The sequence below is a fragment of the Zalophus californianus genome, chromosome 2 (genome assembly GCF_009762305.2).
Source record: "Zalophus californianus isolate mZalCal1 chromosome 2, mZalCal1.pri.v2, whole genome shotgun sequence".
In the NCBI taxonomy this organism is placed as follows: Eukaryota; Metazoa; Chordata; class Mammalia; order Carnivora; family Otariidae; genus Zalophus; species Zalophus californianus.
The window spans coordinates 94630550-95207265 of record NC_045596.1 but is presented as its reverse complement, the minus strand read 5'-3'; the positions used below and the strand labels follow the sequence as shown (position 1 = coordinate 95207265).

General features: G+C 35.1%; 2 protein-coding genes across 2 annotated transcripts; one reads left to right on the top strand and one right to left on the bottom strand.

Moving 5' to 3' along the window:
* Positions 1–117993: 117993 nt before the first annotated feature.
* LOC113924712 (bifunctional heparan sulfate N-deacetylase/N-sulfotransferase 4) lies at positions 117994–515615 on the top strand. Its single transcript, XM_027598851.1, has 15 exons — positions 117994–118048; positions 123833–123960; positions 259322–260547; positions 375196–375283; positions 383907–384061; positions 413303–413488; positions 415350–415478; positions 477506–477688; positions 494339–494435; positions 500231–500354; positions 502229–502403; positions 507773–507943; positions 508869–508978; positions 512332–512434; positions 515378–515615. Exons 3-15 carry the CDS (start codon positions 259570–259572, stop codon positions 515495–515497), a joined length of 2619 nt encoding a protein of 872 aa, XP_027454652.1. The 5' UTR covers positions 117994–118048; positions 123833–123960; positions 259322–259569; the 3' UTR covers positions 515498–515615.
* On the bottom strand, positions 200793–202624 carry LOC113924713 (spliceosome-associated protein CWC27 homolog). Its single transcript, XM_035726152.1, has one exon. The coding sequence runs from the start codon at positions 202474–202476 to the stop codon at positions 201058–201060; it is 1419 nt and encodes a 472-aa protein (XP_035582045.1). The 5' UTR covers positions 202477–202624; the 3' UTR covers positions 200793–201057.
* Positions 515616–576716: the final 61101 nt, after the last annotated feature.

Below are 576716 nucleotides of genomic sequence, written 5' to 3'. Positions count from 1 at the left end.
CTTTTTTTTTAATTAACACATAATGTATTATTTGTTTCAGGGGTACAGCTCTGCGATTCATCAGTCTTACACAACACCCAGTGCTTACCATAGCACATACCCTCCCCAATGTCCATCACCCAGCCACCCCATCCCTTCTCCCCCCTCCCCTCCAGCAACCCTCAGTTTGTTTCCTAAGGTTAATAAGAGTCTCTTATGCTTTGTCTCCCTCTCTGGTTTGGTCTTGTTTCATTTTCTCTTCTCTTCCCCTGTGATGTTCTGCCTTGTTTCTTAAATTCTGCATATTAGTGAGATCATATGATAGTTGTCTTTCTCTGATTGACTTATTTCACTTAGCATAACACCCTCTAGTTCCATCCACGTCATTGCAAATGGCAAGATTTCATTTTTGATGGCTGTGTAATATTCCATTATATATACACACACACACACACACACACACACACACACACACACACACCACATTTATCCATTCATCTGTCAATAGACATCTGGGCTCTTTCCATAGTTTGACTATTGTGGACATTGCTGCTATAAACATTGAGGTGCAGGTGCCCCTTCAGGTCACTGCATTTGTATCTTTGGAGTAAATCCAGTACTGCAATTGCTGAGTTGTAGGGTAGCTCTATTTTCAACTTTTTGAGGAACCTCCATACTGTTTTCCAGAGTGGCTGCACCAGCTTGCATTCCCTCCAACAGTGTAGGAGGGTTCCCCTTTCTCCCCATCCTCACCAACATCTGTCATTTCCTGACTTGTTAATTTTAGCCATTCTGATTGGTGTGAGGTGGTATCTCATTGTGGTTTTGATTTGTATTTCCCTGATGCCAAGTCATGTTGAGCACTTTTTCATGTGTCTGCTGGCCACTTGGATGTCTTCTTTGCAGAAATATCTGTTCATGTCTTCTGCCCATTTCTTGATTTCCCCAATCTTGACACTGGTTCTTAACTATTGCTTCTTCAAAGCCCATAATCATCTAGCAAAAGAAAAAAAAAAGATAGCTTATAAGTAGATGCAGACATATTTCTTAGTCCTGCTCTTCTAGGCAAAGGGAAAGTAAGAGATATTCCCTAAGTTCTGCCTAGTGGAAAAATTCCTAATTGTTCTGAACCTTTTTCAGAAGATTTCAACGTATTGGGGGGCACGTGGCTGGCTCAGTAGGTTAAAGCAGAAGGCTCATCTGCCTTCTGCTCAGGTCATGATCCCAGGGTACTGGAATCAAGCTCCATGTAGGGCTCCCTGCTCAGTGCGGAGTCTGCTTCTGCCTCTCCATGTGCCTTTCCCCTAGCTCATGCTCTCTCTCACTCTCCCAAATAAATACATAAAATCTTAAAAATATATAAAAAGAAGATTTCAACATATTGGAGAGAGGCATCTGTGGGGCATAATAGGAATCAATGCTCTATCATCCTTTAGTAGACTTTACAAGTTTTTTTTTTTTCAAATCTATGAAAACTTTTGGCCCAACCTATAATAATAATAATAGATGAGAAAACATTTAGAATGAGAAAACAAATGGAATAATTCTACCTAAAAATGTCTTTTCCAACTATACTACCCAATTTAGGAACTTTGGAAATAAGCCTGGTATTATTATGGGGTCTTATTGGCATTACTTTGAATCACACTTCTATCAAAATTCTTTTTAGTAACTTCTGCATATGCACTCACAGTGGTGAGAAAAGGGTCCTTCTGGATCTGCAGGAATTAGTGTTAGCTCCCATAATTATGGATACATTTTAATATTTTGGTTTCCTTAGTTCACAGATACTCTAGTAATTATTCTTAGAAGCCTGGGAAGGCAACATTTACAACATACTGTAACAATGTTAATGCAGTATTATCATATCCCAGTTGTATACTATTTTTTTTTTTAATGTGGCTATCCAGGTATTCCAGCACCGTTTGTGGAAGAGGTAATCTCTGCCCCATTGTATTACCTTTGTTCCTTTGTCAAAGATTAGTTGACTACATTTATTTGAATATATGTAAGTATATTATTGGGCTCTCTAGTCTTTCCATTGAATTGTTTATTCTTTCACCAAACAATACTGTCTTGATTACTACAGCCTTATAGTGAATCTTGAAACTGGGTAGTTTCACTGTTCGTTGTTCTCTACCTTCGATATTGTGTTGGCTATTCTGGGTCTTTTGCCTCACCATGTAACTTTAGAATTGGTTTGTCAATATCTTCAAAAAAAAAAAAAACTTGCTGGGAATTTCTGTGACTGAATCTGTAGATCAAGTTGGTAAGAACTTACACCTTGAGAGTCATCCTATCCATGAACCATGGAATATCTCTGCATTTATTGAGTTCTTCAATTTTGTTCATCAGGGTTTTGTAGTTTCCCTCATACAGATCTTTTACATTGTTAAATTTATACCTAGCTATTTGGCGGGGAGGTGGGGAGTGCTAATATAAATGGTATTGTGTTTTTAATTTCAGATTCCACTTGTTCACTGCTGGTATATTAGGACTTACATATATTAACCTTGTATTCTACAACATTGCTATAATTGCTTTTCAGTTCCAAGAGTTCTTTTGTTGATTCTTTTGGAATTCCTACGTATAGGATCCTGTTATTTCTGAATAAAGATGGTTGTATTTCTTCCTTCCCAATGTGTTTATCTTTTATTCTTTTCTTGTCATACTGCATTATCTAAGACTTCCAGAACGATGTTGAAAAGGAGTGGTTAGAGGGAACAACCTTGCATTGTTACTGATCTTAGCAGAAAAAATTCTAATTTCTCCCCAATTAAGTATGATATTAGCTACAATTTTTATATATTATTTTCCAAATTGTGGAAGTTCCCCTCTAATCTTGGTTTTTTGAGTTTTTATCATGAATAGTCATGAAATTTTGTCACATGCTTTTTCTGCAACTATTGATATAATCATGTGATTTTTCCTTTTTAGCCTGTTGATGTGATGGATTAGTTTATTTGATTTTCTAGTGCTTAAACTGTCTTGCGTACCTGAACTAAATTCCACTTGTTGTGGTATATAATTCTCTTTATATTTCTTTGAATTTGATTTGCTAACATTTTGTTGAAGATTTTTACATCTATATTCATGAGAGATACTGGTTTGTAGTCTTCTTTCCTTTCATTGTCTTTGGTTTTTGTGTTAGGATAATGCTGGTTTCATAAAAGGAGTTATGAAGTATTCCTTCTGCTTCTATCTTCTGAAAGATATTGTGAAAAATCAATATGATTTGTTCCTTAAATGTCTGGTAGAATTTGCCAGTGACTCAATCTGGGATGGGCTTTCTTTTTACAAAGAGTCTCAAAACCTGATAAAGAGAATTTTGTAGATCCATTCAAGGAAACTTAAGGTGCTTAAAAAAGATTGTACATATTAAATATATTCCCACACCCATATTTTCTTATACCTTGGGATTTTTTTTTCCTCTATATAATATCAAGCAATATCTGAAACTTCAGGTCTATCATTATCCTGTCACTGTTGAATCAGGGTTTTATTTTTTATTTTTATTTTTTTTTCCTTTTTTAAAAATTTTATATTATGTTATGTTAATCACCATACATTACATCATTAGTTTTTGATGTAGTGTTCCATGATTCATTGTTTGTGTATAACACCCAGTGCTCCACTCAATACGTGCCTTCTTTAATACCCATCACCAGGCTAACACATCCCCCCCTCCTCTCTAGAACCCTCAGTTTGTTTCTCAGAGTCCATAGTCTCTCATGGTTCATCTCCCCATCCGATTCCCCCCCACCTTCATTTTTCCCTTCCTACTATCCTCTTTTTTTTTTTAAACATATAATGTATTATTTGTTTCAGAGGTACAGGTCTGTGATTCAACAGTCTTACACACAAATCAGGGTTTTAGACAACCATTAAGGCAAATGAGGTAGGGCCCTTTCCACTAGGACTTGGTGCTATGAAAGAAATGTTTTAAATTTGGGGAGCCTGCAAAATAAAAGCAAAACAAAAGACAATATCCTCTAGAAAATTGAAGAGTATGAGAGACATCACAATATTCAGTTTGGCCAAGACACAAATAAAAATTACTCAACCTTAAAAAACAAACAGGCAAACAAACAAAACTACCACACACACAGGAAAACTGAAGAGTCACTGGCTCTGAGCCAAAGCCTATGTGTGATCTGTCAAGCCCAACCCTAGCCTATTACAAAGACTTTATCAGGAAGGTTTCATTGAGGAAAATTGTCCTCCTCACACTAAGCAAGTACACTACAGTCTCTGAAAGCACTTGTAATCAAGGACTCAGGAGCTGACAGCCCATGGTCTTACACAGTACTGCATTGTGAACCCAGGTGCCTCCATTCAGAAACCTCCTTAAATGTGTGAGTATATTGGGGGGAAAGCAAAGCCTGACCCAGGTGCCTCTACCAAGATCTCATGTGGAGGGGAAAGGTGGAAGCTTTGAAAACATCTTTACTCAGACTCAGTATTTTTTCACTCCGAGCTCTTCTCTTCCTCCTCCCAGGTATACAAAGAGCATGAGCCTTTCATTTGGACTCCCTCAGCAGTGAACAAATCCTCATGTCTGAGCTGATCCACCTGACCCTTACCTGATGCTGTTCTGTGGGGAAGAATGGAGCATGAGGGAGCCAGTGCATTCTCCCATTTGGTCTCTTGCTTACACTATTGCAGTAAGTGATTAAAGACTTGACAGTTACCTTCATGTGGGCTTGTTTTACTGGCCACCTAGACACCTGGCAGCCCAGCTCTTTCCAGCTCGGCTCCTGATAATTCTCTAAGGAAAAGAGAACCGACAAATGCCAATCCTGTGATGACAAAAACTTCAATGTGGCTATTATCGAGTAACTGGAGACAGATGTAAATATTGAGATGAAAGGAAGGATAGGAGTTCTCAGCAGAGAAAAAGAAACTATAGAAAAAACAAAATGAAAATTTTTGAACTGAAAACTATAATATTCAAATAGCATATTTGCTAGATAAGCTTAATAGCCTATCCAAAGAGGGAAGCAATGGTGAACTTGAAGACTGAGGAATATAAATTACCCAGTCTTAAAAATAAAGAGAAGAAAAATTGGGAGGACAAACAAGAAAAATGGAGGATCAGACCAGACTAAAAAAACTAAAAAGGTCTAATATTTGCATCACTGGAGTCCTAGCTGGAGAGCAGAAAAATGGTTCAGAACAATAGAAGAGATAATGGCTCAAAACTTTGCAAATTAAAAAAAAAAAATACACATTCAAGAAGTTCAGAAAACCCTAAACAGAATAAACTGACCCAGATACATCATTTAAAAACTGCTAAAAATCAAAGATAAGAGAAAAAAAATGAAAGCAGACAAAAAATGATATAGTACATATAGAGGAGCTAATAGAATGACTACAGTTTCCTGCAGAAACTATGAAATGTAGCAATATCTTTAATTGGTTGTGGGTGGGGGGAGAAGTAGCAAAAGTAGCAATCAAGAATTCTATATCCTTCAGGTATGAAAAGGTAAATAAATGATATTTTCAGGGGTGCCTGGGTGGCTCAGTTGTTTAAGCAACTGCCTTCTGCTCAGGTCATGATCCCTGAGTCCTAGGATCCAGCCCACGCTCCCTGCTAAGCCTCCTTCTCCCTTTCCCTCTCCCCCTCACCCCTTCTTGTGTGTGCATGTGTGCTCTCTCTCTCAAATAAAATCTTTTTTAAAAAGTTATTTTCAGAAGCATAAAAACTAAAAGAATTTGTCAACGGCATACCTTCTCTCAAAGAAATACTAATCTAAATTCTTTGGGCTAAATAAAAATGATCAGAGGGAAAGTTGGAAATTCAGGATGAAAGCAACAGAAATGACAACTACATATGTAAACACAATATATTTCTACTATTAATTTTTTTAAATATATATATTACTGGTGAAACAAAAGTTACAAAATTGTCTACTGCATTTTCAGTGTATATAGATGTACTACATATGTCAACTATAACAATGTGGGGAGGATAAAGGGGCTTATATGGTTGTAGGTTTATATATTTGTTTGCAGTGGTAAATATAAATTCCAGGTAGACAGTGAAGGATTAGATGTAACAATCTATAATAATCACACACACACACACACACACACACACACACACACCCACACAAAATACAAAGAGATATAGTCTAAAATCCAATTGACAAATTAAAATTGAATACTAGAAAATATTTAAATAATCCAAATATGACAAGAAAGGGGAACAGAGGGACTGAAAAAAGTGGGGAGAGGGAAACAGTAAAAACTAATAAAATAATAGACCTAAATCCAACCATATCAGCAATTACATTAAATGGAAACAGTTTTACAGTTTCCTTTTTTTAAGATTTTATTTATGTATTTACTTGAGAGAGAGAGAGAGAGAGAGAATGCATGATCCAGGGGAGGGGCAGAGAAGTAGATTCCCCACTGAGCAGGGACCCTGACTTGGGACTCGACCCCAGGACCCCGGAATCACGACCTGAGCCGAAGGCAGATGCTTAACCAACTGAGCCTCCCAGGTGCCCAGTTTTATAATTTCTTATTAAGCATATATTTACAGTATGCTGTAGAAATCCCACTCCTAAGTATTTAACTGAGAGAAGTAAAAACTGTGTTCACAAAAACTTGTACGTAACTGTTAGTAGTTTTACTCATAATTGTCAAAAGCTGGAAACAAACCATGTGTCCTTCAACTGGTGAAGACATTTTAAAAAAATTGGTAATCCATATAATGAATAATACTCAGAATAGGAAGGAACTACATATTGATAGATGCTAAGTTTATTTAACATGACAAATATAAGCATAGCAAAATTTATTATGCTAAGTTAAGCCAGACTCAAAACCCTATGCATTGTATGATAACATTTATCTGACATTTTGGAAAAAGCAAGCCTATGGAAACAATGGACAGTCACCTTGAGTTGGGAGTGAGGGGGTGGACTGATTATAAAGGAGAATTGTGAGGGATTTTTGGATGATATTAAAATTGATCTGTATCTTAAGTGAGGTGGTAGTTACATGACTGCATTTGTCAAAGCTTAATAAACTCTATACCATAATAAGTAAGTTTTATGTAAAGTAAAAACAATTATTAAAAAAAAACACAGTGCCCTGCAGGAATATTCAATAAATGTTAGCTATAATTGTTATCATTATCCCCATTATAATAATGTTCTAATGTATTTAAATATGGAATGACATGTAGTCTAACCACATCTATAAATTGACCTCCATCTAAAATTATGTTCTTGGGGTGCCTGGGTGGCTCAGTCATTAAGCGTCTGCCTTCGGCTCAGGTCATGATCCCAGGGTCCTGGGATCGAGCCCCACATCGGGCTCCCTGCTCAGTGGGAAGCCTGCTTCTCCCTCTCCCTCTCCCCTTGCTTGTGTTCCCTTTCTTGGGGTGTCTCCCTCTGTCAAATAAATAAATCTTTAAAAATATAAAATAAATAAAATAAAATTATGTTCTTCTCTGCTCTCCATTCCCACATGTATTTGTTCAAATTTTGCTTATTTAAATGTCTTGAAATACTTTTGTGAGGCAAGCCATCTAGCTTTGTTCTTGACTTTATAATTTGACCACAGAGACTTGAGGTCCTGACTCTAGTTTTGTGTACAGAAGTAATGAGCAATATTAGAAAAGGAAGGTTAGGAAGGGAGATTTTAGGAAAGAGGGAAAATGGTTTTTCTTCACATGCAATTTGCTTACATTAAGTTATTGCACAAACTTCAACAAATGCAAGAAACCATTCCCGAATAACAAGGTACCAGTTGTTGAGGTGAGGATCCCCTAAGGGGACTGGGAGGGGAATTACCAGAAGCCCGGATTCCAATTTTTAGTATCTCCCTTTATCTTTTATTAAGCACCTCAATTTAATTTTTAAAACCTTGTGAGACTGTAAAGCCTACTAAGATTGCAAATTGGCAACAAACCAATTCAGTCTTTTCATATGAAGTTTGGCTGCCTTGGCACTATGACTGAATGAGTTAAGAGAGTTATAGAAGTTCCTAGAATGTAATTTGTGCCTTGAGATTAAATTGTAGGTGTTCGATTTGTCTTTCTCTTTCTTCTGGTAATCTATAAATATTAGAGGCATCTAATCTACCTCCAATCCTTACACTCCCATCCTCTACAAATAGTTGTGTTATGACATTGTTATTGTTTTATTACTAGTTTTAATCAATGGCCACTTGATCTGTCAAAGTCTTTCCTTAATTGTGTCCTTTAATTCCAGATGACTATACATTATGATTTGTTTTATTATTGCATGCTATATGTTGCCAAATTCTAATTATGTAATACTTGCTGGATTTTTAATTGCTCTCAGTCCCAACTAGTGCCAAACAATCAATTTCATACTACCAATTAAAAAAAAAATCTGTGTGCAACCAGCAACCATTCCTGGTACCTAAATCTCTATGTCAGCTTCAGAAATTTCAAGAAATGCGAGCTGATTCTGACTTGAAGCAGAAAAGTTGATTCTGATTTGAAGCAGGAAAAAAACAAATTCAATGAGTCTCTGAAAAATCTGGAGAAGCAGTCTGCCCTAATTTCCAGAGTTCAGAAAAAAAATTGGAAAATATGTACTAAATACCTAAAATTACAAAACACGGACAAATGAACAAATGTAGAAATGAGCAAATATTAGAAGACACCTACATGTGAGTTTGGTCAAAATTGCAGTTTTGATCAAAGTCAAGGAAATATTTCAGTCTATTTCATAACTTCTATTACTAAACTCTCATGATAAAAGAACATTACTTTTGAGACTTTTTATCTAATAATGCTTTTTTTTAATTTTTTCAAAATATTCTATTCATTTATTTGACACAGAGAGAGAGCGAGAGAGGAACACAAGCAGGGGAAGTGGGAGAGGGAGAAACAGGCCTCCCACGGAGCAGGGAGCCTAACACGGGGCTGGATACCAGGACCCCAGGATAGTGACCCGAGCCGAAGGCAGACGCACAATGACTGAGCCACCCAGGAGCTCCCTAATAATGCTTTTTTAAGCACAATTTCATCTGCTTTTATTTTATATTCCATTTTATTTAAGCAGCCTTATAAAGCTGTTTTATTTTTTAAAAAAATTAACATAGCTGAAAGAGTATTTGTGGGTAAGAGATAGGGTCCCAGAAATGACATTCAAATTCTATTTATTTATTTATTTATTTATTTATTTATTTATTTATTTGTTTATTGCCCATATGAGTGGAGGAGGGGCAGAAGGAGCAGGAAAGAATCTTAAGCAGGCTTCGTGCCCAGCGCAGCCACAGAGGCGGAGCTCCATCTCATGATCCTGAGATCGTGACCTGAGCTGAAATCAGGAGTGGGATGATGCTCAACTGACTGAGCCACCCAGGTGCCCCAATGATTTTCAAATTTTAAATACTGGTAATATTTGATTACAAAAGAGTTGAAATATTCGACTAGTTTATTTCACATACACATATTATTATAATAAAATCTTAGCTGTTATAAAAGCAAAAATAGAAATCCAAAGGGTATAAATACTGCAGTGAAAAGAGAAGTACTTTTTGTCCATAAGGTGTTAGGATGCTTACTAAAAAGATTACTCTTAAGCTGGAACAAGTAGTTAGCAATATGGTAGTAGTTAAGAACATAGATTCTGGAAATTTACTTTGGGTGCAAATATTAATTCTGCCACTGTTATGGACTGAATATTTGTATCCCTCCAAAATTCATCCTGCCTCTGCAATATGAAACTATTAGGAGTTGTAGCCTTTAGGAGGTGATTAGGTCATGAAGGTAGAGCTCTCATAAATAGGATCAGCATCCTCATAAAGGAGACCCCAGAGAGCTTTCTTGCCCCTTCTGCCATCCGCGGACATAATAAGAAGGCCATCTATGAACCAGGAACAGTCAGCTTGCACCTTAACCTTGGACTTCCCAGCCGCCAGAACTATGAGAAATAAATGTTTAGAACTGCCCCCCCCCATCTATAGTATTTTTATTGTAGCAGCCCAAACAGACTAAGACAGCCACTAACCGACTGGGTGACTGACAACTAGTTCTTAACCTCACTGTGCCTCAGTTTCCTCATCCATAAAATGAGAAGGGTAGTAATTATTTCATCAGTTTCTTTGAGGATTAAATGATTTAACAAACATAAAGCCCATAGAGTAATGTAGAATCGAGTTAGGGGCAAACAGTTCTCATGAAATAGAAGAGGAACTTGTGTTTTGGCATGTGGACAATGGAGAAGGGATACTGTGAGCCATATCACAAACAGGGAAATGCAGACCATTTGAACAATAGGAATCATTGCTGTTTTGCTGGAATGAAGTAAGAAATTTTAGTAATAAACCTGGGAGTACAGGGAATATAGGGAGGATGTTGACAATCAGAAGGGATTAATTTTATGTGCAAGGAGAGCTAGTGAAGGTATTTAAGCTTGCAAATTACATGGTGTTAGTAGTAGTGATTGTCATGGGACTGTTAGCCTTATTTTAAAAAAACATATGGTAATTACAAAATAAATGTTTTTTTCAGTCATATGTATCTAACATACAGGGTACCCTGGAAATCAAACTGCAAAATCACAAATAGGAGTAAATTGTAAACTTTTTCTTAATATCAAAATCTCTAGCTCAGGAAGAAGTAATTCAACTTTCTGACAAAACAAAATGCAAAGATGCCAAATATAAAAATATATACAATACCCAAATGCTTACAATCTGTAAAATTCTAAAAATGTTGGTATCATTTCAAGGAACATAGAATACCTAGCCTTTAGGAAATTGCAGACTTACAGACAAGGAGATAATGAGTTATTTGAGACAAGTATAAAAAATTAGAAAATAATATAATCTTTTAACAATAGATCTTTTAAAATTAACTGATTAAACTTAAAAGACTATTTATTGAATGTCATTTTAAAATTAATAATTGAATGTTTTTCCATATCCTGAAGGAGGACTAGGTCCACATTAACTATAGTCAATAGGAACATCTATTATTTATTAGTCATATTAGATGTTCCAATCACTTGGCAGCCTTCAGGCATATTTCTAATGGAAAGAAGGATACTATAGGATTGCAAAACAGTCTTAATTTGCAGATTTAAGTATAGAAATTCAAAGCTAAGTTGCCTACAAAGACAATGGTTTTATTTGCATATTCATCTAAGTACCACTTAAAGTAGACCTTTAAAAAATAAGTTTATTTCTGTGTTATTCTGTTCATATAGCCACATTTAACAATAAATAATATTAGGACCAATTACATCCTGAATGTCAGTCACCTGGGAAAGCTGTAAGTTATAGGCCTGCAGGGTAAGTGTCAAGTGAATGTGTTTGGAATGTAGCCATATCTGATTAGCAAATCTGGTTTCAGCATATTCAACTGCCAGGCATATGTAATTTTCCCTGGATTCCTAAAACACAATGGTAGAAAGAAAATAGGGTATTCTACAAATCCTAGACAGCTAAGGCAGTGGGGGTAAGGATCAATTCCAATTAATAAACACTAGATACCTAAAATTGTTGAAATCAATGGACTAAATTTTGTCAAATCCTTTTATAAAATCTCCTTTACAGCTGCGTCAGCTCTATATTTAATTTTTTAATTTTTTTCAAATATATTGACCATATTTATGATCAGATACTTGCTGTACTTAGATTGCAGACTATTTATATGTCTTCTCTCCTTAACTGGATTTTTAAAATGCTTGTCAGTTAGGTCATCTATTACTATTATATGTCTTCAATGTTTCCTTTTGCCTTGTGCAATGCAACATATAAAGTAGATATTAAAAGAATTCTTAAATGAATTAATGGATAAAGTAATAGATTTCTAATTCTTGAAAGTATGAAACATACTTGCACAATAGACAACTTCATGAAAAACACCCAGAAACTTTTGTGGACTCAGAAAATGAGAATAGGATTTTTGATGCATTGAAGGGATGTATATTAATAGGCTTTTCACAGGAACCAAGGTAAGACCTATGAATAAGATCGGTGTTGTCCAAAAGTGACACTATTAATTTGGCCGAGAAAGCTTGATAGGCTTGAAGCAAGCAGTAAATGATTGGCTCTTTCCTACTGCCGGAAATTACTGACAGTAATAATAAGAAATATTAAATATTAACTCTAGGAGTCAAGATTTAACTATTCATATGCTGTATTGCAAAATGATCTTTGGTGCAGTATCTTTATGAACATGTTAGAAGTGTAAAAAGATTGCTGTCACCCCATGAAAATACTGTGTGAAGGGTAATTTAGTTATTTATGGATTATTCTAAACTCTGAATCCCTAAATGGTAATCTAATTCCCGACATTAAATTCTCTAATGAATTCTACACAGTTTTATAACTTTTCAAAAAGCTAGTGAATTTGTATTCTTATATTTATGGCTTAAAAAAACAGAATAATTCACAAAATGTATCTAGTATGTCCATAATGTTTTTATACAGAAACACTTTCATTATTTTTGCATAATGCAACATTCATAAATAGCACTTGTTAGGGTGCTTCACAAATATCTTTTTTCAGTTTTTCCTTAGAAGGAGGAGAAGGATGTAAAAGAGGAGGAAGTGTAATAGCGGTGGCATTTCTAGGACTTCACTCCTCCATGTCCACTGAAAAAGTGGTTGCTGACCCGAAGTCATGGTTGGGCCCATGAAATACGCACATCTTGAAACATAATGTGCACCCTAAAATATAAATTCACATTTTAGCAGTACAATACTTTCCTCAAATTCCCCCTCATTTTAAATGAGAAAGTAAATTAAATTTTTGTAGTCTTCTATTTACCCCAACTGAAAGATCTTTTCTTTTTCTTCCTTTTTTTATTATTATGTTATGTTAATCACCATTAGTTTCTGATGTAGCGTTCCATGATTCATTGTTTGCGTATAACACCCAGTGCTCCATGCAGAACGTGCCCTCTTTAATACCCATCACCAGACTAACCTATCCTCCCACCTCCCCTCCCCTCTAGGGATGGGGTGGCTGGGTGATAGACACTGGGGAGGGTATGTGCTATGGTGAGCGCTGTGAATTGTGCAAGACTGTTGAATCACAGATCTGTACCTTTCAAACAAATAATACATTATATGTTTAAAAAAAAAAAAGAAGAAGAGGGCGCCTGGGTGGCTCAGATGGTTAAGCATCTGCCTTCAGCTCAGGTCATGATCCCAGGGTCCTGGGATTGAGTCCTGCATCGGGCTCCCTGCTCCTTGGGAGCCTGCTTCTCCCTCTGCTTCTCTCTCTCTCTCTCTCCCTCTCTCTCTCCCTCTGTCTCTCATAAATAAATAAAAATAAAATCTTAAAAAAAAAGAAGAAAATAGCAGGAGGGGCAGAACGAAGGGGGGGGAAATTGGAGGGGAAGATAAAGCATGAGAGACAATGGACTCTGAAAGATCTTTCCAAATTAAATTATATCCAAATTTTTCTATTTTTCTCCAATCTATCCTTTAAATATTGTAAGGTAACAAAGCCCATACCTATGACTATGTCAGGAGTACCTTTGTGATTACAAAAGCTACTTCTCAGTGGTAAAAGAGGTTAGCTACCCCTAATGTACAATATAACACATTTGTTTTAAGTATTTATATAATCAAAACACCTTCATTATATATATATATATGTTATATATATATATATGTTATATATATATATGTTATATATATATATATATATATGAAAACTAGCAAATAAGAACATTCATAGAAGAAAACTAAGCTAAATATGAGAATGATCAGTTGATGAGTTAGGAAAAATTTAAATTCAACCTTAACAAGCCTATCCATGACTCTTCTCAGGTCCCAAAGGTAATATCTGTAAATTAATTCTGCCAAGATTCTAGCACTTGATAAGAAGTATACAGCTTTACCTCAGGAGGAAATAGACATAGGAACATGGATTTTAAAAAAGTATCATTCAGGGACACCTGGGTGGCTCAGCTGGTTAAGCTTCGGCTTTAAGCTCAGGTCATGATCCCAGAGTCCTGGGATGGAGTCCCAGTGGGGACTTGCTCAGTGAGGATGCTGCTTCTCCCTTGCTCAGTGGGGAGCCTGCTTTCTCAGTAGGGAGCCTGCTTCTCCCCCTGCTTGTGCTCTCTCTCTGACAAATAAATAAAATCTTTAAAAAAAATCATTCAAAGGACTGAGCACAGCTTAAATCTGAATAACAGCATTTTATTCATATTTTTATAATAGAAAAAAAGGTTTTAAGAAGAAACCTCAAAAATTATCCTGCTTTTTCTTCTATCAGTAGACCTGGCATGTCACAAATAAGTATTTTTAGAAGATGAAACTGGCCTAATTTCTCAATTAAAAAAAAAAGGGAAGGAAATTTACCAGAGAAATCTTATCATATACTTAACCTTTTCATAGTTAATATAATATGCCTTCATATATTATGAAATCATATTTATGATTTTATTTAAACAAAGAAATATGCATCTATCTCTTTTTTCTCATAGAGGTAAATGACTTATACATCACCTTTATTAATTAAACTCAGTTTAATTCCTGCTCAACCAACATATTTTTAGAGTTCCCTTCAATTTTTTGTGCCTTGCCTGGGTGGTACATGAAAGGTTCCCAGAGCAGTGATCTCCTCACTTTACTGTTTAAAAATTAAGTTACTTTTGAATATATCTTTAGTTATTTATAAATTATATGACTATATTATATTAATATATGACATACATAATAGAGCTAGATAATACTGAAAAGAATAATGGGATGAGACAAAAATAAATGTGATAAAGTTCTATTATTTTCTTCTCATACCAACATTGAAAAGCCCCATTGGGTGCACATAGTTGAGAGTAAATAGGTCATGAATATTCATGTATTTAAGGATGCCTTAAATCATCTTTCCTTCGTTCTTTTTCCATAATTGATGATGCCACCCTATTCAGAAATTAAATTTCAAAATATAGACATCATTACTCTCTTTCAAATCTGACCAATTTTCTACATATCTTCTTATGTTGCCCAGGCCCAAAACTAGTAATAATCTTTTAAATAGTATCCTGTCAGTGGTCAGAGTAACCTAAAAAAATTAAAATAGACCTTAATTTTATTTGACAAATCAATGTTTAATAGATATAGATAACTGAGTTATTTGTACCACATAATATTTTTAACAGCTCACTTTTTCTTTTTTTTAATTTTCACATTTTCATTCATTATAATCATATCCTATTAAGGAAATAATTTTAATATTCTTTTTATATTCACATTGAACTGTGTGAATTTCATTTTTTGAAAATTGGGATAAACATCTTTTTAGTGGTTAAATGTGAATTGCATCTCTAATTCTTAAAAAGGAATATAAAGGTAAATTAAAAGCAGAGTGAAAAATAGTCTCAAATATATTTTCCCCATGCATTCACTGTATCTTAAATAATTTGCATTATATGTATAAATTTTTATTTTTTATGTTAAGCTATATTAAGTACATATGTTATGTTTTGAAATCAAAGTACCTTATTGGCCAAAATTCTAGGCCATTTGGATTGACAACACTTTCCTGATAAATGTGTCTGTTTTTTGCTGTTGCTGCTCTTTTAGGAATCAAAATTCATTCACATATTAAGTTTTTAAAAGATATCTACGTAACACCTTTAATCTATGACTCAAAGCGTATTATAAGCATTAACAGAGGCTGAGGACAAGTGAAATTTAAGGCAAATATTACTCAACACACTGTATAGATAGATTAGTATGAGTAAGCCCTAAGTATAATTATTAATGACCAGTATCAATCCTCATTCATAAGTTACATGTTTCTTATTTCCACACCTGTAAATTCATGAATTCCAAGCAAATTTGACAAGTAAACATTCTAATATTGACCCAATTATTAATCTTCTCAATGTATGTTCAGGATTTAAATTAAAAAAAATCAATTATTTAATGATTAACTCCTCCCCCCAATGGCTTTGTCCTTTGCCACTTCCTGTTACTGTCTTGCAATAATGAAAATACAAAATATGTATTTAGCTCTTACATACAATATGTTAGTTTGTGAGGGCCACAGAATTATTGAATGTTCATATTTGAAGGATATTTGGAATGGAATAACTGCACAAAGTGTCTGCTTGGTAGAGAGAAAATGATGCAGTGGCAACAACTGTTCTTTTTAATTATAATCCTGAATTTACAACTTCATAATATTTATATATATATGTATATATAAAGAAAAGGTCTCTTAAAATATTTGAGAGAGAGAGAATCAAATGTAAAGCAAACAGGAAAGTGAATGACAGTAAGGCAAGTAAGAAAAAGGTACAGTTAAGTCTTTTTACTTTATTTCATTTTTTTTTAAAGATTTTATTTATTTATTTGAGAGAGAGAGAATGAGAGATAGAGAGCACGAGAGGGAAGAGGGTCAGAGGGAGAAGCAGATTCCCCGCCGAGCAGGGAGCCTGATGTGGGACTCGATCCTGGGACTCCAGGATCATGACCTGAGCCGAAGGCAGTCGCTTAACCAACTGAGCCACCCAGGCGCCCTTTTTACTTTATTTCAATTTAGAAAGTGTAAATTTATGAAATTAATTATAAGCTAGAATTTTACCTACTTGGAAAGTATTTTTAAAGTGCACTTTTTCAATGTCCTTTTTATTGTTGCACCTGATAAAGCACATGGAAGAATAATTATATTTTATACCAATATATCTATTAAGAACTTCTTCCTTGAGGTGCCTGGGTGGCATAGTTGGTTGGGCAAAAGACTCTTGGTTTCTACTCAGGTCATGATCTCAGTGTCATGAGATCAAGCCCTGCCTTGGGCTCTGCGCTCTGCACAGTCTGCTTGAGATTCTCTCTCCCTCTCCCTCTGCCTCTCCTACTCATGCTCTCTCTCTAAAATAAATAAATCTTAAAAAAAAAGAACTCCCTCTTTACAGAGTCTTTATGAACTCTTGCTCTTACCATTACCTTTCTTTGAACTATCTTTCTTTACCTCCCATGTTACTATTAAAAAATACTATTATACAGGTATACCCAGGAGATATTACGGGTTAAGTTCCAGACCACCACAATAAAGTGAGTATCACAATAATGTGAGTCTAAAAAATAATAGTTTCCCAGTGCATATAAGATATGTTTACACTAGACTATAGTCTATTAAGTGTATAATAGTACATGTCCAAAAATGTATATACCTTAATTAAAAATACTTTATTGCTAAAGATTGCTAACCATCATCTGAGCTTTCAGGGAGTTACAATCCTTTTGCTGGTAGAGGGTCTTGCCTCAGTGTTGATGGCTGCTGACTGATTAGGGTGGTGGTTGCTGAAGGCTGGGGTGGCTATGTCAGTTTCTTATAATATGACAAAAATAAAGTTTGCCATATCAATTGACTTTTCCTTTCACAAATGACTACTCTGTAACATCATTATTTAATAGTTTTACCCACAGCAGAACTTCTTTCAAAATTAGAGTCCATCCTCTCAAACCCTATTGTTGCTTTACAAACTTAAGTTTATACAATATTTCAATCCTTTGTTATTTTAACAATCTTCACGGCTTCTTCACCAAGAGTAGATTTTACTTCAAGAAACCAATATCTTGGCTCATCCATAAGAAGCGACTCCTCATCTGTTCAAATTTTATCATGAGATTAAGCAATTCAGTCATATCTTCAGGCTCTATTTCCTCTGCCCAAGTCTTGCAACCCTCAAAGTCATCCATAAGGATTGGAATCAGCTTCTTCCAAATTCCTGTTAATGTTGATATTTTGACCTCTTCTCATGAATCACAAATATTCTTAATGACATCTAGGATGGGGAATCCTTTTCAGAAGGTTCTCAATTTACTTTGCCTAGATCAGTCAGAGGAATCACTATCTATGACAGCTATAGCCTTGCAAAATATATTTCTTTAATCTTCATTTTTTAAAGATTTTATTTATTTATTTGCAAGAAAGAGAGACAGAGCAAGTAAGAGCACAAGTGGGGAGAGAGGGAGAGGGAGAGGGAGAAGCAGACTCCCCACTGAGCAGGGAGTCCGACCCAGGGCTTGATCCCAAGACCCCAGGATCATGACCTGACCAGAAGGCAAACACCCAACCTACTGAGCCATCCAGGCGCCCCACAAAATGTATTTCTTAAATAAAGACTTAAAAGTCAAATCACTCCTTGATCCAAAGGCTGCAGAATGGATCTTGCATTAGCAGCCATGAAAACAACATTAATCTCATTGTATATCATCAGAGCTCTTGGGTAACCAGATGCATTATCAATTGGCAAGTAGTATTTTGAAAAATATCTTTTTTTTTTTTTCCTGAACAGTAAGTCTTAACAGTGGGCTTAAAATATTCAGTAAGCCACATTTTAAACAGATGTGCTGTCATCCAGGCTTTGTTGTTCCACATATAAAGCACAGGCAGAGTAGATTTAAGGGCCCTAGTTTTTGGTTATGTTTGTTTGTTTATGTTTTTTGATAGTAAATGAGCATTGACTTCAACTTAAATTACCACCTGCATTAGCACCTAACAAGAGAGTCAGCCTGTCCTTGGGGCTTTGAAGCCAAGCACTGACTTCTCCTCTCTAACTATGAGTCTTAGATGACATGTTCTTCCAATAGAAGGCTGTTTTATCTACATTGAAAGTCAGTTGTTTAATGTAGCTGTCTTTATTAATTATCTTAAGCTGAACAACTTGCTGCAGTTTCCACATTGGCACTTCCTGCTTCACCTTGCACTTTTATGTTATGGAGATGGTTTCTTTCCTTAAACTTCATGAACTGACCTCTCTTAGCTTCCAACTTTTGTTCTGCAGCTTCCTTACCTCTCTCAGCCCTCAGAGAATTGAAAAGAGTTAGGGCCTTGCTCTGAATTAGGCTTTGGCTGACAAGAATGTTGTGGTTGGTTTGATCTTCTGTCCAGACCACTACACTCTCTCCATATCAGCAATAAGGCTGTTTTGCTTTCTTATCATTCATGCGTTCACTGCAGTAGCACTTTTTAATTTCCTTAAAGAACTTTTTTTTTTTTTTTGTATTCACTAATTCGGCTAACTGGTGCAAGAGGCCTAGCTTTTAGCCTATTTTGGCTGTTCATATGCTTTCCTTACTAAGCTTAAACATTTCTAGCTTTTATCTTAAGGTGAGAAACATGTAACTCTTCCATTCACATGAACAATTAGAGACCATTTTGTTTTAATTGGTCTAATTTCAATATTGTTGTATTTCATGGAATAGGGAGGTCTGAGGAGGATGAGAGAGATGGTGGAATGGCTGGTCAGTGGAGCAGTCAGAACACACAATATTTATCTGTTAAGGTCACCATCTCATATGAACACGGTCTATGGTGCCCCCAAACAATTACAATGGTAACATCAAAAATCACTGATCACAGATCACCATAACAGAATAGTAATGAAAAAGCTCGAAGTATTGTATAAATTCATACATTTTGCCTGTAATTTAAACAAATATTGGAACTGTATTTCTGCTTATTCAATATGTAAGCAATTTTTATGGCGCAACATGGGTAATATATAGAAGGTATGATGTTATTTTGTTAAGAAGAATGACTATATGTTTATGGGTTGTATTTTTCATTTACCTTACTTTGTTTCAAAAGTATCATGACAACCACCTAAAACAAAAACAAAAAAAAAGGAGAAGGGATTTCAGCATTTGCCATTATTACTACAAGAACGCAGAAGAAAAGCTAATGAGAAGCTGGGATAAAAAACTGCCTTCCTGGTCCTGAATATGGGATTGGTTTCTTGTGTGTGGTAACAGTACATAAAGCATTTTTATTTCTTGCACTGTGCTGAAAGGAACACTGCATAAAAACATGTTTGCTTCTAATATGCAGTGTTCTTCAGCATTAATATCTAAATATTCAGTCATAGTTCAACATGGAAATGGGTTACCCAAGAAAGTATAGAGACTAATATGTTTTTATAATAGTGTAAAGATTATTTTTTATATATTGAATTATTAATGTGAATAATTATAGGAGTTGATGAGAAGAGGATTATAAAAAGATTTGAGATTAAATTATCCTTTTTTCTTATTTAATTTAAAGATGGTATTATGTTTTCAAAATATAATAAGACATCATAGTTATTAAATTATACATGGTTTAAAAACCAAAAACTTATTTAATGAGTTAGAACTAGTCAAGCCCATAATAATTATGCTGTTAATCACAACTAAGTTATCAAGAATATAGTTTGATTTCCATGAACGTATATGTGCACATTTCAATCCTGCACTTTAGAAAAAGTCAAAACATTCTTCCAATGATGGATCTTTAAATACTGAAGAGCTAACTATATCCTCCTTATACCTGCCTGTTTCATTCTAAGCATTCACATATTCTTCTGTAATTACTTAAGTGTCATATACTTTAGATACTGAATTTTTATATTTCTTCACCTAAGTCCCCTAGTTAATCAGGGCAACACTTAAAATGGGTTATCTAGGATTGACTGTGGTAACTCAAATGTGCTAGCCCCATCCAGAATACACTGAAATTATTACTGTTCTTGCCTCTTATACTGTATCAGACACTGTTCACTGACTGTTTAAACTTCACTCACTACTTTAAATTGCTAAGAACCCTGACTTTACTAATAGTATCCCTCACATAAAATGCACTGCAAGGGGTAAATCCTAAACCAATTATAGTGGTCCCATCCAGTGGTGTGCTGAGAAATGCTTAATAATCATCTCTGTAGACTAAAGGAGAGAAAAGAGAGAGAGAGGGGAAGAGAACTCTGATTTTAGTGACTGGTTATTTTAATGTAAATATCCCCACCATGGAGTATTCTAAGCTACTAACATGATGTCACTGAATATGGAGTTAGAAACTGATACCTACAATCAGTCTCATGAACTGGCTCAAGCCATGCCACTTGATCTCATCTCAGACTGGAGCTGGTTCTTATATGAGAACCTGGTTTTGATTTACATGTGTATTTCAGCATTAACTAATAAAATGTGAAATAAGGTTCTCTTTAACTACCGTGTAATCCCACTCAACTTCCCAGAAATAGCTAAAGTAAACTGTTCCATGTTTACCTATCCAGGTCATTATGAAGATGGGTAAGATAGAAATAGATTTACATTTAAAACATGTATACTCGTGTGGCCTTCCATAATGGAGATCTATTCATATTCAATTGATAGCTATTCATATTGTCCCATAAACATGATTTCTTACATTAACAATACATCTTGAATACTGAAAATTCTTCCATAATTGTCAATCTGATGTTTACATTTTACCTTTAAAAATTTGCTTGACTTCAAAGATCTTATTTTTATTGTCCATAAATCTTATTTATCTTTATCTTTTTATAAAAAAAATAACTGTGCATATTTGCCTCCTATTTGCCATTGAGGGTCTTGCTTTTTCAGTTAAGTTGTAAACAGGTTTGGCATATAAAGGATATAAGCCCGCCAATATATAGAGCAAATATTTTTGCCCAGTTTATCTTTTTTTAAAAAGTTACAATAGTTAAAAAAAAAAGCTACAATAGTTAAATGTTGCAATTTTTTTCTTCTTAGGTGTCTAACCTTTATGGACCTGCTTCTAGCATGAAAGAAGTTCTACACACTAAAATAATAAAAAAAGTCACATGTATCCCCTAGCAATTTTATAAATATTTATACTTGTACAGTTTGAATAGTTATGTGAAATGAACATTCTCACTGCATGGTCTCTACACAGGGAGGGGATAGGGAAGTGCTGAGAGGCGGAATGAGGCACAAACTTGAGGTAGGAATAGGGATATCTCCTGAGTTTGCACTTGCTTTATTCCATCTTGAGTTGTCCTTTGCATCTAATGGTAACTCATGTTAGCTGTATCAAGCTGGCTGCGACAAAAATGCTCTCTTTCATTCAAGTGTGTTTAGGACCTGACATTCAGAAATGTACAGGGGAGGCTGGGAAACAATGGAAATAAATTTCCCCTTCTTCATAGTTTTTGCACAAGCTTAATTTTGAGTTGCATTTTTAGATGGAGATTCCCCAGTAGTAATTGTTTTCTCCACGGGAAGGTGATCTCAAGAACATTTTTTTCTGTCTATTTAAAGATGTTATCATTGCTGTTTCTCTCACTTAGTCAGCACACACCATTTATTCTTAGTATTAGAGCTTGGGAAAGAGCCTAAAACCCACTCTGCTAACCTCAGGCTGACTTTGTGCTTTTACACCAAATTAAACCACCACATCTACTTACTGCACAAAGGCATAATCAGTGATGGCTGCTGCTTCTCCAATAACAATGTCATGGTTATACTCTTCCAAAATAAAATTTCTACCTTCCTTTGCCTTCAGCTGTTGCCATTGTTTGAGTTTATTGATTCTTCTTCAGTTGTTCATATAAAGTGCTGTTTTGGCATAATGCCTAGTGATCTAATTGCCGTATTAACTCCTCAAATTCCCTCTCTTAGTTTTTCTTCTTAACACATTCACCTAAAAACAAGGAAGAGGAAAAGGAAACTTCTATGAATATCTAAATACTTTTCTACACCTATCTTTGGCTTGAAGTAAAAATGTCCATTGTGAAGAACTGCCATAAAAAAACAATCAAATGTATACTTAAAAAAAAAAGGCTGTAGCTCCTTTACCTTCTTATAGCACAGCGTATCTTTTTAATGCCCTTCTAGTTTCATGAAAGCCTGCTTCTTCTTACAGAATAAATAAATGTGATATAAAAAAAACTACAGAGGCACCTGGGTGGCTCAGTTGGTTAAGCATCCAACTCTTGATCTCAGCTCAGGTCTTGATCTCAGGGTTGTGAGTTCAAGCCCTGCATTGGGCTCTACACTGGGTGTGGAGCCTACTAAAAAAATTACACAAGGGTGCTTATAATTTATATAAATGTATGTAAATTTATTGTCTTCAAATAAATATATTCATAAAATAGTTAACAAAGACAGGTTCTCTTGAATCAACTCCCATCTGTGCTTAAAATAACCTTTAAACTCTGAGAGAAATGCCCTTTTGCCCATCATGTATGTGCTTCTATTTTCATTTTGAATAAAATCTCTTCCAATAGGCCTTTTCTGACTGATCCACTGAACGGTGTTTTCTATTTATACTTAGTACTGATGACATACAGAATCAGTATCGTTGGCATAGTCAACACAACATAATACTTTTTGAGCACCTACTCTTTGCCAGACACACCTCTAGGCACTGGATCATATATGTAGAATGGACATAGGTCACAAGATCTCCCTCACACTACTTTGTGCTATAAGCTCTTGTTAAAGCTTAAAATTTAACTTTTTTTTTTTTTTCCTGTAGGAATATCTATCTTCCCTAAAGAGATACTATGACTTCCCATTCTTTTAGATGTTACAAAAGGTACCAGAGAGACTGGGGTCCCCAGGGTTGAAACAGTATCTATTCTTCTTAATTTCCTAACACCTACCATAGTGCTTAATATATAGATAAACATTCAATAAATGTTACTAACACAGGTTTGCTTGTATGCTATAAATGCTCCCTACGTCAATCACATAAAAGAACAATTTGTGCATGTCTTTGTAAGCATGTCCTTGGAGATCTTTTAAATAAAGCTTCAATGGTTTGCAGCAGGAAAATGTGATCAAGCCAGTAAATAGGTTCATGAAGATGTGATATAAGGGTGTTGCAAAATGAAGGATCAAAACAGGAGTGAAGTCAGTAGGCAAAGAGATCAAACCAAAGAACTGAGAACACAGCAAGCCAAAATAAATGGGCTAATCAGTGTTTTGAGGCTACAAGAACTGGTAGAAAAATACTGGTTCAGACTTAGCAGCAGGATTAGGTCCTAACAGAATTAAACTCATGGCAATCATAAATGTCAGCCTGTGCTTGATGTTACCTATATTAATCCTAACCCATCTGCCTCTCATTCTTCCTCCCAAGTTCCTATTTATTCATCAGAAATCAAATGGAATAGAGAAAAGTAATTTGAGGATATTTAATTACAATGTGATATTTACATTAAGAATTTCTTCCAGGGCGCCTGGGTGGCTCAGTTGGTTAATCGACTGCCTTAGGCTCAGGTCATGATCCTGGAGTCCCAGGATCGAGTCCCGCATTGGGCTCCCTGCTCAGCAGTGAGTCTGCTTCTCCCTCTGACCCTCCCCCCTCTCATGTGCTCTCTCTCTCTCTCACTGTCTCTCAAATAAATAAATAAATAAAATCTTTAAAAAAAAAAAAAAAGAATTTCTTCCAGAGTTCAAGGAACTCCATGGGAAGTCAGTGTTTGATTCTCCAGTTCACTGCTGCATCCTGCTATACAGAGCTAGCCCTAGAAACAAACTTGAGATGACATTGTAGGTAGAGTGAGCAGTAACTAAGGGAAAGCTGAAAGAAGTAGAGAAGTAAAGATTTGCTGTTCCTCACCTCTGCCAACAAAAAGGAGTTGGGCTCTATTTATTGCATCTTTCATGTAATCTTTTTCTGTCCTTGTGCAGAACACACAGTGTTAGTTTACTTATAAACGTATCATTCCCTTAATATGAGAACCAGGTATACCAAAAAGACTTAGAACAATGGTTGAAATGAGGGCCTTGCTGAAATTTTCTTTCTGCCTCCAGCTCTAAAATGCAATTAATGTTCTTAAAGCTTCTAGTAGGCTCTGCTGACAGCCATGGTATCGACTTCAAAATGAGGAAAATTAAACCTGCCAATAAGTTTGCATATACTAAGCTATCCAGTAGAGATTATCTATGGAAAATCTTTGTATTAATATTATTTTCAAACATAATACCAGGGGAAAATGCATAACAAATATGTTACACAGCATACAAATAAGTATAGTTAAGAATATGGAGCACAGGGGTGCCTGTGTGGTTCAGTTGGTTAAGCATCTGCCCTCAGCTCAGGTCATGATCCCAGGTTCCTGGGATCAAGTCCCTCATCAGGCTCCTTGCTCAGCGGGTAGCCTGCTTCTCCCGCAGCCTGCCGCTACCCCTGCTTGTGCTCTCTCTCACTCTCTCTCTCTGACAAATAAATAAAATCTAAAAAAAAAATGTGGAGCACACAGAATTTCTCTATCATTTCCTTGGATTTTTGTGGTTTTCTTTTTTTCTTTTTCTTTTTCTTTATTTATTCATTTACTTATTATCATTATTATTATTATGTATTATGTATTATTTGTTTCAGGGGTACAGGTCTGTGATTCATCATTTCCTATGTTTAATAAGCTAATAATTATCTTAGATATTATATATCTTGTTTGTTATTTTTCCTTAAAGGAGCCCAAAATGAAGCTATCTGAGCATATATTGATAAAAAATAACAATTTCTTAACATTAAAAGTATGTGAATATAAAGAATAAAACTAGAGATTGTCATACTAAACAAACAAGTAATTTAAATATATCCAGATGTTTTAATTACAGATTGAAAAATATCAACCAAATATGTCTTATATCCACATGCAATAATCCTAATTTATATTGTTGAAATTCTTACCTAGGATGTGTTAAGCAAGATACTTAATCACAATTGGTCCTCTTTACCTCAGTCCACACATGGAAAAAGTGAAGCATTTGTGCCAGAATATCTCAAAGACTTTTTAGCTCCATAGTTCTTATGTTCACCTTTCACTGCCTCTAAGGTTTCCAAAATGTTAAGAGTGCAATGGTGCAGAAGAGTTTATCTTATAGAGGTTTAAAAGGGCAATAAAACTTAGCTCTGTCATTTATAGATCGGTGGAATTGGTTCATTCCTTAAACTTTATATGTCTAATTTGAAAAACATGGAAAAACATGGAATCCTTATGTTAATAAATTAAAGAATATATACAAATTACTTAACAAAATGGCTGTCATTCATTCTGTATAGGATATGTTTTAATTATAGAGCTACTATAAAACTTAGGGGCTTCATACGGAAGCCAAATCAGGAGAAAACTGCAGAAGATATTAATGTTTTTGGGTTTCAAATTCACAGTAACTTAAGGTTCATGCCAAATTAAAATTTTTAAATAATCATCCATTTTATATCAACTATAGAAACAAAAAAGTTCATAAACTTACATAGATATGACTGAACACGTACGCAAAGATACACACATATAAACACACACACACACACACACTGACACACTGACACACTGACACCATACACAACTCCTAGGAGGAAGAAATGAAAGGGAAAAAAATCAAGGCAAATAAAGTAACAAATTATGAAAATAAAAACAGGCCAAGTTCACTGAAGAGAAAGGTTTAATAAATTAGTAACAAATGGGAGCAAGCATCTAGTAGAAACATTCTTAAAGAAAAAGAAAGAGATAAAGCAATTCAACAAAAGCAGGTCAAAGAAAAAGATAAAAAGGTATTCACCTCAAAAATATATTAAATATGAAAATTAAGGCAACACTGAATAGCCAAAGTAATCTTGAAAATGAAAGCAAAGCTAGAGGCATCAAAATTCTGGATTTCAAGTTATATTATAAAGCTGTAGTCATCAAGACAGCACAAAAACACTGGCACAAAAACAGACACGTAGATCAATAGAACAGACTACAAAACCCAGAAATGGACCCACAACTATATGGTCAACTAATCTTTGTTAAGCAGGAAAGAGTATCTAATGGAAAAAAGTCTCCTCAACAAGTGGTGTTGGGAAACTGGACAGCAACATACAAAAGAATGAAAATCAACCACTTTCTAACACCATACACAAACATAAATTCAAAATGGATGAAAGACCTAATGTGAGAGAGGAAACCATCAAAATCTTAAGAGGAGAACATAGGCAGTAACCTCTTTGACATTGGCTGTAGCAACTTCTTAATAGATATGTCTCCTCAGGCAAGGGAAACAAAAGCAAAAATGAACTATTGGGACTTCATCAAGATAAAAAGCTTCCAAACAGCCAAGGAAACAATCAACAAAACTAAAAGGCAACCTACAGATTGGGAGAAGATACTTGCAAATAACATATCTGATAAAGGATTAGCATCCAAAGTATATAAAGAACTAATTAAACTCAAAACCAAAAAAAAAAAAACAAATAATCCCTCAAGAAATGGACAGAAGACATAAACACACATTTCTCCAAAGAAGACATACAGATGGCTAACAGATATATGAAAAGATATTCAATATCACTCATCATCAGGGAAATACAAATCAAACCACATGAGATACCACCTCACACCAGTCAGAATGGCTAAAATTAACAACAAAAGAAACAACAGGTGTTGGCAAGGATGCAGAGAAAGGGGAACCCTTATTCACTGTTGGTGGGAGTGCAAACAGCCACTCTGGAAAACAGTATGGAGGTTCCTTGAAACGTTAAAAGCAGAACTACCCTATGACCCAGCAGTTGCACTACTAGGTATTTACAAAAAGGATACAAAAATACTCAAGGGGCACATGCACCCCAAAGTCTATAGCAGCAGCAGCAGCAGCAGCAGCAGCATTATAACAGCAGTCTAAAGCAGCCAAAATTTGGAAAGAGCCCATACGTCCATTGATTGATGAATAGATAAAGAGAAGGTGGTAATTACACACACACACACACACACACACACACACACAATGGAATATTAGCCATAAAAAGAATGAAATCTTGCCATTTGCAATGACATGGATAGAGCTAGAGTGTATTATGCTAAGTGAAATAGGTCAGTCAGAGAAAGACAAATACCATATGATTTCACTCATGTGGAATTTAAGAAATGAAACATGAACATAGGGAAAGAAAAAAAAAAGAGAGAAAGGCAAACCATAAAACGGACTCTTAACTATAGAGAACAAACTGAGGGTTCATGGAGAGGAGGTAGGTAAGGGATGCGCTAAATGGGCGATAGGTATTAAGGAGGACACTTGTGATGAGCACTGGGTGTTGTATGTAATGAATCACTAAGTTCTACTCCTGAAACCAATAGTACACTATATGTTAACTAAATAGAATTTAAATAAAAACTTAAAAAAAAGACAACACTGATATTCTATTTGTATGTTTCAAACTGAAATAGATCATAAAGTTATAATAACATGCTACTTAGTATGGATATAGAGGAGAAAACAACAAATAACTATCCAAAGATTATAATACCATGTATTGCTTACCATAATAGAAATATAAACAAGTAATACATAAAAAAAACAAGTAAGGTATGTAGTTGGATTTTGTACCAATAATATTAGTTTTATAACTCCTAAAATAAATTTTGATAATTTTCATGTTAATTTGATCCTAAACTCTGAATCTGGGAATAGAACTAGATTGATAATCTGTATATTCCCATTGGGCAAATCTGGGCAATTTCTTGATAAGCATCAAAGTTCTAAAAATCATGCTTCATCTTTTACTCAGAAATTCTACTTCTAGGAATGTATTACATAATTATTATTGTCTTCATAATACCTAATAATTATTGAGCCGTGCCATATTCCAGTTACTATGCTTTTTTGTTTTTAACATTTTATTTATTTATTTGACAGGGAGAGAGAGCACAAGTAAGCAGAGCAGCAGGCAGAGGGAGAGGGAGAAGCAGGCTCTCCGCTGAGCCGGGAGCCCCATGTGGGGCTCGATTCCAGGACCCTGGGATCATGACCTGAGCCGAAGGCAGACGCTTAACCGACTGAGCCACCCAGGCACCCCTCCAGTTACTATGCTTAAGAGATATTAACTCACCCAATCCTCACAACTCAATGAGACAACAAACATTTTTATCTACGTTTTCAGTTAAGGAAATGGGTACAGAGATTAAATAACACAGCCCAAGCCATTTAGCTTGAAAGAGGCTGACCCTCTATTTCTACAACCTGAATTTTGTCCCCTATATCATGTAATTATGTCCAACAATAAGCTATTTCATTATTATTTTTTAAATCCTCATCCTCATTGGGTAATAGAATAATGCCATTAAAAACAGAGTTACATAAGACTATTTCATGGCATGGCAAAATGAAGACAGATTGTAAAAATGAAGGATCAAATTTAAACTATCTAGAATTATGACTCCATTACTGAGGGGTGGGCAGAATAAATAGACAACGAATAATAATGTTCATGTCTGTGTTATAGGTAATTTTAATTTTTGTTCTTTTTGCTTATATTTCTTTCTTTAAAAAAAAAAGATGTTATTTATTTGAGAGAGAGACAGCAAAAGAGAGAGCATGAGCAGGAGGAAGGGCAGAGGGAGAGGGAGAAGCAGACTCCGCTGAGCAGGGAGCCCCATGTGGGGCTTGATCCCAGGACCCCAAGATCATGACCCAAGCCAAAGGCGGACACTTAACCAACTGAGCCACCCCTGCTTATATTTTCTTAACATATTCTACAATGAACCTCTTTGTTATTGTAATATAAAAATATGTTTACTTATTTGTTTTTATGCTGGTCCCTTTGGAAGGCCTTGAGGAACTGAACAAATCAGTTGTTTTTGAAATGTTTATTTATTTTGGCTGAAGCTTTTTCAGTGTGTGGGAAGTAGATACTTGATTGCTACCATAGGTGGGTAGATAAGGAATAACCTATTATTTTAAGTAAGATTCACACGACCAAAATTATCATCTTAACTTTTACCTCATTTTGTTTGGTTTTGTGTCTGTTTTGTTTCTAAAGTGTGATTTTCACATTTAGAAAAGTGACTTATTAAATTAAAGCTTCCATAAATTATCCAATAGTACCTTAGAATATGAATATTTGCATAGGATTTCAATAAGCCAAAATTCAAGAATTTGACTAAAGCTATTTAAAAACCTGAAACACACTGAATATTTCTTTCATCCATATTTCAAACATTCAACATCTAAATTCCTGCTTTGATATTCTCAGATTTTAATTTTTTTTTCCTGCCCAATAGGTCAGTTTTGAGTTTGTTTTTAATACCAAATGGTGAACAAAATTTGTCTCACTTAAATATCAAAGACCTTAAACAAACATATTTGTTTCACCTATTATAACTGTTTAAAACCCCAGGAAAGGAGGGCTGATACTAAAGAATTCTAATTATGTCTGTAAACTCCCTGTGATGTATTCATTAAAAAGCAAGAGTGGTACCTACAAAGCTTCTTAAAACAAACTAAGCAAATGTTCAATATTACTGGGACTGGAGTAGATTTTTACACCCCATGCTATGGTTCCTGCTAACATTTCCTCTCAACTAATTGTTGCCAAAGAGACAAGTTAAATATCAGCCTCCAAATACACAGTTTGTTATAAAGAACTCATCTGAGTCAGAAGTGAAATCTAACAAAAGTACTGTCAAAAGGCTTCACCATTTTAAGTATCATTGAAATAGGCAGTTTTCTACTAAAATAGGCAGTTTGTCCCCACTCTACTGTTGGGCTGTCTACAATCCTATTTATTAGTACATTGTTTCAAGTGAATTAGACTCATCATTAATTATTTATGGTATTTCTTGTCTTTTGTAGGCTGCCATATATAAGAAATGTGAATTCTAGTGCAAATGTTAAAATGCAGACTATTATGTTCCACAACCAGAAATTCTGATTCAGTAGGTCAGAACTATTTGATAATCACCTAAAGAGTGATAATCTTCCACATAACAGCATAATTACTCAAAAATGTATTACCTTTTTCCTTATTATTATTGTTATCCCATGAGTAAAGCACTTCTATACAGTAAAATCTTTTTCGCTCACTTTTTAAATCTATTTTGATTTGCATTATTCTAAACTCAAGGTTAAATTCTGATTCGGTAATAATGAATAAAGATCAGATTTTATGTTATTTTACTATGTGTAATTCTCATTTAACTTGGAAATACTAGTTTCTAACACTGTAATAAATTTTAGTTTTGTCTTGATGTGCAATAAAAAGTTTTATACAAAGACAGCTCTGCTATGAATTTTCTTCTATCTAGAAAATGTGCATTTTAATTTAGTAAAATAAATAAATAAAACTAGGAAAATCTGATTATCTGAAAGACAATCCTGAGGAAACAAAGTATTAGGCAAAGACTAATATGAGACTTATAAGAAAGATAATAAAAACACACATTTAAAAATAGCAAGCATATAAAAGTAGCACTGCATTGAATATAGTGGATATTATAAACTTTATTATAAATCAAAGGGTAGCTTTATAACTTTGTCTAGAGTAAAGATATGTCTTAAACGCTAGAGGTATGAAGTCTATAAAATGAAGGCAGAATTGCAGCAGATCAGAATGGCAAAGAGAAAAATCATCATCCTGAACCATAACTAGTTATGATTTCTCATTGTACAAATGTGCCTTGAATTTCCCCATTACTGGAAGGTTATTACACTCAATAACTATTGACCTCTAGGTCACATATTAAAATCAACCAGATCTACAACTCCATTTAAATTATAATGTACCTCTCATTTCCTGGAAGAATCTCATCATGGAGATCATAATTGCAAATTGGCCACCATACACATTAGAAGTACTTAGATTTATTTTAAATTAAAAAGTAGCATCTAGTATATCCCATCAACATAATAGAAGGCTGTTTATAACACATTTAAAAGAATTAAGTTTGAGCATCTACTTACCTACTCTTAGAAGGATATAAGATACATATTTAAATTAATAACACAAATGTCTCTTCAGATGAATGTGCATAGAAAACAAGTATTGTAACAAATACAATTCACCTTTATTCTCTTGACATAGATTCTTAATTAAAATATTGTAATTATAATCTACTTCCTATAAAATCTGTCTTTGGCCAAAAGGAAATAAAAAAACCAAGACAAATTTTATTTTATCATAAAAATGAGGCCTTATAATGTCTCTACTTACTAATAAAATTCTATGTGAATTACTTGCTTCAGCAATGACATATCATTTTAAATCCAAAATAGTTACTTCTCATAACTAAGCAAATAAGGCAATGAGACTCATAGTAATATTTTAGAAGCACAATTTCCAGGTGGGAAATTAAAGAACCCCAAAAGTAGAAAGAGCCACCTGTTTTACAAGAGTTCAGTTCCACAAAAAACATCCAATGAGGGTAATTATCTGTTGCTGTCTGAAATACCTTCAAAATAGAGACCTTTTATCTATTATACTTTTAGTCTAGGCCCCATAGCCCATATGCCAGGTAATATTTTCTAGTATAAATCCATCTTGTGGGAATGTAAATTTATTGGGTTTTACCATAATCTTAGGGGGAATATAAATTAATGATTTTGCCAACCTCAGTCTAACCCAGACTATTTTTTAAAATCATTATTTATTTGAAAGAGAGAGACAGCTTACTCTCCCCTCCTTACTGTGAACACTGTGACATCACCACAGCTCCTAATGTGTCCAAATTTCTAGTGAGTTTAACATCTATTACTGGTATCAGGTTCGCATGCACAGTTTCTTAAGGAAGGTGGTAGTGGTTGTTTACTTGTTCATTTGTTTGTTTTTTATCTAAAACTCAAAGATAAATCTCAAAAAACTTAAGAGAATTTGAAAAAATTTGTTATTTTAGATGTAATATGTAATATAATACTAATGGCGATAAAACCAACTTTAATTTCAATATATATCACTTTGCTTACATGAAATAAAGAACTTAATTTAAAGATTAAGGAATAAAACACTGAATGCTAAGATTACTATGTAATATTATATATTACATGTTCTTACAAGCTTTAAATTCCTTATTTTAAACAATTTTTTGGAAAATATATTCTGTTATGATTACTTTGGTAAAACAGCCCTGTTCATTAAAGATAAACTACTATTATTAGAGCTCAGTCTTAGTCACTCCTTATTTGTGAGGCACACAATTAATGAGTGTTAATATTTTCAGTTTGATTCACCGTAATTCTCTCTTTACTACTAGATCTCTTTCATAGGCATTTAAATATACTGTATTTTTTCTGCTAAGTTAAATACATATATAAAAAATGCATATGGGGAAAAATACCCTCTTTTTTAAGTCCTAATCAACCCTCTGCCCCCTGCAAATACAACTCTATGCATTTAGTCCTTTACATTTTAACTTCTTGAAAATGTTGTATATTGGGGTAGAATTAAGCCAACAAAGAAAATACACTGTCTTTTAAAAAATTGAGTTTGAGAAAAAGTGGAGCCAAAATCTTAAGTGCCATCAGGACTATCTTACTGCCTCTTTTCTGCTATTCTCTGTTTGTCTGATGACTTCTCTTCTACAGCTGTCTTCCTTTTTTCCATACAACATCTAGTTCTAAGGTCATCTACTCACACATCTTACAAGAACAGAAAAGAATATCTTTCTCCCAGCTCTAGTTTTTTTTTTTTCTTTTTTCTTTAATTTTTATTGTTATGTTAATCACCATATATTACATCATTTGTTTTGGTGTAGTGTTCCATGATTCATTGTTTGTTCATAACACCCAGTGCTCCATGCAGAATGTGCCCTCTTTAATACCCATCACCAGGCTAACCCATCCCCCTACCCTCCTCCCCTCTAGAAACCTCAGTTTGTTTTTCAGAGTCCATCATCTCTCCTGGTTCGTCTCCCCCTCTGACTTACTCCCCTTCATTCTTCCTCTCCTGCTATCTTCTTCTTTTTCTTTTTTCTTAAAATATGTCGCGTTATTTGTTTCAGAAGTACAGATCTGTGATTCAACAGTCTTACACAATTCACAGCGCTCACTGTAGCACATACCCTCCCCAATGTCTATCACCCAGCCACCCCATCCCTCCCACCCCCGACCACTCCAGCAACCCTCAGTTTGTTCCTGAGATTAAGAATTCCTCATATCAGTGAGGTCATATGATACATGTCTTTCTCTGATTGACTTATTTCACTAAGCATAACACCCTCCAGTTTCATCCACGTCGTTGCAAATGGCAAGATCTCATTCCTTTTGATGGCTGCATAATATTCCATTGTGTATATATACCACCTCTTCTTTATCCGTTCATCTGTCGATGGACATCTTGGCTCTTTCCACAGTTTGGCTATTGTGGACATTGCTGCTATAAACATTGGGGTGCACGTACCCCTTCAGGTCCCTACATTGGTATCTTTAGGGTAAATACCCAGTAGTGCAATTGCTGGATCGAATGGTAGCTCTAATTTCAACTGTTTGAGGAACCTCCATACTGTTTTCCAGAGGGGTTGCACAAGCTTGCATTCCCACCAACAGTGTAGGAGGGTTCCCCTTTCTCCACATCCCCGCCAACATCTGTCGTTCCCTGACTTGTTAATTTTAGCCATTCTGACTGCTGTGAGGTGGTATCTCATTGAGGTTTTGATTTGGATTTCCCTGATGCCGAGCGATGTTGAGGACTTTTTCATGTGTCTGTTGGCCATTTGGATGTCTTCTTTGGAAAAATGTCTGTTCATGTCTTCTGCCCATTTCTTGATTGGATTATTTGTTCTTTGGGTGTTGAGTTTGATAAGTTCTTTATAGATTTTGGATACTAGCCCTTTATCTGATATGTCATTTGCAAATGTATTCTCCCATTCTGTCGGTTGTCTTTTGGTTTTGTGGACTGTTTCTTTTGCTGTGCAAAAGCTTTTTATCTTGATGAAATCCCAATAGTTCATTTTTGCCCTGGCTTCCTGTGCCTTTGGTGATGTTTCTAGGAAGAAGTTGCTGCGGCTGAGGTCGAAGAGGTTGCTGCCTGTGTTCTCCTTTAGGATTTTAATGGACTCCTGTCTCACGTTTAGGTCTTTCAACCATTTGGAGTCTATTTTTGTGTGTGGTATAAGGAAATGGTCCAGTTTTATTCTTCTGCATGTGGCTGTCCAATTTTCCCAACACCATTTGTTGAAGAGACTGTCTTTTTTCCATTGGAGATTCTTTCCTGCTTTGTCAAAGATGAGTTGGCCATAGAGTTGAGGGTCCATTTCTGGGCTCTCGATTCTGTTCCATTGATCTATGTGTCTGTTTTTGTGCCAGTACCATACTGTCTTGATGATGACAGCTTTGTAATAGTCTCCCAGCTCTAGTTTTAACTCTGATTACCATCATTTGAGTCACATGTCTACTCCTTTTACCAATAATTATGACCAAGGGAAAGGAGTATTTATGATTGGTCTAATTTAGGCCAAGTGCACACTCTTGTGCTAGAAGAATAAGGGAATGGAGACTGGGAAGACTAAAATGATAGTATTGCACTATCCCTCAAACCTTCTCTTTCCTACACATTTTCTATGACAATTTGTCTACTTTAAATATCATCACTAAATTAGCAATCCCAAATCTGTATTACTAGCTCAGATTTCACTATTAAACTTCAAATCAATATTTAAATGACTCAGTGCATCTTGACCAGAAAGTTCCCATGCATTTCATATCAGCATGTCCAAAATCCCACCCAAACTTGCTTCTACATCAGCCTTTTCTAGCTCAGTAGACTCCACAAGTCACTTAGTTTATTAAACTTGAAATACAGTAAACCTCTTCGAAAATTGAAAATTGTATTTGCTTTATCTCTGTATTGTTAAGTCCTACTCAATCAAAATTCTTTAATATTTCTCATCACTCACTTATTACATCCCCATTATATATTCTTAGTTCAGGCCAGCACTCCGTCTAGACTAGACTACTAATGTGGACCACTTACTTATCTCACCACCTTTAGGCATAATCACTTCTAATGTTTTCTACAAATTAGTATTTTGTCAAAGCAGTAACTATAAAATATCCATAGCAAGTGTGTGAGCTTCACACAACAAAATACTTATAATAAAAATCATATTTACTTCAAGCTACTTAATAAAATTTAATCTATTCTACATACTATCCCACCAAAGGAGTACAAAATTCAATGAAGTCATTGGAAGATAGATATCTTAAAGTACAGCAAAAACATAACACTGGACATAGGTTCATATTTATACCTATCAATAGGGGTACATTCCAAACCAACATGATTTTTGAAATTCACATCTTTCTGAAACATATCTCTCTCAACCCTACCATCTACCATGCATGTATTATTCGAACATTTCAAGGACCAAGTATGCTTCTTAGTTTAGAGGGATGCATTCAGCATCTCTCCTTGGATAGCTGCATCTGCCTCCTCACTTCCCAAATCTTAGCTCCATTTCTCCCACACTTGTATATGAGCCTAAACTAGAAATCCCAAAGATCTCTTTAAGTTCTTAAGTCCATTTTGTTTGGAATAAAGAATGTTTAAATATTGATTAACTAAGTGCCAATATTCTAAACACAGATGGTTTCATATAAAAATATGGACTTACAGTTTCTTTTGAAAAATTGAACATCTGCCCAACACTGAATCTATATTTCCTCATGTGCAGAAAGCTGAATAATGGCTTTCTAATTTATAACACTTCTATTCAGGTTAGACAGTGCCTAACAATTTTTACTTATGTTTTTATACTTATTCACCTTTGTTGGCAAATGTACACATCATGATATTCAATTCTAAATGTTTCAGTATTCATCTTGAAGAAAAAAAAGCCTAAAAGAACTTTTTCTACATAACCAGAATACCATTATTACATCTAAAAATTAGCAAAATTAATTAATCACATAATATGTAGACTATATCCAAAATCTCCAATTATTCCTCTAAATATCTTTTACAGTTAATTATTTAAATTGCTTATTCATTTCTTATTCATGACCAAATCTACTCTTTTAGTTTACTTACACTATTCAAGTTCCCATTTGAGTTTGTGTACTTGATTTAAGATAAAAGGCAACCGGGCGCCTGGGTGGCTCAGTTGGTTAAGGCTCAGGTCATGATCCTGGAGTCCCGGGATCGAGTCCCACATCGGGTTCCCTGCTCAGTGGGGAGTCTGCTTCTCCCTCTCCCGCAACCCCCTCTTGTGCTCTCTCTCTCTCTCTCTCTCTCATTCTCTCTCTCAAATGAATAAATAAAATCTTTAAAAAAAAATAAGATAAAAGGCAACCTTTGGAATGGGAGATGATATTTGCAAATGACATATCTAATAAAGAATATCCAAAATATCTATAAGGAAGTAATCAAATTCAACACCCAAAAAACAAAAAATCCAGTCAAGAAATAGGCAGAAGACACGAATAGACATTTTTCTAAAAACATAAACATGGCTAATAGACATGTGGAAAGATGCTCAACATCACTTATCTTCAGGAAAATACAAATCAAAACTACAATGAGATATCACCTCACAACAGTCAGAATGGCTAAAATTAACAACACAGGAAACAATAGGTATTGGTGAGGATGCAGAGAAAAGGGAAATCCCTTACACTGTTGGTAGGAATGCAAACTGGTATAGCCATTCTGGAAAACAGGATGGAGTTTCCTCAAAAAGTTAAAAATAGAACTACCCTACAACCAGCAATTACACTACTAGGTATTTACCCAAAGAATACAAAAATACTGACTCAAAGGGGCACATGAACCCCAATGTTTATAGCAGCATTATCAACATAGCCAAATTATGGAAAGAGCCCAAACGTCCATTGACTGATGAATGGATATATATATATACCACCTCTTATATATATACCACCTCTCTCTCTCTTTCTACACACACACACACACACACACACACACACACACACACACACAAGGGAATGTTACTCAGCCATCAAAAAGAATGAAATCCTGCCATTTGCAAAGATGTGGATGGAGCTAGAGTGTATTATGCTAAGTGAAATAGGTCAGTCAAAGAAATACACATACCATATGACTTCACGCATATGTGGAATTTAAGAAATGAAATAGATGAACATGAGGGAAAAAAGAGAGAGGCAAACCATAAAACAGACTGGTAACTATAGAAAACAAACTGAGGGTTAATGAAGGGGAGGTAGGTGGGGGGATGGGTTAAGCAGGTGATAGGTACTAAGGAGGGCACTTGTGATGAGCACTGGGTGTTGTATATAAATGATGAATCACAAAATTCTACTACCAAAACCAATATTACACTGTATGTTAACTAACTGGAATTTAAATAAAAACTTGAAATAAAAAAAAGGATATTAGGAAACAAAACTAATTTTAAAAATGTCTTAACTCTTCTCCTTGAACAAAGGAAACTCTTAAGACTTCAAAATCTGAAAATCTGACTAATTTAGCTTCCTATTTACATTTATTGTGGGAATGGTAGAAGGAAAGTATAGCTGGAAAGAGAAATTAAAACCAAATTTAAAAGTTCCCATTTTTCATGATTCTTTTACAGCAACAAGCATAAATTTGTAATTATAGAACTTTTTCTGACACATATAAATCTTTGTTAACTCTTAGTTTATGCTCATATTGGCCTAGAAAAGGGGAGATGGACTCTAGGCTTGGGGAAAGGAAAATGAGTCATAAAAAAAAGAGATGCAGAGAAACTTACCCCAAGTCCTGGAAGAGGAAGAATGCTTCAGTGGTTCCCCAGTGGCTTCCCATGGTTCTGGGAATAGAATAAAAATCTCTGAATGTGACTTCAAAGCCACATCATAATTTGTCTTCTTCTTATATACCAATTATTTTTCTGCCATTCCACCTAAGCTGAATGTATTATGTTCTCACCAACTCTGACCATTGCCAGGAACACTTTCTCAAGCCTGAAGTCTTAGCTGAAATGTCACTAACATAATGGAAACCTCCCAACTACCCTTGTCTGGATCAGCAACCCTCAAAGCTTCCTCAGAGCCCTCCACCTCCATTGACAGGTCACTGTACATGGTCCACCATGATGATCAATTATCAGTCTTATCAATAAGACTGCTTGCTCTGTGAAAGCTAGAGCCACCTCTAGCATGTCATCATTTTGTGTTCAGCATATTGTATGGTCCTGAGCATGTAGCACATATCCAATGAATGAATGAAAAAATACAAACTTGTAGTTTTATTCTAAGACAATCTTTGTTGAAAATTTAGGATGGGTTCATCAGATATACTGTAAAATATGTTGCATACACTTCAAATCTCTATCTTATTTCTTCTTGAATGCTGCTTCACTGCCATAAATAAAGGCTAGATTATATTGTAGGGGAGAGAGAGAATTTAAAAGAATGATGTCTTAGCAGATCATTCATGTGTTCTAGTGCTGTTTCTGCACATTGTCAGCTGATAATATACTTCCTGACTACATTTTTCCCTTGCTCCACCAATAAATCACAAGAATCAGATTTCATTCCTTCTATACATCTCAACAAGGGGGAGAAATTTTAAACAATATTATTACTAAAATATTGATTTTGGACTATAAGAACTCAGAAACAGATAAATGGCAGAAATGTGGCTTCAAATAGTTAAATTCAGTGAAAGATTATGTAAAACAATTACCAGTACAGGAGCAAAATTTATGTCAAGCCAGTACATTAAAAAAAATAAGCAAAGATATAAACATGTCAAGCTCTGGTCAAGAACTTCTGAATTTGGTTATGTCCCTGCCCAACAATATGTGACCTTGTGCAAATATCTTACCTGTCTTGGTCTCATTTCCTTCAGCTGTAAAATAAGTGTTTGGTAGATACACTCTTTAATGTCTACTCTATATTGAAATGTCTCTATTTAATTTCCTCTATCTGCTTTCAAACTCAATATAGTGGAGACAGCACATTTATTTGACTTAATGGTTAAGCAATTTTCCTCCTTTCTGAAATCCTCATATATGGTAAAAAATACACACACACACACACACACACACACACACACACACACTATATATATAACATACCACTTTTTTCTCATTATCTCATTTCAAACCCAAACAAATATGTATATGTATATATACATGTGTATGTATATATATATATATATACACACACACGCATATGTGTATGTGTATATATTCCCTTTTTATACATGAAAACACTGAAGCATTAAAAACTTTAGTAAATTGCCCAAATATATGTTGACTATTAAGGAATAAAGAAGCCAGAAACCCATGTCTCTGATTCCTAAGCAAGTATTCTTTTCATTCCAACTCATTACATAATCATGTCTATTTCCAAGGCTTCTAGTTTTTAATGTATAATTTAACACTTTTTACCCCAGAATGATCTGCAGAGTGTGCCAAATATGAATGATCAGCCTGGTTCCTATATTTGGCTGGCTGTGAACAATGAATGATGCCCTAACAACTGGCAAGGAGTTAGGAAATGAGTCTACTATCTGGTACTAAAAAAATAATTGAGAAGATTAGAATACATGTATATTGAAGTGGTTTTAAAACATGATTGCAAATTATTTGATACCCATCCCAGTTAGATGTGGAGTTAATTCTCTCCCCTTGAATACTAGCTGGTCTTGATGACACATATTGTAACAGAATACTGAAGAAGTGACACCATGACTTCTAAAGATAACTTGTAAAAGCTTCTACTTGGCTTTCTTTCCTGGAATCTTGTTCTTAAAATCCACCTGTCATGTTGTAAGAAAGTCTAGGACACATGCAGAGGACATGTGGAGGTGTTCTGACTGACAATTCCACATGAGGTCCTAGCTAATGGTCAGCATAAACTGCCAGATATGAAAGTGAAGACACTTCCCAGACAACTCTAGTTCTAGCTACCAGTTGACTGAAACTTCATGAGAACCCAACTGAGAATAGCCTAGTTAAACCCAATCATCCCCAAATCATGAGATACTTTGGAGTATGTTATGTAACAAAAGATAATTGAAACATACACATTTTATCTAAAATTAGATTTATTTTTCTCTCAATCACAAGAACAAGAGACAGATATTAAGACTAATACCTTCCCCTGTAACTTTAGGTTGCACATAGCTTATATAGTGATGCAATAAGAACCCCTATAATTAAGAATTTGGACACTAGAATCAGATATTCTTGGTGTATAGTTCTGATTCAGGTATACCTCATTGTGTGATCCTAGAAAATTACATAATCAAAGACTCAATTTCTTAATCTTCAAAATTTATAAAATGCCAAAACTTAACTTGTTAGTTTTTCTAAAATTATAATTAATATTAGTCATACAAAGTGACACAAATACTAAATCTGTTAACTTGTTAACTTGCTGATTAGAGAACTCAGAGTATATTAACTTTGATTCCATCCCTACCACTTTAGCCCCATATACAGGCTGCCCTCATTCTCATATTGTCCAAAGCCCAGCTATAGATTGCTCTGCCAAAAAACCACTGAACTCACTTTCAGGAGATTTTTAAATCTAAAGAGAAGGTGTGCAAATGGAAGAGTTAACTATATGCATCAAACTTAACTTGATTTTCACCATAGCCAATTTATTGGAAGGACAAACTTACAGAAGCATTTGCATTTATTCCAAGACTAAAAAGCAACACATTTAATAATACAAAGATGATGATTATAATGATGACAAAGTACACTAAAATGTTATTTTAGCACAATACAAATTTTTTTCACACTTTCCAAATGCTAGAATTAAGAAGAATTAATTTTATGGAAACAAGTCAAGTCTGGAACTAGTTTTACTCTCTAATACTCACTTGATTTGAAAAAAAAATGGTAAGGAAGTTCTGAACAAATTTAAATATTTCCATTTATTTCTCAAACAGCTTGATATAATAGGCAAAACCTCTTAATGAAGAACTTTATGACTTATGAAGCTCATGTCATGAACATACAAAATTCTCACCAGATTTTCTTTACTAAAGAAACATACTAGCCAATGAGAATTGAATTTGACAACTTAATTAAAAATGATGATTTAGGGATGAATTTTCCAGAACTCATTCAAATCTATTACCTTGCTCTCACAGGTTTAATTGCTTTTAAGAATGAAATAATGGAGATATTTATAAAAATGCATATTTGCTATTCTTCAATTTTTGAAAACGTATTTTTTAAATAGCTACTTATACCTATTCAAGAGTTAGGAGGAAATAATTTTCTACCTCAGATATGGTATAGGTAAAGGTATGATTTCAATCTTTCCTAGGACAGATCTGCAAAAACAAATGCTTCATGAAAGCAAGAGGTTAACTTTGCTGTCCATGGTATGAATAAAAAGTGTTCAAGGAGTTTTATCCTCAGCTAATTGAATTGCACACACAAATACTCCTCTTATCCCATGGATTTTCTAACAGGCAAGGCAGGCCCAACAACTCCATGCTGTTCTCAAAAATAAACTCAATCTACATTACTGACTAAAAATTATTTGTAGCTTGGATATGCATGACATCTTTCAAAGGCAGAGGAACTAAGTTGATTCTAATAGATCCTAAATTACTCTTTTTCTCTTGAGGAATTTGGAAGAGGTAAAGGAAAAGTCTTTTATCAAATATGATAGTTATAAATGCCTGGTTTATATACAGTGGTTATTTAATAGTACTAAATTTTGGAAAACACACTTTTCTGGATACTTTCAGTGTTTTCATTGATTCCTTTGAACTGCTAGTTCCTTTTTTTTTAAAAAGATTTTATTTATTTATTTGACAGAGAGAGACACAGCGAGAGAGGGAACACAAGCAGGGGGAGTGGGAGAGGGAGAAGCAGTCTTCCTGCCAAGCAGGGAGCCCAATGCGGGGCTCGATCCCAGGACCCTGGGATCATGACCTGAGCCGAAGGCAGATGCTTAACAACTGAGCCACCCAGGTGCCCCGAACTGCTACTTCTTATCCTACACTTAGGATCATTGCTTTTTTTTCCTCAAGGCTCAACTCACTCAAAGTTTCCTTTTATTTCATGTCTCTGATTACCATGCTCCATTAATATTTAAAAAAACTTATGTATAAATTATGATTATACATTACACTCCTGTAGTATTTTTAATAATTTCCCATCTGGATTATAAATTCCATGAGAGTGATATTTCAACTTTTTCTTTTTTTTTAAGTTTCTATAAGGATTTAAACTTTTTTTTCAATGGGAGGATGAAGATCATTTGTGAAGTGTGGAGGAAGATCTGCAGCAAAGAGAGGACACTGGAGTATTTGACTCTAATCCACAGCTATAAAACAATTAAGTGGATTTGGGAAGTTATCACAGGTCAAAACTGAAATCTGGACAGGTCATAGAGCATGCAAATAGATTTAGGCCACTTTCCCAGGAAAAAATTAATGAGAAGGATGCTAGATTGAATGAAGAGAGTAGTGAACTACAATCTGGTACATTAGGTAAACACAGCCCACATTCCACAATAAAAGATAAACTTAGAACACATTCTAGAATATATGGTCTCAGGATAGATTTCAACTCACAATGAGTTGAATGCTTTTTATATTACCAAAAGAAGCATTATAACACCTGGTATGGCTGATTTTGGATTCCTTCCTTGTTTTCCAGTAGAATTACATTTTCTTCATCAAATTACATGTTTTTCGTTTGCAATAACCTCCCAGCAGAACACCTCACACACATTAAACACTGAATAAACTTGTCTATCTGCTGGCTTTCACTGCATTAGAAAAGAAGTACTTTCCAAAATCATTTCTTTACATGTAATGCAAATTTATTGGGTAGAGCCCAGTGATATTTTAAGTAAATCTTTCACAAATTAACTTATTCAGGAAATTATTGAATACTTAAATCATTCTGTTATTAGTGCTCTGAATCTGCTGAAATGAACAAAAGGTCAAAGGGTCCTTTCTTTGAGGTTAACCAGATAAGAGAGAAGTTAAAAAAAAGTGATAGGAGGAAAGATGGCAGAAGAATAGGGGACCCTCGTTTCATCTGGTCCCTTGAATTCAGCTAGATATCTATTAAATCATTCTGAACACCTGTGAATTCAACCTGAGATCTAAGAAAAGAATTGCTGCAATTCTACAAATAGAAAAGCAACCACTTTTTGCAAGGTAGGAGGTGCAGAGAAGTGAATTTGAGGGGATATATCAGAAGATAAACCATGGGGGATGAGGGGGTGGGAAGGGAGCCTCTGTAAGCCAGCTACTGGAAAGTGATATAGCAACAGAGTGCAAAATTGGAACTTTTAGAAGTCTGCTCCGGTGAGGGACTTCCCTGTCTGAAAGGTACTCAGGTGGTGACGTGGGGCAGAATCCTAGGTGGAATAGTAATAACCCATGATCCTTGAGGTCAAAGAAAGAATGGGGGTGCCTGAGTGAGGCAGAGTTCCTAAACAATGGAGTGGGGAATTAGGCTGTTGGCATAAACTGGAACTACAGCACAATCAGGTGACTCCTCTCCAAGCAGGGGCCCAGCAAGCAGAAAAACCTTGGGGAAACCTCCTCTTTCCCCTGGGAGGATTGGTGTGTGTGCATATCGCAAGAGTCTTCAGAGTTTAGTGAAAACAAAAGTGACTGACTGCTTTTCCCTGAGAGTGCACTGAAGAGTGGGGGATGGAATCATCCAGCACTGGTGGTGGAGATCAGGGTGCTGCCATTTTTGTTTCCATCCCCCAAAGCAGCCCAGAAAGCCTTCAGGGAACAAAAGCCACATAGAGCAAGCAATCCCAAGGAGCTTACAATGAACCCACCCCCTGGCAAGAGGCAGTACAACTCTGCCCAGGCAAAGACACCTGAGAATCAGCAAAACAGGCACCTCCCCCAGAAGACCAGCAGGAACATCAGGCTAATACCAAGTTTATGTATCACACAAAACGGAAAAACTCCAGTGCTGGGGGGAATAGTATATAGAATTCGAGTTTTTTTTTTTCTCATGAATCTTTAGTCATTCAGTTTAAAATTTTTGTTTTTCTTTTTTTTTTCCTTTTCAACTAGTTTCTTATTTTATCAACACCTTTTTTAAGTCTTTTTTTAACTTTCATTTTTACATTTACATTTTATAAATATATTCTTTATTCAATTTTATTTTTGTATGTATTTAAGTTTTTCCTTCTCTACAATTTTGGCATTTAGTGTCTTTTAACAGACCAAAATACACCCAGGACCAAGTATACCACCCTATTTTGTCCACTGGTGAGATTATATTCTCTCTGTTTCCTTTTTTTTTTTTTTTTGGTTTCTGATCTTTTTGGATTTGTCTAGTATGTATTTCACTGGGGTCGTGGTTGATATTATGGATTTTGTACTCTCATTAATTTATGCTTCTTTGGACAAAATGACTAGAAAGAGAAAATCATAACAAAAGAAAGAACCAGAGGGAATACTCTCTGCCAAAGATTTAATCAATATGGATGTAAGTAAAATGTGGGAGCTAGAGTTCAGAATAACAATTATAAAGATACTAGCTGGGCTTGATAAAAGCATAAAAGACACTAGAGAATCCCTTAGTGCAGAAATAAAAGAACTAAAATCTAATCAGGCCGAAATTAAAAATGCCTTAACGGAGATGCAGTCTAAAATGGATGCTCTAATGGCTAGGGTAAATAAGACAGAAGAGAGAGTCAGTGACATAGAAGACAAAATGAGGGAAAGTAAGGAAGCTGAGGAAGAGAAAAACAACTAATGGATCTTGAGGGTAGGCTTCCAGAAATCAGCTATACCATAAACTAAAACAATATTAGAATAATTGGGGTCCCAGAGGAAGAAGAGAGAGGGAGAGGAAGAGAGAGAGAGAGAAGATATATGTGAGCAAATCATAGCTGAGAACTTTCTAATCTGGGGAAGGAAATAGGCATTCAACTCCAAGAGGCACAGAGAACACCCCTCAAAATCAAAAAAAATACATCAATGGCCTGATACATAATAGTGAAGCTTGCAAATTTCAGAGATAAAGGGAAAATCCTGAAAGCAGCTCAAGACAAGAGGTCCTTAACCTATAAGCGTAGAAACAGAAGACTGGCAGCAGACTTATCCACAGAGACCTGGCAGGCCAGAGAGGGCTGCCATGATATATTCATGGTAATAAATGATAAAAACATGCAACCAAGAATACTTTATCCAGCAAGGATGTCATTCAGAATGGAAGGAGAGATAAAGAGCTTCCAGGACAAACAGAAACTAAAAGACTTTGTAATCAATAAACCAGCCCTGCAATAAATAATAAAGGGATCCTGTAAGCTAAAAGACAGCCCAAAAGTAAAATAGAACAGAAAGAAACAGGGGCAATATACAGAAACAGGGACTTTACAGGTAATACAATGGCACTAAATTCATCTTTCCATTGTTACTCTGAATGTAAATGGGCTAAATGCTCTAATCAAAAGATACAGGGTATTAGGTTGGCTAAAAAAGCAAGACACATCTATATGCTGTCTATAAGAGACTCATTTTAGACCCAAAGACATGACCAGATTGAAAGTGAGGGAGTGGAGAACCATTTATCATGATAAAGGACAGCTGGGATAGCAATCTTTATATCAGACTAATTAGATTTTAAACCAAAGACTGTAGTAAGGGATGAAGAGGGACACTATATCATACTTAAAGGGTCTATCCAGCAAGAAGATCTAACAATTAAAATATTTATGCTTGGGAGCAAGCAATTATATAAACCAATTAATAACAAAATTAAAGAATCACATTGATAATAATACAATAACAATAGGGAACTTTAACAACCCACTCACAGCAATGGACAGGTCATCTGAGCAGAAGATCAACAAAGAAACAAGGGCCTTGAATGACACACTGGACCAGATGGACTATATAGATATATACAGAGAATTCCATCCTAAAGCAACAGAATACACATTCTCCTTGAATGCACATGCAACAGTCTTCAAAACAGATCACATACTGGGTCACAAATCAAGTCTCAACTGGTACCAAGATTGGGATTATTCTCCACATATTTTCAGACCACAATGCTTTGAAACTTGAATTCAATCACAAGAGGAAATTTGGAAGGAACTCAAATACTTGGAGGCTAAAAAGCATCCTACTAAAGAATGAATGGATCAACCAGGAAACTAAAGAAGAATTAAAAAAAAAAGTCATGAAGGACGCCTGGGTGGCTCAGTTGGTTAAACAACTGGCCTTTGGCTCAGGTCATGATTCTGGAGTCCCAGGATCCAGTCCTGCATCGGGCTCCATGCTGAGCAGGGAGTCTGCTTCTCCCTCTGAACCTCCCCCTCTCATGCTCTCTCTCTCTCTCACTCATTCTCTCTCTCTCAAATAAATAAATAAAATCTTCAAAAAAAATAAATAAATAAAATATTTTTTTAAAAATTCATGGAAATAAATGAAAATGAAAACACAACTGTTCAAAACCTTTGGGATGCAGCAAAGGCAGTCCTAAGAGGGAAGTACATAGCAATACAAGCCCTTCTCAAGAAACTAGAAAAGTCTCAAATACACAAGCTAACTTTACACCTAAAGGAGCTGGAGAAAGAACAGCAAATAAAGCCTAAACCAAACAAGATGAGATATAATAAAGATTAGAGAAGAAATCAATGAAATAGAAACTAAAAGAACAGTAGAACAGATCAATGAAACCAGAAGTTGGTTCTTTGAAAGAATTAATAAATTTGATAAACCTCTAGCCAGACTTATCAAAAAAAGAGAGAGAGAGAGAGAGAGAGAAAGGACCCAAATTAATAAAATCATTAATGAAAGAGGAGAGATCACAACCACACCAAGGAAATACAAACAATTTAAAGAATATATTATGAGCAACTATATGCCAACAAATTAGGCAATCTGGAAGAAATGGATGCATTCGTAGAGACATATAAACTACCAAAACTGAAACAGGAAAAAATAGAAAACCTCAGTAGACCCATAACCAGCAATGAAATTGAAGCAGTAATCAGAAATCTCCCAATAAACAAGAGTCCAGGGCCGGATGTCTTCCCAGGGGAATTCTACCAAACATTCAAAGAACTAATATATTCTTCTGAAGGTGTTTCAAAAAATAGAAATGGAAGGAAAACTTCCAAACTCATTCTATGAGACCAGCATTACCTTAATCCCAAAACCAAACAAAGAGCATACCAAAAAGGAGAATTACAGACCAATTCCCTGATGAACATGGATGCCAAAATTCTCACCGAAATACTAGCCAATAGGATCCAACAGTACGTTAAAAGGGTTATTCACCACGACCAAGTGGGATATATTCCTGGGCTGCATGGATGGTTCAACATTTGCAAATCAATCAATGTGATACATCACATTTATAACAAAAGAAAGGACAAGAATCATATGATCCTCTCAATAGATGTAGAGAAAGCATTTGAAAAAATACAGGATCCTTTCTTGATTAAAACTCTCCACAAAGTAGGGATAGAGGGAACACACCTCAATATCATAAAAGCCATCTATGAAAAGCCCACAGGGACTATCATCCTCAATGGGAAAAAACAGAACTTTCCCCCAAGGTCAGGAACATGACAGGGATGCCCACTCTCACCACTATTGTTCGACATAGTACTAGAAGTTCTCAGAAATCAGACAACAAAAAGAAATAAAAGGCATTGAAACTGGCAAAGAAGAATTCAAATTCTCATTCTTCTCAGATGACATGATACTTTACGTGGAAAACCCAAAAGACTCCACCTCAAAATTGCTAGAACTGATACAGGAATTCAGCAACGTGGCAAGATATAAATTCAATGCACAGAAATCAGTTGCATTTCTGTACTCTAACGAGACAGAAGAAAGAGAAATTAAGGAATCCATCTCATTTACAATTGCACCAAAAACCATAAGATACCTAGGAATAAACCTAACCAAAGATGTAAAGGATCTGTACTCTAAAAACTATAGAACACTTACGAAAGGAACTGAGGAAGACACAAAGAAATGGAAAGATATTTCATGCTCATGGATTGGAAGAACAAATATTGTTAAAATCTCTATGTTACCCAAAAAAACCTACACATTCAATGCAATTCCTATCAAAATACCATTGATATTTTTCACAGAGCCCGAACAAATAATCCTAAAATTTGTATGGAAGCAGGAAAGACCCCAAATAGCCAGAGGAATGTTGAAAAAGGAAACAAAAGCTGGAGGTATCATGATGCCTGACTTCAAGCTCTATTACAAAGCTGTGATCATCAAGACAGCATGGTATTGGCACAAAAACAGACACATAGATCAATGGAACAGAATACAGAACCCAAAAATGGACCCTCAACTCTATGGTCAACTAATCTTCAAAAAAGCAGGAAAGAATGTCCAATGGAAAAAAAGACAGTCTCTTCAACAAATGGTGTGGGGAAAACTGGACAGCAACATGCCAAAGAATGAAAATGGACCATTTCTTACACCATACACAAAGATAAACTCAAAATAGATGAAAAACCTCAATGTGAGACAGGAATCCATCAAAATCATAGAGGAGAACACAGGCAGCAATCTCTGTGACCTCAACTACAGCAACTTCTTGCTAGATACATCTCCAGAGGCAAGGGAAGCAAAAGCAAAATGAACTACTGGGACTTCATCAGGATAAAAAGCTTTTGCACAGGAAGGAAACAAGTCAACAAAACTAAAAGACAACCTACAGAATGGGAGAAGATATTTGCCAATGTCTTATCAGCTAAAACTATCCAAAATCTATAAAGAATTTATCAAACTCAACACCCCCAAAACAAATAATCCAGTCAAGAAATGGGGGAAAATTATAATTAAAAAAATAAAAGGAGAAATCGGCAGAAGACATGGACAGAAATTTCTCAAGGAATACATACAAACGGCCAACAGACACATGAAGAAATGTTCAACATCACTTGGCATCAGGGAAATACAAATCAAAACCTCAATGAGGTATCACCTCACATGGGTAAGAATGGCTAAAATTAACAAGTCAAGAAACAAATGTTGGTGAGGATGTGGAGAAAGGGGGACCCTCCTACATTGTTGGTGGGAATGCAAGCTGGTGCAGCCAGTCTGGAAAACAGTATGGAGGTTCCTCAAGAAGACCCGAAGACCCAGCAATTGCACTATTAGATATTTACCCAATGATACAAATGTAATGATCTGAAGGGGCATATGCACCCCAATGTTTATAGCAGCAATGTCCACAATAGCAAAACTATGGAAAGAGCTGAGATGTCCTTCAACAGATGAATGGATAAAGAAGACATATATATATATGTGTGTGTGTGTGTGTGTGTGTGTGTGTGTGTATGTATAGTGTACACACACACCATTGCAAATGGCAAGATTTCATTCTTTTTGATGGCTGAGTGATATTCCCCGTATATATATATCTGTGTGTGTATGTGTGTATATGTGTGTGTGTGTATATGTGTGTGTACACCCACATCTTTATCCATTCATTTAAAACACAAAAGAAAGTCTAAACCAAGTCTTTGCAACTCTAATGTTATACTGTCTGGATTGAAATCTTGGCACTCTAATGCATTAGTTATACATATTTGGAAAAGTTTCTTATTTTTCTGGGAATGTTATATATTTCTCAGAGCATACTCTGCTGTAAAAGAGAATACAAGTAATATATTGAAGCAAATTATTGTGGTTTGATTTATTTATTTATAAATGTTTTATTTATTTATTCATGAGAGTCAGAGAGAGAGAGAGAGGCAGAGGCAGAGGGAGAAGCAGGCTCCCCGCCTAGCAGGGAGCCTGATACAGGACTCGATCCCATGACCCTGGATCATGACCTGAGCTGAAGGCAGATGCTTAACCATCTGAGCCACCCAGGCGCCCCTGTGGTTTGATTTAAAGGAGATATTACATTAAGTTACTTATCAAAGCCTGGCTATTGACAAAAAATGCTAATACTCAGTAATACCCATGTTCTTCCTCTTTAATCTAGAAATAATTCTAAACTATATTTTCTAACTACCTAGCATATGGTAGGATCATGTGACCCTATTCTGGGTAAAGCAGTGTGGAAATTTTATATATATATAATATTTATATATATATAATATATATAATTTTATATATATAATATTTATAACTATATTTATATCTCCAAAACTTTGCATAAAATATCCCATGAGCAATACGCTTGTTTGATTTATGAGGCTAAATACATTTGAAAAGCAAGTAAATGGACAAGAAATGTAGAGTATGGTTGGCTGCGGTAGTTACAGCTACTTGAGGCTTGCAATCACAAATAAAGTGAGATCATTCAGTATAGTTGCAATTTTGTTTTATCTTGTTTGTTATGTTTTTGTTTTTTATTAAAGATTTTGTTTATTTATTTGAGAGAGAGAGCATCAGCAGGCACAAGTAGGGGGAGGGGCAGAGGGAGAAGGAGAAGGAGATTCCCTGCTGAACAGGGAGCCAGCCGCGGGGCTGAATCCCCAGACCCCGAGATCATGACCTGAGCTGAAGGAAGACACTCAAATGGCTGAGCCACCCAGGTACCCTGTTTTGTTTTTAAAGTAACCATATTCAGTTGCACTGGTGCAGAGAGATGAATTTAAACAAGGCTATGGTTTTGCCAAGAGTTTACACAAATAAAGAAGCTATGGAATTGAGGGAGTATACAAAGAAGTGATTATACTGATTGAACATAAATTAAGAAGGCATCAGGAAAACCAATTACATGAGGGAAATCCAAAAGTTGGTAGGACAATGTATTTGAAGACTCAGTGTGGTTGAAAGATTTTTGAGATCAGGATAAAAGAGAAAATAAGCTAGGAAAAAAATAAAATGTAATGGTCAGAGGTTAGAAGCATGAAATCGACTCTGGAAGTTTTGCAGTTATTTGCATCAACAACATTGTAAATATGATTATGAGTATGAGGTGCTGAGATAGAGTATAGACAATATCTTTAAAGAGGATTTCAAGGAGAGGATTGTCTATAACATTAGAAAATTACCTGCATGACTGGAGAAATTACAACAAAGTGAGATTTATATTATTGGGAATAATAGTGAGCTACAGAGCAAAAGCAATCAAGACTCGGAGTTGTTATGGTAAAACATTAAAAATAAATATGCTTTTTCCTTGTCAATTAGAGACATCTATAGGACCTTGAGGAAAAGGTGGAGTATCACACAGAAATGTGTAATTTTAGAGTTAATATCACTTTGCTTTAGTTTTCTTTTGTTTTGCTTCCTAAATAGACTTTTGAAAATCAAAATGAAAGGTACTGAGAAAAGAGAATCATCCAGTTTATACTATAAATAGATTAATGGACAGTAGTACTAAAAAGAGCAAAGCTTGCTCTTTCCCATTATAGAGACTACATGGGGGCAGCTGGACCAAGGTATGGAGAGAGTGCATTGGGGCAAGAAACAAGGTAGTAGTCTTGTTAGATGGTCACCAGAGAGAGATGATTGAGTCAAGTGGAAGCGAAGCCAACACCTACATAGTATCATCCCATATCATGTGACAGAGAGTTTCCCAAAATGCCCATGCTGAGGAGCCTTGCTCACATCTCATTCAATATGTTGAAGTGTTACCAGGCCATTGTCTGTGGGTCTTCCTGCAGAAGGACTGTCTCTGAGACACTGGAATTTGAGTATCTATCTGAGATTTAACTGTGGTTGCCTTCTTTGTTAAAGGCCAAGGGACATCCCCACCCCAAAATAGAAATAGAGTCCTTAATCCCCAAAGATATAGAGACATTAATGGGAAAATTCCAGTATAGGTACTTGGGTGGGGCTAGGTAACGCTCCACCCCCATAACACCTGGTGACTCTTGATGCAACAAGACTCATTTTGATAAAATTAGGCCATGTGACTTAACGATAATTTATTCAAGAATCAGAGAAAATGCCAATCTGTATTTCATAAATCATAATTGTCAAGAAAAGAAATATTGAACTGAATTTTTTAAGTTCTAAAGGAAAAAAGACATTGTCCTATACCCAAACTCGAGAAAGACTGTGATTAACATTTTCAAAGATAAAATGTTGACATTGATAACTTGACCAGAAATTAAGGAAACACACCTATAGATAGTAATGCAGCTATACATGGAGTTCTTCATTAATGGGTTTTATCTTTATAGAACATTTTTAAAAGATGGAAAAAGAGAGTTAGGTAATATACCAAAAATTACATTAAACTAGAATAACATTTTCTGATAGGTTAAACAATAGAATTAATTGATCTTTGAGAAACAGAAACAATAAAATAATTACTTGGGCAAGAACGTAAAAGAAAACAAAAAGAGATAAGACTGAGATGAGGCAAATAAAGAACACCATATCTTTTTTTGTTTTTTCCTACCGAAAAGTTGTCTGTAAATGGCAGGTTCCCTCTGTCTATAATATTGTGGAAAGTTAGATTACTTTTATTTATTTTTTTTGAGTAGATTATTTTTAAATTAGAAGGCATAACTTCCAAGAACACAATCGGTTCTGAAACATTTTTCATATATACCCATTCCAGTTCATTTTCATGGTCATTATTTTGGCTCAGATAATGATCACCTAGTTCCTAGCAACAGAAATCAAGTAGAATTTCTCTCTTTTCTCTGTATTCTACATTCCACAAACAGCATTTCTTTATTGACACAAGAAATCTTTATAAATAAACTCATATATTTAATATTCCACACATGGGACATGGGCTAATTTCCTCGTGCAGCAAAATGAAAACCCAGCATTCCTTTCTACCTGCACAGTATAAATTGTTAATTGTCTTTGGTCAGCTGGCAAGTACTTCTTTCAAAGGTCCCCCCGGGTTTAGCTTTTTAAATTGCATCTTCTATTCACTCTTTTTCAATCTATATTACTCAACTAGGGAACTACCTTTTGGCTTCCCTCCATTTTCCCACCAAAATCTATCATTTTAAGGCCTGTAGAAAGTGTTGTTTCTGTTAGTAAGGTAATACTTTCAAGATAGTATCTTTTCAAGGCAGGTAATTTACATAGCTGCCCTTTACTATGAGTTGTTTTGTCAACTCCAGGAATGCTTCAGAATTGTCAGTATGGACCCTGAAAATTGTGTAGAAAAATTTTGAAATGAGCAAAATACACAGGTCTCAGAAAACAAACACTGCCATTTAGATTATTAGCTCAAAGAAAAATCTTGGAAAAGTAAAGTAGATTTACTACCATGCTCTCATTATTAGTTGGCAGTGGAGATAACTGTAATTCATTAGATTGAAAATGTAACTTCTGTCAACTAATTATGCAAATAACTAGTAAGATTAGTTTGCATGTATATTCTTTGAAATATACAAATTTGATGACAAAAGAAGTAAGCATTAATAACCACTCAATATCATTACCAAATACATCTATTTTCCTGATTTGTGACTAACTAAACTTAAACTATGAGGGATATATAAAAAGATTAGACAAATACATCATTTTATCTTTTGAAAATACTTTATGAAAGCAATATAATTATCATTATCTGCTAACAGTATTCTCATTTTTTATCACTTGCCTTGTTCTTAAAAATTAAAAAAGTATGTGATGTGTGCTTGGGTGGCTCAGTTGGTTAAGCGACTGCCTTCGGCTCAGGTCATGATCCTGGAGTCCCAGGATCGAGTCCCACATCGGGCTCCCTGCTCAGCAGGGAGTCTACTTCTCCCTCTGTCCCTCCCCCCTCTCATGTGCTCTCTCTCTCTTTCTCTCACTCTCTCAAATAAATAAATAAAATCTTTAAAAAAAAAGAAGTATGTGATGTTTCTTTCAATAAACTGCAACTCAATGAAAGTGACATTATAGCTGACTCTTTTGTCATTTCAAAATCTAATATAATTCATGTGCATACTTTTCTTATTATTAGCTTTATCCTGGAAGAGTACAACCAATACATTGAAAAAGTAGATGAGTGACAAAGTATGCATTCTTCCTGAACTATTACTATCAAAAACCAAGGTCCCAAAGTTGAGAAAAGATTAAAACAAATGGGCATTAAGAAAAAAAATCAGTTATTATACTTGCCCCATCTTGTTCTTCTTGTAACCATGTATAAAGTAGTCATCATCTAAAGTTTGAAAGAGAATATAATTAAATATTTTAAGTTGTCAGTTCGCACCTTATTTATTTGAGATTTAGATTCAAAATATGTTTCAGTATTTTATAGACATTCAATATATTTATCTACCTATAAAACTGATAGTTTTCTGTTCCAAAAGTATATATTTTACTATAAATTATTGGAAACAATATTGTTGATTATTATAATGATGATAATGATGATGGTGTATTATTCAGCTGTTTCAACTTTTTCTCTATACAAATTCTCTCCTTGCTAACAGAAGTTGCAAAACTATACTGCTGTTCAAACAAAAAAGTTTTCATTGTGTTGCCTTAATATTGGAAAGAGCATACAAGTCTATAAATGACAGATTATTATTTTTAATTTTATTTTTTAAGGAATCTCTATACCCAATGTGGGGCTCGAACTCACAAACCTGAGATCCAGAGTCACATGCTCTACCTACTGAGCAAGCCAAGTGCCTGTTTATTTATTTATTTATTTTTTTACTTTTGAAATTTGTCTTTTTGCTGTTGTATCAAACCTGAAATCTGATAGAAAAATAATAGTTTTAGGGGTATAGCAAGAAAATGAAGAAGAGACTCCCAGGAAAATGGAGGTTAACAAAATAGCTTCATAAATACAGTATGTATTTGTCATTTTTATAATTTTACTTAGCACTTTCAACATATCATTTCTGTAGTATTAAATTAAAATAAAAACTATGAAGTTCTGATTAAATACATTAAACACTGACAGAGAATACTAAGCAGTTATATTATTTATTCTTGTTATGTTTCTTTTCCTAAGACTTAAATTTGAAATTTATCAGGCATCAAATCCTTTTCTGTCAACTTCAGGATTCTGTAACCAGTATTCCAGCATTTCAATTAAAGTACATTTGCTGTTTGTTATCTGGATGCAATTTCCCTCTATGCAGATTGGAAGAAAAAAATGTAGCTTTATGTAAAAAAATATATAATGGATTACTTTTTCAAACATAGCCATGGAAGGCTGAAGATTTGAAAAGGAAATATATTACACAGAAGGATGTTGAGTTGTGTTCTCCAGTGAGGTCTAAAAGTTCATATAATTTTATGACTGCTATTCTGCTAGTGCTCTTTGACCTTCACATATAATTTCATGATCTTTTCATTAACCACTTATTCTCTTTCATTTTCTTTTGATATGGAAAGTTTTTTTATATTAATGTGAATGAAATACCAGAGGAAGTATGCTTTGGTAATAATAATAGTGAATGAATATAATCTTAATTTTTAAAAGTACATTGTTGGTCAACAGTAATAATTATTATTCATTGAATACTATGTGCTGATCACTTTAATAAACACTTTATACATCATCTCATTGTCCTTCCCAGCAGAAATATTTCCCATTTACAGATGGAACTAAGACTGAAATTAAGAGGTGTTATAGGGTAGACAACGAAGCTAAGATCTGAATATCAGTTTGCCTGATACAAAAATCTATATTTTGCCATGCAATCTTCACTATTTTTCTTTCTTTTTTAGTAGTCTTATATTTTGCTATTAACAAACAGGTGCAATTGAAATATAAGCATTGATACTGGAAGTGATTGGCTTGGTATCATTTTATAAGAAAATAAAATTAAAATTGAGAAAATTTAATCCTCAAACTTTTAGGTAAGTACAGTAACGCCAAATTTATTTTCACTAGCTTTATAAAATAAAATCAGCCTAATACTCCAACCTAATTCCCCTCTTAAAAGTATATTGCTAAAACATTATCAGCATGTGCAAAGAAGGAAGATGAAGCAGTATAAATTACCGGTACGCAGTGATTATCCCAAAATCCTAGTGCTGAAAAATGAAGCTTAATACCAGTTAAGCTGTCACTAAGTCAGAGTTATAAGTATAGTCAGGTAAAATTCTTATAATTGCTTATAATTTTCAGAGTTTGGAAAACAGTTTCCTGGGCAGATGTTTTTACATTGTCCTAAATGTCCCTGTCCTGTGAAGTGATGAACACTATCTCTGGTTTATGCACCAGCATATTAATCATTTCCTGTCTTTCAAGATGACTACCTGGTAACATTAACATATAAATATACAGCGATCGCTATATTATTATGAATTCCTTTCACTTGACACACTTGAAAAAATCAAATTAGTCTCTGTTACTTGGTAGGGTGCATTGTTCAAAAAAATGAATTTATCACTAAATTGCTGGACTTGAAAATTAAGTGTTAATTGAAATTTGACTATTAGAAAATTATCTCAGAGAAACATCTTTAACATGTAATTCTCTTAAATTTGTGACATTATGAATGAGGTTACTGGGCCAAAGCTTGTTTATGCCAATGGCATAAGTTACTGTCATTTCTAAGAGCAGTGAATGCTTATCAACCCTCCCTTGTCAAATTTTATTTTAAATTATCTTTCAACCAAGTATAAGCTATTTAAGAGTTAATTATCCAGTTTATGGCTTCTCTGTACCTTTATTTTTATCTATTTCTATAGTTTTTTTTTCCTCTATAGTGGTCAAAATGCCAAAGTCTATAGATTATGGGAAACTAAATATACATTGATTATTCAGTTTTATAAATTATATCTAGTCCTAATGAAAAGTTTGTGACAGAGATTATTGATAATTCTGAAACATAAGACTAGAACCTTGTAAATTTAATTTATTCCAGTTATTTATAGGCCAGAATAATAAAAGATTGTGTAGGATATCCTGAATTAAAAAGGTAGTGAACCCAGAGGAATAAATACTAGTTAATTAAGAAGGAACGATAAATAATCTTAAAATCTTAAAACCATTCTCTATAACATGATATGCTCATCACCATAAACTTCAAAACAAAATCAAATAAAATGACCTAAACAGTAGATATCTAGAAGGTATCCTATGTAAACATTTTTATAAAATATACTTTTTCCAAGTTAGTTCAAAAATAACATGACCTAAATATTTCAAAAGAATCTCAGTTCCTCCTAAGAAACAAAAATTAGTTCTGTTGAATCTTCTATTGTCTTATTTGCTGCAAAAAAACAAATTTCAATGTTCTAAAAATAAAATAAATTCTACCTGTAAATGAAATATCAACACTGGTAATTACTTGAACAGTTTATACGTTTTCTGATTTTCAGTTTTAAAACACACACACACACACACACACACACACACACACACACACACACACACACCAATAAACTCCACCCCTCCAGTCTCAAGTCAGTCTTTAGTTCCTACTTTTCTTTCATGCACCATATCTCTTCCATCATCAAATCCTATTGACTCCAATTTCAAAACATATTCAGCTTTTCTTATGACTACCATCTCATGATTTTGGTCTAAACCATTATCATTTCTTGCCTTGATGATGGCAATATTTTAAAAGATAGTTTTCCTATTTCCAGTTTTAAATCTAAGGAGCTTGGAACTCACCACTCCATCCTAACAAGTAAAAAGCTAACCACACTGAAAAATCAACAACTCTTCTTGGATCCATAAGAGAGGGGTGGACCCAGGGAAAACCATGGCATCAACTGGGCTTCTTGGTATTTACTCAAAGGGGCTGAAAACTTACATCCACACAAAACCTGTACAGGTTTGTTTCCAACAGCTTCATCCATATTTGTCAATACTAAGAACCAAGGTGTCCTTCAGTAGGTGAATGTAAAAACTGCAATACATCTAGGAAACAGAGTATTATTCAGTGCTAAAAAGAAATGATCAAACCATAAAAAGATATGGAGGAACCTTAAATTCATATTGGTAAGGGAAATAATCATTTTGAAAAGGCTATATACTGTATGATTCCAACAATATGACATTTTTTAAAGATTTATTTGAGAAAGAGAGAGAGAGCATGAGTAGGGGGAAAGGGCAGAGGGAAAGGGAGAAGCAGACTCCCTGCTCTGCGGGAACCCCAATGCGGTGCTCAATCTCAGGACCCTGAGATCATGACCTGAGCTGAAGACAGACGCTTAACCGACTGAGCCACCCAGGTGCCCCAATGACATTTTGAAAAAGACAAAACAGTGGAGACTATAAAAAGATCGGTGGGTATCAGAGTTTAGTGGGAAAAAGAGACAGATTTGTGGAACACAGAGAATTTTTAAGGTGATGAAACTACTCTGCATGATACTGTAAATGATAAGTATATATCACTCTATATTTATCCAAACTCATAGAATGTAAAACACCAAGAGTGAACCATAATGTCAACTATGGGCTTTGGGTGACTGTATCAATGAAGGTTCACCAGTTATAGCAAATGCACTACTCTGGCGGTTGCCCCACTACTCATGTGGGGCAGGGGATATATGGGAAATATCTGTACCTTCCACTTGATTTTGCTGTGGAGTTAAAATTTTTGTAGAAAAATAAAGTCTTTAGAAACACACAAACAACGATGGTTTTGTTTCTAACCTTATAGGAATCAGTGCATTCTCTAAGCACCAACTATAAGGTTCTTTTTAAATGAAAATAAGATTAAGATACATTTTGTAGCTCAAAACCCAATAATGTAGTCATATACTATTAAATTAAAAGCCAAAACCTATATTAAGATATAGCATATCTTAATAGGTGCTCTGTGCCTCCCCATTCCCCAACTCTCTGATATCTTCTCCTCCCTGACTCAAATCCTTCAACTCACTCTGCTCCAGCCATGTTGGCCTGATGGCTAATCCAGGAATGTACTAAGCATGCTCCTGCCATAAGGCCTTGGCATTTGTCTTTGCCTCTACTGGGAAGTGTTTGTGTCAAATACATAAAAGGTGTATTCTTCACCTCTTCCAAATCTTTGCTCAGGTATCACTTTCTCAATGACCCCTTTTGAAAACTGCTTCACCACATAGCCTATATCCCTTTTGCCCCTTTATTTTTATCTTCTACTGTACTTATTAAGACACTATATAAATCAGTGGTCATTATTGCATCTTCTTCCTAACATAATGTAACCCTTGCTTTTTTATACTCCTGTATAGACACACCCCTGGAAAATTACCTGTCTCCTAGGAGGCATTCAAAGGATATTTGTTGAATAAAATATCACTAACAGATAAAAATGTTATTAAAAGAAAACAATCAAGATAGCAAAAGTAAACAATGACTTAGGGAAGGATTTAGATGTATGTATTCATGTTAAATCTGTAAAGATTTTTTGAGGATCAGTAGGGATAAAATAGCACAGTAAATACAAAACATGGGAAATAAAAGACTTCGGTCCTCTCAAAAAACATGCTGCCTTTGAAATAAATACCAATATTACTCTATTCCTTTTCTGTAATACAGCAAAGCAGGAAGTAATGCAACTAGTAAGTGAAATGGTGTACCAATTAAAAAAGATATAGAGACATGTTTCAGAAATTCCAATTTACCCGTAAGATCCTCAGAAAAGTATCTACCTAGAAAGTGTATTTATAGACATATATAGCCTGCACCCAGGTGGTAAACTATGTAACACTGCATCAGAATCAACTTGTCCTCCCAAATGCAGAAAATCGAAAGGAATTAAACTTGGAAAAAAATAATTTCCTATGCTTACATAGAAGGAAAAATATGACTTCTTTACTTACAATGAACCTGACTAGATTTTGAGTCTCCATTCATGCTGACAATGAAAACAAATCTGCCAATCCAAAGTAGCTTTGTTATTTATGGAGGATTTAAGCTTTTTGAAGAATTGCTTAATTTAGGTTTCTTCTCAAGATTTTCTCCCTTCTCCCAAGTGTGATCAAATTTATGTGTTGGACAAGGAATGCTGCAGTGGGTGTTATATCTAACCCCATAATAAGAACCTGATGAGTCAGCTGGTCTTTGGTGGTCTACAGTCTGTGTTGGTATGATCAAATGTACAAATTGCACTGGACTTTTGGCATTTATCTGTCCTATCATGGCTATTGGCCACCAGATTGTTATCCTCTGGATTCCCACACAAAGTTAATGTCGTTTTGTGAGTTTTCCCCTCAAAGGGAACACAGAACTTTAGCTTATGAGCGTCAAGTTCTGCAACAGGACATAGCAGAGATTTCCTTAACACCTGACAACTGAGTTTTTAGAATGCATCTTCATTTTTTTTATTTTTTTATATTTTCTAATACATTTCATATTTTTTATTATGTTAATCACCATACATTACATCATTAGTTTTTGATGTAGTGTTCCATGATTCATTGTTTGTGTATAACACCCAGTGCTCCATTCAATACGTGCCCTCTTTAATACCCATCACCAGGCTAACCCATCCCCCCACCCCCCTCCCCTCTAGAACCCTCAGTTTGCATCTTCATTTATTTTATCTTGAATGTGTACACAAGGTGTTCTGGATCAGAGGCAGATTTCTTATTATTTATCTTATAGTAAATAATAAACAAATTAGCTCTCCTTGGCTCAGGCCTTATCCTCCTACAACATGATGAAAACCAAGCCAAATGTCCCACAGAAGTATCTTGGAAGTTAAAGGTAACAGGTGGAGAACAATGAATTTTTTCTCTGTACCTAAAGGAGAAAGAGAGAATTGTCCCCTCATCTTCCAAAAGAATAGGGGGAGGGGAATATGTTTCTTTGGGGTGGATGGAAAGGATCCTGGGTTCTCTGTCTAACATTTTGGAATATAAATACATCTTTCCAAGGTCCAATAAACCCCTGATATCTGTGGCTTTTATAAGCAAGGGATATCATTTATCTTTCCAACACTTTGGTCCAGGCTTACCCATTCAGCCTTCTTGTGTCAGAGCAATTAACTAGACAAATGGCTATATCTGTTTCTCATGGTATTTAAAGAGTAAGATGTTCTTGGGGCGCCTGGGTGGCTCAGTTGGTTAAGTGACTGCCTTCAGCTCAGGTCATGATCCTGGAGTCCCAGGATCGAGCCCCGCCATCAGGCTCCCTGCTCAGCAGGGAGTCTGCTTCTCCCTCTGACCCTCTTCCCTCTTGTGCTCTCTATCTCTCATTCTCTCTCTCAAATAAATAAATAAAATCTTTTAAAAAAAAAGAGTAAGATGTTCTTGAGGAAGTGAAAGCAAATATTCCTTATTTTTATATTGTACACATCTCCATGGCTTAGAAAGCCAGGACTTTTTTATAGAAGCACTGAGATATGTGGGAAGTTTTATTCCACTACACTACACTGAGTCAGCCATTTCTGCCAGAGTGATACCTGCTCCAGGTGAGGCTGCTCTAGGAGGAGATATGACAGGAAGTGAAGGGTAAGGCCCACTGCTCTCAGATTCCACACTTATCTGTGGCTCATTGTGGGTTGGGCAAGGCCTTTCCAGCACCAAGCAAACATCCCAGCTAGTTTATTTTCTTGTTCTCTAGTCTTTCAGCTGATGAAAACTGGGTTCCTTTGGGGCAGAAATTAGCTTGTACACATATGCATTCTTCAACTCCTTTATTATATAAACTACTTATTTTTACTATTTTGGCTATGATTTATGGAATGTCCAAACACCATTTTCTCTAAAAAGCCTGGTTTCTGCATTTGAAAGCCCTGGTGTTCAAAACTTTTAGTTGTTAGTATGGGCTTAAAAATATGTCTATTAAGGAAAAAGGTGAAGATTAATTATCATCTAAACATTGTATTCAACCTAACTTTATTTTTTTTAAGATTTTATTTATTTATTTGAGAGAGAGAATGAGAGAGAGAGTGAGCACATGAGAGGGGGGAGGGTCAGAGGGAGAAACAGACTCCCCGCTGAGCAGGGAGCCCGACGTGGGACTCGATCCTGGGACTCCAGGATCATGACCCGAGCCGAAGGCAGTCGCCCAACCAACTGAGCCACCCAGGTGCCCTCAACCTAACTTTAAAACTCTGTTTAATAGAGACTATGAGAACCCCATACACAATGTGGAATTTTAACTTCATGATAAAAATTAAATGAATTTGCTAAACACTATTTGTTCATTTTAGAAATAATTAATAAGCAGCCTCTATGCACAACAGTGTTAGTGAACAAAGCACTGCCTTCCTCAGAATTGCATTCTAGCCAGGAAAGATAGAATTAGCAGCATAAATAAATAATAACATATAGTGTGATAGCTAATAAGTGGAATGAAGAGTAAGAGGCAGCAGGGAGGATGGGGACAGTTTTTATTCTTTTTTTTAAAGATTTTTATTTATTTATTTGTCAGAGAGAGAGAGAGAGAGCACAAGCAGGGGGAGCAGCAGAGGGAGAGGCTCCTCACTGAGCAGGGAGCCCGATGCGGGACTTGAACCCAGAACCCTGGGATCATGACCTGAGCCAAAAGCAGATGCTTAACAACTGAGCCACCCAGGAGTCCTGGGACAGTTTTTATTCTTGGTGGGGGGTATTTAGGTGAAGACATATCTATTCACATATTTAGACAGAGTATTTGAATTATTCTGGGATATTGAATTTTATTTTTTTTTTTAAGATTTTTATTTATTTGACAGAGACAGAGATAGTGAGAACAGGAACACAGGCAGAGGGAGTGGGAGAGGGAGAAGCAGGCTTCCCACCAACCAGGGAGCCCGATGTGGGGCTCCATCCCAGGACCCTGGGATCATGCCCTGAAGTGAAGGTAGACGCCTAACAACTCCACCCAGGCACCCCCGGATATTGAATTTTAAAATAACAGAGTATAAAAGATCTGTGAAAAAATTCCATAGGATCACAGAATTTAAATATGATAAATTTTGAATTAATGATATCTGCCTCCAATCTTTTACACAGTCTCAGGGAGAGGAAGGCTAGAGTTCTTACCTTCTTTGGTATGAGAAAAGGTAGACAGGAGAGGGTGAGGATGGTGAAGAATCAACCACATGACCAAGTAATTTAACCAGACTGAAAAAGGGCATCTAGTTGCCCCAAAGCACAGGTCAGTGCGGGAGAGATTCAGCTGGGAAAGTCAGAGCAACTGGCTATAATAGGCTACTTAGTCCATTGCATCGGCTTCACAGTGATGTATCCCTGAAGGTTATGCTCTTTATCTTTTTGGACCCATCATACTGTGCTGTGTTGAAGCTTTACTGGACTTATGTTAAAGCAATAGATATATTTTCATATACAGCTACATGCAGAATTTACTAGAAAAAAAGAATTTTCCCCTCCATCTTGAGAAAAGTGATAATTAAGACTTGCTGAATTTATTCAGGTTAAATTATCGTGTGTGTGTGTGTGTGTATATATATATGTATATGTATAGAGAGTATATATCTATACTCTGTGTATGTATATATACATGGATATATATGTATTTGTGTGTGCATGATCTTCAATGAAACAGCAAGATCTAATCATAAGAAAAAAACTTACTAGTCCTGCTGATGAGTCAGCAGCTGAAGTATCAGGAAGTAATTCTTTAAATATCCATGATTATACACCACAAATCCACATATGCTTCTTTGACGCTGTACTCTAAGTTTCGGTTCTTCTCCTCTTGACTTTCAATTCAAGGAGAAAAATATAAAATGACTTGGGGTGGAGATGGCAAAAAAGAACCAAAAGTGAATTGTTCTCCTCCCTCAAATTTGTATAAAATTTAAAATTAGAATGTTTAAAATTACCTGGCCTAAATCTACTTAAAAATAGATCCTGTTTTTCCTGGAAACGGGACAAGAATTCATACATGTCCTAAGGTTATACAGTAGATTAGTGGCATTCAAACAAGGATCCACATTTCCTGATTTCAGGACATGTGTTCTCTTATACTAACTACTCAAAAAAAAAATACTTTTATTATTAGAATTTAGAATGTTGCCCTTCTTGATAAGCAAGATAGAGTAATTGAGCTAATAATTATACTTTCCCTTAGCTTTAAGAAGAAATAATTCAATGAGAGATGACCCCTCTTTCCATATAATAGCAGGACTGGCAACGTGATTTTCAGGACCCAGAGCAAAATGAAAACGTGATGCCCTTGTTAAAAAATATTAAGACTTCCAAGATGGTGACAGCAGAGCATGAAACTAAGCATAAATCCATTCTAAGCTCAGGGTTCTGTGTAATGACACAATTTATATGCCTTTGAGGCTGGTCCTGTATATCAATATTGGGGAAGGTATCAGAAAGAGGTAAGCATATATTTGATGAAAGATGGTCACAAGTCTGAAGGGGAGTTTGAGAGAGAGCACCCATCAGACCTGGTGATTGGATAACTACATTTTATGTGTGTTGACCTTTTTCTCAAAACCAATGAATCAATGTTTTCCAGCCTCACCAGTCCCTCTGAAGATTTGGTGAGGAGGCCAGTTAATCTGACTCTTTCTCAGGAGGAACCAATGAGTCTATATTTCTCTTCATCCACATCCTTCCAGTAGGAAAAAGTGCACAGAACTTGAAAGTATCCTGGTGTCCTGGAAACCATGTTAAGAGACAGGTGTAGGTAGTTCCTGTCAATTCCTACTTTGTCCACTGCATTTATTACACAGTTTTACAAAAATATAATTTCTGGACAGGCAGGCACATAATTCAGGCCATATAGATAACCTATGGGGTAATAAATAAAAAAGGTTTTTATTCATTTTTCTTATTTAGGAATTATAGTAAGTTGGAAAAAACAAGCATCAAAAATGTAAACAACAATGCTGAAATGGTATGCTCTTCAAGAAAAAATTTCCTTATACTACTTACATTTTCTATCATTTTAATTTTATATATAGTCCTCTAAGCTACAACCATTGGATAAACAAAGGGAAATGCTATTATAATAAAAATAAGAATGGCTTGGCACGTTGTTACCACTCTTGATGCCATAGCTCTGCTAAGATTCCCCTTATATATTTTTTTCATTATTTCTGGACTCCTTTCTTTGGTCATTTTACTTAGGGAAAACTCTGATATCTGTCCCAAGAAGCCATCCATTATGTAATGGAAATGTTAATGTGCTTTATGAGAGTACAAATAAACAATAAGAGATTTAGAAACCATTATCTTGGCTTTTACACACAGGTATACAATTAAGAAGCTTGACAGAAATTTAAAAGGAACTGAAAATATTATTGTGCCTAGAAAAAGCTGAGTAACAACTTTTCTTTGCATCTCTCTAAAGAACTTAGCCTCTGTAAATATAACAATAAGGTAGATCTAGAAATTTAATTATCATTAAAATAATCCAGAGTGTAAATTCTTTAAAGACTGAACCTTACACTTTTGATATGCAGAGCACTTTTATCATCTGACAAAAGTATGCTCTCCATATACAAATTAGCATATTCTCATAAATACAAAGACTCTTCAAAATAAGTCAAAGTCCAGTCCATGGCCCAGAACATAAACTGTTAACTCTCTTTTCAAAAGACCACCAAAATAACCTATTGCTCTAGTTTAGCTAGGTTGATTAGACCTTTATTAAAGGAGAATACATCTTCGATAGAATCTTTGCAGTTTCAGAAAAGGGAGAGGTTAGCAAAGTATATAAGATTTTGGAATCTAGGCTCTGGTGGTTTAATAGTATAGACAGGAGACTGGAAGAGTACGTTTTCAGGATTTTGTAATCTGGGCTCAAGAGAACTAATTTAGATGTAATAGTTTGTGACATAATAATTTAGAATTGGTAGGTATGGTAAAGTGAGCAAAGATCAGTTGTCTGGGGCACCTGGGTGGCTCAGTCATTAAGCGGCTGGCTTCAGCTCAGGTCATGATCCCAGAGTTCTGGGATCAAGTCCCACATCAGGCTCCCTGCTCAGCGGGAAGCCTGCTTCTCCCTCTCCCACTCCCCCTGCTTGTGTTCCTGCTCTCTCTGTCTCTGTCAAATAAATAAATAAAATCTTTAAAAAAAAAAAGTATCAGTTGTTTGAGTAGATGAGCAATCTATTGTCCTAATGAAAGAGGTATTTACCCAGATGAATAAACTGGAAGTATGGTTTGACTCTTCTAATAGTGCTAAGATAACTGAATTACATGAATAATTTAATCTTCAAAATAGTTTTAAGTGTTAAAGTATGATTTTCACATGTTAAAAACATGACTTCCATTAATAGAATGTGTGCATTTTTTTTTGCAATTTCCAACAGTGTACATTTGACACTTTTTTTAATTACTTCATTTAACTCCTTAATGAATTAATAAGATGGTGACTCCACAGGCATTTAAAGAAACAAAATATATAGTCCATTATTGAAGCCATCTAAAAAAATGTATTATAAAAAGGCTGCTAGGTTAAATACAAACATAGTTAATGTTTATAGCCCCTGAAGTTATCTTTCGTACCAAAAAGAAATTTATAAGTGGACATGCAACTTTATAGTGACAGGGCAAATAGCAAATAATCAGTAAATTCTCCTAAAAAAATGAATACATTTTAGGTGTTGTTAGAACTGCTGTAATATTCTTTCTTTTCTTTTTTAATTTCATAGGTATTTATAGTTTTTCTTTACAGTTTATCCATTTTGATCAGAAATAATCTTTAGTGGTACTCAATTTAACAAGAAGGCTTGTCATATTTTGGTTTGTTCTGAATGTCTACAACTAAAGGAAATTAACTACATAAACCTCCGTAAACACAAACTGTTAAGCAACTGCTAAGACCATAGAATTAATTTCTATCCTGAACTTCTATTAAGAAATACAGTATTGGACTTTGTAAAAGCCTCTATCATTTCATCCGCAGTATTTGTTGATTTTGAAGTATATTCAAGGTGCTCAAAATATACTGAGCTTTTGGCTTGCCAGGAAATGAGGCCAACAACCTTTCGGTATAAAACAGGTAACAGGTCAGTTTTGTCTGTGTTTTAATCACACCATCTTTGCAAATAAAATACAACTCTTGTTATTTAATAGAAAGGTTTTCAGTTCTGATTCAGTAAGATTTATTCTGAATATGACACAGAGTATATCTTCATGGTACAATTGATACTGGTTAAATAAGGGGCAGGGACAGATTCTTACTGACTGTATGCACATAGAAACTAAGGAAATAGTAAAATACTTGTTTCTGAAATCTGAAATCAAACACAGTGGGTCATCAGCAAAGGAATGATAAGACTCTCAGTGGTTGCAAAACAAGTATTACTATACCTTCTAACTGTTGTATCAATACTGGTGTTTTGTTGTTGTTGTTGTTGTTGTTTTTCTCTCCTTCTAGAGGCAAATAGTTTTTTGGCAGATAAAAAGCCAAAATGTTAAAGGGCAAATTCAATGTGATCGACTCAATTGTATAAGAAAATCAGGAAGTCAACTTAATGATTAACTTCCCATTGCAGCTGAATTTGAACTTAAATATTTCTTTGAACTACCTGCAGGTATATAGCTTTGCAAAAGATTGGATTTGTAACCAGCTGTGAGCTTTCAAGACAATGTTTTGGGCTAAATGAATTAGCAAATACCTTCAGCCAGACAGGTTAACCTATGTGTCTAGGAAGACTGCGGCATGTTTAATACATAGTTTTTTTCCTTTACTACCTTTTGCTTGTTTCATTGTGGCTGACTTCTTTTTGGAAGAAAAAACTGCATTTCTGAATTAGATGCAATGGCTCAATAGAATTTTTGATAATATATGACTTAAATATACCTTATAACACTCAAATCTAAATATGAGATAATCCCCATAATTTCTGTTAAATGTTAGTTCTCAGGCTATTCCAATGCTTAATGTCAAATTAACCACATATGTTTACGTAATTTTTATATGACCCAATACAAGGTAGATTCAGTAGCTATGTTTAGTAAAGCATAGCCATTAATTTTCCAAAGTCATGATTACCTATTTCTCAAGTTAATGATATTTTATATCTCCCCTCCTGACATTTATTTGGTCTGCACAGATTGACAGAATTTTAGAACTAAAACAACTTTATAAATCATAAAACCCTCATTTACATATGAGGGAGCAAGACCCAAGGGTTTACATGACTCGCTCCAGGTCCTATAGCTAGTGTGTAGAAACTTGAGCCTGTGAGTCCAGGCTCTTAATCCAATATTCTTACCACTGTATCATTCTGCAATAATGGGAAGACTAAATTCAAAACTTTTGTTCAGGTACATTCATAGAGGGTAACTTGGCATCATGAATTTTTTTTTAAAGATTTTATTTATTTATTTGACAGAGACACAGGGAGGGAACACAAGCAGGGGGAGAGGGAGAGGGAGAAGCAGGCCTCCTGCTGAGCAGGGAGCCCGATGCAGGGCTTGATCCCAGGACCCTGGGATCATGACCTGAGCAGAAGGCACACGCTTAACCGCTGAGCCACCCAGGCGCCCCTGCATCATGAAATTTTAATTTAATAGCTGTTTTATGAGTTTGATGAAGCAATTAAATGAAAGTTGACTTTATTTTTCACATTATCCAATATTATAGGTGCTAGCCACCTACAGCTACTGAGCACTTGAAATGTGTCTTGCCTAAGCAAAGATATGCCATTAAGTGTAAAATACATACTGGAATTTGAAGGCTTAAGATAAAGAAAATAATATAAACAAACTCATTAATAATTCTATATTGATTATAAGTAGTATTGTGGATATACGGGCTTAAAAACAATGTATTAAAATTAATTTCATCTTTTTCTATTCTAATTTGCCTACTAGAACTTTCAAAATTGCATATGAGCCTCATATTATTTATCTCTTGGACAGTACCACTCTAAAGTGATTTTTGAGACCAAATTGATGAATTTAATTTGTTCACATCTGAAAACTATACCTTTAGGGGCGCCTGGGTGGCTCAGTTGGTTAAGCGACTGCCTTCGGCTCAGGTCATGATCCTGGAGTCCCGGGATCGAGTCCCGCATCGGGCTCCCTGCTCAGCGGGGAGTCTGCTTCTCCCTCTGACCCTCTTCCCTCTCGTGCTCTCTATCTCTCATTCTCTCTCTCTCAAATAAATAAATAAAATCTTTAAAAAAAAAAAAAAAATGAAAACTATACCTTTATGTTCAACTAATTAAAACTTCTACTTAAATAACTTCTTTAGGCTGGATAGTCCATTAATATCCATTTTTATAAACAGCCTTCATCTGAAATTAATGACTTTATATAGCACTAATATTTACATTGGCATTTAACTATGTTCACATTCAGTCCCTTATATTTTCTTATTTTATAAAATGCATGCATCATGTCTTATTATAGCCATTGCAATTTACATCCCTCAAGGGAAAGGTCCAACAATCATTTGTCTGTGGCTCACATTGCTCATATAAGAGGCCACAGGCTGTGGATAATTAAATATTAGCACCATGAGCTTCTCTAAACAGAATGCAGAGAAGAAGCTGGTTAAAGATGACACTAAATAAGTATCAAAACATTCTGACTCAGCCCAGTAGGAGAAACAGATTTTGGCTCAAATTGTAATCTAGATGTTACTCTTTTTAGTTAAATAGAGTAGAATGAAATTGTTCTCCTATTATGGTAGTAAGGACAGAAAAAAAGAGATTAATATAACCTACAGATGTTGAATAGAAACATACAACATCCATAGATACAGAGGCTGCCTTGGTAGGACTCGGAGGCAATTCCCCATTGATCTCTTATGTTTCTGCATTATCTTACAAGCAGAGACACTGACTATTTGTTTTGAACTCTTTCAAGACTGTTTTTATAGTGAACCATTTAGAAGATACTGAATGTTTCCCTCTAGAGTAAAGAGCAGGCAACCCTCCTGCTTATTACATTCAAGTTCCCTAAGATTGTGGTTCTCTCTTCCAAGTGCAGGTACCATTTGGTCCTCTTAGTGTTGCCTTTCCAGAACTGGCAGTTGGGGCATCATGCAAGGAAAAGCTGATACACTGGATAATGATATCGCTGTAATAAACTCCTTTGCTTCTAACCTAATAGTTTGTTTTTGTTTTCGTTTTTCAGGAACTATGAAAACTGGTAGATTAAGTTGTTAACTTGCAAAGTGAGTAAATTCTCAAGACTTTCACAGTTATTGTCAGGGAGGTAGTACATACACTCTATTTTGCTTTTTTAAAATACCAAAGAACTTAAGACCAAACGTGCTTAAAATAAATTGTATAATTTAACAAAGACTCAATAATTTTCCAAAGATTATGAAGATCTTTTATAGGAAGACAACATCCAAGTATATGAATAATAACAAAAAGAACATACTCAGAACTGAATAATATAACAAGAAAAATTCAGGTAAGAACTGAATAGAGATATTTCTTTTAGCAAAACTGGCAAAGGGATTAACTCCAAATCTCTCACAAATAAAATACTTAACATTAATATCAAATCTTTACTGTGATATTTTTATTCTGCAGTTAACTGAATAAGTATATAACATTTATCCCTATATTTAAATATAATTATAAAACATTTAAGTATATATTAAACAAAACATGTACACTTATATATTGTTATATATAAATATAAAAATATATAAAACATGCATACTTATATATTAAACTATATAATAAATATAAATATAATGTAACTTCATGTGATAATATGATTTCTGTAATTCAAATAGGTATTTCTGTAATATCTGTTACAATTTTTAAGTCCTGAGATAAAAAACTTCTTGCAATATGCTTAAACAGAGATATACGAATCATGCGGACTTCAAAAGAACATTATAGTTAAGATTCTGGCACACAGAATAGGCAAAACATTTAAGTAACACTTTTTTTTATGGGATGGGAAAATGTCTACAGTTGTGTCTACCATATCTCAGTAGTACGAAATGACAACTAATAGTCTGTGTTGGTCATGGTATTATTAATTACTATTTTTTTAAAAAAGCTCTAACATCTCAGTAATTTAATGCAGTCAGAGATTATTTTTCACTCACCATGGAGTTCAATGGCCATTGGCCTTTGGGGGACGCTGGTTCATAGAGTTATTCAAATAAACAAGGCTCCTCCCTTATGTGGCTTTCAAAGATCTTGGAATAATCACTAGATACCTGCATTTTGCCAGCAAATGAGGAAGGTGGGAGAATTTGGGGCATTTTGTGAGAAATTTTACATATCTAAGAATAAGCCTGAACCTAACCTGAAAGTGCAAGGAAAAAATATGTTTAGAGGTTTCTTTTTCTCAACTTGGTGATGCTGTGGTAGTGTTGAAACTTGTATTTAGTTGTGATTTCTTGTCTCACTCTAAATAAATCTTCATTTCAGTGCCAAAACAACAAACAAAACAACAATCAGCTCTGGAACTGGTACCCACCACTTCTACTAACAGTGCACTGGCCACAACTCTGTCACATGTCTCCAAGTAACAGCAGAAGGACTGAGAAATGTTGTCTAGCAGAGTGTAAGGAGGGAGAGAGTGCAGCTCTTATCCAACAACAGAATAGACATCTCAGCAGAAACCTAGAAAGCAGGAACAGAAAAGTAGAAAATGCCATGGTAATAAATGTGAAAAAAGAATTTAGTCTCATTCTCTCTACTACCACTCACCCTCACATTCTCTGTACCCATGTGTTTCAAAGTCATTTCCCCTTTGATAATATTTCAATATCTTAACTTGTTTCCCCTTTCTTCCTTCTATAGCTTCCATAAAACATACAGAAAGACTTGTAGAACTGAAATTGTTCATCTGTCTGAGTCCATGCACTTAAAAAGCAACTCAAGGCTTCTTTCAATGTGATGCCACTCTGGCTCATATGGTTGCTTTAGATTAGTAAATAGATTAGAATCTAAGAACAAAACAATAAAAGGCAAAGGACAGATAATTTTTTTAATCCTATGACTCAGTATGTCTATAAAATCATGTTTATAAAAGATGTATTGAAACCAGAAAGTTATGTATGGTTCCAAAAACAAAACTCTTAAAATAATACCAAACAAAGGAGGCTTATTCTTTAGTTTTGTTTTTAAGAGCTATGACTAGCTCTTTTACTAGTCTTGAGAGAGTCAAAGAAGTTTCATCTATACTTATTCATTTGTTCTCAAAATAAACTCATATTTGATCAAATTTTAGAAAGCAAATGTTTTAAGCATTGTAGAATGAGAGGAACTGCAGCAATTCTCAGATATACAAAATGATGTAAAAAATCAGTAGTTTGTGGTTTTGTTTTATCAATGAAGAAAACAAATTATTTTACATTAGGAGTAGTACAGCTCTGGAGAAATCATTTAAAAACTGTTTTTCCATTTATTTATGATAGAAAGTATAAAACCACTTTAAACAAAATAAATTTTAATAGAATTTGTATTTTACATCATTCACTTATTGTATGTAGCAATGTGAAATTTATTTATTTTTTTTTTCTCTTACGCTTGAAGTCCACGATTTTATTTTAATAATTAACTGCCAGGAAGCATTTGGTCAATCCCAAGGAACTGAAATATTTCCTATTTTCTGATAATGGAGACCTTGAAGTAATTTTCGCCCATTTTATCCTCTATCTTCTGAAACACTCGGAACCAAATTTATTGCTCATTCCACAAGTATTGCCCATTCTCCTGCATGCGTTTTCTTCTTCCACTTTCTAATTTATTTTGCTGTGTTGTTAACTTTGGGTGATACAAACCCTCCATCACAGACCATCTGTTTTGAAAATAGATACCGTGTTTTTTCCCCTTAATTTTTTATTGTTATGTTAATCACCATACATAACTTCATTAGTTTTTCATGTAGAGTTCCATGATTCATTATTTGTGCATAAAGCCCAGTGCTCCACGCAGAATGTGCCCTCTTTAATACCCATCACCAGACTAACCCATCCTCCCACCCCCCTCCCCTCTAGAACCCTCAGTTTGTTTTTCAGAGTCCATTGTCTCTCATGGTTCGTCTCCCCGTCCGATTTGCCCCCCTTCATTCTTCCCCTCCTGCTATCTTCTTCTTTTTTTTTTTCTTAACATATATTGCATTATTTGTTTCAGAGGTACAGATCTGTGATTCAACACTCTTGCACAATTCACAGCACTCACCATAACACATACCTTCCCCAATGTCTATCACCCAACCACCCCATCCCTCCCACCCCACCCCCACTCCAGCAAACCTCACTTTGTTTCCTAAGATTAAGAATTCCTCATATCAGTGAGGTCATATGATACATGTCTTTCTCAGCATAACACCCTCCAGTTCCATCCACGTCGTTGCAAATGGCAAGATCTCATTCCTTTTGATGGCTGCATAATATTACATAGTATATATATATATATATATATATATATATATATATATATATACACCACCTCTTTTTTATCCATTCATCTGTCGATGGACATTTTGGCTCTTTCCACAGTTTGGCTATTGTGGACATTGCTGCTATATATATTGGGGTGCATGTACCCCTCTGGATGCCTACATTTGTATCTTTTTGGTAAATACCCAGTAGTGCAATTGCTGGGTCGTAGGGTAGCTCTATTTTCAACTTCTTGAGGAACCTCCATACTGTTTTCCAGAGTGGCTGCACCAGCTTGCATTCCCACCAACAGTGTAGGAGGGTTCCCCTTTCTCCACATCCCCGCCAACATCTGTTGTTTCCAGACTTGTTAATTTTAGCCATTCTGACTGGTGTGAGGTGCTACCTCATTGAGGTTTTGATTTGGATTTCCCTGATGCCAAGAAATGTTGAGCACTTTTTCATGTGTCTATTGGCCATTTTGATGTCTTCTTTAGAAAAATGTCTGTTCATGTCTTCTGCCCATTTCTTGATTGGATTATTGGTTTTTTGGGTGTTGAGTTTGATAAGATCTTTATAGATTTTGGATACTAGCCCATTATCTGATATGTCATTTACAAATATCTTCTCCCATTCTGTCGGTTGTCTTTTGGTTTTGTTGACTATTTCTTTCGCTGTGCAAAAGCTTTTTATCTTGATGAAGTCCAAATAGTTCATTTTTGCCCTTGCTTCCCTTGCCTTTGGTGATGTTTCTAGGAAGAAGCTGTGGCTGAGGTCAAAGAGGTTGCTCCTTGTGTTCTCCTTTAGGATTTTGATGGAATCCTGTCTCACATTTAGGTCTTTCAACCATTTGGAGTCTATTTTTGTGTGTGGTATAAGGAAATGGTCCAGTTTCATTCTTCTGCATGTGGCTGTCCAATTTTCCCAACACCATTTGTTGAAGAGACTGTCTTTTTTCCATTGGACATTCTTTCCTGCTTTGTGGAAGATTAGTTGACCATAGAGGTGAGGGTCCATTTCTGGGTTCTCTATTCTGTTCCATTGGTCTATGTGTCTGTTTTTGTGCCAGTACCATACTGTCTTGATGATGACAGCTTTGTAATAGAGCTGAAAGTCTAGAATTGTGATGTTGCCAGCCTTTTCTTTTTCAACATTCCTCTGGCTATTCGGGGTCTTTTCTGGTTCCATACAAATTTTAGGATTATTTGTTCCATTTCTTTGAAAAAAGTGGATGGTATTTTGATGGGGATTGCATTGAATGTGTAGATTGCTCTAGGTAGCATTGACGTCTTCACAATATTTGTTCTTCCAATCCATGAGCATGGAACGTTTTTCCATTTCTTTGTGTCTTCCTCAATTTGTTTCATGAGTATTTTATAGTTTTCTGAGTACAGATCTTTTGCCTCTTTGGTTAGATTTATTCCTAGGTATCTTATGGTTTTGGGTGCTATTGTAAATGGGATCAACTCCCTAATTTGTATCTCTTCTGTCTTGTTGGTGTATAGGAATGCCACTGATTTCTGTGCATTGATTTTATATCCTGCTACTTTACTGAATTCCTGTATGAGTTCTAGCAGTTTTGGGGTGGAGTCTTTTGGATTTACCACATAAAGTATCATATCATCTGCAAACAATGAGAGTTTGCCTTCTTTGCCGATTTGAATGCCTTTGATTTTTTGTTGTTGTTGTCTGATTGCTGTGGCTAGGACTTCTAATACTTTGTTGAATAGCAGTGGTGATAGTGGACAGCCCTGCTGCGTTCCTGACCTTAGGGGGAAAGCTCTCGGTTTTTCCCCATTGAGAATGATATTTGCTGTAGGTTTTTCATAGATGGCTTTTATGATATTGAGGTATGTACCCTCTATCCCTATACTCTGAAGAGTTTTGATCAAGAAAGGATGCTGTACTTTGTCAAATGCTTTTTCTGCATCTATGAGAGGATCATATGACTCTTGTTCTTTCTTTTGTTAATGTATTGTATCACGTTGATTGATTTGCGGATGTTGAACCAATCTTGCAGCCCTGGGATAAATCTCACTTGGTCGTGGTGAATAATCCTTTTAATGTACTGTTGGATCCTATTGGCTAGTATTTTGGTGAGAAATTTTGCATCCATGTTCATCAAGTATATTGGTCTGTAATTCTTTTTGATGGGGTCTTTGTCTGGTTTGGGGATCAAGGTAATGGTGGCCTCATAAAACGAGTTTGGAAGTTTTCCTTCCATTTCTATTTTTTGGAACAGTTTCAGAAGAATAGGTATTAATTCTTCTTAAAGGCTTGGTAGAATTCCCCTGGGAAGCCATCTGGCCCTGGGCTTTTGTTTGTTGGGAGATTTTTGATGACTGCTTCAATTTCCTTAGCGGTTATACCTCTGTTCAGGTTTTCTATTTCTTCCTGGTTCAGTTTTGATGGCTGATACATCTCTAGGAATGCACCCATTTCTTCCAGGTTATCTAATTTGCTGGCATAGAGTTGTTCATAATATGTTCTTATAATTGTTTGTATTTCTTTGGTGTTGGTTGTGATCTCTCCTCTTTCATTCATGATTTTGTTGATTTGGGTCATTTCTCTTTTCTTTTTATAAGTCTGGCCAGGGGTTATCAATCTTGTTAATTCTTTCAAAGAACCAGCTCCTAGTTTCGTTGATCTGTTCTACTGTTCTTTTGGTTTCTATTTCATTGATTTCTCCTCTGATCTTTGTTATTTCTCTTCTCCTGCTGGGTTTAGGCTTTATTTGCTGTTTATTCTCTAGCTCCTTTAGGTATAGGGTTAGGTTGTGTATTTGAGACCTTTCTCGTTTCTTGAGAAAGGCTTGTATTGCTATATACTTTCCTCTCAGGACTGCCTTTGCTGCATCCCAAAGATTTTAAACAGTTGTGTTTTCATTTTCATTGGTTTCCATGAATTTTTTTTATTCTTCTTTAATTTCCTGGTTGACCCATTCATTCTTTAGTAGGATGCTCTTTAGCCTCCATGTTTTTGAGTTCTTTCCAACCTTCCTCTTGTGATTGAGTTCTAGTTTCAAAGCATTGTGGTCTGAAAATATGCAGGGAATAATCCCAATCTTTTGGTACTGCTGGAGACCTGATTTGTGACCTAGGATGTGATCTATTCTGGAGAATGTTCCATGGGCACTAGAGAAGAATGTGTATTCTGTTGCTTTGGGAAGGAATGTTCTGAATATGTCTATGAAGTCCATATGGTCCAGTGTGTCATTTAGTCTTTATTTCCTTGTTGATCTTTTGCTTAGATGATCTGTCCATTTCAGTCAGGGGGGTGTTAAAGTCCCCACTATTATTGTACTGTTGTCAATGTGTTTCTTTGCTTTTATTATTAATTGTCTTATATAATTGGCTGCTCCCATGTTAGGGGCATAGATATTTACAATTGTTAGATCTTCTTATTGGATAGATCCTTTAAGCAGGATATAGTGTCCTTCCTCATCTCTTATTACAGTCTTTGGTTTAAAATCTAATTTGTCTGATCGAGGATTGCCACCTCAGCTTTCTTTTGGTGTCCATTAGCATGATAAATGGTTTTCCAACCCCTCACTTTCAATGTGGGGGTGTCTTTTGGTCTAAAATGAGTCTCTTGCAGACAGCATATCGATGGGTCTTGTTTTTTAATCCACTCTGATAGCCTGTGTCTTTTGATTGGGGCATTTGACCCATTTACATTCAGGGTAACTATTGAAAGATATGAATTTAGTGCCATTGTATTGCCTGTAAGGTGACTGTTACTGTATATTGTCTGTGTTCCTTTCTGATCTATGCTGTTTTTAGGCTCTCTCTTTGCTTAGAGGACCCCTTTCAATATTTCTTGTAGGGCTGGTTTCGTGTTTGCAAATTCCTTTAGTTATTGTTTGTCCTGTAAGCTTTTTATCTCTCCTTCTATTTTCAATGACAGCCTAGTTGGATATAGTATTCTTGGCTGCAAATTTTTCTCGTTTATTGCTCTGAATATATCATGCCAGTCCTTTCTGGCCTGCCAGGTCTCTGTGGATAGGTCTATTGTCAATCTAATGTTTCTACAATTATAGGTTACATATCTCTTCTCCCAAGCTGCCTTCAGGATTTTCTCTTTGTCTCTGAGACTCGTAAGTTTTACTATTAGATGTCGGGATGTTGACTTATTTTTCTGATTTTGAGAGGGGTTCTCTGTGCCTCCTGGATTTTGATGCCTGTTTCCTTCCCCAAATTATGGAAGTTCTCTGTTATAATTTGCTCCAATAGATCTTCTGCCCCTCTCTTCCTTCCTCTTCTGGGATCCCAATTATTCTAATGTTGTTTCATCTTATTGTATCGCTTATCTCTCGAATTCTGCCCTCGTGATCCAGTAGTTGTTTATCTCTTTTTCTCAGCTTCTTTATTTTCCATCATTTGGTCTTCTATATCGCTGATTCTCTTTTTTGCCTCATTTATCCTAGCAGTTAGTGCCCCCATTTTTGATTGCACCTCATTAATAGCCTTTTTGATTTAGACTTGGTTAGATTTTAGTTTTTTTTATTTCTCCAGAAAGGGTTTCTCTAATAACTTCCATACTTTTTTCAAGCCCAGCTAGTATCTTTAAAGTCATGATTCTGAACTCTAGGTCCGACATCGTACTAATGTCCATATTGAGTAGGTCCCTGGCAGACAGTACTACCTCTTGTTCTTTTTGTTGAGGTGATTTTTTCCGTCTTCTCATTTTGTCCAGAGGAGAATAGATGAATGAGAGAACAAAATGCTAACAGGGTAACAACATCCCCAGAAAATATACTCTAAACAAATCAGAAAAGGGGCACCTGGGTGGCTCCGTCGGTTAAGCAGCTGCCTTCGACTCAGGTCATAATCCCAGGGTCCTGGGATCGAGTCCCGCATCGGGCTCCCTGCCTGGCAGGGAGCCTGCTTCTCCCTCTCCCTCTGCCTGCCTGTCTGTCTACTTGTTCTCTCTCTGTATCTCTCTGCCAAATAAATAAATAAAATCTTTAAAAAAAATCAGAAAAGACCTGAAACCAGGGGAAAAGAAAGGGAAAGAAAGAAAAAAGAAAGAGAAAAAAAAAAGAAAAAGATAAAAACAAAAACAGAACAAAACAAAACAAAAAGAATATGATCAATATGATCAGACTGGTGCATAAATCAGTGCCACACACTAGATTTTGGATGTATTTTGGTCTGTTAGAAGAAAGTGCCTCCCAAAATTTTAAAGAAAGAAAGACTTATACATGTACAAAATAAGGGTTGATACGATGAAGGGATGGAATATGACCGTAAAGATTAAAATTATAAAAAATTTTATAAAAGGAATTGATAAGAATTTGTTTGAAAAAAGAAGAGGATTAAAAAAAAGAAAGAAAAAAAAGAGGGAGAGAATGTGATCAGAGAGGAGACTAGAACAAAGCCATACACTAGAGATTTAGGGTATATTTTGATCTGTTAGAAGAAACTGTATCATAAAATTTTAAAGAGAGAACAACTTATATATATATATATATATATATATATATATATATATATATATATATATATATATATGCCAAAAATAAGGGTAACTACTATGAAGGGATAAAATATGAATCTAAAAATGAAAAGTAACAATGTTTTTTTTAAAAAAGGGATTGATAAGATGTTGGTTGAAAGGGGAAAAGAAAAATTCAAAAAACATAATTAAAAAAATTAACTTTGAAAGACTAAAGAATCATGGTAAAAAAGCCATGGATTCTATGTGCAGTATTCCCCTAGCGCTGGAGTTCTGCAGTTCTCATTGATCGGTAAACTTGGTCTTGGCTGGCTGTTCATGCTGATCTTCTGGGGGAGGGGCCTGTTGCTGTGGTTTCCACATGTCTTTGCCAGAGGCGGAATTGCCCCACCCTTGTTGGTCCGGGCTAAGTAATTTGCTCGGGTTTGCTCTCGGGATCTTTTGTTCCCTGCAATCTTTCCATACAGCTTTGGAGGATGAGAGTGAAAATGGCAGCCTCCCAATCTCCGCCTGGGAAGAGCCGAGAACTCAGGCCCCTGCTCCTCAGTGCACCCCCAGAGAAAAACAGTCAATCACTCCTGTCCCCCGATCTCCGGCCACACTCTGTGCTCACCCAGCCTGTGACCGAGCATTTCTATCTCTGGCACCTGACTCGGTGTGGAGTCTCCATATCCAGCAGATCCCTGTGGTGCACTCTCACGCCACTCTGCCAGGGGAGGAAGGGGGGTCTCCCTGGATCTGCTGCTTGTTGGGTCCCTGCTGGAGGAGCAGTGGCCTGACTGTGTCACTGATCACAGTTTATGGCAACCCCGAGCTGAGAGCCCGCACCTCAGCTCCGTCTCTGCAGCCGGCTTCCCCGCTCTGATCCCTGGGAACTCTGCCACACTCAGGCACTCCTGGTTTTTCTGTGACCCCGAGGGTCCTGAGACCACACTGTCCCGCAAGGTTACCAACCCCCGCTTAGCCACTGGAGCGACGTCCCTCAGCAGAGCTGACTTCTAAAAGTTCCAATTTTGTGCTCTGCTGCTCTATCACTTGCCAGAAGCAGCCGACGGAGACCCCCCTCCCCCGCCGTCTATCCTCCTGAATATCACCTCAGATTCACTTTTCCACACATCCTACCTTCCAGAAAGTGGTTGCTTTTCTGTTCAGAGAGCTGTTGCTATTCTTTTCTTTGATCTCCTGTTGAGTTCATAGGTGTTCAGAATGGTTTGATCCCTATCCAGCTGAATTCCTGAGACCAGACGAAATCCAGGTCTCCTATCCTCCACCATCTTGCTCCTCCCCCAGCAATGTGAAATTTAGAAGTAGCAGTTTGACAGGCAGATGGAGAAAGTGTTTATGGTAGGATAGGAAATTCATGACTAAGAGCAAACCAGGAAGTGGTTTATATTATATAATATATAGTTTATATATATTATATATATTATAATATATATTATATATACAAAATTATATTTATATATATAATTTTAATTTATATATAAATATATAATAAATATATATTTAACATATGTATTTAAATATAATATATATTTTTAATTTAATTTTATATATAATTTAATATATATATTTAAATATATATAAATATTTAATTTATATATAAATATATATATTTATATATAATTTTGTATATATTTTAATTTTATATATAATATATATAATATATATTATATATATTTATTAAATATATATATTTATATATAAATATATATAATATTAATATAATATATAATATATAAAATTAAAATATATATAAAATATAAAATATATAAAAAATTATATAAATATATAATTTATATAATCCTGTACAAATCACTAAGTGTCAACAGACCTCTGAACAGTGAGCAATTAACATGTGCAAGGTAATTTTAAGATTTTTTTTCCATGTTTTCTTCTCTGATGATAAAATTGCATTGTTTTAATACTGATTAAATATATTCAATGCATATAAGGCAAGGAAGCTGAAATATTTTATTATTTTTATTTGATGGTAATACTAATTACAGCAACTTGGAAACTGTCTAAGGTCCAAAGGGAGTCATTGCTTTTGGGCTTTATTTTTGTCAAAAGAAATTAAATTTACCAGGTCTAGCTTATAAAAACTAACAGATAAATTGTACTCATTTCAAGAATTAGCTATGGAAAGCAGTTAGTATTAAGACTAAATTTTGAATTCTTAAAAAAAGTTATGCCTAGGCATTAATGCATATGTATACTGAAATTATAGGAATATGTCTTTGGGTGTTAACTATGCCCAATATAATAAATATTTCCTTTTTTGTTTTTATAACTGCCTAAGGAGGAATAAGAGTAAAGGTCATTGCTCATTTTCAAGCCAAAACTAAGTACAAGGTTAGTTAGTTTGTTTTGGAGAAATAAATTACTGGATTAAAAATACAAAGGTACTTCCATATAGGACTCCTTGTATGAAAACAAATATTTTGTATTATCCAAGAAGGTACCAACATCCTCCTCAACTTGAATAAACTTTAGATAGGTTTCTTCCTGACTATAGTCTTCTAATCTCCCTTTTCTTACAGCATTTACTTTAGAAAACTTGTCATTGAAAATTATTCCTGTGCCTCATGAGATGTATATCTTCTACAACCTAAGGATGTCTTTCTCAAGAACCTGGAAGTCATCTCTTAGAAATGTAATCATAAAAAAGATAGGGTCCTACTCCCAGTCTTTGTGGGAGGGTAGGACCCCAACTTTGATGAGCCAATTGGCAAACACAGATGGCCTAATCAGACAAACCAACCTCCATCCCTAGTGCATTCCAGTACTTTTCCATTAGCTGAACTCATCCTTTAAAAATCCTCTTGCCTTTTGTTTCAGTGGAGTTGAGTTCACTCTCTCTCCCCTATTACAATAGTCTTGAATAAAGCATCCCTTGCTTGTTTAACTTTGGTGCAATTTTTATGTTCCTTGACAGTTCATATAATATCCTCAAAAACAGTTCAATATTAATGCATTATTCCCAAATGCCCTGACTGCTGTTTTTGTCCCCAGAATTAAAATTGTCAATCCACCACATCAATAGTTGTTCTCTGGGATCCCTGGGTAGTTCAGTCCGTTAAGTGTCTGCCTTCAGCTCAGGTCATGATCCCAGAGTCCAGGAATCAAGCCCAGTGTCAGGCTCCCTGCTCAGTGGGGAGTCAGCTTCTCTGCCCCTCCACTCCCGCTCATGTTCTCTATCATTCTCTCTCAAAAAAATAGTTATTCTCTAAAACATTTGGGATAACAACAAAAGGAAACTACTATAGTTTATGTTTTCAACCTATTCTAAAAAGTATTTGAGGATAATTTTGCATAGTTTGTCTTAGTATGTGTATGGGGTTTGAGAATCTCATACTGCAAATAGTATACATTAAAGCCTTACTTTTAATAGAACTATTGACAAAAGTCTCTAGAGAATGTTGAAATTATGTATTAATAATAAAAACCTAAAATTCCAAATACATATAGTCCTTGGGAAGTAGAATTTCACTCAAGCAATAGAATTGTATTTAAGTGAAGAAGGAAAGATATAGCTTTACATATTATTACTAACTAAACATCAAGATAAGAAAAAGTATAAATGACACAACTGATTGTTTAAAACAGAGATAAAGCTAACAATGTCTGAAGAACCATCAAGCATGCAATGTGCTGGTGAGAAGTCTAGAGCCACCAGATAGGATAGATGTAACTGAGTAATTCTTTCCTTAGTTTTATATAAACTTTTATTTTGAACAAGTTTAAGCAAGTTTTTTTCCCCATAACTTTCTAAGTTTCTAGGAAAACTGTGAGATAAAAGAGTAATAAAAGGAAAGGTTTTAGTAAATTAGGCATTGACTTGGCTTAATTATAAAGGTTTCCAAAAAGAAAAGGAAATAAAATAACCACAAAGTCAGTAGCTACTTAATTAAAAAAAATGTTAGAAGAGTTTTGAACTCTTTGTAGATAGTATTTTCTCAGGTTTTCACATGATGAAAACAGTAATAGTTCCTTGTTCTGGGCCACTAAACATTGATTGCCAAGTGTTGGACAAAGGGAGCTGTTTCAGGATGGCAGTAAAGAGGTAAAGAATAAGTAGGCTATTAACAATCATTCTCTGGAGCAAACATCATTCTAGGCAAATTCATCCTAAATCAGAAAAATGTGCAACCAAAGTGAAAGGCAAGAAAACACACACATCAAACCACAGTACTCTGACATTACAGAGTAAGCAGAATGAAAGCAGAATGAATGAACTACTACTATAAACAGTGATGTGATAGATTTCATAAGCATAATGCTGAGACAAAACAAACTCAAGAGTACATTTGTTCTAAACCGATATGCTGCCATATTTTCAGCAAAAAAAAAAAAAAAACATATAAGAATGTTCACAACAGCACAATTTATAAGAACCAAAATCTGTAATCAACCAAATGCCCATCAATATTAGAATGGATACACAAATTGTGCTATCCATGCAACGAAATACCACACAATAATGGGAATGAATAAAGCTCAGCTAGATACAAACTAGAAAGTGGATGAAGCCAGACACAAAAGATTATATACTGCATGATCCTATTTATATATAGTTCAAAAAGGGAAGAATTATTCTAACATGAAAGAAATCAGCACAGTATTTACTTTGTAGGGGAATGACTTAAAGTATATAAGAGGCAACTTCTGTACTGTTAATATTGTCTTCTTTCTTGGTCCCTGTGCTGATTACATGAGTGGTTTATTATATGAAAATTTGCTGAGTTGAACTCTGATGATGTGTACACTTTTATATTTATTTTCTCAACTTTAAGTTCACTTTAAAAAAAAAGTACACCTTAAATATATACTACCTTTTCTTACTTAGCGTAATTTTAGTATAATCTTAGCTTGTAAAAAGATGTTTTTTCACAAAGCCAACTATGTGTTATACAAATAGGTTTAAAAATACAAATTAATTCAACTTTTATGATTAAAAAATTATTGCTCTAATTGTTTTTAAAGATGATGACAAAATAGATACAAAGCAAGAGTTAGAATTTTACAATTTACAATTCCTCAGAAAAATACCTAAGAAATTTTGAGGTTGTTCCTTTAGTAACATAATATCTTTATTTGAATGCTATTAGTGAATATTATACTTAAAGATGCTAATTATTGATTATCTTGTGCTGTACAGTTTAATAAGAATCACAAGTATTATCTAATTTCCTTCACAACATCTCTAGTCTATATTTTAAGTACTGAGGTGAAGACTGTGTTAGGTCTTTCTGATACTGAATCCAGTCTATATGTGTACTAGACTGCAAATTCCCTGAGGGTGGATATGCACCTTACTCAATATTTTGTCTACCTCTAACACTTCTGTTGTTCATAACAAGTAATACTATCTACTAAAAGCCTACTAAAAGAATAAATGTGCTAAATGATTAAAAACTTGACAAAGTTTTGGAAATCCCTTTACATGAGGATATAAAATTATAGGATCTCCAGTATTTCCAAATGAAAGAGTCAATAGTCTTGGGTAAGGATGATTGTTTATTCTATTGGAATTGTGTCATCAGTGACTGATAAGTTTAGAAAGCGCTGAGGTTTGCAAAGACCCTCTATTTCAGCATACGAAGGACTCCAAACAGTAACCATTAGTGCTGATTAATTTTCAGAGCATTTATAGTCTTTATAGTCATACTTAACCTTTTTATTGAGCCCACTGAAAGATGAAATGCCACTCACTATTTTTTAAGCAATGCTACTCATTAGTTTTATTTTTTTGTAAATCTGTATATATAAAATATGATCATCTCTCCATATCTATATCTATCTACTGAGAAAGAGAGAAAGGTATTTAAATGGAAATCAATACATTCATTTCCCTATTTTAAAACAAAAGGAGCAGTTAAGAAACAAAACAGATCAACATAGGGGAAGGGAAAAAAAAGAAAGGGAAGCAAACCATAAGGGACTCTTAACTACAGAGAATAAACTGAGGGTTGCTGGAGGGGAGGTGAGCAGGGGATGGGCTAAATGGGTGATGGGTATTAAGGAGGGCAATTGTATTGAGCACTGGGTGTTGTATGTAAGTGATGAATCACTAAATTCTATTCCTGAAACCAATATTACACTATATGTTAACTAGAATTTAAATAAAAATTTGAAAAAATCATGTAATTCATGTTGACAAAATAAAGAATAGTCATGATCTCTGAGAAACAAACTGAGGTTTCTGGAGGGGAGGAGGGAGAGGGGATGGGTTAGCCTGGTGATGGGCATTGAGGAGGGCACGTTCTGCATGGAGCACTGGGTGTTATGAACAAACAATGAATCATGGAACACTACACCAAAACAAATTATGTAATATATGGTGATTAACATAACAATAAAAAATTAAAAAAAAGAATAGTCATGATTATATAAAAAAAATAAAAAATATGTTGAAAGGCTTGTTGTCAAGAAACTTGCTAAATAATCTCCTAAACATGCAGACATGAATAACTCCTGATTTATGTTGAATAAAAAGAATTGATAGAAAACACACACACACACACACACACACACACACACACACACACACACAAATAAAAGGAACATTTCTAGTTTTACAGTTCAAAGACATGGACACAAATCACAACACATTGAACACACCTTAAATATTTAATTGTACTTAGAAAATAAAGGCAGGAAATTAACTGGCATTTCCTAAAGTTTGCTTGTTCTAAAGACATAAATACTTTCATTTCCAGGAGCATAAGCCACAATTATTTTACCTTTAAAAAAAGTCAGCTTCAACAACTTCCGCAAAACACTTGTGAGAAAATGGTGTGAAACATTATTAGTTATTTGCAGTAGAAAATTTGCTAAACTGCTAAGCCAATTTATGAGTAATGGTAGAAATGCCACAGTACCTTCAGACATCATTCTCTTGTCATTCAAAGTACAGTTCAGGTGTTTGACCTTACCAGAATCATGGATACCAGTATATCATGACCACGAGCTGCCAGATGTTTTCATTTGCACTGAGAGCACCTGAGCTTCATGGTAATAGATTTTGAACATGTTCTTGAGGAGAACTTTGTCTTACAGAATCTGTTTTTTGAATTCTTGAATCTGCAAGTGAAGCATTGATGCAATCCTCCATGGTTGAACATTTATTTCTTTGAATATATAAAATGAATACAAATTTTTCTGAGTTCCTTTGTTTTTCCCACAATATTTTGGAAACAACATGCAGCTGGAATCTACACCTTTAAATAAAAAGATATCTAGTGATACAATGTTACATGCTAGTATATATTCTTGGGTCAAGTTACTTCTGTTTTAGTTAAGAGATGCTAAAACATATTCCAATTTGAAAAAAGCATACAGTTAGTGGCACTTGATACAATCTTTTTCATCTTCCCATGAAAACACACAAAGACAACCAAAAACAGAATACTTCAAAAATTATGACTTGTCTTCTGTCAATTAACTTGTCAGAAATAATAATTGGCTTTAGTATTTGTGACAATATGTTGATTTGAATCACCAAAGGCAAGTATTTTGCAGAGCAGAGCCATGAATGTCCTAGTTAAAATTCTTAATCTCAGGAACAGAGTGTTACTGGAGTGGTTGGGGGTGGGAGGGATGGGGTGGCTGGGTGATAGACATTGGGGAGTGTACGTGCTACGGTGAGCGCTGTGAATTGTGCAAGACTGTTGAATCACAGATCTGTACTTCTGAAACAAATAACACAACATATTTTAAGAAAAAAGAAAAAGAAGAAGATAGCAGGAGAGGAAGAATGAAGGGGAGTAAGTCAGAGGGGGAGATGAACCATGAGAGATGATGGACTCTGAAAAACAAACTGAGGGTTCTAGAGGGGAGGAGGGTAGGGGGATGGGTTAGCCTGGTGATGGGTATTAAAGAGGGCACATTCTGCATGGAGCACTGGATGTTATGAACAAACAATGAATCATGGAACACTACACCAAAACAAATGATGAAATATATGGTGATTAACATAACAATAAAAAAATAAAAAAAAATTGTATATGGCCATGTTGCAGTTGGAGACAGAAGAGAAAGCACCCTTAATATATTTTCTAAAGAATTACCTTATCCGTATGTTTTGACCACAGGTCTTTGCATTTCTTTGTTATTGCTATAGCATAGTGATATCCAGTGGGGCTCTGAAAATATCAATAATAAATACCACTGTTTGAAATTTTATATAACCAATGGAAGTACTTTCTCTTCCTCCCAAGACTGCATGTTTAAACTCCCACAAGCAGCTTGAGAAATCACACTTTCCTCCCATTGAAAATCCAAGAGACTATATCAGTTGTCAACTGAAAGCAGTGGCATTTCTTTATTCTCAGGTCAGTCAAGGTTCATAAATAATACCTGAAAAATGCACATCAGTCAAAATGGAGTTAGGAAAAATGTATAAAAAGGGATATTTGTCTTTACAATGTGTGTATGCTTCTACTGGCCTCAGACCTTTTGGAGGGAGTATTCTGAAGTGGCTTAGAATGTAAGTTTTGGAGGTAGTGCAGCTGTGATCAAATCTTGAGTCTCTCTCCAACTGATAAGTGATTTGATTTGCTAATCCTAAATTTTATCATCTATGTAATGAAAATATTTTCAATATCTACCATATAAGAAATGGAATAACTAGTGTAAAACATTTAGTTCAATGCACATAGTAAGAACACAGTAAATGTTAGTTATTATTATTACTACTAGTAATAATATAATTGTAACAAAACTCCGATTTATAATATTAAAATTTATTTAGGGTTTGACAAGAATTTTCATTGTAATATTATAATCTGTATCAAGTGGCTTTCTTTTCCCTTCTGTTTCTCAATCATTGGACCCTATTCCTCATCTTAAGGGGATACTTGGGTGGCTCAGTCGGTTAAGCGTCTGCCTTCGGCTCAGGTCATGATCCCAGGGTCCTGGGATCGAGTCCCTCACTGGGCTCCTTGCTCAGTGGGGAGCCTGGTTCTCTCTCTGCCTGCCGCTCCCCCTGCTTGTGCACTCGCTCGCTCTCTCTGACAAATAAATAAATAAAATCTTAAAAAAACTTCAAGTTCTCTCACCTAAAGATTATTTATGCATTTGTAGCAAAATAATAATTTTCCATTAAATCAAAATTTTAAAATACGAAATTTAAATTGAACATTTTTCTTTCTCTGGAATTTGGAAGTGGTGGGTTGTCATAAATTCTCAGTATGATTAAAGGAAGCACAGTAATAGGACCTAGGACCTAGACAAATGGAAAAACATTCTCCCTATAGGTCAGTATGGGAAAGAAGACAGAAGAGCATGAGCAGTAGACATGAAGGTGGTTTTTCATATATCTAAGCCTAGGGGGAGAAGTATATGAAATTTCTGTTTTGTTCAAAAGATAGAATCATGTCCTTTATATCCTTTGACAAATATCTGAAATAATCATCTGATTTTTTTTTAAAGTTCTGATATACTTAGTTAACGCTAATACAGAGGATGTTGTTCACACACCTCCTATATTTCAGATTCTGGCATCCTCCGTTCCATAAAGTACTCTGCTATCCTTCATACAAATTTCCACTGAGGCATTAAAAAATCCTATTGGCACATCATCATATATCTGCCTTCAAGAAAGCAGCAGGACTTCAGAAAAAATTGCTTCTCCACTCTTCCATTATTGTGAAATCCTTTACAAGAAGAATATGATTTATTCTTCATTTAAAAAAATAAATGGTCCATATCATTATCATTATTTAGTAATATTAAAAAAAATATGGGGGGAGGAAGGAAGGAGAAAGACCTGGCAAATCTGAAGAATTATAATTTGCCTATTTAGTTAACTATTATTCACTAAATTAAATAATCTTAAAATAGTTAATTATACTCTGAGGTGGCAAATAATAATACTGAAAGGTAGGTTTACATTGTACACTGAGTTGGATCTTGTATTTAATAACTACAATAGTGAGAAAGTTACTTAAAGTCCCTGAGCTTCATTTGTCTCATTAATAAAACATTTAATACATATTTCCAAAGTTTTCTTGTAAAAATTAAATTATACAGCAAATGAAAATTATATTGCAAATGGCCAATGAACTGTAGCTATACTCTATAGCTCCACAATCACAGGTGTGGATCATAAATAGTTTTAATGCCTTTTTAAACAAATGAAATGTTTTCTTATTGAATTTCCATGCTCTCCTAAAAGATCGATAACCAAATTATTATAAAATACAAACAAAACAAAACAAAACCCAAAATATTGTACTATTACAGCTGTTTTTGTTACTGAAAAGTGAAACAGTTTCTTGACATAATTCTCTTCCTCCATTAGATATAATAACTTTATAAATGTTTCATTATTATTTACATAACCCAATGATTTAGCATGCATCCAGTTTTTGTCATATTGCTGATTGAGAAACTAAAAAACAGAGATAGTGATATTTTGATATGACAGTTTTATTTTCTTTGGCCTAAATTATTCCCAGATCTCAAGTTAAATGAGTAAGAACTATTTACTTGTTCATCTCACTAGAAAATCATTCAATGAAGATAGTAATGTACCACTGATTTGGAAATATATAATAATAAACATTTTAGGTGACAGTCTGAGAGGGAAGAAAAAAATAAAAGTAATTCTCAAATAGCCCCAAATCAATTCTATATCAATCAAAGGCTGAAGAAAATTACTGTTCTCTGTATTGCAGAAGAGACACTTTGAAGATTAGAAATACAAAAACTCTAAAAACTTTAACAGGACCATACCATAGAAAAAAGGACACCGAAATAAAAGAAAGTAATGATTAGACACTGAGATAAAGCCTAAAGAGATAAAGGTAGATCAAACAAACTTTCAAAGGGAGAATGTAAAATATAGATATGTTTATAAAATAAAAATATATTTTTTCTGCTACAACAATTAGATTGTTCTACCCTCCTTCTTTTATTGATTTACTTGTAACTTGTTTTCATTCTTTAATGAATTTAAATTTCTCTCTCTAAGGGAGAGCAAGAAAAGAAAACAGGGATACCAGTTTAAAGGGTACTGCAAGGCTTTTGATTCTGGGACAAGATGAACTAGATGCATTTCTCTCTATTCCTCCTGCTAAGTACAGATACTAACCCTAAATATTATACATAAAGCAAATATAAGAAGGCTTTAAAAGGTGGCAAGAAGAAAGCAGACAGGCTAGCAATCTCAGCATCAAGGAGCAACACGGTGTTAAGTCTTCTCAGTTTTCTTTTTACCTGATAAGCCCAGACTTGGTGCTAGAGAAGCCAGTATCCTGGAAATCTCAGAAAATAATAATAATAACAATAATTCAAGAAAAGCCTCTCTTTTTAATTTTTAAAGGAACTTCCATATTGTTTCTATTGCTGATCTAGCAATCCTACTTCTGGGTATTTATCAAAAAAAAAAAAATGAAATCAGCATCTTGAAGAGATACCTACATTCCCAAGTCTACTGCAACACTATTCACAAAAGCCAAAATATGTAAACAACCTAAATGTCCACTGACATATGAATGGATAAAGAAAATGTTATTTGCATTTATATAAATTTCACTCTGCCTTCAAAAGAGAAGGAAATTCTGCAATATGCAACAACATGCATGTACCTGGAGGGCATTATTCCAAGTGAAATAAGCTAGTCATAGAAAGATGACCACTGCATCATTTCACTTATATGAGTTATCTAAAATCGTCAGACACATAGAAACAGAGAGCAGAAAGTGGTTGCCAGGGTGGGGCAGGAGAGAGGGAAATGGGGAGTTGGTAATCAATGGGCATAAACTTTGAATTAAGCAAGATGAGTAAGTTCTGGAGATTTACTTTGGCATTGTACCTATAGTTAACAATACCGTACTGTACACTTAAAATTCTGTTAAGATAGCAGATCTCAAAAAAAAGATAAAAGAGGGCAGATCTCATGTAAAGTGATTTTGCCACAATAAAAAAAAATGTACTTAAAATTTTTAAAAACTAAAGAAAAGGCTTCTCTCTAGAGAAAAGGACCAAGAAAGTGTAGAGTAGCAAGACAAAAATCTTTTAAATAATCATCCTACTTCAACTACATGTCTTGGACAAAATGGTGACTTCACCTTCACACATTTCAGCAAAGGTCCTTACCCCTTACTAGGGTGATGATAAAATTTAGGCAAACTGATAATATATGGATATTCTGGATATTTATACAGACATGTGATAAAGTTGCATAGAACTATACACACATTTGTACCATTGCCAATTTCCTCGTTTTATGTACTATACTTACGCAAAATATAACCAGTGAGGGAAATTGTGAGGGTACATATACATAGGACCTCTATGTACTATGGCATGTAATTTCCTACAAATCTGTAGCTTTTTCTGAATAAAAAACTAAGATAAATTTTCTTTTCACAAACTATTGAGCTTTTTTCAATTATTTAAATAAAAGTTTTGAAATTTCTGAAATTTTCTAAGACTTAAAAATACATTTTCTTCACTGACGGGTAAATCTCAAACATATGAACATTTTTCTACGCCATAACATATTGTAACTTACTACTTTTCAATCAGAATTTAAGACTGTGAGTTAAGAACCAAGGTTCTATATGCATTTTGAATTAAGAAAACAATGACATTATTATTCTAAGTTAATCTTACACATTAGTGAATACTTTAGGGATTTATGCCTTAAATAGAAATCTCAGAAAAGAAGGCCCCTATGGGGAGAAAATAGTGTTTTCAATTTAAGTTTATTATGATATGAGATGATATTCCAATTATTTTAAATTTATTGAGACTTATTTTAAAGACAAGAACTTGTAGAGAATGTCCATTTTGCATTTGTAGGTTCTATAATTATCAGTTAGGTCAAGGTGATTAACAGTGTTGTCCAAATTATGTCTTTATTACTGTTTCATTTATTTATATTCTTTTGTCTAATTGTTCTCTCAATTGTTGAGAAAGGGCTCTTAATTTTTTTTTTTAAGATTTTATTTATTTATTTGACAGAGAGGGAGAGTGAGAGAGAGTATGAGCAGGGGGTGAGGACAGGAGAAACAGGCTCCCTGCTCAGCAGGGAGCCCAATGCAGAGCCCATCCCAGGACCCTGGGATCATGACCTGATCTGAAGGAAGATGCTTAACTCACTGAGCCACCTGCCCCAAATTTTTCTAATATGTTTTTGAATTGTCTATCACTTCCTTTAATTATGCTAATTTTTGTTTCATTTACTTTTAAGGCCTATTATTAGAAAAACTAATGTTATAATTGTTATGTCTTCCTAAAGAATTAACCATCTTATTGTAATGAAGTATTCTTCTTTATCCTGGGGATAACCTTTCTCTTGAGATCTATATTATGTCATTAATATAGCCACTCCTGCCTTTTCATGTTTTCTATGTTTATGGCAAATCTTTTCCCACCTATTTACATTCAAACTATCTGTATGTTTCTATTTAAAATGTACATTTTGAAGATAGCTTATAACTCTTACTTTTTTATATTTCAACAATATCTAATTTTTAATTGGAATGTTTAGTCCATTAACATTTAATATATTTATTGATATATTTAGATTTACATTTACTCCTTTTGAAAATGTGTTTTCTTTGCATTTTGTTCCTTTGTTCCTGCTTCCCTGTTTTCTTTTGGATTATTTTTAAGCAATGATTTGAATAAGACTGTCACTGTTTTAATCAGTATGATAATTCATAATAAAGTTGAATAACAACCATATATCAGGGACCACTGGTTTCAAATAGGGTTAAGTTTACTCATTCATTCTTTTTGGAAAACATTTCATATGTTTTCATATTCTTGGAGTTATATGGGAATACTTTATATGATTTTGCATTTCATTATAAACTTTATTCAAATTCCATTGAATTTCCCAAAGTGCCCCTTTCTGATATCATGTCACATATTTAACAGGCATGTTAAATACTTGATTTATTGGCAAAAGCTGTATATATGAACATTTTGGGCACTGGCCCCATACTGACTGGATTCAAATTTTGGCTCTATAATTAACTAGCTTTATGTATGTTGTTACTTTGCCTTTTTTGGCCTCAGTTTCCTTCTCTGATTTACAGACCACAGTATATTTGCAGAAAACACAATCGTTTAAGACTTAAGAAGGAAAAAATTAAGAAGAAAGTAATTTACTACAGGGTTTTAAGGGACATAAAGTGTTCAAGAACTGAAGAGCTTAGTTTGACCTATCAGGAAAGCCCTTCAAGATACTCTGTAAAGCTGGCTTGGTGAGGGAGCCAGCCATTGGTGCTAGCTTGGCAACATTCAATCTAGGGACTGTTTGGACACTAGAGCCACTTAATAAAGTTTTGCAGAAGGAAATTTAAATACTTTGCTCAAAAGCTTCAAAAGAGCTATGCTGCTGCCACTTTGAAGTGGTCACTTTTTTTTTTAAAGATTTTATTTATTTATTCGAGAGAGAGAGAATGAGAGATAGAGAGCACAAGAGGGAAGAGGGTCAGAGGGAGAAGCAGACTCCCCGCCGAGCAGGGAGCCCGATGTGGGACTCGATCCCGGAACTCCAGGATCATGACCTGAGCCGAAGGCAGTCGCTTAACCGACTGAGCCACCCAGGCGCACTGACGTGGTCACTTTTAACTTCCATGTCTCACAAGGCTATGTGTACTTGAGGAAATCTTTATAATTTATACTTCACATTTTCAACCTTGAATTTATAGAAATTCAAGCTATTATAAGGGATAAAGAGGTATTGAGAGAGGCAATTTGCCGTATCTCTTTCCTATGCAAACTGGCCATAATACTACCACTTACCTCCTACAGTTGTTTAATGTAGTTAAATGCCCTAATGTAGGTAACATATATGGTACATTGCCTGGCACATTGTTTTTGCCAGGGGTCTTTTCCTTTTACATTCAAGAGATGGTGCCTTTCTTATTTCTCCGAGGGTTGCACAGAATTTTCAAAGAAGAAAAATGGATTTCTTAAAACTATAAAGATACATTAAAGCCTAAAATATTGTTTTTAAAAAAATCAGGTAGATTCATTGTAGGCTTAATTTCTGGGCTAGAAACATAATTTACCTATATAGTTTTTACTCTGGGAACACTTTGGTAGAGCTTCTCATCTTATTACAGAGATTAAGAATGAAATATTATTATGAGTCCTAATGAATATTTTCACAAATAGCTCAAAGATACAGAAAGCAATAAATATTTAGTTGTCACTTTTACGATATCATTGTAGGATCAGGATTCATTGAAATGTATAGTTATAGGATGCAGAGTATTCTAAAAAGGAATGCTAAAAATTAATTGACTATGTATTAATGTATTAATAATTGTAGCTTTTGTTTGGCCTTGAATGACAGGAACAGCTCTCAGTTTTATGTGACAAAATGTGCATTTTCTATTTGATTTTAAATAAACTCTAAAACATTCTAAAATAGCAAATTAATTTTAACCTTTTGGGTGTAAAAATTAATGCATACAATATTATACCTTAAGGCATCATTGCAAATCACATTTATATTCCATAACATATATTTTTGGTAAAAATATAAATAGAAATGAAACAATAAACTTTATATACACACTAAAGATTTGGATTAAATGTTAAAAGTAAGTCTAGGGGTGCCTGGAGCTCAGTCTTTAAGCATCTGCCTTCGGCTTGGGTCTTGATCCCAGGGTCCTGGGATCGAGCCCCGCACTGGGCTCCCTGCTCATCAGGAAGCCTGCTTCTCCCTCTCCCTCTCCCACTCCCCCTACTTGTGTTCCCTCTCTTGCTGTCTCTCTCTCTGTCAAATAAATAAAATATTTAAAAATAAATAAAAATAAAAGTCTAATATGTTTATTAATGCCATTAAAATCTTAAAATGTGTGCAGCTATACTTTGATTTGATTTGAATTGATTTTTGTGCTGACTCTGATGACTTTCAATAAAAAACTGTTGTATTCACTAAAGTGATTTATGATGGCAGTCTTCTCTATTACATAGATACTCTCCAAAGCATTAGCTATTAATTCAGTACCTTATTTCATGAAAACAAATATAATCAATTTAAATCAGGTTTATATACTAAATAAAAGAAGAGAAAGTTCCTAACTTCGTGGGCTCATAATTTCAATTGTATAATACGGTACAATTGTAAAGAAAAAACTAGTATTCTTAAGTTTTTATCCCTACCCATACCACCATGATATCTTATTTAATAAATTTGCCACATAACTTTGATGAAAATATATACATAAATATCTGCTAATTGAAATACCAATTAATTTTTGGGTGCCTGGGTGGCTCAGTGGGTTAAGATCTGACTTTAGTTCAGGTCATCATTTCAGGGTCCTGGGATCTAGCCCCATATCAGGCTCCCCACTGAGCGGGAGAGCCTGCTGGCCCCTCTCTCTCTGCTTCTCCCCCACTCATGCTCACTGTTTCTCTCTTAAATACATAAATACAATCTTAAAAAAAAAGAAATATCAGTTAATTTTAACAGTAGGTAGGTGAATTTAAACAGCTTTCAAAATTTCAATGCATCAACTCCTGACCAAAGGGGAATTTTGAAGGTAGAAAATATATCATTTGGGGCTAGATACTCAAAGCAACCCTTGTGCCACAAATTATGCATAAAACTGTCCTTGTATTTTTAGGCTCACAGGAAAGATGAGAAATCTCCATGGGTCCAATAAAAAATGGTCTCACAGAATATTAAGCAATGACATATAAAAGGGAGGGTTGCTCTAAAGACATTGTTAGTGGGGGCGCCTGGGTGGCTCAGTGGTTAAGCGTCTGCCTTTGGCTCAGGTCATGATCCCAGGGTCCTGGGATCGAGCCCCGCATCGGGCTCCCTGCTCTGTAGGGAGCCTGCTTCTCCCTCTCCCAGTCCCCCTGCTTGTGTTCCCTCTCTCGCTGTCTCTCTCTGTCAAATAAATAAAATCTTAAATAAATAAATAAAGGCATTGCTAGTAATAAGCAGAGAAGCTACATATCAAATATATTGGACTCTATCACAGAGAAGCAAAAGCAAATCTCCTGTGGAAGACAGTCTCATCAACTTAGGCCTCCAGATTTTCGGAGTTTGTGATTTGTTGAGTTAAATACTTAGAAGTATTTAAGAGATAAAGAAAAAATTATTCAGAACTGATGAAAGACCTAAATTCACAGGTACAAGAAACACAATATGTATCCAACGATAAAAAAAAATACAGATGATTCAAAAATAAAACTGGGCAAACCAACAGCTAAAAGAATTTCTTAAAGACAGAAAAAGAGAACTCCTTTAAAAGAACAGTAATTAATCTTTAAGCAGACTTCTTAATTTTAAAAAAGAAAGTTAAAAAATGAAGTAGGATATTTAAAATGCTGGGAGTTTAAAATATTTAAAATTTAGAATTCTGAACCCACCAACCCGCCCCCCCAAAAAACAAAAAAACCTGTCAAGGATGTGAATGAAATAAAACACCTTCAGGTAAAGAAAAATGAGTATACCAAAAAGAGACCAAAACTAAAGGGTGTAATAAAAAAATATACTGTGGGAAGAAGGAAAATGATATCTGTAGTGAGAAAAAATTAATAAACAGAGGTGAATCTAACTAAACTTTCTCTATGTAAATAATAATTATCCTAATTCTTTTTTTGGTTGTTAAAGATAAAAAAACTCCAAACCAAAAGGGCATGGAATTTCATAAGGAATGAAAATAAGAGAACTCCAAGGTCCTTATATTTTTTTGGAATTGTATTAAAATATATATTCTACACTTTAGTAAGTAAATGTAACTTCCAAATAATAACCTATATAAAGTTCAGTTTTTGAAGAAATAGAAGTAGATACAATTCCACAGAAAGGATAGAGTGAAAGGTACAAATGTACAAATCATACCTAAAATTTTTGGTCAAGGCCAGAAAGTCAATGGAAACACAATGAAATGGAACAATAGGAAAAAGCAGAAGCAGATTTCAATGAACAATCAATCCTCAATAAATTTTCATTTAAAAGCAAAATATTTTCAAATTGGGATTTTAAAAATCAGGGGTATGATGTTTATGAGATGTTCCTAAAATAAGTAAAAGAAAACACTGAAAGAAAAAAATGGAAGAATACATACAGGAAAATGCTAACAAAAATAAAGTTGGTATTGACACTGTTAAAGTTATATAAAATGACATTAAGAAAAAGCAGCATTAAGGACATGATTAAAGATTCAACTCAGTAAGAAAATAAAACTTTTAAACTTTTATTTCTCAATAGAATTGCCTTATCTTATATATAATAATGTGCAAAACAGGGAGAAATGGACAAATTCCCCATTTTAATAGAAAATTTTAACAGGATCTTTTCAATTAATGAAAAATCAGGTAAAAAAATAGGAAAGTAAGAAGCATCTGTATAATGAAACAAGTAAATATGATTTGTTGGACATTTGCAGAACCTTGCACCTAACAACGAGAAAATACAAATTATGTTGTAGCACACATGGGCCATTTATAAAAACTCACTATAAACTTGGCACTAAAAACAGTCTAGGAATGTTAAAAAATCATTATCACACAGAACATTTACTCTGCTTGCAATACAATTAAATTCAAAGTCAATAATGACAATATAAGCAAAGAAAACAACCATCTGCTCTGAATTTTAAAAACATATTTCTAACTACCTCTAGTTTCAAAAAGACATTAAAACAAAACAAAACAAAATTATACATTAAAACCTGTAGGCTTAAAGCAAAATAGTAATAAGAGGGGAATTTATAGCTATCTATTAGAGAATAGAAATGTTAAAACTAAATAAGCTAGTGATCCATTTTAGAGGTCTGAAAGAAGTATAGAATAAACCCAAAGAAAGTAGAAGAAAGCGATGATAAAATAAAGGTACCTTCTATTAACAATGATAATGTCTGTCAAAAAAAAGAGAAAACAAAGAAAAAATGGAGATCTGAAAAAGCAAAATCAGTTTTTTAAAGAAAATAATGAAACAGTTGAATTTCTCATTTGATATTTAATATGACCAAGCTAGAAGGAACAAATTAAAAAGTAAACTATGGACAAAGCAGATATTAATAAACTGAAAATGAGTTATGCTGTAGTAACAAATAATACCAAATCTCAGTAGTTTAAAATAGCAAAGAACCATTGTTGTTTGGGTAAATTCCTCATGGCTAAGTGTGTTTATCAATAAATCCCTTTTGTTCTGAAACTTGCTAATATCATAGCTATGGAATTAAAAAGTGTTGTGATCTCATACTAGCTCTTAAAACTGTTTGTCACACATTGTATCTTTTCATATTCAACTGACCAAAGTAAGTCACATGGTCAAGCCGGTTGTCAAATGGGCCAGGAAATTAATATAATAAATAAAATATAACACAATACAATAAATACAACATAATATAATTAGCATTTCTATATACATTGAAACATATAAAGAAAGTCATTCCTCTAGGGAATGGTTGTATAAAGAGGAAACTGGTAGGAAATAGGAGCAATTATTTTGAACAATTATTACCAGCTAGCAAAAGAATAAGAAAACACTACGAAAATTTATGTAAAAAGCAATTTGAAAATGTAAGTGAAATGGATATATTCTGATAGTATATAATTTAAAAAAAAATTGATTAGGTGAGAAATAAGTCAGGCTTTTTACATTTGGTATCATAGTCTAGCTCTAAAAATGGGGTTTTGGGGGCACCTGGGTGGCTCAGTCGTTAAGCGTCTGCCTTTGGCTCAGGTCAGGATCCCAGGGTCCTGGGATTGAGCCCCGCATCGTGCTCTCTGCTCCGCGGGGGGCCTGCTTCTCCCTCACCCTCTCCCCCTGCTGGTGTTCCCTCTCTCGCTGTGTGTCTCTCTGTCAAATAAATAAATAAAATCTTTAAAAAATAAAAATAAAAAAATTAAAATGGGGTTTTGTTTTGTTCTCCACTAGAATCAAGCCTCTGTTCCACACAATAGTGCCTTTTGTTCTTCTGTTTAATCCATGATTTGGCTCCCTGCTCAGACACCTGCACTGGAGTTCTATTTAAAAAAATGCCCATTTCTACTATTGCTGTTTCCTAAATGCTTAGTCCTTGAAGACTATGAATTCAACAGCAGCATACAGGTAAAAACATTAAAAAAAAAAAAAAAGTAAACTGATAGAAGCTAAGGACAGTCCCAAAGAGATAGTCTTGAGTTGAAGGCAGGTACACAAAAAGAATTTATTTAGGAAGCAAGTGGAAGAGTATCACTGACTGAGGGATAAGAATGCATAAGAGAGTTAGAAGGATAGGAGAGGCACTTCTTAGAAATGTTACATTAAGAAAAGCAATAAAGTATGTGCTTAAAACGAAATATTTTTTTGATCATTGATAATCTATTTTGCTTGGATTAACAAAGAAACTGCTATAGGACACATTAAATAATTAGATTCAACAACTAAAATTAAAAAACAAACAATATTTTCTAATACATGGTTTTATAATAAGCATATTATTTAAGCTCCATATACTCTGTCTCTACCCATTAGTATATGGGACAAAAAATCATAGTAATAAACTCATAATTAATTAAAATTATAGGCTACACCACTGTCATTCTGATCCACTTTCACATGTTTGAGAGAAAGAGTTAAGCTATATTTCAGATAAAATGCACTCCAGACACAGTGTGGAAACATAAAGAACCACACATTATAAATTTACAGAAAAATCACCATTTGTTTAGAAATGAGTATAAAAATCTTAGTCACCTGGTGGTCACAGTATTGCCTTCAATAGCTTGTGGATAAGCTCTATTTTCTCCCCTTTTAGGGGTCTCACATTACTAAAAAATGGAAAATGAGCATGAAAATCGTCTTTTTTTTTTCTTTTCTCCTATACCCAGAAGAGCCTTTTGTTTAAGACAATGATCAAATACAGTTGAATTTTTGTCAAGACTTCACATGTCAAAGGACCTGTTAGAGACCACTAGGTTTTAAAATAATAGGTGTATGTGCACACACACACTCATTTCATTCTACCTACCAGGAATGGCAGATACTCCTTAAATAAGCTGATAGTTGTTAAAAGAAAACATATATTTAGACTCTCAAAGACACGGAGTTGTTAAAAAAGAAATTGTCTTATAGAAGGAGATACTGAGTGAGTAAGATTTGGTTTGATTTAAGAGAATTAATTTGGGAAATAAGAATATCACAAGATCCTGGATCCTCATATCAGTAAATGTCTCAGTTCTCCAGAGTTAAAAGTCATGAATATTATGTTATCTTTCTTGCATGTGTTTTGAGAAGTAAGTGAATATCTCACCTTCATTTAGAGATTGTAGCAGCTTTAATATTTAGCAAGAGCTTTTGCCTGGCTTTCTGACAGCCAAAAAAAAAAAAAAAATCCCTCATTTGCTTTTTCCTCTTCTTTCCTCTCTCATAAAGAACCAACACAGACCTATAACTAATCCATAGTAGTAAAATTTAGGTGCAAATATTTCCTTTTGTCAACACATATTATTCTGCAGTGTATTCTACTAAGAAATGAAAGTCATCTGGTGGTAGGGACTGTACCTTTCTATTTATTATGTTCAGAACTCAAAATAAATACCAAATAGGAACACTGAAGATTATGGTAATAATGCCTAGAAAGTTCTTCAAATACTCTAATGAAATTCATTATTGGATTACAAAATAGTTAATTGAAGTCATCATCATTACAATGGTTGATTCCTTTGATGTACTGCCTCTGGGCATGATTAAAGATTTAACAATATTGGTCTTCCATCCAAAGATGTGAAAAATGCCTAATCATTTGTTCAATAGTATAAGGATTATTTAGAATCAGAAGGATAGGAAAATGCTGTCTGCATATAAATTAGCCTGACAAATTTATTTTCCAATCATAATAGCCTTCTTCATTTTTAAGAAATATGTATATAGAAAAGAATTTGTTCATTTTTTTAAGAGCATGCAATTTAACTGCTGAGAAGAAGAGCAGAGTAGCATAACAAGGAAAACACAGATTTAAGTCTCAGAAGATGGGCATTCCACTCTCAGATCCTCTACCCTTGTTGAGTGATTTTCAGAAGGTCTATCTGGATCCAGATCCCCCTCTTCTTGTAAATAACAACCTCTAAGCTTTCTTCCAGCTCTAGCCTTCTATGTTATTCAAGTAATACATAAAAAAATGCCACCCCAATACGGAGCTAAAGTAATATAACTAAAGGCATTTATTTCAAGGACTATTATAACATTCCCAAGAAAAGTTAACCTCAACATGATAATTCTTAAACATAATTTTATGAAGGTTTTAGAATACAAACATCAAACTAACAAAAATAGAGACTGAGAGAAAAAGATTAGAAATCACTAGTGTTTGAACATTAGATACATACATTTCATTTCTCATATGAGTAACTAACATTTACTGAGCATCTACTATCCTAGGCATTGTTCATATGAAGTATGTATTATCATTACAACCAATTTACAAAACTAAGGTGCACACAGATTAAGTAATTTTTCCAAGTTACCAGTAAGTGAAAGTCAAGATCAAAACCCAGACAGGAGGGGCACCTGGGTGGCTTAGATGGCTAAGCGTCTGCCTTGGGCTCAGGTCATTATCTTGGGGTCCTGGGAGAGAGCCCTTGGGTTCCTGGCTCAACAGGGAGTCTGCTTCTCCCTCTCCCTCTGTCTCTACCCCCTGCTCATGCTCTCTCTCTGTCTCAAATGAATAAATAAAATCTTTAAAAAAAAAAAAAAAGACAGTCAAGCTACAGAACCCACATTTTTTCTTTGAATTATGATACTATTCTTTTTTTTTAAGATTTTATTTGAGAGAGAGAGAGAGAATGAGAGATAGAGAGCACGAGAGGGAAGAGGGTCAGAGGGAGAAGCAGACTCCCTGCTGAGGAGGGAGCCCGATGTGGGACTCGATCCTGGGACTCCAGGATCATGACCTGAGCTGAAGACAGTCGCTTAACCAACTGAGCCACCCAAGCGCCCTGATACTATTCTTAATGTGAGTCTCCCTGTGTTCTCCCCACACAATGAAAAGCCAGGTAGTTCAAGTACTCACTGATCTTTCCTTTATAACAGTTAACAAGAAAAGGTATTTATTTGTTTGAATTGTGCTCCAGACAGATTATCAAGGTTTATGTTACCTTCCCAATGTAGCAGTACTTACACAAACTAAATACTAATGCCCAAAATTCCATTCAGTGTTTAAGTTAATAATGAACATATAGTAGAGATTACATAAAATATTGAATCATTTTTTAAACAAGAATTAACATTTCATAGGTCTTTGATATTTGATCTGAGTTTTCACTTTAAAGATATAAAGTTATAAAACACCAATAAGATCTGAGACTACAGCTTCGTTTAGAATCAAGTTATGCTATTCCCTTACGTCTGGGGCTACCATAAGGATGGTAGTATTCTATGAGCCTCTATCAATGGTTATGGAAATTTTAACCTGCTCACTAGAGGATGTTACCCATTTGGAAAGAGTTATTTCATTTAAACTTGTTCTCAGATTAGCATGGCACTTCTGATTTCTAGGAGGTATTTGCATGCATATAATCACGCCTGAAAGGAGTTATACTTGGGAATTATACAGTATTATTTCTATGTTTATCCCTAAAGTCTAGTAATTTCTAGATTCAAGAATGCCAGTATAAAGACTTAAATGTACCTACCTAGATTAATATATAAATGGGATTTAAAAACCTTGATCATAGAATATTTTTAATACTTTATTACAATTACACTGTCCAATAAATTTTCTCACTTTTTAAATGAAAATAGGGGTTTCTAAAAGGTGTAATACACTTTCTAGGACTGGTCAAAGTTGGAGAAGTAAGAAGTTATTATCATGTTCTAAAGGCAGTTAGGTTGGAATTATTAACAAAAATAAAAATATACTTTAAAGGAGAAGTAAAAACTAGTTAATGACTCCATCGACATTTTTTGGTAGGATGTACATCTACATTTATTTTCCTCTTTTTTACAAATATGTGTGAATGAAAAGTGGAAGAAAAATAAGTTAAATCTATTTTCACAGTATCTCTACCATTATTATAATTTAGCAACATCAGATATTAATATCCTTATTCAAAATAATTGAAAAAAGGGGATTTAGAGTCCCTCCTACAAAAAGGTTTCAACAATAAACTATACCAAGGTTAGTCTACAAATCACCACTGGTTTGTTAAGAATCTTTAGGGACTGGTGAGATCTCCCTGTCAATAGAAGGAACAGCAATTGTTAAACACTATTACAAACAGAAAACAACACATTTATGTATATATGATTTATCATACATCTCAAAAACTGTGCTGCTAACCTATATTTCCATGCCTTTGCTATTTGCAGGATAAGGTTGATATAAATCTTAATCTTATCAAAAATACTATAACAGAGGGGTGCCTGGGTGGCTTAGTCCGTTAAGCATCTGCCTTCAGCTCAGGTCATGATCCCAGGGTCCTGGGATAGAGCCCCGAGGAGGGAGCCTGTTTCTCCCCCTCCCTCTGCCCACTGTTTCTCTCTTTCTCAAATAAATAATAAATAAAATATTTTTAAAAAATACCATCACAGAAACATCTACAGTAATGGTTGACCAAATATCTGAGTACTGTGGCTTAGCCAAGCTGACACATAAGCCATCATTGGAAATATCAACTGGAGTTAGAAACTCATTGTATGTGAAGTGATGTGATTTGTCAAAAGTATTAGTAACTAAGAAGAGCAGGTTTGAGAGAAAAAATAATGTTGAATTTGAAGGGTTTACAGGACTTGGTAGGGGGCAGGTAAAACCACGTTAAAATCCTAGTAATACTGAATGACATTACCAAACCACAAAAAGCTTCCAGAACAGTGAAAAAGTAGAAAAGCCTATGAGAGACACTACAAAGGACTCATTAGAGAAATAGGCATGGCCTAGGGTTGAATGGTGCTGCAGGAGTGCATGTGGTCAATACTCTTACCAGAACAGCAGTCAAATAATGTAAGTGGGAAGTATGTCCTTAGATTTAGTCACATGGAAGTAATGATGTGAGGAACTGAAGGAGTCATAAATGTAGCTACATTTGAATGTAGCAAGAACAGCAATGAGTGCTGTTCTTATGATACCACAGCTATAGCTGCTGTTTACTGAGAGCTCTCGAGAAGCTGTAAATTGAGGGGCTACTTCAAAGATTCCTCACTGGGTGCTGAGAACAGGTTAGAGGTGCGTTGTTAGGTCATCAAGAATGCATCAAGCTCTAAGTAAGATACAGACATTGATTAGTGAATTAGAGTATGGTTCCAGCCCTTAATACACACACACACACACATACATATATATATATATATATATTACATATAGTCACTTCAAAAAATAGAAAATTACAAACAGGTAAATTAATAAATTTATATAGGTGGTATGGAGGAATTAATCAGATTTCTTCAGGAGAAATCAAAAAATATTTAGGTTGTGGCACTGGCAGTTCTATTAAATAATTTGTTTCATTACTAAACATAAGAAAATATTGGCATTAATTATCTAATAGTACAACAATCTCCCCCAAAATATTTCAAAATAATATATAGGATTCATGATTTTCATTTTTACATTAGCTATTTAAGAGATTCCTTATCTTATAGAATCCATCTCTTTAAAAAGAAAAAAAATCTGGGCTTCATAATAGGGTGGAGAAATTTACTAAAATAGCTCAGTTTTTTGTAACCAAATCAAAATTATAAAGTGAAAAAATTTAGTAAATATAAAAATATATATTTAATAAGATCAATAATTGTTAAATATTAGGTATTTAGAAGATAAAAGTGTTTTCATATGAGATGGAATTAGTTCAAGCCCAAGTAATAATGAGAATTAAAGTAATATTTAATTATCATTGAATATAATTGTATGTAATTAATAGACAAAGGGATTTGATTCAGTGTAAGAACAATTCAAACAGCAAATAAAGTGACAGAAACTATAATAGAAATGTATTGTTGGTCCCCATCATAATAGGAACAGGGTATGGAATGATAAAAAAATGAAATGCTATATTCTGTTAATAAGTTATAATACCTCTCGTATTATAGGTATTATAATACCTATCAAGGGCCAGAGTGAACAGTCTTAGACAATAACAGAAAAAAATCAGTATTAGACTTTTGGAGAAAATTCCTGATAATACAGAAATATCTAACAAATAGTTGGAATTAATTAGCAAGGGGCGAAGTAGACTTTGCATTTCCCAAGTCTCTCTCTGATAGTTGCACATGTAATTTCAATGTAGAAGCATCAAAGGCAAAAGATAACATTTACATGTCTGCAGGCCTTACAGGTATTTCTGCATTTGGAATAAAATTAGTCTGTAGAGTTTCATATGAAGTCATATTTTTGGACCAAAACAATTACCATATAAAGTGATATTTAACCAAGCCTCATTTAAAAAGTCTTTACTTTGGTATAGAGTCAGATCACATAGGTTCAATATTTTATTTTCTTCAAATCATTAGTTCAAAATCCTCTCTCATATGTAATTTATTCCTTTTAACTTGCATCTCTTGAAATTCTTGGCCATTTCAGTATCCAAAGTCAAATTATTTTTTGAATATTTTACCTATTTTAAGTAACTCAAATATGTAATTAGTTATATCTGTAATATAAATATATTTTGCTAATATGCATAATAATTAAGGAAACAAATTCATAGAGTACAATATAGAAGACAGAAATACAATCATACACATTTACTACTAATCACTGAAAAGTATGTCTTCTATGTACACCATTATAATCCAATTTATGTAATTCTTTCCTTCAAAAGAACACACAGTCTAGAAAGAGTTACGGATGAGCCAGACTTTTGTTCACATAATGATAAATGTCTTCATGAAAATGTAAAAAGGGAATGAAATATATTAGGTAACAGAAAATTATGTAAGATATCAATTCATAAACAAATAATTGTATACCTAAATTTAAATCAGTAATTGCTGAAGCAAAAGATAAATACATTCCAACTTAAAAAAGGGAATAAGTGGTCATGAAAATATTAAGATTTAAAACAAAGCCAGAAGGATTTGAATCTGATTGTACCACTTACGAGCTGTGAGACCTAGGGCAAATTGTCTAACCTCTCCAAGCCCCAAAATATTATATATCTTCACCTGTTAAAAAAAATCAAAACATAAAATAAAACCTACCACACAGAAAGCCCTTGAGGATTAATACCTGGTATATAATAAACACAATAAGTAAATGATTTGCTATATAGAATCATATGAGAAAGTTGCCTTCTTGCCCTTTTCTGATTCTGTCCTATGCCAATTGCAAAGGAGTGGCAAAGAAAATCAAGAGGTGTGTGTGTCTCTGTGTGCCTGTGTTTGTGTATATCCAGAAATAATATTTCTACACCCTGTGAAGCTTGTAGGAGTTGGTAGCCTTATATATTTTTTTAGTGAATTACCTGAAAGTGTTAGACATTTTAACAAGTGAGTTGTACAGGTATATATCCCAATTACCAGTACATCATACAGGAACTCAGTAGAACTTTTTCATATTCAATCAAATTCCCTAAGAAGTATGGAAAGCAAATTGATATAAATTGCATTTCTAGCTTTTGAAAATGTAATAAAAGACTCTAATGAATACATGCCACAGAGATTCACAATATAATAAGAGTGCTTCCAGTAACAATGCACTATAAAAGGTAACTAAAGTCAGTTTGTGCATGAATTTAGCAATTCTCTTATGTGTCTAATCCTACTAAATTTAATATCATTACAGATATATTATTCAAACAGTGAAGCATTTGGATTCCCTAATCTAATTCCCCTAGGATTCCTAAACTACATTTGTAAGTACTGGGCCTTTCTGTTTTTCCCTAATTCATTTATGATGTAATATAGTTCTTTAAATTTCAGAGATAGGGGAGTACTGAAAGCCAAGGTAGTACTGGTTTGGGTGGAACTACCTCAAAGGAAGAGAGAAACTTTGTTTAAAATGTACAGTGGTGATCAATAAAGAGGGAATAGACATTACATATATATAATACTATATGTATAAAATATATGATTACATATTAATATATAATCTATATATATAATCAATTGTAGAAAATAGTTGTGTGAAAAAAATAATGAGATATTGTTGGCCTCATAACTGAAAGAACTGTTTTTATTCATCGGGTAAACTTGTGATATAATTACTTTACAAAAATATTTATCTCTTATAACCATGCAGTTAGATTTATTCTTAGAGGATATCTTAGTCTGGGAAACCCTTGAAACAGAGCCTGAAACAAGAACTTAGGAGCAGGCAGTTTCTAGGAGTTAATCTCAGGGAGCAGGAGATAAAGACATGAAGAGTTGAGGAAAGGAGAAAAAGCCAGGAAATGTGAAAGAATACACACTGCTATGGACAACCGAGGTTCAGTTCCAACTAAGATATTCAAAGAAGGTTTCAGAATGTCTCCTGTAATTATCCACCTGAGTTTAACGCCTCTGCTTCTATCACCATAGTGGTTAAGGGTTGTTTTCAAGAGCACTAATTGCTTTTTGTTTTCAGATTACTATTCAGTGTTGGAGTAAATCCCATCTAGGTCTGCAGCTCTGGAAAAGCCTTAAAACAGACAAGTTACCATTGGCACCAGGTGTATCAAAACCCATGCAGAACTATCCACAAAGTTCCATTTAGAATTGTGTGTAAGACAGAGAAGACGCAGAGGAAGGCAACCCAGGCACCTGATACTGTCTACCACTTGCACCATTTTAGTCTTTTTTGTCATTGAGTTTTCAAATTAGTGGCTGACCATTTTTTATATGCAGTACAAAAGACTGTATCATAGCTACTGAAACAAACTGTATCTGTCACTGTTATATTCATCATTTTCCTCTTCCACCATACATTCTAGATTTTTCTCAGCCTGAATCAGCAATTCAGCTGTTCTATATTGCTTTCATGGTGGGTTGATTCCTCCTTAAAGAGTCCCACAAAGCTCTGAATTCTTTATCCCTTTCCTTTTTAGACCTATGGTCACTACAAAAGCATGGAAGTACCAAGAGACAATCCAGGACATCCCCTGAACACTGGACACATCCCACCCTGCCACCATTATGTACAACCACTCTGCCCAAATAATCTAAAAATTTTCACTAATGTGTCATGTCTCTGATTTTTTGTAGAGTTTATTTCCCATAGGCAGAGATCCACATCTTAGCATAATGTATTAAATATATCATTTCCTGCTCATTGGGTCCAATTTTCATGATATAATTAAAATAGTGAGCCAGTGTGATGTTCTGCAGAATGTCAAGATAATCAAGGTACTGCAGATTATTTTTGAGCAGAGAAAAGAAAGTAATGTTAACCCAGCCTTAGGTCAAGATAGTACATTCCCGTGTTCTTTTCACAAAAGGCAAACAGCTTTGGATCCTCTCAACTGAGGAGAGTGAAAAGAAAGTGTTTATCATATTAATAGCAGCATACTCAGTGTCCAAGTCTGTCTTGATACATTTAGGTGAAGATACCTTTCAAGGCTACAAATGTAACTGGAGCTAACAAAATTATGATAATCCACTACCATTTGTTACAATCTATTTGTTTCTGCAAAACCAACATAACTGAAATAAACATAGAAATGAAAGAGATCACAATTTCAACTTCCTTAAAGTCTATGAAGGTAGATTCATTTCTTCCTGAGGTATATCATTGCTTTATTTTTACTGTTTTGTCTGGTAGGAGTGGAACAGTTTCAGTACCATCCAGTTGTCTTTTCCTAGGACAATAACAGCTCTTACTCCACTGGTCAGAGAGATGATGATTTTTGCCAGCTGCTAACCCATTCCAAGTGGTCAGCTACTTGTACCCTTACTAGAAAGTAAGGGTAATCTTTCTGTACAGCCCTGTGACCAAGTTCTTACCTTAAATTCTAGTTTCTGTAATTTGGAGCCCATCTTATCCACCCATGTCTGAAAAGCAAGTCTAGGTAAACTCACAGATGGGAGTTTAAAGGTAAAAGACACTTCTGAAAGTGAGGACATCCAAGTTCTAGTCTTGGATCTCCACCAAGCACAGATGTTTACATTCAGGCAAATCACTTAAACTGTCATTTTAGTATTTTAGCTACCGAACCAGGAAGTTGGACCAGGTGATCATTTGATCATTCATTTGAATATATACATTACAGCAATGAGATATAAGAGGTTTTGTCAAATATCTGTAACATTCAAAGCGTTGCTGTAGAAAAGTGTTGCTGTATATTTAAATCCAACCATTGCCATGTAAGGGGTTAATGTTAACAAATAATTCATATTGAATGCTTATGATGTTAAATGCTTCATATCGATTACCCATTTTATTCTCTGACCAAAACTTTGACGTTGATGAAATTGATGATCAGAGAGGACGATGTGTCTGTCCAAGATTAATCAAATAGCTAGTAATTAACAGAAATGGATTTGAGCCAAGGCAGTCCATTGCCAAAGACCATGCTCTGAACTCTGGATTATAAAACCACTTATAGTTGTTTATTAAATAGCCTATTAAGAAAAAATGGAAATGTCCAAATCAGTTTAAGCTGGTTTTTTTTTTTTTATTTATTCAACTCTGCCAAAGTGATGACTCTGGTAGCTCTAGCAAGGGGGGATTTTTCTTAATTTGTCATTTATCCAGCTAGTGTCCTTTATTGTGACCATTACTAAATACAAATACTGAAAAACATTTCGACAAAACTTTCTGGAGCTTTGTGGTAGAGATCTTAACTTTTCTGTTTTGCAAAAGAGTAGGAGAGTCAAAGACGGGGGCAGAGGGGAATAAAAAAGGAAGCTGTTAAAAAGAAGATCTTTGCAACCTCTCCAGAATTTGATTACTTCTCATCTGGTCTAATTTTTCCCTGATGAGAAGCTGTGCTTGAGAGTAATAAGTACTGCATGAACTAAATACATCACACTTGACTGTCTGCATAATGGCAATGGTAGAAAGGAATCAAATGGATTTAGGTTTCATCAACCTGAAGCTATTGATTTTTCAGCTTTCCATGAGCAGCAAAATGGAGTTAGCAAAAACCACTTTTTGCACTCAAAAGAGTGAACAGCAAGGGAATACCAAGCCATACTTGAATATAATGTGCATTTCTTAAACAGATTGCAACTCGCCCCTGACTCCTTCAACAGTAATAGCATACCTCTACTTCATAAATAGCACAGAGGTGTTCTGTTAATGTTACACTACTGATAAATCTGAAATTCTACCATTCATCATATATTTAAAGTTCATTAAACATCAGCAGATCTTATCTTTCTTTATAAAGATACAGGAAGGAAAAGACTTTTGAAAGAATTATTTCCTGACAGAGGTATAGTAAAAGCTGGGCTTCAGTTTAACTCTGGATGCTTAAATGAATATTTTTTAAATGCCTCACTGCTATCAAAAAAATAAAATAAATTAGATATCTGACACATAGAACATATTTGCTCCATTATATTTTGAAAAAATAATTTGCCCGTTTTCTGTGATTTTTTTTAAAGACATGGTATATAAACCAACAGCAAAATGAATGTGTTTTCATTTAAATCTATTTTTTATCGGTTTCGAAAGGGCAAAAGAGGCTTTTGGTTTTTTTTCTTTGTAGGCAGGAAAATTGTACGTAAATGTCATTTAAAATATGCGTGACTTTGTGAAATTCACTTTTGTCATTTCTTATATCTTTTTTCTTTTCCATTTAATCCAAATTGTTTCATTTTCAGAAACAAGCAGGGCTATTCATCTATTAGTTTCAAGTTTATCACATGAAATTAACCAGGATGTGAAGTAATTAGAAATCACCTCACCCTGGAAAATGGGATAATGACAGAGTCCTTGAATCAGTGGAGGTTAAAGCTGCATGTTTAGAGCACCTTTGTATAAACCTGAGATAGGCTTCTGATTAGATATTGTATGAATGGCACCACAATTAAAGTTATATTTAATCTAGCAGTAAGAGTTTGTTTTAAGCACTGTGGCCTTAGAAATACATCATGTAAGTAGAATAATTTGACAAAAAATAATACATAATGCCCTTTCCTCAACTTTTGTCTTGAGTTCAAACATTTTTCAAGGAATCACTTAGTATCAGTAACAATATTAACATACAATGCATATAAATTATGAGGTACAATGAACTCATATAAAGATATAAAAAACTGTGGCAATTATTAGTTGTTTAAGTAGAAAAAGAGGTTAAGGCTGACCACCTTAACACATAGCCAAGTAAATATAGATAAAGGATGCAAAACCTGAAACTATGTAAGTAAAAGCATTTATCTGTCAATATTCTTAAATTTGGGGTTGGGTGTGCCCCTTTAAGCATAATAAAAAAACAGAAATCATCAAGAAACTGACCCAGCTAACATGACATTCTCAATATAAAAATTTATGTGGGGGGGGGTGTGCCTGGGTGGCTCATCGGTTAAGCATCTGTCTTTGGCTCAGGTCATGATTCCAGAGTCCTCGGATCCCGCCCCATATTGGACTCCCTGCTTAGCAGGGGGTCTGCTTGCTTCTCTGTCTCCCCCCACGCCACTCGTGCTCACTTTCTCACTCTCTCAAATAAATAAAATCTTTTAAAAAAATTATGTGGAATAATACATAATACATAAAATGTAACCTGGCAAATGACATAATACATAACCTGACAACCAGGTATCCATTAAATTTATGAACTATATATTCTATTCTAATGAATGGAATAAAGGTATCCATTCATTAGAATAGAATAAAGGTACTGGCTTTATGACAGAATCTCTAGGGACATTATAAATACAATTTACTAATCTTTAGTTTCCTAATATTAATAAAATTCATATATCTCTCCTAATATCTCCTTCTTCCCCAGTAAAAACATGAAAGCATTTCTTACACACACTTTTCAATTCCTGAATGGTGGTGGAGGCCAGAGGGAATTCTGATTAGCTTTGCTACTATCTACACTTGGTAGCAGCCTCTACACCAAACTACACTGTGGACTACTGGTCTAGTTACATAGATTTGCACATGAAAAGATTCTACAACATGAAATAAAGGGGGGGCTTCAGTTCAGTACAACACAAGAAGCATATTAAAGTCACTAAACTTTTAGAATTCTGAGAATGTGTCAGATAATAATGAAAAATAAGATAAAGTAACAAACTGAAATGAAAAAGTGATTAGAATACATGTAAAGATTATGTGAGAGCAAAAAAATATTGGAAGGTAATTAACACTTCCAAAGCCATATTAATATCAAATTCAGATTCATAAAGAACTGAATATTCCAAAAAATAAAATAAAAAAACTGAAAGAAAAGTTGAGAACCACTCATAGTATATGAAATAAAGAAACAAGAAGATAAAAACAATAGGTTAGAAGTTCCCAGAAATCTGGAAATGGTGTTGTAATATCTAGAAGTAACCAAAACTAAGAGAACAGAAACAATAATCAAATTAAAACAGATTTTTAAAAAATAGTGATCTTAAAATTAACTAAAAACTTATAAATGGTGATAGCTCATTGGTATTTCTCAAAACAAGTAAAAATAGGTCAGCACCCTTGAATAGGTGGATTGTTGTTTTTATTTTTTAAAATCAAATAATCTAGAAGCATTGAAACTGAAAACCTAACTAAACAACTACCCACCCCTCCAAAAAAAGTAACTTAGGAAAGAAACAAAAATCACAGTGGCCAAAGATTTCTCAACAACAAAATTTAGTGGTAGATGATCATTCTTGTGTTGTCAAGGAAATAAGGTAGAGACCCCAAATTTGAAAAGATAGCTGGAGATATTAATACCATGGAATACACAAAATACAATTCAGAAGTGATATTTCAAAAAACACAACTAAAAATCATCATGTGAGCACTTAATAATTTTTGTCTAAATAATTTTATATAATTTTATAAAACTTAATGTAAACATTACATATGATAACTTCTGAAATTGAAGATAGAAAACAAACCAAAAAATTGCTAAGAAAAATAAATCTAATAATCTGTAATATATGTGTATATATGTAATAATCTGTAATATATGTATATACACATATATACACATATACATATGCATATATATATCTCAAGTTAGGAAGAGATGGAAGAGAATAACAAGGGGAAAAATTACTTATCTCACTTAAGTTAATGCTAGCTACACTTCCAGGCAAGGTCTCGTTCCTGTAAAGCCTCTAATGATTCCTTCTTCTTACCTTGATCACAAATCTTTCATGACTAGACCTTGAGAGGCCACCTGAAAGGACAATTAGGGACAGGCCAAGATAATACTGGGGACACTGGCCCCCTTGTACTTCTCTGAACTAACAGCAGCCATGACATACTTCCAGATTTGTTTTTCATGAGAAAAATAAACTCCTATTTCTAAATGTAAACGTAATTTAAGTTACTTATAGTCAAATACAATTTCAACTCTTAAGACATCACTAGATCTTTCCTCACCCTTAAAACTCATAATAAAAAATTGAACTAGCACATCACATTTAGCAATGAGTGTAAGCATAAAATGACCACTAACAAAATTTAAAACATCATGTACACTACCTATTTTCCTATATTAAAAAATATATGTAAAGAAAAATGGTCCATAAAATAATAACAAAACATTGAAAGCATCAAGAACAGAAATCACAAAACAAAACAAATGGTTTATTAAAAAAAAGAAAGTGTAAACTCATTAAAAAAGGTTTAAAAAACTTTATCAATGTTAAAGATTTATATATCCATTACTTATAAAATGTATAATATTCACAAGTAATAAGTAACAGATTGAGCAGTTTCATCAAAGAAATCCAACAAAATAATGCAAGATTAGTTATAATAATAATAAACAATGAAGTATATGTCAAGGCAAAAGCATTAAAGAGAGCAAATGTCTATAGAAAAAAGATTTTGCTCTACTACATAACTTTAAATATATATAAATCAGAAATTCTTAGAAATACAAATATAAATTAAAGGAAATACAAGAGGCACTAACAAAACACCCACAGTCTTTCAAAATAAATGTAAAATACATATATACATACTGCCCTTGTAAAAATGTAGTTTACATACAAAATGAAGAGAACACATAATATTTGCTTTTGCCTAATCCCATTGCCATAAACAAAATGAGGATATAGGGGAGTTGTATAGTACATTTAATAAATCTAAATATGTAATATAGCTCTTATTTCTAAAAATTATTTCCTCAACAGATTCAAAGAATAGATCATGAAAAAAATCTCAATAAACTCCAATGAGTAGAAACACTTTTATTTTTTTACAAATGGGTAAAATTATTTAAACATTAAATTAGGAAGTTGAAAAAATATGAGAAACACAAAGAAAGAAAAGTGGAGGAGATAGACAAGTTAAAGAAAGATTTTATATATTATAAAAAAGTAAAGCAGAAAAATAAACCAATTCCAGGCATCCTTCTCTGGGGGATAAAATAAGAAATAAAATATATTAAAGTATTGCAAGTTTAATTAAATCACCACCCAATTAGGAAGGATTATGACTGATGATACCACAAATAAAATTTTCAAATGCAAATTTCAAATACTATATGTAACATTTGACAGTATATATATGAAAAAGTAAGTAAGTGGGAAATATCTGGGAAAGTGTAACTTACTGAAATCTCCGAAAAACAAAATAAAATTTCAACAACGAATATCTACAGGGAAACTGAAATGGTAAAAAAACTAACTTTAAAATTCTGGATGAAGATAGTTTCACAGCAAGTATTACAACTGTTTGTGATATTACAATGCAGGGCAAAATCTGACAAAAAAATGAAATTTTAATTTTATTTCACTTATGCATATAGGTACAAAAGTCTAATAAAAAAGGAAAATGCTGGGTGCCCTGGTGGCTCAGTGGGTTAAGTGGCTGCCTTTGGCTCAGGTCATGATCCTGGAATCTGGGGATGGAATCCCACAATGGGCTTCCTGCTCAGCGGGCAGTCTGCTTCTCCCTCTGCCCCTCACCCTGCTCTCATGCTCTCTCTCACTCAATCTCTCTCCCAAATAAATAAAATCTATTTTAAAAAAAGGAAAATGCTAACAAATCTGATATTTGTTATTCAAATGTTCTATGATTACTTAAATAGCATTACTATCATAAATAAATTCAGTAAAGTTGCAGGATTCAAAATCAATATACAAAAATCTGTAATACGTCTATACACTTATTAATGAACTATCAGAAAGAGAAATTAAGAAAAATCCCATTTACAATTGCATCAAAAATAACAAAACACTTAGGAATCAATTTAACCAATAAAGTGAAAGACCTGCAAACTGAAAACTGTAAGACACTGATGAAAGAAACTGAAGACACAAATAAATGGAGAGATATTCCATGCTCATGGATTGGAAGAATTAATATTGTTAAAATGTTCATGCAACCAAAGCTTTCTTCAGAACTCAGTGCTGTCCCTATCAAAATTCCAGTGGCATTTTTCACAGAAATAGAATAAACAATGCTACAATTTGTATGGAATCCCAAAGATCCTGGGTTAGCCAAAGCCATCTTAAGAAAAAAGACCAAAGACCAAAGCTGGAGGCATCACACTCTCTGATTTCAAACTATATTACAAAACTATAATAATTAAAATATGGTATTGACATAAAAGCAGACACACAGAGCAGAACAGATCAGAAAATCCACACATATATGGTCAATTAATTTATAATAAAGGAGCCAAAAATATACACCGAGGAAAGGACAATCTCTTCAATAAATAGTGCTGATTAAACTGGACAGCCACATGTAAAAGAATGAAACCACATTACTATCTTACACCATAAACAGAGTTAACTCAAAATGGATTAAGACTTGCATGTAAACCTGAAACCATAAAACTCCTAGAAGAAAATACAAGCAGTAGGCTCCTTGATATTAGTCTTGGCTATGATTTTTTGGATCTGATTCCAAAAGAAAAGGCAATAAAAACAGAAATTAACAAGAGACTAAGCCAAAAAGCAAAGGAAACCATCAACAAAATGAAAATGCAACCTACTGAATGGGAGAAGATATTTGCAAACCATATATCTGACAAAGGGTTAATATTTTAAATATATTTTAAAAATCTCATACAACTTAATAGCAAAAAAAATTGATTTAAAAATGTGAAGATCTGAATAGACATTTTTCCAAAGAAAATATACAAATGACCAAGAGACACATCAAAAGATGTTCAAAGTCACTGATCATGAGGGAAACGCAAATAAAACCACAATGTGATTATTACCTCACACCTGTTAGAATGGCTACTATCAGAAGTAATGTGTTAGGATGTAGAGAAAGAAAATCCTGTGCACTGTTGGTGGGAATATAAAAAGGTACAGCTACAGTGGAAAAAAGAGTGTGAAGGTTTCTCAAAAAGTTAAAAATAGAACTACCAACAATTCCACTACCGCGTATTTATCCAAAAAAGCCCCAAACACTAAGTTGAAAAACATATGCACTCCCAAGTTCACTGAAGTGTTATTTACAATAGACAAGACATGGAAGCAATCAAAGGGTTTACCTATGGATGAATGGCTCAAGAAGATGCCCCCCCCCACCCCGCCAGACACTTAGGAATGCTACTGAGCCATAAAGAGCAAAATCTTGCTGTTTACAACAACATGTATGGACTTTTGAGGACACTATGCTACGTGAAATAAGTCAGAGAAACACAAATGTCATGTCCTCACTTATATGGAGAATTAAAAAACAACAAAACCAAGTTTATAGATACACAGAACAGATTGGTGGCTACCAGACGTTGAGGGTGGGGGCTCAAAATGGGTAAAGGACGCCAAAAGGTACAAAGTTCTAGTTATAAAATTAAAAAGTCATGGGGAGGGGCGCCTGGGTGGCTCAGTTGGTTAAGCGACTGCCTTCAGCTTGGATCATGGTACTGGAGTCCTGGCATTGAGTCCCGCATCGGGCTCCCTGCTCAGCGGGGAGTCTGCTTCTCCCTCTGACCCGCCCCCCCTCATATGCTCTCTCTCTCTCGCTCTCTCAAATAAATAATAAATTCTTAAAAAAAAAAAGTCATGGGGATGGGGTGCCTGGGTGGCTCAATTGGTTAAGTGTCTGCCTTTGGCTCAGGTCATGATCCCAGGGTCTTGGGATGGAGCCCCACGTCAGATTAAGGAACCTCCACAATGAGGAGCCTGCTTCTCCCTCTCTTCCCTGCTTGTGCTCTCTCTTGCTATCTCTGTCCCTATCTCTCTCTCTCAAATTAATAAGAATCTTTTTTAAAAATTAAATTAAAAAATAAAAAGTCACGGGGATATACTGTACAGCACAGTGACTACAGTAAATAATACTGTATTGCATATTTGAAAGTTGCTGAGATATTAAAAGTCCTCATAAGAAAAAGCAATTTTTGTAACTATATAATTATGATAAATGTAAATCAGATTTATTGTGGTGATCATTTCACAAATATACAAATATGTTGCAAGCTTAAAACTAATGTTATATGTCAATTATACTTCAATAATTAATAAATATCACTACTATCAGTTAAATTTTGATATACATTGCAAAATACTAGCTACCAGGTCTCCTAAGAGAGAAAGGACTAAATAACTCTGTCTTGCTTCTCTGTTCTTTGAGTGTCTTACTCTGCAGGACTCGCGTTCTGGCCTAAAGCCATGATGTAAAACATTTTTTTAACTAATCTCTATTCCCAACATGGGGCTCAAACTCAAGACCGCACGATCAAGTCACAAGACTGAATGACTCCTGTTAGCCCTTTACTGTCTTGTCCTATTTCATTTAACATTGAAACACTTGAAGTTTCACCAAGAAAATCTGGATTCTCTCACACCCCAATTTTACACCCAGAAGGACAAACTTCCAACGTTCGTAATGCAAAATAAACGGAGCTAGAGCAGAGAAAAGCTTACTGGAGATCCCTGAAAAGCAACCGAAGTCCCTTCACCTGTGTCTAGCAGCAGTACTGAGACTTCAGCAGCCTTCTTCCCACCTCATCCCTAAAACTTTCAAGTGAAAACTAATTTAGTAATGAGTTTGACCTCCTTCATCCGAAGGAAAACAACCCACGGGCTGGGGAACGCGGTGCCTCACACACCAACGTGTTCGCTTCCAACTCCGCCCAAGGGATTTTGGGTAAGAGCGCATTTATAGAGCGTCAGAAGCGGCGGCGCAGAACACATCGGCGCAATTGGCTGGAGGTCCTATTTTCTAAGGCCGCGTAAACTAAAGCCCAGCTGGAGGATTGGGATTGGTGTGTGTTAGGTAGTCACCTCCTTGACGGTGAGGCTTTTCCCTAAAGGCAGGCTGATTTAGGTTTGAATTTGTGACATGGGCCACTGGCACCGCCTGCATTTTTTTCTGTCCGACATACAGAGTACCTTTATCAGTTGTAGAGAAGTGACCTGGGAATGAGGAGTTCAAATACAGACTTTCACACCATCTCCTGTTTTCAGCTCCCCATCCTATCCCTGCTTCTTGACTAACTAGTTTTCAGGAGCTGTGGAAACGGTTATTTTTCATGTCAGCCATGCCCCCTGCAGGCATTATGTTGTAAATCGGCTAAGCGAGGAGCCTTGCTTCTCCCCTGCAGCGATTTGCTTTCTTGTTCTCTTTGACATTATGGGTTTTTATACATTTAGAATTCCTACTTTAATGAGTTTTCATAAGGAGATAAATGTATGTGATCTGTCAGTCCTCTATGTCTAACCAAAAGCTTCAGAGTCAAGTTAGTGAGTCAGAAAGTTATAATTCTTAAAAATATTGGTTTTGCAATATTTTTGCAGTATTTTTGCAATACAATTGATATAAATGTATCAAAATTATTTTTATACATTTTTATCTCATATAATCATGGATTTATTTAACATGAACTTATGAACGACCCTAGGTAAGACAAGAAAATTTTATCTTGCCTGAGCCTCTAGAATTTAATCCATCTTTTATTAAAATTTAGCACCGAAATTTGGAAAATAACTATATCATAAGATTTGAAATGACTCATAATATTTTTTATTTTACCTTATTGCTCTTATAAGCTATTCTTATTATTTAATGCTTCCTTCTTTAAGTGAAATGAAGAAAAAAATTGCAATTGATTAATGCTATTTAGCTGATTTCATTTAATTGAAAATTTAAACTTATGCATTATAACTAGCAATTTAATTTAAAAATGAATTTTGGCTACATATTTATGATAGGGAAATATTTTCTGAGTATGTATTTTTCAAAATTACTCTTGTCTTTTTTTTTTTTTTCGAAGTGACTGAAGCCATATTTTTTTCTGAGAGCAAATAAGCTTAGACCTCAAAGGATTTTCTTCAGAAGTTAAAAGATCCACTTAGGAAGTGAAAACCCACAAAGCCCTAATGGAATTTAAACATAGCGAAACCTATTATTCCCCCATACTATCATTAACTGGTATGAGGCTTTTCTGATGAAGTTTAAAAGACTTCTTCAATAAATTCCCACAAGCAAGCCAAAGTAAGGACAAAGTGGTCATCTGAATTTTGGAACTTTAGTTTCTTGTTTGATTTTATGTAATAGTTCTTTCTTACTGTTAGCCAGTTTATTGTTTTCTGTAATTTGACCCTCGAGATAAAAACAATACTGTTTGTTTTAATATTAAAAGTCAATAAGGAGGGACACAGGAAAGGCAGAGTATGAAACTTTTTAATGGACATTCCTGGAATTCACTGACAAATAATCTTTTCCCATTATTATGTGCAGGGGTGCCTTCCTAACCATAAAAAATAGGTTTCTGAAATTCTTTGGTGGGAATATTTTCAGTTGTGAGTCTTAAGACTTTTTAGGAATATTTTGCTAAAGTAGACCCAGATGCCTAAAATAAAATGACAAGGACAACATATATGTACAAAAAGATCAATGATGTGTTACATTTTCTTGGCATATTAAGAACCAGAATAATTTAATTTTTAATTACCCTTTTCTTTAAAAGATTTTATTTATTTATCTGTCAGCGAGAGAGAGGGAGAGAGAGAGCACAGGCAGGGGGAGCGGCAGGCAAAGGGAGAAACAGGCTCCCCACTGAGCAAGTAGCTTGATGAGGGACTCCATCCCAGGACCCTGGGATCATGACCCAAGCCGAAGGCAGATACTTAACTGACTGAGCCACCCAGGCATCCCTAATTACCTTTCTTTACTCCCTATAAACTTTACAAGATAATTTCACCATAAAGAATTAATAAAATGCTAGTTTTCTTTTTTTCCCAAAGAATGTGAATATTGAAACCTTCTTTTAGTCATATTCTATTTTCTGAAATTATAGCTCAAAATCCTAGACTACAGCTATTCTGGTCACAGAACTGTAAAGCCTTTTTAAAATAGAAAAAAAAAACATGAAATAAAATTTCATTGAGGTATTAATAAAGAAAACTAAGTAGATAACATTCAAACACAGTTCCACTAGGAGAGAATAAATAGTTCAAGCTATACTATGCCATAACATTTTCTACTGTTTCTTACACGTAGAACCCCCTTTTTCCTGACTCTTCCCAAGACTCCGTTCCTAAGACTAGTTTGAATATTTAACTTTTCTTCTACCCGGCTTCTTTTAGTTCTTCTGGGGTTTAATTCTCCTACTCTACCTTCTTAGCTTCTTAAGTCTTTCAAGGTCTAGAGTATGCTGTGGTAATAACAATCCTAAATTTTCATTGGCTTAACCCATTTTTTTTCTCACACATCACTGAGGATGTGGAACATGTCCCAGAGCACCTGTCCTTATACTTACTGAGAATTCGAGGCTGCTGTTGAGTTTATGGCACCTCCACATCAACGTATTTTTCACAATCACTGAAGCAAGGAAGAATCAAACTGAAGAATCTATCACTGACTTCCAACAGAAGATGCCTCACTCCTTTTTCACATTATATTCGCCAAAACAAGTCACATGGTCACTATTTAATTCAAGGGAATAGGGAAGTGCAATCTTCTCCCATGCCCAGAAATACAGAAGGATATATTTGTGAGCAGTGATAACATCTACCAAGATTCTTTTTTTAACTGCTCATAAATAAGTTTTAAATTAATATAAATTAGAATCATAATCTTGAGGTTGGCTTAAGAGTACAACAAAATGTAGAGAGAGAGTTTTACATCAAGGAAGAATTATAGTAAGTATAACTTTATTCATACTCCTGCCCTCCTGCATTTATAAGTTCTTCAGTAGTTCAGTAGACCCATAGCACTTTCTATTGAAAGAATAACTCTTTAACCTCCATCAAGAAAAAATACTTTCCCCATGGAAACTAAAGAAAGTAAAATTGTATCAAATTATCTCCTTTGGTCTCATGATATCCATGTATTTTTCGCTAACGAATACATTACATCTTTCCTTGTCAAAAGGATTATTCCAGAAGTATTCCAGCATTTTTTTTCTTTCAGCTAATTTCTATTTTTTCTGAAATGTAATAGAGACTTGAAAAAGAACCCAGTGCTATTCCAGTTTAGGTCACAATGTCTTCACTTTGTTTGCTTTCTTCTTTTAAGATTTTATTTATTTATTTGAGAGAGAGAATGAGCAGGGAGGAGGGGTAGAGGGAGAAAAAGAGATAGAGAGAAGCAGACTCCTGCCTGAGCAGAGAGCCTGACTCGGGACTCGATTGCAGGACCCCGGGATCATGACCTGAGCCGAAGGCAAACGCTTAAGGACTGAGCCACCCGGGCTCCCCCACAATGTCTTCATTTTAATTATGCTTCATTTTTATCAAATTTAGAGGATTAAGAGTTCCCCGAACAAACTTTTAAGTAATTGATTGACTTACCCTCTTGCATCATCAAGGTTTCACTCTTTACTGGATCATTCATATCAGCCTATAAATATGCTCTGTATTCCAACATTATAAATAATGTCCTCTGGTCCTCGCTTCCCTAAAACTAGTATCTAAATTCTCTGCTTTTCTTCATAGCTAAACTTCAAAAGTTATTTATAATCACCACTTCCACACCTTTCATTCACTACTCTTTTAATGGTATTTGCTATTTTGTTTCTTTTCATTTTTATAAATGAAGAAAATACAAGGAAGAAAGTAATATTTTTTTATATTCCCCTTAACCCAAACCAACTGTTATTATTATTTTGTTGTTATTGGTATTACTGTCACATTGTGATTTAAGAATCTGTTCTTTCCATACCACTGTGTTATTCTTGCTCTATATCAAATCAGGTTTCAATATTTGCATGAATCTATTTCAATTTCTGGGTCTATAGCTAAGCTCTCTCCTCAGTCCCCTTTGTATAAGTGTTTATTTATACTTGTATTTGTTACTGTATCTTTATAGCTGCTTTTTAATATCTGGAAGGACCCGTCTTCACACATTGTTCTTTTTCTAGAATGCCCGCTACCGCTCTTGGTCTGTGGCTCTTCCATATAAATATTAAAACCATATATTAAATGTAAAATTGAGTGAAACAAACCACATTGAGAATTTTACTAGAATTACAGTATATCAGTTAAGTTTACATCGTAAGTATTGAGTCTCCCAATCCTTGAAATAGTTATGTTTCTACCATTTTTTTTCAGATTTTCTTTAATGACTTACAGTAAGTTTTTATAATTTGGTACCTATAAATTTTACACATTAAAAAAGATTTTTTCCTATGTTTTAGGCTCTTGTAAATGGTCACTTTTTATTTTATCTTATTAAGAAGTGTGTTAATTATTTGCTTTTATATTTCAGAAATGCATTGATTTTTTTTTAAGATTTTTATTTTTTATTTGAGAGAGAGAGAGTGAGTGCACAAGTGTGGGGACGGGGAATAGCAGAGGGAGAAGGAGAAGCAGTCTCCCCCCTTAGCAGGGAGCTGGATGTGGGCCTCTATCCAAAGACACTGAGATCATGCCCTGAGCCAAAGGCAGATGCTTAACTGACTGAGCCACCCATGCACCCCTAGAAATGAATTGATTTTTGTATTTTAAACCTTGTTAAACTCTCATTAATTCTATCAATTTATCAGTAGATTTTAGGGAAGTTTTCTGTGGAGAATTATATCTTACATAAGTAATAAAAACTCCTTTCCATTCCTTATATCTACTTTGTTTTTCCCTTGTCCGCACAGACAAGGACCTCATTATTATGTTTTATTAGGAGTAGTGATGGCAGGCATCCTTGTATTGTTCCTGATTTTAGAGAGAATGCTTCTTTCATTTTTTTCCTCAATCAAGTGTGATATGTGCTAATTATTTTTGTACGTGTGCTTTACTAAGTTAAAAAAAGAATTTCTATTTCTCTTTTGCTAGAAATTTAATAAAGAATAAATGTTGAATTTAATTGCACATTTTCCATTATTAAGATAATAATAAGATCCTTCCCTTTCATTTGTAATATGTTAAAATATATTAATCACTTGAAGAATTTTGAATTGTATTATTTTCATTGGACTTCATGCCAAGTAAAGACCAGCTTTTGATTATGAATACACAGGGGGCATTTTTCTCTCTACCCATTATCAAGGTCAAAATTTTTAAGTTTTTCAGTCGGTCTTTTTATGTGTGGTGGGATTTAATTTTCATTAAGCTGTGAAGATTCTGTTTTATGTGGAGTCTCCAATCCAATTCTGTACCATAGACAGGCTAAAAGCATGTCCTCCATGCCTTATGCATTACTTAAAGCAGAACCTCAAGGTTCCAGAGTTTGGCAGGACCTCTGGCTGAAAACTAGCTTTGGTGCTCTTGAAGTAAACTTCTAGGCCCAAGATGGAGCCACTCTTGCCCAGGGTGTCATGTCAGCAAAGCAAAACTTAGGTAATTTTAATGCCCTTGTAAACACTCAGCGTAACCACAAACACAGTATATTCAGTCAGCCAGTCCCCAAACTCCAAGCCAACTCCAAGAATTCGTACCCCAAACAAGGCTGCCTGTGTGAACCCAGCCAATCAGATATTTTCTCTTTGTCTCTTCCTTTTTCTTTATTCTTTATCCTATAAAAGCTTCCTGCACTCTGATCCATTTTGCAGTTCTCCAAACGGAGCCTGTCTGCTTCATTAAAGTGTTAAATAGAATTTGTTTATATCACCCAAGTTGTTTTCTTCAATAATTTTTTCAACAGTTTTTGGTGACATGGAATAGGATCCAAAGCTGACTGCCAACACCCTTGGGCCAAGGATGTGCACAGGAGAGGTGCCCACTGATCCCTTTGAATTCACTGTTCCTCCTGTTCTTATCTAAGAGTCTTGGGTAAGTCATCCACGGATTTGAGCTATATATAACTTGAATCATGTAGCATATTCCATTTTATGTTTGGTTCTTTCACTCAATATCATGAATTTGATATTTAACATTGGTGTTCTGTATAGCAGCAATTACTAAGATATATTTGTTTTTACAAATAGGACAAAACATATTTATTTATTCTTCTGTCAATAGTCTTTGGGCTGTTTCTGGTTACTAAGCTTCTATGCATAATGCTTCTATGAATACTCATATACGAGTTTTGTTGAATATGTGTATACTTACCTGCTGCGTATACATCAAGGAGTGAAATTGTGTGTCACAAAATAGGCATATATTCTGCCTCAGTACATACCACCAAACAATTTTCCTAGTTGTTTTTACTATTTTATACTGCCACCAGTAGTATATACAAAGTTCAATAACTTCAAGTTCTCACTGAAGCTGATATTGTCTCTTTTTGATTTAATATTCTGGAGGCTGGGTAATGATTGCAGTGGATTTTTTTTTTTTTTTAAGATTTTATTTATTTATTTGCTAGAGAGAGTGAGCAAGAGCGCAAGCAGGGAGAGCTGCAGGCAGAGGGAGAAACAGGCTCCTTGCTGAGCAGGGAGCTCGATGCGGGACTCGATCCCAGGACCCTGGGATCATGACCTGAGCCGAAGGCAGCCGCGTAACCGACTGAGCCACCCAGGCGTCCCTGCAATGGATTTTAATTTGCATTTTTCTGTGGTTAATAAGGTAGAGAACCTTTCATATGCTGACTGGCCATTTGGATATCCTCTTTTGTAATGCCATTCAAATTGTTTACTAAGTATTCTGTAGAGTTATCTATTTTGTCCATTTGTACAATTTATATATATGTATAGTCTATAAGCCTCTATCAAATGTACACATTGCAAATATATTCTTCTACTCTGTGTATTATCTATTCATTTTCTCAGTGATAAACAGAAGATCTTAATGTTAATGTATCTCTGTTTATCTTCTTTTCTCTACAGTTAAGAGTTTGCTACCTAGTTAAAATGTCACCTAATCCAAGGTCACAAAGAAAATCTCCTATGATTTCTTCTGTAAGATTTATTTCTTTTCCTTTGACATTTACATTTATTTTCCATCTGGAATTGTTTAATATAATGTAAAGTAGAAGGTAAGACTGATTTTTTTTCTTACATGTTTATCCAGTTGACCCATGGCCATTACTGAAAAGATCATTCTTTCCTAAATTTACTGTAGGATAAAAATTGTTGTATCAGGTCACTATATATTTTTGAGTTTGTTTCTAGTGGTTTTATTCTTTTCCATTGGTCCATTTTTCTATACCTATACCAAAAGACACTGTTTTCATTACTGTAGTTTTGCCTGTCTTGATTTTGATAGCATCAGTCCACAGGCTTTGTTATTTTCTTCTAGATCATCTTTCCTAGTTACTTTTTGATATGTTTTCTTATTTAGATACAATTTGCATGTGCCAAAATGTAAAAATCTTCTTTTCAGTTTGATTGTGAATATCCATTTCAGAATCACCAAAAACAAAGATGTAGAACATTGCTATTATACTCCTTGCATTATTTTGATGCAAATTCCAGGTGTCATAGTCAAAAGTATTTTAGTATATAAAAGAAAAGTGTTCTTAAAAACTAAACCATGATATCATTTTCATTCCTAAAAGTATTAATTATAATTCTTTAATAATATCTAATATCAAAGACTTGATTTTGTATTAAAAACATACTTTCTTCATTAGAGGTCATGTTCTAGAGAGTTACAGCCAGAAGGATCCTATAAAATAATACAATCAACTTTTCTCAAGATCAGTTCTACTATGGTTGAAATGAAGATTTTTTAAATATCTGCCCTGCCTTAATTATAGCATGAGATAAGAGAGACAAAATATATAAAAACATTGACAACCACAGATTGCTACATATGTATATCAAAAATTATACCCACCAACCCTTTCATTTTATATAATCCAAACAAAAACCAAGGAGGTTCGATTTGCTACCTTGAGTTCCTCCTTCCCTTCTTTCTTGATGAAGCCACTTCTCTCTCCTTGTGCAGGAGGCCTGTCCTTTTGTGATGGAGGACTCCTCTTCTGCATCTTGTGGCAGACCTCTCATGAGAGCATCTCTCTCCTCTTTCTTTGCCTGCTTCCTGATCATTGATACAGTCAAGTTCACCATATTTTCCACATATCATTTTCCCATTCTAGCATCACTATTTTTTTTACTGATATCAGTATTTGCTTCCTTTACCCAGATATAGAACTCTGATGGTATTAGTGAAGGACAAAGCCATGGTTCTCCTTTCTCTATAGTTTATCCTATTTGGGTTTTTTAGCATTTCTTGTCTGTGGGTTGAAGACTTTTACCAATCTTGGAGTATTCTTGGCCATCATTAAATATTGTTCTGCTTTGTTCCCTTCTTCCTGTCCTGCTATAACTCAAATTGAAAGTATGTTAGGGTTTTTTTTTCTTTCTCCTATGCCTCTCATCCCTATTTTCTATTTTCTATCCTTTCATTCTCCACAGAGTTTAGTTGGGATATTTTCTGTTGAACTTCACTTAAAGTCACTAAACCTCTCTTTTGCTGCATCCAATTTGTTATTAGACTCATCTGTTTATTTCTTAATTTGTTATTGAAGCTGGACATAGTAAAAATTATGTTGATTCTTTCTTGTTTATAGATTTCACTTCTCTGGTGAAATTCTTCATTATATCCTCTATTTTCTTAAACTTGAATTATATTTACTTTAAAGTACGTCTTTAATAAATATAATGTCTAGGTCTTTCTCAGGTCACATTTTGTTGTCATTCATTTTTCTCGGTACGCTGAGTATTTTTTTAATGATTTTGGGACATTTTGCATTAATAATTTTAAAGACTGAATAATTTGCATTTTACTCTGAAGAGTATTCATGTTTCCTTCTGTTGAATAGCTAGAGTGGAGCTGAATACCCTAATCTAATCAAGAGCTGATATACTCATGGTGTGTTTTTATTAAAAGTCCCTCTCCTTGCTATGTCTTCCCATTTTACTTTTAGTTTCTTCAACATTTTAATGTTGTCAACAATTACGTGATGTTTTTGAGTAACTATCCCTTTAGCTTCTTTGCTTCTTTCTCTCTGCAGTTTAAGAATTCAATAAATCCCCCAAAGAAAAATCACAAGATTTTGCCTCATTTCCCTATGCCTCAATTTTTCTGAGATCTTGGCCTCTTATGTTTTGGCTGCCACTGTAGTTTTAACCTCTACTTTTTCTCCCCAGACTTATGAAATTGGTGAAATCTCTGCTAGTTTTCCATTCTCTTAGTAATAGCTCTGTGCCTGAACTCATTGCCTTTTTACCTTCTCCAAGAATTGGCAAATGCACTGCGCTTACTGCAGCTTATAGAACATCAATCTACCTCTCCTTGCTTCCCTCAAATCCTCTCTAGCAATTCTAGACACAGATTTATCTTTTGCATTTTAACTGGCCTTGTTTTGCTGCAAGCTACCCACTCATACCCAGAAGCAAAAATTTCCTCTAAGACCTTTTAAGATCATTGCTTTTGGTTTTTTGTGGACTAATCAGTGAGGTAGAGGTAGAAAATTTAAATTGTTAAATAGAAGTGAGGATGTTAGATACTCTATTGTCAACAAAATGAATTGAATTCCAGAAAAAAAATTATGGCTATTTATAGTTATTTTTACCTTACTTATTTCTTGACCATGTTATATAAAAAAGACACTTATTAAGTCAACTTGTAAAATTAGTAAATAGGGATTAGATAAAAAAAAAATCTAACCCCACCTAAATATTTTCCAATTTTCTTTCTTTGTTTTCATTTGATTATATTAATATATTTTGAACTTCATGTCAACACTACTTAAAATAACTGCATATACTTTAATAACATCAAAATTCAGTACTGCTTCCCAACTGTTTTTCTTTAAATTTCTAAATTTTTTCTGCATTCTCCAGATCCCGTCTTGATCATAACTTCACCTTGTAACATTCTCAAAGTCCCAGAATAGTGAGTAGATATTTAGGTCATTCTGACTAATTTTCTCTTCTTTTCATTGGCCATCTGTTGAAGCACAGTATATTGTTCTAGCTATAGAGCTATAGAACAAGTTCAAATTTTACTTCTTTTCAAGACCTTTATCCTTATATAAGAAAGATAAAGTGTATCATGCTCACATACACTCATTGAATTTGGGAGGGGGCTATATTGTTGGACACGATCTTTTTAACTAGATCAGTTCCTTATGGGACCCTCATAGCATGATCCCCATATAAAAAATTTTTCAGCATAGTACGGGTGTTTAGATAACAGCAAACTTACAATTGCTCTCATCATATTTTCTTTCAACTACCTTATATTCAATTCTTTAGCCATACTGGCAAGTTGCTCTAAATTTCCTGATATCTTTCATATAATGAAATTCCATCCACCAGCCCTAATTTGTATGATAATCTTTACCATTTATTTTCTCAATCACTTTCTGATGGGTCTTTCAACATCTATATGACTTCCATTTTAATATCCTGTGTGATACATCTTTTATTTCTTTTCATCAGGTTAAACACATCATTCTTTTTCCTTTTGTCAGACATATGAGTCAAAACTGTAAATCAAAATAAAGAAGAAATGGCAGATAAAGAGGTTGTAGTGGTGTAAACCATACTTTATAATAAACATAATTGAGGATAGCAACTTAGAACAAATAATTGACTGAGAAATAAAATAGAATAACAGTCAAATAAGATTATATATTATACTCTAATAAATTGTTCTATTTTAGTATATGTGAAATTATCATTAGCATTTCAGAAACAAGTCTCACTATTATAAACCAGCAGGGTGCTATAAATGACACATCTATGGACAATGCTTGGCTTATGCATCGATAAATGCTCAACAAATTTCAGGGCGTTATTTCATTCTCCCTTAGGTAGAAGTAAATGCTTCTCAGTTTACGTTCTTAGCACTTAAATATCTTCTATTATGACACCAGCCTAGAAGATCTGTGAATTCAGAAGTCACAACTGGCTTGTTCTCCCCTGTATCCAAAGTGCTATTCAGAATCTGTCATAGCATATGTGTTCCTTAAGTATTTGCTGAGTAAATGAATCAACATTCAGCATTTCCTCACTAAATTAGGAATTCCCCAAGCCTAGAAAAGGCTTGATAATAATGAATATCCAGCTGGTATTTATTGAATTCATTATTTCAAACAATAGACATCTATTGAGTCTTTATTGTTTGCTATGAATTGGTGCTAAATTGAATTAGAATTACCATGAGCAGATTGAAAATATATTCCCTACTACCCTTCTGTCTGCCTATTCTCTTCCTTCCTAATTTCATCATTTAATATTTTTCTATTTCAAGAAAAATAATTATTGCAGACCGAAGTTTAAGATAGCTATGAAACAATATAAATGTCTCTTGAAAATCATTTATGTTTAAGCTTTTATTCATCTCTAATGCTAGACAAAATCCTTGATTTTTTTTCAGATTAATCTTCCATTAACAAAATACAAGTTCAGAGGACATAAGTATTTAGAGGGTGACTGGGAAGAAGACTGAGGGGGCAAGGTCCCAATTTGCATTATATAGTTTCTTCCTCCTAGGGAATTCCCTTTATATACAAACAGTTACAGACTTTGCCTGAAAGAAGACATTTTCAGTAATTCAAGGATGACTTTGTCATTGATCTTGGGTGGGGATATCTGGAAGGAGTAAGAAATGAAGGAAGTAACCATAGTTAAAAAGGCAAGAAAATTATATTGAAGATTCAATTAGGATTTTAGGAGATACAGAATTTAAATACAATAATTTCCTGATAATTTAAAGTTAAACCTCTCATCTCTCACTCAAATTCTTTATCTAAAATTTTTTATTTGAGTATAGTTGACACAGTGTTACATTAGTTTTAGGTGTACAACATAACAATTCCACAAGTCTGTGTGTTATTATTCTACACTCACCACAATTGTAGCTACCATCTCTCACCATACAATGCTATTACAATACCATTGACCATATTCCCTATGCTGTACCTTTTATCCCTGTGACTTATTCCACAATTAGAAGCCTGTATCTCCCACTCCCCTTCACCCATTCTCCATCCCCCCACTCTTCTTCCCTCTGGCAACCATCAGTTTGTTCTCTGTATTCAGGGGCCTGTTTCTTCTTTTTGTTTTGTTTGTTTACTTGTTTTATTGATTCCACATATGAGTGAAGTTATATGGTATTTTTCTTTCTCTGACTTATTTCAGGTAGCATAATACCCTCTAGATCCATCCATGTTGTTGCAAATGGCAAGATCTCACCCTTTCTATGGCTGAGGAATATTTCTGTGCGTGTGTGTGTATCACTTCTTCTTTATCTGTTCATCTATCTGTGGACACTTGGGTTGCTTCCATGTCTTGACTATTGTAAATAGTGCTGCAATAAACATAGTGGTGCATACATCTTTTTGAATTAGTGTTTTTGTTTATTTTGGGTAAGTATCCAGTAGTGGAATTACTGGATCATTTTTTCTATTTTTAATTTTTTGAGGAACCTCCACACATCTTTTTACCGTGGTTGTACCAATTTATATTCCCACCAGCAGTGTATGAGGGTTCCTTTTCCTCCACATCCTCTCTAACACTTGTTCTCTCTTGTTTTTGTTTCTAGCCATTGTGATAAGCATAAAGTATATCTCATTGTGGTTTTGATTTGCATTTCTCTGATGATAAGTGAGGTTGAGCATCTTTTCATGTGTCTGATTGCTATCTATATGTCTTCTTCATCAAGATACTTTTATGTCTTTAATTGAGCATAAGATCAGTGCCCCATTATCAAAAACATACATTATCAAAAACATGCATGATTATTACCTGTACACAAACAATGAACAATGCAAAGAATATCCTTTAAGCTTACATTCACAAAGTATATAATGTATATTATTTTTATTTAAAATAAAACATAGACAATGTAGACTCTTTTGAATTACATGCTTTTAGTTTTATATAGTAAGTTCATGTCAAAACATAAACTTTTACCAAATTTTTAATTAACAAAATATGATTTTCTTTTGTTGCTATTCTAGACTTTTCCTTTAAGCAGAGGAGTGTTAGAAAAAGGTTTACATTAGAAAATAACTCTTGCAGTCTTGCAAAGGAGAAATTAGATAAGTAGAAACTGAGAACCAGAAATGAGATGGAATTAGAAAGATATTTCACAAGCAAATCTGATAAAGTTAGTGACAGACTAGATGCTAGGGATGGGGGAGACTGGAGAGTAAATAACAGATTTGTAACAATGTGGGAGTCAAGTGGAGCATAGGAGTGAGTTTAACTAGAATAGGAACCACAAGTATGGACAAATCAGAGGACATAACATGCCTCCAATCATCAGAGTTGAACTAACATGAAAAAGTAACCCAAAACACCAAAGGAAATGAAAATACATTTTGGTAATTATATATAAAATTCAAGATTGTCTACTGCTGTTTTTATTGTTTTTTAAATTATAGTAAAATCCATAATATTGTAGAATGCCATTAATTAATTTATATTTATTGAATCTCTACTTTTCCATTTAATATCCCTTCCCAGTGCCACTCTGATTAGAACAAACATAGTCAACAGTGCCAGAGGAATTAGACGCCCTGTTCAGGGGCATGTGGAGTCCCTTATTTTGTCAAATTCAACAGATTCTCTTGACTGTTCCTTGACATGTGTGATTAATTGCCAGCAGTCACTTTATTCTCAGCATCACCCTCACCCGTATTGCTCAGGCTCTGCTCTCCAGCTGCCACAATGCATCTCTCAGAAGAATTGAAATATGCCATTATATTTAAATTTAGTCCTTGTGATCAGGCTGAACCTGTCACACACCTGCCATCCTCACCTAATAATAGGCAAGCCTGAGTGAGTACTAAGACTCCTAGTGTATATTCAATGCACTATCCATTGTGTAAAAATACTGATGTGTCTCCTGGAGCCTGCATTGATGCATACATTTGTTTTCTCTTATGCCCACGTCCCTTGGCATCTGACAGTTCATTAAACCCCGTGTTTGGTTAGGTAATGTTTGCTATGCTTTCTTGTGTATTTACTTCAAATGGAAAATCATCAAATTTAAAAACAAACTCCAACCTTCTAGATTCTTGTACCTAAAACTTACATAAACCAAAGTATACTCAGACAACAGAAAGGTAGCAAGGGTAAAATTAATAGTTACTAATTTTAAGTGGTACTTCAGAACATTATATTTCCTGTATTTTGAAAAAATATATATTTTAAATTAGCCAAACTGTCATGGGACAATTTCAAGATGCATGAAAAATGGAGTGTTACTAGGATGCAATCAATGCTTTAAAAAATATTTCTATTAACGACAGCTGAAATGGATGTTAATACAGTATGAAAAGGACAGTGCTTTGTATTTGGCACAGATAACCTCTTTTAATTCCAAATGGAAATAATATTCTTATTTTCCAAGGTGCTCATTAAGTTTCCAAATTAGAAAATGGTATTCTTCCATTTTTAAACCTGGAAATGACCCTTGACATCCTCAAGTCTAATCATTTCACTTATTTTTTAATACTGAGTTCAAGAGAAGGCTAAATATAGAAGAGGCATCTTCACCTCCATGTTTTACATTTATTTACTTTTAGTAACCTTTAGAAAGTAAGTTCTGCACATTCATTCCCTTGTGTACATTTCCTGCCATATATCCAGGAGAAAGCCATGGTATCAGTGATGAATATAAATAGTGACCTATCCTTCTCTATAAGAACACCTGATATTCTCTCTTGAGAGAACCTACTCTGAATTCTGTGCTACAGTTCCTTCTGGTAGCTGCTTTTTCTGTGCTCAGCCACGATAGAGGTTGAGTAAAAGAAGGTTTTCCCCTCCCCCGCTTTCACAGAGGCACAAATTCAGACTCTCAGGAAAGAAGACCAAAATATCCGTGTTGAATTAGCTGCATTAAATACTCTGATTAGATTCAACTATAGATAGATTCAGTCTATTCGAATCTATAAAATATGTTTTTAAATCCATGGTGCTTCTTTCAGTACAGATAGAAAGTTCAAATCACTTTCTTTTTTACACTAACGAGAATAAAGTAGCCTCTGCCAAGCAAGGTTATTCAGACACCTTTCCCAAATTTCAGGTACATTTTCTTTCATGTGTTCATTCATTTATCTATTCATTTGTTTATTAGTTTATTCATTCATTAATGATTTTTTTCTACAAACATTGATTTTAAGTGTGAATACAAAAATAAAGTAGTCTTTGGAAATGGTATAGATTGACATAAAAACCAATTATTGGTAATTCAATTTATATTTTAATAAGCCAATCTTATAAGCTAGTTGAAATTTTAATGAATTATGAATATTTCTAAAATCCTTCCTTGAAAGATGCCTCAACTTAAGAAATTTGATTCTGTAAACTAAACATGTTTTTTTCTGATAAAATAGTAAATTTCATGTTAGGTGTTTGATCTTTTAGATGTTCCATTCATAGCACTTGAAAGATATGTTTGGTAACACTTTGAAATTCAAAGTTATTTATGGAAAAATTCATTGAACAAGTGGGGCTCTTATGGTATAATCAGAAAACAAATTTATTTTTCTTCTCTTTCTATTCATTTAAGCCTGTTCTGTGAGAATAGAACTTCCCTGCCTTAGATGAAATATTTGACAGGTTCTTTAACTCTTTGATTGTACTCAGTTTTCATTCAAATGAGAAGGATCTCACTTGAATAGTTAAGACCAGTTCAGCATAATAATTAAAAACTAAGAACTGAATTCAAAATTAAATCTTATTCCTTTCAAGAGAATGAGACTTCCAGAGGGGAAGCTTGAAGATGGAAAGGGCTGAATGCATGGTTTCTTTTCTATTTCCTGCCTAGGTTATTACTCTCTCCCAACCTCACTAGCCTGTGGTAGGCTGCTTTATAATTAAAGGGAGTAGGGGATTAGTGAGAAAAGAGGTAAAGGGCAGAATTTTGTTACTTGACAGTTATTGATGTTATTTGGCATTGAATTTCTCTGTGCTTAGAAGGTCTTTAAAGCTAACTCTTTTTTGAAGCACGTTCACAATGCATTTTCACCTGGCTAGTCATTTATAATTCCCTCATAAGTTCCTGATTTTGTGATGTTCAGTTCACTCAGCCTTTCTCTGTTGGAATCCCCTTTTTAACCTTCCTCTTGTCACTTTTGGGCAAAATTTCTTGAAATCAGCTTTGGTGACTCTCATCTACTGTAAGCTAAATGCTTGTGTATCTTCTGTTCTGGCAAACTCTTTTTTTTTTCAATCTTAGAGCAGTCTGAGGTTCTACGAATAACCAAGACATTGTTTTCACATATTATGTTTGGTCAAATTTAAGATTGCACTGACTTAAGATGTGTAGTTGGTTTATATTCTGCCATAAAAAGACAACATCAGTTGAAATACATGTCCCGATCCTAAAGATGTTAGAATGTGAACAATGATTCATGTTAGAATAGCTGAAAAATTGTCTTTGGCTTTCAGAAGTGGGGAAATTACTGCTGACAATAGATTAAACTAATCCCATTGCTATTGTGGGAAAGCAACTTTTGCTATTGCCACTGTGGTCTGTGGATGGAATCCTACAGATTTTGACAAGTTTGACACAGAGATGCTAAGAGCAGTGGCAAGTAGTGGAAAGGAGTTAGAGGTGGGTGATGTAGGAAAGACGTTAGGGTTCGAAGCTGATGGGCAAGAAAGAATTCTTGGAACGTCTTTGGTGCAAAAAGGTGATTTTATTAAAGCACAGGGACAGGACCCGTGGGCAGAAAGAGCTGCAGTGGGTTGTGAGGGATGGTGATTATATATCTTCAAGTTGGGAGGGGGCTAGGGATAGCATAAGCCTCCCAGGTATTTTGGAAACAAGGTTTCCAGGATCCTGAGGGGGCTAGCTATTATTAGGAAAGGTCATTTATTACTGTTTAGTTAAAACTCAGTCATGAGACCATTCAGATGTATTTCAGTGGGTCATATACTTCGGCAATGTTTGCCAACATATATCTTGGGGGGGTGGTGAGAGATAAAGGAAGTCTCCAAAGGAATTCTTGTATGTTAAAGTAGACTTACAGGATCTTGGAGGTTGGGCTAAGATTGCCTTTTGCCTTTAGCAAAGTATAAATATTCAGGTAGTTGAGTCCCTAAAGAAAGGTCACTCTACCTGTTTCAAGGACTTGTCAATGGGCGGTAGGTAGTTAGGAAATTTAATAATTTCTCTTCTGCCTTTGTTTCCCACATTACTGGGCACAGCTGTGTCCCCTAGACTGAGAAGTGATAGGTCTCTAGACAGGTGCTGATGGTTCACAGTTCTCAAGTGAGCCCTTTGCCAAAAGTCATCGAATCTGTTCTCCTTTCCCCTCAAACGTAATGGCTTGGCTCATTCCCTATACTTCTCATTGTCTTTTCTGCAACTTTTAAAAGTCGCTGTTCTGTCAGAAGCCAGGCAGGGGGTATGGGAACTTCAAACAACTGCCTCTTGGTTACCGCCCCTGTAAGAAACCTGGGTGGTTTCCATTCTGCCCATATCCTGAGAAGGGGCAGTTAACAGGACTTCTTAGGGCAATGTATCTGATACATTTCTACCAAAGTACTCTTATTTGGAGGGTGAATCCATGCCCATCACTCAATTTCTAAATTTTGAAGTATATTTATGGAAATTTTAAATCCTTTGCTTTGATATTTACTAATTTTTTGGGAATTGATAATTTTGGAAGAGGTGCCATGTTATTCTGGGTCGATGTCTTCCCTAAATCTCCCTCGTTTTGCTTTAGAGGGAATTATCATGTCAATCTCAAACATATTTTAGTTGCTCCAGCTTCTTTTTTAAGCTAGAGGACGTATCACCTCTTTAATTTTCTTTTTTTTTTTTTAAGAAACATTTAGTCTTTATTTGGTCAGTCGATCAACATACAATTTCATCCTAAATAAATTGTATCTATGTTACAGTTGCTGCAAAATATAAAAATCAAAAACTATTATTTATCTAAGCTTCATCATCCAATCTCTATAGCATTACAAAGGCTCTTTGATTTCTCTCTGTCATAAAAATGATGTGGTTTTGTTGCTAACATGGGGAAACCATATAACTATTTTTTTAGATTTTTTGAAATGTTATTGTTATGTTAATCACCATACATTACATCATTAGTTTTTGATGTAGTGTTCCATGATTCATTGTTTGCGTATAACAGCCAGTGCTCCATGCAGTACGTGCCCTCCTTAATACCCATCACCTGGCTAACCCATCCCCCCACTCCCCTCCCCTCTAGAACCCTCAGTTATTTCTCAGAGTCCATAGTCTCTCATGGTTCGTCTCCCCCTCTGATTTCCCCCCTTTCTTTTTACCCTTCCTACTATCTTCTTTTTTTTTAACATATAATTATTATTTGTTTCAGAGGTACAGGTCTGTGATTCAACAGTCTTACACAATTCACAGCGCCCACCATAGCACATATCTTCCCCAATGTCTATCACCCAGCCACCCCATCCCTCCCACCCCCCACCACTCCAGCAACCCTCAGTTTGTTTCCTGAGATTAAGAATTCCTCATATCAGTGAGGTCATATGATACATGTCTTTGTCGGATTGACTTATTTCACTCAGCATAATACCCTCCAGATCTATTCACATTGTTGTAAATGGCAAGACTTCATTCCTTTTGATGGCTGCATAATATTCCATTGTGTGTGTGTGTGTGTGTGTGTGTGTGTACCACATCTTCTTTATCTATTCATCTGTCGATGGACATCTTGGCTCTTTCCATAGTTTGGCTATTGTGAACATTGCTGCTATAAACATTGGGGTGCATGCACCCCTTTGTATCACCTCTTTGATAAGTCCTGCTAAGATATTACACAACCTTATTTTGGAATATAATAGTAGTGGACACATACTAGGGAAAAAGGAAGATACGTTCTCATGTGAATGTGAAATAGAGTCTAATTTCAAAACTTTGTTACCTTTATAACATTCCTTATGTAGTGGTGCATAAGGGGGCATTCATAATTTTTTTACATGTTAAAAATACCAGCATGTCCATTAAAAAACATCAAGTTAGTGATTTTTATTCAAGTTCAGTTTCTGAAAAAGGGAGTTCTTACAAATAGTATCTCCATATTGATTGGCCTTTGACAGAGTTCTATATTATAATTTTCATATTTTTGTACTGATGATGACAAAATCCTAAAACCCAGAGAAACACCTTCACAAATAACTATTTAATAGGGTATTAATAGATTTACATTACAGAAATATAAACTAATTTAATAATACTAAAGTAGAAAAAATGTTTTTTAAATTGTTCAGATTTTGGCTCAACAGGACCCTGTAGGAATTAGCTGCCCAGTGTTGAGCTAATTGAAAATTAGAACAAGTAGCAAATGTAAATAATAAGACATATCCAGAATCTCATAATTTATGTATAAACTAAAATATATGAAGTACAAATGTATTCCAGAAGTATATTAGAAGAAATCTGCAAGCTTTTTAAAGAAAATGTTTCATTTACCTTATTGCTTTCTTGATTCCTCTATCCAGGCAGCTCCCCCAGCTCCAAGACACAGGTCTGTACTTTGACATCCCCACCTATCTGAATGGAATCTTAATAATGAAGTAAAACAATGTGATTAAGATTTTGTAACAAGCTGGGGCACCTGGGTGGCTCAGTCATTAAGCGTCTGCCTTCGGCTCAGGTCATGATCCCAGGGTCCTGGGATCGAGCCCCGTATCGGGCTCCTGCTTGGTGGGAAGCCAGCTTCTCCCTCGCCCAGTCCTCCTGCTTGTGTTCCTTCTCTCGCTGTGTCTCTCTCTGTCAAATAAATAAATAAAATCTTTTAAAAAAATTTTGTAACAAGCATCTTCCATAACCCATGCACTTGTAGTAATCTCTCTGGCCACCTTAACTCACTGTCCTTTGTATTTGATACTTTATTCAAAACAGTACTGTGGGACCCAGTGACCCAAACTTACCCAACTTCATTTCTCCCCACTTTAGTATCTAACTCAATGCTCTCTCATAGATATTCAATAAGTGCTTGCTTTTTTTGGTTCCCCTTTAATCAAAATGAGGAAGAAGGCTCAATGAACCTTGGTGGTTCTGAGATTAAGGGTGAGATTGGGGAGAAAATGGCTAAAATGATAACAAAATGTTTTAGTCTTTTGTAAGCAGTGGGTTAGGGGGATTTTTCCACCACCAAGCTCAAGATACTTTCAAATTGTGCTTAATATTGTGTACTCAGGGCACCTGTGTGGCTCAGTCAGTTAAGTGTCTGCCTTTGGCTCAGGTCATGATCCCAGGGTCCTGGATCAAGCCCCGCGTTGGGCTCCCTGCTCAGCGGGGAGCCTGGTTCTCCCTCTCCTCCCTGCTCATGCTCTCTCTCACTATCTCTGTCTGTCTCTCTCTCAAATAAATAATAAATAAAATATTTAAAAAATATTGTATGTACTCATTCACTAAACAATTACCAGCTCTTCAATATGTTCTGGACCTGGGGTGTGTGCGTGTGCGTGTGTGTGTATGTGTGTATACACACATGTTTTGAGGGATAGAAGTTAGAGAGGAATGATGATAAGGGGATGGAAATAAAATCCCCAAGGCAAACTTAGTCAAATTATGGATAAATCAGCCATATAAATAATTAAAATATATATGAAAACAATGAAACAGATATAGGTAACGTGCTTTGGGAGCATAATACAGGGTCAAATGAACAAAATCATCATGGGCCCACTGGAATGCATCAGCATCCATGGAATATATTGTAGGACTTTAAGAATAGCATTGAGTAACTGTTGCCCAAACTTGTTTTATTTATTTATTTTTAGAATAGCTAATGTGGCAGAAGTCTGCAAGATTAAGAACTGTGATCCCTATATGTGAGAAGGGATCTACATGAAAACAAGAAAATTATAGAACACTGAGCCTTAATCAAATCAGGGTACAAAACCTGTAATCAAGAACTGCTGAGCAAACCAACCTATTATAGAAAAACAGCATTTTTAATGTCAAAAAATTTGAGTTACTTCAGGAGGAAAATAAAGAGGAAATATTTAATACTATCTGCTCATCCTTTCAAAAACTACCATGGGTGTTCATAAGATAACTGAATAATTGTTCAGTGGGTTGTTGATTTCAGATAAGAAATACTAAAAATCAGTACTATTAAGTGTTTAACATGTGTCATGTATTACACCATTTGCTCCTGACAATTCTGTGAGATACATAAATTAACATCATCCTCTTGTTACAGATAAGGCAGGTGAAGTGTTTAAGTGAGTAACATTTCTGCATTCCTAAAGTCTGACTCCAGAGTCTTAACTTTTATTTTATATATTTTTTTTTTTTTTTTTTAAAGATTTATTTATTTATTTGAGAGAGAGAGAATGAGAGCGATAGAGAGCACGAGAGGGAAGAGGGTCAGAGGGAGAGGCAGACTCCCTGCCGAGCAGGGAGCCCGATGTGGGACTCGATCCCAGGACTCCAGGATCATGACCTGAGCCGAAGGCAGTCGCTTAACCAACTGAGCCACCCAGGCGCCCTTATTTTATATTTTATACCGTCTGTTTGGAAACAGAATACACCTCATAAAGATAAGCTGGCAGTTTTGTTAAAGATGATTCCTTAGTGATCGGTGCTACTAATCATCTCCTTTGACATCTTAATACATTTTCTAAAGGAGGACATATACTATGATATCCCCAAGTTTGAAAGTAACCTAAAGTCTTCTGAAATCTAGTGATAAAATAAGAACAAGGGTAAATAATTTTTTTATCATTATAACCAAGGAGCTGATTCTCAAACAGTATCACACAGAAACACAGACTAGATTCTACTAGGTTATGACAGGTGCATGAAGATGCAGAACAAAGGAGGGGCAAATAGAGAGGAAAACAAGCTGTGTAGTGAGAAATTGGGATAGAAAAGGACTAGTGGAGGCTTTCTCTGTGTGTGTGGTGTTTTTTTGTTATTGTTGTTTGTTTGTATTGTTTTGTTTTCCCTACTCCTGAGTTTTGCTGGAAAACTTTGGTGAGAAAAAGTAATGCTTAAAGATAAATTTTCTGTGGAATATGTTGTATGCTACTTCAAAGATACCTACAATAAAGATCTACAAAATTCCTCAGGGTTTTTAGAGTAGTCCTTGTAATTCAATAATTTTTTAAATGTGACACCTTGGAGATCAGCCATTATGGTGACTAGTTATATCTAGACTAAATCTAGATATCTATCTATTTATCTGTCTACCTACCTACCTGTCTCTCTCAAGAAAGAGATATTGTTTAGGGCATATGCAAAAATATTTTATCTGGGAGCAACTCTAATATAAAGTATTTATGAAATGAATGAACACACTTATAAAATAAATTGAGTACTGAGCTCTAGATAGCAAACAAGAAAATATCTGGAAAAAAAAAACAAAACCTTTTTAATTGTATGATAAGAAAATGGGCCCAAAACTCAGCATCAGACTTAAAGGCCAATGAAATGGTTTCTCAGAAAGGCATTAGAAACTCAACAGAAAATTATCCTCTAGTTTTATATAAAAAGCTATGTGGTTATGATCACTATGCATCAGGAAGGATATGATGGAACCACAAATGGGCAATGAAAATAAACTGATATATAAGGGAAGGAAGATTATATCAGGAAATAGTAAAATGAAGAACTAATTCAAAATGAGGAATTAAAATGAGGGAGAAGGAGAACAGAATTTCAAAATTATAGTTGTGAAGCCATGAGTAAGGTAAGCTCAGAATTATTCACCAATTTCCCAAATTCAGAAAGAGGTTCTATAGCAAATGACTGTTGTTTTACTGGCCAGCCAACCATCTCTCCTTCTTCTAGTAACAGAGCAAGCACCTGCTCTTTTTCCTTTGAGAGTAATGGCCCTGCCACCCAATTATCAGTTCATGCTATTAGTTTGGCAAAGACCAGGGATCGGCTCAGGCTTGAGTCTTCCCAGAAAAACTCATCCAACTCAATCTGAACCAATGAAAGTCAATGATGAGAAATTGCTAGAACTATCGTGATAGATAAATTCACTTTCACTGAGATGATTAAATTAAAATATATTTTAGTAATTTTTTAGAAGATAGCCTGCATTAGATTGAAGCCATCAAAATAGATTATCAAATTGGGTGATGGGGAGAGAAAGAGTGAGCTGGTGAATTCAGCTGATAAGAGCCAGGTTTATCTCGGGGATTTTTAGGTATATGAGCCAATAAATTATGTTATTTTATGCTTAAAATAGTTATAGGTAATTTTCTTCTACTTCCAGCAAAAAGAATAAGTGCATACTTTGAGGTCCAAATGAGAACACTGGAAAATAGTGTTGGTTCAAAACCTCCTCGGGAGCTTTCTGGGTATAATCTGAAACCAGCCTCTGTACATGAGGGGCAAAGGGAGATCAATGAAAGAAGCGGACTACCCCAGAATGACAGGTAGCAATTTCAATAAACAAGGGAACTTACTGACGACACTTGCCTTAGGTACAAGATGAGTAAATCTCTGGACCTACACACCAGAATCTTAAAAGTTAATATAGAGGCCTTAACTGGATTCAGTCACATACCCAAGTCCGAATGAGCCGGTTATGAAGGCTGGAGTGTTGGAGGAGGTCTTGAAGAAGATGTAACTGCCAGATGACCCATAAACTGGACCCCGGCAATTGAAGTCTCCTCACCCCCACCCTTGTCCTAGGAATGTATGCTCCACTTGCCTTCCCTGCTTCCAGGAGCCACTCAAAGGATACAGCCTTGAGATAGAAATGCGGTGTTGAAGCCATTCGGACTTGGGTATAATTGGGTTGGTTCTGTTTAGAGTGAACTCTCTATTCCCAACAAAAAGGATAAAATACAGGTTGTCCATAACCCAAGAAAAGCCACATAAATCTATCCTAAATCTGAGCAATGCCATCCATGGCTCTAATAGTGATTATTTTTAGGACCCTTCCAGTCAACAGTTTAATGGGCTGCTTTGCAGTTTTTTTAGCAGGAAAAAAAATACCCATGCCCAGTGTCAATGATAGTGTGTGCCACAGGTCGGGTCTCTGGAACAATATTGGTAATATCAAATGAATTAAAAGTACTAGTCCTGGGGGTGCCTGGGTGGCTCAGTTGGTTAAGCGTCTGCCTTCAACTCAGGGTATGATCCCAGAATCCTGGGATCGACTCCCACGTCAGTCTCCCTGCTCAGTGAGGAGTCTGTTTCTCTGCCCCTACCCTGGCTCATGCTCTCTCTCCCTCTCTCTCTCTCTCTCAAATAAGTAAATAAAATCTTAAAAAAAAAAAAAGAGTACTAGTTCTAGCTTGTTCTTTCTTAATGTACTGCTTTTAGGGCTTTCCAGTCCCCTCCCTGGAGTGGTGATACCCACCATGGCAATCCTGACAAGCTAGAGAGAAGCAGCTGCCCACATACCTAACAGTGGATTGATTCCTTTGTTCGGCAAGCAAGTGGGTCCGCTGTAGAAAGGCATTTCCCTCAGGTGCCCATACTGTGCCTGGACACCACAGGAGCAGCAGAAGTATAAGGTCAAAGAGGGGAAAGATATTTAGTAGGAACTTGTATGAAGTATTCCCTTTCTATAAGAATTAACCTTTGTGGCTTGATCCTTAAATGTTAACGTGGCTGCAGCTTTAGGAATTTGACCAGACTGTGCATAACATACATGTTGACCAGGGGAAGCAGCACGGTCAGGCATAAGGAGGGCGCTGCGAGTGGGATATGCCAGTCCAGGACTCTCACTTTCCTCCCCTCTTTCAATGATGTGTATTCCATTCCAGGCATCATGTGCTTCAACAGGTCCAGTTTGCAGCAGAACGAAGAGATTGAGTAGTTTCCCCTCTCCGAGGGGTGTGAAGTAACACCCAGTTTGGTGGGACATCTCATTGCAAATTGTGACTGCTGCTTTTTCACAAGAGTCTGGATCTTAACCCTTGACATCATGTGCCCTTCTACTTTTGTAAAACGGCACACTAAGTTCTCTAATTTATTATCCTCTTCTCCCACCTTGTCTGCCAGCCCTGAAGTTAGTAATATGTGGACAACCACATGTCCTTCTCTAATTTCAGCTCTTCTTCCAACTTTCTAACTTGAATTTCAGCCTCTAGTTGGGCATTGTTGTCCAGTCAAACTGCCCACAATAAAGGCCAGACCCCTCTGGCAACAATTTGTTTTACTTCCTTCCCTAGGTGTGCTATGTGCAGTGCTCAAACAAGTGCATTAAAACATCTGGCATTTTCAGGGTATCCCTGTACTCAATGAGATGGCCCATAAGCACCTAACATACAGGCCACATCTCCCCATATAGAGGTGGGTGGTCAATGCGAGATTTCCCCCACAAAGAGCCCCTTCCCCAAAACCCATTTCTTCAATCTCCTGGCTGGCTTGCCAGTTTCACATTCACAACATCCTTGGGAATTTCTGGGTGAAATCTGAAACCAGACCCCATACACAGAGAACATGGAGAGATGAATGAAAGAAGCCCACTGTTCCAGATTGGTAGGTGGCAGTTTTCATAAGCAAGGGTACTTAAGGCACTTACCTTGCCTGGTGACAAGACAAGTAGACCTCTGCACCCACATGACAGAAGCTTAAAAGTTCATATGGCAGCCTTAAATGGGTTCAGTTACTTACCCAGTCAAGATAGGTTCAAAACCACATTTCTCCGTCAAGGCTGTATCCTTGGATCAGCTTTTGGGAGCAGGGAATGCAAGGACAACACACATTTCAAGGACAGGGGAGGGTTAGGGTGTTCCAATTACCTGTGTCCAGCTTGAGGGTTAACTGGTTGTTATGTCTTCTTGGTGACCTCTTCCAACAAATAAAGAAAATATCTTGTAATTTTTTTACATCTAATAGAGCCGGTGTCACATCTGTAAGTACTATTCATGGGGAAAGATAAATGGATCTAAAACTAGAATGATTTATGAATAACACAATTATATATATAGTTCTGCATTTTCAAAGTCAAAACCTTAGGATAGTATCATGGAGAACAGTCATAACTACCACAGAATTCTTGTTAATAATGCATTTTTTTTCCTGAATTAACTGTTGGTGTGATTGTATTGCTTATTCCTATGTTACATGAAAATTGATAATTTTTAAAAATGTTTTCTTAATATGTAAAGAAGTGAGGTATTAATAATCTTCTTCTAAAAAAAGCCTATGTGGGCTTAGTAGAAAGCATAGGAGTGGATATATTATGCTACTGGATGAAATTTTAATATCTTCTTGAAAAAAATGTGTAACAAATTATGGATTATATCACAATAAAATCTAAGAATTTGGAGGATTTTTAAAGACTATCTAGGCCATTCTCAAACTTTTACAGTTTAATTAACAAATTAGCGTATGGTACTAGAAATTTTCACCTACTTGTTTGTGCATTAGTTAGCTCTTTCCATTGAAGATATTTTAGTTGTATGGAAGCTATTTCTTGCATTGACATATATGTCCCCTTTCAGATTCAAACTATAATTTCTCAGTCTGTATTCTGAAACAATGCAGACTATTTCAATCAAGCTATTATATTTTCCTTTAAACTTCTCTAGTTCAAATATCCTTATTAAAACATTTCAGTAGGATATTCTACTGTATTTGAGTTTATTAAAAGTTAGTAGAATTTGTTTATTAATAATTAATGGAAAAATTAGTAGAATACAGTAGAATATCCTGTTAAAAAATTTATCATTCATATATATTTGTGGCTTACTGTGTGCCAATTGCAGTGCTTGGCAGGAGATATAGGAATATGCTAGGCAGAGAAAATTTCACCCCCCATAAATCATATTCTCTGGATGGAAAATATACAGATATATAAAATATTATACATTGTTGTGACCATAAATAAACAAGATGATGAAAAGGTGTTGCCCTGGGAGGGAGAAATATTAGATACAGTGAATGATCAAAGCATTCGTCTTTAGGAGGTGATATTTGACTTGAGACCTGAATAATAAGAAAGAGTCATCATGAGAAGATCTGGGGAAAAAGCATTCCTGACAAAGCCAAGAAAAGATCTCTAAACACATAATCACTAGGAGAAAACTGCTTTGCTTATAAAGTGATTTCTAATCCCTTCTTTTCTGATACAGTCTAGAACTTTTTCACCCAAAGTGTAAGTCTTAGAGATACATATATTTTAAACTAATTTTTAATAACATGAAGTACAGTAGAACTATTATTTCCTGTGATTTGATGTCCTCATTCAGTTAATGCAGCCTGAGATAACATTAGCCTTTTTATCAGTCAAATTATATTATTGATTCATATTAATGAAGCACCATTTTCAGTATAATTTTTAAAAATAATTTTTACCAGGTAATTAGTTTCATCAACATAGCTCTTTTTCCTTGCACTCTTGGGAATGACTAAAATAAGGAATTGGGACTTTTACAACAGAGTTGCATTAATAGTTATAATGAACACCAAAAAACTTTAATTCAGTTGCTATTATATGAGTCTGGCAAATCTTTCCATTCTCACTCTGCAAACAAATTCTTGATTTTAATACGTGTTTGCCTGCAGGCTGACAATAAATGGAGATGGGTAATCTTTCTATTTAGAATTCATAGACATTGTGCCTTTCTGAAATGACTCATTCATTGCAGTTTCTGTAATTGTCCTTTCTACACTGCTAGGATTCACCATGCTTCTTCCCTTAGCTGTACGCAGATTTGCATGCTAGAACTCACCAGCCAGTTACTATAAAGCTTTCAGTAATTCTACAAAAGTGAAAAATATATATGTATTTTTTAATTTGTTAATCATACTTTTATCTCTTTCTGGTTTATGGCTATACCAGATATCTCAAGCTTCATCATTTTATCATCCCAGAGAGGGTTATTTCTAATCTTCAAAGGTCAAATTTCCTCTCTAACCAATCTACAAACTTATTCCTCTTTAGCCCTTGCCACGCCTCTGTGTTTTTCTATGAATAACTTCCTATGAATAATCTACAGTAGAATTAAACATTAAGACTGACATTAACACTCCTCTCGAGATGTTTTACAGAAAATAATTTTTCTTCCAATATTTTCATTCTTATTGCTTCTCAGGACTCAGTTCTAACCCTCAGAAACTTGCATTCTACTTTTGCCTTTGTAATTACACATTCATACAACTATGTGCTGATGACTGAAAATGAATGATTTCAGTTCAGAATTTTCTCCAGAATTATTTGGACTAAGTCCAATTGCCTAAATCAATATTTTAATATTTCTACTTGGATGTGTCCCAAACATTTTGAAGCTAAGCCTGAAATTATAAGTAATATTTGATGACATAGCAACTAACATATATTTTTATTTCTTTGTTTGTTTGTTGCATTTAACAAATACTTACATAGAATTTATTACAGACTGGGCTCTGGATGGCTACAGTTTTCACTATTCAGATTTCTTCCTATTCATCCTCATTCCCCACTACCTCGTGTCCTAGGAAATGAATTTTTTAGAAAAGAGAATGAAAGGAAAGAAGACTAGAAAAAGCACAAAGAATAGCTCAGGACAGTCCCCAAATCCTCTTTTTATATAAAAAGCATCTTTATCTGTTTTTATTTTCCTTTTTTCTTGCATATTACTACAATTTTTACCATTCTAATAATGTCCTTCATTATGCATTCTAGGTTGTATATATCTCTTACTAAAAAGTTGAAGCCAAAGTAATAGTTCTAAAAAGGACTTTAAAAAAGTGATCTGTTATTTATTTTTATTTGATTACAAACAAAATAAAATCCTGGGGTTGGGGATGACGGTGACATCTGACTACTGAGAAAAATTCTAACCTTTCCCTTCTGTAGGCTCTATATTTTAATATAAATTATTATAGCAATTGTGGGTTTATATACATAATCCTGTACTTCAGTAATTTGTTTTGGGTTAAATGTACAACTTTATTTTTAATTTTTTTACAACTTTATATTTATAACATATAAAATTATAATTTTAGAATAGGGTCATCATTTAGGCCGATGAGTTTTAGAACACTAGTATTCATTGTATTTGACATCAATTCCAGCTTTATGGAAAGTATGAATTCAATTAATGATTCAGTTTTTTGCTTTCTTTATTATACTGACATCTACCACATATTAATATGCTGGGCACAGTGCTAGAAACCTTACTCCATCAGTGTCAGTGTTTCCTACTTAATGATAACCATCTGGAAGAAAACAATATATAGTTTTCTAGCATGCTGTAGGTTAGATTCAGCGCATAGTGCTTAACCTATTTCAAATTTAAATGTTACTTGATGACAAAAGACAGGTACAAACATTGGGTTACAATTAAAAATTCTTTTAAATACCTCAAGTAAATAACAATAGCAGAAATACCTTTTGTTCTTAAACTATTTGGTGACTTGGTATAGTCAAACTCTTTTTGTAATTGAGATATAATTGACATAACATTGTATTAGTTTTAACATGCAACAATTTTTGTCCATAACAGAGGCAACATCTATGTCAGATTAATATTTCCAACCTTTTTAGTGTGTTTAGATAAAAACTGGGATTTTATTTTTTAAAAGACTGATTTATGAGATTGAAACCAAATAGCATTTATAATAAGGAAGTTGTATTCTTTGTCTTCACATTAATTTTATATTTTCTAGTATTACTTTGTAAAATATATAATTTATTTAGAAGACAACATGACACTCTGCTCAACTCACGTAAATCACTTGTCTTAAAAGTGATTCAAAAAGAAAAAAGTGATTCAATGGTGTAGAATGGATGTTGCATTTTCCTTTCTTATGATAAATTTTGGCTTTCATGTCACTCTGTGCTTGAATGTAGGGTAAAATAAGGATATAAATTGTGACAGAATTATATTAACATAATGGAGGAAGAGGGTGTGGCCAAATATCAGAGAACTAGAATGAATTTTCAAATAGAAAAAAAACAAGGCGTATTATATTAGTAAAAGAGATGAACCATTCTTTTTTTTTTAAAGATTTCTTTATTTATTTATTCATGAGAGACAGGGAGAGAGAGAGAGAGAGAAGCAGAGGGAGAAGCAGGCTCCCAAGGAGCAGGGAGCCTGATGTGGGACTCGATCCCATGACCCTGGGATCATGACCTGAGCTGAAGGCAGACGCTTAACCATCTGAGCCACCCAGGTGCCCAGAGATGAACCATTCTTAACTAATAAGAAAAAATCAAATATTTAGTGAATGAAAAATGAGTGAAATAATAAATAGAATCATAATAAATCAAGAATTAAAAAATTAGGACATTTAAATGTTGCATAGTTCAACTACCTACATAATGACTAAAGTCTTTATACAACATCCTTATAACATCATTATGTGAGCCTATACCAAGGAATATATTCAAATTTTGACTGGTTTGTTGAAAATTTTGGCATTCATGAGTCCTTTCATGTTTACTGATTTTTTTCCTGTTGGCCTAAATCATATCATTGGAGGTCCTGCAAAATTACTCTCATTCTTCATTCACAGAACAGTTCAACAACCATTTAAAATAAATCATTGTGTTCTTTTATTCAGTACAATACATGCCTGTTCATTCAGATGTTTCATATGTTGGTTGTAAGGTTAAGTCCCTTCACAAAAAGTCTTCCCAGCTCACTCTCTTTCTCATTTTATAATTGAAAATGATAATACCTATATAATCTGAAGAGTGTATAAGGGGAACCTGATTGTCACCTATTTAGTTCTAAATACCATGTTTCTTTTAATGAATGTGAAGAATTGACTATTTTGGTTGTAATATCATGGATTGTCTCAAATGTTCATAATGTTAGTAATCATAAAAGGGTCATCATTTTTTAAATTATTTTAACTTCTCACAATTTTAGCCTCAAGCAGTTTTATCAACTATACAGTTCTAGTTAGATGGTGTGTCTTGCAATCCAATATGCTCTATGTAATTTAATTATTCAATAACGAAATCCCATACCCCCATTTCATAGGGCAGAAAGATATGATAAAGGCTTATTGGGTGACCTGATCTTTGAAGATAAAACATTAGAATTGTGCTGATTAATGGTCATATTTTTTTAGGTTTTTATTTAAGTTACCTTAGTTAACATACAGTGTAATGTTAGTTTCAGGTGTACAATATAGTGATTCAACACTTCCATACAACACCCAGTGCTCATCACAAATGCACTCCTTAATCCCCATCACCTTTTCACCCACCCCCTTACCCATCCCCTCTGGTAACCATCTCTTCATTCTCTATAGTTAAGAGTCTGTTTCTTGATTTGTCTCTCTCTTTTTTTCTCTTTCCTTGTTTTGTTTCTGAAATTCCACATATGAGTGGAATGAGATTGGAAACAGGCTTGATACAATGAACAGCAGGCTGGAAGAAGCAGAGGAATGAATTAGTGACCTAGAAGAGAAAATAATCAAAATAATGAGGCTGAAACAAAGACGGAAAGAAGAATCATGCAACACAAGAATAGACTAAGGGAACTCAGCGACTCCACCAAATATAATAACTTTCATATTATAGGAGTCCCAGAAGAGAGAGAAAGGGGGGCAGAAAATTTATTTCAAAAAATAATAGCAGAAAACTTTTCTAATCTGGGAAAGGAAGCAGGCATCGAGATCCGGGAGACACAGAAAACTCCCATCAAAATCAACCAAAGCAGGCCAATGGACATATTATAATTAAATTTGCAAAATATAGTGATAAAGACAAAATCTTAAAAGCAGCAAGACAAAAGAAGTCCTTAACTTACAAGGGAAAAAAACCCATAAGGTTAGCCGGAGATTTCTCAACAGACACAAGCAAGCCAGAAGGGGATGTCATGATACAGTCAAAGTGCTGAACGGGAAAAATCTGCAGTCAAGAATACTCTAACCAGCAAGGCTATCCTTCAAAATAGAAGGACAGCTGAAGAGTTTCCCAAACAAAAATGAAGGGAGTTTGTGACCACTAAACCAGTGCTGCAAGAAATGTTAAAGGGAATTCTTTGAGTGGAAAGGAGAGACTAAAAGTGACAAAGACAGGAAATGATCAGAGAAAATCTCCAAAAACAATGACAAAGCAAGTAATAAAATGGCAATAAATACATATCTATCAATAATTACTTTGAAGGTAAATGGACTAAATGCTCCAATCAAAAGACATAGTGTCAGAATGGATTAAAAAAAAAAAAAAAAGAGCCAGCTATATGTTGTGCAGAGGACACTCATTTTAAAACTAAAGACACCTACAGATTGAAAGTGAGGGGATGGAGAAATATTTATCATGCAAATGAATGTTAAAATAAAGCTGGAGTATCAGAAAAACTAGATTTTAAAACAAAGACTATAAGAAGAGACAAGGGCATTATATAATAAATCATAAAGGGGACAATCCAACAAGAACATATAACAATTGTACATATTTAGGCACCCAACATAAAATAACTAATTGATAACACAATGCTAGTAAGGGACTTTAACACCCCACTTACATCAATGGACTGATCATCTAAACAGAAAATCAACAAGGAAACAATGGCTTTGAATGACACAGGGGACCAGATGGATTTAACAGATACATTCAGCACATTCCTTACTAACACAGCACAATACACATTCTTTTCAAGTGCACATGGAACATTCTCTGGAATAAGATAAACATATTAGGTCACAAAACAGGCCTCAACAAATACAAAAGATTGAAATCATACCATGCACCTTTTCTGACCACAACACTATGAAACTAGACGTCAACCACAAGAAAAAATTTGGAAAGACCACAAATACATGGAGATTAAACTACATGTTCTAAACAATGAATTGTCATATTAATGCATTTTTTATAGGTATGACTCAAAGTAACGAAGAGGGAGAATAGATAAATTTCATGTCATTTGTACAGGGTGTGACCTTTAACTTGCTGTTACCTATGCTGAAGTCAAGCCTGACATATGGGCTTGTCACTGAGAATACCCATGATCATCCTCTAGAGTCCTCAAACGGTAACTTCTAGCAAACTATATTTCTTTTGGCTAATATATAATTGGCTAAAATGTAATCAGAAACATAGACATAAACACAATAACAATAGGCATAATAATGATACCAATAACAATCTTCAATTAGTTGTGTAGAGGGCTTGACTCAGTTTTCTACTATATTGCATTCTTTTATCTTAAATTTCTTTCTTTGAAATAAGAAAAATATCTTACATACTTACTTTCTAGTTAACATTGTATAGACATACTCCTGTCAAAACTGATGACCTTTAAACTTCATAGTTTTCCTAAACATTATAAGCCTTCCCTGAATTATTAATTTCAAAATATCCTAGCTACTTGTTCTATGTATTACAGCCCTTGTTAGTATTTAATACTAATTTATGTAGTAGTAAAGGAATTAGGATAAAGAGCATCAGCTGTTCCAGGCAAGGCATGGACTGTCTTGAAGTTACCATAACCAGAATCTTTTCTCAGCTATTAAATAATAAAATATGTTCTTAGTCAATCCAGAGGTAATCTGACTTTAGAATGCTAACTTCCACTAACCAAACTCACAAGGTGCTGATAAATAAAATATACCACTAATTTATTCTTATGCTGAAAAATATTAATACCAAGATATTATGAAATTAAAAAATAGCTTGAAATAAATACTTAGCTAGGCGTTACTAGAATATAACTAATATAACACCTGTAAATTTTTCAATTTTATCATTACACATCTGAGGCAAGATTTAGGTCAGTCATACTAATACAATCTTATGCATGCACGTAAAAATTCATAGAATGTGAGAAAGTTGAATCCCTATTTATTAACCATAGGAATATTCAAGAATTTATTTTCAATTAGAAAAAGGTTGTTCTGTATTTCTATCTAATCTTCAACTAATTTTTGGAAAACTTATTACAGTTTGCTCTGGAATATTTTGAAGTTATTTGTGTATGGTGGTATTCAGTTGTGTTCATCACATATGCAGAGCCTCTTTGTAATATCCTAAGATTATGGTTTCCAGTTGGAGATGTGGAGTATGTAGGGAGTAACAACATAATCACCTAGGAATATTTAAAAATAGGCATGTTCCTTATTCCCGGATTGCAATATGTGAGAATGTCATAATCCCCCCTGGGGTTGCAGAAAATATACATTTATTTTGGAAAATCATTCACAGATTATTCCAGTTCTCTCTTTTCTCTCCAGTTGAAAACTAGTTACTTTGACTGAATTACAGAGCCTGAATGCCTACAAACTACATCACTTGTTCATTGCAAAGAAAGAAAGGAGTAGAAAAGAAAGAGGGAAGGAAAGGAGGGAATGAGAGAAGGGTGGAAGGAGAAAGGGGGGAGATGGCAAAGAGGAGGGGAGGAAAGGGTCGATAGGAGAAAAACAGAAGGAAGGTGTAAATTAAAGCAAGCAACTTGTTCTTACAGGTTTAAAGCATTCAGCCATCAATAAAAACAAATTTTGTAACAGAGATATTGAAAAAGAGAAGAATTTAAAATAATTCCATACAATATATCTTATCTTTATTAAGTATATCTGAATTTTTCAGATAATCACTGGAAGATTTATTTACCTAATGTAAATCTCTTCCTTTATGTCACAAAGCATATTAACACGGCAGCTCTAGGTAAAAAGAAAAAAGGGGTATTTTAGCTTCCTGGAAATCAGCCTATACTTGGTATGATAAAAAGAGCTAAAAATGCACAAACGGTATTGTTTCTTAAACAATCTGAGATATAGATATTTTCAGAAAGCTAAAAATAATAGAAACAACCATGAATACTTATTTTACCTATTTAGACTCTCTGTATCTCTGTGTATCTAATGTCCCTAAGTAAAATAAAAATTATTTTTGAGTAATATGTTGGCAAACTGGAAGCCCCTGTGATATTAATGGTTCTATCAGAACTTCTACTAAAAGTGTTTCTGATTTTAGCAGCATCAATGTATAGTTAATAGAACTCTGCACATGTAAATATATATCCGAAACAGCTGCCAGCTTGAAATTCATGTATCACCTGTATTAGTTTAGGATTTACATTGTTAATATTTAATTTGGCATTTGCAGTAGAGATATGCTGAGCTTTCTGGTATATATTTAAAGAAGTCAGCAAACCACAGACAGGCACCTATCTTCTGGCTGTATTTCTGTCTTTATTTCAGATAAGCTTTTCTCATATCAAATTAATACCAAAAAATAGATAATGCATTTTAAAAGTTAGGATATGGATTTTTTTAGTTGTTATAATGTTGTGTGTTAACATATAACATGGTTTTTTGTTGTTAATGTTATTTTTGTTTTATTAAAATGTTAATAATATTCCAGCAGTAAATATTCAAAAGATAATTTTACTTAGGCATATACAAAGCTATAAATTGTTTATTTTTCCCAAGCAGTTTGTTATAATAGTGATAATGACTACAACCAATGTAAAAAGAGAAAAGGAAGCACTACTTTCATAAATTCACAATTAGTTCAAGCATAAGTATGAACTTTTGATTTTATATTAAGATTTCATTTTTTGAAATCTAAAATATTTGTTTGAGATCTGTCTTGCATACTCAGTGTAGAATGTGTGTTGCTTAAGTAATCTCTCCGATGAATTTTAAGCTCAAATAAACTTAGCAGAGACTATATATGTTCTCCATTGAAAAGAATAAAAAGTAATGGCCATTAAAACTTAGAAGAGAATGGCAGTAATACGCATCTCAAACGTAAAGGAACAAGAAACAGAGTAATTTGATAAAATTTAACATAAAATTTACTTGAAATTTAGCCCAATTTATTAGGTTATGCATTACAAATGTTTATGCTGTTTTAGTAAATTTTCTATTATTTCCACCAGGGCATGTTATTATATAGCCCCATATCTCATATAACAAAAACATATTCCAGTGAAATGAATGATTTATTTGCAAACAATTGGACGGTACCAAAAAAGGATGTACATGAAGTAGAAGAACATATTGAAATATGCATGTAAGAAATGAAAGAATGTATTTCTAATCCATCATTGAACTGGCTATGAGTTGCTTCCTTTATGATGAAATTATAAAAGCTTTTTTTTTCTTTTGTTTTTGTTTTTTTGGTCTCTGATTTTTGGGTCCAGGAAGTTTACTACTGAGAGGGAGAGCATGCAAGAATTTAAGGAATAATTGATCTTTTAATTTTTATACTGAATAGCAACTTTTATCAATCCTTTTATTGCATGATGCAGTAATTTCATTGATTTAAATAGATGGCTTATGTTCACTAGCTTCAAATGTAAGAGATACACTGATTTTTGACAGAACTTGCAGGAAGAAAAGTTTATATATACATATACATATATATGTATATATACACATAAATACATATGTTTACATAAATACATGCCTATATTTAAAAAGATTTATTTATTTCAGAGACAAAGTGTGTGTGTGCGTGTGTGGGGAGGGGCAGAGAGAGAGAAAATCTTCAAGCAGACTCCCCGCTGAGTGCCAAGCCCAATGCGAGGCTTGGTCCCAGGACCTGTGAGATCATGACCTGAGCCAAAACCAAGAGTCAATTGCTCAGCCTAGTGAGCCACCCAGGACCCCAGGAAGAAAAGTGTATTTTAATCAAAGTTGGTGGATGGAACTTTCAAAATATTTTGTCAGTAGCATGGATAGGAGCCTGGACTCGGAAGCCAGACTCTCTGGGTTCAAATGCCTGCAACATCCCTTGCCAGGGGATGATTCGGGAAGTTCACCTAATTTTCTGATTGTTTCTCTATCAGTAAATATGGTGTTGAAAATGAAAGCAGTTCATAACTGAAAAGTGTCTGGCACATAGCATGTTCTCAGTAAGTGCTCATTCCTGAGAATAGCAAAAGTCTGCCTATGCTTGAATGTATGTTTGCCTGTTTGTATCTGCGTATCTCTGCATATATGTCTAGTAAGAATAGAGTGGATGAAGGATAAATATCCTAGAATACTTTTCCCATTTTCAAATTGGGAGGGGTGGTTCTTTTCAAATGCAAAAATGCAGGAACTGTGATTTAACCTCTCAACACTAAGTTATATACACATTACATAAGTACGAATGCCCTGCCATTTTTTTCCATAAGAGTATTATTTCAAATAATGGAAAAACATGTTTCAAGAGTTTGAAGATCCTATAATGACATAGTCTGTGTATTTTTAAATAGTATCAAACAAAAGAAAACCAATTTTGCAAGCATTTTGCTTTCATTGAAATGAATAGGGCAAAGAAAACTTTTTTGCTTGCTTTATAACAATTTTTGGTTAAAATGATATGGAGAATACTATTAAAACTTCAAAGTTAGAGAAATTATGTACATGACAAAAAGGGTTTTTCATATTACAGTGTAAAAACACTAAAGTATTACCTTTTCGTTCAAAAGATTACCTGTTGCCTTTTTTTAGAACTATTTGTCAGAATCTAATAAGATTTCAGTAACAAGTTTAATAGAATTTGATTATCTCTATGTACATATGAATAACAAAATAATGAGTTACATATTGATTTTTTTAATTAATCACATATTTCTTTCAAAATAACATTATATTATGCAACTTTTTTGCCCTCTAACATTGATAATTGGCACCTGTTTAAAAAATATCAGTTGTTTGGAAGGAAAGTCATTACAGCACATCACATGTAGTGATTTATGCCACAGTAAATGTTTGTGCATTTTATGAAATCTTTTTTACAAGGATATTTAAATTACAGTTTGAATGTATTGTGAAATATACGGATACTGATTGTCTTACTTTACAATTGCATGTATCTGCAATAATCCTTCAGCTGATAAAATTTATAAAACAACATCTCAGTAGCTCTAATGTAGCAAGTTATTTATACTCTAAAAAGCCAAACGACAGTGACTGCAACCACATAATTGATGAGTTAAATGAGTTTTATGTTCCCAAAACAATTTTAAAGCTGAGTAACCCAAATTTATTAGCCATATCCAGATGGAATATAAAGTCAATATATTGCTGTTTATGTATCAAGTCAGAGAAAATTGTTAAGGATGATTTCAGCCATGGATATTGAGGGTGTGGGGGACCTTGGTTAAATTCTGAGGCTATAATTCAAGGAAATTTTGGTAGCTGCTAAGCTAGTGTAACAAATAAGATAACTGTGCTGTAATACACTTTAGCTGAATTATTTTCTTGAGTTAAAAAATGTACAACTGGAGTTGAAGTAGCAATTCCATAAAACATTTCAAAATATAATGTTGGAAAGAAGTATTTTATTCAGGCTTATTAGCAAATAAGATTTCATATATGTGGAATTTGTAAAAAATATATAAATAGATACTTTAATACAACTAAAATAGAAATGAGCTATTGGCAATTACTTAAAAATGATTCTGTTTTAGCACCATTTTGTGGCAGGAAATTGGTAAGATTTTTTTTTCCAGAATGATAAAGTACTAAGTGGCTTTAACTGAGAGTATAGCATGCATCTTGGTCATTAACAATTATCATATAAATATGAATGTAATCATGAAATATCAAAAGACATTAAAAGGATACATACAAAGGGAAGATTAAAATACATATTTGTATAGTCATTGGGGGGTTTCATTCTAATATTAAATTATATTAGGTAGAATAAATATGACCCAACCCCCAAAATCTCAAGTTATTCACAGTGTAATTTTGGACAAGAGGCTTAAATCCTCAACATAGTATATCCAAGCATACTTTACCTCAAATCATAACTGTATAGTTAATTCATATATAATTGTCAAGAAATATGAAGATTCGAGATCTTACCCTATAGCAAGCCAACAAGTTAGCTTATAAGGTTTCATGAATGCTTAGAGAACAGATGAACCTCCTGGGTCAGAGAAAAAGAACTATAGTACATATGTACTAAAGGCAGGATTTGCATCAGTATGTGTGGTAGTTTCTTTTGCTCCACAATTCCACAAGGACAAAGCAGATGGGCCCATATGGGCCCACTTACTGGGTTGTATTTCAGGAAAGGAATAATGAGCATAAGCTTGCTTACCCTATATTTTAAAGAGAAAAATTATTATATTTTATCCATATTTATTTATTTTATTTATCTTTATTATATTAAACAATAAGCATGTCTCCCCTTTGCTGTAGAGGGTGACACTATACCTATCTTCAAAGGCTGTTCACTATATAAACAACCTTGAAAAGATAATCCAGAAGAAAATGGCAGCCAGTGTCTCACTGCAGGATATGCAGAAATGTGAGGAAACTATGGGAAATTGTCTCCCAATAATAAGTACCACTGCTCAAAATAAAAAGGAATGAAAAAAAACAAGAAAGAAATAAAAGAACATTCCCAACACATAGTATAAGCCAAGTGTAAATTTCATATCTAAATCAGAGGAGGAATGAATAGAAAGGATATTAATGTCCAATCCTATTCAGGGACAGAGAATCAAAAACTGTAAATAAAATATTAGTGAAAGAAAGGAGAGACTTTCAAGATGAAAGAAGTGGTCAACTTGTTTTGTATACTGTTGAAAACTCATGAGTCATGATTAAAATTCTTTAACAATTCACACCTGTGACCTTAACAAAGAGCACTTTCAACGAAAGGGTTAAGAAGAAAACCCAATTAACATGGTTTCAGGAGGAAATATGGGTGAAATATTGCATAGGGAACCACTTTTTTCATTTTAAAGTGTTAAGATGCAACTCAAATATCATCTCCTTTCTGAAACCTTTCTTAATTCTTTTGCCTGAATAAAATGTTCATACTCTGATTTTAGCACATATCCTTGTTGTTAATAAGATGACAACAGGATGACTTACTCTACTATTGAAAACTATTTTTATGTAATTAATGTATGCTTTCTTGTTTATAAATACCTGATTTAAAAAGAAAAAAGAAAAAGCTTGGCATATTTATCTACTTCGCTGTGTACCCGTTAGTCCTTTGGCGCCCCTCCCCCAAACAGATGACATTGTAAAATAAAGGACTTTGAGAGTAAAAAAAAAAAAAAAAATAAGATGTCACTCAGTAGGTGTTGGGAATATTGAGGGTAGTTACCTCTTCCTTCTTGTCATTCCAACAAAACTGCATCTTTATATGTTAAACTGATTAACAGAATTTTTGCTAAGTCAAACTGAGTTAAATTGAAATATAAAGTAATAATCAAATTCATCAAATTTAATAATTGCATATATCTTATATAATGGATTCACATTATTCTTAATAAGACCTAGATTCATTCATAATCCATGATATTGTTAACAGTATGTCAACTACTCCAAATAGTTTGGGGAAAATAATAACATCACATTTAGACATGTGTTCAAATGCAAGTACATTAGTTAAGCTCACCATTATGATGTTTTCCTAAAGATCATGTATTACTTGGAGTTTATTTAAGCTGTCAAAGTGAAACAGCAGGAGACTATTTTTGCACTGCTTAAGAGTGTTAAAAATATAGTGCATGGGGGGTGAGTGTGTAAACAACTTTAAATAACAATATTTTATCTGAAGTTCATTGAAGCCTGTATTGAAACTTGAAGCAAAACTAAATATAGACGTGAATGTGACTTTCTCTGTCATCAAAAACATGCTTTTTCTGAACCTTTCATTTTTTCTGTTTGTCTTCTCTGGAATAGCTCTTGCTGAGACTACTTGTTCCCACTTCCTCTTTTGGATGATAAAATGTAAATCCATGAATATGTGTGGTTTTGTTTATATTTTATTTTGATTCACCGTAACCCATAACCCGTTAGAGGCAAAACCAAGGGATGCTTATGAAGTGAAAATGAATGTAGTTTTGGTTTGACTGTAGTCTGTTCTTTACATGCCTGAACAAAGCTCTATGAAAGTGTAACCTTTGATACATATGAAACTTCATTAGCCAAAAACAGCCCCTTGATTTAAAGAAACCCGTCTTACGATCTCTACTTTTTATGTAGTTTTCACTTTACTATATTTATATTAAGTATAAAACTTTGAGGATGGCTTTTATAAGGGAGATTGCAAAGGAATGCACATTTTTTAAGCAATCTAGGAAAGTATTGTTATGGATATGTATATGTCTTGATATAGTTTCTTCTGTAAAGTACCTGAGAGAAATTGAATTGGTGCTACCTGATCTGTGCTTCCATTTCATAGTGAGTTTGGCTTGAATTACTCAGTTAGCTTGAAATTATACATTCAAGGAAAAATGTTGAAAAAATAGACTTATAGACTTAAAAATGTCTCAGTTATTATAAGTTGAGGCCCTTGTTAATAAAAAATGCAAATCAATCAAATAGTGGTTTGCAAAGGCTAATTAAATTCAGATATAACAGTACTCTAAGGTTTAAGAATGGATTCACATAAGAAACAAAACAGAAGATCATCGGGGAAGGGAGGGAAGAATAAAATAAGATGAAATCAAAGAGGGAGACAAACCATAAGAGACTCTTTTAACTATAGGAAACAAACTGAGGGTTGCTGGAGGGGAGATGGGGATGGGGATGGGGATGGGGCAATTGGGGGATGGGCATTAAGGAGGGCATGTGATGTAATGAGCACTGGGATGCAACGGATAAATCACTGAACTCTACCTCTGAAACTAATGATACACTGTATGTTTGTTAATTGAATTTAAATATATATTTTTTTAAAAAAAGAATGGATTCACTTGGATAAAATGCTGAAATTTACAGTATTTTGAATCATTGTTACTTCAATCTCTCTCCTCCCTGTATTTTCTGTCCCATAACTCTTTTTCCCTTTTTACCCAATCTTCTCAGCCTCCTCTGCTATTTCCAATATATCTTCTTGAACTCATTTGGATATGATTTTTGCTCCACCACTCCTTGAAAGAGTAATTAATTACTTCCACTCTGCAAAATCCAACTGCCATTTCTCATCCCCTCATCTTTGATTTATTGGCAACATTTGACACTCCTTTATCTTTGAAACATTATCTCTACTTATCTTCCAAATTAATATTTTCCTGTGTTTTTTTGTTTTTTTTTTTTCTTTCCTTACCTGGCTGCTCCTTCTCATTTTCTTTTAATGGTTCTGTTTCATCTCCAGTATTGTGTGCCCCAGCAACTAGACCTTAATTTCGTGTCTTTTCTATCTTCACTAAATCCCAATTTTATTATTTTAAATAACATTTTATAATAATGATGCCCGTGTTTATATCTCCGCTCTAAAATTTTCTCCTCAATTCTAGATTCATGTTCATCCACTTAGTGTTTCTGCTTTGATTCTTACAACCATTTTAAACTTAAAATTCTTAAAACTGAACTTTCATTAGTTAACCACCCCTTCCCATCATCACCACCCAAACTCTCTCTTCCCATAATCTTGGCATCTCATTAATGACAAACTCATCCTTTCAGTTGTTCAAGCCAAAACTTTGGGTGGCCCCTTGATGTTTCTTTTTCATCCCACCTCATTTCCAATTTCCAGAAAGCCTGTTAGTATTTTCTTTAAAATTTTTCCAGAATCCTACCATTTTCCACTGCTTCCACTACTACTTCTCTGGCCCAAACCACCAATATGTTTCCAATGTATTATTGTCATTTCCTTGAAACTATTCTCCCTGTCTCTTTTCTGGTCACATTTCAATCTGTTTCTTCCACAGAGCAGTAAAATAAACCTATTAAAATGTAAGTCACACAACATGGGACCCTTCAGTGGGCCTCTGTTTCACTCAGAGTTAAATGTCAAAAATTTTCAAGAAGTGTATAAGAGAACACGAGATTCTCACTCCCACTAGCACCACTACCAACACCTTCCTGATTTAATCACCTACAGATAGACGTTTCAGCCAAACTCACTTCCCTGTTTTTCTAGTCTCATACCAGGTATGCTTGGGATCGACTCTTCCTCTACGGGGAATTCTCCTTCCCGCATATCTACATGGCTTGACACTTAGTTCTCCATGGCATTTGTATTCAAATGCCACTTGACTTAGTGAAGCCTTTCTTTGCCACCCTATTTAAACTGATAACATGCGCCTTTGCTTGCTTATTTTTCTTCATAGATATATCACCTTCTAATTATTATTTATTTTACTTACATATTTTGTTACTTTCTGTTTCACCCCACTAAAATCTAAGCTTATAAAATGATGTTTATTTCTGTAAAATTGTGATTTGGAACAATTCAAAGACACCTTTTTTTTTGGTATTCTGCTTTCAGTAAGTAACAAAGCAGACTTCTTCATGTCATTACTTGATAACTAATTAATTTTTGTTTCTATATACTTTCATAATTCTTGAAATTAAAAAAATGATGTCTTTGTGGAAAATCAATATATTCTATTTTAAAATTTAAAACTTGTTTCATGATTTCTTTTTAAAAAATACAGAAAAGATATTTTAGAAATAAAAATTCTTTTCCCTTGGGACACCTGGGTGACTCAGTCGGTTAAGCGTCTGACTTCCCCTCAGGTCATGGTCCCAGGGTCCTGGGATTGAGCTCCAAGCCCCACATGAGACTCCCTGCTCTACAGGGAGCCTGTTTCTCCCCCTCCCTCTGCCTGCTACTCCCCCTGCTTGTGCTCGTGCTCTCTCTTTCTCTTTCAAATAAATAAATAAAATCTTTTTAAAAAATTATTTTCTCTGGCAAGTACTTTGATTACCTATTGTACATTTTTTATAAAATTAAATAATCATCCTTGTTATTAGAATGCTCTTAACACTATCTTTTCTACTATTTGCTCAGTCTTCAGACAGTATAAATGAAAGAGAGTAACTTCTAAGTTCTCATTTATATATTTTAGAAGAAACCCTTAACAAATTTAATTTACTTATTCTAAATCAGCCAGTTCCATGCTCATAAACTGTTTTAATTAATTATTTGGGATGTAAGACAATTATGACATAGTAGAATCAGAAAGCACATAATAGTATACTTATTTTTTAAAGCACTGCGGGGATAATGTAGGTTAATGCCCTGTTGGTCTCACTGTTCCTTCTATTCAGTGTGTCACTGACATTTCATATTTCTACTTACTTGTGAAAGACTAGGTCGCTTTATTTTGGATTGTATGTCACAAACTCTAATTTTGGATGTTGTATCCACCTTTGCAAACATAATGTGATGAACGGTGCTAAACATAATATAGTTGCTTAGAAATAGTAAGGAAGACATAGGAAATCACAGGAGCAAAGTAATCCGGTACAAAGACTTACATAATTTTTAGTGCTTTGTTTATTGAATGGCAAATAATGTATTATTCAAGTGAAAAGCAAAAGCAGAAAAAGAATATTATTGAGATTAGGGTAGCAGCTATTGAATATAAAGGTAGAAGATATAAGTGAAAATAACCCAAAATCTTCCTTTACCTTTGAAAACCTGAACATTTCAGCAAACTGCATATAAATGACAGAATGAGACCTATCCATTATTGTATTATTTTATAGATTTACATGCTCATACAGGTAAAGTAGATACTTTTTTATATTATAAGAATAAAATCAATATAAGGAAGAGGTATCGTTAGTGTTTAGGGAGCTAAATAATGAATGTTACTTTCTTAGGAATTTCTGTTCTCCTTTAGGAACTTAGATCTGGCATTGATATTTATTTCTCTCTGTTCTTGGGTCTAGTTTAACACCATCGACTGTGCTTGATTGATTGTCTTTGATTAACAATGTTTCAATTTCCTTAATTATAAATACTTATAATAACCTTCTGCCTTAGAGGAATATTGTGCATTTACTAAGAACCACAGAAATCCCAAGAAAATTGATTTATCAGGGTAGAAATCAAAACCCTAGGTAGAAATATATGTTGAATAATTTTGCATGAATGTTGCTGTTTCCCTGCAGTCATCATTATGTTTTAATTTTATTCTAGATTGAGGAAACATCATAGAATCGTATTAAAACTTTTAGTAAACATTTTATTTTCTTTTAGGTAGGCTACAATTTTATGTACTGTAAATGCTAAGTTGTTTCCAAAATGAGAAATTGGAAATAAGACATGTATTTGAAGTTTAAAGCAACTTATCAGCAGAGGGGGAAAAAAAATAGGTTCAGAACTACATCATTTGTCTTATACACTCATTGCAATTCTGCTCACATGTCCCTACTGTGATTCTTCCATGTCCGGTTAGAAATACTATTCCTAACTTCAACATATACATACCCAGAGCTCCAAACTGCCCATTCTTAATACTGGAGGCAGTGTCAAGAAAAAGAATGAAGCCTGGGAACAAAATGAAAACAGGTGAGGAGATTGGAAGAAGATAGTGGATGGGGAAAGACCTAAGAGTTACAGAGAAGTCTAATCCACCAAGAGAAGCCAAGGAAATGCTTTTTTCACATAATATTTTATGGCTGAAATAGGAAAAAATGAATACGTAGATCAATAAAATTAACTACAAAGTCAAATAAAGCCTACAGACTAAAGAAAGTAACAATTAAGGAAAGATATATTTATGATACCAAAAGATGTCTCTGGAAAATAATTTTCATGTGAAATTTCATACAAAGTTTTCAAAATATAGAAGATAGTAACCAAAGAAAACTATAGAAAAGACTTTGATAAGGATTTTATCATATGTATAACAATGACAAAGGAAGTGTCTCAGTATTCATCCAGTAGGAAAAATGGTTAAGTGATCTTAGAAAGTTAGAAAACAGTTCTGGTTCTCTGTCTTTCTGGTAGGAGTTTGATTCAGGTTAAAGAGTAGCAAATAATGTATCAGTAACATAATTTGATATGTCACTTAATGCTGTTTTTCATCTGTGAATTAATGCTATTTTAATTGGGATTTTTATGATTGTTAATAAACTGAGCATACTTTTTTATTTACTGATTCTTCAATTGCATTTCTCCATTTTTGAGTCATCTATTGAAGTCTTTTGTCCAATTTTTTATTATTTATTTTTCTTACTTTTTCCTCACTGATTTGTAGGATTTTGTTATTCTAGATACTAGTCTCATGTGAATTTTAAATGTTGCAAATAATCTCTGCACAATGTGTCTTTTCTTTGTTAATTTGTCAGTGTTTAGAATTTTATATTAACTTTGGTGCTAGTTGAATACTAATCAATCCATCGTCTCTCTGAGACGATTTTTCTCGTACTTTTCATTTTATTACCTTTATAGTAAATTCTGTCATTATTTGGTCTTTAATCCAGCATAAAGCCACTTGTATATAGTTTTTTTTTCTCCTTATGTGAATAAGGTTTCAAAACCTATTTACTACACAATCCATCCTTTATTAACTAATGCTACTATCTTTATGATATATAAATTTCCCTGGTATATAAAATATACCAGTGTCCATCTTTGAACTATTTATCTTGTTCTACTGGTCTGGTCTTGTTTTTTCTTGTAATATTAGCATCAAGGTTTTAATTTATTTTACTACCTGACAGGGCAAGTTCTTCCCCACACCCTCCACTTGGCACATTTGTCTCTCAAAATTGACTTAACTCTTTGAGGACTTCATTCTTCCATATTTGTTTTTAAAAACATTTTTGATTTGTCTCTCTTCTGTCTTGTTGGTGTATAGGAGTGCCACTGATTTCTGTGCATTGATTTTATATCCTGCCACTTTACTGAAGTCCTGTATGAGTTCTAGCAATTTTGGGGTGGAGTCTTTTGTTTTTTTTTTTTTTTTTTTAAGATTTTATTTATTTACTTGACAGAGAGAAACACAGCGAGAGAGGGAACACAAGCAGGGGGAGTGGGAGAGGTAGAAGCAGGCTTCCCGCTGAGCAGGGAGCCCAATGTGGGGCTCGATCCCAGGATCCTGGGATCATGACCCAAGCCAAAGGCAGATGCTTAACGACTGAGCCACCCAGGCGCCCCGGGGTGGAGTCTTTTCGATTTTCCACATACAGTATCATATCATCTGCAAAGAGTGAGAGTTTGACTTCCTCCTTGCCGATTTGGATGCCTTTGATTTCTTTTTGTTGTCTGATTGCTGTGGCTAGGACTTCTAATACTATGTTGAATGGCAGTGGTGATAGTGGACATCCCTGCCGTGTTCCTGACCTTAGGGGAAAAGCTCTCTGGGCAGCCACATGCAGAAGAATGAAACTGGACCATTTCCTTATACCACACACAAAAATAGACTCCAAATGGTTGAAAGACCTAAATGTGAGACAGGAGTCCATCAGAATCCTAAAGGAGAACACAGGTAGCAACCTCTTTGACCTCAGCCACAGCAACTTCTTCCTAGAAACATCGCCAAAGGCAAGAGAAGCAAGGGCAAAAATGAACTATTGGGATTTCATCAAGATAAAAAGCTTTTGCACAGCAAAAGAAACAGTCCACAAAACCAAAAGACAACCGACAGAATGGGAGAAAATATTTGCAAATGACATATCAGATAAAGGGCTAGTATCCAAAATCTATAAAGAACTTATCAAACTCAACACCCAAAGAACAAATAATCCAATCAAGAAACGGGCAGAAGACATGAACAGACATTTTTCCAAAGAAGACATCCAAATGGCCAACAGACACATGAGAAAGTGCTCAACATCGCTCGGCATCAGGGAAATCCAAATCAAAACCTCAATGAGATACCACCTCACACCAGTCAGAATGGCAAAAATTAACAAGTCAGGAAACAACAGATGTTGGCAGGGATGCGGAGAAAGGGGAACGCTCCTACACTGTTGGTGGGAATGCAAGCTGGTGCAACCACTCTGGAAAACAGTATGGAGGTTCCTCAAACAGTTGAAAATAGTGCTTCCATACGATCCAGCAATTGCACTACTGGGTATTTACCACAAAGATACAAATGTAGGGATCCGAAGGTGTACGTGCACCCCAATATTTATAGCAGCAATGTCCATAATAGCCAAACTGTGGAAAGAGCCAAGATGTCCATCGACAGATGAATAGGTAAAGAAGATGTGGTATATATACACAATGGAATATTATGCAGCCATCGAAAGGAATGAGAGCTTGCCATTTGCAACGACGTGGTTGGAACTGGAGGGTGTTATGCTGAGTGAAATAAGTCAATCAGAGAAAGACATGTATCATATGACCTCACTGATATGAGGAATTCTTAATCTCAGGAAACAAACTGAGGGTTGCTGGAGTGGCGGGGGGTGGGAGGGATTGGGTGGCTGGGTGATAGACACTGGGGAGGGTATGTGCTATGGTGAGCACTGTGAATTGTACAAGACTGATGAATCACGGATCTGTACTTCTGAAACAAATAATGCAATATATGTTAAGAAAAAAAAGAAGAGGAAGATAGCAGGAGGGGAAGAATGAAGGGGAGTAAGTCGGAGGGGGAGACGAACCATGAGAGACGATGGACTCTGAGAAACAAACTGAGGGTTATAGAGGGGAGGGGGGTGGGGGGATGGCTTAGCCTGGTGTTGGGTATTAAAGAGGGCACATTCTGTGTAGAGCACTGGGTGTTATGCACAAACAATGAATCATGGAACACTACATCAAAAACTAATGATGTAATGTATGGTGATTAACATAACAATAAAAATTTAAAAAATTTTAACTTTAAAAATCTAAAAAAAAATAAAACATTTTTGAATAATTTTAGAATTAACTTTAAATAGTCCATACACCGAATTTGATTGGAATTCCAATGAATTTAAGTGCTACTTCTGAAAAACTGACATTTTGAAAATGTGAGATCATTTTATCCAGGAGTAGGATGTATCTTCATCTGTGCCCTTTAATAGAATTTAGTAACCATTAGAGGTTTTATATATTTTTCTCAAGGTAATATTTACCCGACAAAATACACTGTAGTACCTGGGATTCTATGAATGATATACCACTTTTCCATTGCAACTTCCATTTTTAGTCTGATATAAATAGATACTTCTAGTTTTTATAATTTACCTGTAAGATATAACACCTAGTAAGCTGTTAAAAGATACTGGGTCCCTAATATTTAGAGGTAATGAGGAATCTGAAACTCTAGAAAGGGTAACCAGGCTTGGCAAATAAAATACAGTTCATTTGTATTTCAAATAAATAACAGATAATGGTTTAGAATAAGTATGTCCTGTGCAAAAATCAGGACATACTAAAACCTATTCATTGCTTATCTAAAATTCAAATTTAGCTAGATATCTTATATTTTATCTGACAACCCTTTCCCAAAATGAGAACGACTCATGTAGCTGATTATATTTCCTGCAACTAATAATTTTACTACTTGCCTTCAAATCATTACATGTTAGTCAGTATAAACTAATTAATAAAGTTCCTTATGATTCAGTAAGCCAGTAGAAATGTGTAAGATACTTATTGAAAATGTTTTATTGGTCTGTTCCATTAATTCTGGTTCATGCTTTATGAGTGATTGAGTTTGGTATTCATTTTTAGAGTGATTGTACTCCTTTGTGTCTAGCTCTTTTCTCCTGTAAATTCTTTGAGACATTACTAACCTGTTGATAATGCTCAGACGTCAGCTGAAGTATCTCCTGTGGAAATTTGGGAACATAATCTGGGATGTGCTAATTGATATTCTGCCTTCAAATTTTTAGAACACTTTTCATACTAAATGTAAATTGTGAATGAGCAGTAATTAGTCCATATTTAATTGCCTGCTTTATTCATATTTATTTCAATTTCAGAAAAGAATTACAGGTTTGTGTAAAACCTAGCAGAGAACCCAACAGAGAGAGAGGAAAAAAAATAAATTACATCATAAAAGAAAACTTAATTTTTGCACTAAATTAAGATGTGCTGAAAATACCAGTCTACCAGTTGATGGAAACAGGCAACTTTAGTTAAGGATTGCATCACATTCCCAAAAATTGAGATTAAGATTGCAGTGTGTTATTCAGTAAAATGTAATATGTATCTCATTTTCCAGAGGTTTCAACCTGGGGATGAAACTAGAGACCTGATGACAATGGTAGAAGTGCTTTCTAACAAAATTTGGTCCTATAGCATATTTACAAATTACCACTGACTGTAGGTATTATAAAAACTGTGGGTATTACTAAAACTCTTGATAATAGATAACTAAATATCTCCTTTTATTAACTGATTGAAGAGAGAGAGAGAGAGAGAAATGCACATCATACTCTTGTATGCCTAAAACACAAGTTGATTTTCAAAGTCAAATTGCTTGAAGGGAAAAAACTCTATTTTGAAAATCAAATATAAACAGCAGTGAGACAAAAAATGGAATAAGAGAAACTGGAATAGTTAACAAACAAATACTATTGAAAGTATTTATTTTAAACTTAAATTATACCCCTGGAGATCACTACCAAAGCTATTATATATTTGAATGTGTTGATACATTCATAAAGTGAACATTTCAAAATATAATTTATTTTTCCAAAAATTTTAGATGTAGAAAGAAGACAAAAAATTAAGCTAAAATGTATGCAAGGTTGAATTTTACCAATGTTAGAAAATTACATATGTACCAGCTGCTTTTATTCTGACTCAGGCCTTTTTTTTTTCTTTGGCCATCTTTTTCATACCAGTATGAGGTTTACTATGATATGAAATTTATCTGAACAATAGTACTTCCTGTGTGAAATCAGATCTAACTCAGTGTAACTTTTACAAAAGCTAAATGCCCTTGCACGTGTCTTGACATTATAGACAGATGACTTCTGAATGTGAATAGTGGCTCTATTTTTAATTAGCTAAGTAACCTAGGTTTAAGCAACTATATTCACTTGGAATATTTAGTCTTTGTATATGTAAAATAAGAATAATAATTCTTACCTCAGGGATAATCCAAAGTTCCTACTATTGTTGAAATGCTCTATCCATCCTGTCCCTGTCCCTCATTTCCTTGATCTCCAAGTCTTCCATCCCACCTCTGCCATTTAATTTGCTCTGACATTTCATGTGTCCTTGCATGGACATAAACCTTCGGAGCATTTCATTATTCCATTCTTGCTGCTATTATCTCTTGACAATTTTCTACAAGTTTTTGCTCTTTGTCTTCCCAAAGAGCAGAAGAATGTATGGAGGTGCAGAGGCAAATGTCTTATGGGAGCTGGGGTGGAGAAGACTAGGAGACTTGACTGCATAAGATTCTATCTTACTACATCTTCACCCTCTATTTTTTCCCTTCATTTCATCATCAACATCATCAATTCATGCCTAGCCACATTATTTTTTTCCACACTTAAATAAGTGGTAAAAAATTGCACAACCAGTTGAGTCCAATAATGCATCTCAGATTCTGCCTGTTCCTTCTCCAGACTGGGTTGAGTTCTACAGAGAAGCCAATCAATTTTGAGTAATACACTATTGCAAACATTGAACAAAAGCTATTATATAGTGATTGTGCCAGAAACACAGAACATTATCAAGCTGAGTTTGTCAGTACAGTGGTGTAGTTAAAAACTCTAATTCTGGAGCAAACCGACCTGGGTCTGAATCTCATTTCTGTCACAGTCTGGCTCTGACTTTGGATAAGCTACACAATTCTATGAGACTCAGTGACACACCTGCAAAACTGAGATGAAAATGACACCTATTTCATTGGTTTGAGATAAAGTTGGAACTAGGGTGTGCAAGTAAAGTGCTTAGCTCTCTTAGGCACTTAAGAATTCAACAAATTTTAGTTGTTTTTTTTGGGGGGGAGGGTACAGAGGGAGTGCTTTATTTTGTTTTGCCATAGAAATGTTATATGCCAGAGTTTCAAAGTCAGAAATGTGAGGCCAGTTAATCCTATGATATCTAACCTCTTTAATAATTGGCTTCTGCCCCAAACTACAGTTATGGTCCCCTCCAACATTACTAGCCACACCACTCTGTGCTTCTGCCATCTCTTTGATCACTACTGCCTTTCCTCCTAACTCCTTTCAATTGCATACCCTCAGTTGTCAACTCCGTTGTTTAAAAAACCCACTAGAACCCACAGGACTATCTTTCTTTGCGTGCTTCAGTAGAAACTTCACTTTTCCTGTATGATAGTTCCTTGTCTGCATCCATGTAGAGAGGGCATCTCATTCTTAGTCTCATTACTTCTGGTCAGGAAGGATGCATAGAAATCTTCCTTCTCACTTGTGTTGCTTCAAACCACTAATTTTCTATTCTCATATAAAGCAGTCGCTTTTAGGCACCTGCCAAAGAGCACTACAGTTTCCTTGCCCTCCCTTCATCATCACTTTTTGTATTCACCAAGGACTTTGGCACACAAAGATGATATAGTTCTCTCTACAACTAAACATAGCAATATCTTGGCATATCTTTATCTCTGGAATTTGAAAAATTTATACGTGTTGTCTGTGATCTACTTAACATCCTGATTTCACAGTTTCTTGACCTCCCACTTTCCAATAATTTTTTCTCTATATCTTATCTGTAAACCATTCCTACACTAAGCTCTGAATTTTGTCATTACCTATTTACCTTTAAGAATTTTTTGAATCTCAGTATTTTTCTCCGAATACAATACCCAATCATTTTAGCTCTTAAAATTCTTGCTTCTAGTTCTTTGATTTCATCAAACCCATCAATTCCTATCTTAATTCCAGTCCTTTATAAAATATCCAATTTCTTAATAACAAATTCACTCTAATATGAATGTCACAAAGATCTAGTTCCTAAGCTTTTACCCTGGCGCCCAAAAGAACACAAAGAAAATGAGCCACCCTTGTAAATATGTGGGCAATACAAATGCCATCCCCACAATGCCACAGAGGTGCATACAGTCCTACTCCAAGACCATATTCTGTCCTTGTGTCAACCCTCTCTCTAGTCTCCAAAATCTATGTTTCCTCATCTCTGGCCTCTCTCCAGATATATCCCTCTATCATTTATCCCTGCACTCTTGGCAGGAGACCTTGCTTCCAACTTCCTTGGAATCAATGAGTTGGTTCTGCCACTTGGAAATTCTTCCCAATAATCTTACTTTCCTACCAGCTACATTGTGCCTTCTGCTCTTAGTAGAGAAATGTGTCCTTATTCTTGTTTAGGGTGACCTTTTACTTGTGCTTTGGGGTCTGTTCCTTCAAGGATCTTGAGCTATCCATCATCCCCTTTTCTTCTTATCTTCCAATCCTTCCCAACTCTTTACTCGCAGAATATAAAGCATGTGCAAATCACTCATTTTTATTAAGAAAACCACAAAAAGAATTCAGAGACTCCACATCCACCTATTAGTATACTCTCGGCCTCCTTTTCTTTGTACCACTCTATGTGAGAAAATACTAGATACGTGTTCTTTTTATGGCCTGAATTTCCATTGACTCCTCCAGAAACCAATACAGTGTGTCACTTACTACTGAACTGAAACTGCTCTTGCTGGGTTCAAAACAGTGCACAGTGCCAAACATAACGGGACCTTTTTTTTTTTTTCTTAATTTTCTTGACCACTATGAACATTTGCTGATAGTGACCATAAATTCCCAATTTAGAATTTCTTTCTTCTCTGGTTTCTGACACTCCTGTTGATTGATTGTTGTTGTTTTGTTTGTTTTCTCCTATCTCTAGGGACTCATTTTCTGCCATGATTTTGGATTATTTTTCTCTTCTGAAATACAATATGACTTTACTACATTCTTCACCCTTAGCTTTTTTTCCTTTAGACATTTTTATTTGATGACTTTATCCAATCTATGGGTCCTATAAGAAAAAAAAATAATTCACTTATTTAACAATTATTTATTAAGGAGCTATTGTATAACAAGAACTTGTTTAGGAAGTGGGAACATAACAGTAAGCAAAATTGAATAAAATCTCCTACGGCTTAGATTGTAGTGGAGGACATAGATAACAAATTGTTTTTTTTTTTTTTCTCTGCTACGGAAGAAAAGTGAAGCAAGATGGAAATGACAGTGGATGTCAGGGACAGGGATAGAAGTTTGTGAGGGAAAAACTTCTTAAATCATATTTATACGCCTGTAGTCCAGTCATGGTCCCTGGCTTCTATATTACCTCCTGTGCCCTGGGTTGTCTTTGTTGCTAACTCAGCCTGACATCTGGTGTGGTAATTGTTAATATAGAGAAAACCTTGGTAATCAATGAAACCACACACTATTAAAAAGTAGGGTAAGCAAGATGTTATGTTAAATTTGTAAGATCAATGTGAACTCATAATCAGAAAGGAAATTTTTTTAAAGATCCGTGACTCATAAAATTGCCTCAGTAGCAGCATAAGGGACAGATACTAACCACCAACTCAGAGCCTCTAGTCCTCTGCTAATATTCTCCAGTGAAGGAAACCAAGATTACTTTGAAGGTGCCTAATTTCATACCTCGGGACTGTAATAAAATGAGGAAATGCTAGGGATATCCTGTTGCCAAAAATATTAGAGAATGAAAGGACAAGAAGTCAATTTCAACAGGCTTCTACCACCCAAATTTGTACAATTAGGCATTTATAAATAATATTATTTGTTATTTTACTATTATTAATTTATTTAAAAAACTTGAGTCTGACAAGGCCATGAGTTGATAAAAACATCCAAAAGAGTTACATTTGTAGTTTCATACAAAATGCAGTTGTATGAAAATGAAGGCCAAATTATGGATAATGTGTCCTATTATTTTTTTAAATATGTTTTTTAATATAGGTGCATATTTTTATTCTACTTTATTAAATGTTTGTTTATAAAGTATGGCTATATACTTGTTTTAAACTGTGTAAACAAAAAAATTATAACCCCTAACTATACCTGGCCTATTTCCATGTCCTACCCATTTTTTAGGAAACGAGATACTGGTACCTTACAATTTTTTTTCACATAAATGTGTATATTCAACAAATATTTATCAAGTGAGCATTATTTGATAGATACTCTAAGGTACTGGGGGTTTAATAATATATGAAACCACACAAAATCCATGACCTTATACAATTTCCATTCTAGTGGAAGAGAAATAAACTGACAGATTAAAAAGTAAAATATATGTTATGTTAGGTGATGGTAACTACTGAGGTAAAAAAAAAATAAAGAAGAACATGGAGTCATGAAATGCCTCGAATGGGCAAAATTTAACACACTGTAACTAAGAAACTGCTCACTGAAAAGGTGATGTGAGTAAAGACTTAAAGGAAATGAGAGAGGTAGGCTATTAGATATCAAGTAAAGAACACTCTAGGCAAAAGGAATAGCAATTAAAACAGCTCTGAGGCAAGACCATGCTTGGACACCAGGTGTGAAGAATATTAAGGAGCCAGGATGACTATAGCAGATATAACAAGAAGAAGAAAAGCAGGAGATAAAATACAAATAGTGGATAAGGAGTCATATAAAGTTAGTAGGCCATTGTAATGGAAGCCATTGTAAGATTTTATGACATGATATATATATTTTAACAATGTCATATTGGCTACTCTGTTGGGAATAGACCACAGGAGTCAACATCAGAAACAAAAGACAAATTAAAGAGCTATAGCAATAATCTAGGATAGAGATGATAATGGTTTGAACTATGGTATAGGTGTTTGAAGTAATGGGAAGTCAAATGCTTATATAGTTTTATTATGAAGATAAACAGTTTTGTTGATGTATAAGGTGTGGAATGTGAAGTAGGGAGGAATCGAGGGAAACACCAAGACTTTTGAGCAGTTTAAAGAACAGAGTTAACATTAATGGAGATGATGTCATGGGTTGAATTGTGTCCTATAAAATTCATATATTGAGACCCTAACCCCCCAGAACTTCAGAATGCGACCTTATTTGGAGGTAGGATTCTTTCAGAGGTAATCAAGTTAAGATGAGGTAATTAGAATGGACCGTAACCCAATATAACTAGCGTCTTTATAGAATGGGAAAATTTGGACACAGAGACACAGAGGAAAGACAATGTAGAAGATGCATGGAGGAAATGACCATTTACAAATCAAGGAGAGAGTCTTGGAATAGATCTTTACCTCACAGCCCTCAGAAGAAGCCAACCCTGCCTGTACAAAGGAACTTTCCCTTGCCTAGGAAATTCATTTTGGAATGACATGAGTTATAAACACACTAACAGGAAAACAAACTCATGTATATCTATTCTGAATAAAACAGAAATTTTTAATATACTAGCCTTTACGTTTTCTTTTAGGTTGATAATGATAATCCTAAACTTCATTTTTTCTAATTAATATCTTAAGAAGTTCATCATTTTGCCACACAATCTAATTTAGAGACAAAATTAAATAAAATGATCTGCCTTTAGCTAAAAAAGTAGTTCCCCGAGTTAAAATTTAGTTTTTTTAAATTACATTTACAAAAGTGTCCATTCCAGCATGATAGCACAGACTCATTTATCCCTGCTCTTCTCTGTTAAGGACAACTGTGAACTTGGGAAATAATGCAAGAGGCAACCAAAGAAGAACTGGAAAAGGTGGAAAGAAGAAGGTGAACTGGCTAGAGACTTCAGGATTGGAGGAACAACATAGTGACAGGGCATTTTATGAGCCCCTCACATAATGGAAGAAGACAATTCAGGGCCCGCATTTCTCAACCTTTGAACAAGGGAAAGAAGTCAATTCAGACAGGCTCATTCTTTCCCCAGATTGAATGGAAGCCCTGCTGATAACACAAACAAGCCCAGTAGCATGAACAAGATTAGTCAGAAGGTGAAAATGGGCTCTTATACACCACAAGCAAGGGACTGTTGTCCTGATAAGCTCCTGACTTGGGAAGTATCCTCCTTTCCCCTAGCAAAGATTCCCCTCCCCATCAAGAGGCCATGGGTTGGGAAGCACCAGGAAGGGGGATTCCCAATAATAAGTGGCCTAGTTCAGTCTCTTTCTCTTCATCCCCACATACCAGGGACTCCTCCCCACCCCACCCCCACTTTCAGACACCTGGTAGCCTAGCCTAGAGAAACTCCTTCTACCCTCCAGACAGTGGAAGCAGGAACCACTGAAATCCAACAGCACTAAATCAGTAAAACTGACCAAAATAGCCATACAAACGCTCTGAAAATTAAATTATCATTATAACTACAGACTACAAAAGTAGTTCAGAACTTATTTACTAAAACTAAACAGATGACTGCCTGATAAATAAAAGATTCAAATAGAACCCGGAGTCTCTTAACATAATAGAATGTCCAGGAAACAATTGAAAATACCATCAAAGCAAGAAAGAGGAAAATCACAAATATAATGAGAAAAGATAACTAATGCCAACACTGAGATGAATAAGATATAAGATTGTTGAATCACAGACCTGTACCTCTGAAACAAATAATACATTATATGTTTAAAAAAAAGAGAGAGAGTAGGAAAGGAAAAATGAAGGGGGGGAAATCGGAGGGGGAGACGAGCCATGAGAGACTATGGACTCTGAGAAACAAACTGAGGGTTCTAGAGGGGAGGGAGGTGGGGGGATGGGTTAGCCCGGTGATGGGTATTAAAGAGGGCACATATTAAATGGAGCACTGGATGTTATACGCAAACAATGAATCATGGAACACTACATCAAAAACTAATGATGTATGTATGGTGATTAACATAACATAATAATAATAATAAAAGGTGTTTGGACTATTTGGCAAATATTTCATCAGACCTCATAAAAATACCTCAACAAGCAATTACAAATTCTCTTGAAACAAATAAAGTGAGGGAAAATCCTAACAAAAATAGAAATTATTAAAATTAAAAAAACATGGAAATTACAGAAATCATAAAATACAATACCCAAAACAAATTAAAATCTTCATAGATGGGCTCAATAGTAAATAATGGAGAGATGATTGATAACAGAATCAGGAGATGATAGAGGTAGTAGATCAATAGAATTTAGCAAATTTGAACCAATAGACAATTGGGAAAGTAAATAGATCTTTAAGGTTCTGTGAGACAATAACAAAAGATCCAACATTCTTATATTTGGAGTCCCAGAAGGTGATGAGAGGGAGTATGGGCCTGAGAGAGCATTCAAGACATATGGCTGAAAACTTCCCAAATTTGACAAAAAGACATAAACTTACGGATTCAAAGAAGTGAACAAACTCCAAAGGAGACAAGCAAACAAACAAATAAAAACTTCTGGCCAAGACACATTAAAATGAAACTTCTGAAAACTAAAGATGAAGAAAAAAAATCTTAAAACCTGCCAAAGAGTAATATCACATTGACTGTAGGAGAAAAACAATTCATATGACAGTGGATTTCTTAACCCCGACTGAGCCACCCAGGTGCCCTGTAAATTTATTATTGTTTAATATCATTCACTTTCCCTTCCAGTAAAAAGATTATACACTTCCACCCACTGGCCATGACTTTCAGTGCCTCTTAGAGCAGGGGCATACTACTTGCCCTATTGACACTGAGCTTGACCATGAGCTTATTTTGACCGCAGAAATATGAACATATGTGTCACAGCTTTGTATGAAGAGAATTCTTAAAGAATGATTGCATGAGGGGTGCCTGAGTGGCTCAGTCGTTAAAGCGTCTGCCTTCAGCTCAGGCCATGATCCCAGGGTCCTGGGATTGAGCCCTGCATCAGGACCCCTGCACACTGGGGAACCTCCTTCTTCCTCTCCCTCCTGCTCCTGTGCTCTCTCTCACTATCTGTCTCTCTCTCAAATAAATAAATAAAAATCTTAAAAAAAATAAATTTACCATATTGAAGCAACAATTTTATAGCAACTTTATTCTCCAGTGGTTATGAAATATTTTATAAGATTTACATTATTGGAACTCAGTATGTACTCACAGTGCTTTAATGGACATTCCATCTAGCATTTCTTAGAGGGTAGTCAATTGAGTAGTGGTCACATATACTCTTCAAAGAAAACAAACACAATGAAATAAATTTGGGAGCTTCTACTTCTTAAAGATTTGCTGTTAAATTGGAAAACCCTTGATCTATATATTTTAGCAGTAACATTTCAAGTATCCTACTTTGATTTCTACAGTGATCACTTAATGTCTTGGAACATAATAAACATCAAGCTTTTATACATATAGTTAACATTTTACAAAATTATAATGACAGCAGTTTTATTAGCCAGCAAATCAAATGACGTTTGTGTCAATTCTATCCATAATGTGAATCAATTAATCTAGAAAGAAATGAAAGTGCAAAAGATTAAAAAAAGGAGAAAAATCATCTGGAGTCATAGTTTATTAATAAATACTACTAATTCATGTGTCGCCGGTACGTAACATTTGAAACTAACCAGGATTGTTCACCATCTCCAGGAATTTTTTTGATCCATGGGAATTCTCTTCAGTCATTCCTGAGCTGGTACATGGGCTCCTTTCACTGGACTACTCTGTAAATGGAAGAAAATACCCCAAAAATCTACCCCACTGAAGTTAAATGACTCCCTCAGTCACTAAATACAAGCTAGGTGGAGAACTGAAAATAACCCCCAGATCTCCATGATCACAATTGCATCACTAAACCGCGCACTCCTTTGGTCGAAATCCTTAGAATGATTAATAAGCTTATGGGCTAAAGTGCGCATAAGAAACTTCCTTTCTAGACCAACAATAAGGAGATGTGTTCTCATTTTATTTTGACATCTTAGCAAACCACAGATAAATATATGACAAAGAGGTTTTAAAAAATAAGAGATTTGTTACTGACTTTTACTTCAATAGATTTTAAGAGAACAATCCTTTAGCGTTCTTGGCTTACATGCTGATGTTGCTGATAATATTTTATTTGATTTATATAACTTATTTATCCACTAAAATTATGTAGACTATTTGCCTAGGAAATTTGAAAAAATAGAAAATAATTAAATGGCACAAGCACTTTCATCTACAGAAATCAAATGATTACTGTGATATATTAATTTTAATTTGTTCCACTAAAATATACTTTTTTGCCCAAGACCCACAACAAGAAATTAATGTTACATTGTGACCCTTCCCCTCAACACATAATTTGGATATATATTACTGAAAGCTGAAGCAATAGTACTTTTACTATTTGAATATATTTTGTTATTTTCTGTTTTATTCAATTCTCTCTCTCTGTCTCTCCCTCTCTGTGTCTCTCTCTTTAAATGCTGGATAAAACACTTTGTATTGACCCAGTACAGTTTGGTCAATTTTAAATAAATCTAGGTAAAAAGACTTAAAACTAGGTGGAAGATGTATACTATGTATTCTTTCCACCAGTATTACACTGTGGATAGTAAGATATTATTAAAAAAACAAAAACAAAAACAAAAACAAAACCTAGCCAACTGATTTCCAAATTCCTAGGTAGCCAAACACACAAAACTGTATATCAACTCTTCCTCTGCTAGTAATATAAAGGAAGTTTGTTTCCTCCGTATCCTTTCTTCTCACTAACTACAAAACCTACCATGATTTCACTTTTGCCTTAAAAATTTCAGTGAAAGAGTTCTCACCAAGGACACAAATGACTTCCATTCCAAACATTAAATTTAGTTTTCAGTCCTGATCTTATTTGCCCTCTCAATAGTATCTGACAGTGTTGACCCTTCCTTCTAACATCCTCTTTTTTTTTGTAATCTGTCATTACATCATCCTCCCTAAAACTTCATGTTTGGTATCTATTGTAATAATACCATGAGTTCCTCAAGGCTGAATCCTAGACTTTTTTCCTTCTTGTTGCATTTTTTTTTTAATTTTTAGTTTCAACCTGGACCAGAGCTTAGGGTATCATGTTATTGAAAATAGGAAAATTATTTATAAATTTATATCTCTAGCCCAGACATTCCTTTGGAGTTTCAAACCAATATAATTAACCACATTATGCTATCTCTTTCACTTATCAGCACCTTATTTGATATGAAAAACCACTTATTTGATATATCAACCCTTTTCAAATTCAACCTATCCAAAATCAAATGTTATCAAACTCTCCAGTCGTGTTCCCCATCAAAATTGTTATTTTCCAATATTACCTATTTCAATGAATGTCACCAATATACATTCAGTTGTATACATTAGAAAGTCACTATTTTCCTTAATCTTAATCCATCCCAATAAATTTTATCATTTAAATATTTTTTAGGTCTTTAGACTTCTATCCAACGTGCCACTGCAGAGAGAAACCATTATCTCTTACCTCGTCTGTTATAACAGCTTTCTAAAATTTCTTCCTAGATCTACTCTTGCCCTCATCCTATTCATTCTCCACCCTGCAGCCAGAGTATTATTTTTAAGAACATGTATCTGATAATGTGAATTTTCTGGGAAAAAAAATCCTTAATGGTGTCTTATTGCTCCTAAAATAAAGTCCTAAGTTTCTAGAGAAGCATAGAAAATCTAACATGGCCCAACCCCTCTGTAGGTCTCCAGTTATACTTGGTCTTGTTCCAAGCCCTTGTCCTTTGTTTCTCCTTGCTCATTATGCAGAAGCCACATAGGATCATTTGCAGTTCACCAAAGATAATTTGTTTCTTCTCACCTCTTTATATCTGTCACTATTAATATTGATAATGAGGGGTTTTTTGATAATGAGTTTTAATATTAACTTGTGTTACCTAATTTTTACTCAAACATATTTCACTTCAATATTCACTGTGTCCAATCCCTTAACATATTTCCATAGGCCTATATTTCTTTCTTTAACATCTCTCACAGATATAAATTCTAATTAATATCTGCCTATTCCTACCCAGCTGTCAGCTCTATAAAGGCATGGCCTGTTTCCATTTTTCCTTAGCATTGTGTCTTAGGGGTCTATAAGAGGCGTTCACTATATATAATTGTTGAATATATGAAAAAACTCTATCAAAGACAGTTACCTAAGGGAATAGATTTCATTGTTGTAAGAAGTATATTACATGTTTCAAGAGTATTTTAACCATAATTACTGGACAATTCTCTTACACCATACACAAAGATAGAATCAAAATGGATGAAAGACAGGAATCCATCAAAATCCTAGAATCCATCCCATGGAATGGGAGAAGGTATTTGCCAATGACATTACAGATAAAGGGCTGGTATCCAAGATCTATAAAGAACTTTTCAAACTCAACACCCAAAAAACAAATAATCCAGTCAAAAAAAAAAAAAAAAAAAAGAAATGGGCATGAGACATGAACAGACTTTTCCAAAGAAGACATACAAAAGGCTAACAGACACATGAAAAAATGTTCAACATTAGCCATCAGGGAAATACAAATCAAAACCACAATGAGATACCACCTACATCAGTTAGAATGGCTTAAATTAACAAGACAGGAAATAACAAATGTTGGCGAGGATGTGGAGAAAGGGAACCCTCTTACACTGTTGGTGAAAATGCAAGCTGGTACAGCCACTCTGGAAAACAGTATGGAGGTTCCTCAAGAAGTTAAAAATAGGGCTACCCTATGACCCAGCAATTGCACTACTAGGTATTTACCCCACAGACACAGATGTAGTGAAAAGAACGGGTACGTGCACCCTAATGTTTATAGCAGCAATGTCCACAATAGCCAAACTGTGGAAGGAATTGAGATGTCCTTTAACCAGCTGAATGGATAAAGAAGATGTGGGTCATATATACAGTGGAATACTACTCAGCCATCAGAAAGGATGAACACCTACCATTTGCATTGACATGGATGGAACTGGAGGGGATTATGCTAAGTGAAATAAGTCAAACAGAGAAACACAATTATCATATGGTCTCACTCATATGTGGATCATAAGGAATAGCGCAGAGGACCACAGGGGAAGGGAGGGAAAACTGATTGGGAAGAAATCAGAGATGGAGACAAACCATGAGAAATTCTTGACTCTGGGAAACAAACTAAGGGTTGTGGAAAGGGAGGTGGATGAGGGATGGGGTAACTAGGTGATGGGCATTAAGGAGGGCCTATGATGTGATGAGCACTGGGTGTCATCTGCAACTAATGAATCATTGAACATTACATCAAAAACTAATGATGTACTATATGTTGGCTAATTGATTTTAAATTAAAAAAAGAAAAAAGGTATTTTAACCATAATTGATAAACATTAAATGATATAAATAAAGATGTTTATGAAATTTGTTTTTTGGGGAAGAAACAATTAGGAACACACATGTGTGGTGTATTTTGGATAAATCTCTTTCAGGAATTTTTCTAGTTACAAATTATTCATCATTAATTTTTTTCTTAAGTTTTTAAAATTTTAATTACATTATAGTTAACATACAGTGTTATATTAGTTTCAGGTGTACAATATAGTGATTCAACAATTCTATACATTACTCAGGGCTCATCATGAAAAGTGTACTCTTAAATCCCCATAACCTATGTTACCTATCCCCCTCCCCACCTCTCCTCTGGTAACCATCAGTTTGTCCTCTATAGTTAAGAGACTGTTTCTTGGCTTGGTACTCTCTCTCTGGCTCTCTCACCCCCCCCTTTTTTTTCCTTCCTGTACTGATATGTTTTGTTTCTTAAATTCCACATATGAATGAAATCATGTGGTTTTTGTCTTTCTCTTACTGACTTATTTCACTTAGCTTTATACTCTCTAGCTTCATTCATGTTATTGCAAATGGCAAGATTTACTTCTTTTTATGGCTCACTAATATTCCATTGTATATATGTACCACCTCTTCTTTACCCAATTATCTATTGATGGACACTTGGGCTTCTTCCAGAATTTGGCTATTGTAAATAATGCTGCAATAAATATAGGGTGCATGCATCCCTTTGAATTAGTGTACATGTAATTTTTTGGGTAAATACCCATTAGTGTGATTACTGAATCATAAGGTAGTTCTATTTTTAACTTTTGGTGGAACCTCCATACTCTTTTCCACAGTGACTGCACTAGTTTGCATTCCCACCAAGAGTGTATAAGAGTTCCTTCTTATGCACATCCTCACCGACACTTGATTCTTGTGTTTTTGATTTTAGGCTCTCAGACAGGTGTGAGATGATATCTCATTGTAGTTTTGATTTGTATTTCCCTAATGATGAGAGCCGTTGAACATCATTTCATGTGTCTGTTGGCCATCCATATTCTTCTTTGGAGGAATGTCTGTTCATGTCTTCTGCCTATTTTTCAGTTGAATTATTTGTTTTTGGGTGTTGAGTTCTATTAGCTACAAGTACTTTAAAGACTACAATTACATAATTCAACTTAAATTATGTGATTACATTTTACAAGTATAGCTAGAGTCCAAAATTAAAATAATTTAAGCTCATAAAATTTTATAAATGAATCACTAGAACCTATTCAAGAATTTCAGTAACTACCAAATAGTACTAATAAACTAATTGGCATATAATCACATTTTGTGCCAGAGATTTACTTGGTATTATATCCAATAATATGTAATAAGATATATATAGCATGCAAAATTAGGTACATAACTAATCTCTGTGGCTCTTAATACATTCACGAAATGCACACACAAATAACAGAGTGGCTGTTGCTATATCTGTTTTTCCTGAAGATGATTTGTGAAAATATGTGTGTGTTTTCATTTTTATAATACTCTATACACCTATAAAACATCTCCAGGTACTAACATAATATCTCACCATGCCCAAGATACTTGGCAAGAAAGATTAGAAGAGATTAGAATATTACACCTGTTGCCTATTTAGATATGATGCCAAGATATAAGAAGATTTTTAATAATAAACATCAATCATAAAAAATTGGTTATTTTAAGATATGTATTTATCAATTTAAACTGATAACAATTGCCCAACTTTCTTGGGTGACATGCTCCAAAATTTATATATGACTCTTGGGGTATCTACCAAATAATTCAAAATAAGTGAAACTTTGGTTTCCCCCAGGCTTCACCATCAAGCAAAATAAAATGAAGTTGCATAAGTGTCAATTACCTAACATATACTTTACTATTATTATTCCTCATTTCTACATGTAGACCACTCAATTCCTCTTCTCTTCTAATGATGTCCCTTCATGCTTATTCCTGAAAATCCTCAAAGGGTGCTTTATATGAGATCACAAAACAATCAATTGGTTATAAGAGACATCTGCCATGTTCTTCCTCTTAATCTCCAATCCTTGCACAAGGTGTTCCCTTCCTGTGAAAACCTTGAACTTACCTCGTGGATGTCATTGGCTTGATAAAGGCATTGTCTTCTGAAAGTGACTAAGCAATGTTGACTTCATTGCAGAAATAAAGTATCTTCCCACTCCCTGCCATTCTTTGTCATTTGACACTGAAAGCGGCACTTTTTTTCCCCAGATGATAAACTACCTTAAAGTCAACCTTTTTACTGTAGCCTCTGTCTTTTGTGTAGAGGCTCCAGCCTAGTCAAAGTATTTGGCTGAGTACAGGTGGCACCCCCCCACTCTATATACTTTGTTTCCTTCACTTTCCTCCTTGTGGCTCACAAACATACATTCACATACACAAGGTCATCAAAAAGCTTTCATTAAAACAAAAGGTTTTGTGGGTAACAAATAACCTCAAATAGATGTTTGGGTATAGGATATCACTTAATGAACTAACAAACTACGAGCAAGACATGGAAATACCCTGAATATTTTTAGTACATTTTCTTAGAATACCGTCAAACAACTAAGTGACATTATGAGTTAAATGTGTTGTTTATTTTTTTCAGATTTTGTTTATTTTGTCTTAATCCACAAACCATTGACAGTAAGACATTAGGATATACTGAATACAGTTTTTCTTGTACATTTTTTTAGGCCAGTGGCATATAATAGGTGATTTAAAGTGGAGTGAGATGAATTTTTGTTTCATTTAGCTGAAGGAGTGATAAAAACAGAAAAGAATTGGCTTCCTCTGTGACTTTTTATGGACAAGAAAAATAAAAACCTAAATTAAAAAAACATTTTATCATGAAATATGTCAGTTCTTTAAACAGCTATCTGATTATCAACTTCTTATGAACTTAACTACTTTATGATTTTCAGAATCGCCTTCATTAATTTCATAAATATTTCTATATTCCTCAAGTTAGTACAAATTAATATACTATTTTGGTATGTTTAGACCATCAAGTATACATTACACTGTAGAAATAACCTGACATACATGCTAAAATTTCAGAAGTCATCAGAGTCTAAGATATATATATATATATACATATATATATATATATGCATATTGTGACCCTATAAGAAGCATTTGTAAAAGTAAATCTTAATATAACATTGAATTTGTGTTTCATTAATTCCTATTATTCCCAAGTCAAGAAATCCTCAATATGAAATCTATATAATAACTTTTCCCCCAAATCATTGAAGTATAGGCTTTTAGATGGGGAGGCAATCTCAGAAATCAACTATATTGTACAGTGTTCAGCAACGGCTCTAGAGTCAGACAGCCTGGCTCCAAATCTTACCTCTTGCACTTCCTAGCTCTGTTACCTTAAGTAAAATGTTTTGCCACTGACTGTGCCATCAGAGTAATAATATCTATTTCTATAGATGTGTTGTGTAAAGTGAAAGAGACCATTAATATGAAATGCATAGAATTGTGCCTGGCAAACTGTTACTTTTTATTCTATTATCTGAGACCTTCAATATGTACATAAGGAAAGTTCCATTATGATAATTTGTCTTGGATTATAGATTAAAAACTTGGAGCTCAGCAAGGTTAACTATTATGTCAATATCATACCATAAGTATCAAATTCACTATGAATTCAAGGACCAAACTACCTCCGCAATGTCTGGGAAACATTTGAAAAAAGAAGACCTTATTGTGTAAGTTCATAAACTCCCAAGTAATTACTTTGGGGAACAACATTACAACATCATAGGAGACTATGAATAAATCCTGTTATAGTTCTTACTTCTGATTTCAAAGTGAACAGATAAAGGAATATGGAAATTCATATGTATTTTTTCTCCAGCTCTCTCTGTCATCACTTCCAGTTGTAATGAAATTTTTCTTTTTATTCTTCATTACATTTATTTTCCTTAAAGATTATTTTGGTTAGCAGATTCTGAATTCATTATAAAAGAGTTAAACAAATTTAATATCATTCATCTCATGTAGAAATAAGCTAATCAAATTGAGGGTCCAAATTAAAGAGAACCAAGTATCAAAATGTCTGTCAATATCAAGTTTTGACTGTAAGTTACAGCTAGAAAAGCAGAAGTAGCTCATTCCTAGTAAATATGTGAGTGCACATGTATTCACATATGTAAGTGTGAATTGGGGATGGTGATGGATGATTTGTTTTGTCCTGATGGTATAAATAAAAGTCAAAAGGTGAGATGAGAGAATCCCATAGCAAAAGTAAAATGGTATGTTCAAATCCATGTTCTGAGACTATTTTGGCTTAAAAATATATAATTTCTTCTTTGGTCCTCATTTTTCCTTTTTGTTGTAAAGTGTAGACATTGAAATAGATAATTCCACAGGTACAGATATTTGTAATGAATACCAATTGGAAATATATATTTTTTAATGAAGGATTCTGAATATCTGCTTCAGCCATTTTTGTGACATTGTTTCTGAACATCATTGTTCAGCAATATCAACAAAACAATACATTAAATGTCAGAGAAATAATAGATAATTATTTATTATCTCCTGAATATAAATTTTCCAAAAGAAAATAACAAAAAAGGAAAGAAGCATGAAATCTGGAAGAAACTATAAATAAATGCTGAAAGGAAATAACGCAAAGCATTCCAAGAAACACAGAAAAAAAAAAAAGAAGGAAAATTCCCCAAGAAAAAAAAATATAGATCAGCCATTCTGTGTAACAAGGATGAAAAGAGCATTCCAAAATTAAAAACTACTAGATGAAATTCCTTTTAAGGTGATTGTGTGGTAATGACGCAAAGATCAAGTTTCTACTCTTTAGGATAGCAGCATTTAATCTGATTAAAAGTTTGCCAAATCACTGATTTGTACAGCAACTGTGGGCTAAATATTCCTCTAAGCTTCATTAAGGCATGAGCTGGTTTGAGTAAAGAAGTAAAGGGAATTAAAGTAAAGCTCTTCTTCAGAAAAGAACAAATTTAGAACGTTAAAAGTGGAGTGCAGTGTATTATATATTAAAGGGAGGCATAACAAGAAAGTCAGTGAACTTCAAAGTCAGACAAACTCTTCTACTCCATGATTTAAACCACATGACTAAAGCACAGTGAATCTTTGCCTGGAAAAGAATATAACTTGAAATAACATAAAACAGGTACAGATTTTTTCTTAAATATATATCACCTTTATTTTGCTAAGTGACAAAATTTGTTTTTAGTATTGAACATTACAATTTTTTTGTAAGCAGCAGATTATGAAGAATCCTAGTCTTCCAGCATGCCACTTTAAATAACAGTCTATTCAGTTAGTACAACATTGATAACAAAATTTCCTGTCCAAAATATACAACTTGAAAAATCTACTTTTGTAGGATTGGCAAACTGTTCTATAATGCTGGCTAGAGCACAAATTTCTTCCTTTGCCCTCACTTGGCCCTAATCAATCATCCATATACAACCACCACACGTATGTCCCAGGCACTCGCCTCAGTAGAAGACTGGATCTTGTCAGGGATCCTGTGAATCACAGATAGCTCTAAAATCCGCAATTTGATTTTTTTTTTTAATTTTTCCAGGACACTCCTGAAATGTTATCTCATTTTTTCTCCCCATTTGTTAATTAATTAGCTAGTTAATCAATGCTAACTTGATTATTACTAGTAATACACTACCACAGGATCTAGGCAAAAGAGATGTATCAGATATAGACCCTGCAAATCCCAGAGTAGAGCTTTCCAGGATAAAGGAGAAGGCCATGCAAAAGCACTTTAAATATAGTACATCTAAGAGGAAATGTTTGATTCTCTTTCCCTGAACCCATCCATTCCCTGATCCACACACAGACCAAATGTATTCTTTCTTATTTACCCATTTTTATAAACGGCAGTGGTCTATAACATTGAGAATGTTGGGAGTTCCTATTTCACTGGGTTATTTTGAAGATTAAATAAATTTATATGTAAGATTACTTAGCATGCTTATTATTATAATTATTCAATAATTATTTAGAGACTTTTCATTTTGGTGTTTTATTTGTATTGCTAAAATTTCCAAATGGTCAGTCTGTTGTTTTGCCTTCTCTGTTTTGATATACTGTTTCCTGGTATCATTGTTATTTTTTATCTTTGCTATTACTTTTTAGGTTTACTTGCTGTAGTTAAAGATTATGACATTTATGATGATAATATGCACACATATGCCCACAAACACATATTTTAGGTTTCTTTGTTTTTCAGTTTTTAGCCAATTTTATTACCTGTTATTCAGAGCATTGAAAAAATCTTATAAACCCTATTTTAGAAAGAAAAGAGCCCTAATAATAGCAATTTTTAAAAAATTTTTTAACTTTTACTGTTGTTCTTTGGTTTCTAGCATCAAGTTGTAATATTGCTCTATCACATATAGAGTGCCATGTGCTAATTTTCCCTCTGTCTCTCATATTGTCAATGTCTTCTTATATTTTTAATATTTTTTGCTTTATACAATATTCCTTTGTACATAGGGGCTGTGGATTTAACTTTGTTCATTATAAAATTAGCCTATTGATCCCAGTGATTAATATTTCTTTGAATTATGTTTTTTCTGATATTAATTTCATCATAATAATAATTATTTCTCTTTGAATATTTCCACTTTATATTTTTAAACTTTCTTGAGTCTTATTTCTCTCTTAAAGGTAAATTTTAAATTTAACTTTAATAGAAAAAAATTTAAATTGTAATACTAAAATTTCAGATATGTATTTCTCTCCCTATGTTGTAGATTTTCTTCTTAGATTTCTACTTTGCTTGGTTGCACTATTGTAAGGAATCTCCCTGTTTACTTTTATACCTGCAAGACAAGGAGTAATTTTGCCTCCTGGGGAACAATTGGCAATGTTTGGAGACAATTTTGGTTAGACATCTCAGAGAGGATAAATTTTGCCACTCTCTTCTAGTGGGCAGAGATTAGGGATGCTGTCAAACATATTGCAATGCACAGGACAGGCTATCACACAGTTGTCCAGCCTCAAATGTCAATAGTGCTAAGGTTGAAAATCTTGCTTTATAGTGAGGAAGGTGTATCTATTTACACACATAATTTCAGATTCCTCATGACCTACTGAAAACACCAATATTCAAGGATTGTTTTATTTTTAATTACATTAGAAGTCATCTTTTAATTAATCAGCTATGTACTGGTACTTATATTCCTCGATTAGAGTAATTTCAAAGATAAATAATTTTCCAACGTGCCTGATCACAATTGTACTTTATAGATTTTCTTAATTTGTTCTGAAATTTTAATACATATTTTTGGTTTTAAATTTTATTGAATTATAAGTTATCATGAGAATCGCTTATTATTCAACTATCAATTAATGGCTATTTCTATTTTTATAGTATTAAAAAGGGGGCTAACAGCTTGAAAGTCAATGATTTGGAGTGACACTGTACATTTTCCCTGCTCAGGAATCTCATTCTAGGCAAAACAAACAAACTACAACAAGAAAAACAAAAAAGTGCCTTAAACTACCTAGAGCACTTTTTTTAATTTTTTTATTTTTTTGTTAATCACCATACATTACATCATTAGTTTTTGATGTAGTGTTCCATGATTCATTGTTTGTGCATAACACCCAGTGCTCCACGCAGAATGTGCCCTCTTTAATACCCATCACCAGGCTGACCCATCCCCCCACCCCCCTCCCCTCTAGAGCCCTCAGTTTGTTTCTGAGTCCATCGTCTCTTATGGTTTGTCTCCCCCTCTGACTTACTCCCCTTCATTCTTCCCCTCCTGCTATCTTCTTCTTTTTCTTTTTTCTTAACATATGTTGCATTATTTGTTTCAGAAGTACAGATCTGTGATTCAACAGTCTTGCACAATTCACAGCACTCACCAAAGCACATACCTTACCCAATGTCTATCATCCAGCCACCCCATCCCTTCCACCCCCCACCACTCCAGCAACACTCAGTTTGTTTCCTGAGATTAAGAATTCCTCATATCAGTGAGGTCATATGATACATGTCTTTCTCTGATTGACTTATTTCACTCAGCATAACACCCTCCAGTTCCATCCACGTCGTTGCAAATGGCAAGATCCCATTCCTTTTGATGGCTGCATAATATTCCATTGTGTATATATACCACCTCTTCTTTATCCATTCATCTGTCGATGGACATCTTGGCTCTTTCCACACTTTGGCTATGGTGGACATTGCTGCTATAAACATTGGGGTACACGTACCCCTTTGGATCCCTACATTTGTATCTTTGGGGTAAATACCCAGTAGTGCAATTGCTGGATCGTATGGTAGCTCTATTTTCAACTGTTTGAGGAACCTCCATACTGTTTTCCAGAGTGGTTGCACCAGCTTGCATTCCCATCAGCAGTGTAGGAGGGTTCCCCTTTCTCCGCATCCCCGCCACCTAGAGCACTTTTTAATCTCCTTAATCATACCTGGCATATTTAAAAATCCCATTCTTTCCTTCTGTAATATTTACAGGTTCTATGAATCTTTCTACTATTTTTACCTGCAACCTTCCCTTCCCCAACCATCCAAGCCAAACACACACACACACACACACACACACACACAGAGTGAACATTTTCTGAAGTCCTACATATCCCAGGATCAAGAGCATTAAGGCTCATTCCCCTTTACATTTGTTCTACTTGGCCACTAGGTTTACAGGCTTGAGTGGATACAGAAAAAAAATCAGAAGGGAATTCAGGAGAAAGAAGAAACAATATATCTCAGAAAGTCATTTCTGCACAGTGAAAGGGAGAGTGAGCTTCCCAGGATTTGTTGTTACTGTCCACTCTGCTGCACACATTACCATATTTATATTAGCCTTGAATGTGCTTCTTACTATAGCCCCATCACTTCTGTGATTAGTATAAGTTTCTCTAACATTGACAAATATTTCACCCTTGCCCTTACTTTGACAGGTTGTTGCAACTCTTTATCTTTTTAAAAATTCCATGTTTATTTTAATAGAACTCTAGGAGGTTGTATGCAAGCCCCACACTATCTCTTTACTGAAATATCGTATACAATTTTTTTTTTTTTCCCGAATCAGTCCATCTATCTTCTATGAAGAATCTTCTAATGCCGTTTTATTGGGTCAGTTTCTACAAAAGGACAAATAATGTCTCCATTTTTTTCTTCATTTTTATCATATAATATAAAAGCCAGTTTGTGCTCAAACTTTTCATCCACATGCTTTCCTCCTCGCAGCTTCACCTCAACACCTATTTCAAAACTATTTCACCTGGATATGACATACTCACCATGTTCTTTCACTGTTTTCTAGAATGCAATATGGTGAGGCTCACCATTGAAGAACTGGAGATTCCTAATATTCACAGGTTATATTTGCTAATGTGGCCCTTTTTTTGTATTAATGCCTCAACATAGTGATGTTTTCTTGATTTGTTTCCTCTTTGATTTATTCTATGTAGACAGCATACTTTTCTGTTCTCTACATGTTCTTTTCCTCCTAAATTTCTCTGTGTCTTTTGCATTCTCATTTAGATCTCTGAATCACATGGGTCTTTTATCAGTGAGTACATCCTCTTGTATGTGTTATTTCTACATCTTGTCTTTGACTAACATGGATTAAAATGACCTTATTAGAGGGGTGCCTGGGTGGCTCAGTTGGTTAAGTGTCCAACTTTTTATTTCAGCTCAGATCATGATCTCAGGTTTGTGGAACCCAGTCCCATATCAGGTTCCATGCTGGGCATAGAGCCTGCTTAAGATTCTCTCTCTCCCTCTCCTCCCCTCTTAAAAAAAAAAAAGAGAGAGAGACCTTATTAGAGGAAAGCTAAGTAATGAGAGTTAGCATTGATTGCCTGGTGATTAGGAGTCTTGTATGGTAACTAACAATATGGTTCTGAACATAGACTGTACCACTATGTTATAAACATAGAGATGTGGGAAAATCCTTGAGATTAAAATTAATAAGTATTATTTTTATATTATAGACATTTTAAGAACTAAATGTATAAGAAAGACAATGATAAACAATTTCCAGTGTTCTAACTAGACACATTATTGCACTGCAACTTGATGAAACTATAATTATATACACCTCCAATATCAGATTCAGGAATATCAAATTCTAACACATATATCATTATTATCCTTACTACAACTATTTAACAGTCATTTATAATGGATTATGATACTCTTTCTCTTTAACATAGCCTGAGTACCTTCTACCACACTCATAGCAACTACCACCAATTGATCTGTGTGGAGACATGAAATAAAATGTATTCACCATAAAATAAAATTAAAATAATTTAAAAATAAAACTTAAAATAATATATAATAAAATTGTACATATTATCTCTATCTATAAGCCTCTCACATTCTATAGAACGAATACAAATCTTTGATTTCACATACTTATTTTCTTTTATCTACAGTGATTCTGTTTTTGTGACTTAATCTCTATTAATTTAAATTTCAGTCCTAAATCCTGGAATATAATAAAAGCCATGGTACTTTTTATGTTAAGATAATATATAATGTTAATGATTTGAGAAGTGAATTTTACAAAACTAAGAATAATTTTTTCCACAGAGTGGCTGTATCATTTTACATTTCTTTTTTTAAATATCTTTTTATTTTAATGTTCAATTAGCCAGCATATAATTCTCTAGTCAAAGTGTTTTTTGATTAATGATTAATTTTTTTCTGGCACCTATTTGGGGTACATTTCCAGAGCAGTGTTGCATAGGTTGGCTGGTCAATATAACAATGTAGTAATCCAGAAGTTCAAATGTCTTCTAGGAACAAATAACATAAAAATAACTCTAGTAGCTATAGTAACATTGTCTATGTGCCCTTTAAAGTAAGTTTCAATGTACAACAGCCCATTTAATACTTATTAAATAAAAGGAGAAGTATCCAAAAGTTTTACGATGGAAGTAATTATATTAGATAACAGAGACAATTCTTTAGCAGGAAATTGATATGTGATTGAAATTCAAGTTATTACTCTTATTCAATAAAAACCTAGTATTTTGGGCACCTGGGTGGCTCAGTCTGTTAAGCATCTGCCTTCGGCTCAGGTCATGATCCTGGGGTCCTGGGATCCAGTCCTGCATCAGGCTCCCTGTTCTACAGGGAGCCTGCTTCTCCCTCTGTCTCTGCCTCTCTCTCCCCTCCTCTCTCTCTGTCTCTCATGAATAAATAAAATCCTTAAAAAAAAAGAGACCTAGTATTTTCCCAAGCACTACTCTTACACAGTTTCTGAAACTGTAAACATAGCTTCTTCAAATTTGTCATCAGTTTTTGTAGAATACTAAGACTTTGTAGAACTTTATACATAGATCTTTTTAATGAACAATGTAGTTCCTTGAAATATACTACTACATTTAGTATTTCATTCATTTTAAAGACTAGATGTCAAAATCCGTCTCTTAAAGAATCCTGTGTAATACATTTGAGTATATACATGAGCAGAAAAGTCTATGGTCATAAGTATAGGTTTTTGTGTTATGAGTATTTTAAAGTTACGTATGAGATTCTGTTGAAATTTGAATTTTTAAGAAAACACTACTGATAGTCTCATTTTTATAGTTCAATGCCTGTGGTTTAACATTTAGTGTCAGTGGGTATCTGTCATTTTTTCTCTGTCATTCATCTAACCTCCCTTCTAAGTTTGCCATGTTAATAAAAAATAATAAAGAAGGAAGGGGAAAAAAAGAAGGAGTACATACCACATAGATTTACTAAATTAGAAACCCTAAACTAGGGCAATTTCTGTGGGTTGGACCAAGAACTTTGACTACCATACCATCTATCCAATTCCTGGTCATCCTGAAAGACCTCTCAAAGAATACTTGACTGTAAGATACTTTGGTCATTGTCCCAATTAACATTTACAGCTTTCATCTTAGTGTTCTTAAGCAACTGTTTTTAATAACTTCTCAATGCCCCCTGTAATAGTCTAACTGTATTATGATTCCTTTTATAGTGATTTGTCTCTGTTAGTGAATTTTGGGTAACTTGAGAATCATTAATCTTTGTCTCCTAGGTAACTAGCATAAGACCCAGTCCTCAATGTAGATTTTCTGAATTGAACTGAAACGGGAGATTTGATGGTGTTTTTATATTTACCAGTAGTTATGTTATTTTATGCATATCTAGTCATATTTTTATCCAGGTTCATTTTCAATATCTGAACACACACTAAAGAAAAAGCTTAGTGATAGTACTTGTGAATAAATACAATGATGGTGGAAAGGAAGGGAAGTAGGAAGGAAGGAGATAGAGACCATTTTCTTGTGAGATTGAACACATAAATTCAATTACATTAACCTCAGAATCTAACCAGCTAAGTTAATTAGTCATAAAATATTCCAGAGGTTTAAATCCAATAATGAAATAAATCCTACCCTGTTGGCCTGTACAGATAGGTATGCCTAAATATAAGCCCCTAAAACTATGACTCTGGGTGAAAAGAAAAAAAAAAGATTTAATAAAGATCTCAAGCCCTGTCTGTATAGCTTTAGATACTAGTGTGTAAAGAAACTAAAATAAATGAATACTTCCAGTTCTCATGTGGACCAGAGAGCAGGAGTTCAGATTCCACATTTCCATGTGTAATGACCTCAGACTCCAGAGCAGTGTACCTCTTTAAAATGTGTATACAGTGTTCAAGACTTCAGTTGTCATTATGAAATATGTGGTTTGATTTGTCACTGCGTGTACTCTGAGACACCCATAAACACAGAGTTTCATGCTTCAGACATCGTCATACATAATGAACACAGCTTGGGACCCAAGTGTATATTATTTGTACAGCTTCAGATGCCAGAATTTATAGGGTATTCAAAATATCTACTCACATATCCTTGTTCCAATAATATATATCTCCATTCACTGGGAGATAAAACTTCGTATGCCTGAGTAATTCCAGACCAAAATTTTCTACTTAAAGAAATGGAGGCAAGAAAGGAATTTCATAAATAATATGCATGCACTACTCTTATCAGTCTTTTTAAAAAGTCCTATTTAATAATGCCAATTTAAAATGTTATACTACATGCAGACTAAATATATAATGAATTTTAAGCATGATTTCATACATTTTTAGAATGTTCTTCCATAATTAACTTCCATAATGAACTTCTAAAAATAAAATAATAATTATAATCTAGTAAGCCATGAGAACATTGAGTACTCTGATATGACTGCATTAACTTTAAGGGGTTTTTTTATTTAATTTGATAGCTTCTGGCCCTTTTATAAAGGAAATCCTGCTAATGATCAATGAAGCCAACTTCTCTTAACACATGATGTGCAAGAGCAAAATGGGTATAGAGTCATAGAGGAACAGATAGCCCCGCTATCATGTAGCTATTATTATGGGGTATGGTTAGACCCAGAAGTGTCAATGTGTCTTAGAAGATAATAGGTAAGATCAGAGGTCATGTAGCCTTTACCTGAAATGACAAAATTGATCTTATTATAAATTGAAGATCTGTTATACAGACAATAAAAATATATATCTATATATAATATGTATTCATATATAATATATAAATAAATGTTCAGTACTTGTGTACAAAAATGAATAGAATCCTTTAACATTTATGTGATACTTATTGCATACCTAGTAGATCTCAGATTTTACAAGGAGTATGTTGCATATTGTATGAGTTTCCTAGGCTGCCTTAACAAAGTACCACAAACTGGGTGGCTTAAAACAACAGAAACTTATTTTTCCACATTTCTGAAGACCAGAAGTCCAAAATCAAGGTACTGGCAGGGCTATGTTCCCTCTGAAATATATAGAGGAATTCTGCCTTGACTTCTGACTTCTGGTGGCTTACCAGCGGCCTTTCCTGTTCCTTGTCTTGCCGCTATGTAACTTCAATTTCTGCCCGCTTTGTCACATTATGTTCTCCCTGTTTCTCTTTCTTCCACATGATCCTCTTCTTATAAGAACATCAGTCGTATTGAATTGGCCCACCATACTCCAGCATGACTTCATCTTAACTAAGAACATCTGCAATTCTATTTCCAAATAACGTCACATTCTGAGGTTCTAGGGGCTAGGACTTCAACATATCTTTCTCAAGGGAGACACAACATTAAACGTGTGTTCTCTAATTTCATTCTATTTAGTCCTATTATTTGGCTTTGTTTATCAATATTTTACAGATATAAAGGAGCTCTAAGTTAAAGAAAATCAATGGACTTCCAAATAGTAATTTGAGGAGTTGACATCTGAACCTCATTTTTCTAATCACAAAGCCAGTGAAGAAATTCTCATGAAAAACAGCTAACTAAAATACAAGACATAGTTAAATCAATGCCTCTAAGTGTAGTGGAAGCCAAAGGGGTAATTAATTGCTTCTGACTGGAGAGATCATGAAAGGATTAATATAGGTTATTACAGTTGAGTTCAACCTTAGTGGATGGGTTAGAATTTATTAGGGAAAGGAGAAATGTGTAAAGGTTGGGAGGGCTTTGAAAAAAGTTTGGAAAGATAATGGTATTTAAATCAACTGTCTCTTTCAGCTGCAAGTAACAACTCTCAGAAAACACCACTCAAACTCACTAAAACAAAAAGGAATTTATTGGTCCATGTAGTTCAAGGTCCAGAAATAGCTCAGAATTCAGGGCTAGCCTAATTTAGTGGATCCAAGTCTACGGATTTCACTTGAACTTCATTTAGGTGTGCCCTCCTCTGCAGGCTTTCTTCTCAGGCTCTTTCTCTTATAGTGGCATAATAGAAATAGCCATTTCCCTATATACCAAGACTTCCAAAAAAAAAAAAAAAAGAGGCAACTTTTCTCCTGGCATTACAAGAAAGAGTCCCGTGTTTCTACCTCATTGCACATATGTCCACTCCTGATGCAATCACTGTATTCTATAAATGAGAATATGAATGTAAAGAATTTAGAACAGGGCATGGAACAACATTAGTGTTATATAGATGTTAGTTGCTATTACTAGGTGCCCATTCTTGGTGGCCCAGAGAATCCTTCATATACCTTTGTCATTATACCCCAATATATTATACACAGATTTCATCATCCCAGTGAGTATTTCTTTCCATATTATGAATTTCTTAATAGTGGACTACCATATCTTATTCATCTTATATCCCCAGTGACTAGCATGTTGTTGTATGGCATGTGTTTGTTTGTTAAATGAAATGATGCTAGATAGATGTAAAAAGCTATTGAAATAAGAAAATAAGACCAGATAATTTGTATAAGAGGAAACAAAATAAATCCACCATTATACTCACCCTTTTATTGAATAAATATATACCTTTTATTATTAATTTGAAAGAACAAGAAATATTGTACTGACATATTGCCTTCAATAACTCATTAACTCTATGTAACTTCAGGAATTTGGGGAGGTGATACGAGGTTAAGTTTCACTCTTTTTAAAGTAACAAAATTAGAAAGTACTAGAGACTTGCCACTCAATTCAACAAATGCTTATCACTCATAAATTATGTATGGTACCAATTATGTTACATGATACAGATGAAAAAGCATTCAGTCAGTCATGATCCTAAACGTATTTATTGGTGTGACATATCACAATTAAGTAAATATGTCATGTCTATAATTTCAAAAGTTTGCATTAAATTTCCAGAGAAGTATAAAGTTTCTGGAAACTATATACTTTAACTGTATCATTAGAAATATACATATTCTAGGCAACATGTACATTATGGTGGTTCTAATGTCAAAGTTCATCAAATTGATCATGTTTAATCTATTTTACATGAATACTGCTCTCTACAATCGGATTCCTCTTCTCTTTCTAGGAAAGGTTTATTGTAATTTCAAATATAATTTTTCTGGTAATATCCATTCTTCCTCTTTCACAAGAAACTCCTATCTGGTTTTTATAGTAAATAAACATACAAAAGGACCATATTTTGAATAGATAAGATAGATCTTTAATAATCACCATTCCTTCACACCATCCAATTTAACACAAGACACTATTTTGTCATTACCTCAAGATTTCTTTGTACTTCATTATGGAAATAACTAACATGAAGTTTTCACTGATTGATTCCCTTCTCTGTTAATCCAAATAACAGATCTTCTTTGTAATATTAATTTTAACATTGATTTTCTGAATATTTATGAGCATACAAATTATTTATTAGAAATCTCCTTCTCTCCGGTATTGTATCCCTCAGACAGCAATATTTAGTAAAACGCTTCTTATTAAAACCTTCAGTTTAGGTCTGACAGTTCTTTTATGAAATAGTAGCATAACAGACTTTTGGGCATTCATTATTGTCACCTCAACATTGGATAGAAACTGGGAAATTTATTGGGTGTTTTGTTTTGTTTTTGCTTTTCTATGAAATACAAATCCAGAAAGATTTTAGTAGGGAAGATTTATCAGGGACTAGTGAGCCAGTAGGATTGGCAACCTTCCTTTTTAGTGTTCATTCATATTGAACATCTCTTTATCCAGTCCCCAAAGTTATACATCTCCCCTTTAACAGATCAAGCTCAAATGGAAAAGACAAAAATTCTCTTTCCTTAGTTTCATTTAAAACAATTCTCATAATGATCTTTTGAAAAATCTTATAAAATAAAAAAAAAGAATAAAAAAGAAAAAGGTTGGAGAGGAGGCAAGATGGCGGAGGAGTAGGGGACCCTGTTTCAACTGGTCCCCTGAATTTAGCTGGTTATCTATCAGACCATTTTGAACACCCACAAAATCAGCCTGATATGTAAGAATATATATCTAGATCTCTACAAGCAGAAAAGTCACTCCTTTTTGCAAGGTAGGACATGAAGTGTCCTGAATCTGCAAGGAGATATCGAAAGATAAACAGAGCAGGGGAGGGAACCTCCATAAGCTGGGTCCTGGAAAGTGATATATCACCGGATTGCAAAATCAGAATTCTTAGAAATCTGCTCTAGCGAGAGACATCCCTTTCTGAGAGGAGCTCTGGAAATGAAAAGGCAGAATTCTAGGTAGGGCATTGTGCTCTTGGGACACAAGGAACCACAGAGCAAAAGAGGATGACTAAACCAGTAGAGTGCCCAGCAGTGTAGCCAGGAAGCAGGTTATGGTCAGCAAGCCCAGGAGGGAACTCTCAGCTCTGATCTCAATAAACCCCAAGCTGGGCCAGTCAATAACCACTCTTTTCTCCAGCAGCCTGAAAATATCTGAAACCTGCACCCGTGACCAGGCAAAAACTCACACAGTGGTATTGGCCCGGAAAGGGCTTTAGAGTAGCTCCCAGACATGATCTAGGAGATTTGGGTGCGGGGGAGCCCCCAGCTGCTCACGGTGTTAGAATCACAAAGGGCATTGGCACTGTAGGGCCCCTGGGACTACCTCTGAGAGAGTTGCCATGAGCGCACACTGAGGGAGGCTACGGTTTTCAGTGGTGTATGCAGACGTGGAGATTGTCCTGGAGGGCTTATTAAAGAGGGCAGACTGAATTTTCTGCTCTGGGCCAGATGTTTGGCTGTGGACATTTTTTTTTGCTCTGATCCTCTGAAGAGGCCTGGAAAGCCCCCAGGGAACAAAAGCCGCACTCAGTGGACTGGTTTCCACTGAGCCCATGCCACGGACAGGGGGCGGGGTAACTCGGCACAGGCAGGGTTACTTGAGAAACAGCTTGGTGCCCCCCCCCCCCAGAAAGACAGGCTGGAAGAACAGGTGGAGGACAAGCCTATAGATCCCACAAGACTGTAAAATTCCAGCACCAGGGGAAAATAGTATACTGAGCTCCAGGTGTGGCTTCATGACTTGTTTATTTTTCAGATAAAATTCTCCTTTTCTTATGCTTTTTCTTTTTCTTTTTCTTATGCTTTTTCTTTTTTTTTCTTTTTACTTTCTTCTGATTTCTACTAGATATTTATTATATCAACTTATATTCCATAGTCACTTTTTAACTTGTATTTTTTACACACCTATATTTTTTTATAAATATATGCTTTATTTTAGTCCTTTTTTCACTCTATTCAATTTTACCACAATGCACTACCCAGAATTCTGCCTTTTCATTTCCAGAACTCTTTTCAGAGAGGGATGTCTCTCGCTAGAGCAGATTTCTAAGAATTCTGATTTTGCACTCCGGTGTTATATCACTTTCCAGGACCCAGCTTATGGAGGTTCCTTCCCCTGCTCTCTCTCTCTCTATATATATAGATATAGACATAGATATAGATATAGATATATATACAAGTTTTACTTTCCTTGTAATTTTGGGACACAGTATCCTCTAACACACAGACCAAAATATACGCAGGAACAACTGAAACACCCTGCTTTGTCCACACTGAGCAATTATAGCCCCTCCCCTCTCCCTCTTTTTTAAAATTTTTAATTTTTTAATTTTATTCTTGTGTTTCATTTTAGCTTTATTGTTTTGGTGGTGGCTTCTAACTACTCCGGATTTTCCTAAGGTGCATCTTGCTTGGGTCGTGGTTGATATTTTGGACTCTGCTCATTCACTCAACCATCCCTGGACAGAATGACTAGGAGGAACTCTCAACAAAGAAAAGAAACAGAGACAATGTCCTCTGCCTCAGAACTAATGGATATAGATATAAGCAAGATGTCAGAGAAAGAATTCAGGATAATAATCATAAAGTCAATAGCTAAGCTTGAAAGAAGCATTAGTGACAATATAGAATCTCTAAGAGCAAAAATGAGATCTAATCAGACCAAACTAAAAAATGCTATGAATGAGATGCAGTCTAAACTGGATACTCTAACAGCCAGGGTAAATGAGGCAGGAGAGATAATTAGTGATCTAGAAGATAAGCTGATGGAAAGGAAGGAAGTTGAGGAAAACAGAGATAGGCTGCTAGTAGCATATGAAAAAAGGATTGCAGAGACTAATGATGCCATGAAATGTTCCAATGTCAGAATTATTGGGATCCCAGAGGGGGTGGGGGGGGTGGCTAGAGGGTATATTTGAGCAACTCATAGCTGAGAACTTCCCTAATCGGGAGAAAGAAACAAGCATTTGAGTCCAAGAGGCAGAGAGGACCTCTCCCAAAATCAATAAAAATAGATCAACACCCTGATATATAATAGTGAAGCTTGCAAATTTTACAGCCAGGGAAACTATCCTGAGAATAACCAGGGAGAGGACGTTCCTTACATATGGAGGGAGGAACATCAGAATAACATCAGACCTGTCCACAGAAACCTGGCAAGCCTGAAAGAGCTGGCAAGACATATTCAGGGTACTAAACGAAAAGAACATGCAGCCAAGAATACTTTATCCAGTAAGGCTGTCATTCAAAATAGATGGAGTGATAAAGAGCTTTCAGGACAGGCAGAAATTGAAAGAATATATAACCACCAAGTCAGCCCTGCAAGAAATATTAAGGGGGGTTCTGAAAGCTAAGAGAGACCCCAAGAGTCACATAGACCAGAAAGAAACAAAGACAATCTACAGGAATGGGACTTTACAGGAAATACAATGGCACTAAATTCATATCTTTCAGTAGTTGCTCTGAATGTAAATGGGCTGAATGCTCCCATGAAAAGACACAGGGTTTCAGATTGGATAAAAAAGCAGGATCCATCCATATGCTGTCTACAAGAGACTCTTTTTAGACCTAAAGACACCTCCAGATTGAAAGTGAGGGGATGGAGAACAATTTACCATGCTAATGGACCTCAAAAGAAAGCTGGGGTAGCAATCCTCATATCAGACAAATTAAATTTTAAACCAAGGACCATAGTAAGTGATGTAGAGGAACACTGTATCATACTTAAAGGGTCTATCCAACAAGAAGATCTAACAGTTATAAATATCTATGCCCCCAACATGGAAGCAGTGAATTATATAAACCAATTAATAATTGATATATATTGGTATATATATTGGTGTGTGTGTGTGTGTACGGTTTGTGTGTGTGTGTATATATATATATATGTTTGTATGTATATAAACAAACATATTGATATTATGTATTTTTTTATTATATTCTAAATTTAGTAATGTGGTAACAGATGCCAGGGAGCTTTCCCTTAAATATTCTTTTTTGCAAGAACTTCTTTTAAAAAAAATCTTAAAAACAAAGCCTTCACATATTTTAGGATAAAAAGACACACCGGCTGGCAGTCTGCAAATAGTTAACATGTAAACTGGCAGGAAAGTTATTTTATTTCAGATTTTGCACTATAAAAGGTCAAATGGAGGGGAAAAAAAGCATGTACCAGTAACCAAAAACATTTGCTTAAATCATTCCACAATTTACATAACAAGATAATTGTTCTTCAAAACCAGACAACAGGTTTGAAAATACTTCTTTTCACACCCTTATAAGTGATGCTGTTGGGAACAAGGGCTGTTATAAGGCCACTTATTGCAGGCACATTTCTAGCTAGTTCTAGTTAACATTACTGTTATTTTATCTTCTTTCCTTTTTCTCTCTCATCAGCTTTTTGCTTTCTTCTCGTCTTCTCTTATTCACTGGATTTCGAGGATCATAGATTTCAAATGTGTCTGAATCTTGCATGCTTGCATCTTTCACTTTTCTGGTTTTATCCTCAAACTGAAGTACATGCGACATCCATCCTTCGTCATCTTCTACTTCTGCTTCAGAAATGTCATTCTCAGGAGTTTCAGCAATTGCTTGAGTGAGTTTAGATTTAAACTGGTTCAGCAGCGCCAGGGTCTGGTCTTCCCGAGAAGTTCCCTTCTTTGCCTGTTGCTTCCTCAGAGCTTCATATTTTTGCTTTTCTCTTCTGTATTCTGCAACAGCACCATCAGGAGCAGTTTCTTCCTCTTCACTTTTCTTTTCTGCTTGTTTTGCTGCATTTTCTACTTTCTTTTGTTTTGCTGCTAAGGGTTCCTGCTTTAACTGTCTTGCTTCTTTTCTGAGCTCCTCACTGCGGCTAACTGATTTCTTCACTTCTCCCTCTCCAGCTGACTTAACATTTCCACTTGTGTCCTTTTTTAACTTTTTTGCAATTCTTTCTCTCATTAGATTCTTCTCATCACCATCAATATATTCATCATGCTCTACACCTTCATATTCTCCATCATTAGCTGAATCTCCTACTGCATCACCTTTTTCACTTCCAACGGCTGGAACAGAACTGAGATGGGGATCATCCTTAAGCAAGTCATGACTACTTTTGCTTTTTCCCTTCATGCTCTGACTGACTCGATTTACTTCCTCCTCTTCTTCTTCAGCTTCCTCTCCAAATGAAAGTAAACTAAAATTTTTTGTGCCTTTAGGCTTCAATTTCTTTACTTCTTCTTCTGGTTTCTCTTTTTTTGACTTTTTTATTTCTCTTGGAATGATGTCATCAAAAGGATTAAACAAAACCTCACAGCTTCTTATTCTGTGTGGATTACGTGGTCTTTCTTCCTCATCTACGTCAACTTCTGTCAACCGCAGCATGTTATATACTGTATCCCCTGTGACCTTTCCAAAAATGGTATGCTTATTGTTGAGTTCATCTGCTCGACCCAGTGTAAAGAAAAACTGGCTGCCATTATCATGAGGACCAGCATTTGCCATGGCAACCAGTCCTCTCCGATTAAAATGTAACCATGAGTGGAATTCATCCTTGAATGGGGCTCCATAGATAGACTCTCCACCAGTCCCTGTGCCAGTAGGATCTCCCCCTTGGACTATAAAACCAGGTACAACTCTATGAAAAATGGTGCTGTCATAATATGCTTCCAAACAAAGCTGAATGAAATTTCTGCAAGCTTTAGGAGCTTCTTTTGACCACAACTCTATGTCAATATCTCCAGCTGTAGTTTTCAATAAAACCTTCCCGTTGGTGGGAGGCTCCTGGATGTAGATGTTGCTCATGCTGGTCAGTGCTCAGGACTCTGCTTCTAATTGGGAATGAGAACGGAGGGCCAATCACTAAAGCTGTCCACCGATCAGTGCACCCTTCCTTCAATCGGGTGGTCGCAGAAAGCTCCAGTTTGTCAGTGTCGCCAAGACTGCAACAACAAGCACTCTAAACAAACATATTGATAATAATACATTAATGGTAGGAGACCTCAACACTCACAGCAATGGACAGATCATCTAAGCAGAAGATCAACAAAGAAATAAGAGCTTTGAATGACACACTGGACCAGACTACCTCATAGATATATACAGTACATTCCACCCTAAAAGAACAGAATACTCACTCTTCTTGAGCACACATGGAACTTTCTCCAGAATAGACCACATATTGGTTCACAAATCAAGTCTCAACTGATACCAAAAGATTGAGATTATTCTCTGCATATTTTCAGACCACAATGCTTTGAAACTGGAATTCAACCACAAGAAGAAATTTGGAAGGAATTCAAACACTTGGAAGTAAAAGAGCATCCTGCCAAAGAATGATTGGGTCAACCAGGAAATTAAAGAAGAATTTAAACAATTCACTGAAACTAATGAGAATGAAAATACATCATTCCAAAACCTATGGGATACTGCGAACGTGGTCCTAAGAGGGAAATACATAGCCATCCAAGACTCTCTCAAAAAATTAGAAAAATCCCAAATACACAAGCTAACCTTACACCTAAAGGACCTGTAGAAAGAACAGCAAAAAAAAGCCTAAACCAAGCAGGAGAAGAGAAATAATAAAGATTAGAGCAGAAATCAATGAAATAGAAACCAGAAAAACAGTAGATCAGATCAACAAAACTAGAAGCTGGTTTTTTGAAAGAATTAATAAAATCAATAAACCTCCAGCCAGACTTATCCAAAAGGAAAGGGAAAGGACCCAAATCAATAAAATCATGAATGAAAGGAGAGAGATCAAACTAACACCAAGGAAATATAAACAATTATTAGAAATTATTACCAGCAAATATATGCCAACAAAGTAAGCAATCTGGAAGAAATGGATGCATTCCTGGAATCTTATAAACTACTAAGACTGAAACAGGAAGAAATAGACAATCTGAACAGAACAATAGCCAGTAAGGAAATTGAAGCAGTAATCAAAAACCTCCCTAAAAACAAGAGCCCAGTGCCAGATGGTTTCTCTGGGGAATTCTACCAAACATTTATTTTTTTTTAAGATTTTATTTATTCATTTGAGAAAAAGAGCATGAACCGGGGGAGGGGCAAAGGGAGAAGCAGGCTCCCCACTGAGCAGGGATCCTGACGTGGGGCGCGATCTCAGGACGCCAAGACCATGACCCGAGCCAAAGGCAGACACCCAACCTACTGAGCCATTCAGAATATCATTCTCAATGGTGAAAAATTGAGAATTTTTTCCTTAAGGTCAGGAACACAACAGGGATGCCACTCTCACCGTTATTATTCAACATAGTACTAGAAATCCTAGCCTCAGCAATCAAACAACAAAAGAAATAAAAGGCATTCAAATTGGCAAAGAAAAAGTCAAACTCTCTCTCTTCACAGATGATATGATAACTTATGTGGAAAACCCAAAACACTCCACCCCCAAATTACTAGAACTCACACAGCAATTAAGCAACATGGCAGGATACAAAATCACTGCACAGAAATCAGTTGCATTTCTATACACTAACAATGTAAGTAAGGAAAGAGAAATTAAGGAATCAATTCCTTAATATATAGCACCAAAAACCAGAAGATGCCTAGGAATAAAACTACCCAAAGAGGTAAAGGATCTATACTCTATAAACTATAGTACAGTTATGAAAGAAATTGAGGAATACACAAAGAGACAGAAAAGCATTCCATGCTCATGGATTAGAAGAATGAACATTGTTAAAATGTCTATTCCACCCAGAGCAATCTACACTTCAATGCAATTTCTATCAAAATACTACTTACATTTTTCACAGAGCTGGAAAAAACAATCCTAAAATTTGTATGGAACCAGAAAGGACCCCAAATCGCCAGGGGAATGCTGAAAAAGAAAACTTCAGCTGGGGACATCATGATGCTTAACTTCAAGCTCTATTACAAAGCTATGATCATTAAGACAGCGTGGTATTGGCACAAAAGCAGACACATAGATCAATGAAAAGAATAGAAAGCCCAGATACAGACCCTCAACTCTATGGTCAACTAATCTTTGACAAAGCAGGAAAGAATATCCAATGGAAAAAAGACTGTCTCTTCAATAAATGGTGCTGGGAAAATTGTACAGTCACACGCAAAAGAATTAAACTGGACGCTTCTTTTAACACCATACACAAAGACAAACTCAAAATGGATGAATGACCTCAGTGTGAGACAGGAATCCATCAAAATCCTAGAGGAGAACATAGGTAGTCTCTTTGGCACTGGCCACAGAAACTTCTTTCAAGACATGTCTCTAAAGGCAAGGGAAACAAAAGCTTTGGATCTTCATCAAGACAAAAAGCTTCTACACAGCAAAGGAAACAGTCAACAAAACTAAGTCAACAAAACTAAGAGGCAACTCACAGAATGGGAGAAGATACAGTTAATGACAATAGAGAGAAAGGGCTGGTATCCAAGATCTATAAAGAACTTTTCAAACTCAACACTCAAAAAACAATCCAGTCAAGAAATGGGCAGGAAAAAAAAAAAAAAAGAAATGGGCAGGAAACACGAACAGACATTTCTCCAAAGCAGACATACAAATGGCTAACAGACATATGAAAAAATATTCAATATCACTAGCCACCAGGAAATACAAATCAAAACCACAGAGATACCACCTTACATCAGTTAGAATGGCTAAAATTAACAAGACAGGAAACAACAAATGTTGGAGAGGGTGTGGAGAAAGGGAACCCTCTTATACTGTTGTTGAAAATGCAAGCTGGTACAGCCACTCTGGAAAACAGTATGGAGGTTCCTCAAGAAGTTAAAAGTAGACTTACCCTATGACCCAGCAATTGAACTACTAGGTATTTACCCCACAGATACAGATGTAGTGAAAAGAAGGAGCACCTGCACCCCCATGTTCATAGCAGCAATGTCCACAATAGCCAAACTGTGGAAGGAATCGAGATGTCCTTTAACCAGCTGAATGGATAAAGAAGATGTGGGTCATATATACAGTGGAATACTACTCAGCCATCAGAAAAGATGAATACCTACCATTTGCATTGACATGGATGGAACTGGAGGGGATTATGCTAAGTGAATTAAGTCAAGCAGAGAAAGGCAATTATCATATGGTCTCACTAATATGTGGATCATAAGGAATAGTGCAGAGGACCACAGGGGAAGGGAGGGAAAACTGGGAAGAAATCAGAGATGGAGACAAACCATGAGAAACTCTTGACTCTGGGAAACAAACTAAGGGTTGAAGAAAGGGAGGTGGGTGAGGGGATGGGATAATCCGGTGATGGGCATTAAGGAGGACATATGATGTGATGAGCACTGGGTGTTATCTGCAACTAATGAATCATTGAACATTACATCAAAAACTAATGATGTGCTATATGCTGGCTAACTGAACATAATATTTTTTTAAAGATTTTATTTATTTATTTGAGAGAGAGAGAATGGAGAGAGAGAGAGAGAGAGCATGAGAGGGGGGAGGGTCAGAGGGAGAAGCAGACTCCCCACTGAGCAGGGAGCCCGATGCTGGACTCGATCCCGGGACTCCAGGATCATGACCTGAGCCAAACGCAGTCGCTTAACCAACTGAGCCACCCAGGCGCCCCTGAACATAATATTAAAAAAAGAAAAAAGAAAAAAAGAAAAGTTTTCAAAGGCAAAAATTTTTTATCATAGTTACCTCATTTCATATAGTTTCTCTGAAATATCAATTGTTTTTTCACATCATTGAGTAGATGTCATTTCAGTGATAATGCACCTAGATTTCTCCTGTCAAAATGCTGAATTCCATCTTATTTTTCACAAAGAATATTTTCTTAAGCAATTTGAATCTTTTAAAATCAAATTCAGAGTGTCCAGTTCCATCCACCAGTGTTACTCTGGTCCTTCGGAAGTCCTTCAAAACACTGTTTTGTGATTTAAAAAAAAAAAAAAAAACTTTTCTAAGAAATTAATTGATTAATTGTATAATGCTAGATATCCTCTTCAGGGTGTATATAAGCAATATTAAAGCTACATATAATATGAAATTCCCAACAATGGCAGGAAGACTTCTGTACCTCATTAGAAGTATTAACCAATGATAATCAAGGAGAGCACAACTTGGACAGTTGTGGTGTTGTCTCAGAGGAAAGGATGATGTTTGGACATTGATAAGATTTTGCAGTGGAGGAGTGTGGAGACTGAAGAGGTCTTGATTGGCATTGGGTAAGGATCATAACATTATAGTTTAAGATTATTATAAACATCATAGTTCTGATTTTGAGACCAAGAATTAAAGGAATTTTGGAGAGTAAACAATCATTTGTTGTTACTTATTAAAAAGTTAAACACTTTGATGTTCATCTAAATGGGTCTGTTGGGAAGTCCCTTAAACAAATAGTAAAGTCATTTGCAACTTTTACCTTACTGGGCAGAACTATTTCCTGGAGTAGTAGCGTGATAATGCTGTATTGTAGACTGGAAAGTGTTTGGATGTAGAAGTTTTCATGACTTCAGGAAACATGTCCAAACATGCTAAAATCCAAGGTCCAGTTTGTTTACAGAATCAGACCTAAGAATCCATGTCTTCTGAATCACTGGACTAGGTTTTTACTCTGCTGCAATACATTCCTAATTTCATTTTTCATGCCAACAAGAGATTGGATGATGTCTTATCTCAAATTTAATTGACTAAGAATAACATGTGAGTATGGAGTTAGATTAATTATAATAGAAACTTTTCTTTTGTGAGAGAGCCTGCAGAGGTGACCAGAGCCTTTAAGCATTGACTAAGGATATTTGTATTCAGGAAAACATAGTAAATATGCTCCTGCAGCACAATGTGAGAGATCCTTGAATTTCACTAAGAATGTTCACTGGGACTCAACTTACGCATTTCCTATGCATCAAAGATGTTATTTAACACCTATACCACAATACTTTAAGGAATGCAAGGATGCACTAAAAATAACAAAAACTATACAGCATGAAATATATATTTATCAGCCAACAAATTAGTTTTATAAATTAGTAGACCTATAAAAGCATCCTATTCAGAAAGGATTTTCAAAAATAAATTTATTCCAAAAATGTTAAAGTTAACATATATATATTATGTTCATTAAAGCAAACTTTTTTAAAAACCTCTTCATAATGAGCGGCATCTGGGTGGCTCAGTTGGTCGGGCATCCTACTCAATTTCAGCTCAGGTCATGATCTTAGGGTCCCAAGATCGAGCCATGCATCACACTCCATGCTCAGCACGGAGTCTGCTTGCCCTTCTTCCTCTGTTCCTCCCTCTGCTCACACGCTCTCTCTCTCTCTCTCTCTCAAATAAATAAATAAATCTAAAAAAAAACCCTCTTCATAATGATAAAAGTAACAATCAGATTATAATTATCAATACATATTCATGTACTTCAGTTTCTTAGCCCTAACTTTAATGTGTCATAAATATTTTTCTCCAAATACACTTCTATAATGACATTTAAAATTTTTTAAAACATCTCTTGCAATCATTTTAGGGTTGCATTTTATAATTAATAAATTCTAATCGTTCACACTTTTAATTAACTCTTCTCTGCAAACCAAGTTATTTTTAATTGAGAAAGTATTCTGTCTGGGATGTTGAAATACCTCCTAAATGAAGGCTCTTCTCTATTCTGTTTTTAAATAGAGTAGATAATATTTTGAAAAGTACAGTCTTTTGATATTTTTCAGGGCAACAGCTTTTTATTTCAAGAAAAGCTGTTGCTAGTTGTGATTATTTTGTCTGTTTCAACAAATTTAGATGCTTTAGTATAATCGATTACCATTTTATCCCATTCCAATATAGAATATAAATGTATTCAATGAAATAGAAAAGCTAAAAGTTCTTCCTACAAGTCAAGACACTGCAACGTACAATTATATAATTCAAAAACTCAATTTTGTAAACACTCTGAGCTCATATAACTTGATTTATTTAATAACACTCTTGCCTTTGTAGAGCTTAATCTTAAAAGTTTTTCTGTTTGTAATTTTGTAGTTAATAATTATGTCAGTAAATCTTGAAAGTTGAAGAATTTTTGGTATTCCATTCTTGAAACACTTTATTCAAGTTTTCTGAATGCATTAGAAAAAGATTCAAACAAAATATGGAGGACTAATTCATTAAAAAATATTGAATACCATTGTACAGCATTTAAGTTGTTTTATAAAATAGTTCTTCAAAGGCCTAAACTTCTCTAAAATTTGATTGATGGCATGCAACAAAGAGAAAAAGCACATATCATTATATAAATTTACATATATGTGCAATATATATGTAATGTTCATCAGATATCAGCTCCCTTACAAATACACAAATATTTGGAAATTATAATAAGTACACATTCTCTTTACATTTGGAAAATATTGGATGTTGTTTAGAATTGTGAATTATGTATGCACCACAACTGACTTCAAGTACATTTCAATTATTTTTTTACTTATTTTAGTAAAACATTGTTCTGCCATGATGCTTTGCTGTACCAAAATTTGCACTTTTAACTGTAAAATACATTACTGTTATCTTCAGTATTGAGTTTAATTGAGTTTATAAGAACATTTACAGTAATATCAAGTGTCACATTAACTTTCTTTTTTTAAGTATTTATTTAATTTCGGCTAGTTAACAAACAATGTAATATTAGTTTCGGGTGTACGGTATGCTGATTTAACACTTCCATGTATCATGCAGTGCTCATCACAAGTGTACTCCTTAACCTCTATTATCAATAAACCCATCCCCCACCCACCTCCCTTCTCAAAGTGTCACATTAACTTTCAGTAGCTTTATTTTGACTCCAAGAACTGGAAAGAAAAAATTTGAACCATTAATAGATTTAAATTTTCTGATTTATATTTTAAATCCCTGAATGTGTGGGGTGCCTGGGTGGGTATCTCAGTTGGTTGAGTGTCCAACTTTTGGTTTCAGCTCAGGTCATGATCTTGGTGTCATGGGATGGAGCCCCAAGTCAGGCTTCCCACTTAGTATGGGGAGTCTGCCTAAGATTCTTTCCCCTCCTTCTCTTTTCCTCTCTGCTCCTCCCCCCCACTAGCACTCTCTCTCTCTAAAATAAATGAATAAATCTTAAAAAAAATCCCTGAATGCACTGTCTTCAAATGACATCATTTAACTTTTTGTGTTATTATTTTTCTTCTAGAGGGCCAATACTGACATAAGAGATCTCATTTCATACAGAAGAGAACTTTCATTGAAAATGATAAAAGTCAATTTAGGAGAAGATATATGATCTAAATGAAAACTCCCACCTCACAAAATGATATGTAAATGCCTTTCTGAAGCTCTATGTGATAAATTCTCATCATGGGGTACATTCTAATTAAATTAACTATAATGTTTTAAATAGATCCTAGAGCTAACATAGCAGATTTGGAGTGGTTGTCTTAAAAGGAAATGATACCACAATAGACTGAGCAGATGATAAATGTTGACACTTTATCAACATTTTTTGAAAAAAATAAGTAAAATACTTTTTTTACTGTATATGAACTTTATCTCATTGTTGCAGAAAAGCAGTCTTGCAAAATAAAAAAGCATTTTCAAGTAGAAGTATAAATAGTTCACATTATGGCATAAAATATATTGCAAAACCACCTTAGCAAGAATATTTTAACTACTCTTTATAATCTCTTTAAACCCTACGGTAGGGCTCTTTATTACCCAAAATATATTTCACATTTACAAAGATATAAATTCTGCTTCCCACTAATCCAACTGACTGGCATTCTGGTGACTTCATGCATCTGGTGGGCTTCAGCATTCTCCAAAGCATCCCAGCAGCATAAATTAGGTTCTTGACTACTAGTACCTAAACACCTTCATTATATCAGCAAATATTCTGAATGCTGAGCTCAAAAGAGAGGTGGGAGTTAAGTTGAGACTGGACTAGTCCAAGAAAAGACAGAAAAGAAGTGCCTTATTACTAATAGTTTCTCATATTTAACCACATTTTAAAGTAGCCTCTGTTTTGTATGTATGTCTGACATGATACAAGAGAATATGGCAGAAGCTGGCATAGCAAGTGGGAGTCCACCAATATCATCCTGGCTTATGAAGCTATTAATATTTACATTTTGTTTAAAGAAAATGCAAAATCCAGGAAAATGCTAAGCCAGGGAGACAGGAAGCCCCAAAACAGGAATTAACTAGAACTCTCCATGTTAAACCAGATTTTATAGGTTTACTTATAAGCTTCTCATATGACTAGATACATTCTTAAAATTTTATTCTGGAATTCTCTTTAATTTGCTATTGATTTATTCAATTTATTGATTGTTGTCTGGGAGGGCTTTTCCTTCCTTTAGTGAATTGCCTCTAAATTTATCTGAGCAATGATTTAATGTTTTGGTTTGTTTTCCACTATGATACTGTTCTGTGTCTCATAATTCAGACATTTTGAAATATAAGTCATTGGAAGATTTAATAGTGTTTTGAAAAGTATGGGGTGAAAGAGTCAACAGTTATGCCATTTTAGCAAAACTGGTTGCTGCTGTTCTTTCTATCTGAGTAGCATGAGGTTAAAACCGTGGGCTCAGGAGCTGGACAAAGCAAGTTCAGAGGCCAAACCTACAAGTTTGATACTTGATACAACCTAGATACTTAACCATTTTGTGTTCCAATATTTTCCTTTGTATTCTTATCAGGCAGGTTTTTCCGTGGGGATTAAGTGAGTTAATAAGAGTAAATTGCTTAGAAGATACAGGCTCATTCAATGTGCTAGAATCATTATCCCGAGGTACAACATCATTTCTATTCTGTTCTTATTTACTCCTCTTCTCCCTTTTCTCTTACTGTTATTCTTAATCCTCAATTCATTGTGTCTATAAATGCTGACATTTACATTATCCATGTCCTATCCCAGGTCTTATTCCAGCTTGACCTTGATATTTTTTAAAAATTTGAATGAAGGAAGGTCAAGCCCTCAGAGGCAAACTGGATTAATGCAATGGACATGAAAATAAATGGAGCTCTGAGTTACAACATATTAGTATTGCCCTCATTACATACATAATAGAATAGATAATACAGTAATTAATTCACCTTAGTACTACAATTTTTGGTTATGAGGTTTCAGATAAACACTTAGAAATCCAAATTTGCACAATTTTAAGGGATAAAATAAATGTACACTTAAGCTTCTGAATTTCAGGTAGTTTGTTTTACAGAATTATTTAACTGACACCTAAAGTTGCCTCTGTCTCTGTTCTGTATTGCTCATGAATCAGCTGATGTGGCTAGGTTCTGCTAGTGTGTACTAGGCTTGCTTATTCACCTACAGGTCAGCTAGGGACTCCGTTTTAAGCGGGACTTGGCTAGGACATCTTAGCTGGGCAATGTTAATCCACATGCCAGGCAGATATTGCTTTCTTATAGTAGTAATGGAGTTCCAAGAGAGTAAGTAGAAACACAGAACGTCTCTCAGGCCTCAACTTGGAATTAGCATAATATCACTTTCTCATCATTCTATTGGCCCAGACCCCTCATGTAGCAGAACTGAAAGTGAAAGGATGGGAAAATAAGGTAACCCTTTTATTGGGAGGAACTACAAAGTCACATGACAAAGGGCTTTAATACTGACAGGAATAAAGAAGTAGGGTCAATAATGCATTCCACTACATTTTTTTTTTTGAATTTTGAAGCACTGATTTTTTTTTTCCCTCAAATTATAGCTGCACATTTCACAAAAGAAAAGTATTGTTTGTTTGTTAACTTTAGAGTTGGGTTGGAAATACTGTCACTATAGACAGTACACAACTAAAATGAGCTTATTAGTGGCACTCTCAAATCATCCTAGCGTTATAAGGTAGCAGTAAGATTTCTATGATGCAATGAAATATAGACTTCTGTTTTCCCACAAATAATAATGAAAAAAAATAGAGAGTGCTTCCTTCCATGGCTTTTTGGCAACTCGTTTCTCCCTGTAATTGAAAGTTTGGGATTTCTAAGTGTTTGTCTATAAATTTATAATTGCAAACAACTAAAGTCCTACAGAGTATTAATATGTTAGTTATTCTGTTGTTCTCTACATTAAGAGGCCAATGTTATAAGTGTATAATTGAAAGTTCCATTTGTTTCTGTCTTTATATTTAACCTGGTCTGTCTCTTTGGCTCTATATTCTCCAAAGAATAACATGATCCATTGATAGTCACTTTGTGAAATACTAAAGGTGTTCTCTTAAGGTTATAAAAATAGCTAAATGGAAAAATTAGGGGGGAAATCTCCAATCATAAAAACATGGAAATTACTTGATCTTTTTTATATTCAGTATTGTACAGATATATAATGAATCCAGATTTATACCTTTCAAAAGCAGGCCATGGCTCATTACACACAATTTACATTAATAGATGAAGTTCAGCATTTTAAAATGTTTATGGAATGGAATGGAATGGAATGGAATGAAAAGGAAAGGACTAGAACAAAAAGAAAGCATCAAATTCACTTCACATAGTTATAATAAGAATTGTTTTATGAAACTTGCTTCAGTCTGTGTGTGTATGTATAATTTGACAACCAGTAAGCATGGGTAGATATGAAAAATCCTCTGGTTGACCTCTCTTTTTCAAACCAGAAAAATAAATTGTGTAGTTTAAATGAAAGTATACAGAAAATTGGAAGGAAAACTTCCAAACTCATTTTATGAGGTTACCATTACCTTGATCCCAAAACCAGTCAAAGACCCGTCAAAAAGAATTACAGACCAATATCCTTGATGAACATGGATGCAAAAATTCTCACCAAAATACTAGCCAATAGGATCCAACAGTACATTTAAAGGATTATTCACCATGACCAAGTGGGATTTATCCCTGGGCTGCATGGTTGGTTCAATCAATGTGATACAATACATTAATAAAAGAAAGGACAAGAACCATATGATCCTCTCACTAGATGCAGAAAAAACATTTGACAAAGTACAGCATCCTTTCTTGATCAAAACTCTTCAGAGTATAGGGATAGAGGGTACATACCTCAATATCATAAAAGCCATCTATGAAAAACCCACAGTGAATATCATTCTCAATGGGGAAAAACAGAAAGCTTTCCCCCTAAGGTCAGGAACACGGCAGGGATGTCCATTATTACCACTGCTATTCAACATAGTACTAGAAGTCCTAGCCACAGCAATCAGACAACAAAAAGAAATCAATGGCATCTGAATCAGCAAAGAAGGCAAACTCTCACTCTTTGCAGATGATATGATACTTTATGTGGAAAACCCCAAAGACTCCACCCCAAAACTGCTAGAACTCATACAGGAATTCAGTAAAGTGGAAAGATATAAAATCAATGCACAGAAATCAGTGGCATTCCTATACACCAACAACAAGACAGAAGAAAGAGAAATTAAGAAGTCAATTCCATTTACAATTGTGCCCAAAACCATAAGATACCTAGGAATAAATCTAACCAAAGAGGCAAAGAATCTGTACTCAGAAAACTATAAAATATTCATGAAAGAAATTGAGGAAGACACAAAGAAATGGAAAAACATTCCATGCTCACGGATTGGAAGAAGAAATATTGTGAAGATGTCAATGCTACCCAGAGCAATCTACACATTCAATGCAATCCCTATCAAAATACCATCTTTTTTCAAAGAAATGGAACAAATAATCCTAAAATTTGTATGGAACAAGAAAAGACCCCGAATAGCCAGAGTAATGTTGAAAAATAAAAGCAAAGCTGGTGGCATCACAATTCCGGACTTCAAGCTCTATTACAAAGCTGTCATCATCAAGACAGTATGGTACTGGCACAAAAACAGACACACAGATCAATGGAACAGAAGAGAGAGCCCAGAAATGGACCCTCAACTCTATGGTCAACTAATCTTCCACAAAGCAGGAAAGAATGTCCAGTGGAATAAAGACAGTCTCTTCAATAAATGGTGTTGGGAAAATTGGACAGCCACATGCAGAAGAATGAAACTGGACCATTTCCTTATACCACACACAAAAATAGACTCAAAATGGATGAAAGACCTAAATGTGAGACAGGAGTCCATCCACATCCTAACGGAGAACACAGGCAGCAACCTCTTCGACCTCAGCCGCAGCAACTTCTTCCTAGAAACATTGTCAAAGGCAAGGGAAGCAAGGGCGAAAATGAACTATTGGGACTTCATCAAGATAAAAAGCTTTTGCACAGCGAAAGAAACAGTCAAAAAAACCAAAAGATAACCCACAGAATGGGAGAGGATATTTGCAAATGACATATCAGATAAAGGGCTAGTATCCAAAATCTATAAAGAACTTATGAAACTCAACACCCAAAGAACAAATGATCCAATCAAGAAATGGGCAGAAGAAATGAACAGACATTTTCCAAAGAAGACATCCAAATGGCCGGGAAAAATGAAGGGGGGGAATTGGAGGGGGAGATGAACTATGGACTCTGAGAAGCAAACTGAGGGTTCTGGAGGTGAGGGGGTGGCAGAATGGATTAGCCTGGTGATGGGTATTAAAGAGGGCATGTACCGAATGGAGCACTGGGTGTTATATGCAAACAGTGAGTCATGGAACACTACATCAAAAACTAATGATGTAATGTATGGTGATTAACATAATAAAAAAAAGATAGTATACAGAAAATTAAATCTTACAAATTTCCCCCATTTTATTTTCTCCATTAGTATATTTCAGTGACTGTGATTTCCCCATACTTCTTAGGTTTTTTTAAAGCCTAGCTTTAAATCCTTCTTGCCACATAGGCCTTTAGACCAGTTCTGATACTAGGTAGGTTTTTGCATACAAGATATTTGTGGAGTGGATATTGAAATTTGAATCCTGCCAAATTATGGCTAATTTGCCATATTGAAATATTGAGAGATTGATTCCTCTCTCATCTATACTTCACCTAGTGTATTACAGAGTATAAGGTTTTAAAGGGCCACCTGAAAGGCCACCCAACTTACAGAGTTATATAAAAGATCATTCTCTAGACTAGATCCATTCAGAGAAAGTTTTTGGTATAGTGAAAAGATAACAAGGCTAGGAACCAATGACTGTCCTTGCAGATTCCAGATTTGCTGCTTGTGTCTCAATGTTCTAACCTGTACAATGTAGACAATACTATACTAATCACAGGATCATTGTGAGACTCACAACAATCTGAGAAAATCTTTTGTTCTGAAGTACTTTTTAAAAATTATTTGAAGATAACATAATTTTGGTATTGAATGTATTATATAAGCAGGCATATTGAAACAAGCTTCTGCTGACAGCAGCGACTGAGAATATCAAGTTTAACAAATAGCCTCCTTCCATACATCACCATAACAGTAAAGAGAGAAGGGCCAGGCCAGATAGTGATTAATGCTGGAGGAAAAACTTCTTCCAAGGTAATCTGGAAATATGAGATAGGGATATAAGCCAGACTGTTAGAAATCTGGCACAAGTTTTTGCTTAATTGCAAACACACACACACATACCCCCTAGTTTGGCTGACTGGGGAATATTAAATTATTTAGACCTGAAAAGTTGTGCTTAATAAGTAATAAAATTTATTTTAAAGATTAGCATGACAACTTGAACTAAACAATTCATTCTACTCTGATTTGACCTTTATGTACAAAGAGATATCCTAAATAAAAAGTCTAGTTTTCTGTTTCTTATGACTAAGGAGCTAGAAATATGACTTATCATCTTATTCATTTTAATTCATTTATTTTATCCTTAAAGTACTTCTGATATGATATCATCAAAATAATCTTGGAAAGGACATCCCATAACAAGGGGAACATAGAAAGCCATCTCTCTTTCAGAATTGTATATGAGTCATAGCTGATAGACCACCAGAGCATGCCCCATAATTCCATGTACTCCATATCACCACGTGTATTAAAATCTATAAATAATTGGATACTTAAAATAAGATCATGTCTCCTTCACTGCTTTCAGTATAAGCTCAATACAAATTAGCAGTTACTATAAAAGTCATTTGAAGGTAAATGCTTCAAGTTGTAATTTTATTTAGTATCTCTGACGGGAAGGGACTTATGGCAAAGCAACCATAGCTAAGCATAACTTTGCATTCTCCACACCACATCCCTACACTATGGTTGTATCCCTGATTAGTTTCCACTGTCCTCTCCCACCTCAGCTGGGGTCTCACTTATGTGCTACCCTTTCGCTACACAACAGAGATTTTTGTGATTCAGTGATGCTTGATTTGAAATATAGACATGGCTTTCACCTTATTTGTAGTTTACCTTTCTTTCCCAGGCATTGAGGAAGGCACTATTTCATTAATATTTCTACTAGACTAAATGACTATATGATAGATTGCAATCTACTACCTAGATTCAGGGATGGAGTCCACTTATAGGTGAAACTGGAGATTATTCACTCAAGTAATCTACCAGTAAGTAGGATACCAAATGAATTTTCTTTGCTTTTGATGAGTCTCTGCTCTGTTTTTGCGTGCATCATTTTTATATTAGTCAGAGTTTGAGGGGAATTACAGTATCAAATTTATAGTAACAGCAGTTTTCTTTAAAGCACATCAACAGAGATGAATTGGCAGATTCCTGGTTCACCATCTTTTATACAATATTGCCCTCTATGGGAACCTAAAATATTGAAGATTTTAGCAGGGTGATAAGTATATTCTTTGATACACTTCTGTCGTCATCACATGCTTCTTTTCCCATCTTGATTTAATTGCTGAGCTCTTCCCTATCCTCTGAAAGATATAAACAGCTGAGCTGGCAAATAAATTTATCATTTTTTTATTATGAAGTGTGCTTACAGTATTATTTTACTTAATTTGTTATGTAACTCATTTTACTTCATTCTGTTTATATTATATTCAAGTATTTGTTTTGTTCTTTTAGTAAAATATTTCTGTGTTCAGAGTATTGCATCTATTCCCAGTTAATTTATAATCATTTTATGTATGATAACTCCTATTCAGAAAGGGAAAACTTCAATTAAAGCCCTAAAATAATATGATATGTATTATAATATAGAAGATAGATGAATCATATTATATGATGGAGCATTTAGAAATGACAATGTCATTCTTTTGATTCTATAAGTACAAATTAAATTAAATGTATATAACATAAACATTTAAAGAAGACTTTATTCTTACTAAAATAATTTTATTCATGAGTAAAATTAGGGAGATTTCAATGACATGGGTTCTAAAACAGAAAGCTAATCTGGGTTTTTTTAATCCATGAGAAATTGCTTTATAATGCATCTTTGCATCTTTGTTTTGAAATTAGTTGTTGCTTCTATAATTTGTGGAATATAGAACTGGTGCGATGGTTGCGTTGGAAATATATTTGTATGCAAAGTCTTAGTGCTCCCCTTTCCCCAGTTCCTAGCTCTGAGTTGCCACCATTCATTCATTTGTTCATTCATTTATTCATAAGTTTGTTTTTTTTTTTTAAGTGCAAATATATACTCTGTGCCATGGCACTGATCCAAGTATTGAGGATATGTCTCAAAAGAAAAAAAATACGGTCTCTGTTTCCCAAAACCAAAGATTTTATTGCTAAGATTATAATTAGGATGCAAAATTAGTGTGTGTCTTGTGGTGAGCATAGCATAACAAACATATACAGTTGTCAAATCACTATACTGTACACCTAAAACTAATGTAACATTGTGTGTCGACTATACTTCAATAAAAAAAAAATAGTGTGTGTCTCTAAGACAGATACTGGTGGCAATACAAAGTTGTATACCTAACCACTAGATGGTTATAGAAGACACTGCTGGGCTTACAGGTTATGGAGTACAGCCTGACTCGGGATATTATAACTCATAGGTTTACTTGTATTGCTTCTCAAGGATAAAGGATACTTTCAAACATTGCTGGCTAGCTTTCAAACATCATGTTCTTATACCATTGCACACAACTAACTCTCTCAACACCACCGCCCTCAAAAACATCACTATACTGAAACCAAAGAGGAGAAAGAGGAGGAGCATACAGTGAATTATCCTAGAGTGATGATAATTTAAAGTGAGTTAACAGGACAGAAACTGATTTACAAAGGCTTGGTGAAACATTAAGATTTCCCATGCTGATCAGAGCATTAGTAGAAGTAACTCATACATGAGATGACTTTCCCCAAAGGACTAGAGCAGACAGAAAACAAATGACAGTGGGATACCCGAGATAAAAGGAATTTGCTAACAGAGGGAACAAAATACCCTATATGACTGAAGGGGTTTTTACAAATTTATCATCACGATGCTAGGATTGTGGTCCGCAAGTATGTTTCTCACTTTGAACATTTGGGATTTCAAATTAGAAGACATAAAATGACTTGATTTGTAAGGTCTAACTCAAAAGGAACTTATCATTAAACCATAATGAAATTTTGGCAAACACGTTACAAAGCAAAGAAAAAGAGATGAAGAAATAAAGTGAAACTGCCTATTGTAGATATCTCGTTTATACTGAAGCACCTTGTGGTATTTAAGGATTCTCCTCTGATAAGAGACTCCCACTGGAGTTATGGTCTAATTAATGTACTTTATAAACTCTAACCATCGTTGTGTAGCCTCAAAAAGAGAAATTCACTGAAAATTTCATAGCAGGGATCAGATCATGGAATAATTGGAAATTTAATTTCTACTGTCTTCTCTCACCTCACCCAGAGTTTCACTTGTGTGTTATCCTTTCATTACACAACAAAGATTTTTGTGATTCAGTGATGTTTTGGCCAACATCTGCTATTTATTAAAAATCATGTTCCTTTAGGCAGTTGTCAGCCAAACTGGACTTGGACTATTTAGACTGTTTTTTTTCCCTCACTTGGCCTATCAAGCTTTGCATCTTCAAAGGATCTATTTGAAGCATTAACATGTTGATTTCTCTTTTGCTAAAACAATGCACTACAGTGATAACTGGCAGGAAGATTCTTTCTTCCAACCTTTTTTCCACTCAATAGCTTGCTAACAAGAGATCCGGGTGTGTAATAAGATAAAATTTAAGTCTGTGTCTGGAGTTTCTTGTTACATAAATAATGCTATATGACATTACTTTTTTTCACCATGTATATGATTTCTATGGAGCAAAGCTGACTTTCTGCTCCTTCTCTCTCACAGGAGTTCGTATCTGAGTAGTTACTTGCAGGTTTTTTTTTTTTTCTTAAAAAAAAAAACAAAGCAAAACAAAACAAAAAAAGTTTTTGTATTAGTCACTCATAGCTCAATTAGAGGCTTTTTCCCCTGAAGGCATAAACTTTGAACACAGCAGTTTCTTCTCTTCATGTTTTTTCCTTTAAAAAGGAGTTAGTAAGGGCCTTTTTGTGTTAGCTAGGACAACTAGAAAGTAGCTTGTGATAAAAAAAGAAAAGAAAGAAAGAAAAGGGGACAGAAAGTGGTACAGTAGTAATAGAATCCTGCATGCGTAAACTTCAGTAATTTAAATTGTAAATTAAATTACTTGTAATTATTCAAAATTCTAATTTTTGCAAAATTAAGGAGGGGAAAAATAAAAGGAAAAATAAAAATGAATATTTAAAACTATATCTTCTGTTTATAATATATACATGCATGTGAAGGGTTGTTTTTTTTTAAATAGGAGTTACAAGGTACTTGGAAATATTTCTTTAGCATCTTCTTTGCAAATTTCTGTTTATTTTGGATGGATTTAAAACTTGCTTTTAGTAACAACAAAAAGAGTTAATAAGAAAGTAAATAATAAATAGGAATTTTAGAAATTGTTAAATTTGCTGAATATTTCTGACCTTATAATAGTTTTATTAGTGGAAAAAATTACCCTCTGGCTTTGACTGTGAAAATCAATTGACATATAAAACCAAAACATGAGTTTCCTTTTTTAATAAACATGCTTGATTCTGTTTTGTTTCTTCTATTGAATAAATAGGCACTGATATATACCTTACATGCTTTATGTACATTTTAAGTGTGTATTAGAGAATAGTTTTGAAATTTTTCATTTTTAAAATTTCAAAACCATAAATATGACACACTTTTTTGAACTTTCAAAGAAAGTCAGTTGAAAAAAAGAGGCTTTGATAACAATTGAATAAAAAATATGGGGCACACCAAAAATGTATTAGTTCAATAAACTTAACTCAGTTTAATAAGGATCACATATGATTAGTATATATCTGGGCCTATGTCTTAATACAGAGGACAAATTATATTGCACTTCATGGAGTGTCAAAAGAAAAATAATAGAATTCAACTATGAGCATTTGCACAAATGCTTTGCATAATGTATATCATTTCAAGCCAACTGTAAAGATGCTACATCTGACTTATGTGCAAGGTCTATAAATTTACCTGAACACAGGTAAAGTGATTAAAAATCACTTTGAGAAAATAATTCTTCCCTCTTGTCTCTTGCTTATTACATTCCCTCCTGGAAATACTCAAGATCATTTGCTTCATTTCCCCACATACTAGATTAGGAAATCAGAAAAGTTAATAATTTCATAAATAAGTGTTTTTCAATCATTAGAAAAGAAAGTACACAAAGGAAATTATGAACAAACTATTCAGGGTACTTTGGGGATTGTTTTATTTTTATTGTTTAATATGGGCAGTGTGAATTTTTCCAACTTTCTCTAGGAGTAGGAAAGAAAGCAATTTGTGGTTGGTTTCCATCATTTATACATGTGTACATCTGATGGGTCCCTCTGCCCCTAAGAATTATTTTATTTCTGAATAAATTATGAGAAAAAGTATATTTTTTTCTTTTCCTACTGTGTATTGGAAATCAGACTCTCAGATGTTTTTGTTTTTACCAGATATTTAAAGTATTTTATGTTAAAATTTTATGTTAAGAATATCTACCATTAATATTATATATAATGCTTTTACATTGTCAAAGTGCTTTCACTTCATTATTCTACTCACTCCAAATAATAACGTATGTTTCTTTAGCTACAAACATTGTTTAAGGAATAATATCGGAGAAAAACTGATCAATAAGTTGCACTTGCAATCAAACACCAACTATGGTTATCACCAGTGCTGAGGATATAAATCCCATTTCACGTTGTAATGCCATGGTTTTATGATCAGAATCACGGTGTTGTCATTTAGTTGCAATAACTGAAATTACTCTGATGAGGTAGCATTCTTTATTGAGTTATGAAGTAGATATATATTACTAGGATAAAGAACTTAAGTATTTAAAGAAGTTTTTCTTTTCATTGTATAGCTAAAATAAGAATGATGACTAAAATAAATAGGCATTTTTAGTATGAGAAGCTACATAAAATGGAAAATCTTCAATTAGCTTTTTAATTTATTTTATTTTGTTTCTCAGCAGTTAGCGTTTGGCATGATGCTGTTCTAATAATAATTGTTTTATTAAGACATCATTGAAATATTTAACTGCAATTTGTCCATTTTGAATTTTGATGGGTATCACTATGGAAATTCTGATTTGATCTTCCAATGCATCTGTGCATTCTGAAGACTCTTAAAAGGTAGTAAGTAGTTCCTGGACTCCTCCTTGAGGAATTTTAAAATATAAATGTTTCCTTTATTATACTTTTAGTCTGTGCACCTGAAAAAATTACTGACACATGATCTATGATCTACCTAGTGATGGTCTTTGTAAGTTACAAAATAACTGGTAGATATTCTTTAAATTTGGTGGAATTTTTTTTCTATCTTCTATCTAGCATATGTCTTCTATCTACCTGACTCTCAAAACCTTATGCAGGATAATAACATGAAGAGCACTGGGCGCATTAATATCATTTATCCAAAAGACCACATCATCAATAAATGCTGTATTTTGAGGGACAGCCCCCCTCCCAGCCACCAACCTGCAACATACAGAAAGGGTCAATCATACTGTCCCAGTAATTCAAGTAGAACTCTTTATAATTAAAGACACACTTATACCAGAAGGGCTCTTTGGGTTTGAGAAAAGTTTGTAGCTCTGTTCTCTAACCTGTAAGGGGTTTGTGTTGAATTGTCATCAGCACATCTTATTCCACTAACTAAAATGGTGGAAACTAAAGAATATGCCAAAGCAAGAAGAACCCTGGGAATCATGCAGCCCGAAATGAAGAAATACATTCTAAAGCACTTCACTTTTATCATGTGTATATTTGAATGAAGTTCAAAAAACTTTACATAAAGCAAATAAATGTAATTTATGTTTGTGAGTAAATAATGATTTAGAACAAAGAGCAAGTAATCTTCACCTTATATTGCCAAGTAGAAAAATGAGACATGGAGACAATGATTTTTTGTTCATGCTGGGAATAGAAAAGAACCTTTCCATAACAATCCAGTAATTTACCTAGACTAATGAAATAATCTCTACAACACGCACGCACGCGCACACACACACACACAGGACCACTCCTTTTCTTCTACCATTTATTATGGTCTAAAATATTATGATTAATTTTAGGAGTCTGTAGCTTACTGATATTTCTCCAAATTTCCTATTGCTCATCGTTGGCTTTTACTGAATTCATAATTTATGTGCTTGACTGGCACACATTTACCACAGAAAACCTTGTCTTGAACTTTTCATTTTTACCCACTAGAAGCTTTTGGTACAGAGTCCTAGCTGCAAAGTGGAATTTTACCCCCGAGTTTCATAGGAAAGAGTCCAACTGTACAATGAAAGATTATGCAAATCCTCAAAGAGCATCTAATCAATCACCTTGGTGTGAGAGGAATGCAGCTGATCGCTGAATTAGCTTCTGTTGGAACGTATTCATGTGTAACATCCCACTGACTGCATGACATCACAACAGCTCCAGGTCCTTGAAAGTCTCGAGGATGATTAGCTGAAGGAATTGGCTGTTTCTGCCAATCATAATCCGGCAAGGCTGCCTTTATATTTCTGGAGATGGGAGAGGAGGGAGGGAGGGAGGGAGGGAAAGACCGACTACAGCTGAACAAGAAGCTCAGCAGCAGTAGCAGCGGCCGAGCCTGAGCAGCTGGTATTGCGGAGATTAAATAGTTCCCATAGCCTTTCTGCCCTACTCGGTCCGCTCCCTGGTGTAAGTCTCGTGAGGAGGAAGCTGCGTTTTAACGGTGTGTTGAACAGAGGTTTGCATCATTCCAGCTGGCTGCTTGTTTTGAAAAGGACAATGTGTGTATAAATAAAAAGAGACTCTGCTGGAAGAGTTCAGATACTAGGATCGGAGCTAAAAAGCGCTCTCGGAATATTGTTGAGGCAGATTGTCTGCACTGAAAGCTCCTTCTAGTTAACCTGGAGCCGAGTGAATCTGAATACTGGATATCTCACTTTCTAACTCGGGATAAATTCAAGTTAAGATAAGAAAAACAAATTGAACTGCTTCTCTAGGTAAGTTATTGCTTACTTTGCTGAAACTGAAGTGTGTGCAATAAAAGAATATATGTTGCTTAGCTATGTAAACAAGTTGAACACAATAAAGTATTATTTGTGAGATTTATGTAGAAGCAGATACTAGTTTTAGACCACATTCAATCTCTCTTTTCAGCATGTGTGTGCTTACCTGTCATTACTCTTTATAGAAGTTATATTTGCATTACAAATGGAAAATACAGTCCTGCCTAAAATAAGAACCTGAAATATTTTAAACTGTGGTCAGAACATTTGCATAATAAAAAACTCACTTGATAACAATTTTAGCCTTTCATATTGAAAATGCCCATCTTACAAACTCAACATTCAAACAGTGTGGTTATAAATGTTTCCCTGAAAAGTGTTACTGATAACATGGCATTCAAATTGCTCAAGATGGGAACTCCTCTCTTTGGGACCTGAGATTTCTAGGCACGCTCTGTTCTAATGGTCCCCTTTAGAAAAACAGCTGTCACAGACGTTTGAAATTGTATGATACAGACATAAATTGCCTTTAAAGAAATAGATGCTTTTCTACTAGGTCCTATTAGGAAAGAAAAATAAATTCTTGGAATAATATGTCATATGCCATAAACACAGATTCCCAGGAGCACAAAAACAGCTTTGTGCTATACCTGTAAATACCTCCAAATTCCTCATATACAGATTAAGTTGGAAAATAAGAAATACTAAGTATGCTTTTATTCATCCCTTCCAATATCTCTGTTAGAGAAAGCCAAATAAAAAGGAAACCTTAAACCTGTATTTTATTTATAATTTGTCCTGACTAATAAGCTACTATATTTTTCAGAGTTATCATCATGGTATTTTCAAGTGATGATAAGGTTATTATGATAAGTTATATATACTGTGAGTTCTAATAGAACTCTGAAAAAGTTTCAGTAGTTTATACTTTATTTTGTCTTTCAAATTCACCTTTGCTTTTATGATGTCTTCTATCAGAATATTTTTCATCAACTAAAGATCCTAAATGTTTAAAGTACATTGCATACAAAGTTATTGATGTGTTTTCTTAGTGATTTTAGTAATTCACTTTCTCCCCAACTGCATGGTTCAAATCCTGTGAGTTTCTTGCCATAAAAGGAAATTAATGGAAACAAAAGTTACTGTAATTAGTTGAATTTCTCCAAAACTAGGAGGCAATTATTTCTTTCTCCACAGATTTAAAATGTTTTGTTTATCCCAAAATAGTAATTTTATATTCTTCTATTAAAAATATGTCAGTTAGCCATTTCCAGATGCCAGGTTGGTGCTATGTTGGTCGTTTTTTTTTTTCATGAAGCAAATGTATGTAGAGAATATAAAATCTAAGCAGTTTAAACCTTTAACTGGAATTGATTTAAAAAAAGAAGTGATCAATAAAAATATATTTGCTACTTACCATTTATCTCAATAGAAAAATGGGTATTTAATACCACTTAACATCTGCTGCGACATTTTTATAGTAACAAATCCTGTGAATATTTACCTTATAATGATTAATATCACACAGAACTTATGATACAAAGCTCATGATAAGCCAAGAGATTTTTAGAAACTGAACATGAAGCAGAATAGTCTTTTTTTTACTGTATCTTAATGACAATTGATCATAACTAAGATTGATGCTTAGACTCCTTTGAAAAAATTGTAATGTGTGACTTAATAACTATAACATGAAAATCACCTCTTTTAGAGAGAAAATATAGATGCAATTTACAAACTCAGGCATCATTCTTAATTTTTTAAAAAAGGCAACTAACTGGAATTTAAATAAAACCTTTTTAAAAAGCCAAAAACTTCATGAGGATTTTGACATTTGTTTTCTTTTCGATACACGTGCAAGCGTATATAAATTACACTTTGTTTTCTGCCAACTGAAGTTATTCTTGAAGAAATGTGTCCATTTAAATGATTTTCCTTAAATATTAAAATGAAGTAAATGGAAACTATTTTATACATAAATATTTAAAATCATAATTTGGAATTTATGTGATAATCAAAATAAAATATACATGTTTATATATGTATTCACCTCAAAAAAAGGACAATTTTTTTATTTTGTCTGAGTATCGCAACTGTTACACCTATTGCCTTCTCCTACCCAAAAACCATTCTGTAATTGGATTTAAGATAAAGTTAGTTTCTTAGTTCAAGTCTCAGTGCTAACCTTACTTCCTAAAAATGCTAAACAAATGCTTCTGAACCAGTGAAATATTTGTACTCAATAGGTCTAATGTTTATATGATCCCCTTGCACATTCTGCTTGAGTGGGAAATGTGCCACTGAGAATAAAATCCAAAGATCAAACTTTCTGTGTTCCCTGCGTAACAACTACTCAGGGAGAACATGGAAGCATTTAGCATGCTTTGTTCAAACCAGAAGATTATAGAGGATGCTGCCTCCCCAGATTAGGAAAGCAGCTGGGGAAACTTATAAAATAAAGCTAAAATATCAACCCTGGCTAGAAGCCAAGACAGAGACGCTGTGCACCCAGAAGGCTAATTCTTTCTGGGCTAAATTCATTGATAATGCATTATGTTTAAAGTCTAACCTGAAGTGTAACTTTTTTTTTCTCTAGTACAAACCGTGGGACATTCAAGAACAAATATACTTTTTGACTAGAGTAAAATTTTAAGGTAATGAAGTTTTCTTCTTTATAAAGCTTGCTCTGATGAAAAATGTAAATAAACCTAGCAGAAAGTCCTATAAAATAGAGTTTATACCTAAGAGCAGAAAAAGAAACAAAAATGAGATGCATCATCTAACCATTATCTTGGTGATGGCAGAGTGATCAGAGATGTCCCCTAGGGATACGTGTCCAAAGGAAGAAGTGGGAAGGTTTTATGAAAGTAACTTGCTTAGTAAAATTTACAGTAGAAGTAGACATACTAAAACCATTGTAGCATATATCTTATGAAGCTAGAGAACAAAAGAAAGTTAACTCTCACCAATTATGTACTCCAAAGAAGTAGGAAAAAGGGAACCATGCTGTCTGTTGATTTATTTTAAGTTTATGAAGTGAGAGAAATGGGTCAGGTGTCAGACATAATGCTACTGCCTTCAGCCATCAGTGAATAACATTTAGCCAACGTTTTCTTTAACACTTCAGGAAACTTTCACCTATGCTGTTACAGAGAGTGTTAAATGTACTCTTTTTAAACTTATTTCAGCAAGCCTCAAAAGTTAGAGGTGTCAATTGCAATGCAGAACTTTTATATATACAATCCTATTTCCAAGCTTCCTTTATCTCTATTTTCTAAGGGATGCTATCACATCCTAGAGTTGACAAATCTAATTTTTTTAGAACAATATTGAATTGATAACAGATTTTCCCAAAGCCCAAAACGGTCTGATAATGAAACCCAAACACATCAGTGGCTTTGTACATTTCAAAACAAATAGATTTTTTTAAATGTGAATAGTGGGGCACCTGACCCCCCAGTTGGTAGAGCGTACAACTCTTGATCTTGGCGTTGTGAGTCTGAGCCCCAGGTTGAGTGTAGAGATTACTTAAAAATAAAATCTTTAAAAAATGTGAACAGTAGCTTACTCTCCATTCCTACTGATGTAAGTGTTTTCCTTGATGTATTTATTTCCTTTACCTTCTTATAATTTATTTATATTCATGATTATCCATGTAATTCAGGCCATGAAAAAAACTATAACAAAACAACCTGAATATAACAAACTAAATATTGCCTTTCAAGTTACTCATTAAGGAAATTTGCATATATAGACCACTTCAGAAGTATTTTTTCAAGAGATATACTTCACTAATACTAAATGATAATCATAATTAATTAATTAGAACTAAGGAAATATGTGAGAAGAAAATAAAGGTTAAAAAGACTATGTTTGGATGCTTGAGAACTTAATTTGATGATGTACTCAGGGTATCTTGGAAAACAAAAGTGATAACTCCATTAAATTGCAGAATTGAGACTTCTGTACCAGTCTCAATTTTCACACTTCTTCGAAATTATTGTTTTAAATATTTGAAGCACTCAATAAAGAGGCAATTTTTAGTAAGCTAACACACACACACACACACACAGAGGTATGCATGAACATTTCTTTTTTTTCCTCCAAATTAAAAGATAGTCCCCTTTTCATAAATTCTACCATCAGATGAACTTGTGTTGTGCTTTATTTAAAATATTTAACCTCCCTATTAAAAGCCTTTAATGGAACTTATCTTCAGTCAGAACTTGGTGGAAGTTGAAAGTCAGCTGGCCAGTTTCAGGATGTTCAAGAAAAAAGTAAACGTAGATATACTTCTTTAATCACTGTTCACTTGCTCCTTTCTTCTTTCTTTTTCTCCTTTTTCTTCTTTCCCTTTCCTTCCTCTGTTTCCTCCTTTCCTCTTTCTCTTCATTTTCTCCTCCCTCCCTTTTTCCTTATTTATTTCCCCCCTTCCTACTTTCCTGTCTTCTTTCCTCCCTTTCTGCCTTCCTTCTCTCATCCCTTCCTTTTTTCTTTTATTTTCTGTTCATTTTGGCCACATCAGCTTCAATGCTCTCTTGCAAAGTCCAGGAGCAAACCACTCATGTTTAGCGTAGTAGTAATTATTTTTCTAATGGCCCAGTTTGAACATGGGAGTAGGTGGGAAAAATGCACATAAAAAGTATGTAAAGTACACTTAACAATAAAAGAAAGGTAAGATGGAATGGGAAATTCATGTCAAAGAAGTAGAGATGTCAACCTTAAAATATTGGCTGTTCTCCCACCTATGAATTCCTATTTAATTTACTAAATTCTTTAAGCAGAGTCCTTTTCTCTTCCTTCCTATATACTTCCCTTTCATTGGCAATGGAATCTTTTTCATGCAGCAAATGCAGCTTAGCGGCAAAAATAAAATAATAATAAATGTAAATAATCCTTGTACTGATACTTTAAATCCCCATAAATCATTTTTATATTTAGTAGTTTAAACATAGTAGCATTCATATGCAGCCCAAAGGCTGACTGCTATACTAATGGAAGAAGGAGAGAGACAGGAAAGCTATTTTGCACATTAACATGCTTTGGCTTGACTCCATTTCTGAATCAGAAATTCAATTGTAGACTGCGGATCCACAGAATTTGTCATATTTCATCAGACATCTCAAAAGAGTTCTTCTTGAGGTACTGAATAGTCTTTCACACCTATGTAGAAATCAAACCTCAGAAATAAATATAGCTGCACTAGGATTAATACAAGGAAAGGAAACAGATGCAGAGATGCATATGCTCTTGTGAACACATAAAAAAGTCCTAATTCTCTTCATTACTCTAAACTGCAAAGGAATAATGAGAATTAAAATTAAAATTTTATTTGTTTCCCAGTCTTTCTCTAATAGTTATGTCAATCCAACTGATTTTGCATACTGTAACAAGTAAAATAAAACACAGGCAATCTTTTAAAAATTCTAAAATATTATGGTTCCTAATATCTCAGTTTGCAAAGCTGCTTTCCCTGGAATAGGATATTCTCTTAATAACCATAAAAATGATGCTCAAATTGGTCAATCGAGGTTGAACTCAATTTAGTACTTCGGTTACTTGATTTTTCCACCTGGACATATTTTTTACTTTAAATAGAGAAAATAGCTTTTCATTTTTGTTCAATAATGTTTATAATGATAATGATAATATTATTATCCATTATTTTAAATATGTGCCAGACACCATTCAAGATATTAGTGTGAAGAAAACAGCTCTCAGGAGGCTTCTATTCTGGGGGCAGGGGGGGTAGACAAGCAGTAAACAAATAAAGATGCTTTGATAGGGCTATAAGTACTGTGAAGATGAATAGATCAAGGTGGTGGGTTAAAGGGTGTTAGTGAAAGCCATAGAGCTGGTCAGTAAATACCTTTCTGATAAATTGACACTCGGAAAACCTATTTAAAAGTTATATGCCAAACAGAATATTGCTTCAGTCTTGTAGAAAAATGTGACAAGGAACAACAACTTACTATAATATGCTAGCTGACAAGCTGAATTTTTATTCTACCAATTGATTATTATCTTCAATTCTGTGAAATTGTTTGGTAGAGTTTTAGGATATGGCACACTATTTAATGTTGCTTTCTCTGTGAAGCAGAAACACCATCAGTTTTAGAAAATGTAATTCTCAACTTTGCTTCTACTCTTTACATTTCTAAGGTATTTAAAAAGCAGTGAGTAAATATCTCAAATTACTGTATTTTTCTCTATAGCTTGAAAGTCAATGCTATTGTTGGAACTTACGCAACAGAAGAACTAGTCCCCTGTCTCACTCTCACAAATCAGTGGGTATAAGAACCAGTATTCCAAAGATCACTCAGTTGGCTGGAATAATAGACTAAAATTGCTATTATAGAGGGATAAATGTAATTATTGAATTTTTTTAAATTCACCAATTACAAAAGTACTTCAAACTCAACAAGAATCAAAAATATGATTAGGCTAATACAATGTTAATGCAAACTTAAAATGAATTAATGAAATCAAAGTACCAAAGTCAAGAAAACAAAGATCAGTATCTTCCTTGACAGAGGTCTGACATAATGTGGCCTATCTGTCAATGTCAGGTTCCTTCCATTTCATATTAGGAGCAGTCTTCTGTGACCTTCTCCCACAGATCATTGTCCCTGCTCCCCTCTCACAGTTGTATTATGGTACCTATTACCTTAAGGTGTGAATACTGTAAATGTATCAGTGCCCCAGTTAACCAAAATATTTTGATAGCAGGACTTCTTAGGGAGTTCTTGACCTACAGGCAAATAGCAAGCATTTGATATAGGTAAAATGTGAGGCATGTTGTATGAGCAACAGTTGAGGAAATAATACTTAAAAGAAAATAAGGGACTGTTGAAGAATGGTATAGTTACTTTTATATGTGGCAGAATTTTTTTTTATGAAAGAGGAATTTGTTTTATATTATATGACACCAATGGGCTAACATATGAAAGATACTGGGAGGCTGTTTCTACGCAAAATCAGGAAGAACAGTACATCCTAAAATCAGTGAGATTCCAGTCAATCAAAGCAACCACCACAGGTTGGAGTGCTACTTATCCAGAAGACTTCTCTGGAAGGTATTTCTGCCCTGAGTAGGAGATGGTTACGGAGGTTCCTTATGTTTTTCATTATGTAATTATAAGGGAGTGTGGATGAAGATTTTACAGTGATCATGATACCCACCTAAAAACAGGCTCTAGCAGTTGGTTCAAAGACTGGTCAACAAATTTCAAGTTAAATAACAATTGGGCAAAATTACATAGCAGGAATATATTACTCAGGACGTACTCCAGAATGTAAAAGCAACTTTTCACAAAAGTGTAATTTTACTAGGTGTATAATTTGTTGAAGATAATAAAATAATAATTAAGTGAAGGATTGATTTTTAAAAATTTAAACGTGTCAGTTTTGCTACTCTTTTGAGCCAGTCCAAGAAAGAAAATTTCTACAGATTAGTTGCATGAATAAGAAAGATACTTCTAGCTTCCATGAACTTTTAAATGATAAAGAATACAGAGATTGTTTGGCTGATTTGTGAAGTTTAAGCCCTATTAGAGAAGAATTGCAGTCATGTAAACAAATGGGAATTGATTTAAAGATGAGTTAGCATCATGACATAATAGAAGGCAAGACGTAATGCTGAATTCCACCAAAGTTGGATTCTAACTCTAGCTTTGCCCTTGTGTGTAATATAACCTTGAAAAATCTTATTAACTCTTCTGTGCCTCAGATTCATGATCTGTGAATGGAGATAATATACCTACTTCATAGAACTGCTGGAAAAGCTAAATGTGATAATAAATATGAAGTTCCTAGGACAAAGTGGGAAACATGAGAGGTGTTAAATTAATGGAATTAAGTATTAATTACATGCATCAGTACTCTGACTTTGGCCCGCAAGGTAACATTTTGTACTGATTTAAAGCAACCCCTAGTGATGAGTATTGACTATTTCCAATCCCCGTCACTTGTAAGTAATGATCTAAATCACCTTTTTGCACTGTCTTTCCTGTATTTTATTATATATGAATATTAATAATATTATATGTAAATTAAAGTATCAGAGATCATTGACTAACATTTTAATCTGACTCATCACAGTTCCAAAAATTAACTCATATTCAAATATCTTAAGGAAAACAGACCATAAACCAGAAGAAAATACTGTCAGAAAAAAAAGTGCTGAATAGTTTATCTTGATTTTCTTGCCTGCTGGTGTAAGGAAAAACATGGGATTAGAAGACAAGAAGGCAAAGATTCAGAAACTGAAACTGGATAGAACTAAATCAAATCAAATGTTACTTAGTTTGCAGTTTTATCTAGTAAAACACTAAAAAATATTTCATGTAGTGTCTATATTGATATATTTTCTAGAATTATTACAGAAGTTATTTATGAATGTTTTAAAAGAATGCCAGGCACTGAACCAAAATAATTCACTTAGGAGGCCTCTTTGGTAGAAAATACTGGGGGTTATAAAATGTAAAACATTTGTTGACCTTCAAGGTATCTCTGGGGGAAAAAAAGGAATAAGGAAAATGAAAAAAAAAAAGTTTTGTTTTTTTTTACATGTGTAAACCATGCAAACATGCAGAAACTATGCTGCTACAAAATTGTACCCAACTGTTTACTTCAAATTTATCGAACAGTTTTCTAACAAGTGCTTGTGCAAGTTTTAGGTGGGCAGAATGTTCATTCTAGAGGCTTCTCCACACCTCTTGTAATCACACAGGGAGAAACACAGGAGAGCTTGTTAACTACTACCTCACTCCCACTCATGGCAAGAACTGCTTCCATGGAAGCCTCTGGACAATAGATTTGACTTCTCCAAATTACTAATGTTGATTCAGACTGAGAATAAAAAGATACAAGTTATATTTTAAGTTTTGTCACAAACGTGTTGGTGTGTCTTAAATTGACCTTAAAGTTTCCTTATATAAAACCAGACCACTCCTCCTATTTTTTCCCAAAGATATTTTGAAGATCAACAAAATATTTTACATTTCAAATTATCACAGTATTTTCTATCAAATAGGCTTGCTAAGTGAATTATTTCGGTAGAGTGCCTCGCATCGTTTTAAAGCATTCATAAGTAACGTTTGTAATAATTCTAGATTCCAGTCATCAAGTATTAAAATAGGAGCATCTCAAGAAACATTGCCTCTGACAAGTAGCAGAATGCTTGAAATCACTCCAAGTTTCTCCCCATAAGTTTTTATTATGCCTTTTTCCAAAATTTCAGAACTGTGTATCCTGGATTAGTTTTGAGTGGGAGGAGGAAATGCTATATGGGATATATTTACATGTGACCACCCATTTTATTTCTGGTTGATGGCCAAGATGGTGTTTTATTCTGCACTATCTAAAAGTTAAAATAAGGGCGCCTGCGTGGCTCAGTCATTAAGCATCTGCCTTTGGCTCAGGTCATGATCCCAGGGTCCTGGGATCGAGTCCCACATCGGGCTCCCTGCTCAGCAGGAAGCCTGCTTCTCCCTCTCCCACTGCCCCTGCTTGTGTTCCTGCTCTCGCTGTGTCTCTCTGTCAAATAAATAAATAAAATCTTTTAAAAATAAATAAATAAATAAATAAAAGTTAAAATAACATAAAATATGAAGCAATTAGATAAAAAACAAGCACAGATTATCAGTGAAATTGAATGGAGCATGTTTCCCTTTGGTAAAGAATTATCTGACTGTTTAGTGCTGTGTAAAATCATGAATGTTCTGAAGTAAGAGAAATAAGTAAAAAATGGAAATAGTAACTAAAAGATTTATAAAATCTACAGTTATGAGATAAATCACCAAAAGAAAATTATAAGTATTTCCATTTCAGTAGAGTTCTTTATAAGTTCATGGCAATGAAATTCTACTTCTTGATATTTAGGGTACCAATGCAGAACAGTCGCAATGAAGGGGATCTAGAATCAATCAGAAAATGTGGGTTCACATTAGCCATGTGACGCTGGACAAGTTTTGCCTTCGGTGCATTAAATTTTCCATTTATTCATTCCTTGAGTTTTTTGAATAATAATTTGATAATTGGTAATTATATCTGTTTATACCTAAGATATATATATTATATCTGTACATAAGATAAAGAGGGCCCATTTGAAAAGGGTTTATTATTATAACAAGAAGCTCAAAGTCAGTAATATATGTTTTACATGGTAATATCCTGATAGTGAGATAATATAATGGAAAAAACTATCCTCCCTAGAACTTCCTATGAACTAGATAATACACATCAGTTATACTGCCCCAAACCAATCTAAATTTTCTCCAGGCATTTATGATTAACATGACTGCATTAGGAGTTTCTAGGTAAGAAAGTTGGTGGTAGAAAAATGATAGTTGAAATAAATGAATTTTAAGGGATAGTAATCTTTTGTTCTTTCTGAAGCAGACAAATTCTATGATAGTGACCAAGTGATAATTGGCCTAAATTCAGTAAGAGAATAATTAAAACGTCAGAAATACATCTTCTAAGAGATGCTAGACACTAATGTAACTTGTGAATATAAGTGTAGTACTGTTAGTAACATATTCTATTCACAGAGATTATTTAATATAATTTTTATAATTTATAGTTTAATAAATTCCTTTCTGATTTCTTGAAGTTAAACTTCAATGTTAATTATTAGGCAAAATTAATTTTCTTCCTCTCTTACTCAGTAATAGGTCAAGATGTACTCTTCCACATTCTAGTTTCAGTCATTCATCTCTATATCTTGGAGTTTCCTTGCCTGTAAGAATATGAGGGCTAAGAGCACCTAGGTGGCTCAGTTGGTTAAGCGACTGCCTTTGGCTCAGGTCACGATCGTGGAGTCCCGGGATCGAGTCCCACGTCGGGCTCCTTGCTCAGCAGGGAGTCTGCTTCTCTCTCTGACCCTCTTCCCTCTCGTGCTCTCTATTTCTCATTCTCTCTCTCTCTCAAATAAATAAATAAAATCTTTAAAAAAGAAAAAAAAGAATATGAGGGCTAAGTGAGCATTTTATGTTTCATGGATAACTGCTTCCATGATTGTCTGCTGAGACAATTAACAAGGATGCAGATCCATACTAAATATAATAACGGTTTTTAAAAAGGGATTATTGAACTAAACCAAAGCAATTACCAGTTGATAGCAATCATTTTATTGCTGCTAGCTATAAGTTGATTTAACTAAAATGTATAGAGAAAAACACAGAAAATGAACACTGCATTGGGATTCTGAGGGCAAAATTGGTCATCACTCCCCTGCCTGATCCTGGATCTTTGTTTTCTCTTCTCTTTCAAATCTCTCTTTCCTCCTCAAAATCCAAATCTCTCATCCATCAGTAATTAGAACAATTGACTTCCCTCTCTACATCCTCTCCTAATGACTTCAGTCCACAGGACTCTTTCTTTTCTCTGAAATCTCACAGCATATCCTTAGAGTTCTTTCTTGGCTAATAAGCAGGTAGTCCTCATGACCGCCAAGTTTGTGTTCCTATGAACTCTTTCACTTTTTTTTTTTCTTTTTACTTGCAGGTATTCTGAACTTGTTCATCCCCTACTACCTTCTCAACTCACTTTGATCTTTTACTTGACTTCATTACACCAATGAGCATTTGCTAAGGTCACCAAAACCAAGGTTAATTTTCAGTTGTATTTCTTGACTTAAAATAGCATTCAGTTCTTGCTCAGAAGTATTTGTATACCTTTGCTTGTAGCTTCCATGGCTCTCTTCCACTAACCATACTTTATTCAGTTCAAAGGTTTTAATGGTATACTCTATCATTTTACTGTACACACTGTTCCTTAGTTTTCTCACTTGATATTATAGCTTTTCTTACTCCTTAATTTATAATTTCATCACAGATCTTAAATTCCATTCTGATATATTTGGCAGAGTAGGAGACATTCGTTTTGAATATCTCACAGACATTTCAAAAATAATATATTACATTCTACTCATTTTCTCTTCCCACACCTTTGCTACCATATAACTTTGTACTTTCCCTAGTATTGTATTTACCATGCTCTATTGTAATTGGTTTTGTATTTAAATATGTCACAGAATAGATACTCCCTGCTTTTGAAGAGCAGAGGTAGTGTTTGTCAGGTGGGTAATACATCTGGCACTTGGTAAGCACTCAAGAGTATTGAATGAATGACTGAAAGCCTGCAGTTTTGGGGCAATTTTTACCCCTCTAGGTCCATTCAATCAACAAATCATGACATTTTTATTTCTTATGTGACAGGATAAAAATAATTCGTATGAGAGTATTCACAACCTTGTCCCTCTAACAAATAGCATAAAACTATTTCCATTTCCCCCTGCTAAAGAAAAGGATATCTTGCTTTTTGAGTATGAGGTTAATTGATAACATAGTAGGGTCTTAGAGAGAAGGGATAGAGGAGAGGGAGGGAAAAAAAGTGAAGCAGGTAGCAGAAATAAAATTTTGTCATGTGAGAATTTCCAGAGTAGCTTTGGGGTACAGAAGAAATGGAGAGTAGAGAAACTAACGTTTTAGAAGTGCCATTTTTGTTTTATGAATTGGAACTCTTTAATGTTGTTTAGAAAATGTGGGTAAATAAAAGAATTCCTTTTAAATAAATTATTGCGGCTCTTGTTTTCTGCTTCTTAAATGATTCCAACCATGCTACCCACAGGGGCTACAAAATTATAAGAGCTAGAAAGTTATATATAAACATTGTGAAACTGCTTTTGCTTTAAAAAATTTAACTTTACTTTTTAGAGCAGTTTTAGGTACCCCCACACACATGTACACACGCTAGCCTCCCCCACCACCAATACCCTTACAACTGATGAAACTACATTGATACTTCGTTATCACCCAAAGTCCATAGTTTACACCAGAGTTTACTCTTGGTGTTGTACATTTTCTGGAGTTTGACAAATGCATAATGAATGTTTCCACAGTTACAGTATCAGAAATAATAGTTTTACTGCCTTCAAGATCCTCTGTGCTCCACCTATTCATGCCTCCTTCCCGCCTCCCAAACCCCTGACAGGTACTGGTCTTTTTACTGACTCTGTAGTTTTGCCTTTCCAGATGTTATGTAATTGGAATTATACAGCGTGCAATCTTTTCAGATTGGCTTCTTTCATTTGGTTTGATTCCTTCATATATTTTTGTAGCTTGATAGCTCTTATCTTTTTAGCCCTAAATAATATTCTTTTTTACAGATGTACCAGTTTGTTTATCCATTTACCTACTGAAGGACATTTTGGTTGCTTCCAAGTTTTGGCAATTATGAAGAAAGCTGCTATAAACAGCCATGTGTAGGTATTTGTGTGGACATAAGGTTTCAACTCTCTTGAGCAAATAACAAGAAGCTCAATTGCTGGATTGTATAACACTATGTTTAGCATTGTAAGGAACTGTCAAATGTCTTACAAAGTAGCTCTGCCATTTTGCATTACCGTCAGCAATGAATGAGTTTTTTTGCTCCACATCCTCCCCAACATTTGGTATTTTCACTCTTTTGGATTTTAGCTATTCTAATAACTAGTAATAGCCATATTATTATTTTAATTTGTAATTCCTTAATGACATATGCTGAAGAGCATCTTTTTACTGCTTATGTGTCATCTGTATATCTTCTTTCATGAGGTGTCTGTTCAGGTCTTGGGCTCACATTTTAATCATGTTATTCATTTTCTTATTGTTGAGTTTCAAGAGTTCTTTATATATTTTGGGTAATGGTCCTTGATCAGATATTCCTGTTGCAAATATTTTCTTCTGGTCTGTAGCCTTTTTTATTCTCTTAACAGTGTCTTTCACAGAGAAGTTGGTAAATTTTTATTTTACAGAAGTCCAGTTTATCAATTCTTTCTTTCACGGATTGTGCCTTTGTTGTACCTAAAAAGTCATCACCAAATCCAAGATCAACTAGATTTTCTTATGTTATCTTCTAGGAGTTTTATAGTTTTTCTGTTTGTTTGTTTTACATTAATGATTCATTTTAGTTAATTTTTGAAAAGGGGTGAGGTCTGTGTATAGATTCTTTTTTTTTTCCTGTATGTGGATGTACAGATGTTTTAGTACCATTTGTTGAGAAACTATCTTTTCTCTATTAAATTGACTTTGCTCTCTTGTCAAAGATCGGTTGACTATATTTGTGGAGTTTATTTCTGGGCTCTCTATTCTGTTCCATTGATCTATTTGTATATTCTTTTGCCAGTACCACACTGTCTTGATTTCTGTAACTTAATAGTAAAATTTGAAGTTTGTTATTGTCAGTCCTCTTTTGTTCTCCTTCAGTATTGTGTTGGCTATTCTGAGTATTGCTCTCCATATAAACTTTGTTTCCGATTTTTAATCTCTGTTTCTATTTTATTAAGTCTTTTTCTGAACTGTTGTAATAAATTCTTTTTTTATAGAAGCTTTATTTATTTGAGAGCGAGAGAGCCAGTGTGAGCGGGGGGAAGGGGTAGAGAGAAAAAGAATCTCAAGCAGACTCCTCGCTGAGCATAGAGCCCAGCTAGGGGCTTGACCTCATGACCCTGAGCCACCCAGGTGCCCCTATTGTAATAAATTCTTAACTGATCTTCTGTCTCATGGCTCCAATCTATCCTCTTACTCCCTCAACACAAACAAACAAAAATTTTCCAAAAGACAACATTTACCATGTCAGTCTTCAAATTAAAGTATTTCAATAGTTGTCCAATATTTAAAGCAATTTAAAATCCTTATCATTTTGAATAAGACCGTTTTATTTTCTGGTACCCATCTTCTCAATTCAGTTTCCTGCCAGTCTCTTTTAAAAATAGGATACAGACCCTGAGAATAGAAAGGAACAAAACAGAATAAAATCTCTGATTCAAATGCTAAATTCTAGTGGAAGTGATAGATAAGAAAAAAAGTAATATTATATACTAATATTAATGGTATAATAGATTGTTAAAATCACATACACACAAAATAAAAACAAGGAGGTGTTAAGAAGTGCTAGGAGAGAGCTTGCAATCTTGCATTGGGAAGTCAGAAGCAGATACACTGAAAATATTACAATTTAAGTAGGACTTAAAGAAATGATGCTATGTTTATATCTGGGGGACATGTATTTAAAGCAGAGAAGATAGCAAATGCAGAAGTCCCAAGATTACTATCCGAGGAGCACAGCATGTTCAGAGAACATTGAGAAGGCCAGAGGGGTTGGAGAGAATTAAGCGAAAGACAAGTGGTAGATTAGGTAGAGTTGTGTAAAACATTCTTAAATTTGGCTCTTACTCTTAGTGAAATGAGGGAGCCACTCTGGAAGTGGGGAGTTGATCATAGGAGAGACCTAGACTGATATGCATTGCAAAATGATTCCTCTGGCCAATGTATTGAAAATAATGATATGGGGAAATGGCAGAGGCAGAAATCAATTAGGAAGATAGTTAAGGAATCCACTGGAGGTATAATGCTCTTTGGGGCTATGATAATAGCTGAGAAGATGTTAACATGTGTTCAGATTCTATATGTATTTTACAGGTAAAGCCAACAGATTGAATGTCTAGTGGGTCTTGTGGGAAAGAAAGAGAGGGGTCGATGACTAATGCCAAGGGGTGTGTATGTATGTGTCTAAGCAGATAAAATAATGGAGCTATCATTTATTGATCTGGGGAAACTACGAGAGTAATCAGTTCGGGGTTAAAGAAAATATCAGGCAATCGGATTAAATCTGAAAGGTCCATTAGATTTCCAAGTGCAAATACAAAGTAGGTGGTTGAATATACAAATAGAAATAAGTAAAAGATTTAACTGGAGATGTAAATTTTAGAGTCAGCTTATAGATAGTGTTTAAAACCACGAGACAGTGTGAGGTCAACAAGAAGGGAATGTAAATCAAAATGAAAAGAGTTCCAAGGACTAAGCCCTGGGGAACTCCACATTTGGAGAAGGAGATGGGAAGGAACCTGCAATTGTGACTAAGAAGTCATAGAAAAACAAAAATCTGTGATTTCCTGGAAGTTGGGTAAAGACAGTTTCTGTGTGAACGAGGGGATAATTAATGATGGAAAACCCTGCTGATAAGTCAAGTAAGATGAGGAGGGAGAATTGAAAGTCGGATCTCTCAACACGGAACTTATTGTGCGGTTTTGGTGAAATGGTGAGGGTAAGCCTGATTGGAGCAGATTCCAGGTGGGAAAACAAGAACAGGTCATTTTATGGAGTTTGGCTTTCAAGAGGAAAGAGAGTAATAGCTTGTAGAGTAAGTAAATCATGAGAGAAATAACTGAATGTTTATATACTGGCATAAATATTTCATAGACAAGAAAAACATCGTGACCACATGAAACAGAGAAAAATATTACTGAAGCGATGTCTTTAAGGAGGAGGTGATAAAGCCTGGAAATAGTGCACAAGTCAATAGTTGTCATTAGCCAGAATGGATAATTCATCCAGTAGAGAATATCTACTCAAATGAGTAAGTGTGGTAGAAGAACTTACAGAAATTATTTTATGCTTGCTATTGTGTTCCCTGTGAAATAGAAAACAAGATCATTAGCTGAGAGTGAGGAAAAGAAAAGAAATGTTGGAAGTTAGGAGAGAGAGGAAAGGGGTACATAACAGTCATCTAGGAGAAGAGATCATTAAGGAACTAAGAAAATACCGCATGACTGCCAACAACATTAAAGACCCACGTGAAGCCTTTGATCATGAGTTTAAGAGGTGAATAGTCGGTTTGGTGATATTCTATTCATCTTCAGAGTTGCATACTCAGATTTGGTGGATTATAGGATTTAGCCAGTGTTGTTTAGACAAATGTTCATCATAAAATAAGAAAAGATGAGAAGGTTTGAGAGTATATGAAATGAAATGAATATCATTTTTGGTTAGAGAATTTAAACTGGGTGAGAAAGAGTGTAAGGCCGAGAGAGATAGAGTAAAAAGTGAAAGGATCATGGCTTAAAGATGTTAGGCATTTGAAATATTGTTGAATTTGGAGTGACAGGTGAAGTGAGCTAAAAACATAGGGGATTGAGATTGGATAGCAGAATATATAAAATCAATGCTATGAATGTGTTACAATTATACAGTTACAATTATACAGTTACTTGTTTTAATGAAAAGATCTAGCATATGACTCAGATTGGGTGGCAATGGTAAGGAGAAAGGCAAGAGAATTAGAGAAGGGACTTAAACACTGAGAGTATAGTGTTGGAAGAATTATCTATATTAATATCTAGTAGTTTAAAAAATGAGAGTTATCCAAAAACTAAGATTTTTCCAGGATTAAAGGAATTTAACCCAGGCATTAGTTAATAACTGCTATAAGAAGAGGTAGGATGATAGAATCCAATAAGATGAAAAGTTAGAGGTTTTTAAGAGAGTAGGAAAAGAGCATAATCTAAAAGTGACGATAAGGAACATAACGAACAAAGAAGGCATCCAAAAAACCTCCTGACCTCATAGTAGGAGAACTGAATGTGAAAATGTAACTATCACCAGAGGGCTCTGAGGTCCTCAAGGGAGAGCCAGGTTTCAGTTAGAACTAGATGAAGATGACTTTCATGAAGAAGATGAAGAAGACTTTCAGAGAAGAGTTTCACTATATAGGGAAAGAGTTTTGCTAATGATTAACCACGTATTCTGATTAGCACAATGAAAGCCTTTAAGAGGTCACGAAGATGGTGAATGTGATCACAAAAGTATTTTCAAGATAGATAAGGAAGTCCTCTGAGTCCTGTCTTACGGTGAATGACATGGTCAGGAATAAGTGGCATAATGCGAGAAGTTGTGGGGGGTTCCCGAATAATGAGTTCAGTCCTGAAAGGCCCAACATTGATAGCAATGATCAGGTTTTAAGAGTTGAATGGTGGGGATGGGGGGCTCAGTTGGTTAAGTGTCTGTCTGCCTTTGGCTCAGGTCATGATCTTAGGGTCCTGGGATCCAGCCTAGTGTCAGACTCTCCACTCAGAGGGAAGTCTGCCTTTCCCTCTCTCTCCCCTCCCCGACCCCCTGCTCGTGCTCATTCTCTCTCTCTCAAATAAATAAATAAAATCTTAAAAAAAAAAATAAGAAGAGTTGTATGGGGTGGGCGCATGCAAAGCAAGGCAGTTTCCTGGTGGACAGTTAACTGTCACTGCCATAGTTTTAGAAGCATTGACTGATTTTCTAATTAACATTGCACTTCACAGCTATATTGTATTACTTTGCCATAACAAAGTACCACAACTGTTCTTAAGCAAGAGAAGTTTATTGTCTCACAGTTCTGGAGACTAGAAGTCTGAGATCAAGATGTCAGCTGGACCATGTTCTCTCTGGAGGCAGTAGGGAAGAATGTGTTCCAGGCCTCTCTCCTGACTTCTGGCAGTCCCTCAGCTTAATGACAGCATTGCAGCAATCTTCACATGCTATTCTCCCTGTGCCCATGTCTGTACTGAATTTCCCCTTTTTATAAGGACCCTGGTCATATTGATTTAGGGATCTACTCTACTCCAGTATAACCTTATCTTAACTAATTATATCCGTAATAACTTTATTTCCAAATAAGTTTACATTCTGAGCTACTAGGGGCTAACACTTTAACATACTAGTTTAAGAGGGACACAAGTCAACCTACAGGAGCTACTTTCAAATTTACCAAGCTACTTCATTCTTATTTTCTTTTTTATAGCTAATGGTTTGGTTAATAAATACTTCATTTAGAAATTTTATATCTGGGCGCCTGGGTGGCTCAGTTGGTTAAGAGACTGCCTTCGGCTCAGGTCATGATCCTGGAGTCCCGGGATCGAGTCCCACATCGGGCTCCCTGCTCAGCAGGGAGTCTGCTTCTCCCTCTGACCCTCTTCCCTCTTGTACTCTCTGTCTCTCATTCTCTCTCTCAAATAAATAAATAAATAAAAAGAAATTTTATATCTTATATTTGTGAATTACATTGCCCATAAATGTCCATTTTTGTATTATCCCTTTGTTAGCTATTACTAACAAGGTTATGGTAGCTTCATAAAATGAAGTTGACAGGTATTACCCTTTTTTCATTTATCTTAAAAAGGATTGTGTTAAGGTTGGAATTATTTATTCCTTAAAGCTTTTATAGGACCTTCTGGTAAAGGAATCAGTGACTGGAGTTTTCTTTGTGGGAATTTTTTGACTACTTATTCAAATTCTTGCATTTTGTTTTATTCGTTTTGAAGCTTCTTTTGTTTTTTTCAAGTTTTTATTTAAATTTCAGTTACTTAACATACAGTGTAATATTAATTTCAATATTACAGATATAGAATAGAATTTAGTGAGTGAACACTTACATACAATAACCGGGGCTCATCATAAGTGCCCTCCTTAATCCCCGTCACCTATTTAAACCATTGCCCACCCACCTCCCCTCTGGTGACCATCAGTTTGTTCTCTGTAGTTAAGAGTCTGTTTCTTGGTTTGCCTCTCTTTCCCCCCACTGCTAGTTCATTTGTTTTGTTTCTTAAATTCCACATATGAGTGAAATCATACGGTATTTGTCTTTCTCTGACTTATTTCACTTAGCATAATACTCTCTAGCTCTATCCACATCATTGAAAATAGCAAGATTTCATTTTTTTAATGGCTGAGTAATATTCCATTGTAGAGGCTTCTTTTTAATTGATTTTATAAAGCTATATTTTTTTTGAAATTTTACCTAAATTGATTTAAAATTATTTTTTTATAAATTCATCAATAATTTTCCTTTATCTTTTTAATGACTAGGCAAATGTAGTATCTCCTTTTTCTCATTCCCATCAATTATGTGATTTACCTCTTTTTATCTTAATACCAGCAGAGATTTGTCAAATTTTTTAGCCCTTTAAAAAGAACCAAGTTTTGGCTTCATTTTTCTCTTCACTGTCATTCTTATCTGATTACTTTCCTTTTTGTTATGTTTTTCCTTCTACCATCTTTGTTATTATTTTAATTGTTCTTTTATAGCTTCTTGAGAGCAATGCTTACCTTATTAGCTTATTAATTTTCATATTTTTCTCTTTTCAAGTATATACTTCTTAGGTTCTAAATTTGTCTAAATATCATAATAGCTAAATCCACAAATTTTGATATGTGTTACTTGGGATATGATTTGTAACATATATATATCCATTTGAATTTTTTCTTTGCCATAAGTTATTTAAGATGATTTTTTTTTAAATTTCAAATATATGAGAATTTTCTAGTTATTTTGTTATTAGTTTCCAGGTTACATTGTGATTATAGTACATCTCTATATGATTTTTAGTTCTTCTAAACTTGTTGAGACTTGCTTTGGAACTCAGTATGATTAATTTTTGTGAATATTTCCAAGTTCAATGTATTCTACAGCTATTGAATATCATACTTTAAATATGTCTTTTAGACTAAGTTTGCGAAACATGTTGTTTAGACCTCTTTATCCTCACTAATCATCCATCCAGCTTTTCAATCAATTCTTAAGAAATGTTATACATTTTCCACAGATTGGAAATTTGTAAATATCACCTTGTAGCCCTGCCTGTTTCTGCTTTATACATCTAAGACTATATTAGATGCATGCAAATTTACATTTTAATGATTTCTTAGCAAATTGAAATTTTTATCAATATAAAGTGATTTCTGTATCTCCAGTAATTCTTTTTGCCTTACATTTAATTTCCTGATACTTCATAGTTTTATCAGCCTTCTTTTAATTAAAATATATCCGATACATTTTTCCAGATGTTTATTTTCACACATTCTTTTATATGTCACTTGCAAACTGCATATACTTAGGTTTATTTTTTTTCTTTCAATGTCAATCTCTATTTTCAAAAAGTAATTTCGTTTATGTTTATTGTAATTATTAAAATAAAAATACCTATTTATTTTGTGTTTTCTGTTAGTCCTTTCTACTCTAGGCTTCCTTTTCTCTCCTTTATTCTTTTTTCTTGATTGAGTATTTTTCATGCTTTTCCTTTTTTCTTCTCTACTAGCTTTGAAGACATATATTTTTTTATTGATTGCACTAGGAATCAGAATATGCATATTAACTTACCAATGTCTAAGACAGTTAATATCATGACCTTAATACAGGGTTTTTAGAACATTTTTATCCCACTTTCTACTTTCTGACTTTTTGGTGGGGTCTATTTTAATTAGTCTTTGATTTCATTCTTAGTTCTATAAGGCTTTATCATTACTAGTTTATATTCTTAAGCTCATTTAGATTAACTCATATTGGTATAAATTCTTCTATCTTCACTCTGTTCAGCAATTTGAACACTTTGTGTTTGAAAAATTCATGACCTTATGAGTTTCTACCTTTTAACTTTACATAACAGCTAATTATTTCCCAGCCTCTTTGATAGCCAACCAATGGACATGTCCTAGCAGACTCTGAATCAGAAGCTAGTGAGGTGAAGAAACAGATCCAGAGATGATTCCTTTTAGGTTAGGCAGTTTTCATCCACAGCTGTGTTCCAGATGCATCAGTAGTAGTGTCTGTTGAACTGCCCACATTTCAGTATTGGAAATGAAGATTGTGCAATATTTGGTTATGGCCACTTTTTTGAAATGGACCATAATATTGTGTGTGTGTGTGTGTGTGTGTGTACGTTTGTGGCCTTAATCACAGCATAAGCACAACAATGTGACTAAATCTAATTAAGAAATATTTTTGAGTGCATTTTCAATCACCTTGATGTCTGCATTCCAGTTATAGTTTATAACATATTACCATCTTACTCAGTGCCCATCTATGATATATTCTGTAATATTGAACATGATTTCTTAGTTCCTAAAAGAGCTCTTCTTCAACAAAATTTTAATGACTAATTTAGAGAAATCAACTTTGGAGAAAAAACTCAAAACATGAATAGCAATAAATTTTATTATACATTTGTACATAGTACTAAGGATGATTAATTTGAGGATATTTCACTGCATGTACAACCTCCTAATGATCCATTATCTTTTGAATCATCTGCAAAGCAGCTACATATAAGAAGGTATTTTTACAGGTTCTCAGGTAAATGATAAATTATAATGGAAGTGCATAATGTTACAATTCTAAGATGTAACTGTGAGCAGTAGAAGTTAGTGTCTAGAAATCCATATATGCAAATATGTCATAATTATATTCTAAACAGAAATTGTAACCACAATTTTAAATTATTTGAATATATATACATATATATATCTTATGTTTAATATTTAGGGTAACTTAGAGTAACTAGAGTACTTAGAGTAAACTGAGAGACAAATCATGGTGTACACTTTTCTTTTCTTTTGTATATAAGTTTCTTTATTATTCATTTTAGGTTATTTCTTTGCTCTTAAGATATTAAAATAAGTTAATCATTTAAGCAGATTCAAATTTTTAGAAATCATGTGTTTTGGGGGCAAATGAAATTAATGTGCAAATATGTTTGCATAATAGAGAACTGTGAAACTCTATTTCACCCTCCCTACAAAAAACATTTTATTTGTTAAGAAATAAAATATATTTTAGAGAAAATGGTAATTTGGAAACAATATATTGCAAAGCTGGTTTTATACACCTTTGAATTATAGATATTATTCTTCTATTTCCTTAAAAAAAAAGATTTAGATCTTAAAAGTTCACCAAAATTAACAAGATATTAAGCAGAAGTGATATTTCATTTATCTTTTTCTTGGGTACAGGAGAAAAAAGAAACAGAATAATAATAATAATAAGATGATGATAATGATGATTTCAATAAAAAAATAAGAATTTAGAAGAAGGATCTTACAAGTAATATTATATTGGTTGCTTATTACAAATCTGAGGAAGAGAATTGACTAAATGTATTTGATGTAAAATTGTGGCATAATTGATGTTTTAAGATTAGGAATCACTGATATTTCTCTGATGTCAACAGTAGGGAGTTTGTTCTGAGAACAAAGTTGCCCGTGAGCTCTGTACTAATCTAGTTATCACTTTCTATTTTTTTGGTAAACTGTCAAAGGAGAGCTGGAGCTGTCTAGTTTTGTAATAAAAGCAAGAGCATATCGCCCTCTGGTGTTGAAAAAGCTAGGAGAGACAAAGATTGTTTAGAAATACAGAAATAATGCATTTAAAAAATAAGTATCTTATGTTCTTTTTTCAAATAAATGTGATATACTGATATATAGGTTAACATTTTGAATCCTAGAAAACAAATGTCAAATATGACTTATTAATCCATTTTTGTGACCTGTGTTATAAAAAAAATGTTGATTGGATTGAAAATAAATTATTTCTTTTTAATGTATTACTTTTTTTCGTAATTTTAATCACATTATTTTTATTTTAGTTTTGGGTGAGCATTTTAAAACTTTAGGAAAGATAAGTTAGTTATAATACTTTACCCCTTAGTATTTGTGATTACTTTGGCTTATTTTATAAAAAGTTAGCTACAAATATTCTTTTAATTGTTAAAAAAAGGAAAAAACACAACTCTGTGGCCTGGATCACTCAATTGGCAGAGGTGACTTTCTGGGTCCTTTGTAGCCAGATTCTGTGCCTAGTGAAAAACCTTTTTTCCATTCTCTGAAATGCAAGATCAAGGATTGAGTGAAAAGTTCATAAAGAAAAGTCTTCTAAAAAATAACGTAAGTAGAAATTTAACAATTGAAGTCAAAAGAGCAGCATATTTATCATTGTATTCACAAAATGATAGATTGAGACAAAGTAAATTCTGGGGCACAATTTACCAATATTAATATAATCCAGATATCTCCAGACCACCACTGTGTGTGGTACAATGGGGTCAATGGTAACAATAGCCCACATACTATTGGCTCTTCTCTTTTGTCACACAGTCATTTCAGTGCTCTTCAAGGTCTCATCTGTGATTGCCCATTGGTAGGTTCATGTTGACTTTCTGGCCCGTCACCAGTCTCCCTATCCAGAAATCAATGACTGTATCTTAGCAAGGCCACTGCTATAGGCACCCAGCACGGAAACACTATTGTACATGCCGAGCTGCAGCCTCCTATACCCCAGTGCTCTGTGTGCCCTAGGGTCTTGAACAAATTCTGTAAATCAACCAAAGGAAGTGTTTGGAAGTGTGTTTCCACTCCCTGAAGATTCAAGTTGATCAGAGATGCCAAGACCTATTTCAGGGATAGATGAAGCTTTGACTTTTAAGGATCCTGCCACTCTTTTTACTCCGAGTATTTTATTTTCCTTTTAGTAACAAATACGAATTTTGTATTTTAAAGAAATATTCAAATTTGGACTAATCAGAAACAGTTGATGCATCATAATATTCTAGTTATAAATAAGTTTGGATTTGCTTGTAAGTGATTTTCCAGTTTTCAAAACCTTAGACTTGAATTCTGAGATCACAGTCCCAATAGAACTATTACAAATATGGAATATCAATTTATGATTGAGTTATGATTATTGATTGAGTTATGATTTTCAAAATTCTACTATATATCAAATTTAGTATCATGTTATGCTTGAGGGTAGGGGAAGGAGTTTAGTGTGAAAAGAAACTTAATATACAAACTAGACTATTGAAAATTTGTCTACAATCATCTTGGGAAGAAACATAAATCAGTTAAATAAAAATGTAAATTTATAATAAAAAAGATATGGAGAACATACTCCATACTTATATTACCAGGGACCAGCATAAACAGGGAAGGCTTATTATTCACCAGATTAATGAATTTTAGAGTTTAAAGCAAACTTATTGTTAGCAAACTCACCTCCTTTTAAAATTTCCTACTTACATTTTTTGTAAATATTTTTATAAAGATAGTACATTTTTTAATAAAGATAGTACATTGTTCTTGTAGAAAATTCAAATGATATAGAAAAGTATAAGAAAGAGATGATCAATCCTTTGATGAACATCCTTTAAATCTCCCTTGATTAATGGATAATAAAAATAGAAAGATAAACAATTCTAAATTAGGTTTCTTTATTTTTCTAATGAAGAAACTGAAGCTGAGACTTGTTCTTCTACCTTGCAATTTCCTGGAGAAAATAGCATCTAAGCTATACCTTGGAGTATAGAATGAAGGTGAATATATGTCAGATGTGAATAAGTTGTTGATTTGGCTTGATTATTTTGTGCATATAATAAATATTCTTTGCTTGACCAACTTTAGTCAGGCTTCTGAACTTTTTTTTTAGGCCTATCTACGCACTTTCTTATAAAATCTAGTTTTAGGGGCGCCTGGGTGGCTCAGTCGTTAAGTGTCTGCCTTCGGCTCAGGTCATGGTCCCAGGGTCCTGGGATCGAGCCCCGCGTTGGGCTCCCTGCTCCGTGGGAAGCCTGCTTCTCCCTCTCTCACTCCCCTTTCTCGTGTTCCTGCTCTATCTCTGCCTCTGTCAAATAAATAAATAAAAAATCTTTAAAAATAAAAATAAATTAAGAAATAAATAAATAAATAAAATCTAGTTTTACCCAGAACCCTGCTAAGTCAATTTCACCAGAAACTCCCATCTTCAATATCTAATCACCTTTAATATTCGATCAGATTCCTCATCCTCCACCATCCCCCAAATGATGTCTGTACACCTAGCCTATCTTAAGCAAGAATCCTTTTAGGTAGCTTTAACCAGAATCCCCCTAACCCCTGATGTTTTCTCTTAATTTTCTATCCACTGACCTCCACCTTGCTCCCTCTTATCCTTGCTATACTGAGTTGAGCCCAACCTCTTTACTCCACTATGAAACCCATTGCAGTCATCCCCATACCTATCATAATAGTCCTGAATAAAATTGGCCTCACCTCTTAACAAGTGTCATTGAATATTTTTGTCTTTAGTATATGGCATATGGGATGGTCTACAAAGTGGTGTAGATTCCATTCTGAATAAATCACAGTCCCTGACTTTAGGGAAATTCATTGATAATTAGATTGAAATACCCTGCTATAGAGGCTGTACGTGGAGAGCACAGTGGAAATATACCCATCTAAACTAGTTTTTGCAAAGTCAGGAGTGATTTTTCTTGAAATGGTTTTATCTAACTTAAATTTCTTAAGATGACTAACAGCTGATCAGACTTAGCAATAGCAGAGACAACTTTGGTCCATCTAGAACTGCAAATTATTCAACATGTAAAATGTGAGTATGACAAGATAAAAGAATTTTGCAAGAGAAACTCAAAAAGCTTGACTGTAAAGGTAAAGAAAAATATTAAGGCAGTTGCTTGGGTTGGGGTGACTGTAGCTGTGGTAAGAAATTTTATGAAGATGGATGTGAGTTAAACTGTCTAAGAACATTACACATGAAAAAAAAAAAAAGAAAAGAAAATTATACCTGGACTCTCAAACTAAAATAAATACAGGGCCAAGCATAATAGACTAAGAGTAGCAAGCAAACTAAAGCCATTCAAATTTTAAGTACCTAACAAAACATATGTAGATGTTGTCTATGGTCATTACTAATGATTATCCCCAGGTTTTAACTAAGTCCTCAGAAAAGAGAGTTTGAAGTTCTAGAAGAGAGGTAGGGGGAAAAAAGTTGTCTTTACAAGAAATACAGATTTTCCATGCATCAGGAGGCAAATAAGTAAGGTGAGAATTCCTTAGGTTTGGGAAATATTGATGGGAGTCAGCTTGACTCCCAGGGTGATGTTCAGCTAGTTCAACCCTCACTTAATATTCTCTTTGTAAAGTAGAAAGTTGGGGAATTAGGAGCACCTGGGTGACTCAGTGGGTTAATTGTCTGTCTTCGGCTCAGGTCATGATCTCATGGGTCCTGGGATTGAGCCCATATCGGGCTCCCTGCTTAGCGGGGAGCCTGCTTCTCCCTCTCCCTCTCCCCCTCCCCCATGCTTGTGCTCTCTCTCTCTCAAAATAAATAAAATGTTTTAAAAAAAAGAAAGTTGGGGGCTATCAGGCTTAGAAGTTACTGAAATCCTCAAAATATGACTAGGAATAGAAATGAAAAAGCAATGAGGTATGATATAAGAAGCATTGCATCATTTTCCCCTTGATTATAACTAGTTATGAATTTAAGTTCTATAGGACAAAATTATTTTTGTGTAATCACAACCTCATAAAAACATAAAAGTGAACACAAACAACTACATAAAAAAACGTAAAAAACAAATTACATATAGAGAAAGAACTAGAAAGAAATACATGAGAGGTTTTTGTTAGGCAATGTTTATTTTTTATTTGTACTTTTCCAGGTTTTCAAATTTTTCATGCTTGTGTTGTACAAATATACATGAATTTTGTAAAGAAAAAAAACTTAGCAGTGTCAGTTTTTAAAAACATTTTTAACATCACCTTTGTAGATGAAACAATTTATAGAAAAAGAGCTTCCTTTTGAGATAAAATTGTTAATAAGACTATATCTAAACAAAGAAGCATACCATATATTGTATGTCTTTGGTTACTTTTTGTGGTTCCCATATAAATTGCTTATATGGAAAGAAAAAATGGAAACATTATTACATAGATCACCTGATGAATGCTCACACTCTTCACATTAAATTTAATTAAAAAAACATTAAATTGGTAACTTTAAAAGGAAAGGAAAGGAAAAAAAGAAAGATTTTCAAGAAAGGATAAAAGAGAAAGGAAAGAAAAGAAGGAAAGGAGAAAGAGAAAGAAAGGAAGAAAAAAGAAAGAAAGGAAAAAGAAAGATTTTCTGGAGATGAAAGGAAAATAGTAAATAAAGAGAAGAAATTAAGAACAGATGAAAACAAAAGAACTTAGGTAATTTTTATGATGTTATGAGTTACAGTTGAATTTGTAGGTGTACCTGGGAAATAGTATACTCTTAATAAAGGTTAATACTTTTATGTGTTGAATGGCTGCTGGATGAATATTTTTGCTTCTTCCCTAAGGGAGAAAATAAGAGCATATCCAAAATTGAAATGAATTTTAGACAGCCCAGCTGGTCCTAGTTTGACTTTTTTTTTTTTTTTTTTAGGAAGGTTTAAACCCAGGGCTTGAACTCAACCCTGAGATCAAGACCTGAGCCAAGATCAAGATTCAGAGGCTTAACTGACTGAGCCACTGAGGCACCTATGGTCCTAGTTTGATTCTGAATATCCCGTAAACATTATCCCCAAATTTACACGAAAATGAGATAGATGTCACAGATCTATCTCAAAGTATCCCAAGTCTTGAGGGAATTGTCTGAATTTTACGAACCCTTAGAACACATACAGGCATTCCAAAGCTGTTTGATGCTATTTAATCCTGAACTACAGATTCTGGAGATACTATTTTAATGGTGTTAAGGGTAAAATTTGCTGATGAAATCTTGATTGTAAAAATAAATGCAGAGTTCTATGCAACAATTCCTTTACTAGACCTCTCCACTTGGTCACAAATAGCATTTCTGCTACTGTATCTACAAGTTTTATATGGCAAAGCAGAACAAATGTCCAGTTAGTATTTTCCTTCTTCTCAAAGTTCTCAGGTTTTTCTAATAAACAAGATAAACACATAGATATTTGCATTTTATTTTAATAAAAATGAACTCTTTTGAAAAATCATCTTGTTTTTCTGATTTAGAGAACAAGACCTATGAAATGGTAAACAGACACCATATATATCTCTATCTCTATCTCTACCATCTCCAGGAAATGGTGATCAAAGAAATTGCCTGACATTTACTCTTCTATTTACTGAGTTCCCCTCATAATCTTTTGAAGTGTGAATATAGCTGATAGCTCAGAGCTATGTGCCTGGTCTAATATTATGTTACAATATAATATGGTGGTAGTAATATTATCATTATGTTTGAAATGACACTTTTAGGAGTTTGTACTGATAAAAATGCACATTGTGGGGCCTAAAATAAATTTATATTATGTCACTAAAATCAAGAAAATATGAAATGTATAAAAGTTCAGTGATAGCTGGTTTTATATAAGAGTAATAAGATCATTATTTCAGAAAATCATAAACTAAACATACTACTTAGATTTTTATTAAATATACAATTACCCATCACTTTTTACCTTCATTATGAGAAAAGTTATATATATATATATAAGTTATATATATATGTTTTATATATATATATATATATATATATATGTATGTATGGTTGTTGCTGAAAATATCACAATATTTTGAGGCCTGGAAGCTGAAAGGAGCTCCAAGGGATCAAACCATATGATATCAACCAATTAGTCTCAAATTCTGTTGAATTAATAATGGATATTTTCAGAAAGCACTCAGAATCTTAAGAATAAATTCTTCTTTAGCTAAAGTCTCTGTGATATTTATAATTCTCTTAAAACCAGGTTAAATTATTTGAATTAGCTGTGTGCCTTCTGGAGTAGTGTTTTTCAAGCATTTTTTATTCTGACCCAGAAAAGAAATAACCTTCTTTGGGATCCAAAAACACAAAAAACATACACATACAAAGCTATGAAACACACGTTTCCTAAAGTACTACTTCCCCTCACTTCATGAAGTACATCAGTGTTTCTGTTCTGGCCTATTTCATTCCCATTTATGTGTTAGTGAACTATAATTTCAGAAAAAAATGCATCTTTCTTGAAAGATGATTATAAATTTTGGAATTCTCCCCAGGAGAGCGCAAGTGTCATTAATATATGGGGATAAATGGTTAAATGTTTACATAACAAAATTTTTAATTAAAAATCACTGCTTTATTAATATGAAATATGAGCTAATTCTTTATAGTATTCCTAAAATCAAAGAGAAAACTCAAGAAGCATGTGGAAATGAGATACTTGATAAAATATGTTCTCCCCTGCCCCATGTATCATGAAAAGTCAAAGTTGAACGACTGCAAATTCTTAGGTCATTTCAACTTACAACGCAGTTTCTTTTGCACTAATCCAGTTCACATCTAGATTTTTTCTGCATTTTTGGTAGATATTTCTGGCTTTGAATATCTGAACTTTTTAAAATTGAAGTAAAACTTGCTGATATTTGGGTTTAATTATTTAATTATGCTAACTTCTAAGTTTTTGGTTTCATCTAACTTGGTTTTTCTCACCAGTGCAATGGTGGAGCATAGAACCCTGGCATCAAATATCACTCACAGCATGATCTCAGACCCTTTCTTAAATCTTCTAAATTTCCATTTTGTCATTTTAAAAATAGACTAATAATGACTAAACAGGATGATGAATGCAAAATATGTAGCATAGTGACTGTCAAGTAGTGGCCACTCCTTAAGTGCTAGTAATTGTGTTTTTACCAGTGTTAAATGCTGATAAATATTGTGGGTTTTTTTTTTCAATTTCAGCTGAATTTTAATGAGCTTCTGTGATAATCTGTACAGCTCATGACATCACCTTCAAAAAAGAAACAATCACTCATACATTCATTGTGATTCCTAGCCCCCAGCTTACTCCTGAATTTCCTTCTTTCCAAAAAATAGCAATAATATAATAGTTTCTGCAGTTGCTTTGTTTACTAATTTCTCTGCTACTACCAAAGATTACTAGAAATGATTACTACAATGATTGAGAACCCTTGGTAAATGGATTTAATAGGCTATTTTTTTAAAATCTATAAATTTAAATCTATAAATCTATAAATGTATAAATTTAAATTTTTTAAATCTAGAAATAAATCTATAAAATGCATTTTGGAAATAAGTCAACGAACATTTTTAAAATAGATATACTAAACAATATTTTTTCACATTATTTAATCTTCAAAGAGAGTGAAAGATTCTGAGAGATATTTATTCCACTACCACTGAGGTGATGAGTCACACTTGGAAGGCTAGAAGAAAAAAGAAAAGAAAGAAAAGAAAAGAAAAGGAGAACAAGGAAGGCAGCACCTAAAAGTTTCCTTTTTTTTCTCACCAAAGCCTGCACAGGGGACATTTACCCCCACTTTTTGGGGATAGGTTATCACAAAAAATAATGATTAGACCTCCCTTTCCAAATTTTTATTTTTATTTTTTTTATTTTTTAAAGATTTTATTTATTTTTTGACAGAGAGAGACAGTGAGAGAGGGAACACAAGCAGGGGGAGTGGGAGAGAGAGAAGCAGGCTTCCCGCGGAGCAGGGAGCCTGATGCAGGGCTCGATCCCAGGACCGTGGGATCACGACCTGAGCCGAAGGCAGACCCTTAACGACTGAGCCACCCAGGTGCCCCCCTTTCCAAATTTTTAAATGATAGACATATTAGGACATGTGGAAGGCAGATTTAGCAGACTTGGGATCAAAGTTTATTTAACTCACTTGGTATGATGGTTAAGGAAATAGATATTTTTCACAGATGCTGTTTACTTGGTCACCCATGCATCTGCCCGTTCATTCTGTAAGGAAAGACATCATGGTGTAAAGGGAAATCAGGGCAAATAGCTCCTGCTTGTGCCTTTTGTTGCTAACCGGTCTCAGGTTCATCTTGCACACTGCACTGGATTAAGGTAAAGTCAAAACTTTAGCATATCACCTAGACTCCTTAAGAACACATGGCACACCTTTTTAGACTTTTAGAACAGCATTTTAATGTCTTCACCAGTACCCTTAAATGAATATCCCTAATTTTATGTCTCATTTAACATATGTGTCTTTTTAAAAATGATCTCAATTTTATTTGACCTTTCCAAGGTTCTTAGGTTGGTGTTCCTACCCTACATGCTGCCTTGCTTTTTTTTTCTTTGTGAAGGGCACAGCACTAGGTAAGTGTATAGTAAACTTACTTTTCCTCATTGTGTTTCTTCTTTACATTCACTCTACTGCCACTCTCATAACACTTCTGACTCTAGATGTATGGGTTTTCCCACACAAGCAATGCTTTGTGACACCAACTGGGTGTCCTACAATTCAGTTCAATTTGGATACTACCCAGAGTTAGTGCAGACCGCACAAGTTAAGGACTCGGTCCCAGGAGACTGACCCCACCCACTTCAGATGCCAATTGCAAGTAGTAGATCCCAGGTTCTTCTCTCTGACTTTGAGACAAATCAAAGATTCTTGTGACCTCACCTTGGATTCAGATTCGATTGTTTGCTAGAAAGCTCACACAACTTGGAATCACTTACTTTCATTTACCAATTTATTGTATGATAAAAAATACAAACGAACAGCCAGATGAAGAGATACATAAGATAAGGTATGGTAGGGTCCTAAATGTAGGAGTTTCTGTCCCTGTGTATCACCCTCCTGGTTTGTGGATGTCTTCACGAACCTGGAAGCTCTACAGACCCCCAAATTTTAGGAATTTTATAGAGGCTTCATCATTTGATCATGATCCGTCATTGACCCAGTTTCCCTTTCCCCTTCCTATAGGATGGGGGCAAAGCTGAAAGTTCTAAGCTTCGAAACAGGGCTTGGTCTTCCTAGCGACCACCATGATCCCACCAAGCATTGCCTCATTAGGAAAAAAGCTACTGCTATCACCCAGGAAATTCCAAGGGCCTTAGGAGCTCTGTGTCAAGGAACCAGGGTCAAAGACCAAATATTAGAACAAAAGATGTTCCTAGTGCTCTTATCACTTAGGAAATTACAAGTGTTTTAGGAGCTTTGTGCCAGGAACTGGAGGGCAGATATATATGTTGTGTGTGTGTGTGTGTGTGTGTGTGTGTGTGTGTGTAATTTTTTCTATTATTTCACAATAAGAGATTCAGACAAATCACAGACTACATTGCTTTGGCATCCGTAACAATGCCAAACTGTCTCCTATCTCAAGCATAGAACATAAGTAAACATCTTTGGTATACCATCTTTTATTGTCCAGACTTCCTCACTTCCACTGGCTAATTTTTGTTAGGGAAGGGTAAGTGGGAGGATTGAATGGAAGGATAACTCCTTAGGTTAAAACACACACATGCACACATGCACACACACACACACACACTCATACTCATACTCAAACTCACACTCACACATTCAAATTCACATATCTACAATGGCGATAATATGTATCTATCATTCTTCTAACTCTGAACATATCAATGTTAAATAAATGTCACATTTAAATTTTATTTATTCTTTTGGTTGGCAGATTCTAGTTCCATATGCTTTTTAGTTTTTTTCACTATTGCTTATTAAGATGAGCTGTTCTAATATGCAAAGCTGACATCTCATCCTCTCTGTATTCAAAAATAAAAATCACATCTTTGGGCGTCTGGGTGGCTCAATCTTTAAGCTTCTGCCTTTGGCTCAGGTCATGATCCCAGTGTCCTGGGATCGAGACCACATCGGGCTCCCTGCTCAGCGCAAAGCCTGCTTCTCCCACTCTCCCTCCTTGTGTTTTCTCTCTCTCTGTCAAATAAATAAGTAAAATCTTTAAAAAAATTAAAATAAAAATCACATCTTTAATGTCAGAATAGATAAGGATTTAACAAAGTATTAAATTCGTCATGCATTTAGTTTCTTTTTAAATTCCCAACTAAATTTATTTTTAAAATACTAAGCAAACCCCCAAAGTATGTGGATTAAATAGATTTCTGCTCTTGTGGGTGATATGGGGGGATGGGGCTAATAACACGTATGCTTAAATGGATTTCTAAATCAAATACATAAGCTTGGAGAAGTCTAGTAATAGACATCATAGAAGACTGCATAATTTCCTTTGGCAAATTTCAAATTTCTTTCAATATTTATTATATATATTGTTTAATTTAATTTTTAGTTTTAAAGTGTACTTTATGAAAATTGTCAGATACGTATAAAAGTAGAGAGTAGGGTATAATTGATTTATATATTTTAACCAAACCAAAGCCTTTTATTGCTGTATTTCATTTGTTTTTAGTAAAATGCAATTCAGTTTATTTATAGGGAATAGAATTTTGAAACACAAAAAGTTTTTGGAGAGCAAATAATCATCTTAAAGAATTATGTTTGATATCAGTATTAGTAAGTCCCTGACATGGAAATTAATTTTCCCTTAAATTAAATATGAACTCACTGGGAAGGTTTTTCAAATGGGTTTATTGTCTTTCACAAGCAAAATTTCAATTGTCTCTCTCTCTCTCTCTCTCCAAATATATACATATATATGTATATATTTAGAATCTGAAGAATTAAAATGTCTGGTAGAAATCATAAAATTTCAGATTATAGATTTTTGAGATTGTTTTAATTTTTTTCCAAAATCTAAGGTATAAACAAAATTTATTTCAAGTTATTATTGAACTTTATTTAAATTACCAAGTAAGAAAAATGTATTTCGGAACATAAAACTATAAAATGGAAGTAGTGATATAATATTATAAAGTGTAATCATTTAATCTTTTAATCAAGTTTTTAATCATTAATAACCATGAATTACACAGATTCCTTAAATTTAAAAAACAAAATATAAAAACCCATAAAGTATTTACAATATGTTACAATATATACAATATACAACTCTTACATCTTAACACAGGCTACTTTGATTTTTTTATGATGTTGTATGTCAATAATATACAGCATTATTATATATTAAAGTATATGTATCACAGATTGAAACCATGAACTTTTTGATTGTTTCCACTGGTTTGACACTAGTTTGGCAAACTGGGAAATAGAAAATTCCATAAATAGTCTAAACCAGTTTTGAGAAGAATGAAGAAAAATTTTCTAGAAAATAATTCACTAAAAATCAGAGTCATCCGTCAAAAAAAAAAATCTCATAATGGGAAATTATGTCTATTTGTGTTGAAGCCATTTGAGGAAGATTATATTTTAGTTCTATCTACATTCTTTTTCTTTTGAACTAAAGAAAATGATAGGGAAATAGAACATTTGATAGTTGGATAAAAATTAATAATGAATAAAAATATAAATTAATAAAAATTCCATTTTAATTCTGATTATAGGAGTAAGCCAAATTTAGGAATGCGCTTTGAGACAAACATGTCAAAGCTTTCCTTCTCATCTAGGTTCCTGGCCCCTTATTAGAGAGATGTGAGGATGGTTGTTCCCATCTTGTTCTTTCTCCCATAGCTTCTCTCGCACTTGGCTTCTAAGAATAGAGGAGAGATCTTATCTCTGTTACAGTGAGGAAGCCCAAGTGTCTCCCTGTAACTTCAGAAAAGGATATGTTATTGAAAGGAAAAACCTGTAACAACTATATACTTAAGACAAAATCATTCCCTCAGGTTGGCTCTCCAGATACTTAACAGATACTTAAGAACATGTTTCACTGTTCCAACTCCCACACAAATATTTGATTTCCTAATTTTTTATGTAAATAATGTTTACCAGTCTTGTAGAAGCCATCTTTATGGTAATCAACATTTACACTAAAGCTTTCTTTCTTACCTCTCTTTTTTTTTTGAGAAGGCTAGTTTGAAAAATTATCTCAATATGTGTGTGTATAGACCTTTGGCAAAATCAAATAAGATTCTGTATTCTTGAGGACACGAAAAAAATCTACTCTAAAAGTAAAAACCTAGACTATAAACTTCAGACTATTAATAGTTTAGCATATTAAAACACTAAAATTATCTTTGATATGTACGTTTCTTATATATAAGCACCTATATCTCATAAATATTTCTATTTCTATTTCTATTTATGGTTAGTCATTACATTTCTCCTTTTTTTCAGATAATGTTTAAAGGATTCTGCTTCAATATTTGGTATTGGACAAATTCAAAATCTCTTCTTCAACTTTTGATCTCCTGCTCTATTGCCTTCCAGCTTTAACTTACTTGTGATCCCTTCAAATATTTTACATGGTTTGCAATGGTTACATGAGCTTGTGGGAAGTGATATTTGCACCATCTCATACTTTATTCACTATGGCACTTTAGGAAAAGAAATTAGAATAAACTTCCAAAGCAGTATTTTGAAAAATGAATCTTATTGTGAAGCTTCGGAGAAGTTTTCGAACATTGATTGTTCTCTTAGCTACCTTTTGCTTGGTGAGCATTGTCATTTCTGCCTATTTTCTCTACTCTGGCTATAAACAGGAATTGACGCTTATTGAAACCACTGCAGAAGCAGAATGTGCTGACATCAAAAGTCTACCATATCGGTCATTGGAGCTAAAAACAGTTAAACCTATTGATACATCCAAAACTGATCCTACTGTCCTCCTGTTTGTGGAGAGCCAGTACTCTCAACTTGGTCAAGATATCATAGCTATCTTGGAGTCTAGTCGATTTCAGTACCAAATGGTCATTGCCCCCGGCAAGGGGGATATACCTCCTCTTACAAATAATGGCAAAGGAAAATATATTTTAGTCATTTATGAAAATATTCTGAAGTATGTCAGCATGGACTCATGGAATCGAGAGCTTTTAGAAAAATACTGTGTGGAATACAGTGTTAGTATAATCGGTTTTCATAAAGCCAATGAAAACAGCTTACCAACTACACAATTAAAAGGCTTTCCTTTAAACCTTTTCAATAATCTAGCTCTAAAGGACGGTTTTGTCAACCCTCAGTCTCCTTTGCTGCATATTACCAAAGCCCCCAAGGTTGAGAAAGGCCCTCTTCCTGGGGAAGACTGGACTATTTTCCAATATAATCATTCAACCTACCAGCCCGTGCTTTTAACTGAATTACAGACAGAAAAATCCCCTTCATCTTCATCCAGCAAACCACTCTATGCGACAGTGATTCAAGATCTGGGACTTCATGATGGAATTCAGCGAGTTCTTTTTGGCAACAACTTAAACTTTTGGCTACACAAGCTCATCTTCATAGATGCCATCTCCTTCTTGTCAGGGAAGAGACTGACACTGTCCTTGGACAGATATATTCTTGTGGACATTGATGATATCTTTGTTGGGAAAGAGGGAACAAGGATGAATGTCAACGATGTGAAGGTAAGAACATTTATAAATAACATCGTAATTTTTATTTCACTAACTGTGGTATTAATAAAATATAATTTTGAATATTTTAGATTCCTATTACACAAAATTTTCAGATGTCATATGTTTGAAATTAATTAGGCATTTAGAAAAATTTTGAACTAAGCCTTGACTACTCCTGACATACATACCTCAGATGCTTCGGAAGGGATAGAACTAAAATATCCCAAATAGTATTTGAACTTAATCTCCTGGTCTCTTCTTAGGCCTTGCCCATCTCAGGTGGAGCCCTGTAGAACTGTCTCCCCTTTCTAGCACATGTTGCAGTTTGTAGCACTGAGACTAATATAGTCATAAAACTCGATCTCTGCTGATCCCCTTGCCCTACTTGGGTTTGACAATGGTGGTTGAAATACAAGATGGAGAAGGAACCCAAGGTCTTTTGTAACTTCCAGGAAGCATAGTGTTTGTTTATACGAAATGCCCATATACTTGTAAATATAGATATGAGCAAAAATATAGTTTTATAGGGAAAGTGTATTGGACTTGAACTTAGAAGTCTTCCATTATTATCTCTTTTATTAATTTATCATATTGTTTTGTACTAACACAACAGTGTTAGTACTTCCAGTTATGATCAAATTGACTATATAACAAATTCACCTTGCAATTGCTAGTAGATAAAGAAAAAGCCAAATCTGGTATACTAGGTTAGGTAGGTAATTCTGAGAATAATTCCTTCTTTTTCATCTTGATTTAATATTCTCATTTGTGCCTGTCTTGTCCTGTATATAACTAAATTCATTCTAGGACAAATAAGTTTAGCAAACATATAAACAGAAATAATAGGGCACAACTTAAAATTATAAGAGAACTGAAGATTGTTAAGATTATATCATGTTTCTTGAACTCCGGTTTTTTTATCCCCCAAAGATGAAATCTCAATCAATACTACTTCAAAATGACAGCATTTTTCCCCATCCTAAGACCTTATGACCACGAAAGTAAAATACGATTAAGACCAGTGATATAAGATCACTTTTTAAAAATCTTCAAAGTACATGTGAACCTGTGAACTTTGTTTTTAATGAACCACTGAATAAAGCAACACTTGATTGGTACCCAAATATTTCATTTTTGACATTGTTGTAAAGGGATTAAGTGATGCCTCTTTGAGTTCTGTCTAGATTTTTCTTTTTTCTTTTTCTTACTTGTTTTGTATTTACTATTCCTTTAATTAGTATAAATTCTAGTTTTATTTTTATTTCAAAATCATAAACTTAAGAAGAGGTTATATGCTTCAAAAGAGTCTCTGAGTGATTCCTATCCTGAAATCCTAAAAGGAGAGGGTTTCTTAATTCAGTTTAACAAAATATATGACTTGAACAAGTTTTTATAACTCTAACAAATTTTTTTCGGTTCATATTCAGCTATTTCACTTACTCTGAATAAAAACAAACAAATAGCTATTCATCACTATACAATATTCACTGATGACTTCTTAAGTGACATAACCCCAAAAGAAGTATTAGAATACTGAAATTTAACAAACGCTAGAACAATGTCACAGGCAGAGAAAAGATCAGAAATGTTGTATGTGTATATGGAATATATGTAGTTTGTGTATGTATGTGCACATGTATCTTAATTATATACTCTACACACATACACACACACACACACACACACACACACACACACACACACACACACACACACACACACTGACTGTCACTTGGAAGAAAATCCTTTTCCTGCCCCTTTTGGTGATTCTTCCTCAGAACTGTTAATCAAAGACTATCAGAAACTTGATTGGAAATGAGGGCTATTACCCTCTTGGTTACTTAAAGGTCAAGAGGAAATACAGTTTTCCAAGTATAAAAATTATAGTCCCGGTTCTTGGCATTTGATTTTTATTTTGACCTTATTTTTGGATAACTATGATTTTGTGGGAAAGAATTTTAAATTATGTGTAGAAAAGTTCTCAATACTCCCATGTTCTTCACCCTCATGTTCCTTTTCTGGTATTGTAATATTTAATCATACACTGGTAAAAATGAGGAGAAATCCATCTTCCCTCAAATTCTCTCTGAATTTTGTAGAACAAGAGTATTGCATGGTCACTGAAATGTTTCTATATAATACTGAAAGAGAGAGTAGAGGTATTCTGTTCCTCAGTAGAACATATATGGGAAAGCATATGGGTCATGGTTGAAAATTCTTGGTTATTTACATGATTGGACTCTCCCTGGGCCACTCCCACAATTAAACCTGGAACATATATCTAGGAGCATTTAACAACAAATTCAAACACAGTTTTGCCTGCAACACCACCTCACTCTGTTGACAAAAAAATATATTAGCATAATTTAGCTTGAGCACATTTTCCCATTTTGAGACAGAGATTCTGGATCATACTGCTAAAGAATTAACATTTTTAAGGCACAGCATTTGATACAGTGGAAAGAGAACAAGATTTGTTGTTGTTGTTTTTTTAACTGAACTTGAAAACCCGTGTTCTTTTCACTTCATTGTTCTACCTGACCTAAGCTGCAATATATCTGGCTTCTTTTAGAAACTTGCATACTTTATCTGATTTCATCATGCCTTCCTCCAACCAAAGCCATTGAGACAGAAATCAGTAGGTTCATTTCCAAGGCAAGCAAAATTAAGCTCAGGCATTTGCAAAAACTATCATCTAATTGTTGACAAAATTTTATCATATATATATATATAAACTCAAGATATAAGAGAAAAATTATTCATGCATATGATCTTATAGAAACTAGTTATATTTCAAATGATTGTAAAATATTAGCTATCAATAAAGTCAGAGAATATGGTCATGTTTTAACCTGGTCATATTTCTGTGTGGTCTTAGAGGCAATCACAAAATATTCCTGTACATCTAAACTTCTATTAGCAGGATGACCTCAGGCTATTTAGGGTAATGTCTTATACACTTGAATTTATTCTTTACTAGTTTTGAAAACAACTCTCAATTCATGTTGGCCTTAATTACATGTATGTAATGTTCATTCCAAATGTGATAACAGTTGAGCAATAATGTATTTTTAGGGAAAGCAAAAATAGTAAATGGCTGTACTGATTATTAAAATTTTAATTTTATAAAAACTTCTTGCAGCCCACTAATTTGATTTCTATGGAAAATGCTTGACCCTTGGTTGGAACATTTTGTATAGTCATAGATGTTTAGTAGAATGAATATATTCTTTTTTTCATAGTTTCCTAAGATAGAATAAATGTTCTTTCCCAATAAGGGATTTGAAAACATGAACATGGTGAATGTAAGCTTCCACATGGGTAATGAAATCAGATTTATTATTGATGCCATCAATAATTTTGATGCTTTAATCAATTCTGTGACCTGTTGCTACTTTCTCTGTTGGCAACAAAATATCATTATTAGCATTTTTATGTGTCTTTACATTTCTTAAAGAAATACATTTATTTATTTATTGAACATCTACTGTATATAAGACTATAAGATATTATTTGCCTAATATTCTAAACTTCTTATTTTAAGGTTCTGTATGGTCCAGTTCAATTTACCTTCTCAACATTTATTCTTACTATTTCTCAATACATACTGCTTGTATTAGGCTAGTCCACTGTCTATTCCTCAGCTACATCTTGCTCATGTCTATCTTGACCTCTTTTCTCAGTTTCTGTGCCTTGACTAAAATATATTTTCTGAATCTACCTATATTTCAAAAGATATCTTAAGTCCTACTTCTTATGAGAAGGTGATACATTTCCTAATGACCCCAGTAGATGGGGATTTCTCTTTAAGTCCCTGAATAATCATTTGCCTTAACTTTCACTTAGCATCCTCATTTACATGAGTCAACTTCAAAATTAGACAATGAGACAGTTTTTCTCATACATATACATATGAGAAAGTACATAACAAGGAAACTTAGACATGATTTTAAAACATTTAATTAAAGATTATTATACTGTCTTTAACTATTTGGTGAGTGCAGGACTAATTAGTCATAGAATTGATTTACTACATTAAGACAAATAATTTAAGGGTAGTTTTGAGGTTTGTCTCAAAATAAGTGGCTTGTATATTCTAAGTAGGGGGCAGAACTAGAAAAAAAATCTATGTTATAAACCTGGAATCAAAAAAAAAAAAAAGAAAGAAAGAAAGAAAGAAAGTCAGCAAGCTAATCGGTTTCTTTTTCTTTTCTTTTTCTTTTTTCCCTCCACATGGTGTTTTTAATGGATGTACCCTAAACTAGTGCTAAGGCTTGATCTAGATAAAACAATTTAGCAATATCTTAACCTGGATATTTTCATGCATTTATTTGACTGTATATTTCCTGAGTTGAAAATCATATGTTCAAAGATTTAAAGTGCAAAAGAAATTGTGCAAATTGAGTGACCAAAACATGAAAGATATTAATTTATTAGATATAAAGGAGACAAATAATAAAGGATCTTACAATACAGGTAAATGAGTTTTGGTTACTTCCAATAGCTATTTGAAAGCTTTTACATAAGAAAATGATATAATGAAAATACTTGTGCAGTTTTTTCTATTATTAATGTAAATATTTAAATAAAATCTCAGTTCAAACATTTGTAGGAATTGTCACATTTAACAGGGATCAGGTTGCTATGAATAGGAAAGAAGAAATCTATCATAGAAGAAAATTTTAAAATCTTGATTAATCATTTGAATAAGGGTTGGAAGAGAAAAAGAAAAAAATCTCATGATTTCTAAAGTCATGATCTAAGAAAACAGGAACTTATTGGTGCTATGAATATTGACAGAAGATGAGAGAGGCTACATTGGTAATTGAAAAAATTAGTTTTCTAACATTTTTATAATTAGAAATGAAACAGGTTGTTATATCTGACAAATTAATAGGGAAACAATTTTTTTTGGAGTCCTTGATATCCTAGCCTGAATAGATCACTATCAAAAAGGGAGCTGAGGGCGCCTGGGTGGCTCAGATGGTTAAGTGTCTGCCTTCGGCTCAGGTCATGATCCCAGTGTCCTGGGATCGAGTCCCGCATCGGGCTCCCTGCTCCTTGGGAGCCTGCTTCTCCCTCTGCTTCTCTCTCTCTCTCTCTCTGTCATGAATAAATAAATAAAATCTTAAAAAGAGTTTAAAAAAAAGGGAGCTGAAAAGTAAAAATTATATGTGATAAATGGAATCCAGATTTGACACATATCAACCAGTGTAGATTCAGCAATGTAGAACAGTCCAGGCAATAGGAGTTGGATGGATGGCCCAGTCAGACAATCAAGCAAGCAGCATCTGAAAGTTCTTTGGCCGTTTCTAAGTGTGCAAAACATGCATCAGTACGGGTAGCATAAGAGCTGAGTAGTGGCCCAGGCAGATGGGATTAGCTTTTATCAAAGATATTTCACAACAGACTGAAGGTACCCAGTCCTGGGATTAGTCTGTAGGCAAAGAAAGTCTTCCATGTGAGAAAAATAGCACAGAAAGCAGTGTCCTAATCATAGAAGTAGGGTGGGATGTGACAACATACGACAACATGGAGTTCAGCATACCGGACATGGCAGGGAACTTGGAAGGCAGGAGTCCAGGCATAACAATAATGCTGTACAAAAGAGAGGAGCCATCAGCAAGATTTGCTGAAATTGCAGTCCTTACACTGACCTAGAACTCCTTAATCCTTAGGACTCTAAGGAAAGGACTGCACTTGGTATCGCATGGAATCTTTAGATGCCCAGCTGCAAGAATTAGGTATACTATTTGAAGGTGCTCAGTTGGTTCAAAAGATAAGCAGACACTATCAGAGGCTTATTATAAGATTATTTAAGGTTATAATCTTATTATAATGAATCTTATTATAAGACTCATTTTCTATATAAACATAGAATCACTGTAAAATATTTTTGTAAGCCTAGTTTGGCTTGATTGAAAAGGGGTGCTCTATGTAATGTATTTTGTCAAAGTTTGTAGTGATCTCAGAAAAACTCAAACAAAACCTGAATTTTGGTTCCAGGCTTGGAAGAGGACAGCCACCATATAGATGTATTTAATAAAAATTTTCCTTCTTTTATTTATAAGCTCAGTGTAAATGTCTCAGATTTTCTTCTGAATTTTTTCATGTGGCACCATACATTTGATTTGTCAATGGAAGAAAAAACTATCTCTTCCAAAAAAAAAGATTTCTTTATGGAAGCAAAAAGAGTCTGTACTTAAAAAATTACCAAAGTGATATAAAAGTACACTTTTAAATGATAAGAATGAAAAAAAGAGAAAATATATACTAGTAATATCCCTTCCAAATTGGGCATTTAACTAAAAACATTTACATTTTGTATATTAACTTCATATAATTTAATTCAATCATATCTTTATATAAGTGAGAAATCATTATTTCTTACCTATGGGCTCCTAATGTCATTTTTCATTATAGAATTTACACAAACATAAAATATTCAGCTCTTGATTTCATTAGTATAGGCAAGGCATGTTCACAATTATCTGCATTACACGATAGAATGCAATATACACCATGGCAAAATGTGGACAATGGGAACAAAGAAGGGGCTATATAGTAGGAATTAGGGAAATATCATGGAGGAGGTAAGATTTGAGTCCTCTGTCATGGTATGACAGAACACCAGCAAATCCAGACGGGGAGGTATATTCATGGTCAATGGATCAGCCCAAGCTAAGATTTGGCTAAAACTATCAGATTTTTGGGAATGGTAAGTTGTCTGTGTTGGTTGGATGATTAAGTAAGAAAGAAAAGTAAGTGTTATTAAATACTGAAGATACTGGCTGTGGCCATAATATAGAACTTTGTTGACAAAAAGATACTGTTTAAGTCACTGAAAATTTTAAACCAGAAAGTAACATGATCAGAGCTAGGATTGAAGAAAAATATATTGTTTGAACCAGGGATATGTTTTTTTGTGGAGACCTCTCAAAGAACCTATTACAACAATGTAGAAATAATAATTCTTACATATTTTTAAAAATAAGATTTATTTAACCTATTTATATATCCTAAGCACTGTGCTAATCATTAACATGAAGTATATCATTTAATACTCATTACAGCACTAAGAGGAAATATTTTGTACATTTGCGGAATGAATAAAATGAAGCTTGGCAGTATTAAGATACTCATCTTGCTAATAAGTGGCAGAGCAAACAAACCCAGACTGTCATGAATGTCTAAGCTTTCTTTTAGAAAACAATAGTGTGGGTTTGGTTTTGAGTCTCAGTGCCAGCAGTAACCAGTTAACTTTGGGCATGTTTACTAACCTCTCCAATTCTCAGATTATAGATCTGTAACACTGGTGTAGAAAGACCCACTTCTTAGCATTATAGTGAGCCCTTAATGAGATAAGACATGGAAAGTTGTTAGGACAGTGCCTGAACTGTAAGATTTACTCAATTTAGCTTGGTGGCAGTTAGGATGGAAAGGGGAGATTGGGAGAGCCCATGCACAAGTAGAATTGACAGGACTTGGGCACATACTCATTGGAGGAGTAGAGAAAAAGGAGGAGATGTGATGGCATCATGGTTTTTTCCAGGGTGTATGCATTAACATATGCAGAAACAAGTAGAAGAAAAGGTGTTGGGAAATTAGGAGGTGGTTTAAAGTCTAATGATTTGATGTGGGATATTCAGATGTAGGCATTTAAAAAAGCAAGTCTAAATTTTTGGACACTGTCAGAGGTGGCAGTCTAAATTTAGAAATCAAGTTTAATCTTAGTGATGATCACTAAAGGGAAATGAATCAAAGAAGGAAACAGGTTGAACACATTTTTTGTATATCCTGTAAAAAACCCAAGATTATGACAAGTTAGTTTCATACAGAGGAAAATTGTTTCATGTATTAAGATAGTAGCCATCCAACATCCTCTTCATTAATTACATGAAGAAAACCTGAAACCTCAATAAATGCTGGTTGTCCGGAGGAATAAAATTAAAGGAATGTCTAACTGAGAGCAGCATGGTGTTCATGCAACACAGAAGGCACAATCATTTGTCTGGAATTTGGCAATTTGAACAATTTTTCCTTCTTATTTATGACCTCTTGATCAACAAGAATTGCAATATGACCCCCTCCTAACTTGACGGTGAGGTGTACCAAATGACTCTCTACCATAAATATCCCTGAAATGTGGAGTGATGTATAGGGGTTAAGTATAAAGAGAACAAGAAAGCTAAATCCTTATTTTTAGTTACTGTGTCCAGAAATTATATTTTAATGAAAGATTTTTATTTAGTTTTTATGTGTTTATTCTCTTGATGACAGTGTTCATTCTGAACATGACTGCCTTTTTGTTGAAAACAAGGGTTTAGAGGCATACTTTCATTTAAACCTGTTTTCTGGGTATCAACTAATTATTCTTTAAAAAGCACATTTTAAAACAAGACCTGTTACCAAGTGAGGATTTTCTGCTCAGAATAATTTTTAAAGCTTTTTGTATACAAATTCAATTTTAGTTTAAGATTGGGCATTCCCTGAATTCATTTGCAACTCAAAACAGGTTAAGTAGTAATGGATCTAACACTAACATGAGTGCTCACTTTTGTTAGTTTACAGTATAAGATAATTACTGAGCAGAGAACAATCTCTTGATACACCAGGGAAAGAATACAATTAAAGTCCGCGAGCTCCATTTTGCTACTGGAGATGTAGGAATTGTCTCCATGGGAAAGAGAAAATGTTAGAAAATATTTTGGTAAAAGCAACCAGGCTAGCCAGGTCTCAGCAAGGTAGAAAAACAACCCTGATTAGAGTTCTTAAATCTCACTGTTAATGCCTAAAAGCCCTGGAGATAGTTATGGGGATATTTTCTGATTAGTTTTGTATATTTTGTCATTCTCTGTGATGATATAAATAGTGATTAATGCCCAGATTATAATGAGCCTCTTTAGCTAAGGCCATCATGTTTCTGTTATGATAATCATCAAAAGATACCAAAAAATGGTTTCATTTCTAAAGAATAACTAAAGAGAAAAAAACAAAACAAAAACTTACTCCTTTTATACTCCTTATAGAAATACACAGCATGTTCTGAAATAAATAATCATATAATCCTGAGGCAGCTAGAATATTATTATTATTATTATTATTAGGATAATAGATTAAAGTATTTATAGACATTGAATTTTATTTCCATTCAACTCATAATTTTTCATGTCTACTCTGAGCTGCACTCTCTAGTTCCTTGGTGGGGTTGATAATTTCCACCTGCTATTTTCTTTTTTCAAAGAATCAAATATTCCTCTGATGTGTTCTTTTATTAAACTTTTGAAACATTTCATACATTCTAAAGAGTGTATATGATGAATATTATTTAAAGGATGATAAGAAAAAAAAATGGCTTTGTCCGTACCACTTAGCTTAGGGTATAGAATATGACCACCACCTTTCCAGTCACATACCACTTTTTCTCCTGGAGAGGTAGTGTCCTGAATTTTGAGAATTACCATACATTGTGAATGTTACCATACATACAGTACAAATTTTCTGCAATTTTTCCCCTTTTGTTCCTTAGATTTATCTACACTGATGCTTATAATTCTAGTTCATGAAACTTAATTTCTTTGTAGTATTTATTTTTTCCAATGTTGGTATTGGCAGACTTTTAATTTTTTTTGGCTATTTGGTGGATATAAAATTGTATATGAGTTGTTATTTGCATTTTTTGATTATTTATGAGGTTGAAGAGCTTTTATGTACTTGATGACCATTATTGTTTTCAAATTTTTGTATTTTTTAACTGCTTTGAAAGTAAGTTGCAAAACATCAGATTTCATCTCTCACTACCTCAGCATTGATTTCCTAAGAAAAGGATATTTTCCTTCAGTAAGCATAATAACAGTATCATACTTAAGAAAATTTAAAAGTACAATATTTTATTATAATCTATATTAAAAATTTATCCAATTGGCCAAAAGTTTCTTTATATCTTATTTTGGTTTTTCAGGATCAAACAAGATTTGTAATGTAATAATGTTTATCAACGCAATCTCTTTCTTTATTTTAATCTGAAACAATTCTCTCACATTTTTTGCTTTCATCACATTGACTTTTTTTGTTATGACTTTATTTTTTGAGGAGTTTTAGGTTTACAGCAAGATGGAGAGGAAGGTCCAGAGATTTCCTATATATCCTCTGCCCCCACACATGCATAGCCTCCCCCATTATTAACATCCCCCACCAGAGTGGTACGTGTTGCAGCTGATGAGCCTACACATAATCATCCAAAGTCCATAGCCTATACTAAGTATCACTCTTGGTGTTGTAGTGTCTATGAGTTTGGACAATTGTATAATGACAAGTATTAATCATCAAGGTATCCTACAGAACATTTTCACTGCCCTAAAAAATCCTCTGTGCTCCACCTATTCATCCCTCCTCTCCTACTTTTTCATAAATTTTGCAAAGCCTGTGTGTTGTTTTCTAATTTTAACTTTGAATTATTTGTTTTTATACTGATTTCTAGTTATTTATATAGTCTGGATTCATCCTTTGTTGATGATATGTTTGCAAATATCTCCTCCTGGTATACTACATGTCTTTTCATTTCTTTTAAAGGTGTCATTTCAATGATGAAAAATATTTAATTTTTATTGCAGTAAAATATATCAGTGTTTTAAATACATTATTTGTGGGCATTTTTTTGTATGTATGTTTTGTCGTCTCTATCTCAAGAAGTTTGTGAAACAATAGCCTTATCTGTTATTTAAATGTTCTCTAAAATATTCTCAACCTAAAAATTTCATTTGGGGATACATTAAAATTAATCACTTTTATTTGTTTTAAAGATTTTATTTATTTATTTGACAGAGAGAGACACAGTGAGAGAGGGAACACAAGCAGGGGGAGTGGGAGAGGGAGAGGCAGGCTTCCTGCAAAGCAGGGAGCCTGATGTGGGGCTCGATCCCAGGACCCTCGGATCATGACCTGAGCCGAAGGCAGACGCTTAACGACTGAGCCACCCAGGCACCCAAAATTAATTACTTTTAAAATGATTTATTATATATTCTTTCTTTTTAAACTATCTTTATGAGTTACTTTATAATTTATATTTTCAAGAAATTTTTCCATTGCATTACTTCAAAATATCTAGTTTAAATTTGCTCACAGTAGAAATTTATTATATTTTAAATCTCTCTAGCAGTTGGTTATGTCATAGTTTCATTTCTAATGTTCATTTCTTTTCTCTTCCTTTTTCTTGATTGATCCATTTGGCAGAAATTAGCTAATTTTATTTTCTTTTTTTTTCAATACTCTTCATTTTTCCTTTTAATTTCCCTTTCAATGTTTGCTTTTATCTTTGTACGTTCTTGTGAAATTTTTGTTTTATCCTCATGTTCTTTTTCTGTCTTCTTTAAATACATAACTAACTCATTAAATGTTACCCTTTTGTCTCCTCTAATATGGCATTCAGGGTCATATATTTTCAGATTATAATTTAAATAACTGTGTGCTTTCTAAAAGTGGTATAGTTATTAGCATTCAGTTGAGTTTTGTCTTAATTTTTATCACAATTTCTTTTTTTGACCTTTGAATCAATTGTGTGTTTTCAAATTTTCTTAATATATAAAGTGTTTTAAGTATCCTTTTAAAACTGATTTCTAATTCAATATGTTCTGTATAATCAGTGTTTGCTAATTTATTGGGAGTTGCATTATGGGGGAGTACAATGTCCATTTTCTTTCAGGTTCCTCCTACATGTGTGCTTGAAAAGGGTGTATCTTCTTCAAGTTCAGAGATCTAGTTAACATCTTTGCACAATATTGTTAATTATGTTGCTCAAATCCTTTGTATCCTTTCTAAGTTTTTGTCTGTTGATCTGTGTATATTTTATCTGACCTGTGAGAGGTATGTCTACTACATTGACTATGGTAAAATCAGTATTATTGCTAAAGCTTTCAGTTTGTGATTTATGTATTATATAGCTCTGCTTTTTTTTTACTTCTTAGACATTTACCATTACTATATCTTTCTGATGAATTAAAACCTTTATCATTATCATTATGAAATGACTTCCATCATATCTGAAATATTCTTTTGCTAAGATTTTTTTTTGTTATTTAATGTTATTATAGTTCCACTTCAGCAGTTTTGTTGGCTAAATCGTTATGCGTGTTTTTATTCCCAACCTTTCTATGTCCTATGGACTTAGTTGTGTCTCTGGTAACAGAAAGAATTTCATATTATTGATTTTTTTAAATATAGTCTGACAATCTTTTTTTAAACTAGTGGATCTAATCAAATCTCCAGAAGATAACAGAGATGTAATATTCAAACCCAATAATAGCTCCAACTTTTTCAAAATCAATGAATGACAACAATTTTCCAATACAGAAAGCTTCCTCACAAAATTTCTGCAGCAGAATAAACCAAAAATAACTCCCCACCTAGATACATTATAATGACAAAATAACACAAGACCAATTACTCCTCCCAGAAAGAAAGAAAGAAGAAGAAGGAGAAGGAGAAGAGGAGGAGGAGGAGGAGGAGGGGGGGGGAAGGGGAAGGGCAAGGGGAAGGGGAAGAGGAAGGGGAAGGGGAAGGGGAAGGAGAAGAAGAAGGGGAAGGAGGGGAAGAAGGGGAAGAAGAAGAAGTTGCTAGACTGGCAGGTGACTTTTGAAAACAGCAATGGAAGGCAGATTTAAAATCATCTTTTTTAGGGATGCTAGTCTTTTTTTGCAAAACAGAGAAACAGAGAGGCAGTTTTTGTTTTTTTGGTTTTGGGTTTTTTTGGCATAGAAACTGAATAATGGGAAGATGTTTCATCCCAATCTTAAAATTCTGCTTCAAACAAATCTGATCTAAATACAAGTTGCTTATTTTCCAGACATGAACATGTTTCACTGAAGGAAACTTGATTTGGGTGGGAATAAAACTATTATCTTTGTAGGCAAAAATAATACTTAAAACATTAATTTGAGGTAAGGATTAAATCCTGACCCTATTGGTCTTTAACTATAATTTTGTGCAAGTTAATCTTATGTGCCACACTTTTTCCTCATTTGTAGAGTGAGATCTAATAATAGCACATATTCAACAGGTGGCTGTGAATATTAAATAATTTAACTGAATAACACTAAGGAAAGTACCTGACATTTTGTAAAAGTCAGCTAATTTTCTTGATAATGGAGTTCAAGAAAATGATTCCTTTGATTTTTTTCAACAATTTGGTTACTTTATTTTACTGATTCTAAGACTCACGTTTAGTTTAATATTTTATCATCTCAAACATTATGATATGCCATTTATTTTATAGCCTCTTATATTTTATGAAGTGTAAACTAATTTTGCTTAGTTTTTAGAAAATATTTATTATTGAAACATAGTTAACATACAGTGTCATATTAGTTTCAGGTGCACAACATAGTGATTTGACAATTCTATATGATTCAATGCTCACCATGATAAGCCACCATCTACCACCAAACAACGTTATTAAAATACTATTGACCATATTCCCTATGCTATACTTTTCATCTCCATTACTCATTTATTTTGTAATGAAATTTGTACTTCTTAATCCCTTTCCCCTAGTTTGTCTCCTTCCACCTCACTCCCCTCTGGCAACCACCAGTTCATTCTCTGGATTTAAGAATGTTTGTTTGTTCATTTGTTTGTTTTTTTTTTTTAGATTCCACATATAAGTGAATTATATGTTATTTGTCTTTGACTGATTTCACTTAGCATAGTACCCACTAAGTCCAACCATGTCACAAATTGCAAGATTTCATTCTTTTTATGGCTGAGTAATATTCCATTGCACATATATATATCATCTTTATCATCCATTCTTTATTTTCTTTATTCTTTCTTTCTTTATTATTTGTTTTTTCTTCTTTCTTTATTATCTTCTTTATTATCCATTCACCCGTGGATGGATACATGGGTTGCTTCCATGTCTTGTCAATTGTAAATAATGCTGCAATAAACACAGTGGTGTCATATATCTTTTCTAAATTAAACTAATTTTGTTTAAACTGAGATCATAGTTTTTTATTTACCCACCTAATTACTTAATATAAATTCATATAATGAAATCTGAAGGTTGTCAATATTAGGTGTTTCACCTCCTTGTATTGAAAAATAAATCTACAAAAAACATCTTTGCTCATCAGAAAGATAATATATGAAAAAGTACTTCTAGTTGTTTATAATAAAGTTGTGGGAAGTATATTTCATGTAACTTTTATGATGTATTCAATGTGATTGCAAATGCGTATAATGAATGAGGAATGCATCAAGTCATAGCACAAAGTTTTAAATGAAAAATAGTGCTCTACTCATTTAAATGTTAGAACACAAAAATAAAAATAGTTTCTGAAGTCTGTATTCCATAATTAAAATTTGCATAGTCATTTATTTATCATTAGCTAATGTCAAGGCATTGATGGTATTTTAAAAATTTTAACCACTTTATTGATGTATGATTGATATGTAAAAAGCTGTACATATTTTATATACACAACTTGATGAATTTGAAGTTAAGTATACCCCTATAAAACTGTCACCCCAAAAAAGGACATATATTTATCCATTACCTACCTTCCAAAATTTCCTCCCACTTCCTTTATGATTGGTTTTAGTGTTAGTCTTAGTCTTGGTTTTACGGTGGTAAGAATACTTAACATAAAATTTATCCTCTTAGCAAATTTTAAATATACAATACAGTATTATTATCTATAAATATTATGCTGCACGGTAGATCTACAGAACTTATTTATCTTGTATAACTGAAATTTTCTATCCTCTGGCCAATACCTTCTCATTTCTCCCTCCCCTACCTCTTGGCAACCACCATTTTACTCTCAGCTTCTATGAGTTTGATTACTTTAGATTCCACATATAAGAGAAATCATACAGTATTTGTGTTTCTGTGCCTGGCTTTATTTTAGCATAATTTCTTCCATGTACATTCATGTTTCTGCAAATGTCAGAATTTCCTCCTTTTTTAAGGCTGAATAATATTCCATTGTATGTGTTACCAAATTTTCTTTATGCATTCATCTCTTGATGGGTATTTAGTTTCCATATATTGGCTATTGCAAATAATGCTTTGGTAAATGTGGGAGTGCAGATATCTCTTCAATATCGTGATTTCAGTTCCTTTGGATAAATACCCAGAAGTAGGGCTGCTGGATGATATGATAGTTCTGTTTTTAATTTTCTTAGGAACCTCCATACTGTTTTCCATAATAGCTATAATTTAAATTACTTTTAATAATCCTTTGTTAATCTTATAATATATATTGAGTTAAATATTATAAAAATTATAAAGCAATTCTAATCTAAGACAATGAAACAAATAGAATTTATAGAACATATGTGCAAAAATATTGCATTTACATAAAAATAAATGTTTCAGAGCTGTAAAGCCAAACTTTTTTAGAATTTATAAAAATATATAATTGAAAAAACCAGCACAACTTGTCAAACATCCATTCTTTTGATTTGAAAACTGAATGGATTACAAATGAAGTATAATAAAAGTGTTTTTTTTATTTGCTTACAAATAACTGTTACAGATAATATTTGGTAAAAGATATTTGATATCCAAATGCTTTATGAGATTCACACCACATATCTGCTATATCTGTTTTTCTTTTTAAAATGCAGTTAAACCTAAAAGAAGGTTGCAATGAACAAAGCACCAAATAAATGTAAGTTAAAAGGAAACAGGGGTGCCTGTGTGGTTCCGTCAAGCTAAGCATTAGACTCTTGGTTTCAGCTCAGGTCATGATTTTGAATCATGGGATGAGCCCCACCTCTGGCTCATGCTCAGCGGGGAGTCTGCTTAAAGATTCTCTCCCTCTGCCAGTCCCCCTCCACTCACACACACACGTGTACACACACACACTCTCTCTCTCTCTCTCAAATAAATAAATAAAAAATAAATAAATAAATATTTTTAAAAATGAAACAAAGCTTTGCTTCCTTAAGAATGTCTGCATAAGTAAAGCTTATGTATGGCAAATATCTTCTTCTATCCTTGAATAATCTAACTTCTCTTTTTAAAAAATCTAATTATCTATCTATATATAGTGCTAATGTGCAATGTTCAATTATTCCTCAATTAATTTTATAAATGAAATTGAATTCAATAAATAAATGGTTTTCTAATGTTAAGTTTATCATTTTCTATTCAATTTAATATTCCATAATAGCCACCATACACAATAAACACTTCATGTCTAAGATGAAACATGTAAAAGTTGCGTAAGTTTTTTTACACTATTATTTTCCCAGCATTAGCGTCATTTCACATATAAATAGAATACTCATAACTTTTAGACTATTTCACATATTTTAATAATAGAGCAATAATCCAAAATCTTATTTTGATTTACTCAGAAATTGCTCTAAAATACTAACTTAAAGGATGGAATTTGCTGACTTTATGTGCTATAGTTTCCCTAATTTTCTTAATTATTTTAAAAACTTCTCACTTTTAAAAATGCTGCATTAGAACTATAATGAAAGAAGAAGAACATTTTGGGTATATGGAAAATGTTGATATAAGATATTGCTGCTAGAGAAAAAAAAATGTATGATTCCTTATTATATAAACGCCCAAACATATGCCATCCTCCAAATGTTTAATACATACCTAAGATGGACCCTCACAATTTGCTCTGTTACTCCTTAAATTTAAGACATAAATTTTAAACTGTATGTTGTGTTTCAAATATTAAACTCCTATCTTATTTGAATATATTTTTTAATTTTATTTTATTATGTTATGTTAATCACCATACATTACATGATTAGTTTTTGATGTAGTGTTCTGTGATTCATTGTTTGTGTATAACACCCAGGGCTCCATTCAGTATATGCCCTCTTTAATACCAATCACCAGGCTAATCCATCCCCCACCCCCTCCCCTCTAGAGCCCTCAGTTTGTTTCTCAGAGTCCATAGTCTCTCATGGTTCGTCTTCCCCTCTGATGCCCCCCCCCTTCATTTTTCCCTTCCTACTATCTTCTTCTTCTTCTTTTTTTTAAATATATAATGTATTATTTCTTTCAGAGGTACAGGTCTGTGATACATCAGTCTTACACAATTCACAGCACTCACCATAGCACATACCCTCCCCAATGTCTATCACCCAGCCACCCCATCCCTCCCACCCCCCACCGCTCCAGCAACCCTCAGTTTCTTTCCTGAGATTAAGAATTCCTCATATCAGTGAGATCATATGATACATGTCTTTCTCTGTTTGACTTATTTCGCTTAGCATAATACCCTCTTGTTCCATCCATGTCGTTGCAAATGGCAGGATATCGTTTTTTGATGGCTGCGTATATATATACCACATCTTCTTTATCCATTCATCTGTTGATAGACATCTTGGCTCTTTCCATAGTTTGGCTATTGTGGACATTGCTGCTATAAACATTGGGGTACATGTACCCCTTCGGATCACTGCATTTGTGTCTTTGGGGTAAATACCCAGTAGTGCAATTGCTGGGTCGTAGGGTAGCTCTATTTTCAATTTTTTGAGGAACCTCCATACTGTTTTCCAGAGTGGCTGCACCAGCTTGCATTCCCACCAACAGTGTAGGAGGGTCCCCTTTTCTCCACATCCCCACCAACATCTGTCATTTCCTGACTCATTAATTTTAGTCATTCTGACTGGTGTGAGGTGGTACCTCATTGAGGTTTTGATTTGGATTTCCCTGATGCCAAGCGATGTTGAGCACTTTTTCATGTGTCTGTTGGCCATTTGGATGTCTCCTTTGGAAAAATGTCTGTTCATGTCCTCTGCCCATTTCTTGATTGGATTATTTATTCTTTGGGTGTTGAGTTTGATAAGTTCCGTATAGATTTTGGATACTAGCCCTTTATCTGATATGTCATTTGCAAATATCTTCTCCCATTCTGTCGGTTGTCTTTTGGGTTTGTTGACTGTTTCTTTGCTGTGCAAAAGTTTTTTATCTTGATGAGGTCCCAATAGTTCATTTTTGCCCTTGCTTCCCTTGCCTTTGGTGATGTTTCTAGGAAGAAGTTGCTGTGGCTGAGGTCGAAGAGGTTACTGCCTGTGTTCTCCTTTAGGATTTTGATGGACTCCTGTCTCACATTTAGGTCTTTCATCCATTTTGAGTCTATTTTTGTGTGTGGTGTAAGAAAATGGTCCAGTTTCATTCTTCTGCATGGGGCTGTCCAATTTTCCCAACACCATTTGTTGAAGAGACTGTCTTTTTTCCATTGGACATTCTCTCCTGCTTTGTGGAAGATTAGTTGACCCTGGAGTCGAGGGTCCATTTCTGGGCTCTCTATTCTGTTCCATTGATCTATGTGTCTGTTTTTGTGCCAGTACCATACTGTCTTGATGATGACAGCTTTGTAATAGAGCTGGAAATCCGGAATTGTGATGCCGCCAGCTTTGCTTTTCTTTTTAACATTCCTCTGGCTATTCGGGGTCTTTTCTGGTTCCGTACAAATTTCAATATTTTTAAATGAAATTTTAATCTCTACATGCATAACTATTTTAAGTTTAGATTTTGTTTTTAGATTTCTCAGAATGTCATTAATAATTCACTTGATTGCAATTAAAGCTTTTAGGATGCTTAAAGAATGCCATCTTGACCTCTCAAAATAAAAATACTTTTTGTATTTTTACAGTGGAAAAGAAGTAGTAGAAATTCACAGTAAATATAGTAAATTGCTCCTTCAGAGTTTTTCCAAATTGAGATGTAAGAATGTTAATTATGAGAATTGTTCATCCTAAGGTTAAATAACCCTTTTGGATTTTTTTTCCCAAATGGCACAAACGAAGACCTAGCAAGCTTTGCAGAATGAAGTAGGAAAGCATGGATTGGTAGTCATGTATCATTACTCTGGAGTATAAGTGAATTGTACTTGAAGGATTTGTGCACCAGATAGCCACCATTTGTTACCATATTGTGTTTGCCACTTACTACATAGGATATAAACAATATAGAATTTTTTAAATGGGAATTATGGGGAGGTAGAAGGGGAAATATTTGAGGAAACACCAGAGACAATACTTGAAATGACAGGATTTTAGAGGTGTAGTGGGAATAATTCTAAAAGTAAGGCATTCCAAGTAGTTCTTATAGTAAAGCTTTAGGGAGAGCCAACCTAGAAGATTGGGTGAGTTCCAAGAAACTATTATAAAGGTTTTAAGATTTCTTGTGGCTTCTTGTGTATCTTTGTAGAATTCGTTTTCCTTGGTTACTACTAGTTAAAAAACTTGGGACCCCTGGGTGTCTCAGTTGTTAAGCATCTCCTTTGGCTCAGATCATGATCCCAGGGTCCTGGGATCGAGCCCTGCGTTGTTGGGTTCCCTGTTCAGCGGGAAGCCTGCTTCCCCCTCTCCCACTCCCCCTGCTTGTGTTCCCTCTCTCGCTGTCTCTCTCTGTCAAATAAATAAATAAACTCTTAAGAAAAAAAAAAAAACTTAGAAAACTGAGACGCATTGGTGGCTGCATTGGTTAAGCATCTGCCTTTGGCTCGGGTCATGATCCCAGGGTCTTGGGATCAAGTTCCACATTGGGCTCCTTGCTTAGCAGGAGCCTGCTTCTCCCTCTGCCTGCCGCTCCCCCTGCTTGTTCTCTTTCTCTCTTGACAAATAAATAAAATCTTTTTTAAAAATTTAAAAAAATAAAAAGCTTAGAAAACTTTTAAATAGCTGTGACCAATTTTGGGGAGTTAGTGGATAGTAGAATAACTGTATTAATGTACCGCTATTTAAAGAAAGAAAGTGGGACAAAACACAAGACAGATTAGAAAAAATGGGTGAAAAGGGAGATTGTTTATGTAAAAAAAAAATTCTTCAGAAGAGTTTATAAGGAAAAATCATTGAATTATATAGGTTACATAATGTTGTCTATAGCTTTGACATTTCTCTGTAGCTATCCTTGGTCTTTGCACACCTGTGTTTATTCTCAGCTTATTAGAAAGTCAATTGTATCTCTTTGTGATTTTCATTATAAAATATTATATCTAAGTATGGTCACATGTGTACCATATGTAACCCCTTCCTTAATGAAGGTAATTGCATGGTAGAAATAAGATACTTTGTTGCTTGTAGGTACATGGTCGGTGTACTGTGAGCAATGGGGCAAAATGCAATTTTTAATTCCTAAAATTATATTGCTCATTCTATACCCAACTTAATATTCCTTCCAATCAATTTCTGGTCTCTTCAGTTTGGTTATGACCAATTTTCATTTTACTTATTGTTATAACCTCATTTTACTTATGTTTACTTATTGTTATAATATATAATCAATATATATCTTTATATATAGTCATTATAATGATTGCTTTGTCTGTTTTATCTTGTTTGTTGAGGGATGAAGTTATTATACTTTGGATAATTACTCTTCATCGCACTGAGTAGTTTTAATAGTTTGCTGTTCAGTGTTATGTGCCATTAAGAAAAAAAGAAGTTCTTGGTTTGCGGCCTCTAAATCTAATTTTGAGTGTGTGTGTGTGTGTGTGTGTGTGTGTGTGTTTACAACTTAAGAGCACTTTCTGTACTGTCAGCTACTCATCTGTTCTGATTCTCTGAAACCATTTTTAAAAATAAAAAAGCACAATTAATTTTTGCTCTCTGCAAAGTTTATATAATTTATTTAAGCCTTTCACTTTGTAACATTACTATTGGAAAAAAGGGAATTGAAAGAGATCTTGAATTAAAACAGGTTCTGAAAATGCTACACTCAAACTTTTTTGCATGCACCTCAAGGCAGGAGAAACCAGTTCAAAGTTTTGTGTTCTGCTATAGAAAAGCCCATCTCAATTGCAGTGTCTTAAAGTGTTAAAGAAAAGAAGAAGAAAAGAAAAAAATGTAGGAGGGGGTAAAATTCAACTATGTTTTAAAATCTCAGGGCAAAATAATAAAATTTCACAGGAAACAAAAAGAATTGTTTTTTATGCTGGAAAAAAGGACATAGAAAGTTCAAATATCTTACTAGAATATCTAGCTCATCAAACTTAAAAAACAGTCATATAATGATTACCTTGAAAACTCCTGTTGAAATAAACCCATCACAAAAAAATGTCAAATATATGGCATTTCCATTTACAGTGGTATTATTAAAGTTGTTTTGCTATTCAAATGAAAATAAAAGAATAAGCACTTAGGAAAGTAGTACAGTTAATATCATTAACATTATTCAAGCAGTTTTTAAAAAGTAGTATTAGTGGCAGTAATGGCACCGGTGGGTGGATAGCTATAGAAAGATAAAAGTATTATTTCCTATACTTAGTAAGGAGAGCAGAAAGATGGGAAGGATCCCCCGTGTGTGTGTGTGTGTGTGTGTGTGTGTGTGCATATATATATAGTGTATACATGTATAAATTAGCAGGCAAGTGCATATGTGTGTATTTACACACATATTTATATATGTATACATACATCTGCATATATGTATGTGTGTGTGTATTTACACACATATGTAAATATACAATATGCATTTGCCTACTGACTTTATTAATTACTAATATTCTACACTTTTTTATGGGCTTTGCAACAGTGATATAATCATATCATTGGCCTCTCTCTAAAAGACATGAAGCAGCTATATAAATAGGAATCACATATCTGAGCACTGTCCATTCTGATGTGTGTGTGCCCTGTAAGCATGTGTGCATGTGTGTATGTATATGGTTAGCTATGTAGAAAATTTCTAGCCACATCTCAGATAACAAAACTATATCTGTGTATCCAAATCACTCATTCAAGTATTGTGGCTGAATTGATATGCTTATTAAGTCAGCTAAAATAACATCCCTGGAGAACTAAATTGAAATATTTAAACAGTTAATATTAAATGTAAACTGTGTACCTATAAGCAACTGGAACAAAATAATTGGATTTTCAATTTTTGTATTTTTTGCCAGATGTTTCATAACTTTAACATAGTTTCAATGTATTTACCAGGGTTGGCTAATTTAACTGAAAAAGAAATGAAATAAGGATGTCATAGTAATGAGTGAAATGAAGTATTGAAATGAAAAATTTTAACTACAAAGCAATAGATATAAAAGTAACCATAGTAAAAAATCTTTTTTTTTTTTTTTTTTTTACTATTACTCTGTGCAAAGCATTCTTCTTAGTGTTCTACAGATTTCAAAGTCAAATCTTCAAAGCAATCTAATTCATGGTTACATCTAGTACTCCATTTTACAGAAAAACAGCAGAGATGCACTGTGGTTAAATAACTTGTTCAAGGTCATATTTTCAGAAGGTAGCAAAATTGTTCTTTGAATTCTGGAAGTCTGGCTTCAGAGTTTTGACACCTACTAACTACACTACAATACCTCTCAATACTGACTTTTGATCTTGAGTTTTTTCACTGATCATTATATTTGTAGATTTTTTTTCTCTACCTCTTTTTACTCGAACAAATGTTTTGTAATTTGACTGTCCTCATTGGAAAATGTAACTAGCAAATGGAACTTTGAGATAAGAACCAATTCAGAATTTTTTCCATTGCAAATTCATCTAATACCTTTTTATTTTTTAACATTTTATAGTGAAGGTTAAATTAAAAATTAGGCATTATTTAGCTATTAAATTCATTCATGATGAGCATTTTGATAAACCATACAAATGCACATGTGCATATGTGTTTGTATATTTAATAACATTCATAAAAATGATTTTTTCAAAGGTCTGAATTTTGTCTCTATGTAGTCTATCCTCTAATACTAGAAAGGAGGAAAGATTTTCAGAAATGTATCTTTTCCCCTTAAAGCTAGTTTTATTTTCTTATTTGTGTAAAAAACACAAGGCGAAAAGCTTGAAATGGAAATGAGCATATTTTTTGGCTTTTTTCCTTCATGTGGATTTATAATTTTTATGTGGAAATTTGATTTTCCATTTTAGAAAAGAAATTTAAAACTATTTTAACTAATCAAGAATGTATAAGTATGTGTGTGCCTTCTCAGTCTTATAGTAGCTGGAAACTATTTAACTGCTTTTAGACTATAAACAGGACATATAAACAAAGTTGAGCTCCATAAAGCATGTTTCTGATATTTTTTAAAAAAATTATTAATCAATAAGTCATACTTCCTTATGCTTACTTTAAAATTTTATCTAATTCCAATAAATATACAAAGTACTCTATGCTAATGTTCAGTTATAAATGTTAGTAATAATACAAAAACATTTCAAATTTATCTGATATCTTCCAATTACTGGTGGTCATAGAGTGCAACAATATTTAGGAGATGGTTCTCTATATAGAACTAGATTAGCCATGGTTGAGAGTCAAAGGAATTGGGTTTCTGTCAACAAAATGTATTAATGAAATTCCTAGCAATCAAAGTACAATTTTATATGTTTAGGGCTAGAACACAGTATGAATAGCTGGAAATTTTGAATAAGATCTATAGTCAGCTATTGTATGCAAATAATGTACTATTGTATGCAAAAAATTTCCGTGTGTTATAAAAATATGACAACAGCACCTTATTAATAAAGGTTGAATTGTAGCTACTAGAATGCTGAATAGAAAATTAATTGTGATAAGAATAACCAGATAAAATTTTATGGAGAATGTGGTCTTTGAACCAGGTCTTCAATGAGTAAGGGAATGCCACCAGAGAACAGTCCAGGCAAAAAGAATCCCTCAGGAAAATTCTGAAATGGGAAGGTGCAATATTTATCGGGTATGGTTTGTTCTTATATTTGTGTATAAAATATGAAAGGGAGACTAAAATGCTACTTTTGTATTATTTAAATACCAAATGTAGAGTCTCAAAGGACACATAAAGGAGTTTAGGCTTTATTCTGCAATAAATGAAGAATCAATGGATGTTTGGGTGTTTTGTTTTGTTTTGTTTTAAGCAGGAAATTGGCCAAAGTTATGTCTTTGAAAAACAGCAGAGGAAGATGTATGGGGGGAGTTGAGGCAGGAGACAAGCCCTTAGAGACATGGCTCAGGGAATTGTGGCAATAAATCAACAGACTTTAATAAGACCTGAATTAGCCCTCTGTCATTGGGACTAGACAGGAGAGGATGGATATAGAAGACATCCAACAAATAAAAATTTATCACTTTAGAAGAAAGGTAAAAAAGAACAAAAAAAAGGATAATGGTGGTGAGCATCTCAAAGGAAAAGAAGAAAAGAAACATTTTTAAACTATTCTAAAGATTGAGCTAGGGTCATTTTAGAATCCTGGCGATGCCATTAAGAGAGAGAAAAAATACCAGCATGTGTTTTAGGGTCATGGTTGGAGAGTAGTAAGTGAGATAGCAAACTACAAAATAGTGAATGTATTACTGTTTAAAGAATGAAAAGGGAGTAAAATAAGGTTGAAAAAAACTAGGCCAATTTCATGATGATGCTGAATATTGATCTGGTTGTTCAAGAAAGGTTAAAGGAAATGAGAAAGGGCTCCCCATGGAAACTGCAATAGGGAAGGAGGGTAACGATGAATGATTTTTGACGTCCTTGTGGGGAAGCATTAAAAGTCACAAATGAAATTAGCTAACACAAGCAGTGTCTTTACATTTGGTTTTGCTCTTACAGACAGACCTATGGAAGGGGGTGGTGTAGGTTTGCCAGGAGAGACTTTCAAGGAAAGTTGTGGTATACTGAAGCAGGAATTATATCCTACATGAAATTATATCCTAAAATGGACTGTATCAGGGAAGCTGGGAAGCATAGAGTGCTACTTCAGAGAAGTGGTGGATCTTACATCAGCGTGGCCACAGTAAGTACTGGAAGGAAGAGATAAACCTGAGATACTTGATGAACATATCTCTGAGCTCAGTGAATTGAATCTCTGAAACAAAGATCACAAGTATAACTTCAAGTTTACATTATAAAACTAGGAAGAGAGGCAGAGGGTAATCCATTGACATAAACAGGACTGTTAAAGAAGAATCCAATTTGATAAAGATTTGAAGCATGTAGACTGTGCAATACAAAGCATTAGAAAGAAAACATTTGTCTAATTTTGGAAACACATATTTATAAATTAACAAAAGAGGAAAAATGAATGAGAAAGGTTTAGAAAGCATCTGGTGACTTTCTTCCTATTATCTATTAACAATGTGAAAAATTATAATTTTAATATATATTTTGAATGTATACATTGTGATAGGTATTTTACATTCCCTCCAACCTCGGTAATTTTAAAGTGGTTATATAATTTTACTTATGTTAAAGATAAGAAAAATGAGATACTATAAATATTGAGTGATTTATTTAAAGCCATACAACCAGAGGGAGACATAGAAACAGAACGGAGCATTCTGTCTCTACATCCGGATTGTTCCCTTGCATATTGCCACAGTCTCTTGATTTTCCCAAAATACCACATAGAGCACTTATTTATAACAAATTTTGAAGGAGGTTTGTAGTTTCAAAGGAGACTATACTACAATACTACATAACAATAAAAACAAGTAAAACCCAATACTGTATACTGAACTTCACAAAATCCTTTAGCCACCTCCATATCTGAAATGAATTTCTGGCTGACATTTTTCTGTAAGTCCCTCATGGATACAGTATTGCTGAGACTCTTTGTTCCTCCACTTCCCCGCTCCTTTCCCTCTTCACCTCCCTTCTCAGTTCCCTTTGCCTTCTCATCCCCCTCTGCCTCCTCCATCTTTTTCTCCTCCTCTCCCTCTGCTTCTTTCTCCTTCCTCCTTTCAGTTGCTCAAGGTTCACTGGACACGGCCAATTTGAGGTAATCTGTTGTAAAGAACAACTTACGCAACTTTTTGTTTAGCTAGTTCCTCTTCCCTCCCAATCTACTCCCACTTACAGGCTGAGGTTCCTGCACAAGTGTACCTCCATTACTCCAGAGAAGAAAGATCTCTCTTTTTTATAAGCAGAAGCATCAGCCTCTGGGATTTTGTACTTCTGATTTACCTATATATATGTCACCTTGGGATAAATAACTACAGTGCAATATACTAATACTCTTCCCATTTGGCAATATATTAATACAAAATATCAATTCTTATGTTGGCAACATCCTCATTTAGCAATACATATTCATAAACACTGAATATATTGATGCCCTTCCTATTAGGCAATATATCATCTGCTATAAGGCAGTCTGTTGGGCTGATCTATTTGACTGCATTTTTCTCAAGTTTAGATGACCAACAGGCTATGATACATTGTTCACTAAACCACTGACATAATAATGTAATTTGGCCAGATCATTAGTAATAATAGCAACTCCAAGAAGGACAGCCTACCATATTTGAATTTAGGTGTTAAGTCTAAAGTAAATACTTGCTGTGATCATATTTATGATATATCTTGCTCTCAGGTTTCTTTTTAAATAAACTTCTTTATAAATGTGTGGGTGTGTATGTATAGAGTGGAGGTGGAGACAAAAAATAAATATAAATAGTAAACCAGGAGTATTAAGTTAAAACTGTTTAAAGCATTTATAACTACACATACACTAATATGAAAATTTAAGACAAGTCTATTTTTATTTATATTAAAGTTCTTAGGGAAATAAGTGCTGCCTGAAATATGTAATCTATGAGCAATACCAATTCCACTTAAAATAAAATTTTAATTCCTAAAGGTAATTTTACCATGTATGTGTGTGTGTGTATGCATAAATGAGACACACGAAAGCATAAAAATACAAAAAAGATCTTCCAAAATGATGTACCTTTTTCTTTCAAATTTGTTGCTATTTATTGTTATCATTAGAATTTACTACAGCATAGATTTCAAAGTTGAAATATCTGACCATAAGTATTCAGAGACGTAAAGGATTTCTTTTTTTCTATAACTTAAATTTCTTAAAGGAAGAGCAATTAGTTTTTGGAAGTAAAGAAATCATATTAATATTGAAATCCATGGTCTTGGAAGTCTATAAACTATGCTTAAATCATAGTATAAATATTTATTCACTGAGCATGACCAGAAATATAGTGAAGAGCTTGGTTTTATGATGATACAACAATTTCTAATAAAAGTTGTATGGCACATTGTGAAAGTGGCATTCTATCATAAACTGGGCAGAGGGAATCTGATTCTAAGTTTATTTCCTATGGCCAATGAAATGGCCTTTCAGAATGCTTTATGAAACTACAAATCATTTGAGCTGCTCCCTGGCTGAGAAACTTAAATTGCAAAGAACCTCCAAGACAAATCAAGAGTCTTTTGAAACTGAGTTAACTCTGTCAACATAACCATCACTCTTACATGATTACAACTAATTTAGAGGCAGGCCTACAAGGGTTGCTTTACTCTTTTAAAAAAGTATAAGCTAATACCATAATTTTAGTGCAACTTACTATTCATTGTATTTTTAGTCATATCCCTATCAGTGTTTTTCAAATTCAAATGTTTTCTGAGTCCCTTTTAAAGAAAAACAATTATGAATCACAGTGATAATTTAAATCATTTTATATTACAACAAAAATTGTTAATATAAAACTATCTGTAAACTTGTAGTTTGTATTCAATTATGGCCCCCCAAAATCTATAAATTTAAACAAAGTAACCCAATGGTTAGTACCAAAATAAACATTAATTTAAAGTGATAGATGATGTTGTTGCTTAAATTAAATGTTACCCACAATGTAAGTAATGTGAATGGTGTGAATACGGTGCTAGCTGCTGTGCAAAGATTCATTTGAGTCCGGCTTCCTCACACTTTCTCTTGGCGTCCATGACTCTCTCATTTGTATATCCTGTTGGCCTTTACTTGGTGTCATCCCACCACTTATTAATTATCCCTATGTTCTTTCTCACTAACTACAGAATCAAATAAGTATCACTTTGTACAAATTACATTAAAATAGAGGACCAAATTAGGCATTAATACCACCTGTACAAGGCCATAGATGGAAGGATAAACAGAACCACAAAATTTGTTTGGGTTTAAGAACTGATATGAATGACAACTTGAATTAAGGCGAAGTTTATTTTTATTTTGTTTTACCTCCAAATTAAAACAACAACAACAACAAGAAAGCAGTTAAAGGATTTATACAAGTCAGTAACATAGGTAGAGAGATACAGCTTCAGATGTTTCCAATGGGCCATGTAACTGCAATGGAATAAGGAAAACTCCAAGTCAAAGGTGATTTGAGTTTTGGGGTTTTCAGAATTTTATAAAGCAATCAAACCAGTGGGTAGGAATTATGTCAAGAATCAAGAACTTAAGATTTCCAGATAATAGTAGCATATGAAGAAATTCTTGATTTGTAATTGTCAGGTCTTTACCATAAACTTCACTGCAGGCCAGCCACTGATGGCCTTTGGTGTTTCTCTAGATCAGTAGTCTACTGAAGAAGTTGTATGCACCCCATTGGAATGCCAAGAGAAAACATCAGAGTTTCAACTCTTTAGGTTTTTATCTTACCTTTCTAATAATTATATTTTGTAGCATATCTGTTTAAGTCTACATAAAGTCAAAAGGTTTGGTGATTATATTTCTATTTGATCTGAAACATGCATTATCCTTTTTAAGGATAATCATTAAAAAATACAAAATCGTGTATTATATGAGTGTAACAGAGAATTTATATGATCACTACTATAAATCCAAGGACTCCAGTTTGAAAAATACTGCCCTAGATAAATCCAGCAAATCACAAAGAAAATGATTCAATTCAACTACATTCTGTCTGATATTCCTTTTTTATTTGGTACAAATCATGTAAGTGTGTGACTTCAATGATTTCTTGCCTCACAGTAGATATAAGAGGTTCTATTTGTCTAGTTCTATGATTCTTATGTTGGGAGTGAACCTGTCATGTCTTATCTTTTTATACCATTTCATATCTTTGTAAATAGATTATGCTTTCAATATTGTAAATATTCATTTATTTTTAAATGTTATGAAATTTTTAAACTTACTAATTTTTGTTATTTTTTTTCCTTCTAAGAAACTCATAGTGACTGATTAGCATTTAAAGAAATTCAGTGGGTAACACATATAGAGATTCAGCAGATAAAAGATTCTTTACTAAAAGGCAATATGATTAAGATCCATTGTTTCTATGCCTGAAATAATGAAACAACAAAACTTTATATATTAAATAGATATCCCCTCAGTGTAAGAAGGGGCAGTATCACTGTCAAAACTGAGTAGTGGCAAGAGGCTAAAAAACCAGTATGGTGTTAATTAAGGAAATCAGAAGTTCAGAGACAGTTTTGGGGGGAACCACATTATCTAGATTCATATTTCCTCACTTTCTTCACCAGACTACTTTCCCTCACAGTGTAAGTAACTGCTAGGACAGTAGTTATTATAATAATAATTTTTATAAATAGTACACAAGATTTTTGCATTTCCAGGAAAATTTTTATATCCTTGAGCACCATTTTGCATGTGATGGTGTTCCTCATTTAAGTGTCAGAGATATCCAAGCATATAGTAAAGTAGTCTGGGAGTACAGAGGATAGAATTTAATAGTCGATGAAAATTTCCCAGAGATGAGCATGGACGAGAAAAGGAGACAGAATTAGGTCTCAGACAATAATGAAGGGTAAAGTACTGAGACAATTATCTGATAATTTTTTCATCCTTATTGAGATATAATTGACATATAATACTGTATGTTTAATGTGTACAGCATGTTGATTCAATACATTTATATATTGCAAAATGATGACATGACTCTCATCGTTTTTTTTAAAGATTTTGTTTATTGGGGCACCTAAGTGGCTCGGTTGATTAAGTGTCTGCCTTCGGCTCAGGTCATGCTCTCAGGGTTGTGGGATTCAGCCCCACGTGGGACTCCCTGCTCAGAGGAAATCTGCTTCTCCCTCTCCCTCTGACCTTCCCCCCCCCACTCATGCTCTCTCTCTCTCTCTCTCAATAAATAAAATCTTTAAAAATCATGACCTGAGCCAAGATCAAGAGTCCAATGCTCAACCAACTAAGCCACTCTCATCATTTTTAAAGGATAAGTCCATTCTATTTCAGTACATTGAGTATGTTTCCTGAAATTCTACTAATAATTCTTTACAGAAATATATGCTTTATATGAACTTAGGTAAACAGTATGTAGAGGCTCTAAAATTTGAACTACTGTTGGGAATACCTTTAAAACTAAATAAAATCATAAAGCAAGAAAGACTTTAATAAAACTGGAAAACAAATAATAACCTACTGTTGTCACGAACAGAATAAATAAAGGAAGCCAGTGAATAACGTCTTGTTCAGTAAAATCTTATAATTTAAGAAAGAATTTTACCTATAAAAATTGTTTGAAATTATAAAAGTGTATTCTTGTTTAAGTAAGTTTGGAAGTACTTAGAACAATTTTATTGCAATGCTTACAATCTAAATAAAATGCAATATATCACTCTAAGAAACCATTTTCCACTGCTTAATCAGAGGATTTATTTCTGGAATTGGATTCTCTGCATTACAAACCCATAATATTTTTCTGTTCAAGGGAGATTTTATATTATCAATCCATGTACAACCTACTTATTTGTACAATCACAAGAATTTAATGTAGTGTAGCATCTCACATCTCACATTTTAGAATTGTGACTAGTCACAGTCCTTTTGGGAGGAAACATGCAAACACAGACTATGAATCCTTTATGATTCTCACAAACTGTGCATGTCTCCTCCCAGTAGTACCTGCAAAGATTCATGGATACAGTAACCAAGCATGATTAAGATATTATAAACTAATTCTACTCCATTTGTTATTGAAAATGAAAACAAAGTTTTCCATAAAATGACATTATTATTTCTATAAAAACTGGAAATATGCTTCTAAGCATAGCCATGACCATAACCATAAGTATCATAATATCTAGGCACCCTCTGAACTATTTCATTCCATTAAAAACCAACTGAATAGTGGGGTGTTTGTGTGTGTGTGTGTGTGTGTGTGTGTGCGTGCACGCACGCGCACGCATGTGTTGCTTCACTTTCAAAGCAACATATGCCAAGTAAGCCAGTATAACTTATGATAGATTAAGTAAACTCTTACTGTTTACATACTTCTGGAAGGTCACTTCGTAATATTTGCAATTGATGCTTTCAGAGAAGTTTCAATGGCGGTACGATATATTTACAAGTTTGAGGTTTGTGATTGCCCAGGACACTGACATAGAACAGACCCAAAATATTATCATGAGGGTCTTTCTTTCCTGTGCATGGAAGAGTAAAACTTTAAGAAATCACTTCATTTGTATTCTCTCTGGAAGAAAAATCTGAACTTCATAGGAGTTGGTAAGAATACATAACATGAAGGCAAGATACTGAAAATAAGTCACTTCTGGAGGGATGGAAAAAAAGCAATGACCCGGATAATCAGAAAAGTCAGATTTTGGTCCTAGCTTTGATAGAATTTTAGGCAAAACCCTAAAATCACTGGGTCTCAGTATCTTCACCTGTAAAATAAGGATAATGGACTAGAGGTACTATGATGCGGTATAAAACCTCCAAGTGTACAATCTGTTTAGTCTCAGACACTCAAGGAGGGTTGGGAAAATCAAAACATTGTTAATTTTATTACAACTTTAAGACTGCACTATTTTTCATAAGATGCTTTATTGGAAATTAGAGAGAAAGATGATAGTTAATAAGAAGATAAAAATGTAGATACATAGATATATAGCCATCATAACTATGGAGTTGTGGATTTAGCTCAATTAACTTCAACATAGCTGACATTAAACCTAAGAAAAAGCAAGCGTGGTCTTTAGTATCAAGCCTACCAGCCAAATCTGACTTATTTGCTCTCAGAAAAAGCCGATCCTCATTAAATTTAAAAAAATACATTTTTAGTAATAATATCTAAACTAATAACTAATATATCTAAACTACTCTGAAATAAATTAAGAATGCATCTTATAAAATAGGTTATAAGCAAAGCAATCAAAATTAAAATCAAATGGAACTTTGATTTTAATTTAATTATCCCTTTCTAAAATATTGTAAGAAGATCATAACTATATGTGTTACTTTCATTTCTTATGTTTATAATAATGCTAATAATGTATAACTAGAATATTATTTATGGAGCAAGGCAAGGAAAGCCATAGATTTTTGTTTTTGGCAAATATGTGGCTATCTATCTGGTGTTTGGCTCTGGGGAATAATTAGTAACAGTAAAACCCCAAAAATAATGCTATTAATTTCCACTAGTTATGTAAAAAATAAATATATATACTGTTAAAATAAAATGAGCCTGACACCTAGTGTATTTTATCTTAATAGGTTTTTAAAATATTAAATGTTTTATAAAATGAAAACAATTGACTCTAATTGGATGAGTTTGTGATATATCTGATAAAATAGTTTTTAATTATCTTACTACTGTATCTGAAACAAAATCTTATGAATTTTTCCCCAGTGGGTTTTATCTATTTTATTTTGTAAAATTTAGAAGTCTTGAAAAATATTCCAATTACATTTAAAAGAATGAACACCATTAAGTACTTAAGCTGTTAGAATGTGCTTTTTACTCCAGCTACAGGTACACACTTGGGATGAATTTTGAGACTATGTGAGATATATTTATTCGAAAATATGAAAAGGAAGTACCTTTTAGGAGTTAGTATTTCATGCCAGTTTTCTGTTTGATTTGCTCTTGGTGGACCTTTCCTTAAGTGCAATGAATTATTTGACAACAATTCAGAAATAAAAGATATATTAATCGGGCGCCAGGGTGGCTCAGTTGGTTAAGCGACTGCCTTCAGCTCAGGTCATGATCCTGGAGTCCTAGGATCGAGTCCCGCATCGGGCTCCCTGCTCAGCAGGGAGTCTGTTTCTCCCTCTGACCCTCCCCCCTCTCATGTGCTCTCTCTCTCTCATTCTCTCTCTCAAGTAAATAAATAAAATCTTTAAAAAAAAGATATATTAATCAATAGCTGTCATTACTCCTATCACCCTCTGTTTCAAATTTCTTTTTTCTTAAAAACTTATTTATATATTTGAGAGACAGAGAGAGAGAATGTGAGTGAGCATGCAGGGAGGGGTAAAGGGAGAGGGAGAGAAGCGGACTCCACTAAGCATGGAGCCCAACATGGGGCTTGATCTCACGACCTTGAGGTGATGACTTGGTCACTTAACTGACTGAGACACCCAGGCGCCCCTCAGATCTGAATAAAGAACTAAAGGCTAAAATGCAAGCTTAATAGATGACTTTTAATACCAAATGTATCTCTATATCTATCTAATCTGATACAGGCACACATAACAAACAGGGAAATATAAGAAACCTAATGAGTTTATGACGAATCATTAAAAATTTAAGGAGGCTATCATGAAATCAATATCATGAATTACCCCTTTCTCCACCCCCACATACACCCAACAGGTTTTTCACCTTTAGAAAATGCACCACAGTAAGACACAATTGAGGTAAGGGTTATGGCTTTCTTTATTGAGTGGCAGAAGGACTACTATGAATGTAGGAAAATACTAAGCAGATTTATAATAAAAAGAACATATGGAAGATAAAGATCTGGACAGTGATTTCCTTTAAGTTATCTTAGTTTGGGCTCTTTTTTTTTTAAATTTACCACCATTTTATTTTTTTCAAATTTTTATTTGGAAATTTTATTTTATTAACTAGTTAGTTAACATAGTGTAATATTGGTTTTAAGAGTAGAATTTAGTGATTCATCACATACATATAACACCCAGTGCTCAACACAACAAGTGTCCTCAATACCCATCAACCATTTAGCACATCCCCAGCCAACCTCCCCTCCATCAACCTTTGGTTGGTTCTCTGTAGTTAAGAGTCTATTAAGGTTTGCCTCCCTCTCTCTTTTTTTTTCCCTTCCCCTATATTCATCTGTTTTGTTTCTTAAAATCCACATAATAAGTGAAATCATAAGGTGTTTGTCTTTCTCTGACTGACTTATTTGGCTTAGCATAATGTACTCTAGCTCCATCCATGTCATTACAAATGGCAAGATTTCAATCTTTTTGATGGTTGAGTAATATTCCAATATATTCCAATGTATATATCCCAATATATCTTCCACTATGTATTCCAATATATATATATATATATATATATATATATATATATATATATTATATACCATCTCTTCTTTATCCATTCATCTGTGAGTTGATACCTGGGCTCTTTCCATAGTTTGGCTGTTGTGGACATTGCTGCTATAAACATCGGGGTTCATGTATCCCTTTGAATCAGTATTTTTGTATCCTTTGGATAAATACCTGGTAGTGCAATTGCTGGGTTGTAGGGTAGTTCTATTTTAGACTTTTTGAGAAACCACCATATTGTTTTACAGAGTGGCTGCACCAGTTTGCATTTCCACCAACAGTGCATGAAGTTTCCCCTTTCTCCACATCCTCATCAACATCTGTTGTTTCCTGTGGTGTTAATTTTAGTCATTCTGACAGGCGTGAGGTAGGATCTCATCATGGTTTTGATTTGTATTTCCCTGATGATGAGCGATGTTGAGCATCTTTTCACGTGTCTGTTGGCCATTTGAATGTCTTCTTTGGAAAAATGTCTATTCATGTCTTCTGCCCATTTATTAACTGGATTATTTGGGGTTTTGGTATTGAGTTTGATAAGTTCTTTATAGATTTTGGATACTAACCATTTATCTGATATTTCATTTGCAAATACCTTCTCCCATTCCATAGATTGCCTTTTAGTTTTGTTGATTGCTTCCTTTGCTGTGCAGAAGCTTTTTATCTTGATAAAGTCCCAATAGTTCATTTTTGCTTTTGTTTCCCTTGCCTCTGGAGAGTTGTCTAGCAAGCAGTTGCTGCAGTCAAAGTCAGAGAGGTTGCTGCCTGTGTTCTTCTCTAGGATTTTGATGGATTCCTATCTCACATTTAGGTCTTTCATCCATTTTGAATTTGTTTTTGTGTATGTTGTAAGAAAGTGGTCCAGGGGCGCCTGGGTGGCTCAGTCAGTTAAGCATCTGCCTTGGGCTCAGGTCATGATCTCAGGGTCCTGGGATCAAGCCCCAAATTGGGCTCTCCGCTGGGTGGGAAGTCTGCTTCTCACTCTCCCTCTGTGCTCTCTCTCAATGAATAGAATCTTTAAGGAAAAAAAGAGAGAGAGAGAAAGTGGTCCAGTCTCATTCTTCTGCATGTTTCTGTCCAGTTTTCCCAATAACATTTGTTGAGGAGACTTTTTTCCATTGGACATTCTTCCCTGCCCTGTCAAAGATTAGTTGACAATATAGTTGTGAGTGGGCTCTCTAGAAGCAGACCCTGAACTGGGAATTCTTATTCAAGAGATTTATTGAGAAAGTACTTAGGAACAGTGCAGTAGGGAGGCAGGATGGGGCAGGGGCAGGTAGGGAAGAAAGGGATCTCAGCTAGAAACTAGCTTCTGTCTTTCTTCATGGAGGATCTCTGGCATAAGCTACTTCAGAGTCATTTGTCTGGGATAAGAGTGGGGCCTGGGGCTAGTTCTGCATAACTGCCTGGCATTAAGGCTCCTGTGCTGCTAGGTTATAAGTGAGTCTCCAAAGAAGGGAACAGCTGTAGGCCATTAGCAGTGTTTGGGAGATGCATGTACCTTTTGGTAAAGGTGATTTGGGCAAGGCACCAGGAGATCTACTTCAACTATTCATAACCCCAATCCTTTGCCATTTCAAGAATTAGTAGCTTTATATGTAATTATTGCTCATGGACTTTGCAATAACAATTCTCCCTCCTCTCTCTCACCTTAATTTTTCCTTCTACTAAGTAAGACTCATCACACCCCCACTCTTGCTATTGTATCTCCACCTTAATCCAAACAAAATAAAACACAAAAGTTCTGTAAACAGGGAAGGCAAATCCATGTCAGGAGCAGATGTCTCTTCTGCAAAGATACTCACTGCCTGCTCCAGAGGAAAGCCATCTTAAGGGATGGTAGGAGATCAATTGTTCAATGTAGTCTCTATGGCTGAGAGGTCAGGCATTCAGCAATAGCAAGACCTAGAACACCCTTGTGAGAGAAGGTCCCAATTGAATAACTTCCACAGCTAAAAGCATGCCCATTTCTTTCATATATTATCCCTATGGAGATTACTACAGTACTCCGTTGAAGTTGAATTCCTCTAAGAGATCTACATTCACTTATATCAATCTCCTAGGGGACACTACCAACAAAAGATAATTTTTAATTTAATTTCCTGGTGAGGTTTTTTGCTTGTTTTTTGTTTGTTTTGCACATCATAGGTAGCACGATTTCAGACTTCAAACATATTTAAGAGTTGGCTTATAGCTTTAAATTCTTCTACAACCTCGGCAAATTTTCCCTACTACCTAGGCAAATTTCCTTGTTCCCCTTATGTATGTAGGTTTATTTTCCCCTTACCCTTTGACTTTGCATGTAAAATTGTAGGTCTCATTTATATGTGTTTTTCTTATTAGACCTTATTAGAATTTTTCTATTAGTAGAATTGCTAAGTTGTAGAGAATGTACACGTTCATCTTTATGATTAATGCCAAATTGTTCTATAAAATGATTCTAAAAATGCAAATAAAATTTGCATTCTCACTAGGAGAGTATAAAAAGTTCCCATTGCTTTGCATTCTTGCCAACATTTAACATTTCCAGACTTAATTCTTCTTCACCCAGTGAGTGTTAAATAACATCCATTGTAATCTAATTTGAATTTTCATGATTACTAATGAGCTTGAGAATCTTTTCATATGTTTATTGGCCAGTTTTGTGAAATTTGCCTGGTTATTTTTGTTTTGTTTTGCTGGCTTATTTTATCTGTTTTTCTTTACACATTCATACATAATTATATTGTATTATTTCTCTAATAACACCAGTATCTGGTATTCTTGGTAGTCTAAATCTGCTCCCTCCCCTCCTTTCTTCCTGCTGACTTTTACTTATGGTGACATGTTTCCTTACATGTTTGGAACATTTGATTTTGGGTTTAACCTGTGAAAATGTGTAGGGACTAAATTTAGGGATGCTTCTCACCAGAGTGAATTTGAATTTTTTTCTACTACTGAATTAGTAGTTACAATTGATGTAGAATATTTTAATTCTTATCAAGGCCCTTGATTTAATTGGAGAATCTCTAGTTTGCCTTCCCATTCTTGCCATTGCTCCAAGACTTAACTTGTTTCCCTATAGAGCACAAACATGGGTATGTGCCTTAATGGAAAAGGCACCCTTTACCGTATATACCCTCCCCTACTTACTTGCTTCTTCCTTATTGCTCCCTACTCATGTTTCAGTTTACAGTTGTGTGTGTGTGTGTGTGTTTATTACTCCTGAATCTTTAAACTTTCTTCTCTTAATTTTAGTAAGCACACCAATATAAAACATATATGCCATTGTAATTTATTCCAAGTACTGTAATATTATTGGGATATATCTAAGTCCACCATACTATTAGAAGGATCAGACCAATTTCTGTATTATTTGATTCTGAAATAAAATTTCCAACTTCAGTTCTGCTCATTCTTTAAATCAGTTTCTGTCAAACTATGAAGCATAAAAATAATTTAGAAGGTCGTTTAGAAGCAAGATGCATCAAATATAAAAAGCAAATTATTATTTTGAATATATTAAAATTACATGAACAAAGTTTTAATGAGTCAAATAAAAAAGCATTTATTTGTATGTAGTCATGGTAAAACCTTTGAAAGTCACTTCTTTAATCTGCTTTCAAAAGCCACTCCTCTAACATCTTTTTTGATCCCTCAAGCTGTAATTTCTTCCCATTCCGAAATACCACACAGCCTTTTGATTATATTATTCATATACTACTCTATGAAGTCAACTTTTTAATATCCCTTCTTTATTTTATTTGTTCCATATTGATTCCATTAACAATGTATATAAGTATTCTTGGTATCATTCAAATCAGAGCAAGATGCAAATTGAATATTATTTGCCCATTTTATAGATGAAGAAACTGATGTGCAAAGAGATATTTGGTAGGTTGTCCATGGTCTCACAGTTATTCGTTGGTTGATCCAGGATTTTATTCCAGGTCTCTCATACCTGAAAACCTAGATTCTTTATCATGCTGCCTTCATGTAGCTTTAAAAGGTGGTTTCTGACTTCATATTTCTGCAAAAGTTATGCCCCATGATGAACACATGTATGTTAACTATACTCACCAATGTATCTTATATAAAGATAGTAATAAAAATTTTTGATGAGCTAGATATGCATGTAATAGTTTATTTCCTCCATTCAATAAAATATATAGAAATGAAAGTATATTTTAATAACTGAATCGTCTTTGTTTTTAAAATGTACATCATTCGGGGCTCCTGGGTGGCTCAGTCGTTAAGCGTCTGCCTTCAGCTCAGGTCATGATCCCGGGGTCCTGGGATCGAGCCCCGCATTGGGCTTCCCGCTCAGCGGGAAGCCTGATTCTCCCTTTCCCATTCCCTGTGCTTGTATTCCCTTTCTCACCGTGTCTCTCTCTGTCAAATAAATAAATAAAATCTTTAAAAAAAATAAAAAAATAAAATATACATCATTCTCAAACTTTGGGTACTTTAGCTAATATTAAAGTATTCTTGTAATACCTCTGCCAATTGTTAGATACATTCAAGTGTATCAGTAGACCATGACTGAGAACTAATACTTTAAAATACATATTTATTGGAATTTTATTTTGCTTTTCTAGTTATAATTTTGTTTGTATATTGCCTTGATTTTTTAAAAATAATTTTTAAAATTGTTAGGATATTTCTGGTTTCTTTGTGTTCAAAGACACAAAGACTAGGGACTGCTTTTTATGTGTAAGCAGCATCTGTAGTGGTTACACAACTAAATCTGCATTTCCCAAACTTTGTACCTAGGCACCCTAGAGCATGCAATAAATTCCCAGGAGTGCCACAAGATCTTTTAAATATTTGAGAGAAACACAGGGACATCTGTCAGGCACCACATATACCACAAATACTACTATTTACTTTGGTAAGTATAGGAGACTAAATACATAATAATGACACTCTGATATTTCTTGTGGTCTAGAAACACCATGAAGTAAATTACTGGGACACTAGAGTGTTGTGAATGGAAAAAATTTAAGAACCTCTGACACAGAATCTGGAACAAAACTCTGAGTTTAAATCACAGATCTGCCAGTTGTAAAGATGCCCAGCATATTATAACTACTATAAACTGTTAAATAAATTTAGTAAGTAAATCATCATATCTCTAGCACCCCCTTAGAAGTTGGCATATAATGGACACTTGATAAATATTTGATGACAATGAATGCATTACTGAGTAACTAAGGCTTCTCACAAGGAAGCCATTACTTCATAAGGAAAAAATTACCACTTGTTGTTTATTTCTCAAGTTACACTCATAAATATCTGAGGGATAAAGGCTTTACTGAGTCTGTGTTGAAAAAATTTAAACCTATAGGCAGGGGCTCAGACTATCTCACAAGTACATAATGTGATGTGTCAGGAAAAAATAAATGGAAAACACCAAATTCTGGTTATAATGATCAGTAACATTCTTGAAATGTAAAGGAGACAGATATAAAAGTTGGTGATTAAGTTAACTTCAAAACAAGACATTTAATCTTTTTTTCTTTACATTCATATTTCAGCGATACACTTTCATTCAGAGGTAATCCTTCTCAGAGAATGTCATTAGCTAGGCTGTCAGCACATGGCTAACCAGAAATAACCTTGAATTGATTTGCATCATAGCGTTATTTAATATTGAGGATTTTTTAAACCTGTTTGAATTTTCCTTCAAGGAACTGGCAAAATTCTTTTGGAAGGCTGAAGCACTTGATAATCACATGTTTTCATAGAGTTATATTTAATAAATAATAATAATGAGATCCAAGAAAAAACACTCATTTGTTAAATAATTTGTCTAATACTATGTACATTCTATAAATTGAGAGTTGGATCTAGAGACAAGATGAGACTCAGATTCAATATTTAAGTAACACTCCTTCAAAAAGGAGGTTGTCTTCTTTTATCAGAAGCTAGATAATGTCTGGCTGCCTGTGTAGTTTTAGCAGCCATTAATGATCAATGCCTAGCTCCATTAATTCATTAGGTGTTATAAAATGTTGGTATTGTAATTTCTTATTTATTCATTAGCTGGAGTACCTCTATAAAAAAAATGTCTCTACTATTTGGTTGCTACTGGTACAGTTCATAAAGGATGAAATAAATGCTTGTTTGTTTATTTGTTTTGCCTACTAGCTTTCTTTTTTTTAATATGTAATGTTAATCACCATACATTACATCATTAGTTTTTGATGTAGTGTTTCATGATTCATTGTTTGCATATAACACCCAGTGCTCCATTCAGAACGTGCCCCTTTAATACCCATCACCAGGCTAACCCATCCCCCCATCCCCCTCCCCTCTAGAACCCTCAGTTTGTTTTTCAGAGTCCATAGTCTCTCATGGTTCATCTCCCCCTCCAACTTCCCCCCTTCACTCTTCCCCTCCTGCTATCTTCTTCTTCTTCTTCTTTTTTTTTTAACATATAATGTATTATTTGCTTCAGAGGTACAGATCTGTGATTCAGCAGTCTTGCACACTTCACAGTGCTCACCATAGCACATACCCTCCCCAATGTGTATCACCCCACTCTCCCACCCCCCACCATTCCAGCAACCCTCAGTTTGTTTCCTGAGATTAAAAATTCCTCATATCAGTGAGGTCATATGACACAGGTCTTTCTCTTATTGACTTATTTTGTTCAGCATAATACCCTCCAGTTCCATCCACGCCATTGCAAATGGCAAGATTTCATTCTTTTTGATGGCTGAATAATATTCCATTGTATATTTATACCACTTCTTCTTTATCCGTTCATCTGTCAATGGACATCTTGGCTCTCTCCACAGTTTGTCTATTGTGGACATTGCTGCTATAAACATCGGGGTGCACGTACCCCTTCGGATCCCTACATTTGTACCTTTGGAGTAAATACCCAGTAGTGCAATTGCTGGATCATATGGTAGCTCTATTTTCAACTTTTTAAAGAACCTCCATGCTGTTTTCCAGAGTGGCTGCACCAGCTTGCATTCCCACCAACAGTGTAGGAGGGTTCCCCTTTCTCCACATCCCCGCCAACATCTGCCGTTTCCTGACTTGCTAATTTTAGCCATTCTGACTGGTGTGAGGTGATATCTCATTGAGGTTTTGATTTGGATTTCCCTGATGCCGAGCGATGTTCAGCAATTTTTCATGTGTTTGTTGGCCATTTGGGTGTCTTCTTTGGAAAAATGTCTGTTCATGTCTTCTGCCCATTTCTTGATTGGATCATTTGTTCTTTGGGTGTTGAATTTAAGAAGTTCTTTATAAATTTTGTATACTAGCCCTCTATCTGATATGTCATTTGCAAATATCTTCTCCCATTCTGTCGGTTGTCTTTTGGTTTTTTGACTGTTTCTTTTGCTGTGCAGAAGTTTTTTTATCTTGATGAGGTCCCAATAGTTCATTTTTGCCCTTGCTTCCCTTGCCTTTGGTGATGTTTCTAGGAAGAAGTTGCTGTGGCTGAGGTCGAAAGGTGGCTGCCTGTGTTCTCCTTTAGGATTTTGATGGACTCCTGTCTCACATTTAGGTCTTTCAACCATTTGGAGTCTATTTTTGTGTGTGGTGTAACAAAATGGTCCAGTTTCATTCTTCTGCATGTGGCTGTCCAATTTTCCCAATACCATTTGTTGAAGAGACTGTCTTTTTTCCATTGGACATTCTCTCCTGCTTTGTCAAAGATTAGTTGACCCTGGAGTCGAGGGTCCATTTCTGGGCTCTCTATTCTGTTCCATTGATCAATGTGTCTGTTTTTGTGCCAGTACCATACTGTCTTGATGATGACAGCTTTGTAATAGAGCTGGAAGTCCGGAATTGTGATGCCGCCAGCTTTGCTTTTCTTTTTCCACATTCCTCTGGCTATTCTAGGTCTTTTCTCGTTCCATACAAATTTTAGGATTATTTCCGTTTCTTCGAAAAAAGTGGATGGTATTTTGATGGGGATTGCATTGAATGTGTAGATTGCTCTAGGTAGCATTGACATCCTCACAATATTTGTTCTTCCAATCCATGAGCATAGAACGTTTTTCCTTTTTTTGTGTGTGTCTTCCTCAATTTCTCTCATGAGTATTTTATAGTTTTATGAGTACAGATTCTTTGCCTCTTTGGTTAGATTATTCCTAGGTATCTTATGGTTTTGGGTGCAATTGTAAACAGGATCAACTCCTTGATTTCTCTTTCTTCTGTCTTGGTGGTGGTGTATAGGAATACCACTGATTTCTGTGCATTGATTTTATATCCTACCACTTTACTGAATTCCCGTATGAGTTCTAGCAGTTTTGGGGTGGAGTCTTTTGGGTTTTCCACATAAGGTATCATATCATCTGCAAAAAGTGAGAGTTTGACTTTTTCTTTGCCAATTTGGATGCCTTTTATTTCTTTGGGTTGTCTGATTGCTGTGGCTAGGACTTCTAGTATTATGTTGAATAACAGTGGTGATAGTGGACATCTCTGCCATATTCCTGACCTTAGGGGGAAAGCTCTCAGTTTTTCTCCATTGAGAATGACATTCGCTGTGGGTTTTTCATAGATGGCTTTTATGATATTGAGGTATGTACCCTCCATCCCTTTCAATCTAAGGGTGTCTTTGGGTCTAAAATCAGTCCCTTGCAGACAGCCTATAGATGGGTCTTGTTTTTTTAGCCAATCTGATAGCTTGTATCTTTTGATTGGGGCATTTTGCCCATTTAGATTCAGGGTGACTTTTGAAAGATATGAATTTAGTGCCATTGTATTGCCTCTAAGGTGACTGTTACTGTATATTGTCTGTATTCCTTTCTGGTCTATGTGGCTTTTAGGCTCTCTCTTTGCTTAGAGGACCCCTTTCAATATTTCTTGTAGGGCTCGTTTCATGTTTGCAAATTCCCTAGTTTTTGTTTGTCCTGGAAGTTTTTTATCTCTCCTTCAATGACAGCCTAGCTGGATATAGTATTCTTGCCTGCATATTTTTCTCATTTAGTGCTCTGTATATATCATGCCAGTCCTTTCCAGCCTGCCAGGTCCCTGTGGATAGGTCTGTTGCCAATCTAGTGTTTCTACCATTGTAGGTTACATATCTCTTCTCCTGAGCTGATTTCAGGATTTTCTCTTTTCTCTGAGACTCTTAAGTTTTACTATTAGATGTCGGGGTATTGACCTATTTTTATTGATTTTGAGAGGGGTTCTCTGTGCCTCCTGGATTTTTATGCCTGTTTCCTTCCCCACATTAGGGAAGTTCTCTGCTATAATTTGCTCCAATATACCTTCTGCCCCTCTCTCTATTTCCTCTTCTTCTGGGATCCCAATTATTTTACGTTGTTTTGTCTTATGGTATCGCTTATCTCTCAAATTCTGCCCTCGTGATCTAGTAGTTGTTTATCTCTCTTTTTCTCAGCTTCTTTATTTTCCATCATTTGTTCTTCTATATCACTAATTCTCTCTTCTGCCTCATTTATCCTAGTAGTTAGAGCCCCCAATTTGGATTGCACCTTATCAATAGCCTTTTTGATTTTGACTTGGTTAGATTTTATTTCTTTTATTTCTCCAGAAAGGGTTTCTCTAATAACGTCCATGCTTTTTTCAAGCCCAGCTAGTATCTTTAAAATCATCATCTGAACTCTAGTTCCAACATCGTACTAATGTCCGTATTGAGTAGGTCCCTACCAGTTGGTACTACCTCTTGTTCTTTTTGTTGAGGTGATTTTTTCCATCTTGTCATTTTGTCCAGAGGAGAATAAATGAATGAGAGAACAAAATGCTAACAGGGTAACTACGTCCCCAGAAAATATACTCTAAACAAATCAGAAAAGACCTGAAACCGGGGGAAAAGAAAGGGAAAGAAAGAAAAAAGAAAAAGAAAAGGATAAAGATAAAAACAAACAAAAACAGAACAAAACAAAACAAAACAGAATATGATCAAATATGATCAGGCTGGTGCATAGATCAGTGCCACACACTAGATTTTGGGTGTATACTGGTCTGTTAGAAGAAAGTGCTGCCAAAATTTTAAAGAAAGAAAAACTGATATATGGACAAAAATAAGGGTTGATACAATGAAGGGATGGAATATGACTGTAAAGGTGAAAATTATAAAATATTTTATAAAAGGAATTGATAAGAAGTTGAAATAAAAAAGAAGAGGATTTAAAAAAAAAAAGGGAGAGAATGTGATCAGGCAGGAGACTAGAACAAAGTCATACACTAGTGATTTAGGGTATATTTTGATATATATATGCCAAAAATAAGGGTAACTCCTATGAAGGGATAGAATATGACTCTAAAAATGAAAAATAAAAATGTTTTTTAAAAAAAGAGATTGATAAGATGTTGGTTGAAAAAGGGAAAAAGAAACATTAAAAAAAAAGAAAGTTAAAAAAATTAACTTTGAAAGACTAAAGAATCATGGTAAAAAAAAAAAAAAAAAAAAACATGAATTCTATGTGCAGTGTTCCCCTAGCGCTGGAGTTCTCCCGCTCTCATTGATCGGTAAACTTGGTCTTGGCTGGCTGTTCTTGCTGATCTTCTGGGGTAGGGGCCTGTTGCCGTGGTTCCCAAATGTCTTTGCTGGAGGAGGAATTGCCCCACCCTTTCCGAGGGATCGGGCTAAGTAATCTGCTTGGGTTTGCTCTCTGGAGTTTTTTTTCCTTGCAAGCTTTCTGTGCAGCTTTGGAGGACAAGAGTGAGAATGGCAGCCTCCCAATCTCCACCCTGGAGGAGCCAAGAACTTGGAGGCCCCACTCCTCAGTGCGCCCCCAGAGAAAAGCAGTCAGTCACTCCCATCTCCCCGGTCTCCGGCCGCACTCCGTGCTTACCCGGCCTGTGACCGAGCCTTTCTATCTCCGGCCCCCGACCCCGTGTGGAGTCTCCAAACCTAGCAGATCCCTGCGGTGCGCTCCTGCGCCACTCCTCCTGGGGGAGGAAAGGGAGTCTCCCCGGATCTGCCACTGTTTGGGTCCCTGCTGGAAGAGCAAGGGCCCGATTGTGCTGTGGATCATGGTTTATGGCAATCCCGAGCTGACAACCCGCACCTCGGCTCCGTCTCTGCAGCCGGCTTCCCCGCTCCAATACCTGGGAGCTCTGCCACACTCAGGCACCGCCGGTCTTTCTGTGACCTCAAGGGTCCTGAGACCACACGGTCCCATGAGGGTTCCACCCCCGTTTAGCCACTGGAGGGACGTCCTCAGTGGAGCCAACTTCTAAAATTTCCAATTTTGTGCTCCGCTGCTCTATCACTTGCCAGAAGCGGCGGACAGAGGCCCCCTCCCCCGCCATCTATCTTCCCGGATATCACCTCGGATTCACTTCTCCGCACATCCTACCTTCCAGAAAGTGGTCGCTTTTCTGTTTAGAGAGTTGTTGCTATTCTTTTCTTCAATCTCCTGTTGAGTTCGTAGGTGTTCAGAATGGTTTGATCCCTATCCAGCTGAATTACTGGGACTAGACGAAATCCAGGTCTCCTATTCCTCTGCCATCTTGCCTACCTACTAGTTTTCAAAAGAGATAGTTGATTAATTGGTCTTCTCCAACTATGGATAGTTATTTGCTTTTCATTTTCAGTATCCTTATGAGCAAATGAATTTAAATATATACATATATGTGTATGTATAAGTTCATTTAAATATATACATATACCTGCTCTGAGAACGTCCATTGTTTTAATATAAAGTGCATTATCTAAATGTCATATTTTCAACTCAAATTGAACCACAAGGTTTTATTTCTTTTCACATGTGTATCTCCTTTCTCCAATGCTGAGAGGCATTCAATGACACTGACAGAAACTGAAGAGCACAAATAATTCATTTGTCGTATCTCACAATATGTCTTATCTCCCAACATTATTAGGATAATAATACCAATGTAATTATTAATAACAAATTCTTCTGTAGTTCTTCTTGTTCTTGAGGTTTAGTCCAGTAGAAATGTACAGAACAATTACTTTGCTTAAAAGGCCCATTGGATAGTACCCTACTGTATGGTTATACCTCTAAATAAATACACATTTATCTTCATTTCTTTCATTTTATTTTTACTATTTATAGATGGCTTTTTGAAAATTAATTTTTGAAATTTATGTAAAATTGTTAGGTACTTCCAAAGAAAACTTCAGTAAACAAGGCATATTCAAAGAAGTCTGACTTTTATCTCTATCCTCCCTTCTGTCAATCCCATGTAGGTTACCTTTCAAAAGCTAGTTTTGATTTACCATTCTATTTTTAATGTAGGTAGATACATATATATTACTCATATACCATCTTTTCTTAGATAAAAGTTTTATACACTGTGCACTTCTCTATACACTGATATTTTAACAAAAGAACCTAGAAATCAATCCATAATAGTGCAGAGAGACACCACATACTGTTGGATTTAGCTTTGTTAGGCAATGTGAATACATTTTCTTCTAATGGATGAGTTAAACCATTTCTATTTATTGGTATAATCAGTATGGATAGCTTTGGTTCTGTTATATCATGCACCTATGTGTGTCTACACACACACGCAGACACCTTTTATATCAATGCATATGCCCTATTTTCATTTCTCCCTCAATTTGGATTCTACTACTAACAGTTTTTTTTTTCCTCAGTATAGAATTTGTCCACACTGGAAGCTTCTGTAGGTGAGTTCTGAGGTCTGTATGCCTAGCTCTCTCTAGCTACTCTAAATACAGAGTTTTCCTTTGACTCCTCTATGAAAAGAACGTCTAAAAACCTTTCCAGCTCAGCAGCTACTGTCCAATCAGCACATAGTACTTTCTTGAGGTCCGTGATGTCAGGGTTCTTTTCTCAGGTGCTTCACACATCCAAATACTTTCCTTTGCTTCTTCCTCTACAGATACAAAATTACATGGATCTTTTACCTCTAGGGAGTTTGACCCTACACATATATTTTGCGGGTTTCATTGGCAGAAAAGTTCACCTACTTTTGTTTCAGATGTAGTCTGTAATTTTTAGTTTCTCTATACTCTTATGTTTATGGGAAATTCAGAGAAATGTGCTACCATATTCCCAGAATATTGCTTATAATTTAATCTTGAAGGAGAAAAAAGCACACGTTAAAAAGTTTGTTAAACAGGTTCTTTTTGAAAATAAATTATCGTAAAGCTTTTTTTAATTAAATTTTTTTAACTTGTATATAGTTGACACACAGTGTTATATAGTGATTCACCATCCCTATATGTTAGGCTAGTCTTACCACAAGTGTAGCTACCATCTCTCATCATACAACATTATTACAATATCACTGACTCTAAAAAACAACAGCATTATTGACTATATTCCCTCTGCTGTGTTTTTGAGTCTCGTGACTTACTAATTCCATAACTGGAAGCCAGCATCCCCTGCTCTCCTGCACTCATTTTGTCCAGGTCTCTCCCCCTCTTCCCCCTGGAAACCATGAGGTTGCTGTCTGTATTTACAGGTCTGATTCTGCCTTTTGTTTGTGTGTTTATTAATTTGTTTTGTATTTTAGATTCCACATATGAGTGAAATCATACGGTATTTGTCTTTCTCTGTCTTACTTAACTTATTTCACTCCCCTGTAGGTCCATCCATGTTGTCACATCCCTGAGCTATTTTAAACCATAATAATATATTTAATTTTGCTATATGAATATACAATTAGAGATTGTGTACCTATTTTTTTAAAGATTTTACTTTTTTATTTATTTGAGAGAGAGAGAGATCGTGAGCAGGGTGACAAGCAGAGGGAGAGGGAGAGAGAAGTAGACTCCATGCTGAGCACAGAGCTTGATGCAGGGCTCGGTCTCATGACTGTACGATCGTGACCTGAGCCAAAACCAAGAGTCAGATGCTTAATGGACTGAGCCACGAAGGCACCTTGCTATTTTTTTTTTTTTTTAATTTGTAGAATGTTAAATTTAATGAGTGGATGTTAAGCCACTGCCTCCTTTGTCACGCCTAGTTTGGCTTCCCTAGCTGTCTTCTGTTGCATAAAATCAGAGAAATTTAGGCTTCTCTGGCGGTTTTCATCGTCCCTTCTTTTGCCTAGGGTACCCGTTTCTGTTGTCATCATTTTCCTCAGGTTTCCTCTTCCCGTTGCCTCTGAAGTTAAGAACAAATCTAATTGTAATGATTGTTTTAGCCAATAACTACATAAAAAAGACTGAAGACAGCAAAAGAAACAAACATGGGAAAATTTGAAAGGTTATTGGACTTTCTAAAATTTATTGCAGTAGTCCCTGTTCATAGTTTCTTACTCTCACAAAATGGTAAAGAAAACCCCACTTAAGTCCATTTATTCACTAAGCAAATATTAATTGAACTGATATGGTGTGTAACACAATGGTGCTTGATTCTAGATTCACAAATATATAGTCTATGTTAGATACATGACGTTTTGACTTCTGATTTTCCCCTCAACTTTCTGATTTTGCCTTCAGATGCAGTCAAAACATGTATTTAACATAGAAGTCACCTATGAACTTACCTCAGATTTCCATCTTTGATGACCTATTTATTTCACTGGGCCATTCTCTTGTCCTCTAGCTGCTCTCTTCAGATATTTTCTCATAAATTTATTTCTTTTAATTTAAATTTAGGGTATTGAAGCTAGCATAATATTGATGGCTTATGCTGTTGAATACCTGCATCAATAATGATGATTCAGAAGTAACAGTTGCTAGAATTACTAGGATTCTAACTTTGGCCTTCAGCATTGGCTATTTATTGGGAGTTATTCAAAGCAATTACTTGTTCATTAATTACAAAAATATTTGTTGAACACAATATTCCAGATACTAATTTATGCCCTGAAGACATATTTAAATAAATACTCCCTGATCACAAAGAACATTCTGGAGACAAAGACATATATATCATACCTACATATATATACATATACATATACATAACAATATGGTAAGAACAAACAAAAAATGCTCCTGCTGGGGATTTTCATGACCTGTAGATAGATACTTCAAAAGACAAAGTTATATATTTCTCAGTTTGCTATGGATTTATAGACTCAACTTTTGATCCACAAATTAGCAATCATAAGTCCAATTCAAAATTCAAAAGCGGCACCCATAATCTCCTTCTCTTCCCTCGGTGGCACATTTTATTCCTTTACCTTGACTTCTCTGGCTTTGACTCCATTTCCTTGGGTCACTAGTCTCTAGCAGTGTTCACTGTGATGCAGATTACTGTCTCTTTTCCATCTTTTTTTCTTTCTGAAAGGATCATTAATGGCCACCATTCTTACAAAGGGGAAACAGCTTTCAGATCATAACCTTATTGATCTTAATTAAATCATCTGATTTAACTTTTCAGGAAAGCCTTGTAGTATACACATCCTTTCTCTGTCCCTTCTCTCCTGTCCATCTTTCTCTCTCCTAAAATACAACATAATTTACCAAGTGAAATATTATATACAAAGTTGTTTCCTGTCTTATGTATTTTAAAGGTTTTATTCTTATATTTTAACTAACTTCTGCTTCATATTTCACTTCTATTGCTGATAAAAATATTAGCTTGAGAATAAACAAATATTTTTTGTTTCTATTTCTATTTCTATTATATATCAAGATATATAATTGTATTCCCTATTTGATACCAATATGATGTTTGAGAGTTTTGTTACTATTCAATAATGGTTTTGTTATAATATTTTTATAGTTAAGAACATCTTTAAACATCACACTTAGGAAGTAGTCATGTATCATTAAAGTATATCTTTATGTTGATGTTTTATATTTAGAAAAGATACAAAAACTTGTAGCAGGGGCGCCTGGGTGGCTCAGTCGTTAAGCGTCTGCCTTCGGCTCAGGTCATGATCCCAGGGTCTTAGGATCGAGCCCCACATCGGGCTCCCCGCTCCGCGGGAAGCCTGCTTCGCTTCTCTCCCTCTCCCACTCCCCCTGCTTGTGTTCCTTCTCTCACTGTGTCTCTCTCTGTCAAATAAATAAATAAAATCTTAAAAAAAAAAAAAAAAAAACTTGTAGCAAAAGTCCTGGGAAGAATTTTGGTTTTGAATTCTATTATATAACCACAATTTTATTAATTTTATTGATAATTTTATTAATCTGTTGTTTCAGAATCTACATACATAGAAAGAGAATACATAAAGATTTTTATTTTCATCCATCCACTGAAATCACTGGATGAAATAATTTATTTTAGATAACTTTATAAAGTATATATATTTACTATTACTAGCTTTCCTTTTTAGAAAATTTAGACTGATTATGATCTATACATACACAAACATTAGTATATTTAAAATTATAGATATGTATTGTTTAGATTAAGTCTATATTAAAAAACAGTTTACAGCTGTAAACTATTGCAACCAGAGATGTTTATATTAAAATAATAAGAAAATAAACAGACAAATTATAGTTTCCTTTGAACTTGTGTTCAAATATCTGGTAAAAGGGTGCCTGGGTGGCTCAAATGGTTAAGCATCTGCCTTTGGCTCAGGTCATGATCTCCGGGTCCTGGGATCAAGCCCTGCTTCTGGCTCCCTGCTCAGCAGGGACCCTGCTACTCCCTCTCCCTCTGCCTCTCCCCCGCACCACCCCAGCTCATGCATGCGCTCTCTCTCTCTCTCTCTCTCTCTAATGAATAAATAAAATCTTAAAAAAAAATATCCGGTAAAGAGAAAGCTCTATTAAGAAATGGTATATAGTAGTTAACTTAGAGAAAATTTTCTAACCTGATGAAAATATTCTCCTTTGAGAAGTAAGATTATCGAAATAAAAAGCACAATTAGTATTTACTTTTTTGTTAATTCTGTGTTCCCCCATTACCTGTTAAAACCGGTATGTCTTAAACAATCAAAGAAAGAAGTCTAATCTTTTATTTGAATCTTTGTTCCCGAAGATGACTACAAAAGCTTAGAGTCTCAATTATTTTGGCCTGCATACAGGGGCATAAGATAAATCCAGGTTATGCTCTCATTATCTTTCTGTATCCTTACTGGTAATGATATTCTCCATTGTAAGCAGAACTCTATAACTGACTTTCATAGAATGGATTAGATTTTTTTGCTACATCATTGGTATGCAGCTGACAAAGGAGCCACCGAGCAGGGACTCAGAAATCAACCTGGTACTTCTATATCCATATGTGACTGATATATTCATTGTGTCAAAACGTTCACATTGCACATACCTGTACGTGGGGTGTTCTTACTCCTTAACCAGCTGTTCAAATAGGTACGCATACAGAATAAAAGTCAACTGATTAAAGACTTTACTAGGTTATCTTAAAACTAAAAATGTCATATTTTAAATAACATGGCATATGTTTTAATGACCAAATTTAATGTTGACTACAAACAATATTTCCACAGTTTATTCATTACTTTTCAAAACTGCCCCACATTCCTTTCACTTAGCTATTCTATAGTTTCTGTGTCTTGTTATCCATACAATTTCTGCCATTCTGTTTTCTTCCATTACTTTACCTTGAAGAACCAGCTCCAATCCTATGATCGTGTAGACTTCACTCACTATTTCAACCATGACCTTTATCTTTTCACAACTCATAGCTCTTGTTTTCTATTCTTCTGCATCACATAATTAAATACTACCTACAGAAATTTTTTATTCTATTTTGCATACTCTTATTTTTAAGTTAGACACAATCTATTTCTACCACAACTTTTCAAGTCCTTGAATGTCCCTTATCACTTAATGGGGTGATATTAAATGTATGTTAAACAAATTAAAGTTGCAAGCAAATAAAATAACAAAATAGTGGTTCATAATTTTATGTTTTCTGCAGCTGAATGCAAGAGCTTTGGGGAAAAATAAGAGAAAATTTTAAACCACCAATAATTCAATCAACTAAAAATTATTTTATTAGTTCAAGTCCTTTGGGGTGCAGATGTCAAGTTAGGATTGTACATGGAAGAGATTTATTAGAGGGAAGGAAGATAGAAAAAGGGAAAAGAGCTTCACATGGGACGCTGAGCTAACTACTATGAAAGAGATAAAGACGGATGATACATAGGAAGAGTTTCAGACTGCAAAGCAGCTCTAAGAAAGTTTAGACTAGACTGATGAGAAATCCTTGATTCAGAGATACCTACTGGCGGAGTCATGTGTCTCTCAGGAATAGTCCTAAATAAGTACCCCTGCCATATTCAGTAATCAGGTGGGAGCAAGCTGGTATGAAGGTATGAAAAGTACGAAAGGCAGTGGTGGATCCAGAGGGGCCACGACTGGGATCATCAATCAGTGATGTTCCCATAGGAGATTAAAACAGCACATTTTTATAAGTGTCACAATTATCAGATGATATTTTAGTGTATTTCTCCTAATCGTATTAAGGTATTTATATTTAGAATACAGTAACAAACTTTTTGTATCCTGCATATTTCCGTTTTCTATTATATCACAATATTTCAAATGTGATTTAAATGATTGCAAATATTTGTTAATTGCATATTATTTCATTATTATTTAATTACCTCCTCTTCCCCCTATTGATGAGAGAGGGATTCCCACCCTGGGGTTGTGGCGATGGCTGAACACATAAAACTTGACATTGGGCAGATGAGATCGGTAACAGCTTATCAGTCATATATACACACAGTCTGAAGGGAAGAGGGCACCACAGACTATGCAGGGCCATATGGGGGTTGCACTTGGGGACAGAGTGAATAACCAAGGATGTGGAAAGCAGCCTTTGTCATATCAAAAGGATGGGGTGCCTCTGGTTCCCACAGAAGGATATAACTGGCTTGTCTGAACAGCTGAAGGCTGGAAGGGAACTGAAACCTGCTCCTCAAGAATAAGGAAGAACTGTGCCTGGTCCCTTTGAGAATGAGGAATTTTGGCTAGGGGACCTTATCTACGGGAGCAAAGTGCAGAGGGGAACCTGCAGTTAAGGCCATTTGAGACCCTCCCTATGTCACCGGATGTCAAGGTAACACATGCTATTGAACATTAATGTGTCTCACACCATAATTATTTGGTCAGTATAATTAAAATGTTAGTACCAAAATACAATTAACTTATTTTAATATTGAGTTTTCATTTGTTTATATTTAGTCTAAAATGTTAAATAATTCTTCAACTAGCATATTGAGAAAAATTCCTTTATGTAACTTAGATTAATCCTAAAATGGCTTTTTAGAGTTTGTTTCCTCTTAAACAAGAAATAAAATTTTAAATGCTTGATAAACATTGTTCAAGTTCTATCCAAAAGACTGAACAACCTGCCACTAGGTTTATGAAGTGCAGCTTTTCTATACCATCATCACTAATGAGTACTATCACTTTTTTAGTGATAAAAGTGGTAATCTTAATTGATGGGTAAATTCTGTATTATTAAATACATAAAATTGACTTGTGGGAAAAAACAAATGAGAACTCCCATTGCACACAATGTATCAATCTAACTTGGAGTCAGATTTAAAAAGTTGGATATTTGGGAGGCACCCGGGTGGCTCAGTCGTTAAGCATCTGCCTTCGGCTCAGGTCATGATCCCAGGGTCCTGGGATCGAGCCTCGCATTGGGCTCCCTGCTCCGCAGGAAGCCTGCTTCTCCCTCTCGCACTCCCCCTGCTTGTGTTCCCTCTCTCGCTGTCTCTCTCTCTCTGTCAAATAAATAAATAAAAATCTTTTTAAAAAATGCAAAAAAAATTGGATATTTTTAAAAAGAATATAGAAAAAAACAATAATATGATGAAGACATGCATTTTTAAAAAATTGAACATAGATTTAACTACTTAAAAATTGATAACATCTTTATGTTAAAAATAACAGGTCAGCAAGATGAAGCCCCTTAAAATCTCACCCAGCAGATAAATTGACAAAGATAACACTGAGACGGAAATAAAAGATAAAACATAATGGTAAATAGACATTTGAAAAAGATAGATAATAGTTTACTAATAATAGAAGAAATATAAATTTAACATGTTTGCTTACAAAATTAGCATAATTTATAGCAGCATTATATCAAAGTCATGAACGTTGTTGAAGAAAACATACCTTTTGGGAAGCTCAAAGGACTTAATTCATCTTTCAGCCAATGAATTTCATTGTTTTTGGCCAAAGATCAAACTTCTAGAACAACGACAAAAATTCTTATCTATCATATGGTCTTGCAATGAAGCAAACATTAATCAGAAGACTTAAGAATATATGTGACTACAAAAATATGTAATGTGTCTGAGAAAATTTCATAAACATCCCAATCAAAACCCATACATCACTCTATCATTTAATTATAGAATCTAATGTAATTTAACTCTAATTTTTGAGAAAGTACAGAAAATACACCAAATTCTGTTAAATCTGGGACCAACATAATTTATATGGTTTGAGTGAACACTGATATAGCTTTTACCCTGAAACTTCTCAAATAACTCCAGTGATAGAAAATAATTTTTAATATAATTTTATTTAATTAGCCTATCAAAGAAAGCATTTTGATAAACATTATGAACAGAGACTGTTCCTATATGAAAAATTAATACTGATGCCCCTGAAACACAGTAAAATTAAAGCAAAATAAGAAAACTGTAATTGCAGTCAGGACTACCGCTGACTAAGTTTCTTTTTCAGATTGTTCCATGACTATCATTTTAATTTTTTAATTAGAGAATTCAAATTCTTCCTAAAGACTAAGAGGCAGATTGCATACCTTAGCATTGGAAGAACTTTGTGATCTTCCAGAAGAGGATCATGCTTAGATATGATTTGACTCTGCAAAGTCACTAAATAGTTCCAAAATCTACCTGAAAATTTCCAGAGATGAGCAGCTCATCACTTTATAATAGATGGGACTCCTTTCCTCATTTGTATCACTAAATTTTCTATCACCAGTGATCTTGATTCTGCTTCTGGAGTTAGAGAGTAAGTCTCTCATATTCCTGGTCTCTAGATACCCTTAAGTACAATAAACATTAAGTATTTTTCAGGATAACAAGAGTAACAAAATATTCTATGGGGCTTTTCTTTTTCTTTTTTTTTGAAGTCCATGGACATTAAGTGCCAACACATTCTAAAGAGAGGTGTTGGATAATGGGTGGACTTTTTGTCCCTTTCTTACATCTCAGTTATAAAAAGGAAAAGAAAAATCAAAGGAAGCCATTCAGAGTGATGATTTATTTATAGAGATGTATATTCAGAATCTTTTCTCCACTCTCTATAGAGAGAAAAGTTGATTTCTACTCCCCAATCTGCATGCTTAAACTGTATGAGGGTGTTCAGAAAGCCCCAAAATTATTATGGAACCTGAATGGTGGGTAGGGAAAGAGTTCTTTAAAGAGCTTCAGTAGAGCCTACTGGAGGTCAGAGGAGAGAAAGCTGTTGCCTTACTCTTACTTGGAATAATGTCAAGGCATCTGATTGGCCAGAGATACCTGTCAGAGCAGAGTGAAGAGAGGGTGTTAGTGAGAGGAGCCACACTTTCAGAGTGGATGGCACGGGCTAGACCCATCTTGCAAAAGTTCCACCTAAGCAGTGAATTGATCTCAGCAATTAGTCTCTGCTAGTCAAATAAGATCTTGGCCCTTTCCCACTCACCTATTCCCTGGGCCATGAAAAAGCCAGGAGCAGCATATTCCAGAGAAGAGGTATTAAAGGACCAGATAGTGCAAAAACAAATGAGTAGACTGCTTCTCCCTTCCCCCCAATGCTTTCTCCCCATTAAAACTGATCTGGGAGAAGAAGAGATATATTAAATCAGATAGGGGATCCAAGCTTTTTTACTTAATGGGACTGGATGGGGGTTTTGTTGTTGTTTTGTTTTTGTTTTTGTTTTTTTGATCCCTGAAAATTAAACTAACACTGTAAAGTAAATAGGTTATGAGATATGCCTGAGATCATAGCAGGGATAGAGAAGCAGGACCCAATAAAAAGGGGATAATGACACTGTGAGTAAAAGAATTAATTCAACTAGTTGCATTGGCTACAGTTGTTTAACCATCCCTTACAAAATATGGTATCAAGATTTCTAAATATCCTTGTAACACTTTTCTGAATTATCTATCATTTCTCCATTAAAGTGTGAAACCTCAGTACTTGCCTCATTGTAGCACTATTCTCAAAAGAATATGACACTGTTTTTTATTAATTCCTAGTCACATGTTCTGCATTTTATCTTACACACTTCTTTTGAATTCTGAGATCTTTGGAAAACTCTCCACCCAACCCTTTATTTTTCTTACCTTGTTTTAAAATTTTCATTGTATGATCAGAATTACATTTTTAACATCTTCTATTCATCCCTTTGGAGCTGGCTTTTCAGTTAGCATTTCTGACCATTAGATAGCGATAAAATTTTCCTATTTTATTATATTTTAATCAAAAGCCTGACTTATCTGTCAGAATTCCATTCTTTCTCTAATGAACGATGAATGACAGAGCTACTATGACTTAAGGTTTCTGTCAAGATGACATTGCAAGTAAGCATTTTTGTGGAGGTCAGAATTAAGTTCAAAATAGCCATTTCTCTTGTAACTTCTAAGTTAAGACAATTGTCTGCAAATTAGATTTTTTTAATTGTATTTTTATGTTAATCACCATACATTACATCATTAGTTTTTGATGTAGTGTTCCATGATTCATTGTTTGTGCATAACACCCAGTGCTCCATGCAGAACGTGCCCTCTTTAATACCCATCACCGGGCTAACCCATCCCCCCAACCCCCTCCCCTCCAGAACCATCAGTTTGTTTTTCAGAGTCCATCATCTCTCATGATTCGTCTCCCCCTCCAACTTACTCCCCTTCTTTCTTCCTCTCCTGCTATCTTCTTCTTTTTTTTTCTTAACATATATTATGTTATTTGTTTCAGAAGTACAGATCTGTGATTCAACAGTCTTGCACAATTCACAGCGCTCACCATAGCACATACCCTCCCCAATGTCTATCACGCAGCAACCCCATCCCTCCCACCCCCCACCACTCCAGCAAACCTCAGTTTGTTTCCTGAGGTTAAAAATTCCTCATATCAGCGAGGTCACATGATACATGTCTTTCTCTGATTGACTTATTTCACTCAGCATAACACCCTCCAGTTCCATCCATGTCGTTGCAAATGGCAAGATCTCATTCCTTTTGATGGCTGCATAATATTCCATTGTGTATATATACCACCTCTTCTTTATCCATTCATCTGTCGATGGACATCTTGGCTCTTTCCACAGTTTGGCTACTGTGGACATTGCTGCTATAAACATTGGGGTGCATGTACCCCTTCGGATCCCTACATTTGTATCTTTGGGGTAAATACCCAGTAGTGCAATTGCTGGATTGTATGGTAGCTCTATTTTCAGCTTTTTGAGGAAGCTCCATACTGTTTTCCAGAGTGGTTCCACCAGCTTGCATTCCCACCATCAGTGTAGGAGGGTTCCCCTTTCTCCACATCCCCACCAACATCTGTCGTTTCCTGACTTGTTCATTCTAGCCATTCTGACTGGTATGAGGTGGTATCTCATTGAGGTTTTGATTTGGATTTCCCTGATGCCGAGCGATGTTGAGCACTTTTTCATGTGTCTGTCGGCCATCTGGATGTCTTCTTTGGAAAAATGTCTGTTCATGTCTTCTGCCCATTTCTTGATTGGATTATTTGTTCTTTGGGTCTTGAGTTTGATAAGTTCTTTATAGATTTTGGATACTAGCCCTTTATCTGATATGTAGTTTGCAAATATTTTCTCCCATTCTGTCGGTTGTGTTTTGGTTTTGTGGACTGTTTCTTTTGCTGTGCAAAAGCTTTTTATCTTGATGAGATCCCAATAGTTCATTTTTGCCCACGCTTCCCTTGCCTTTGGCAACGTTTCTAGGAAGAAGTTGCTGCGGCTGAGGTCGAAGAGGTTGCTACCTGTGTTCTCCTTTAGGATTTGGATGGACTACTGTCTCACATTTAGGTCTTTCAACCATTTGGAGTCTATTTTTGTGTGTGGTATAAGGAAATGGTCCAGTTTCATTCTTCTGCATGTGACTGTCCAATTTTCCCAACACCATTTGTTGAAGAGACTGTCTTTTTTCCATTGGACATTCTCTCCTGCTTTGTCAAAGATTAGTTGACCCTGGAGTCGAGGGTCCATTTCTGGGCTCTCTATTCTGTTCCATTGGTCTATGTGTCTGTTTTTGTGCCAGTACCATACTGTCTTGATGATGACAGCTTTGTAATAGAGCTGGAAGTCCGGAATTGTGATGCTGCCAGCTTTGCTTTTCTTTTTCAATATTCCTCTGGCTATTTGGGGTCTCTTCTGGTTCCATACAAATTTTAGGATTATTTGTTCCGTTTCTTTGAAAAAAGTGGATGGTATTTTGATGGGGATTGCATTGAATGTGTAGATTGCTCTAGGTAGCATTGACACCTTCACAATGTTTGTTCTTCCAATCCATGAGCATGGAACGGTTTTCCATTTCTTTGTGCCTTCTTCAATTGCTTTCATGAGTATTTTATAGTTTTCTGAGTACAGATCCTTTGCGTCTTTGGTTACATTTATTCCTAGGTATCTTATGGCTTTGGGTGCAATTGTAAATGGGATCGGCTCCTTGATTTGTCTCTCTTCTGTCTTGTTGGTGTATAGGAATGCCACTGATTTCTGTGCATTGATTTTATATCCTGCTACTTTACTGAATTCCTGTATGAGTTCTAGCAGTTTTGGGGTGGAGTCTTTTGGGTTTTCCACATAAAGTATCATATCATCTGCAAAGAGTGAGAGTTTGACTTCCTCTTTGCCGAATTGGATGCCTTTGATTTCTTTTTGTTGTCTGATTGCTGTTGCTAGGACTTCTAATATTATGTTGAATAGCAGTGGTGATAGTGGACGTCCCTGCCGTGTTCCTGACCTTAGAGAAAAAGCTCTCAGCTTTTCCCCATTGGGAATGATATTTGCTGTAGGTTCTTCATAGATGGCTTTTATGATATTGAGGTATGTACCCTCTATCCCTATACTCTGAAGAGTTTTGATCAAGAAAGGATGCTGTACTTTGTCAAATGCTTTTTCTGCATCTGTTGAGAGGATCGTATGATTCTTGTTCTTTCTTTTGTTAATGTATTGTATCACCTTGATTGATAGGCAAATGTTGAACCAACCTTGCAGCCCAGGGATAAATCCCACTTGGTCATGGTGAATAATCCTTTTAATGTGCTGTTGGATCCTATTGGCTAGTACTTTGGTGAGAATTTTTGCATCCATGTTCATCAAGGGGATATTGGTCTGTAATTCTCCTTTTTGATGGGGTCATTGTCTGCTTTTGGAATCAAGGTAACGGTGGCCTCATAAAATGAGTTTGGAAGTTTTCCCTCCATTTCTATTTTTTGGAACAGTTTCAGGAGAATAGGTATTAATTCTTCTTTAAATGTCTGATAGAATTCCCCTGGGAAGCTATCTGGCCCTGGGCTTTTGTTTGTTGGGAGATTTTTGATGACTGCTTCAATTTCCTTAGTGGTTATAGGTCTGTTCAGGTTTTCTATTTCTTCCCGGTTCAGTTCTGGTAGTTGATACATCTCTAGGAATGCACCCATTTCTTCCAGGTTATCTAATTTGCTGGCATAGAGTTGCTCATAATATGTTCTTATAATTGTTTGTATTTCTTTGGTGTTGGTTGTGATCTCTCCTCTTTCATTCATGATTTTGTTGATTTGGGTCATTTCTTTTTTCTTTTTGATAAGTCTGGCCAGGGGTTTATCAATCTTGTTAATTCATTCAAAGAACCAGCTCCTAGTTTTGTTGATCTGTTCTACTATTCTTTTGGTTTCTAGTTCATTGATTTCTGCTCTGATCTTTATTATTTCTCTTCTCCTGCTGGGTTTAGGCTTTATTTGCTGTTCTTTCTCCAGCTCCTTAAGGTGTAGGGTTAGGTTGTGTATTTGAGACCTTCTTGTTTCTTGAGAAAGGGTTGTATTGCTATATACTTTCCTCTCAGGACTGCCTTTGCTGTATCCCAAAGATTTGGAACAGTTGCGTTTTCATTTTCATTGGTTTCCATGAATTTTTTAATTCTTCTTTAATTTCCTGGTTGACCCATTCATTCTTTAGTAGGATGCTCTTTAGCCTCCATGTATTTGAGTTCTTTCCAACTTTCCTCTTGTGATTGAGTTCTAGTTTCAAAGCATTGTGGTCTGAAAATATGCAGGGAATAATCCCAATCTTTTGGTATCGGTTGAGACCTGATTTGTGACCTAGGATGTGATCAATTCTGGAGAATGTTCCATGGGCACTAGAGAAGATGTGTATTCCGTTGCTTTGGGATGGAATGTTCTGAATATGTCTGTGAAGTCCATTTGGTCCAGTGTTTCATTTAAAGTCTTTATTTCCTTGTTGATCTTTTGCTTAGATGATCTGTCCATTTCAGTCAGGGGTGTGTTAAAGTCCCCCACTATTATTGTATTGTTGTCAATGTGTTTCTTTGCTTTTGTTATTAATTGCCTTATATAATTGGCTGCTCCCATGTTAGGGGCACAGATATTTACAATTGTTAGATCTTCTTGTTGGATAGACCCTTTAAGTAAGATATAGTGTCCTTCTTCATCTCTTATTACAGTCTTTGTTTTAAAATCTAATTTGTCTGATATAAGAATTTCTACCCCAGCTTTCTTTTGGTGTCCATTAGCATGGTAAATGGTTTTCCACCCCGTCACTTTCAATCTGGGGGTGTCTTTGGATCTAAAATGAGTCTCTTGCAGACAGCATATTGAGGTCTTGTTTTTTAATCCAATCTGATAGCCTGTGTCTTTTGATTGGGGCATTTAGCCCATTTACATTCAAGGTAACTATTGAAAGATATGAATTTAGTGCCATTGCTTTGCCTGTAAGGTGACTGTGACTGTATATTGTCTGTGTTCCTTTCTGATCTATTCTGCTTTTAGGCTCTCTCTTTGCTTAGAGGACCCCTTTCAATATTTCTTGGAGGGCTGGTTTTGTGTTTGCAAATTCCTTTAGTTTTTGTTTGTCCTGGAAGCTTTTTATCTCTCCTTCTATTTTCAATGACAGCCTAGCTGGATATAGTATTCTTGCCTGCATATTTTTCTCATTTAGTGCTCTGAAGATATCATGCCAGTCCTTTCTGGCCTGCCAGGTCTCTGTGGATAGGTCTGTTGCCAATCTAATGATTCCACCTTTGTAGGTTAATATCTCTTCTACCAAGCTGCTTTCAGGATTTTCTCTTTGTCTCTGAGACTCGTAAGTTTTACTATTAGATGTCGGGGTTTTGACCTATTTTTATTGATTTTGACGGGGTTCTCTGTGCCTCCTGGATTTTGATGCCTGTTTCCTTCCCCACATTAGGGAAGTTCTCTGCTATAATTTGCTCCAATATACCTTCTGCCCCACTCTCTCTTTCTTCTTCCTCTGGGATCCCAATTATTCTAATGTTGTTTCATCTTATCGAATCGCTTATCTCGCGAATTCTGCCCTTGTGATCCTGTAGTTGTTTCTCTCTCTTTTTCTCAGCTTCTTTATTTTCCATCATTTGGTCTTCTATATCACTGATTCTCTCTTCTGCCTCATTTATCCTAGCAGTGCCCCCATTTTTGATTGCACCTCATTAATAGCCTTTTTGATTTCGACTTGATTAGATTTTAGTTCTTTTATTTCTCCAGAAAGGGCTTCTCTAATAACTTCCACGCTTTTTTCAAGCCCAGCTAGTATCTTTAAGGTCATGATTCTGAACTCTAGGTCTGACATCGTACTAATGTCCGTATTGAGTAGGTCCCTGGCAGACGGTACTACCTCTTGTTCTTTTTGCTGAGGTGATTTTTTTTTGTCTTGTCATTTTGTCCAGAGGAGAATAGATGAATGAGAGAACAAAATGCTAACAGGTTAACAACGTTCCCAGCAAATATACTCTATACAAATCAGAAAAGACCTGAAACCAGGGGAAAAGAAAGGGAGAGAAAGAAAAAAGAAAGAGAAAAAAAAAAAAAGTAAAAGATAAAAACAAACAAAAACAGAACAAAACAAAATAAAAACAGAATATGATCAAATATGATCTAGTGCATAGATCAGTGCCACACACTAGATTTTGGGTGTATTTTGGTCTGTTAGAAGAAAGTGCCTCCTAAAATTTTAAAGGAAGAAAGACTTATATACGTACAAAATAAGGGTTGATACAATGAAGGGATGGAAGATGACTGTAAAGATGAAAATTATAAAAGGTTTTATAAACAGAATTGATAAGATAAGAAGTTGTTTGAAAGAAGAAAGAAGAAGATTTAAAAAAAAAGGGAGAGACTGTGATCAGGCAGGAGACTAGAACAAAGCCATACACTAGTGATTTAGGGTATATTTTGATCTGTTAGAAGAAACTGTATCTCAAAATTTTAAAGAGAAAAGAACTTATATATATATGCCAAAAATAAGGGTAACTACTATGAAGGGATAAAATATGACTCTAAAAATGAAAAATAAAAAATGTTTTTTTTAAAAAAAGGGATTGATAAGATGTTGGTTGAAAAGGGGGAAAAAATCAAAAACGAAACACAAAAAAACAGTTAAAAAATTAACTTTGAAAAACTAATGAATCATGGTAAAAAAGCCATGAAGTCTATGTGCAGTATTCCCCTAGCGCTGGAGTTCTCCCGTTCTCCTTGATCAGTAAACTTGGTCTTGGCTTGCTGGCTGTTCGTGCTGATCTTCTGTGGGAGGGGCCTGTTGCCGTGGTTCCCAAATGTCTTTGCCGGAGGCGGAATTGCCCCGCCCTTGTCGGTCCAGGCTAAGTAAGCTGCTGGGTTTGCTCTCAGAAGCTTTTGTTCCCTGCAAGCTCTCGGTACAGCCATGGAGGACCAGGGTAAAAATGGTGGCCTCCCACTCTCTGCCTGGAGGAGCTGAGAACTCAGGGCCCCGCTCCTCAGTGCACCCCCAGAGAAAAGCAGTCAATCACTCCCGTCTCCCCGGTCTCTGGCCGCACTCCATGCTCACCGGGCCTGTGACCAAGCGTTTCTATCTCTGGCACCCGACCCCGTGTGGAGTCTCCAAACCCAGCAGATCCCTGCGATGTGCTCCCCCGCTGCTCCTCCTGGGGGAGGAAGGGGAGTCTCCCCGGCTCTGCTGCTTGTTGGGTCCCTGCTGGAGGCGCAGTGGCCCAAGTGGGCCACGGATCACAGTTTATGGCCACCCCGAGCTGAGAGCCCGCGCCTTGGCTCCGTCTCTGCAGCCGGCTTCCCCGCTCCAATACCTGGGAGCTCTGCTGCATTCAGGCACCCTCGGTCTTTCTGTGACCCCGAGGGTCCTGAGTCCACACTGTCCCGCGAGGGTTCCACCCCCTGCTTAGCTACTGGAGCGACGGAGCCGACTTCTAAAAGTTCCAATTTTGTGCTCCGCAGCTCTAGCACTTGCCAGAAGTGGCCGACGGAGGCCCCCTCCCGAATATCGCCTCGGATTCCCTTCTCCGCATGTCCTACCTTCCAGTAAGTGGTCACTTCTCTGTTCAGAGAGTTGTTGCTACTCTCTTCTTCGATCTCCTGTTGAGTTCATAGGTGTTCAGAATGGTTTGATCCCTATTCAGCTGAATTCCTGAGACCAGACAAAATCCAGGTCTCCTACTCCTCTGCCATCTTGCTCCGCCCCCTGCAAATTAGATTTTTATTGGAATTTATTGGATGCTCAGCATTAATGGAATAAAAATTATAAAAAGCATCCAAATAGATGCTGCTTCTGATCAGACCATATTTTGTTTATTTTTATATTATAATTCGTGTTAGGAAATGTCTCTTGCATCTTCTGGCTTGTTGGTAGCTTCTAACATATTTCAGCAAATGTATTACTTCTGTTTCTCTCTCTATTTATAAGCATTCAAAACTCTTCAACTCTCTAACTTACAGATTTATGCATAGGAATGTTCCTTCTTCACTCTTCCTCTTCACTGTATAGCAGAAAACAGTAGTAGCAATAAAATAACAAAACGAGATAAAATATATTGACTTCCTTGTTTTAAAAGAAAAAAATAAAGTAGGTATACATTATACTCACTTATTCCTAGTTTATAAAAAAAAAGTATTTTCTGGGGCGCCTGGGTGGCTCAGTTAGTTGAGAAGCTGACTCTTGATTTTGGCCTTGAGATTGTGATCTCAAGGTTGTGGGATCAAGCCCCACATCAGGCTCCCATCTCAATGCAGAGTCTGCTTGAGATTCTCTCTCTCCTTCTCCCTCTGCCCCTGCCTCTGCTTGCACTTGCGCTCTCTCTCTCTCTCTCTCTAATAAATAAATATATCTTTAAAAAAATTTAAAATTTATTTTCCACTCCCAACTACAGGCACTAGCCCAACCTTCATTCTCTGCAGTGTTTGTTTGCTTATGAACCAATTCCCTACTTTCTCAATCTTTCCACAGAAGTCTTTTACCTTATTTTGCCTTAACTGAAAGCTGTAACTTGGAGAGACACATCTTTCTGTATATCCCTCTCTGTACCTAAAAAGATACTTTATATTGTCCTTTACTCAACAGCCTTCAGTCTTAGTAGTTTTATCCTACACTTTATAAAGAAAATGAAGGCCACCCAGATGATGTCTCTAAGATATTATTTCCCACACATAAAACATATCTACATATGCATAGATCCTTTTTTGTTTCTAAAATATAAGAGGAAGAAATGTCTCTCTTCCTATTTAACAGCAACCCCTCAACCTGTGCCTCGACCCTAACTCTGTCTCCTCTAGAATCTTGTTTTAATAATGAACAGTTCTGCTTCCTCTATTTTCAGCCTGTCCTCCTCTAAGACATCCTTCTTCATGGCCTGTTAACATGCTCAATGCTTGCTCACTCTAACAACCCATCTCTGACTTCTCATGCCTTCCTTTCTGGTTCCAGCTGATTTTTCTTCTCTTCTTCTTATTGAGAGTTCTTTAAACAGTAATCTATTCTTGATCTTAAAACTCTTTTTAATCACATTTGTGCTAGATATCTTATGTATGCCGCTCCAGATCCAGGCTGACCTGTATGGATTATATCAATGAACTACCTTGTTCTACAATGTCCTCTGAAACAAATAATGCAATCTATGTTAAGAAAAAAAAAGAAGAAGAAGAAGAAGATAGCAGGAGGGGAAGAATGAAGGGGGGGAAATCGGAGGGGGAGACCAACCATGAGAGAGGATGGACTCTGTCCAATTGAGTTTTGCCAGTATGAGGCACATGTAAAATCTTGGCAGAAGGAAAGTGAGATAAAAAATATCCATTTACTGTGGGGACTCTGGGTGAGTATCTTGACTGGAACTCTCACCTCTCTCAGGCGGTCTCTCTACAGAGTTCTTTTTCTCTCAGTTCTGGCAACCTCTCCCACTTCATTATCCATAGGTTTGGAAGTGATAATGGATCCCTGCTTTTAGGTCCTAAGCTATTGTATTATCTTTTGTGGTTTTTCTATTTCCATTTATTATTTATTTATTTTTGTTATTTTTTTTTTTGGAGAGGGGGTGGGCAGAGGGAGAAGGAGAATCTTTTTTTTAAATTTTATTATGTTATGTTAATCACCATACAGTACATCATTAGTTTTTGATGTAGTGTTCCATGATTCATTGTTTGCGTATAACACCCAGTGCTCCATGTAGTACGTACCCTCCTTAATACCCATCACCAGGCTAACCCATCCCCCCACCCCCTCATCTCCAGAACCCTCAGTTTGTTTCTCAGAGTCCATAGTCTCTCCTGGTTCGTCTCCCCCTCCAAAATCTTAAACAGGATCCAGGCCCAGTGCAGAGTGTGATGCAAGGCTTCACCTCACAACCTTGAGATCATGACCTGAGCCAAAAATCAAGAGTCAGGTGCTTAACAGAGTGAGCCACTCAGGCACCCCTACTCTCTATTATTTTTATAACTCACCCCTTCATAAAATGCCCCTCTAATTACCTTAATTTTAAGGATCCTTCCTGCAAGGATCTTAACTAATAAATACTATGTTCAGTTATCACCCAATGTCATCTGGCTCCTACCACATCTGTGTGGTAAAGCTGTTCTTTCTAAATGTTCTAAGTACCACCTGATTTCCATTCCCAGTTAGTCCTTTTCAATTATTTTATTGCCATTGCCACTTCATACAGTGATAATCTCCTAATATGCTGTTTTCACAAATTCAGACATACAATAGTTTTCTTGTTTTCCTTTAGCTATCTCTTCTTCTTTGACTCTTTTTTTGTGTGTGTGTCTAATATCTCCTCTTAGAATATTGTTGCTCCAGGTGATTCCAGCTCAGCCCATTGTTATTTGTATTCTGCACCTTCAGATTTGTGGAGTTGATCAATAGACAGAGTTTCAGCAACCACATATAGACTGCTATATTCTGAATCTTTATTTGTACCTACATCTCTTCCCTGAGATTCAGATTTTAATACTAAGCCATCTGTTAGGCATCACCCTGGCAGTCCTTGTCCAAAGTGTACCCATCAACACTACCCTTTTGGAAGGGTCTTTACCCTGCATTTTTAAAATTATTATTCTTTGGTAGCAAGTTCATCCAACCAGACACCCATGCTAAGAATCCTGAGAGTCATATCTAATCCTCCATAACCTCTTAACATCTAATCAAGACTTATTACTGATTATATCTCCTAAATATCTTTTGGAATTTATGCCCTTCTATCTGTCTCTACTGTAAGTGTTTTTATATTAATCATTGAGATAATTTCTTCCACTCACGGTTATAGTGAGGAGTCAGTGGGTTGATACATGTGAAGCTTTTATAACAGTGTCTGCCAAAAAAATTTAAGTGCACAAAAATGGTGCTTTAACGTGATGTTAAAATTTAAGTTTCCAGCAAGAAGCCAAGGTATAATAGATATCAAATTGTAAAATCAGATCAGGATATGAAGGATTTACAAAGGAAATAGTCAAAAACCATATCCATGATATTTGAAACTTCGCTCTCACTATGAGACTATAAAAAAGATCAAGAGAGCAATTTGAGAAAATTTTTTCATAAAGATCTTGTGAAATCCATCCTCCTTCCCAAGAGAAGATAGAATGTAGGTTGCTCTCTTTTTCATCTCAAACACAAAGACATTGCACTTCAGGGAGACAACTCAGAGAGTCTGATGTTTTACCTACACTTTTGAGACATATTGTTCTCACCCATAAGTCTAGAAATCACTATATGGGGTGACAGACTGGTTTGGGGGAGAAGTTAGGTGAGAGCAGGGTTTCACTTCCCATTCAGATGCAAAGGATGCATCTCTGTTTCAGAGGGAGCAAATGTAAGATTTAGGGACAGAAAAAAGGAGTCAGTAGGTCCTGTTCAAGAGGAGCTTCTGGAACTTATGTATGGAGTTCTCACCTGTTAAACTCACTGGAAAGGAGTGGCCAACGGGGAAATAAAACACCTCACCTACATAGCATGCAGAAATGCAGCCTGAGCATATTATGGCGTTCACAGCATTGGGAACATTCAAAGAACCTGCGAAAACACCCCCAACAGAGAAGGGGTCAGCCAGGTTACCTCTTTTCCCTATCATCCTTCCTTTAAATCTGGATGGGAGTTACACAGCAACTAGACTTTGAGGAAGTGTGGGGCTTAGTGGAGAAAGGAAAAGCTGAGCATACCACCTTTTCAACACAAGTTGTAGACTGAGGTAGGGAGAGAAGAGAGAAGTTTTACCTTAAAAGATTGACTTGTGGGGCGACTGGGTGGCTCAGTGAGTTGAGCTCCGACTCTTGACTCTCTATTTTCACTGGAGTCCTGATCTCAGGTTGTGAGGTCGGGCCCCCTGTCAGCCCCACATGGGACTGGGTGCTCAGTGGGGAGTCTGCTTCTCTCTCTCTCTTCCTCTCCCACCCCTTCTGCCCCTCCCCCATGTGTGTGTGGGCTCTCTCTCTCTCTCAAATAAATAATCTTAAAAAAAAGATTGACTTGTGATTAATGTGATTAATACTTTTGTCTGAATACTTTTAATTACCAGGTGAATAAGCCTGTGAAAAACTAGGACTACATACTATGTAGGATTGAGCAGCAAAGTCAGAAGACTGCTCAAGTTTTCTTGCAGTGCAAGAAACACTACACTTATTGAATTCATTTTAAAAGAAGAGTGGAACACAAAATAAAGTCAGGTTTTCGTTATGTCATAAACTGAGTATTCCAACCATAAAGCTACATTAGCTCCTATTATTATTTCTATTATTATTACTAATGATGATAATAGTGATGGTTACTTAAGGTTCCTATCTTCTCTTTTGTAAAACTGTAACACCCTCCTAACTTTTTACTGATTCTACTTTGATTCCTTTTAAGTTAATTTTCCATGAAATTACTAGAAGAATCTTTTTAAAACACAAATCAATTAAGTCCTATATAGTCCTACATAAAACCCTTCAGTGGATCCTTTTTCTATAAACTTCTGTGCCATACAGTACCCACCATAATGCTGTGCCTGCTCATCTCTCTTGTGGTACAGAAGATATTTGAGATAAAATCTGAATCAAGGCAACAAACAAACAAAAACATGGTGAATGAGGAATGGCAAGTTTCTCATATCTGACTTTAATTTGGCTGGCCTAGAGAAGCAGGACAGTAAACCAAAGAGGTGGTGAGGGTCAATATCATGGTTTCTTTCTTTAAACTGGGATTCATGTGAAAACCAAATTCAGTGTGTGTGTGTGTGTGTGTGTGTGTGTGTGTGTGTGTGTGTGCGCACGCGTGAATGCACGCACGTGTATGTGTGAAATATAGTCTTTTCCTTCAAGAAATGAGACTGAGAAAACGTGTATCTTAGTGTGGTTGTAGGCTTATGAGTGTGTATGTTTGTGTGAGTTTGTGTGTTGGGGGGCTGTTTTGGGAAACATGTAGAAACAAGAGCTCAAATACATCTTACTGAAAAGTTAACCTCCATCGTATTCTTTAATATAGACAGCAACAATCATGATTTCCTCTTATAGTACATCTCTCTTTGAAAGCTCTGTCCTGACCCAAACCAACATGTTTCACTAAAAATCAGCTTCAATAAAGTCAATGACACACGGTTTGTTACACTATGGAAAATTAACTTCAGTTTTATATATATATCCAATCAAATGGAAAATTGGCTACCCAAAAATGTTGAAAGGGAAATAGAGTTTTATTATTCTAGAATTAGAGCAAAGAATGTTAGAAGTAAAGCACTCTATACTACATTTAATAATATGAATGGAAAATCATAAATAGTAATTTTTAAGACTAAAAAAAATCACTTCAATGGTAATGTCAGTATTGCCTAAGTGACACTTTTATAAAAAGGAATAAGCCTAATAGATATTATTTAAGAAAATGGTTAATGTATAAGAGATTTTTGTAGAATTTACACAATTTTCATCAATAAAGTATACTGAGTAAGCATATACGTTGGCTAAACATGTTTTTAGAAATATATCCAGGACTAGTAAGCTTAAAAGTAAATAAACTTAAAATCAAGCATCACTTTAAATTATGTCCCTGTATACTACATTCTAGTTCAACTATGGTGACAAATAGACACCACAGGATACGTGAACTCTAAAAATGTAATGTCTATTATTCATGTGATAGCAGGCCAATAGTATTTTTAGTGGAATAATTCTCCTTTGATTGTTGCCATTATGTAGAACAAATAACAGAGATGGTAACTTACTAATGAGTTTAAATTCTCTGTGAAAATTAAACTGTCAGAAACTTTCAATAATAGTCTTCAATTTTAAGTCTGTATTTGAGTGTACATTTTGTTTCTTCATGTTTCTGAGATAAATATTGTCAGTAAACAACCTATCTTTGCCTCATCAGAGTCATTCATTTTCCAGATAAGAGTATTGAGCTAAGGGATGCCTGGGTGGCTCAGTCAGTAAAGCATCTGCCTTCAGCTCATGTCATGATCCCAGGGTCCTGGGATGGAGCCCCTCATCAGGCTCCCTGCTCAGTGGGGAACCTCCTTCTCCTTTGCTTCGTGTGGCATTCTCCTGGAGAATCAATGATGCTGAGTTCTGTTAGTAAAGATAATAATTTTTAGCCAGGGCATCATTCTCAGGGCATTTCAGAAGCCAGGTCTCTTCCTTCTATCTAATCAGTCTACTTACCCAAAGATTCAGATGACAAGATTAGACTGGGTCTCCTGCTTCTTTTCTTTTTTGGGGGGATGTCCTCAATAAAGGGAGAAAACACATGATAGGTGAGCCATTCTAAATCCTCTTTTTCTAGGTACTATATTCTATAAAAGTCTTCACATAAATGTATAATTCTTGTTTAAAGGAATTTATATTTTTAGAGGATTTTTTTTAAAGTGGTATACTTAGTGGTATATTTTCTTTTGAAGGAAAACTTAAGAAGACCATTGGACAAGGTTAGTAATTTACTCACAATTATATATTTGGCACAAAATGACTGAAAACATGCTTTTAAACATAGCTAAATGAAAGCTAGGTAGGTGATGAAACTTCCCTTAGCACAAGTTATTTGACAACCATATTGTTGATAAGGAAGGATCCAAGAGAAATGGTAGGCGAGAACAAGAATTGGGCTGGTTACATGAATATTTAGACCAAGAAAACAAAAAGAGAAAAGAAAAAAAAGGAAAGAGAGAACAGTTTTGAAGAGAGAGCTACACAGAAAAAAATAAGTATTCTCTCAAAAATAATTATCACCTTACAAAACTAGCTTTTCTCACAGAGAAATTTTTATAGGAATTTACACATCTTTCTAAAATAAAATATGAGTTTTAGAAGATCTAAGTTTTCATATTCTCATATTTTTTATTTTCTATTATATTGAGTGATACATTTTTAGTAAGCATGGGCAATAAATCTAATAATTTTATAAGCACTTTATTAGCTCCACAATTTATTTTTAAAATATTCTGAATTTTGCAGTCTTAGAAAAATAAAATAATACACATCTGCCCCATATACCACTTAATTTTAGTTACTGGTATTTATGCAAGACTCTGCATAGTGTACTAATTGATAATGGAAGATCAATAGTGCATCTTGAAATAACTGACAAATCACTTATTTAGACAGAATAATTATAGAAACACACTCTAATAATTTTGATTGCATTTCTTAAATTTTACCCATTTGTGAAAAAATAATTTAAAGTCAAAATAATGCTGCTGAGATTGCTTACAAAGAAAAGCCTATCAATTTAAAAGTATATAGTTAAAAACTCTTAAGTATATCAGCCCCCATATTGCCTATGTACAAAAGGAATTTCATAAACAAAATCTTAAATTAATGTATTTCCATATTGTCCTGAGGATTTTAACTCTGTCTTCTACTAAGAAATCTGCTACACATCATACTCGTTAATGTGGCAAAATTTCTGCTGCACATATGCAAATATTGCAAGTTAGGCTAGACACTTAGAAATCAGTACATCAGGAGTAGAGTTGGTCATTGCTCTCAATGACTATTGTTTTTTTAAAGATTTATTTATTTATTTTAGAGAGAGTGAGAGAGAGCGCCTGTGTGGGTGCTCACACACACAAAAGGGAGGGGAGGGGCAAGGAGCAGAGGGAGAGGGAGAGAATCTCAAACAGACTCCCTGCTGAGCTCAGAGGCTGAGGACTTGGGGTTCAATCTCACAGCCCTGAGATCATGACCTGAGTTTAAATCAAGAGTCCCAGACTTACCAAATGACCTACCCAGGCACCCCCATGACTATCATTTTTTTTAATTTTTAAAAGTAAATTATTAGTTTAATTTCATTTATAATTACTAATTAAAATATTTTGAGTACAGATATGTTTAGTGGCCTATGCCTACTTCAACAGCATTTTAACTAAAAAAACAAAAACAAAAAAATCTAGATCTTGAGAAAAATGTGTATTGTGGTTCAAACCACAACCATACCCTATTACTAACCCATAATGTCACACATTTATTAATACAGTAGATATGTATTAAATTTTTCTTTTCCAATTTTTTTGTGGAAAAAGACCTCTAATTGCTATAACCAAACAACGTCCTACTCTACACTCCTCTCTGTGCCCCGTAAATTAAGAATGGGCTATGAAGTTGGGCACGAGGAGCCTTTGCTTTGCTTACAGATCAAAGTTCAAAGAGTTCAAAGAATTTGAGAAGCACTGCTCTAGATAATACTTTTTTAAATGATTGTTTTATTATTCCTAACTATCAAGACCTTCCATGGTAAAGCTAGATAATTTTTACACCGGATTCACCACTTGTCATCTGAGTGTTTCACTATGCATTCCTTTAGAAAATAAAATGGCTTCCTTTCAAGGGAATGAATTATAAGTGGCAAGGGAAAATCAAACCAACACCTGATGTTGCCCAGACTAACCTGCTGGGTGTTTAAGTATCCACCACCTAAATGCAGGAAAATGATACTGAAAATTGAAGTGTGTTTAGGGAAAGAAAGAATGGCTAAAGAAAGAGTACCCTGGAGAAAAGAGTATTGTGCATAGAAATGTTTCATGAAAAAAGAATATTATATGGCCCTTTGTCTGGGTGATGTGTTTGGTGAGTAAAACAAAGAAGAAAAATATATGTGTTGAATAAAAATGGCTATGAAGTATAATTGAATTCTACAGAACTTGAAAATGTCATAAAAAAAGAAAATAGTAATCCATCCTTTCTTTTTCTGTAATAGTATGCTGAAGTTTTAAAAAGCCAATTTCGTTTATTCAATAGTAGGTTCTCCCTTAATAACAATGAGCAAATTTTGACGGCCTTTATGTGTTTGTTATATTTGAGTGACTTAATTATAATTAAAACAAATTTATAATTAAAAATCAAGTAACTGGGCGCCTGGATGCCTCAGTTGGTTAAGCGACTGCCTTCGGCTCAGGTCATGATCCTGGAGTCCCGGGATTGAGTCCCACATCGGGCTCCCTGCTCAGCGGGGAGTCTGCTTCTCCCTCTGACCCAACCCCCTCTCATGCTCTCTCTCTCTCTCTCAGATAAATAAATAAAATCTTTTAAAAAAATATAAATAAATAAATAAATAAATAAATAAATAAATAAATAAATAAAAATCAAGTAACTAATTGAACAACAAAATTTCCTTTTACAGCACAATAAATCCCTAGGTTCTGTTAAAGAAAAACTATTTCCTAATTTTAAGATCTCTCAATTGTTTTTTAATTGTTCTGAAGTCTGATGCTGATAGTTAACAATACTTTATTGTATATTTGCACATTGCTAAGAAAGTAGATCTTAAAAATTATCACAAGTGGGGGCACCTGGGTGGCTCAGTCAATTAAACGCCTGCCTTCAGCTCAGGTCATGATCCTGGGGTCCTGGGATCAAGCCCCGCATCAGGCTCCCTGCTCAGTGGGGAGTCTGCTTCTCCCTCTCCCTCTCCATCTGCCTGCTGCTTCTCCTGCTTGTGCTTTCTGTCTAATAAATAAATCAAATCTTTAAAAAAAATTATCACAAGAAAAAAATGTGTAATTGCGTGAGGTGATGGATGTTAAGTAAACTTACTACGGTAATCATTTCACAGTAAAAACATACATCAAATCATTATATCAACCCAATATAGTTATATGTCAATTATGTTATTCAGGGTTCTCCAGAGAAACAGAACCAGTAAGACAGATAGATATAGATTGATTTATAAATAGATATAGATGTAGATATTGTAAGAACAAAAGAAATAAGTATGAAACTTGGGGATTCTTCTATGTTGAGGGAATATATATTCATAGAGAGAGAGAGAGAGAGATAATAAGGAATTGGGTCACATGATTATGGAGGCTGTGAAGTCCCATTATCTGGATACCCAGGAAGGCTGATGGTGTATACATCTCATTCTGAAAGCTGGCAGGCTCAAGACCCAGAAAGTGTTGATTTTTCATTTTGAGTCTGTAAGCAGGAAAAGACTGATGTCCCAGCTTAAATAGTCATGCAGGAGGAGTTCCCTCTTAGTTATTTTTTCAAGTCTTCAATGGATTGGATGAGGCCCACTCATATTAGGGAATGCAGTCTACTAAGACTACCAACTCAAATATTAATCTCATCCAGAAACAACCTCACAGACACACCAGAATAATGTTTGAACAAATGTGTGGGTACCCATGACCCAATCAACTGGACAAATAAAAGTAACACAATGAATGTCAGTTAATTGAGCTACTCATTCAATAAATATTTGAGGCCCCACACTAAGTATGATGGCAGATACAAATATTATGGGCTAGTCTTAAATCTAACCGGAAATATAATGCATCAAAAGTATATCATGGCAAATGTTATCAAGAGGCATAAAAACTGTACTCGAGGAAGATTGTGTTTAAACACAGTTCACATGACAATGCCATTATTTCAAGCTTGTCAGTTAGGGAGGCAAGAGTGGCATCACTTCGACTCACAGGAGAAGGCAGTATTGCTCTAGGTCTTGAATTATAGATTCAACTTGAATATGTGAATATGAAACATAAACAGAATGTCATTCTTCAAGGAGGATGTGACATAGATGATGTCCATAGAAAAATTTTCTCATTTGAACTTCATTTAAAATGACTTGGACTTGGGTTGCATAAAGAAAAACCCTGAGAAGTAGGCCAGGAAAATAATGTGTGAGACATCTATTGGAGGATTGTGTATGCCAGATAATAGCATTTGAATAACTTTTGATAGATAATATGTAGCCATTGAATATTTTTGAACGGTTATCATTGACAAAGAGCTAGTATTGGGTCGGTAAGAGTCCAAAGTAGTTAGAGACGATGAAAATATAAAGAAATGGATCGTGGATAAAACTCTTGAAGACATAGTAAGTAGATATTGGGAGAGTGGAGCACGGTCTTCAGCTTTTTAGACTGAGTAAAGTACTAGAAATGATTGTAGCATTAGAAGAAAAGAGATAACTGGAAGGAGTGCTGATTTTGAGATGGAGATGAATTAAAGTTTAGATATATGAAACTTGAGGTGAAGAAAGTCATTTGACTTGAGAGGTTCATTAGGCAACTGAAAAGTGGACTATGACACAGGGAAGAGTTCCAGGTTGAATGTGTATTTAATGGACAAATACAATATGGTGGTAGTTAAAATACATTTTTTTAAAGTAAGTGAATTTTATAGGAGTGAAAGAAATGAGTATGGAGCTTGGGAATTCTACATTGAAAGATAAGGAGAGCCCCTGCAATAGAAAAAAATAAAGTAATAGAAGGAAACCTACTCTATTCAATACCATGCAAAAATGAAGAGAAAAGTTTTAAAATGTGATCCAAAAAAATGAAAAATGGGAAAAAGATATATTCCACAACTAGGTTTTATTAATAGAATGGTGTTGAATTTCTGATAGTGCTAATTCTAGCTAAATATTGGAGGGAAAACCATAAAGATAGCCTATTTAAAAAAAAAATTGATAGTTAAAAGACAGAATAGTACTCCGAGAGTGCAGCAAGTTCTATTGTCAGTTTTTTTTTTTCAGGAGAAAAAATTATTTATATTCTTTATACATTTAAGTATAGTTTTTAAAAAGACAAAAAAAAAAAAAGCCCCACCATTTAGAGGTAGGAAATTCAGTTATTTGAGAGAGATACAATAATTCATGAAGTGCTTGATAATTTAACAAAACTAATATAGTCAGCCAAATTATAATATTAAAATATATTTGGATCAACGTTTATATTAAGAATCATAGGGCAAGTATATACCAATATAAAATGTTTCGTTTACTTAATATGGGTGAAAAAAATGCAGAAAGAAAAAAGAACAAATGAGGTCACTTAAACTCTGACGTTGGGATGATAGTTGTGTTTTGTAGCCATCAAGTAATAACACCTTTGATTTAGAGTGACATTGAGCCATAACATCAGGTAGTGAAAATTTAAGATGCTGGTTCAATTTCCCATCAGATAACCCAGCCATTTATAAGTGAAAGCTCCCATATATCAGTGATAACTGTAAAAACAAAAAGTTTTGGTGGTTGTAAAAAACGGTCTCAGGAATACTGGGCTTTGATCGGCATAATATCTAGATTGTAAACTGATAAATTGTCATTTGTTTTATGATGATGTCATTGGTGGTTGAAATCAATTATGGCTTATTAGTATGTATTTTGTGTTTTATTTTGTTTTCTGAAATAATGGATTAGCTCTAAGCCTCTAGCACTCATTCTAGGTGGTCATTAAATTCCCTTTCACTTTATCCACTTCATTCTTGTCCCTCCCCCCCACACGCAAGGACTTTTTCTCTCTTTTTCATTTTGCTATGTATGTATCCGATTGTAAATTGTTGTATGAATTATTACAATTCTTCTACTAAAATTAACAAACTATATGTGTTTATTTTAAACAGGAGAAGTTAACACTGGTCTATGTATCTGCAACACTATTCATGTAGAACCATGTAACTATCATAAGCTAAATAATGTTATTTCTTATTACTGTTCTTAGTTGTTGGAGTCCATGTGAAATAAAGTTCTTTTACCTTAGGAAGATATATTGGAATATAAAATAAAATAAGTTATATAAGTTTTTCATAGAGATAAAATATTTTTAGTATTTTTAATGGAGACTATATTTTTTATGATTCTGAAATGAGTGGAACTTGAAAAAAATAGTTTTTTTATTGTTTATTATTAACTGGAATTGCTATTTTTCTAACACATGAAATTCTTCACTTACAAAAGATAGTGTCTAAGTTGACAGCAGTAGTCCTTACAAGAAATGTCAGGTTATAAAACTATCAATCATTTTAGAAAAGCAAGTATACATGGGGATTGTAGCATGGAAAAAAAATGATGCCTTAATGTTTTTCTGAAACTGTTGTAAAAGTAGGAGGTTTGATGGTGCATGGAGTATAATGAAAGGTTAAGAAATAGACTTGAATGGAGTATCTGAAGAGATAAGCGATAAGACTTTTTTCAGACTGTAGAAATATAGGTAAGTACCAGAATGGCATGACAGCCGTGAAGTGTGAAGTGAGGTTAAGGTAACTGTTTAGGGTGCCAGTAGACATGTAATATAGGGATGAATAGAAATTATTCAACAGACAAGGAAGTCATAGAATGGGATATGATAAACACATTATATCTGACTACTAAACTTCTGAAGGCAAACTGAATGAAAATAGTATGGATGATTCTGTCATTTTCCTTTTATTTTTTTGTTTTCATTTTTCAGTTGCCAGTTGCCCAGTACTGTGGTGATTGTGGAAAAAAAAAAGCTATGTAATTAGATTACATAAAAAAATCAATTATGATCAATGTGAAAAAAGAACCCTGAAACATAGGCTTCATTGATTATCATTTTTTTAATTGTTTAGTTCTGAATTAGTGATAAACTTCAACTTTATATTTAATCAAATAGTTGCAGAATAGTTGCAAATTTTCCTAGCAAGGATTCATTTCTTGTCTGTAAGCAAAGCACCTAAGAGCTTCACTTTTAGAAACAGTTTAGAAGAAGTTTGGATTGTGTTTGAAAAAATGAAGTTTAAAAAAATACTACCAATATTACACAAACTTTTAGAAAACAGAGGGGGAATAAATTTCCAACTTGTTTTATGAAGAACGCTAAAACTTGATGTGAACTTGACAAGGACACAACAAAAAAAATAGAATATCATATGATATCTTGCATGAACATAGATGCAATTCTTCTTAACTAAATATTAGCAAATTGAGGTCAGTCATATAAAAATGACAATAAATCATGACCAAATAAGGTTTATCTTAAGCTTGCAATGTTTATTTTATAAAAGAAAATTGGTGTGAAACACCCCATGAAGAGAATTAAAGAAAAAAACATAGGATCATCTCAACAGATGCAGAAGTATTTGATGAAATTCAACAATTCATGATTAAAAAAACAGAAGAAACCTCAGCCCTCTAGAAGTAAAGGAACATTTCATTAATCTGGTAAAAAACACTTTAAAAATGCCTATAGTTACCATCATATCTAATGTAAAATATTAAACCCTTTTCTCTGTGATCAGGAAAAAAGTAATGATGTTTGCTCTACTTCAATTCAACATTTACTAGATATCTTAATCATGGAAATAAGGCAACAAAATAGAAATTAAAGGCATAAAGTTCAGAAGAGAAGAAGAGAAGTGTATTGATTTGTAGACAATATGACGATGCTACCTAGAAAACCTATTGGGGGGTACGCAATTTAGTGAATTAAGTAAGATCAAAGCATACAAGGTCACAGGATACATTGTCAGTATACCAAAATTAATTGCATTTCTATGTACCAGCAACACAAAATTATAAAACTAAATTTAAAAGGATACCAGTTATAATATCAAGAAATAAAAAATATGGAAACCTTTTTTATGGTGAAAACCATCAAGCATTGCTTATAAAAATTAACGGCCTAAAAAAAACGTAGGGACAGATGATGTTTTTGGAGTAGAATATACATTGTTATATCTATTCTTACAATTTTATTTAATATAATCACAACTGAAACTAACCCAAACATTCATCTTCAGAAGAATTATGGTATATCCATTCATTGGAATATTAGTAAATAACAAATGTGATGAACTACATGGTTCCATTGTTATAAAATTCTGGAACAGATAAAACTAAAATTATAGTAACAAAAAGCAGATTGGTGGTTACATGGAGCAGAGTGAGAGGTTGATGCAAGGTCGGAAGATAAAAATGAGTTCCTTAAACAGTAGCCTTTGAACAGTACACTTAAAATAGTTGCCTGTCATTGTGAGTTATACCTCAATGAAGTTGATCTTTAAAGGGCAAATATTACTGTAGGGTAACAGAAATAAGAAAGATGCTTCTGAAAAGGCAGGAGTTGACTGAAAAGGAGCACAAGGGAACTCACTGGGGTGAAATAAATGTTTTTATACTGTTTCAGATTGGTGCTTACACAGGTGTCTTCAATTGACAAAATTCATCAGACTGAGTACTTAATATCCATTCATCTCATTTCATTTAAATTATTTCTCAATAGAAGCCTATTCTGACCAGAACAATTTTAGGATATCTCTTATTTTTATTTTTATTTTGTTTTTTGTATTGGTTCTCAGAGGCAGAACTGAAGATCATGACATGAAAAGTTTTCCAGGTCATCTATCTATCTATCATCTATCTATCTATCTATCCATCCATCTATTTATCTATCTATATATATGCATATATATCTTAAAGTGCATTGAATTTTACATTTATACTGTAACTCCTTAAATTCTAATTCTCTCCTATCCTTTATCTCTTACTTCATCAGTAAATCATGTACTTTCTTTTGTTTTTATATAGTATGTAAATTTAAATATATATAAATTTAAAAGTTATTTTCCCTTTATATGTGTCCATTTCTTAACAGTTTTTTTTAAAGATTTATTTATTTGAGAGAGAGAGTTTGAGGAGGGGGAGGGAAGAGAGAGGGAATCTCAAGCAGACTCCCCACTGAGCATGGAGCAGACTCAGGACTCTATCCCAGGACCATGAGATTATGACCTGAGCCAAAATCAAGAGTCAGACACTTAACTGACTGAGCCACCCTTTTCTTAATATGTATATATTGCTTGTTGATATTTGTAAGAATTAGGAAGCTGGGACTTCATATCTTACATTTACATTAAAAGTGAAAAAAAATTCCTTATACCCTCAATGAGCCTATTTATTAAATTAAAAAATAGCCAGATAATATTACTTTATATAAAAAATATAATGGAATAGTGTGGCATAAAATAATAAGTTGTCATCTTGCAAGGTGATAAGAAGCAGACAGGAGAAGGGTACAATAGGATTACATCTTGAAGAGTTAATACTAGTCTGATCTCCATACAAATATTTTAATAAATGATTTTGAAGATGACAGTCCAGCTGCATGTCTTCCCCTAATTAAATTCTCTCTCTTGTTTAACTATCTGTTTTTGTGAAATAATTCTCAAAATTTTAAAGAGAGCACAGCATATTACCAACACTGTCATATATATAAATGACTCATTTGTCCAGAATAGATTGTTTAGGAGCAAGTGAGTGGTTAATTTGGTAAGTTTTATGAGGAGTTTTTCCCCTAGGAATCCTTACCACAAGGTTACTCTAGTAAATTATTTAGTAAAGCACTGAAAGATCAAGGAAATTGCTGTGACCTCATTTCAAAACATTTGAAGCTCCTAAGTTTATGGGAGGGCTAATAGGCAAATTACATCAGCCTCAAAAAACACAGTATACCAGCTGACATCCATATGTGGGAGTACCAGTGTATGTAATTCCTTGAGGCAAGAGTAATGGCAATCCACTGTGTTAACTATATGCATGTGATATTTTTGTTGGTCCAATATTATAAAGTAAGCTGTTTGTAAACCCTATAAAGCTGTGCCCTATGTCTTCCAATCACATGATGTGACTGCCATTTACTATTGCCAAATAAATATAGAAGGTAAATTAAGTAGAAGTAAATGCAACAACTTCTAGTCAAGATTACCATCTAAAATTTTAGTTGAAATCTGGAAGAATTCTTAAGTAAATTATGAGTGTAGGTAAAAGGAAAATTTTCTAACATATTAAATTTATGGGGACATCTTGGTGGCTAGTCAGTTAAGTGTCTGCTTTTGTCTCAGGTCATGATCCCAGGGGCCTGGGATTGAGCCTCACATTAGGCTCCCTGCTCAGTGGGAAGCCTGCTTCTCTCTCTCTTCCCCTCTCCCTCCTCATGCTCCCTCTCTCTCTCCCTCAAATAAATAAATAAAATCTTTAAAAAAGAAATAAAATATTAAATTTATGGACCCACTCTTAGATGGTCAATGAATTTACTCATTGAAGAACCACAAAATCGTCTTGTCAACACAGGCTATGAATATATGTCATTGGTAACCCCATGGAAATAAAGGAAAGAAGAATGGTATATTTATGATATAATAGTTTTTTATTATGCCCTCTTGAAATAGGTTACATTTGAGGTGTGTATGATGAAAATTACGATAAAAAAATGCCTGAAAAGACAAAATTTTAATTCCCCCAACTTATCTTGTCCATCCAGAAAGATCTATCAGAGGTTCTCATATCTCTGAAGTTAGTTTTGAGGTCAACTCAGAAATTCTCTTCTGGGTCAGTAACCTAAGAAAAACCCACTAAGCTCTAGGTCATTCCCTAGGTTTCTAATTAGATTGAAAAGAAAATAAACAAATTTAATAACCATCCTGTGATGGGTTTAGAAGTTAATTTTATTTTAATATCCTCTGAACCCCTTGAATCCCAAGGCTAACCGAAGCACAGAGCCAGTTTTTATTCAGGCCTAACTCCTTACAGGAGTGATACAAAACAGAGGCCAGTTAGGAACCAGGCAAGATGGTCTTTGCCATAATCACATTTATCTCTAGAGAAATAAGAGGAAATGCTTGGATGTACTGGATGTATCATGGACAGTCTTCCTGTTGTCCTGATTATCTGAGGAGATGTCAGTCAATGAGGTTTTCTGCTTTGTTTTGTTTTGTTTTGGTTTGGTTTGGTTTGGTTTTGCATGGTAAATTATTACTTATGCTTTATATACCATCTCTCCCAACCTTCTCTGATACTTTATCAATCCTTCCATTTCTTTCTTGTATCTTCATTCCTTTTTTCTTTTTCTTTTTAAATAAATCTTTTTTATAGATTTTATTTATTTATTTGAGAGAGAGACATAGAGAAAGCACAAGTGGGGTAAAGGGCAGAGGGAGAAGCAGACTTCCCACTGAGCAGGGAGCCCAATGCGGGACTCCATCCCAGTACCCTGGAATCATGACCTCAGCCGAAGGCAGACAGTTAACCAACTGAGCCACCCAGGCGCCCCCATCATTCCCTTTTTCTGCTGGAACTTTCAATTCACCTTACTTTCCTCTTAAACAAAAACAAACAAAATCATTGTTTAAATCCACATATATCTCTAGTTCCTGATTCATTAATTTTCATCTTTTCACTGCCACACTTCACAAAATTGCTGCCTTTCTTTGCTTCCCACTTAACTCTTTAATGCCATATAATCTGTATCCATGCCCTTATCATTCCATTGAAATTGTTCTTGTTATTCCCCAGTCATATCGATTGTGAAAGTAAAAGCAAATGTTTCTATCAACGCTTTCACAAAAACAGCAATAACAGGGCTAAACATTTGGAATGTGGAGCCAGACAGCCTATACATTTGCTAGTTCTGTAACCTTGAGCAAGTTTACTTAAACTTGCTGTGCCTCAATTACCATATAAGTAAAATGGAGTGATAATAGAACTTTCCAAAATGTGATTGTGAAAATTAAATTATTTAGTCTGTTTAAGATAATAACAACAGTGTCCAGCTCAACAAGTTTAATTACTAGTATTTCTATTTTCTGAGATGTAAAATAGGAGAGTATAATACTTCATTTCATGCAGAGTGTCTGTGGGGCTAAATACCTTAAGCAGTGTAAAGTGCATTAGTAAATATTCAATAAGACCTAAGTATTTTAAAACTCTCAAATTGTAAGGCTTGATCACTCCTCCCCTCCGTCATCATCATCTCTTGTTGTTTCTGGTTACAGTCTCCTCTGCGGTCTCTTTTCCTCCATTCATGCCATAACCGTAAATATCCCCAGGGTGCTCTAGTTGGAATTTTGCTTTACTAATTCCATATATTCTGCCTGTAAACCTTATTCAAACTTATGATTTCAACTTCACCAGCCTAGTGACAACTTCAGACTTTCTGCTTATGTAGCTCTTATATATACCATTTTTGGGTATCTCAACTTGAATGTCTCTCAAGGACCTCAAATTCATCATGTCTCAAAATAATGCCATCATCCATTCCCACAAACTTCTTCCACTGCCTATGAATGTCATTCCTACTCCTTCACGTGTTCAAAGCAGAAACTTGGGAGTTAAATTAGCAAGCTCCTTCTGACTCCCCCAACCATCTATCTAATCTGTATCTAGTACCTGTATATTATACTAACTTGATGATTCTCCTATTTATTTCTTCTTTCCCAGTTCAGGTTTATCCTCGATTATAACCATAGGCTTCTAACTGCTTATGGACAGACTGGCTTAGCTTCAGTCTATCTGCAGTAAATGTTATCTGAATGTTCATTATTCCCCTGATTAAGAACTTCGATAGCACTCTCTAGCTTTTAGAATAAACTACAAATCCTTCAGTTTGTAACATAAGGCATCATCATCTCCTAATCAACTATTCCTTAGTCATACAGAATTTCTTGTGGTTTCCTGAATATATTTTTGTGTCCTCTCTCTCCAAGCCTTTCATATTCTCTTCTTCCTCTCCTTTCCAGATTTCCTCATCGTTTCATCTCAACCTTCAGATCGCACTAATTTCTTGGTCACCTTCTTTAGGAAGATCCCAGGCTCTTACAGAAGCCCCATTCACACCTAAGATTACTCTGAATATAGCAAATCCTGTACTGTACTTGAAATATCAATACCCCTGTCTTTTTTGCCACTGGACTATGAACTTAAGAGGGACAAGGGCTTATCTCCCACTACTCTACCTCTCTCTCCCTCTACCCCAGTTATACTGGCCTCCTAGCTGGTTCCTAACCACCTTGGCATTTTGTTCTACAAGGATATAAGCACTGCTTGTTTCTTCTGCCAAATATACCCATGGGTCACTACCTTACTCTTTCAAAGATTTGCCCAAGTCTCATTACCTCAGTGACAACTGCCGTGACCACACAATTTAAAGTGAAAACCTCTCCCAAAAGGCTCAAACACATTATCTTATTAACCTCTATGACATTATGTAACTTATTCATTTGGTTTTTAGACCATCTCCTCCATCAAAATGTAATCATGAAAGATGATCATTTCTTTATATTTTTCTCAATTGCATTCATTCCTAGAACCTATTTGTACTGTTCTCTATTACATCCCTAGTGCCTAGAACAAAAACACAGAGTACACAAGTCAACACAAATCATGAATAGATGGGGTAATAAATGAATTATTCTTCCTTTTAGAGTATATAGCATCAAACACATAATAGGTATTCAATGACTGTTCATAGAGTTAATGATAAAGTCAAAACTTTAAACTATTTGATTTTAATAATTAAATATAAGCAACTAAAAAATTAAGTTCCTGTTAAAATTAGAGGAAAAATTCCCCCTTTATAGTAAGATTGAAAAATAGACAACCTTGTAAATTCAGCTATATTAAGTTTGACCACCTGAAAATTAAATTGATTGCAGCTTAATTTTCCTGTGAAAGAGGTTAAACTATTTCGCACTTTTTCTCCTATCACCAATTTAGAGAGAATCCGCTGAAACTTTTGCCCAATTATCCCTGAAAAGGATAAAATATCAAGTACTGAAGAAAAACCATACAGGTCATATACAACTCACCAAACTAATACATCTGTTATAGTAGAATAACTTTCCATTGTATGTTCAAATAGTACTGTAATTTAGGGTTGACTGAGAAGGGGTGGTTAGTGTGACAAGCAGCAAGATGAAGCTACATTTATACCAATTCCGTGCTCGAGGGCAGCTTTACCTGCAAAGTGGCAAATAGATATGCGTTTTGTCTGCCGCCACCCGGAATGCCTATTGCATTCGTCGCACACGGTGCACTCACAGCTCAGGGGTTGGGGAATTAAGTATTAACAAGCGCTGGCTGCAAAAGCAGTCTGCAGAATTTCCTCACTTTGCAAAGGGATGAAAACTGAATTGTACTGTTTAGAAGACTATACCTTTTCTAGATCTCCACTGAAGGTACCTACTATTTTATAACTAGTAATGCAAATTTTGAAGCCAAAGTATGTATTAATGTCGAAGGGTGATCAGGATTAAAAAACAAACAAAAAACCCTGGTTTTTTTTGTTTGTTTTAGTGGGCTATGGCATTGCATTAGTATAAATCATTGATTTTTCAAGTGTTTATATTTTTAAGTTATTATTTTATTCTAGCTCCTTAATTACAATAAATAAAAGTTTAGGAGATTAAATCCATAGAGATAGGCAAAGGGCAGGACATGTATTTAACTTCTAGAAGTAAAGGTGGCCACATATCAATAAGTAAGGACAGATTAGAGCCTTGCTGTAGTGATGCAGAGACCCCAGACTTCTCCCCACCTAGCCATTTACTTCCTGACTACCTGAGGAGGCAAAATCCATTTAAACATTTTGTGCCTCATTGTCTTTATTTATAAGATGATTATAAATAATTAACATTTATTAAATCTTAGTACCAATTTTATAATACTTCCTTTATATCACCACGCCGGAGCCTCACAACTTTAAGGTAGAAGTTATCCATTTCTTCTTTAACAGAAGAGGAGTCAGACTATATAAACATTGCATAACAGGCCCCGGTTGACAGAGCTCCTAAGTAGTAGAGCACGGTTCAAACCTCATGCTGCTCATGCTCTTTCCAATTTGTAAAGCTGCCTTCAGGCACGATGATAACACCTGCCCTGCAAAGTGTACACAGTGGATATGAAAATAAGTTCATTTTACAAAGTAAATTGAAAACTGTAAATTGTTATTGAAACTGGCAATCATTTTAACAATTACTTATTAAGCAATTATTTATTAAGCAACTGCCCAGTTGAGGGATGCCTTGAAAATAAAGTATGCTACTTGTTTCAACCCTAAAGGAATTTGTAATTTACTATACACACAAGATTAATACATCAAGAAAAAAAATTGTGAAAGCACTTATAAATATGTAACTTAAGTCTAAATATAGGACTTCTATAAAATTACCTGATATACACAACTATTGTTCTTTGTCAATCAAACAGGATCAGACTCTGGTTATCCATTTTTGTAAGATTTATTTATTTATTTTAGAGGGAGGGAGGGGCAGAGGGAGAGAATCCTCAAGCGGACTCCCTGCTCAGCCCAGAGCCCCAAGGGACTGGGGCTCGATCCCACAACCCCTGACATCATGACCTGAGCCAAAACCAAGTCAGACGCTCAACCAAGCCACCTAGGCACCCCAAGACTATAGTTATCTTAAGCCAAATCGTTTCTTTGGAAGGTATATGATAGTTCACATATTTGTATTGAAAAGCTGGAGGGGAAATTAAAAAGACAGATTTCAGAACGGGGAACAAGACACCTCTGATAGTCTAGACTATACTCTTTAGAGCATCATTTTGATAGGTCAACCTGCTTTAACTATTCTGTCTTTGGGTTGCTCCACTGAATAATCATTCCTGGAAGAAAGAGTCTGGTTGAATGCATACCCATCCCTTGGATAAGGCAGGGCCAGCATTAAGAGTCCCAGTAAGACCTCATGCAATGGAGGAAAATTAAGGTGCAGTTACCAGTACAAGGAAAGTGAATGATTGGCAGGGAAAATTAAAATGACCATTCTAAGCAGAAAAATCAAAGATTATTATAGGTGGAAGACTGCTGAAGTTTTCAGGAAAGATGTAGATCTTGAAAGACAGGATTTGAACACTTGGGTGCAAAAAACTCTTGCAGTGTCATACCAAGACTATGGACAATGAAGACAAATCTCTAAGTTTCTACCTTAGGGAGTTTGGGGCTTGTTTTGTTTTACTTTGCTTTATTTTTAAAAGGATTGTCAAGTCAATCTACTTTGAACTATGTTTCAACAAAGTTGTCACTATATACATGGAAAGGAGTTTAAAACATCTTAAAATCTTTTGTATCATGAGTTGATTAATGGAGATACTTGATTTCTTAGCAGACTTCTAAGAAGCAGATATTCTCATGAGACAATATAAAAGAGAAATGAAAGATTAAATTCCTGGGAAATCAGGTAAAATGTTAAAATCACGTTACTTGGTTTTCCTACATTATAATTTATGTCAATTAACTTTACTCTCATTTTATCAAACTTTTGACTTGGCATAATAGTCAAATCAACTCCCATTTAATGTCAGATGATCTAACTGCTATGATATTTTAGAAGTGAATTCAATTAATAAAATATAGTTTTTAAGCAATTACAAAATTTAATATTTTAGAACCTATTCTTTTACATTATGTTGTTGTATCACAACATAGAATAATAGGTGTTCGTGATTGTTGATTTAAAAAATCAGAAGTATATACTTAATTACTGATTTTGAATGTATTCTAGAGAGTAATGTTGCCACTTAAACTAAGATTGGTGAACTGAGGATTCATAAGTATAGGTCTTTTCATTGAACACCTCCACCAAGGACCTTCCAAATATTATATACTTCCTAACAGTCCTTACTATAATGATTCTTTCTCTACTGCAGCCCATATTTCAAACTAATCTTCCTGGAAAGTCTCTGTGATTGCCCATTGTCTAAAAAGTAACTTCCAACTTCTTAGCTAGAAATTGAAAGAAAGAACTCTCAGAATATTTTGCTATTTCGTGAACATGCTATACTTTCAATAACTCTGTCCTTTTGTATGCATTTATGATGCTTCAAATCTCCATTTGGCAAAACCAGGTATCCAGTTAAGTTTCTTTAGATGAATGCACATCCAGATAACAATTATAATATGTTTTTAAATTTATCATGATAATATTAATAACTTATTTTTATTGAGCACTTTCTGTATACCAGAAAATAATTCAAACACCTTCTCTATGTAGCATCTCAATTATTCTTCATAAGAAACCATTCAGTAGATGCAAATATTAGTCCCATTTTACAGATGATAGAATTGAGAGGTGAGTGAAAATCCAAATAGTCACATGGCTAGTAGTTAGCAAACCAAGATTCGAATCCGGAGATCCTGAAAGGGCTCTGATGCAAGATCACCTATGATTAAATCCAAGCTTTGCCCCATACCAGCTGTTTTACCCTGGGCAATATTCTTAACTTCTATAAGCCTCAGTTTCTTCATCAGTAAAATGAAGTAATAGTAACATAGTAATAGTAAAGTAAATGAGTTAATATGTATATAGTGCTTAAAACAGTGCTTAATAATTGCTCAATAGAGGTTAGTTTTTTATTACCTAGTAATTTCTATGGAAGTAAAACCTATACATATATTTGCAAAAATGAGCAGATGATTAAATATCTTGATAAAACACATAAATCAAAGATACTGATGTGTTGATCTGTCTATTCATTTGTGCACAAGCATTGAGTACGTGGTACAAACCAAGAACTGTGCTTGGCATTGGTGATATAACAGGAAACAAAATATACGTTGACTCTGCCTTCATGAAGCTTATCGTCTCAATCTTTTGTGATTATAATAGGAGATGAGCAAGATACATTCTCAGCTTAATCCAGTTTTATCTCATTAGGGAAGGTATAGCAAATCATGCCTTGTTATGAGGCATGGTGGTTGAGGTGACTCCTCTAAGAAGGGAAAGCCAAATTTAAATCCAAGGCCTAAAGAGATCTTTCTTTGCCAGCCAGAATCCCCCAACCAAAGAGGAAAGTATATGACATGAGGCACTTTCCTAGGCAAATAGAGTGAAGACCACAAAATACTGTTGATGAAGTCTAGGGGTAAGTTAAAAAAAAAAAATGCTCTGATTGCAAAACCATAGTCAGACCACAAAATTTCCTCTATCAGCAGTGTCACTCTGATGATATATCTGAGAGCAGTGAGACTTAAAAGCCTGAATTCCAGCACTTATGTTAGGAGACTGCTTTTAATTCATGCCCAGAACCTGCTTTCTTTTAGAAACAATGTTTCCCTAAGGCCTTCATCAAGCGGCTGAGGTATGAGCTCCTCCAGAATATCTGCTATCCAGGGAATAGTTAATGGAGTTGCCCAACAGGAGCCATGACCTCTAGGTCTCTGCACTTTGGGGATTCCATTTTCAACTTAGATTCTAAACTGGAAGTGATTCTTTCCATTAAAACACTTTTTAAAAAGCCTCTCTCATAACCACAGCATGCAAGAAAAAGCTGATCTCTAGAAGAGGCTGTAGACACAGGATGTTCACTTTAGAAACAGAGAAAGTTCCAGTGTGAAGCAGCCATTCTTGCATTCAGCAAAGCAAATACTAAGTTTTGTAGACAGCTAGAAGAATTCTGAGACTAGAGGACATGATAGGAAAGCAGGCAAAGGATAAAAGCTGCTGGTGGAAATGATTAATCCCAGGTCCTCTAAGCACAGAAATCCAGTCGAAAGCAGAACGATTCCATTAGCCACACTACTTAAGTTATCATCAGCAGAGGAAAGCCAGAGATGACTATCACAACATATTGTAGATGCTTATGTATCATAGACCACATATAATTTCCAATAGAGTGCCATTTCTAACAAATCCTTTAATCCTCTTCAAAAAGATACAAGTTTAAAACCCCTAGCACCAGGGAGATATTATTACTCCTCTGTTAAAATCAGAATTTTGACAGTTGAAGTGGGTGAAAAAGAATATCACTTACATAATTCTTTCATAATGAGTCATATTTCTCTCTGGGAATATTAAGAAAGCTAATGGAGTATGTGAATCAAATAATTCAATCGAATACCTGCTGGGTCTGGATTATGGATAAGGTACTGTGTTTGTTTATATAAGAAATATGAAGGCAAATAAGATTCAGTTTCTTCTCTCTGAGTCCTTGCTATCATGCAGGAAGTTAAGATCATGCAGACCCACAAAAACTACCATATGAGATTAAATTCATAGACACAACTTTCCTCAGATGTAATGTCATGCTTACACATTACTTGTACATGGAGGTAGACATTATTTTCTACCTTACTAAAAAAAAATCTGTCACCGAACAATCAGAATAGTAACATGTTTCATAATTTCTGATTTTATGAATTTTTATAATATTATAAGAGCTGATTTTATGAATTTTTTATAATATTATCACCTATCTGACAGATATGTTTTTCCTTTAGGAACTTGGAGTGTACATCTCCATTTTTGTTTCTCATTTTATCTCCTTCATATATATTGATGACTAAATATGCTAGATAGGGAAAGGAAAAAAATAGAAAGAAAGTAGTATGGAAAAAAGAAATTATCTCCTAACAAGGAATCAGGAATGGCATCATGAAGGGTTTGCATTTACAAGTGGATTTGGAGGAAGAAAAATTTTTTAATAGATAGAGCTATGGTGGAAGTGAAAAGTATCCTACATAAACAAAATGTCAGAAGTTGGAAAATGAAGCATATTTGCTAACCAACAAGTCATATCATCAGCCTGGATAATAGGGGCAAAGTGAAGAAATGAAAAAGGTATACAGTACTGCCTCCAGGGTCCCTATATTTAGCCAACTAAGTAAAGCATAGCCAGATTAGGTACCTGCTCCAGGACTACCTGAAACGTCTGTTCAGCAGAACACCTTGAAGCATCATTGATTTTTAGGAATGTGCTGAAGTAAAAAGAAGTAGTTATTTCTTCTAAACATGACTTTTTTTTTTTCCATTTTGGTCTGTGAGGCCACCTATGAAGACATGGAAGGAATTCTCCAGGGTCATTTTCTAATTTAGCCCAAATGAAGAGATGCACATTGGCAAGTAATTTGAATTCTTGATTTAACTAGTGGAGGGATGCATACTGAATGAAAATTGGATTTTTGATACTGGCCTTGTTTGAATAACCTAAGGAGTTTGTCCTAATAAAAATGATGGATGTTTATCCAATTCTACGCTGATCACCTTTCTGACAGGTACCAGGTGCCAGGGTTGAGGTAGGCAGGGAGATTTGCCACAGAAAGTCCAGAACACTGAGACGGGACTTTGGAAACAGAGATGAGAGATGAAGATTCAGCCCTCAGAATGCTTCTTATTGTTACTATTAGGTAAATATGTTCTCATCGTAAAAATGTGTTCTCTGACAGGACAATTTGGAGTTAGACGTGAATAATAGCAGTTATGGCATAGTAGAAAAAAGAGGAATCCAAAATCTGAATCCCAATCTCCACATAAAATGAGCTTCCCATGGGAATTTAAGCAATCATATGATCATTCTAGTTTTCTACTCTTTGTACATAAAAAATTATATGCACAAGGCAGACTTTTATGATTTATCTCATGTATATCTCATTAATTTTTTGCAGTAGGTTTTTTATTCCCATTTTAAGGGTAGCAAAAACAAAGTTTAGAAAACTCACTCTGTCAATAAACAACCCAAGTTTCTACTTTAAATCTTTACTGAGTTATTATTTTAATGCATCGCGAAACCAGTAGAAGTTTTTTGCATGGAAACAAGAGATTATAAAAGATTGTTATCATAGAGAAATTTTAAACGATATTTGTAAAAATCAAACACAATATAGGAAAGAAATAAAAACAAAGGCATTCCAATTAAAATGAATGGGAAGACAAGTTTGGAGAATTCAAATAAAATTCATACAGAAATGTTAGGATCACTTAACATCATTTAGTCTCTGATCATATTTGGTGGCCTAGAAGAAATGCATTGGGAAATATAAAATGACTGCACTCATGTGTCTAATGTAGATGTTTATTCAAATTAACATTGTACTTCAATGTCAGAATTTCAGCATTACCTAAAAGAAATGTCAAAATACTTTCACCTTTCATTACTGCTGGATGAAAATAGCAGAAGTATCTGCTTAGTGGAAATTAATCAGTGTAGATTATTGTGAATCTAATCTCTTCTTAATTTAAATTAAAATATATGTCAACATATCATTGTAAATGTTTTATGTACCAATTCCATGTTCACAATTCCTTTAACAGTAATGAGATAGCTTTAACTTCATCTGATTATACTGTTAAACAGACAATTCATAACTGCTTAACTTCCTGTCCAGTTTAGATGAAATTAGAAAAAAATTAGAAACAATAACTTAAATGCTTCTTTGAGATTCTAGAAGAGGAACTGTGTGAATTAGAACGGCCAGTTCAGCACACGTGTTAGTCTCTAAATTTATACTTCTGGTACCACTTCAATGATCTGTAATAGTTACAAATCAGACAGACTTTCAGAGATTTCTTGAAGTGACCTAATCCAAGAAAAGTAGATAATTTATTCAGAGGTTTTTCTGCTGCTCCTCAAGAAATCTATAGAGACTTTTATAATTTTCTCCATTTAGCTTGGCATTTTCTGGTTAGTTAGTCGTTAGTACCTGGTTAGTTCCACCTTGCTGATTAATTAATAGGAAAAATGAAAGTCATTAACTTTTTTTTAACTCTAGGTATTTATTTTTTACAAGATCAAAGTGTTCTTCAAGTTGTAATTTTATTGTGGTATCATCTGATTATCTAACACAACAGGCTCAAATATCCAGCTATTTAAAATGGCTCAGTAACTAAGCGAAACATAGTGTATATTTGAACATGATTCCCTATTCATCTCAGTCAACTGACGGTAATTGCAATTGCACTGGAAATGTCTTCACCCTGGGGCTATGAGATTTGAACACCTAGCTCCCTGTAACTGATTTCCATCAGTTCCAAATACTACCATCATTCATTCTGTGCCGATTTATTGAGCACTCTATGTTCCAGGTACTGTTTTAGCCTCATGGGATACATTAGAGTACAAAGCAAGAAAGATTCTCTATCCTCATTTGAGCATGTGTGTGGACAGGAGGGGGGAAGACAGTTAACATATAAAATAAATAAATAAATTATATGGTACTTTGAAGATGTTAAATCCTATGGAAAAGGAAGAAAATGTAGAACAAGTTAAGGGATACTGAGTGGAAGTTGGAGGAGGCTGCATTATTAAACAGTGTGGTGGGGGTTGGCTTTTGGAGTAGGGGAGATTTGACGGATGAATTGAAGGAAGTGCCTGAACTATCAGTATTGCCTCAAAAAACCAAGGACCCTATTTTTTCATGTGAAAAACAAGAAAATCATTGCAAGCCAAGTACAAGCTATTCAAAATAAATAATTACATGAAATGAGGCAACATAATTCACATTACATTTGAAATGTAAATTATACTGAATCACTTACCAAAGTTTCTTTTTTTCTTTAAAGATTTTATTTATTTATTTGACAGAGAGAGACACAGCAAGAGAGGGAACACAAGCAGGGGGGAGTGGGAGAGGGAGAAGCAGGCTTCCTGCTGAGCCGGGAGCCCGATGTGGGGCTCTATCCCAGGACCCTGGGATCATGACCTGAGCCGAAGGCAGACGTTTAACGACTGAGCCACCTAGGCGCCCCTTACCAAGAGTTTCTTTCCAAGAAAAAGAGATTGGGCCACAGTTGTTTTGTTTTTAAATAATAACTTCATCAGATTATTTTTAGTCTCTTCTATTTAGAAAATATTTTAATATATTCTAGCACATATTGAAAATCATTGTTCTAGAAGAGAGGGAGGAGTCTGCTAATATATCACAAAAGGAACTGACACAGGGGTCCCCACACCTTCAAAGATATCATATTAAAGAATGACAAAAAGCAAAAAGGTTTGAGGTACAGCCAAATAACTCAAGTATATATGTACATTTGCTTTGTGGAGCTAATATAATAATACATTCTGTAACCTGCATCAACTCAGATGATTCTTTGTTGCCATATAACAACAGCAACAACAGTTTATACTTACTGAAGGCTTATTATGTACTACACTTTGTTCACATTCAGGAGCATTATATCTTTTTTTAAATTTTATTTTATTATGTTATGTTAGTCACCATACATTACATCATTAGTTTTTGATGTAGTGTTCCATGATTCATTGTTTGCGTATAACGCCCAGTGCTCCACGCAGTACGTGCCCTCCTTAATACCCATCACCAGGCCAACCCATCCCCCCACCCCTCTCCCCTCTAGAACCCTCAGTTTGTTTCTCAGAGTCCATATCTTACTTCAATTATTCCACCCAACAGGTCTGCAAAGTATTTCACATCCCCATTTTACAGGTGAGGGAGGTAAGAAACAGAAGGCATAGAGGCTAAGTGGTAGAGTTCATTTCTGAACCCATGCATATTGGCTTCAGACCCTGAGCTTTTAACTATAATGTGACATTTACTTCTATGGGAAGTTTTGACAAGCACTACTCCAACGCAAATAAAATACAAGGCAATGCATTAAGATGTGGGGGTGGGGGGAAGTATTAGGATGTTAATTAATATTCATCTAAAAGTAAGAAAGATACTGACCTAAGATACTATTTTGTAGAGATGAACCCCGATGCCCCACTAGGTCGAATCTCAGGCAGCCTCGTGTCTCCGACCATATGCACAGTGTCCTTGGGGAGAAATGGGCGTGTTACAGTGAACAGGACTGACAGTAGCACCTTACTGTTTTCTTCATTTCCATTCTTTTGCTATATATTGGAGTTTATGAAACAATTTAAAGGCATTTACCAATTTTGGCTCTGTTTTGACTAAATTAAACTTCACAGATAAAGTTAGTATTTGAAAACTCTTCCTATGAAGAGACTGACTATTAAACATAATACTGATAACTCAAACAGAAATGAGCAGCAGGAAAATGGCACAGAAGCATTTCTTCCACTTCCTTAGTGCATGCATTGTCAGTCAAGTCACACTACTGATTTCAAACAAGGACGTCTCATCTGACCTATTCAAGTAACATTCCTTTATTTAAGACATTATAATTTTTGTTCGCACCAACAAAGGCGCCATGCTTTTAATAAATGGAATAAAATATTTAAAATCGTGTTCATTTCATTTGATTATTTCCATTTTGCATATTTTATAAAGCAAATACATTATAAGAATGCAAATATATAATTTATAAAACTAAATATTCATGTATTAAGAATGCATTCCCAAAATATTTGCTGGTATTTGTGAGGACACAGATCTAGATCATCAAAACAATTACCATTACAAATGGAAATGGATTTTTATTTTAAAAAGAACTTCAATTTACTTCTACAATTGACATACAAATTAATAGGAATTAAACATCCATACGTATAACTTTTAAATAATGTCCGTAAATGTCTGAATGAATCTTACTGTTTTGAGCTTAGTTATAACTCTGATTTTTTTTCTGTTCTTTTATAACAGGTTATATTTGAAACATATGTGTGCATTTATGCAAGAATATCATATGTTTAACTCATTTTCAGGTGATTTTAATTTAATTAAAATGTGTAATATTAACTCTTCACTGATGCGCCATCCACACTAGTACTTTCCTTTAACTTCATTATCTTTCTGTCAATGGGCTCTGGTTATTCTCAGACAGTTAGGCTTAAAGTTTTCTCTATCGCCTCTCTATTTCTTGACATATAAGTGAACGGACAAATCGTATGTTTTCTTTTCCGAAAGGCGCTCTCATTTGTCTCTTCCTTTCCATTCATTGCTACGACCATCTAAGCTCTTGAAGTCCAAGCAGATACTGTTTTAATAACTTCTTTTGTGTTAGTCTCCCCTGTCATGCCTAAGGCCTACATAACAGCCAGGATTGATCTGTTCACTATTGCCAGATTATTCTAATTTAAAAGATTAAAGTTTTTTATTTTTATTTTTATTTTTTAATTTTTATTTTTCTTAAGAAATCATTATGAAGTAAATTCTCCCACATGACTCATAGGACTCTTTGCCCCACCTGTTTTGTCTTGCACTCTTTGGTCCACTCATTCTGTCTGTTGTCTGGTACAAGACAATAATGCCAAGGGCCTTTTGAACGTTTATTGCACTTTGCTGATAAAATACTTAGGACATTTTTCCTGCTTATTATTATAATTACTCAGATACATGTTTTCCCTCGTATTGATTACCCTTGAGGATAGAGACTCTGTTCTACACATTCTTTAAAAATATCTAGCAACTTCTAGCACATTTGCCTGCTCATAAGTACTCAAAATTAACATTTGATGAATAAAAGTACTCTAAAATAAAGCAATATTTTCCTGGTTTTATAGAATGGACTTTAACATGTTTGAGTCCCTTAGAGGCCCTAATATTCTCTACTTGTCATCCATCAGTGTATTCGAGAAAATGTCAGCAAATAGAAAATTACTATGTATGTAGAAAGTACTTAGACACATCCCCAAAGAGGTTGAAGAAATTTGACAGTATATCATGTTATGGGAAATGTGAAAATGAAGTATATTTTTACAGCCAGATTGTAGGATATTATTTAGCATAACCTGGTTTTCTCCAAAATCAGAAAAGAGAAATACAATTTCTAAAAAAAAAATTATAATAAATAGTTCACCTTTGCATATTTTCTCTCTCACATTTCCCAGAATTATTTTCTTTTTCTTTTTTTACATTAAGTCAAATATTACAATTTCTTCAAAATCTGTTTAATCGTTTACTTACTGAAACCTTCTCTGATCAACATTACCCTTCCACTGTTTTCCTTAATTTGGATTCATTAAGCATTTGCCTCGACTCATTCCTCCTATATCATTCTACACTGCCTTTTATACAGTTTTATTTTGTTTGTTCAAAAGAAAATTGCTTATTTTAGATGTAGGAACAATTGTTTTATTTATTTATTTATTTTGGTTCCTACTAAGATCATGGAGTGGTTTCAAATATATACTAAGTACTCCACCAGTACAACTTTTATGGACGGGGAATTAGAATATCATTTTTAACAGGTAGAACACTATATCAAAAGAGTCAGCACATTCTTTTTGAGATTGTACCAAGGTATCTTAATAAATTAGCATGGATTACTGGACCAAATCGCAGGGTCAAATATGGCTTTCAAAAATGGGGTAGATGTAGGATCATACTTCTAACAATTTCTTTAAGATTTGCCAATCGACAGTGTCCATATAAAAGAAGATAAGGAATATAGTTCACCACTTATGAATCATGAATAAAAACAGAATTACTAATCTTTAAATCCTGAATTGAGGTGGTGCAACCAAAATTAAGGGAGCAATGTCTTTAAGGGGTTCACTTTAAGGACAAGATGTAACTTTTTTTTTTTTTAGAGGAGTGGGAGAAGGAGGGAGGGAGAGAGGAAGGGGCAGAGGGAGAGGCGAGAGGGAGAGAGAGATTCTTAAGCAGGTTTCACTCCCAGCGTGGAGCCCAACAGGGGCTTGATTTCACAACCCTGAGATCACGACCTGCGCCAAAATCAAGAGTCAGACGCTTTACCGACTGAGCCACCCAGGAGCCCCAAGATGTAACTTTAAATAGCTACAGAACTACTTAGCAGAAGACTTTATGAGTGCACAGGTTTCAAGATTAATATAAGCATATATAGACAGTTGCCTTCATCACTTGGTTTTGAAAACAGAACACAAATATAATTTTTTAAATTATCTTAAATTTCTCTGTCAAAAAGAGATGTGAAGAACACATTCTTTTTCAACAAAAACAGTATAAAAAGCAGCAGAATATGTGTCCATTGGAAGGTATCATGCCAAGTTGGAATTAATTCTGAGATAGCTACTTTCTATGTCTTATTCCTCTACTTACCCACTACCATATTTAAAACTAGTCTCATTTAAAACAGAAACAATAATGTTAAGGTTAGAAGGCAAAGAAACACCTAAATAAGTTTGTTACCTTATTCCTATCAGATAATTAAAAACTCACAAAGAAATACATTACTAAATCATGCTATTGTCAAAATAAATGAGTCCTAAACTTTTTAAGTTGGTTTAAATCTTGGTTTTCCCCTCTGTGCATTGGGCAAAAGCCAAAGTGAAGAAATTGCCAAAAAGAAATTTTAAAACCAATTTTACTGTCTCTCTTAACTGGATATTTTTGGCTTTGAGGCTAATCTATATTAACATTTATTGGATAACTCCCAAGTGTACAAATGACCATCTTGGACTTTATTTAAACATTTTTAAAGGTTTAAATTAAATAATAAATTATTTATAATATATTTTATATATAAAATAAAATAATTAATAAAATCATATTTAGAGAAATATATAAAGTGTTTTTTTTAAAACAATACAGTATTTTAAGCTCCTTAAAGACAAGAAATGTTTCCTATGTTGTCTCCTTCCCACCTGCTTTTACTCTCATCCATATTGCAGTGCTATGTACATAAAAGATGCTCAATAAAAACTGATCCGACTTTTTGTATTGAATTCATTTAGCAAATAAGTTTTATTCCAAGTAGGAGCCATGAAAGAAAAATTTAGTAAGTATGATTTAATTAAAATTTAAAACTTTTGCTTGGGGCGCCTGGGTGGCTCAGATTGTTAAGCATCTGCCTTTGGCTCAGGTCATGATCCCAGAGTCCTGGGATTGAGCCCCAGGTCTGGCTCCTAGCTCCTGGCTCGGCGGGGAGCCTGCTTCTCCCTCTCCCTCTGCCTCTCCCCTGCTCATGATCTCTCTCTCTGTATCTCTCTGTCTCAAATGAATAAATAAAATCTTTAAAAAAATAAATAAATAGGGGCGCCTGGGTGGCTCAGTCGTTAAGCGTCTGCCTTCGGCTCGGGTCATGATCCCAGCTTCCTGGGATCGAGCCCCGCATCGGGCTCCCTGCTCGGCAGGAAGCCTGCTTCTCCCTCTCCCACTCCCCCTGCTTGTGTTCCCTCTCTCGCTGTGTCTCTCTCTGTCAAATAAATAAATAAAATCTTTTTAAAATATTAAATAAATAAATAAATAAATAAATCTTTTGCGCAACGTAAAACACTGCTAAGAAAATGAAGAAACAAGCTTGACTGAGAGAAAATATTTATAAAACACATCTGATAAAGGGTTCGCATCCAGATATACAAAGAAATTTTAAAATTCAGTAATAAGAAAATAGGCAACCCATTAAAAAGTGGGCAAAAATTGGAATAGATAACTCACCAAAGAAGATAAACAGATGGCAATAGCAAATAAAAAGATGCTCAACATCATATGTCGTTAGGGAATTGCAAATTAAAACAATGAGATACCACTACAGATCTATTAGAATGGCCAAAGCCAAAACAATGACAACGCCAAATCCTGGGGAGTAGGTGGAACAACAGGAATTCAAATTCATGTCTCATGGGAATGCAAAATGGTACAGTCACTCTGGGAAACAGTTTAGTGGCTCCTTCCGGAACTAAACATATTTGTACCATAGCATCCAAGAATTGTACCCCTTGGTATCTACTCAAATGAGTCAAAAAGTTACGTCTACATAAAAACCTGAACATGAATTTTATAGCAGCTTTATTCATAATTGCCAAAATTTGGAAGTAACCAAGATGCTTTTTAATAGGTCAGTGAATAAATCATGGTAATCCAGATGATAGAATATGTTAAACAACAAAAATTCAACTGAATAAATTTAAAGATCAAATTTGCTGTATTCAACAATTTATGAATTGGGCAGCATCCCATCTGGCAATAGAAAGAGCTACATCAAGCTGTAAAAAAGCGAAGGTTTTTAAAGGTGGAAAGGGGGCAGTAAAAGGAAATTATGAGCAAAGGATGCAATGTTTTAGGCAAGGTTACCCTCCTAAGGGAAACAAAAGGGAGTCTATCGAGGGGATTACCTCAAGAGTGTTGACCAGGTAATTTCAGGTTGCCTGGTTAAAAGTTACATTCCTGGGAGACATTGAAGCTGCAATTAGGTTAGGTATTAAGTCTTGGTTTGCTGGCATGATGTTTAGCACAAGTGACTCCATTTGGGGCCTGCTGTCTCCTTTTTAATAAATATTATTTGGCATCAAAAACAAATGAGCTATCAAGCCACACACACACACACACACACACACACACACACACACACACCCCATAGAGGAATCTTAAATGTATGTCACTAAGGGAGAGAAGCAAATTCAAAGGGCTACACACTGTATAAGCCCAACAAATGACATCCTAGAAAGGGCAAAACTATAACAACAGTAAAAAGATTAGTGGTTGCCAGAAAGAAGGGGAAAGAATGAATAAGTGGAGGGTACAGAATTTTTAAGGCAGTGAAACTATTCTACGTGAAACTATAATGGTGGTTATATGCCATGCTATTTTTCTCAACACCCATAGACTTTACCACCCAAGGAGCAAACACCAATGTAAACAATGGACTTTAGTTAATAATAATGTACCAGTATTTACTCACCAGTTGTAACAAATGGGGGCTCTGTGGATATGGAGAAGAGTTATATGGTAACACTGTGCTTCCTAAGTTTTCCTGTAAACCTGAAACTGCTCCGAAAAAAAGAGTATGAATCTAAAACCAAGAGGAGCCTAAGGAGATAACCAATTAAATGTAATGTGGTATCTTGATGGGATCCTGGAATAGAAAAGAAAATTAGGGGAAAACTGAGAAAAATGCGAATATAATATGGACTTTAGTTAATGACAATGTATCAATATTAGTTTCTTAATTGTGACAAATGTACCACAGTAACATAAGGTCAGTGGTACTGGCATGTGGAAACTGCACTATCTGCAAATTTTCTGTAAATCTAAAAATACTCTAAAAAAGAAAAGGTTACTGAAATATTTATTGATCATATGCTCTAAGCCAGGAACAAAGCTAGAAATATCAAAAGGTACATAGATTTTACACATAAAGTTATTGGAGGTATATGTTTAAATAAATAAAAGTATAGGAGCGCCTGATGGCTCAGTTGTTAGGGCGTTTGACTTCAGCTCAGGTGGTGATCTCAGGGTCCTGGATCCAGCCCTGTGTCATCATCATCATCATTGTCGGGCTCCTCTCCCACTCACTGCCTTTGCCCCTGCTCATGTTCTCTCTCTCAAAAAAATAAGATCTTATAACTAAATAAATGTATATTAATAAGTTATTAAAAATTTAAATTTTAAAGAGCAATGTACAAGACTAAACAATCCATATGTAGAATGTGTATGTCATCAGTGCAAAATGAAAATATTTGGGATTTTAATGTAACCACACTATTTGTTAAATGCAAATGTCCCATTTAATTGTTGTGCTCAAATGTCTTGGTTCCATTTATATTAAAATTTACAGAAATAGCAAGTTGTTCATAATATCGGCTGTGACAGAACTATATATCATTGAGGTTCACCTTTCTCCTGTGGTTAGAGATATGCATAGCCTGCCAATGCAAATAACACCTGACATCCCCAGGAATTTCTCTTTAGCAGCTAGTTTCCTCTGAAGATACATATTCTTTTACCTCACGCTAGGTCAACATTAGTCCCTAAAATATTGAGTTGCCTTTGCTTCACTTTCTGTGATAAAACAATTGAGATTAGTTTTTCTTGGCTCATTTAATATGGCATGTGTTCTCTGAACTCCATAACTCATTGGTCATGCAAAAGACAAATCTTGCTCCTGCAGCCATATTGCTCCACGTGGCCCTTTTGGTTAGGAGTAAAGCCTCTTTAATTACTTTGGCTGACTTTCATTTTTTACGAAGTCTTAGGTCTTTGTAAAAGTCTACAAACACATTAGCTATCATGCTGTAGTGTTCTCATTTGTCTTAAATTTAGATGCACCTTGGTCTCCTGAGATTGATTGACTGTCTATATTCTTGCGAAACCACCGCCTACCCCAGCCTACGCTAGCTCTGTTTAGCTTAGAAATCTGAAAGAGCTATCTCTCATCTTATCCCAGGGCTGGATAACCTCTTCCTTTTCCTTCACCAGAGGTGTTTTGACCTTTAATTAAAAGGAAAATTTGTTGTCTTCCTTTGAGAAGACAGCAAATAATGAACTCATTAAAATGAGGTTAGTGTTCAGGCCTTAGAGCAATAAGAGTTGAAGTCTCATTAGCAGCTAACAATGCAGAACACAGCACATAAATAAACCTAATATGGCATAGCCAAATGTCTCTGTGCATTAAATTTGAGCAGAATCAAATGTTTACCGTCAATGATGTCTAGGGCATGAAGTTTTAATGCACTTAATAAAGGAAAGCAAATTGCTTCCTATTAGCCATGAAATGTTACCACAGAAAAATGCCCCCAAAAATGTATTATGTAAATGTGGGATATGTTAGTAATTAACAAAGATATGTAGAAAAATATCTGCCTTGCTTAATAGATGCAGCAATTAAGAAGAATAAAGATGACTCAAAATCTCTAAAGGTAATTTTAGAGATTAATGTAAAATAATGCAGAATGTGAGGGTAATATTTTTTTAAGAGACTTTATCTCATATGTGACCCAAGGTGAGAGATATTTGCAATGTCAAACTAGAGTCAGTTAATAAAATGAAACTTCCCTGTAGTTGATTAAATATATTCTGGGAAAAAGATTCCTTAAGAACTCTAAATTTTAAAGAGCTACTATATTTCATTTACCGAAGCAGGAAGACTTTGTTTCAACAAATTCTAATGCTTTGTAAGTTATTTTATAATGCTAAGTGATCCATAGTTAGTGAAATAATAATTAGGAGTTTTGTTTCAACAGTTCAGTGAATGGGCTAAAAGTATAAATTCTTTATAACATCTAATATCTGTACCACAATATTTACATAAAAAGTTTGGTAATGATATGCTCTTTATTCTTTGTTTCACATTTCTTGAGTAGAGTTAGATAGTTGTTTCACTATTACATTTCCTCTGCATTTAACACATATATAATATACTTCTTAAATTAAAAGTTGTTAAAGCAATATTTTTACCCGATAATTTGTTCCATCATTTTTTTCTCTAAAACACTTTTTAAATATTTTATTTCTTTATTTGACAGAGAGAGACATGGTGAGAGCAGGAACACAAGCAGGGGGAGTGGGAGAGGGAGAAGCAGGCTTCCCGCTGAGCAGGGAGCCCGATGTGGGGCTCGATCCCAGGACCCTGGGATCATGACCTGAGCTGAACACAGACGCTTAACAACTGAGCCCCCCAGGTGCCCCTAGAAGATGTACTCTTAAAGAAAATACTTTTTTTATTCAAAGCTGAATCTCTAATACCTAGAATAGCTGGAATATATTAGCTACTCAAATATATTTTGACTAAGTAAATAAAGTAACATAGTTCATTTATTTGAGAATCTTTCTTAAAATTATAGCAAAATTCCTTTATTAAAAAATATGTGAAACTTGGGTAAGAGCAGTCACAGAACTCTAAAGGATACCATTTACATAGAAAATATTTTGAATATTGCCTTCTTTCTTTGGGAAATGAGAGCTGTGCTGGAAAATGTTACCATTAATACATTTTTGTTTTGGTGTTCTCCTTCATGAATATCTCACTAGTTTCCCCTCATCTTCAGGAAAGCAGAGTTGGTAGACTATCAGAGGATATTAAGCCTGTTTTGTTATGAATGTGAGTTATAATAGGCTTTAAATAGGATTGAGCTTGAGGAGGTGACAACTAAATCTCACAGGAGCTTTTTTTTATTTTTGAAACCTTTAAGTCTTTGTCAGAGGGACAGGTTTGCTAGAAAAATGGTTTGTCTACTAAGTACAGGGAAAGCCCACCTTAAAATATTATATATACCATAAACTATATTTTGGTAATGATTTCTATAATCAAATCAAGGTTCTGTATAGATAATGACATATATTTTCATATTTATAATAAAACCTAAAAATCAATGTATCTCTACCTTCCTAGCAGTGTAATGAGAAGATTCTATTACACTTGAGCTTAAACAATAAATAAGCTTTAATGCTTCAAATATATATACATTGACTCATGATTTGATATTTATCCTTTGGAAAAGATTTTTACGATACACATTTAGAGGTATATGTATCTGAATGTGTGTTTGCAAAATCTTTATGTATCATATGAAAAATTTTCAAATGTTTATAAAGTTGATCATGAAAATTGTAAATAATGCAGATTTATTCAGATATGGTAAGATAGCATGAAAATAAAACACAGAAACATTTTCACATGCAGACCACAAATATGTATATATAACATATTTATACAATTTTTATATAAATATATTTATTTACATACATAATTTTAAAATGTGCACAATATATTAGCAGAGCCTAGGGCCTAGGAGACTACTTGGAAGGTAGAAGTGGCTCAATAAATGCTTCCTGAAGTTGAGTTCCTTATGGAGACAAAGTTTTTGATGTTTACTTAAAGTGAATTTGGTAACTATAGGTAGTTGCGTTTATTTGCAACTAAAGTTTTCTCATTTTACCTGTTAAATAAACTCATATTTGTTAAATACTCAATTTATTCTGTTACAATGTCTAAATGAAAAACCAGAGGCCATTATATTTTCAATTCTATTATCAGTAACAATTTTTTTGTTTTTCCAAGTCATCAAGGGGATGTTCCTGATTTTTTAATTTGACACTCCCATTCTTTTATCCAAATATGTCAATATCCTGATACAAAGATACTTTTAAAGTCTAGGCAATTAAGTTATTATGTATCATATTAATAGAGTAAACCCGGATAATAATGATTTTGCTATTAGATATAGCCTGTTTGTTCATCTATTAGCCCAACTATGTATTTAAAAACACATATCCTTTTTATTCAGAAAGAAAACAGATATATTCATTGTGGGACATGAAACATATATTTATCAGCATGCCACCTATCCTACATGTGTTATGCAATATATCAGTACCCAAAAATGTTAATGACTTATCTTTGTTCAAATCACTTGTAGCATATCAGTTGAATCATTATTGCACACAACTGTTTTCACCATTATCAGCTTTTCTTATTTACTGTTGCTTGCTCTGCCCTGATGGTAAACTAGTTTGACAGAATTCAATCTATGAATATAGCAATGGAAGTAAAGCAAAGTTTTCATTCTTTTAAATTATTAACAAAAAGACAGTAGTAAAGGTAAAATGTATGGTTTATAATTTCACGCCTGGTCTAAATGAAATTAAAAGTTTGGCCACTGGAAAGGTCATACAGACTTTAACCTGATAGTCATTACATTTAGGGTAAAGAGAAATTGTGACTGAAGCCACATAGAAGAAGGGAAGAAACTATACCTTTCCTAAGAAAAAGTAGATAAAAACCTACAGACATCCTCAGATACTCAGCAATATTTCCCTTGTTCTTGTGAGACAGGAATGATGGATATTGACAATGTTTTTCTTTTTAGTATTGAATGAAATGGCTGTGGACATAAAATTTGAAATTAAAATCCTGAATACATACCATCTACAGAATTCCCCTTTTATGGTTTCAGAGCATTTTTAGGAAAATTATTATAGGACCAACACATGGCTGCCAAGACTATGCCAAGCATCTCTGAAACCTGTCTTCCAGACTCTAAAAATGTGACACAGAGTTTAGGAGTTTCCAAGGTGCACTGACAAACGAAAGGGGAGTTGTATAAAACTGGGAATAGAAAGTATACTTTTTTGCGCTCAAGAAACATTGTGGAATTGTTACAACACAATATTTAATCAAATAATGATACAATATAGCTAATAAGTGAATATCTTAGCGATGAAAAGATCCCTAACCAGTATGTGAGCAGGAAGTATTTCTAGAGATGAAATTAGAAAAGTCAGTTACAATACCAGCCAACAATCATCGAGTACCTGTGTTGTATGAGTATTGCTGTAAGCCCACCTTGGACTCATACTGAGTGAAGAGAGAGGGTAGGGAATGAGAAATGGAAATTACAGCCATGAGCAAAGGAAGAAGCAGGAGTCCTAAGAAACAATGCCAATATTCGACCTTGATAAAGGAGATGGTTGCTTTGGAGGCCTTCATTTTTTTAAGGCCTAAACAATAAAATGATAATTATACTTAGAGATTTTTTCAATCTTTAAAGTAAAAAGTATTTTTGTTAATGAAACAACTTAACAGTTGCCTTTAATAATTTCTCAACAAGAATAAGATGCTCCAAGAAATAATATCATATTTATCAAAAGTGTAATTGTTATTTCTAAATTTTTCCACAATTTTGTAATATTAAGAAGTTGACCTGAAGTTGTTTAGGGATATCTTGTAGTAATGGAAAAATATTTCTTTCTTTAGATCACTTACAAAGAGCTAAGTTATGACATGATTAAATGCATGCAGAGAATCACATTTTATGTAAAATCACAACTACTATATTCTGCAACTTGCATTGGACAGCAAACAGGATACTATAGCATGAATCCAGGAAACACTTCTACTTCCAAGGGATTAGCCATCCACTTAGTGTTTTTTCCTAAGACAGTATGTATCAAATTTGGGCAAGTGGAAATGTGTGCTCCTACCTAATAGTTCAGAGAAAAAGCTAAGGTAAATCATATACAAATTTTTTCCTACTAAAGAGCTCAGTACATTAATGTGAATTAAGAACTTCCCAAGAGGGTTATGATATAGTGTTACCCAAACATTTTGAACATGGAACTATGTTTCATAGAATTGTTAAATTTCACTGACCTAGTGAACCAGGGATCAGGGTTTGGAAAACACTCCTCTGTAATCGGGAACTCTGTTTCACTGGTTATCCCCTCATATAGTAAAATCATCCATGTCCAGGCTTCCACACTCCAGAGACCCCAAGGAAACTCTGAAGAGGGTGATTCTGCGTCTGTTTTGGAGCTTCCATGGCAGTACACAGCATTTCTACCAAGCTGGCTCCCCAAGATAGGAGTCAGGATTATGCAGAGTGATTCAGTTTACATTTTGAAAGTACCAACCAAGCACACAGAGAATTCGGACCAATTCAGTGCAGACCCTGACTGAGAATCCCCAGAAATATGTTGAATCTTAAACTTCTTTCTGCCCACCCTCACCCAATAAAGGTTTGACTTTGTGATTTTGCTTGTGTTGTGTGTACATGTGTATGTTTCTCTCAGCTATCTGATTCCTGATTATTCCTGGAGCCATCTCTTAAATCATTGAGTTTACAATGGCCATTTTCATTCCACATCCCCAAACAAGTCCTAACATAAGGTAGCTCTATCTCAATATTACTCTATCTACTTAAATACTTTAGCTTAAGGAAAATAGACAGTCATTAAAAGCATGAAAGGCTTTCAAGGAAAACCATGAACAAACCATGAACTCTGAAGTTATATTTTTAACTTTTTATAACTCAAAAAAATTTGTAGGCCATGATAGAGACTTGGAGCAAAGCCTATAGGAGAAGTAAATTAAATAATATAATTAAAGACCAAGATTGGAGGTGAACTTTTAAAGGAGAATGCCAGTAGTTCAAATAATAAATGAATAAATATCAATTATGTATAATTTATACATAATGTGGGGCCCCTGGGTGGCTCAATTGGTTGAGTGTCTGCCTTCAGCTCAGGTCATGATCCCAGGGTCCTGGGGTCGAGTCCCTCATGGGGCTTCCTGCTCTGGGGGAGTCTGCTTTTCCTTCTGCTCCTCTCCTTCCTCCCCACTCATGCTCTCTCTCTCTCACTCTCTCTAAAATAAATAAATAAAATCTTTTTTAAAAATTTATACTTAAATGTATAAAACTATCTGTACAAATGTATAAATTATCTGAAGGACCTTATAGTTCATATTGGATTCAAATGTATTTAATTCAAAATCCCAATCAATTAGGTAGAACATGGAAAACATGGAAATAGAACAGAACCCACTCATAGTTTGAGATGATCTACACGGACTGAAAATGAGAATACAGCTGAAGAGAATTTGGGGCTGATAAGAACTGGGCAGTATTTTACCTTGCTTAAGGAAATTTTCTGATCCCAGGGAGATCAGAAAGCAGAAGCAGAAGTTCATCTCACATACCATCAGAATGAACTGAAGTAAAAATGGCTTAGAATTCCATGAACGCAAAGCTGCCCAGGACACTGCAGTAACAAAGTTTAGGGCACAAGAAAAATCCATTCACAACCCCTGGGAAAGGAATCAAAGTCACATGGACTGTTTTGCTGATGCAATCAAATAAAATTTACAGCACTGTAAATTCTCTTCAAATTTAATGATTTGTATAACCTTCATTGTGTTCTTTGATAATCAGGCAGAAAATGCAAACTTTTCACATACGTGACACGAGTTAATATTATTTTACAGGGTCAAACCAGTTTTCAAATTCTCTCTTCTCTTTGCCAGTATCTTCAATCAGCATCAATGTTTAACCTTCCAGTATGCAAAAAGCATTCCTTATGCTCTGAGGCTATTCCCCTTACCAATATATACATTCCTTGTACAGTTAGTTCCTGAAGTTTGCCCTCCACTTATGGATAACACAAGTTTAAAAGCAATGATGTTTTAGGACTTTAAGCTCTATCTTTCCTGTTAGGAGTGTTATAGAGCTTTCAACAACACAGTCATCCTGTTGTGAGAAAGAATGTTTAGTGTAGCAGTGCAAGTATTGATTTTTCCCAACTCTTCCCCCATCTCACTGAATGTCAGAAATCTGAAACATTAATGAAATTACACTCCACCTCACTTCCCACATCAGTCCATCAACAATTACACTACTTCCTTCCCTCCATTCCCAGTACCCCCAGTAGAAACCAAGTCTTTATTTTGTTCTTACTGGAACTTCTGCAAAAACCTCCTCAATGACTTTCCTGTTTTAGCTCCAGTTTTCCTACAATTCCTTCTCAGCAAGTAGTCAGAGGAATCAATTTAAAATGTAAAAATCGTATCTTATGTAAGATAAAGTAGAGTGTGCTGTGTTAAGATACCAGGGTTCTTCCTGACACTGAGCCTTATTCTTACTGCCCTGTTTCCCCAGAGTACACTCCTCCAGAGCCCTGATTTGGGCATGACTGGCCTCTTATTTTTCATGCCTTGACTAAATTGCTACTTTTTCAGAAAGGCTGCATAGAGCACATTGCCTATCCTGCTGAAATGTAGGTACTCCGTGTTTGTTTTAATAATAGCATATACTATAACACTATTTTGCACCACTAATTACAATTTAAATTAAATAATTCTCTGATTGATTTTCCGTGTGTATCATCTGTGCGCCTAAACAGAACCTAAGTTCCACGAGAACAAGCTTATCAGTTTGTCAGACATTTTCCAACTCCATAACCTTATGTAGCTTATTTAGTCTCTCTGTGCCTTATATTCTTCATTTGTAGAGCAGGGTTAATTAGGGGATCACAGGGAGATTTAAAGAGATAATTCAAATAGAGTGCTTCTCAGAGTACCTAACACATAGTAAAAGCTCAATTATTATTAGCATTCTTTCCTGTGTCCTTAGTACCTAGAAGAGTGCCTGAAACATAGCAGGTGTTCAGTTAATATTGTTTCAGTGGATGGATGAATTAATAATGGCACAAGGACAAAGAGAGTCCAGAGGGTAAGTTTCATATCCCTGGTTTCCTGGAGGCTTGGGCAAGATTGAGAGATGGGAGTGCAACACTTAAGTGAAAGACGAGAGGGTAATTGCTCTGAAATGCAGAAGTGTTTTTGTATTCAGCAAGTTGCTCTTCAAATTGAGTGTGATTTCAGCAGAAGGATTCCCGAACCTTTCTCCCCACAAAAGGCCCCCACATTTCTTCAGTATTATTATTACATTCATTCATTCTTCCTTAGTTAACCCATCCATTCCAGAATCACAGCCAAACTGTTCAATATAAAAATACTGTGGAAGACTTGGTGTGTTGGTGTGATAGATTTCTTTCAATGTATAAATTATATCAGACAGTTTCCTCTCTAAGTGGTAGTAAGAGTTTATTTTTAAAAAGAGAGGGAGAGGGCGCCTGGGTGGCTCAGTTGGTTAAGCAGCTGCCCTCAGCTCAGGTCATGATCCCAGAGTCCTGGGATCAAGATCCACAGTGGGCGCCTTGCTCAGTGGGGAGCCTGCTTCTCCCTCTGCCTGCAGCTTCCTCTGCTTGTGCACTCTCTCTCTCTGACAAATAAATAAATAAAATCTTTAAAAAAGGAGAGAGAGGGAGAGTAGGTTTCTGAAAGAGTGAGGATTGCTTCTAAGTGGAAGGAGATGAACAAGAAGGGAGGCAGACTATCAAAGGCAAACTTTAAAAGCTTCATACTTTCACCCTGGGTCCGTCCTATTCATCTTCATTTGTACATTGACAAATAGTGTGCCCAAAAGTTCATGGAATCCTGAGTCATTTCATCCTGGGTGGCCACACAGACTTACTGTAGTGAGACCTGAAGTTATTAAGATTGGACCAAGTGTTAAGGCAAACATACTCAATTTTGGCCCTTTCCTTGTGTTATCTGGGTAGGCCATTTAAATTTTCCATGAAGCAATTTTATCCTCTTGGACAATAAGTATAGAGGTAATCCCTTCTGATTCCTACCTTGAGATCTTGTAAGATAAATAAGATACCATTTTTATGAATTCCTGTATATATTAAAAAAACTGTACAAGACAGTTAAAAGAACAAAAACTATCACCCTTATGTATTCAATTTGAAATTTTGAAAGTATAAGGCTATATCAATATATGTACATAATCATGCATTATTTAATTATGTATAATTTGGGAAAGGGTTAGTCTTATATTAAACTACCTGAATATCAGAGTGGATTAAAATTTATGTAATGTACTTTGAAATTAGATAAATAATGCATGAATTTAATATTTCCCAAAGTTCCTTGATGGTTATAATCCCCAATTTGAAGCTATAAGAATCATTATTAAAATTACAGTTTCCTAGGTTCCATTTTTTATAATCTAATTTAGAATTCCCAGAACATGGGTCTGGAAAAGTTATTTTATAAGCATTCTAGCAATTCATCTCTTATGGGTAACTTCAAAACAATTGCTTTTGGCCGTTTTTATAACCAACTGGGGTCTATGATAAAATACACGAGCCTGGACCCTATCACGTAAGACTAAATCAATAACTCTTCAAGTGGGCCCCCAGAATTCACAATATTAGCAGTCTCTTCTAGAAAATTTTATGAACAATAAAGTTTGAAAGCCATTTCTTTAACATTTTGCAGTAGGGTAAGTTGGACTTGCTTTATTAAATACTGAGGAACTCATTATAAGAACATTAAGTGAATGTAAGTAATATTTATTAAAAGAATGAATTATTGATTTTTCTTAAGTTATATATATTTATTCTCTTTAATATATAATCAAATAACTTAGTACATTCTTCCTAAATAATGCAAGGGAAAATATCAAAGCTGTTTATATTTTTTATGACATGTACTATCAAAGAAATAACAGAAATTTATTGTCCAAACATTAAATACATTTCATTTTACAGTTAGGTTCAAAAGTTAGTCACACTTCCTCACAAATATTCAGATAAAAATAAACATATCTACAGCTACATGCTATTTCCTAAGCTTTACAACTTGAGTTTTATCTCTAATTGAGACATATTACTTCTACTTTATAAACAAGTTTTTCCAAAGTAAGTTTTCATTATATTTCACTTATTCATAATTTTGTATTTGTATTTTTCTTATCTAACATTTCTTCTGACATTTTGTGCTTTTCCTGTATTTCTATTCTTTATTTTTTTCTACATTTCTTTAATTTTTTGTGGTTTAACACTTTTTATTTTAAACTTATTTCTGATTTTTATTTTAAAAAATTAGACCTATTTTTTCACTCATTATTATTTGTGTCTTTTTTCCTCTACCATTGAAAGACCACGGAAATTTTTTTTCCCCGAATTTTGGAAATCAAAGAACATTTTTTTTATACTGAAGTAGACAGGCTTGGAACATTTTAGGATTTGCTTTTTTAATCCATTTGTTTTGTTTTGTTTTTACTTACCGAAATTGTCATTTTTACTCCCCACATTAATCAAGATTACATGTTGGGGGGCGCCTGGGTGGCTCAGATGGTTAAGTGTCTGCCTTCGGCTCAGGTCATGATCCCAGGGTCCTGGGATCGAGCCCTGCATTGGGCTCCCTGCTAGGCAGGGAGCCTGCTTCTCCCTCTGCCTCTGCCTCTCTCTCTCTCTCTCTGACTCTCATGAATAAATAAATAAAACATTTAAAAAAAAAAGATTACATGTTGGGAGAATATGACTAGACAACTTTCCATTGTTCTTTCAACAATGGAAAGGTCTGTCAAATTCTTCATAGAGTTAATTAACACCGGTGGGAAAAATATTCATCTGTCCTCACTTCTTTGAGCTTGTCTTACTAGGCAATCTATAATATAAGATTATAAAACATCCATGATATAAATGTGCTGGTGAAATGTAACATCCTATTCATTTGTTCTGATATCATTTAACGGTATGGTCCTTGAACCATGTTTATCATTTTACTATCAGGAATATGTTACTAATAAAAATAAATGAAATTAATTCAATTGAATGCCTTCTACATATATCCAGCAATACAGAATACATAAAAATAAGTAAGGTTTGATTGACCTGAAGGCACTTATACACTAGGAGAAGTTAGATAAAAAGTGATGTAGTAAAGTGGAAAATAATGCAAGTCTTAAGAAAAATAATTTGGGAACTTACTTTGGGAGATAAGAGAACGAAATGGTTTGAGGCAAGAGGACAGCTTCATACAAAAAAGGTGGCATTTGGACAGAGCTTTATTTTTAAACAAATAACGCAACATATTTTAAGAAAAAAGAAAAAGAAGAAGATAGCAGGAGAGGAAGAATGAAGGGGAGTAAGTCAGAGGGGGAGACGAACCAGGAGAGATGATGGACTCTGAAAAACAAACTGAGGTTTCTGGAGGGGAGGAGGGTGGGGGGATGGGTTAGCCTGGTGATGGGTATTGAGGAGGGCACATTCTGCATGGAGCACTGGGTGTTATGAACAAACAATGAATCATGGAACAGTACACCAAAACAAATTATGTAATATATGGTGATTAACATTACAATAAAAAAAGAAAAATAAAAAAAATATTTTATTTATTCATGAAAGACAGAGAGAGAGGCAGAGGGAGAAGGAGGCTCCCCGCTCCACTAGTCCCATGCGGGACTAGATCCCAGGGGGCCAGGATCATGACCTCAGTGGAAGGCAGATGCATAACTGACTGAGCCACCCAGGCACCAGAGCTTTGAAGAATGGATGGGTTTGGGGAATGTGATGGGGAGCAGCTGGAGGCTAGCTAGGCAAAGGGAAAAGAGTGAACAAAGGCATGGAGAAATGTAGGCAATGGGGATAGTCCTTCAATTGCAGTTGAAGAACTGACAGAAGGACAAGGTGATTTGGGGGAAATAGCAATGCATGTAGCTTAATTGGAAATGAGGAGGCACCAACAATACCTAGTTGGCTGGGAGACAATGACATATTGAGCGCTCATTAACAGCATTTATTGAGTTCCTACTGTGTGCCAGGCACTTAGCTAAGCACTTTGTATGCCTTATGCAATGTAATTCTCACAATAATAGTGTGAAACAGGTGTTAAGCATTATCCCATTTACAGATAAAAGAAAGGATTAGAGAAGTGAAATGACCAACAAGGCTAAGTCATTAATTGAACAGATTCCCTGACCCCAAGGGTGAAGTGCATTTACTGCCTTTGGGGTGTTAGCATGATTTCAGAATATAAGGCAGAGTAGAGGAAGATAAAACTGAAGGATGGGAACAGGTTAGCAGACCACAGGGTTTTAAAAGCCCAAGAAAAAGACAATGAGGGAGTTCCTAAAGTGATGGCAAGGTGATTGAGGGAAAAATAGATTGTTTGATGTTTATTTGATTGTCCCTAAGAAAACATCAAAAGTGTGGGCCCACTCCCTCTGTATAAATTAAAATCCTTTACTGCATCTCTCACAGCGTGCTCTAGAACTTATGAGCTGTAATTACACATTTGTTTGTTTGACTATTTAAAATCTCTCTCCCTTTCTAGGCATTGACATCCTAGAAAGGGACTATGCTTGTTATACTCAACCCTGTATGCAACTACAATACATACTTAGTGAATTTAAGAATGGACAGTGGAGAAATAAATGCAGAATAATGACTTCAAGAACTCAAAGCCAGAGAGTTGGAACGGGGCTGGGGTGATAAGGAATACAGGAGAAGGGAGAAATGTTTTTAAAAAACTCTTTCAGGATATGGGGGCCCAACAACTGTGCATTGAATAAAATGAGAAACCCAGAAGAAGGAACTAAGATAAAAAGATGCGTGATGTTTTCTATTTAAGGCTGTATTCCACAGGATTTACCAATATGCCCAACTAGTTCAATAGACTTTATTTTTACTCCAACATCTTTTTAACATTTAGTTGGTTCTTTCTGAGAACTTTAAAAATAAATTTCATACAACTGACTTAAACTAATTTATTTTTTTTCCTTTTTCTATTTAATTCATAATATTTAAACCAAGATTGGCCAAGATTACACTCAATGTAACTAACTGGAACCTTGGATAAACACTGATTATATAGTTACCAACCTTTTAGTTATTCTCTTTTTTTTTAATTTAATTAAACTAGTTTGTAGGAGTCCTCTTAATTCTGGGGGAGTAAATAGTTTTACAAATTTTTAAAGCAAATGCTTAGCCACTGTGACTAATACTCGAAAGAATTGTCTAAATTTCTGACTCTTTATTCACCTTAACATACAGATAGCAGTAACCAAAAATAGTTTGAAATGAGTTTCTCATTTTCATCAGAATAAAGTAAGTCCCCTTTAAAAATTTATTTAAAAACAGGAAAAGCATTCTAATCAATAAGCAAACTAAAAAACCCAAGGATATGAGAGTTCTGAATTATGTTACATATGTTGGTATAGGAACAATTGCAGTTGAAGGACTGGCAGAAAATTTACAGGACTAAGTCTGACTCTAAGATTACTATTTGTGTGTTCTTATCCTGTCTACAAATAAGAAATTAACATAGAATAATTTCAAATACAGAAAATAGGGACATTAAAAAAAAGAAAAAAAGAAAATAGGGACATTTTGCCACAGTTGGAAAATTTTTCTTTATGGAATTGGCTATGTATTTCCTATCTGTCCTGGCCTTATTCATATCTCAACATTTGCAATCAACACCCTTTAAATTATACATTTCTCTTTAGTTTGTATGGTAAAAACCCAAGCCTTAAACTCAATGATTATGCTTTAAAAAAAAACGATAGGGAAGGAAGCACAGTTAAATAAATACTAAATTGCAACTCAAACAAATGTTACCTTTCTATTCCTTACCAACAAATGCAAGACTTCCCTACATTCAACAACTCTGAAAAATTTCCCCCAAGGAAAGAGTGTAATAATCTGAAATCAAGAAATGTCTCACATGGAAATGAAAAATGATTTCAGTGCTGTGTGGTTAGAGAATTGCCTCTCAGCAACTTATAATGTGCTTAGGACTTAACTGCTTCATAATTTGGTGAACTTCAATAAAAATAACAGTAGTAATTATAATACCCGAAATATGAATAGCAAATAACAGTACCCATCAAAAACCCAAAAAGCAAGAAAGCCCATATTATTTTGTTTCACTCATGCATACACATTTGAAAAAGAGGCATCCCAAAGCTTCATATTTATTTTTCTAAAATCATGTTAATTTCTTATTTATTTCAGGCATTACTAGAGACTCAAAATTTACTGCGCACTCAGGTTGCAAATTTTACCTTCAACCTTGGATTTTCAGGGAAGTTTTACCACACAGGTAAGGAGCTTTGTGTTCTCAGGCAGCTACATATAAATAGGAGCGAGGATTTTAAATGTTTCATAAGTAGGAGGAATAGAATATCCGGACTGATTATGGGAAAAACTTGGGTGCATTATATGAGTAGCCAAATCCAAAATCAATGAGCTTGTTTACTTTGGCAAATACTGTTAGAATCAAGGGCAAAGGAGGAAGACAATTGACTTTTTCAACTCAGTAAAAGAAACCATGATCATTGTTCTGTGACTATGCATCTTGTCTCTCAGCATAGGCCAAGTAGCAAGCAAAGTGATTGTGATGATGATGATGATGATGTTGATGATGGCAATGGCATTCCAATAATAATAATAGTGGGCAGTGTTTTTAAAATGTCAGATACTCAAGGTGACAGACATTTTTCTATATATTATTCCTTTGGAAACATCTGGTGATCAGAGAGGAATTTTATAGCCTCAAAGAAAATTAATAGAGGGTCATCTTGCTTAATTTACTTTCTCTTGCAGGATTTTTCCCTAAAAATATTACAATTTGGCCCAACATGCATTAAAGCAATCATAATAAGGCTTGTATTTCTTTCCATCTCTATCCAGCCACAGTTGCACTTCTTTTCAGTGTCAGCTTCTCAACAAATTCTTAAAATGTGATTGGTGTTCATGCACTACTCTATGTTCTGATATTTCTCACCTCTTTAGCCATCTTCCCCTCCAAAATATGACTTTTATTTTATGGGTATCAGCATTCTAATATCTGGCACTCGAATGGAGAAAAATGTGCATAGAAGTGACTATCTTATAATGACAAAAATAACACAAAATGATGTTTTAGAGCCTGTATTAGGGCAATACCTACTATCTGCTCCTATTTCTGCATTTGTGGTATAAATCAAATACTTTATGACTTTGCACTGTTGTTACTTCATAATATCCTAGTGAAAACGTTCCATGGGATTCTCTATGCATGTATGCATGTTATTGATATTTAAAATATCCCATGCAAAGGTAGTCTTTAATTATCATAAATGCAGTTCATTTACCCAAAGAAGCTTTTTAAATGTTTAACCAAGGAGGCTCAGCATGGTTTATTAGAATATTGAAGCAGTGATGTCTTATTGGCTTTTCTTTAATGCCTTTTCCCTCCTGCTTTGAAACATGTAAATCTGTTTCAAGTAATAGAAGGAAAATAGTAATTAGACCATTTGATAAATCAAATGATTGCATATTTTAAAAGGACATTTTGCAGAAAGAGATTTGGGTCATCGTATCTGCACAGGCAAAGTAATTCCAGCTTACAATTTTGAAAATAGACATGTTTTTTTAAATCTTCTTCAAAAGCCCCCTCAAGAAATGAGTTCAAGCCTAAGAAGCTCTGACTCTGAAGTTATAAAGCAGATAACTCTAAAAGCTATATCTACTCATGCAGGGGAAAAAAATTATGGGATTCTTTGGAGTTCACACACAAACAATACCATTTTGTCTTAAATAACCATATAGTGCAAGTAAAGCCATTCTTTTGGTTGAAATATATCTGGATAACTGCCTCAGCTCTTTTATTTGCTTTTCATATTCAGAACTATTAAAGCTGCCAGACATTCACAGAGTTAATGTTGATAGCAGGTTATAACACTTCTCATTTCTTCTTTATGATCCTGAACATGTACACAGTACACATCCACTAGGAAATGAACAACACACTAGTTAATATCACAGGGATAGTTGTTGGAGGCAGATACCAAAAAAAAAAAAAAAATCATTTTCATTTTATTTTTTAAGAAGACCTTATTGATTCTTTTGACTATGTTAGTACTAACCTAACAAAAATAATGGAAGAGATACTCTATTCTGTTATGCTGTGGTGATAGTACACTTTAGAGATCAAGCAATAGATATAAATTTGTAAATCCCAGAAGCTTACTTTCCTTCACATAGGATGAAATCTTTACTGACTTGATACTTTAAGTGTAGAATCATTGAAAGGCATCCATACTGTATTTCAAAGGTGCAATCATATTATATTGAGTACTTACTATTTTACTCAGAGATGTCAAGTTTTCTCCTAGAGTGGAGTTAACATTGGTGATGTCCTCTCTAGGGAGGACATACTTCTATCTTATCTAGTTACATTCTTATGTGCAGGCTTAAGTATATGGAACAAAGTTTGCAAATCAGGGAAGTGCTTTCCTTATACTTGCACTCCACTGTGATATGTAACTATTAGAAGATGGCCTTGTCACAATGACTGTCTCAGCTCTCTCCCAGGATGTTCTGATTTCCCAGTGCATGAGGATGCTGATTGATGAGCCTCATTGTTTTGAAGACATTTAATCACGTATGCCCAGCGTAATAATGATAGATTCTTCATTTCTTAGACTGCTCCACTTATTTGTATTTGCCATGTATTCTTTCCTGTTTGGTTTCTCTGCCCTTCATATGCTAAAAACAATCTCACCCGAAAGGACATATCCCTAAGCTTTCCCTCGCAGTCAGCTACTCACAGGTGCCAAATTGAAAAAGGAAGGACATAATGTTGATTAAAAGGAAAAAAATAAAAGTGTGGAGTCTGAAATAAAATGTTTTAGTCTGAATGTGTAAAGCTTGGTTAGAATTGCACAATGAAAACTCAGAAAATGAACACATTATAGCGTTAAGATGTCTTCTAGGGATAAAGTGTTACAAATATTATTTTTGTAGGGCATAATTCCTAGTGACAATCATTGCCACTCTTTGTAATTAATAATAAATTGAATATGACTCAGTCAATTACTTCATGGATATTTACAAATTGTATTAATATTGTTTTTCATGAGAGTTCATTAGACAAAATATAGGCCCTTTATATAAAACTATTAACTTTTAAACATGAAATTTTTTTTAAAAAAGTATTGCATTCATTTACCTTTGTTTGCTTTTTGTTTTTTATTTTCTGTAGAAATTACTGGTTCAGAGTAGGTATTAGAAACAGACTGCTTTGGGGGCACCTGGGTGGCTCAGTTGGTTAAGCGACTGCGTTCGGCTCAGGTCACGATCCTGAAGTCTGGGAATTGAGCCCAGCATGGGGCTCCCTGCTGAGCAGGGAGTCTGCTTCTCCCTCTGACACCCCCCCTCATATGCTATCTCTCTCTCTCTCTTTCTCTCTTTCAAATAAATAAATAAAATCTTTTTTAAAAATTAGAAAAAAAGAAAGTCATATGCATTACAATATGCTCACCATGATAAGTGTAGTTTCCATCTGTCTCCAAAGTTATTACAATGTTATTAACTATGTTCCCTATGCTATACTTTTCATCCTGGTGATTTATTTATTTTATAACTGGGAGATTATACCTCTTAATACCCTTTACCCTGTTTCACCCATCTCCCACTCCCCTCCCTTTGGCAACCACTAGTTTATCCTCTCAATATATGAGTTTTTTTCTCCTTTATGTTATATGATTTGTTTTGTTTTTTAGATTTCACATATAGGTGAAATCATATGATATTTGTCTTTCTCTGACTTTCATTTAGCATCATACCTATCCATGTTGTCCCAAATGGTAAGATTTCATTCCTTTTTATAGCTGAGTAATATTCCATTGTGTATATATACCACATCTTCTTTATCCATTCATCTGTGGATGGACACGGGTTGCTTCCAATTCTTGGCTCTTGTAAATAAGGCTGCAGTAAACATACGTGTTCATATATCTTTTCCAATTAGTGTTTTTGTTTTCCTTGGGTAAATATCCAGAAGTGGAATTATTGGATTGGATGGTAATTCTATCTCTAATTGTTTGAGGAACCTTCGAACTGTGTTCTCCAGTGGCTGTGCCAGCTTACATTCCTAATCTGCACAAAGATTCTCTGTACTCCACATTCTCGCCAACACTTCCTAGTTCTTTATATTTTGGATACTGGCTATTCTGACTAGTGTTAGGTGATATGTCATTGTGGTTTTGATTTGCATTTTTCTCCTGATGATTAGTGATATGAGTATCTTTTCACATGTCTTTGGACCATCTGTATGTCTTCTTTGGGAAAACGTATTCAATACCTCTGCCCATTTTAACTGGAATATTTGTGGATTTTTTTTTTTTTTGGTGTTGAGTTGTATGAATTCTTTATCAGATGTATCATTTGCAAATATCTTCTCCCTTTTCAATAGGTTGCCTTTTTGTTTTGTTGTTGGTTTCCTTTGCTGTGCAAAAGCATTTTAGTGTGATGTAGTCCAAATAATTTATTTTTGCTTTTGTTTTACTTGACTGGGGAAACATATCCAGAAAATTATTGCTGAGGTTGATGTCCACAGATTACTGCCTATGTTTTCTTTTAAGAGTTTTATTATTTCAGGTCTTATGTTTAGATCTTTAGTCCTTTTTTAGTTTATTTGTGTATACGGTGCCAGTTTCATTCTTTTGCATATAGTTGTCTAATTTTTCCAACACCATTTATTGAAGAGACTATTTTTCCCCCTAGTATATTCTTCCTTCCTTTGTCATAGATTAATTGACCACATAAGTGTGGGTTTCTGTCTGGGCTCTCTATTCTGTTCTATTGATCTATGTGGCTATTTTTGGGCTAGTTCTATACTGTTTTGATTACGATAGTTTTGCAGTACAGTTTAAAATCTGGGAGTGTGGTACCCCCAGTTTTGTTCTTCTTCCTCAAGATGGCTTTGGCTGTTTGTGATCTTTTGTGGTTTCATACAAATTTTAGGATTATTTGTTCTTGTTCTGTGAAAAATACTATTGATATTTTGATATGGATTGCACTGAATCTATAGATTGCTTTGGATAGTTTGGATATCTTAATATTTGTTCTTCCAATTCATTAGCGTGGCAAATCTTTCTTTCCATTTGTTTGGAATTTCTTCATCTCCTATTTCTTTCATCAATGTCTTATAGTCTTTAGGGGAGTGTTGTTACACTTCCTTGGTTAGGTTTATTCCTAAGTATTTTATTATTTTTGGTGCAATTGTAAATGGGATTGTTTTCTTAATTTCTCTTTCTGCTCTTTTATTATTAGTGCATAGAATACAACAGATTTCTGTATATTGATTTTTGAACTCTGCAGCTCTGTTGAATCTGTCAGTTCTAGAACTAATAGGTAACCATAGGTAACTTTTAATAGATTTTCATCACCACACAGTTCTTTTTATTTATTGTAATATTTAAAATTAGTTTAGTGCATGCCTACCTATATGGAACCATGCCAGATTCAATATTACAAAGAAAATACAAACATCTTCTTACCATTCAGGAATTACAATATTTCATACATAATGAGCAAATATAAAGCAGACATTTGTACAAAAGCAACAATGCAGACACTGGAATTTTACAAATTGCATTTTAACATTGCCTTATGGGGATTAACCTCTAGCCCGGATCTTGCCAAAATTATCCTTATATTGGCAGACTTAAAGAACTTTTAGAAGTATACTATTATTTCATAACAAGATCATCTACAAGTGGTAACAAAAAAGCAAATTTTTCAATATTTTACTTCTGAATTTAAAAACTTCCTATTTATTGAGAATTAAGAGAGGTAAGAGGGAAAAACTATTAAGTTAGAACAAAAAAATACTACATTTTTAATTAATAATGATGTAGATTTGGGGGCACCTGGGTGGCTCTGTTGGTTAAGCAGCTGCCTTTGGCTCATGCCATAATCCTAGGGTCCTGAGATTGAGCCCCACGTTGGGCTCCCCTCTCAGCAGAGAGCCTGCTTCTCCCTCTCCCTCTGTGTGCCGTTCTGCCTACTTGTGCTCTCTCTCTGTCAAATAAATAAATAAATAAATAAATCTTTAAAAAAGATAATAATCATGTAGATTTGAATCTAGAGCAGATTAGAAGTAAAAGGCTAAATATGAACACAAATTCTTTTAATGGATTGTAATTTGTGTTAAATATGGTGATGTATGAACTACAAATTATATCCTCACATATTAAATTATGTATAGAAAAATGTGTTAATAGTATAGAAAAATATGTGTTTGTAGTGATTTGAAAATTTAATATTTTCATTTAATTGGATTTTAAAACGTTTGAAATTCTGCATTGGTCCCTCAGCATAACTTGGTATCATATTTTTCATTAAGCTATTTCTAGTGTCACAAACTTGCCTCACATGGCTTTGAAATATAAGACGTATATAAAGTAAGAGAAAGGCTGATGGGAAATTAATCTATGAAGTGAAAAAATAAAGTTTTAAATATCACTCTCAACCTTGTGAAGAGTGTTTATAAATTAACACAATCTCTAGTATAAAAATTATTAATATTTTATGATCATGTATCTGTTTATATCAATAGTCTACAAATTTCATTTAAGTTGATTAATTGACCTCCTTCCTGGTCATGTATGTGTTTTGTGATTCCTGCTACTTTGAGTAACAATCGGTGAAGTTTAAAGTGAATGGAAGCATTTCTCAAACATTCTGTATTCAAAGCACAACAGAAGGGTGGGAGAACTGTCAGTCAATTCATTCATTGCATGTGACATAAAGTAACTCTAATCTGTGCTTCAGTGGGCTAAATTATGGCCATAAGAAACATGGTCTAAACACTTCATGCTTAAAATCCATCCGAGGTAATGATAAACTTTTCTCTATTTGGATTTCAACGTTTGAAATTCTCTATATTAACAAAGTCAATGAATTGCAAGTCTGTCTTACTAACAATTTTAGCTAAAGTTACCAAAAATTAAGGATTCTGTCTGCTCAATTGATTCATAAGACGTTATCACATTCAAAACTTCTATTTATTTACCGTTTGTATAGTAGCAACTATTACAAGTAGTATGGTGCCAAAACTCTAATTAAACCTGATGGTCCTTTCACCCTCTAAGAACTATGCATTATGAACTGTATCCTGAAATAATTCATATACATAAATACACACAAAAGTTTCCATGCACTTTGGTGGACATATGAAAACTCTGAAGTTCACTGACATTATATTAATATGGACTGAATTAAATTATTCACCTCCTCACTGCTCTGGGGAAGTGGCATAATACAGTGCAAGTTAAAGGAATCCAATCTCTGACTTCAAGAAATTAATAATCTAGGCAAGCAATGTTTTCAAGAATTTGTAAAAATATATAAATTTAGAACACTATAAGTATAAACCTGTGGATATTATTTTTAAGAAGAAAGAGATCCTGATATTTATGAAGTGCTTGCTATCTGCAAGTCATGATATTAAGTGCTTTAATAAATCAATCTCATTCACTTTTCACAGAGACCCAATGAGATAGGTATTTATATCCCCATTTTAAACCAGGAAACTGAGATTCAAAGAAGTTGACTTGTCCAAGATCACATAGTAAAGTAAATGACAGAAGTAGGGACTCTACTTCTGTATTTATGGATATCAAATATACACTTTAACCATTTTACAGCACTCTTTACTGCATGATCAGTGAAATCTTTATTATGGGACACATAAACGAAACATTTGGAGAGGATTCTTTAAAAAAAACTTTAATATTTATTTGCTTAGTATTAAACTAAGGAGCCATCTAAAACATACTATATTGTGGAAAAATAAACCAAATAAATACACCTCACACTCTAAGACAGAATCTGTTATTTTACTTCACTTATTTAGTTAAGTATCTAGAGACCAAACAGGAATCAATTCCTATATTACTGACCCAGAACGTTTTAAAATTAGACTGCATATTGTAAAATTGTGCAAAAATTGTATGATTTCATACAGTGAAAATATTTGTTGGTATCTGCAATGAAGAGAATTCCCTGGGAAGTAAGTTGTTATTTCTTTCTTTTTTTTTCACTTGTGGCATGACCAAGGGTTTTTACTATGCCTTGAACACAAATTTTCTTAAGAGAAGTTGAGAACTTTATATTAAAGTTCTCAAGCCAAGGTTCTATTGTGTTAATAACTTCATTGTTTAAGTTTTAAGAAATACTGGTATCAAAATAGGAAATGTGTATGTTCATAATATTTATGTTAAAAATGTAGGGATACAAAAGTAATTATACAGTGTTAGCTCAACTTTTAAAAAAGCAGAAAAAAATTTAAAAGAAAATACCAAAATACCAAAATGTTAGCTCTAGATGATGATCTTTGTTTTTGTTTTGTTTTGTTTTTGAGATTCATATATCACTAGTCTGTGCTTTTTTTTTTTACTTATTCAGTAAGCATATATATTTTTCTAATCAGAAAAAATTAACAAACTTCATCACTTAAATTTTAAGCTCAATTTTAGACTCATATGCAAGAATATTTTTAAGAATAAAAAAAATCATCTCTGATCAGGTTTCCCCTGTACATGCAATAAGGAAGAGAATTATCAGCTAATAATTTTAAAACAAAAATAAATTGTCTCAAATGAAGTTTATTTATTCATTTCTCACCATACGCTAGCAATCCTGAACAGTGTCAGTGACAAAATACCCCTAAGTTCTAAACTAAACAACTATCTGCACTCCAATTCATCACAACCCCCAACCACATTGCCTTCCGTGTAATTTAGACTATGGTCATTTCTTTTTATTATTATTAAAACAATGCAAAATAGGATTTATGTATCAGTAGTAAGAAGAATAACAAAAATCTGACAAACATAATCTTCAAGCCAATACGAAATATTCATTTAAACCATTTTTAACTTCATGTTTTACAGGGACTGAAGAGGAAGATGAAGGAGATGACCTTTTGCTTAGGTCTGTGGATGAGTTCTGGTGGTTTCCTCATATGTGGAGCCATATGCAACCCCACCTCTTCCACAATGAGTCATCTTTAGTTGAACAGATGATTCTCAACAAGGAATTTGCACTGGTGAGGATATTTTATTGCAGTATTTTTCAAACTCCAAGTTGTAATGTATAAGTGGATTGCAAAATGAATTTACTGGGGTGAATACAACAGAAGTAGAACAGACAATATCAGAAAGTCCCTCACACGTATTAGGGTACATATCGCTTTGTGTTATTTTGTTCCAGGCATGTGTGTGTATATGGATAGGGCCATGATATACTATAAAATGTATTTTAAAAAGTAGGTCATTGTCAGAAAGCTACCACCTTTTGTTTTATGGAAGAATTATTCTTGCACCTATAAGGAGGAACTCTAGTACTTTCTCCACTGTATTCCTGATACATTATAATTACATCTCAAAAAACATTTATTGTAAGGAGAAATGAATGGATGGATAAACTGAATCATTAGAGCAATAATTGAGAACCAGTGGTTCTCAAACTGCAGCATGTAGCCTTTTCCCCTAAGAGACTTTTTAAAACACAGACTGTTGGGCCCAATTCTGAAGTTTCTGATTCCAAAGATTTTCAGACAGGCCTGAGAATTTGCATTTCTAACAAATTATCAGATGGCCCATAGGCCAAATCTGGCCTGCTGCTTGCTTTTTCTTGTCCCTGGGCTAAGATATTTTTCATCTTGGGGTGGGTTTTGTTTGTTTGATTGTCTTTTACATTTTTAAATGATTGACTAACAGTCAAAGGTGCAATAATACTTTGTGACATAGATGTTATATAAAATTCAAATTTTAATGAACATAAATACAATGTTGTTGGAACACTGCCACACTTACCTTTATGTATTGTCTATAGCTGCTTTTGCACTACAGTAGAGTTGAAAAGTTGCAAAAGAGACCACATATGGACCACAAAGCCTAAAATATTTACCTTTACTGAAAAAGTTTGCCCACCCTGCTCTATATTAGGTAAACCATATATCCCTCTAACAATCCATTTTTTTCCCCAGAAAAATACTCAGATACCCATTCTCACATCTTCACACAGTGGGAACAGATAGTCACAAGGGGTATGTGGATCACCCAAAGACCCTGGGCCTGAGTTAAACCTATCTTAAAATAAGCAGTTTTCATTTAAAATAAACGACGTGGATGGAACTGGAGGGTATTATGCTGAGTGAAATAAGTCAATCAGAGAAAGACATGTATCATATGATCTCACTGATACGAGGAATTCTTAATCTCAGGAAACAAACTGAGGGTTGCTGGAGTGGTGGGGGGTGGGAGGGCTGGGGTGGCAGGGTGATAGACATTGGGGAGGGTATGTGCTATGATGAGCGCTGTGAATTGTGCAAGACTGTTGAATCACAGACCTGTACCTCTGAAACAAATAATACATTATATGTTAAAAAAAAAAAAAAGAAGAAGATAGTAGGAAGGGTAAAATGAAGGGGGGGACATCAGAGGGGGAGAGGAACCATGAGAGACTATGGATTCTGAGAAACAAACTGAGGGTTCTAGAGGGGAGGGTGGTGGGGAATGGATTAGCCTGGTGATGGGTATTAGAGAGGGCACATTCTGCATGGAGCACTGGGTGTTATACGCAAACAATGAATCATGGAACACTACATCAAAAACTAATGATGTAATGTATGGTGACTAACATAAGAAAATTAAAAAATAAATAAATTAAAGAGTTAATTTGCACTGCATGATTGTTAATGTTTCATTTTTTTAAAAGCCACATTAGGAGGCATAGACCTAAAGCCAAATAAGCACTATGATATTTTACGAAGTTATACCTAGTTATTATGTCAATGACTCACCATGCTTTCCACCTCTAAATCCCCAGATCTGTGTCAGATCTGTGCATAGTATCCTTATAAGTAAGTGTGTGTAGCACAAAAAGCAATTAAGTTCATGGACACAGGCACCACAATGCTTGTGTTTGAATCCCAACCTTCCATCAATGGCTGCTTGTTCTTGAACAAAAATTACTTACCCTGTGTCTCAGTGCCCCCATCTGTAGAAATGAGGATAATAGTAAAAGCTACCTCATAGGGTTATACTGATACATATTTGAGGATATGATACATATTTGAGAACACATATCTGTGAGCAGTGCCTGCAATACAGTAAGCACTCAATAGGTGTTAACCAATTATGATCTTCCAAATCCAGACAAGTACACAGTTATGCTTCCCTTTATAAAAGCCAAATATTTTTTTTAAAATACAGATTTACAGATTTACAAGAGGTTAATCTTCACTTTACCTTCAAAGAATATCTAATAAATTTTGTACTACTTCATAGCATTGTAAAATTAAGTAAATATTCCCTTTTCAAAAAAATAAACTTACCTTGAGTAAGCATGCTGAATTCTCTCTTTGCAGTTACCTTGACAATAAACTGTTTATCATTTGACTTCAACCTCCCCTACCTCACCTTCACTGTGAAGGCTTGCTTTTTAAGCATGTGGGGTATATTTCATAATGGTTGATTTCACCTGTTTGTATAATTTCTTTTTCTAAAAGGCCATGCCAAAAACACTGGGAAAGACTCAGATGTAATTGCTTTGTAATGAAATGTTGAAAGCTATTTAGAGTTCATTCAGAGCAATTACATTGTTTAGTCAGTGTGGCTAAATGCTAGACTGAAACCTATAAACATATTTTGTAAAAAATAATCTTGTTATATATCGCATAAGCAAAATATTACAACTAAAATGGAGTCTGTTAAACACACATACTGAAATGACACTGTTCTTTTCCTTCTGGAGTTCACCTCGATAAAACTTCTCAGAACTCTTCAAGCAGTGACATCCAAAACCCATCTTTAGCTGTAAACATAGGATGACAGTAAGTGTGTTGTCCAGAGAGCCAGGGAATGTATTTCTTTCCTATTAAATTTTATCTTTCCACATCCAGATGACACTTCAAAACCATCAACAGTATCAAGATGGGATAGGATAGTGGAAAGCACTACATGAGATATTGGCAGGCTATATTTTAGTCCTGACTGCAAGTAACAAGTTTTAATACAGTTGGCATTTCATTTAATGTCTTCATGCCTCAGTTTCCTCCCCTGAAATAGTAATGATTTCCTTTTTCATTCTCTTAACCACAAAGTTTTTAGATAATTAATTTACATCAGCTCATCTGCCAACCAAAACTACTGGACCAGATAATCCACTGATCAGTTCCATTTCTATAAAATTCTGTGTTCATTGATATCATCGGTCCACAAATTTGGAATGAACATCTTGAAATACTCATCTAGTTGCAACTGAAGCAATTATGGAAAGAGGTTTTTGAACCAAATGACCAATTTAAACTGAAAAAAATCAAAAATGTTTAAATCTCTTTTTTTTTATTCCAACCTGATATTCTTTGGTATGACCTTGCCTGTCAGAGGGGTTATCAGTCAAAAGCACAGTTATTCTCACACTTACACAAAAATGATTCAAATGACATATTACTAGTTTTATACTGATGTTTCAAAAGCAGTTAAACAATCAGAATGGTTTTATTTGTAGTGTTTGTCTAAATTCTGTATGGATAGAGTTCATTTTCTGTTGTAATATGCCTAAAAATCAAGAGAGAGATATATTGCAACACTGTTTCTTTACTGTTTCATCATTTTAGAAGAGCTTTTATTACTGTAAAGCATTGCATTTCTTTTTTTTTGTCAATAACATTTTTTTATTGAAGTATAGTTAGCAGTGTTATATTAGTTTTAGGTGTACAATATAATGATTCAACAATTCTCTACATTATTCAGTGCTCATCACAGTAAGTGTACTCTTAATTCCCTCTATCTATTTCATCCATTCTCCCACCCACCTCCCCTCTGGCATCCACCAGTTTGTTCTCTGTATTTAAGATTCTGGGTTTTTTTGTTTTTGTTTTTCTCCTTTTACTTCATTTGTTTCTTAAATCCTCCATATGAGTGAGATCCTATGGTATTTGTCATTCTCTTCCTTATTTCACTTAGTATTTTACCCACTAGTCAGTCCTTGTTGTTTCAGATGGCAGGATCCCATTATTTTCTATGGCTGAGTAATATTCCATTGTGCATATATCACATCTTCTTTATCCATTCATCTATGAGTGGACACTTGGGTTGCTTCCATATCTTGGCTATTGTAAATAATGCTACAATAAACATAGGGGTACATATATATATTTTTTGAATTAGTGTTTTCATTTTCTTTGGATAAATACCCAGTAGCAGAATTGCTAAATCATATGATATTTCTATTTTTAGTTTTTTGAGGAACCTCCATACTGTTTTCCACAGTGGCTGCACAAATTTATATTCCCACCAATGGTGTCCGATTGTTCCCTTTTCTCTACATCCTCACCAATGTTTGTTATTTCTTGTCTTTTTTATTCTAACCATTCTTACAGTTGTAAAGTGATATCTCATCATGGTTTTGATTTGCATTTCTCTGATGATTAATGATTTTGAGCTTCTTTTCATGTGTCTGTTGGTCATTTGTGTCTTTTTTGGAAAATTGTCTATTCAGGTACTCTGCCCATTGTTTAATCAGATTATTTTTTTGGTGTTGAGTTGTACAAATTGTTTATATATTTGGGATATAACTCCTTATCTGATATATCATTTGCAAATATCTTCTTCCATTCAGTAGGTTGCGTTGCTGTTTTGTTGATTTCCCTTGTTGTGCAGAAGCTTTTTATTTTGGTGTTGTCCCAAAGATTTAATTTTGCTTTTGTTTCCCTTGCTTAAGGAGACATATCTAAAAAAAAAAAAAAAAAAAAAAAAAAAATGTTTCTATGGCTGTTGTCAAAGAAATTACAGCCTATGTTTTCTTCTAAGAGTCTTATGGTTTCAAGTCTCACATTTAAGTCCTTAATCCATTTTGAATTTATTTTTGTGTATGGTACAAAAAAGTGGTCCAGTTTCATTCTTTTTCATATAGCTGTCCAGTTTTCCCAACACCATTTGTTGAAGAGATTGTCTTTTTCTCATTGCATTTTCTTGCACCTTTGTTGCAGATTAATTGATCATATAATCATGGGTTTATTTCTGGGCTCCCTAATCTGTTCTATAGATCTATGTGTCTATTTTTGTGCCAATACAATACTGTTTTGATCACTACAGCTTTGTTCTTCTTTTTCGAGATTGCTTTGACCAGTTGTAATCTTTTGTGGTTCCATATAAATTTAGGATTATTTGTTCTAGTTCTATGAAAAATGTTGGTATCTTTATAGGCATTGCATTAAATATATAGATTGCTTTGGGTAGTATGCATATGTTAACAATATTGGTCCTTCCAATCCACAAGCATAGAGTATCTTTCCATTTGTGTCATCTTCCATTTCTTTTATCAGAGTTTTATAGTTTTTGGAGTACAGATGTTACACCTCCTTGGGTAGGTTTATTCTTAGGTATTATATTTTTGGTGCAACTGTAAATAGGATTGTTTTCTCAATTCCTCTTTCTGCTACTTCCTTATTAGTGCAAAGAAAGTCAACATTTTTTGTGTATTAATTCTGTAATTGTAATTCTGTAATTTGTGACTTTACTCAATTCAATGATCAGTTCTGAAGGTTTTCAAAGTACAATTATTTTTAAATCCATGCACACTTATGTATGTGGTGTGAATGCATGTGTGTTATATATAGGAGGTTATGTATATGTATAGGCGTAATCCACAAACACATGTATATTCAATGTATGAATGTGTTTATGTGTGCATATATATATGTATGCATGCCTATTACATGACCATATATGTCATGTGAGTATCTTTATGCTTGTGTAGAGGGTTAGTTGAATGATAAGTATAGTCAACCAAGATATGTTAATTATAAGATACTATACTTGTATGGCAGTAGGGTGGGGAAAAAAATTTTTGGATTCTTTCTTTTAGTAAACCATACATTTTTTTGCTTTCATTCTGTTGCTTGAGCATCTCACTAACTAGAAGCAACACTTCAAAGATGACAACAAACAAAAGCTCGAGAGAATGAGAAACACTGGCCAACATTAAAGTGCTTGATGAAAATGTTACCAAAAATTATTCCTAACTTAACCTACACCTCTTCTTCAAACCTAGAGAGCAGGAGTGCTTGTAACATAAGCCAGGATTATTTATTTTTATTCCACAATAGATTTATGAGGGAAAAAAAGAAATTAAAAAATATTGTTTTGTTTTTTATAAGTTTTGTGTACAGACTCATTAACATTTTCCAATTACATTTCCATTAACAATAAATGAGGCCCTTCAGTTCACTAATAGTAGTAGTAGTAGACCATAAATATCCTGAAGGAAAAAAAGAAGAATACAGACTTGTCTTCAATGATAACTTTCCAATAATTATGTTTTTCTTGATATTTTGTTAAATAGTCATGCATCTAATTTATGAGTAAATAAGTTAAGAATTCTTGAAATAAAGGCATAAGTTTTTAAATTCTACTTTTAAAATGCTACATATATTTATGAACTCTGTATAATTCTTTTCATAATTAGAGAACTTTTCTGATAAGAAAAATGCTGACATCTAAATTGTTCTCATAAAAACTCAAACTCACCAGAGTAACTATGGAAAATCTTTAAGTATCACTTACGTAGAGGTTTTAATTAAAAAATAAAAGGAGTGGGGCCCCTGGCTGGCTCAGTTGTTAAGTGTTTGCCTTTGGCTCAGGTCATGATCCCAGGGTCCTGGGATCGAGCCCCACAGCAGGCTCCCTGCTCAGCGGGAAGCCTGCCTCTCCTTCTCCCACTCCCCCTGCTTGTGTCCCCTTGCTCGCTGTGTCTCTCTCTCTGTCAAATAAATAAAAAAATAAATAAATAAATAAATAAATAAATAAATAAATAAATAAATAAAAGGAGTGTAATATTGGAATTCACGGCACAAAGATATAAAACTGACAGAGAGCTGCCTTTCAATAGCTGCTATGCCTATATCTTTACTAAATTATGCAGTATACAGACTTATGCTGTACAACAAATACGAGATATCAAAAAACCCTGATAATTATAGTTTATAGGGTATTTCAAAGATAGAAAATTTAGAGAAGGAGGTGCCTGGGTGGCTCAGTCGTTAAGCATCGGCCTTCAGCTCAGGTCATGATCCCAGGGTCATGATCCCACATAAGGCTCCCTGCTCAGCGGGGAATCTGCTTCTCCCTCTCCCTCTGCCCCTCTCCCCTGCTCATGCTCTCTATCACACGCTCTCTAATAAATAAATAAAATCTTAAAAAAAAAGAAAATTTAGAGAAGGTAAGAATATTTAATAAAAAATAAAATTGTGACCACATATTGGCTTAATGAAAGTTCACTAGGTAGCAAATAATGTATTTTGAAGGTTCAATAATGAACAAGGCAGTCTGTGCACTCAGCAGAATAGACACTTACATAAGCATGAAGCATTTAAATAAAATATCAAGAAGCAAAACATCTAAGCATAGATAAATTTGAAACATTTTTGGCAATTGTGTGAGCTTTTAAGAGATCCAGAACTTTTATAACCTAATCTCAGAAATGAAATCCCATCATTTTTACCATACACTACTCATTAGAAGAGAGTTATTAGGTCCAGCACATCATCAAAGGGAGGGGAATTCAACAAGCTAGTGAATACCAATAGGCAGAAATCATTGGAAGTCATTATAGAAACTTGCCTTCACATTTAACTAGAAATAAGAGACATAGGGACTCCTGTATGATAGAAGGCACATTTATTCTTTCATTAATTTGAAAAATATTTGCATATGAACTCAAACATTAAACTCCAAATATTTATTCTGAATCTTAATGCCAATTATATCCCACTGAGCCAAAAATATTGATTCATCTAACACTTCTCTTTTCTCATCCAGTCCATTGCCTTTAGTTGCAAATATGTTTGGAGCCATTGAATTCTCGCCACCTCTACTACTAACTACTTAGTCTAAGTTATAGTTGTATCTTTTTTATCAGCTTTATTGATATTGATATTAACATGTCATACAATTCATCCATATAAACTTCAGTGATTTTTAGTATATCAACAGATTTGTGCAAATTTCACCAAAATGAGTTTAAAAGCATCTTTATCATCTGTACCCATCAGTAGTCATTTCCCTTTCTCCAACTCCCCTAACCCTAGGAGATAATTAATTTACTTTCCATTTCTATAGATTTGCTTATTTTGAACATTTTATTTTATATAAATGGGATTATAAAATATGTGTGTGGTCTTTTATGATTAGCTTTTTTCATTTAGCATAGTGTTTTGAGATTCATATATGTTGTAGCTTGTGTCAGTACTTTGTTCCTTTTTATATCCAAGTAATATTCCATTGCTATATTGGTGTTATATTTAATTTATCCATTCATCAATTGATAGACTGTTTCTACTTTTTAGCTATTATTTATAATGCTGCCATAAACATTCATTTACAAGTTTTTGTGTGGACATATGTTTTCGTTTATCTTTATATTTACCCAGGAGTGGAAATGTTGGGTCATACGGTATCTCTATTCTTAACATTTTGAAAAACTGCCAGACTGTTTCCAAATTTTCTGCACCACTTTACATTCCCACCAACAGTGCATGAGGATTCTAATTACTCCACATCCTTGTCAATCCTTGTTATTAACTGTCTTTTCTATTGTAGCCATCTTAGTGGGGGCAAAGCGGTATCAAATTATGTTGTGATTTGCATTTCCCTAATGGTAATGATGTTGAACATTTCTTTTTCATATGCCTCTCAGCTGTCATATATCTTAATTGGAGAAATGTCTATTCAGACCTTTTTCCACCTTTTAGTTGAGTTGGTGGCCTTTTCTTATTTACTTGCAAGAAATCTTTGTGTATTCTTTATACAAGTACTTTATCAGACCTATGATTTGCAAAAATTTTCTCCATATGTGGATTGTTTTTCACTTTCTGAGCTGTGTCTTTTGAAACATAAAAGTTTTTAACTTTTACAAAGTCCAATTTATCTGTTTTTGTTTTTATATTGTTTTTTTCTCTTGTACTTTTTGTGTCAACCTTAAAAAGGCTTTGCCTAACCCAGGTCATAAAAGTGTAATCCTATATTTGCTTCTACAAGTTATATAGTATGAACTCTTATGTGTAGTTCTGTGATGCATTTAGTTAATTCTTTTGTGAAGTACAACTTCATTCTTTCACATGTGGATACCAGGTTGTACCTGCATTATTTGTTGAAAAGACTATTCTTTCCCCCACCAAATTGTCTTGGTACTTCTGTCAAATATAAATTGACTTAAATGTAAAGAAGTATTTCTAGACTCTCAGTTCTGTTATTCATCTCTATGCCTGCCCTTGTGCTAGATCTCATAATTTTGATTAGTATATATTCACAATAAGTTTTGATATTGGGAATTGTGAGTCCTCCAGCTTTGTTTTTCTCTTCCAAAATTGTTTTGTCTATTCTGGGTCTTTTGCAATTTCATATGAATTTTAGAATCAGCTTATCAATTTCTGCACAATGGCTAGCTGGGATTTTGACAGGACAGCACTGAATCCACAGATCAATTTAGGAAATGCTCCCATCTTAACAATATTAAGTATTCTGATCTATGTACATGAGCTGTTTTTCCATTTATTTATGTCTTCCTTAGTTTTTTTTCAACAATATTTTCTAATTTTCAGAGTCTGTGTTTCACACTTTATTAAATACATTCTTTTTTTTTAAGATTTTTATTTATTTATTTGACAGAGAGAGAGACAGTGAGAGAGGGAACACAAGTAGGGGGACTGGGAGAGGGAGAGCAGGCTTCCCACGGAGCAGGGAGCCTGACGCGGGGCTCGATCTCAGGATCCTGGGATCATGACCTGAGCCGAAGGCAGACACTCAACCGACTGAGCCACCCAGGCGCCCCTATTAAATACATTCTTAAGTATTGTATTCTTTTTGATGCTATTGTAAATGACATTGTTACTTAATTTCACTTTCACATTGTTTATTTTTATAGAGAGAAGTACAATTGATTTTTGTAGATAGAGCTTGTAACCTTCAAATTTGCTGAATTCATTTACTAGTTCCAGAGTTATTTTAGTGGATTCTTCAGGATAGTTTATATATAAGATCTTATCATTTATAAATAGAGATAGTTTCACTTCTTTTCTAATCTGGATACATTTTATATCATTTTCTTGTCCAATTTCCCTGGTAAGAACCTCCCCTATAATGTTGAATAGAATGGCAAGCCCAAAAATCCTTGTCTTATTCCTGATCTTAGGAGGGAAGCATCCAGTCTTTCACCATTAAGCATGATTCTAGTTATAGGCTTTTCATAGATACCCACTATCAAGTTGAAGTTCCGAGGTCTATTCCTACTCAGTTGAGTATTTTTATTATTAAAGAATGTTGGAATGTTCATACATTTTGAGGGAGGTCTATTCAGTTGGTTATGTTTTTCCCTTTGTCTTATTGATATGATGTATTACACTAATTGGTTTTTAGATGTTAAACTAACCTTACATTCCTGTGATAAATCTCAGTCCTGGTGTATAATGTTTTTTATATGTTGCTGAATTTAACTGTTAGTACTTGGCTGAAGATTTTGCATGTGCATTCCTGGAATATTGGTTTGTGGTTTTCTTTCATTATGATATCTTTTTCTGGTTTTAGTGGTAGGTTAATACTAGTCTCATAGAATTAGTTGAGAAATGCTCTCCCTTCTTCTGTGTTTTGAAAGAATCTGTCCATGATTGGCACTAATTCTTCACATGTTTGGTAGAACTCACCAGTGAAACCTGGCCTGGCTCTTCCATGTGGAAAGCTTTTAAATTATTAAATCAATCTCTACTTGTTATAAGTCTATTTGGATTTTCTCTTTCCACTTGAATCAGTTTTAGTACTTCATGTGTTTCTATGAATTTATCCATTTCACCTAAGTTAGCTAATTTTTTGGCATAGAGTGTTCATCATATCCCTTATGGCTATTTTGATTTTTATAAATTTAGTAGTGTTATCTTCTTTTGTTCCTGATTTTACCAGTTTGAAACTCCACTAATTACCAGCAGCATGCTCTACGGTTTTCAATGCCTTAAGGTGCAGACTTTACCATAGTCTGAATCAATAAAGTGCATTCCCTTTTATAGAAAGTAGTCTTTGAGGTAGGTCTATGAGACTTTTTCCAACCCCAGGAGTGTTCTTAGCTGTCCCTTTCCTTGGTTCTCTCTAATAAACTTCTTGTTTGGTCTATTATTAGCTTGTTGTGAATTTTAATTAAAATAACAACAGCCTCCTCTAAATTGCTTACCATCAAAATCTCCATTGTTTTCAAGGGTGACCTTAGGCTGGAACTTTTCCATACTCCGTCCCAAATAAAGTAAGTTCCTTTGGAGAAAATTTAGGAGCTCTCTCTCTTTCTATGAACTACATCTCCTCCTAGGCAAAATCTTTGCATCTGCTGTTTCAGAACTGAAGTGGGGACAATGACCTCCTTCTCTCAAAGTGACACCCATAGATTTATGAGCAGGGTACTAGGTTGGGATGGTAGTCTCTGGTCTTCTCAATTTGGCTCTCCTGGCTTAGAACCACCGTCCTACAACTGAGCTGGATCAAGGACAAATCATGGTTTCAGTATTTTTGGTCTCTGCCATCTAAGATACAAATGAGGAAGAGAGCTCTAGATCTCTCAGCTGTTCTTGCCTAGAGTAGAACTTCTGTGCACAGAGCTAGGAGAATGAGAAATTCTCATGGCCTGACACTCCCAGGGAGAATCACAGCTTTAGACTGGAATCTAAGGAGAGAGAAAAACCCCTGTGTTCCTGGCTGCACCTTCCTGGGGTAGGAATTTTTTCATTCTAAACTGAGGCAAGTGGGGAAGGGTGTGGGTACATGGCACAGTTGGCATATACTTTCACTGTTTTTACCAATCTTCATAGATTTTCTTGAATAATATTCCTTCATTTGCTGTACATCCTTAGTTCATTTCCCAGAGATTTTAAATGGTTGAGTTTTTTTTAAAGATTTATTTAGTTATTTGAGTGAGAGTGAGCATGAGTGGGGGGAGGGGTGGAGGGAGAGGGAGAAGCAGACTTTCCACTGAGCAGAGAACTGGGACAACTCGGGGCTTGATCCCTGGACCCCAAGATCATGACCTGAGCTGAAGGCAGATGCTTATCCAACTCAGCCACCCAGGTACCCCTAAATGGTTGTTTTTTAAATAATTTCTATAAGTTATGGTTGTCAGAATTCTCCAGAAGGGGCGCCTGGGTGGCTCAGTTGGTTAAGAGACTGCCTTCGGCTCAGGTCATGATCCTGGGGTCCTGGGATCGAGTCCCGCATCGGGCTCCCTGTTCAGCGGGGAGTCTGCTTCTCCCTCCGACTCTCTTCCCTCTCGTGCTCTCTATCTCTCATTGTCTTTCTCTCAAATAAATAAATAAAATCTTAAAAAAAAAAAAAAGAATTCTCCAGAAGTCAGAATTCTACCATAATATCTTGACTAACAACAGCACCCTACTGGTGTCCAGTTCCACTCTTGGCCCTCTTGAATCTATTCCCATCAAAGCAGCTATAGTGACCCTGTTAACTTCTAATTCAAATTCTGTTACATTTTGTTTCAAAGTCCTCCAAACTACCTTAAAATAGCCCTTATGGCCTTTGCATCTGACCCCTTGTTTCCCATGCCCCATGTTCCCCTCTGATATTTTAATGGCTGGTACTTGAAAGACTCCAGTAATTTTCCCTGATGTGCTAGAATTTCTAGACTGGGTTTTCAAATTAAAACCCACCATGCTTTGAAATAATTTGTTTGTTAAATCTGCTGTGTCTATTTTTTTTGTATCAGTACTTTAAATCCTAAAGCAGGGTAGGCTGAAAATATTTTTAAGTTTGAAAAAGCATTAAATAATGAAATCAAATATTAATGGCATTTCCTTGGAAGACAGAGCAGTAAAAATTTGCTAAATGTTTCATAAATGGACTATTCATATGATCTTGAATATATTTAATAATACTTATTGGAAACCTATGATGAGTGAAATGGTCTTAGGAAGGAAGAAAATAATAAAATCACAGTGGGAAGATTATAGAATAGCAATAGAAAACTCGAAGCTCACTTATATGAGCACTTAAATGATTTTGTTACTGAATACAGAGCATTTATTTATAGATGGCATTTTATAACGATTTAAAAGTATTTCCATATATACACCATGTGGTCAGTAGAGATATCTCTTCATCATTATAACTATTAATTATTTTTTCTCTTTATGTTAAGTATGCATACATTTCTCATATATTGTTCAAAAATATCATTTATAGACACAATTTATTTATCACCATGGTCCTTTACCATGACAATATTTTGTCCATCATAATTCTTTATACCTTCCTATTAATACTTGTGTGTTTTGGGGCACCTGGGTAGCTCAGTCGGTTAAGCATCTGCCTTCAGCTTGGGTCATGATCCCGGGGTCCTGGAATCGGGCCCCGCATTGGGCTCCTCGCTCAGTGGGGAGTCTGCTTCTCCCTCTCCGTCTACCCTTCACCCCTGCTCATGCTCTCTCTCTCTCTGTTAAATCAATAAATAAAAATCTTTAAAAAAAATACTTGTGTGTTTTATCTGGGATACTCAAAATTACACACCTATAGATTCAATCTTTAATATATGCTATATCAAGATGGAATATTTGTATTACAATGTGTGATTTATCCATTTGTCACTGAAAAGCTTTAGCCTCTGTGTGATTTATTGTTTTAACCATTTCAGAGAGTAACTTTCTGAAATACGTAACTTACTGTTTTTAAATTAATAAATGCATTCTAAGCATCATGTCTCATTTTTCACAAGGACAAAAGGTTTTCACTGTTAATACAAGCGATTTTACTGTGTTCTCAGAGTTTGCTGAGAATATGTGGACTATTTGCTCCTAAACTGTGTTCTTAAAATTTTTGAATTTTTGCATCTACTTTTTCAAGTTTTCCAATTTATGGTTTATAAAATTGTTAACTTTCTCTTCTAGCTATTGTCATGTTATCTGAGTATAGCAGCCAGATTCCCATTTTATTAAAATGAAGTGGTCAAACTAAATAACCATTGAGGTCCATGATATCTCTAACATTCTATAAATCTGAGTTGCTCTGAGCTTGGAAATCAGATACAGCAAGCTTCTTAAGCTTGTTTCCAAAGAGATAGTTAAAGCATTCAATTTCATAAATGAGAAAACTGAACTCATGTGTAAATGGTCACACTGAGAACCCATACTCTGCTTTGTGGTTCTTAATCCAGTGACCTCTAAAAAGTTGAAAAATTGTTGAAGAACACAGACCTTTCTTTCTGTATTGAGAGAAGGAGATGTTATTGCATAAAAATTTAAAAAGTTAATATGGAAAACTGAAGTGTGAAAATGGTATAATGATCAGCGTATTGCATAATAAGTGAAAAAATTTTTATTTTTCTTTCAGCTACCCATTGCCAGGAGATTTTTTACCCTTTTTACAAGTAGAATGATATTGTTTAATAAAGTTATTAGCTAGCTTATTCAAGCAGGCTCTAAGGTTTTCATCAATTCCTATTTTCACCAAACCTACAACATGAAGAATAGCATGAACTTTTTGCCTGAAAATTAGAATTGGTATTTCATTAGCTATTAATATTCATACTGCTTAGCAATGGATTTAGAGGGGAAAATGGCTTTTGTTGTCATGTGTTGTATCATGGTAAGTCTTTGACTTGCTGGTCTGATATTGGCAAGTAGATGAGAGAATTTCCCTTAGACAGAAAATCTCTACAATACATATTTATCTATTTGATTTTCCTAACGGAGGGCAACAACAGACCCACCCATCCCCCAAATTGCTATTTTAGTTGCAGCGTCTTTTTTCTGTCAAGGAGCTATTTTATTTCTGAACATGTTTAACCTCAAAGGAATAAATGCCACCTACAAAATTAACTTTAATAACAGGCAACAATAATTGAGGGAAATGAACTATATCATTCAAAATATTTTAAGTGTAAATCTATCAAGGTTTGCATCTATCTCATCTGAATACCTTGTTGTCATTACTTTTGGTAAATGTAAAGCCTTGAAAGTCATTCCTTCTGCTTTATGGCTTTTATGCATTTAAATAATCTTTTAAGATTAACTAGAGAACTCTAATTCTTTTCAAGTGTTGATACATGAAACAATTGAAGCAGAGGATTTCCCCCTAGGAGATAAGCTGATAACTGCTTAAGGTAGTTGTTAATATTTAATTTATTTCCTTTAAGGCAAATAAATATTTCCTCTAAATATTAAGTTTTGTTTATATTATACGAAACAGTAAACTATGCACAAAATACAAAAGACAAAGTTATGTTGCTCTGAAAAAACCTTAGCTATTTTTACACATAAAAATCTTTTGTGACATGAGTTTTCCCTGTGCAGGCCTTCGCCCAATTGTTCGGTGTATTAGTTAAGCCCAGGCATTGGACTTCAGACCTATCTTAATTCAAATTCCATCTTTGCCAATTATTAAATGGGTGACCTTAGCAAGCAACTTAAAATTCTTGTGCTTTTTATTTTCAAATATGTAAAATGGGGATGATAGTAGTTCGTACCTCATAGGTTTTTATGAGGATTACGGGATGTATGGACATGTTCGTATATGTATAATGTTTAGCAAAGTGTTTGACACATAAGTGTCTCAAAAAATATTTGTCATCATCATCATGGCTACCATCATTTTCGCCATATTTCTTCAAGAAACATATGATCATTCTTTTTGAAATAAGAGGTTGGTGGTGACAATAATACCACCAAATGACTTTTTCAAAGTTATGTATTATGCAAGTTGGGGACAGATACAACATATTCTCATTTACCTTGCCGTTTTCTATCCGTAATTCAATACTGAATATGATCACTAATTTTTAATAATTAAAAGGAACTAGTATCTTACCAAACATTCCAAGAGAAAAGAACATGGATGATAGAAGTTTTTTTTTTTTTAATATTTTATTTATTTATTTATTTGTCAGAGAGAAATAGAGAACACAAGCAGGGGGAGTGTCAGGCAGAGGGAGAGGGAGAAGCACACTCCCTGCTGAGCAGGGAGCCCGATGTGGGGCTTGATCCCAGGACCCTGGGATCATGACCTGAGCAGAAGGCAGACACTTAACTGACTGAGCCACCCAGGCACCTCTGATAGTAGTTGTATTTTTAAAGAAATAAGTAAAAAAAAACATAGAAAGGTTGATTTATGTACATGTGAACTCTTAACTCTGAAATTATTGTTGTCCAACTATGTCCAAAAATGTTCAGATATTTCTTCCAGTGTGAAAAAGTAACTCTCTCTTTTCCTTCACACATTTGTTCCTTCCTTTCTTCCTTCCTTTTACTTTTTTGCAAAGAACACAAAAATACTAATTCTTCCTTCCTGTCTTTCTTCCTCTTTTCCTTCCTTCATCCCTTTCCTCAATATACAATTAATGAATAATGCCTAAATAATGTGTTCCACTCTTCTGGTAAGATATATATTGCTTCAGCACTGACCTATCAGTGGCTCTGGAAACACTGCTTGTGGGATTTGGCCTGTAGTCTGTTTTTATAGGGTTGGTGTACTAAAGATTAGCTTTATATTTTTAAAGGATTGTAAAAAACAAACAAAGAACAATGTATGACAGAGGCGTTAGGTTGCTGGCAAGTTCTAAAATATTTACTACATAGCTCTTCAGAGTAAAAGTTTGTCAAACTGTGACCCACACACCTAATGATCCAAAGGAAAGTATATCAAATTGCAATCATAATGATGAACAGTATTCCATGAATCCGTAATTAATCTATCCATCAGTGATTATTGATAACCTCCTGTGTCCTTAGAAGGATGAAATTTGTAGAATATAAAATAAATTTCTGATAATTCTTACCTTTACGAATCTCCAAAAGGAGCATAAAATGTTGAGGAAAGGAAGAAGAACTTGATTTCGTGTCAGAGAAAGCTTTGAGTTGGGAATTAGGAAATGAGCCTGAGCTGCTCATGTGGGGCCAGAATATGCAGGAACTTTATACTCTAGGCCTCAGGGCCTCAGGGACCTAAACCCAACCATACTGATCACCTTTGCATGGAACTCTGTCTACCATTTGAAATACTAATTCTCCAAATTCTTCTATCATCTCCCAATGTTCCTCATTAATGTACTCTAATTCATTGCTCTTCTATAACCTTCTAGATCATTATTCTTGTCTTTTGTACATAAGATTAGGAAGTGAACCACTTAGCAATAGGGCATGGGAATTCTCATTTCTGCATTTTCATTTCAAGGAATAGATGTCTTTCGTCCTTGGTTGTCACTTCTAAATGCATACTTAGTACCCATTTTTTACATTCTTCCTTACTGAGTGAACCCAAAGTTTGCTTGTGGAGCCATTTTTCACCTTTTATTTCAGGTAGGAGACTATTAACATATTTCTGGCCATTTAGACATAAGCCCAAGTTGTGGTATGAGGCTCCAGGAAAGCAGGTTAGATACAGCTGATGCTTGCCCTTCTACCCTTGGCCTTTGCTCCTTTGTTTTGCCTTGCATTTGGTCCTATTGGTTGGAACTAAGGTAGCATCTTAAAACTATGAAGGAAAGGCTGAGAGAATAAGAGACCTCACTTCTGGCATTCTTGAACCTCTGAGCCAACTGTTGTCTCCCAAACTCCCATTACTTAAGTAAGCTCTTTTCTTTTTTAAGCCAGAGGACTTAAAAAAGAGTTTTTTGTTTTCATTTTTGTCTTTCTGGTACAGAGTTTGAACCCATTCCCTACATAATGTTTTTACATTGCATTTTTCTTCAGCTGTTTTGACATTTGCCTACATTCAAATTGCCCCAATGTTTAAAATTTGTAGACCACCCAAAGGAATATTTATATAGAATACCCTGAAGATAATGGCCCAAAACTTTTTAAGAAGTGTTGGTAGCAGATTTTACAGTTATTTATTAATCAAGACAGTAGTTTTGTGAGTAGATTCTTAGAATGGTCAATAATAGCATAATTAACTTTCACTGACAGATTTTAATTTAACTGCTTCACTGACCAAACTTGTTTTTAATTATTAAATGACTGTGAAATAATCAAGAGCCAAGATTTTCAAGAATTTCTTTTTTTTACTTAACTCCTGCTGTACCAAGTAAACTCTATTCAAGTTGCATAATCCATCAAAGGTGCTTGTTACCACATATTTTTCTTTTCTTTTTTCTCTTTTGCCTTTTTCAGCTTGAAAAATTCTTTCAGCTTGATAGTTTCTTTCGTACTTTATCTATAGTGGCTGAACATTTTCATCATTCCATGATTACCTCTTTATAGTTGACATTTCAGTCCCCTGCAGTCATATCTGCAGTAATTTGAGCAATATGGGAATATGAGAAATTGTTTCCAAGCATGTTGACAATGGAGAGGGGTAAAACTGACTGATAATACAGGAGAATTAGAGGGCTTGAAGTCAGGTTGTTTTGAGATGAGATTTTTATCAATGCTGTGATTTCCAAATATGGTACCTCTTTAATATGATGATAACAAAATGGAAATATAATATTTTGGTATGATTTCAATCTGAAACATGTTAACATATCTACAGAAAAGTATAATAATGTAATCATCTGTATAGGCAGTTACTTAAGTGATCGTAATTTAAGGGATTTTTTATTAATATATAGGTACCATTTATTAACATAACTTACTTTTTGTCTAATGAAATTTAACCTATTTTAAACGGAGTAAAGTTTCCCCAATATTGGAAACAATCACAGATATTAATATTTTAACTCTTAGAGAAGGCACAGGATGTCACAGAGGGATTTTAAAATGCAATAAGACCTTGTATTTTGGGGGTAGGGAAGGGAATTGACAACCTAAGGGATGGCACATGCCTATACCAAATGTTTAACACATTTTTCCATAAATGCATTAAGTTGACATTACAGGGGAAAAAAAATGACTCCTAAGAGAAATCTCAGCTGCACTCAAAAAGAGTATTAGAAGTATATTTCATTGCTCAGAGAAAGTAATAGTTTATGCAAATCTATATCTGCAAAGTAATGTGTTTAAATTACTGATTCCAACCCATCAGCTACATAATTGTGTAAGCACCCAATAGGTTTGGAAATGTGTTCAAAATCAGAAAATCAAGGGCATTCTAGCCAGCCTTAAAAAGGGCAAGTTGCCCTCTTCGACATTTCTACTTCACACACACACACACACACACACACACACACACACACACACACCCTAGCCATCCCACCTAAAGTAGCGCTTTATTCCATGAACATAGGCAATCAGAGGATTAAATAATAATAATAAAATTTTAAAAGTAGCAAATATATAATGTGTATAAATTCTTGAGGTACTAAGAATGGAGAGAAGATATGGCAAGATAAATTGAGTATATTATGTAGTTGAGATAAAATTACAAATGAAATAGTGTGAAGATAGTGTAATTTGTATTAATCAAAATTATTTTGAGTACCTTCTTTTCACATGTGTCTGCTGACAGTAACTATAGAAATGGTGTCATAATGAGATGGATAGTACTATTCTTGTTTCCATCTGACTCTGAACACATCTAAGAGTCTTTAAGTTGTCATTTCTTTCAGTTTAAGGGCATTGTGAGAAGCTCTAAATACTTAATATCTGATACTGTTTCTCTTGTTACTAAATTAAATCTAGAACTAAATCTTTCCATGTAGCAGAGGCAACAATGAAGGGAAAAAGGTACTGAGATGCAGTCTGGTGTTTCATGAGATATTCTCATACCACATCTCTGCCACACTTCACTCTTCTCAGGTTCTTGCTTTCCTCCTTATTCTGCTTATTTCAAGAGCCAATCAGCATAAACACTCCCTCGAATACACTCTGAACTCCTTTGCACTTCTTGGTTCATCATACTGCAAAGCCTCAGCCTTGTTTGGATCCAAATCTCCACCTAATCTATGCCTGTACCCCTGAAACAGTGTTTGGCTGGGGCCAACATTTGATTTTTCTCACTTTAAAGTCATGACCACAGACCTCAAGTAGACCCTCAAAACTTCCCAGAAGTTACCCTGCAAGTCCTCACTTTGTTCGTCATCTTATTCTCCTAGGCCACTGTTGCATTGTCTCTGCAAACTGCTTCACATTTCCCCCATCCTCATTCTCAGCTGATGATCTTATTTCACTGAAAAAAACAAAATCAATAAATTAGAAGGGAACTTCCAGGGGTGCCTGGGTAGCTCAGTTGGTTAAGCGTCTGCCTTTGGCTCAGGTCATGATCCCAGAGTTCTGGGATCAAGCCCCACATCAGGCTCCCTGCTTACTGGGGAGTCCGCTTGTCCCTCTTCCTCTGCGCCTCCCCCCTGCTCATGCACTCTTTCTCTCACTTGCGTTCTGTCTCTCTCTCCCTCAAAACAAGTAAAATCTTTTAAAAAGAGGGGGGTGACTTCCACGTGCTCCCATTACTACAACTAGCCCTTCAACATGATGATAACAAAATGAAAATATAATAATAGGTATGATTTAACGTAGTCACAGAAAAAATATATAATTATAATAATCTTTACAGACAATTACTCAGTGACCATTACTATTTAGTAAAAGCTTGTGGAATATATTGTTACCACTTACTAACATAAGCTGTGTTAATAATGACATAAATATAAACTGTGGACTGGCATCCCATGAGGGAAGCACACAATCTTGGCTTCTGCCTTAAAACGATGAATAAAAGAACTAAAAACACAAAGGCCAAATTCTCCACTTTTGCACTCAATCCCACCCCATTCCAACTGTTCAAGAGCATTATTCCAGCAATTCTCCCCTCTCTCCTAAATCATTTCCCTCTCTGTACAAACATACTGCCATTACTCCCATCTTTAGGTAATCTTGTGCTTAGGTTCGCTGCTCCCTCCAGCTACAGCACCATTTCTAGAATCTCCATTTTAGCAAAACTTCTTGAAATAGTTGTTAATACTCACTGTCTCCATTGTAGGTCCTCCCATTCTCTCCTAAATTCATTCTGATGTGCGTTCCCTTCACCTGTCTGTCTGAACTCTTATCCAGTTCACCAGTGCATGTCCAATAGTAAAACCAATGGGCAATTCTTAGTTTCTCATTTAACTTCATCTATTAACAGCACTTGACACTCAGACTCTTTTATCAAACACTTCTTCAGTTGGCTCTCATTTTGTTGTGGATTCCCAGTATTGCTCCAGTCTCACTTGATACACTCTTTCTCAGTGTATTTCCTGGATTTCTTCTCTTCTCCCTGACTTTGTAATGTTAAATGCCCCAAAGATCTATCCTTAGACTTCTCTATTTATGCATTCATTCTGTTAATGATCTTAATGAGTCTTATGACTCTAAATAAAATTTATGTATTGATAATTCACCAAATTTAGATCTCCAGCTGAACTCTCTCCTCTGAATCCTAAACTTGTTTATTTGACTTCCTATCTGACATATCCAGTTGGATGTCTAATGTCAAACATAAGTCCTATCTTTCTCCCCAAAACCTGTTTTAACTTCCCAGTCTCACTTGATGGAAACCCTATCCTCCTAGTTGAGCATTTCTCTCATGTTTTCTAGTCAATCAATCATCCAATTCTGTGGCTCCACAATATATCCAGGACCTAAATGATCCACACCTATTCCTTCTCTGCAGTGATGTTGCATTACATAGCTTCCATGAAAGCATGATCAATGTGAAAAGTTGGAGTTGTTCAGTAAATAACTTGTAAGGTTATTTGCAGCAACCCTGACTCTTGACATCACCTCTTATGACTCTCCCCCTTTGCTAATTCTACTCCAAAAAACAATTGAATTCTTATTTGTCCTAAAAAATACCTGAGGAGCTTTAAACTCAGAGCAATGTATGTACTGTCACCTCCTCCCCCAAGTTATCTGTATGGCTTAATTCCTCACAACTTCAGATCTTGATTCAAAATATTAGCTGCTCTAGGAAGCCCTCCTGAATAACCTATTTAATATTGCAACCCATACCCCGTCAAACCTCCCCTTTTCTCTGCTTTATTTCTCTCTGTAGCTCTTAGCATCTTCTAATATATTGTACAACTTACCTACTTATTTTGTGTAATCTTGGTCTCATCCCATTAAAATATATGCTTCCTGATGGCAAAGATCTCTGCCTGTTTTGTTGATTGATATATTTTCAGCACCTAGAATGGTTTATATTACATCATGTATATAATAAATATGTATTGAATAAAGGAAATTAATGAACCAAAATGTATTGAACATTTTGATTATCAATGAAGTAAGAATTCTAACCACAAAAATTAACAATGCAAATGCCTAATCAACTACATTTCATACAGTGTGAATGAAGACTTAAGTTTTTCTGTTAGTTCCATTTAGGCAACAAAGTAGACCTTCAGCAGGATCAAGAATATTAAAGGGATGAGTCTCAATTGCTCAAAATGGCTCTACTTAGGATCGGAAAGTTCACACTAAAGAAGCAACACCATTGTTATGCTACTTATTTTCCAAAAGAAAAATCCATTTGTAACACAGAGCTCTCCAGAGATTTGTCACCATTTACTAGGCTTCAGTCCAAAAAGTGTCAGGATTGACCCAGCCAATTTCCAGGGTCACACAGTCATTGCTTTTATCACTTATGAAAACAGAAGACAATTTCAGTTCCCAAAACACAGTGGAAAATCAATAATCTTAGGGTCATTCTCAAAGTTGACAATATGATTCCAAGTCCTTATTAAAAGGAAAAATAGATAATGAGATCTATTTTCTTTAGCACTAGTGCTGCTCCCTAGAAGTCGTGTATATAGGAGTACAAATCAATACTTTAGGTTCAACAGGATATTGTTTAATGCATTATATTGTTACTGAAGAAAATGAAGTATATTCATATATGCAGTCATTATTTTACTTACTTTCCTTTTATATTCATTCATTAAATATCTATGATTAATTTATTTAATAACTTTTTTTTACTCATCACTTCCTTTAAAGATATTTATTAAATACCAACAATGTACCAGGCATGTTGCTAAGTGCTGGGGATATAAAACTATCCTAAATGTATTGTGGGCTGTTTTTACAAGCAATATGTCCTGAAATGCAAACATAAGGACATAATAATAGGAAAAATACCATTTGTGTGGTTCTTCATCATCCCTGTATTAAGACCTCCATCTATTCTTCAGGTTTCTGTCCAACTGTTTGTGGGAGATCTGGGGATCTCCTATATGGCCATGAGCCTATTTTTCTCCTTTTTGCCTCTGGCTCCCTATGATGTATCAGGTCTTCTAAAAAGTATCTACAGTGACTGACCACAAAATGCAACACCAAAGTGTTGCTCATGTTCAACCTATGGGCCTCTCTACCTTTGCATGTGATGCCTACAGATCCCTTTGGCCATTTGTTAGTATGTGGTTATCATTTTGAAGGAATATTGCAATGTATGTTGGCACAGAGGCACTTGTGCTCATCCAGATTAATCCACTGGAGCAATGTTCCTTCAGTAGAATTTGTCCCCCTTCTTTATATTACCTACAATATATGGTTTCACCACATGTTGGCCTATGTTAAATACCTGTGGTATTTATTATTTAAGTAAACTGGTCTCATATTTATTTTCTCTGTACATTACCACTGGCTGATCAGTACATAAAATTAAACAGTCATACATATTACATTATTACATGAGAGTATCCAACTAGACAAATAGGTGTTTGCCATATATCAATGAGTTTCCTTGAAGAAATATTGAGCAGTGCTTTAGCAAACTCTTCCTCTGTTTTCCTAGAATTCAAACCACTGACATCTGTATGAATCCTTTAAACTTTTCATACTTACTACAAAGGGGCAAAAACTACCTGTATCAGTCAGGATTCCGTGGTAGAGGCAAAAGCCACTTGGAGTTATTTGAAGCGGGGGGAGTTTCTTTTTTTATTATTATTATGTTATGTTAATCACCATACATTACATCATTAGTTTTTGATGTAAAGTTTCATGATTCATTGCTTGCTTATAACACCCAGTGCTCCATTCAGTACGTGCCCTCTTTAATACCCATAACCAGGCTAACCCATCCCCCCCTCCCCTTAGAACCGTCAGTTTGTTTCTCAGAGTCCATAGTCTCTCATGGTTCATCTCCCCCTCCAATTTCCCCCCTTCATTTTTCCCTTCCTACTATCTTCTCCTTTTTTTCTTTAACATATAATGTATTATTTGTTTCAGAGGTACAGGTCTGTGATTCAACAGTCTTACACAATTCACAGCACTCACCATAGCACATACCCTCCCCAATGTCTATCACCCAGCCGCCCCATCCCTCCCACCCCCCACTGCTCCAGCAACTCTCAGTTTGTTTCCTGAGATTAAGAATTCCTCATGTCAGTGAGATCATATGATACATGTCTTTGTCTGATTGACTTATTTCACTCAGCATGATACCCTCCAGTTCCAACCACATCATTGCAAATGGCAAGATTTCATTCTTTTTGATGGCTGCATTATATTCCATTGTATATATATACCACTTCTTCTTTATCCATTCATCTGTCGATGGACATCTTGGCTCTTTCCATAGTTTGGCTATTGTGGACATTGCCGCTATAAACATCGGGGTGCACGTACCCCTTCGGATCAGTACGTTTGTATCTTCAGAGCAAATACCCAGTAGTGCAATTGCTGGGTCTTATGATAGAGCAATCTACACATTTAATGCAATCCTTATCAAAATATCATCCACTTTTTTCAAAGAAATGGAACAAATAATCCTAAAATTTGTATGGAACCAGAAAAGACCCCGCATAGCCAGAGGAATGTTGAAAAAGAAAAGCAAAGCTGGTGGCATCACAATTCCGGACTTCAAACTCTATTACAAAGCTGTCATCATCTAGACAGTATGGTACTGGCACAAAAACAGACACTTAGATCAATGGAACAGAATAGAGAGCCCAGAAATAGACCCTTAACTCTATGGTCAACTAATCTTCGACAAAGCAGGAGAGAATGTCCAATGGAAAAAAGACAGTCTCTTCAACAAATGGTGTTGGGAAAATTGGACAGCCACATGCAGAAGAATGAAACTGGACCATTTCCTTACACCACACACAAAAATAGACTCAAAATGGATGAAAGACCTCAATGTGAGACAGGAGTCCGTCAGAATCCTAAAGGAGAACACAGGCAGCAACCTCTTCGACCTCAGCCACAGCAACTTCTTCCAAGAAACATCACCAAAGGCAAGGGAAGCAAGGGCAAAAATGAACGATTGGGACTTCATCAAGATAAAACGCTTTTGCACAGCAAAGGAAACAGTCAATAAAACCAAAAGACAACAGACAGAATGGGAGAAGATATTTGCAAATGACATATCAGATAAAGGGCTAGTATCCAAAAGCTATAAAGAACTTATCAAACTCAACACCCAAAGAACAAATGATCCAATCAAGAAATGGGCAGAAGACATGAACAGACATTTTTCCAAAGACATCCAAATGGCCAACAGACATATGAAAAAGTGCTCAACATCTCTCGGCATCAGGGAAATCCAAATCAAAACCTCAATGAGATACCACCTCACACCAATCAGAATGGCTAAAATTAACAAGTCAGGAAACGGCAGATGTTGGTGGGGATGCGGAGAAAGGGGAAGCCTCCTACACTGTTGGTGGGAATGCAAGCTGGTGCAGCCACTCTGGAAAACAGCAGGGAGGTTCCTCAAACAGTTGAAAATAGAGCAGGGGGAGTTTTTATTCAGCAATTTAAGCACCTCCAAAAACTTTAGAAGGGTTGATGGAACAGATTCTAGGCTGTATTTCTCAGGGGACTCACAAAGCCAGACAGAACTGCTTCCCTAGGAGGACGGTGGGGACACCACTTCAAAAACTGCCACTGGGGCTAGGGCAGAAGCAATAAGTTTCCACTGCCTCCTTGCAATGGGGCACCAAATACTGCTCCAGGAAACCTTCCTGTTTTCACAACCTCACGTGTCAACAACCGGGGCCAGGAGCTGCCACGCTTTAGCATTTGCACACCTACTGCCTTCTGAAATATGTCCTGAGTACTTCTAATTGGCCGAATTGTGTTTGCGTAAAAGAACGATAGCTGCAGAGAAGTTTGGGAAATGTAGAATTTTGCTTTATAATCTCTCCAAGTAAAAACCAGTCCAAGTGGATAGGAGTTCCAGTTCAGAAATACATACTGAAGTCAATTCTCTTTGTAAAGTGCTTCCAATCATTAACTGGGGTTGAGTTGGGCGGGGATCACAGTAGCAGCAACTTAGTAGAAAAGCAGATGAAAAGCCTATAAATTTAGAAGACTTGGTTATAATTTTAGCTCTGACATTTAGGAATGTGAGCAAGTCATTTGCCTTCCCTGTGCCTCAGTTTCCACATTTGATAATAATATCTGGGCCACCTCACAGGGTAATTATGAGGATCCCATTAGACATAAATGTGAAAACACTTCATGAATATTAGATACTCAGCAACTGAAAGCAGATACGATCAATAAGAATGATTAAACAAAAATAAAATGAGATCATTTCAGTTACTATTAGATGTGTAGTGTTAAATGCCTTTTATTTTATTTTAGGTCTTGAAAAAATGGCAACCCTATTTATATATAGTCTCTAAATTACCACATTATCTCATTTCCTAGTCAACTGCATAGTTGTAACTGGGAAGAATTAATCAAGTTAAACTAAATATTTGTGGTGTCATACCATAATATCATAGAAATCTTGGGTCCTATAAGGGACGTTGTTTTAATAAATAATAAATGCCATGTTGGAGTTAGTTTATTCTGTCACTTTATGTCTATTCTTATAGTTTCAAATGCTTCCTTTATTTACGTTAGCAAGTCTTTTAAACTTTGTAATTTTTGTGATCTTGTATAGGTATAATGTTTAGTTCACTTTTTAGTTCATCAAATTTCTGTGAAGGGTGTTTTAAGCTCTGGACAGTAAAGAATGAAGGTTTCTAGTTCAGCAAGCTTTTTGATAACAGAAAAAGAGTTTCTAGGGAATTACTTTTCATTTTGTGTTATCATTTAGATTGAAAAAGCATAAACTCATAATTATCTAGTGTGATTTACTATTTTGATTGAGCTCTGGTTGTCAGTGTGATAAGATGACCTTATGAGCAATATAACATTGAGCCCCCAGAAATCAATAAATATAATAAAATCCTTTTACTGCCCCTTCCTTCCTACTCACTAAATCAATTGCTTTTTACCTTCTGGTTTTTCATGAAAGTTCTACAATTCATTTTACTACCTGTCAAAATTGAAATGTCTTTTTTTTTCCTGAGGATATACAGTTGTTTGATATTTCAATTTTCTTCATGATTTTATTTTTCATCCCTTTGTTTCTAGGACATTTACATACTTATCTTCATGTTCTAAGTCCCAAATTTGGAATAACATATTATACAGGGATAGAAAATGAGGACCAGAACAGTGATCAGTATAGATTATTAGGATTCATACACTGTTATTTTGCAAATCATGGAACAAGATGATTACAAAACTCCATATGAATCACGAAAAAGTGATGAGAGTATAACCGATTGTTTTTCCCTTCTTGCAAATCAGGAGTACTTCTCTAAACATCAGTCACATGAGTTCTATTTACCACATAGAAGGCTTTGAACACCCTCAACCTTATATTTCTCCCATGAGGAAGTTCATCTGTGTCTCATACCCAGTGCATCCACACTGGCTACCTGATGATATCGCTCCTCAGAACGCTTTGTGGTGATGATTCACTGGGCAATATGGAACTAAGCTAAGAAAACTAAGGCTTTTCCCAGTACATGTCCCCCAGTGATGTGTCAAAATAACAATAGCTGCCTGCCCCTCTGGCAGCTTCCAAGTAGTTTCATTACGGAACTTTCCCAACCTTGCCTTGTATTGAAAATATAAGCTGGGAAAAGTATTTTTCTTCTGCACACACCAAGAAATGAATTTTCCCCAGTGCCTAGCAAAAGACTCCAGCTCATTTTATAGCATTGATTTCATAATACAGTCTTTCTACAGAGTCATTTATTGTAATAGATGTTAGAAAACACATCGTCTTGGTGAAAGAGAGCTAAATTTGGCTAAACGATGAGAGTCATTCCATGAAAGGAAAAATATGGAGCCTTACAAAATATTTAGGGCCCATCTTCTGAGCTGAGTGTGGCATGTGACTTAAGAACTGTAGATATTTGATCCATTCACCATTTGCTTGTTATGCCAGACTGAATTCTTTTCCTATGCTATGTGCCATATAATGGAAAATATAAATGGCACTTTTGTGTTCTGTTTATTGATTAAATCAACTTTCATATAATACTGTACACTATCATTTATAACCTCATTGATGAGATTCAATCCTAGAAGGAGTCTTATAAAGCAGATAAGCATTTAAACGGAGAAATATAAAAAAGGAGAAATTAGAAAACTGCAGATCTGTATCATGTACCTTGCAATATAATATCATTCTTCAACATTTTTTCCATTTTCTTATTTTAAATTTGTTTTCCTTTAGACTCAACTGTTTATCCAAGGCAAGCATCTCATAGTAAAGTGTATGTTTCATAATAAGTAAATTGAATTGCTATGAACCAAAACCAAGGGAAAAATATTAATTTTGCTTTTCCTTTACCCTCTGTATCCAAAACATCACTGGGTGTCATATGACATTTGTCCCCTGGCTTTTAATTGGACCACCAATAATCAGTCTAGTCTGGGTACCCGTGTTCCCTCTACTCTGCACCATTGCAGTAACTTCTAATGCACAGCCTTACTTAATTCATTTCCTCCCCACTTTTAGTTCATCTTAACGTGTTGTCACTAGGTCCTTCTTCCAAAAACATAGAGCAGATCATGTCCCTCCATGCTCAGAGAGCTTCCTTATCTACACTATTAAAGTGGAATTCATCCCAAATCCCTTAGTTAACAGTAAAAGCTCATTACTTTATAGTTCATACTTACCTTTCTGGTCATCCTCAATGTTACACACACACACACACACACACACACACACACACACACACACACACACTCACATACAGTGTGCTCTTCCATCTCTCATATTTGGCACTTGTTCAAGTGATACTGCTTCTCTATCTGGGGAAAGTCCATGTTCTATTCCTATCTTCTTCCAAAACTTTCTGTATTCAAATTTCAGAATTAAACTCACCCACATAACACATGTCAAAGTATTTACTATTTCTATGATACCATGAGTTTTATAAGATTATGAGCTGTTGAAAGACAAAAGTTCTGTCTTAGGTTTTGGATTTCTTGTACTTAGCATAGAATTCAACATATACTAAATAATGTTTATGGAAACAATTTTAATTGGATTCGATTGACCACACTCCATGTGATGTTCTCGCTTTCTTTTAGGAACATGGAATACCTATCAACATGGGCTACGCAGTGGCACCACATCACTCAGGGGTCTACCCAGTTCATATTCAGTTGTATGAAGCTTGGAAGAAGGTCTGGAGTATTCAGGTCACCAGCACTGAAGAATATCCACATTTGAAACCTGCACGGTACCGAAAGGGCTTCATTCACAATAACATCATGGTGAGCACGTACTGCTGTGTGTAATGAAGGCTCTCAATACCTATCTGTGGAATAAATACAAGACATAACTCCAGAACTCTCTAACAGAATATCATAAGTTCCTAACATACCATGGTGGTAACTGGTCACACATTAACACATTGTTTGGCTAGTGGCTTGCTTCATAAGCTGTGGGTGGTTTTGCCAAATCTAAGACAAGCTCAAAATCCTGAAAATGAATTTCAAATAAATCATCCATGCAGTTTCTCAATTGATGTTTTGTCTGGAGACCTTATACTTCTGGGAGTTTCTCCTTGTCTTTTGGAGTTTTCCAGGCAAAGTCCATAGATCAAGAAAATAACTCCCAAATCACTACACTATCAACAGACAGAATCAAACAAATAGCGTCTGAAAACTAAATTTACCTACTCAGTTTATTTTGGTTTTCAGACACTTGGAGTATCTTAGGATATTTTTTTCTTATTCTTCTATTTTTTTCCTTGCATTCTCTAAAAATGGAGGTAGATATATCTTTTTCCAGATTTTTATATTGAAAAAAATAATAATAATCTGATGCAACAATGGTGTATCAGTTGCTATAAATGAGAATAGAATCAAATGAGTTTTACCTGGTAATTTATAAGTACTCATTGGAATGAAAAAAATATTCTTCACTCTTCACTTTGAAATAAAATAGCCCGTCTTAAAATGTCCATCTCTAATTCCAGTGCCTTAGGTTATGTTCTCATTATCAGTTGCCTAGATCATAGCAAGGGTCTACAAACTGTTCTCCCTACTTTAAATATTTACATCTTCCCAATCCATTGTTCAGATTGCTATTAGAACTATCTATCTACCAATCTTTCTTTCTATCTATCTATAAACACCTATCTAATTACTATCTAAAACCAAAGAAAATGCACTAACACACATGCCTAGCCACAGCCAGTACTAGAAGACTTTAAAAAGCCTCAGATTTAAATGGAGCCATTCATTATGCAAATAATGGTATTGACATTCATAAAAATCAAGGAGGTATGGAAAGAATTGCTCTTATATAATTTTGAATTAGAGTGAAAATACCATTTTCCCTTTATTGAGTTACATGAACATTTGACTATTATAAAATAAAACATTCATTTTAACCAATATTACATGCATCCACTTAGTTTGAATTTAATACAAACTATTATAGAAATTAAGCAAAGAATAGATAAAATTATAGTTACTCTGTTCAATTGGATGCATTTTTCCATTAGATTATAAGCAGTTTATTATTCAAAATCAACTTTTGGAATAAAATTACTTATTTGCTTTCTCTGTTGAACATTCAAATTTATAACAGAATTAACCACAGAATGTACCAGAAGCAGTCATTAGATGGTTTGACTACTACTGTGACTAAAATTTAAAATCAGAGTGTAGTAAAAACAAAATTTATAAAAGTGGAAAAAGTGATGAAAATGGACTGTTTTGAATCTTAGAAACTGAGTACCATGTAAGATTGTATTTCAGAAGCAAGGAGAGTAATGGCCCAATACCATGAAAAATGTAACTTTGGAGAATCTCTATATTTAAATTAAATTAATCCTAAGAAGACTTTTATTTTTTGGCAGTCCTTTAACATAACTGAGCTGGTGGGTGAGATTTATAGCACTTCGTGAAAATGCTTTAGCCTATATATCCTATAGCTTTGATTTGGCAACTCCTTAGTATTTACGTACTTACACCAACACCAGGTCTTCATTTCAGTAAGATTTGACTTTAGCAGCCAAGGAGAAACTCCAATAGGAAATGATAATTTGCAGACTCTGAGGTCATGAGACAGTGGGGGAGCTCATAATTAAGTAATTCATATGCTGCTTTCCCCCCTTTTCCTCAGGTCCTCCCTCGACAGACCTGCGGATTGTTCACACACACTATTTTCTACAAAGAATATCCAGGAGGACCCCAAGAATTGGATAAAAGTATCAGAGGAGGTGAACTTTTCCTCACAATCCTTCTAAACCCGGTATGTATTCTATTTATGCTTTTTATAATAACATGAGAATGTTCAAATACGTGTTTCGTTTTGTTTCTATTGCCAATCCTTTCACAAGAATAGTTGGTGAATACTAGCCCTACTAGAAGGAAATTAGACTACATCTCCAAGTTATTCCAATTTGATTTTTAATTTTTATGATCATCAATCAAGAAAAACAGATTTGTCAAGAAGCATATGTTGAATTTAACAACTAAATGTAATATAACATCTCAGTGCTGACTTCTATTCTTGAATTGTAGTAAAGACGTAATATGCAGCTCTCTAGCCCAAAATTAAAACATTCACAATGTCATCAGTGAATGCATATTTTGTCCATAAGTTGAGTTTGCTTCTGGCTCAAGTTCTCAGTAGGCACACAATTCAGTCTCTAAAAATAATCATAATGTAAAACACATTGAAAATATGTAACTAGGTATTATCTTTGTATACCAGGGCCTCTGAGGCCCATTGTAAAAATCTCCACTAATTTTATTTGGAATCAAAATGGAAAATTTGACCCTTTTTTCTTTAATTGTGTCCTTTTATCTTTCAAAGTTTTACAGTTTTATTTCCTTTTATGTGTGTAAAAGTATATCAAGGTGGGAATATGGTATAATTAGATAATGTTGAAATTATTTCAGCTTTCTGATTTTTCTCCCATAAATGTTCCATTTCTGAGGTCTTACAAAAGCATCTCTTCTTTTACATCTTAGTGTGCCTGAAAAATATGAAGTAGCAGGTCGTATGTTATGCCCACTTTGTTTAATGTAACAAATTTTCATACTCAGAGAAAAAGATTCAGGCACTAAACAGAATGACAGCTCAGTTGTCTGTGATGAAGGTGTGTTTAAAATGAATTATTTTGATAATTTTTCTATGGTATTTTAAATTCCTGAAGAAATCAAATAAAAACCTACATTGTGTAAAAAAAATGAAAACTTACAAATTGGATTAAAGGAGTAGGGGAGTGGGGGTTAAAATGCTTTAAGTATGAACAAATATGAATAATCAAAAAACCTTTCCCTCAAATGGCATAGTTATTGAAAACAAAACAAAATTTAAACAAGGTCTGTTGTGTTGGCATGGCACTATTCTAGCGAAGAGCTTGAACTCTCTATGATCTTTTACAAGAAACCATTTCTCAGAGCTTGCTTGCTCTTCTGTAAAACAAGCTAGTTGAGCTAAATAATCCTCAATGTGCCTCAAAGGTATCCCTTATGGACATAAGTCTGAGATATTCCAATGTTTTGTGTATAATTCAAACTCATTGACACTTAAAAGATACCAGGATATCCTGTAAGTATTTTTTTGGAAATTGAGGTATGCATGTAAATGTTAATGAAAGCAAATGTGGAAAATCTTTCTGTTTACCCCTTTCCTCACTAGTTGAGGTTTTGATCTCCACAAAGGCAAGGGTCATTTTTTCATACCTTTTTCATTCCACGGCTACCCTCTTGACCCCAAATCTGCTCTACCATTTCCTGAGAGGAAGTGGATAAGCATCAGAACACTGATGATTGCCTCCCCTAAAACTCTTTCCCCCAGATCTGATTGCTATTGCTATAAATTATCTGAATACATGCCTACTTATCATTAAAGATATGGATTTAAAACTTTTTTTTTTAATTTTGAATTCAGTACCATACCCCTCATAAAGGGTCGTTCAGGGACTCATAGTTGGTTCTTTAAATGAAATCATCATATGATGACATTGGCATCTAGTATTTCTACCAAACTTGTGAACTCACAAAACAACACTAACTACTGTAAGCGTTGCTTAAAAACATTATCACTGTCACACAGATCGATTTTAATTACAGGAGGAATGGAACAGTGGAAGAGGGATGTTTCAGGAGGCTTCTTGTATCCATTCACAACTGTGCTTGCTTTATCATTGTGAATTGATGGTGAACTCAAAATATGATACATGAATAAAGAAGAGAGACCTGGATAGACACAGCAGAAAGAGCAATGCTAGAGATGGTTAACAGTGTGGATACTATAGGATATCATGAAGTATGGTAATATGAAGCCTGTATCTGGCAAATAGTGGCCCACAAAGATGTAAAATTAAAGAACAATGTTGCTTAAAACATGGATAGTGTACACCCATAAGCAATCTTAGGGAGATGCTACTCGTCGGCTCTCTAGGGAGACAAGCAGCATCTGGTGGTGGTATCCGTTAAAATGGGGATTAATTCCAGACCTTTGTAGGCAGAAGTACAAGATGTATTAGTCAGGGTTCTCCAGAGAAACAGAACCAGGAGGGTGAGGGATGGGAGGGAGATAGAGAGATTTATTATAAAGGATTTGCTCATGTGATTATGTAGGTTGACAGGTCTCAAGATCTGCAGTTGGCAAGCTGCAGACTCAGAAGAACCAATGGTCTAGTTCTAGTACAAGTCCTGAAGACTTACCTTAGGCCTGAGAATCAAGAGAGCTGATGGTGTAGTTCCAGTCTAAAGGCTGCCAATATCAAGACCCAGGAAGAGCCAATGTTTCAATCCAAATCTGAGGGCAAGAAAACAAACAAACAATCAATATTCTAGCTCAAAGACCATCAATCAGGAGTTCCCTGTTACCCAAGGATGGTGAGCCTTTTTGTTCTAGTCAGGCCTTCAACTGATTGGATGAGGTCCACCCACATTAGGGAGAGCAATCTGCTTTACTCAGTTGACCAATTCAATTGTTTATCATCCAAAACACCCTCATAGACACACGCAAAATAATATTTGAGCAAATATCTAGTCACTCTGGGGCCCAGTCAAGCTGACACATAAATTAGCTACCACACCAGATGAGAGACTTAATGTGAATGAAATGAAATGGGCCACACTGAAAGAGGGGAGGAAGTGATGAATGAAGAAGCTTGGAATGTAAGCTTAGAAGTTTTTTGTGCATTTGTCTTATTATGAATAGAGAGGCACCTTAGGTGGTGGGCTATGGTCAACACACTGATATGGAGAAAAGAAATAAGATGCTTAATTATAGTTTCAGGTTAGATGGTTCCAGCAAGTCTGGCTAGGAATGGGCTTATGGGAATGGAGTGAGGAAAGAAGAAAACAAAAAGAGAAAATTCATACTGACCCCCAGCCCTCCCCTTTGATCTATTCTTTTTCTCCAACTTTCACTTAATTCTTTGTCAGAGTAAAAAGTATCTCTTTTACTCTTTCACCAAAATCATGCTCAAGAAAACATCTGAAAGTTCATTGATGAGAAGGTATGCTATTGATATGAGTTAATTAATATGCTAATTCTAAGAATATTTGTATTCTAACAGAGCCAGTTCCTAAAGGAGAGGTCTATGATTGCATTATTTTAGATATCAAAGTCCCTTGTGAAAATAAGTATTTATTAGGAAACATTCAATATCCATGAAATCACCTGCAGATGACCACTTCCTCTACCTACTGTTCCAAACAACTTGCAATATGGAAAAGTGATTTTTGTGAGGACTTTTAAGTAGGATAAGTGATCCCTAGTGTTAGCATAAACTCTAAAGATTAAAGGCCAATCTAGCTTTAATTTGTTTTTCTTGATGAACTATATTTTCACATCACAGAAATACTATAGTAATCATAGATATGACATCTTTCTTGTATGGTCATTTTCTCTATGGATTTGTTAAATAGTGTATAGATTCCCGTTTGTAGCATTGGGTATTTTCTATGTTGATGAATGGATGAATAAGGATATAGACAGCATGACACAAAGCTAGCCATGATAGTAAATACTCCAGAATAATATTAATATCCAGTTTTTCTTAGTACATTAGAATGATAGACAAAATCTAGCAAGATGAAAATTAATAGGAAATCATGCAAACCCCCAAAATTATTTTCAAAGAAAATAGTGGTATAATTTCAATATTATATAAGGATAAATATTGTATAAGGGTAGATTAAATCTGCCAGAAAGTTGTATGGGTTGCATCATGACATATTAAGTTCCTTGTCATTGAAGTTCCCAAACAGAAATGTTATAAGAATATGGAATCTATGACTTGAACATCTCATTTGATGCTTACAAATCTATGATTCTATTCTTACTCAACTAGACATGGGGTATATCTCTTTCATTGTAAAACATTAAAACATATAAAGTAGGTTTAATGTTAAATATTACAAACCAGCATTATAAATTGGTTATAATCTGTGATTGTAAGGTCAGAGGAAAAGAAGAAAGAGTAACTTATCAACACGTATACAAATACGAGAAGAGACAAAATGGAAAGTAATTCAGTGGTGGATGTATTAAGGGAAATGTATTGAGAAGAAAAAAAAATTTTACATCATCAGTATACTGAAAGAAATATTACTGCTGGATTTTGCAGAACTATTTTGAATAGATTGGTACTGTCTGGATTCATTTGTATGTAAACATCCTATGAGGCTAATAAAAGCTGGAATAAGTATATGAGGGAATGTCCTGGAATCTCCCTCTCTAGAGTACTTTAAAATAGAATCAACAACTATAAAGTTCTTTCTTATTGCCTTGGGAGTTCATCTGCCTAAATGAAGGGAACTGGATTAAATAACCTTGAAAAGTTCCACATATTTTTTTTCCTGGTTTATAACTTCCACAACTCTGCTCTGAAGCCAAAAAGGCGCAAACCTTTCTGCACAAAAGGACCCATAAATACACAGAACAAACTGGTGTTGCCAGTGGGTAGGAAGGGTGGGGATGGACAAAATGGATGAAGAGAATGAGAGGCACAGGCTTCCAGTTACAGAATTACTTAGTCATGGGGATGAAAGGCACCGGATAGGAAATAGAGTCAGTAGTGTTAAAATAGCACTGTAGAGTGACAATGGTAGCTATACTTGTGGTGAGCTTAGCATGACATAGAGACTTGTCTAATCACTACGGGTACACCTGAAACTAATGTAACGTTGTGTGTTAACTATACTTCACTTTTTTTAAAAAAATGATATCATAACCCAAAAGGGGTTGGGGGGAGCATGAACCACACCAAGACCAGGGCAGTTTCATTGTCTAGTTTCCGACTTAGGGATTCACATTATTTTGTATTGTCCCCTCTAGAATAAACCTGTATCATTTCTGTACTCAAAAGTCTCTAATATTTTTTCTTTATGTATTTTCAAGGTTTTGGGTGGTTTTATTGTTTTTTGGGGGGGGGTTGGTAACTCTAGCTGGCATCCTGCTTCTTTGCTTATTTTATAAAATATGTCATTATTTTCTGGGATGCCTGGCTGACTCAGTTGGAAGAAGCATGGAACTCTTGGCCTTGGGGTAATGAGTTTGAGCCCCATGTTGTGTGTAGAGATTACTAAAATAAACAAACTTTAAAAAAAGTAAATTAAATTAAATATGTCACTACTTCCTAATCTACCAAAGACAGAAAATACAAATCGGAATATATTTTACATCTTGACTCACATATGAACTCCTGTTACTCTTGTGTGTTAGATCTTTTGATTCAGCAAACTGCGAAGAATAGGATTTTTTGATTTCCTTCAATACCAACTTGTTTTGCCCAAATGAATCTAACAACTGGAAATTAAATGCTATGAGGGCCATTTGAATGGCATTTCAAAAGAATAGCTAGGCATCTGTCCACTTAACATTCAGATAACTTCCTCCTATTTTTCTTAGATTCTATCATGACCTCATCACATATTGATATTTTCCTGCACTGCTCCACACTTGTCAAATAGTAACGTATTTCCCTGGTGCTGAATCCTTCCTGTATTTTCAATATAATCTTTGTTCAGACAGGAAGAAATATAATTTAATCATGTATGAGGTGAGACAGCTTATACCAGGTAACCCACCATCATTCAAGTCGACACACTACCCTATAAAATATGCAGCAACTGACAATAATAAAGGAAGTCTGGAGTCTTATCAGATGGTGTCACCAGTAACTATAAAAGCTTGAAATGAGTATGTTCTACCGGACTGAATTTTTTTAACTCCTTTTAATTTTGTGCTACACAAAGAACAATATGAACATAGAATTTTCTAAGTTTCTTAGCAGATAAACTTTAAAATGTTCAGATTCTAGAATGTTTTAAAATGGGAGTACTGGGGTCAGGAAATCTATGTTTTCTGAAGTTCAAAGCAGTGTCTAGACTAACTAACCCTTGCCTGTATTTTGGCCAATTGCAAATCCAGGTGAAGAAAAAAATATGTGCCCGAAAGAGCGGTGTACTGGAAATTGACGGTAGAGTATAATGGAACTGCAGTGATATACTTCTCCATGTGCTGTCTGCTGAACTTTCATACTCCGAGGCTGCTTAATGAGCTTTCCTTCTTTGTGTATATCAATCTCCAAGTTTGTGGAATCTAATAGCAGGTGCAGTACATTTTTGGATTAGTGCTGGCTCTTAAGACAAAGTAGGTAAGGCATAAGAAAACATCAGCATGAATAGCCTGAACCAAACTTTAAGTTCTTTTAGTGCTGAACTAATACAGAATCAGATATGTAAGATAATTCCCAGAAACATATTTTATGTGCAGCACAATAGAAAATGCAAGAAACATCCCAAGGCTATTTTAGAGCAGATTATAAAGAATTACTGATTACTGATATCAAGACATCCAAGTATTCTTTGATGATCTTGATTTTGATTTCTTATAAATGCCGTGCTTTATAGAAAATTGTAACAATCAAATAATATTTCATGTAGAACAAACAATTACATATTCTGTCAAAATATACTTCTCTACAAAATAATATATTAATAATTCTAACTCGGGGTCACAGGAGATTTTTACATGTGTTCCGCACTGTTTATTTAAAATAAATAAACAAATAAATTGACTTCTAACTGCTCTACTATCGTGAAATCTGCTTCTTATCTGGGCAGGGATTTTGAAGCAATTAGTGTTACCGGGAGCTGTGGGGCATAGAGCCTGGAAGAACAGCCACCAACTGTGAAAAGAATGGACCCCTGTAGAGTATATAGATTGTGGAAAATTCTATTTCCACTCACTGAAAGATCTACAGTCACCTCTTTTTTTCCTTTATCTGTTTTTTTTTTCCTTAAAGATTTGCAGGACTAACCTTTACAAAAGGACATAAATCACCACTTCTGAAGTGATTCACACTCACAGCAGGGACTTTGTAAAATCTGGAGTCACCTAAGATCTGTGGCCTCACTATGTATGATAGTATTCTTTCTATTCACACCGAAAATCAGGATCAGAGTTAATACAAGGATCTAGAGATTGTGAAGAAATTTTGCTCTTTTCTAATTTGGCGGGTAGTGCAGTTTTTGTTTAATTTGCCATAGTAGGATTTACACAGAAATTAGAACAGAACATTTTTGTCTTCTAAACCTGAACTCTCTCTTCATCAAATAAGAGGAAGATTGCTATTATTCTGTAGACATGCTTCTTTCTAATGCAATGGTTGCTACAGATCTTGATGGAATATAATTTACATTCATATATATATTTCTGGACCATGAACAAATACATAAAATTGCTTTGGTTTTTTTCAATTTTGTTTCCCTATAAAAATAAATGAAAATGGCAATATTTTATTGGGAAAGTCTATTTTATCTAGCGTAACTAGATAATTTAGTTTTCCCAATGCATGTTATGAAAGGTGGTGGAATAGCTCTTTAGCATAAATAAATTTTCAACAGCAAAAAATACAACCTCCTATTTATGTGGATGTTAGTCAATAGATAAACCTTTTTTCCCTTTTCTTTATTTTGAAGCTTGTATTATGGAAGTATTAGGTGCATAATGTTCTTGACATTCAGGGATAGTTTGGAGGCAAAATCAGTCAATTTGTGGTAATAAGAAAAAAAAATAAAACCTCTCTGCATCACTGTTTATATGGCTTAGTGGGTTGGTGGGATAGTAGGAAGGTAAGTGGGTTTTGTAGGACTTCACAATGTGTGCTTTTTTCGGTTTGTGAGTTTTCACCTCATTCTTGATTTTATCATCTCTTTCACAAATTATGTAACACCTATTTCAATACACCTTGTTTCTTTTTCTTCATATTTTTTCCTAATTTTGAAGTACAGTGAAGTAGAAAGGCCATTTGTATCACTTTATTTCACTTTGTTTATTCCTACTTCATTTTCCCCTGGTGATTCTGAGGAGTCAGACTAATGGGAAGATAAAAATATGAGCTCTTTCCTAAAACATGTTGGTATTTTCATATTTTTTTAATTAACTGGAGACCAAATTATTTAGTCTCAATTTTCCATTAGTGGTTGCATGCTGATATAATGAGTATTTATGTAAATACTTAATTAACTGGTATCCATTAAGGAACTGAAAAGAAAAAGTCTTACAATTTCTATCCTTAGTCTAAAGGATAGACAGAAGGCCAAAAAGATTCTATCACTAAAGTTAGCTTGAGTTGACATTTATTTGTTAAATTTTTATTTGAGATTGACCTAGTCTTAAATGTAAGAATTATTGATAAATATAATTGGAAATCTGGTGCTTAATTTATAATGAATTGTTACAGTTGCTTAGAGGGCAAACCCCCACTGCTATTTTTATCTCAATCATTTCATTTCTTTTTTTATTCGATTTTTTAAGGAGATCATCCTGATGACACTATCAGTTAGTTCTAATGTGTGGATATTCATACATGTGCATGACTCAGTCAAGGAATGCACGGGAATGCTGTCCAGAGGAATTGATATTTAGTAGAGATTCATCAGACAAATGAGGTGGCATGGTGGGGCTGTGGAGTGGGAGTATGCAGTAGGAGGTTTTCCAGTCAGAGAGAAGAGATATAGAAAGTTAGAGAGGGTAAAATAGCCATCACAAGTTTGGGAACTGTACATGTTTGGGTTTTGCAGGAGTACGAGATGAAGATAAAGTTCTAAGAGTAGGTAAGAGTAAGATCATAAAAGTTTTGCATGACATGTTAACAGTTTGAATATTATTATTCTGTTGTAGGAAGGGAAGGAATTTGAGCAAGGGAGTGACAGAATCAAATATTAACCGTTATTTGTAATTTTAGCCGACATTTCAGGGTCTGTCCTATATAGAGGATATTAGTATACACTCCGCCTTATGCTGACAGTACTTTGTGCCTCCACCTCACTCTTTCTCCCTCAGATTTCATCTCTACTGTCTCTTCCTCACCTGGGCTCTCACAGGTTTAGGACATGACTCAGCTGCTACATATACACATGGAGCCACATACGCAACACGGCTTGCAGTGTTATCTTTATGTTTCGTGAGTATTCTCTTTCTCACCTGTGCCATATGCACCCCCAGGCGTGAAGTGTTGGCTTCATAAGTATTTGTTGAATAAACCCATAAATGGGTTATAGCATCACAGCTGCATCTGTCTACCATGTGCTGTTTCATACAAGTTGTTAGAGCAGTGTCAGAAGCAAAGGGAAAGGAAGGGAGAACGAGCGAGTAGAAAGGAAAGTAGAGGGAGGGGAGAGGTGACAAAGAAAGGAGAGGGGGAATATGGAAAGAAAGGGAAGAAAGGGAAGGGGAGGGAAAGTAAGGGAAAGAATCAAGGATGGAAAGAAGAAAAAAATGGAAAACCATTCCTTTCTCTTTCATCAAATCAGATGGGCTGCAGGAATGTAACTTATCTAGTAACCGAAATTCAGAAGATCTTATTTTATTTTATTACTTTTATTAATTATAAGGAAAAGTCATATAATATTCCTAAGGCTTCCGAATTTCTCTGTGAAATGGGGAAAATAATGTTAGTCCCTTTGATGTTTTACACAGATAGTATGAAATGTGATTTTAAAAAATAAGTGCTTTGATTTTTCAGAGAAAACATAAATAATTTGGATAGAATTCTTGTTTCAAAAAGTATGAGTATATATCATTTTTATTATCAAATGATATTTGAGGTGTGTTAGCAGCCCATAAACTCTGGGTTTATTTACAGTTTGAATTTTGCTTGATTGTTTCTCCCTGCTGGAACACATAAATCAGGGGATAAAGACATTCTGTTTTTACCAAGGCTTTTAGTTCATTATGTTTTGCTTCTGAAAACATTCTTGGTTGTGTTACTTTATTGTGCTTTCTGAACTATTTTTAAATGATAACATTTCTATCATGATTCTTTATTCCAGTGAAACAAGTTGAGTCATCAAATGCAGTGCTTTCTTGGCCAGTCAAGACTGCTTTTATAATTTGGTTTTGGTGTCTACCAAAGTACCTCAGATGTTTTTGTCAAAGGTTTTTGGTTTTGTGGTTAGTGTTGCTGGTTATATTATTATTATTAACAATAGAGAGGTTTTCTGGAAACACTAGGTCCATACTTTTTTAATACTTTATAGTGAACATTGTCTGTTGTGGAAATTTTGCTCAAGTGAGGAATACATAGAATTATAGCAATCTCTGTGTTTAGTACATAAAAATTAATTATATGAAAAATGGAAGACTTCCCAATTGTTACATAATTATAGATAATTTAGATGAATGAGTTGAACTCAATAGAAAGAAGAAAACCCAATCCCACAGACTAAATAGAAAACTCTAGACTGGATTTCATTACTTATCACAAAGGGAAAGGATACTCTTCATGTCTACAATCATTGATCCTATAGATCTGTCTCCATTGAACTTCACACCTAACAGAACAGTCAGTGTTCAATTACCTCTGTGAAAATATTAACTAAAACTAGAGAAGGAGCCAAGAGATTTAGAAGTAAAGAAAAGGTCGTGTTCTTGTAAACGGCAAGTTCACAACTGCCAACATCCTTTAGAACTATGTGAAAATTACTAGCTTAAACAATGTAAAATATTCCAAGCATGAAGTGTTTCCCTGATTTATAATTGTCACTTTTAACACAATTTAAGGTATCCAATAATGGCATTCAAAGTATAAAGTGTAAGTAGCGGAATTTTGCTCCTTCTTGAAGCTGTTATTATATCCACTTAAGTTCTTTTTCACACACAGGTACACATTCAAACCAAATGTGAATAAAAGATGTGACTTGAAAATTGCCATCCGCCTGAAATTTCTTTTCAGAAGTCCATTCTGTGGTTCATTTAAACAACTTGCTCAAGCAATCAAATCTATATAGGCAGAGCTTTCTACATGGGCTGATATGTTACGCTCATAAACAGAGAGTTTAAGAATTATGAGCTATTTAGAGAAATAAAAAAGAAACTTAAACATATCACATTGCTCCGAATTGGAAGTAGCTTTTATCCTATCCTTTGCTAAATGCTTCTTTAAAAAGTATATGCTGTAGCATATAATGACTCTTGAACCTTTAGTAATTTAGATTTTGAAAGAAAAACTCATCTATAAGCAAGCACAGCCATAGTGACTCACAGTGCAAGGAACCATTGGCTGAATTATTATGGTTTTGGTAATGACTTTCTAGTGAGCAAACTCCCAGTAACATCGGGATACATTACTTTTACAAGATGTGCCCGTAGTAGGTCCTATTACACATCTGTTGAATAAATAAGTCCATCAGTAAGTACTGCCAACCCTACTTCCAAAATATATCCCAATTAGTGCTTTTTTCTTTCCATCTCCACAGTGAGCCTACAAGACAGTGGCTCCATTATCTCTTTCCCAGACAACTGCCACCATTCTGACCACACAGAATCCATTATTCCAAGAGCAGTCAGGGTGATGTTGTTAAATGCACAATAAAGCATGTCACAGCCATTCTTAAAGCCCTCCAGTGGCATCTCATTTAATCTTAGAGTAAAATTCAAGTTCTGGCCATCTTCTCTGCACTTATCAAGTTCCATTCTGTCCTTTACTTACTACACTCCAACCACACTATCCCTATTTCTGTACAGTTTAAATATGCCAAGATTGTTTGCCCATCAGGGCTTTTGTGCTTCTGGCACCTTGCTTGGAACAAGCGGCTTCCAGAAATCTGTACGTCTGCTTTCTTTTGCCTTCCATGTCTCAGGTCAAACATCACTTCCTCGGAGAGTGGTTGCCTGACCTTTACCCAGTAACCATCTATCACTTAAATGTCTTATTTTTTCGTGGCAGCTATTACTCTCTGAAGCTATCCTGTTGACTTATGTGTTCACCATCTGTCTCTTTCCCCCAATTCCATTTCCCGTCCTTCTGCAACCAAGGACCTACTCCACATTAGCTCCACGAGTCCAGCAACATTTATTTTGGGGTGGAGGGTGCAGGGAGGATATGAGTGGCATAGATATGGCTAAACCACTTGATTGTTAACCACTGTATATTCCTGGATAGATGTCTTTGTGAGCTTTAGCAGTGATCTTTAGCCAAAGATTTGAAATGTTAATGTGCAATTGAAAACAATTCTATATTTTGATCACTGTCTGCTTGTTTGTTTTGGCACACACATGTAACTGTGATTTTTATGGGAAACAACATATACTTGAAGTGCTTTATAATGTTTATGCAAATATGACTTAAAGTAATATTTGATTTTATCTTACCAAACTGGTTACATTAATGTCTGCCTAAAGTTAGAAAAACATAACTAGTAATAATTTCCTAAGAAACACAAATCTGGGGGTGCCTGGATTGCTCAGTCAGTTAAGCTCTGCTTTCAGCTCGTCATGATCCCGGGGTCCCGGGATGAGTCCCGCATCGGGCTCCCTTGCTTGGTGGGGAGCCTGCTTCTACCTCTCTCTCTGCCTGCTGCTCCCCCTGCTTGTGCCCTCTTGCTCTCACTCTGTCAAACAAATAAATAAAATCTAAAAAATAAAATAAAAGAAATACAAATCTAAATCTGAGATATGAGGGTAAATCTGTAAAAATTCCTGTGATATCCAAGCCATTTTCAACACCCACTCAAATATTATTATTATTTTATTATATTATTTTTAATATGATGAAGTGCTCTTTGTTCAATTTATAGTAAATAGCTAGCTAGTACTTATTCAATGTTTACTCTACTTAATATTCTAAATGATTTACATGTATTAACTCATGTAATCCTTCCAACAACCATATGAAGCGGATGCTATTATTATCTCCATTTTCTAAATGAGGAAACGATCCAGAAGAAGTTAACTAATCTAGTATCACGCAGCTAGGAGATGGGAGAACTGCAAGTTTCACTTAGGAAGTCGTCGCTCTTTTCGCAGTACATTTTGCTGTCTTTCCTAGTCAGACAACTGTCAAAATAATAATATAACTTGGGAAAAACCTGTCTCTTTGAGGGAAAGTGATCTTAGCAGCAATAACCGTAGTCCATCAACTTCCAGGGTTGGATACGTTTGCATCACTGCAGAACTATATAAACGTTTCAGAGTTCCGTGCTCCATGAAAGCTGTAGGCGCCTCGATTCATTTAATAAGCACCTATTAAATACTGTTAGCGTTATCAGACAAATAAGAAAACAAGGGTACAGTCCTCATAGACTGGTGGAAGAAATAAACATAAAACAAAAAATTTGGACAAAGTTTGATGAACGCTATTTTAAAAAGGAATAAAGGGGCACCTGGGTGGCTGTCAGTTAAGCGTCTGACTCTTGATCCTAGCTCAGGTCTCAATCTCAGGGTGGTGAGTTCAAGTCCCAAGTTGGGCTCCACATTTAGCATGGAATAGCGAGTGACTTTTGACAATGTGACTTTTGAGCTAGACAGAGTATATAGAATTTTGACTGTCATTGAAGGAAAGGGTGTTTCATGCTAACAGGAAGCTAACCAGCTAATGAGTTGAAGGCATATAGGGAAAGAACAATAGAAAGAAGAATAAGCGTGAAAGGAGGGGAAGGAGGCGGGAAGAGTCCTTGGGGTTACACTGCACAGGTGTTTATACATCACGCATAAGGGCACTCGAGTGGGTGAGTGACATGATACTCAGGTTTAGAAATAAAGTGAATATCCTTATTTCTTAATATTCAAGCTATTCCATCAAAATGGTGATCTTCTTGAGAAAGGATATTTTTTTCTTTTGTGAGACTAGGAGTAATTTGGTCCCTTGTTAGAACCTTCAAAAAACTGTCCTCACCTCAATAATAAACAAAACTTGTTAGTCCTTCGCTCACAAAAAAAGAGGCCATAGTTTGAATGTGTTATCCTTTCTTACAGGCTGTCTTTGCAAAATGAACAATCTCAGGACTTCAAATTAACCTTTTTATTTTTTTTTTAATTTTATTTATTTATTTGACAGGGAGAGAGCACCAGGGGGAGAGGCAGGCAGAGGGAGAAGGAAGGGCAGGCTCCCCGTGGAGCAGGGAGCCCAACGCTGGGCTCGATCCCAGGACCCGGGATCATGACCTCAGCCTAAGACAGATGCTTAACCGACTGAGCCACCCAGGCGCCCCTCCCCCGCACTTTTTTTTAAGGCTTCCCATTAAATATCATTTCCTCAGAGAGGCCTGTTTTTATTTTTTATTTTTAATTTTTTAAAGATTTTATTTATTTATTTGACAGAGAGAGACACAGTGAGAGAGGGAACACAAGCAGGGGGAGTGGGAGAGGGAGAAGCAGGCTTCCCACTGAGCAGGGAGCCCGATGGATCCCAGGACTCTGAGATCATGACCTGAGCCAAAGGCAGACGCTTAACTGACTGAGCCACCCAGGCGCCCCAGATTAGCCTTTTTAAATTAATTAATTTAAATTAATACCGTATAACAATGGAAACACTGCAGTTTTGAACCCACAGTCTTTGTGGGGTTTTTCCCTATGTTTTTCCTTTTCTATTTTCCCTTTCCTTTTTTCTTTCTTTACTTCCCTCTTTCTCTTTCTTTCCTTCCTTCCTCCCCACCTCCTCCCACTTCCCCCATTTTCCTCCTCCTTCCCCTCTCCTCCCCCTCTGCCCCACTTCTCTTTCTCTTGTTCTCTTTAATGAGCAACTTCAGCTCATTATTTCTAGAATCATTATATTACTAGACAACAAAAAATTGTAATGATGTCACGTTACTGTCCACTGACTTTTAATGCCATCATAATGATAAAAATAATGACTTCAGTTAACAACCAGTGAAGTAGATTTTAAAACAAACTTACATTTAGGAAAACACACAGGCTTTATACTACTCCATTTAGTGTCTTTAGTGAAATGTTTTCTGTATTTAAAAAAAAAAGTCAGTTTTTGAGACTTCATCCCTAAGAAAAATGACTTTTTATCTCATAATTCAATCATGAAAAGAAGGGCTGTAATTCTTTGCATATTTTGACTGTTAATAAGTAGATGATTATAAAAGAAGAATGATTTTAATATCTAGTATATTTATCTTAACTTCTAATTTGACTTATTAACCTCATTGCATACTACCTGGGGTGAGTGGGAAGAAAATAGCGAGCCATGAAGAAATAAAACCAAATTCACGTACAGTTGGTTCACTGACCCCATTATGGCATTGGCCAGTCTTTTGAGGTTCCCTCTTAGAGATGTGACAGCTTTGTGATTTTTTTAGCAGACTGAGCAGAGAGGCCACAGAGGAAAGGCCTATTTGTGATTGCTCAAGAACCCCTGAGAAGGGGGTGAGATTAGTGAGAACATTTGCCTTTAGGGATCTTCTTACCAATTCTCTGGAGGACCTTGCTTTCAGTATTTATATCTAACACCTTTGCTAAGCAGTATGTTATTCAAATTTTCTTCATTTTAAAAAAATTATTTAAGATAGTGCCAGTTTAATATTTTGAGTGAAAATAAAAATCAGATCGTCTGCAGCAAAAGAGGAATTACAGAAGCGGACATAAATAATGTCCCTATTTTCACATGCCACTGTCTTGTGTCCAAGTAACCTATTCTCTGTTCTCTGTCCAGCAATGCCAGGAGTGAAAAAGAAGTTAATGAAACATTAAAGGGAAACAAGCAGTTGCTCTTGTTTTTCAAAAGATAGTGATTAAAAGCACGGACTGGAAAAGTCAGGTACTGTCCACCTCAATTTCCTGCCGCCTCAGCTTTAACATAAGCAAATTGCAAAACGGGAATTTAGTTAGTGCCAGGACTGTTGAAGTTTCAAGGAAATACAGAAAAAGGGGTACTAATTCTGAAAGGGTGATTGTTACCTTATTAAAAAGTAAAATGTTCCCTGTAGTTTATACACAGTCACCAACTTGTATTTAAAGTATTTCAAGGCTATTAAAATATGTTTATTATTTCTCTCCTAAGGGTGGGGAAAAGGAACTCCCTCTAAGGCAGTGGTATCTAACATTTTTAGACGTATACCGTATCAATAAAAATGATTTTGAACAGGTATCCACAAAATATTCATAAATATTTATTTATGTATAAGTTCATTCCCACTATGCCAACGCATTACTATACCGCACACATTACATTGAGATGCAAAATAAATACAAATAAAATTGTAATGTTTTCTTGTGGAGATGAGTTTATTAACCCTGCTGGCATTCTTGCATTCTGGGGACCACTGCAGTAGTAGATTGAGAAGCTAATTAAGAGACAGAAAAGTATTATAAATATGCAAAAGAATTTTTACTTGTTATTTTGTATATTTTGTGTACTCTTCTAACCTCTCTTTAGTATCAGGACCAAATCAGGCAATGCCGTATAGGCCATGGAAAGACATTTTACTCTTTATATTATTATAAGAGTGTTTTTATATTTTTACAAGGATTTTATTTATATAGGTGTGATGTGAGCCATCGGAAGGTTTTGAATAGGGATCTGATGAAATTAGATTATGTTTTGAAAGAAATAATCTGGCTGCCGAATGAAGAAGAGTCTGAAGTCAGCCAGTGTGGAGCAAAGATACCAATTAGAGGATATTTTAAGGCAGAAATTAATGCTCGGGCTAGGCAGTATTAGTGGAGGTAGTGAGACATGAGTTGATGATAGAATACATTTTAACTGGTGATGGATTCTATGTGGTGTGAAAGAAAGAAGAGTCAATGATGACCCAAATGGTTTAGCTTGAAGAAGCAGATGGATGAAAGCACAGTCTCTAAGATGTGGAATATTGGGAGAGGAGCCAGTTAGAGGAAGGGGCTATCAAGAGTACATTCACTGATAAGCTGAGTTTGAGATATACTTTAGGCATCCAAAATATTAGTCATTTGGCTACATGAGTCTGCAGTTCAGGAGATTATAATGGTGAGATATATTGGCATCAAGATGTCATATAAAGTTATGGGACCAAATGAGCAAAATTATAGATTCAATAACATGCAAAATTTCTTTCTCATATTCAGGAATATTATCCTAGACACTGCTATTTCTTATTCGTAATTGCAAAGAAAACCATCTCATTTTCTCTAGGACAAAGAGCAAGCCACTATACACACACACACAAGCCCCTTCCTTTGAGTGACTGTCATAACATTGAAATATGATAATGTTTTAGGGCCTCTTTTTTCTCTAATAGAAATGTTCATTTCCTGAAATGGCAATTCGGAGAAATTAAGGACATGGATGATTAAGACGAGCTTTCCGTTTTTGCTCACATACTACAGTTTATACCTCATTGGATACCTTTAATTTTCCCCCTATTTCCTTACCAAGCTTTTGAGTGGGTCTGAAAAGAACGTGCTTTGACATATTTAAGGCATCCTGAGACAGAATCTGTACCCACGATCATATCTCTTCAGTGTCCAGAAGGTCTCATAGTATCTTTTTCCAGCTCATCTTTCTTGCTCCCTTGCCATTTTGGACGATAAAGAACCAGCTCATAAATGTTTAACAGACAAGATAAGCTAATAAATACTTCTCGAAATATCATCCTCTTACAATAGTCGAAGAATTATATGTCTTAGAATAATTCCTTATGCCAACCAAAAAGAGCTCTCTATAAAGCCAAACTGTTTAAGTCAAAATTAAAAATAAAATCTACATTTCAAATGAGATATTAGCAACTCTTCTGGCATTTTAATGTTACATCTTGCTACTCATCTCAATAACCTTTTAATTTCATACTAATGCATAAAATTGTCTTTACTAACGAGTAAGGATTTACTCAAGGAAATTGGGGATATCTTAAATGATAAATTCTTGAATGGCCTTTGAATTAATCTAAATTAGAAATTTAGATTTCTAATAGGTCTCAGTGGCTGAGAATTTTTAAGCCTCTAACCCTGAGCCATGTTAGCCTAGATGTAATGATTTATCACAATTTCTCCTTCCTCGATATGCTTTATTCATAATTGTCATAATGATTAGAGGTAAACATTATTTTTTTTTGTAATTACTGTTGTTTCCTTTTCATTGAAGGATATCACTAATTAGGAGGGGGCAATTTTTTGATTAAGTGCATTTTAAAAATAATAAATATATAAATATTCTTTAGTTATAGGGTTTGGATCAAATTGACATTTTATTTTGATTAAGATATTGGTGGATGGCATGATACTGAGGTAAGAGAAAAAGAATCGGTCCATTCCAAGCCTTATATCTTGTAACAAATGCTTCATAAAAATTTCCCTTATATATATTTAAACCTAATAATATCAGAACACTTTTCATGTTGGTTAATTAAATAATTTTAAAATATATTATTTAAGCCTATGGTTTACTTTCTTCGCTATAATTATGAAAGTAGAAAATAATGTTAAATTGAAATTGCTTCCAAATAGTAAAATTACCGACTTATAAGCATTAGTTTGTTGTTCTAAGAAAAAAGGTTAAAAAGTTACTGTTCGCGTGTGTGTATATGTGTATGTATTAACGTATTTCTGGATTTTGCTTTATTTTTCTGAGTCCAGTTATAGTAAGGAGAAAACTTTAACCTTGGATAATAAAAAATTATTGTCTAAATCCAAACATAATTCATAATTGAAACTGTACCAGTCTCCTGCAGCAGTTATCCAATAAAATGACTTTGTATATCATATCAAGTAAAATGTAAGGGTAGAACATTTTATATTTAACAAACTCTATGTAATTGAAAAGTAAGTTTACGTAGCTTTTTTTACTACCCCAGAAAAGGAGAAAAACTCGCAAGAATTTAATTCAACTGAGTTGATTTAAAATGTTTAGAAATATGTGGATTTTTTTCCTAATAATAGAGGTAATAAATGCATGCTTACTTAGGACAATATGAAAAGTAAAGGAAAGTAAAACAAGACAAAATCCACCTACCTCCTGCCACATTTTACAGTACTGGAAAGTGCTTTTTCAATATGTATAACCATAGATTATATAGTTTTATATCTTGTCCTTTTAATTTAGCATTATAGCATGAGGATTTTCCCCTGACATTAGAATTATTTAAAGTTATGCTATGAATGTTATACTATACACAAAAATATGACTTTGACATTATTCACTTGATCATTCTCCTGTTGCTGTATATTTCTTGCTGGTATTTCTCCTTTAATTCGTCTTCTATACATCTGCCAGAGATATATGTTATGTTAAATAAAAATCTTTTCATACTACTCCTCTCAAAATTATTTAATGATTCTCCTTCAAGTCCAAACCTCTATCATAGATGCACATCTCTTCTCAGTGTGAATCTAGTCAGCACTGGTCTCACACCATCCTAAGGACTGCAACATCCAGCCATGTGGGTGTTGGCTGCTTCCCAAGAGCCCTTTTTACTCATGCCTGTAAGATAGGGCCTATGCTCTCCCCATTTTCTTGTTCACTTTCTTTACTTAACTTTTTGCTCTCTCCACTCAGTTTAGGTACAATATCCTTGTTGAAGACTTCCTGACTACCCCCCACACAAGGTCAAGTTAGGTGCTTCTCTTCTAAGTTCCCATACTAGCTTGTATACACTTCTAACTTAGCACCTATCATCACCCCCTTTTAACTTGTGTGTTTAGATGGTGAGCAGCTTCTGGGCTGTTTGCACATGAAATTATTTTTTGCTTTACCAATAATGCAACTTAGTGTTTATAAGTGAATATGTTAATTAAAATAAATTAAAACTTTTTTTTTTTTAATTTTCCTATGTACTAGGTAGGCATTGGTACTCCTGGTCCTTTGTGTATATTAACTTAATTTCATCTTCAAAATAACCTTTTGAGAGAAGCACTATTATTTACCTTTTTTTTTTTTTTAAATAGATGAAGAAACTGAGGGATAGCAAGGGCAAGTAATTAACCTGATTAAACTTAGACATTTAATAAATATCAGAGCCAGGTTAGGAGAAGAGCCCTCATAAAAAAGACCTTATGCTCTTCCTCTGAGCCAGATGTGTCTTCTTAAAGATTCCAATGAATCTAAGGACAAACATAAGATTTCACTTTAGAGCAGAGCAACCAATTAAAACAGCAAAGACACACATTCAATGCCTCCACTTTATTTCCCAGACTTAAAAAAAAAGAGAGAGAGAGAATAAGCAAGGGTAAATAATTTGCTAGTTAGGATCTTATCAGAGAACAATTAGTTCTCCTTTTCCTCATTCTAATGTACTTTCAGACTAGATTAAATGAACTTAGTACTTCTTTTCTATAAAATTAAGACAGAGTTGCAAAGAAAATAAGAATTATAAATCACTAAAAGAACAAAAAGAGTTATTACTTTTATTTATTGAAAGCCAAAATTTTACAAAATATTCAAAGACTTCAGTCTTGATAAACAGACTTAAATGTGGGGCACCTGGGTGGCTCAGTTGGTTAAGCGACTACTTTTGGCTCAGGTAATGATCCTGGAGTCCCAGGATCGAGTCCCACATCGGGCTCCCCGCTCAGTGGAGAGTCTGCTTCTCCCTCTGACCCTTTCCCTCTCATGTTCTCTGTCTCTCATTCTCTCTCTCTCAAATAAATAAATAAAATCTAAAAAAAAAAAAAAAACCAGACTTAATTGTGAAAAATAAACGCACCACAGTCCCTTCAGAAGAGCTGGAGTCCTAGATACATTCAAATGCAAATCAATTGGAAGTTTGTTTCTAGTCTAGACAAAAGCCACATATATCTATATCATCTATATCTATGGTCAAGGCCTGAAATAAGATAAAGCAAATGATTTTGTTGTGCTTCAATAAATATGGGGAAAATGTAACAATTAAGTATTTTGCATATCTGTGTCTTTCTTAGCATGAGAAATTAACTACAGGACAGAATGGGTTAACCATATCTATTTGTTTAAGTGTGGAAGTTCAAAGATCATATTTATAGTGAAAAGTATGTTACTAAAGAATGCTTATCTGTACAATAATCTCCCCCAAATATCTCCTTTCATAGCAAGAATTGCTGCTAGAGGTGATAACATGATAGAAAAATTATAGTACAAACATAAAAGTCAAAGGGACTTTTATCATCCAACTCCAGATACATGATTAAATCTGTTTTTTCTTAACTCAAGTTTTTCTGTACAATTTTTCTTCCCTAAATATGCCTGTGTATGTCTATTTTTCTTTTCAATCCTTCTCCTTCATTTTCCTTCTTAATACAGTTCCTAAATGAAGGCAAAATATCAGGGTCTACTGAGAATAATACTTCTCAGCTTCATATTTTAGAGTTAATTATGTTAGGACTCATAAAAAAATTGATCCCAAAGTTCATAATTTTTCTTTTTCTAATTTCTCCTGTTCGAAAGCTGCCTTTTCACCATCTCCTCGTTAATGTAAACCGATAGTGGTCCTTGTTTGAAAGCACTCCATCAGAATTAGCCTCAAGTGAGTCAGCTGATGGAAGAAATAGTAATAAATGAACATGTGTCAATGAGAGAGTTGTTGAGTAAAAAAAATTCAGTTACCTTCCGGCACAGACCACAGGATAATTTATTAAAGTGTCAGAAGCAAACCTTTAAGGTAAAAAAATAGCTGATACAAAATTCTCTGATTACCCAAAATGAATCTTTAATGTAAGTAAATGGAAAAGAACAGAATTGCAACTGTGCCGTTCACCATTCTAAATTAATTGGAAGATGGTTGGCTTGAAAATATGATACTCTACAATGAACTGACCAAATAGTGAATAAAATTAATTCCAAGGTTTATGTATATATAGAACTCCAAAATGAGTGTTAATTATCACTTCCAAGCACTTTGAATCATAAAAGTTATCTTAAAAAAAAAACTCATGAAATCGGCTAGATAAAGGAAAACAAAGAGAAAGTTCATGTAAACAAATAACATCTTTTTATATCTCAATTGCACTATCCGATTTTTTATAACTTAAATGTCAAAAAAAAAGCATCCTTAATCTAAGGCAAAGTCAAATAAAACCCTTTATCTACACTTACAAGGACATTCTGATTAAAAAGTCAGATTAAGTCATCTCTGTGAGTAGCTGATAAGTTGATAAGAAATCCCTATTAACACATTATAGAGAGATTCAATTTGTGTGTGCTACACAATGGCTTTAAGAAGAAGCTAAATATTATCTGTATAATTCTATTGAGGTTGACTAGCCTACTTAATAAGCTTTTATGCTCACAAATTAGCAGTGAAGTGGCCCACAGATGCATAATGTAGGAATTTTATAGGGTGGTATATCAATTAGATTAAGGCTATACATGAACCACAGACTATTTGTAAGAGGAAAAAAAGAAAGAAAGAAATAATATCCATCATGCAACTGTATTTTGAGCAATGCAGATGAAAAAAAGAAACTGACTTCAAACAAATTATTATAGCCTGTTTTTCATTTGTTAGCTTATTTGTTTTCCATATCCAGTTTGGTTTGATACTGTATATAAAGTAGCTTTAAGTCAGATTCCTTCATATTTAAATAATTATTAATGTGTTAGTTGTGAGAGGACAAATAGATGAAAATGTGTGATATGTATTAGAGTAAAAAATTATCTCACTTGAGTGGGAAAAAGGGATTACTTCATAGTCAAAAGTACTATTACACAGATTTAATGCATATGGAAAAGTACAGCATTTTGTGAATTAGAGGGTTTCTCTTATATGTCTTCCTCTTTTTTCTAAACAATGCATTAATTAAAGGGAAAGATTTTCATATTTAAATCACTAACATTGTGAAAGATATGTGACATTAGCACTAACATTTTTTAAAAACATTAATATAATAAGAATTATAATGTCAATCCCAAAGGAACCCTAAACTAAACCCTGCAGAATCTTATTTCATTCCATTAGCTTTGAATTTGGCATCTGTAACCTAAGTGAAAATTCCCATAGATGTCAATAATCTATAGATTTCCAAATACTGGAGAGTTAAGATGAGAAACCAAAGTCCAGATCACAAGTGCTTCAAGTTTAAAGATAGTGCATGTGTTGTTTTATAATTTTATTTCTCCTTTGCTTTTCTTTATTATAAATCAATCTAGACTACAGTTTTCTGGCCTGGCATATAAAGAGCTTGGAAGTCAGCATTCCATCTCAACAACAAATAAAAACCTGAACAAACTAAAAACTTAGCAACTCTTCTTAGATGGGTCGGATAAGTACAGTCACAGGGCAAACCACTGTCCCCCAAATTGGAGATATAGACAAGTGAATAGAATCATAACTTCCTGAAGCAGAAACCTCCACAGGGACCAGTGGCCAGGTAAGAAAACATGAACTGTAATTAATAAGTTGCTGGAGGCTCAGTGGGGACAAGTCTGAGAGTCAAATACTTCAGGGAGACCCATACATAAGGGAGCCCCTACAGTTTTGTAAGTTTTGCATCCAGATGCTCAACCTCATTCTAAGAGTGAATATCTGAGAAAAAAATTGTTTTGTGCTGACAGCAGAGGGAGGAAAAAGGAACAATTTCGAAATACCCCAAAACATGCTGTTCTCCTTAAAAAGGTCTTCCCTAAGGAGGAACTATTAACCAGAGCCTAACCTACAGGGTTTTATCAGAATGTAACTGACCTGGGGGAAGAAAAATATATAACTCCAGGCCAGTCTAGTCATTCTCTCCTACCTAAGAATGGAGAGGGTGGTTGAGAAGCACTTGAGAAATTCGCAGTCTGAGACATAGGCTCACTACAAGACTGAGACCTAATCATAGGACTATAGAATGCTTCCCAAACACACACACACACACACACACACACACACACACACACACACACACACACAACTCTTCACCACCACATCAGTAAAGGCCTATTTACAGCAATTCCTTTTACCCAGTACATCATGTTTGGCTATCAAGAAAAACATTACAAAGCATACTACAAGGCAAAAAATGGTATAATATACACATAAGAGGAATATCAGAAGGAGAAAAAAAGAGAGAAAGGAAGAGAAGAATATTTGAAGCAACAGGGGTTTTTTTAAAGATTTTATCTATTTATTTTGTGGGGGGGAAGAATGCACAAGAAGACAGAGAGAGAAGAAGACTCCCCAATGAACAGGGAGCCCAATGTGGGACTTGATCCCAGGACCCTGGGATCATGACCCCAGCCAAAGTCAGAAGCTTAACCGACTGAGAATTTCCCCAAATTAATTCCAAACCATCGATTCCAGGAAGCTGAGAAAAACACCATGCAGGACAAATGCCAAAACAAAACAAAACAAAACAACAAAAATACCTACCCTTATGTTTATCATATTCAAACTACAAAAATCCAAGATAAAGAAAAAATTCTGAAAGAAGCCAGAGTGAAAAAATATCTTACCTGTAGAGGTGCAAAGATAAGAATTATATCCAACTTCTCCTCAGAAACCAAGCAAGCAAGAAGAAAGTAGAGTGAAGGGGCTCCCAGGTGGCTTAGTCATTAAGCATCTGCCTTTGGCTCAGGTCATGGTCCCCGGATCCTGGGATGGAGCCCCACATTGGGCTCCCTGCTCTGTGGAGAGCCTGCTTCTCCCTCTCTCACTCCCCCTGCTTGTGTTCCCTCTCTCGCTGTGTCTCTCTCTGTCAAATAAATAAATAAAATCTTAAAAAAATAAAATAAAAGGAATTAGGGTCCCCCAGGGGAACTCAGTCATTGAGCATCTGCCTTCGGCTCAGGTCATGGTCCCACAGTCCTGGGATCAAGCCCCACATAAGGCTCCTTGCTCAGCGGGAAACCTGCTTCTCCCTCTCCCACTCCTCTGCTTGTGTTCCCTCTCTCCATCAAAATAAATAAATAAAATGCTTAAAAAAAAAGGAAGTAGAGTGAAATATTTAAAATATGAGAGGGGAAAAATAAAAAACTAACCTAAAATTCGGTACCCTGAGAAATTATCCTTCAAAGTGAAGGAGAAATAAAGACTTTCTCAGACAAAAATTGAGGGAATTTGTTGCCAGTAGACCTGCCTTCCAAGAAATGTTAATGGAAGTTCTTTAGAAAGAAAGAATATTATATAAGACAAAAACACAGATCTACACAAAGAAAGGGAGAACATCAGAGAAGGAATAAGTGAAGATAAATTAAAGCCTTTTATTTTTCTTGTTTTTAATTAATCTAACAGATAACAGTTAGTTCAGGATAACAGCAACAATGTGCTCAATTATGAATGCATGTGTGTGTGTGTGTGTACTTCTGTATAAATTTAAATGAATGGCAGCAACTATTCAAGGAATGAGAGAGAAGAATTGGGATTATTTTGTTATTATAAAGTACTCACCTCTGAAGTACTACCTGTGAATGTGTATAATTTATTTGAAAGTGGACTTAGATTAGTTGTAAATGTATATTGCAGTCTACAGCATCCATGAAAAAATGTAAAAAAACGTATAATTGATATGGTAAGAAAGGTTAGAAATTGAACCATAAAAAAATGGTCAAGTAAAGCCACAAAAGTCAGGAAAAAAAAGAGTGGAAGACAAAAATAGGAACAAAGAATAAGGGCAACAAATAGAAAACAATAAATATGGTAGATATTAATCCAACTATATCAGTAATCAATTATGAATGTCAACAACTTAAATATACCAATTAGAAGACAGAGATTGTGAGAGATCAACAAACAATACCCAACTATATATTGTCTACAAGAAATCGACTTTAAATATAAAAAAGTGTATACATTAAAAGAAATGGATGCAGGCAGATATACCACGCTTAGCACTAGTAAAAACAAATGTGTGAATATCTACATTAATTTCAAACGAAGCAGACTTTAAGGTAAAGAAGGTTATCGGGGATGAAAAGGGGCATTACATAATGAAAAAGCGGTCAATTCTTCAAGAGGACGTAATGTGTACACATCTAACAACCAACTGTCAAACTATGGGAAGCGAAAACTGATAGAACTGCAAGAAAAAAATGGATAAATGTGATATTGTATTTGGATACTTTAACACAACTTTCTCAGAAATGGATAGATCCAACAGGCAGAAAAACAGCCAGGACAAGATTGTACTCAACACCATCCAACAACTGGATATAACAGACTAATTCATCTAAAACCAGCAGAATACATACTCTTCTCAAATTCACATGGAACCAAGATAGATTACTTTCTGGGCCATAAAACACACCTTAACAAATGTAAAAGAATATAAATCATACAATATCTTCTTTCAGATCACAATGGAATTAAACTATCAAACAATAACTGAAAGATAACAGGAAAATCCCAAAATATGTGGTGATTAAACAGCATACCTCTAAATAATACATGGATCAAAGAAGAAATTTCAAGAAAAATTAGAAAATATTTTGAAATAAATGAAAAAACATAATTTATTAAAATTTATGGGATGCAGCAAATAAAGTACTTAGAGGTAAATTTATAACATTGAATGAATATATTATAAAAGAGGAAAGATGTAAAATCAATCCTCTAAGCTTCCTCTTTAGGAAACCAGAAGAGAGAAGAACAAATTAAATCCAAAGTAGCCAGAAGACAAATAAATAAAATACAGCAGAAATCAATAAAATTGAAAATGAAATCAGTAAAGAAAATAAATGAAACGAAAAACTGGTTTGTTGAAAAGATCAATAAAATTAATAAGATCCTAGCAGGATAAGAAAAAAAGAGAGGACACAATTACTAGGATCAGAAATAAAAGAGAAGACATCACTACAGATCCCATGGACATTAAAAGTATAATCAAGGAATACTATGAACAACTCTATACCAACAAATTTGATAACTTAGATGAAATGCATCAATCCTTGAAAGATAGAATTTGCCAAAATTCACATAAGAAGTAAGATCGTTGGAGAAGATAAACCAGATTGGGAGAAAATATCTGCAAAAGAGACATCTGAAAAAATATTATTATCCAAAATATACAAAGAACACTTAAAACTCAACAGTAAGAAAACAAACCACCGAATTGAAAAATGATTCAAACAACTTAACAGACACCTCACCAAAAAAGATATATGGATGGCAAATAAGCATTTGAAGAAATGTTTCACGTCATATTTCATCAGGGAAATGTGAACTAAAACAACAGTGAAATACCACTATGCACTTATTAGAATGTCCACAATCCAGAATACTGATAACACTAATTGGTGATGAAAATGTGGAACAGCATGGACTCTCATTCATTGTTGGTGAGAATGCAAAATGGAACAGCCACTACGGAGACAATTTGGCAGTTTTTTACAAAATTAAATGTACTCTTACCTTATGATCTAACAATTGCTTTCCCTCATATTTCATTAAAAGAGTTGAAAACTTATGTCCATACAAAACCTGCACATGGATGTTTATAGCAGTTTTATTTATAATTGTCAAAGCCTGGAAGCCACCAAGATGTCCTTCAGTAGGTGAATGAAGGAGTAAACTGTTGTACATCCAGATAATGAAATATTACTCAGAACTAAGAAGAAATAAATTATCAAGGCATTTAAAGACAGGAGGAAATCCTCAATATGTATTACTACATAAAATAAATCAACTTGAAAATGCTACATACTGTATGATTTCACCTATATGACTTTCTAGAAAAGGAAAAACTATGTAGACAGTAAAAAGATCAGGGGTTGCCAGGGGTTAGGAAGGGAAGAGAGGCAAATAGTTGGAGCACAGAGTATTTCTAGGGCAGGGAAACTATGTACTTTGGGTAATAAGGATGTGTCACTGTAGGTTCATCAGTTGCAACAAATGTACCACTCTGGTGGGGGAATGCTGATAATGGGGGAGGCTATGTATGTGTGAGAGCAATGGGTTTATGGGAAATCTCTGTACTTTCCACTCAATTATGCTGTGAACCTAAAACTGCTCTAAAAATATCACATCTATTTAAACCAATCAATCAATTTTTAAATTCGATGTAGTTGACTCTGGCAAACATTTTGGTGACAAACTATAACTTTCTTAAAAATATGCAAACAAGCAAAAAATAGTGATCCTAAAAAACAAGTAAAATAGCTGTTTGCTTTTGTTTTCCTGCAAATAATTTGCATTCAATCTGAATGATACATATACAGCCCAGGTGAATACGCAGAATAATACTGATTTTTCCAATACATAGTTGGTTGTTGTTTATTTTGGGGGGGTGGTCAAAAGCAAATAATTTAGAAACAGGCAATGATACCTACCTTCACCCTCACTTAAGAGGCTATCATGATTAAAAATCACAATAATCGATGTCTTTGTTCTCAGTTTTTTTTTTTTTAAGATTTTTATTTATTTATTGAGAGAGAGAGAGAATGGTAGAGAGAGAGCATGAGATGGAGGAAGGTCAGAGGGAGAAGCGACTCCCTGCTGAGCAGGGAGCCCGATGCGGGACTCGATCCTGGGACCCCAGGATCATGACCTGAGCCGAAGGCAGTCGCTTAACCAACTGAGCCACCCAGGCACCCTCTTTGTTCTCAGTTTTAACTAAAAGAAATACAGACAAATGATCTCAAAGACTGAGTCAGGCCAGTACCACAAAGACAGATGTTCATAGTTGTCACTGGTTAAAAGTTATCAAAGCTTCTATATCCTTAAAAATTTCATCTCATAATTCCATGAATATGAGTATATGGAGTGTTTTATATTGTTCAATTATTCTTTTATATCAGAATCACATTTATTTTTTGCTTTGTTAGCTTAAATACAACAAACTGGATTCTTAATGCAAATTTGTTAGGTAGATTTAACACTTTTGAAAATAAAGAAGCAGATACAGACATGATCTCACAATTTTACAGTACTGTTTTAGGCCTTCTCTTATCTCTCTAGTATACCCATTTCCATCTCAATACATACTTCTCTAATAATTAATGAATTGGTTGTGAGGAGCATAGTGTACATGAATGCCTTTACTTGCATTATATTAAAAGCACCTGGGTGGCTCAGTCGTTAAATGTCTGCCTTCAGCTCAGGTCATGATTCCAGGGTCCTGGGATCGAGCCCTGCATCAGGCTCCCTGGGAAGCTTGTTTCTCCCTCTCCCACTACCCCTGCTTGTGTTCCCTCTCTCACTGTCTCTCTCGTCAAATAAATAAATAAAAATATTTTAAAAATAAAAAATAGAAGCTTTAGTATGGATATGAAATAAGGATTTTGTGGTAGTGAAATGCAGTGGTCACTCAGGCATCATTCTTACACAAAAGGATAGCATTTTATACTCTCAGAAAAGGAAAAAAGTAAGACAACTCATACAACTAGATATGAAAGCTTATTATAAGTTAATTTAATGTACCTTTCTGTATGTGTGCTATATTTTAAAGCATATTTTAAAAAATTAGGATAGAAAAACTTAAGTAGGCTAATAGTACAAAATTAATTATTCATAATATATCCAACTATAATGTATATGTATTTATGATCAACTCTTAAATTCAATAATTAATATTAATTGAGCAATTATAAAAATAAATATGCTGGGGAATTTACAAAAACAGATAAAACCCAATTCTACCTTTAAGAAGTTCTCAGTTTAATAGGGAAAAATATTTGGTTCTACCAAGTAAAATGGTCTCGCAGTTACTTTTGGCCTATAAAATAGTAATTTCATATGGTTCATCTAATATAACAAAAATCTCAAAGAGTTTATGTGGTAAAGACAGTAAGAGAAGAGCGAAGTGCTATAATTATTTAGGAGGTGAGCTTGAAGGCATAAACTTTCCAAAATTGGAAAGGTGAGCATGCAGACAAAAGCATATATAAGGGTGTGGGTAAGAAATATTATGCTTCAGGAATGAGAGTGGCATGCAGTTATATTGGAGTCAAGACCTGGGCTTGTAGGATTAGATCATGAAGGGTCCCAAATCCTGTTGAATCAGCTTCAATTCTAATCAATAGATAACTAAAAGCAAATGAGCATTTTTGAGGGAGAAAGGTGGATATATGCTTTGTGGGAATATGTGATGGTTGTTGGCTGAATGAATTGTGGGGCAAAGATGAAAGTTGAGACCAATCAGGAGATTCTTGCAATAAACTAAGGAGACATAAAAAGACTCTACATTAAAATGATAGAAATAGAAAGGAAAGGACTAGACTACAGCAAGAGAAGTGCCAGAGTAGAATCAAAGTCAAATGCCATAAAGATTCCAAAATGATGGAAATGGTGGAGAAGGTAGTTTGGAGAGAAAAATAAGTAGTCGAGAAGAATGTGAAATGATCTAAAGACATTCATATGGAGAGGTCTTACATCTCAGATTGGAAATGTGACACTAAAATGTTTCAGCTTCTAAGGTATTTCTTTGTTTGTTTGTTTGTTTTTTAAGGTTTCTGATTCCTTTAAGACTCTAATTGACCTTTTGTAATATTAAGAGAGGACATCATATAGAAAGAGCAAAGGGAGGGGCACCTGGGTGGCTCAGTCAGTTGGGCATCTGCCCTAGGCTCAGGTCATGATCCCAGGGTCCTGCGATCAAGACCCACGTGGGGCTCTCGGCTCAGCGGGGAGCCTGCTTCTCCCTCTCCCTCTGCCTGCCGCATCCCTTACTTGTGCTCTCTCTCTCTCTCTCTCTGTCAAATAAATAAATAAAATTTTAAAAAAAGAAAGAGAAAAGGGAAAGATTGTATGCAGAACTCAGAGACTTTTCAAGTAAAGGGAAGAAGAATGAATACAAGAGAAAAAGGAAATGTGAACTGAAAGTTATCACTGTGGAAGATAAGCACTTCAAAGACAGACAAAGGTCAACATTGTCAAATAGGGTTGAAATGTCAAGGGGGATGAAGACCTCTAGACTTGGCAAGTAGAAAGTTATTAGTGACTTTCAAAAGAGAGAGTTTTTGGTATAAGGCAAAATCAAAGCCAAATATAAAGGTACAAATGAATGCGTGCTAGGGATAAAAATGAAGGAATTTGAAAAATTCAGTCAGGGGGAGATAGTAGGAAGTTTGCATAACAGCTCCAGGGCATAAGTAAATTGAAGGCTATTTTAGAATAAAGAGACTAGAAGATTGTAGGCAAAGTGATAGTGGAGAGTAGGGAGAATAAATTTACAAGAGTATAGAAGGGAGTGGGTAATTAATAGGAAAAATTCCCTGAGGACAAATGAGAGCACACAGGATTAACTTTGGGTGGCCCAGCCTTGTCTAGTCTATTTGGAGGAAGCAGGAGGAGTGAAAAAGATAGGATAAAGTTGAAGTTATTTAGAGATATTGGAAAAGAAATTACAGGGACTCTTAAGTATTTCTTAGCACCTTTCTAATATCAAGATTGGATAACAACTGTTACTCCTGTTGGGGAAAGTTTCTGCATTGTAATCAACCTCCGTATTTTTAGTGAAAATATTTGGTGGTGATGACTTGAGGAAAATGTGTTCTGGGGCTTCTCCCAGAGCATTTCCCATAAAGAGTCCTATTCTGTTACTTGTCAGGTGTTTCTCCATGCAAGGTTTTTTATGTTAATGAAGTTTTATCAAAATGCCCCTCATGGCCTGTTGTTGCTTATTTAAAGTTGCTCTAACATTTTGTTTATATTCTTATCTGACTTATAGTTTTCTCAGTAAACTATATTAGATTTGTAAATATTCTTACCACCCAACTGTAACTTGGAAAATGATACACATGTAGGATTTACAAAAATAGATATCAAGAGACTTCAGAAAGCAGAACTTTACATTCTTAACTATTCAAAATTTGTATACTTGCTTTACAATGACTGAAAGAACTATCAGTGGATAAAATAGCAAAAGCTTTAGAGTGATACAAAGCCTGGGTCTCCAAAGAATAGCTTGAGGAAAATACCACAGTTTCTTAAGACCCACCTCTGTCATTGTTGTACTTTCATTGTACGTTCAAAACCACAGGTTTTGTGTTTACTATGAGCCGAGTATTTTCCTTCTCACAACAACCTTACAATGTGGGCATCATTATCCCTAATTTGCAGATGGAGTCACTGGGGCTATGAGAGGATAAGTAAATTCCCCAAGGCCATTAGCTACAAAATGATGAAATCAGGCATTATCTACAGGTACATCTGCTATCAAATTCTGCGCTTTTTCCCCACCTAAGACTACTTCCTTGGAAGGTGCAGCCGTTTCATTTGGAGATAGCACACAACATTTTTGAAAGAAGTTTATGATTGATGTTTGCTTTGACATTTTCTAAAGGTCTTTGTAAACCTCAATGGGGATTATCAATTTTGCTACACCTCTCTTGAATTTTGTGCTTTGTTCCAAGTACGGCTTAACTTCAAACACTTTATTACCTAATGTGAACACACATTTTATTATCTCTGCCAGAATGTTCACATTCAGCATAGACTTTACAATCATGTGCTTATTATTTGACTTAATATATTCTTCAAGGTCATCTTCAGTCTACTCACTTCTTTGTTTGACTTCTTAATATTTGATAAGCAATAACCAGTTATATAATTTGTATATTCATCACCTGCCTAGAGTGAGTGGGACTCAAATCCATTTAAGATGCACTCAAATGAGCAATTTTCAAGCATCTTGGGAAAGCAATCTGAAGGAATAGCCCCGTTTTCCAAAGAAAGGATTACAAATTGAAGTATTCAATTTGGTGGCAGACTGGGCAGCTGTTCTTCTGCTCAAACTCATGTGCTTTTTGGAGATATAAAACTCCATGAAAGTTGATTTGAAAATGTAGTTGTGCATGTTTTATACCATGAAGAAAGTTATTTAAGAAAGTATGATAATATCCAGTATGCCTAAATGTGGGTGTGAGGAATTGACAGCTCAACAGAGATGTGTGGATGAAGACCTGGAGGTGGAAATGACATTTAAAAGAGAAAAGAAAGGAAATAAAGGAAAGCAAAATTGAAATAGAAGTAATGTAATGGTTCTGATCTTCAAAGTATGAAAAATTTATGATGAGAAAAAATTTTAAAATCAGCATGCATATGGGATGTAAGATCCTGTAACTAGATTGTCATGATCTCTACAGAGGAAATAAAAAAATGATAGACTGTATTTATTAGAGCCAGAGTCAAGTGTTACTCACTGAGCTGATCAGGAAAGCAGTAATAAGGTCAACAAAATTAAAGACGTTAAGAAAGGAATTTGTATTAAATATAAGAAAGAAATTCAGGCATTAACAAAAAAGTTCTACATTGTACACAGAAAAGTGTTTAAAAGCCTGGTTTGGGAATCGCAAACTTGTGTTTAAAGCTTAATCTGTATTATTGTATTATGTAATCTTGTTGAGTTTTAGCGTCTTTATCAATTAAGTAAGTGCTATAAGGCAGTTGCAAAGACTAAAGTATAGGTGCTTTGTGGGTGCTAGTGATTAGATGTTTTTAAACTTCATCTATCCTCTGAATCAGTGACTAGGCAAATAAATGCTTGTTAGCTTGATCCATACTGAATGAGCAGCTTGAGACTGAACTGATTATACTTCTCAGGTATGTTATTCCTCCCTGGAATTTACCTCACTTGTAGTAAAGTGTAGTTCCTTTCTAAAATGAGTGCTAGCTGCAATGAACAGGGAGAGAGCAGAGGTGTCAATATACAAAAACAAAAATTAGAAGGCTTACTAGGGCCCAGACACCAATTACTTGTGAAGATCTACCTCCTTTTTTTTACCTTGATGGAGGCAGTAAAGAAAACTTGAGATGGCCTAGTGACAGCAATTGGGAAATTCCTGGGTAGATTATCAATGTCTTTTATTCACCTGTGGTCCAAAAAGTGAAAAAGTAAGTTGCATGTGGAAAACAAACTCATTATTTTAATAAATGCATTGAACATGCTCCACGTGAGCAGATGTATTATCTAATATTTGAAGGATTTTAAATGCCAAATTACTTTAACCTAGATAGTTTGGGATTTCATAGAATAATTATTAAGCAGATCCACACATGGATGCCAGTTTGTTTTTGTGCCAACAGACAGGCAGTCTTTATAAGTTTTAATCACAGAGCCTTTTCTGTGTACCTGCAGCTGAATGTCAACTTATCCTTGTTAATCGATGTCAGCGCTAAGCCTTATGGACGTATGTCCAAGCATACGTCTCCTTAAACAGTTGTCACTTAAGTACTAAGCTCTTATTCTGGTTGATAATCTTCTGCATGATTCTTAAAATAATTCAGATTTGATTGTCACAATATTTGCTAATTTCTATTTATCTAGTTTCTTTCTGTGTATTACAAATCACATTTAACTTTTGAAGTAAAATAATTTTTACAAAGAGTTTGCTGTTGTTCCTAGGGATATCTGAAGATAAACCAGATATTCTTAAAAGTCTTTCTTCATAATAACCTAGTTTTTCATATAGAACACGATTCTGAATTCCGATTCTTTGAGAACAAAGCTTTGGCACATTTAGGAATACTTGGTTTTAAATTTGTCTCTTTTGTTGCTGGGCGGTCCTTTTCTGAGTGTAATTCACAATGCATTTATTGCTATTATGCACCTCCTAAAAAGAATCTACATGGGCCTATCTAATAGATAATTCCACATACTCACAAAAAGGTATAACTCTTTCTTATCTTTTCTGGTTTTTTTTTTTTTTAGTCCTCTAGTGAGTTCTTTTTTTGCAAGGGGTTCATAAATGTAAGCCCTTTATACTCACCTATAAATACTCAAAACTTCAGTTTGTTATTTGCCAACAAGCAGGCTAGGAGATAAGGAAGTGAGGAAAACCGAGTGCCATGTAGCTGCTGGATTTCTTTCTCTCCATCACTCACTCCATCGTGTGTTTCTCATTTTCTTACTGAATGAAGAAGCAGATGGTATTCTCAGAGAAATTAATTTTCTGATCAAGAGTGATTATTTCTACCAAAATCTATGAGGTAATGAACAAAACCATAAACTGTAAGCACAAAAATTTAAGAGGTTTATAGCACTTCACAAATTAGATAATACTCGATGGTGTGCAACTTATTCCATTATTTCAAGTTCAAACTTATTGCTTGTGTTACAAATATTTATTTCTCTTCACCACGAATTGGGAATGTGAAATCTTCACACAAAGTAGACAGTAATTTTCAGGAAAACAGCAAACAGCTCCCAGAAAGTGATTTCTGTGTTCATCTCAAGAGTTCCTTAATGACTCCAGGCACTTTTCTTTATACTTAGAATGATGTGATGTACATTTGGTTCCATGTTCAATCCCAAGAATGAAGAAGGAGGACAGTTACACATACTGGCACTTACTACATAAAAGAGTGAGACAAACCCCCAGCCTCCCACACCACCCATTCCTTTGCCTATCACCCTATAAATATCGTTCTCAATGCTGATGACACAGAGATCTCCTCCATCTGGCCTCAAGCTTTCCTAAGCTGAATCCCACTGCTTCTTTTTCCTCTTCTTCTTCTTTTTTTTAATTAACATATAATGTATTATTTGTTTCAGGTCTGTGATTCAACAGTCTTACATAATTCACAGCATTCACCATAGTACATACCCTCCCCAATGTCCATCACCCAGGCACCTCATCCCTCCCATCCCCCTCCACTCCAGCAACCCTCAGTTTGTTTCCTGAGATTAAGAGTCTCTTATGGTTTGTCTCCCTCTCTGGTTTCATCTTGTTTCATTTTTCCCTCCCTTCCCCTAAGATCCTCTGTCTTGTTTCTCAAATTCCTCAGATCAGTGAGATCATATGATACTTGTCTTTCTCTGGTTGACTTATTTCGCTTAGCGTAATACCCTCTAGTTCCATCCACTTCATTGCAAATAACAAGATTTCATGGTTTTGATGGCTGCATAATATTCCATTGTGTGTGGTATATATATATATATATATATATATATACCACTTCTTCTTTATCCGTTCATCTGTTGATGGACATCTAGGTTCTTTCGTAGTTTGGCTATTGTGGACATTGCTGCTATAAACATTGGGGTGCATGTGCCTCATAGATCCCTACATTTGTATCTTTAGGGTAAATACCCAGTAGGCAATTTCTGGGTTGTAGGGCAGCTCTATTTTCAACTTTTTGAGGAACCTCCATACTGTTTTACAGAGTGGCTTCACCAGCATGCATTCCCACCAAAAATGTAGGCACATCCTCGCCAACATCTGTCGTTTCCTGACTTGTTAATTTTACCCATTCTGACAGGTGTGAGGTGATATCTCATTGAGGTTTTGATTTGGATTTCCCTGATGCCGAGTGATGTGGGCACTCTTTCATGTGTCTGTTGGCCATTTGGATATCTTCTTTGCAGAAATGTCTCTTCATGTCTTTTGCCCATTTCTTGATTGGATTATTTGTTCTTTAGGTGTTGAGTTTGATAAGTTCCTTATAGATTTTGGATACTAGCCCTTTATCTGATATGTCATTAGTAAATATCTTCTTCCATTCTGTTGGTTGTCTTTTGGTTTGTTGACTGTTTCCTTTGCTGTGAAAAGCTTTTTATCTTGGTGAAGTCCCAATATTTCATTTTTGCCCTTGCTTCCCTTGCATTTGTCGATGTTTCTAGGAAAAAGTTGCTGCAGCTGAGGTTGAAGAGATTGCTGCCTGTGTTCCTTTCAAGGATTTTGATGGGTTCCTGTCTCACATTTAGGTCTTTCATCCATTTTGAGTCTATTTTTCTGTGTGGTGTAAGGAAATGGTCCAGTTTCATTCTACTGCATATGGCTGTCCAATTTTCCCAACACCATTTGTTGAAGACACTTTTTGCCATTGGACATTCTTTCCTGCTTTGTCAAAGATGAGTTGACCATAGAGTTGAGGGTCCATTTCTGTGCTCTCTATTCTGTTCCACTGATCTATGTGTCTGTTTTTCTGCCAGTACCATACTATCTTGATGATGACAGCTTTGGAATAGAGCTTGAAGTCTGGAATTGTGATGCCACCAGCTTTGCTTTTCTTTTTCAACATTCCTCTGGCTATTCGAGGTCTTTTCTGGTTCCATACAAATTTTACGATTATTTGTTCCATTTCTTTGAAAAAACTTGATGATATTTTGAGAGGGATAGCATTAAACGTGTAGACGGCTCTAGGTAGCATAGACATTTTCACTGTTCTCCTGTTCTTCCAATCCATGAGCATGGAACGTTTTTCCATTTTTTTGTGTCTTCCTCAATTTCTTTCATGAGTATTTTATAGTTTTCTGAGTCCAGATTCTTTTCCTCTTTGGTTAGATTTATTCCTAGGTATCTTATGGTTTTGGGTGCAATAGTAAATGGGATTGACTCCTTAATATCTCTTTCTTCTGTCTTGTTGTTGGTGTATAGAAATGCAACTGATTTCTGTGCATTGATTTTATATCCTGCCACTTTACTGAATTCCTGTATGAGTTCTAGCAGTTTTGGGATGGAGTCTTTTGGGTTTTCCACATAAAGTATCATATCATCTGCAAAGAGTGAGAGTTTGACTTCTTCTTTGCCAATTCGGATGCTTTTTATTTTTGTTGTTGTTGTTGTTGTCTGATTGCTGAGGCTAGGACTTCTAGTAATATGTTGAATAGATGTGGTGATAGTGGACATCCCTGCTGTGTTCCTGACCTTAGGGGAAAAGCTTTCAGGTTTTCCCCATTGAGAATGATATTCACTGTGGGTTTTTCATAGATGGCTTTTATGATATTGAGGTATGTACCCTCTATCCCTACACTCTGAAAAGTTTTGATCAAGAAAGGATGCTGTACTTTGTCAAATGCTTTTTCTGAATCTATTGAGAGGATCATATGGTTCTTGTTCTTTCTTTTATTAATGTAGTGTATCACATTGATTGATTTGCGGATGTTGAAACAAACTTACAGTCCAGGGCTAAATCCCACTTGGTCGTGGTGAATAATCCTTTTAATGTACTGCTGGATCCTATTGGCTAGTATTTTGGTGAGAATTTTTGCATCCATGTTCATCAGGGATGTTGATCTGTAGTTCCCCTTTTTTATGGGGTCTGGTTTTGGGATCAAGGTAATGGTGGCCTCATAAAATGAGTTGGGTAGTTTTCCTCCCATTTCTATTTTTTGGAACAGTTTCAGAAGAATAGGTATTCATTCTTCTTTTAATGTTTGGTAGAATTCCCCTGGGAAGCCATCTGGCCCTGGGCTCTTCTTTGTTGGGAGATTTTTGATGACTGCTTCAATTTCCTTACTGGTTATGGGTCTGTTCAGTTTTTCTATTTCTTCCTGGTTCAGTTTTGGTAGTTTATACGTCTCTAGGAATGCATCCATTTCTTCCAGATTGTCTAATTTGCTGGCATATAGTTGCTCATAATATGGTCTTATAATTCTTTGTATTTCTTTGGTATTGATCGTGATCGCTCCTCTTTCATTCATGATTTTGTTGATTTGGGTCATTTCTTTTTTTTTCTTTCTTTTTTTTTTTTTTTGATAAGTCTGGCCAGGGGCTTATCCATCTTATTAATTCTTTCAAAGACCAGCTCCTGGTTTCATTGATCTGTTCTACTGTTCTTTTGTTTTCTATTTTATTGATTTCTGCTCTAATCTTTATTAATTCTCTTTTCCTGCTGGATTTAGGCTTTATTTGTTGTTTTTCTCCAGCTCATTTAGGTGTAGGGTTAGGTTGTGTATTTGAGACCTTTCTTGTTTCTTGAGAAATGCTTGTATTGTTGTATACTTTCCTTTTAGGACTGCCTTTGCTGCATCCCAGTGATTTTGAACAGTTGTGTTTTCATTTTCATTGGGTTCCATGATTTTTTTTTTTTATTCTTCTTTAATTTCCTGGTTGACCCATTCACGTTTTAGTAGGATGCTCTTTAGCCTCCATGTATTTTAGTTCTTTCCAACCTTCTTCTTGTGATGGAGTTCTAGTTTCAAAGCATTGTGGTCGGAAAATATGCAGGGAATGATCCCAATATTTTGGTACTGGTTGAGACCTGATTTGTGACCCAGGATGTGCCCTAATCTGGAGAATGTTCCATGTGCATTAGAGAAGAGTGTGTATTCTATTGCTTTGGAGTGGAATGTTCTGAATATATCTGTGAAGTCCATCTGGTCCAATGTGTCATTTAAAGCCTTTATTTCCCTGTTGATCTTTTGCTTGGATGATCTGTCCATTTCAGTGTTTGGGGGTGTTACAATCCCCTACTATTGTACTATTGTCAATGTGTTTCTTTGATTTTGTTATTAAGAGGCTTATATAATTGGCTGCTCCTATATTAGGGGCATAGATATTTAAAATTATTTTATTTTCTTGTTGGATGGACCCTTTAAGTATGATGTAGTGCCCCTCCTCTTCTCTTAATATAGTTTTTGGTTTAAAATCTAATTTGTCTGATATAAGGATTGCCAACCCAGCTTTCTTTTGGTGTCCATTAGCATGATAAATTGTTTTCCACCCCCTCACTTTCAATCTGGAGGTGACTTTGGGTCTAAAATGAGTCTCTTGCAGACAGCATATCAATGGGTCTTGTTTTTTTATCCAATCTGATACCCTGTGTCTTTTGATTGGGGCATTTAGCCCATTTACATTCAGGATGACTATTGAAAGATATGAATTTAGTGCCATTGTATTGCCTGTAAGGTGAGTGTTATTGTATATTGTCTCTGTTTCTTTCTGGTCTATGTTACTTTTAGGCTCTTTCTTTGCTTAGAGGACCCCTTTCGATATTTCTTGTAGTGCTGGTTTGGTGTTTGCAAATTCTTTTCATTTTTGTTTGTCCTGTAAGCTTTTTATCTCTCCTATTTTCAGTGACAGCCTAGCTGGATATACTATTTTTGGCTGCATATTTTTCTTGTTTAGTGCTCTGAATATATCATGCCAGTCCTTTCTGGCCTGCCAGGTCTCTGTGGATAGGTCTATTGCCAATCTAATGTTTCTACCATTGTAGGTTACAGACCTCTTATCCTGAGCTGCTCTCAGGATTTTCTCTTTGTCTCTAAGACTTGTGAGTTTTACTATTAGATGTCGAGGTGTTGACCTATTTTTATTGATTTTGAGGGGGGTTCTCTGTGCCATCTGGGTTTTGATGCCTCTTTCCTTCCCCAGATTAGGGAAGTTCTCTGCTATAATTTGCTCCAATATACCTTCTGCCCCCCTCACTCTTTCTTCTTCTTCTGGGATCTCAATTATTCTGATGTTGGTTCACTTTATGTTATCACTTATCTCTCAAATTCTCCCCTCATGATCCAGTAGTTGTTCTCTCTTTTTCTCAGCTTCTATATTCTCCATCATTTGGTCTTCTATATCACTAATTCTCTCTTCTGCCTCACTTATCCTAGCATTTAGAGCCTCCATTTTTTATTGCTCCTCATTAATAGTCTTTGATTTTGACTTGGTTAGATTTTTGTTCTTTTATTTCTCCAGAAAGGGATTCTCTAGTGTTTTCTATGCTTTTTTCAAGCCCAGCTAGTATTTTATAATCGTCATTCTGAACGCTAGTTCCAACATCTTACTAATGTCTGTATTGATTAGGTCCCTGGCAATCAGTACTGCCTATTGTTCTTTTTTTTTTTTTTTTGAGGTGAGTTTTTCCATCTTGTCATTTTATCCAGAGGAGAATAGATGAATGAGAGAACAAAATGCAAAAGGGTAAAAATGACCCTAGAAAAATATACACTAAACAAATCAGAAGGGACCCAAAACCGGGGGCGGGGGGGGAAGAAAGGGGAAAAAAAAAAAAAGTATGATCAGCCTGGTGACTAGAACAGGGTCACACACTAGATTTTGGGTGTCTTTTGGTCTGTTAGTAGAAATTGCCTCCCAAAATTTTAAAAAAAGAAAAACTTCTATATATACAAAAATAAGGGTAAATATGATGAAGGGATGGAATATGACTGTAAAGATGAAAATTAAAAAAGATTTTTAAAAAGGAATTGATAAGAAGTTGGTTGAAAAAAAATGAAAAAATTTTAAATAAAAGAGAGAGAGAGAATGTGATCAGGCAGGAGACTAGGACAATGTCATACACTAGATTTAGGGTATATTTTGGTCTGTTAGAAGAAATTGTATCCCAAAATTTTAAAGAAAGAAAAACTTAGATATACACAAAAAAAAAAATAAGGTTAGATACAATGAAGAGATAGAATATGACTGTAAAAATGAAAATTAGAAAAGATTTTTAAAAAGGAATTGATAAGATGTTGGTTGAAAAAGGAAAAAAGAAAAATTCAACTAAAAAAATAAAAAATAAAAAATAAAAAAATTTCGAGAATTAACTTTGAAACAGTAAGCATCATGGCAAAAAAGCCATGAATTCCATGTTCTGTATTCCCCTAGCTCTGGGGTTTTGCCATTCTCATTGATCGATAAACTTGGTCTTAGCTGGATGTTCTTGCTGATCTTCTGTGGGAGGGGCCTGTTGTGATTCTCAAATATCTTTGCCCAAGGCAGAATTGCACTGCCCTTGCCAAGGGTCAAGCTAAGTAATTTGCTTGGGTTTGCTCTCGGTAGCTTTTGTTCCCTGAAAACTTTCTGTAAAGCTTTGGAGGATGAGAGTGAAAATCGTGGCCTCCCAATCTCTGGTCCTGGAGGAGCTGAGAGCTTGTGGTCCCGCTCCTCAGTGAGCCCTCAGAGAAAAGCAGTCAATCACTCCTGTCTCCCTGGTCTCCGGCCGCACTCCGTGCTCACCCGGCCTGTGATCGAGTGTTTCTATCTCTGGCACATGACCCCATTTCGAGTCTCCAAACCCAGCAGATTCCTGTGGTGTGCTCACGCGCCACTTCTCCCCGGGGGAGGAAGGGGAGTCTCCCCAGATCTGCTGCTTGTTGGGTCCCTGCTGGAAGAGTAGTGCCCTGATTGTGCCTCAGATCACAGTTTATGGCCACCCCGAGCGGAGAGCCCGCTCCTCAACTCCTTTTTTGCAACCAGCTTCCCCGCTCTGATACCTGGGGAAGCTCTGCTACACTCAGGCACCCCCGGTCTTTCTGTGACCCCGAGGATCCTGCAACCACAGTGTCTTGGCGAGGGTTCCACCCCACCCCCCCCTTAGCCCCTGGACTGGCATCCCTCAGTGGAGCAAACTTCTAAAATTTCCAATTTTGTGCTCCACTGCTCTATCACTTGCTGGTAGATGGCTGATGGAGGTTCCTTCCCCGTGGTCTATCTTCCCAAATATCACCTCGGATTCACTTCTCCACACATCCTACCTTCCAGAAAGTGGTCGCTTTTCTGTTTATAGAATTGCTGCTCTTCTTTTCTTCGACCTCCTGTTGAGTTTGTAGGTGTTTTGAATGGTTTGATAACTACCTAGATGTATTCCTGGGACCACACGAAATTTAGGTCTCTTATTCCTCCACCATCTTGCTCCTCCCCCACTGCTCCTTTACATACGTCCTCTACTCCTGCTAAAATGGCATGCTCACTGCATTAGATTGCTAGGGCTGCCATAACAAAATACCACAGACTGGGTGGCTTAAATAACAGAAATTTATTTTCTCACAGTTAGTGAGACTAGAGAGTCCATGGATCTGGAGACTAGAAGTCCATGATCCAGGTGTCAAAAGGTTTGTTTTTTTTCTGGGGTCTCTCAGGCTTGCACATGGCTGCCATCTCACTGTATCTTCACATGGTTTTTCCTCTGTACTCATGCTTCCTTGGTATCACTTTCCTTTTCTTTAATGATACCAGTTAAAAATGGATTAGGGCTAGGGGCGCCTGCGTGGCTCAGTTGGTTAAGCAACTGCCTTCGGCTCAGGTCATGATCCTGGAGTCCCAGGATCGAGTCCCACATCAGGCTCCCTGCTCAGCAGGGTGTCTGCTTCTCCCTCTGACACTCTTCCCTCTCATGCTCTCTATCTCTCATTCTCTCTCTCTCAAATAAATAAAGAAAATCTTTAAAAAAAAGAAAAAAAAAACCCAGTGGGTTTAAAAAAAAAAATGGATTAGGGCTCATCCTGAGGGCCTCATTTTAACTTAGTCACTTCTTTAAAATTTCTCTCTCCAAAGACAGTCACATTCTGAAGTACTGGGGGTTAGGGCTTCAACATATGAATTTTAAGAGGACACAATCAGGCCATAAAATTGGCTCTTCCCCAAAATACCTTTGTGTCTCATTTTCACGCTTTCCTTTTTACCCATAGCAAAACAATACCAAGCACTTTCTTCTTGAGGTAGTTAAAATTTACTTATATTCAAAGTCTAATCGAAGTTGCTCTTATTTCGTGAACTCTTCCTAAACTACACTCATACCTATACACAGAAGAACCCCTCTCTCTTCTCAAAGCAAATGCTATCTATTGTGTTCATCCAAATGCCTTACAATATGTTAGCATTCATAATTTTTATCTTACTTTCTTTGTTGACATTTTTATTGGATTATATTTTGTTTCCACACAATAATTGTCAATGATCTTTAGTAAATATAACTCAATAAGACTAGGAAAAATGCTGTAACTGTTCAATATTCTCTTTTTGCATCTGATATTTTCCTATTAAACAGCAATCTCATGAAAATATAAATATTATATATAATAATTTTATTATGAGCATAAAAAGTTTTCAAATTGCCTGAGTGCCTGCAGAATTTGAATAGTTGCTTTTCCTTTAATTTAAATATTTTAAGCCATCATATATTGATCAGGCAGTCTTCCACTTATCTCTGTGAATTTCTAAATTTTGATATGTATGTTTAAAAAAATATTTTTAGAAAGCTCAGTAATGATTTCATTTTATTTGTAATAATCTTATACATTTGCCTGAGAGCCACATGGATCTTTTTACTATAATTTAGAGATTTATGAAGAGATAAGTAAAAGACTGTTTAATCAATAAGTGGTGGCTTAAAATATTTAAATTAAAGGAAAAGCAATTACTCAAATTTTGCAAGCACTCATGTAGTTTGAAACTATATCTTTATGTTCTTCATTTATAAGTTTGTATAGCCAAAAAAGAAATTTTACTGCATTTTATCTTTTCAAAGTATTTGTAGAACTTTAATCTCATTATCAGTAGAATTTATATTAGATTTATTAATTAATGTAAATGTATGTGATTTGATAAATGATAAATTAAAGAATATAAAAAACTAGTTAATGAAACCATGTTTCAAAATGTGTGGACTATGGAAATATATATTTTTTGATGCCTTGCTCTTAGCCATGTGTATAGCTATTTATTGAGTACCTTCTTCAAAGTTTGAAAAACTGCCAGCAAATGACTTCAATTCAACTCACATGTCTTGCTTAGGAAGTATATCGTTCACCATTAAAAAAAAAAAAACTGTAAATGTATTAGCAAAAATTTATGTCTTTTGAAAAATAACATGACCATCTATTGGACAGTAGAGAGCAAAGTGTGAGCTTGCCCAGCCAGTACTAACACCACCATTCCCTGCTGTCTTGAATGTGAATTTGAATTTTCTATTATGTACTTCTTTTTTTTAATTGATAAATGCAAACTGTTTTATTATAACTTAATTGTTGACCCCTATATGCGTCTGAGTTTGTGGCTCTTGTTCTGTCTTATGCCAGGAAGTACACAGAGTCCAAAATAAAAAAATTTATAAAATTTATCCCTGCTCCAGATGTGTTTAGAGTCTAGTGGAAGAAATAATTAATTATTTAAAATATAATAAACAATAATATAAAGCCATGTTCAAGGTGCTATGGGCATGCAGAATGAAAAAAAATTCCATTCACGTGTTAATCTCTGACTTTTCATTGGATAAATATTACTAAGAAAACATTTAACTCATGTCAGATGTGCTGAAATAAAAACACATGATGTCTAGAAGGGTACCAAATTGAAACACAGAGACAATTTTCTGGCACATAAATTAGTTTGTTTCAGGAGGAGAAGGGTCATGAATATGAAAAGTGTTGATTTGTGAGACAATTTGTCATTATTAAAATTAGTGCTCTGTCAACCCAAAATCTCTTTCAGCAATCCTTTTGTGTTACTGCAGCTGTTTGTTGAGTTACCAGATCCAAATGTTCTAGGAGATCCAACAGTAGTGAATGGACTATACTTTTTAATCTATAATAGCAGACTATCATCTGTAATGGGAGATTGTCAGGATATGACACATGTTAAACACTCAAATCTCAAAGAACTGCTGTGACAGATAACCAAGGATGGAGCTGTTTTGGTACTGGGAAATGGACACCTGTCAGAAATGTTTTTGTTCACAATGTTATTCGTGTATTTTAAAACGTAGCCTACTGGCATACAGATCAGATTTGACAGCTTGGGAACTATAGAACATTTTGCTAGTATAACAAAAATACTGAAGCCAGCAAAACCCATAGTTATATCAGTATACAATCGAGAGTAGAAAAGAAGAAAAAGAGAGAAGGGGGAATAAGGTGAAATGGTGAGATAAAATTTTAGTTTCTTAGATCTTATATAAACGTGGCAAAACCACTGTGAAGTTACTATCACACAGTAAGGTTGGCCCCCAAACCAAACCCATTTTAGCTACCTGGTTCACTGTAATCAAAATTTCAGTACCTCTATTTTTAAATATCATAATATGTACTTTGATATTATTTGTCACTTGGGATGTTTCAGTAGAGGATTTATTCTAATATGCTTTGTTTAGTGAAAGCTGGAGAAACATTCATATCCTTTATACAACTTCTTTACTAAAAGGCAATGAAGGCAAACAAAAACAAAAACAAAAACAAAAAAACCCACAGATACTTCCATATAAGGAACAAATACCTTGTTCTTCCCTATAAGCTACTTCAAATCAATAATACAAGTGATATTGATTTAACACATGTTAAAAACAAGTTTTAACATAAACGTTACCTCTGTTAAAGTATTTAGATAAAATATTTTTAAAAGGTACCATATCACTATAATCCATTACAGAACTATTATTGGAAAACATATGAATATATACATTTATGAGAACTCTCACTTGAGCTACATTGAACCCTGCTTCCTGCGAGGTAAAGGATTCCGTAAAAAATATCTTAAGCAAGAATCCATAACTCTATAGCCACTTTCAGTTATAAGAACATTATAGATATTTTAAGTTGAAAGTTGTGATTTTAACACAAATCAAAATTCTTTTCTTCTCCCAGTGCTGACTATGTCAACTTGTCTCCCCGGTAGCTTGGAGTTGCTGTGTTTGTGCACACATCTGTATGAATGAATGTTCAAGTGAATGTGTGTGAGTACATGAGTATATCTGAATGTGTGTGTGTGAGAGAGAGAGAGAGAAAGAGAGAGAGAGAATATGTGTGAGTGTGCAAAGTCCGGTGTCTGCTCTTGACAGTGTATATACTATTTATGCATGATAATCTTATTCTGAAGCCTGCTTTTCAGAAGTTAATATAGGTACTCTGACTTTCTTTGCTTTGTGTTAACATGATATATCTTTCCATCCTTTTACTTTTAACTTAGTTAAGTATATGTAAAGTCAGTTTTTTGTAGACAACATATAGTTGGGTCTTTTTTTTTAATCAATTCTGACAATCTCTATATTTTAATTGGTGTACTTAGACCACTTACAATTAATGGGATTACTGATACAGTTGGATTAGTATCTACCATGTATTAACTGTTTTATATTTTTTGTGTTTGGTCTTTGAAAGCTTTTCTTTTTATGTTTTCACTAGTTTTAATTGAGCATTTTAGATGACTACATTTTATCTTCCCTTTTATTATACTTCTTAAAAAAATTTAGTGATGGCTCTGGAGTTTGCATCATACATTTTGAAGTAACCTAAGACTATTTTTAAATAACACTATTCTGCTTCATGTGTAGTGCAAGTACCTTGTAACAGACTACTCACAAATCTTCTCTCCCATTCCTTATTCATAAGGTATAGTTACTCAATGCATTGTTACTATTATTGCTGTGTACAGTTATCTTTTAGATCAACTAAGAATAAAAAAACTAAAATATTTTAGTTTACCTTTATTTATTCCTTCAAACACCTTTTCTTCTTTATGTAGATTCTGAACTACAACATTTTTCTTCTTCCTCAAGAACTGCTTTAATTTTTTCAATTAATTTTTTTTTCAACAAGTTTGCTGGCAAGGAATTTCCTCAATTTTTCTTTGTGGAAGTATTTATTTCTTCTTCATTTTTCAGGGATAATTTTGTTGGATATTGAAATTTAAATCAGTGGTTTTTAATCTTTCAACATTTTAAATATTTTCTTCCATTCTCTTTTTGCTTGCATGGTTTCTAATGAAGAGTCCACTATAATTTGTATCCTTGTATGCCTATAGGTAAGCTGTAGTTTTCCTCTGGCTTCATAGGTGTGGTTTATTTGTTCGTTTATTCATTTGGCATTTATTCTGCTTGACATTCTCAGGGCTTCGTGGATCTGTGGTGTTGTATCTGTCATTAATTTAGAAATTTTGCAGCTATTATTACTTTAAATTTTCTTATACTCTATTCTCTTTTCTTATTCTGGTATTCCAATTATGCATATATTATACTTTCTGATATTTTCCCAGTTATTGGATGTTTTGTTTTGTTTTCATCATTTTTTTTCCTCTTTCCACTTCTATATGGGAAGTTTTTCCTTACCTCTTCAAACTCCCTGATTCTTTCTTTGGTTTGGTTGAGTCTATTCATGAATCACCAATTCACTGCTTAACACCAGTTCATCCAGGATAGTCTCAGCATGGCAGGCATTCAAATGCTCCCCCTCTCAGGAGGCCTTTGTTTGTTCATTAGAAGTCACAGCAGTGATGGTTGGCACCCATATCCCTTAGCACAGAGAATGGATATGGGAGATCCAAGTTCTACTCAACCTCTTTCACCAATACCTTCAGCTGCCACTTAAACCACACATCCTAAAGCCTCTCGCTCTTTGGAATCCCTTGCCTCAAGGGAATTTCTCTTTGTAATTATATGCGAAATAACTAAAGCCAAGATGTTTTCCCTGTTGTCACCTTGACCGAGAAGGAATTTATGATTCCTACCACGGAAAACTGAGCTAGACCTAGAAAGAAGCTTAAAAATTCTTCTATATAGTTTTAACTTGAATTCTAGCCTAAGAAGTCATTTTTTCCCCCTTTTCAGGGATCCTACTTGCCCTCTTCATCATAATTCTCCAAAGGTAGGAGAAAGAAGAGAATCAGCATAAGTGAATTCTTTATTCTTTTGTTCCTCTTTTAAAAGGGCATACTGCATATCCCCAATTTCACAGTTGTCACTTATCAGACTACTTTCTTGCTATTTAAACACTTAGAAGGTAAGTGAGTTCTGTGGAGTTAAAAATGGGTAATTGTCAATGTTTCTCAATGCTCCTTGGTAGAAAATTATAGGTAAAAGTATTTCTTTTTTAGTATGGTTAACCAGTAGCCATAAAGTGAGTTAATTAAAAAATAAAAATAGGGGTGCCTGGGTGGCTGTCATTTAAGCATCAGGCTCTTGATTTCAGCTCAGGTCATGATCTCAGAGCCTTGAGATTGAACCCTGCATCTGGCTCTGCACTCAGTAGGGAGTCTGCTTCAGATTCTCTCTCTCCCTCTCCCTCTGCCCCCCAAATAAATAAATAAATCTTTAAAAAAATAAAATATAAAAATATACTTTAAAAGATTTAAAATGGGCGTGCCTGGGTGGCTCAGTCAGTTAAGTGCCTGACTTCAGCTCAGGTCATGATCTCAAGGTCCTGAGATTGAGCCCCACATTGGGCTCCCTGCTTAGAGGAGAGCCTGCTTCTCCCTCTCCCTCTGACATCCCCCCTGCTCATGCTTTCTCTCTCAAATAAATAAATATATATATTTATAATAAATAAATAGATAAATAATTGAAAATATTACTAGTTTTGGAAAGGACAGTGGGGATAATTTCTATCTGTCTTCCAACAATTACTAAGAAATCTCTTGTCCCACTTTTCTTCCATTTCATTAATTTGGCAAATCCCCAATTCTATAAGAATTCAACTGTCTTCATCCTTCAGATCTTCAGCTGGCTTCCAACTAGTGCAATGTTGGAGAATATCATGCATATTTAAGTCTATATAAATTTTTATGGGCTTACAAGTCTCTCAGAGCAGCCACACCAAGAGTCTAAGCTTTCCTTTTAAAATCTCTGTCTGGTTCCCTATAGCCACTATTTTAAAGTTTTTATTTCTCTTAATATTTTGTTCTATTCATTCTTTCATTGTTTCCTATTTTGTTAAAATTGTTCCAGTATCCGTCCAGTTGCCTAAGGCAGGAAACAGAGTAAAATATTTGACCTGTTCTTTTTTTATCCCTCGCATGCAATCAGACATAAATCATTAGAGATTTATTACCTTTTCCCCGGGACGCCTGGGTGGCTCAGTCGGTTAAGCGACTGCCTTCGGCTCAGGTCATGATCCTGGAGTCCCGGGATCGAGTCCCACATCGGGCTCCCTGCTCAGCGGGGAGCCTGCTTCTCCCTCTGACCCTCCCCCCTCTCATATACTCTCTCTCATATTCTCGTTCTCTCAAATAAATAAATAAATCTTAAAAAAATTTATTACTTTTCCCCATCTTTATTAAGCTATAATTGACGTATAATATTGTGTGAGTTTAAGATGTACAATGTGATGATTTGTTACACGTTTCACAACATTACTACCACAGTAGAGTTAGTTAATACCTCCATCACCTCACATAATTACTATTTCTTTTTTTGTGATGAAACAATTAAGATTTACTCTCTAGCAACTTGCAAGTATATAATACGAAGTTATCTATAATCACTATGCTGTACATTAGATCGCAGAACTTATTCCTCTTATAAGTAGACATTTGTATCCTTTGACCAACTTCTCCCCACTTCCCTTACCCTCCAACCCCTGTAACTACCTTTCTACACTCTGTTACTGTAAGTTTGGCTTTTTAAGATTACACATATATGTGATATCATACAGTATTTGCCTTTCTCTATCCAACTTTTTTCACTTAGCAGAATGCCCACAAAGCCCATCCATATTGTTGAAAATGGCAGGATTTCCTTCTTTCTCATGGATGAATAATATTGCACAATCCCCATGCGTTTAAGGTCAGTTACTGTAAGATTACTACAATCCTTTGGTGGTGTCATATTTCCTTGATTTTTTATGTTCCTTGAGCTCTTGCATCTCTGTTGACAGATTTTGAAGTGATAGTCAACTCTTCCAGTCTTCACTAATTGACTCTGGGAGAAAAACGCCATCCTTCAGTTCTGCTCAGGATTCTGAGGTTTTCTCAGTCTTTTTATGAACACACTTGCTCCAGGCTTCTTGCTCTCTCATTTGGTCAAATTCTTAAACTTGTATGACTTCTCTTAATCCTGCGCCACACCGGGCTGGGTTCTGACAGATTCCCTTTTGCTTCCCCAGGGGTGGAAAACTAAAGCTCACATTTGTGGTTTCTCTGTGGCCAACAGATTCTGGTGTTTTCTGCATGTGCTCACTAGTTATCTTTAGTGCTTGTTCTTGCCACCCCTTGGAGCATGCACTGAGAGATAGCCACAGGGTGAGAGTGTGAAGGGAGGGATGCAGAGCACCGGGGTTGCCTGTGGGCTATTTGGGTGGGGAATCTGTGGGCAGGTGTGCTCAGAGGCTGCTGGACAGGCTTTTCAATGGAGTCTGAGAAACAGAAGGATCCATGTCCCTTTAAATAAGAGTCTTACTTGCCACTCACCAACCCTGTTCCCACCTTCCCGTCACACAGTCCATGACTCAGTGCTCTGGATAAGTTGTGAGGGAAGTGGGCCTCTTTGGCAGCATTCCGTACAGCTGTGGAAGCCTAGTGCTGGCTCACACCATCTCACTTTCTCCCTCAGGAGAAATCATAGGTTGAGAAAATCTCTCTTGGCCCTGAACTGTGCCATTCTGGGGGAGACAAAAAAGTCAAACTATTTCTCTTAGCCTCTCCAACATATCCAAATGTATTTTTTTTGCTATAACAGTGATGGAATGGAACTTCTCCACTGGGAGCCAGCTTTCATAAGCTCTCTTATGTATAGGTGATTGTCTAAGAGAGTATTCTCCTGGACCACATCCAAGAGGGGATGAAACCAGTTTACAGGCCACTGCAGCATCCACAGTTGGGTCCAAAGTCTGTATTCCTATTACCTGATGCACTACTGGGAGAGACTCCTTCTAGGTTTCTTGGCATATGATACTGGATCCTAATAGCTCCCTCAATGTTACTTTTGTTTATGGATATACACCAAATTGTTGTTGGCAGGGTGGGGGCATAGGGGAATGGACAAGAATGAGAGACCTCTTATTCAGCCATGTTGCTGACATCATTACTTGAGATTCACTATCTTAACATCACTTGAATCTTCAATCTCTCTCCTTTCTCATTTCTCAGGTCATCATGTATCAATCATATGCCTATCAAAGCCTCCTAATCTCTAATTGATACCCTTTTTCATAAGGCAGTCAGGATATTTCCTAAAACGTATATCTGACTATGTCTCACCCTTACTCAAAATCCTTCATTGTTTCCCTGTTGTTTTTAGTATTAAAGTTCAAACCCTTTAAGAATTTAAAAGATCTATATGAACTGGTCTTTTCCTTACTCTTATTACCTCAATCCCTTTTATGGGTCACATTGCAGTTTTAGTTTCTAAAATGCAGTTCTCATCAACCACCTTTTACACACACAGATCCTTCTGTCTAAGCCCCATGACCTCAGCTGTATGTCACCCACCACTACTCCAACCCATTTTTCTCATCTGAAGTGTCTGTAACTTGCCATATTTCAGATCTCAGCTCCAAGGTCCCATTTTTCAAGAACCCTTCCACAAGTCACAGGATCACAGGATTTCCAAATCACATTGTATTATAATCTGCTATTTTCTTTTCTATATCCCGCATTTGATCCTAAGCACCTAAGAAGGGGGGGAAATCGGAGGGGGAGATGAACCATGAGAGACGATGGACTCTAAAACACAGACGGAGGGTTCTAGAGGGGAGGGGGGTGGGGGATGTGTTAGCCTGGTGGTGGGTATTAAAGAGGGCACGTTCTGCATGGAGCACCGGGTGTTATGAACAAACAATGAATCATGGAACACTGCACCAAAAACTAATGATGTAATATATGGTGATTAACATAACAATAAAAAAATTAAAAAAAAAAACCTAATGATGTAATGTTTGGTGATTAACATAACAATTTTTTTTAAAAAGCTATGCATAATTCATTCATGATTATATCTCTAATTCCTAATAGACTGACAGGCACTTAGTAGGCATTTAATAAATATATGTCAACTGGTTGAGTGGATAAATGGAGATGACTTTTTCTTTTCTTCACTGAAAGCTGTCGAACTCTGAGGCTATTAGTGCAGCTTACATTGATGACTAATGGACATGTTTTCTCTACCCACTGGCATGCCCATGATTGTTCCTGGGGTTATGATTTTGCACTTCAGTGACTTTTATGTAGCATCACTGCAACATGGTTGGAAAGGAGATTGATCTCTTGAAAAGAGAGTAATGCTAGGTAGCTCAGATGGGAAACAGTTTTGGTTGTTTGTCTCTTTGTGTGTTAACAATGGCAGATCTTTGCTCAAAATCAGAGCATTCTAAAAGGCAATTACCATGGCATCTAACACCTCAGTTCTGACTTGACTACTAAAAGGAAAACAAAACACAAATATATGCAATAACGATATGGTTGGGAGCATGAGTTGCCTTTTAATGATTTAGGCCTCTATTAATGTACAAGAAAAATGAAGAGTAAAGCTCCTGCTCATTGAAATATAGCAGGAGCCTTCTGTTCTCTGTTAGAACAGCTGCCCTATTTACTGCTGCTTTGGTGAAGTCACTGCCCAACTTCTTTATTCAGGAAGATCAGTGTTTACACTTTAGCTGGTTTTGAATCAAAACAGTTCTGATTTGTTAATAATTCACTAACCAAATATTATGACTGAAAAACTGGGACACCGGTAAATAATCAGATGCAGAATGGAACTTCTGTTCCATTTAGCCTGATAATGGAAATGGAAAACACAAATAAAAAATGTAATTTAGCAATTCATCATATCCTGTTAAATGCCAGCTCTTTTCAGGGTTTTAGGATAGTGTTTTGTTTTTCACCTCACGTCTTTAGAATATGGGGAATAATTAGAAACCAGTTAAGTCACTCCACATTTTCTATTAGCAAAAGAAGTCTATGTTACCAAGAACTCATTTTTTATTTAATGAATATTTGTTGTGCACCTAGTATGTGCCAGGCATCTTACAGAACACTGACAATACAGCAGCAGTAGCGTGGCTGGGCTCAAGGAGCTTACATTCTATCATGTGAGTGAGGGAAGCAACAATAAACAACGAAACAAATCCATAATCTGTCAGTGTCCTGGAGGGCAAGGAGATGGGGAGAGGGTTGGGGGTGTTCTTTGATTTAGAGTGTGAATGAGTAAGGCAAAGAAACATCAGTTTATTGCACTATAACCCTTGAGTAGTGTCTGTTTCTAAAATCTACTCATTGCACTTCTTGAAATGAAACAAAGGATTCCATTTAACAATCTCCCCCATACTGATTTTTAACTGCAGCTGTCAGAGGTGATTCAGGAGGATAAGACTTGCATTTATTAAGAAATAACATGAAGACTACAAAAGAACTTTATGTATTAGGTATTAAACTTGGTAATTTTTACTTTGTATACATGTATCCAGCATTTTTTGGTTTAACTGGAAAACATGTTAGTTATCATAAACATGGTATATTTACAGTTGATTTCACCAGAACAAAGAAATACCAAATTTACTTAAAAATATATTATCTCTGAGATAGAAATGAAATAATTTAAAATTGTATTTGATATGTTAACTATCCTATAAGTTACTTTAATTGAATATGCATGATGATGATATCTTTCATATGTTTTTTATTTTAAAAAATGTTTCAGCATACCCCAATCCATCGAGCATCACATAGACCTGTAAACTAAGTTACTGTTTTCCTTTTCAGTAGAGAAGTCTGAGATTCAGGGAACTTAATTGGTACAATGAGGCAGAGATAGTCCTCATACCCAGGCATTCTGGTTCCAGATTTCATGTTGGTACTGCCCCACTGTAGGAAGACCAAACCAACGTGAGTTATACCAGCAACCCAAAATCATTTTCTATATTTTCCTACTTATGCGATAAATAAAGACTCCAATGATAATATTTTAATCACTATCTGTTATTTTTTACATTGTTTGATTGGCATTATTTTCTTCATTAAACCTGCTCCAAATTAAAAACAAAGGTCTAATTTTTTTCACACACCCAAGCAAGTCTTCCTTTTAATAGACAAAGGTATGGGATGTTAAAACATCAACTAAAAGAATAATAATTAATTATTAGTGCCTGTGGTGGTGCACCTTTTACATGAAACCACACTGAAAGTCATATAGAGCAAGAGCCTCCTTTACTTAGGGAAGTAGCCTGAGTAGGAGAATCAATAGTTGAAGTTTAAATCTGTGGATATTTAAAGACATGAACTAAATCATTCTTAGTAGCTTAAAATTTTCCCCCCTGTCCATCTGACCTAAAGGTGGTAAGACATGTTTGATTTGGGAGCTTTTCTGTGCTTCTCTTTCCTTCTTTCCTTCCTTCCTCCCTCCCTTCTTTCCTTCCTCCCTTCTTTCCTTCCTTCCTTCCTCCCTCCCTACTTCCCTCTTTTCCTTCCTTCCTTCCTTCCTCCCTTCCTTCCTCCTTTCTTTCCTTCCTTCCTTCCTCCCTCCCTACCTCCCTCTTTTCCTTCCTCCTTTCCTCCCTTCCTTCCTCCCTTCCTACTTCCCTCTTTTCCTTCCTTCCTTCCTTCCTCCCTCCCTACTTCCCTCTTTTCCTTCCTTCCTTCCTTCCTCCCTCCCTACTTCCCTCTTTTCCTTCCTTCCTTCCTTCCTCCCTCCCTACCTCCCTCTTTTCCTTCCTCCTTTCCTCCCTTCCTTCCTCCCTCCCTTCTTTCCTTCCTCCCTCCCTTCTTTCCTTCCTCCCTCTCTCCCTTCCTCCCTTTCTTCCTTCCTTCTTTTCTTCTTTTCCTTCTACTCTTCTTTCTCTTTCTAAGAATAGTTCTTAGACAGGCCTGTTAAAATCAAATGTGTTTCTTTAAGATTGGAAGATTAGAGTTACTTTCTAGTTCTATAACACATTTCCATTAAGAAACATCTTAATCTTCCCAAATGAGATAACAATTTCTCTCTTCAGTTTATATTATCTTGAAATGTTCAGAGTCAATTATCAGTTGAAATGTACATGTGTGTAGAGATGTAGATATTGAAATATTGACTTTTATTTTGTCCATTTCTAAAAAATATATAAAAATATGTAGATGAAGTGTTATTGGACCAATTCTAGGAAAAATATACAATGAAATGTTGTTAGTTTTAACCTAAGATTATTACAAATAAAATCTACCAGGTAATTAAAATGATAAAAAGAGAGAGAGCAGGAAATACAAGGAAGTTAGATGAACTTGTTGCCAAAGCCTTTGGCAGAACCTTATGTGGGAAAGAGCACTGATTCTGAATTCACATGCCCTAACTTTGAGCACTGGATTTTCTGGGAGTCCCTGTATAACCTCACAAGGAACACTGGAACCCTTTGGTCCTTGTTTCCTTTTTTCTTAAACTGGATAGTTTTTTAGTACCTAATCAAGCAATACAACAGAAGAGAACCTAGGACCATATGGCAAAGTTATACAAATATATTAACAGTATGATTCAACAACATAGTGTGTTAAAAAAAGATGAACCACTGACCAATTATTCAGTAATGTGTTGCATTTTTAAAAAATAAAGTGGTATATCTCAATAGTGAATTCCAAGCTAATGATGGTCTTTTAGATTGAGTGGCAGAATAATATATTAAGTTCAAGTAAATAGTCCTTACTTTTGGTATCTGAGAACATAGATGTAAACATTTACCAAGTTATTAGTTGCCCAGGACTTAAAAGGTATTATTTGGGGTGTCTATAATTACTATATCCTGTGTGGGGGTATTTTTTTGTGTGTCGTGTGTGTTTAAATCTAGAAGTATTAAGATTCACATTGGTAATGTCTGACACTCACAGTCTGACACTGAGTATCTCCTGTGTGGTTCCAGCCTATATCCAAAATAAAATAAAGACACAAATTGCTTTTTATAGGAAAAATATGAGTAGAATGCCAAAGCCCATCAGATGGGTGGTCAGGGATGTCTTCCCCTGTATTCCATCTATCTTCACATTTTATAAGAACTAAAAGCCTAATCAATAATTTAACAAGCTAATGGGGCATATTTTTAAACACAATGGAATCATTCTGAAAAGGGGCACACCGGCAGGACCACAGAAGCAAAGATGGAAACTAACTGCCAATATTGAATGCTTATCTTGAAAAGTACTATGCTGTGGCATGAGCATAGGGCATGCTGCCCTAAAAAGGGGTGTATCTCTTGTTCTGCGAAGCTATCGTTTCTTTCTGTATTTGTTATAATAATGTATTTTTTCTGATGAACATGTATCTGACTACTTTGTAAATGATTTGCTTTTCAAAAGTACTATAAAGCACAGAACTAATATCCAAATACTTAATGTCTGCTTCATGTAAAAATGTATGCTCTGAAAAATGATTTGAAATTCTAATTTAAGATACTGTATTCAGTATTCTGGCTATGGATATTAACATCCACACAATTTACCATGACATTCTGTTTGTCATAGAAGTAGGAAAAGCAAAGAAGCTCTTCTGGTGTTGGAAGTCTGAAAATATTTTGACTCAATTCAGAGGAGGCTGTTGCTTCATTTTATGAATAAAAATTAGGCCTTTGTGTTTTTATTTCATTTTTCTCTTTTTTCTTTCTCCATTATTTTCGATGTTAGTGACTTCATAAGAGGCAAAGTAAAATGCTATACAAAATAATAAATTGTATAATTTGCAACTAAACACTCAGGAGGATAACCACTTGCTCACATTTATATAGCGCTTTTCCATTTGTCACTATGACAGTCCTTCTGCCCATGTTTAAGGATTATCCATAGAGTTCAATTATTTTTCTCCAATTCCTTATTATCAAGATTTATATATTACTGTATTTAAATCTTCCCTTTCGCTTGGACTATAGTTACATCATTAAGTGGATTTATTTCACAGGTAATGATCTTCTCAGATTTGGTGGAAGCATATTGTGTCTAGCATTCAGAAAAGCTGTTTTGTTTCTAATGAATAATTAGATTATGAGAGTGCCTTCAAGTTTGGTTTTCAGCTTTACACCAGATAAAAGGAAGTGATTAGACTCATTTCATGCTGGTTATAAGGGAGTTAAGAATGTCCCGAGTTGAGGGAGGGACTTAGGCGGAAGTATGGAAAATAATGGAAAGGCAGCCCAGAGGCTGCTTGAAGACAGAAGCCAAGGCTCCCAGACCTCAGGGACTCCCTGGGAGACCTGCCACAGTCAGCCTACAGACACTAGCACTTGATATCTTATTCTCAAACTCATTCATTGAACATGATGTCCTTGCCTGTCTTGTTGGCATGAGTGAATCAATGTGCATCTCTGAGCCGCAATAGTGTGAGGTACTGTGCGTTGCATCTCTAACCATTTGCACCCGTGGAGGACCGTCATACCTTTTCCAGGTGATGCTTTGGGGAGTTTTGAGCAAGAGTATTCTTACTATATAAGTAAGAAAATAACACTCAAAATAAATAAATAAAAAGGGCAGGATAAGCAGAGGGACATGCACGGTCATGTAAAAAATAGGAGCAATATATCACCAGCCTGTGAAAAATTAATTTGCTGCTCTTTCATATTGCACATTCTTTGACTTCCCTTCTTTATACTTCAAACTACAGCGATTCTTAATTTGTCTTAATCTCCCTACACTCTCCGAATAGGTTTTGTTTTTTAAGCAAGTCATTTGTCCAGCAATGCTAAAGCTAAAATGTTCTGTCTGCACAGTAGATGCTTTTAGCAAGTCAGATATGCACAGTTAAGCTGCGCCTGCAGAATTTTTCTTCTTAAAGTGCAGCCAATTGACCATGTACCAGCACTAATTTGTTTCTAACCAGTAAGGCAGGTAAACAGGTTGCCCCGTACAACAGTGACGGCAACCATCATGGCCAGGGCGCTCCTTCTGTTCTCAGCCGAGGGACATTTAAATGCAGAAGCAGGACTCAGCTTAGAACCACACAACGTCTCCAGACTCTGCTTCCCTCGAAAGGCAGACTTTTTTTCCATTTGCCCAGCATTAAGTTTGATACTTCCATTTAGAAAACAAAGCTTGTTCTCCTAAGGAAATTCTGCATAAATGACTTAAAACTAGTCTGGGACGAAAATCTTTTAAAGACATTATGCTAATACCCTAATGAAATGATAATATACATCTGCCCATAATATAAAAATAACCTTTTTTTAAGAGACTCTCCTTTTTTTTAAGATTTTATTTATTTATTTGAGAGAGAGAGAGAATGAGAGATAGAAAGCACAAGAGGGAAGAGGGTCAGAGGGAGAAGCAGACTCCCTGCTGAGCAGGAAGCTCAACGTGGGACTCGATCCCGGGACTCCAGGATCATGACCTGAGCCGAAGGCAGTCGCTTAACCAACTGAGCCACCCAGGCACCCAAAAATCATCTTTACAGTACTCTCCAAGTAGTATTTTTATTTATAATTTCGTCAGATTTTAGACATTCACAGGTGCCTTAAAGTTTCATCTTAAAATAATAATACTAGAGGGCAGGTGGTAGATTTCTAGGACATTATTATATTTCTTCAGGCATTTAGCCGGCAGCTTGGTTTTTCATAATAATTTCAGTCCTGAGAAACTATAATTATCCTGAAGCACATTGCTTATACTGTCTTATTTCTTAATTACAGTAGTGACATGAGATAAATGCATACTTATTGGGATCAAATGCACATTATTTTGTGGTGATTATAAAGAAGTTCTCATGACAACAATTGCAATTATATGGTCATCAACTACTGATACTATGTTATGTTCTAGAAACTCTGTAATTAAGTCCTGCCAAGAGGACACTTCCTATTTGGTGGCGGGGGGGGGGGGGTGCGGTGGCGGGAAGCTTAGAGGGAGAGAAGTTAGCCAATGTAAAAATTACTGAGAGACATAGATACCCCGAGCCTGTTCAAATGATTCTACATGAATCTCAAGTAACAACATTGTATCAACAAACATTTGGGGAGTCTGATTTAAATTTCTATCTAAACAAGCTATATAAAGAATCTTCTTTAAAATAACCTTTCTCTTTTCTGACCTTTAGAATAAAAAGCTTTGAATACACCCCACGGGGGAAAAATGGACTGGAAATATGATAGGAGTGATACTGCCTTCAAAGATAAATCTGCAGGCAATCAGTAATATTCTTTCAAATACTACAATTCATCGTTTTAAAGATTTTTTTTAAGATTGTATTTGTTTATTTGACAGAGAGATAGAGAGAGAGCACAAGCAGGCAGAGAGGCAGGCAGAGGGAGAGGGAGAAGCAGGCTCTCCGCGGAGCAGGGAACCTGATGCGGGGCTCGAGCCCAGGACCCTGGGATCATGACCTGAGCTGAAGGCAGCCACTTAACCAACTGAGCCACCCAGGTGCCCCTAATTCATCGTTTTAAAAGTTTTCATGTAAGATTCCAAAAATAATTTATCTTCTGTTATTCCAATTTAAAAGAAAAGAAAAAACTTTAAGTTACCAAGATATTACATAGATTTTCCACTTTTTTCTATAGACAGATGTCTTTGCCTTTTTTTTTTTTTCCCAAGAAAGTCAGAAGGAAAAAAAATGTTGGATGTCAAACTCTATGTATTAAACTCTTTGGGTGAAGGTGTCAGGTATATCATGTGTCAGATTTGGGACTCAAATGGCCTGGGTTTTAAATTCTGCTCTGCCATTGACTAGATGTGGGACTTGGACAAGTTACTTAACTTTGCCTCTGTCTCTTCATCTGTAAAAAGGGACAATGACTGTATCTACCTCATAAGAATTATCTGTTAAAGTATTTAATCTTTTTGTATATATTGTATATATAAAGGGCTTAGATTCATGCCTTGCACATAGTAAGCACCATATCTTTATTATTATTATTATTATGGTATTATTTTTTAATTATTTTATGTAATACAGGGATATGAAGAACAATGGGCCAAGCTCCCCCACTCTCCTTCCCACCTTCATCTACTGTGAGGAGTATCTCTAATCATTTTAATTGGCTTTCCTCAGAGAATTTTCTTCAGCATTCTAATATAGCACATTGAAAGAGAATATTTTATTTCCAAAGTAAAAAGGGCATTCAATGAACCTGATATCTTTAACTTATAAGTTACTCCGGCAATACTTTGCCAGCCTATTGTTTGTTTTATTTTGTTTTTTAAATTCTGGAACAAGCCAATGCCTTATTATTTTTAACACCAAAGGTATCCTCTTTGGACATTTACAGTTATCCAATGACATGTTAGGTCTTGGGCACAATAGTTCTGCAATGTATAATCTTTATTGCGTGGCTAGCATTCTAACCAGGTTGCAATGACATGATATTGGAATGGTTACTGCAAACCCGTTTTTATTTTCACAATAGTTCAAACAACCCAAATAAGCACACCAAGAAACGTAAACCCTTAAAAAAAGAGGCAGTAAGCATCCATAAAAAAATTAGCCATGCAACACTTGACTTTCTATATACTGACCTGTGGATATTATTTTCTGGTTAACATCACATAGTGTATTTGTTTTAATGTTATTATTTCTGACATTCTCTTACCGCTACTTTTCCAATGAAGTTAATAAAATAATTATATATTAACTTCTCTGAAATATTTATAGTTCTAAATAATAAGTAATAAAATGAATTTTTGAGATACATGCAAATATAATGAGATTGAGGAACAAGTACAAATACTGTGTATGGTAGAAAATTATTAATTCCCTTTTTATGACTTGCACTAGTCATCTCTACATGCAATCTCTACAGTTTGGATCAAGAATATACAAATTCTCCTTCATTTAATATTTTAATATTCCAACTGCAATCTCTGATGGATTGTATATCAGATTATATCTGTAATCATATTCAAAATTTTTGTTGTTTCCAGAGCAATCAACCTAGATTTTACTTTTTCTTAGTCTTTGATCTACAAAAATACAATACCAAAATGCTATGATATTTTTAGAGTTAATATAGAAATAAGAAGTATTGCAAAAGGATTAATAAGTATGGAGAAGTTTTTTGGCTAAATGCAATCAGTTTCAATGCAAACATTAACAATTTCTTTATTGCAGTAACTCTTCATTAGACCTTTGAGTCTAATTCCAATTTGAATCTAATTCTAATTCAATCTATATACATACCTAAACCAGTAAAGATCTGTAACAATTGTTTTGTTTTAGAACTAGTCTAATTCTGGTTCTTCACTAGCCTGGAAGTTATTAGGTTATTGGATTTGATGATGTTGATTCTACAATAGGGAAAAACTGATATGGAAATTAACACTATATTTTTAATGAACAGTGAGGAGGAAAAGAAAAACGCAATTTCAATTTCCATTTTAAGAGTGAGTTTAAGAGTGATTTTAAAATAGAAATCAAATGTGTGGCTTTCCGCTTGTGTTAGCTGTGCAAACTGCCATAAGAAGATACCACAGACGGGGTGGTTTAACCAACAGACATTTATTTTCTCACAGTTTTGGGTGCTAGAAGTCCATGACTGAGGTGCCAGCAAATTTAGCTTCCTTCTGGCTGTGATAGAGGGACGGAGGGAGATGGGGGTAGAAGAGGAGAGGGAAGAACACAGAGAGCGAGGGAGGGAGAGAGAGGGGAAGTGAGGGAGGGAAAGGAGAAGAGAGGGAGGGAGCAAGAGGGAGGGAGCAAGGGAGAGGGAGAGAGAGAGAGAGAATGAGCGCAGGTATTTCTTCCTCTTATAAGAGCTCAAGACCTATCAGGGTGCCTGAGTGGCTCAGGTCATGAACCCAGGGTCCTGGGATCCAGCCCCGTGTAGAACTCCCTGCTCAGCTTCCCAGCTTCCCCCTCTCGATCTGCTGCTCCCCCTGCTTGTGTGCTCTCTCTCACTCTCTATCAAATAAATAAATAAAATCTTAAAAAAAAAAGACCTATCAGGACTAGGGCCCTGCCCTTATGAACTTGTTTCACCATAATTACCTTCCTATAAATCTAATCTTCAAAAAGTCACATTGGATACTGTGGTTTCAACATATATATTTGGGAGGAACACAATTCAGTTTATAACACCACCTCAAATGATGATCACACCTCTCAAGAAATTCCAAGGTTAAGTGAGGTCCTGCCTGGAGCTTCTGTGCTACTTCTGAACTTAAGTATGTTATATTTTATGGTCATTTTTATTTATCTTTTATCTTTCAGATCAGCATTTTCATGACCCATTTGTCGAACTATGGGAATGACCGCCTAGGGTTATATACCTTCATGAACTTGGCCAACTTCGTGCAGAGCTGGACCAACCTGAAATTGCAAACTCTGCCCCCAGTGCAACTAGCACACAAGTACTTTGAGCTCTTCCCTGAGCAGAAAGACCCTCTCTGGCAGGTAACGCTAAACCTTCCGTCATGTAGTGGAAGGAAAGAAACCAGTGCCTAATTTGTATTAGGAACTCTGTTGGAGGTATTAAAACTGACATTTAGCCCAAACTTTTTTATTCAATAGTTTCATTCACTTCTATAACATTTTTTGTTTTATGGATTAAGTGTATTTTTTGTTTTTCTGGAGTTTGGTTGATTGTTTGGTTGGTTCCGAATTTTTGCTTTGAGGAGGCTGTTTTATTGTTGGTGTCTTCTCGGTGTTAATCATTTTGACTCTCAGTGTGAGCACTAACTGGCAGTAAAATGGTTAGGCACTGGGTATCTAGGGAGATAGAAACCAAGAGCAGTCATAATCTAAGACCCTATAACTAAACCCTGATATGTATGTATAAACACAGATAGTATAAATAAAAAGGGAAAAGCAATTTTTACCACATGCTTATACAGATTCTGTCTTTAATATGTCTCCATATTTCTTTTTTTTAATATTTATTTATTTTTTTATTTGACAGAGCAAGACAGGGAACACAAGCAGGGGGAGTAGGAGAGGGCGAAGCCGGCTTCCCGCAGAACAGGGAGCCCGATGTGGGGCTCCATCCCAGGACCCCAGGATCATGACCTGAGCCAAAGGCAGACACTAGGGGCCCCTCCATATTTCTTTTAAATCTAACTAATCTTTCACTAGGACCAGATCTATCGGTAAAAGAAAAACTGTCAGTTTTAGGATTGCTTTTACAAATAATTCAACTTTATGTGGGAGCCACTCAGCCTCCATGTATGAAAATGTAAACTATCTGCTTCTTAGCAGTTATCTAGGAAAATGCTACCTCCCACGTTCTTGGTTCTTTATGCATTACGTTACACTGACCCACACAGTCAATAAGCTGACTGCAGAGAGCAGAGCACGTAGGGCCCTGCTAAGCGGCTGGTAGAGGGGTAGCATCATCATTACTGAGAAATCACTGTGAAACTGACTTTTTACCATCCATCCTCTCTCTCTATCTCCTCAAGACTATGTGTTTTTTTTTTAAGATTTATTTATTTATTTGAGAGAGCGAGAATGAGAGAGAGAGAGAGTACATGAGAGGGGGGAGGGTCAGAGGGAGAAGCAGGCTCCCTGCTGAGCAGGGAGCCTGATGTGGGACTCGATCCCGGGACTCCGGGATCATGACCTGAGCCGAAGGCAGTCGCTTAACCAACTGAGCCACCCAGGCGCCTCTATGTGTTTCTCTTTATTCCATAATCCACAATACATGTATAGACTCTGTGTCTATGCAGTCAGGAATTCATCGAACATATGTTTCTTAAGCATCCACTATGTGTAAGGCAAGGCTGGTTGCTCTAGAGAATGCAAAGAATAAAACACAGTGTTTTCTCTCAAAGTCAGTGAAGGGTTTCCTTGTTACTTTGATTCACTAGTATGTATTTCAGAATGTGCTTTAAAACTGACTGCTACAGTGAGTCATACTTTATTCTGATGATTTATTCAGGAACTCTCCACTATTTGTGTTTATATTGAACTACACATTCTAATTCTTTCATCCTTCTAATAAGTTGCTTGATTATCTGTATGTCTGGTGTATAAGTTAGACAGATAAATAGATAAAGATATAATTATTGGGGCACCTGGGTGACTCAGTCGTTAAGCGTCTGCCTTCGGCTCAGGTCATGATCCCGGGGTCCTGGAATCGAGCCCCGCATCGGGCTCCCTGCTCCACAGGAAGCCTGCTTCTCCCTCTCCCACTTCCCCTGCTTGTGTTCCCTCTCTCTCTGTGTCTCTCTCTGTCAAATAGATAGAATCTTTAAAAAAAAAAAGATATAATTATTAGGGTGTATATAATACCAAATAGCTGCTGCATTTCATAAAGGCAAAGCATAAATAGCGTTATTCAAAAGTGCTCACACATTTATAGAATTGATAAATCATTGATAGTAAATCAATTCTTTTCTCACACGTGTTTATTTATGAGATATCTATAACTCACGGTATGGTAACAATAAAAAGTAGCCAACTTAACAAAGGTTGCAAACAGTTAACATATAGAAAATAAGTCAATAGCCCCAAGCTCTAATCTTCCTTTTCCTTTAGAGGCAGAATTTTTTTTTAGATGAAGGATTTATATCTCTTACTATTGTGTGAGTTTTTTTTAATTAAGAATTGTATCTATTGATATAGGTTCAATATCAGTGACACTGTTCCTTTTGGTAAGGAATGAATATAATCAAAGATACACCAGTTCTGAAGCACCTGGTGCTCAGTTGGTTAAGCATCTGACTCTTGATTTCAGCTCAGGTCATGATCTCGGGGTTGTGAGACTGAGCCCCGGGTCAGGCTCTGTCTGCACTCGGTGTGGAGACTGCTTAAGAGTCTCTCTTTTCTTCTCCCTCTGTCCTTCCTTTCTTTCCCTCCCCCTTAAAAAAAAAAAAAAAAGATACACCAGCTCCAATATGATTGGTCAATTTGATGATTCTAAATATTGATTGAATTTTTGTTATGTATGAAATACCGTGTTAGTTGATTGGGGGTGTAAATGAAAATTAGAAACAGAAAATAGAACTATTTCTTAGAAAACTATATTATTTTGAAGACATAAGAACATAAATATATACAAAACATTTGTAAGTGCTGACAATTAATATTGAATAGCATCATAGAGTTAATTCTTAGGTAGTTCTTAATAAATGATAAAATTAATCAGAAAAGGCTTCGGAGAGTTCACAAATGTTTGTTATTGCTGTTGTCATTTGTATGTTTAGCAATTTTAATATATCCTATCAAAATCGTTTATTATAAACATATTTAAATAACATTGAAGAGTAAATATTTACTAAAAGAATCCCATTTTATCAAGTGAATTACATGGTTTCTTTGGACTGAAAAATAAAGTTGCAAGCATTTCTCATTAACTAAAGTGCCATGTATTCTAAAATATGTTTAAAAAGGAAAACAAGAAATAGAAAGCAGAAGAGCAGTTAAGTTCAAGAGGGAATTATTCAGGTACGTGAGATTTTGAGAACAGTTGACCTATTGAAGCAAATCTGATAAACTTCGCCAGTGAGACTGCAAATGGTTAAGTAGAGATAAAGTGCATGATGCTGTCTGAGTCCCTTTCCCTGAGTTATCTCTTCTTTCCATATTCATATGTATAATGATAAACAAAGCAGCTGTAAGCATTATCATCATGTTCTTTAAACAATATGAATTTAATTTTACAAAAAAAAACATATGAGCACAACCAGCACTAATTAAGTGTTTTGTAGCCCACTCATCACAGGCCTACAGAGTTAGGATAGATTAATATTATGTGTCTGTCATCGTTACACATTCTCAAAATTGAGGTACTTTTTTGTGTTTCAAAGCATGCCTTCTTATTTAGTGTATTTCACTTTTAAAAAAGTACATCAACTGTTATTTTTCTCTAGATTTTTAATTCACACATTTTTATTACTACAAATAAAAATAAAACATGAAGAATGATGATCTTCACATCTATTTAGTTTTCTTTGGTTCTTTATGTAAATTTTCATTAGCACCAACTACCATGTCTATGAAACTGCTTTGTCACCTAATTAAAAAGTGCAATATGAGTATCTATCAATGGACATCATGGGAAGAACAACACAGAATGTGTCTGTGCTCCCTTCACTGGAAGCTGCTTCTTTCAAAGCTGCTAAATGTGAGAATATATGCTGAGGACACACATGGAACTATATCCCTCGAGTTTATTCTCCTCAGCGTAGTCCCAAGTGTGTAAGATTCTTAAAAGTATTCTCACGGGTTCCTGTTAATTCATACCCCTTTTTGTTTTGGGAGAATAATTACTATGAAGCATGGAAGAATAGGATTTCCTTTTTTTTTCTTTTTTTTTTTTAACTCTCATTATAGAAACTAAAACCACAACATGGTGGCATTTAGAAGGTCAGAAACTTGCACATTTGTTAATCGATGCTTTTAAGCTCTCAAGCTGTCAGGTTAGCTCAGCCTCAATCTTCACTCAGTCACTCCAGACTCTCACTATCAACAAACACGACAAGCATGATGTGGATTCCTGCTTGCCCACATGACCAAGGGAATGCTCAAAGAGCAGCAGGGTCTGTCTCTCTCTCCATGCCAGTATCCCCAGGATTAAAGAAGTAGGAAAGAAAATCACAGGGTGAAAGGTTATCACCCTTGTTGACTCTGGCTATGAAATCATCCAACTCCGGCTTACGGATCATGAGATCTGAACAGCTGTGACATAAACAAATCAGAAGTTCCAGTGACATACACTCTGTAGGTTCTATTACTATATGCCTGTTGAAGGAATAAATGAATTCCGACCCAGAGACTTATAGATTGTAAGAGTAGGAGAAATTAGGGACATCTAGCCCAATCTATTCAGTTTAGAGAAGACACAGTGACACCCAGTGAGGTGAAATATCTTGTCCTAAGTCACTTGGATTACTAGGGACAGGTCAGCAGTAAAGCTCGGGTTCTCTTATTCCTACTCCAGTGTAGTTCCGACCACACCAAGATGGTGGTTTTACATTTAGAAAAATAAATCTGCTTCTATCTTCGACTCTCTCTGTAAGATGGAATTTCAGGCATACATTGTTACTTTAGAAGAATCTGGTGGTTTATTCAGTGTGAATTTATTTGACCTACACTTTTGAAGTACCTACGTAATAGAAAGGTCTTTGCTTTCACAGAACTTACAAACCATAATAGCTCCTGGTTATGTGAATAAAATGACATTATGAATTTGTTTTCATATTTATTCCTTTCTTTTCCACTCCATACCTTATTTATGACTCTACTCTTGCACTTACTGTGTGGTCTTGCAGACGCTTACGCCTGTCATACACCAGCTCATGCAAACCTTAAGGGGTGAGACTAGGTTCATACAGCTTTGTAACCTAGAACCTAGCGTGGTACCATAGCTGCCGTCATTATAATCTCATGAATGAATAAGCAAAAGCAGAGGCGTGTGCATGTGCACAGAGAACAGTCAAAGTGGCACACTTGTTTCTTAGATAACGGTAGGTATCCAGTGGGAAATAACCTTGAAAAGCACATACAAGGCAGCTGGGAAAACTTTGAAAGCTACTAGAGTCATCTGGATTTGAGAGGCAACAAGGAGCCTACACGTGTCGGTTCTGAAGATGAGAGTAAAGTAATTAAAAAAAAAAAAAAAAAAGGTTGGCCAATAAAGATTATACCAGAAGTCTCTTTGCAGGACAGGTAAAAACAGGGAGGTACTAAAGTTAGGACAGTAATGTAGCCATGAGAGAGGGAAACCCCAAGTAGCTTCATGGTTGGGAAAAAAAGTGAGGCCTTTAAAGAAGTGTGATAGAAACTGTTTGTGGGGGAGACACTGAGAGGAAAGGAAAACTGATCTGCAAGTAATCACCCCACAGCTGGGGAAACGAGTTCGATAATACCATAGTTTTCATTTCCATTTATTCATCTTTTAGCCCCTTCCAGTGAAATAGCCAGAATAGTTCCTGCTCACTTCCTAGATGGTACAGCAGAGGCATAGACATCATTACCATCTTACATATTTTTTTCCTAATCATAGTTTGAATTTATGTATTTGCTACATTTATCTGCCTAATTCAGACAAGTATTTAAACCTTTCAGGAATGCTTCCCAAATATGTAGGTAATTTCTCATGATTTTAATTTTTTAAGATTTTTTTTTTTATTCATTGGGAGAGAGAGAGGGACAGAGAGAACATGAATGCAAGGGGTGGAGCAGAGGCAGAGGGAGAAGCAGACTCCCCCTGAGCAGGGAGCCCCATGAGGACACACGAGGCTCGATCCCAGGACCCTGGGATCCTGACCTGAGTCTAAGGCAGATGCTCAACTGACTGAGCCACCCAGGTGCCCCTAATTTTTTTTAATTTACACTGAAGCACTTCCCTACTTGGTTATACAAGGCTGTCGGACATTCTGACATCCAGAAATGGTGACATAAGTCATGGATTTTCCCTTTCCTGTCAATTCGTTGCAAATATGATCTTGTCAAGTGTCAAATTCCCCACACAACTTACTGAGGTTTAGTAATAGAAAAACCACTTGCAGATAGTGCCATAATAAAATAAAATAAAATAAAATATCATATATACTTCCATCCTTTCTGAATCAAAATCATCATAAAACATGGATTTTGCAGAACTAATCCAAATATAACAACGAAAAAAACCTGATTTTTTTTTTTGCGTGTGTGCCCTACAGATATGTCTGATAACTTAAGTGTTGTACTATGAGTGAATATGCTATAGTAGATCAACCTATTATTAAGAGTTTTAAAATACAGTTTTCCTTAATTGAGTTTGCTATCTAGATTCTCTGACAGGATATTCATAAAACCATAAATAATAATATTAGGTACTATCTGCAGGAATGTGCAGTCATCCGTTTGAATGTACTCAGAACTTCAGAGTAAACCTGTCATCTCCTGGGGTAAATTTTACTATGAGAACATTTCATGGGAAAATGCCAACAGTATCAATTTATTTAAATCAACATGGGTATAATATGGTGACAAGTGCATAGATGTTTAAGGTGAATCAAAGGTCCTTTGTGCTTAAAGCAGCTTTCATGGAGCTGTTACCCTAGATGCACACAGAACCACAGACCCTCTTCTACCCACTCCTGCCTCAGAAGTGGGTATTTCTGCTTCTCTGTATCCAGACCACTTTAGGAGGAAAGTTTGAGAAGGAATCAGACTATTAAGTGCTACAGGAGCTCTGTGGAGAGAGCATTCATTATAAATCAGTGCACTCAGAAAGGAAAGGCTTTTCAAAGGAGTTGATGGACTAGCTGAGTTTTATATAGCACGCAGGGTAGAGTCAAGCTCTGTAAAGATGGTATGTGTCTCCAAGTTTCTCCAAAAGGAATTGCTGGTTGAAACACTGAGAATAAACACCCATGGCCTATTAAAATTCCTCATCAGTGTATGTGGATTGTATTAGGCTTAAATGAAATTGAGAGACAAAAAATTGAAAGTCACCCACCTGTGTAAAACAGATTGGAAAAGGATTTTGTTTTAAAGACAGGTACACGGCAAAACTCGGTAAGCAGAACTTTTGGAAACAACACAACCAGATAAGGAGGAAGAAGTATAATGTTAAAAGAAAAACAAATACACCTTTCGTAGCATTCTTCTTTAAACAGTGCGGTCTGAACAGCAGAAGGCAAGTAGAGAGGAAATGAAGAGGAAACCACTAACCTCTGAAATGTTCATAATTAACAAAATAATCCTACCATGAGCCCTGGGTGTTTTTAAGGTTCCAGCTAAGTCTAGATATGTCCCAGGTATCTGCAACAGGCACATGACTCCAGAGGAGGTAATCTAACTGATGATTCCACAGCATCCTTGTCAATGAAGGATGTGGAGAAGCAATGAGCAAAGCAGATTTTTAGTAGAGAAAAGGCAACGTAGGTTGGAATAACTAGATCTAATGAGAACAAAAGTTGTTTTCATGTATTCTATAAAAATATGAACTTCAGGATAAGGTAAGTAGTGTCATTTTTTTTTAAATCTGTGTTTTTAGCTTGATTATGAATTTGAAAATTTTACTTAATTGGAGAGGAAAAATCTGGGTTTTCATCAGAATTTACACCCCTTTCTAAGCCTGGCCCATCACCTCAGAGAATCTTCTCTCCACCTCTTTTATACCTACTTAAAAGCAAATCGTCCTCGCCTCATCATATAGTTCATGTATAAAACCACCTGAGTCCCCTTTACCTGTGTGAGAGCTGAGTTACATGCATTTTTAGTAGACTGGCACAGTAACCATAAGCTGCTTAAAGCAATTTTGCTGAAGTTTTTTTAAGTTCCAATATATCTATAATGCTAGATACTTAACACAGTAAATTATTGTTTACAACAGTTTCAGATTCAGGGAACAATCAGATTAGAGGATGAAAAAAGATATAATTGCTTTGTAATTTTCTGACTTTCGAAATTAAAATAATAGCAATGGAACAAAGTATGAAAATGCAAGCAAATGCTTAGCTTTTTCTTGGAAAGACTCTTTGACCTTCAAAATCACTGCCAAACACTCTTTCCCTCTTTCATTCTCTCTCTCTCTTCCCTCCCTCCCTCTCTCTCCCTCTCTCTCTCTCCCTCTCTCTCTCTCTTTCTCTCTCTCTCTCTCTCTCTCTCTCACACACACACACACACATGATATTTAGCTGCAGAGACAACCCGAGCTTTGGATTCCAAATTTGAAACTAACTTGCTGTGTGACCTTCAGCAAGACCTAAATAAAACACCCTGCATCTCAGTCTCCTCAGGTATAAAGGAGGAATAATGATATCTGTCTTGCCAGGTTGCTTTGAGGATTAGAAATAATCTATGCCAAGCAAGTGCCTGGAATATAGAAGGTGATCAATAAAGGCTAGATATTATGTTAGCTGTTATTCAAATATTCAGCCAACATAAGAAAAGCCAGAGTAGGAAAAAATCTAAACAAACATTTTCAGAGTATAAAATAGGAAATGCATACATCTTGTTAATAAAGTTATGATTAAGAGACACAGGGGGAAACATGCAGGAAAAGAGGTGAAAGAAGAAATACTGGGCATCTGGAAAGTCTTAAAATAGCATAACATAGAAGGAATGCAGTTATAAAGATAGGCAATCTGCCTAGACTGAGGTATACACACATGTACCTATAAAGTACATACAGGAAAAACCAAAGTAGTGTAAGTTGAACTGTTAGTAATAAAAGCATTTGGAACAAAAGGTATTATAACAGCATTCAGGGAATTTTATTTGATAGTTTACTTCTATCAGTATAATTTCTTGGGAGAGCACAACTAGAAATAATTAGTGTCTTTATCTACCAGAACAGGGCATGTTTACCCATGTTCTGTATGTTAAAGAAAACTCTTTTCAAGTCTTATATAGCATTTGCCCATTTCTGTGAATGTTTTATTTCACTGGTTTTGCGTGCAGAAATTTGAACGGCAAAGGCACGTGTACTGTGATAAAGAAAATAAGTGGCCTAGTTGAACATAGAGAACCAGAAAGATCTCACGAAAGACACTTTCAGCAGTGGTACTGAATAATTGATCAGTTTGCTCATCTACCTTTGCGAAGTATAAAGAAACCATTAGAGCAAATGAATTGAGTACCTAATCTGAGATTTGTTCTTCACTGGGATATGTGTGCAGAAACTTGGTAAGTGTAGGTCATGGGAACTGCCTTTCTATTGTTTAATATATAAAATACAGTTGAAAACTAAAGTTCTTTACAAATGAGGCAGTTAAATAATATGAGGAAAATAATGTTTAAGATATAAAGTGATGACTTAAGGAAATAGCAAAACGAGCTTCTGGGGCCACCATAAAAAACATCATTGGAGATTGTAAATATTTTATTTCTGTGGGAGTTTTGCAAGTAAAATGTCTACCCGGTTCGTATTATGTTAGTTTTCAAGTATATGTCAAAATCTGTCTATGCCTATTACTAAAGGTTTACTGTGCTTGTCTCAAGTCAGTTATTCAGTCATTCAACCCATATTTATCAAGCACCTTTCATATATTAGATTAGACTAACAGAGATCTTCTCTTCAGAGAACTTACATTCTAGTTGAGATAGAATTATTATAAACATAAATGTATTATATATGTAATTTAAAATTGCTATAAACACATACCTGAATAGAATCATTTCAGGTACTGAAATACAGTGAAGAAAATATAACCAGAAGCTATCACAGAAAGACAGGAGTGGGAGAAATTGCTTTGGTTCTGGTCAGCAGGGCAGGCCTCTTGCATGGGGTGATATTTCAGTAGAGACCTGAGTGATGACAAGTGCTAAAACAATAAATCGGATGAGTTGCAGGAGCGAGACAGCAAGCATATTCAAAAATAAATTGAGTTGGGATTATATAGGGTCTTTGGGTCTGGTAGGGCAATCTATATTCTCAAGTTTCCCTGAAGAAACACCAAGCTATTTCCCTATCAAGTAAGTCGTACGTCCCAGAAATCCAGTCACCAAACTGTGAATTTGAGAAGGGGAAGCCACCCCAGGGGCTAGAGTTCTGACAGTGGACCAGGAAGTCTGTTCTCAGGAAGGATATCTATCATAAACTAGTCCATCAGCAACTGTAACTTCTTTCTTTTGCTTCAACTGACTAACTTATCTGGACAAAAGGAAAAAAAAAAAGGTTAACCTGGGATCACATAATAATTACTCTCTTTTGTATTTTTTTTTAAAGATTTTATTTATTTGACAGAGAGAGACACAGCGGAAGAGGGAACACAACCAGGGGGAAGTGGGAGAGGGAGAAGCATGCTTCCCGCGGAGCAGGGAGCCCGATGCAGGGCTCAATCCCAGGACCCTGGGATCATGACCTGAGCCGAAGGCAGACGCTTAACGACTGAGCCACCCAGGCGCCCCTAATTACTCTCTTTTATAGAGAACAATTTAATCATTTTAAATATATTAACTCCTTTAATACTCTCAATAACCATGTGAGGTAGATACCATCAATCATTATTTTCTTGAGAAGGAAACTGAGGCCCAGAGAATTTAGGAAAATTCCATAAGACACAGGCAGTCTCCCTCCTGAGGTCACACTCTTAACAACTGGGCTATGCCACCCCTCTAAAATAAAAAGGGAAAGTTTATGGAACATATTAGCTTACACTAGAATAATTGGTGAAAATTTTATTAGATTGGTAAAAAAGGAAATAAGAGCATTCCATAGAAAAATAAATTGTTCAAATAAACTTCAAAGAATCAGGTGCAAACATGAGTATATCTATAATAGTGAATACAGATTAACTGAAACATCAGGTTGGTTTTGGCAATTGTTTTTCTTTTTTTTTTTTTGTCTTTTTAATTGAAGTATAGTTGACACAATGTTTCATTAACTTCAGGTATACAACATAATGAGTCCACAAGTCTATACATTGTGCTAAGCTCACCACAAGGGTAGCTACTGTCATCATACACTATTACAATACCATTGACTATATTCCCTATGCTGTACCTTTTATTCCCATGACTTAGGCATTCCATCACTGCAAGCCTGTACTTTTCTCTCCCTTTCACACAGTTTTCCAACTATTCCAGCCCTCTCCCCTCTGGCAACCATCAGCTCTTTCTCTGTATTTATGGGTCGGTTTCTGCTTTCTCGTTTGTTCACTTTTATTTTTTAGATTCCACATATAAGCAAAATCATATGGTATTTGTCTTTGTCTGACTTACTTCACTTAGCATAATACCCTCTAGGTCTATCCATGTTGTCACAAATATCAAGATCTCATTCTTTCTTATGGCTGAGTAATATTCCATTGTATGTAAATTCCACATATTCTCTATCCATTCATCTATCAAGGGTCACTCAGGTTACTTCCATATCTTGGTTACTGTAAAAAATGCTGCAGTAAACATAGAGCTGCGTATATCTTTTCAAATTAGTGTTTTTGTTTTCTTTGGGTAAATACCCAAGGGTGGAGTTATTGGATCATACAGTATTTCTATTCTTAACTTTTCTGAGGACCCTCTATACTGTTTTCTACAGTGGCTGAACCAATTTACATTACTGCCAACAGTGTCCGAGGGTTCCTTTTGCTCCACGTCCACACCAACACTTGTTATTTCTTGTCTTTGATTCTGGTCATTCTGACAGGTGTGAGGTAATATCTCATTGTGGCTTGATTTGCATTTCCCTGATGATGTGTGATGTTGAGCACCTTTTCATGTGTCTGTTGGCCACCTCTATGTCTTCTTTGGAAAAGTATTTGTTTAGGCCCTCTGCCCATTTTTTAATCAGATTTTTTTGGGGGGGGTGTTGAGTTGTATAAGTTCTTTACATATTTTGAATATAAACCCATTATCATATATTTCATTTGCTTATGTCTTCTCCCATTCAGTAGGCTGCCTTTTCATTTGTTGATGGTTTCCTTTGCTGTGCAAAGGCTTTTTATTTTGGTGTAGTCTTATTATTTTATTTTTGCTTTTGTTTCCCTTGCCTGAGAGGACATATCTAGAAAAATGTTGCTAAAGCCAAAGAGATTACTGCCTGTTCTCTTCTAGGAATTTTATGGTTTCAGGGATCACATTAGGTTCTTAATCAATTTTGAGTTTATTTTTGTGTAGGGTGTTAGCAATTGTCACTTCAGAACAGTGCAACTCAAAGTGTGGTCCATGGACGGGTTTGAATTGTTTGTTGTTGATCTGCCATGAGACAGGAAGCTTGTGCCAACATGTAAACCAACTATATCACTGAGCATGCTGGCTGCTTCAGGTGGAATTTTGTTTTGTTTTGTTTTGTTTTCTTATAGCAGGATGTTCTTATTGAAGTAAGTAGTTCAATAATTCACATGCTGACACAGGTTCTTTACCTTCTCACAGACAAGTGCTCTGAAACACATTGAGTTAGAGTGCAGGCAATGTTGCTATCATGATGACATTCCAAACAGTAAATTGACTAAATAAAATAGATACGTATTTCTCACTCATACAGCTGTCTAAAAATGGGCAGGCCATTTAGGAGAGTTAGACAGCTCTCTTCCACATGGCCATCCAGGGCCCCCGATTGGCAGTGGTTAAGCATCTCTGAGTCCCAGGCACCTACTGTAATTGTAACCATTTTACATCCAGCAGTCAGTAGGAAAGGGGAAATCCAGGGAGAGTGGTTTTATCCTTAAGAAGATACTTAACGTCATTTTGGCTTTCTCTCCTTTGGACTGAAATGATTCATATGAAGAAAGTTTGATTCAAAAGAGTGAGTGAAATACAGTCTCTAGCTGGAAACTTACAGACTATGCAAAATAGGGAATGTTCTATAACTGAAGGAAGAAAAGGAGACTAGAAAGTTTACCCTTCTCTGGCATAGTAAAAATTATACCTTGAGAGTCAAACTGAAGCTAGACTATTGAGTATTTGAGATTGAATACTAAATAAAATGATGGCAGAAAGACACTGGTAAAAATAAAATAAAATTTCAATAATTATGCAAAATAAATTTAAAAATGTGAAGTTTATTGGCTTGTAATTAACTCCTTTTATCACAGTTTATACAGATGAATTCATAGAAAAACCCAAGATATATAGCCTAACCTTTTCCAAGGCGAATTCTCATATAGTGCAGTTGTCTTTATATATCATTGGTCTTTTTATATTGCACTCCACTCTTGTTCCAGTGGAAGCTGGGGATGGAAAATGCATTAGGATCAAGTCTGAGATAAGAAATTTGGTTCCAAATGATTTATTGAAGAGATGCTCTCAGGAAAAACCTATAAGGGGAAAAAGTGAAACAGGAAAGAGAAGAGGAAATAGTTTATGTGAGTAGAGAAGGCAAATTCATACTCTGAATATGTGTGAGCGGGGTTCAGGATGAATCAGTGCCCTTTTCAAAATGGAAATGTCCAATACAATCAATTTTCTCCTAAGTGGTAGGCTAGAGCTATTTCTGGAATTTAAACTTGGTCTCTGTTACTGACAAGTCATATATTCAACAGTGGCTATAACTAGAGCAGACTTAGGAGAAGGAGGCCCATGAATGGCCTCCATCTTGCTATCATGGCTACTCCATTACTTCAGCAATGGGTTGGCTAGACAGAGGTTGGGTGGTATGTGGGAATATTGGGAACTGGCTGAATCATCTGTCCACTTGGTTGTTTTGCGCTTCTACACTGAATACCCTCAGGTGTACATTAATGTGTAGTACAAGTTCATCACACTTTTTGATCACTATCATGGGTCCATCCACATACCTTTTTCCTAGAACTTATAAGCCCTAATATTTCCATGCTGCCCCTTTTAGTCCCTTGGCTAATCCATTCACCCCTGCCTATTCATCTGTTATATTCTTACATTGCCCTATTAGTCTATACACAAAAAAGTAGATGACCAGGAACATTGCCCAGAACTCTGTTAACTGGAAGTTTTCCCTTAACCTATTGGTTTTTAGGAACCTCTCTGAATGGGGCTTTAGTGCAACAGCAGTCCATCTTAGCCCTCTGCCAACATATGAATCAACCTATCTACAAACCAAGCTTGAGTTTCCCCCCTTCATCAGCAGATTATAGGGGGGCTTCACTGAAACTCTAGGAATGAGCTGATATAGAGATATTGGTGAACAGTGATAGCTGACATAAGGGTCTGGGCCACTCATATATAAGGTTACTTGTAGCCTTTGGATCAGCTTGAGATCAATCCCAGACATACCACTCCCATCTTACAATGAACTGCTACTGGGTACAACCCAATATTCAGCTTATGATGACCACTTACGGACACACAATCACTTTGAAAATTCATGGCAAACACTATCTCTTCTAGGGCTCTGTAGCATACCAGGAGTAGATACCAGTTTGGAAGATCTGCTGCAAATGGCACACCCTGCTGCAGAAACTTGGGGGTGTACTTCATGATTCTCCTCCGGGGTTTGACCAAAACTCTATTTGGCATCCTTTTATACCATAGATGCCAAAGTACCATAGGCCTGCCCAGATGTATGAGCCAAGTGGGAGGGCTGCTTTTGCCTCTGTCTTATCTTTTGCAGGACTCTTTCTTTTTCTGGGTTCCACTCAAAACTAGCAATTTTATGCATCACCCTGTCAATGACTCCAAGCAGTATTCCCTAGTGCAATAAAATGCTGCTTCCTAAACCCAAAGAAGCCTATCAAGCCCTGTGCTTCTTTCTTAGTAGTAGGAGTCACAAAGAACAAAAACAGACCTTTACTTTGGTGGGGATGTCTGGGCATGACCTTAAAAAACCACCAAAGGTGGTAGGCTCCTGAAAATTTGCTGGCTTTTCTTTCACCCTCTGGAGTGCCTATGTCTTTCCAAGGCAGCCAGAATACTTGACACTTGTTACCTACAATTAACATCACATCATTAGTATAGTAAACCAATGTTAAGTTCTGTGGAATGTCATGATCTAGGCCCTTTCAGTCTATATAATGACCCTGAGGAAAAGCAGCTTTGAATACGATTTTTGAGAAAAATATTAAAATATTATTTTGAGAAAAATATATTTAAATAATATTTTTCTCTTCCCTTAGTGCTTTTTGTCATCTTAAAAAAAAAAAAAAACCTTTGAAGCAAGAAGGGAGGAGACTAGACAAATTAAGTAATGAGAATTCAAACGAACTATAGGGTTTAATTTGGCATTCTTTAATTGAACTTTGGAAGTTCAACTGGGGTAAGCATTTCTTGATGGATCTCCTATTTTTAGTTAGATAAATTTGTTTTCTGTGCTGGAATGCAATGTTGAGAAATCTATGATTTTTGTGGCACTTGTATTTGGCAAAATGGTCAAAAGTGTCATAATTAAAGGCAACTTATCTAACAAGTTTTATCTAGAAAAATATTCATCAAAGAAAGATACTCTAAATGGAAAGTAACTGTGAAATATTTGGTGTCTAATATTTAGGCATTTCCATATGGAAAAAAGCTAGAATTGGAAATAACAGAAACACATTTCCTTTAACAGAATTTACTCTTGCTTACTTCCACTCTATAAAGAAAATATTTCCCCAGTTAAAAATGTAGTGGTCTCTAGGGAAGAGTCCATTGAAAGTATCAACATTTTCAAATTTATTAATCATGAATGGAACTTTGAAAAAGATTGCAGGCAATTTTATGGAAAAGTAAAACATAATGGGATCATACTGAAAACATTCTTTAGTAGAACTTTGCTGATGTTTATTAGAAAAAGATGTGGCTAAAGAACTGATTAATGTACATAAATATGAAACATAAATGATTAGTCATCTTATGTCATTTTTAATATTTGGATAATAAAAATAAAATTATAATTGTCTTAATACCTAACATATGGTTTTAGACAGAATTTTATGAAAATGATTTTAATATATTATTTAGATTAACTATAATAAAATCAATTTGTCAGTCAATAAATATTTTAAAAATTGTATTATTTTCACTTAACAGCCCTTTTAATTCTCAAAAGTGTCATGATTTAGATAATAAATGTGGGTCACTCAAATGAAATGGAAGGAGAATGGAACAGGAGAAGGTTGAGATGGAGGTAAAATTGGACCTCTGGATACGTTGGGTCTGGCATTTCCTCACCACATCTATACAGCAATTATACAAATGCAATTTAAAAATAGGTTAAGAGCTCAGGACAGAGGTATAGGCTAGAAATGTTTATCTACTTGCTGTCAGCTTATAGGGTATAGCCAAACATTAGGATTTGCTGGATCAGCACAGAACAGCACATAGTGTAAAAAAGAAAGGAAAAGTTGGCCAAGTGTGAAGTTCAAGGATGACCCTTCAGCCTCTAGGGAAAAAGAAATAGGAAAGATTAGGGCAGAGCTCAGATATCTGAGAAACTATGGTCAAACGAAGTTAAGACAAGTGAAGGCTCAGATATACAGACGTGAAACATAAATCCAGAGATGGAGTGGAACCTCGGCTGTTAGAACCTGGCCAAGTTGCAGAAGAGGATAACAGCAGGATCAACTTCATGCTGAGTTCTAGCCTTGGAGCTAGGAAAGGAAGGAAGGTGCCATTATATGAGGAAACAGTTTGGAAATCAGAAAACCAGAACCAGAACAGTGTCTAACTCCTAGTTCTAGGGTATCAAGCAAGATTTTGATCCTGTCCTTTGAACAATTTTTACATTACACAGCCAGAGGTTCATTACACAATAAGATTTATTATTCTTCCTTCCTGCAGAATCCATGCGATGACAAACGGCACAAAGACATTTGGTCCAGAGAGAAAACCTGTGACCACTTGCCAAAATTCCTTGTCATCGGGCCACAGAAAACAGGTAGGAATAGCCAACTGTCCTCTCTGATTCTTTTTTATTTTTCTTTTTTCTTTTTTCTTTTTCTTTTTGTCATGAAACATATTGTCATACAGTATAGTTGGATTAGGTCTCACTTTGTGAAATATCTAGATATCTATCCAAGTTCATTATTTGAATTGTTCTTCATCCCTATGGATCATCTTTATGCTATGATCTTCAAAGGGACCCTAAGGCTGCCTATTAATTAGACTTAAGGATTAAATTTTAACTATAGATTTTAAAGCTGTTCAACAGGTGTGAAATTTTTGACAGCTTTGTGTTAATGTACCACAGTTGCAGTATCTGATTTTTAATCCCTACTTTTTTGTAGCTTTGCCTTAATTATCTCCTAAATTAAGTTATAAAGCAAGCACTTGGCTTGATTTAAACTATTTTACACTGTATATCAGCCTTGAATTGATTTTTTTCAGAGCTATTGCCATTATTACTTTCAATTATTCCACATGTGTGATTTGTTTTTTAAAAATAATTATTAAGTATAAATATGGTTTGGACTTATTTCCTGATACACCTGAAGTTCATCAGGCATTTTTCCCTTAGTATTTTCTCATATGCTGAAGGACAAGTGTATAAGACTGCAGTAAAAGAGAGTGAAAGTATTTCACCAATGAGATGACACTTTCAATTAGAATATTTTATACTTTCTTCAGCATGTGACAGTTTTATACACTTTGCTCATGTCCTGATTAATTAAAGTTTTTATTGAGTTGCTGTATTTTGAATTCACTACTTTGACTAGAAGCATTTTCATCAGTGAGTGCACAAACCATAACACAAAACAAACAGTCACAATAAATAAACCTGGCCCAGATGAAGATATTTGTAATACAAGCAAGTAGATCATTTTAAAAGTTGTGGGTAAAATTTCCAGACTATTAGATATTGGTTGTTGAAATCTTTTTTTCCTCCAGGAATATAAATTGTATTACAACAGGAAGTTACACATGTGCAGGGAGGGGAAAAAAATCAGCACATATTTTCAGATATATCACTTGTGTTGTTGTTTAAAATATGCATTAATTTTCTACTAACTCCCTTATAGCAGTGTTAACTCTGGAAAGACTACTAAAAAAATAAAACATTCTTGTGTTGTAAAATTATGCTAAAAATTTAATTTAAAGATGTATCTTTTATCATTTGTCATTAAATATTATTACTTCTTAGTTCTGCTAGAAAACTACAGGTTAGTAAGTATAAATCTAGTTTTCCTCCTTGTTATTTGTATTTATAAAGACAATAACTTACACTTTTAGATTTTAATATTTGACCTACCAGTATGGAAATAACCGAGTTTTCAGCTGCTTTTGGCATCCCCAAGGCAAAGAAACAAACAAGCAAGTTAAAATAAAGGAGTTGGATGATAATAATATTTTATATGCTGTGAAAATGCTATTCTAATGTGAAAACGGTTGTGATAATTCTTAAAATCAGGTCAATCATAGAAGTCTAAAGTCTTCTTTTGTCCTCCTTATTGTTTTAGTTGGCAAAATTCCCACTGCTGTCAGAGCTGTAAATTTCCTGGACACAGCAAATGCTAAGAATCTGGTCTTCAATGCAAAGTTGCCTTTAAACAACTTAAACATGGCCTACACATCCTTTGCAATAAACATGAGATATAAAATTAGTCCTCAAAGCCCTATTTTCTCAATTGTGAGGTGCGAATGGAAGGAATCACTGTCCACTTCTCCATTGCTGAATCCTGGAAGGAATTCCTGTCAGCTGATAGTGGGGCAGTGAATGAGGCCAGGCAGAGAGCAGGGTAGTCTTGGGTTTATGGCACTCAAAGCTTAAATCTTAGTCTTACTAGGATCCTTAGGACAGGTAAGCATCTTCCATGATTCCAGGTCAAATTTTGATATTACCAGGCTAGGAGGGGATTTCCAAAAGGGTTAAATTGAGCAGAATAATTCTTTTTTCTTTTTAAGATTTTATCTATTTATTTGTGAGAGAGAGATAGAGTGCAAGCAGGGAGAGGGGCAGAGGGTGAAGGAGAGGGAGAAGCAGACTCCTCACTGAGCAGGGAGCCCGATGTGGGGCTCGATCCCAGGACCCCAGATCAGGGCCTGAGCTGAAGGCAGACGCTTAACTGACTGAGCCACCCAGGCGCCCCTAGCACAATAATACTAAAAGCATAACTTGTTGGTCTTACCTCTCTCAGAAAATCAGTGTCCCCATTGTCAATATTATTTTCTCATGATTTGATTGGCTTACTCTGGTAAAACTAAAAACAAGATTGTATATAAGATAGAATGCAGTTTCCCTGAGAGTACTGTCAGGGATGAGGTCATTTTTACTTCCTCCACAAAATATTTATATCAAAGACATTGGATTAAAACAAATGTCAGTAATAGATGAAAACACAGGTGATATTAAAATAAATACACATTTTTGGGCAGTGGGTCCAGGTTCTATGACTGATTATATGAATGTCAAGCCACATACCTACTGTCCCCAGTTGAAAAGCTTTTCTCCTTCCTTCCTGTCCTTTCTCCCTCCTCCTCCTCAAAGTCCCTCCTGCTCCTGGTGGCATGAAGGTGCTGTGGCTCAGAACAGAAAGCCTTTGACTTTATGTAACTCTGGGGAGATCTGGTATAAATCCGTGACCACCAGGGTGATTAAACATATGTACGTGTTACTGAGTGAGATTATAATGTATGTATTTTGCAATATTCAGCAATAATTCAAAAATATTCCTTTATCTGTACACTGGATCCATCAAGTCTCAACATCTCAGGGATATTAAACTATCAATATTCTCAGCTCTTTTGTGTGTCCCAAATCTCGCTCTCTCTCTCTTTCTCACGCATGTGCCCACACGCACACACACACCATTCCCATCATCATCATCACTTAAACATTTTTATGTAGGTCCCATCCTAAAAGGTATATAGAAAGAACTGTTCTGAATTCCCTGTTCCCTTCCAAATACTATTATATAATACTCTAATTTATTTCTTCTCCCTGGAACATTTTCTTTTTTAAGATTTTATTTATTTATTTGATAGACAGAGACACACAGCGAGAGATGGAACACAAGCAGGGGGAGTGGGAGAGGGAGAAGTAAGCTTCCCGCTGAGCGGGGAGCTGACACGGGGCTCGATCCCAGGATCCTGGGATCCTGACCAGAGCCGAAGGCAGACGCTTGACGACTGAGCCACCCAGGCGCCCCTCCCTGGAACATTTTTGTTCCTCCTCTCATAGTTTCTCCTTTTTGAACTGTGTTTTCAGGAGCACTTCAGATCAGTTCTTGAGGCCTCCACTGCCCCTCATAATTTTATGTCTGTGTTTTTCAATGTGTTTGAGAGAGTTCTGCCTGGTCCTTTGGGCCTCTAATTCAGTTCCTAATTAGTTCTGACTCCTTTAATTTTTAAATTGACTTTATATGATTTGATTCCATTTTTGCTAATTTTTATCTTTTTTTAAGATTTTATTTATTTATTTGAAGAGAGAGAGAGAGAACACAAACAAGGTGAGGGGCAGAGGGAGAAGCAGACTCCCTGCTGAGCAGGGAGCCCGATGTGAGACTCGATCCCAGGATCCTAAGATCATGACCTGAGCCAAAGGCAGACGCTTAACTGACTGAGCCACCCAGGCGCCCCTATTTTTGTTAATTTTTTAAAAGTTGTTTTGGGGCGCCTGGGTGGCTCAGTCGGTTAAGCGACTGACGCTTGGTTTTGGCTCAGGTCATGATCTCAGGGTCCTGAGATGGAGCCCTGGGTGGGCTCTGCGCTCAGGGTGGGAGTCTGCTTAAGATTCTCTCTCTCTCCCTCTTCCTCTGCCCCTACCCCTGTGCTCACTTGTGCTCTCTCTCTTTCTAAAATAAATAAATGAATCTTAAAAAAATAAAAATAATTAAAAGTTTTTAATTAGTAATTAAATTTTAAGGGCATTTTTTAATTTTTACCCTCCCATTTCACTAGGAACCACCTATTCTGTATTGCTTTCACCTTTCTGTCCAAGGTGTCCGTCCCCTTAGCTCTGTTATCACTTTCCTTTAACTACTCATGCCCCTATTCAGTCTTGGTGGTCACGTAAAGCTGTGAAGATCTAATCAGGTGGCCATCTCATTAATACTTAAAGCACAGTAGACTTTGCTCCTATGAGCTTAAGATATGTTGGAATAAAATGCCAAATCTCTGATGATCTGCTCGGCTTCCAGATCCCTAGTTGCAATTGTAACTGTCCTGCCAGCCCACCTGTGTAGCTCATCTCCAACTCTGCTAGGGCTGGGAAATCCAACTAACCCTCCTGGGTCCAATGTGTTACAAAAGGGATCTTTTCCAGAAGGGAAATTTTGATTCACGAGAACTATGAAAACCCAGTCACTCCATGATTCTTTCTGCCATGGCCCTCAGTCTCTGGCCCAACTCAAACAGAAACAAGGGTCAGAGATTGCATTTGAGCATTCTGTGATGTGTACGCTCCGTGGGTTCTATCAGCCAGTCTGTCCAGCCTAGTGCCTCAGTTTATTAAATCAGATTGCCCCATTTTGCGAGGTAGGACATTCAAGTGGTCATCTTGCCAGATTCCTGCCATTCTCTTTCAACCTTACTGGGAACACTTAAGTTTTTAAGGTACAAGCCAAAAAAAACGCTTCCTCTTGGAAGCTTTAGCTGACTTCTCAAGTCTAAGACACCCATCCTTTCATGTGTTAGAAAAGCACTCTGGTCTTCTCTCACTATGGAAACTGTCTCACTATGTTGCAATTACCTGTTTACTTGACCCAAGTCCACACATACACTTTAAGTTGATCAAGGCCAGCAAATGAGTTTTTCTTCTCAAGAGTTCTCACCAGGAAAAAAAAAAAAAAAAAAAAAAAAATCACCAGGGACTCACATAGAGTAGCACCAGTCAGCATGTGTTGAGTAGTTTGATTTAATTTAATTGATTTGAATATAATATTGAAATCCACCAGGTTCAGGTATTGTGCTGGATGCCCTTGATGCTTTAGCCACTCACCTGACTCCCGGAGGGAAACCGAACCACCAGTTTCTGAAGTTCTCTCCCAGCTTAAAGCACAGTATCGTCCCCTTCAGATGCCCAGTTTTGTCTTATCTTTGTATAACCACCTACGTGTTTTTTGCATTTTTTGTATGTTATACATCTCCTGTGGTATCTTATTTTGTATTTTTCTTCAAATAAACTGATTTTTGCCTCAAATAAAATAATTTAAAGCAGAAACTCTGTATCACCCTATAAACAGGAGAATAGTTATTGCATATCAAACAGAAAAAAATGTAAAAAAAAAAAAAACCATCAGACAGGAAAAGAGCTGTATCATCAGTCTGCTTCACTTTGCCTATGTACTAATATTAAATCAGATGGTTAGGTAAATGGAATCATGAAGACTAATAAAAGAATACTTAGATTGTTGCCACATGAAATGCACCTAATTGATTTTAAGGAAATCATTTTTTTAAAGGTTTTACTCATTTGAGACACCGAGAGAGAGAGAGAGAATGAGAGCATGAGCAGGGGCTCCAGGTGGGGGAAGGATAGAGGCAGAGGGGGAAGCAGACTCCCCGCTGAATAGGGAGCCCTACATGGGGCTGGATCCCAGGACCCTGGGATCATGACCTGAGCCGAAGGCAGACACTTAACAGACGGAGCCACCCAGGGGTCCCTTAAGGAAATCATTTTAATACCAGAAAATTTGGTCTTCTGGATATTACTTTTTGAGCAAAAATTTTGCTAAAATAGTATTTGTCTCTTCTTTTGTTGCCATATATAACCCTTTGCCTCCTTTTTTGCTATAGGAACAACTGCACTTTATTTATTCCTTCTTATGCACCCTTCCATCATCAGCAATCTTCCCAGTCCCAAAACATTTGAAGAAGTTCAATTCTTTAATGGCAACAACTACCACAAGGGAATTGATTGGTAAGGAAAATAACAAAAACTAAAGACCATTATTAATACATGCTCAATCACGGCAGAGCGATTATAGATGTATGTGTGGCATCTACATAATTACAGCATAAATTTGTTATGCTCAATTCTACCATAGTGAATTAGAAATTAATTTATAACAACGATATGTTTAATCAGTGTTGCCTATAATTTGGACAGTGCAATAATGATAATATTTTTCTGGTAAATTAATATGATTGAATAAAGAAGATTATGGGATATTTTTTCAGAATTATTCATAAGGAAATTTAAAATTCTGCTTAAGCATATTACTATTTTCCTGCGCCTAGAATTTTTTTTAACTACATAATTTGTCTTCACAAATGATGCTTGAGGAAACAAATAAATAAGTTATTTTATACTCTGTGACATGTATCTTCATTAACCACATAGACTATAAAATGTTGTATTATAATATAAGCTGATATTTGTCATGCAAATAACATAGCATTTCCAAAACCATATTAATGCCAGCCGTGCACATGCATAAAAGATATATTACTTTGCATTTAATAAATTATGAAAAATTTTAAAATCACAATATTTTCCCTAAACTGAAAGAGAATAAACCTGATATTAGAACCGGTTTTTACTCTGGAGCTTTTTTCTAGCTTTATTCCAATTTTTTAAGAAACTATCACACTGATTCCAACTTCCAGTTATATAAGGCAAATCTCCTCCAGGGAAATTCCCCTAAATGCATAACTCTGCAGTGTGTAACTTTATGTCAACACCACATATGAGCCTGTCCTCAACAAGAGGCCTGTTCTGTTTAGACCCAGCTAGGGCTAGAGTAGGGGAGGGGCAATGCCGGTAAGCAGATCTGGCTTCCTATCATGGGAAGAGATGTGCCCACTCTGCATCTAAGATATGACTATTCTACCTTACTTTAAAAAGACTAAATAAATTTTGGAAGTGCATGCAAGTTACTAAAAGCAGAACAGCAATTTTTTCTTATCTGTGAGCTCAAATGGAACACAAATTGTTAAGCAGGAATATAGATGAGACTTTTCACCACTTCACATTTGGGAAACATAACAACAAATGTCAAAGAGGAAAATAAGTGTCTTATATGAATCCTTAATTGCTCTCATTATTTATTTCTAGAACATTTGAGGGTTAGAGAAGTGATGAGCTGTAAGGAGAATTACACACATAATTAAAGCCTTGCACTGAGTTAACCTCTGAACATATTGATTCCATAATCTATACACAGAGGAATGTTCCGACAGCATATGGAGGAGTGATCCTACCAAGGCACCACAGGCTCAACTGGCAGGAAATAGCCTCTTAATGACTCTAGATAGACTATAATGTGTTCACATTGCTACACATACAACAAATTATGCAGAAGTTAAAAAGGAAGAGAGCAGCTATGCCCTACTCTGCTTAGGATTTTATAGCTCTTCTGACTTACACATCCTCCTCTCTTGTGCACTTTGATCTCAAATTAAAAATTTTGCATTCAAATTTGCAAGCAAGAATTTACTATTTTAAAATATTTACTAGGCAATACTTTGTAATTTGCTTTTTGCCAAGGGTAAACTTAATTTTTCTGGATTTGGCTTTTGATAGCAGAGATATCATCCCAAATCTAAAAGATTTTCCCTCTGTCCTTAACAATCCACCTATTTCACCTCCCTTTCCCCTGCCCTACCATAGTTCATTAAAATAGTAATACTTCGGATTGTCTTACTGCCAAAGTATACGGCATAGCCATGATTTCAATTATTATGACACTAATAAGTAGACCTCAATATAAATGAATGTAAAAATGTTCAAATATTTCATATCCATAGCATGAAGTAAAACTTAGATCTCTGATTGTTTTTCTCTGCCTTCAGGTATATGGACTTTTTTCCTACTCCACCCAACATTACAAGTGACTTTCTATTTGAAAAGAGTGCTAATTACTTCCATTCAGAAGAAGCTCCCAAGCGAGCTGCATCTCTGGTCCCCAAAGCCAAGATCATTACCATTCTCATCGACCCTTCAGACCGGGCATACTCTTGGTACCAGGTATGAAGCAGTAAAAAATACTTCTAAAAACATTTAGCCATAGCTTAAATGCAAGCAATGGTGAATACCAAAATAAAGTTTAGATGCCCAGTTGTATTTAACAGTCAAATGCTACAGAGCTAACCCCCCCAAAAAAGAAAGGAAAAGAAAAGAAATTACAAGTGATAAAAGCTGAATATTTGATTCGTGTGAAATTGGGCAAGGAATTTCAGGCATAAAGTAATAGAAAACATCATACATAAAGGATTAATAGATTGAATAGACAGTATAAACATGTAAAATATTAGTCTGTCAGAATTAACAAAATAATAGTACATATCTAAGTAGAGCATCTTTAATAATACATGGTAAATGGTTTAGTACCCGTAATTTAAAAAAAAAAGTTTCTGTAAATTGGTAAAAAATAAAAAATATAATACCTCAGTAGAAAAATGAGCAAATAAACAGAACACATAGATATTTCACGTACACGAAGACACCCACAAATGTAATTGCTCAGCAATTTATATGAAAAATGATCAACCCAATTAGGGAGCAACAAAATATAAATCAAAATGATACTCTTTTTGAATATCATCTCAACAAAAATTGTAATGTTTATTCTCCTTGCTGGCAAGGGTGTGATGGTAAAGATATTCGAATGTTGCAATAGAAGGCTATAGATGGAAATCTTTTCTGAAAACTAATTTGGCAATAATTATCAAAATAGTTTTGCAAGGGTCCTATTGTGCGATGGATCCTCTTCTGGAATCAATCATAAAGAAACTTCAAAGGGATGGACAAATATTTATGCCTTTATATACCCCAGTACTAGTCAAACAATGTGGGTTAGAAGGAGAGTCGGGGAGAGGGAAAAGTATATGCGGTCCCCTGGGTGCAAGGAACCTTAGCACGTTTAAAGAACTAAGAAAACTTCCATGTGGCTAGAGAGCAAAACCTGTGGGAGATGATGAGTCTGAGACGTACACAGGGGACAGAACTCAGGAAAGGGAACCATGTGGCTACCATTCTTCAAGCAACTGAAAACCTTTGAAGAGTTAAGCCAGTATGTGACTACCAGATTTCCTTTTAGAGGCTGCTAAGAAATAAAGGCAGCATTGACAGTGAGAGTAAGTACAGACTGAGTGAAGTATAAAGTATCAAGAGACATGTAGGGATTAAAACGAACAGAACCTCGTGAGGAAACACTGTCAAGGATGAACCAAATTTCTGATGTGGACAACTGGATGATGAGTATATATTCCCATAAAAAATAGAAGCACTTGAAGAAGGAAACAGGACTGGTTGGGGGGAGGGGTGCTAAAGATGTGGCACAAATGGTGAGCATGAGGTACGGAATCACTGTCGTACGGAGACGAACAGTAGAGTCAGAAGGCACTCCGGGGAGAGGTCGGAGCTGGAGACAGAAATTTGTGAATCAAAGGCAAAAAGCCACAAACATGGGGAAACTGCCTAAGGAGAGTGTTTAGAGAAGCAAAGTATAGAGAACAATGAGGCAGCCAGGGAGACAAGAGAACACGGTCAGAGGAGTAGAAGAAATTCCAGGAGTGTGATGACACTGAATACAAGGGGACTGAGTACTACCAAATGGAGGAGGTGGCTGCTAAGAAATTAGACAATTGGACAAACAAGGCCTGAATTATTTTCACTGAGCTGAAAGATATTGAGAGAAGTGGAGCCTTTAGTGACACAATGAAAAGAGCAAAACCAGATGGATTTGGTGGAGGAGAAACTAAGTGGGAAGAAGAAATAAAAATGCGAGATTTCAAAGGGGAAAAACAAGACACAGACTTATTACAGAGAAGTTAAGTTGGGTTCAAGGAAACTGTGCCCTATGGTGGTAGTGATCTGAATCATGAGACGTTTCCAAAAAAGGAGAGATGTTTAAGGCCCAGGAGAGAAACCTGAGTTATCAGTCCTGTGAGGATCCTGAGGGGCTAGGAAGAGATGACTATAGGGAATTAGCTTAGATGGGAGGGAAGCATCCATTTCCAGACTTCACTTGTCTTGTGCAGGGAGCCTCCTGGCAAGCTGCTGGAGTCTATGGGTTCCATTTCAGAAACACGTTTGAAAAGCATAAAACTACATAGAATTACAAAGAAACAACTTTTTAAAAATGTAATTATTAACGTAATTTTTAATTCAGTAAAAAATTTTTATTTACTTAAGAATTAAATGGCCAGATCTAATGGCAGGACCAATACCGCTGTAATGTTGAAGTAGGAATGAGCATGAACGGCATTTTGATATATCTGAAACACCTGTGTTGTGATACAAAAATAGCTGATTTTTATTGGTATAATAAATGCAAAATTTCATTTAAAAGTTACCAAAAATAAAAAGACTATTTTGTTGTTGTTGTTCAGAGCCAAGTTCATAGACCCTCTGAATTATATCAGTAGGGCTCTGGTTAAGAATCCTTCCATTAAAACTTAATTGGAAGGTCTGAGATAGAGAAATTGAAGTGATTCCAGTGGTCTCTCCTTCCTTTGGAAAGTTGAGAATGAGTTAATCTGATGAAAAAGAGGGGGATAATTTGGGTAATGGCAGTTTGAGCAGAGAAAAAAGGCAGTGTGAAATCTTTGTACAGGGGTAAGATAAAGTTGACCACAAAAATGTAAAATCGCCTACAGCAGTGAAAGCCTAATTAAAGGTGATCTTGAATTTGTGGTGGTAATAATGTGCATGTACTAAAATCCCATGATATGAGTGCATTTGTGTATGTGTATGTTTAATGCACATATAAATTAATGCCCCAAAAACAAGACTAAAAGGGAATGTTTAAAGAGCATACGAGAAATTTTTATTTTTTATTACTTCTTTATTCATTTATTTTTTACCCATTCTTTATTTTTGTATTCATCCTTTTTCTTGACTTTTTTCAATAAACATTTATGGCCAAGAACAAATAATAATGGACAGAAAAATGTGACCCTGTACATTGGGATTGCAAGAGGTCAGGGATCCTAGGAGAACACCTGGATTGGGAGTAAGATCCAAATATTATTAGAATCCATGAGTCACTGTCTCCCTCAAGATAGAAAAATGTGCCAGGGCGCCTGGGTGGCTCAGTCCGTTAAGCGGCTGCCTTTGGCTCAGGTCATGATCCTGGGGTCTTAGGGTCAAGCCCCACATCCGGCTCCCTGCTCGGCGGAGAGCCTGTTTCTCCCTCTCCATCTGCCTGCCACTCTGCCTACTTGTGCTCTCGCTCTCTCTCTCTGTCAAATAAATAAATAAAATCTTTAAAAAAAAGAGATAGAAAAATGTGCCTTTCTCACTTTATGAAAATTCATATTGCAAAGCAACATAAAGTTACTTTTTTTAAAAAAGTAACAAAAGCATTGAAATATTAAGCCTTCATTAAAAATGTTGAATATAAGTACTTGGGGCCAAATGTTGCACATTTCCTAGCAGAAAACATAGAACAAATTTATATGAATCTTTTTTCACATAGATTAAACTATTTAAATAAAAGAGAATCTGTGCCTGCTTCTTCAAGTAAATTCTTTGAACATACATGTTTGAAAGGAATTATTTTTCCTGATATTTTTATTGCCATATTGCTAAGAGTAGGGTCCCCAAACTGCTCCACATTTCAAAATAATGCAGCCTATTACTTAGCTGGGCCTGTCTATTCAGTAAATACCATAAATCCAAAGCTCAGCAGGTGTAATTCAGAAACTCCTACAAATGTCACCTGCCACTTAATTTCTATCCCACATTTTTAAAATGGGCCTCACAGAGAAGCTATAGTGCTATTTTTTCCATAAAATATGTCCCTTTGTGACTTCTGGTCATATTTTTATGCTAATCTTCTTAGTTGCAGGAATATAAAGAAAAGTTGGTGTTAAACATTTATAAATCAATGTAGGGAAGATTAAGTACAGTTCCATATTATCACTGCTTAAAATAAAAATTTTAGCATTAACATATTAATATGCACATAGTATTTTTAGATTCTTTTATTCAAGTTATGTAGTTTCTACCCATAGTATTAAATCAATGTATTATGTAGTCTCTATGTACTCAGCATAATGCATATACATATAAGAATGTCAATAAATATAAAATAATGAGAGGCCTTCAAAAGTTTTATTCCACCCATCTACCACTCACTGGTTACTGTTTACCCACTTCTTACCCCTCTTTACTTTTTTAATTTTTCTAACTCACATAGATGAACTGCTGTTACACAATTGCATCAAGTCCTAATACACTCCCATGCTCATTCTGTAGTTAATTTTCTTTATGTTAAACTTTTAGATATCTTGCAAAATCAATTCATCCATTCCCACAACTCACCCACTTTCACTCAAACTTAAGACATCAAGTTCTCTTAGTTTCTATGTTTATTTTTTGACTTATAAAAATCTCTGTTATTACATTTTAGCTCAAAATTTTCAACCACTTAAAAAGATCCTATCATCTTTCATTCAGAACTGATCACCTATTGGTCTGTCTACCAAAGCAACGTATATGACTCTAGTCAAATATCTGACTTTATTATAGTCTGTTAATCTATTGCCTCCCATAGAAAATTTTTATTTCTTTGAAAATAGAAATTACATTTTGCTTGTATCTTTCTATCTCCAGAATCTATAGCAGTTTTTTTTCTGGTAAGGAGCCTAGTGAGTGCTTATGAAATTGTATTGACTGCAAAATCTCTTATTGTATTGGGCTCTTGCCTTGTATGTAAACGCAAAGACAACTACTATTGACTATTGATGGTTTGATATGAAAGACTCAGAGATTGGTACTGAAAAGTAGTAGTGGATCAGTACTTGTAAATTAGCATGGATAGATGGAAATTCTTGGGAGAGCAAAAGGAAAGGACTTTGGGCAACACCAACGTCTTTATGACACCTAAACAAGTATTAGGAATACACATCTACTTTCTCTAGGCTCATAGCCTCTGCCACAGAGGGGTATTGGGGAAATGTCAGAACCTGTAGGAATAGCTATGATGAGACAATGAGCAGAGTAATATATGAATCTGCTCTTGCCAATCTAAATCTCTTTTCACTGGGCTTGATTTGTCTGGTCCCCGATATCTATTCACTTTTAATCAGACCCATGAAGAAAATCCTGTACTCTGTCTCTTGCCTTCTATGTAAACGCAAAGACAACCACAGGCTTATATGCATACGACTTGATATACATGGAAGGCTTGTACTTTAAATAAGCAATATGCCATTGTCTGGCTTTTAATATATGCACTCTTTATTTTTTCATTCTAAAATTACTTTATCATTTTCATTACTTTTTGGAAATAAAAGACACACCCATGTACATACATCAAACACAAACATGCACACATACCCGTGCATGCATAAAGAACACCAATTTTACAATTGATTTTCTTGTTAAAGCACCAACGATCACATGAAGACCCAGCTGCCCTGAGGTTTAATTTCTACGAAGTTATCACAACCGGACATTGGGCCCCATCTGACCTAAAAACTTTACAAAGGAGATGCCTAGTACCTGGATGGTATGCAGTCCACATAGAAAGATGGCTGACTTACTTTGCTACTTCTCAGGTAAGGTCCTAAAATTAATTTCTTCTGTTTAATATACCTTGGCTGTATTGCACCTGACAAACAGAAAATAAGAAATAACATTGCCACAGACAGCAATTTATAATAAGACAATCATACCTAAAGAAGATATGTGGATTTTTTAATGTCAATAATAATGTTAAAATGTTAAGTGGCTGTAAAACATATTCTTGGGATCTTCTTTTGGGTAGTAGCTGGTCTCAGAGTGCTGAGTCCTCACACGGGAGACATCATGTGATCCATAAGTAGTAACTCAACTACTCAGAGAACAGCCATTTAGACAATACCTTTATGGAACACCACATGCAGATAGTCTGACATCTGTCCTCTAGGGCTCTTAGAAAGGAAGAGGTCACACATTAGACTGTCAAAGTGGAAAATGCTGTTAACAGCTCCAGGAATGTGGGATAGAACAAGAGGTAAGGATTTGAGGAAACATTCATACTGTTTATATTCTTTACTCCAGATCAGGTCATGACTAAAACCTGAGTTCTTTGTCATGGTTTATAAGGAAAATAGATGAGTAATTTTCATCTGAATGCCATTTCTAAGTCTTTGGCTCCAAGGTTAGCTCATGGGATTCCATAGGCTAGATAATTATCTGATTACATGACAGATGGAAAATTGAGTTTCTACTGAACTACTAAATCAAGAGAGTTTCTGTGTTTATTTCTGATTTACAATCAAGTTAGTTAAGGGTTATAAACAATGCCGATGGCAAACTTCAATTGTTGTTTATTTGGAAGGACATAAGAATAGTAAACATTAAAATGTATCCTAAGTAATGCATATTTTCCTCCTATTCATGCTGACCTAATTGATTAATGTCATACCAGATCAAGTGAGGCAGTTCAATCTATTTAATTTAGTTTTGTTCTTCACAAAGTGACTATTTTTGACTTTATAGTTGCTAATTATTGATGGACAGCAGCTGAGATCTGACCCAGCTACTGTGATGGATGAAGTCCAGAAGTTTCTGGGAGTTACACCTCATTATAATTATTCTGAAGCACTAACGTGAGTCTATTCTCATGCTTGATTTCATTTCCATTATTTGCCATCATAAATTATTGCTGGTAGGTGTGTATATAGCATCATTAATACTAGCTGTGAATTTATACATCATCATGCTACTCAAAAGCAGTCAAAGGAGTATCCTTATTATTCATGTAGAGTCTTCCTTTAGAATACCACAGATACTTTATTTTACATAGTGTTATCCTATAGGCATTTTATATATCACAAACTCCCTTCTTGGTGGGCTTTTTCCCAATATAAGTTTGGTTAAGTAAATTTTTTAAATGCCCATTCTGCAAAAATTGTCCTAGAAATTGAAGTTACAAAGGTGAAAAAAACTTGGGAAGACCCCAAGTAATTCACAGGTTAGAAATGAAGTGCTGATGACCATCATTAATTCTGTGAAAGTGACCAGTATTTGGGGTAGAATTGGGAAAAGGATAAATTCATACTTTACTTTGTATTTACTAAATTATGTCTAACCAAATGTAATCACATGCAATGTTCCAGTTATCTATTGTTGCATGACAGACCGTCCCCAAACCCACCAGCATATTACCACAGCCATTTTATTATGCTGATAAATTCTGGGGGCTGGGAATTCAGACAAGACACTGGGATGGCTCAAAGGCTAAGGTGAATGGGATGAGACCTCTCTGTGTGGCTTTCCGACAGTGTAGTGGCTGTGTTCTGAGAGGGAGTGATATGTTAAGGAGGTGTGATCCAACACAGCCATAGCCTTCTCTGACTTAGTCTTGCAAGTCGCACAGCATCCTTTTCACCTCACCTCATTTTATTGGTTACAACCAAGTCACTAAAGCCAATACAAATCCAGAGTGAGGGCAATGGACCGCCCCCTCTTGAAGGGGAGGGGCAAGAGCATTCTGCAGAAAAGAATATGGGAAGGGAGATATTGTTGCAATCATCTTAGAAAAATAAAACCATATACTTGGGTAACTAAAGAAGGGGGGGGAGGTAAAGAAGCAAAATAAACAATCAAAACCTCCAATGAGCCAAAACATATTTTAAAAGGGCATGTACTTGACTCCGTCACAAGGCTTGATACAAAGCCTATTAAATTTTAGACAAAATTCTAACAAGCCTGATTATATAATTTCCCAGGTCACAGCAGATTAGAAGTAGCAATTAGACAATTAGAGAGGGTAATGGAAGGACAGGAAAAGCAGTAATAAGATTGAGTTGTTCCTGATCCACTCAAACAACCCTAATGAAGTTTTTACCTACACATGGAAATAACAAGAATACAAGGCATGCCCCTGTTGATTAAGTAGACAAAGCTTCCTAGAATACGTTTTACATTAATAGTTATTGATGTTAACATGTCTTTCCCTGCCTCCCTGTGGTAGTTGAAGGAATGGTTCTATCTTGTTTACTACAAATAGTTGCTTATGGTTCAGTAAACCTGTAAAATCATACTTTTCAAGAAGAGATTACAAACAAGCACCAAATATATGGTTTTTAATATGTCTCACACCACAAAAATTAATAACTGTGGTGATGTTCAATGTAATAAAAGAAGTCGTGTGGCAACCAATTCGTTGTTGTCTCAGAGTTGTCCAATAGTTATTTGAGAAAGGCTTTGCATCTTCATTTCACAATTTCATGCCTACTAAAACAAAACCATAAAACAATGAATTCATATAACTTAGAAAAAGTAAATGCCCTCTGTTAGAGTATATAACATCAATGCAATAAATGAAATCAGGACATAATAATAATGTGGAGTCAAAGCTATGACAGCCCTATCTAAAAGAGTGACTTTCAATATGGCTCTTCTTCCTCAAGTTGTATTACGTTCTGCCTCACAACAGCTGCTGTGGAGACAGGGAGAGACTGCAGCCCATCCTGGGATCTCCACACACCTGAGAGGAAAAGAGATGCTCTCAGCGTGGGTATAAATATCTTGGCTTTGTTGCCAGAACTGTATTTTACCTTAATGCAGTTAAATATTCTCATCCTGAGGCAGAAAATGCTGTTTAGGGGCACAGTTATGCCGACTTCCCTATCTCATTTTGCAGACCATGCTGAATTGTTTTTCCTCTTGGGAAATTAATGAAAACTAGAGAAAGGACTGTGATAGGCAAGGATTAGATTGAAAAGTCCAGGTTGGAAATGACTCTGTCTTCCTTTTATCCATTTAACCAGTGATGTATTTAATTTTAATTGATAACATGTACTAGGACAACCTGGCCTGCAAGGATCAGGTCTCTAATAATAGGTTGGGCAGGGAACTGTGTGAAGAAAATTTCCCTCTCCCCCCTAAGTGAGTTCACATATGTGCAGAGGCAAATTGCAGGTGCACCGGTATTATAGGAATGGGCCCAGGGCAACAAAATATTCTGCAACTAATTAACTTTACATCCCAGTCAATTATGCTTCATCCTTCTAAAACATCTGCTGAGCAACAAAAATGCAAACCTTTTCGATGTTTTATGCATGCAGCAAGTCCCATAGCAATAAATTTAAAATTTCTCTTCTTATTTGGGTTATTCTTCCATTTTTCCTATCTTGTTAGTCCTAAACAAAAGTTTTTATATATCTGAGTTTAAATAATTAGGCCACACATCCTTTCTTTGGTAACTTTGTACAGCCATAGGAACAAAACATTAGAATTTAAGAGTATAGGGGCCTGAATTATCCCATAGGATCATTTGCCTTCAACAAAAGAAATGAAGAGTTGTCTAATTTTCCATTCACCACTTGCATGGCCTGTGCCTCATGTTGTCTGAAAAAAATATAATAAATTCTATTTTTACAATTTTAATTTCCTCTTTAAAAAGTGTAAACATTTTGAACTTGAAAAACTATAGTAATCTTCCAAATTAGAAGCTTTAATTCATGTTTATATTCACAAAAGTATACTTACATTACATTCAGTCACTTTAATATATACCATTGAATGATTTCAAAGAAATCTGTAAACATATTTTGACAGGGAAATCATATTAATAACTAAGTAAATATTTTAAAAGTCCTGTGTATATGGGTTGCAGTTTTGATGATTGGTGCTTGATCTTTTATGGATGAATAGGTAAAATACGAAATTTAAGTTAATAATTTCAATCTAAGATTGGATTAAAGATTTTCAGGTCTTTCTTCATTCAGTAGAAATATTCAAAAATATATAATAACATATAGTTTATTTAATCTCAATTAGACTTTTAAATCAATTCAATGAATATTTGTAGAACGGAACTAAATTAAATTGAGACAATGGGCATACCAAAGTGCATTTTCTTTATCCAACTGGTGAGGCTCTCTCACTTAAAATTTGGTATACAATTTATGATCATTATATTTTTATAATCATATATATGTTTGATCTTTTGTAGGTTTGATCCCCAAAAGGGCTTTTGGTGTCAACTACTGGAAGGAGGAAAGACCAAATGTCTTGGAAAGAGCAAAGGCCGAAAATATCCACCCATGGATCCAGAGGTAATATTTTCCTAATCTCTGGTAAAATTTTGCGCATACAACTCAGTGTTCAAAATAAGGGACATTGTGTTTGCTTCCTTTTCTTCTCTTTCTTTGCTATCAATGTTTTATATATTTAGAAAATAGGCTGACAGAGATCAATAATTGATAGATATTCATAGTAATTGTTTGCCGTTAGGATGCAGTTGAAACATAAATACCTACTGAACAGTAACTATTTTCCAAATGTGCAAAGTACTTAAATGAATTGTTTACTAAACAAGTAATTTTGGATAAAATACATAGACATTATTATTATATATTAAATATGCATATGCTATTCCTGTACCATGCATGGGTACTGAGGTAAGCAATGGAAAGCCAATATGTGGGTGGGGAAATTTCTCCACACCAGCTCAGACACCAGCTGGGTATCCAACAATTCAACTCAGTTCTGACAATATCTACCCTGAGATAGCATTAGATCCCACAGTTAAGGGCTCAGTTCTGTAAGATGGTCTCTTCCCACCCCCAACTTCAGACGCCAGTTACAAGCTCAGGTTGTCACCTGTGCTCTTGACCAACCAACAAGCTATAGATTGAAAGTTCCAACAACCTTCTCCCTGGATTCAGTTCATTTGCTACAGCGACTCACAGAACTCACAGAAACATTACTTACTAGATCGCATGCTAATCATAAAGGGATATATCTCAGGAACAGCCAGATGGAAGGGATGCATAGGGCAATAGATTGAAAGTTCCAACAACCTTCTCCCTGAGTTCAGTTCATTTGCTACAGCAACTCACAGAACTCACAGAAACATTACTTACTAGATCATATGTTAATCATAAAGGGATATTAACTCAGAACAGCCAGATGGAAGGGATGCATAGGACAAGTTACGGGAAAAGCCCTCTATGAGTGAGTCACTCTCCCCCAATCTCTTCGTGTTCACCAACAGGGAAGTTCTCTACACCCAGTCCTTTTTGGGTTTTTATTGGAGGTTTCATTACAGAGACATAATTGATTAAATCTTTGGTAAATGGCAACTGATTCAATACCTAGCCCCTCTTTCCTCTGAGGTCAGTGGGGTGGGACTTAAAGTTCCAACCTTCTAATCACATGGTGGTTGGTTCTCCTAACAACCAGCCCCCATCCAGGTGGGTTCCAGAAGCCAGTTAATTAACATAACAAAAGATACCTTTATAACTCTTTCATTCAGGAAATTCCAAGGATTTTAGGAGCTTTGCGCCAGAAAAGGAGCAAAAACCAGATATATTTTATATCATAAATCACAATATCACAAAGAGGATACAGGATAAAACAGTTTTGAACCCAGATTTTTTATAGGAGAGTAAATTAGTTATTGTCATTGATTTATAATAAGATACATAAAACAATGACAAACTACAAAAGCAGGAAAAGAAATCCTTAATAAAAGTGATGGTATGGGGCACCTGGGTGGCTCAGTCAGTTAAGCACCTGCCATCGGCTCAGGTCATGATCCCAGGGTCCTGGGATGGAGCCCCACATCCGGCTCCCTGCTCAGCGGGGAGTCTGCTTTTCCCTCTCCCACTCCCCCTGCTTGTTTTCCCTCTCTCACTGTCTCTCTCTCTCTGTCAAATAAATAAAATCTTAAAAAAAAAGTGATGGTATGTGGAGGTAGACTAAGGTTGGGAAACCAGTTAGCCATCAGCTGAGCCAGATATAATGAGTATCTCTCCCAAGGCAAGGTGGGCAAAGGGAGGATGGAAGTGATTCAGGTGTTACTATGGAAATAGAAGTACCAGAAAGTCCTTAAACTGTACCTTTGAACTCAATAATTTCAAAAGAATTTCAGAAATCACTTTAATCTGCCAGGAAATCAGTGTAATGTTCTCACTACTTCTACAAACATCTTATCCAGACTTTGAAGTGTTTACAATCTGGTTTAAGGGAAGAAATGTAATGAAATATCCGGGTGGATGGTACAAAATGAAATGTAGTTGTCTTAAGTCCATTTCCACAGTATGCACAAAAGTTGCCAAGGGAGTTTTATGAAGAACAAGACTCATTTGTGTTAAAATATTGGAAAAGGCTTAAGTGAGATGGTATAACTTTAACGAGACTGAAAACTGTTTGGGCCATTTCTCCTATACTTCCACAAGGAAAATTGTTCATCTGTACTATTTTATCAGGGACACAAAACAATGTTCATCGGGTTATAATATGAGGTAAGTGACATCCAGAGACAAAACCCAATTATAAATTTTCTGGTTTCCCAGAAATACAAGAAAACCTAAAGACTACTGATATAGTTGAGCATTCTTTTTTTATCCATTCATCTAATAAGGGCCAATCATTCCAGTTTGACTAGGAATTTAAGAATCACAAGAAAATTCATTATAATGATTTTTATAATGAGATCTTATACTATTTTTGAAGTAAAAACTCTTGCTTTAAAAGCATCAATTTTTGTCCTGAACAAACATAGAAAATATTTTTGCAAAGTTGTTATTTCTTTAATCATAAATTTCAGCTCTTATGGTTATTTATGTTCACTTTTTATGCTACGGCACAATTTTACACAAAGTGACCAACTTTAAAGGAAATGTCTGTGTTTTTTCTAGCTCACTTTTGTAGATTTGGTACCACTTCAGGCCCCTACCTCATTCTTCTGTGGTGTCATTACCTCTCATCAACTTTTCTCCCTGCATAGACTTGACCAATACTGCAATAAATAAGTGCCTCAATGGTATATAAGCCAGAAAAGATATACCTGGACCTATTTTTATTTTATAGCTACAGTTCTGCCAAACCTTTTTAAAAGGTAATGATGAGTGATATCTAGGGAACAATCCAAAGAAATACATATTTTATAGACACCTATATTGTAATAGAATTTCTTAAGAAATGTAGATTGCATAATTGTGTTTAATGAACTAATAACGTCCTTCAAGTTTTTTTTTCTTTTTGTTTTCTAGTCTAGAACTTTCCTCTCTAATTACTACCGTGATCATAATGTGGAACTGTCCAAACTGCTACATAGACTGGGGCAGCCTCTGCCATCCTGGCTGAGACAGGAGCTGCAGAAAGTGAGATAGCACTGGAGACAAGAACCAAGGCTTGAAGGATGCTTCCTTTTACTATTAAATAGAAAAGCAAACCCCACAACTTTTACCCCCGTACTGCACTTGTGATTGTCAACAGAGGACTGTGTGAATAAATTTCCTTCTATCTTTTTCATAACATGAAAACTGTTATATATGCACGCATTGGCAATTACTAGCATCCATCCCTGTGTGAGCTTCTGGGAAGTAATGTGGGGTTTTGTGGCATTATCTAGTTTCCAGTATAGGGATCATAACAGAGCCCAGTTCCTCTGTTAACCACAAAGTTTCAGAAATTCTACATAAAACCGAGAATCCTAATTATATGCGAGTGACAAATGAGAATCTTGAGGAAAATATAAGAACAGAGATATATGTAAATGAAGGTAGCAGGAACCCAATTACTGAATTTAAGGGCTTACATTTTCTCTTTACTAATTTAAAAACAAGTTTGTTTTTGTTGTGAAAAGAAATCCTATGATCCCATACTCTTATTTTGAGCCGTTGTTATTTATTATATTTAGCCCACATATTTTCCTCTGTTACTCCCCTATGAATTTCCTTGGTTTTCTAGAGAAGTTGTAAAGTTGTAGCCTCCTGTATTTGTCGTCTGTTTTCCTTTTATAGAAGGAAAATATGCACATTCACTGATAGTACTATTTTATCTGGCAGGGCAACCCATTCTCAGTGAATTCTGCAATATGGGTCCTACAAAATCTATCAGAGATTTTGGGGAAAAGGCGTGAGAATGCATACTCTGTGTAGTATTAACTACTATGTATAAGGCCATCTTTCCATGGGTCCAAAACCTTTCCATATTAGTAATCTAGGTATCTCCACCTTGACAATGATGCAGTATTTATATATTTTTTTCACTATCTATGGAAGAAAAAAACTTTATTGGTAAGATATGGAATGAAAACATCAACATGGGTTTACAGGTAGAGTGGGGCACTTGTGCCTTCTATGTAATATTATGTCAATCATTTTAAAGCATGGACTTTTATATATGCCAGTACATATATTATTGCAGAAGATTATGTTTTTAATGCCTATTTAAATATAAAATCTAAAACTTACCTCTTTAAACATTACTAATTCTCTAACCTAAACCCTATTTCTCAGCCATGCTACCCAACAATTAATTTCTAGAGGAGGAGTGATGGCTCCTCCTGTCTTAGAGCTTTAGGTTTCTCTCCTATTTGGAGGTTATTGTCATGCTGGTTGAATTTTTATCCCATTTTTCAATGAAGACATATTAAGGCTTTGTTAATCTCTTCAGTGTGATACATGAAGGTAAAATTTCAAGAGAACAGTAAATCAAACGCTTTAGTAACGTTACCTGTCAATCCATCCTTCCTCCAGAGTAATTTCTCTATGGACTATAAATAATACACTTTTTCCTACAATTTGAGAAATTATGCTTAACGTAATTCAATGTCTTTAAGGAAACTGAAGATCCTTGTTTACATTTGTTCAGTTTTTGTTGTTGCTGTTGTAATAAGCAAGCAAATGAAATCAAATCTGAAAGAGAATCAAGAATTTCCACCTATTTTATTTCAGAATTCAACTTTGGATTTACACTTCATTAAAATTTTTGTTTTCCTGTTGTTTTCCCATTGTTTCCCCACTGTATCTAGAGGCTTTGGATCTTTTTGAGAAAATGTGAACATTTTTCTTGGGCTTGAGTTAATAGAAATCACAAATTATTACTTTGGTTGTTCCTTTGTTAACTGTGAGACAAAAATTCTCAACCTTACTGTTACTTACGTGATCATGTGCTTGAAAGCATTGCACTAAGCACACTATAATCACAATAATTGGGTATTTAGACCTCTAACATTTGACTTATTTGTTCACTAGCTTCCTCCAGTTTATATTCTAATATTTTCTTTTTTAAACTACAGATTAACTTTTTTTCCCAAATGGGATAACAGAAATGTTCTTAGAAAAAAAAGGGAGATATTTTTCAAATTAAGTAAAATTCAGACAAGCCAAAGTCCAACTCATCACCAGATTTGTAAAAATGTAACTCATTTTTGGCATTTTCTCATTTTTCCTAAGTAATATATACAGTATCATTCACATATCTATAAACATCAGAGAGCAAAATACCCCCAAATTCAACCAGTCATTGCTCCCTGGCTCATTTCAGTCAGTGTGTACATTTTTCTTATTAAGATTGTAATAAAGAAAACATAAATTTTAATTATATAATTCATTTTCATCTCATAGTAAACTACTTAGAGGGACTCTGGGCTTTGGGAATATTATAATAAATCAGGAAAAATTTCAGCTTTAAGAATATCTTGATTTACCCACTGGCTACTTCAGAATTATTGAGTCAAGTTTAATATATGTAACTCTTTAAAATTTCAAGTCAATTCTATTTCATGGTCTTGAATTACATACTTTTTTAAATTTTAAGGAACTTCCTAAAACCTTTAAGCAAGACAGTACCTTCTCCTCTTTTCTTCTTCCAATTGCCTAACTCACAAATACAATCACTGATTACTTCACATTAGTAAAGGCAGGAACAATATTCGATTACGAGCCTAAATCAAGATATAATGACTTGCTTGTCAAATACCAGTCTCAAAAAATTATATTACAAATCTCACCCAAAACCAAATTTTGCTCATATTTAACAATGCTCCCCCCCCCAAAGAATTGAATAAGCAACAAGGAAGAATGTTAGGGAGAAAAATTTATAGTCCTTTTATTACTGTATTTTTTTCTTAAAAAATGCTCTTCGTCCATTTAGAGATTTTATTTGTCTCAGTTTCAACAAATTCATTTATATTTAGCTTAGGTAGTTTTTATCCTGCTATCCTACTGCTTTAATATCTCATAAAGTGTTCCATTTGCCATAAATAACTGATTTATTTTTAGTTACCCAGACAATTTATAGTGGAATAATATCTTAAAAATCTGGTTTTGGTGGCTAGATAATATATTACCCATTTGCTTGATGGTAGTACCTCAAAAATAATGCTGACCAACTATTTTGAAAAGAAAGAACTCTAATAGTCTTGTATATAGGATGTTATCTCAACTACAGGAACACAGCTTAGCCACGGGTACATATATATGCCCAATATATGTATATATATGCAAATTAACATTTTTGTGTGTGAGAGCTGGTGAGTTGGATGGGAAAAGCAGAAAGAGAACTTGCATTTACTGAAATTGTTAAATAACAGATACAGTACACACGTAACATATCTTTGGTTCTTCTTCAGAATAAATACTACCCACTGGTATGGCCACTAGAGAAATGTTTCCTCTAAAATCTAAGGTTTTAATCAATAGGTGGTTCTTTTTCCCTTCCTTTTTTTTCCTATCTTTTTTTTAATCTTCCAATTCTTTATCTGTATACATATTCCCTAAATTCCAAACATATAACTACTGTAACCAAGAAGTTATGAGAGTAGAGTTTGGATATCTGGATTCTCATACCAGTTCTGCCTCGCACTAGCTGTGTGGCCTCAGACAAGTCATGGAATTTCCCTGAGTCACAGTTTCCTTTTCTGTAAAAGAGAGACAACAAAGTGTTACTTACTCGTTTGGTTATTGTAAGCATTACATGAGAGTATATTTAAATAACTTAGCACAAGGCCTGATGTAGTTATGCTGGAACATATTTGTTACAAAAATAATGTATAATATTCAAATCACTATCTCTTCTTTCATCAAACAAGAATATGTTTTCTATTTCCTTTAATAATAAAACATGTATGTCTTAAACATATAATTAATTGTTTTTAGTCAAAATGGGAAACTGTCTTCTGCATCACTGTCCAAAAATGATAATGTGCTGTTCTCTGCTATTGTTCTGATCACCACTTGGAGCAAGGTAGTTCCATCTCAGTCCACCCTGTTGAAATCCCTTTCCCCCTACTTATTTTTCCTCAATTTATTCAGAAGAGTGTCTCCCTTGGGCCCTTTCTTTATATGTCTTTCTTCAGTTCTTTTGCAAGCCAACAGTCTATCAGGAATATCAGATCTACAGGTACTACTTCCTCAAACCAAGTAACAGTCACAAAATTTAATGAAGGTATAAATATAACAGTGAATCAATACTTAAAAAATCATTAAAAACTACAAGAAAATTTCTTTGCATTCTTCACCAGTCTTTATCTCCAACTTCACTTTCTTCCATAAGATCTTTCCACAAAGGAAACATTTTATTACCCCTTAATATATTACTCCATATTATATTTGTTAATATTGAATATTATTATTTTTTGAAATTTTTATTACAAATGCACAATATTTCAGGTTTGAAACAAGACATTTACATAAATAATTTCCATCCAAAAAATATTTTATTGTTTCTCATATGTCTAAAGTCCGACATACTACCAAAAGCCAACACACAGTAGATACTCAATAAAAATTCATTGAAATATGTTGAAATGCATTGAGGACTACCAATACACTTAATCGTTTGCCCAACTTTAATATACATCATTATCCATCTTGTTAATTTACATTCCAGCTGTAGAATTTATTCTTGGCTTTGGATGAACTAGTGACTCCACAGAACTAGTAACTCCAAAATCTGTATCCCCAGCCCCTGAATTCCAGACCTATTACCACCTTACTCTGTTCATCCACATCAAAATATCTGCCTGACTCCTAAATTGAGCACATCCTTTTGAATTCTAGATTGAACTCTTCCCTTTTCAGGGAAATTTTCTGCTTCCCCTCAATTTCCTTTTCTTTTTAAAAACTACACCCAATCAGATCAACTTTTAGTCTTTCTACTAATCTTTCTCTTCCACAAGCCCGAGGTACACTGATTCTTTTCCTGAATGTCTTTCATTAAACCATATTTTCCCAGTAGAAATATGTGAGTCACAAATGTAAACCACATATATAAATTTAAGTTTTCTAATAACCCCTTCAGAAAATTATGAGAAGATTAATTTCAATACTTCATTTGATATATCCAAAATACTATTTCAACATGCAATCAATAAAAAAATATTAATGAGATATTTATATTCTTGTGTTCATACTGAGTCTTCAAAATCTAGTTTGTATTTCCCTCCTAGAGCACATAATAATTTGGACTTGCCACACTTTAAGTGCTTAATAGCCACATGTAGTTAGAGGCTTCCATATTGGACAGCGCAGCTCTAGCCTCTACCTTCTTCATCTACTTATTCTTGATCACCTCTTATTCACCCTATTGGTGAAAGAAAGATTCCTGCCCTAAAGTTCTGACCAACACACAATCTCTAGCCAAACACGCAATGAGCAGCACTGGACAGATGAGATCAACAGCAGTTTCTCTGTTACATATATTCCTAGTCTGGGAAGGAGGGCACTGCACACCATACATTGCACTTGAGAAGGAATAAACAACATGGACTGTGAGAGACAGGTTTTATAGAACCAAGAGGGTGAGGTCACCCTTTTTTCCCACAGGAACATGTGATTTGCTTGTTTGAATAATTCTGCAGTCTGGCAGGAGACTGAACTCCACTACTCAGGAGAGACTGAACACCACCTTGTCCACTAGATAAGGACAATTTGGGGCTAGGGTACTTTACCCAAGGACCAGAGTGAGAAGGGAAACTTGTGGTTAAGCCATTCAAGATCTTCTCGTTTTAGCAGATGTCAAGGCAGCACATAATTTAAGTCTTAATTTTAGGCATCATCCCCCACCTCTCACCACTGTTTTACTACAGCCTCTCTTCATCTCTCTTGTAGAATTTTGTCACAACTTCCGAACGAGAGCTTTCACTTCTCTCTAAATCTTACACCACACTACTGATAGAATGGTCTTTATAATTTGTAAATAAGACCATATTATTCATTATCTTAAAAACCTTTTAGGTTCCCCAAACCTAAAAGACATATGCAAACTCTATAACATATTCAATGAAGTTCTTGTATGGTTTGGGATTTTGTCTACCTGACCATTCTTTTTTAATTATCTTTTTAAAAATCACATTCCAAATTCTAGTAACAATCAATGAGAGTAGTCCCCCTTATCCATAGTTTCATTTTTGAGGGCTTCAGTTACCCAGTCCGTTGCCATCTGGAAGCAGATGGTCCTGCTTCTGAGGTATCATCACAAGATTAATCAATAGGAAGTAGCCTAATGTTGCATTACCATGCTTAGGTCTTTCACCCCATTTCATCTCATCACATAGGCATTTCATGATGTCACATCATTACAAGAAGAGTGAGTGTAGTACCATGAGATATTTTGAGAGAGAGAAATCACATCACGTAACTTTTATTGCCGTATGTTTTTATAACTGTTCTATTTTATTATTAATTGTTATTGTTAATATCTTCCTGTGCCTAATTTATAGATTAAACTTCATTATATGTATGTATGTATGTATGTATGTATGTATGTATAGGAAAAAACATAGTATATATAGAGTCCAAGTTTCAGGCATCTACTGAGGGTCTTGGAAAGTATCTCCCATGGGCAAGGGGGCACTGCTCTATTTGCAATTTCCAATTACCTTGTGATTTTTACATTTCTAGGCTTTTGTATGTGCTGCTGCCTAGAACGCTTTTTATCCCTTCTTCAACCAATCTCCTGTATGAATTGGCCTTGCTGATTCACTAACACAGTAACACTTTGAATCTCAAGTAAACTGGCTATGAAAGTCCACTCCCTTTTGCTTCCTAATTGCTTTATATCTAATGCACAGAAATATCAATCCTCTCAACTTTGGATCTCTGGCTTTAAGTTGTACCAGAAATCTTCCATTTCCCTTAGCATTACACCATCAATATCTGGGATATAATGATAATCCCAAGAACTAGCTTACTAGTTCTTGCCATTATTATTGTACCTATATTGTACTGTAATTTTTCATATGTAAGTTATCAATATGAGAAATAGCTTTTCATTTTTGTATCTCTCATGCATAATACAGGATCTGGCAAAAAATTAGTACTTGTTAAATGAATGTATGCATTGCCTTATATCTTATAGTGGTGGGAAACTGGACTTTATTTTGTAAGCATAAAACATAAATATAAAGTTATCTTTGCAATCATAGCACCAAGATATACATTTTCAAGACCGTTGGGTTTAGGAGTATTGCTTGTTCTCTAAGAGGCTGTATGTTTGTACTTCTAGGTTACCTAATCTTATCAATAAGACCAACCAAACAGACCAAATTAAGCATCCCTAGACACATTAGGAATTGAACCACATGGACTGCTGTTCTTTCAGGTTGGTTTAAAGATCTCACAGTATTGCTCCCTAAAAATGTTTGTTTATAATCAGAACAAAGCCGAGAGCTGCCTGTCTACAATGCACTTTGGGTGGTGAAATACATGGCTTAAAATTAAAAAGAATTCACCATATTGAAGAGGATAAGAGGTCATTGACTTGCTATTTGATCACTGAGACCCTTGAGTTATATTTTTTTTTACTGACAAAAAGAACAATGCTCATTGTTTAATGACGCATTTATAATGCTTGTGGAAACAATGCCAAGAAAAAAGATAGGTGGAATTGTTATGTCAAAAACACTGGCACTTTATTTTTTAGTTCAACTGAAATTAAAACATTCCCATATATTCCATTTAAACACAATTATTTCTAGGATGGATGTTCTTAATCATATAAGACTCCATTCTGATTTCTGTAAACCTTACAAGTCTGTTCAGAAATCTAAATGGTGTGGCAGGAATAAGACACTAGCAGCAGGATAACAATATACAGCAGAAAAGAGAAAACAGGAACCAATTTGTGAGGACACAAAAGAATCATGACTGCATTCTTATGCCTACCAATGACTATTTCTAAATCACATGGTTTGGTGCAAGAGAGAAAAATCAGTATGGGTTGTATAACTGTCAACAATGTTTGTAAAAAAGCAGGATGAAATTTTCACTGCTTTTGACCTAGAGTAAAAAGTGGCATCTTGCTTGGTACATGGACCAAGCCACACAGACATACAAGAGACAGTATGTCAGGAGAGGAAATTTTACATTGAACTTATTTTCCTCTATTTTGTTTGCTGATGAAGATGGATCATAAGTCAAAGATAGAGTAGTATGTGGTGGGAAGTTTGGGGACTGGTAGGTTTATTGTAACCCACTTGCCATTTGAGGTTCAAAACCAACAGACTTTCGTTTGTCTAGGGTATCTAGACAAAAATAATAAACAATATAGTAAACAAAAATAGACTCTCTACACTCTACGCTCTACACTCTACAGAGTGAAACTGTAGACATGTTTTTCTCTCTGTACTCTCAGATACCAAAGTCTACCTACTAAACTCTCACATGTCCAGATCAATTGTTTTTGGTTTGGGTTTTTTGTTTGTTTATTTTTTTTTTCAGTTTTGATTTAATGTCCAGGTCGATTGGAATTCTCTCCTGCATGTTCCCAGGATGTTGCCTGGAAATTACAATCATCCAGAAGCCTTTAACCTCTTGATAAAATTAAGCACATGTAAACCTATTGTTCTGTATTGAAGAGATACATAATGTCATCCACAAACAAGATCCTGAAGACACTTGGATCCCATTTTAGTAGAGTGGGAAGGCTAAAAAGAAATATGACAATAAACTTAAGTTAACAAGAAGTTATGCCTTTGTCACAGGTAACACACATACAATATATGTAGATGCCAACCACCTCCTCCCTTAGCCTTCAACAAAGCAAGCATTTAGCATTTTGTGTGATATTCTCTGAAATGAAAGAATGGTATGAACCCACCATAATTTCCATAAGAAGGTCTATCAAACTATTTTAAACTATTTGAACCTGAAGAAATACAGTGCATAATGTGGTACATGGCTTTCTGAACCAGAGCCACAGCCCAAAGCCTGGCAATATCCCCTACTCATCGTGTGAGATTCCTCGAGCAACTCTTACACTCACCGTGCTATGATTTCCTCATCTTTACAATGCAAATAATAATAACGCCTACCCCTTAAGGTTATTATGAGGATTCTAGGAGTTAAAATATATAAAAGCACCTAGAACAATAGCTGGCACATAGCAACCACTATAATAGAGTTTGTTGTTATTAGTTATTTTGTACATATCTATTTGTAAGTGTATAATACACATTTATAAAATATGTACCAAAAAAGTTGGCTTCATATAAAATTAATTGCATAAAAAAGTAAGCATACTTGGAAACACAAGAATCTACAGCCACAAGAGGTAGATAATAACAAGGCAATAGCGAAATAATCAATTGCAATATTTCCACATTTTAAAATTCTAGTTCTGTCAACTATTTTCATGTGCTTGACCAAATTATGGAATTCTTCTGAGCCTCATTTCTTCCTGTATAAAGAATTGAGGATAGGGGCCTAAAGATAGAGCACTGATAAATGAATCTAAAGTCTAAGATTGATGAATAAAGAAATTATAGTAGAAAACTGAAATATTCTCAATACATTCAAGTCTCCTGGAAGGGTTGGATTTATTCAAAACATTCTGAAGGAATGTGCAATGTAGATCATCGTATTTATAAAAAGATAGATTGATTAAGTGCTATTGTTGAAAAATAGTAAAAACAGAAGTGCCAGAAGACAAGAGAGTAGAAAATATCAACTTATATATATATACATATTTTTCAACCTTTATTTTTAATTGGGTTTAACAATTAAAAAATTATATCCTGTAAACCATAGGCCATTGAACTTAACAGTATTTACTTATGGGGAAGATTCTGGAATTGAGTGTTTACAACTAAATTTGGCAAAAGTATTCCACAGAAACCTCATTGTCAGTACACAAATTAAAATGAGACAGAATATCCAAATTCCTCACGTCATCCAAATACAAATGGCCTTCAGATAACATTTTTTGAAGTTTGGAAGAATGCAGATATTTCAACTTTTGAAGCCCCAAATACATGGATTTAAGCAAAGTATCTATCTAGACCTCAGGAGTTAAGGGACAACGTTTCTTTTACTGTTTAGGTGAACAACCAAGAGCGATATGAACTTCAGACTAATGAAGTTTAGTAAATCAACAAATGGTTGAAGAAGCATAGTCAAAGAATATTATTAATTAATAAATGTCTACCTAAAAGAAAATTTTAGTGGTTCACTCCCCAGTTTTGTCCAAGAAAATTTTTTTAAAAGATTTTATTTATTTGACAGAGAGAGACACAGCGAGAGAGGGAACACAAGCAGGGGGAGTGGGAGAGGGAGAAGCAAGCTTCCCGCTGAGCAGGGAGCCCAACATGGGGCTCAATCCTAGGACCCTGGGACCAGGACCTGAGCCAAAGGCAGATGCTTAATGACTGAGCCACCCAGGCACCCCCAAGAAAATTTTTATAAACATATTCAGATGAAGGTATAAATCAAAGATCCCAATACTACAGTCTTTGGAGATACCAGCAAATAGGTTTTTTTATCTATTTATTTATTTATTTTATTGGTGCTAGGTGGAGCATGTACTTTTCAGTTCCCTAGGATGCACAGCCAACCATTTTCCTATTACCAGCTGTCTAGATTCTGAAAGTGTTGGGTTTATAGGCCCTGATCTGAAATTTATCACTAGATAACTGGATATGGGATAAAATTGGAAAGGATATAAATCTCAGCAAGCAGTGTTGTGATCTGGATTCAGCATGAATAAAGTAATTAAATACAAGTTCCTAGTCTTATGTCCAAAAACCCAACTGGTCAAGAAAAGGGGATTTAGTTAGGATTTCTCAAACTATTGTGCTATCGTAGATAAATTGTGGAAGCTTCATAAATCAATACAATCAAACTCTATTTTGCACTTACCTAAAACCCAATAAGTGGGGAGGAAGAATGGGTAAGGGAAGAAATTTTGCTCCCTGTTGTCATTCAGAAATCCAGTCTGTTCTAAGTTTGACATCTTTAAACATAAATACGGCTTCCCTTGTCACTCTAGGCTTTGGACATCCAGGTTGCATGACAGAAGAAGGGAGAATCAGAATCATTTAGGAATACTTTATGGGACTCAGAATAATATATAAGATGCTAGTACACATCACATTGGCCACAATTTGGTCACAAGCCCAAATTGACTGAAGGGAGGTTGGGAAATGTTGTCGAACTGTATGCCAAGAGGAAAGGGAAACAATAGATGTTCTCTGTTGTAGTCCACCCTTCCAGTTATCAAATATCCATCACATTCTTCCTCCTACACATAGAAGCCATTCACCTTTTCTCAAAGAAGATAATACAAAGTCCTATCTGGTCACTTCATTCAGTTCAATGTAGAGAATCTCTGAGTCCTGTGTCAGCCTCTCCACTAGGTCCAGACATGGTTCTCGTGGTCTGACAGTCTGTGTAAAAAGCATCTTCTTTCATCACAGACAGATATACAATGATGGGCCCAGGGCATAAGAACCACAATAAACACTCCCATTTAAAAATGGGAAGGACAGGAGACCTATGGCTGTCAATAGATGGCAATGATGATGCATTTCTGCTTGGAAGACAGGGAAGTGTGAATTTTTTTCTCTCGATTAGAACCCAATTTTTCCCACTCAAAAGATCTGCCTTGATCATTTTTTTCCATCCTGGTGGTTCTCATCTCTACCCTCTAGGAGTCTTTTTTTTTTTTTTTTTTTTTTTTTTAAGATCTTATTTATTTATTTGAGAGAGAGAATGAGATAGAGAGAGAGAGCATGAGAGGGGAGAGGGTCAGAGAGAGAAGCAGACTCCCCGCCGAGCAGGGAGCCCGATGCGGGACCCGATCCCGGGACTCCAGGATCATGACCTGAGCCGAAGGCAGTCGCCTAACCAACTGAGCCACCCAGGCGCCCCTCTAGGAGTCTTTTTTACCAAAAAAATCTGGACTCGTGATTTCTTTGCCAACATACTTCCCTCAAAAACTTAGCAGGTAGCTAATCTAGTTGTTTCCATTCAGTTCCATGTGCCAGTGATCATCACCAAAACTCTTTCCTAGAACTAATACTCAAACCTGCTTTCTTCCTTCCTTTTCTTGGCCCAGGACTCTCTCATTGTCTCTACTCCTCTCTCTGTCTCTTCCTTCCTGCATCCTTCCCTTCATCTCTCAATTTATGGCAGCTCCCATAGTACCATCAGGCTCAAGTGGAAAGGTCATATTCAATCCCGCTTTTATCAAAGAGCTGAGTGTAATGGGTCTTCGCTATTGTTTTTTGTTTGTTTGTTTGTTTGTTTTTAGAGAGGGGGAGGGGCGGAGGGAGAGAGAGAATCTTAAGCAGGCTCCATGACACAGGGCTCAATCTCACAATCCTGAGATTAAGACTGAACTGAAATCAAGAGTCAGACGTTTAACCAACTGAGCCACACAGGCACCCCTGTAATGGATCTTTGTAACTGAAGTTATCTTTCAAACTTCCTCATAGTCTGAGGTTTAGGAGAATTTCGATTTTTCAGACTTTTGAAGCTTCAAATATCTAGAGTCTATTTCATTTTATGTTTGCCTACAAACCAACTGATCTTGACTGAGTTTCATCTCTTCCTTCTATTATCTTCAATTATAAATCAAAAGTATTCTATTACAAAATGTCTCTACATAGCAATATAGTCTTGGAAGCTTTGATCTCTCTTTCAGATTATCATGCATGACAGTTCTACCAAATGTTTTGCCACTCTTATCCAATGTCCTATAAACATTTTTTCATTAGCATCTCCGGGACAATGTCACAAATGTTCATTTACCTTTCAATAACATCACATCTTGAATTGCCAATATTAAAAATAATTAAGGTACTATAGCTACTGTAATAGGTTAACACCAAGTTCTTAGTAGTAACATAAAATAAAAATTCATTTTTTGCTCACATATACTTTAAATAGTGGAGAGATAAGTGTTCTCTTTCATCTAGAAAATATGCCTCTTGACTATGTAAAGCCCAAGACTGACTCTTGTCAATATTCAGAAAGCAGCAAGGGTAGGAGAGAATGGAGACTTTCTAAGTGAGAGATTTTTGGAAAGCCAAGCTTAGAAGTTATGTTTATCATTTCCACCTATGTTCCATTGGCCAGAACTCAGTCACATGTCCACTCTTCACCGCAAGATAGGCTGAGAAGTATGGTTGAGCTGTTGGCAAGGAAGAATGGGATACACATTTGGTAAACAAACATCTAGCACCTGGAACACAGATTGGGGATGAAAGGGACACAGGATCTAAATTAATGGTAAACTCAATATGAAAAATAGTGAACATCCACAAATGGTAATGCAATATTGGTGCCCATGAAAAATAGTATATTTAGATCATGTGAGTGAATAATAGTAAATCTAGATTATAAAAGTTGATCATTTTGCTTTATTTTGTGCCAAACAGATCACACTTTGGACATGGAATTTCTCAAATAAACATCATATTATGAGAGGGTGATGTGTGAAAATATTATAACCAAATGGACTATTTTTCCCTTCTAAGAAAAATAGGTTACCCGTTTACAGAAAGGGAGATTTCATTTGTTCAGCCTAAAAATTACAGTCAAATATGACTCCCTTCTTTGTTTTCACAGCCTTCCTCTATCAACAGTTCTTGTCCGCTCTATCTTTAAAATGACTCAGGTTCCAAGAACATCCTATCACATCCAACCTTAGCACCTTAATTAGAGCTCCCATTATCTTTTTCAGAGGGAATTAATAGCATTTCCTACTTACAGATTTGACTTCCTACCACCTATTTTCCATTCTGGCCAGAGTAATTCTTTGACCAACTTACCTATCACTACTCCCTCTTAAGGCCACACAATCCTCCTGACTGTCCTCTGGACATGCCAAACAGGCTTCAACAGCAGAAACTTCACACTCTCTGTTCCCTAAACATCTGCACTCGTCACATTCCCCCCTTTCTTCAACTCTTTGCTTAAGTGTCACCTTATCACGTGAGTCTTTCCAGAACCCCACACCAGCATTTTCCCATGCACCTTCCTTTCTTGATCCTTCCCTACCACTTATCAGCAACTGATACGTGAATGATCTGTCTGTTCATTTGTCTGTTCACTTCCCTAACTATATTATAAGCCCCAGGAGAAAAGTTCTCTTTTGTTCATTGTGGTATTCCGTATGGCTGGTGGTACTCTCTGGGATTTTGTATTAAGCCCTCAATAAAGATCAGTGAAAAAATGAAAAAGGAAACCAAGATGATGAAGGAACATAAAACCTTAACACATGAAGAACACATGAAGAAACTGGGAATGTTTTGATGGACGTTTGGGTATAAACAAGGAAAATGAAGCGTTAGCCAGAATAAGAATGGGTTTCAAGAACTTATTTATCTCAAGAACTTGTTACAAAAAAAGATGGAAGTTATAAAAAAGTAAATTTCTTTTTTAATTGAAAAAGTATTTTTCTAATAAATAGGGCACATGTGGAATGAGCTGTTTGGAAGATGTAATATATAACTTGCACATATTTTTAAGTGTTCAAGAATAGACTGAATTAGAATTTTAAAGGGAAGTCATAAATTAAATCTAAAATTTCAGCCTTATGTTCCTTTCTAATTCTGAAGAGGATAATGTTTAATAATAAAAGAAAGAGAGGGAGATCTAACATTTGATGAGGAATGACAGCTAATGTTTGGTTAGTTTGTTGTCTATCTGTGTAGGAAGTTTTCTATTTATTTACTTATTTAATTTGTTCTTTTATTTAATAATGCAGCTCAACAGGTCTTAATCTTATCTATGGGCTAGGAAAGAAGCAAGTAAACAGGAGACCTCTATCTACTCCAAATTTCTATAAAAGAGGTACAATTGTTCTCATTTCCAAATCAAGTCATCTACCCTAGCCAGGAAATACAGGCAAATAAATATATCATGGCATGTTTGCCTATGCGCAACATACATATTTTATATAATATTTACATAGTATGTTTGTGTATATGTATAGAAAACAGATATACACATATACACACAACCATATATAAATGCATACATAGATACTATGTGTGTATATGTGTGTGTTTTGTGTGTGTGTGTGTGTGTGTTTGCATGCATTATAGTGATGCAGATATAGTAATCATGTCTTCAATACAGCAAGCATTCAGCTATGCCAAACCACTGTAAAGTTTGCAAAAAATGGAATTTATCATCACTAGGAATGCAGTATTGTTATCTTTTTCAAGCTATTTCACTTCTAAAAGCAGTAAATAAATACTTTTATTTTGTCTGTAGCATTTTATTCTTCACATTATGACACCTTACCACTTATCACCAAATCCTTTCTTTCTGGTTGACTTTATGATTCAACTTCTCCAATAAAAGTTTTATAAGGAGTCTAATGAATTAGACCCTACAGAAAGGAAAGTTAATTGGTCTGTTTCAAAGCTCAAAGCTGCAGCAATAAGTTCCATGGATTTATTGCAGACCTCTCCACTGCTCCAGAGAGGATGCCGAATGCATTGTTTCCCAGCTTCCTTTACAACTTTTTTAGAAGCAGAAATTGCTAAGATCTATTCCATCAGAAGCACAGAAATCCAGGGATTCACAGAGACGTCAAACAAGAAAAACCCTATTGGATTCACTAGCATGAGCACCATGAGAAATGGTGATTGCGTAGGTCACATAAAAAAAAGACTACATTTAGATATTGGTCTTAGAAAGCCTGTATCATGACTAAGCCAAGAAAAAAACAAAATAAAACTGTTCTTCAGGATAACATCAGTCCCTGCAGTAAGCTTCGCCAGGCCAAGACACAGAGTTCTTATAAACCATGAAGCCTGGAGGAGACGAGCACCCAGGAAGCTAAGGGGTGTGGTTTGTATTTCAAAGAGTCCAAGGCAAGAAACCTAGAGGAAAGTTCTAAAATAAGATGCTTTACGTTTTCAATTGTTAAATTCTAGAAAAGAATTGTTTTTATTGTTGCTGCTATTTATTTACCTTGCTAGGAGGAAACCAAAGGAGTTTGGAAATGTGACCCTGTGTTTACCAACAGATACACTGACACTAATTAATTTTCCCAAAGGCTGGAGTTCTGCTACATATGTCTTGTTATCAGATTTATATAGGAAAGGAAAGAAATCATTGAATTCATCGGTAAAACAAGTTTAAAAATAGAAAAAAATAAAGATAGCATTTGCATGATTAAGCAAATGACATGAATTTTAGTTGGTATAAGTGATAGTTAATTCCCTATATGTAAATATCAAGTCATAATTTAGCAACTGATAATTTAATTTAAAAGGATTTTGAATCTAAGTGAAACACGTTAAAAGTACAAATGAAAAGCTGCTAAAAATTCAGTTTTCCTTCTTAATATGCTTAAATCTTTTTTAAAACAAATAAATAAAGTTAATTTGGGCAATCGATATAGCATTTTTGATCAAAATGATCATTGCAGAGCTCCACAAAGGAACAAGAAATTTGGGGACAATAAATAATAGGCAAACTTTAACACATTATATTAGTAATATTATGCAAAGTACCACTTTTATGAGTACTTACAAACCTGAAATATATAACAAAAAATATTGTCTATGACACTCAAACATATAACAAAAAGTTGTGGGTTCTTTTGTCCATGTGTTATATATTACCGGCAGAACCATATATGATTAGAAACACATCTTTAATTTACAGTACATTTATGATTATTAACATTATTTTGCAGCTATATGGCTGCAGAAAATACCAATTTTATTAGACAAATTAGTTTCTATTCATATTAATAAAATTGTTGAAAGCACATTATACTATATGTATTAGAGTTACTTTGCTTCAGAAAGAGACTATACCAAATACTAACCTTTCACTAATTGTTTCTGCTGGAGGAATGATGGTACCTCATGTTCCCACAATAAACCACTGCCCACATGTCAAGTGATACTAATTGTCTAAAGTTCTCTCCTTCACTCCCCCTACAGTCTTATGGTGCCATTTTTATCAAATGTTAAATTAGGTAAACTAGGCTATTCACTTCTATTGAAATATTACTGTGCTAATATCAAATGTTATTGATCCCTCTGGCTTTTAGTTTATATTATTGGAATTATTCTTGATTTCAAAAGTGCTATATCTCTTTTTACTTGTTTATTCTCTAACACAATTTTAATAAAATCTTGTCAAGTATATAAACATGCTAATCCTATTAAGGTTTTGAATGGAATTGCATTATACATAAGCATAATTTAAAATACCATTAAATTGGGGTGCCTGGGTGGCTCAGTCATTAAGCATCTGCCTTCAGCTCAGGTCATGAGCCCAGAGTCCTGGGATCGAGCCCCGCATCGGGCTCCCTGCTCCATGGGAAGCCTGCTTCTCCCTCTCCTACTCCCCCTGCTGGTGTTCCCTCTCTCGCTGTGTCTCTCTCTGTCAGATAAATAAATAAAATCTTTAAAAAATAATAAAATAAAATAAAATAATAAAATATTGTTAAATTATTCAGTCTTTCCATAAAAAATATTGTGTACTTAAGTCTTATTTTTTTGTGTAAAATTATTATATATATAAAGTAAGAGTTTGGAGATGTCTTAAAATTAATCCTGTTTTCTCCACACATTTGATAATCTAGCTCATATTATGCATAGGGGAACATTTTCCCCAGTATGATTTCTAAAGCTTTAGTTTTCATTATGGGGAAACTATTGTTTCCATAGAAGAGCTATGGGAATTTTTTAATTATTTTGTTTTGGTACAATAGGATGATTTTCCAAGAATTTTAATTATTTTGCAGTTGATTTCTTTGATGTCTTATATAAAATTTTTTTAAATAGAAGAATCATAATTTTATCTCCTCCCATACAACCATATATCATTTTTTATTGCAATATTAAGAACTTCAAGGGGCACCTGGGTGGCTCAGATGGTCAAGCATACGCCTTCAGCTCCGGGCATGATCTCGGGGTCCTGGGATCAAGTCCTGCATCAGGCTCCCTACTTGGTGAGGAGTCTGCCTCTCCCTCTCCTCTGCCCCTCCCCCCTGCTCAGGCTCTCACTCTCTCTCTCTCTCAAATGAATAAATAAAATCTTTTTTAAAAAACGAACTTCAAAAAGGTTGAACATAGTCTTTTAAATTAACAAAAAACTCACGCAATTTAGGTAAATTGGGTTCAAATGGCTTCATTTCTCCATATCCTTGGGGACATACGAGCTTTTCATGCACTTGCAGGGTAGGCTCATCCAATCTTAGATTTTTTAAGTTTAATATTGTTCAAATTTGTTACATATCTCATTATGTTACATGTAGCAAACTTTACCAAGGTTTAGTAACTGGAAAAAAATCATGGGATTTTTAAAGCACAGTATGAAATATGAATAAAAAAGAAACACATTAGAAGGTTTATAGAATATGAGTGATTTCATATGACCATTCCAGGAAGAACTCGTTCACCTGATCAATTTCCATCACCAACCTGCAATGCCTTGTGAGATCATCTCCTATGCCACAAAGCTTACAGCCATTTGACATTGTCTCACTACAAATACTAAAGCAATATATCTGTAAAAGGGCATATTTATTTTAACTATAGAAATAAAAATATTGTCAGGATATTGTAGACAAATCTTTCTGTGATAGGAAGAGAGTTTGAAATGCTTATGTGTGGTCAGCGTGGACTGAGAGCCAGAACAATATTAAGTTCTCAATAAATATTTGCTAAACTAAATTTTTTTCTTTTATTTTTTAAAGACATATTTATTTATTATTAAAGGGATGGAAGGAGAAGGGGCAGAAGGAAAGAATCTCAAGCAGACTGCCGCGCTGAGCAAGGAACCCTACTCAGGGCTCCATCTCACAACACTGAGATCATGACCTGAGCCGAAATCCAGAGTCCGACGCTCAACTAACTGAGCCACCAAGGTGCCCCTAAACTAAATTATTTTAAATCAAACTTGTTGAATTGAATTTGAAGAGCAACAAGTGGCATTTTCAAATTTGCTTTCTATAGTATCTTTTTCTTCAAAAGGAGTTATGCATAAGATTAAATATCATCAAATAAAAGAAGAGTTAAAATAATATTTCACTTCATAAATCATGATTTTAAATAATGACATAACAGGCAATAAAAATGTATATGGCTATGGCACTTTATTATTGAACTGTCTTTAATTGCTTTATGACCATTACCATATGAACTCAATAATTTATTCTGTAAACCTATTTTTACATTGATTTGCCATCCAGAATATAAAAACTGAAGAAAATAAAATTAATCAATCTGTTCTTAAAATATATCATTAAGCTTGCTTAATCGGAAAAAAATAAGTGCAAGTGATAAAACCATACTTATGAATTTCTTTCAAAAAACCTGTTTGGACTTGGGCCAAAATCATAGAAATTAAAATTCTTTATGCTGACCTACCAATGCCCAAGCCTATACATATTGTTCTGATTGTTCCCAGATAATTGATTTAAGTATATACTGTAATACCAAATATTCTAAAATACCCCCTCTAATGAGTCAGTTGAGGTATTTTTCATAATCAGACCTTCCCAGAGTAGAAATCAGAAGTGCTTGAAACTGGCCAAACACTTTCAGATGGATTGAACCTCAGTCTAACTTCACATACACCAGTGTCATTCATTCGCTTAGTAGACATTTATAGAGCCCTTAAAATAGTTCAAGATTACTAGGTTTAATGAAAAAGTTACAGCTTCTGCCTTCAAGTTGTTTAGAGTCAAGTGGGGGAAGAGAAAAAGTCAGTTTTAATACAGAATGCTAATATTCTGGTAAAATAATACATGGGTTTCTATGGGAGAAATGAAAAGGGACTCGATGCAGACAGTAGATTTGGGAACATTCCTAGAATAAGATACACCTGAATCAAATTCTGAATTGTGAATGTAAATGAAACGGTTACATATGAGAGGGGAGAACACAGGGATTAGAGAGGGCAGGAGTGAAGACAATTCACAGAAGAAACTCAATGCAATGAAATAGATGGTTATGATATATGTTCAGTGGATTTCTTTCCAACTGCAACATGTGTGTTTATACACATAATATAGGGAGGAAATTTGATGGTCTAGCAATATCACTTGGGTCCAAAAATTCTCTAACATGATATAGCAGGTGGTCAATGCAAAAACAAATTTTTCTAGACTACAGCAACACAGAAAACTTGTTTCAGGATTATAGTACCTTTTAAAAAGCTTTACTGCATCTGCAGCAATTGGTACAACTTGTAAATTCTGGTCTACATCCCCCCAGCATTCTGATATCTAACACACAGAAATACCATCCAACTGACAGGGGACAGCTGACACGTTAAGCAATCTGGTCTTGCACAGTTTAACTTAGGGGACTGAGTATTCTACATAATTCTTACCTATGTGAGTATCAAATGTTTTAGACTCTGAAACCACAATGTTTATTATTCTAAGGAAAACTTAAGCAAACATAGCATTCATTTAGTAATATAATAGTATATAAAAAGAGCTACCTGGAAGTTAGTTACAAGATGGAAAATATTGCACCTTGATTTTGTGTTTTTAAGAAATAGCAAACTATTAGAATGGATACTTCACTCTAAGTTTTTTCAAAATGTGATATTTTAAATTTATATGTAAAAAGCCCTTTCACCAAAATGTCTGTCAGCTTCAATTTTTGCAAATAATACACCAACAGCAGTGATACTTTTAATAAAGTACACACTAAATAAGGCACCCCAGAAATAAAGTGAAATGACTGTTATAACTCAATATAGACATAGATAAATATTAAAATTAAGACACTGACAGCATAGAAATGATGTGGAAACTTAAAGGAGATATTTGCATGTTCATTGAATGCACGATATCTCCTTTTTATTTAAAAAAAATCTATCCTTTGAAAGGTAACGATAAGCAAACAAGTTACCTTGAGGAGATGTCAAGGAATATGAGCACAATGTCAAAACAGTATTTGGAAAAATGCCCTCTTTAATGGTCATCTACAGCTCATTGAGTGTGGTTTTACTTTAAAGTTAAGGGCACTTTTAAAATTTAGTTTCACAATTGATTCACTTAAGTAACAGTAAGTGCATTTTAGATTGATAAATTTGTAATAAGTCTAGACAATAAAAATCTACTGCAGTTTTTACAAACTCAGTCGCCTTCCAGATGCTTATATGCTCAGGGATGACATTATATTTTTAACACTTCTTTGTTGCATCTGAAGAATGAAACAATTCTCTGAAAGGGAGATTAAACTGTGCTCATGTTTACTGAGTTCCAGGTATATATTTTAAAGGAATATACTAAAATGGAAAATGCCAAAAAAGAAAAGTTTATGACATATTGTAGAATTTTCATAAACTAAGCATGCATCATTTTAAATGTTTCAATCACTATAAACATATTATAGGCACGTCTACATTTATTGAGAAGAATTCGATTACTGAGTCTAAACACTGAGTTGGGTCAATTAGTGATAGCAATATGTTCTCTATTCAGCTGATTTGATGAAAAAATAAAAACTGTGGTTTAGATTACTAGATTTTGTGTTTTAAAAATTCAAAGTGTTGCTGAACCTTTAAAAATTTCCCTAAATGGCGACTGGGTGGCTCAGTTGGTTAAGTGACTGGCTTCGGCTCGGGTCATGATCCTGGAGACGCAGGATCAAGTCCAGCATAGGGCCACCCGCTCAGCAGGGAGTCTGCTTCTCCCTCTGACCCTCCCCCCTCTTGTTCTCTCTCTCTCTCATTCTCTCTCTCTCAAGTAAATAAATAAATAAAAATTTTCCTAAATATGAATAAAAGTCTCTTTTGTGGTAAAAGCCTAGACTTAAATAAATATCATAAATATATATGATATTTGGCAAGGATTTAAGCTTTAAATTTCAAACTATTTCCTTACTACCAAAAATTACGTGTTTTTTTAAAATATCACATGTTATTTTTGTATAACTTATTTTGAAATAACTTAGTAGAGAATTAGCAAGACTCTATTTTGTGGCGTGTATATGCAAAGTAACAAATGTGAGATTGTTATTTTACTACCTAACATCGTAAATTTCTTAATATCAATGCATTAGACCAGGGAAGTGAAACAAAGTCCTTCACATCAGTATTCAAGCTGAGAAGAGTGACAAAATATAAGCAGCAAGAATAATGGATGACAAAATGTAATATATTACTTTAAAATGCTTTTTTCTTATAATACGGTAAGAAAGTCATTAAATTAAAATAAAGTGCATCCTGTAATCACCTCCATTGAACAATCAAAAACAAAATTGTACAATACACATTCGTTTTACATTGCATTAATTTCCTATTTTTAGGAAATTAACAAGACTTCAAAATTATTCATTAAATTTCACATTCACTTAAACGGATATCTATATAACTAATATTGTATATAATAGGACAACATGACATATGACTTCAAATGTTGTGTTTGTGCTTGTTAGTGTCTATCCTACTTCCAGGCTTTTCCTCTGTTTCCGACTAGCTTCAAAAGTCTTATCCATACTACTGAAACCTACAGTTATTTCCCCTTTCTCTGATTAAAAATAACAATGATAATTATATGTATGCATATATGTGTATATGTGTGTGTGTGTGTAGATAGAAATAGAAATAGAAATAAAGATCAACAGGGGCGCCTGGGTGGCTTACTCAGTTAAGCGGCTGTCATCGGCTCAGGTCATGATCTCAGGGTCCTGGGATTGAGTCCCACATTGGGCTCCCTGCTCAGTGGGGAGTCTGCTTCGCCCTCTTCCTCTGCCCCTCCCCCTGGCTTGTACACACACTCTCTCTCTCTCTCTCTCTCATATAAATAAATAAAATCTTAAAAAAAGAAATAAAGATCAACATAGATATGGATATATAGGTATAGATATAAATATATACGTCACCAGAGAAGATGGAATCCAGCATCATATATTATCACAGTGTATTTGTCACCCTCATTCCTTTCTCCCCTTCATCAGGCCACCCCTAGAAATGGAGAAAGGTAAACATGCAGATAGCACCACAAAATACTGCAACTTGGAACTCAGAGACTGAATTGATAGCCCACTCAAAAATTTGGCAAAAGAAAAGAATAGGCAAACCAAAGAAAAGAAAATGTGAGTGGCTGGTATGTGAAAAGACATACCTCAAATTCATGGATTACTCACCTAATACTCAATTCCATGGCATAAGTCCTGTTAGGACACCCTTTTATTGGATGGGAAAGCTAACACTCAGAGAGAGTAAGTATATTAATTGTCCAGGTCACATAGGTAATAAGTTACAGAGTTGAGATTGAAATGCAGGTACAACACTAGGGGGAGGCTGATTAACTGGCTCAGTTTTTGTTTTTTTTTTTTTTTCATAGGAATGATGACCTCACCTGAGCACTAGGTTCCAGACTCTAAGAAAGCAAGAAAGAGCAGTTACTACCCTATATGAGAGTTCTCATAGAGTTGTTGAATGAGCAAATGAATGCTTTCGTTAAGGACGAGCATGGCAAACAATATGCAGTGTAATGAATTTGCCGCTAACATTCCAACTATAAGGCTATTTGTTGTTGTGATGATAACACATACATTCCAGGGTATTCCTCTCTGCTGACATTTCCTTCTACTCCACCTTCTCACCCTTCGTCAATTACAAAAGGAATTCTCTTTCTAACTATAGCAGCTTTACCACTTTTTTCCTCCCAATCCCAAAATTAATGACCCGCTTTTATTTTCCAAATGTTCATATTTGTCACAAGAGTATAGCATGCTTTCCTCCCATATACCTATCATCTTCTCTTCCCGTGCCTTGTCTGTGATTTCAACTTTAACTGAGACACCAAGATTTCCAAGTCACCAACATCAGGGAAAAGAATGCCAATGAAGATCAAAAGAGACCGTCGAAGATCAAGAGAGACCGTTAAATATCAAGCTTTGCTCCCTATATTAGAGGTATTCTGCTTCCAACTAGGCTTTATTCACCCCCCTGGTTTCTACCTCAAAATAGCTAGACATTTGGGGCTCTGGTTTATTCTCAAGATACGGTGTTTCAGCCGTTCTAAAATTTATGATGGGATGAAATTACAGAATTTTAGGTAAATATATATTTTTAGTAATCATATCAAGAAAGATTTCTCAAGAAATAGTAACTGAACAGAAAAGACAAAGGTATCAACTGTATAATATCCTAGGAATTACCAGAGGTGGTAAATCTCTCAACTTAAAGTCATACTGAGAATGCCACAAACAAACAAAACCCTGTTAGTCCCCCCAGTTTTAATAATTTTGTGTTATTGCCATAAAGTACATTGAATACATTCTTAGGATGCCAGAAACTGTATTAATTTGTCCTCTCATGTTGTGTTGATCTAGTGTTTCCTGAGGGTCTGCTGCGTGCGGGGTGTGGAGCCCGTCCTGGGTGCCTGCTCTCCAGGGGAAGTGATTTTCACAAGCACTTAACAAACATACGACAAAATGACTCCTATCTTGTTTCTCGGTGTTCTTTCCAAACTGTCACTTGTGTTTGTGCCGGTAGTATTTCTTTGCATATTATTGTCAAACTTCTCTACTTTCTTGCATCTTCACGTCTCTCTCTCTCAGAATACAGGAGATCTCAGGTCAAGGGAAATCAGAGCGAACCAAAGGGTAGAGAGATGCCAAGAAGCACAGACGTCAAGGCAGTAGTAATCTAATTTCCCTGCAAGGAGCTGCAAAATAATGAATGCATATGCAGAAGACAGTCACCTAACAGGCAGAAAATTAAACAAACATATTTATGTTATCAATAAAATTCTTTATGGACTGATGTGATTCATGGAAAAGCCTAGTTAAAAAAAAAATCAACGCTCTTGAATGCATTTTGCCTCATAAATGCAATAGCTGTATCACACTTGCTTTTTTCAAAATCATCATATATTTCGGACTGAAATCTCAATAGAAATCCAGTACACATTTGTACTTTGTTCATCTCAACAGAAATCCAGTACACAATGTGTATCTGCTCCTTCCCAAAGAGTTGCTTTGAGTTATGCAGGACCCCCTTTAGCCACACTCATTTGCCTTTGTTATGAACCTATGGTCTTGCTCCTCTGTCATTTTCCTTGGAAAAATAGCTTTCCAGTTTATCTCAGAAAATACATTACCAACTCTGTCTTAACCTGAAGAGACCCTGCTTGTGACAGACAGCAAATAGTTTTCCTTGTTTCTGGGTCTTTCGGGGTGTCCGTTGTTTTGCAATTCCGGCTTGTAATGGCCACACTGGCCACTTAGTTGGAATATTTCACAGATCCATAAACATTGCCATTCCTTACCTGTATCTTTAACCGATGCCGTCAGGAAACCCTTAGCCCACTTGGCATTCAGGAAAGAGTAACTTACAAGTGAGGTGGATGCTGTGACTGGTACACCAGATACCCTTTCAGTTCCCTGTTAGGAAGTTAGGACTTTCTGCCTCGGCTGCTGTGAGCGCCATCAGCCACCAGCCCCTCTGGGACAGCCCAGCGGCTGAGGACCACCTCACCCAACGTCACGCCTCTTTCTCTTGTGGCTCATAGTCAGTGGCTGGTTGATGTGGGAACATGAGGCAGGGCCTTCTCAGCTCAACTTGGAATGACACTGAAGAGCCAGCCCAGCTCCATCGCTCCTTGCAGGATCCACCGAGCCTGTCCTTGTGCCTGTGTCACAGTTTGACCACTCTGCCCACTCCTGCTTCTTCACCTGTCTTCCACAGGTGTTGATCTTAAGAACACTCATAAGCATTGTGCATGCCAGACTCCCTCTTGGAATCTCCTCTTTGGGGAACCCACGGACCCATTCATCCTTCAAGGCTTTCTTGCTCTGCAGTTTAATGGGAAGAAGTGTTGCACCAGAATCAAACAGAATGACATCTGTATCCAACTCACACAATTCACTATCTACCGAAACTACTTAAACATTCTGATCCTCAACTTTCTCATCAGTAAAATGGGAATAATAATATCAACTCACAGATGTTTCTGTGGGGGTTAAATAAGGTAACCTATATGAGAGGTACAGCACATGTCAATAAAAAGGATAAGCACTCCATAAATACCATCTTATCCACCCTTTCCCTCCGCTATTCATTACTTGATTTATATTCTGGTTGTATGCTGATAATGATGTCTTTAGAATTTTTTTTTCTGCAAACTTTGCACTTAGTCATATGAAAAATGGGTTAAGCAAAAAACACCTTGGCCCAGTTATAGTTCCAGGTTATTCATTAATTGCAGTACTACTCAGCTTTTTTATGTAATTTGCTATGTGGCTGTGACCCAGTTTACAATAATGCTTAGTAGCATTACTTCCTTGTTTCTATATTGGAAAGTAGATGCCATGTTTTATTAGTCATGCAACTGTTAAGGAGTTCTGGCCGCCTGTGGAAAAAATGGAGAAAGTAAGCAATGTTGCTCTTCATTAAGTTTCAGGGGCAATATTACGATGTCTTCTATGTATTGGATATTAAAGCCTTACAGTTAAGATCTTGGAAAACATTACAATTATCTTTCATTAAGGGTAATATCAACAGAAACAAGTTACAAACTGCCTTCCTAAAGCAAAAATGAATATGTGATTAACAAGCCAATCTCCAATCATAGGCTTCAACATCTTAGAAGACATCCAAATAACATTAATTCACAGGCATATTTTAATATTAAATACATATTAAACATTATCAGAAGTCTACTACAAGAATGATTATATATAATTCATTTGGTTCATTCATAATTTGTAGCTATTTACTTGTAAAGAATTTTTCTTATTTTTCTGGTAGAACTCTTAAGAATCTATGCCTTATTGAAAGTCTCAAAATTTCATCATCATTACTAAATTCATTTTGGAGATATCTCTGCCTTGAGTATACATTTAGAAATGGAAAATTCTGTTAAAGACTGTATTTAAAGTGTAATGGTGAGGTACTCTCGTGAAAGTGATATTCATATTCCATTATAGAGCTGTCCTTCATTTAATAGTGTTAACGTTAACCACTGCACAGTTTAAATAGCAAATCTTCCGAGAGTAGAGACTCTAAACTTTCCCCCTTCCAGCTCGGGAGTGATGTCAGATGCATTTCAAATACTGGTTCTTTATTACCACATGGCCTGGGCATAGCTTAAGTTACTTACTTCTTAGGGTCTCAATTTTTCCATTTATATAATGGATGTAATAATCAAGTTTGAAGAAGATAGGTACTACCTGGATAGGGTTGGTTTCCAAAACATTTAGGTACTCCCTCCTTCTATCTCTAGTTTGTGTGTGTGTGTGTGTGTAAATAACTACGGAAAAATCAGAGGTAAATGTTCAGAGGGGCTTAACAGTAGGTACCAATAGGCTCCACTGCTCAGACTGCAGAAGGAATAGTAGTAAAGGCGGAACATTTTTTGTACCCAGATGCAGTAGAATATAAACACATGCATGAGAAATATACATACTGCCTTTTTACCTTGGGCTTTAGATGTATTTGCAATATTTAATTTTGTTAAAACATCTAAATCACCATAGCAAATTGTAATATTTTTTTGTTTTGTTTTAAAAGATTTTATTTATTTATTTGAGAGAGAGAGAGAATGAGAGATAGAGAGCACGAGAGGGAAGAGGGTCAGAGGGAGAAGCAGGCTCCCTGCTCAGCAGGGAGCCCAATGCGGGACTCGATTCTGGGACTCCAGGATCATGACCTGAGCCGAAGGCGGTCGCTTAAACAACTGAGCCACCCAGGCGCCCAACAAATTGTAATATTTTTAATCTTAATGATTATGATTTTCTGCAGGTTTGAAATACCTCAGGATTGGGGAATTAAAATTCCTTGCATAATTATCTTAAATGTTATATGCACTGTGAACTGGGAAAAGTCTTGACATATTATGGTGCCATCTGGAAAATATTTCTTCTCTTCAATATGAATGTAGACTGTCTCTGAACCGCATGCATTGTTGGTGTTTATATTTCTGTGAGTGTATTACTTTCCAAGATTTAACAATGAGACAAAAGCCTGGGGAAAAATGTGGAGAATTTAAAAGGACCTGGATTTGAAATGACTAGTGTTGAAGTCCATCTGCCCCATAGTGTTATTCCAGCCAAAAAATAGAGCATAGATTATTTTAATCACTGATTTTTTTTTTTTTTTGATAAGAGGTTGGAGGAGTGGAGGGTGGGGAGAAGGCTAATTATGTGGTGAAAAAAATTCTTGTAAGTGTAAAATAAAGTCTTCCAAAAGTGGTTGGATACTCACACTAAAAAAATAAATAAGTGGCTTATTCTGAGAAATGTAGATATAGACTCAAGGCAGTAAGACTAGGAATAAGAATGTACTCATTAGGGGCGCCTGGGTGGCTCAGTTGTTGAGCATCTGCCTTCAGCTCAGGTCATGAACCCAGGGTCCTGGGATCAAGCCCTGCATTGGGCTTCCTGCTCAGTGGGGAGCCTGCTTCTCCCTCTCCTCTGCCCCTCTTCCTTGCTTGTGCTCTCTCTCTCTCTCTCTCGCTCTCTGTCTTTAAAAAAAAAAATTAAAAAGAGAATGTACTCATTAAGGAAATCTTATAAAAGATATATATTATAGTTTTCTTCCCTGGTCTGGAAACAGATACATTTAACATATAACTTAATTATTTCCCCTGTAATGTACTTATTTCTGATTATTCTCAAGTCTTCCAAGTCAGATATGCACAATTGCCATGAGTTCCATAGAATATGGGAAGGATTGCAGCGCTGAGGTCTAGTTCTACCTATCGGTTTACAACTGACCTGGGCTGGGAGAGAATTTAGTCTGGGGTTCTCTGGTTGCAGGGAAAACAAAGGATATTCAATGATTGGCTGAGAATAGTAGACAGAAGTCAGAGGGAACAGAGAACAGATTCTAACAGAGACTGGCAGTAGAGGATGGGAGAGAGCTCCTTCCCCTGTCCTACACAGAACTACCAGGAGATGAAGTTTAAGGGGAACAGGAGGCTCTAGATAGAACTGCAGATTTCTCATCTATTTCTACAATTTTTCAAAGTGTGTGGAGTCCTAAGAAGGTGCATCCATGAATCGGGGGGGTATATGGTAAAAGACTGCCTGAGAAAGGTTAGCTAGCTGCAAATGCAGTAATCCTCTTCATCACATTTTTCATGGACTTCCAAGAACTCATTTGTTAAAAAAATTCCTGCGACACAGAAAAAGAGTGAATAACAGGTCTATTTTTATTAAATGATAATGCTTTTATAATACAGATAAAAATAAATAAAATATATTTTTAAGCAATGGCAGAATATGAAGATAAAGTAGTCAAGGTATTTGTCATGGCAGACTGGCATTTTAAAGATTTTTATAATACTACAAAAAAAAAGAAAAAAGATTTCTGTAATACTGTGGAAGAGGTTACTTTTTTTTACTCTAAATTTTTTGTCTTTGTAGGATTAAGATAATCAATTCCTTAATGCTTATAAGCAGTGGTTTTAAAAGAATGAAAGGAAGAAAATAGTTTTTTGTTGTACAGAATTTAAATGTACAGAAATTAATCCCACGTTGAAGAATTCATTAAGGTAGAGTTTCTTTCTGTTCGTTCAAACACCTGCTTAGCAACTAATTAATAATAGGTCAGTTGGTCATAGTAAGAAGTAAGAGAGCTAAGCCCCCAAGTCTTTACCATGGCTTTTGGTGAATGCCTGATCTTTATTCCACTGTACTGAAATTCTGTGCTTTCACCCTCCCTCCTTGACTATCTAGACATCCCAGAGATCCCCTTTGAAAAGCCTTTTATAACTTATCAGGTCCTGTGCTCTACTCCTAACTCCATCACTAACTGTATCATCATCAATGAGCATCTTTGAGATTGTAAAATGAGAATGTTTATTCTTTAGAATACTATTTTCTTGAGATGTTAATAAGCTTTAGGAAAAACGGTAAGCAACATAAAGTAGTGTTATTTATGGAGTGACTTTTCAGGACTCTTACTGGGCAGATGCTTACTGTATATCTTCAAAATGGGGCCATGGTGTGCAACATTTTTCAGCTTTATTTGATCATGAAACCCTGTGTTACCAGCACATCTTACAGAAGTAGTACCATAGGCAGCAGACTTAGGAAACATGGGTCTCGACATTCCTCAGTCTAAGATTCTACCCTACATCTTTCAGAATGTAAGAGAAGTAAAAATATAAATGTCCATTAGTAACATGGTAGTATTAATGGGTTTTCTCAGATATACTTAATCAGAATATCTAGGACGAGGGGCTTGGGAAACTAAAAAATCTGGTCACACAGGTGAGGGTAACACAACTAGTAAGAAAAGCTCAGTGAATGGCTGAACTTCTGTGAAAGGAAAAAAATTTCTTCTAAAGCTTAAAACAATGCATAATCGGGAATCCAGAGGGGTGGTTTAGTATTGGAACTAACTTTTGCCCTGAAACCTTTGCAGGTTAAGAAGCCATAGAATCTAAATATTTGAAATAGGCCAGAGGAAGAAGCAGGTGATGGCCTCTGGGAGTGAGCCTGAAAAAGGTACTCAAAGAGTGAAATGTGAAGATATTTACCAGTCTTCACCTTTCTAATTCTTTTCTTAAAAAGATTAAAAAAAAAAATTTTAAGTAATCTCTACACCCAATCTGGGGCTCGAACACACAACCCCGAGACCAGGAGCTGCACATTCCACTGACTGAGCCAGCCAGGCGCCCCCTTCACCTTTATAATTCTTAACCACAAACCTAAATGAGTTTGGTGCGAGGCTTCACTCTACTTCTGTAGCCCAAAAATTCCAAGAAAAAAATGTAATCTCAAGTGGCCGTAGTTACGATGGTCATATGAACCTGTAAGAAGTTCAAACAAACATTCATTGAGGAATGTCCAGGGGCCAGACTCTGGTGGGTGCTGGCTATGGAGGTCACACTTGAATACACTCCAGCATCCACCAGCAGCGGATGACAGAAGACAGGGAAACATACCATGTTTTGCCTATTATGTGTTAACCTTTAATTTTAATGTGAAGATGGTTTACCACAATAAAATTAATTAATGGAATTCACCATTGAAGGAAAATAGGCAACCATATTAATAGAGGCAGAAACAAAAGCACTTGATGAAAGTCAACATCTACCCATGACAGAACTTCTGCTAGACATAGAGCGATAAATTCTTAACCTGATAACACATCTGTATACATATATGCTCTTATAAGTGTATATATAAAATACTCCCGATAAATATGATTAAATAGTCATATCTAATAATCACTGCCCTAAATGACTCATTCTGTCAGGAGTAAGTGTAAATATATTGAGCAAAAATAATACAGATTCTTTTTCTATATAAACTCTAAGATTTAAAAACTGGCCTATATGAAAGCATAACATCTCCCACTATGAGTTCTAGCTAGTTCTAGAATCTCGTGTCAATAATGCAACAGGTATAAATTCCTATTGTTTGCACTTGAATTTTCTTCTGCTCATTTTTTAATAAGAGCTTTACTGAGATCATCCCCATTCCATAAAATTCACCTTTTAAAAGTGTACAATTCAATGTTTATTATTTTCACAGCTGTGCAACTATCACTGTGATCCAACTTTAGAATATTTCCATCACCCCCAAAATAAATTCTGTACCCAATAGCATTTAGTCTCCATTACCCCTCCCTCCCAGTCCCTGGCAACCATAATTCATTTTCTCTCTTTGTGGATTTGCCTCTTCTAGATATATCATATAAAAGTAATTATTCAATATATAACCTTTGTGTCTGAATCCTTCACTTAGCATAATGCTTCCAAGAGTCATCCATATTGTAGCAAGTATTAGTACTTCATTCCTTTTATGGTAGAATAATATTCAATTATATGGATATACATATTTTGCTTATCCATTCAGCAGCTAATGGGCGTTTGCATGGTTTCATTTTTTTATTATTATAATGTTTGTATGAACACTACTGTATAAATTCTTATGTGGATTTCTGTTTTCAGTTCTCTTGAGTATATACCTAGGAGTGGAATCTCTGGGTCCTATGGAAACTCTATGTGTCACATTTTGAGGAAATGCCAAACTGTTTTGCTAGGTGGCTACAATATTGTACAATCCTACCAAGCAATGTATGAGGGGTCCAATTTCTCCACATCCTCACCAACACTAGTTAATGTCTGTTTTTTTTTTTATTTTAGTCATCTGTGAATTTGAGGTAATACTTCATTGTGCTTTTGATTTGCATTTCTCAAATGACTAAGGACATTGAGCATCTTTTCGTTTGCTTATTGGACCATTGTATGTGGCCTCTGGCGAAATGTCTATTCAAATCCATTATCCCATTTTAATTGGAGAGTTTGTCTTTTTATTGTTGGATTGTGAGAGTAATTAGTACATTCTGGATACAAGCTCATTACCAGATATATGATTTGCAAATATTTTCTCCCATTGTATGAGTTGTTTTTTAACTGTCTTATGGTTTCTTAGGAAGCACAAATTTGTAAATTTTCATGAAGTCCAATTTATTTTGTGTGTGTGTCACTTGTGTTTTTGGTGTTATATCTAAGAAACTATGAAGATTTATTCCTCTGTTTTCTTCTAAGATTTTTACAGTTTTACCTCTTACACATAGGTCTATGACACATTTTCAGTAAATTTTCTGTCTGGTATATGTGATGTATGTGATCCAACTTCATTTTTTGCATGTAGATATCCAGCTATTCCAGTACAATTTGTCAAAGCCTTCTTTAAGTTTTAATAAATGAGAATGTACAAATGAAATCCAAATGGGACTGCCCAAGCCTCTGGCACAAACTGCCCTTTCAGAGGTATACTAGACCTTGTGGATCGTATGGGAATTTGCCTGGAGCTCGTCCTCCTGCAACAGCTGGTGCTCATCTATTCCCACTGCCATGAAGTCGGGCAAATTGAATCATTTCATATGTAAATTTCCCACAAACCAATCAATTTCCTGCTGGCCAGTAAACTTGTTAACATTTTTAGAACTTTATTTTTTCTTTTTTTTTTATTATATTTGGTTAGCCAGCATACAATACATCGTAAGTTTTTGTTATAGTGTTCAACGATTCATCAGTTGCATATAACACCCAGTGTTCATCCATATGGTACTTAAGAGCCACATTTACCTCCTAACATAAGAAACATGTATCCTTCGAACCACCAAACATACCTTGCGAGTCTGAGTGTCCAGTAACCGCCAAGTGGGAAAGATTCAGCAGTGAGGGAGGCGGACTGGGCTCCCTCTGGAGGGAGGCTAACCAGCATTCCTCACAAAGCTATGTGCTGTGTGTTTTTTCCCTCTAAAATGATTCTCTAGTTCATTTCTTTTCCTACGTTTATTTATTCAGCTGTTCGTGAAAACTAAGTGCGTACTAGGAGTCAGGCACAAACTGGGGAAGAACAATACAAGGGTATGTAAAAACGGATACTGCCCTGGTCTCCTGGGACTTCAAACTTAGTGATGAAGATCCATATTAATCAAATAAACCAGACAACAAATACACAACTTCAACTGAGACATGGCTACAGAAGAAAGATTCACAGTGTTGTGACAGTCTTTAATGGAGGTCCGGTTGGGACATTGCCAGAAATCAGGGGAAATATTCTCAAGGAAATATCTCTTTTTCTGAGATCTGAAGGCAGAATGATATTGAGGAGATTTAGAATGCACTGAGAAGGGGATCCTGATTTTGCAGACAATAAAGTATTATCCACAAGTTGAGTGTGTTTGTTTGTTTGTTTACTTTGAAGTCAGTGAAATACGCTGAGATGCTCCTTCTGCAATTTGGGGAGCGATGCTCAGTTCTTTTGTTTGCATGATCACTTTTGCTATTAGCCTGAATACACTTCTGGCTATTTCTTTCTTCTGCACAACCCCACATTCCTCCTCTAGCAACCTGCCATTTACAGTTAGTTTAACTACTAGACGGTACTATGACATTGTGGAGGGGCCTCCCCAGCTCAGTCCAATCCATGTCCCTTCACAAGACCTTCAAAGCCCTCGGAGGTCTGCTCTGCGAAGGTCACTGACAGGAGCCAGGATATCTGTCCTCTTGTCCTGATTCTGACACAAGCAAGTCGTAAGACCTTTACCTTATGCGACCTCAGTTTTTTCATTAGATAGCTTTTAATGACCCTTCTAGCTATGAAATGAGAAAATTCTATTTCCCACTTTCTACATTTCCTCTGCATTTGAATCTGGCCTTCCCATTCCCAAAGGTACTTCAGTTTAGCCTTAACTGAGACTTTTTTCTGTCAAGTAGCCCACGCAGAGGAGATCTATTCATTTCCTGCACTGGAACACTGAGCTGTCATTCGAAGCAGGGTTCCAAGTCTGCCCCTTTCAGGAATTTCTGAAGTGCCAAAGACAGAGTTAGCTTGAGAGGGCAGAAAAGCAAAATGATTTAATGAATCACAAGAGCTGACTCTCCTCACTCAGTGTAAATTGCAATTCACTTCCTGTGAGTGGGCAACTGATTATTTACAAAGCTATTACAGGTCTCATTAATTGTCATTATTATTCACAGATATCACTGCAATTACCAGAGTGCCTCTGTGTGCTTTACCTTGGAGTTCTCTTTTTAATTAGTCATATTGAGTGTAACTAGCTGACCTCCTTGCATAATGGATAAGGGGGAGGAAGTACACAGCAAGGTGATTAAAAACAGGATCTTTGTTAAAAGGAGGGGAAAGGAGTGAATCTATGAGGATCAATCAGCAGCACTCATCACCAAGCACTGACTGCAACTTTACCTGCAAGGAACCAAGAGAAATGACATTGTTACACATGCAGAATAATGACATTTTGATGGACTTCCCCTCCTCCAGGGAGGGAGAGGAGAGACTCTGTCTTCCAAAGCCTGGAAATCAAGAATTAAATTGCCGGAAAGACTCTTATCATCCTGTGATTTAAACATTTAACCCAATACCCAAGTGAAGCATGATTAATAAGAAATCTACCCATGGTATCAATTTATGTTGATGGAACTCATTGTCAAGTGACACGAGCACACTGCTGACTTTTAATTTATTATTTAGGCTGTTTGTCCTTGTGGGTCACTTGAGTATAAAGATCAGTAAGTTTCTCTATATTTAGCAATTTCTAATCTATAAAGTAATAATTTTTGTCTTGTTAATATACTGCAACTGGTTCATCAGTTCTTTTGCAAACAATATTAGGAATAAGCTATTTTAAAGAACAATTTGTATTTGCTATATAATACAATGCTTGCTACTTACATCAGTCAACCAAAACTATTATTGAATACCTACCATATTCACCACAGTATGGTAGTTGTTAAGTGAGAGCAGAATAATAACAACAACAACAAAAGTGTAATTAAACCATTACAGTGAGTATTGTAACAGGCTGTAAGTGATAAAGTTTAAAGAAGGAAGAGATGTATGAAGACTAAGAATGGAGGAAAATTATTACAGAGGAAATAAAGATTGAGCTGGATTTAATACTATATCTTGACAGATGTGTGTATAAGAGAATGGTAATCCACACAAAGAAAAATACCAAACAAAAATATAAAGGTAGGAAGACATTTATTATATGTTTAAGTCCATAAAAGCCTCACCCTAAAGAGTTCATTTTGAGAGCAGTGAAGAAGTGTGGAATAGTATATATAGAAAATTTGTGTATAGAGTTTCAAAAGGAAAGAAGAAATACAAACTTAATGTGTGATTGTAATAATTTAGAATCTTGACAGACCTTCCAAGCATTCTCACAATGATTACCAGCAGTGGGCAGGACAGACATTATCATCAGCCTTATTCAGTAGACGAGGTAACAGCCCCTCTATAACTCAGGAACTAGTAAGTGGTATCCACAGCTTGTCGAGGTGGTCTGATTTCAGCAGGGATCCTACCCTTCTGTGGGCCTCATAGAGCAGTAACAAGATGAATGTGTCAGTCAAGGAAAATTAGTCTTATGTTCCAGATGGATTGGAGAGATGAGAAGCAAAAATTGAAGGCAGCTGGAATCAGGCATGGGCTTCAGTGTCTCCCTTGACTCAGATGGTGAGAATGGACACACAATAATCTAAGAAGTGTGATGAGCCAAAGAAGACTAGTTCAGAAGAGGGATAATGAAGAAGCTAATAAAGATTCAAAATTCAGTTAAGAAGATAGACAACAGTTAGTAAGGATTGAGTTCATATTCATATTTGAATATTTGAATCTAACATCCAAAAGGAAATAGACATTCTGTGTGAAAAGATAAGCTTAAAGACAAAGTTAGTGTGGAGGTAAATAATGATGTAAGGAAATTAAGGAGCTCTGCAAAAGGAGCCCAAAGAGCATGGAGGACTTCTCACTGCACTGTCCACTCAACGCCTTACTCATCCTTCAAGACTTGGTTCATGAAATACACACAGAAGAATTCCTGACTCGCCTGTCTGATTAGAGTTCTATTCTGTTAACATGCTAAACCCAACCATACCTCTGTAATAGCACTTAGCATGTCATATGGGACTTCCTGACATACTTTCATTTCTCCCTCTATAAATCCAACATCTAGATCATTGACACATAGAAAGAATTACTAAACATTATAAAAGAAGAGAAACAAGTGAAGGTGTCTAAAGACACAAGTCATCCCCCACCTCCGCCACAAGCCCTGAGTTATGATTATTCATCTATTAAGTCTTTGATTTCCTTTGAAGTAAGGTCAGACAAGAGAGTTTTGAGGAAAAGTGGAGCATGTTTGCAAAAGTCATCATGGAGAATGGGAAAGTGAGCTGACAAGAAGAACATGGCAGTTTTCTCAGGTGATGTTAGAAGACCAACTGAAGTCACAGCTACACATTGAGAGTAGTTAATAAAATCTCATGTTTTCTTAAAAAAATCTTATGTTTTCTTGAGACCTGTTGGAATGGAGCTAAATGCTGGTTTAGAGCAATAGAAGTGTATATTCCCTATGTTTAAAAAAAAAAGAACTGTTTAGAGGGGAAAGTGGTATCTCAAGAAGATAATTACCTTCATAAAAATCTGTGAATCTTTTGGACCCATGCAAACTGACTTGTAAACATATGGCTGAAGAGAAATGGAAAGAGAAGCAGAGATAATATTATTGTGGAAGTGTTCTAGATCATTTGATCCACTCTCGGCGCAAAGGTAGGAAGCCATTGGCAACTTCCCGACACTGGGATAACCTAAGAGTTTGTTTAGCTAATAAGCATAGCTCTTAACAAGTTCTTGTCTTGCTGAAAAATTCATCTTAGGAAGAAAGAAATCCACTACTCCAAGCCAATAAGAATGAATTTGTGATGAAGTAAAATTAGCAGGAATCAAAAGTATCCTCCATCAGCCACAGAGAGTTTGAAAACAGAAAAACAAGATTATTTTTAGAGAACTAAGCAACTGACAGATAAGAGTGTAAAGCAGAAATAGGTAAATTCGCCTTGGGGAGTGTGGGCCTACAAGGAAATGATTTTATGTTTCTGCACAGTAGGACTTTCTGATCAAATCTTACTGAAACTTGAGACTTGAATTAAAAACAAGCCACCGCAGGTAATTTATGAATGATGGACAGTGAAAGACAAGAGAGTTTTTAGTTTTTAACAGGGAGATAAGTGGCTTTGGACAAGTCTGTAACCTGAATCAATGAGCTATGGTATCTAATGAAAACTGTAGTGTATATGATTAGAAATGGAAGAAAAGAATTGGGAGAAATCATACTTTCAAAGTTAGTAGTGTCTTTGGTATTATCCAGGGCCAAGGATCTTAATCAACTCTAACAGAGTTCCTCAAAATTGAATGGGCAATAGAGCTTATTATAAGGGAAAATATGCTAAAAGACCCTTGAAAATCTTGTCCTCAAACCTCCAGGAGTCTACTGACATCCATTTTAGAACACTTACTTAAGAAATAAAAATTCTTTTCAACTGTGAATAATTTCTATTAAAATGCAGCTTGGTTCTTATAACTCATTTTTTATAATTGTATAAATAAAAATCAGAAGTAAAATGTAATCATAAAAAAAATAAAAAATTTCCAAAACATATTGAAAGACTTTAGGAGTTTCTGAACAGCAGTGGGAAAAACACTTTATATTTAGATATTTGTCTCTCACTAAAGTTGATGCAACAGTCTTTCATAGAATGAAGTTCCAATGATTAAAAATCATCCAACTCATTTTAATTTTATCTGATTTTATGATTTTTTATTACAATCGGACATTTTGTATACACTTGACTACAGAAGAAGAATAAGCTCATCAGTTAATGCAAGCATCTGCATGTCCTGGTTGATATAGGTCTATTAGCATAAATTCATAAATTGTCATCCTGTTTTTTAAATTTTATTTTGCTGTGCTCTTGGCTAGTTCTGCAGCTAAGCTAGTGACTCTGCATACATTAACAATTATATTTCCAAGGTAGCAAATCTGAGAACAAAATCCTAAAATGTGATCATCAATCACTTCTTTTAAATGATGACTAGCCTTCCTCAGGTAGTGCTATTCCTTCTCATGGCAAAGATGAGACAAGGACAAAGAAACTATGGACTTTAGAGTTTATAATAACTGAGAAGATGAAGACATGTATCCTTGAAGGCAGAAACCCAAATATCTGGGAAAGACATAGTATTGATCTCATGATATGAGATTCTGTCATAGACGGTGCTTAGGGGTTATTAGAAATATAATCTTTATTTTTTCAATCATAAATGATCCCATTGAGAAAGATAGAAGATACCTAAAGAATGCCAAAAAAAAAAAAAGGAAATACAGTGTGCTCTAATGAGCTCATACTTTAAAATCCATATACAAATGGTGGGGAAGGTGCATTTTAAGATCAATAAGAAGATGACACATACCAACAAGTTTAACGTCCTTGCATCTAAAGCTACTAATGAGTTTAGGCTTTAAAAAATTGCTCTGAACAACAGCGTCCACTCTTGTGGTTGAATTCGAATCAAGAAAGATGATAAAATACAAAGGCTTGCTTTCAGCAGCCTATGATGTGTTATCGATGGACAACGTGAAGCATATTTTCTCTGTTATCATGTTTCTATCTACCTTGTCAATGAGAATGATCTTCAGCACGGTAAAAGGAAGAAAAACCTAATATGAATGAGGAGATTGTAAGAGAATACCTTGGCTGTTGTAAATGAATTAAATTCTCATGGTGGGAAGATAATTATATCTCGAGATATGGGGAAATGTGTAAATGAGATCAGTGAACTACTGTTAGAAACCTTTGAAGAGTCTGAAGAATATAAATGATGCCAGAGGCCTGTGGAGAAATAAGTACCACTGCTAATTTAAAAAGTGGAAAGAAATAGAATCCTTCATCTATTTATTATTTATACATTTATTTATTTTTGCCCTACTAATTTCATATAGGCTTTGAGGGTTTTTACACAAAGGCACTGTAGAAATAATAACAGCAATAATTGAAATATAACAGAAAAAAATTAAATGGGGCGGGGAAGGGAGAATCCTAACAGGCAGCCTGGGAAGTGCACTGACGAGACTCCATGTTTTCTCCACGCTGGACTCCTGTCCACTGGCCACAGCTCAAGAACTGATCCAGGGTGGGCGCTGGACTCCTGTCCACTGGCCACAGCTCAAGAACTGATCCAGGGTGGGGCAGCTGATCACCTTTGAATTGTTCAGAATATGATTTTCAGTAAACAGAAGTTCAGAATGAGGTAACACAGAGGCTGGTAGTTGTTGGAGCTCAATTACATATAGTTCTCTAAATGTAAAATTAGTGAAGTACGTGCTAGAATTTTCACATCTGGCCTGGATGCTTCTCTTCCAGATACCGGATTGTTGAACTTGTCTTCTAATACTGTCTTCTACAGGCCAACTGTTATAAATAAGAATCCCCCAGATTTCAGTGGCTTACCACGGTAACAATTAACCTGTTGTTCACAGGGTACTCAGAGTTGAGCAAGTGTTAAAGAAGTATTTTTATGGTTCAGACCAAAAAGTGCCAGAATCACTTCTATACCGTCTATTGGCTGGAGCTCAGTCCTATGGCCACACACTATACGTCAGTACATCATCTAGCTGTGTGCCCAGAAGAGAGGAAAACAGTTTGATGAACAGCTAGTTGGTCTCTGCCACTGTCAACCCTTCTGGCCACCAAATGCCTCTTACTCCATCTCCCACACAGAGAACATACGTCCCCCTGCTCAAGGGACAACGTTCAAAAATCATGCAGATACTACATCCAGCTCACATTCCCAGAAAATGTCAAAAGCTTGGTGCTAAGCCGCTATCACACCCCAAATTCTTTGTCTAAGCTAGTAAGAGTAGATTTATGATGCTTGCAACCAAAAATGTTACCTAAAAGGAAAAACTGAAAAGAGACTTTTAGGGCAGTATTTTTTAATATAAGTTGGTTCTTGGAATTACTTAGAGGGGGTTTGTTTGTTTGTTTGTTTTAATACTAATGGGTCCTGCCTGCAAAGATTCTGGTTTAATTTATCGGGATTGGGGTTCTGGCACTGGTATTTTTAAACACTCCCCAGGTGAGTGTAAATGTGCTGTCAGGCCTAAGAATCATTTCTCTAAGAGAAAAGATAGCAACTGCATGTGTAAGTAACCACATTTATGAAATCAGTAGAACCAACAGATTGTGAAGAAAACTGTCCACATGGGAGAAATGTACTAATTTTTTGACCCTTGTTAATAATCGTCTGACTAATGAGCTTTCTTTATAGCCAACTAATCTTTATATCCAACTAATCTTTCTTTACATGTTCTAATCCTTTGTTGACAGGGTTACATATTAGAATAAAGATTTTTAATCTCAGGAAACAAACTGAGGGTTGCTGGAGTGGTGGGGGGGTGGGAGGGATGGGGTGGCTGGGTGATAGACATGGGGAGGTATGTGTTATGGTGAGCGCTGTGAATTGTGTAAGACTGATGAATCACAGACCTGTACCTCTGAAACAAATAATACATTATATGTTAAAAAAAAAAAAAAAGAAGAAGAAGAAGAAAATAGCAGGAAGGGAAAAATGAAGGGGGGGAATTGGAGGGGGAGACAAACCATAAGAGACTATGGACTCTGAGAAACAAACTAAGGGTTTTAAGAAGGGAAGGGGTGGGGGGAATGGGTTAGCCTGGTGATGAGTACTAAGGAGGGCACGTGTTGCATGGAGCACTGGGTGTTATACGCAAACAGTGAATCATGGAACACTACATCAAAAACTAATGATGTAATGTATGGTGCTTAACATAACATAATAAAATAAAATAAAAAAAACATCACCCATAGAATAAAGATTTTTAAGAAGCCGTCTGAAAGAACGTGTATTCTCATTGAATAAAAATCATCACGGAACCTAGAGACTGCAATCACCTGAGCTAGAGAGAGAAAAATCTGGCTCAAGAATGCTGTTTAGTGTTTGCTTAAGAATTAAATCTGCATCTTGCAGGAAACGTAATCTTAAGATGCCTCTGTGGCTTTTCCTCCTTTTTTAAAAATTCTTCTTTTTGACATTTTTTTTTAAATAACAGTTGCAGATGAAAGAAAAAATTAAATGCAAATTTACCAAACAGGTTGTTGGAGAATTACAGATACTGGTTTTCAGGTCCCCTCCCTACGCTGAGTCTTCTATCTTGCTAGACTTGCTCTCTCTTTCTCCACCCGCCCCCCACATCTGGTCCTGGGCAAGTGGGCCTGAAATCCTACCCTCCGTGACAGTGGGGGAAGCCTTTGGCAGAAAAGCCCCAGACGCCACTTGGATTTTGGACTTACCACTAAGTTGGGGAGCTCAGACTAATAAGACGTCTGCCCTGAAGTTTTTTCCTAAATGTTGTTAACAGGTTACAAATAGAATGTATAGTCATTCCTTTAAAACCACCTTAGGATTTAAGGAGACTTCCAGAGATTATTGAATCAAGACTCGGAGAAATGAAAATAATGGACGTGGACAAGCAGGAAAAATACATTCTCTTAAACAATGCCTCGGACTTGGAAGAGTTTGACAAAAGTAAAGTTTCACTAATGCATCAAACTCAAAAGGGGTAAGTTTTATGGTATGTGGATAGCCTAATTTTATTCAAAGCAGACTGCCCAGTTTACAGCTATGTGTGTCCCTGTGGCCACAGTGAAAATGAACACTCAGAAATTCTATCTATAGACATGCAAAGGCATTAGATACATGACAGTAAAATATTTCATCTAAGCATTGAAGATGAGATAACGGGGTATTATATTACTGTATCTAGTTGCCAAGTGATTTTAATAATTTTGAAGAGAGCATTTTAATGCACAAATATTTATCAAACTACCTATCTCTTAACAAAAAGGTGTCAGTGTAACAAAGGAGTGTCTCTTATTGAACTGCCAACTCATATTCAATCTATGGCTACTCTGCATCTGTACATTTACAGCCAGGCATAACAGAAAAAAACAAAAATCCATGTGGTTATTGTCCAATATTGATTAACTATAAATAAGGTCAGTTTGGAATGTTTGTCTCCGGGTGTCTTCTATTTATTTTTCTAAATCGTAGGCATATGGGTGGATTAAAATTGAACCACTTTTGATACACATATAGATTGGGCATTTATAAGAGCATGGGTTTAGAGCTTGTTTCAAACTAATTGGCCAAATACGATAAGACAATTTTTCAAGCTACTTTATATATTTCCATTTTACAATCATTTTATTGTTAATTTTCTGCCCATCACTATCTTTCAAACCTCACTTATTCTTTAAAAGCAAACTGATTATAATCCTTTGGGGGAAAGAGCTCCAAACTGCCAACAATAACAACAGTTTCAAAGTCTTCAGCTTAACTCCAAAAAAGGAAGATCCTACACAGGGCAAAGACATTTAGATTAAAAACTTGCAGACAACAATGAAAATGAGCCACTGATTGGCATAGAATATAACACCTTCCCTAGCTTTTTGCTTTGCTTTTAGTAATTTTATGTATTGTGAAGGCTGCAAATGCTTTGCGTGTCTGCACTTATGGAAAATACTTCCAGTGCCTTTGGTAGACTGTTTAACTCCATCATGCCATGATGTTAACTTTCAATGTCTATGTGCAAGAAGTCTCCAGTATCAAAAGAGGCTGGAGGTAAGCACGATGTAATCCTAAGTATTTTCCAGGATGTGCTTGGGTAATCAACTCTGAATGAATCTTGTTGATAAAACAAAACTATGTTTTATTTGGAAATGATAACATGCTTTACATACCCTCAGTAAAGATAAGCTTGTCATGCAGAAATCAAATGCTTTGTTGTTATGACACATAAGCATTAACGCAAACAGCATATTAAATCTGAGGACAGTCAGTGATATTCAGACATCATAATCAATCTAGGGTGAAAACTGTGGAAAAAATGGTCTGTATGATATGAAAAATAAAGACAGGGTCTGTTTGTTTGTTTTTACCCTAGGAGATATATTGAAAGGTTAAAAGAAGTATTTTCCTGTTTTGTGTCCCAGTTGAAGAAGTATATTTTTCACATGATACAAAGTGACACTCTCTTATAAAACAGATTAAAATTGAACCCACTAAATTTGCTGTCTCTAAATCACACAGCACTCTAACAATCGAAAATGTCATTGAGTAATCCCCTTTCTCCTGGTGGCATACCCCAAATCCCTTCTCACTGGGCACAGAAAATGAGAAAGGACTTACAGATGAAAGATTTCTTTTAAGACCCATGAAGTACTACATTGTTTGTCTAATGATTCCATAAAAGAGAAGAAAAATGTAAAGAATGGGAAACAATGGAAATCAGATTTTCTCCCTCCTGAACAAAAAATGGTCTCTTCTAATTGAAAGGATAGAATGTTTTTAAAAGGAATTGTTCATATTACTGACATTTTAAGCCCTTCTTGCTTAAAGTTAATATATTCATTCCTTAAACAGACATGTTAACTGAAAACTGAATCGGAAGAATAATCATTTATGTGGAAATAATTTAAATATACAGATTTGAGGTTAAAAGCCTTGCTTATTCAGCTGTGACTAGTGGCTTGGCTAGAGCATAAAGAAAGAGCATAAAGAAAGAGCATAAAGAACATAGAGCATAAAGAAAACCTGCACCAAGGTTTTGTTTGGTTTTCTCCAGTTTCGGTTTATCTATTTTTTTGTTTCGTTTTATGTTGTTTGATCCTGTTTCTGCTCATTCACTGACTCCCTAAATGCCCAGACTACTAGAAAAGTTCATATTTGGAATACTTAGAGTTAAATTTCCTCAAATTCCAGAAGAGATAAGCACAGACTAGGTGGGGTTTTTTTTGAACCTGAAAACTTTACCACCCCCCACTTACACTCCCCCAGAAAGACTGGACATAATAATTCCTTCAACAGAGACAAATAAAATGGACCCCAAGTGCTGGAACAGGGAAAGAAAGAAGGGAAGTAGGGAGGGAAGGAGAAAGGGAAAGAGGGAAGGAAGGAAGGAAGGAAGGAAGGAAGGAAGGAAGGAAGGAAGGAAGGAAGGAAGGAAGGAAGGAAGGAAGGAAGGAAGGAAGGCAGGCCAATGTGACCCATATTCCCTCCAAACTGTTCCCAAACTTTCTAGGCATCAGTATTACAGATTTTTCCAAGCAGGTTAGAAGCAGTTCTGAACTGAATTTAAGTAGGAAAAAGCTAAACTACAGTCTGTTTAAAAAATTCTATGTTTTTCTTTTCAACATCCATTATCGGAAAGTTCCTATGCAGGGTCTTACTGAAATCAATAATCACCACTTGAGCACTGTGTGAAAAGCACCTCATTGAATGTATCAGTTCGGTCTTCACAACAATCCCAGGTAGATTTTCTTAGTTTACAGATCAGAAAATTGAGGCTCAGGAAATGCCGTTTACTCTGTTTCTAAGGATTAAAACTAAGAAAGTAACCTTCGATCTTCCTCCTTACTCTGTGTAGGGACTGAAACCTTTGTGCATTTTACTGACTGGAGGCCGTAGATTAAGAGTATAAATGCTTACACTCATTTCGATGAGGTCCGGGGCAAATGATCTACACCCGATGTGGTCCCTCTCATCTGTGACCTTGGTTAAGTCACTCCAACCGACCTTCATTTATTCTCGGAATGTCTCCTTAGTAGCAGTCGTCCCACTGGTATTAATTTGCTTAATGCCCATGCTCCCCTCTGGTTCCAGCATTCACCGCCGAACTTCCACACACTACTAGAGCGCTGGGCATTTAACTGCGGTTCAGGAAATGCTTGCTGAAATAATTGGTTATAAATTGTACCTATAAAGGTATAAATATGATTCCAGTGTACTTGGGAGAAAGAGAAAATTCTGTGCCAATGGTAAACTTCTAGCAGCGGCTGCTTGAATGATTAACGGCAGGTATGTTGTCTCAGGGTCAGGTATCTGCCTCTCTGGTTGGAGCAGGGAGAGGCAGTGAATGCAACTCGGAGGGAATTGTGTGGGGATCCCATATGCTAATGTTTGACTCCAATTCCATTGTCCAAAAAGGCCCTTTCTATCCATTGTTAGAAGGTGCAAACTGGGTTTCCTCTCTACCTCTAGGAAGATGAGAGCATAACTTTATTCGGAAAAACTGATCTCACTAAAGTTTCAGGAATAAGGCTGGATATGTTATTTAAGATAGGAGGGGAAAGAAAAAATGGTTCCCCTCATCATTTCTGCCTGGTAGTGTGTAAAATTTATTCTCTTCAAATTGCAAAAAAAAAAAAGAAAAAAGACAATCACCTCAGTTATGTGTGCCAAATAAACCTTCCATTTGCATCCATTATCCCCTTGGCTAACTATCTCAGGTCATTTGATTGTTCTGGCACAATAACTTGCCATCTGAGAAATATAATAGTTATAGCAGAGAAAACTGTTGAATCTTATAGTGTGCCTGGTCTAAGCAAAAACATAACAAGTTTATAATTAAAGTGAATTAAACAATTTTGCTAAAATGGATAAAGTCAATTGATATCTACAGACATATATATTTAGACAAACATAAGAAGCAAATTGAGCATGTCATTATTTCAAATTGGAAATTAAAAAAATAATAGATTACTCATAAAGCTATCCAGGAACACAGAGAAATTGGTCATGGTGGAAATTTTAACTGTGAAAAGTGATGCAATTAAATATAATTGGACATTCACTCTGAACAGCAAGATGATACTCAGGGCAATCAAGAATAGATTCAGAATTGGAAAGAAAAAATTGAAGAAAGCACCATCAACAGTCATATTTTTAAAAATGTAGTCAGGCAGTGTGCATTAGGGCTTTCAAGTAAAATTACTTTAACAGTTTCATTTGGCCCTTAAATGAAATCTTTTGTTCACCAAGCCTCTATAGTACCTCAGAACTTCCAAAAGTCATTTGTTCTCCTTAGAACAAAGGGCTGTGAAACTCAGGCTTGAAATGCTCACAATGGTATTTTGAAATATACCTATTTTTCATTTATTCATCAGTTCAACAATCTCATATATCTTACTATGCATCAGGTAATAGGAAATATAAGAGTGTATGATCCTTGCCCTCAGGATACGATTGTGTAAAGAGATGTGCTACATACAAATTGCTAGATAATCCCAGAAAGAAAGCTACTAACACCCCGGAATTATTAAGGAATCCATTTTGACCTAAGTCTTGTGGAATGTGTAGAAATTTGCTATGTAGAGAAGGTATAAAACATTCCAGGTCTGAAAAGATCAAGTAAGGGGGGAAAAGTAGGGGGGCGCGGAACTCTTTAGCTATTTGTGCTAAATCGTCCATCAAGAAACATTACATCTGGGAATGAGTTATCTCAAAAGAAATACTGTTTCATTAAATGCATACCTGGCCCCTTTGATGCATCCACATTATATGCTCTTGAATACTTCCCCACACAAACCTAGACTATACATCTTCTCGCTACACTGATGAAAGAAGTTGCTCCTATTTTAAATACATTTCTATAAATCCTCCACTCTCTACATGATGTGACAAAGTTGGAAATGAAAGGAAATCCATGATTTGGAATTTTTACATGAAGTTACATACTTTTTTTTCAAAGCCAACATAAAGTTTGAGAGTCAGGTATATTTGTTAAGAACTGAGATTCTGGAATCAAGAGTGCTTGGATTTGCATCCTTCCTCTACCGTTTACCAGCTTCAGGAATTTAAACCAGTTTTGTTTTTTTTTTTTTAATTTTCCTGAGTCTCAGTGTCCTCATCTGTAAACTGAAAACAATAGCACTACCACCTTTAACGGCTGCTGTGAGGAGTTAATGTGATAATGCTTCTTAGAGCTTCATATAGTTCCCATCACTGAGTAAACATTCAGTAGTTTAGTTATGGTTGTAATAACTGCTCAATGCATAATCAAGAGTCACATGCATGCACACATGTACTTGCAAATGGAAAAGAGAATCTTGTGTTTTATCTTGAACAAAACACTAACCAGAATCGGCTGGCACAACTTAAACTTTCTCATACCCAGCTTTTAACCTCCAGCTTTACCGTCCATTATCATATCTTGTGACTTTTTATTGAAACGAACCTCAATGGCTAGGACAGTGTGCTTCCCTCACTAGCATTAAGACTGCTTATTATGTTAATGCAATATATGTTAAGAGGAAAAAAAAGAAGACGAAGAAGAAGAAGATAGCAGGAAGGGAAAGATGAAGGGGGAAAATCAGAGGGGGAGACGAACCATGAGAGACTATGGACTCCAAGAAACAAACTGAGGGTTCTAGAGGGTAGGGGGTGGGGGATGGGTTAGCCTGGTGATGGGTATTAAGGAGGGCACGTTCTGCGTGGAGCACTGGGTGTTATGCACAAACAATGAATCATGGAACACTACATCAAAAACTAATGATGTAATATATGGTGATTAACATAACAATAAAAAAATTTTAAAAAAAGACTGCTTATTATGTGAACAGCTAAGAGAACTGATGAGGCTGTCCCTTCAATGTGGACAGTAGATGTTCATTTCTCTAATGCATTTTTTCTCTCAAATTATATCTATTGCCACCACTTTCTCTCTACAATATTTTACTCTCTTTCTTTTCTATTATATGTATTCCCACCATTTACTCTTCATCATAGGGACACCTGAATATTTAGCTACAGCTATATCTCTCACCCCTCAAATAGCTAACTGCAGGTCCCTCTGATTCCTCCTTTTCCCAACTATTTCTTCTTCCCTTCCCTTTCCTGCCAACCCAAGCCCCAGTGTCTCATGTGTGGCCTACTATAATAGCCTCCTGGCCCCCAGACTGTAATCCTACCAATCCATCCAACAGTTTATGGCCAGAACACACCTTTGTTCGGTAATCTCCAATGATACCATTAGCTGTAGGATAATGTTAAAATGGCCTAGTAAAGCATTCAAAATGGAAAATTCAATAGGAGAAAAAAAAAAATCACACTAAGATGTTTTCTTCTAAATAGGCAATAGTTTAAAATATGAGCACATGGAGAAAAAAAGGAAGACAGGAAGGAAATAAGGAAGAAGGAAGGAAGGTAGGGAGGGAGGGAAGAAGGAAAGAACTCGAACTCTATAGATCAAGGTCAAGCTTACAATTAATGTGAAATAGAGCAGTTGCCCTGCTTTTCTCCCTGTGTACAAAAGCAGTAAAACTGCCATCATTGACTACAGACCACTGCAAGATCTCCTTTCAGATATATTAACTTAAAATGTTAATTTTTTTCTTAAAATTGTCCATTATTAATCAAATGTATAAAAACAAAATAATTTCACTGTCTCCAGTTTAGGTTATAATTTCAAATTATAGCTCTGATTTAGTTAAGCTATCCAGTGTATTATATTGTGCAAATTTTCCTGTTACATTTCATGCACTTTCCGTAATTTCTAACTGTAGTAACTGTACTAATATAATGTATTTTAATTAAACAACTTATTGTCTATATTTTGACAGGAAAATCCTCTCAAGCAGTCATAAAACAAAGAAGTTTCATCCTATGATCAACCCCAAGTCTCTGTCATGCTTTTATTGTGTTGCTGATATTGATTTCCCAGATATTTTAAATTTCTTGTCCTAAAATATTCATCAAGATTTGAGCACACTTAAAAAAAGGGGGGGGTGGGGCGCCTGGGTGGCTCAGTTGGTTGAGCTACTGCCTTCAGCTCAGGTCATGATCCCAGGGTCCTGGGATCGGGCCCCGCATCGGGCTCCCTGCTCGGCGGGAAGCCTGCTTCTCCCTCTCCCACTCCGCCTGCTTGTGTCCCCTCTCTCGCTGTCTCTCTCTCTCTCTCTCGTCAATTAAATAAATAAAATCTTAAAAAAAAAGGGGGGGGCTTCGACACCAATGAAAGGTAAATGAACAATGAATTTCTTGTTTGCTTATTAATCACATTTTTAGTTTTAAGTTAGAGAAGCCCCAAGAAAAAATCTAGACTTACATAGCTCAAATGATTCAGTCCTATTTTTTAGAGTTTACAAGTTTTTCTAGTTCTTTTCTCTAACACAAAAACAGAAAATCTTCCCACAATTTTCAGCCATGGCTCAGAAAACACTGTCATTCTTGTCCCCTCACACACATTCTATCTGAATAGATTTTGTCTGAAATCTTTTGAAACCTAGAGCTTTCTGCCATACATATGTATATATTATACATGTAATGTAACCTTTTTGAATGTATTCTTGCCTATCTTCAATTTTTCTGTGAACTGTGAAATCCACCTCTTCCCAGAGACCAGAGCAAATTTTATGGATCTCCTTATAATCTTCTAAATGGTGCACATGTGCCAGAAGTAAGATAAAAAATGAAGCTAGCCACTTTTATGTGGATATTTTGGGATAATGCCCTTAAGAAATAAAAATACATGTTTTTTTCTTATCACAAAACTACCTCAGGCCTGCATGTCTCTTCCACTGGGAACCAGCCCCACTTGCCCTCCATATTATTAAGATATTTTTCTGGAAAAATTTTTTCAGACTTCTTGAAGCTGTATTTGCTCTTGAAAATGAAAATACTTATTAATTACTTTGAGAGTGTTGTTAAGCACAGATAATAAGTACACGTGCAGAACATGATAAGACATCGCTGCCCTTTTAGTTTTAGATGATTTGACAAAACCAATAGCAGATTTGTCATTTATGAATTGATATAAAATTTGTGGTCAAACAGAACCCCAGCAAGAGAGTCACTTTTTTATTTATTCTGATTTCTAACGCAATCATACATACTTTAAGAACAAAGCAAAGGACAAAAACACTGGGCAAAAGAAACTGATATAAAAATGTATACTTAGATAGTAAGCAATCATGACTACAAAGTTTTACCTGAACATCAATTTTCAATTTCTCTTCTTAGATACAAGTGGATTTATATGTTGCAGATACAGCCTTTGACAACTTCAAAATCCAAAGAATCCACAGCTGCGGGCTCATAACTTCTCATCTAACGTTATGTCTAACTAATCTCCCTGCCACCACCCCAAAACTCATTCCCTCCCTCACAGCCAGACATCATAAAACTTCCCCGCTCAAAGCTTTTCAATGGCTCCGAGTTTAGACCTCCCGAGTCTAAACTAAATTTCCTTGCAAAGCCCCTGGTGATGTGGTTCTGCCTACTTGTGCTTAACTGACTCACCTGTGCCATTCACATGGTCTCCACTAATGCTGAAAACAAGCACGTCATGGATTTTATACATGGCACTCCTTTCTGATTCCTCTCTTCTTGCTTTCTACCACTTCTCACTTTGGAGTCAGCCCAAATATTAATTCTCCTGAGAACCCTTCCTTAATCATTCATCCCTTTCTACCCAAGACTCTGCCCCGTGAAGCCCTAGGAAAAGTATTCCTCACATTCAGCTGTACTTGTGTATCTGTGTCTCTTCTTCATCAGACAAGAAACTCTTAAAAAATTAGAACACTCTCTTTCTCATGATTGTGTGCGGGTCCATGGCCTACTGCCTATCACAATAAGTATCTGTCAAATTCTGCACTCATCAGTAGTAGAGAAGAACAATCAGGAAGCATTGTCCTAAAGGGCAATAAAAAGCACAAAAAGCTTTCTTAACTAATCCAAAAATATTAATACAGAAAGGTGGCATTTAATCTATTTGAAGGCATATAGCCTTATAATATAAGATCTCCTGAGGACAGAGAATGCATTTTAGAAGAAACTTGTAAGCCTTTCAAGTCTAAAACATAATATGGATAGTTACCTAGTGCTAGTCACTAAGTTCAAAAAACGCCAGTGACAGATTTGATCGGTGTATGTGACTGTTCACTTCTTTTTACTCCACCTGCCATAAATACCATCTCATATTCAACAAAACTTCTTACTGTCAATTTAAGCTTTTCAAGGTTTTAGATAGCCCCCTCACTAATGAAGAGTAAATCAAATCAGAGGACCTGTTTTATGTGTGTGTGTGTGTGTGTGTGTGTATTTTTGTGCTTTTCACTGCCCCTTAGGGCAATCTTTCCTGATTGTTCCATATACTACTGATGAATGCAGAATTTGACTGATACTTATTATGATAAGCAGTAGGCCATGTACCAGCACACAATCATGAGAAACATAGTGTCCTGGTCTTCTAAGAGTTTACTGTATTATATACATATAAACATAATAATATTGATATACTTATTTATAATATTTATATCCAAAGAACAATGGTGGTAATGAAGTTATCAAAAATGAAAGAAGCCATTGCTGAGCACTGACAATTTTCCAGGTATTATCTGAAATGCTTTACAAAGTTGGATCCCCCCAACCTCATGTGCCCACTTAGGAGATGACTATTACTACCATTTTACAGATGAAGAACCCAAGGCTAGAGAGGTGAACCATCTCACCCAAGGACATGCAGCTAGTAAAAATGAAAAAGCTGGGATTTGAACCCAGGGAGTCAGACGACAGTGCCTGTGTGATTAACCATGCTAGGATAGCCTACATTCTGATTCAATACTATGTCATTACTGGGCACATGACTAGTACTTAATAATAATGATAATAATAAGTTATGTATCAGCCTCTTTCATCTTCTTAAATCATCTTTAGGGTAGAATTTAACATATAATTTTGATCAAGGTAGGTGATTTGGAATGTACGTGAATTTGTAACAAACATCACCGAGTTCTGAATTGCTGAGTTGCCTTTAATAGTTTCAGGAAGACATGCAATTTGCAACATTCACTTTGTTCAACCACTGCTGGTTTGTCCTCCAGTTATATAGCCTTTCTTCATAATGCAAGCTGTTATAAAAAACATTACATTGTGAAGCCTGAAATACTGGCCAGTTGAAAAGAGAATATCCAGCAGGGTTCTTTTTATATATGTTTGAGTTTAATCATGTGCTGCTGGGTAGATGTTTGGCCTGTGAAGGTTACACAGTGGTCTCTTAAAGTGTACTATAAAAGTGCTTGTACAGGGGAAGGATCTGACAGGCTGATGGAGCTTCCAACCTCGGCAATTATTTCAGCAAATCTCCATACCATGGACTTTGTAAACCACATGACCCTTTTCATGTCCCTGTTCTATTAATTGGAAACAATGTCACTTAGGAAAAATAACTCCTTCCATTTTCTTCCTCTTCTGATCTTAGCTGAAGGGAAAGCTGTTATATGCTCCTGGCCCATCAAGGAAACTAAAATTCAAGCAGCTTTCTGGATTTTATACACACACACACGCACACATACACACGCCATATTTGATTATATAAAGTTGAGGAGGAATAAAATTGTATTGTATTCAGCTGCCTTGAAACCATCTGTTTTTCTCTCCAATTTTTGGACTTTGCCAAATATTCAACATCCAGAAAACTCTTTTGATCTCCTGGCGAGGCATGTGAGTCGTAACATTGATTTCTCCCTGCAATATGGTCCCCCTAGGAGTGTTAGTGAGTTACATGATCCTGGTGCACCGGTGAAGCACTCAGTAACACCCTTGAAAAGCCAACGCTGCCAAGATGGGCAGCCCGGTATTAAAGATCATTCCCGAGATTGTCATCATGTTCATTTGTGGTCTGCTTGTGACTAAGCAGAAATTCAAGATGGACCTTGAGAATAAAGTCGGCTTTGTGTCATTTGTCAACAAAGCTATATTACTGTTTTGATCCAGATGACTCTCTAGATAAAGGAGAGACGCCTGTAAATCATACAATGGGTGTAATTTAAGGAGTGATGCGCATAAATGGCCCTGAGCAACAAAGAATATGGGATTCCTTTTGTTGTTGTTGTTCCTGGGATTATTAGTGTCACATCCTTCCACAATTCTCCCCATTAATTCTCTCAGCTGGGAAAATACCTATAACTGAGAAGGGAAAGGGAAATCGTGGTTAGCAGCACTGGGGTCCTGCTGAGAGGGGGAGTGGGGAGTGGTGATGCCTGCAGCAGTTTCTCTCTGTGAGACCTCATACAATCTTCCAGTCCAATCTATAAGATAAAATTGCCAGCCCTTATTGGTTAATGAAAAAATGAATTTACAATGAGAATTTTCATCTTAAAAAAATCCAGAACATTTCCTTTTTAATCAGAAATAGGTTTTATTACTATGCCAGGTCCTACCGGTCTTATTTTTCCCTTATGCTGTATATTTGTGACTTTTTATTAACCTCAGCACTGCCCTGAGAATCTGTTCTATTATTCTGTTCTTTCTGCGAGGCAGAACTTAAGTTGACGTCAACGAGGAATGTGTACTGAAAGGTGTAGGCAGATTAGATTCAAAAGTCAGCCATTGTGAATTTGAGCACATGTTACTGTTAGAATGAGAATGAGGAGACACATCTGGTATTTTAGATATTGTTATCTGATTATTTCTGCCCTCGTTAATTTGTTTGGAGATTGGATTTTGGCCTGCAAATGTGTTTGCTGTTTTTGCACACATATCCAGTTTTCCTAAGCAAATAAAATAATTCCAAATATATATGAACTTCTGATGGTAATTTTCCAAATTTTGCACACTTTTTTCCAAATAAAATATTATCCCACATTATAGCCTTTGTATATAAGAAGACAATGCTCGTGAGGGAACTGGTGGGTGTTTTTTGTTGTTGTTGTTGTTATTTAACATGGTCTCTGTTGACATATGCTTTACTAACAATATATAAAATTTCATTTCCTAAAAGAGCACACACTGCATTTAAAAATTTCTTTAAGAAAAAGAAGCTTTTATAGCCTTTTATTATTTTTTTAAGCAAAGTATTTTTCTCCTCGGCACTAAAGACTAAAACCTGTTATGTGCTCGCTTCGGCAGCACATATACTAAAATAAGACTAAAACCTGTTAATAGTGAAGCAGCACTTGTTCACAGGGTCAGAGCATCAAGTGGTAAAAATAGCTCTGCTTTGGATTCAAGCACACTTAAGCTCACATCTGCTATATGACTTGAGGAAGTTTCTTCCTCTGAGATCCATTTTCCTCATGCCCTGAGAAAGAAACTAATACCGCCTTGTGAGATGGTTAAGAAATTCAAAATAATGATTGGGAAGTGTCTATTGGTCTGTCTGTTAAACTCAAAGTCAAAGCAGGATGACTATTTTAACAATGTTGCCGTTATTTTCTTAATCGTTTTTTTTTTATTTCAATGAACCGTTTTTAAATTCTCTCAGTGACTTCATAGCACTTGGATCTTTTTTCAGCCCTGACTAGATCATCAATAAATCTCCTAGCAGCCCCTTCCTAAAGTTATTATATACGTCTTCCTAACCAATACCATTCATTAATTCAGAGCTGGAGGACTACTCTCTCAGGTTTCTCTTTCTGTATCCAAGTCTTACCATATTCCTTGGTGACTTCAGTGTGAGACACAAATTCATTCTTTCTTGATTGCTTTCCTTCTGTCTTTAAATAAATACCTTTTGGATTATAAATTCTGTGTTAGGCAACTGAAATATTATGGTGAACAAAAGAGACACTTTCTCTGCCTTCATAAACTTCACATCCCATTTGTGGAGCCAGCCAGTAATCACACAATCCTGGAACACGCGGAATTATAAGGATGAATTACAACTAGTTAACACCACACGGGAAAGTCAGTCTTTGTGACTATATAGGGGAGGAATCTGGGCGGGGAGGTCAAAAGTCTTTATTAAATAACAATTAAAAATCAGTATGAAATTTTAAAGATGAGTCCGGGTTAAGTAGGTGAAAGGCCTTATTGGGGGTAAGAACAGAAGCCAACAAGGTGGAAGAAACAGCAGGAGCCAAGGCCCTGTGGTGGGAAGAAGCAAGGCGTGTTCAGGGACCCGAGACAAGGCCAGAGTGGCTGAAAGGGACACAGGTGGGAAAAACGGCTGGAGAAGGGAGATGCGTGACACTAAACTGGTGCCCTCTCAGATATATTTGTGATGTTAGTCTTTATTCCAAGAGCAATGGAAGCCACTGAATTTTGAGAAATTCAAAATTTTCTCTTTTGAGAAAAGGGTAGGTGACAAAATTATATTTTGCATTTTGAAAGACCTCTCTGGATGCCATTCAGAGCACTGCCTTTCAAACTGAAACATGCCTACAAGTCACTTGGGGATGTTGTTAAATGCAGATTCTGATCCAGTCTTTCTGGGGGTGGGGCCCAAGTGCCTGCATTTCTAACGAATTACCAAGTGAAGTGGCTGCCGCTACACTTTGAGGAGCAAAAGTTTAAAGAAAAAGTGTGGGTAGAGTAAGATGGGAGGCCAGGAAATCAGTTAGGAAGCTATTCTTTGATCCATTCAATCAATATATATTCAGTATTTACTAAGTGCCTACCCAGGTTTGCTTCCAGACTATGGGAACAGCACGGTTAACAAAACAGACTGTGTCAGTTTGTAAAATAGCTTACCTACTAGTGGCTACTGCGTGGTGTAGGTAAGAGAAGACGGCAGCTTTGGCTTGGAATAGCGGCAATGGGACAGAGCGCAAGTGACTGACTGTGGAGATACGTACGTGGCAAAACAGACAGGATTAGAGACACACTGGATTTTGAAGGATGAAAGACAAGATTTGACCAAAAAGATTCTATGTTTCAGGCTACACAAAGTACTTGTTTAAATCTATGGATTTAGAGCTCAAAACAGAGGTCAAGTTTGGCGGGGAGATCATAAGTTAGATTGTCTGTAGGTTGAACGTGGGGTGCCTTAAGTGTATTCAAGTGGAGGTGTCAAGTGGCAACTCCCCTCCTCCAGTCACCTGTGCTATTGGGCAGCCCATATCCCTTGTCTCCTACTTTTCTGAGAAAACTCAGATGTCCTCAGGTATTTCCTGTTCTTACAGACACATTCAGCTGTAGCAGACCTCATCACTTCTCCTGTTCGTAAAGAAAGGATATCTCTTCTTTAAAATTAATCTCAGTCACATTCCTTAAATTAATAACTTATGCTTATTGTGTCCATTCTCTCACCTGGCATTCTTGTTCTACTCTCTGCAAAATAATTTCTACCCTGACAAGTCAGTCCAATCTACAGTTTTTCAGTCCTCAACTTGTTTTGACTTCTCTGCCACAATATTGCATACTCCTTTCTTCTGGAAACTTACTCCTTGGCATCTACTATCTACATCACATACATTTTCCTTTTCTCTCTCCACATATTCCTTCTAATCACTTCTGCTGACTCCTGGTCTTCCAGGAACCTGTTTATATCTTAATATATTATATAAATATAAAATGTATCTTAATATATTTAATATATATTAAAATGTATCTTAATATAAAATATATCTTAATATATTACAATATTAATATAATGTAAAATTTTATGCACTCCTTCTTCTCCTTACACTAATACTTCTTTTTATACACTTAACCCAGTGATTCTGCTGCTATATTTATGTGCTTGAAATATGTATCATTAATCCTTCCTTTTCTGAGTTCCAGACCCATATAGCCAGCTGCCCACAGGACATTGCCACTTGGATGACTACAGGTACCTTAAAGTCAGTATATATGAAACTGAACTCATCTTGGTTTATGAAATGAGTCTCCTACCTTGTGTTACCTTGTGTTACTCCTACACTGCGTCACTGTTAGTAAATTTTCTTGGCTGAAGCCTGAGAGCCAGCCAAGACTTACCCTTTTCCCTCCCAGCTGAAAACTGGATGACAAAAATCTATTAAATTCTTCTTCCCCTCCACCATTGCCTCCACTTCTGCTTCCCTTCGGGATCTCATCAGCCCTTATCACTGAACCAGCCTCAAAAAAATCTCTACATCTTTGCTCTTTCTCTTTTCTATTTCATCTTCAAAACTTCGCTCATCTGATTTTTCACTTTGTGGCTTAAAATTCTTCACTGGTTCCCTACTCTACAAGAAAATGGCATCCTGTTAAGGTTCTCTATAATCCAAGTCCTATACATTTTCGTAATTTTGGTTTCTCATAATAATCTTAGAGCCCAACAGCAATGAATTCCTGCCATTTTTGAATTCCTCAGATTATTTTATAACAGTATGCTTTCTAGTTCAGAACATCATGAGATCCTCCCAAAAGGCCCCTCCCTAGTCGTTTTTGAGGAAATATACTCATCTTTCCAGACTCAGGTCAAGTATTTCCTTTTTTCAGAAATGTTTCCTGATCCACCTTATACTGTATCTGGGCACATGTTTCATAGAAAAGCAATTTATTTGTGTAATTGTTGATATGCCTACATTCACCAAACTGCAAATTACTCAAAGATGAGATTTTTATCTTTGTAAGTCTGATTCTCCCAATCCAATTCATTGCATAATAATATAAGGTCAACACAAAATCTAATGTGGTAGTACCCCCTTATCCATAGGGGATATGTTCCCAAACCCCCAGTAGATGCTTCAGATCAGAAATAATATGGAACCCTATATATACTATGTCCTACACATACATACCTATGATAAAGTTTGATTTATAAATTAGGCACAGTGTGAAATTAATAATAACTAATAATAAAATAGAACAATTTTAACTACTATAATAAAAGTTATGTAAATATAGTCTCTCTCTCTCTCTCTCAAAATATCTTACAGTATGTACTCACCTTCTTCTTCATGTGATGATGTGAGATGACAAGATGCCTACATGACAAGATGAAGTGAGGTGAAGGACACAGGCATTGGGACGTAGTGTGAGGCTACTGTTGACCTTCTGATGCTACATCAGAAGGAAAATCATCTGTGTCTGGACTGCAGTTGACCGTGGATAGCCGAAACTGCAGAAAACAAAACCGTGAATAAGGGGGGGACTCCTGTATGTATGACAATAATTCAGTTTTTAACCCACACCTGCATAGCGCCGCATCTGGTCCCATGCCACTATGAAAGCCATTGTCCTAGTCTGCTCCTGATTTTGCATGGAGTTAGTTCTTCCTAATTTCTTTCCCCTTATACATTTAGGCAGCATTCCAAAATAGTCTCCCTTCGTAACTACCCATAATTTGAAACCCAATCCTTTTGGCACTTCTCTACCAAGCTTGGATGCCTAGACATCTGGCTGAGATCTCTCCTTCTTCACTGTAAACCTTAGATGGCTAGCCTCTCCTGGGAGCCCCAGACTTGCCCCTCCCTCTCACTTGCTTTATACACATCGGCTGTACACTTGAGCCCTTTTGGGGGGTGTTAATACCCCTCTACCTGGTGCAAGAATTATACTCGTCACTTTGGACGGTTTCTTCTGGGTGAACCCAAGTTTATCAATTGTAATTTTTTTAAAGATTGTATTTATTTATTTGACAGAGAGAGAGACAGCGAGAGAGGGAACACAAGCGGGGGGGGAAGTGGAGGAGGGAGAAGCAGACTTCCGGGGAGCAAGGAGCCCGAGGCGGGGTTCAATCCCAGGACCCCCGGATCATGACCTGAGCGGAAGGCAGACACTTAACCAACTGGGCCACCCAAGCGCCCCTAGTTTATCAATTTTAAACTGACTATAATTTTCCTTGTGTGGCCAAGACACCACGCAGTGAAATAGGACTTCTGTTTGTAAAAACTGTCATCTATTGGGAATTTACAAAGTGCCAAGTACTCTTCATGATGCTTTGCTTATGAAACCAGGATGGCTGGAATCTAACAGTATCAAGTCAGCTGAAATTAAAAAGAGCAATAGCAAGAATGAGAGACAGAGACAGAGAAAGTAGGGAAGAAAAGGGATTTCTTTTTCTTTTATGTTTAACAAAACCAAGTTTCCCTACGAGGTTCACTTCCTGTTTCGCGGTGACTAATTCTGCTACGTAGAGACACAGTAGGTATGAATCAAAATGTACTCACATTCGGGTGAATGTTTAATGTAATTAATGTATTGATCTCTCAGCCAATGCTTACAACTCCCTCCCTGATCTCCCTCCAGTTCTCAAAAGTCCTTCTCTCTCACTCCACCTGTTCCCATTTTCAAATTTCCCTGTCTCACTTGTGCCAGGAGCTGAGAGCAGCAAGGACAGAATGGAAGTGTTGCTTGGCTCATGGCTGTGTGCACATCGGCACAATTGTAGGTAGTGCGTCATTTCTTCAGTTTCATCTGCTCCTCCAGCTGGTGCAGGTACCTTACAGTCTCTCTTGGCATGGATGGCGTCTGAGGTTGGCTTTTATCATGTGGCCATGAGAATGACCTTCATGGGCCCATATGGGCCCTCTTGCAGCCTCCTGACGGCTAATTCTCTAGAAGCTTGACTGAAACTTCCCCTTTCCATCCCTAGTCGGTGACCTACCCCGTGTTCTCTGCTGGTGTGGTCATCGGGCCTGCCGGGCTGACATATATGTTTGTACTCCCACTCCAGCCTGCTGAAGCACTTTAAAAGAAAGCATCTAAAAATAAATGTGTTATTTCTCACAGCTTAGTGTAATGTGCCAATTTGATCAGCATGCCTTATTAATTGAAATAAAATTATTAATTGAAAACGTTGAGTGTAAACTGTGAAGAAAATAGGGCTCTGAGACTTCAGTTGAGGTATCTTTCTACATTAACAACTCATTAAATTTCCAACTTTTGCATCAACTACTTACAATTTTACCTAATTATGCTACCGTTCATCACTCATTCTCATTCATGAAGATGTTATTAAAAGTTATTGCCAATGCCTTGCAGGAAATCAGACTCTATATGTCTAGAGAACCGTCCGGTAATCTTAAAAAGCAAGGAAGGAAGGAGGAGAGGATAAGGGAGAAAGAAACAAAGGAAGGAGGAAGGGAAGGAGAGAGAAAGGAGAAAGACATGGAGGAAGGAATAGAATTAAAAAAATTTTTAAATAAGAAAGGACAACTTCCATGATGGATCCTCACTCAACTCCCTGTGGGTAGTGGTGCTTACTGCAGTTCTCCCCAGGTGTTCACAAATCAAGAGTTTATTAGTCCATTGCGTACTTGTGAGTTTTTTTCATGATTTTCTTTGAAATCATAGAACTCTTCTTCCCTACCAAAATTTTATCTGAGAAAAGCAAAGCGTAGATATTTCAGTTGGGGTCTCAGTGCAGGTACTCAGCCTCTCCCTGTACTTCTTCCTCACCCCCAGCCCCTTCCTCTTGCACTGCTGGCCTTCTGGTTTCTGGTAAAAACCCCAAGGTGTGGACAACCATAAGGCATGGACAACACAAGTTTTTAAAACTGCAGTTCTGTAGATCATTTTCTGGAATCACTGCAAGCTCAACAGTCTGCAGTACAGAAGACTACCTTGTCTTCCATTTATTGGAAACGAGAATGTTATTTTCCACCTCCAATTTTGTAGCATTCCTTCCATTTCCCACAAGTCCTCAAAATGTATTAGCAACAGACATGCAGACATCGCTTGGGCTAGTTCCGGCAGAACCTAGGATGCAATTTGTCTGGATCATTTGGAACGCCAGGTCCACTCTATAAATTATCTCACTTCTCTCGCAGACCAATTCCCACCTGACAATCTGTGCTCTACCCTCTCTGGCTGAAGGATCATTTCCTCTGACAAAGTGGCTAAAACTCTGTGAAATGAAGGGGTTCTGTTTTTCCCCTGTCGTCTGTTAACATTATACCATCTGTCCCAAGCAGCAGGCTTATACTTACTTTTGTCTTTTCCTTGCTTTTAACATGTCTGAAAAAGCCCTCTGGTACTGTTGACATTTTTCTGAAGCCACATTTTATCCAAGGTTATAGATTTTCTGATGTGATTTATATAAGTTTATAGCACTTTTAATATTAGTTCTTGGTCATGTCACCTCATTTCCATGTTTTGTACATGACAAATTCCACTCTAAATCAACAGAACCTAAGTGTTAGTTGATGCCCTATATTATAAACTTGAGCTCTTCAAAATGGTCTTTCTAGAAAGAGCAATGACACTATAAATCCCCCATCCCCACCAATTTTCACTCCCCCGTGTGGGGATCCTTCATTATTGGCAATTTTTTGTTTTAGAGCTATCAAACCCTACCTAAATACTTTTCCTTTTAAAGCCCCAGGATGAAATTCTATAAATACATTTACTCTCACCTATTACAATATACCTTTCTGAATTTTCCACTGCACATGTGACATCGTTGCCTGGTGTTCCCTTCCTTAGTGACAACCATCTGTGTCCAACACCTCCACATAGCCACTCACCACTATTTGATGGTCACCATTAAGTCCAAAGTACTAGTCCCAATTAGTACTTGTTCTGTGTTCTGAAAGATGAAAATATCTTTCAAGAATTTT

Excerpts from the sequence above, each read along its gene's own strand:
- LOC113924712 (XM_027598851.1), top strand. The coding sequence starts at position 259,570 with ATGAATCTTATTGTGAAGCTTCGGAGAAGTTTTCGAACATTGATTGTT. Across the intron at positions 500,355-502,228 it reads TACCACAAGGGAATTGATTG|GTATATGGACTTTTTTCCTA; the intron begins GTAAGGAAAATA and ends CTCTGCCTTCAG. Across the intron at positions 508,979-512,331 it reads AATTATTCTGAAGCACTAAC|GTTTGATCCCCAAAAGGGCT; the intron begins GTGAGTCTATTC and ends GATCTTTTGTAG.
- LOC113924713 (XM_035726152.1), bottom strand. The coding sequence starts at position 202,476 with ATGAGCAACATCTACATCCAGGAGCCTCCCACCAACGGGAAGGTTTTA.